At 36.6% G+C, this 530,589-nt stretch overlaps 17 protein-coding genes and 3 pseudogenes across 31 annotated transcripts; 13 read left to right on the forward strand and 7 right to left on the reverse strand.

Annotated features, from left to right (window-relative positions):
- Positions 1-3,714: 3,714 nt before the first annotated feature.
- Positions 3,715-128,795, reverse strand: LOC112053587 (acid sphingomyelinase-like phosphodiesterase 3a). The gene is made up of 10 exons (XM_052884573.1): positions 128,648-128,795; positions 88,179-88,282; positions 45,970-46,038; positions 43,508-43,667; positions 40,099-40,301; positions 39,222-39,379; positions 21,002-21,170; positions 13,036-13,145; positions 10,421-10,608; positions 3,715-10,006 (listed from the first exon to the last, which is right to left on the reverse strand). Exons 2-10 carry the CDS (start codon positions 88,246-88,248, stop codon positions 9,784-9,786), a joined length of 1,350 nt encoding a protein of 449 aa, XP_052740533.1. The 5' UTR covers positions 88,249-88,282; positions 128,648-128,795; the 3' UTR covers positions 3,715-9,783.
- A 15,884-nt stretch (positions 128,796-144,679) lies between these two features.
- LOC112053585 (centrosomal protein 20) lies at positions 144,680-147,609 on the forward strand. Its single transcript, XM_024093047.1, has 3 exons — positions 144,680-144,775; positions 146,841-146,879; positions 147,310-147,609. The coding sequence occupies exons 1-3, from the start codon at positions 144,680-144,682 to the stop codon at positions 147,607-147,609; spliced, it is 435 nt and encodes a 144-aa protein (XP_023948815.1).
- A 31,191-nt stretch (positions 147,610-178,800) lies between these two features.
- LOC112053584 (bolA-like protein DDB_G0274169) lies at positions 178,801-181,510 on the forward strand. Its single transcript, XM_024093046.2, has 3 exons — positions 178,801-178,961; positions 179,047-179,243; positions 180,457-181,510. The coding sequence occupies exons 1-3, from the start codon at positions 178,940-178,942 to the stop codon at positions 180,604-180,606; spliced, it is 369 nt and encodes a 122-aa protein (XP_023948814.2). The 5' UTR covers positions 178,801-178,939; the 3' UTR covers positions 180,607-181,510.
- LOC112055048 (set1/Ash2 histone methyltransferase complex subunit ASH2) lies at positions 181,505-200,266 on the reverse strand. 3 transcript variants are annotated; one of them, XM_052884581.1, is made up of 11 exons: positions 199,960-200,266; positions 199,695-199,873; positions 199,019-199,166; positions 197,301-197,497; positions 189,241-189,452; positions 187,649-187,826; positions 186,595-186,751; positions 185,573-185,696; positions 184,924-185,073; positions 184,372-184,476; positions 181,505-183,903 (listed from the first exon to the last, which is right to left on the reverse strand). In XM_052884581.1, exons 1-11 carry the CDS (start codon positions 200,088-200,090, stop codon positions 183,799-183,801), a joined length of 1,686 nt encoding a protein of 561 aa, XP_052740541.1. In that variant the 5' UTR covers positions 200,091-200,266; the 3' UTR covers positions 181,505-183,798. The 3 variants fall into 3 exon arrangements, with proteins under 3 accessions (XP_052740541.1, XP_023950802.1, XP_023950800.2); XM_024095034.2 differs by lacking the exons at positions 197,301-197,497; positions 199,019-199,166; positions 199,695-199,873; positions 199,960-200,266 and adding an exon at positions 194,295-194,432; XM_024095032.2 differs by lacking the exons at positions 197,301-197,497; positions 199,019-199,166; positions 199,695-199,873; positions 199,960-200,266 and adding an exon at positions 194,066-194,087.
- Positions 200,267-200,762: 496 nt separating this feature from the next.
- LOC112055049 (uncharacterized) lies at positions 200,763-204,310 on the forward strand. Its single transcript, XM_024095035.2, has 4 exons — positions 200,763-201,174; positions 202,157-202,288; positions 203,095-203,299; positions 203,962-204,310. Exons 1-4 carry the CDS (start codon positions 200,961-200,963, stop codon positions 204,113-204,115), a joined length of 705 nt encoding a protein of 234 aa, XP_023950803.2. The 5' UTR covers positions 200,763-200,960; the 3' UTR covers positions 204,116-204,310.
- A 1,627-nt stretch (positions 204,311-205,937) lies between these two features.
- On the forward strand, positions 205,938-213,043 carry LOC112055050 (2-acylglycerol O-acyltransferase 2-A). The gene is made up of 6 exons (XM_024095036.2): positions 205,938-206,400; positions 210,384-210,611; positions 210,994-211,174; positions 211,363-211,625; positions 212,243-212,442; positions 212,783-213,043. The coding sequence occupies exons 1-6, from the start codon at positions 206,372-206,374 to the stop codon at positions 212,938-212,940; spliced, it is 1,059 nt and encodes a 352-aa protein (XP_023950804.2). The 5' UTR covers positions 205,938-206,371; the 3' UTR covers positions 212,941-213,043.
- Positions 213,044-214,562: 1,519 nt separating this feature from the next.
- On the reverse strand, positions 214,563-240,911 carry LOC112055044 (MATH and LRR domain-containing protein PFE0570w). Of its 8 annotated transcripts, XM_024095021.2 has the most exons (28): positions 240,649-240,911; positions 231,576-231,758; positions 229,866-230,006; positions 229,594-229,626; positions 228,221-228,403; positions 227,884-228,027; positions 227,111-227,293; positions 226,890-227,021; positions 226,496-226,810; positions 226,009-226,323; positions 225,610-225,924; positions 225,152-225,340; positions 224,906-225,046; positions 224,054-224,374; positions 223,644-223,826; positions 223,164-223,214; positions 222,000-222,953; positions 220,168-220,299; positions 219,767-220,090; positions 219,457-219,645; positions 219,127-219,264; positions 218,798-218,899; positions 217,984-218,298; positions 217,756-217,912; positions 217,513-217,679; positions 217,088-217,414; positions 216,830-217,009; positions 214,563-216,744 (listed from the first exon to the last, which is right to left on the reverse strand). In XM_024095021.2, exons 1-28 carry the CDS (start codon positions 240,803-240,805, stop codon positions 216,557-216,559), a joined length of 6,159 nt encoding a protein of 2,052 aa, XP_023950789.2. In that variant the 5' UTR covers positions 240,806-240,911; the 3' UTR covers positions 214,563-216,556. The 8 variants fall into 8 exon arrangements, with proteins under 8 accessions (XP_023950789.2, XP_023950790.2, XP_052740630.1 ...); XM_024095022.2 differs by lacking the exon at positions 229,594-229,626; XM_052884670.1 differs by lacking the exon at positions 218,798-218,899.
- A 4,726-nt stretch (positions 240,912-245,637) lies between these two features.
- On the forward strand, positions 245,638-304,242 carry LOC112055051 (myosin heavy chain 95F). Its single transcript, XM_052884777.1, has 26 exons — positions 245,638-245,883; positions 271,848-272,040; positions 273,231-273,304; positions 278,228-278,357; positions 279,034-279,198; positions 279,765-280,027; positions 280,391-280,540; positions 281,167-281,423; positions 282,097-282,254; positions 282,703-282,867; positions 283,362-283,482; positions 284,085-284,193; positions 284,356-284,553; positions 284,966-285,190; positions 286,354-286,561; positions 287,882-288,123; positions 288,644-288,756; positions 291,502-291,609; positions 292,018-292,155; positions 292,912-293,004; positions 294,242-294,286; positions 295,924-296,044; positions 299,654-299,771; positions 300,482-300,679; positions 301,036-301,200; positions 301,823-304,242. The coding sequence occupies exons 2-26, from the start codon at positions 271,854-271,856 to the stop codon at positions 301,846-301,848; spliced, it is 3,777 nt and encodes a 1,258-aa protein (XP_052740737.1). The 5' UTR covers positions 245,638-245,883; positions 271,848-271,853; the 3' UTR covers positions 301,849-304,242.
- On the forward strand, positions 248,005-249,861 carry LOC112055052 (myophilin-like). Its single transcript, XM_024095039.2, has one exon. It carries the CDS (start codon positions 249,225-249,227, stop codon positions 249,786-249,788), a length of 564 nt encoding a protein of 187 aa, XP_023950807.1. The 5' UTR covers positions 248,005-249,224; the 3' UTR covers positions 249,789-249,861.
- LOC128198613 (U2 spliceosomal RNA) lies at positions 289,260-289,397 on the forward strand (annotated as a pseudogene).
- Positions 290,416-290,591, forward strand: LOC112055053 (U2 spliceosomal RNA; annotated as a pseudogene).
- On the reverse strand, positions 298,571-298,746 carry LOC112055054 (U2 spliceosomal RNA; annotated as a pseudogene).
- A 1,081-nt stretch (positions 304,243-305,323) lies between the features above and the next one.
- LOC112055045 (nuclear envelope integral membrane protein) lies at positions 305,324-313,137 on the forward strand. Of its 2 annotated transcripts, none has more exons than XR_008251337.1 (8): positions 305,324-305,590; positions 306,114-306,235; positions 306,517-306,730; positions 307,466-307,632; positions 308,339-308,554; positions 309,335-309,459; positions 310,576-310,828; positions 311,256-311,396. XR_008251337.1 is itself a non-coding variant. In XM_052884779.1 (8 exons), exons 1-8 carry the CDS (start codon positions 305,518-305,520, stop codon positions 311,416-311,418), a joined length of 1,242 nt encoding a protein of 413 aa, XP_052740739.1. In that variant the 5' UTR covers positions 305,324-305,517; the 3' UTR covers positions 311,419-313,137. The 2 variants fall into 2 exon arrangements, 1 of the variants encoding a protein (XP_052740739.1); XM_052884779.1 differs by having other exon boundaries at positions 310,576-310,737; positions 311,256-313,137.
- Positions 312,939-321,741, reverse strand: LOC112055047 (ras suppressor protein 1). Of its 2 annotated transcripts, none has more exons than XM_024095030.2 (6): positions 321,511-321,741; positions 318,990-319,280; positions 318,733-318,815; positions 317,787-317,901; positions 315,534-315,666; positions 312,939-314,707 (listed from the first exon to the last, which is right to left on the reverse strand). In XM_024095030.2, the coding sequence occupies exons 1-6, from the start codon at positions 321,659-321,661 to the stop codon at positions 314,620-314,622; spliced, it is 861 nt and encodes a 286-aa protein (XP_023950798.2). In that variant the 5' UTR covers positions 321,662-321,741; the 3' UTR covers positions 312,939-314,619. The 2 variants fall into 2 exon arrangements, with proteins under 2 accessions (XP_023950798.2, XP_052740740.1); XM_052884780.1 differs by lacking the exon at positions 321,511-321,741 and adding an exon at positions 319,773-320,202.
- A 387-nt stretch (positions 321,742-322,128) lies between these two features.
- LOC112056880 (sphingosine-1-phosphate lyase) lies at positions 322,129-351,311 on the forward strand. The gene is made up of 11 exons (XM_052884778.1): positions 322,129-322,357; positions 323,435-323,572; positions 328,849-329,064; positions 332,551-332,759; positions 333,335-333,568; positions 335,205-335,414; positions 335,843-335,963; positions 337,465-337,582; positions 339,077-339,223; positions 340,255-340,375; positions 340,883-351,311. The coding sequence occupies exons 2-11, from the start codon at positions 323,437-323,439 to the stop codon at positions 340,997-340,999; spliced, it is 1,629 nt and encodes a 542-aa protein (XP_052740738.1). The 5' UTR covers positions 322,129-322,357; positions 323,435-323,436; the 3' UTR covers positions 341,000-351,311.
- Positions 351,312-352,242: 931 nt separating this feature from the next.
- Positions 352,243-361,179, forward strand: LOC112054009 (venom allergen 5-like). Its single transcript, XM_052884813.1, has 8 exons — positions 352,243-352,284; positions 352,850-352,999; positions 353,763-353,859; positions 354,201-354,333; positions 355,206-355,296; positions 357,687-357,849; positions 360,390-360,475; positions 360,882-361,179. The coding sequence occupies exons 1-8, from the start codon at positions 352,243-352,245 to the stop codon at positions 361,113-361,115; spliced, it is 996 nt and encodes a 331-aa protein (XP_052740773.1). The 3' UTR covers positions 361,116-361,179.
- Positions 361,180-361,899: 720 nt separating this feature from the next.
- Positions 361,900-388,255, forward strand: LOC112054012 (katanin p60 ATPase-containing subunit A1-like). Of its 4 annotated transcripts, none has more exons than XM_052884655.1 (9): positions 361,900-362,025; positions 364,434-364,626; positions 379,923-380,149; positions 381,131-381,603; positions 383,133-383,312; positions 383,755-383,897; positions 384,360-384,469; positions 385,665-385,791; positions 386,938-388,255. In XM_052884655.1, exons 2-9 carry the CDS (start codon positions 364,478-364,480, stop codon positions 387,134-387,136), a joined length of 1,608 nt encoding a protein of 535 aa, XP_052740615.1. In that variant the 5' UTR covers positions 361,900-362,025; positions 364,434-364,477; the 3' UTR covers positions 387,137-388,255. The 4 variants fall into 4 exon arrangements, 3 of the variants coding, with proteins under 3 accessions (XP_052740615.1, XP_052740616.1, XP_023949414.2); XM_052884656.1 differs by having other exon boundaries at positions 361,917-362,019; XR_008251309.1 differs by lacking the exon at positions 361,900-362,025 and having other exon boundaries at positions 363,569-364,626; positions 386,938-387,232; positions 387,757-388,255.
- Positions 388,256-389,915: 1,660 nt separating this feature from the next.
- On the reverse strand, positions 389,916-428,155 carry LOC112054011 (V-type proton ATPase 116 kDa subunit a 1). Its single transcript, XM_024093644.2, has 14 exons — positions 428,014-428,155; positions 414,272-414,399; positions 403,226-403,393; positions 400,655-400,981; positions 398,408-398,584; positions 396,478-396,690; positions 395,789-395,939; positions 394,867-395,240; positions 394,377-394,486; positions 393,973-394,100; positions 393,187-393,404; positions 392,454-392,622; positions 391,637-391,808; positions 389,916-391,142 (listed from the first exon to the last, which is right to left on the reverse strand). Exons 2-14 carry the CDS (start codon positions 414,377-414,379, stop codon positions 391,010-391,012), a joined length of 2,448 nt encoding a protein of 815 aa, XP_023949412.1. The 5' UTR covers positions 414,380-414,399; positions 428,014-428,155; the 3' UTR covers positions 389,916-391,009.
- An 18,011-nt stretch (positions 428,156-446,166) lies between these two features.
- Positions 446,167-479,192, forward strand: LOC112054005 (aminopeptidase N). Its single transcript, XM_024093636.2, has 14 exons — positions 446,167-446,317; positions 462,977-463,711; positions 465,446-465,601; positions 466,556-466,855; positions 467,068-467,251; positions 467,524-467,680; positions 468,407-468,666; positions 470,352-470,553; positions 471,473-471,753; positions 474,913-475,112; positions 475,575-475,742; positions 476,347-476,490; positions 476,569-476,647; positions 477,128-479,192. Exons 2-14 carry the CDS (start codon positions 462,996-462,998, stop codon positions 477,290-477,292), a joined length of 3,012 nt encoding a protein of 1,003 aa, XP_023949404.1. The 5' UTR covers positions 446,167-446,317; positions 462,977-462,995; the 3' UTR covers positions 477,293-479,192.
- A 39,575-nt stretch (positions 479,193-518,767) lies between these two features.
- LOC128198565 (facilitated trehalose transporter Tret1-like) lies at positions 518,768-524,784 on the reverse strand. Its single transcript, XM_052884657.1, has 3 exons — positions 524,637-524,784; positions 521,681-521,819; positions 518,768-520,742 (listed from the first exon to the last, which is right to left on the reverse strand). The coding sequence occupies exons 1-3, from the start codon at positions 524,709-524,711 to the stop codon at positions 519,466-519,468; spliced, it is 1,491 nt and encodes a 496-aa protein (XP_052740617.1). The 5' UTR covers positions 524,712-524,784; the 3' UTR covers positions 518,768-519,465.
- Positions 524,785-530,589: the final 5,805 nt, after the last annotated feature.

Here is a 530,589-nt window from a genome sequence, read left to right on the forward strand (position 1 = left end):
TACTTTTTGATTTTGTTTATCTCTCGACAACTATAGACTCTGTAACATTTAATATTGAACATAAAAAGTGTTTTTTTCTCTCTGAGAAAACTCGTGATTTTTTTTAATAAGTACTTTATCTATAAATATTATACTCCGTATAGAATTTACAATGGAATCCTGGCCCTTAAACTAGGTAAGCTTTCGTCACTGAATAAGCATTGTCATGGAGCTACTAACTTGTCATAGAATTAAAAATATGTGTATACCCCGTCGTAAGGCAAATAATCCATAAGTATATAATGTCTCGAGGGCGGTAACATGACAAGAATGGCAAGCACAAAGGCTGTTGTGATGCAAATATATGCAAAACGTGAAATTCAGTATTTGATCTCTGGAAGAAGCAAGCCGTCTTGAGAGAAGTGTGCCGTATAATAAAGTTATAAGTTTACCACCGTCGGTATATAATACGTCTAGTAGTTTATTAATAAAACTAGCTGTGCGTCGCAGTTTTACATGCGTTGATCCCGTTTTCGTGGTATTGTCAGGATATATCTCGCCTATTATATATAAAACCGTGATAGCCCAGTGGATATGACCCCTGCCTCCGATTCCGGATGGTGTGTGTTCGAATCCGGTCCGAGGCATGCACCTCCAACTTTTCAGTTGTGTGCATTTTTAGAAATTAAATATCACGTGTCTCAATCGGTGAAGGAAAACATCGTGACGAAACCTACCAGAGAATTATCTTAATTCTCTGCGTGTGTGAAGTCTGCCAATCTGCATTGGGCCAGCTGGACTATTGGCCTAACCCCTCTCATTCTGAGAGAAAACTCGAGCTCAGCAGTGAGCCAAATATGGGTTGATAGCACATAGGCGAGTTCATCATCATGATGATGATGAACGCGCCGAAATTATTAATTGACGAACGCCTAACTGTCTCTCTCCATCTATTTGTTTGCTTAGTTTTGTCATCATATCATGCCGCTCCAAATGGGTATAAAAAAGTAGCAATAGATAATTCTCTGGAACTATTTATCGAACAAGAAGTTGTTCAAAAGTTTCAAAAGACCCATTAACAACCCATATTCGGCTCACTGTAGAGCGCGAGTCTCCTTTTATAATGAGAGGGGTTGGGCCTTAAACTACCACGCTGGCCAAATGCGGATTGGCAGACTTCACACACGTAGAGAATTAGGAAAATTCTCAGTTACGCAAGTTTTCTCACCATGTTTTTCCTTCACTGTTTGAGACACTTGATATTTAATTTCTTAAAATGCACATAACTGAAAAATTGCAAGTGCATGCCCCGGACTGGATTCTAACCTACGCCCTCCGAATGAAAGCAGAGTTCATATCCACTGGGCCTGACTCAAATGGGACTCAAATGGGTTATCACATCTCCATCTATTTGATTACTTAATTCTTTCTCATATCGTGCCGCAAGGTTATAAAAATGCAGAAATAGTTATTACCTAGAACTATTTATACTACAAGAAATTATTCACAAGTTTCAAAGATGGTTTCAAAAGACGCAGACGATTCTTTAATTACAATTTTGAGCTGACAGCGCCATTCAATCGCAAACGACAAGCGAGCTGGGCGATTGTCTGGCAAAGTAATTGCCGTCATTGCATTTACATTCAGACTCTTGTTATATTCGCAGTAAAGGTATTACGTGAGGTCTGGACAATTGAATATTGAAAGTTTAATACGGATACTTCAGAACTTTTAATAATTTCTATTGACTTTTTTAGGGTTCCGTAGCTGTAAAAATGTAACCCTCATAAGATTATTACGTTGTCTCTCTATCTGTCATCGTCAAGACCCTATTTTGGGAAATCATAGAGGTTTAAAATTGTTGACAAATTGTTGTCAAATATAAAGCCCTTAGAGCTGTGAAAAAATCAAACATCTAAGTCAAAATATACGATTGTTTTTGTCGCATTTCCTATATGTTCGTAAAGAAAAACAAAACCGAACAAACATATTAGGAAAACATGCAAAAACCATAAAATTGTTGCTATTTTAAATAATAAATGAAATTAATCTAACTCTTAAAATTAACAGGTAGGTAAAATTTTTTAATATTGTGAAGTCGTACGGAACCCTCATTGCGAGATTAACACTCGCACTTGACCGTTTTTACTATAAAGCATTTTTTATTTCAATATCAACCTAAAGCGATAATACAGCCAAGCGCTAACTTATCGTTATAAAAAAACGCCTACACTGCAACTTTGTTCCATTTCCAGTGAAGCTGTAGAGAGCGGACCCCAGTCACGTACGTAGCGTGTCGAGGTCGCAGAATTAACTGATGCTTAGACTCTTATCATACCTAAAGTTAAACCTTATAAAGTAATACGAAATTTGTACTCGTATCTATACTAATATATAAAGCTGAAGAGTTTGTTTGTTTGATTGAGCGCGCTAATCTCAGGAACTACTAGTCCGATTTGAAAAATTCTTTCAGTGTTAGATAGCCCATTTATCGAGGAAGGCTATAGGCTAAATGTTATTGCCGTATTTTTACGGGAACGAGAACTACGCAGGTGAAACCGCGCGGCGTCAGCTAGTCTCTAATAAAGATACCTATAAAAGATTTTGTGTGAGCTATTGGTACTTTCATGATCGTGTCACCGCTGTGGGTTGAGTTGCCGTTTTGGGCTTAAAGGCTGAATAGGCAAGAAGGACCACATGTTAAACTACCCTGATATGAGCGCGGGTTCATCATTTTTCATCATTATCAGTCGATGGACGTCCACTGCTGAACATAGGCCTCTTGCATGGACTTTCAAACAAAACGGTCTCGAGCCGCCAACATCCAGCGGCTCCCTGGTCCCTGCAACCCGCTTGATGTCTTCGGTCCACCTAGTAGGGGGTCGACCGACACTGCGCTTGAGCGCTGGCTACAGGAACGGACATAATATCACTTGTCTATACACTGGCTTAGGGCGTCGTTGAGTCCGTAGGCGTCCCAACCAATGTTGGGTTGATTTCAAAGGCTGAGCAAAGCGAAGCCAACACAGTTCACAGCACTTTTACTACACTTTATATGAATAATTCAATTGTCCACATTGAATCATTAGGTGTTCGAACGGACTAGGTCGAACGCGCGCTTTGACCCTTGTTTGTTCAGTAAAAAACCGCACGTCCCGTTCTAGCGGGAACAATTTGTTTATGATATATGACGATCTCTCTAGCGCAGTTGGTAGTGCTGTGGTTCTCAATAGCGCGGCCATGGGTTTGATTCCCACCTCAGGTCAGTTTAAAATTTTACGGTTGAGGTTTGCGGTACATCTTTGCCGACTTGTTGACTCATGTCGGCAAATACGCACCGCCCAGCAAGTTGGGGTTCATTTACACGAGCGGCAACTCTACCGACGACCGCAGTCAACTACAGTCGGCGACGTCTCGGCGGCGGTCGACGGCGGTCGCCCACTGCAGTCGACTCCCATTGGCTGTCGCCGAGAAACTAAGAATTGTTTGTTTCCCTCAGAGAAACGTTATGTAGAAACAACTAGCATCACACTAATATTATAGAGGCGAAAGGTTGTATGTCTTTTGCGCTGCGGCTATCGAAGCAATTTGGCTAAAATTTTGAATGGAAATAGATTTTACTCTGGGTTAACACAACACATCACATTGTGAAAATCTGATTCCACGCGGACGAAGTTGCGAGCGTTCGCTAGTTATCAATAAATTAAGGAATTGAAATGATAACACAAACAATAATAGATTTTCATTATTTATTAAAATCAATTAAAACATTTACTTTATTCATTAGGTACATTAATTTTAGCCCCCATTCGCACGAGTGTTTTTTTAACGGGCGTCAAAAAAGCGTTCAAAAATTAGTATGAAGTTAAATGAAGGTCTGTTTCCAACGCCCAAAATCGAAATTGCAACACAGCTCGATAAAAGCGTCGCGTTTTTAAAACGCTGACGTGTGAACATGTACTTGGGAATGCATTTGTTCTATTTAAACGCTTTTTTGACGTCCATTAATAAAGCGCTCGTGCGAATGAGGGCTTACCGTGATAGAAAATCAACACGTTTAGTTCATTAAGTACGTACATAAAAGCTATGATTGACTATTTACAATTCGAATGTCCAATACATAATTAACTTGTTCACTTAGCAGTCGTTTTTAATTGCCTTTCAATTTGTAATTTGTCGATGAGTTTTAGCAACGTATTCACGTATTTTTGTCCGTGTGTAATTTTTATTTTATATTTGGATGAAAAATATTAGTCCGGTATCCGTAGAACGTTTTTTTCAACTGATTACTATGTTAAGTAAGTAAGTTAATTTTTCGTTAGTAGCTTCATCGCGATGACACAATCCACTTTTTTATTTACGAAAATTCTTGATTCTGGTAGCTAACTGTAACGCAATTACTACCGTTCTCCCTACATGTATCAATAACGAGGTCATTAAAAGTTGTTAATAAATAGCTGTTTTTTTACTTTTGATTTATATTAATAGTTATACAACTTAACAGCCACAATATCATACAAATTGCGTGGTACATTATCGCGTTCCGACGCTCAGAAATTTTTATTTCCTGGTAAGCCAGTTAGCTACCAGAATCAAGAATTTTCGTAATTAATAAGTTGATCGTCTCATCGAGATGAAGATCACAAAAAATTAACTAGATAGTAATCAGTAGTACAAAATGTTCTACGGATCCCTGACTATATAATAAGTTATTTTAGTATAACCCCGATAATATGTACTCAAATTTATTATTTTACGAGAAAACGTAACAAACAAAGTTTCTTTCACAATTATAATTTATAAGGCTGGTTTTAGAGTCATTCTGACTGGACGCTGGACGGCGCTGACAGATCAATGCGTAGTACACCGCGCTGATAGCTACGCGTTATTCTGTGTGCCTAGTGGGAGTTTTCAATATCTTCATACTGTTACTATCGCGTTGACGTAAACGCAAATTTATATGGAATTGAAACAGTTCTCCAGTAGTGCCACTAGATGGCGCTGTTTCAATTCCTTAGAAATTCGCGTTTACGTTAACGCGATAGTTACAGTATCAAACTGCCACTAGGCCCTCTGAACCGCTCCCTAGGAGTTCATACATTTCGTCAGTCAGCGACGAATGTCAGCTTCTTGTCGGCGTGACTCTAAAACCAGCCTTATGGATAAATGTTTTACACAAATTCTTACACGTGTAACACGTGGATTTTTTAACATCTGGAATAAAAAGGGCAAGCTGAATAAATATAACAATACTGAAATAAAATATAGCCTATAACACTCACAAATAACGTGGGTTTATCTAGAGATTGCCCACTATAACCTCACAAACTTTAACTCTTTATTAGTATAGAAGATGAACCCGACACTCGTGTTGCCTGCAGCGTAATAAACTTGAGCGAAAATGTAAATACAGACATCCCCGTCCCCGCGGGTTCGGGCCACTGTTACTGAGGAAATTATTTTGATACTATCGTTTAAACTGGGGCAGACCTCCGGAGAACACAGTTATTAAAGCTGACACCGATTAAACTTCAACCGGTATCTCTGCAGACATCTAAAATGCATAATATAGGTTTTAAACCCAATAGCTGACTGGTACAAATTAAGTTGTTAAACTAATTTTGGACATTTACAAGGTGTCCCGTATATTACGACATACTTTACAAGGCAGTAGCTGGCATTAAGGCTTACTAAAATAACGCAATATATGTTAACCGACGTTTTACGGTTCTTATGTTATATTGATTATTGCACAAAAATGGCCGGTGGGAGGCTTTGGCCGTGGCTAGTTACCACCCTACCGACAAAGACGTACCGCCAAGTGAATTAGTGTTCCGGTTCGATGTCGTGTAGAAACCAAAAGGGGTGTGGATTTTCATCCTCCTCTTAAGTTAGCTCGCTTCCATCTTAGATTGCATTATCACTTACCATGAGATTGTAGTCAAGGGCTAACTTGTAAAGAATTAAAAAAAAAATACAAAAATCGTTGAGTCATATATCGCGTTATTTAAGTTCGCCTTGATGTCAGCTATCAACCTGTAGAGTATGTCGTACTATTTACAGAACACCCTGTATATACATTAGTTGTAAGAATTATGTATATACAGGATGTTCTGTAAATACATCATATACCAATCCCCAGCCTGGGGTGGCGTACTATGGAGTAGAAAAACATTAATTAACTTTATGCTGAGTGTACTCCACAGAGTGTAGACTGTTGTAGAGCTACACAGTCACATTGTAAATTTTAATTTAAAAGTTTTTTGTGTGACACATAATTGGAAGTTGCATTGTTAGGTACACCGTACAACCAAAAGGTTATTTTACAGGGTGCATTTTTAATGTCTTACTACAACTGCCCTGCTTCCTTAGGCGACGCCCTTAATAAGGGTTAATTTACACGAGCAGCACATTGCTAACAGCAGACGCAACTGCTATTGACGACTGTAGTCGACGACGTTTCGGCGACAGCCAATACGTCTACGGCTCGCCGAAACACTGTCGACTGCCGCCGAAACGTCATGCCTTGATCACACGTACCGAGCAAACGGGCGAGACAGTGCCCTCGGCCGAGTACTCGGTACGTATAAACATAGCGACGAGTGCTCGGCCGAGCACTCGTCGCTAGTAACGTAAAGAACGTAGAGAGTATTTTGTCGGACCTGGGTGACGTTGTCGACTTTTCGCGGATGATAGTAAAATAAATAAATCATTCTACAACTACTCGCTTACATCACTGTCTCGGCCGAGGAACATTTTACTCTCTCGCCTGTTTACTCGGTACGTGCGATCAAGGCATCAGTGACGGTAGTCGACTGCAGTCGTCGGTAGCAGTTGCCTCTGCCGTTGACAATGTGCTGCTCGTGTAAATGAACCCTAAGTGGGGCAACATCTACGAGACTGGTAATCGCATTAATACTCCGAAATTCATACATGATATTTTTTTCGCAATGCAGTGCGTACGTTTCGCTTAGTAACCGGAGCATCAGAGGGCCTAGTGACAGTTCGACACTGTTACTGTCATGTAACGTAAACGCGAATTTCTAAGGAATTGAAACAGCGCCATCTAGTGGCACTACTGTACAACTGTTTCAATTCCATATAAATTCGCGTTTACGTCAACGTGATAGTAACAGTATGAAAATATTGACAACTCCCACAAGGCACACTGATGGCAACACGATTCGCACAGATTTTGTAATTATCAAATTGTTTTAAACATAATAAAGTTAATAACTTATTAAAATACTAACAAGTTAATTTTTTACACAAACGTTACATTTTTTAAACTTTTAAAATTAAGAAACGTTACAACAAGAAAATGTTATTAATGACTATAAAAAAACAGATTTTCTTCAAGTTACCATTAATTTATTTCCTACATAAAACATTGGTCACTGCGATAAAATAATTATTTAGCGATAGTTTCTTACAATACGACTTACTTACAACCTAATTGCTCCTCCTTTACAAAGTTGAGACCTATTACAATTACAGAAACACTATTTACACAAACAATTGTAAAGTTAAAAATTAAAAATTACATTTCGCGTTTGAGCTTTTACAAGAATCAATATATTTAAAAACACATAGTTAAATGCATTTATGAACTCTTAGCTCACAATATAGCCTTGAAGAATATACGCATATACTAATTTCATTAATAAAATATCATCCAACAATTTTCTACAAATAAATAACCGCAAATACAACCATCAAAGGAAAATAATATATTTGTATTATCTAATTTATGTTTTAATATAATTCTTAACTCATTAATAATACAAAAAAAACGTTGGATATTATAAAAAGATCGCACATGAAAAATGTTCTTTAATCTTTATGTATGTACATTTACTTTAATAATGTGTAATTATTTGTTAGAATACTTTACCGAATATTTATGCCAAATACTGCTGTATAAAAATTTACTAGTATAATTGTTACATTTCTAAGTACCTACTTTACTAACAGTCACAGTGTAGGTAAAATAAGCAACCAGTAGTTCCACTTCATAATTTTATCATCAATCATTTTAGTAAGTATATAATACATTATTTAATCAGATTTATTTAAGTAATTAATAGTAACACGAATTGATGGTATTTGATAATTTTAATTAACAGTGTAAAATAAAAAAAAACACGAATAATAATTGTAAAACATAACAAAAACCAATTAAAAAATTAAATGCGGTAGATACTAAAAAAAATCATTGAATCATTCCTTTTTTGGACCCTAATTAAAATCATAAACATAAAAAAGCTTGATTTTCAAGCCATAATTAAGACTTATGGACTAGATTATTTTTTAAGTACACAAACGACTGATAAAGAAAGAAAGGTCTAAAAATCCATTAGAAGACTATTCCTTTTTTTAAATAAAATTGTATAAATCAAAGTTATCCCAAAAGCAAAATCAAACAACCAACTGGAAATAGGTAAAGTGACGCTAAGCCCATAACGAGGGGTTAGGTGTGTAAAAGCGGACGGCTTAAAAGGGTATCGAGTGGGACGAACGCATTTTATCTAAGACACGTACGTTTTGAACTACTGGTGGCTAGTATTTATAATAGTTATACTGTGACAGAGATGTTTGATGTAAGGTTCCTCGTACACAAACAAACTTAAAATTCTCTTGTAAATAAAGAATTTGTCAATAATTTTGGGTAGACAAAGAAGTATATAGACAGATAAAAAAGTCCATTACATTTCTAAAATCAAATAACATCTTACTCGTGTAACTGTAAAGAAACGAAACAATGCGTTTCAATATCTGGTGTCAATACGCGTGCCTTTTTTTCAGGCAGGATAGTCCAAAAAAGTGTGACAATTGTCAAATAGTAACAAATTTTAATGTTTTAATGAAAAATTGGGATTGCAAAATTATATATCTTTTAACTTATAACGACACGCTAACCAGTTGTATCTGTCTGTATATTTTTAGCAGTATTGTATAGGATATGCAGTAGCGAAGAATACTTTTTATTCATTTATTCATTCAAGACAGAAATTTTCTCTTAAAAAATATGTGTATTTCCGTAAAACAAGCGGATTTTTAAAAGGTAACCCGATGGGAACCATCACCCCGGATGTCTAGTATCTCCTCTGTCTACGATATATTATAAGATGTTAGTATTGCGGTGTGAATATTGACAAACTTGTATTGACAATAATCGTTGTGTGTGTGCGACTAGCATTCACATAGGCACAGATTTTTATTTAATGCCCTCACTGACAAAATAATAATACTATGAGATCTCACAGTAATTTCCAAAATAAAGTACAGGTTCCGAGCTAAATAAATTTAAAAAACAATTAAATTTTAACGTTATATAAAATTATGAATTATAGGAAAAGCGACTATCAAATTCTCTTACGTTGCAAAGGGAGATAAAAAAGAACGATATAAAGGCAAAATCATTTCGTTATAAGCCAGCCAAATTACCATTAAAAATAACAAAATATATAGGCCTAGTAACCTTGTTTCTAACCCAAGGTTGTACATGACTATGGCTATAAAACTACAACGAAAATAGGGAGGTACAAATTCCAGTGAAACGCCATAATAATAACCATTAACCGCTTACATAGTCTTGTCATATCACAAATAGCCTGAGCAGACCCATCACCCACACAGCAGTCTAGAACCTTCCCCTTTATTACACATCAAGTTTATATGACCACAATAAAACGTTCACGTCGACTCCATTGTAATAGTCACTCGTAACTTCAATTCATCAACTTCATTACCGCACACTGTTATTACACTATTCCTATTCAACGTTTACTAACGATAAAACAATTAAAGCACAACGATACATATGATAAGGATGAGTACTATGTTCACGAGCGGCGCGACGAGCGGAGCGGACCGGCCGGACGCGGCGAGAGCGCTCGCCGCTGCGTCCACGCACTGCCGGTAAGTGAGGTGCTCTAAGCACGTGATAGCGCAGAAATGTTGGTGCGCGCACGCACCGTCGCAGTTGTCTGTGCCGTCGTATTTCACGTTGTACGCCCGTAAATACCTAAGAAAATATAGTAATTAAAATAGCATAAATCAACATTGTCTTATTAATTGAAATGTAATTACAAATACTCCTAATTAAGCATTACTTATCAAGGATCGCATTTTTTTCAAGTACTTTAATATTGGTTTTGCAAAAGGTAAAGTAAAATATTTAGTAAACATTGTAATAGTACAAAAATAAAATCGATAATCTAATTAATCATCGTAACGTTTTATATTTTTTTTTTTTAAATTAATTATACAATTCTATCTAATATAAAGATATATATTAATCTAATGTAAAGATAAAATAATGTAAATAAATGAATACATTTGATATTTCGATCTTTTGCAGATACTGTTAAATTAATTGGAACGAAATATAGAACGAAACAACAAAACGATATTATACTTCACTGTAAAAAAAACTTACTTGTTAAAAGTATTCATCTCATGCGCCGTGCCTATTCTCAACTTGTCCGCTAACAGATGCAAGGATTCCGCCGAGACGTCCCGCAGAGCGTAGTACTGCGTCAGATTGTATTCCGCTACCCACTCCGCGCCCGCTCCCGCCTTGTTAGCGAGCGCCAGGTCCAAGTAAAACTGTGTATAGTCCAGCACCTGACAGTAAACGTTATTGTTTATTTAACGGTAAAATGTTTAATCAGTCGACACGCACATACGAGTAAACTTGTAGTATGATGTTATACCTTAGCTTTTAATTTCATACAGTATGTAGGCTTCTGAATATCTACTTAGAGGTTTACTTTCCATATGACACAGCGTTCCATGTAATAGAGTTTGGAGCCATATTTAGTCTTTTTTAAGTTATACAACCATGAAGGTTACAAATTTTTGTAATTTTTCTAGGTGTTTTGATAAACTTCCTATATTTCTGTGAAAAACGTATTCAAAAACTTCAATCGTTTTGTGCGAAATATTTTGTTGAAACACTAAAATTCCTTGTTAAATATTGGTGTTTGTATGTATATGTATATGACTTATACATATACAATAGCATAGGCTGACAAACATTCAGTTTTTTTTAAAATACGAAGGTCTGACTAATACAGGCCCTAGAACTATAAGAACTTTATCGACCAATAGCTGCCTACCGATATGTTGGCAAAGTAAATGAACTGAAAATGCCTGACATACCCACAATATCTTCCCTTTTTGTTTATCTTCCTTGTTTTTCACAGAATACATTTCATCGGAATTATTTTCAACATATTACTGAATATGGTTTTATTTACGAATTCAACTGTATGCCAACACTCTTTGAGAATTTCAAGGCTTTAGAGGCATATTCATTTAATAATATAATATAATTTCGAGAGTTATGTTATTCTGTAAATAATGACAAAATTAATTAAATCCCGAAATAATGAACGAGATTCTGAATGAACCAGACAAACCTCATTAAAAATATATATATATGGAGTCAGGACAATGGTGTCCATCAATTGTCCAAGTATAAAACGTTGTTTTTTGATATTTTCTACGGGATGTTGTAAAATGTAAGGAATCATATGCCTAGTCGTAGTCCTTAGATTTGTAGCAACACATTCGCATCGGTCTGTTTCGAAGAGTTACCACAAAGCTAAGTAATCTGATTAACACCACCACCTACAGATTAATGTTTTTTAATATTTTCTAAAGTTGCCTGGTAGAGATCGGTTTTAAGCGATAAGAGCGTATAAAAAATAAACTAACAAAATCCAATCGACAACTTGTTGGTAATAAATTTAACTCCCATACATTTTTTAATTTTTAAAGCGTTAGCGTTTGTAGAAAGAGAATTGACGTGCCACAGAACGCCACCTTTTCTATATTCTACTTCTTACAATGTAAGAAGTAGAATATAGAAGTATTATTTATTCTACTTCTTACAATGTACAATAAATAAATTAAATGATTTCTGATTTCTGCCGAGGAAAATTATAAAAAATATTTTATTATTAATTATAAAAATATATTACTATATACTTAAATGGTTAATGACCAGACCCTTAACCATTTATGTACCATACTTATACAATGTAGGACCATAGGCTAACAAACTTTCAGCATGTCGGGGTATCGCAGACATGCTTCATATTATAAAGGCTTAATTAAGTATTAATTCAGTCCACTAGTAACAGTAAAAAAAACAAATCAAAATATTTGCTTATTAAAGTTGCTGGATGTAGGTCTATGAATACGAAATTTATTTTGCCATTTTCCTTGCAAACCTGGAACAGCTGTTCGGCGCTCAATACAATGGATGCCTCGACCAAGAGTCTATGCGATTTTATTTGTTTAGAACATAGAAAAAGTACACAAAAAAACTGCAAAGGTCTATTTAGGCAAACAATTTCTTGTAGAGAATATTTTAAATTTTAGAACACATTTTATGCGCTTGCCTAGAGCCTATTCACTCATGACTTGAAGGTACCATGTTGTTTTAAATATACGTATTTAATATATTATATTTATACAGTAAAAAGTAAATATACGTACTAATATTATAAAGATGAAGAGTTTGTTCTGATCAGATTTGAAAATTTTTTGAAGTGCTAGATAGCCTGTTTATCGATAGGCTATATATTATCCCCGTATTTTTATAGAAACGGGAACCACGCGGGTGAAACCACGCGGCGTCAGCTAGTTTAATAAATAATATATATTTATAATAATAGTAAATTAGTAAAAAAGTAGCGAGTAGGAAAGCCGCTTACGAGCGGTTTTCGATAACCATACCATGAAATAAATAGATAACCCTCTTGGATTAAAAAAAAAAATTACCAAATCTACAAGATAATACTATTTATAAATAGTTATATATTTTGATATAAAATTCTCGTGTCACTGTGTTAGCCATAATCGTTCGAAACAGCTTGACCGATTTCGATGAAGTTTTATATGTATATTCGGTGGGTCTGAAAATAGATTATTAACTATTTCTCATACCCCTAACTGATAAACCACCCCAAATATATTTTTTTAATAATTTAAAAGATAAAACGACGTTTGCTAGTACAAAATTTGGGACACCTTTTTACGTACCTTACCCGTGTCCGAGTCAAATTTATAAAGTCTGAGGCCGGGGTTTGATGACCCGGCCGGGTAGTGTGGACTCACCGCTGGCGCCAGGAACGCCCATGATACTGGTTGTTCTAGGAAAAAAAAACCAAATATTATTACCGTAAACAATATTTAAATATGCAAATTTGAAAAGGGCACATGTCGGATATTCTCTACATAGGCACATCTCACAAATATAAAATATCTAATAACATATATAGATTAACTTTAAAATAAATCATTTTAGTAATTTTCGAAGGCTTATTAACACCAAAATATAACACACTAGTTACTTTTAGAAATTATACACTGCTATTGTTGTAGATTTGGAAAATAATTGTTTTTTTTTATTTAAAATAACATGTGCCCTTTTCGAAATTGCATATATATATATATTTTTTTATATTAATATTCAATTATGTACTCTTAAGGAATCATAAATAAATCTGTCTTAACTCATGCATATCAAAGGAGCTTTATTACTTTCGTCATTAACGGCCCATATCGAGGCCTTCTTCCTAATAAATATAGATATATATATATCCTTCTTCTTAATATGAAAAAGGATATATATAGGAGAGTATATGAAGCATTTGTTTATCACGGAGCTCCAAAGCAGGTTTTAAGGTGACACTGTCATCGGCTTCAAGGTGTTAGCGGGTTTAAGGTGACACTGTCTAATTTTGTAACGATGACTATTGTTTCTGACAATGACTGTGACCTATAGCTTAACGTGCTCTCAAATCAAATCAAACCATATCATTATTTATTTGCTAGAATGTTGTACATACATGTTGTCATTAAGGCACGGGGGTGTTACATGATTAATTTTACAACTCCGGGTAGACGAATTTTACTGAGAATTTCTATGTAGGCAAAACTTTATAATTTATTACTAAAACATTTATCTTTATTATGTTAGGAGGAGGATGAAAATTTACGGTTTTAGATGATATCGTACCGAAACGCTAAGTCGCTTGATAGTACGTCTTTACCAGTAGAGTGGTACATAAATCACCAATTTCGAAAAACAAAACCTATTTCGTTTGCCCAATCCCCAAATGATCATTTATATTTTTAAATTATTTAAATTTTTCCTTAGTCATCATCATCATCATCATCATATCAGCCGATGGACGTCCACTGCAGGACATAGGCCTTTTGTAGGGACTTCCAAACATCACGATACTGAGCCGCCTGCATCCAGCGAATCCCTGCGACTCGCTTGATGTCGTCAGTCCACCTGGTGGGGGGTCGGCCAACACTGCGCTTACTAGTGCGGGGTCGCCATTCCAGCACTTTGGGACCCCAACGTCCATCGGCTCTTCGCACTATGTGCCCCGCCCATTGCCACTTCAGCTTCGCAACTCGTTGAGCTATGTCGGTGACTTTGGTTCTTCTGCGGATCTCCTCATTTCTGATTCGATCACGCAGAGATACTCCTAACATAGCTCGTTCCATCGCCCGCTGTGTGACTCTGAGCCTTCTTATGAGGCCCATAGTTAGCGACCAAGTCTCGGAACCATAGGTCATCACTGGCAACACGCACTGTTCGAAGACTTTTGTCTTCAGGCACTGAGGAATTTCGGACGAAAAGATGTCGCGAAGTTTCCCGAATGCAGCCCAGCCGAGTTGGATTCGACGGTTCACCTCTTTCTCGAAATTGGACCTACCTAACTGGATCATATGTCCTAGGTATATGTATTCGTCTACAATTTCGAGTGCAGCGTTCTCAACTATAACTGGGTGGAGCGATACATGAGCATTACACATTATTTTTGTTTTGCCCATGTTCATTTTCAGGCCCACCTGTTGAGAAGCGCTGCTGAGGTCATTGAGCATGGTACTAAGGTCATCCAGAGTCTGTGCCATGATGACTACATCATCCGCGAACCGCAGTTGAGTGATGTACTCGCCATTGATGTTGATGCCAAGTCCGCCCCAGTCCAGAAGCTTAAAGACGTCTTCCAATGCGGCGGTAAATAGCTTCGGAGAGATCACATCTCCCTGACGCACTCCTCGCTGCAACTGGATTGGCCTCGTAGTCTGACCCTGAATACGGACTGACATAGTGGCGTTTTCGTACAAGCACTTCAACGCTTGGATATACCTGTAATCAATTCGGCATCTCTGCAATGACCTTAGCACAGCCCAGGTTTCCACCGAATCGAAGGCTTTCTCATAGTCCACAAACGCTAAGCAAAGTGGCTGGTTATACTCGTGAGTTTTCCTTAGTACTTAATCCCAAAAATTATGTCTTTATAGGGGTTTCAGGGAAATAATTTTATTGCAGTTAATCTACATCTTTATAATCACATTCAAACTAAACTTGTTTAAAAAGTCATGGCCACAGCGAAAAGTGTAAATCACTCGTAATTTTAACCTTTCATGGTAAACTATAACATTTTAAAACACGACAACCGTAATTAAATGCTTAAAATTTAACGTTTTGAAATATACCGCTCAATGGTTGAAAAATAAAATTGTGTTCCATGGTTAATAGCTTATGGTCTAAGTCAGAGTTAACATTTTAATTACAAAGCTTAATTTTATTTAATCTAATTTAATGTATACCCATTCAATTGCTTAGGCACTGAATTTATATACACAAAAATGCTCCCTGGTTACACCTGCCTTTGTAGTATAATAAATAATAAACCAAGAAATACTTATAATAACCTACGATACTCAGACACTAAACTAAAGCTGATTTGCCAAGATACTGATATTTTATGAGATTCCTTTGCTTTTTAACATTGTCGGGAACGAAGAAGAAGAATTAAACATAAAATAGCGAATTATAATTTAAATTAAAGTCCCGTGTAAATTCAAATGATAATAATAACAAAAAAAAAACATCTAGCTAACGCAGCCTTAATTTTACGTAGACATTGTAATTTCTTTCGATAAAATATATAAAACTTCCTAACAAGATCAGTTTTCTGATCTAATACTTTGAGATTATGTGTGTTTAATGCTTTTTTCGTATTAATTGTAAAAAAACAATTGTAGTGAGTGTATAAATCAATCTCTTATTTATATTACTCCTCTATATATATTACCTCTCTCCTCTCTATTACTCCTCTACTATTTCTCTATATTATGTTACCCTAATACTTTATTTGATGCTTTTGCGTGACAATTTCAGGCAGTTCAGATTAGTAAGCCACCTAAAAGAACTACGTTCAAAAAAGTCAATAGAACCAGAAGTTAACAACAGTTTAACTTCCCCACTTATCATCACACAGTATCGATTATTCTGTGCCTGTGAAATTGTAGGCTGAGTAAACATGCAAGCGTTCGCTCCACGGCATCATTAAAGTTGTTTTCGAAAAAAAAAGAAGTTCGTTCGTGTTTAAATATACACGCAATTATTAACTTCGTTTAAACATTTCACCGTCGCATAGTGTTGTGGGAAATAAACGGAAAATGGTGCCGCAATTGGTATATTGTCGTCAACTATATAGTTTTTATTTTTCACATTTAAAATTCGTTAAAGACCGTTTAAAAAAATATAATGACTGTCACGACGCAAATATTTATACCTACACCCAAAGTATCTAAAATTTTGGGAATATAATTCTGGCAATGGTTTTACCAGTGATGGCTCAGTATCGTCAGTCAGTCAGTCAGTTCAGTCCCGTCGTGACCACAATCCATGCAACTGGGTCGAAATATCGGCATTAAAAATCTCGTCATTTTATCGTGGTATGTACCCGTTTAAATAAATAATATTCATAATGAACAACCACGAAATAAGTTTAAAATCATCAGTATCGTGATGTTTGGAAATCCCTACAAAAGGCCTATGTCCTGCAGTGGACGTCCATCGGCTGATATGATGATGAATGGTTTTACCATTATATACTGTAATGGCACAGAAATTATATGTACGTAATGGTAACGGTTTAAATGATAAGAATTAAAAAATTCAAGAATTGAATTTTCCGAACATCAACTTAAAATAAAATTGTACACTGCGCTTACGAGTAGTGATAATATTTCTCACTGAAGTATCACTCTCAACTATAATTGAATATGCAATTTTGAAAATGGCACATGTCGGATATTCTATACATACATCTCACAAATATAAAATATCTATTATTATACTTAGAGTAATTTAAAAATAAATAGTTTAAAGTAATTTTAAAAACTTAATTATAGTTACTTTTGAAAATTATACACTGGTTGGGAAAATAATTAGTTTTTTTCTTTAATTCCCGGACATTTTAAATTTTCAGACATGTGTTCTTTTCGAAATTGCACATTCAATTAGATCCCAATAACTCCCCAAATTTTTTTCAACTTTAAGTCAGTCAATGAGTAAAAATAAAACTTGAAAAGAACAAAGGACAGTTGTGTGTGGCCGATAAACATTGGTTCAAGGTGCTGAAAGGGCAACACTGCACCGAAAGCGTTCCATCTAGGTCTACCTTTCACTACGTACAATGTACATCGAGGACATTAAACAGGTTTCAGGGAGCTAGATAATATATGCACTCAAGACTAATGTTCCTTACAGTATCTCCCCTGTGTAACAGTCAAAGACTGTCCGCTGATATAAAATGATGACGATCAATAATGATAAGTAAATTCGTTTTATCAAAATTACATTTCGGACTTTATTTTGTTAACCGACTTCCAAAAAGGAGGAGGTTCTACGTTCGACTGTATGTATGTTTTTTTTTTTTTTTTTTTTTTTTTTTTTTTTATGTATGTCCAGCGATAATTCCGTCATTTGTGGACCGATTTTAAAAATTCTTTTTTTGTTTTGAAGGGTTTGATTCCAGGGTGGTCCCATTTTTTTCATGTCAGGATCTGATGATGGCATCCTGGAGAAATTGAGGGGATCTTTCGAAAATTGTAGGGACAGCTAGTGCGTTTGTTAGTGTTTCAATAAGGTATTTTAAACCACTACAATTTTATGAAGGTCTGGAGTTGGTCTGATGATGGAGCCAAAACACAGACGATGGAACTCGTCAACGATTTACAGCAGGTACCTTTTGTTTGGGCTTGATTTATTTGTATTGATGAGTACTTTCCACCTAGATGGGTTGTGACTGTATTAAAGAAGAAGAAGAAGAAGAAGAAGGACAGTTAAGGGAACTCCTCGACGGTTCACAGTAGCTACCTTATGTTTTGACTTGATAATTTTGTATTGATGAGAACTTTCCACCTGGATAGGTTGTGACTGTATTAGGGGTCTGATGACGAAGATGAAGGAGAGTTAAGGGAACTCCTCGACGGTTCACAGTAGCTACCTTGTGTTTGGACTTGATAAATTTTATATTGATGAGAACTTTCCAACCATATGGATTGTGACTGCATAGGGGGTCTGGTGATGAAGACGGGGGACAGTCACCATTCACGTTTTTCTCAATATTCATATTACGTGTGGATAAAGGGGCAGTGAAATTTTGTATATGAGTTAAGGTAGTATTATAAAATTAAAATTGGGATTATAGGACTTAGATACTTATTATAAGAAAATAACGTTTCATTTGTGTTCACACTCAGTAGGTGTGCTAACACTAAAAATTTAAAAATAAAAATTTTAATAAAAAAAATTCAACCGACTTCTAACTCGAAAATTAACCTAAACTAAAAAGCAAAAAATAACATCTTACCTATATGCTACCTTCTGATCAGTTTGAAGGCGGTGCCAATCCAGTGTCATGTTTTAATTAAAGCCGTTTCTGAAAGGACCACAGAAATTTTGTAATTTAAACGGCTTAAATTAAAACATCACTGGCTTGGCACCGCCTTCAAACTGATCAGAAGGTAGCATTTAGGTAAGATGTTATTTTTTGCTTTTTAGTTTAGGTTAATTTTCGAGTTAGAAGTCGGTTGAATTTTTTTTATTAAAATTTTTATTAAACCAACAGTCTGAATTCCAAAAACAATTCAGAACAAAAGAGTAGAAGCTCGCTATTCTAATACAATATTTCAGATCCATGCTATCCGAGTCATAGATAGCATAACATATTCAGTCGTGGCTGGCCGGGGTGCTATTTGTCTATAAATCGGATGTGTTGCCGCAGAATCAGGCTATTATTCCACTGTAAAGGCTGAGATAGCTAAAAGCGAAGCTATCCTACAACATTTCCAGTAATAATCTTTGGATAAAGCTCATCTACTAAGTGTCGCAATGCCTAATACTGATGTGTTTCGGTCTGAAATTACTAGGTTGACGGTTGTTAGTGATAGCATAGTAGCGTATTCCTAGAAATAATATATGGATGGATTACTAATAAGATGAACCAAGGCAATCTGTTTGTTGAGTCAACTGAAAAAACAAATCTTACCATGTATCTATTCGTATATGGGTATAGTATGTGTTACGAAACCTACTTACAGAACGCTCCGTTTTTAGCAAGAGTTTTGATATTGTTATATGACAATGTACATTAGTTTCTTTCTTTATTTAAATTTGAAGAAGAGAAAACAATGTAGTAAAAAGTAAACACCATCAAATATTTAAATGATTTATAATAATAATAATAATAATCTTCATTTCAGATAATAAAATCCATAAATTACATTCAATTGATTAAATTTTAATATCGTTTATGAATGCTATTTTTTTTTCATCAAAAGAAAATTGATATTAAATCATTTTAAACATTTATAGATTAAAAAAACACACCTAATGATCTAGAAATCTTTTCGAAAAACGCTATTATTGATCACGAAGACATTTCTCGCTACGCATTCGCTGATCTGGAAACGCAGCTTTAGTTAGAAATTCACTCGCTAGAAATGGTTCCGATTTAAATAAACCTTGGACTTATAGATAACGTAGAATTTACGTGTACTGAAGTAGGAACATTTACCAGTTGTAATCTGAATAACATTTACTTACTTAGGTATTTTATTGCCTGATAAATAATAACGGCGGATATGGAATGTAATCTCGACATCAACGTCTAACTATTGTTCTGTTTAATAATTTAGTAGCGGCAGATCGCAATTTTATTAACATAGAGTTTGAAGATAATTTTTTTATAGTTTTGATATTATTAAAACTAACCCTGCTTAGTTGCTACAAACTATATCATTTTATTGATATTAACGATTACGATATTAATATATATTTTTTTAACGTTGAGAAGTGATCATGAATACTTTCTTACCACAAGGAAGTAAGTCTGGTCCGACTAAAACCCCTGTGTTTAGGCCTCGGGTCTAAAACACAGGCAGCCAAAAACAACAAATCAGGCGCTTCTCTGGATTTCACTCTACAGCTCGTAGAGAACATATCAAGAACAAAGAGTAGGTCTTCTTATAAATACTTAATTAAACGCATGAGGTCTCAGTAATATAATACTCTGCTGATACTCGGCTGCTTCTAAGAACTTTTCGTTTAGTAATTCTTACTAGCATTCCAGAGATGGGAGGTTGATTATGTTACTCCTCCTAGAGAAAATGTACCCCCCGGTAATAATCATCAACATTTATATAGTGATCGTTACAAACATTATCACTAACCTAACCCTGCAGTTATTTCTAAGATCTTATACCTCTTCTAAAAGGAGGGCTGGCCCTTTAGAATTCAATCATCATTATTCATCATCATTAGGTTGGCCTTCTTTCAACTGAAGTCTAGCGGTCTTGTTTAGAAAGCACTTCCTTATGCTTCTACTATGTGTAGATTAACTTGGTCCACTCTTTGACATCATCTATCCACTTTCTTCGCTGTCTTCCTGGAGCTCGTATTCCGGGTATCATACCTTCTAATCTTAGAAGGTATCATACCCGATCCCTCCCTCTATGAGTTTCCTAGGATTTAGAACTCATACAGGGATCCCCTTTTGAATGAAGATGCCTGAAAAATGCGATTTTCCTCCTCATAGCGATTGTCTCAAATCGACTTCTAATGATGAAGTTACCACACTACGTATTTGTACTTGAAAGGCTATCGTAGAGTTGTCTTATCAGTTCTTACCTTTGTCGTATACGACACGGAACGTATCAACGTGCAGATGTCCGAAGAACTGGCCCGCGATGATTTTCGCATGTTTCCGCACCGTCCGCAGGTACTGGCTGTTGGAGTCCACGGAGTACGAGTAATAGCTGGAGTCCGAGCCCGGCGCCGCGTGACCAACTATGTACACCTGTTCGGATATATTAACACTTATTTATAAAATTACTTGATAGGGTCTGGCAGAGTATAAGTGTTCTAGGGACTAATGTACCCATAACATTCCAAGTCGGACCCGATTTATTGGCACAACCCATTTTAATTCTAAGTATTGATATAAAATAGTTTTAAGTATCAAGTGTATTAATTTTGTCTTCAATGTGTTTTTCTAATAAATAAACTATTTTTTCTACTACCATTTCGTAGTCTACTCAATATAAAACCTCCAACATAAATTCAGGCTTCCTTAGAAGAGATAAACTGACTTGAGTTTGTTGTAGGCTCCAAGGCGCATTTGGAACCCTCGTAACCTTAATTTTAAGTTTTCGAATAATTATTATCACCATCATCTTAAGTTTAATATTATTACCTGACGTTTCGAAAGAGCTTGTAAACTATTTGAAATAATTGAATGACTTTGACTTTGAAACTCTAGGAGGCCACGCCAATACAAAAACGTGGAAGCCATGCCCAGCGCCAATTATATATTACTAGCGGACGCCCGCGACTTCGTCCGCGTGGATTTGAGCTTTTCACAAATGTCGCGGGAATCGTGGATGTTATTATACATATAAATCTTCCTCTTTGATCACTCTATCCATTAAAAAAACGCATCAAAATCCTTTGCGTAGTTTTAAAGATACATACACAGAGAAAGCGACTTTGTTTTATACTTTTATGTAGGATTTACCAAGTGTTGTTTCTTTTATTTCTTTTATTAAAAGTATTGTCATACACGTTATTAGCGATTGCAGCACTCGTGCCAGTGTGGTGTGTCTGAGCTCCATATCCTTGCCTTGAAGTGAAATTAGAATAATAATGATGAGCTATCTGAATTTTGTGAAGGTACATACTGGTATCAAACAGACAGAATTAGTAAGCGATTAACTCAATACCGTTCTGCGTATGACTGATAGGACTTATATTCGGTGCAGTGGGCAGTCCATGACGATAAACGAGCCTAAGCATTGTTAACTGAAGCTCAGCCTATTGATTAGTTGAATAAGTCCATTGACATTCAACGTCGGGTCGGGATGATGTTTGTTTATCGTGTCCTTGTTCAATTTCGAGGGTTTTAATTCATAGCATTATTAGTGCATAAATTATTCTCTTTTATTATTATTTTTTTTTTATAAATATACTTAAATAATACACATCACTATCTAGCCCCAAAGTAAGCATACAGAGTAGCTCGTGTTATGGGTGCTAAGATAGTTGATATTATAATATTAATATACAATTATATACTAAATATAAATACTTATATAATGTATAAATACACACAGACACTGGAAAACATGCTCATCACACAAATTTTTTCCAGTTGTGGGAATCGAACCCACGGCCGTGGATGCAGAAAGCAGGGTCACCCACTGCGCCACACGGCCGTCAAATTATTCGCCGTTATTCCCACAACCAACACTTTTATAGTTACGTATCCACAAACTCACCGCAAAAAGGGATCTGTTACATACTCCACTGAAAGCACACATACACAATTTTGTGTTTATTATTACTATTATATTACTCCTTCTCTATTACTTATGGAGAGTAATAATTAATGGATGGAGGATGGTTGTGCCAACCAATGTCGCCACTTATCTCCAAAAGTACTAGCCCGATTTTGATACAGTTTTTAGTGAGAGGTTCAGAATTGAATGTTGGAGGACAAGTATGATTTTGAGCGTATACCTATGGATCTGCTGTTTCAGATATACCTAATTTTAGAAATTTTGTCAGATGTTCCTATCGTAGTTAAATATGGTGGCCAATTATGGAGTTGGACTTTGATGACTTTGGTCGATAGCAGGTTTCTAGGGTCATTACTCTCATGTCCACCATTACCATTACACACCTTTATACTTGGACCTGAAAGTACAGACAGAGAGTTTTTTCCTCGGTATAACATGAGAAATCATATCACCAGTCGCCAGTCCCTAAGCTTCACGGCAACTTTTCGAAAAACAACGTTAAAGGCCGATAGGATGGTTATGTAAACGACGTTCAAATGAATGTCAGTAAACTTGGACTAATAGAAAAATAACTGCCTGATTGGTCCAGTGGTTAATAGTAGGGATCACGATTTCCGATGTTCGGGTTATAAAATATGCGGTTTTCTTTGTTTTGAAAAAAATGCAGCAGTAGTATAAAGATCAAGCTTTAGGTCTCTAGCAAAGAGTTGATAATTATCGAATCCCACAGGCTAATTCACTAACTTTGACATATGTTGACATATACGAAAATGAGGTTCTATGTAACAAATCCCCTTCATGGATATCATACATGAAATGTATGTAAATGAAATTTCCCAGTTGACTTGATGTTTATTTTAATAATGACCAAATTAGTACCTACATAGGCCAGCAGTTCTAAAGTATATAAATACATACATAATATAGTCATCCATGAATTTCAATCCATATTTCAATGAAAACTAAAAAATACTTCAATTTAAAAAGAAAATTGATCCTGATGAAGCATCAGAATGTTTCATTCATTTTTCCTTTTCGAAATAAATTCAAAATGTAGTATTAATACTTGTTTACACTTCGGGAAATTCCAATTCCAATTAAAAACCAAAACAAAAATGAAAAGCTGAATTAAATTCATTGCACGGCACCGATACGAGGGGCTCTCGATATGTTCCGCCAATTTCGCCATGTCAATACAAGCAAGTCGTGAGAAAATGAAAAATACACATCATTTGGCATCGCAGTACAAAACTGGCCTATATTTTCTTCGCTAAGAACCCGTTCGTACGAGAGTTTTTTTAACGGACGTTAATAAAGTGTTCTATTATACTCGTAGTATGAAGTTAAATGAAGATCTATTTCCAACGCCCAAAATTGAAAATCCAAGACTGTTCGAAAAAAAAGCGTCGTGTTTTAAAAACGCTGACATGTGAACATTCGCACGAAAGTTTTTTTAACGGACGTTATAAAAGCGTTCAAGTATACTCGTAGTATGAAGTTAAATGAAATCTATTTCCAACGTCCAAAATTTAAAGTCCAACACTGTTCGAAAAAAAAGCGTCTTGTTTTAAAAACGCTGTCATCTGAACATATATTTGGGAATCCTTGGGCTTCTTTTTTTTTATTCTTTACAAGTTAGCTCTTGACTACAATCTCATCTGATGGTAAGTGATGATGCAGTCTAAGATGGAAGTGAGCTAACTTGTTAGGAGGAGGATGAAAATCCACACCCCTTTTCGGTTTCTACACGACATCGTACCGGAACGCTAAATCGCTTGGTGGTAATCGCGTGTTGTATTTGAACGCTTATTTAACGTTCGCTAAAAAACTCTCGTGCGAATAGGGGCTTAGTCTGATTTAAAAAAAGACGCTGTCAGTGAAAAGTGTCTACATACGAAGACAATTGATTATTATTTCAGTTTTTTCAATTTAGTACAAGATCCGGCATAAGAAATATACAGGGTGTCTGGTAAATAGGGTAAGTCCAGGATAGATGCCCCACTTTTCGAAAATGCTAAATAACTCCGAATTTTATAATCTTAGAGCATTGCGTTCTTTGGGAGATATTAAATATATTTCTTAATGTTCTATATTATCTGAATCTTTCTGATATAGACTGTGTAGATTTTGTGTAAATTGTAATTTTATGGACCTCTAAAAAATGGGATAGACGCCTACTGTGGCGGATAGAAGACTTATCATGAAAAATCTTCTGAGGATAGGTGCCCTTAGTGGGGATTGGCGACTTAGATTGAACATTGTAACTGGTTTGTTCTGAAATCAAACAACTAAATTATTATAATCAGTCTTTATGGTGTTTTATATAACTTTCATTTTCATTTCTTGGCCATCTTTGTCAAAGTTATAATTTAGCTGTAGCTTTTTAGCAAACTGGTATGCTAACTGACGTATTGCTGTTCGGTCCAGCGGAAAACCAGCTTCTCCTAATTTGAATGTAAGAGCCACGAGTCGTTTTTTGTTATTACAGCATGTTTTCATAAAACAAATAAAAATAAATGCTGGATATATATAATTTTTTTCAGTAATAATTATGCCAGACAGTAACTACAATGATATGATGCAATACAATACAAAGTAAAAGTAATTCAAATTTAAAACAACAACACATGCAGTAACTTTAAAAATAAGAATTGCTGTTAACGGCAAATCTTCGTCTTAATATTTTAGATGGTATTCCTTATATTCTAGAAATCTGATTTACGCCTTTCTCTCCCTTTTTCATCTCTTCAAGCTCGCTGCTAGCATACTGTCTTCGGTCTAGGTTACAGTACGAGGGATAACACCCTGTTTCCTTTTATATTTACGAGGCATTTTGCTCTCCTGCAACAACACAACACTTATAATAAACAGTTGGGGATAGTTGCCCTTAGGGGCATCTATCCTAATAAAAAACGGGGCAACTATACTTTTTGTAGGGGATAGATGCCCTTATCAATAAAAACAAAAGTTGAGTTTCAATTACTATAAAATCTATCACTTTACATAGGCTAATCTTCAATGCAAGCAGACAAATAGAAAAAAAAATAAAATTATAAGCGAGAGAAAAAATACACTGTTGAAAGAACTTACGAATCTTATTTTGGCGCCTTTTGTCGTCTCTCCGCGGAACATTTTTACTCACACAGACAAAACGCATGCACTCCGGTCGAAATTCCTCCCGACACTAAGGTTTGCAGGGGGAGGACTGGTTACTTACAGTAAAATTTAACTCCTACAGTGCTCCTAACATAGTGAAATAAAAATCAAGTCATCTATCCCACTGGGGCATCTATCCTGGAATTATGGATAAAACGCATATGATAGTTACATCACCTAGTTATCTAGAACTAATATGAATCCGTAGGATAACCAAGTTATTTTTTTATATATTTTTCGAATTTTTAATTTTTTTTTTTGAATTGGTTTTTTATGTTGTATAGCTACGCAACTTTGTTCGTAATACTCCCGATGGTCCGTGCGGGCCGGGGGGCATATAGCGATGAATGAAAAACCCACGACTGATGCACCTCAGTTCCCCGCACGCACGAGTTCACAACCACGCAGTCTTTCCCTCCGTCGCCCGCATATCATAGGAGTGTCATCAACGAACTTGCCAGACTTATAGCTGCTGTAAGTGATCAGGTCCACTTTAAACCATGTTTATAAATATGGCTAAAGAGACGCTACGCATAAATTGCGCAGAATACGCACACAGTAAATGAAGAGGCATTTAGTTTTAGTTCACGTATTCGATGTTAATGACTGTGTTACAAAGAAAATGTGTAAGAAATACAATAAAATACATTTTCCTTCAAATTATTTTCTCAACAGCCACTGTGTATTATTACTTAATAAGTTGGAACGTGAGTTGGGATCGTAAGTCGCTGTAGAAATCTACACATAAAGAAGTCGTAACGGATTTTTCTATAAAAATAAATCAGCCCTGCAAACAATACGGCACCCGTAATGCTTTCGATTTATTTGAACACACGAAACAGCCCCTTTGAATGCGACCTTGGAGTGGTTTTTTTTTCTGTTGAAATTGGTTCAAATCCACGGCTTCCAGGGGCGACAGAATCAGGCATAAATTGAATTCGGCAACCCTTTGTAAGATAAAAATGCGAACTGCCAATGTTTTTATAACATTTTTATGATTCTATAATACCAACCAGAATCAAAATGTGAGTGGTGAACATTAATAAAATGCTCCTTGTTTAAACTACGTTTAATATTTGATAGGCCGGTTATTTAAACGGCGTTTAAACGAATGTCAGAAAACTCGGACTTAATACTAAAATAACTGCTGTCGGTTAACCTTTAGGGGTTCGGATAACGATTTCCAGACTTCGGCTGCGAAATAAGCGGTTTTCTTTATTCTAATTTTTTTTAGCAAAATTACTCAGTATAGAACTGAGATAGAGTGTTATTCAGCCGCGTGCCTTGGAAAGCATGTTAAGCTGTTGATCCCGGTCTTTATAATTACCAACTGGGCTAACTTGTTAGGAGGAGGATGAAAATCAACACTCCTTTCGGTTTCTACACGACATCGTACCGGAACGCTAAATCGCTTAGCGGTACGTCTTTGTCGGTAGGGTGGTAACTAGCCACGGCCTAAGCCTCCCACCAGCCAGACGTGGACCAATTAGGAAAACCTCAATCGGCCCAGCCGGGGATCGAACCCAGGACCTCCGTCTTGTAAATCCACCGCGCATACCACTGCGACACGGAGGCCGTCAAAAAGTCTGGCAAGTTCGTTGATGATATGCGGGCGCCGGGGGGAAAGACTGCACGGGTGTGAATCATCAGGCGTGCAGGGATGTGAGGCGCATCAGTCGTGGGTTTTTCATTCATCGCTACACACCCCCCGGCCCGCGCGGACCATCGGGAGTGTTACGAACGAAGTTACCAAGCTATAACACCTTAACTCCGCCAGTCCAAATTGGAGCAGCGTGATGGATTTAAGCTCTATATCCCTGTCCTGGCCCTGTAATGAGATTTAATGTTATTGAGGACGATAGCAATATAATTACCGAATATACTGAAACAATTACACCTCCCTTAAATAAGGATGATAAGAAATATCATAATTTGCATTTGATGGAAAACAGAGTGAGGTTTACAGAGCGCGCAGTGAAGCGACTACTATAACCTCAGTTAAATGTACTGTAAACTTAGATATCCCTCCATAACCACTACTTGCTCCACTATTATTGTTTTAAAACCCCACTGACTTTCATAAGTGTTCTGTTCTCGCAAAAACAGGTTTTTTTTTTATTTGCACTGATTAAGAGAAATTTAAAAAAAACAGCCTGCTTGCTGCTTTTTCAACTGCCCACTATAGGGCCAGACCTCCTTTCCTAATAGTAGAGGGTATATAGAGCCGTGATAGCCCAGTTGATAACCTCTGCCTCCGATTCCGGAGGATGTGGGTTCGAATCCGATCCGGGGCATGCACCTTCAACTTTTCAGTTGTGTGTATTTTAAGAAAACAAATATTACGTGTCTCTAAAGGTAAAGGAAAAACATCGTGAGGAAACCTGCATACCAGAGAATTTTCTTAATTCTCTGCGTGTGCCAATCCGCATTAGGCCAGCGTGGTTGACTATTGGCCTAACCCCTCTCATTCTGAGAGGAAACTCGAACTCAGCAGTGAGCCGAATATGGGTTGATAATAATGATAATGATAAAGAGATGCGAGTAAGTGATGTTGTAGTTGTGGAGTTGTTAGGAGCTGGATGAAAACCACACCCTTTCGGTTTATATGCGACATCGTACCGTGGCTGTATCAGCCAGACCTGGACCATTTATGAATCAATCACCAATTGTAAATCCACTGCGCATACCACATCTATACTTATAATAAAACTGGTCGAATTCTATACATTTATTCGCAATTTGAGATTTTACTTATACCACAAATATAACAGCAAATATAACAGCAAATATAACATCAAACGTCAGCGTGGCATAGCGGACGACAGCGCCATCTAGAATCTATATTTATAATACAACTTCTGTACATTCTGTACATTGAAAATATTTTGTAATTTTATGTTGGGGGGCATTATATAATCGATACTGAAGCTAAAAATATTTTTTTTCGATTTTTTGTCTGTCTGTTTAAGACCATAATACAAAGAGGGTTATAAGATACTTTTTATTGCGAAAAAAAAGGAGAAGGGGGTGAAATAGGGGTTGAAAGCTTGTATGGAAAGTCCTTCATTTTTAGAGTTACATTTTTTAAAATTTGTTCATAAAAAAAATACGAGTGTGTGAAATAGGATTTGAAAGTTTGCATTGATTTCCACGCGGACGAAGCTAATATCTATATATAATAATGAAGCTAATATATATATAATAATGCTAACATAACCGTCAAATTTTGATGTAAATACAAAAACAAACGCCTGAGTATTTTTACAGCGATGTTTGTCGTTTTAATGCTACATAATTGCAATGCGGAACAAGCCCAAACGAGGCTTATGTAAGATTACAGGGCAAGTGGAAAATTAAAAAAGGCTTTCCTTCTCGGTGGGAATTATAATAACGTTATTTTATTAGCCCGCTATAAAAAGAGTAACATTTTTGGTTAAAATATGTTCTATTTGGATACGCCATGAAGCTAGGGTTGAAAGTTGTAATTGCATGGATATTAAAATCAGATTGTCGTAGGTTCAAATCCCACTTCAATATTTTTCAGTCTTGGCATCCTTAGGCATATAATGTTTGTAATATTAGTTATTGAAAATTGCATGCATCGTTGCAACTAAGATTATAGAGAAGAAAGTTTTTTTTAAAATATTTCACTAAAGGAAAACTTCAATATCAGCGAGTAAAATTATGGCTATATTTTATCCTGTTTCCACGGAAACGGAAACTATGTGTATTGGATAATTTTAGGTAAGATCTTTGATCAATCACTACTTATACCCCCTCTTCTGTAAGGAGGGAGGTCGGGCGCTGTACTACTACTGTAACTAGCCACGGCCAAAGCTTCCCACCAGCCAGAGCTATACCTATTAAGAAAACCTCAATCGGTCCAGCCAGGGATCGAACCCAGGACTTCCGTCTTGTAAATCCTACGCGCGTACCACTGCGCCACGGATGTCGTCAAAAAAGTACGTCTACAAAAGTAAAGAAATAAAACCAAGCAGGTTCAATCAGGTCCGACTCTATTACTATTTTATTTAACCAGAAAATGATATTTATACTTACAATACACTAAAGTCATATACAAGTTTAAATATACGCGTTTAATGGCTTAGTAGAATCTAATTCCGTAGTAGTACATTCGCTAACCGTATCATAACTACGGCGCCGGAACTAGACGAGGAAATCCGACGGCTGGCGCCAATAAATTATAAGATTAGTGTTCGTTCCTACATACAGTGTGAGTTTACGTAACTAAGTCACGGTTAACTAATATAAAACTTACGAGGAAACATAGAAAAGTAATTAAATATTTTTATTTAGTTATGAATATACAGTAATATTTGCTAACTATGCTCTAAGGTTTCATTCATCATCATTATCAACCCATATTCGGCCGCTGAGCTCGAGTCTCCTCTCAGAATGAGAGGGGTTAGGAAAATAATCCACCACGCTGGCCCAATTTCTTTTTTTTTTATCCTTTACAAGTTAGCCCTTGACTACAATCTCACCTGATGGTAAGTGATGATACAATCTAAGATGGAAGCGGGCTAACTTGTTAGGTGGAGGATGAAAATCCACACTCCTTTCGGTTTCTACACGGCATCGTACCGGAACGCTAAATCGCTTGGCGGTACGTCGTTGCCGGTAGGGTGGAATCTAGCCACGACCAAAGTCTCCCGCCAGCCAGACCTGGACCAATTAAGAAAATCTGAATTGGCCCAGCCGGGGATCGAACCCAGGGCCTCCGTCTTGTAAATCCACCGCGCATACCACTGCGCCACGGAGGCCGTCATAAAAAATCATCCAATTCGGATTGGCAGACTTCACACACGCAGAGAATTAAAAAAAATGTCGGGTATGCAGGTTTACTCACGAAGTTTTTCCTTCACCGTTTGATAGGCAGAGGCAGAGGTCATATCCACTGGGCTATCACGGTTTCATTCACGCAGGTTTAATTGGGAATGTCTTATACCAGACTAAGCTATCTAATAATAATTTAATATATTAAATTTTAGCCAGACACGTTAACGATTACGGTTGAGCCGTTTTTGATTAAGTTACTAAACACGAAAGGCGTTAAGTTTTCGAAATATTACAATTTGTTACATAATTTTCTCAAATTTTCGTACTATAAGATTCTTAGAAAATCAATGAAAAGTTAACGGTACTCTACTTGTAGATATAGCGTGAAGATGAACAGGGATTCATTTTTAAATGTGATCGGACACACAGAAAGACAAAAATCTATAAAAAGTATGTTTATGTTAATAACTAAAAGAAAACACGAAAAAAGAAAAGAAATCTAATCATTCTACCGTTGTTCTTTTACTAAAAATGCTGATAAAAATTTGAAGAAATTACATGATTTGGTATTTGTTTTGAATAATTTAGTGTCATTTACAAAGTCCCGTAGCTCGGCGTAGGTGCCCTAATTTACCAAATTAAAATGACCTCTTGTTAGAGCGTTTATGTTATTATAACTATCGGGGTGGAAACGGGCGAATTGCGAGCAAATTTAATAAATTAGAAAATGAGCGACTCGTTAATGTAATAGCCTGCGAAATTATACTGAAACACAAATTGAGTTATATTAGTGTTTTTACTGCGCTGCAGGAAATTTCTTTCAAACGTACTTTTGCTTCTTTTATGTCCTTATTATAAACTTTATACAATTAATTTTTCCTTGTTTCTTAATATAAAAAAAATAGAAAATAAGTGTATCTATATATATATATATATATATATAAGCCCCGACTTTGTTATATATATATATATATATATATATATATAACAAAGTCGGGTTTGTTACAACACTTATAACTCGAGATCTGCTGGATTTATCTTCATAGTTGGATTTGTCTCCACCAAGAATACATCTCAAAAACAATGAACTCTATCAATGAAAACTATGAATGACTCGACAAATAAATAATTATGAAAGATGATTAATTTTCCAAAAATGTTACTTTATTTAGTACCTGTCAAACATTTGTTGTACATCCTGTCAAATACTGTCTAAGTAATGATTGACTTTTTTTTTGCGTGTGTTCAGAAATAATGACAAATGATCAACATTTACGCGTGCGTTCCTAGATTTAGGTGTAGGGTAGGCGTAGGGTAGGGGTAGGGTATGAGTAGGGTTGAGTAAGGGTATGGTAGGGTAGATATAGGGTAGGGGTAGTGTGGTGGTAGGGTAGGAGTAAGGTAGGACCAGGGTAAGAAAAGGGTAGGAATAGGTTAAGGGTAGGGGTAGGATAGGGTACGGGTACAGCAAGGGCAGGGTAGAGTATGAGTAGGGTAGGGGTAGGATGGGAGTAGAATATGATAAAGGTAGGGAATAAGTCAAAGCGAAGTTTGACCCGGTCCGCTAGTTGAATATAAATTTTGATAAGTTTCAAATATCAAAATGATAATTTTTTTCTAAAATATTTCCCTCCCCCTCCCTCCCTCAATTCGTTTGCTTTTATCACAAAAAATTTAGACTATAATTTAATGAAGTAACAGAAATGAAGTAACGCTAAACAAGCAGTACTACTTACCTACATGAAAATCAGTATCCAACTATGTAAAACAAAAATTGTTTTTACCGAAATAAATATGTCCCTTATAGACTTTGAAAGCGTTTGAAACTTTTAAAGAAACATAAACGGAATTCTCCACGTAAGACGTTGCGGTAGTAAAGGGGTAAAGTTTTTCAGTTTGTAGGGAATAATTTCTGGATACACTGAACCGATTATAATTTTTTTTTACCAATGGAACGCCACGTTATTTCTGAACGTAATGTTTTTATCTCCGGCATTTTATATTCGTACTAGCTGACGTCGCACGGTTCCACCCGCGTAGTTCCCGTTTCTGTAGGAATAATATAGCCTTCCTCGATAAATGGGCTATCTAACACAGAAAGATTTTTTCAAATCGGACCAGTATTTCCTAAGATTAGCGCGTTCAAGCAAACAACCAATCTTCAGATTTATAATATTATTATAGATTCCTACGGGAACACGAACTGTGCGGGTGAAACCGCGGGGCGTCTGCCAGTATAATAAATATTATTGATTCCACAACTCTACAGCACGTTAAGCTTAAACGGAATCTCCTCTGCGGCTCATAAAGCACGTAAAGCCGCAGATAGCTTTCACTCCAAGCCGCAAACACGTTCTAGCGCCCAGAGACGGGGAATGTGATATTTTATTTAAAAGTATTTGAAATATTTAATTTCATTTCGAAGTTGCATTTAAAATGACACCGATTTTATCCATAAAATTATATATTATTTTATTATAATGCAAGTCTTTTATTTGTTTGGTTTATTTGGACAGAGTTTTTGTGGTTGCGACGCGATATTATAGTTTAATATTCGTTTATTTTTAGTAGCCTTCGTTGACAAACTAAGTATCGTTGTACCCCCTAATGTAGGTACTTAAGGAAGGTAGGTATTACTTATCTAGTATCTATACTACAGCTTTTCTTGATGAGTACTGTTTACCAACAACCAAATTAAAAATGAGGGTATAAATCACTAGTCATTTAACACCTAACAATAATTATAATTAACTTGTTCTTAAATTAATGAAAATAAATTTGATTAATATGCTTAGATCGATTAGATATAAAATATATTAACCATATATATTTTATATAACATTTTATGAACAAACCATACATAATTTAAAATAAATAAGTTGAAATGACATACATTTTCTACTTTCATTTCTAATTTCTTTGTTGGTGAACAGTACTCACCAAGAAAGGCACAAATAAGTGCCAGTTAGATAATTCACAAAGTAATCCACCACCAATAAGAAAATGTTGAAACTGGTCTTTGGTGTGCTAAATAACATTACTTAACAAACAGTATTTCAATAGTAATTTGCTGAACAACAGTAATCCCTTGTTACAAGTAATATTACGCTGTCGGTATCATAACCACCGCGCCCGCAAGCCGCTTTGTTATTTGGAAGATTAGAAACTCGTTAATGTAATTGGCACAGGAATTATACAAAATAATGATGGACTACTGTTATCCGCATTAAACTTTATAAAGAATACTTGCGGACGCCCGCGACTTCGTCCGCGTAAAAATCGATGTCAACTTAACCCCTATTTCACATCCTTCTATTTATATTTTTGCATACTTTATAACGTATCTATACTAATATTATAAAGCTGAAGAGTTTGTTTGTTTGAACGCGCTAATTTAGGTATTACTGGTAAGATTTGAAAAATTCTTTCAAGATAGTCCATTTATCGAGGAAGGCTATAGGTTATATATTATCCCCGTATTCTTACGGGAACGGGAACCACGCGAGTGAAACCGCGCGGTGTCAGCTAGTACCTAATAAATAGACCACTAATCATTTTACATTTACAAATGTACCTAGAAAAATTAAGGACTTTCCATACAAACTTTTCTACCCCTACTTCACCCTTCTGATTTTATTTTCGTTTCATTCATCGAATTATGGTTTCAAAATCAACTTGGCACAGTTTTATTTGAATTCATTTAGTGGTTTCAGCGTGATGCCCGGCCAAAAAAAGGCAGACAGACAGACAAAACTAACAAAAAAGTATTTTAAGCTTCAGTATCGATTATAATTATATAAATGCTCTCCAACAAAATTTTTCAAAATATTATAATGTTCAATAGCGGACCCGGTCAAGGTTCTATTTTATTTACTTATGTGCACTTCTTCCCTACCCCTAACTTATCCTACCCTACCCCTACCCCTACCCTAGCGGACGCTCGCGACTTCATCCGCGTGGAATTTAGTTTTTCACAAATCTCGCGGGAACCATGGATTTTCTGGGATGAAGTACTCTATGATTAATCGAGAGTATAATTTATTTCCATTCCGAATATCAGCCAAATCGCTTTATAAGCCGGAGCGTAAAGGAGCAACAAACATACTTAAGCACTCACACACACACAAACTTTCGCCTTTATAGTCCTAATATAAGTGTGATAGTGTGATGTGATTACCCATTAGCCATTACACGTGACTTTGTCAGCGTGAAATTAGGGTTTCCACAACTTGTTTCCAAACAACAGCCAAATTAGTCAGTATTTCATCCGTAAAAGAGTTCATACCATCATTACAATCAGTTTACGCAAATTCAATTAACATCTGGAGTGTTCTGTTATTTAATAAATAAATTAATTAAACAAATCAAAAAACCCAACTGCATAAAGTATAAAAAAAACTGAAAAGAAAAAAAACAAGCTCTTTCCAGAAGTGTAGAAAGCAATTAGAAAACAGTCGGGACCTTAAATATGGCCATGATATACCATTTTAGAATCCTCAGAAAAAGCTCTTGAATTTGATACCCATATTGCAATATTAGAAAAATGATTTTTTTTTCACCTCGAGTCTATAGCGTCTCACAGTCGTCTTATTATTTTTTTTAGTTACATCTATCTAAAAACACTTGGGTTATTGAGACAAATCTAACGATATCCTAATTACGTATATCCGTTCAGTGGTTCGGAAGATATGAGGTAATAAAGAATATTACATACATACATAGATACATAAACACATACATACATACATACAAGATACGCGCGAAAAACATAACCCTTCTTGCAGTCGGGTAAAAAGCAATGTAAAGCAGTCTTGTCAGTAAAATTACTATGCCAGCATCTCAAAACAGTTGCAGGGCATACAAGAAAGACATGCACTAAAAGAGAAAGATAATTAACTCTGTAATTAGATATTAAAAAACTCACATCTGCCAAAGAATAATGAACTAGAAAACAATATACGAGCCATGTGACCCAAATTTCCTTACAGAATCGCTTCATTAAAACCACCGGACAGACACTACTCTCACTCTTAATTATTGCATTGAAATCGAACAATGCCCTCATAATACGATACCATGCATAATGACGTAATTATTGAGGTCGGAGCGAAAACCGAGCTCCCATTATCTTGTGGCAAGGCGAAGTCATGTCGATGGGAGAAAAGCCAATGAAATGTTTGGAAAATGATTTTAGAAAGTTTTTTTTTAGAGTTTACTCCTTAAGAGTCGATTTTTCATATATACCCTACGGTATGAAAAAAATATGGGCAGCAAAATTCGATGAACGAATGACAGCGATACTTTTTCTGTGCGTAACCTATTCTGCGCACCTTTCACCGTGCGAATGCAAGCTGTTGGCGGGCGCGCTGCAGCTCGTCGGCCATTATTTTCCCGTGTGAATTTGGTGTTTAAACAAAGCCCATGTTACTCGGTGAAGATGTAGTTTTTTATTGGTAAAAGAATTTTCAAAATCGTTTCGGTAGATCCAGAGACGACCCTTACAACCTCACAGACTCGGTATAAGTCTCTAATTTTTTTATTTTTAGCAATGTTAATAAAATAAAAATTTTAATACAAAACACTATTAAAATTAAAAAAAAATCTCTTTTTAATATTATTGGTATGTAGGTGTAGGTGTAGGTAGAGTAAAAGAATACATATAAAACAAGCATATGCTGGAAATCCTCAGAAACAGTCCCGATTTTGATGATTTTTTTGTTACGTTTGTTTTTTGATATTATTTGAAATCAGAAACCTTTTGGAGTGGGGACGGAATGATTAATATTATTTATAAAATATCATATATATGATATTTATATAATCTACTATATAAAAATAAGTCAGGTTTTCCTTCCTGACGCTATAACTCCAGAACGCACGAACCGATTTCCACGGTTTTGCATTCGTTGGAAAGGTCTCGGGCTCCGTGAGGTTTATAGTAAAGAAAATTCAGGAAAAATTTCAAGGTAGGGTAGGGGTAGTTGAAAGTTTCCATCGAGTTTCACGCGGACGAAGTCGCGGGCGTCCGCTAGTAATTAATTAAAAAATGAAAATCGAATGGCACATGTTTCGTGGAAGTATTCCATAAATTATATAGATAGAAACAATACCATACGATACCACGATTTCTTTCCTTTCTCTTTCATAATGACATAATTATTGAACGCAAAACCCTCCGAGCCCCCATTCTCTTGCAGCCCTCGGCAGAGATAAGGAGACTTTGAGGGAAAGATAAAATACCGAGGGCTTGCTGAACTGAATCCCGAAGCCTCTGACAGGCAGATTTGTAAACGTAAGAATTTTGTAGCTAAAATATCGCGCAGTCACTCGATTTTACTGACCAAGTAGAAAATGTTTTTGGAAGGTATTTACGATTTGAATTCTTGGCTTTTGTTTACGTTATGAATAATGCATCTTCGCAAAATGTTTAATTTTAAATGAACGGGAGGTATATTATGTTTAATAAACTTGGCTTGAAAGTTTGATTATTTCAATTTACAAAGTTGAGTCATCGTCATAAAAATTTATAATAATCAGCCTTTTTAACGGCCGATTACAGAGCCAGTGTCTGTAGCCATGTGGCATGTCGATTATCTTTCTACAAACTGCTTCGAAAACTAAAATATGTGAATGACAGATCCAATCGATAACTTGATCACGTGGCTTGTCAATGCCAAATGTCATTCCTTTGATATGCTTAGACCACGCTGCATGTGTTATTGTTTACCTATCATATTATTACTTACATTGATAATACGACCGGGATCGACAGCTTAATAAGATAAACAATACATTTACTTGTTATCGCCGCGTTAGCCCCTTTTAAATTTACATATTTTTAATAAATAGGGTAGGAAATAGTAGTCTGTGACAGATATGACGTCGCTCGATCTCGTGTTGGCTCCAGTGTTCTCGTGGCGTTCAAGCCGTCCACATCTCTTGTTGTGTAATTCTTTATGGGTTACTTGGGATAGGCGGGGAGAATGATTTGAGTGGAAAAGGGGAGTGTTAGTCAACTATCAAAGGTACCTTTAACCCTACACACATCGTAAACAAGTACGTGACTTCATTCAAGGTCATTCTCTGCCATTCTAGGGTCTTATTTTGGTTACAGTTTGATTTGTTAATTAAGTTGTCCTGACAAGTGTTGTGAATCATAACCTTTGTTCGACATTAGTTTTCTTATATCACCTTTTGAGTCGTATAATATACTATAAAAATAATAGCGTTGACCATAATTTCAAAACATCGTGTAGGTACAGTTGTAAAATAAAGAAACCCTTTCTCCATGTTCATCCACAGTAGGGAAGCACGCGTGGACACTTAACTTCCGGGGCGGAACGACATTGCGTGGACGGCTTGCTTATTTATAGGTGTGTTCCTAAAAGGAAAAGGCGGCACTTTGGCTCACGTAGGACTATGTCATTATTGATATACTTATATCAGGCTTGATTCTTAACGGAATCAGTCCCTGTAGCCTAGTGGCACGTCGATTCTGTTTCTACAATCGCAAACGCTTCGAAAACTAGAAAAATGTATGTGAATGACATTTTTATTGACAGGTCACGTGATCAAGATCTGTCATTCCCATACATTTTTCTAGTTTTCGAAGTGTTTATAGTTTTTACTAGCTAGCTAGTTACTAGTTAGTTGTTACTAACTAGCTGGTCATGGTTGTTTTTACCTGTCTGTCTTTCTGCCTGTTCAAATTTCACGTGTTTCACGTCAAAACAACAACGGCTTACTGAAGGCCTATGTCAGTATGGACATCTGCTGTTGACGTCAATTAGCTGATAATATAATGATGATAATAATGTATTGTTATTAATAATAAAGATTCGCTAGCCATCAAGCTTGCTGTGAGACTGTTCTACCGTGTAATATTACCTACACACTTGCACCGGGACCGGGTAAGAGCTGGGCGGAGATATCTTAAAATAAAATCCGGTGAAATAAAAATATAATTTGTATTCAATAATTTAAATACCAGCTCGCGGTAGGCACACAAAATTTGTAGGGTCGTGGTAGTACGTATTTTATCTGCTAATCAAGATGCCGCCGTATGTAGTACTCCCCTGTTGGGATGCCGAGATGTAGGGTGGCACCAGGACGCGGAGAACCTGAAGGGATTTGCCTCAGGGCACGTCGGATGCGCTTCGGGCGTAACTTCGTAGATACGTGTACACGTAGATGCTTCGATTCGTTGATTATTTCTATGAATAATCCGTGCCTCAAAGAACAAGAACAACGACGTCGACGACGAACCCCTAAAGCGGGGAATTGCACTGCATTTACCATAGAAAAGTTTGGGTTCACTTGTAGTGAATTATACTAAAGGTTTAAATTTTTTATTTCGGTAATATTGGAACGTGTGTCCACCCTAATAGCGAACGACACACTGCTCGTCGTTCGAAACCCGACGGGAATCGAGCCGAGCTCCGCGCGCGGGAAAGGGGTGAAGTGATGCAATCACTGCGTTCGCGCAGAATACTAACGTATATACCTATTGCTGTTAATAGCTGTTACTCGCTTCTATGTTATTTACTTGAAATTTTAAATATATGTACCATTTCGGTATACACTGATAGCTCGCTTACCATCTCACTGTTACCAGTGGCCTTGTCGAGCACTTCGTCCAGCCAATCCCACTGGCGGCGCGCGGGTGGACTGTTAGCCTCGCTGACGCTAAACAGGTTCGTGTTGAGCGCCACAATCCGAAGCTTGCTGTGAGACTGTTCTATCGTGTAATAGCCGCCTGTTGTGAACAGAAAAAAGCATTTCTTCTTATTCAACTACAAGTTAAGACAATGTATAGTTAATCAATGTTAAGTTAAAAACAGCCACTGCCCATAGCCCAGTGGATATGACCTCTGCCTCAGATTCCGGAGGGTGTGAGTTCGAATCCGGTCTGTGGCATGCACCTCTAACTTTTCAGTTCTGTACATTTTAAGAACTTAAATATCGTGTCTCAAACGGACAAAAACATCGTGAGAAAACCGGCATACCAGAGAATTTTCTTCATTCTCTGCGTGTGTAAAGTCTGCCAATCCGCATTGGGCCAGCGTGGTGGACTATTGGCCTAACAACTTTCATTCTGAGAGGAGACTCGAGCTCAGCAGTGAGACGAATATGATAATGAAGTTAAAAATATGTATAATAATATGTATTCTGTGGTAGTGGGCTAACTCGAAAAGGCATTTGTTTTTTCTGCCTCTACAGGTTTTTAGTGACAGTAGATTATGAAACGGATATAAATTTGAATTTAACTCATAAGCTGAACGCAGTTATTCGATACAGTATATTAAAAATCGGTTTATTAAAAACAATTAATATTACTGCTAAGGTTTGTTTCTCATGCAAATTCCTTAACAATATAAATTTAGATAGATCCTTAACTCACTCATAACTTCACTTTATCACTATACTTACTCAGATATATGTTATACTTAGATAGATGTTTATTGTGTAGCTTACCACTTTTTAATGTAGTTAAAGCTTCCATGGGAAGCCAATGACTCCATAAATTTGTTAATGTTTCAGAAGGCGCCGGGTCCGTGTGACCGAGCACTGGGAACACGAAGTGTGAACTGAACGTCATTCGAAGAAGCTCCGTTATATTTCTGATCGCCTGGTACCTGTTGTCATCCTTCCCTGAATATTGTGCTGCTACGATATCACTGTAAAAAAAGTTAATATCTATTAAAAAATGTTGATGACCTCTTTTAAGGGTGGGAGGCTTCGCCAAGCGATTTAGCGTTCCGGTACGATGTTGTGTAGAAACCAAAAGGGGTGTGGATTTTTCATCCTACTCCTAACAAGTGAGGCCTTTTCCATTTTAGATTGCATGGAAGCGTCTCTCGCACAAACTATTCAGTTTAGAAAAAAAAAATATTAGCAACTTCATTATAATTTTTTGACATACGGACGGACAGACAGACAGACAAACGGAACCCTAAAAACCATGAATTTCATCCAAAAATTAACAGCGTTTTCACAGCAATCTCAAATGATTGTATGTGACAATACAGTCTAAGTTGGTGCAAAAATTTAATACAGTGTTTTTCAGATAGCATGGATGGGTGACAGTTCGTTTCACTATTGAATGTTTGCCGCGATTCACGATAATAAAACGTCATAAGGCAACTGTCACCGTGCCCATGCTATCTGAAAAACACTTTAATTCAATTTATTACTTAAACTTATTTCTATGCAGCATCATTCGTGAATAATAAAAAACAAAATATTCTACAGCTGAAGTTTTTAAAGGAGTGTGGATCAAAACGGAATCTTTTACACTGAATACTGTGGATAGTAATTCATTTCTTTTTATCTCTTACTCGTTTTTAATAAGAGCTGCCTAACACGAAAAGCTATTCAAGTTTTCACCTCTATAATGATGACAGAAATTGTAAGAGATTTTTATTTTTTTTCTGAATGAGTGAGTTTGCACACAATTTTGTTAAAGTAGGATAAAAAATATGAAACTAGGTGTTTAGGGAACAATACACAATGCTGCATTTTTAGTCTTTTGCCAATTTACAACGTTTTACCAAGTGTTTTTTCAAAGTAATTATATGTTAGTTTTCTTTTATAATAATTTGTGTTATTCGCATCCTTGGTATATTTTAAAGGAAAAAAATATACTAGACCTGTTTGCTATTTTATATAGGCAACTTCATTTAATAAACAAGCACAAGAATGATTTATACTTATGTTCGTTTTATAATTTGAAACAATCCTCCAGTTGACCATACCATAGATCTTACATAATTTAAACCCATAAACTGTTTTAAATGGATTGTTTTTTTTGTTTTAGTATCACACGCTAGGTGTACACAGTAGTGGTAGTAGTATATCAAGCAACTAGAGAGTTGATATAAAAAACTATTTCGTAGCGTAGTATGGACAAACATCGAATTTCAACCGAGTTAAATTTTTCGCCGTGCACTTAAATGTACACCGGGCTTCGGCCGGGGTTTGTGATATAGCCTCCGACCGGGGGTTTATGATAGAGCCTCTGACTGTGGCCTCAGCTGGGCTTTACCCAAGCACATAAAAAATGCACTTAATTATACACCGGCCGGTGGTTTTGTGATAGGGCCTTCGATCGTGGCTTCGCCTGGGCATATCACCAATGCACATAAAACGCCTCCAGCCGCGTCCGAAACTGTCCTCCATGATTTGACCTGCCTGGGCTTTGGCTGGGGATTTCAGTGATGTATAAGTATTGTTCTAACTACAAATTCACGCACAACATTTCAGCAGTGTCCATGATACAGCCAATACCCATTCTTGTTATTTTAATCATTCATATATTTATTATATAGGGGCGAAGAGGTTGGAAGGGGACCATTGATTTTCACGCGAACGTAGTCGCGGGCATCTGCTAGTGTCACAATATAAGCGAATGGAAGTACCTACAAGTACTCGTATTACATAATGCTTATTGCGTTAATTTATTAGTAGATATACAAAGAAGTTGAGCCAAGTACTATAATATAGTATAGGATGTTTTACTCTAAATAAATGACGCTTGTATATAAGTCTCAAAGAGCGATAGTTTCATGGCCCAAAGGTATAATTATAGATCAGAGAAGACACAACTGTTTAAACTTTTTCTGCGACAAAGGTTTTTACTAGGTTTGTTTTGTTTCTACAAGGAAAGAAATAAATTACTAAAGCTTCTTAGTGCCATGGAAGTGTTCTTTTATTGCAACCAATAGACCCTCTTTTGATAAAATAATCTTTTTGATGTTACTTTACTAGTTTTTTAGAAAAAGATCGTCGAGGGCTTCGTTTTGATAGAGAGTCACTTAATAAGCTACGTCTAATACTAAACGTAGGTTGGCCTTTGATAAAAAAATTGTCTCTAATTTGTCCATAAATAGGCATCTTCTAGGCGTTCCATCTTAGCCCACATTTACACTTACTATCAGGTGAGATCGTGGTGAAGTGCGAGCTTTATTTCATGAAAAATCAACCACTAAATTTAAAAACAACGCTTTTGATTAAGTTATATAAGGATACAACCAGAAGGAAAGCCGTTTAGCTGTACATCTAGTCGTGAGGTGAAAAGCACGGAGGCGTGTGTGTGTAAACTATAGGCACTAGCCAGCATCACAGAACAAAGAGCACTTATGCTGCCCATAAAATTGTAAATTATTTGGCATGATGGAAGGCATGTAACATGGATTCCCGTTTCCCAAAACGTTGCTTAGCAGACTCAAACAGATGATAATAATATTTTATGTCTTTGCTAACCCTCTTTTAGATTCATACTCGTACACAATTAACGTGCCTGTCTGTACAACTAAATAAAAAGTTTGTTTTTAAGCACTTTACATCCAATAAACAGATGATTTTATGTCGTTTCAAAGTACATGTTTCAATTTTATTTGGAGGCTGGGCCTTTATTCCGAGTGTCAACTACCCTATATTTTATAAAATTAAAAATTTTTTGAATTAAATAAAATGAATATTTTTAAGAATTTTGATCATGGCAACGTGCTTGTAACTCACACCCTGACAGATTGTCAGTGGTGTTCGCGTAGTTGAGTACGTTTAAGGCGTTTATAAAGATTTTTTTGATTTTTATAAAGATGTTTCTTTAAAACTTGTGTCTTATTGACATTTGACAATATCACATGACATTGACAGCTGTTTTGAACACTTCTACGAGCGAAACAAAAAAAAAATTAATTAATGCTGGTTCCAAAAAATCTAAAAAATCTTTTTAAGCAACAATTTGTGTCTTCTATCCGTATAAAATAACATCAACCCGCATATAAATTATAAAGGCCCATTTTGGGATGTGTCCTTTGTATCTTGCACTTTTAAGTAGGGGGTAGGTTTGGTTTTAAGTAGGGGGGCGACGGAAACTCACCCAGTCCAAAGAACGAACTCCACATTCTCCGAATGTCTCGTCCTCATGTACCGGAGCGCTGACTGGATGAGCTCGAGCGAGCTGTCACAGGAGTAGTCTCCCAGCCGCCCCAGCGCGCGGTGGTGCCCCGAGCTACCCCGCTCGTCTGCCCTCCGACAGTCTGAGGATAATACCCTCAGATTACGTTGAGGACTCTGATACATCACGCTTAAATTTATCATCATCATCATAATCATCATCATTATCAACCCATGTTTGACTCACTGCTGAGCTCGATTCTCCTCTCAGAATGAGAGGGGTTAGGCCATTAGTCCACCACGCTGGCTCAATGTGGATAGGCAGGCTTCACCCACGTAGAGAATTAAGAAAATTCTATGGTATGCATGTTTCCCGTTTGACACGTGATATTTAATTTCTTAAAATGCACACAACTGAAAAGTTGGAGGTGCATGCCCCGGACCGGATTCGAACCCATACCCTCCGGAATCGGATCTACTGGGCGATGATGGCTAAAATCTATACTAAAACCTCGATGTGGAATGTTTATCAACCAACAAATTGAAAATTAAGGTTGAAACTACATGTCATTTCAAACCTAATTTATTGAAATTTAGCAATAAAATTCTTGCACTGAATTCAGAAAAATTATAATGTGTATTTTCTAGATACAAATGGCGAAAGTTTGAAAAAAAATTATGAAACGGTGTATTTTTTTAGAATTTCTTATTTTAATCAAAACAAAATTTAGAGATGTACCATAACACACATTTGTTGTCATTATAAAATATATAAAATATAATATTATAAAGCTGAAGAGTTTGTTTGTTTGGTTGGTTAAACGCGCTAATCTCAGGAACTACTGGTCCGATTTGAAAAATTCTTTCAGTGTTAAATAGCCCATTTATCGAAGAAGGCATATATATATATTATCCCCGTACTCCTATGGGAACGGCAACCAAGCGGGAGACACCGCGCGGCATCAGCTAGTCATAAAAAATAAATCATAATAATCGTTGAGAAGTTTATGAAAAGCGACGAAATGTAAAGTTCCAATAAATTACAGCTCTCTTGTGTCTATAAATACAATGCTTCAATCAAGTTTCTTTGTACACCAAGTAGGGCAAAGCAACAAAAAAGAAATAAAAGAAATATTATTCATATGGCAATAAAAACATCGTGTTTCCTTATTCATCTTTTATGCATCATCATATTCGATCAAGCGTGTTACAAGAGCAAACTTATTTTTATTAGTTTTCGTGATACTGAAAATTTTCCTTTACAATATTGGCTCGTCTAGTGGCAAGGAATGGAGACATTTTCTTTTTTACCGATGTCTTTTTCAAAAGACCAAGACTTAACGCAATGTTAATTGAACGAAGACTAAAAGGCTTCGTTCAATTAAGTTATCGTACTAAAATTAAATAAGTAATTTTCAAAGAACCGACTTTTATCTCTATTGTAAAAGAGCCTTTATAGCCCGACAAACCCCATTTTATAAAATGTAAAAGTTTACAAGCCCTTGCCATTAATAAGTACGGTAGCCAATTATCTAGTTTGGACTGTTTTATTAAGGGCTGCCCAGTAAATAATCGAACATTCGAAGCTGTGTATAGATTATTTAGAATTTCTTTTAACGAACTGCCGATAGATGGCGTTCCAAGTTTTTTATATCGCGACATTAAATAGTTCTTACTAAAGATAAATATTGAGGAGTTTTTTTACTAATAAATAAGATTCGCATTGAAGTGGTCTCGTGCCTTGGTTGTTTTATATCGCTATAGTGCGGACCCCGTATACGGGCTTAGGCCGTTACGATTACTATTAAAAGTTAATGACCAGCTAGCCGATTCACTGATTTGGTTTTTATTAATAACTTATTAAAACTATTAAAATAAACATCAAATCAACTGAGAAATATCGTCTGCCTACTGTATGATATCAACAAAAGGTTGTGAGTAGGCACCGGATGACATTCGTTACATAGAATCTCAATTTTGTATAACATGTCAACTACCATACGTCAAAGTTAGTAAATTAGCCTGCTGAACAGGGGCGTAACGCGTGACGTAAGCTATCTACTATAGAAAAACTCTTGTAAGAAAGAAAATCTTATTATATTTTTAATAGCCCGACCCAAAACTCGAAATCAGAAGCTGAAGTCGCTAACTACTGGATCAACGAGATTCAACAATTTAGCCGATCTTCACATTATTGTTTAAGACAGATAGACAGTACTTTGCGTTGCTTGTAGTATTTAAGATACCAGGATACCAGAAGGGCAAACACGTCGTAAAATAATAAACGTAAGTTTGTGCTTTACTATACTTTTTTCAAGCAGATAAGCTAATCAGCTTTGGTTATATAAAATTATTGGTTATATTAAATTATGACAAGATACCAGAACAGCAGAAGGGCAGAACACGTCGTCCTACAATAATAATCGTCAGCAGTTTTGTACCTACGTCTTCTAGTGTCGCCCTGCGCTGTGTACAGTGGATCGTAGTGGAAGTCCGTGATGTGCCAGAAGTAACCTGCAACAATACAAAGAACATTAAATAGAAACAGACATTATAGAAAACTAGCTGACGCCGCGCGGTTTCAGCCGCGTGATTCTCGTTCCCATAGGAATACGGGACAATATAGCCTTCCTCGATAAATGGGCTATCTACACTGAAAGAATTTTTCAAATCGGACCAATAGTTCCGGAGATTAGCGCGTCCAATCAAACAAACCCTTCAGCTTTTTTAATATTAGTATAGATGTCACAAAACATTCATATCGTATTACATTTTTACACTAAAATTTTGTGAGAAAATACACTTTCATAGAAATTGGCCAGATTTTTGTAGAAAATCTGTAGGTAACAGAAAAAAATGAATTCAAATGTTACTTCGTCACTCTGGTACACCGGCAAACTTTTTGAGCAACAAGTGTTTTTTTTTATTCATTGACGGCCTCCGTGGCGTCGCGTTTCAAGAACCAGCTCATGACTAAGGGCCCCGTATGGGTTCGAAACTAGTCGAGCATACTCCGACCTAATATCACGTGAGTTTTAGCCGTGTTTCATTATCAATTAAATGAATAACACTCATGATAGTTTAAATTCTAAAATGGCCGGTGGGCGTTCCTCTTTATAGACACCAGGCTAAAATTGGTACAGCAAATTTCTAAGAAGAAAAAGTTCATTATTTCATAGGACTTTAATCCAGGACTTCTGTATCCGTAGCCACATAGACCAACGAGGCAATTTAGTATTAATCTACAACTACTCCATGGAATTTAACGCATTTTGTCCTAATAAATAATAAACGTGGAAATTATTAATATATTATCTCCTTACGTTTTAGTTAATTACTATTGCGTTAAATTGTAATTAATGCTGCATTCTGATCGAATTAATCAATATCTACATCTGTTGATGCTATCAGTTATTAGATTAATTACTTTAAACTATAATAAGCAACGTTGATGTATATTACATTCAGTCCAACCAAACAACCAACCTACCAATCAACCAATCAACGAGGCAAGCATTGGCAAATAGATACACATTCTACTTATATTTGCATGGGGTGTAAAAATGTAACTTATTACCCACATTCCATTCTTGAAACTCAGTTCGTAGGAATACAGAAACAGTAATGCACCCGCTAATTCTATGTCAAGATGGTGAAGTGTGCCTGAACGCGGCCCACTGTGTTAAGTGTTTTACGAGCCCCATTTTTTCCAACTGTATATCCCATCCGCATTGGGGTCGTGAGCTATTTTTATTTCGCCATTTAGAGATACTCGCTACCGCCAGAGTATTTACTTGGCAGTTGGCCGTTTGTTTTTCAACGTTTTTGCCGATTTCCCAAAAATTGAAGCCTTTCTGTTTCGCGTTTGCTTAAACACTATCTGTAGTATGCAAGCATAGATAGTACAATTTATATATAATATTTTATAGCTAACTAGCGAACTCATTAGACCTCGTTAATCCGGTCCTATCGCAAAATTTGTTCATAGCGGATACCTACTAACTATAGACTACCTCCGTGGCAAATTTTATTTTTGTACGTCAGCGGTTTCCGAGATTTCGTGATGAACTTTCGCATTTATATAAAGAGTAGCAGATATCACGCGGTTTCACCCACGTGTTGAAATCACGGGGTTAAAATATAGCCTATAGCACTCGGAGATAGTGTAGCTTTCCAACAGTTAAAGAATTTTTCAAATCGGTTCAGTAGTTCCAGAGCCTATACAAAACATACAAACAAACAATCAAATCTTTCCTCTTTATAATATAGATTACCTACTTCGATTTTTCTATTTAACGCATTAATAATATATGTGAAAAACCACGGACAAAGCCTACCACCATAGTAGACATAAGCCAAAGAAGAATATAAATCTTACATTGACGAGCTGGGAATCAAAGCCGCGATCTTTTTAAAACACTAAAGCATTAAGCAACTACGTCAGAGAGATCGTCATAACTACAGAACATAGAACGCTAAAGCTGTCATAACTTTGTATGTTGTGATGTACAAACATACATAAATACATCATACATTTTTTGACGGCCTCCGTGGCGCAGTGGATTTACAAAATGGAGGTCCTGGGTTCGATCCCCGGCTGGACCGATTCAGATTTTCTTAATTGATCCAGGTTTGGCTGGTGGGACGCTTCGGCCGTGGTTAGTTACCACCCTACCGGCAAAGACGTACCGCCAAGCAATTTGGCGTTCCGGTACGATGTTGTGTACAAACCAAAAAGGGGTGTGGATTTTCATCTTCCTCCTACAAAGTTAACCCGCTTCCGCTTAGATTACATCATCACTTGCCATCAGGTGAGATTGTAGTCAAGGGCTAACTTGTAAATAATAATAAAAAAAACATCTCATTCCCGTAAGGATAAAAAAGGCCACTACCTTCCACTAGCTACAAATTACGATCCTTGCAAATCTGCCTTGCTTCTTCGATTAAGTCAATCCTTTCATACAAATTCGTCGTACTGTTCATACCTTACGTGGTTTTTATTTGGAACTAGCGGACGGACATGACTTCGTACGCGTAGAAATGTCAACTTTCAACCCCCGTTTCACCCTCTTTGGATTTAATTTTCGCGACAAAAAGTATCCTTTAGCCTTTTTCGTGTTATGGCCTCAAATAGTGCCAAGTTTCATTTGAATTAATTCGCTTTTTTCATTGTGATCAACATAAAATACGGACAGATAGACAGACCAAAAATGAAACCAAATATTTTTATCTTCAGTGTCGATCATATAATGCCCTCCATATCAAAGGATCAAATAAAGATAGATATCTTGGATTTAGGATTTGGCCTACTCCTTCCAACATTTTCATTTACTATCGCCTTACAATTTTCTTGTTTTAATCTCCTTTCATTTAGTTAGTCATATTCAGGGTGTCCCGTAAACAGTACGACATACACTACAAGGTTATAGCTGACACTAAGGCCTTACTAAAATAATGCAATATATGTTAGCCGAAAGTTTAAGGTTTTTGAATTAAATTGATTTTTGTACGAAATATAAAAATCCCTACCTTCAGTGCAGTTTAGACACACCAAGTGTTAAAAAATTACTTAAGCGTTAAATTTATACTTGGTAATTATTTTATAATAGTTGCTTCAAATAATGGAAGTATAACTTTGACATAAATAGAAGATTATAATTATCCTCATAGACAACAAAAATTTTATGACTTATTGTAGTTTTGTGGTTGTATTTAGTGGTACTGTCCCGGCTCCACGACAGTCATTAATCAGCGTTTTTGTGCCGTGGCCCGAGGGAGGCGCAGATAACTTGCGACATGGCTTTCTTATAGGTAACGATGAATGAGACGTTATTCGTTTTTGTGTTTCGCGCGCTTTTGTCTTTCACACAACAATATAATATATAAAAACGTTCGGGACACTTGACAGGAGTGATAACTTAAGCCTGCTGCCTGCTGTGAAAGAAAGGGAAGCCAGACAGTGACGCCGTAACGCGTTACGCTACGATGCGGTTTTACTCTCTCATAAGATATCACTTCTTTATATTCATTTATATTTTTTCAAAGAATTTTTGCCATATTTTAAAATTTTTCGTAAAGGCTGTTTTAGATGTGGACATTGTACAACAATATGCGGGGATCGAACATATGTCTTCTCAGTATTGAGTCTGGTTTATCATCATGATCAACCAAATATTCGGCTCACTGCTGAGCTCGAGTCTCCTCTCAGAATGAGAGTGGTTAGGCCAATACTCCACCACGCTGGCCCAATGCGGATTGGCACACTTCACACATGCAGAGAATTAAGAAAAATCTTGGGTATACAGGTTTTCTCACGATGTTTTCCTTCACCGTTCACTGAAACATTGGAGGTGCATGCCCCGGACTGGATTTGAACCTACACCCTCCGGAATCGGAGGCAGAGGTCATATCCACTGGGCTATCACGGCTCTTAACCAACCGGCTAAACCAAGGCGCTATTTAGGTTTTTGCCTGAATGACACCTAGCTCATATTTTTCTGGGATTTTTAAAAAAGTAAACAAAAAAAGCGCTGGCTTACTAGACTATAAATCGAATGAATAAATAAAACTTCGCAGCTAAACACTGTAGTTGGGAATGAAGCACTTAATAAGAGTTTCAGTCAAGTTGATAGAGATTTACGTTTCAGTTAAAGCGACGTCTCCATTAGCCGCGGATTCTCGCACTGACACCCAAAACATAATTAGCGCTGCAGTCTTAATTACTCTGCGCTAACCGCAACGCTGTACTGTTGAACGTTCAAATGCAAGTCAGCTTTAGTAGTGTTCTTTTTACCCGGCTTTTTGATTGCCTCTACGATATTTTTGGAGTGTACTCCTTAATAATCGATTTTTAATATATACATTTTATTTTATATATAGTTTTTCTTTCTTTAAGAAATTTTCAGTTAAATTATAAGCCCAGAGGTAGGCCCAGAGACGGTTCCAGTCTCTATCATTAACATCTGATATTGATCGATAGCGTTTTCATACTAATTCCGCCAACCCGGGTGGTTGTTTTTTTGTAGCAGCGTGGTGGATCTTAGCTCCATATCCACGCTCCTGCCCTGTAGTGGACCGTCAAAATAGGTTGATAATGATTAGACACAAATATAATGCAATTAAAGTTTGCAATCTGTATTATTTCAGGTAGTAAATCTCACACTGGTATTATGCTTCAAGGTCAAAAGGTATTCTACTAAAACATTATTTAACACGTGGAAATTGTGATTTATTTGCGAAGGAAATATCACGGCGAGGTGAAAATTTTACGGCGAAAATATCTCAATTGAATAAAACACGCGCCTCTTGTTATAGTCTAGGAGCTGGTCAATACTTTTAAGAACATGATTTCTCATTCTGTGCTTCTAGTTTAGTTCCGTTTATAAACATACATACTAACACAACTTTATGAGTAATGTCAGTTATATAATGATTTATTTATTTTGCTATCATCCGCGAAAATTCGGCGAACCCATGCGACAACGTCACCCAGGTCCGACAAAATACTCTCTACGTACGTTTCACCCCGAAACCGGAGCATCCTCAGGAGATGTTGACTCTACAACGTGCAATTGCACGTAGAGAGTATTTTGTCGGACCTGGGTGACGTTGTCGCATGGGTTCGCCGAATTTTCGCGGATGATAGCAAAATAAATAAATCATTATATATTCATGATGAACTTCCGCAAAGTAACGCCTGCTTGTATCCAATAATGTCAGTTACATTACATAAATCCTGTCACATCGACACAGTCACACATTATCCATTTGTTTTATCTTTAATTTTCATTATCAATCATTTCGCATAAAATTGTGTTCATGTTACAAGCTGGCAGAGATCGCTAGTTAGCGATAATGCCGCCTTTATTGCATTTATATCATACTAGCGGATGCTTACGTCTTCGTTCGCGTGGATTTCAGTTTTTCACAAAACCAGTGTTTTATTTCAGAGTAAAATCTATTTACATTCCAAATTACAGCCAAATCGCTTAGTAGCCAAAGCGTAAATGAGGAATAAACATACACACTTACATACCCATAAACATTCGTCTTTATAATATTTGTGTGATTTTTGTATTTTGTGTGTAAAAATGTATTTTCATTTAATTTGTATTTGTATTTCGCTTTATTTGTAATACATTCAAATATGTCGTTTGTATGATTACCACCACGGAACAAGTCGCCAGCTCTTGTAGAAGACTTGAATGATGATATATTAAAATTACCTCAGGTGACGGAGATCCCGCATTATTTATGCGCCGAAAAAACATATTGTTTCGAGAATTACTATGCGTAATGTTGTTAGGGAAATAACGCATTAGGCGTAAATCACATTCAGGGCGTATTTTTTCCATGACAAGTTCAGAATAAAAAGATTACCCACCTGATGATAAAGTCAAAGTAAAAATTAATTTATTTCACGTTGTCTTTCCTTACAAGCACATATCAGGTCAGGTTATTTTGTCATAGTGAAAGTAAAGATGAAAGCTTAAAATTAAAGTAACGAGAGGTCCAAACGCGTCTTACCCAAGAAGAGCTAACGACAAACTCAGCCAGTGTTTTTTTTTCTATCACCATTTCACAATAGTGTCTAAAACTATGCGGATGTTTATTGAAAAGTCATTGTCTATAAGAGAGTAATAGCAATAGTCACTAAGGCTTTTTTCCAGATTCTAGATCTAGAGGAACCGGCCACAGCACTATAGACCTACCTCAGTTTGTGAAGGCCACGCTCACCATAGATAAGTATGGTGGTAGTTTTAGAAAGCAGAAGGTTTCAAAGATTCACATCTTCTTACCTTACAAAGCCACCACAGTCCAAACTCCATAAATGGCTACAGTAATACTTAACAACGGTATGAAGCATAGCTGACAAACTTTCAGTCTTCACAAAATGACTAATGATACCAACTTTTTTTTTTATTCTTTACAAGTTAGCCCTTGACTACAATCTCACCTGATGGTAAGTGATGATGCAGTCTAAGATGGAAGCGGGCTAACTTGTTAGGAGGAGGATGAAAATCCACACCCCTTTTGGTTTCTACACGGCATCGTACCGGAACGCTAATATACTTGGCGGTACGTCTTTGCCGGTAGGGTGGTAACTAGCCACGGCCGAAGCCTCCCACCAGCCAGACCTGGACAAATTAAGAAAATCTCAATCGGCCCAGCCGGGGATCGAACCCAGGACCTCCGTCTTGTAAATCCACCGCGCATACCACTGCGCCACGGAGGCCGTCAAAAAGTTGAGTTTCTTGCCGGTTTCTTCTTGGTAGAATCTTTACAAATAGTCAACTGACGTATCAAAAGTGCTTGTAAACTGAGCCTACTTGAAATAAAATTAATTTTGAATTTTTTTTTGAACGATACAAGCAATGTCCATAATATGCTGAATTGCCAATTTACATATTAAAGTAAATTTAGTAACGTAAAAAGTAATTTTGATGTAATTGTGCTCTTTATTCAAATAAACGCGATGGCCGCGCTTCAGTCGATTAACAATAAAATATTGTAATGTATGCTAGGTTAACATTTGTAGGTAGTCACATAAATTATGTCATCTTTCTCTGTGTGATTAAATGGCGTATGGTAAACCGTGTTGTAACTATTATTTCTCTCTCAAGATATTTCAGTGGCGACGAAGTGGTTAAAATGTCGATCGGTAAAATTTCCGAGTTTAATATGCATTCGGACAATTGGAAATTGTACGTAGAAAGGTTGGAACAGTACTTTAAAGTGAACAAAATTGATAGTGACTTGTATGTTCCGACATTAATAACGGTCATGGGTGCCGAGTGCTATGAACTGTTGGTGAATTTGTGTACACCTGCGAAACCCACGTCAAAAACTTTCAGTGAACTAACGGTTATATTGGAAAAACATTTACAACCAAAACCAAGTATACTGGCGGAAAGGTTTAAATTTCGACATCGCAAGCAAAGGGAAGGTGAAAGTATAGCAGAATATGTTGCTATATTGAAATGTTTGTCCAAGACTTGCGAATTTGGCAATTGGTTAGAAGAGAGTTTGCGGGATCAGTTTGTGTGTGGCATCACGAGCGAAACGATACGTCAACGGTTGTTCGCAGAAGAGAAGTTGGATTTTGGGAAGGCGTACGGTTTAGCTATGAGCTTAGAAGCGGCAGAGAAGTACGCGGCTATCGTGGAGGCGCCTCCGAGTTCAAGTTCAGGGCTATCAAGCGGCGCGAGCAAGTTTGCAGAATGTCAGGCCATCGCGGGCGCAGGACGTCGACGGGCCCCGGGTGGCGGGGCGGAGGCACGGCGCGTAGATGATGACGGTCGCGGCAGGCGGCGTCAGTCGGGATTCCCTCAGGGGGTGCGCGCGGACGTCCGCTCGGCAGTTAACCCATTGACAGGTTCAGTGTCAGCGCAAGGCAATCGCTGTAGTGTGTGTGGGCTATTCCATAAAGGCGGCGGCCGGGACACCTGTAAATATCGTCAATACTTCTGCCGAATTTGTGGCTCCCAAGGTCATCTTCGTCGTGTCTGTCCTTATCTGGCAAACCAGCACCGGGTAGAAGTAACAGAAGGCCCTTCTACCACTGCAGGCAGTGATAACAGTGAGGATAGTGACGAGGTAATTAGTACTTGCATAAATAATCTGTCAATCCAGCAGTGTAAGCCTATAGAAGTGACGTTAAATATTCAGGGTCAGGATTTGACGATGGAGTGTGATACAGGCAGTGCCGTGTCATGTATCAGTTATAATTTGTATAAAAGAAAATTTAGTGATTTAAAGCTATTTAATAGTAAGTTGCAATTGAGATATTACACTGGAGAGTGTATATCGCCCGTGGGCCTTTTGAAACCACTAGTAAGATATGGACAGACTAAAAAATATTTAGATTTGTATGTAATAAATAATGGCAAAACTAGTCTATTAGGTAGACAGTGGCTAATTGAATTAAATGTAAGAATACCCAGTTTCGTGAGCTCTGTTAATAGCATCGTAGAGGAAGTTTTTAACATGGAAAAATTCAGTTCCAGATACTGTAATGTGTTCGCGGACGGCCTGGGACGGTTCACCGGCGGCCGGGTGAGCATCCGCCTGCGAGCGGACGCGAAGCCCGTGTTCATGCGCGCGCGCCCACTCGCTTATGCGCTGCGTGAGCCAGTGGAGCGTGCGTTAGAACAGCTGGTAAGGGACGGCATCCTCACTCCGGTCGACCGCTCCGACTGGGCGACTCCAATCGTACCGGTAATTAAGAAAGACGGAACTATCCGGATTTGCGCTGATTATAAACTCACGTTAAATAAACTAATTGAAGTCGATCGATACCCATTGCCGAAAGTCGACGATTTATTAACGCGTGTAAACGGGGGGCAACGATTTAGTAAGATTGACTTATCGCAAGCATATGCACAATTTGAACTGGATGAGTCAAAGCAGTATAGCGTGATAGCGACGCACAAAGGTTTATATATGTATAACAGACTGGTATACGGTCTTGCTTCGAGTCCAGGCATTTTTCAAAAGAAATTGGAAGCATTATTTGCAGATTTGCCTCAGGTAGGTGTTTTTCTTGACGATATTATTATTACGGGAAGAAACGACAAGGAACATACGTCGAACCTGCATAAAGTTTTCGATAGATTACAGGAGTACGGCTTACGTGTAAAAAAAGAAAAATGTGTTTTCTTTGCCGAATCTATTAATTATTTAGGGTACTGTATTAGTAAGAACGGGGTTCATACCTGTCCGGATAAGGTAAAAGCAATTGTTGATACACCAGCACCTAGCGACGTATCACAGTTGAGAGCTTTTATCGGTATGGTGATGTACTACGCGAAATTCATTAAAAATGTTAGTACTATTCTAGCACCTTTATACAATTTGTTGCGCGCCAAAAATAAATTTGTTTGGTGTGAACGATGCGAGGCTGCTTTTAGAGAAATTAAGCGATTGTTAGTTTCAAGCGAGGTGTTGGTGCACTACTCGCCGGATCTGCCTCTTGTGCTCACCGCTGACGCCAGCTCCACTGGGCTAGGGGCGGTAATATCGCATCTCACACCGGAAGGAGAACGGCCCATAGCTTTTGCATCAAGAACTTTAACCTCGGCTGAACGTGCATATGCACAAATCGATAGGGAAGCATTAGCTATTATATATGGTGTAAAAAAATTTCATCAATTTTTGTACGGCCGGGAGTTTATTTTGAGAACAGACCATAAAGCACTTACTTTTATATTTGGCCATAAAACAGGTATACCGGTGATGGCAGCGTCACGTATACAAAGATGGGCAATCCTGTTAGCAGGGTATAATTATAAAATTGAATTTGTTACATCGGCTGAAAACTGTGCCGATGGATTATCGCGCTTACCTCTTATTAAAAAAGAATGCCGTAGGACAGAAGGGTTGACTTATTTGAACTTTGTTGAAAATTTCTTACCTGTGACAAATGACAATATAAGAATTAACACTAGTCGAGATAAACTTCTAAGTAGGGTATTTTTGTATATGCAATCGGGTTGGCCTACGAAATGCCCAGATGACGAAGTAAGACCGTATTACGTCCGGCGCCATGAACTATACATTGACCGCGGTTGCATAATGTGGGGTTACAGAGTGGTCATTCCGCAGTCCCTCCGATCTGAAATTTTAAAACAGTTGCACATCAGTCATATGGGTATTGTTAAAACAAAGTCGTTAGCGCGTAGTTATGTCTGGTGGCCACGTATAGATAATGATATTGAAGTTGTATGTCAGAAATGTGAAACGTGCGCAGCGGAGGCGCCGGCGCCGCCGCGAGCTTCACCCAGCCCCTGGCCATCCTCTCTAGAACCCTGGAGCAGGATTCACGTCGACTTCCTCGGACCTTTTAAAGGGAAGACCTTCTTTGTTGTAATCGATGCCAGTACTAAATGGTTAGAGATTTTTGAGATGAGTCGAACGACCGCTCATGCAGTTATAAAAATCCTTAGAGAGACCTTCGCAAGATATGGTTTACCGACCCAGGTGATCTCTGACCGTGGACCGCCCTTCACAAGTAATGAATTCATGAAATTTCTGAAAGATAATGGCATTAATCAGTCATATTCACCTGCTTATCATCCGTCATCAAATGGCGCTGCAGAAAACGCTGTGAAACTATGTAAACGGGCTATTAAGAAAGCTTACAGAGATGGCCTCGATGTAGACGCTGCCTTACAAACCTTCCTTTTAGCCTACAGAAACAGCGTGCACAGTAGTACAGGTGACACGCCCGCTATGTTACTGCAGAAGCGCCCCTTAAGATCTAGGTTAGATTTGTTAAGACCAAATAGAGAGCGGGAAACTAGGGTACTAGAGGCTCAGCGTAAGCAGGTAGAATATGCTGGCGGTGTAACGAGACAGCTCGCCGAGGGGGAAGCGGTTTGGACTCGGGAGTATGGAGGAAATGAAAAATGGGTCAAGGGTAAAATATGTAGGCAAGAGGGAACTCGTAGGTATGTTGTAGACAACGGGGATGGCAAAATGATGCAACGTCATGTAGATCAGATCAGACGCAGATCGCGGTTATCCGATGTCGCATGTCCCATGTCGGATAAGGAGTTGAGTTCTACCGAGAGTGAGGTAGCTGTCGAGGAGTCGGTAGTGGTGCCAGAAGAGGGTGCATCGGAAATAGTCGTGGGGAAGGAGTTGCAGATGCATAAGGATTTGCCTTCGAGCGCTAGTACGCAGTTATCACCTCCAGCTCTTCCGTCACCACAACCGACAGCAGTAGTAGAGAACCGTCCCAAAAGAGTGCGTAACCCAGTGGTACGTTTCAGAATAGAATAAGATTAGTTGATAAGTAATTAGGGATTATAGTACATTAAATTCATAAGTTCTTTTAGTTTGTAAATCAAATGGTTTAGTAGATTTGGCAGGGAGGTGTAATGTATGCTAGGTTAACATTTGTAGGTAGTCACATAAATTATGTCATCTTTCTCTGTGTGATTAAATGGCGTATGGTAAACCGTGTTGTAACTATTATTTCTCTCTCAAGATATTTCAAAATATAATGATAAGGTAGTAGGGGCCGTTGATGGTAGGGGCCGGGTACTGTTAAGAGTGGGGCAAAAGATACCTCCCGAGGGACGCCGTCCGTTCCGCGTCTCTTTCCTGAAGACACTTCATTTCACGGAACGACGATTCGAATAGATTTTTATTATATTTTCATCATATTTATCATCTATCTCCTATTATTAAAATGTGACGGAGCAGTCAATGGTGATGTTGTGAAAAAATGACGAGCCTTTTACTCTGACTCTGAATCTATTACAAATGCGAAAGTATGTCTGTCTGTCTGTTACCTTTTCACGGCTAAACTGCAGAACCGATCAAGGTGATTTTCAGTATAATGGTAAATGGGACCTTGGAGCAAAACATAGGATACTCTTTGAACCTAAAATAGAAATACAAGGGGTGAAATAGGGGTTGAAAGTTTGTATAGAGAGTCCTTCAATTTTAGAGTTAGAGTTTTAAAATTTTGTTCATAAATCATAAAAAAACGAAATATAATGTGATTCAAGAATTTTTTAAAAAGGGTTGAAAGTTTATATTGATTTCCACGCGGACGAATTCGCGGGCATCCACTAGTACGAAATATAATAATATCTATCAATACGTATTATTATCTGAAACATATTATTCCAGGTTCACATGCATTAATTAATTCTCGTAGACATAACACTGTATCGCATGGCCCACTTTGAAGATTAACCCCTAAATAGTGGGGTGTCATTAATCAAGCTCGCTTCAGACAAAGAGGCCGGCGGCCTGTGATTAGCGCCTAAATTATCACCCGACATTGTAGGGTTAATAACTTTTAACCACATGGAGAGCTACTGACTAATTGAGTTCCTTTCTAACGAGTACGAGCTTGTTTGTACTGAAACAGTTTTATATTTCTTTATTTTTTTGATAATATTGGATGGAATAAAGTTGTTGGGTTGGTTGTTAATAACATGATTTTCTTTATAAACTTTCATAATATGTAATCCTTATTATGAAATAAGATAAATAAGTAATTTACATTCATATTAATTATACCAATTAGGTATAGTATTACTTTTCTGAAATTCTGCGACCATCATTAGTTTTAATACGCTAAGTCAAAAAGGCACTAAGCAAGTACATCACTGCTGACTGTAGCAGTTATTAGTTATAAAAATAATAATTATAACTAATAATGATTGCTAAATCGCCGTTCCCGGAGAATAAAACCGTAATTGCAAATAGCAAATTTTTCAGAAAAAATAAAAAACCGATATAAAGTAATTGTAAGTCTACTACTAAATAAAAGGTAAAAGAGAGAAAGCTCAAATTAAAGTATTTTTTAAGCATTCAATAATCTTAAATGACAAAAGCCTAGATTTAATCATAAATCATAAAAAAATAAAAAATACAAACTTACCGAAAACTAATGTTTATTGAGTCTTTGTAATGTCGATTTCCATTTTTTTCACTGTACTGTCTGACCCGAATCTTATATTGTACTTTGCATTTACCGGTTTATTCTATGGGTTTTTAGGTAGCATCACAATAGGTTAATGAGAATAAAGTGGTAACTGCTTTTATCATAATACAGTCTTATATTTTAATACTGAAAGACAATTGTATGCCTGTATACTATATTAACAAGTAGAAATACATTATGGTATGTAATGCAATTATACCATAATGTATTTCTTTATTCTTCTTATCTCTTCATTTTACCCTCGTAACTTTATGCCAGTGACAAAATCTTTGAATACTATACAATAGTATAATCAAATATTTTGGAACTTCGTAAATAACTGTATAAAAATTACACAGGTGTATGAGTATTTGCATCTATAAGTCTCAAAAATATAATAATACTAAAACACGCGTAATAGCAGTTACCATTTTATTCTCCGGGACCGACGAACTAGAACAAGCTAATATTTGAAATTAATTCTCTGAGTCTGATGTAGTTACTATGGTAGGGACCCAGAAAATTACGTTGGTGCGTTTCACAGTAACAAAACAAAAAACTACCTAATAAGTAATTATACAAAATAAACTACAAATTTAAAACTAAATAAAAAAAGTACTACCAAACTATTATTACGAGTAAAAATTTTTTTTTTTAATTCCATATGAAGATTATAAAGAAATAAAGAGCGATTTGGTTTTGATTTGCAAGCTTTTTGCAATCACTGTCTCGGGTAAGAAACAAATCGTGTTGGCGTTAAAAATATTAATCGCACCGAGTGGAATATGCTTTGCTCAAAATCCATACTCGATAGAAATAATAAAAAAAAAGAGAAATAAGAGAAACGAATTTTTCATTTTCCTTTGCACATTCAAATTGAATCCTGTCCCATACCATTATTTAACCAAGAGACATAAAACGTTTTTCTACTCTTTATCGCAACAGCTTTCTGCAACAATGGGTTGTAGTGATTATCCTTGAGATCTTTTGTTTAAGTTTAAGCTTTGTGTTCCGTAATTAAAATTTTATCTTTTATTGCGTTTTTGTTGAGATAAGGTCGGAGTTGTGTTTTTATATAAATGACTGAATGTCTGTGGGAAACATTTTTATTTGCCCGATATTGCAGTTCGTTTAAGTTTAACTGTACTATAAACATGTTAGCTGACGCCTGCGACTTCGTCCGCATTGAATTCAGTTTTCTGCGTATCTCGCAAAAAACATGGATTTTTTTTGGGATAAAAGATAGCCTATGTGTCATTTCCGGGTTAGTTAGTTATATATCTCCGTTTAAAATTTCAGTCAAATCGGTTTAGTGGTTGTGGCGTAAGAGTAACAAACATCCATACTTACAAACTATCGTGTTTATACTAAAAGTAGGATTTGTAGGCTTTTGTCATGACTTCTAAAGATCAAAGGCTAAGCTACACTAAGAGAGTTACTATAAATAGTAAAATGTGTATAATTATTACGCTTTATCAATAAAATAATCATACAGTAAAGTGATTTTTAAAAAAAAGTAAAAACTACACAGCTAAACTGAATAACCGATTCATTATTAAACTAAATCGCTTGCACGAGCCCTTTCGACTCCTCGTAAAACGTCGACAGACGTTACAATTTAGTTAGACCTTGATTGGCGCCGATTTAAGTCGGATCAGATTGTAATATAAAGAACTCTACACACCTAGTATGCGAATTTAGTTATAGAAAATATCCAACAATTGGAGTAATAAGTTAAAGATTTTTAAATAATTCGGTTTCAGGTTTCAGGCGGCGATTATACCACTTCATGTATTAGTTCTACGTACGTTAACTACCTACTTAGCAATTTAGTAGAGCTTGCCCTGCAACATCATTATGGTACCATGGGTTCCTTTTACTTGGCACATATGGAATATTTCTAAAAAAATACTACTTACGTAATGAAACGGGGATGAAAGCTTGTATAAAATTCGTTAAAACTGCAATGTAGATAAAATTTAGGGCGTCTGTTAGTTATGTGCACTGAGCTGTGTAGGTTTTTAAGCTGTTGCATAGCTTTTAACGTGAGCTTTGGAGCGCGGTGACCGAATCAAGAAATTCCGTAACGAAAATAAACCGAACACTCAAGACATGCATCAAATTTATACATTTTAACGCTATCACATCGACTCAACTGGACAAGTGGTGAGAAGACATTTTTTTTATTTATTCTTTTATTTTTTATTCTTTCCTAAAGAAAATAAAATACTGCATAAATAAAACAAATAAACTATTATGATTTTATTGCATAAGTTGATAAAAAATGATATGCAATAGCTTTACCGCGACAGTCCCCGAGTGCCACGTGTATTTTTTTTTTCTTTAAAATTTGCCATTACATCTGTTCATTGGTATTTCTTACCTATTCCTACAAACATCCACGTTATTTCTTTTAAAATAACAATGAACACTGAAGAAAGAAAACTTCTTAAAGAGATAAGCGTTTCCTTGTTCGTTCTTTCTTTTATAATTGTGTTCCTTCCGTTCCTTTGTTACCTACACACAACTCTGGCACTAAAAAAAACGCACCAATTAAATCGGTTCGTCTGTAAGCAGCTGAAATGAATCACGCGATATTAGCGTGATCGACGTAGATAGGGGCCACGCACACTAGCACGTGGTCACCACATAATAACCCCTTGATTGATGAATACATCCCTCAGCGTTCGCTATGAAGCTGACTGCCTGCCAATGCCTTCCTGCTACCCGCTCCGGCGTTGTACGATGATTTAAACGGTTAATTATATCGAAAGATTTTGTGGAAGAGATTAATTTGAAGTCTATAATTAAACCGTTTACGTTTGAAATATTAATGCAACACCGTATTATTATTATTATTATATATTTTGGTTACATTGGAGTCCATTTGACTCCTCTGTAGCTCCCTGAATGGGGATAATGATTTGGTTTGAATATATTGATTTTTTTTATGATACATTCGGGTAAATAAGGTCAATGTTAACTAATTTATACATAAAAAGCAAAGACTATCTGGATATTTGCAAAATAAATAAGATTATAAAATTTCAAAATTTCGAACTGTAGTACTTTAAAATACATAATGAAAACATTAACAAAGACACTAGTTGCCTCTATAATTTTCGAAAGTTTTCCTGGATTTCTTCTGGATTCCATCATCAGATCCTGACATGATTACTATGAGAGCAAATTGAAGGCATACCCTTTCAAATTAAAAAAGAATTTTTCTAATCGGTTCAGACGTCTTTCGAGTAATCGGTGAACATACAAAAAAAATATTCCGATGAATTGATAACCTCCTCCTTTTTTTGATGTCAGTTAATAATATTATTACCCGACTTCAAAGATGACTCTAAAAAGCGAAAAATTACATAGCACCTACTTTCTATTGATCGTTTTGAAGTCGGCGGTGAAGTTCATTTTGTTTTTTAGGCTTAAGTTATCACTTTTTCTTACCTCTCTAGCGAAGTTGATAACGACTTGGCTTACAAGAGAACATTTCAATTTAATTAAATCAGTTTGATATGATTATTTGATTAAGCTTCAGCCGAGGATATTTATTTATGAGCCGTGAGCCCAGTGGATATGACCTTTGCCTCCGACGCCGGAGTGTGTGGGTTCGAATCCGGTCCGAGGCACGCACCTCCAACTTTTCAGTTGTGTGCATTTTAAGAAATTAAATATCACGGTCTCAAACGGTGAAGGAAAAACATCGTGAGGAAACCTGCATACCAGAGAATTTATTTAATTCTCTGCGTGTGTGAAGTCCGCCAATCCGTATTGGGCTAGCGTGGTGGACTATTAGCCTACTCATTCTGAGAGGAGACTCGAGGTCAGCAGTGAGCCGAATATGGGTTGATAATGATGATAGAGTTATTGCACTGCAAAGACGTACTGCGCATTGAGACAGCGTTCTAATACGATGCCATGTAGAAACCGGTTAGACGTCAACGTTAAATAAACATCCTTCTTTAAATCATAATCTGTTCTATTCTATTCATATCTATGCTTATAATAAATCTGTAGAGAGGTCAGTTCTGTACATGAAATATATTTTCAAAATAACGGGGGTGATTAGTGATCGATACTGATGGCAAAAATGCAATCAGTAAAATTTTTGTCTGTCTGTCTTTCTGTCTGTCTGTCTGACTGTATGTTCGTTATAGAAACAAAAACTATTTGACGATTTTTAACGAAACTTGGTACAATTATTCTTGATACTCCTAGGCAGGTTATAGTATACTTTTCATCACGTCACGATCAATAGGAGCAGAGCAGTGAAGGGAAATGTTGGAAAAACGGGAGAAGTTAATCCATTTTTTAAGCTTCCGTCACGTGTGCAGCCTTAATGGGTAGAGTAGGAGTAGGATAGGGTATGGTAGGAGTAGGGTAGGGACGAGTAGGGGTAGGGTAGGGATAGTTGAAAGTTTACATCTACTTTCAAGCGGACGAAGTCGCGGGCGTCCACTAGTTTACAAATAAATCCGTGGCGTAGAATATTGAAATATTCGACCAAAAAGGCACACAAAGATGTTCATCGGCACGTTTGAGTTAATATTACGAAATTATTATCAGCAAAAAGCAACCGGCATCTTCAAAACATGAGCACCCATTTGGGCCTGTTTTTCACGATTCGCATTAATCTCTGAAGCTCATTTATTCCTTTGTAACGGAACACTCGAGGCCCTAAACATTAATATTCGCCATGATTTATTTCCTTTGGAGGTTCCAAGACTTGCCATTATCTGAGATGACTCAGATAGAGATTTTAGATATTTTATCGAGGATCTCCTATTTATACATTCTGCCTTTGAACGCTTTTGCTAGCGTACAATGATTATAATTTTTGCAAACGTAATTGAATTTTAACTGGTAACAGATGGCTCATTTTCTAGGTTATGCTACACATCCCAGGGTCTTGGGAGAGCATATAGGAGATATTGTGATATATGGCACAATATTAAATATAAAAGCATTCATCATCACATCTTTCTTACTTTTCATGACTCTTATAGACTACAGGACCTTGAAAAAAAATTACCTGTGAAATGAATTAACGTGTTATTATATCAAAAAAAAATTCTGAGCACTTCTGAGCGGTATAGGTGAGTACGCGAGTGAATGAAATTTCTTTGGTACAAATGATGAATTACGACAAATTAATTATTAATTATTTGTTGGTTGGTTCATTTCACAGGTTTTTTCAAGAGCTTGTAGTCTATTATTGTTTATTTTAGAAGCCTTTGTAGAAGACCAAATGAATGCGTAACTTATCTACTCGTACTGTTTTCCAATCCTTTGTGGTCCCAAAAATATTCTGACGGTTATGCTAGGTTTTAGCAATGACATTAAATGATAATGAGATTTACCAGTTTTATGTACCTAACTGTTTCATACGACCAAACCAACCTGGAATTGAAAACTAGGACCGCATGACTTTCAGTAGCATGCAAAACTCGACTAACTCAAAACTGAAATGCTAGGCTGAGAAACTTAAGTACGAATAACTTAAGTATAAGGTATATATTAGTCCGCAAGTTACAACTGAGAAATGCAAAAGGGACTTCGAACAGTTCTGAATGCAACTCGATGCGGAACGCTTGAATTATTCATGGACTTTGAAAGAAGGACTAATCGAGTGAAATGCCCCAGCATCTCTAACTTTCTAGAGATTTATCTCCGCTGTGTGTAGACTTTATTACGTTGCTATTTGCAACAAAAGGAGGATGCTATAATTTTTTTTTATTTTAAAGCGTTTAGCCATTCGTTTGCTATATTCATTTGAAGAATAAGGAGGACTTGAGACCGAGTCCTGGGTAAATCAATATTTATTATGGTTACCAACTTATATAGTGGAGGTACCAATGATGTTAGAAGAAAAAAGAGGTAGATATGTTATACGCGGGCTGCAAGTGGCACGTTAAAACTATGCTAATCAGCAAACCTGAGCTCAGTCGCCACACTGTCTTCGCGCTGTTGACAACGCCTAGTAGTAGTAGTCTGGATTAACATAGGCTACTTTTTATCTCAGAAAAATTTATGGTTCCAGAGGGATTTGTGAAAAACTAAATTCTACGGGAACGAAGTCGCGGGCGTCCGCTAGTAACAAATAAATGTAATAAAAGTTGAAAATTCTCTAGATTGTTTAAATCAAGCCTTTTGCCAATACCCAATTAATTTTGTATAGGAATACCTATGTGCTAGACACTGTTAGCTTTATAATTGATCTATATTCATCGGGTTAGCATTGCGGCGACCCATGTATAATTAATTCTGCAAATCTATTGGCGTTTTGGTTATATTAGTAATACATGGCTGCCATAAGGTATTTTAACCCTTGACGTAATAAACAGGGGTGGTATTATGTGACATGTATTTCTGTATTTTCGTTTGTCGATGGCATTAAAGCTTCTAAATCGATTTTTAATTTTTATTGTGTACAAGTTAGCCCTGGACTACAATCTCACCTGATGGTAAGTGATGATGTAATCTGAGATGAAAGCGGGCTAGCTTGTTAGGAGGAGGATGAAAATCCACACTCCTTTCGTTTTCTACACGACATCGTACTGCAACGCTAAATCGCTTGGCGATACGTCTTTGTCGGTAGGGTGGTAACTAGCCAAGGTCAAAGCCTCCTACCAGCCAGACCTGGACCAATTAAGAAAACCTCAATCGGCCCAGCCGGGAATCAAACCCAGGACCTTCGTCTTGTAAATCCACCGCGCATACCACTGCGCCACGGAGGCCGTCAAATCTTCAAGCTTATCTTGAAAGGAGTCCAATTCATAATCAGATCTTACAACTAGGGCCTCTTTAAGATGAGAGTGAATAGGCATCTTCTAGGCAAGCGCGCATTAGGCCACGTCTACACTTACCATCAGGTGAGATCGTGGTCAAGCGCGAGCTTATTCCTTATAAAGAAAAAAGATTCAACATATCTTATAATAAACCTAAATGGTTATATTTCGAATATACTCCACAACACAGCGGCTTCCCGTAATGGCGCTGCCCTAAATACCCCTAACTGTAATTACAAAATGGTTTTATAACGAAATTTTGCATAATATTATCTGTGCAAAACATTAAATGGGTACTGTATGATAATCCCTAACATGTAAGCGATTTGCACAGACAACTTAATTAAAACGTTTTCAAATATTCATAAGAGATTTTAAGATAAAGGTGCAGTGTATTGTAGCTAAGCTGCTCATAAATAATACTTATTTCATTACAAATTGCGTCTTCGTTGATGAAAATCGCATCGTTGTTTCAACTGATCAACATCCACAACTCTTCATCGTAATCATTAACATCATCTCCTCTGCTAAAGGAGACATACCCTGTAGCAAAACGTTATAAAGCCTTAAGCTACTGTTACACATACTTATTGCAAGCATGCTACTATTGAGCAGTTGCTACTTATTAGCATGTATATCGCAACATTGATAACAATGAGCATGCTTATTTCGAGCTTGCTCAAGAATCAACGGTCGTGCTATTTATGAGCATGCTACTTGCTGCGCGGGTGGAAGAGGGCATGCTTTTAGCGCGTCTGAACAGGTTCGCTTATTGAGTATGCTAGTCGATCAGCATTGCTATTCTGTATTCTCTTCACCTTCATCTCTCCCTGTCTAACACGATACTATATACAGAGAGCGATAGATACAAATTAGCATGTACAATTGGATGCTTATTGCTTGCTTGCTTGCTTGCTTTAAATGCTTATTGCTAGTAAATGTAAATGAGATAAGCATGCTCGTATGGAGCATACTTACTTTTAGTCTGTGGTTAACGGTGTAGGTTGACGATTTAGTTTTTAACCGACTTCCAAAAAGGAGGAGGTTCTACGTTCGGCTGTATGTATGTTTTTTTTTTTTTTTTTTTTTTTTTTATGTATGTCCAGCGATAATTTCGTCAATTATGGACCGATTTTGAAAATTCTTTTTTTGTTTTGAAGGGTTCACTTCCAGGGTGGTCCCATTTTTTTCATGTCAGGATCTGATGATGGCATCCTGGAGAAATTGAGGGGAAATTCCGAAAGTTGTAGAGACGGCTAGTGCGTTTGTTGGTGGTGTTTCCATAAGATATTTTAAACCACTACAATTTTATGAAGGTTTGGAGTTGGTCTGATGATGGAGCCGAAACACAGACGATGGAACTCGTCAACGATTTACAGCAGTCACCTTTTGTTTGGGCTTGATTAATTTGTATTGATGAGTACTTTCCACCTATATGGGTTGTGACTGTATTAAGGGTCTGGTGATGAAGACGAGGGACAGTGAAGAGAACACCTCGACGGTTCACAGTAGCTACCTCGTGTTTGGACTTGATAAATTTGTATTGATGAGAACTTTCCACCTAGATGGATTGTGACTGTATTAAGGGTCTGGTGATGAAGACGAGGGACAGTGAAGAGAACTCCTCGACGGTTCACAGTAGCTACCTCGTGTTTGGACTTGATAAATTTGTATTGATGAGAACTTTCCACCTAGATGGATTGTGACTGTATTAAGGGTCTGATGATGAAGACGAGGGACAGTGAAGAGAACTCCTCGACGGTTCACAGTAGCTACTTTGTGTTTGGACTTGATAAATTTGTATTGATAAGAACTTTCCACCTAGATGGATTGTGACTGTATTAAGGGTCTGGTGATGAAGACGAAGCACAGTGAAGAGAACTCCTCGACGGCTCACAGTAGCTACCTTGTGTTTGGACTTGATAATTTTGTATTGATAAGAACTTTCCACTTAGATAGGTTGTGATGTGACGCAGTAGGTGTGCTAAGACTAAAAATAAAAAAATAAAAATTTTAATAAAAAAAATTCAACCGACTTCCAAGTCAAAAAATATCTTTAACTAAAAAGCAAAAAATAACATCCTACCTATGTGCTACCTTCTGATCAGTTTGAAGGCGGTGCCAAGCCAGTGTCGTGTTTTAATTAAAGCTGTTTCTGAAAGAACCACATAAATTTTGTAGTTAAAACGTGTTTAATTAAAACATCACTGGCTTGGCACCGCCTTCAAACTGATCAGAAGGTAGCACATAGGTAGGATGTTATTTTTTGCTTTTTAGTTAAAGATATTTTTTGACTTGGAAGTCGGTTGAATTTTTTTTATTAAAATTTTTATTATGTAAGTAATTGATTTTTTTGAAATATAATCTTAACGTTTACTGTTTGTTGACCCAAATAATAAAAAAAAATATACTTAATAGCGCGTTTTTAGCATGCTATTTTACAGCATGTGTACAACAACAGTACCTTTATATTGCAAACATTTACAGCTTGAAAGCTGTCCTGCTTTCAGCAAACACTGCATCGTCACCAAACATCAAGTGAGGACGCCGTCAATTGATAACGTTTATCACAGAAGTAGAACACTCCTTTACAAGTACAAAAGCATACAAACGCGTGTCGGTAAATTACACAGGCTAGTGCTGTGACGCGGGCGGAGTGGCGTATGACCGGGCTATGACCGGCGCATGACCGTGACAGTGTCTGTCGGTGATAAATGACACCGCAATTACGTCGCTTCGACATGCACTGTGCACTGTTCCGACACTTCGTCCTAGTTTCTGATAGTCGTTCAGTCTACCAGAAACTGTCTGGATATTCTATGTACCTATCTATCTATCTATCCAGATAATATATTTATATTTTATTTACTAGATATATAGATAGATAGCCGTGATAGCCCAGTGGATATGACCTCTGCCTCCGATTCCGGAGGGTGTGAGTTCAAATCCGGTCCGGGGTATGCACCTCCAACTTTTCAGTTGTGTGATATATCATACCAGAGAATTTTCTCAATTCTCTGCGTGTGTGAAGTCTGCCAATCTGCATTGGGCCAGCGTGGTGGACTATTGGCCTAACCTCTCTCATTCTCATTCTGAGAGGAGACTCGAGCTCAGCAGTGTGCCGAATATGGGTTAATAATGATGATACAATAACTACACTTGCAAATATATATATGTATGTAATATTTATGCCCGTCTTTCCAGCTTTCTGATAATAATTTAATCAACATAATTTAACACAATGTCAGGAGGAAGGCGTATTTCACCAACAGGATTATTTGATAAGATTCTGACTTCCACAGCGAACGGGCCCGGGGCTGTCAAAGGTGAGATTATTAAAAATACATCACGATAAAAGCTCTACATTACGCTAATAAAAGGAAAATAAGGAAAATATACAGGAAAAATTATTTTTATCACAAAAGGTGTTTCTGTCGCGCCTAAATATTAAATAAACACCCGTTTCAGGTAATCACACATTGCCGTAGCTGCCGCGCGAGACGTGAATTGACTGAAAAATGGTATGACATCAACGACATTTTATACTATAGACAAGTTAACATGGCTATAAAATCACCGCAAAATGCAGCTACTACACTAAGCGCATAACTTTGTTTTTAATTCCATTATATATTTATTTATATTCAGTTTTTAGAGTTCCTAAACACTCAATTCGACATTGTATATGTATATTTAGGTATCATTTATATAAATAATTTACTGTTACTCTACTTTTGGTATTTACTGTGCGACTCAATGAAATGCGGTCAATTAGCCACTTATGTTCACCTCAGGTTTGACGTGCTAGTTCAGCGTGCAGTGACATATCTCTGTTATAAAATCTTTGTATGACATGCACTCATATAATATGTACGTTTCTATGTTCGCTTTTAACCTAAAAAACAATGAAGATATCCTATTTTCTTATTCCTTGAGTTTGATTTACTTGGTTTTTTGAATTGCCTTGCTGCCTATTAACATCAATGCTCCTAAGGCTCTATTATTGCCCAATTTACTTTATTGCTGGCACAAACCAAAAATTATTTTTACGAACAGATTTAAAAGAATATATAAAATATCAAGGCTGCTGTGTTTACACCTTATTGCGGCTATAACGGCAGTCTGCGATCAAATTAAGTAACATATACGCGTTCAGCTTGTAATGTTTTCCTTTATAACTTATTATATTTTACACGTTTTTGTAAACGGGTATAAAACTAATTTACAGCTAAAGCTTTTTGCACATTTACCATGTTATGTCAGCTTATCCCAAAATTAGGTCATTTATGCAACCATACTGCGATATTGACATACTTATTTCTGGCGCAATAAAGTAAAAATATGTTCAAATTCAACTACGTATCATCCCATATTATCAACCCATATTCGGCTCACTCTCCTATCATTCTAAGAGGTTAGTCCAATAGTCCACCACGCTGGTCAAATGCGGATTAACAGACTTCACACACGCAGAGAATTAAGAAAATTCTCTGGTATGCAGATTTCCTCACAATGTTTTCCTTCAGCGTTTGAGTTATTAACATTTATTATTTATATTATTACATAAAGGTTAAAAAAGATATATTTGTATAAAATTGTTACGACAGTGATAGTACAAATAAGAAGATATTTGATGATCTGACTTCAGTTCTTTGTTAATCAGCATGTACGTCGACATGCTACCAGTCGTGTTAGTGATTTTTTGCAGTAATGTTTTGTGGTGTAATTATTGGTCATAAACAGTGTGGGAATGGATAACATGTCAGGTAGGAGAAAAAACCAAGGAAAGGTACCTTAAACCTACACCCAAGTCCTGGGACCTGCTCGAGGTGTTTCCTCTAACACAAAATGATGGTACAATCACTGTCGCTGCTATCCAGCACGTTTTACTAGCACGTCAACACGTGTAACGTCTATGAAGAGCAAGACGTGGCATGGGCCAAATTAAAATAATCTAAATATACGTAATATCTATGCTTGGGGTTTCTCTGCGTGATCGAATCAGAAATGAGGAGATCCGCAGAAGAACAAAGTCACTGACATAGCTCAGCGACTCGCGAAGCTGATGTGGCAATAGGCACATAGTTCGAAGAGCCGATGGGCGTTGGGGTCCCAAAGTGCTGGAATGGCGACCCCGCACCGGAAAGCGCAGTGTTGGTCGACCTTCCACTAGGTGGACTGAGGACATCAAGCGGGTTGTATGTCTATGTCCAGCAGTGGACGTCCGTCGGCTGTTAATGATGATGATGATGTTGATGATGATGATGATGATGATGATGATGATGATGATGATAATGATGAAATATAAGTACGTGAATGTACTACGTACGTACTAGAAACTTCGCTAGTATAACTCTTGCAAACAGAGTTGTACTAGTGAAGTTTTTACTCTGTGGTTCCTCTACTCTCTTTATAAAGCAGTATAAAATGTAATGAGCTGCGCCCGCCGTGATAAAGCGCGTTACGAGCCGGTGATATTACTTCGTACATTATATATGTAGGTATTAGGTAGACGGTGATTATTGGAGCTCCGCGCGAAGCCTTGGAAAGTAAATAGGTGCTTTCAGCGTTATTTGGCCGTTCTTAAAGCACATAATATTATATTACGATGTAGAAAAATAGACAAAATTTTCGGATTTTACACTATAATATTCACGATAATATTCCCCGGAATGGCTAACTATTGCATCAGGTGGTAAACGAAAAGATCACTCTTTTTTTGCCAAGCGGAAACATTTTGGAATATAGAAATTTAAAAAAAAGAAAATTGAAAAGCTTAAAAAAGCTCACTATACGGATAACTGCTAAAAATCGGCATTGAGGTTTTTTCCACTCCGAAAATCCTACACTAAGTCACTGATTCTGAAATACAGCATTTCATTCATTGTATTGTAATAACAGAAAAAAACAATCGAATTTGAAAAAAAAAAAAAATAATCTAAAAGCATTTGACGGCCTCCGTGGAGTAGTGGTATGCGCAGTGGAATTACAAGTCGGAGGTCCTGGGTTCGATCCCCAGCTGGGCCGATTGAGGTTTAATAATATATATTGGTCCAAGTCTGGCTGGTGAGAGGCTTTGGCCGTGGCTAGTTTCCACCCTACCGACACAGTACCGGTACGATGTCGTGTAGAAACCAAAAGGGGTGTGGATTTTCACCCTCCTCCTAACAAGTTAGCACGCTTCCATTTTAGATTACATCATCACGTACCATCAGGTGAGATTGTAGTCAAGGGCTAACTTGTAATTTAGCAGACCACCAGTATGTAACTTACAAATAAAGTATTTACCTACAGTTTATGAAACCAGCTACTTTTACAAACTCACCGTCTTACAATACTCGTAAAAGTCATAAAGCTATACTCAACTCAATGAAGCGAAGCTATAAATCCATCGATACATTGACTTATTGATCAATGCCGTACTCGTAAAAGCGGAAGGCTAACACGTAGGCACCGCGGGCCGCAAAGCCTTATTTATTCAGGCAACGCCGGCCGGCATTGCTAACAGAGTGCTATACTGCCAAACGTTTGAGCTCATTCAACCTTAGTGGCCACGGTACTGTCGCTCGGCTTTTGATAGCGGTTTGTTTATTTACTAAGATTTGGGTTAACAAAGTTAACAAACGTGTTACGCGAGGCAACCCTGCAGCGAGTACGTGAGGCAGCCCTTGCCAAAAGTGCAAGATTGCACCCATTGTTCGGCCGCATTCCATTGTATGAGCGTCACCTACTCTTTCACAATATGTAATAATTATGTTAACACTTTTACTCCCAACTTTGGAGTAAACAGGCACTTGTAACTTAGCTGTAGTTTCTAATATTAAATCTAATCATAAGTCAAATTTGGGTTTTCTTTGAAATTCTCGGTGCGACCATACATTTTTGGCGCAGTTGGGTAGAATCGCTTAGGGAATTAGGGAACTGAAGTACCTGACCCGGCGATCATCGAATCTACATCGTGGTTAGCCGAGAAGAATCTGGACATAGATTCATCAGAGAAAAACCAAATGTAAGTACTTTGAATCTTTAAAGTATTTGCCATCCTTATTTTTAGTACTTCCTATCCTTTATTAATTCCGCGTTTAATTATCGATTTTTAATAAATTAAAATTTTATAATTATTTTTAGTTTTACAAGATTTTCCATTCACGGAAACAACGTACTAGGGTTAGGAATAGTAGGAATAGTACAATAGACGAGAATAGAAATATAGATATAGACATGTCGAACGATACAGATACTATTTTCAAGTCGCTTAGATTAGTGCCCGAATTTGATGGTAATCCACATGTCCTGACGCGATTTATCAATCTGTGTGATCAATTAGTATTAACGCATTTTAAATCGGAGCCTGGTAACGATTTATCCAATTTGGCACTATTTAACGGTATCCTTAATAAAGTAACAGGACCGGCTGCTAGGCTTATAAACTCCTATGGCGTTCCAGATAACTGGCACGGTATCCGCAATGCACTAATTAATAATTTTGCTGATCAACGCGATGAGACCGCGCTTTATAATGATTTATCACTTCAGTGTCAAGGCAATAGTAGTCCCCAAGAGTTCTATGAAAGATGCCAAGACTTGTTCAGTACAATAATTACCTTTATTAGTCTGCATGAAACCATACCAACTACAGTCGAGGCGAAAAGAGTATTATATTCCAAGTTGACGCTACAAGCCTTCCTACGAGGACTAAAAGACCCACTAGGTTCTAGGATTCGTTGTATGCGACCTAATTCTATGGAAAAAGCACTTCAATTCGTACAGGAGGAATTGAACACCCTCTATATTCAACAACGCAATGACGGTGGACCGCATAAGAAAGACTTGACAGACAGACAATTACCGCCACCTACTATGAATTTTAGACTTCCTTTTAATCATTTTAACAATGTTCCACCAGTAAAATCTTTTAACCCTCCAATGACACCGGGTTATAATAACATGCCTGGACCATCACGTCAGCAAGGCATGACGAACCAAGGTTCGCAAGGCTGGAGACCTGGTCCGAGCCTGGTACCAAGGGGTACAACACGTACGCAACAAATGTTCCGTGCACCCCCACCTAATTATAAACCGGGAAGTAATGTGTTCAGAATGCCCCCAAGACCTCAGCATCAGACATTCAATTATAACTCCCCGCGTCCTATGAGTGGTGTAACACCTTTTGTCCAGAGACAAATGCCGATGACTGGACACGATTGGAGACAGCATGGCAACCCGCCGCCGTCTAACTATTTCAAATCTCGCGATGTAAATCTCAACGAGCTAGGTTATTTGTACGATTATGATAATGCCTATCTCGAATACGAACCTTATACATACGAACCTTATTACTATACATGCGAGCAATACCCTGAATACTATGAAGCCGATTGCGAGTACACTGATAGCATGACAGTAGAGGAAGTAGAGGACCCTTCTTCTACACAGGAGGATTTTCAGAAGCGTCCCAATACAGACAAGCAAAAATAGAAATAAATTTGCAAACGCAAAGACAGCTTATGTATGTTCAGATAAAAGATCCACCTCTTAAAATCTTGATCGATACGGGTGCAAATCAATCCTTTATAAGCCCGCAAGCTGTCCAAACTTATTTCTATAATTGGCCTTTAAACTATGAACCATTCGAAGTAACAAATTCAAATTTTACAAGTTCACATAATCATTCTATCACGTTACCTTGTTTTAATGAATACAAGGAACAAGGCGACATGACTTTATTCGTGTACGATTTTCATAAGTACTTCGATGGGTTACTAGGTTTAGATTTACTAACTGCTTGAGATTGTAACATAGACCTTAAGAATAAAGTACTAACAACGAGAAACGCAAAAATACCTTTACAAATTTACGATTCTCGTAACGTTAACTTGTACGAAGACATAATTCCTGCTCAATCGTCTAAGTTAATGAAATTACCTATTAATATCCCAGATGGAGATGTCTTAGTACAAGATGAAATCATGTGTAACTGCACTATTACCGATTGCGTAACCGCGGTAGAGAATAATCGTGGTTGGGTCGAAGTACATAATAATTCTGATAATGACATAATATTTTCTATGGATAGACCGATTGAAGGTGAATTTTTTAACATTGAGAGTAATTATGTACAAAACTCTCCTGAGCGCGTATCCGAAGTTTTATCTAAGCTTAGAACAGACCATCTGAATCCTGAGGAACTTGCTAACCTTCAGGCATTGTGTTCACGTTATGCAGATATATTTTACATAGATGGTGAACCATTAACATTCACCAACAAGATAAAACATCGTATTAAAACGACGGATGAAGTCCCTGTATATACCAAAAGTTATCGTTATCCTTATGTCCACCGACAGGAAATACAGGAACAAATTGCAAAAATGCTAGAACAGAATATTATTCGACCATCCGATTCTGCATGGAGTTCGCCCATCTGGGTCGTGCCCAAAAAGGCAGATGCGTCTGGTAAAACTAAATGGCGAATAGTTGTAGATTTTAGGAAGCTTAACGAAAAAACTATTAACGATAAATATCCGATCCCAAATATAACGGACGTATTAGATAAGTTAGGTAAATGTCAGTATTTTACCACTTTAGATTTAGCAAGTGGGTTTCATCAAGTCGAAATGGACCCCTCTGACATCCCGAAAACAGGATTTAATGTTGAAAATGGACACTATGAGTACCTTAGAATGCCAATGGGGCTAAAAAACTCCCCATCCACCTTTCAAAGGGTCATGGATAATGTGCTAAGAGATCTGCAGAATAGTATATGCCTAGTTTACTTAGATGATATCATAGTTTTTAGCACGTCACTACAAGAGATGATGGTTAATCTCGAAAAAGTATTTAATAGATTACGCGAATCCAATTTTAAAATACAGATGAATAAATCTGAATTCTTAAAGTTGGAAACCGATTTCCTAGGACACGTCATATGCAGAGACGGGGTGAAGCCAAATCCTAATAAAATTAAGGCTATTAAGGAATACCCTATTCCTAAAACACCTACCGAAATAAAACGCTTTTTAGGTCTCTTAGGGTATTACAGAAAGTTCATTCCCGATTTCGCACGTATTACGAAACCGCTAACTCAATGCCTTAAAAAGGGTTCTAAAATAACCTTAGACCAAAACTACGTTAAGTGTTTTGAACATTGCAAGACACTTCTGACCAATGACCCGATTCTTCAATACCCAGACTTTACAAGGGAATTTATTTTAACAACTGATGCATCCAATGTTGCTATTGGAGCTGTGTTATCCCAGGGTACTATTGGCTCAGATAAACCTATCGCTTATGCCTCGAGAACTCTGAACTCTAGCGAGCTGAATTACAGCACAATAGAAAAAGAGCTTCTTGCCATCGTATGGGCTACCAAGTATTTTAGACCCTATTTATTTGGTCGGAAATTTAAAGTATTAACAGATCACAAACCCTTGCAATGGGTGATGAGTTTAAAAGAGCCAAATTCGAGACTTACAAGATGGCGTTTGAAATTAACTGAATACGACTTCGAAGTTGTCTATAAACAGGGCAAATATAACACAAACGCTGATGCTCTATCTCGAATTCAGTTAAATGTCGAAGAAATTAGTTCAATAGTTGTAAACCCTTCCATAAGGTCAGATGACTCCAGAACCCTTACGGCTTCTGAAGGCACTGATGATTCTAGAACCATCACAGTTCATACTGATGCGGAAAACCCCATCTTGGAAGTACCAATCTCAGAGGAACCATTAAATAAGTTCACTAAGCAGATTATCTTTAATATCGTGGGTGATATCAAAGGTAAGACTGTAGTTAGTAAGCCTTTTGATACACATACTAAAACATCTATTCAGTTATCCGAATCTAGCTTAGAGCAAGACGTTATTAATGCGATTAGAGAATATGTACATCCTAAGATAAAGACAGGTTTACTCATCAATCCCTCTGACGCTATGACTAGAATAACAGCTATCATACAAAATAACTTTAAAAGTTCAGCCATGAACTTGGTTCTTGTAAGGAAAGAGTTAGAAAATGTTCCGGAATACCTTAAACAACAGGAGATTATTAACAAGCATCATGATGGTAAAACTAACCATCGCGGTATTAACGAGTGTTTTCTAGCCTTGTCACGTAGATACTACTGGCCTAAAATGAGAGAGCATATCACTAAATTTATCAGTGGTTGTACTATCTGTGGACAGGCAAAGTATGATCGAAATCCCATAAAACAACAATTTCGAATCGTACCACCACCCGGTAAACCATTTGAGTTAATTCACATGGATATACTAACTATACAGGGTGATAAATTCTTAACCATAGTAGACGCGTTTTCAAAATATGCTCAAGCGTATTACTTACGCGATGGAACAGCTGTTAGCGTTATTCAAGCATTTCTTATCTATTGCACACATCATTCGTTACCTATCACTATAGTGACTGACAACGGACCCGAATTTGTAAATCAACTTTTAACAGAATTTGTTAAGTTTCATAAAATTCAGCATCATAGAGTGGCACCTCACACACCTAACGAAAACGGTATCGTTGAGAGATTTCATTCAACTTTACTAGAACATTTACGCATACTAAAACTTGAACATAAGAGCGAAGCAACTACTAACCTCATACCCTACGCACTTTTAGCATATAATAATTCTATACACAGCTTTACTAAGTGTAAGCCAATAGAAATTATTACTGGTCACTTTGACCCACGAGATCCATTTGATATTGACCTTTCATGTCATCTTTTACAGCAATACATGACAGATCATAAATATAAAATGACTAAAGTCTATAACTTAATTCATGAATCATGTACCTCACAACGAGCAGATATGACTAATAAGCGCAATAGTAATCGCGAAACAGAAGTAGAGTACTCCCCTGAGCAACAGGTTTACATTAAAAATCCCATTGCTCCTAGACAAAAATTGGCCCCACGCTATACGCGTGACGAAATCACTGCCAATTTACCGATACACATTTACACTAAGAAAAGCCGAGGACCCGTTGCTAAGTCCCGTCTTAAAAGAGTGCTTAAAAATAATCGTTAAAAATGCACATTTAGCACAAACATTCTTAATAATCGACGACAACGTCGATGCGATTTCGCAAGAGATACTTAGATTGCAAAATGTGTTAGCCTTTATTAAAGTGTCGACTTTACATCATTCAATTATTCAGAGAAAATCGCTTAATAATATATTCAGCAAGTTGCGAAGTTTGTATAACAGCGACAATATAATTGAGGTTGATATGAGAGAATATTATGAAATAATTAGAGTAGGTTATTATTATAAAGATAATGAGATTATTATAGTTCTTAAATTCCCAATAGTTCTTCCTCAAATATATACCTTGTTTAGATTATCCTAATAAGTTCAATGAAATCCTTATATCTCCTTCCCCATTCCTGGCAATATACGACAAAGAATTCAGGTACATAGAGGCTGAATGCCCGAAGACCAGCAAGTGGTACATCTGCAACGAGAACAGCGGAATGCAGAACCGAGATACTGAAGATTGCAGCTCAACAATGAACTCATCACTGAGCAACAGAAGCTAACAACATGCAAAGCGGCTCGAGTAACTATTCATCGCCCAGCTTATGACGAGCTCGACGAGAAACACTATACTATGCACTTTCCCACACCCTCAAAAGTGCGTGTATCCTGCGGACAGGATCTCTTCAAAGAATTAAAAGGAAGCTACCTTGCGACTATTCCGAAGAGTTGCTCTATTACTACATCAGACTTCGTCATCTCAAATATGAACGATCACGTTGAAGGCCAAGTACTAAAGATTATGGATATAACTTCAGAGGAATCACCGCAGCTGCAATCACCAACTTCAATAGAGTTAAATGCCATCAACCTTAATCATCTACATGAGATCAACACAAAAGTTTCTGCGCAGCATCCGATAAATATAAAGTTAGAAGCAACCGAAAGCAGTATATACCACACAACCATACCACTATATCTCATAATCGTGGGAATTGGTGTGTCCTTTATTGCGTTCCTGATTTATAAGAAATACTGGCGTATCCAAGAATCTATTAAAGAAGCACCAACGGAAATTGTAGTCCCTGAAGTCAGAACAAGGTTTGACCCTGATCAACCCCCAGCTTCCTTCACATCAAAGATGTTCAGGCGCTGTTCTACGGGGGGAGGTGTTACGCGAGGCAACCCTGCAGCGAGTACGTGAGGCAGCCCTTGCCAAAAGTGCAAGATTGCACCCATTGTTCGGCCGCATTCCATTGTATGAGCGTCACCTACTCTTTCACAATATGTAATAATTATGTTAACACTTTTACTCCCAACTTTGGAGTAAACAGGCACTTGTAACTTAGCTGTAGTTTCTAATATTAAATCTAATCATAAGTCAAATTTGGGTTTTCTTTGAAATTCTCGGTGCGACCATACATTTTTAACGCGGTGCAAAATACTACTAGACCAATGATCATAGAAGAAAATAAGAGATAGAGAGGTACATTCGATGTTTACAGCTGGCACACAAAAAATATTTCAGAGGCGTTGTCAACGGCGCGATGACAGTGCGGCGACTGAGCTCAGGTTTGCTAATTAGCATAGTTTTAATGTGCCACTTGCGGTCCACGTAACCTCTTTTTTCTTTTAACACCATTGTACTAGACTATGAAAATTAAATCTATAATATTATTATAAAGCTGCAGAGTTTGTTTGTTTGATTGAACGTGCTAATCTTAGGAACGACTGGTCCGATTTGAAAAATTCTTTCAATGTTAAATAGCCCATTTATCGAGGAAGGCAATAGGCTATTTATTATCCTCATATTCTTACAGGAACGGGAAGCACACCGGTGAAACCGCGCGGTGTCAGATAGTAACTTTATAAGAGCACCTCGAAGCTTCAGGAGGCCGGACTTATACAGAGAGGTAGTAGTTCGATTCCAGCCCGCTGGGGACTGTTGTCGTACACACTACTATAGTCTTTTCCGGCTAATTGGTCGAAAAAGGAAATATTGGTCATATTTAAAAGATTATAAACTTTCTAACGTAAGAGTATGTTTGTTAGCATTCGAATTTACTCAAGCATCACAAAGACCTATATAAATTTATTAGATTAGATTTTATGAAGAATAAATGCTTAAATCATATTACCGACTTTAATGGTGGATTCTACAGACTTTAAAGACCATTTTTATTATTTCAGCTTCCGGAAACAAATATTGTTATTCCAGTTCCATTCCGGTTATATTTATATATTTTTTTTGGTATTCAAGGATTATATTATTCAAAATAGAAAAATAACCGCAATAGTGGTTCGAGAATATGAAGACAGCTAACTAATTGAACAAATTAGAATACAGAAACAGGAAACTTATTGAACAAATTTGTAACCATAACCCACTCACTGCTGACATAGTCAGATTTGAAATTTACACTTTTTAACTATCTAACCCACCTTCCGTTACCTGACATAGTGTTTCAGTATTTCTTAACTGTTGGTTAAAGTTTTAAGGTTGAACTTAACTTTTAACCATATATTATGTTGTTGAGCCCATTTAATTGATTGGTACAGCTCGGAGATGGTGAATATTAGCTCTATAACCTTAGGGCAAGCTGTTGATAAGCCATAACGTACGTAACGATATTTTCATTTAATATTAATGTTCCCCGACAAACAGCCTGTATGTTAGCAATAGCCTGGAGCCTATGAAATAATAATCCTGAGAGACAAAACCTCTAGTACCAGGTTAAAGTTATCCTTTGAAACATTTGATGGTTTTCGAATATAGAAACAAAAAGTCAATGTATTGAACCATACTGTTGCCTGTTGTTTCACCATACTTTTTGAGACTCGAATACCGTCATCATAGTACGTACGTATATATAATTATGTAGAACAACTACGAAATACGTTTAATATCAATTGTATTTATCGTCTCCGGAAGAGGTCGCCTCAAAGAGATTTACTCTTTTGTTTTATAGAACGCTCCGGTTGAAAATCCATGTATGTAACACCAAACCTTGCCAAGTACCTACAATCTTTAAAAATATCTTAACATATACAGGGTGATTCGGTCTTTAGTGCGGATATTTTTTTTCGTGGTTCTGTATCATTAATAGAATATAAATCTACAAACAGTTCGATACATTTTATGTATTTTTTTTTTTTAATTTATGTCTCTAAAATAACAAAATAATGTACATATTATTACTAAACAAGATATATTCAGCTTAAAAGTGATCTGGTGACGTCCTTTAGGTATCAAACGAAAATAAAACAAACGCACAATAGGGTGACCCTAAAATTCTGTTCAAAAGTAAATAACTTTAGCTAACGATAATTTTGTTATTTTTGAGTTAAAAAAAAAAAAGAAAAAATACGTGATCATTAAATTTTGTTTATGTACAAAATATAAAAATATCCGCACTAAAAAAATTTTCTTCCTGTATAGTGGAGTTTTAAAAGAGCGACCAGAGAAAGCTTATAGAGGGTTCGGGTACGAGTAAACACAACCAGACTTCCGAACCGGTGGTAGAATCTTTACAAATAGTCAACTGAGGTGTTAAAAATGCTTTTAAACTGAGGGCCTAGTGGCAGTTTGATACTGTGACAATCACGTTAATGTAAACGCGAATTTCTATGGAATTGAAACAGCGCCATCTAGTGGCACTACTGTATAACTGTTTCAATTCCATATAAATTCGCGTGAATGAACTGAAATGAAAATATTGAAAACTCCCACTAGGCACCCTGAGCCTACTTGAAATAAATGAATTTTGAATTCTTTAAATTCTTTGTACGTCGGCATGGGTCGAATATGCCTAGCATAGTAGTCGCTCCATAGTAAAAAATTCAAAATTCATTTATATGAAGTAGGCTTAGTTTACAAGCACTTTTAAAAATTCAAGTTTGACTATTTGTTAAGACTCTACCACCGGTTCGGAAGGCAGCTGCTGTTGAGAACAGCCGGCAAGAAACTCAAATAGTAAACCTTCTGGCTTGGTATGTAAACTTTAGCGAGACGTGTAAACTCGTGCTAGGGGCAGCGAACCACGTGTTTGCTCATAAGGCCGTGATCGATAACACGATAGCTGCTATTGGATTTATCGTGGATTTCCTAGAACCTAGGAAAATGCGAACTAGCACTCTCGGTGTATTTGCACTGTTCTCTATAACTGCCCCTAAAGCGTTTTCCGTACAGCGACACTGAGTTTTCGAACACTACGTAATTCATCATTATCATCTACTAGCGGACGCCCGCGTGGAATTTAGTTTTTGAGAAATCCCTCGAGAACCATGGATTTTCCGGGATAAAAAGTAGCCTGTGTGTTAATCCAGGCTTTATTAAATCTTAATACCAAATTTCAGCTAAATTGGTTCAGTAGTCGAGGCGTCAAAGCGTAACAAACATTCATATCATCAAAATCATCAGTTTTCACAAATCTGGGGAAACCATGGTTTTTTTCGGGATAAAAAGTAGCCTATATGTTAATCCAGAGTAAAATCTATTTCCACCTCAAATTTCAGCCAAATCGCTTCAGTAGTAGCGGCCTTAAAGAGTAACAAACAAACATCCATACAAACTTTCGCGTTTATAATATTAATAGGATTTTAACGACCTAGACCGGCCACCTTTTTTTAATCTTTACAAATTAACCCTTGACTGCAATCCCACCTGATGGTCAGTGATGATGCAATCTAAGATGAAAACGGTCTAACTTTTTAGGAGAAGGATGAAACCCCTTTCGGTTCTACACGACATCGTACCGGAACGCTTAATCGGTGGCGTCTTTGTCGGGAGGGTGGTAACTAGCCTTGTAAACCAAGCCTACTTGAAATAAATGAATTCTTATTTTGATTTTGATTTAGAATTTCTACTGGAAATTTCTTGAAAGCAAGAGAAGCGCAGTCTTTAATTTAATATGTAAATGTAGTATATAAATAAAAGAAGCTTCATTTAGTATATAAATGTAAAAGGTTCATTCATCGCGATATCTCGAAAACCGCTTGACGTACAAAGTTGAAATTTGACATGCAGGTAGTTCGTAGGTAGTAGACGTCCACTAGAGCCGTGATAGCCCAGTGGATATGACCTCTGCCTCCGATGCCGGAGGGTGTGGGTTCGAATCCAGTCCGGGGCATGCACCTCCAACTTTTCAGTTGTGTGCATTTTAAGAAATTAAATATCACGTGTCTCAAACGGTGAAGGAAAACATCGTGAGGTAACTGCATTCCAGAGAATTTTCTTAATTCTCTGAGTGTGTGAAGTCTGCCAATCCGCATTGGGCCAGCGTGGTGGACTATTGGCCTAACCCCTCTCATTCTAAGAGGAGACTCGAGCTCAGCAGTGAGCCGAATATGGGTTGATGACGAGACGTCCACTAAGAACGGATTTTGGAAGAGGGCCGGATTAAGGAGGTTTAAGAGCGGACGAAGTCACGGGTTTCCGCTAGTATTTCATATTCCGATTCACAATTCGAACTCAAGATCTCGGGATCCGTCACATAACCAGTGAGCCAACGAGGCAATTAGCGGCAAAACCGTAAACTAATCATCATCACCCGATGAAATTACACCGCTGGACATAGAGATAATATTTAAAAAAAAATACTTTACCATAAATACCGGTACGAGGTTTATTTTATTATGCGTACGGTCTAATATATCATGTCACATGCTCAGCACAAAAAATAATTTAGTCTAATGTATTCCATTTGGAAACCTCATAATCTCATGCCACAGGGTACAGATATTATTATTATTTTAATATCACATATATATTTTTACATCAAAGAGCTAGTGCAAAAAAGTGTATGTATGTAAGGATTTTTTCGAGTCACGAGACAGATTCACGAACGTTTGTACACTGACTAATGGGGATGATGATTAGGTTTGATTATATTGATTTTTATGATACATTCGGGTAAATAAGATCAATGTTAACTAATCTATACATAAAAAGCAAAGATTGTGTGAATATTTGCAAAATAATTAAGATTATAAAATTTAAAAATCTATTAAAAATCTTGTATTGTAATTAGATGAAAGTTCATGCAGTTTTAGCTTCCTTACATTAAATGTGACATTTTTTAATATGTGAACTATAAACATAAACGCACAAATAACAAAGATATTAGTAATTTTGTTTGAACGCCCATACGAATCTAACGATCAATATGTACCTACGACGTCATTAGTTCGTACCATTTTGTATGGGGCGTTATTATAGCCAAATCACCGCAAAATTGACAATGTTTCATACAAACTTTCATAACCTATTTTATCCCCATGGGGGTACAAATTTATCAAAATCCTTTCTTAGCAGATGCCTACGTTATATCAACAGTCAGTCACCTTTCAGTTTCATGTATTTAGATTTTAACGTTTAAACAGAAAAATAAAAAAAGTATTTAATAATATTATCTACCCTATACTTTCCATTAGCTCTTGTACTAATACAAACAAACAATAAAAACAAACAAGGGCAAAAAGTCTACCGAAGCTAAACCAACAAATCATACAAATATACATACATATTATGGGAAACAATCCATTACTCCACCCGAATATGAAACAGGCTATTTTTATTGGATTAACGAAAACAATCGTTATAATACCTCTTTTTTCGATTTAATCCAGTCCAATTTGGAAAAACGTGATTGGTGATTTGGAATATTTGCGTGCACGTTCCCGTTATTTTCGGGATTTTTTGTTCATTAAATATATGTTCATAACTAAACGCTAGTTTAGTAAACTAATACTAAACGTAAGTTTTGTGACTTTCAAATAACAAGATAATGTCAAATAACAAAGACAAAAAAGCTACCTTAGATACTTATCAGAAGGTGAGATCAGCTCCCAGCATAACAAATATTATAACTATTTCCTATCCAAGTAAGCGTAAAACTTGTACCTACTTGGGTTATAAAGACGTTTTATCTTCATAAATTCCCAAGAAGCTGAATATTCACATGAATGTTAGGGATGCTTTTAATGACTTCTGGATAATATATTAATTTCAACGTAATGTCGTTGAAATAATCATGTTAGATGTTCGTAGAAACAAAAAAAACGTTACCACTTAATGTAAAATGGTGCAGTTAACTAAATTTCGTTAAAATAACTATTTTAGATGGTGATGAAAAACAATGTAGTGACTGAATTATTTTTTAAATGGTACACCGAGATACATAATAGGCCCGAAGGTCTCAGACAGTACATTGTGTATAATCGTATAATCCAATGATGTTAAATACTGTGTGCCTAGTGCGAGTTTTCAATATTTTATTAATTTTCATACTGTTACATACATACATCACGTTGACGTTTACGCAAATTTATATGGAATTGAGACAGTTGTGCAGTAGTGCCACTAGATGGCGCTGTTTAAATTTCTTAGAAATTCGCGTTTACGTTACCTGACAGTAACAGTATCAAACTGCCACTAAGCCCTCTGTTAGATTACTAGTGTTACTAGCGCATGAAAAAAGAGGAAATGTATACACAACTCAATGTTGTTGTGGTCAACAACGAATGTTATTTAAACAAATAATACCTAAATATCGTCTACAATGTCGAGTTGTGTGTTCAGAAAGTGTAAAAACTATAAATATTCATAAATATTGGATTCAAAGACAAAATTTTGCATGTGTGCGCTCAGTGTTAGTGTGGCCTATTATTTGGATCACTTTTTGCGGTGATTTTGTAGGGACGTAACCGATCTTTAGTATAAAATTATCATTGGTATAACCTCACAACCACCACGCACGGTCTCTCAGTCCTCCATCAACAAATAACTTCGTCTTTTAGCGTATTGTGTAATTAAATATTGGATGACAATGATTAACATAATCTACCCAACTGTTACACCAATTATCACCATGATTGTGAACGTTGTACGACACGTAATTAGGCCGATTAGCAATGCGTAACGCGGTGTAATCCGCGAAGCGCGGTGATTGGTTCTCATCGTGAGTTTTAACGGTAATTGGTTTAGACTAACCGTCGTGTTGATTATAATTTTTACCGGCACTCTCTTGATTACAAATTGCGGTGTGCCATTTTGACTGTAATACCGAGCGAATCGCCAAATTCGAGTGAACGCCATATGCATTACGCAAAACATAATCATTTCCACTATTCATCAAAAAGTTTTAACGATTTTAAGGCTTTATTACGAGAACTAACAAAATAACAATAACTTATGATTGTATCGTTATGAGGTTCCTCACTCTGGAGCCCTGACCACCGGTTGGGCACTCAAATGTCTCGCATCAGAAGGGTTGAATTTTTGGTAAAACTTTTTAATAGTGTTTTGTATAATATTTAGTATTTTATTAACATTGTTAAAAATTTTAAAAAAGGTCAAATAACTAAATGAGAAAGTAAATAATCATGATCAAATACAGAAACACAATATTTCATGGAAAAAGCCTTTTTGATTGATACTCTGAGATTTGATAATGAATGCAGACCTTTCAAAAGTATGAGAAAAGTAAGTTTTGATTTTATTAATTTACGTGCATTTTTTACATAGAAACTACACTTTTTTTATTATTTCTGTAAATTTAATACTTTTTACACATAACCTTGACAAATTATATAGGTAGGTAACTCCTACCTAGAGAGGGGTTAGGCCAATAGTCCGCCACGCTGGCCTCAGATTGGCACTCCATACACACACAGAGAATTAAGAATAATTCTTTGATATGCAGGTTTTCTCACGATGTTTTTGCTACACCAGAGACACGTGATATTTAATTTCTTAAAAATGCACATAATTAACTGAAAAGTTGGAGGTGCATGTCCCGGACCGGATTCGAATCCACACCCTCCGGTCATATCCACTGGGTTATCATGTTTAATATGTAGATATAGGTAAGAAGTTAAAGTAAAACCGAAAACGCTAGAAGCTCACAATCAAAACGATTCCCATCGCACCGGGCGGCGAATCATTGTTCAAAATCATTGGCATTAGTACCAGCCTTCTGGATGCGTGTAATATGTTACCTCCGTCTATCTATACTTATAATAAAACTGGTCAAATTCTACACATTTATTCTCAATTTGAGATTTTACTTATACCATTTTTGTAACAACAAACGTTAGCGTGGCATAGAGTACTACTAGCGCCATCTAGAATCTATATTTATAATACGAATTCTGTATAGAGTTGCCGCTCGTAAAATAATAAATACGCACGTACGTTATCACTTTTCCACTTGCACGCACAAACAGTGCGGTTCGGTGGCTCAGATTTCCCGAGGGGCCGTGACTCCAGACCACTCACTAAAACACTGTTGTTTTTCCAAGACCACTGTTCATATTACGAGTACCTAATGGGCATTGTAAAAAAATATTTATTATGCTTGACTTCGAGTAAGAAGCAATTGAGATGTTTTTTTTTATTATAAAAAGCATAGGTGTATTAAAATCTATACTTAGTTTCATAAAACGTCCTTAATTTACGTGATATCCCGACAGTAATTAATGTAGCTTCGGATAATATAACATGTATTTCATAATATCGATCATCATCAAATCGTCGATCTCCTATTAAAAAGTGGATGCACAATCAGCGACAAAAAAACGTCCCCACTCAATGAGTCCCAAATACAAGTTCTTGGCACTCAATTCAAGTAGTCGGATTTGCAAATTCAACCTTAAACTCAATTGCTATTCTGTATTTCTCTTCACCTTCATCTCTCCCTGTCTAACACGATACTTTAGACAGAGAGCGATATATACAAATTAGCATGTGTAATTGGAATGTCTTAAAAATAGCATGCTTATTGCTAGCAAATGTAAACTGATGATAAGCATGCTCGTATGGAGCATACTTAATAGCACGTTTTTAGCATGCTATTTTAGAGCATGTGTAACAGTACCTTTAAGGTACTGCTCTACCTCTATTCCAATTACACGTGCTAATTTGTATCTATCGCTCTCAGTCTATATTATCGCGTTAGACAGAGAGAGATGAAGGTGCAATGCTGATCGATTAGCACACTCAATAAGCAAACCTGTTCAGATGTGCTAAAAGCATGCCCCCTTCCACCCGCGCAGCAAGTAGCATGCTCATAAATCGCACGACTGTTGATTCCTGAGCAAGCTCGAAATAAGCATGCTCATTATTAGCAGTGTTGCGATACACATGCTAATAAGTAGCAACTGCTCAATAGTAGCATACTTTCGTGCTCGAAATGAGCTTGTGTAACAGTAGTTTTAGTCTACTTCTTAATACTCTTGGCAAAGTAGTTGTGGTTGCAGCGATGAGCGACGCTTTCTGTACAATGTTCCTCCACTTTTGGCGATTGGCTGCATTTTTTTTCCACCATGGATGATTGTGTAGCAGCCTTAACTAAATCCGTCCAGAAGGTTTGAGATCGCCTCTGGAACTTTTGCCATCGACTTGACTAAACGGAGTAGACTCACCTATTTTGGAGTGTGCGAGCTTGAGTGACATGACACAGGCGAGTGTCACGGTCAGGGTGGCGATCCTCATCGTGACATCGGCTTACGTCATTTTCAGCAAATAACTGCAACAAGAAAAACATTTTAAAACTTGGAGAAGCCGTCGTCTACCTCTACCCTGAGAACCATAGATTTTTTGCGATAATACAAATCACTAAAAATAATAAACACAGTTTATAACTAGAGCAACCCCACCCGGTGGACTGACGACATCAAGCAAAACGATTTTTTTCGAAAGGCGGTTTTTATAAACACAGTTTATATCTGTTGTGGGATCACTATTTTCATATTTTGTTTATGTATCCTGTTTTTAAATTGTGTATTTTTAATATTTTAATTTGTTCCAAACGAAACTTTTTTAATATTTTTAATAAGAAGCCTATATGCAGCTAATCCACCTCCTCTATCTTCCAGGGAAAGTTCTATTAAAATCGGTTTTGCCGTTTCAGATATAAGCCCGAAAAAATAAATAGATACACAGATAAATAAAATTTACCTCAGTTTGGGCAATCACTTCTTCATTTGACACGATTTTTTTTTAAATAAACTTGTAGCGGTTTACCTCTGATTAATTTTATTATGTACAGGTTGGTGACTTGGCAGAATATACGGGGCCCTTAATCACAGTTCGCTGCTAACCTATTCACTATTTTGGTCTTTATAATCAACCTTTGGTCTTTAAAACCAACCAGAGGCGGGATAACCCAGTGGATATGACCTCTGCCTCCGATTCTGGGGTGTAGGTACGAATCCGGTCCGGGATGCACCTCCAACTTTTCAGTTGTGTGCAGTTTAAGAAATTACATCGTGAGGAAACTTGCATTCCAGAGAATTTTCTTTATTCTCCGCGTGTGTCAAGTCTGCCAATGGGTCAGCGTGGTGGACTATTAGCCTAACCCTTCTCATTCTGAGAGGAGACTTGAGCTCAGCAGTGAGCCGAATATGGGTTGATAATGATGATCAACCTATTAAAATAATCAACAAATCATTAGACAAAATGTCATCTACATACTATATGATATCCACCAGTAAGCACCGGATGACATTTGTATCTTGTATCATAGTATGTAGATGACATTTTGTCAATTGGTTTTATTTTAATAGGTCGATAATAAAGACCAAAATAGTGAATAGGCCAACAGAGCCTAGAAGTGCTCAATGCAAAAGATGATTGACCGAAATGTTTGCAGTGCAAATACGAGAAGTTCCGCGACAAACAGCAACTACGTCAGAGTTTGGAATCAAAATAACAAGAACCCAGAGCTTGAAGCTAGTTTAAAAAAAACCGTCCAAATGCGAGTCAGGCTCGCGCACGAATGGTTCCGTACCATCTACGAACATTTCAACTGCCTTACTACCACGATTCATAAAGCCTGGTGACCAGTGCACTTCATAGATGCAAAAATGTATTACTTACCCTGAAGTCCCATTACGAATTTATACTACAGCCTTTCTTTATAAGTACTGTTTACCAACAAACAAATTAAAAATGAGGGTATAAATCACTAGTCATTTCACACCTAATAATAATTATTATTAACTTGTCCTTATATTAATAAAAATAAATTTGATTAATAAGCTTAGACCAATTAAATATAATTGATATATTTTATATAACATTTTGTAAACAAACCATACATAATTAAAAATAAATAAGTTATGAAATGACATGCATTTTCTACCTTCATTTCCAATTTCTTTGTTGGTAACAGTAAGGTAACAGTATTCATCAATAAAAGCTGTAGTATAGAGCAGGAATTTCCTATTTTTTACAATTTTTACTTAAGTGCCTACCCTATTAAGTGACAATCTCATGCACGCCACTGCTGGTGACATACGGACGGATGGACAGACAGTGGAGTCTTAGTAATAGTCAAGTTTTAAACTTTAGATACATACATCATCATCATATTCAGCCGATGGACGTCCACTGTAGGACATAGGCCTTTTGTAGGGACTTCCAAACATCACGAGACTGAGCCGCCTGCATCCAACGAAATCTTGATATCGTCAGTCCACCTGGTGACGACCAACACTGCCCTTTCTAATTTTTTTTTAATTTTCATCTCTTTAAATTTTTTTACATTGTAGTTATGGACATTGGGGTACCGAACCCTAAAAATACGTCCCAGGTATGAGGTTGTGCTAGTTGTTGGAACGCGGCTACAGCGGGATTATCCGGCTGAGCCACGCTCGGGAATGGAGGTGTTAAGCCTAATCCACACTGTGCTGCATTTGTATGGGCACATCAACTTGCATACCTGTCGCGTGTTGTGATAAACCTACATCAAGTAGATCGGTTTCTAAAGTTTTTTTTTTTATTGTTTACAAGTTAGCCCTTGACTACAATCTCACCTGATGGTAAGTGATGATGTAGTCTTAGATGGAAGCGGGCTAACTTGTAAGGAGGAGGATGAAAATCCACACCCCTTTCGGTTTCTACACGGCATCGTACCGGAACGCTAAATCGCTTGGCGGTACGTCTTTGCCGTTAGGGTGGTAACTAGCCACGGCCGAAGCCTCCCACCAGCCAGACCTGGACCAATTAAGAAAATCTCAATCTGCCCAGCCGGGGATCGAACCCAGGACCTCTGTTTTGTTAATCCACCGCGCATACCACTGCGCATACATAGTTTGAAAGAGGAACTTTAGTATAGTTAAAAGATTACTATGAATAAAATCACTAATAAACCATCTGAGTGTACAGAAAAGTAAATACTATATCATAATATAATTCGCTGTTTAGCAAATGGATAAACACATCTTATGAATGTTATTTAAACGGGTACATACCACGATAAAACGACGAGATTTTTATTGTCGATATTTCGACCCAGTTGCATGGATCGTGGTCACGACGGGACTGAAGTTGCGAGATGAGAAGTGAAGTCAGCTGTTAAGGGCAAAATCGATCTACCCTCTTTCTTGTTCTTTTTCTTTTTTCAACGACCTCGCGTTTTTGGCTGTTTAGGTAAACCACACTCACGACATCGCTTTTGTTATTATGCGTGTCGCGGCGCCCTCTTGGTTTGCACATACGAGCGATAAAAAACAACGACCCGCAAAAGTCTGCGATAGCTGATCACATTCTACAACCGGGAACTAAACATTGGATTGAGATCCATAATCCACACATTATTTCCACGGACCGCCACTATATACCCCGAGTAGTTCGAGAAGCCATTGAAATTCGAAAATACAAAAATTTCAATCGGGAAGATGGTTTCAAACTAGCCAGCGAGTGGAACCCGGTGGTAGAATTGTGCAATCAATCAATCAAATATCAATCACGCCCTTATAGTTATTTTGGAAATATTTCATGTACAGAATTGAACTTTCTACAGATTTATTAAAAGTATTGATATATTAAAAGGATATAGATTAGTTTTAAGTTTTTGGTTAACATAGATATTTGTAATATAGAAATTTATAAAATTTTTTATTGTAGAAACAGAATAAAATATTATATGAGCATTATACTCATTGGCAAGGGCCATCACTATTACCCACCGGGATGAAAGCCTTGCCTTAACATTTTTGAGCCAAATAAACACCAAACTTATGAATCAGTTTATCAGGCATCATTTTATAATGTTATCAAAAGTTTAAAAATAAAATAAATCAAGAAAGATATTTAACTTTTCCAACTATATTATTAAACTGTCGTTGAGTTCTTTACTGTCTAACAATAGTATGCAGAATGCATTCAAAACTGTAAGTAAAACAAACACGACTAGTTTCCCTTATACGGGCTCGATTTATACTCGAGCGCAAAGGAAATTCAATTTCCTTTATAAGAATCTATCGAATGAACGGGAGCTAAATCGAATAATCTTCAAATGGACCAACGTTTTACATATTACGACGCTGGGGTTAGTTTTGATCGAGTTCGCTTGTTTATGCGGCCGGAGCTGCTAGCTAACTTACTAACTTACTCTAGCATCGAGCCAATAAATTGTTAGTAATAGTAGGTATTGTCAATATACTAGAAACTGCATCTATACTAGAAATAGAATATGTATAGGTTTATTTTACTATCTATCTTACTAATATTATAAACGCGAAAGATGGATGTTTGGATGTTTGGATGTTTGTTACTCTATAACGCCGCTACTGCTGAAGCGATTTAGATGAAATTTGGAATGGATTTTACTCAGGATTAACACATAGGCTACTTTTTATCCCGAAAAAATCCATGGTTTCCGGATATTTGCGAAAACTGATGATTTTGATGATATGAATGTTTGTTACTCTTTCACGCCTCAACTACTGAACCGAATTCGCTGAAATGGTATTAAGATATTATTATCGCCTGGATTAACACATAGACTACTTTTTATCCCGGAAAAATCCATGGTTCCCGAGGGATTTGTGAAAAACTAAATTCCACGCGGACGAAGTTAATATTCTATATTTATAATAAAACCGGTCAAATTTTATAAATTGATTCGTAATATGAGATTTTACTTATACATACTGTAACAGGTACATTTTTTACATTCTGTAATATTCTGAGTATATTTTGAAAATTTCTGTCGGGGGCATTATGTAATCGATACTGAAGCTAAAAATATTTTTTTTTCAATTTTTATTGTAAAAAAATTGGATTGTTAAGTTTAGTAAATAAAAGATCGTAATTTATCTCAAATAGAAACTCGCTGTGGGAGAAGCAATGTGTGAGTAGATTTAAATTCAATTGGAATTTTATGAGATTGAACGTGAATTTTAAAATAGTCTCAAGAGTTACATCGTGGAGCTATTTTCAGCATTAACTAGATGGCGCTGGGTGCATTTTAAGTCGCATTTACGATAAGCTCATTCCAGTAATCTACTTGCAGTAAACAATAAATATTTTAAACCGTTTCTGTTTATGTTTGGTAAGATGGCTTTTGTTATCACTTTTAGATGTCATTATGTATTTACGAGTATATTATATTTTGCTAAGTTAACAATTTTTCATTTCATGTTTCACTTTGTACAAAGTTTAAGTACCCTCTTCCATTTTAAAGTAAAAAAAATCGAAAAATCTATTCTTACTGTGAGCGTCTACACTCTATTCAAAGCAAAACTCTGATTACAGTTAACCAGAGTTATGATCATGGAGTTCAGGTAGACTGTCAGTTAGTTAGTGATATTATGTATTTCGTTTAAAGTCGTAATCTAAAAATCTTGAGACACGCTGTTTGTGGTTAAATTCCTTTGCATCCGGCTTGACCGATTTCAATGATATTCTTTCTTATAATATGTTCGTATGAATATATGAACCCGTACCTTTTTAATCGTTGTTTCACTATTTTTGCGTGAAAGAAATTGCACAGCTGATATCATCCGCGTTTGTGTAAAATGTTCTATTTTCCGTTGTAATCCGTTATTCAAAATCTCTTCCTTTGAGAGTATGTAAAAGACATATGAGCCGTGATAGCCCAGCGGATATGACCTCTGCCTCCGATTCCGAAAGGTTCGAATCTGGTCCTCATGCACCTCCAACTTTTCAGTTGTGTGCATTTTAAGAACTTAAATATTGTGACACGTGTCTCAAACGGTGAACGAAACCTGCATACCAGAGAATTTTCTTAATTCTCTCGCGTGTGTAAAGTTTGCGAATCCGCATCGGGCCAGCGTGGTGGACTATTGGCCTAACCCCTCTCATTCTGAGAGGGGACTCGAGCTCAGTAGTGAATATGGGTTGATAATGATGATGATGAAAAGACATACAGTAGGTACAGACATACGAGTATTAAGCTATAACATATTTAATTCTAACTTTGCGCCTGTTAGGCTACTTGTAAACTCAGTCCTTTGTTCGTAGCAACAACACATTGAGTTGATTTCACGTAACCTACGTGCCTTTACCAGCTCCTGTGTTGTTTTACAACAGTTCATTCTGTTACCTGTTTACATTGCATTGTATTGTTCCCAAGTTTGGAGTTTCCTTCCAAGTTTCAATTGGATTTTGATAATGTTTTCATTACATTGAACCTCGTGGGTCTAATGGCTGAGAAATAAGTTTTAAAGTTCAAATCTTTATTATTATACATCATCATCATCATCACATCAGCCGTCTACTGCATCTAGACGTCTACTGCAGGACTTTTGTAGGGACTTCCAAACAACATGATCCTGTGCTGCCTTTCTTCCAGAGATTCACTAGATGAATCTCTGGAACTCGGTTAATGTCGTCAGTCCACCTGGTGAGGGGTCGACCAACATTGTTATTAGATTGTGTCCATTAACCATTGCACTCCTCTGCTCTTTTTCCTATAAAACAAGTGGATTTGGAGTAAAGATTCGCTATCCCAGCTTACACAGATTAATTTTTAAAAATGTGTCCTTCATAACACGTAACTTTAGCAGAGTGAAGTATATCATATGGTACAACTGCAAGCTATAAAATGAAAGACTAAATTGAATTGAACTGGCCCGAGAAACTGACGAAAACAACTCTGCTAGCTATGCTAGCCAAACGACCGTACTTCATACTTTACTTAATATTATAAATGTGAAAGTGTGTTTGTCTGTTTGTTTGTCCGTCTTTCACGGCAAAATGGAGCGACGAATTGACGTGATTATTTTAGTGGAGATAGTTGGAAGGATGGAGAGTGACAAAGGCTACTTTTATGTCTTCTAACCCCCCACATCCCTAAAATGGGGGGTGGAAGTTTGTATGGAACATTTGTAGGGTAGGGGTAGGGTAGGTAGGGAAGAAGGGACATATTTTTTTTTTATTTCTTACAAGTTAGCCCTTGATTACAATCTCACCTGATGGTAAAGATGATGATGATGCAATCTAAGATGAAAGCGGACTAACGTGTTAGGAGGAGGATGAAAATCCACATCCCTTTTGGTTTCTACACGACATCGTGCCGGAACGCTAAATCGCTTGGCGGTACGTCCTTTGTCGGTAGAGTATAATAGCAGCAAAAGGCGGCGGTGTAGCGCCGGAGCGGTGTCATAGAAATATATGTGGTATGTCACGTGATTCGCTCCGGCATCGCACCGGACTTGCAACAACCGAGACATGGCGGGGAGGGGTAAATACGTTGCGACGTCGGAGCGGTACCGCTCAATTGCTTATATGTCACAACATCACTTTATTAAAAGACTATCCAACGCTGCTACGGCGCCACTGCGTCATAACAACGTTGCGGCGCCGCACCGCTCGTACGCCCGCTGATACGGTGAAATATTTGCGATCCGTGAGCAGAGCGATTGACGCAGTGGTGATCAAGTCTATAAGTCATACGTAGTAGGTATTATGTCGCTGATTTTAATAATGAAATATAAAGGTCGTCTAATTCGCTACGCCATTAGTCAGTACGTTTCACGTCTATGGACGTTGTCATTAATTATTTCCATTAAATAGAAGCGCTTGTGTTAATCCATTGAATAAACTGTGGAAAAGTTTTCTGAAAGCTTGCACGTTTAACTCGCAAACGAGAAAATAATTCGCACGCAATCTTTTCATTAGTACTACGCCATTATGTATATCGCTTGTGCAAATGAATACAGTTGCAACTCGCGATGCGCTAACGAAACTAATGATCTGCTCCTTGCATTTTTAAGGTGTTTTAGAGTTATAGAAACAGCTGTTTTCATGAACACTCCGCTGCAAGGGTATACAATATTGTGGGAAATAAGTAGTCTGAGCAGGATATCATGTCACTCGACTATTTGTGTTGGCTCGTCCCGACGCTAGGTGGCGCTGGTTGTTTTCGTGCAGAGTGGAAGTGGTTAGACGGAGGCGACTGGTGTGAATGATGCGAATGATCTCTCATTGTCTCGAGATTGTTTTGGGAACATTTTGATTTAATTAAGTTGTCCTGATAAATATTATGATTCATAACCTTTGTCCGACATTGGTTTTCTTATTTTTTTTAATCCACTTCTGAGTCTGCTAAAGATATACATAGCATTTGTTTATCTATGTACTATTTTCTAATTTAAGCTGCGTGTCCATTATTTAGGAGCGACAGCTTACGCTGGAGTTTGAAGTGTAATAGCTTGTGTATTTAAATGGACGGCACGACCAACTGTCGTCCACGACACCTTGTATACTACTGTATTGTAAAACATCGTCAACAGCTACAGACGACTGTCGTCCAACTGTTAATTTACTGCCACGACACAGCGAAGCGGCGGGATTCATCATGATCAACCCATATTTGGCTCACTGCTGAGCTCGAGTCTCCTCTCAGAATGAGAGAGGTTAGGCCAATAGTCCACCACGCTGGCCCAGTGCAAATTGGCAGACTTTCTTTCACATTCTTCTTCTTTCACCGTATGAGACACGAAATGTGGAGGTGCATTCCCCGGACCGGATTCGAACCCACACCCTCCGGAATCGAAGGCATATCCACTGGGTTATCACGCGGGATTACAGAACCGATAATATCGGCCCGATTCAATGGGAACACCTAACCACGATTGTTGTACAACAGTAAATATCGATGTCGTTCAAAGGCTGTTATGGTGAGGTAGTGACGAAAGTCGTCCAGCAGTAAATTTTGCTGCTCTGACATAATGGGAACGCACTCTTATATTGAGCTGCCATCATTAAGCGTCTTTTTGTTACCCTCTTGATGTCATCGGTCCAAGACTGTTTATTCGAGCATCTTACATCTCAAAGTGCATCAGTTCTTTGAACTATGTATCTCGCCCATTGCCACTTTGTGTCTTTTTGAGCTACGTGGGTGACTCTGGTTGATGTTTTTTTTTTAATCTTTACAAGTTAGCCCTTGTCTACAATCTCACCTAATGGTAAGTGATGATGCAATCTAAGATGGAAGCGGGCTAACTTGTTAGGAGGAGGATGAAAATCCACACCCCTTTCGGTTTCTACACGACATCATACCAGAACGCAAAATCACTTGACGGTACGTCTTTGTCGGTAGGGTGGTAACTAGCCACGGCTGGAGCCTCCCACCAGCCAAAAACACAAAAGGAAATCTTTATATCACAAAGTTTATAAATGTAACTAACTATGAATAGTGATGGACGGATGGTTTTTGAACGAAAAAGAAAAACACGAGCGATCTTTAAAGGCATTATGACTGCAATAAGGCACGCTAATGACAGCCATTCGATAGAGCGATCCGTGCGCGGCGCCGCTTTAACTTTTAATACGTCCCCTTTTTCATGCGAACATTTTTTGTTTTAAACTTGATATAGTCTAGTTTAGATTGAAGTAAGTTAATTGTGTTACTGCAGTTTATCATCACCAACAATCCATACTCATGAGCCATGAATATTTTCTCTCAGAATTATGAGAGGTTAGGCTAATAGTCCACCACGGTGGCCCAATGCAGATTAGCAGACTTCACACACATAGAGATGTAAGAAAATACTGAGAATATTTTTCCTTCACCATTGTGAGACATGTGATATTTAATTTCTTAAAATGCACTAACTGAAAAATTTGACGTGCATACCCTGTAAAGGATTTGAACCCACGCCCGACAAATCGAAAGCCAGAGGTTATCTCCTGGGCTACCACAACTCATCTACTGTACGTTAACAGTTACCTTTGTAAATTATATTATTTAACCAGAAGAAGTTGGTTTTAAAAAACTTTTAGATTGAGCTAGAGCGCATATCTTACAAGAGATGCGAGCGCATATAGTTATCTTAAAAAGATGAGCAGCACTATTCTGGTACCATGTTTTGATTAATACGCAAATGCTACTTTCGATTTCACCTCTATATCTGTGTCTAAAACGATTCTAAAGAAAAAGAGGAAGACGCAATGAAGGGTTGTAATTAAAATAATTGTCATTAAAAGAAAAAAAAAACATTAAAATGATTGACAAAATAATAATTAAACGAACTCAAATAAAGCAATATTAAAAAAATAACAGTTAACATTGGAAGACAAAGAGGTTGACGTATTAAGAGGCTTGTTACTGAAATTATTGTTTGAATAGCTTTCGAAATAATGAATATTTCGATATAAAATACACTTCAAATAAATTGGCTCTCGGAAATTATTGTAAAGTGAAGTGTCGATGTTTCTTTTTTTACAAGTTAGCCCTTGACTACAATCTCACCTGATGGTAAATGATGATGCAACCTAAGATGGAAACGAGCTAACTTGTTAAAAGTAGGATTGAAATCCACACCCCTTTTGGTTTCTACACGAAAACGTACCGGAACACTAAATCGCTTGGCGGTACGTCTTTTTTTTTTAAATAAATATACTTAAACAATACACATCATTATCTAGCCCCAAAGTAAGCATACAGAGTAGCTTGTGTTATGGGTGTTAAGATAGTTGATATTATAATATTAATATACAATTATATACTACATATAAATACTTATATAATGTATAAATACACACAGACACTGGAAAACACCCATGCTCATCACACAAATATTTTCCAGTTGTGGGAATCGAACCCACGGATGGATGCAGAAAGCAGGGTCACTACCCACTGCGCCACGCGTCTTTGCCGGTAGAGTAGTAACTAGCCACGGCCGAAGTCTCCCTTGATGTTTTGATGACAAAGAGGGTTTTAAATTTAAGTAATAGTATAATAGAGCAGGCAATAGCGCTAGCGCCTTTGTTTGTTTGTTTTTTAAACAATAACGTCAAAAGATATTAAGAGTCATTACACATTTTTGCAACCCGATCCTCTTGCAGGCTAATTCACTATTTTTGACGTATTGAAGTTCTATGTAACAAATGTCATCCGGTCCCTACTGACAACCCTTCGTGGATATCATACAGTAGGTAGGTGATAATTCTCAAATCGATTTGATGTTTATTTTAATATGTTGTTAGGAAATAATAAAGCACAAAGTAGTGAATAGGCCAAAAAAATGGAAATCTAAAAACTTGGTAAACCGTTGCACTAGTTAGTATACGCTGTACTGTCAGAAATTGAATTACTAACAGACCATTGGGTCTCAAATATAATAAAAGAGTAAAAAAATATATTAATCAAAAAAATTACAACCGACCCGACCCCTTGAATGTAACCTAGAATCTACTTTAAAAGTATTCACGGGAAGATTGTCACTGATAGCGGTTTAAGGAAATTAAGTGCTTCATTAATCTATGTCAAAGTTTCATGGGTTCGCCCTTGGCATGGCCACAGATTGATGACAAAGCCTATATTTCATTTTCATACTTCCTCGTCTATTATCCTACTAATATCATAAACGCGAAAGTTTGTATGGATAAATGTTTATTTGGATGTTTGTTACTCTTAACCGCCGCAACTACTGAACCGATTTCGCTGAAATTTTGAATGGACAATGACTTTACTCTGGACTAACACATAGGCTACTTTTCATCCCGTCAAAAGTCCATGGTTCCCGAGGGATTTGTGAAAAACTTAATTCCACGCGGATTAAGTCCTGGGCGTCCGCTAGTAGAGCTAATTTGATTATTTATTAGGCAATAATTCAACTTATTATATGAGTATTTCTAAATATCTTTCTTACTTTAAAAGTTATAGTAGGTCGTAAAGTATTTGTCACCCACCTAACCGCGTTTAAAATCGCGACATTAATTATTTTATTATGTGATAGAAATTTATATGGCAGAACAACAACCGCCTGTTAGGAAATGTACGTATTTTTTGTGCAATTATATTTTTATAACACACTAGCTGACGCCGCGCAGTTTCAACCGTATGGTTCTCGTTCCCAGAGAATTACGGGGATAATATATAGTTTATAGCCTTTCTCAATAAATGGGCTATGTAATACAGAAAAAAAAATTGCAATCGGACCAGTAGTTCCTGAAATTAGCGCGTTCAACCAAACAAACTCTTCTGCTTTATAATATTAGTATACTTGCTCGTAAAGTATCTCTCACTTCAGAAATTTCAATATCGTAATTTATCTCATTACACACTTGTGCCGCAATGTAATCTTAAACGTATCAGCGTATCAAAATTTTATCATTTGGATAGGAAAACAAGCTAAGATGCTCATTAATTTTTTAGAAAGTATGTTCAAAGTCAAAGTCCTACTAATATTATAAACGCGAAAGTTTGTATGGATGTTTGGATGTATGTTTGGATGGATGTTTGGATGTTTGTTACTCTATAACGCCGCTACTACTGAAGCGATTTAGCTGAAATTTGGAATGGAAATAGATTTTACTCTGGATTAACTCATAGGCTACTTTTTATCCCGAAAAAATCCATGGTTTCCCGAGATTTGCGTAAAATGATGATTTTGATAATATGAATGTTTGTTACTCTTTCCCGTCTCAACTACTGAACTGAATTAGCTGAAATTTGGTATTAAGATATATTATAGCCTGGATTAACACATAGACTACTTTTTATCTCGGAAATCCATGGTTCCCGAGGGATTTGTGAAAAACTAAATTCCACGCAGCCGAAGTCGCGGGCGTCCGCTAGTATGTTATAAAACGTCGTATAACATAGTGCGCCTTATAATTACCACACTTATATCATAATGTACTATTATATAAGATCATTGAATACATTGATCTTAACTAAAGAAAATAATTGAAACAAAGTGGTTAAACACAGTAAGAATCTAACTTCCACCTTTGAAATGAAACCTCTGTTTCCGAACGCCGAAATCTTTCGGAAGCAAACAAAAAGTTGCGACCTACCCGCAGGTACAGTGCAGCGCTAGTGGGAAAAGTTCGCTTTTAACACTTCACTTGCCCACTTAATCCGTAATTATCTCTGAATGTGGCCGTAATAGGGGTTTTGTTCTGTTACCTAGGAAAGCGAACTTAGAATGGTTTTTAATTAAATCTCGATCTACTCTCAGACTAGACATCTTTAATTGCTTTGATATAGGTAAACGATCATTGTCACCCGGTGTTAAGTGATCATATACCTATACATTTACAACGCCAGAGGAAGGTTAGGCTAATAGTCCACCACGCTGGTCCAATTGGCAGACTTCACACGCGCAGATATTTCTCCGGTGTGCAGGTTTCCTCACGATGTTTTTCCTTCACCGTTTGAGACACGTGATATTTAATTTCTAAAATGCACACAACTGAAAAGTTAGAGGTGCATGCCCCGGACCGGATTTGAACCCACACCCTCCGGAATCGGAGGCAGAGGTCATTTCCACTGGGCTATCACGGCTTTTCATAATTTCATAATTAACGTCGTGTATAAATAAAAATAGTAAAATACCACTCGGAATTCAATACTGAAGAGTGTATAGGCAGTATAGTCACCAATCTGTGACTTGTAAGGGACTGGAAAAAACAACTCTATAGTCAAAACTTTAAGGTTAGATTTTAGAAAACTTATCTGAAATCGTAATTATGGCCATGTGTGGTTGCCTTTATTAAACTTTTGTACCGCACTGCGGAGATGTTTTTAATCTGTTTTCTTTTTTCTTCTAAGGCCACTACGTTGTACGGTTGAGCTAAAGCTTATAATTGCAGGCTTAGAGCCGCAACATCACCGCGATTCATGAATTATGCGTACCTCGGCAATTATACTACACGTTTTAATTTACGTAAGCCTTGAACGTTCATGTTTATACATTAACTTATATACATATTAAAGCCCAATATAACATAATAAATAACACCATAAAATTACAGATACATATTTAAATAGATAATATATATCAGAAGCCATCATTTTATTATATTTTCACTTTATTGTAGACATCTATACTAATATTATAAAGCCGAAGAGTTTTATTGTTTGTTTGATTGATTGAACGTGCTAATCTCAGGAACTACTGTTCCGATTAAAACCGCCTATAACCTAGCTCCTACTTTTACCATCGCACTGCAAGACACCGAGTAAATTTTCATCCCTTTGTCATTGACATCTTTAGAACTCGTACGAAGCGATTTGCTTCTTAGTTGCTTATACGCATGGCTAGGGTATGGAACTCTCTAACGAAGTCACTATTTCCTAATTCTTACAACCTGGCCATCTTCAAGATGAGAGTGAACAGGCATCTTCTAGGCCACATCTACACTTACCATCAGGTGAGATCGTAGTCAAGCGCGAGCTTATTACTAATAATAAAAAAATCCTTTAGATCTAAACATACCAATGTTGCAGTACATACATAAAGTATGAACGAGATATCTACCAAGTAGGTACTACTACAAAAGTATGTAATATTATGACTACTTACCAGTCAAAACAATTTTACGACCTTTTCTATATTTTCCTAACTTACGTAAGATTTATAAAATTCTATGATTAATGTCATAAACTTGGATTTTAAACTGTTTATAGTTAATAACTTATCTCTAATATATACTCATAAAATTATTTATTTCACATAATATACTTAATTTTCATTTATTTTCCTACAAATATTTACGTAGCCTTTACAAGACCAAATTGAACGACACTTTATTTACGTAAATTACGTTTTCACTGTACAATTGTAACACAAATTGCGAAAGTTACAATTTTCAATTGAGTTTCCGATATTGAAAAGGAATTCGATTTTCTAATGTATTAAAAAAACAGAATTGGCGTTTCAAATGAAGAGAATTGCCGTCGACGTTAACTGCTTTGTACAATTTACGTGGAACGGCAATTCTTTGTACAATCTAGAACGGCACGTTTTTTTTTTGTATCTCTCTAGAATGCATGGTGATTCTCTATTATACATGCACTGCCTTACAATTGTTACACAATCAAAAATTATGTTCCTGAGTCCATGATAAAATGTTCTTTGCAGTCTCTCACTCAATCTTGTTTAGTTCTTTGCAGTTTATATGCATATAGTCCTGAATTCAACTTTCAGGTCAGGCTAAATGTTGTTTACTTTTCTTATGAGAAATTCTCGGAGAGGACGTAATACCGTATAGTCTGGCAAATTCGTTGATGACACTCTCATGATGTGCGGGCGACGGGGGGAAAGACTGCGCGGATGTGAAATCGTGCGTGCGAGGAAGTGAGGTGCGTCAGTGGGTTTTTCATTCATCGCTACACGCCCCCTGGCCCGCGCGGACCATCGGGAGAAAAGTCGCCAAGCTATAGTATCCTAGGATCATGCGTTCAAACTGATCAGAAGGTAGCACATAAGTAAGAAGTTATTTTTTGCTTTTTAGTTTAGGATCATTTTTGAGTTTGAAGTCGGTTGTATTTTTTTATTAAAAATTTTTATTTTTTGTATTATATAACACTCAAATAGTAGTTTTTTTTGTTAACAGTAAAATGTATTTTTTTATGTAAACTGAATTTGTGTAAACTTTACACTGATTTTAACATTTCGGAAATAAGCATGCAGTGTCTACTTTAATTAGATTGTACAGAGCCTAGTGTAATTTTTTTAGATTGTAATTTTTTAAGTACTGTAACAATCACTAGTGGAAGAAATAAATATTCGTTATAGTTAACTTTTTATTATAAGATATTTGTTTTAACGTATTTTTTCCTTTTTTATCCTTATTATACTTATTGTTTTTGTTTCCTGCATTAATAAAAGTTCGTAAGCACAAGAAATTAAGGTCGTAAGCATGTCCGTGAGGATCCAAGGTTGACTGAAAACCAACGTCGCAGTTAGCTGTCACTTCATGCTGATAGATAGAGTCCTTGTCCAGGACCCAATTTTGTGTAAATAAACGTTCATTCTTTACATCTGGAAATTTCTACATTTACAATAATATACAATCTATTAGAGTAGGGGTAGGGTAGGGGTAGGGTAGGAGTAGGGTAGAGGTAGGGTAGGGGTAGTTGAAAGTTTACATCGAGTTTCACGCGGACGAAGTCGCGGGCATCCGCTAGTTACTAAATATACCTAAGATACATTTTTAGAATTATACCAAAAACAATCATTTCAAGTTTTATAGAATATAGACCATCAATCGAATTCGCCAACTATTACAAAAAAAAATACGTTTCCGATATACCCACACTCAAAACCCATGTAAGTTTCCGAAAGCAATTCCCACCCATGGTGTTTCCCTGACGTACAGCCTACGAGATTCCATTAAAAGTTTGGCAAAATCATTATCAGATCATGATTGGTAAACCGCCAGGAACTAGTATAATAATCGGTTAAACTTCCTTAACTGCCCAAGTTGGGCACAATGCGTGGGTATTGGGTAATATTTTTGGGGATTTGGGCAGTTGTTCATACTATCGGGGATTATTTACCCAATGTTTGTTGTGTTCTTCTAAACTACTTACGCTACGTGCTACGTGTTTTCAAGTTCTTAATTGATTTAATGCCTCGTTGGTCCAGTGGTTAGCTTGTGTGGTTTTGGATTACGAGGTCCTGGGTTCGAATCGTGGGCTATCTGGTACTGAGTTTATCTTTTTCATTCAGTCACTACCAGCAGACAAACACGTCATAGCTAATTCTTCTTAAAAATGTCTATTTTTTATTTATTTTCAGATTACCTACAAAAAAGCAAGGCAATAATAATATAAATTTCTTAAAACGCACACAACTGAAAAGTTGGAGGTGCATGCCCCGGACCGGATTCGAACCCACTCCCTCCGGAATTGGAGGCAGAGGTCATATCCACTGGGTTATCACGGCTCTAAGAAATTAAATATCACGTGTCTCAAACGGTAAAGGAAAACATCGTGAGGAAACCTGCATACCAGAGAATTTCTTAATTCTCTGCGTGTATGAAGTCTGCCAATCCGCATTAGGCCAACGTGGTGGACTATTGGCCTAACCCTTCTCATTCTGAGAAGAGACTCGAGCTCAGCAGTGAGCTGTATAAGGGTTGATAACGACGACGAATAATATAAAAAATAAACTGCTGGATCAAGGGTCGGATACAGCAGTTATTCTTGAGACGGCGCGTATAGTGGGGAGGTTCATCACTCTGGAACCGTGACCTGGTTGCTTGGGCACTGAAATGTTTCACAACGGGAGGGTTGAATAACTAACGAACTAACTATTAAAAATTTATAAAAAAAAAAATTAAATTTTTAATAGAGTTTTGTATTATATTTTGTATTTTAATTACATTGTTAAAAATTAAAAAAGAACAAATAAATAATTAAAAAAAAAAATAAAAAAAAATAAGAAGAAGGAAAGTTAACTAGTATAGTAAACTTTTACACACATTTTGGCGGCCTCCGTGGCGCAGTAGTATGCGCGGTGGATTTAGAAGACGGAGGTCCTGGGTTCGATCCCCGGCTGGGCCGATTGAAGTTTTCTTAATTGGTCCAAGTCTGGCTGGTGGGAGGTTTCGGCCGTGGCTAGTTACCACCCTACCGACAAAGACGTACCACCAAGCGATTTAACGTTACGGTACGATGTTGTGTAGAAACCGAAAGGGGTGTGGATTTTCATCCTCCTCCTAACAAGTTAGCCCGCTTACAACTTCGTATGCATCATCACTTACCATCAGGTGAGATTGTAGTCAAGGGCTAACTTGTAAAGAATAAAAAAAAAGAATCTTGTTCGCAGTCAAACCATTTTTTTTTAAATTAAGTAACAAAGGAGCATACTTATGCATTGTGGTATTAAAGTTACAAAAACTTAGTAAGGAACGATTCAGAAATTCAATTTAAAAGAACCAACCAGCAGTTAATATACAATAAGCCCGAAATTTCTTGAAAGCCTTCCTAATTTAAAGATAAACAGAGATTTAGACAAGAACTTTGTAATTGTTTACTTTGTTTTTGTTTAACCAGGATTATAAACGGTCGCAATCCGCGCTAAATATTAAAGATGTACCGGTATTTGAGTTATTAAATTTGCATTTCTGGAAAGTACCCCAAAATTTGCTTTTGTGAACTGCTGTAAGCTTTGGTGAACTCTTTCTCTTGGTAATTTTAATGGTTTTCAATATTTTCAATATTATTTAAAATTTCAATAAAAAAAATTACTCCAACAAGATTTTAAAAAAACATGAATAGATTTCTTTCCGCAACCAAAAAGGTTACAAGGATTTCCCTTTTCATCATCATCATTATTAGCAATTTTCATAGTCTACTACAGGGCCGTGCTTCCCAGACCTCCCTCTATTAAGAAGACAATTTTTACTTAAAAAAAATATAATAATAAATTCCAATATTTTGAACCTATTACTTCAACTTGTTATGTACTAGCGGACGCCAGTGACTTTTTCCACGTCAAAATCAGATTTTCACAACTCCCGCGGGAATCATGGATTTTTCTAGGAAAAAATATGCTCAGTATCAGTAATATCAGTAATAGCCCATCTATCTTGCATATCTGTCTTCCAGCGGAAATCTCATTAAAAACGGTTTAGCCATTCGCGAGTTTATCCCGAAACAACAAACACACAGACAATATAAGATAAAAACTGTTTGTGTTTTTGTATAGTGAAAATAACTTTTAGCACTTATATATAATAGATATCGCCGACAGACACTTTTATAGTCTGGCAAGTCCGTTGATGACACTCCCACGATATGCGGGCGACGAGGGGAAAGACTGCGCGGGTGTGAAATCGTGCGTGCGGGGAAGTGAGGTGCATCAGCCGTGGGAGTTTCATTAATCGCTACACGCCCCCCGGCCCGCGCGGACCATCGGGAGTGTTACGAACTAAGTTGCCAAGCTACACTTTTATTATGTGGTATTGGAAACTCCATTTTTAAAGTCGGTTAACAAAACAAGAACAATTTATTTCGCATAAAACTAACTACCAGTATATTATCGTTCAGCATTGAAATACGCTAAATCATCGACAAGCTGAAATATACACAAAAGATTTGTTGTTATCGCAAAGTAATGGGTCGTAACGACCTCGTGAGCGACAAATTTACACAACAAATTTTATGTATGCATTCCTCACTTCACCGGCACGTGGTGACGTCATAAATTCGGTGACGTAATGTTAGCCATTTTGTTTCGGTGACATTCAATTATGTTACGCTTTTGCTTACGGCTTCATCCATAGTAGGCTCCCGTATCTTGACTATTATGCCACTTTCTTTTAGTAGTTAGCAGCGGCGAAGACTCCATACAGATCGATTCCCGTCGGGTTACTTTTTAAAATTCCATGTATGTATGGATGGATGTATATGTGGATGTATGAAAACCCGGAGTGTGTATCAAGCGGTATAAATTTCCTTATCTTTGGGACGGCTTAATTTTGTTTTGTAAAGTCCGTCTTTCGCCACTGGTAGTTAGCCCACCTAGCTTAAAAACAAGATATCCTGAATTAGAGTCTTGAGCAATGAAATGTTGAGCTTTTCTTCCAAGAATTCCTCAGTAAATATATTTAGCCAGGATTTGTGAAATTGGTAGTAATAGTAGGATTTTTACTGAGAAGCTCAATTTTTGACAGCTCTTCTCAAGACTCGAACCTAGATCCAAAGTGACACAAGCTAACCACTGTACCTACGAGGTCTTTAATGGATCAAGTTAAAGCAATTTGTTTGCACGTTAAAAATCGCAAACTACCAACCCACCTACGATTACCTAGCGACTTTCCCCTAAATCTAAAAGGGTCGTGGCGCTAAGCGTTTTTTCCAGCATCGCCATTAAAGAGAACGTTTTGATAAAAAGTTGCCGTGACGCGACGAGAAAATAATTTTGATAACGGTCCCCTGGGAAATTCGATCAAACTGTTATTGTGATCATACTTTTTTTTCTTAATTTGTCTATTTAAATTTGACACGTAAAATGCGGAAATTACTTGTTCTTATCCATAAGATAAATAAAATAAGATAAATATACTTTATTTGCACACCACAAAGACAAAAACAAGTGAAATAAAAAACAAATTAGGAAGAGATCAGCATACAAAAGGCGGCCTTATCGCTAAGTAGCGATTTCTTCCAGGCAACCTTCGGTTTAGGAAAACTTAAGGACATCAGCAGGTGGCGTAAAACAAAAATAACCATAGTATTAGTAATACACATACATACAAATAATTTACATCCTAATACATAAACAATATTACACAAATACCTACAATATTGAATAAAATACATATCAAAATATACTAATAAATACCTTATATTGAAAAAATAATATATACAGATCGACTTTACTGCACCAGATAATGAGACTTTACGGCATTTTTAAAAATGTCCAGTGTCTTTGATTGCCGTATATTTAAAGGGAGAGCATTCCATAACTTAACGGCTTGCACAACGAAAGAATGTTTATAAAATTTCGTCTTATGCACGGGTAAACATAGAGTTAGTAATCGACACTGTCTCAGTTCAGACTGCACTCCCTGAAACGTAAATTTCTCCTTCAGATACACAGGAGATTTTGGATTAAACAACACACAGTACAAAAGTGAAAGTACATGCAGATCCCGGCGACGACGAATAGGGAGCCACTTGAGCTTCTGACGGAATTCAGAAATATGGTCATATTTGCGTAGGCTAAATATGAACCGAATAGCAAGATTTTGAAGTCGCTCAAGTTTATTGAGTTGGTCCTCAGTTATATTTAGATAGCTCGCGTCCGCATAATCTAAAACCGAAAGAAGAAGAGAATGTGCTAACATAACTTTAGTAGGAATTGGTAAAAATGATCTTAAACGTCTCAGTGAGCCAAAAGTAGCAAACATCTTTTTACTCAACTCTTTGACATGCACGCACCACGACAACTGGTTATCAAGATGTACCCCAAGATCTTTAACTGTGTCACAAAAAGGAATAGTGGTACCATTATACAAAACTGGCCGGAGATCTACCCAATCAACTCTTGAGATGAGGGCAGGACTACCAATAATAATGGCCTTAGATTTTAGGGGATTTACCTTGAGCCCATACTGTCTGCTCCAGATATCAATTGCGCTAAGGTCACAGTTTATAGCAGAGACAGTTAAATTTAGGTTCTCAAGAGATGATGAGCGGTATATTTGGATATCATCTGCATACATATGGTAAAGAGAATTTATATTTTGAGTGATCGAATTAATGAAGATAGAGAAAAGTAATGGAGATAACACGCCACCCTGAGGTACCCCTGCCGTAACATCGCACCAAGATGAAAAGACGTCATCAACCCGAATGCGCTGCTTACGGCCTTTGAGGTAGCTCTGAAACCAGTCTATAACCGATGGAGATATGTTAATAGAGCGTAATAGACTCAACAAAATGTCATAGTCTACAGAATTAAAAGCATTACTGAAATCAAGCAGAACTAGTACAGTGAGTTGTCTATTATCCATCGCCCAACGAATATCGTCAGTAACTTTAGTCAAAGCGGTAACCGTACCATGACCAGGACGAAAACCAGATTGTAATGGACTTAAAAGTAAATCCATCTCTCTTATTTGATTAAATGGTTATTCATTCTGTTTTAGGTACTAAGTACAGTAAAAGCTCATTATTCGCGTGGGATACGTTCTCTAAATGTGTCGCGAATAAACCGTGAATATGAAATGGTATTTTATATGGGAATATAAGGGATACGTTCTTGGGTGACAAAATAAAAAACAAATATATAAAAAAACAGTTAATTGAAGTTAGTGATTAACTATTATCTTCAGTCTAACGGCCATTTTATTCATCGTTACTAACAGGCAAAGTAACGTCATAAAGCAAAAGTGACGGTCTTAATCACAGAAAAATAAAGTCTTTTTTTTATTCTTTTACAAGTTAGCCCTTGACTACAAACTCACCTGATGGTAAGTGATGATGTAATCTAAGATAGAAGCGGGCTAACTTGTAGGAGGAGGATTAAAATCCATTATCCTTTCGGTTTCTACACAACATCATACCGGAATGCCAAAACGCTTGGCGGTACGTCTTTGTCGGTAGGGTGGTAACTAGCCACGGCGGCCAAATCCTCCCACCAGTTCTTCTTTACTACTTACTACTTTTACTGTTACTTTAGCTTTACATGATGAAACTAGCTGTTAGACAACGGTTTGAAGAATTTTGAATTTTTTTTCTTGTCATTCTTCTTCAAATTCTTGCTTGTCATTTTTTAAAAGCTTCTATTCAGAGTGATTTTAAGCAAAGGCATTCTTAAACCATCCTTTCGCAATTTCGGATAGGTATTTGCAAGTTAAAGTTTAAATTTGCAAATTTTACGTCAGTTTCGTCAGTCAGATACGCGAATAACGGAATATTTAGCCGCGAATATAGGAATTGGGTCGCAATTTTTTAATCCGCGAATAGTGAAAACGTGAATAAAGGAAGCGTGAATAAGGAGCTTTTACTGTACGTTTATGCGGCTCACAGTAGACTGAACTGGCAGAAATCATCACGTAAAGGTGGGTACAGATTGGTGCAATGCAACATGTAATGTAATATTCTGCCTTACATTACATGTTCCCTGCTGCCTTGGACGTGTGTACGCGCATTGACTACGAATCAGTCGGCTCAGTCCTGCGCACACTGCGCGCCCCTTTGTGTTCGTACCAAAAACCGACAAATCTCGGATCGAACCGCGCACGAGTTGTAACGCTCGGAGCGTGCGCGACCCAGGCGCAGTTCGTGCGCGCGAGGCGTCCAAACCACGAGCATTCGTGATACATTGCAGCAATGTGGACGTCAAATTCTTGCATTGCATGTTGCATTACATGTTGCATTGCACCAATCTGTACCCACCTTTACAGTAACAAAACAAAAAACGTCAAACGAAGCACCAGAGTAACATAAACACATAGTATAAGGAAGTTGATTTATACTGTAACACACACTACAATGCTTTTTTAACGACTAAAAATACAAGCGCTAAACACACACAATCATAGAGTACCAGGATAACAGAATTTCTTCTAAAGTTTTATTTATTTTCGTGTAAGAAACTTCAATGTAAGGCTGGGTTCACAAGGCTATTTTGTTACTGTTATTATGCAGCCATTAAAAGATTTTTTCATAGGTTTGGTAAGATAAAAAGTTAAGGACTTCCTTTTGGGCAAAAGATCTACCCAAAAATATGATAAAAGTCATCTTTGCGAGATAAAAAGATCCTCCATAACGAAATCAAATAGCGCAAATCGTGATTTATATCCGTGTACATAATTCACTGTTGTATATATATTTGTACAGATTCCATTCGGAATTTATTGTGACAATATTTAGTGTGTTTTTGTACAACTTTTGTTTTATTTCGACAACCGTACCTACATTAATGTTCGGTTGGCGCCGATTTATAAATGCGTCGGCATTTACAAAATCCAATTTAACATTTAACGACATACTGCCCCTTGTTGTACTAGCTATATATTTATACAATAATGAATTAATTAATATTTAGTAATATACCTAGCCTACTTGACTACTTGAGAGCCGTGATAGCCTGCGATACGACCTCTGCCTTCGATTCGGAGGCCGTAGGTTAGAATTTGATCCAAACCCCTCTCATTCTGAGGAGACACCCTCTCAGAACACTCCTCAACAGTGAGTCATTTAAAGGTTAGAATTATGATGATAATATACCCAAAAAATTTACTAAATATTAATAAAAAATGTTATAAATATATTAATATTAGTTAATTGAAAAAAGCTATGCTTGGGGTTTCTTTGCGTGAACCAAAGTCACGTTCAGTCAGTTCAGCGAGCCGCGAAGCTGAAGTGGCAATTGGCAGGCCCCATAGTCCGAAGAGCTGATGGACGTTTGGGTCCCAAGGTGCTGGAATGGCGACCCCGCACCGAAACGCGCAGTGTTGGTTGACCCCCCACTAGAAGCGTTGCAAGGAGCCGCTAGATGCTAGCGGCTCGAGGAGAGGCTCGGGAGATGTTAGCAAAAGATCGGTCAGAGTGGAGGTCCTATGTTCAGCGGAGTACCTTTGGTTTTGAAGATAGGCGGAGGCGGGATCTGGATAATCGTCGTGAACAACTTAAGGCCAAGCTACCCTCCAATATCTCATATAATTATGTGGACGGTACCCTAACTTGTCCTGTTTGCTCCAGGACATTCCGCGCAAAAATAGGGTACATAAGTCACATGAGGGCGCATGATCGAAGCCCGCGTGTGATGTGACAGAGTCTCCAGTCGCTGTTGCCGAATCGGCAAAGACGAGACGACGACGACGACGAGGTGGACCGAAGACATCAAGCGTTGCAAGGAGCCGCTAGATGCTAGCGGCTCGAGACCATTTTGTTTGGAATCCATGCAAAAGGCCTATGTCCATCAGTGGACGTCCATCGGCTGACAATGATGATGATGTTGATGAATTGAAAAAAAGTTTATGTCCATCAGCGTATATTGTTGCCATCTCTCTCTTTACCTATAATCCTCCCCAAATGAGGCTTTCACAAAGCGATGTTAAGCACTAACTCGGACATCCGAGCCACGATACATAAGCTTATCGCTTATATGCCCATACTAGACGCGTTTAAATCAATGATCATTAGCTATTTTATACTTTAAACTAGCTGAAGTCGCGCGGTTTCACTCGCGTGGTTCCCGTTCCCATAGGAATACGGGGGGGAATGGGCTATTCCTGAGATTCAATAGGTTCCTGAAATTAGCGCGTTCAACCAAACAAACAAACTTTTCAGCTGTATAATATTAATATAGATAAAATAAATAAATATGAAATATATTAAGACAATATACACATCGCTATCCAGCCCCTAAGTAACAGTAGCCGAGCAATTTTCTTCATCTTAAACCGAAACCTCACATAATGTACTCATTGTCTATTAAGCACTAGTGTTATTATAAAAAAACCAAAGTACAATTCAATAAAAAAAAATTGATCCGAGCTGCGAATGAATGAATGGTTTATGTATTAGTATGTAGTTATTTGTATGTATGTATAATGTATCTCCTACAGTTATCTTAATAAGTTCGTAAGCCTAAGGTTGCCTGGAAGAGATCGCTACTAAGCGATAAGGCCGCCTTTTGTATTCTACTTTTCCTTATGTTTCTGTTTTGCTTGTTTTCTTTTATTTATTGTGGTGTACAAATAAAGAGTATTAAAAAAAAAAAAACAAAAAAAAAATGCTTACTGACTTCTGAGGCGATAGTAGACTGTAGTAAGAGCTACGCTTACAATCGTAGATGTAGCTCCTGCTACGACGAAATTATATGGACCTAAACGCCTCTGTGGCGCAGTGCTATGAACAATAGATTTACAAGACGGAGGTCCTGGGTTTGATCACTGACTGGGCCGATTGTGGTATCATTATTGGTCCAGGTCTAGCCAGTGGAAGGGTTCGGCCATAGCTAGTTACCACCGTACGAACAAAAACGGACCGCCAAGCTATTAAACGTCTTGATAGGAACGTCCTGTCGTGTTGTAACCGAAAGGAGTGTGAATTTTTATCCTCCTCCTAACTAGTTAACCCGCTTTCATCTTAGATTGCATCATCACTTACCATCTGGTACAGGGGCGTAACTATAACCATAAAAGTATCAACTGTATAAATGCCCCGGGACTACAAAGGCCCGTTAAGTGTGAAAGTAAAAGTTAGTAAAACTTAATCCCTCATTTAAGCTTCCCGGAGAAAAAAACATAAAAAACCTATAGAGACCTTTTCAGGATTTGCCGCTCCTCTATTGGGCCCCCTAACTAGTTTGATAAAGGACCCCTTCAAGGCAAGCTACGGCACTGATCAGGTGAGATTGTAGTCTGTAACTTGTAAATAATAAAAAAAATGTTTCATCGAGTTGATGAGCGAGCAACATAATAAAAACATTAACGTAAATAAGCCACAGAGGACAGGAAGGCTTGAAGCTTGTTAATTATAATGAATGTCCGTAATAATGTTAAGAATTCAGCGCGCTCTGGGTAAAGCTGCGTTAATTTGACCTACTGTGATTACTAGCCTTGTGCACTTCATACTTACAAATAAGCACAATATAATTCAAAAATTTTTGGCTGGTGGGAGGCTTCGGCCGTGGCTAGTCACCACCCTACCGTCGTTGTCGCAACGTCCGGTAGGATGCCGTGTAGAAACCAAAAGGATTTTCATCCTCCTCCTAACAAGTTAGCCCGCTTCCATATTAGATTGCATCATCACTTACCATCAGATGAGATTGTAGTCTAACTCTTTATGTCTAACTTGTAAATAATGAAAATAAACAATCACACTTATAGTACTAATATTATAATTGCGAAAGTTTGTATAGATGCTTGTAGTTCTTTCACACAAAAACTACTGAAAAAATTAGTCGTAGTCAGTTTTCCCACTGCAAATGACTTTTTGATAATTGACTTCGAATTTATGGATGCCAAATTTTTCCTTCACCTGTCTTACCATCATTAGTATGTCAGTAACGAACCCCAAACACCTCGTCAGGTGTAAGCCGTCAGGTGTATTGTCATGATTATAGAAGGGCTTCTATAATCATGACAATTGACGTAATTAGGGGCAGGTCAGGTTGTAATCGTGTTATGTATATGTCACTCATCATAATAGATGTAAATTAAATGTCAAAATGTCGACGCACGTTAAGTACGCATGACATAATGACAAGCAATTATGTGACATCGCGTTTGGGGTTATTATTCAATGAGGTAAAAGTAAATATATACTTATATATACCTGTCGAAATTATTATAACCTGTATAGGTCGTGACCTGTAAGTTGAATTATGCGCAGTAATTCAATTTTCGGTTTCGGTGCGTAACCATAGCAACACGTTGATGCCATTACAAGAATCAGATTTTTTTTAATTCTTTTTACATCTTAATACTTAGAGAGCAAGAAATACAGTGTTCAATGTTTACAATTACTTTTTGAAATTAATCTAAGTGATTCTTAAAATAAAACATAAAAGCTACAAAAAAATCTGTATCACCCCTTAAAATTAATATATAAGAAAATAAACGTATTGACGAGCTGATTATAATCCCAACAGAGTCATCAGTTGTTATTCCAAATCTCAACCCCCACAACAAAAACAACATGTAGTAGTAGGTACGTACATTAACCTTTTGTTGTATTATATTTTTCCTATTATAATAACACTACTGTTATTTATTTATTTTTATTTTCTGGGCTACTACGGAGCCTGCGTTTAACACTTCTCTTTATAAATGTACTTGCGCAGATGACCGCCGTTCGGTTCAACTTACTTGCCGGGACCTATACATATCAAAACTAACACCGACCAACTTTGTATCTTTTAACTAGCGGACACCCTGCGTTTTCACCCGCGTATTCCAAATCTTGTAAGAATACGGAGTTAAATATACACTTTACGTTACTCGCCAATAATGCAGCTTCCTATTAGTGAAACATTTTTTAAAATCGCTCTAGTAGTTTCGGAACCTATTTCCCACAAACAAACAAAAAATCTTTCCTCTAATGTCAGTGTAGATTAATGACTGAACATGCATACAAACTATTAAGGACTAATTTAAAATGTTTCAATGTTGAATTTGAAACGATTGTGAAGGTTTAGCTTTTCCAAACAAAAGGGCTATTAGTAAATTTCAAGCATATTTCCTTCATACCTATATTTGGACGAAGCAGTTTTTCCACGACCGTCACAGTTTTTCATAAAAAAGCGACCGTGACGCGACGGAAAATAATTTTGATGAAGGTCGAGAGGGAAATTCAATGAAACTGTTATTATATCATTTTTTAAATCCATTCCCCAGCATCTGATGTCAGAGTAACGGCGGAAAATTGCGACTTTTCCTTTATTTTTTCTAAGTTAAGACGCTAACTGGACTAACGATATTAATGGCTGGGCTATTTGTATGATAAAGTGATTACCTTTTAAAGTAGGTATACCTAATATATTATTTGCCACGTTGGTATTGAGTTTTAATCAAAGATTTTATAGTATTAGATATGGCACTAACGCGTCGAAACTGAGGCGAACAAAAGTGGCCAATTGGCTAATTGTCTTATTTTTATCGCATCCTTAATTAAATTAATCAATGAATAAGTTTGGCTAGATCATACTAGCCAAACTTATTCATTGATAAATTTCATGAAGTAGCTTACTAGTGAAGAGCGGAGTGCCAGTTGTAATATCTCGTCGATATCGACAGTCTTACCACTACGATAAGGTATTTTAAAATGCAAGGATGGATAAAGGTGTGTGTGACTTAGATAGTCGAAATAGTTGGAATTCATTGATTTAAGAGTCGGTATTCTATGTTTGAATTGCTTTGTACGAAAACATAAAAAGTTTTTTTTAGTTAATAAAATATTTTATTAACTAAAAAAAACTTGACTGGACTGGACTTGTCAATACCTTGAAGTTATGGAAAATGCTCCGAAACACCCTGTATAATTATGTATGGCATATATACATACAAAGTAAGTATATGGTGAATTGTTTATATATGATACACCTACATAATTATGCATGCCATATATAAACACATATATTATGGTAAATCAAATCAAAAATCATTTATTTCAAGTAGGCTCAGTTTACAAGCACTTTTGACACGTCAGTTGACTATTTGTAAAGATTCTACCACCGGTTCGGAAGGCAGGTTCTGCTGAGAAGATACCGGCAAGAAACTCAACAGTTGCTCTTTTGAAAAAGTCATACAGTATTATAATTTACAATTGATAACAATTACTGTTTACATTTCTTATAGTTTTACTTCCTGTGTGAAGGTGGAAGCTGATCCAAAGGCCTCCAAGCATCTTTATCATTAAGGAACTCATCAATGTTGTAGTACCCTCGACTAAGTAAATGTTTATTAACACATTGCTTAAAGCCATGCATTGGCAGGTCCATCACAGTCTTGGGGATCTTATTATAGAAGATTACACCCAAACCTACAAAAGATTTTTTTACTCTTTGGAGACGATATGCAGAAATAACTAACTTATGCCCGTGTCTAGTAAGACGTGGGTTTAAATCTCCTTTTCTTTTGTACAAATTAATATTTTGTCTTACATATACTATACTGTTATATATGTATATATTGACAGGCTACTGTTAGTATACCTATTTCTTTAAACTTTTGACGAAGGGACTCGCGTGATTTTAATTGATATATTGCTCGAATTGCTCTTTTCTGAAGTACAAATATAGATTGTATATCGGCAGCCTTGCCCCACAATAAAATACCGTAAGACATTACGCTCTGATAAAATAAAATTATATATACGTAAGGTGAAAATGTAGAGAAAATTCAACAAATAAAACTTGTCCCACTTATTCGTCTTAATTATTTGAACGCCCAGATCTCATTGCTTGCTGACCCGGATACGACGAGGACACTACCCGGGGGATATCCCGGTACGATAGATTCCTATAGTGTACCAGTTTCGAGTTTTAGTTCAACATCCACTTTGTACCGCAACAAACACGTAAATCGAGACGCACGGAAGTGCGTCAGCCAAATTAGAGAGAACAGCTGACAAGATATCTTTACACGAAGCATTTATGGCTACTTTTGTCTATTTAATAACTCTAAATTTATTTAACATAAACACATAAGATTTGGTTTATTATTTTAACTTGGCGTGCATTTACTTGACTGCCTCCGTGGCGCAGTGGTATGCGCGGTGGATTTACAAGACGGAGGTCCTGGGAGGCTTCGGCCGTGGCAAGTTACCACACTACCGGCAAAAACGTACCTCCAAGCGCTTTAGCATTCCGGTACGATTGTGTAGAAACCGAAAGGGGTGTGGATTTTTATCTTCCTCCTAACAAGTTAGCCCGCTTCCATCTTAGATTGCATCATCACTTACCATCAGGTGAGATTGTAGTCAAGGACGAACTTGTAAAGAATATAATAAAAAATACGCTTTGTTGTGAATAGGCACGTATTTCTGACGTGTATAATTCGTAGGTCTATACAAACTAGTTGAATGAATTACTAGTTGACTCCCGTGTTCGCATGAAATGTGCTTGATGAAAATCCCGGAGGAGCCATAGATTTATTCGGTATAAAAGTAGCCTATGTTCTGCTCCAAGGTTCACTTTATTTTTATACCAAATTTCATCCAAATTGGTTCAGAGGTTTAGCCGTGAAAGGTAACATACAGACTGACTGACTTTCGCATTTATAATATTAGGAGTATGGAAGCACATAAGTATGAATATGGATTTTATAACAAATTTCTCATTTTATTCATAAATTCTCTGATATGCAGGTTTCCTCATGATGTTTTTCCTTCGCCGTTTGAGACACGTGATATTTAATATCTTAAAATGGACACAACTGAAAAGTTGTAGGTGCATGTCCCGGACCGGATTCAAACCCACACCCTCCGAAATCGGAGACTCTAATCATAGTAGTAGTATAGAAAGTAATATTTTATGCTATACACGGTTCAATTGAATTAAACCACTAAAAGGGCAATAAAACCGGTGTAACTTTGGACGGAATGTGTAACTCTGTTCACGACAATAAGCCCCAAGGGCCGAAAGGGCTGGACCGAGTTCATTTGGTTGAATACCGACAATAAATGTTCAAAAACAAGCTTTACGCCCTTGCCCATCTTTATAATGACTAGCAGTTGTACACCAAAATGATTTTTCTTCATCATTAACAACCCATATTCGGCTCACTGCTGAGCTCGAGTCTCCTCTCAGAATGAGAGGGGATGGCCAATAGTCCACCACGCTAGTCCATTGCGGATTGGCAGACTTCACACACGCAGAGAATTGAGAAAATTCTCTGTTATGCAGGTTTCCTCATGATGTTTTTCCTTCACTGTTTGAGACATTATAATGACTAGCCGTTGAAATTTTGCATCGGTTATCCCACTGGAAAGGGGTAAAACCGCGGCTAACAAAAAAGCGCGTAACGTATAAAAACTTCGTAATCGAAATCCATTCAGATTTGACGTGTTACGGCAAAATCTATCGCCAAAATAAACAAACGAATGGAATTGATAAAAGCCAGTTCTCCATTTCTTTTTTATTCATTAAAATTGGCACTCGTTACGGGCACAACAATGTAGAATTCTTTTTTTTATCTCAAAAAAGGAAAATATAAAAGGTAGGTATTGAATATTTTGAATAAGCACAATATTTTTTTTATAATACAAGTTATGATTTATTTTTTTAAGTTATTCATTATTTGAGTTACAATGGTTCATAAATATTTACGAAGTACTAAACTAATATTTTAAAGAAAATATTTTTTAGTCTAGAAATAAACGCAAACGAATTGTTCACCCATGGGCATGGTACCCACCATGGTGATGCTATAACTCTGTATACCTCTGCATAGCGAGGCTTATTCATTGGCCCCATACAAAATGGCACGAATAAATGACGTCATCGATCATAGTTATCGTAAGATTTGTATGGACGTAAAACAAAATTACAAATAACTTTGCTATTTGTAATTTTGTTTGAATAATTATGTGCGTTTTATGTGACTTCATGTAATGAAAAATGACAGGTTTAATGTAAGGCAAAAAGCAAAGCAAAAAATATATGAATTTTTATATAATTAAATTAAAAGTTTTTCAATAGATTTTGAAATTTCATTTATTTTACAATCAAAGGCTGTAGTCATCGTCCCCATTATAGCGTATGTGATGGCTGTTATTTTAAATAATATTAATCACGTAAAATCTCTGAAAAATATATTCGTAGACTCAAAATGTTTCTAGGACAACATCTCTGCCGACGGTTTGTTGCAGCTCAGTTAAAACTAAACGAACACTGGTGGTAACATCGCATGTATACCTCTCCCGGATAACAGAGATTAATGTTTATTGAACTGAAACAAAAGGTTGACCGAAAAATCGTACTATAAATTGTTGCAATAAATTTAGTCGCGCGCGGCCACGGGGAAAATTCACTGGCAAAACCTTACGCCTGTTACACATGGCTGCAGAGCAGAGAGAAAACCACAACACGATATCAAGCCGATTCCGGATACGTGCTTTTTTATTTTTAAGTAATAATAATATTTAAAAATTAATGCATGCTTCCACAATACACACATCTCAGAACAAGGTTCTGACGAATTTGTGAAATACAATGCGAAAGGAGTCGCAAGTATTTGCTAAAAACCTCGTATATTATATAATGATTTATTTATTTTGCTATCATCCGCGAAAAGTCGATGAACCTATGCGACGACGTAACCCAGGTCCGACAAAACACTCCCCACGCACGTTTCACCCCGAAACCGGAACATCCTCAGGAGATGTTGATTCCACAACGTGCAATTACAAAGTTTGACTTGTCGGACCTGGGTGACGTCGTCGCCTTTTCGCGGATGATAGCAAAATAAATAAATCATTATATAATCATGATGAACTTCCGCAAAGTAACGCCTGCTTCTATCCAACCTCGTACATGTCGATCTAACTACTTGATTGGAAATTACACAGAGATAAACAAATGGGTACACTTAAACACACATTTGTATAGCCGTGGTTAGTGGATATGACCTCTGCCTTCAATTCGATGCACTTTCAACTTTTCAGTTATGTGCATTTTATGATATTGAATATCACATGCCTCAAATATGAATAAGAAATACCGTGAGGACCTGCATAGCATACTTGACAATTTTCTTAATTCTCTACTTATGTAAAGTCTGCTAACCTGCAGCCAGCTTGGTGGACTTTTAGCCGAACACCTCTCATTCTGAAAATAGATTCGTGCTCAACAGTGGGCCGTATGGGTTGTTAACGATGATATACGTCATAGTCAACACTCAACTTTTTCGTTCAAAAAAAACGCCTTGCAGGGAATATCGTTCCTTATCGTCATTTGTGAGCAATTTGTTGCTGTACTCCAAATTGCTTGCTACTGAGAATTGTCGGGAATTACGAAAAACTCATTCGACGTTTGGCAAATAAAAACAGAAGTGCCGAGTTGGTATTTTTCGTGAGTCCAGAGGTTAAATTATATAAAGGAGTTATTACATTTCATGCTTGCATTTTGCGGCGGTGACATTCTCTGTGGTTTATAGATATTTTTTTTTTTATTCTTTACAAGTTAGCCCTTGACTACAATCTCACCTGATGGTAAGTGATGATGCAATCTGAGATGGAAGCGGGCTAACTTGTTAGGAGCAGAATGAAAATCTACACCCCTTTCGGTTTCTACACGACATCATACCGGAACGCTAAATCGCGGTACGTCTTTGTCGGGTGGTAACTAGCCGCGGCCGAAGCCTCCCACCAGCCAGACTTGGACCAATTAAGAAAAACTCAATCGGCCCAGCCGGGAATCGAACCTAGGACCCCAGGTCTTGTAAATCCACCGCGCATACCGTAGGCCGTAGATTATATAGATAATATATATATATAGATTTTGAGCAATTACTTGTTATAATATTTTTACAATGGATTACTATCAAGTTAATTTTCCGTGAGTAGCTTCACCTTGATGAGACGCTTAAGTTTTATATCTACGAAAATTCTTGATTCTGGTAGCTAACAGGGTTGCTAGGTAATAAAAACTTCTAAGCGTAGGAAGGAGATAACGCACCACGCAATTTGTAGGACAATGTGGCTGTTAATGTAAAATGTTGTAGACATTACAATTTACATTAACAGCCACATTGTCCTATCCATCCATCCATGTAGTATGTCCATTGGTCACATTACAATATCTCAATCCAAATCTACACTCCTTAACTCAGATAAATAATTTTAAAAATATTTGAATTGAACATACGATAGGTTAATATAAATACCTACATTTGTATTACTTAGATCGCTAGCCAGAGTTTCAATATCGTCTCAGCTCCTAGACGTCTATAGCCTCTTTTGATGTCATTCTACCTCGTTGGAGATCCAACAAATCTATCCTTTTTGATACTAAGCCTTCCTCTGCTGTCAAAAATCAAATATTTCTTTAGAGCTATTGGAAACCTTCTTTTCTTGGAAGTTTATTAGTAGTGGTTATATACTTTTCGGTTAATTAACACGAACTTGATTTGAGAAGTCTTTTAATGCTAGCCACTCACCATCCGATAAATGCACAGCCTTACAGCGCTAACAGCACATCGCGACGATCAGTTTTATCGGCTGTCGAGCATTAGAGCTGCAGGCATGTGAGCTTATTTGATCGTCAGTGCCTGATATTAAACGACTGCTTTATTTTTTATCTATTCAAGTAAAAGTTACCTCTCTACTTTGTGTCAACAGATATAATAATACGTAAATGTGAAAAGAAAATGTGACATGAAATATTATTTGACCTATATTTCCATAAGAATATATCCTGACATAACCAATAGCCATTAAATTAAAGAAGAAGAAGAAGAATATATCGTTAATCTGTGATAATAAATAAGTTGATATTATAATATTAATATACAATTATATACTACATATAAATACTTATATAATGTATAAATACACACAGACACTGGAAAACACCCATGCTCAACACACAAATATTTTTCAATTGTGGGAATCGAACCCACGGCCGTGGATGCAAAAAGCAGGGTCACTACCCACTGCGCCACGCGGCCGTCAAATAAATAAAATTACATAGTTAACAAATCCGTAATATACCTTAATTCAACTCCTTTGAAGTTGCCTAAAATTGCTCTAACAATATGGAAACTGCTTCATATTACCTTAAAACTGACATAGGTACTTAATACACTTCATAAAATACGCTCAAATAGTAAATATGCTTTAAAAAGACCATTTGATTTTCCAATATGAACCAGCCAGGAGTAGACCCGGACATATTGCCTGTGAAGCGAGCCAAATGGGGCGTCCTTCCATTTTCTAAAGCGCAAATTTTCTTCAAAGATCATAGACTAAGAGCCTGCGAGAGCCACATATACCGCATCAATTTATTTAGTCTAAATGTTTGTCAGTCCATCAGTTTGTCCATTGACTTTGGACTATGGTGGCTATGGAATGTAGGTAGTGTAAAGAATTCATAATCTCAAATATTCCAATTAAAAAGATTATTTTGAACACTTCAAAAAATAAAAAACATTTAAAACCAATCTTCTCTCCAAGGGTCTTTAGCAAAGGATTATTACAAACCCAAGGGTCTGTCGGCTTGAAACATGACTCCTTATGATATTCCGTAGAAGATATAATAAATTACATTATAGTTTAAAAGATCTAGTCATCCAGGATCAGCCAGGAGTGGACCCGGACATATTGCCTGTGAAACGAGCCAAATGGGGCGTTCTTTCATTTTTTAAAGCGCAAATTTCATCAAAAACTATGAACAAAGAGCCTGCAAGAACCAGATATATTATCATTTATTTATCATCATCATTTATTAATTTATACTGCATTAATTTATTAAGTCTGAAAGTTTGTCAATCCGGCAGTTTGTGCATTGAGTTTGAACTACGGTGGCTTTAGAAGGTAGGTCGTTTAAAGACTCTCAATCGTCCAATTAAAAAAGCGAATTTTGATTTTTTTTATAGTTATCAATAATTTAGTTTTATATTTTCCTTGGCATTATATGAGAAATTATGTCCTCAGTCACCAAAAAATTAGTTTCGCGGAAGAGCTTCTAAAAAAATCGTTTAAGATCAAACTTCTCTCCAAGAATCTCAACATAATAAATAGTATGACGTCTCAAACATGATATTTCATTGAAAATAACATCAAGAAACTACGTTTTATAATATGGGATCTAGACCTTTGAAACCTGCTATATTTCCAAAGCCGTCATCGCGCAAACTCCATAATTGGCCTATGTTAGAAGCATGGGATTTTTTTTGGTAAAATGAGGTATGTCTGGCTATCGCAGACTCTCCTTCTTTTGAAATCTTGGCACAGTGGCCTTGCGTGCTGCGCCGGATAAAATGATAAGAGTAAATATTTTCCGAATTTTGGGCTTAAGCCATAATTATTTAACCAGATGACTAATTATATAAATATTAAAGACAAATTTATTTTTACACACGTTTTTGTTTTGGGATTATAAAAAATTATGAATGAAATCTCTTTGTCCCAAATACTTAAATTCTGGCAGGAGCCGATTTTGAATGCCAGCTGAGAGAAGGAGACTTACATTTTCTGATTATATGTAAAGAGAATCTCTCTAATCCTTCCAAATAACTGGAGGAACTATGTATGAATATCTGATTTTTGGAATTATAATTGACCGAAAACAATTTCACGTAAATTAACGACAATGCACTGTGAAAACGTTACTAGATCTCATGGAGAGTCAACTCTACATACCCTTATCTACTCTAAGTCTATCATAGCGTATATTGTTCTTTGTGAGTCCTAGTCAACAAAAGTCAAGTCTAGTTCTACAAATCCTACACTTCAGTCCATTTTGGCAATTTCTTTGATTTGCAAAGCATTACATCCTGAAGTGGCAATGGGCGGGACACATAGTTCGAAGAGCCGATGGACGTTGGGTTCCCAAGGTGCTGGAATGGCGACCCCACACCACAAAGCGCAGTGTTAGTAGACCCTCCACCAGGTGGACTGACGACGTCAAGCGAGTCGCAGGGATTCGCTGCATGCAGGCGGCTCAGTATCGTGATGTTTGGAAGTCCCTACAAAAGGCCTATGTCCTGCAGTGGACGTCCATCGGCTGATATGATGATGTTGATGATGACATCTCCATCAATGTACAGCAATATACATGGAACAATACCATTAACATCAATTATCTCTTTTAAATTCGTCGTCATCAACCCATATTCGGCTCACTGCTGAGCTCGAGTCTCCTCTCAGAATGAGAGGGGTTAGGCCAGTAGTCCACCACGCTGGCCCAATGCGGATTGGCAGACTTCACACACGCAGAGAGTTAAGATAATTCTCTGGTATGCAGGTTTCCTCACGATGTTTTCCTTCACCGATTGAGACACGTGATATTTAATTTCTTAAAATACACACAACTGAAAAGTTGGAGGTGCATGCCCGGGCCGGATTCGAACCCACACCCTCCGGAATCGGAGGCAGAGGTCATATCCACTGGGCTATCACGGCTCATTATTTTAAATTCGCGTATTACTAATATTTAAGACTGGTTAAGATTTTCCATACAGACAGACACACGAAAGTCGTGAGTATCTGTATATACATATATTTTATGATACCTATAAAATATTATAAATGTTCGAACGTAAACAACGCCGAAGTTATTTTATTTGTTTTGTTCAATTTATATCATACAAACAATAACAGTACGAAGTTAGATTTATTATAAAAATACAAATAGAGTTTCACTTACGCAAAAAGGCTTTCGTTTATCCTCTACTAGCGGACGCCCGCCCTCCGCGTGAAATTCTGTTTATCACAAATCCCACGGGAACCATGATTTTACCGGGATAAAAAGTAGCCTATGAGTTAATCCAGAGTAAAATCTATTTCTATTTAAATCGGTTTTCAAGCCTCAGCGCAAAGGAGGAACAACATACTTACACACACACAAACTTTCGCCTTAATATTATTAGGCGAAATTTGATATGATTTGATAGCCCAGTGGATATGACCCCTGCCTCCGATTCTGGAGGGTGTGAGTTCGAATCTGGTCCGTGGCATGCATCTTCAACTTTTCAGTTGTGTGCATTTTAAGAAATTAAATATCACGTGTCTCAAACTGTGAAGGAAAACATCGTGAGGAAACCTGCATACCAGAGAATTTAATTCTCTGCGTGTGTGAAGTCTGCCAACCCGCATTGGGCCAGCGTGGTGGACTATTGGCCTAACCTCTCTCATTCTGAGAGGAGACTCGAGCTTAGCAGTGAGTCGAATATGGGTTGATAATGACGAATTATGATGATGAATGATGTGATAGTTCGAAAGGACAAGGACAAAAACAACAGGAAGGAAGGATTAAAGGACGCCACGCGGTTTTAGTCGCATAGTTCTCGTTGCCATTGGAATACTAGACAAAAGAATAAGTACAACAGCCTTTAAGATGCCCGCAAATTAATTCAATATGAATACACAACATATTTAAAGCTATCATTTTATGAATGGAGGATTTGTACGACTAGCTTCTTCCTTTATGTATTAATTGCGTTACTGAAGATTAAAGCTAGCCAACTACTGTACAAACTGCCAAACGTCTAAAAAGTAGTTTCTTTATGTTTAACACAGAAAGAACAACAATCAAGAAAAGTATAATATTTCAATTTCTGTACCGCTGACCTCTTTGAGCAACATAGCGCAACAAAAAAAATGCTTATTTTATAGAAATAATAATATAACCTAACAGTCCATCTTATGTAACACTTCGTAAGGCAACCGAGAAAGTATATCATGTCACACTCTGTGCCTAATATGTTTGTAATTTCACCGGCAACCAATCCGATAACAACACAGCAATGCTTCATAGTAATGGAAATAAACATGGCGACACCCACACCGACGCGCTCTGTCACAAAACTAAAATACCCAAAGAACTGTAATACTAAATGATTTCTACAATCATTAAAAGGACTCATCACCTTGGTGGTTAGATCTATCTAACTAACTATCGTCGTACTTATTACTATCACGTTTTTTTTTCGACTTATTGAAGGGAAATGGGAATAAAAGATAAGAAAGGAAAAAGTAAAATCATAGCGAAAAATATAAACTTACAAGTCACAACATCATTCAATCTTAAAGAAACTGAAAAATAAAAGTTCTGCGAAAATAAAACTTAAAAGAGTAGCCGTCCAACGCGATGCAATTTTAAAAGGGTATTTTATCACTCCGACGTAACATCAAGGTTCGCCTCCCAGCGGTTTATGGCTGGAGGGCCTTGACTATGAGTTATAAACTCGGGGGAATTGCTATAGATCTTATAGGGCCCCTGCCAAGGACGTCGGGCATTCTGTGACACTACTTGCCACCTTCAAACGCGTAATTTCCGGGATATCTATTTCAATATCCGGGGCTTGTTCGCTTATCGACTAACTAACGGTGCAATGAAGTTGAAATCAAACTTTGTTCATTATGATCGTATCAATCGATGGACCTCCACTGTTGGCAATGGGCCTTTTGTCGGGACTTCCAAACAACGGTCTTGAGCTTCTTTACAAGTTAGCCCTTCACTACAATCTCACCTGATGGTAAGCGATGATGCACTCTAAGATTGAAGCTAGCAAACTCGTAAGGAGGAGGATGAAAATACACACTCATTTCGGTTTCTACAAGAGTTGGTACCAGAACTTTAAATCGCTTGGCGGTACGTCTTTGTCGGTAAGGTGGTAGCTAACCACGGTGGAAGGCTTCCACCAGCCTGACTGGACCAATTAAGAAACCTACAGCAATCAGCCCAGCCGGGCAGCGAACCCAGGACTTTCGTCTTGTAAATCTACCGCGCATATCACTGTGCCACGTCAATGCTCCTTCTGCTGACTATTCATCTCTCAAGGTCTTAGCCTCCCTGAATGTCTGTCGCCTGCCGTGAAAACGGTCAGGGTCTGCAGGGTCTGTTCGTAAGCCGAAGTATGTGGGCCTAAAAGGCTAATTGGCCGGGGTACTGAATGCAAAGCGCCTAAACCAGGTTAGACACTCATTGCGATACGTTAAATGCCGTCAGTCCAGGTGGATTGACGAGAATGGAGGTCCACCAACACTGGGCTTTCCAGTGCGGGGTCGCGAAAAAAAAAACAAAAAATACAAACTATGTGCTTCAGCTTTGTAACTCATATTTAAAAAAAAACATTATTTTGCCCTTCTTATTCATATCCATAAACGAAGAATTTTGGACTTAAGACCTTGCTCCAAAATAATGTGGGGTTGGGGTTTGTGACGCTATGACAGTAACTATCAAAAGTTAATGATAATGAATTTGACGACGGCTTATTGCTCCGAGCTACTACTAAGAACTCCTAAAAAACTCAATATTTCATAGCCTAGTTTCGAACCTAGGACCCCATGATCCAAATCCGTATAAGCTAAACATTAGACCAACAAGGTACAATAATAGATTCCACAGCTTACCATGTATAAAGAAAAAATAATAAATATTTCAAGTCTACCCAGACAAAGGAAAAACACTGCTTTCAAATGTAGGACACGAAGCATGCAGGTTGTCAAGTATATATTCAACAATCATTATAAAATAAATAAAAAAAGGCTGAGCTACGAGACATATATAAATCGATATTCAACGAACAACAGCAAAACAAAAACATATATGTAGTTTATTATAACATGATTAAATAATATTTAAGATTTAATAAGTTATCGAATCTCTATAAAATATTTTTAAGACTATTGACCAAGTTAATAGTTAGAAAGAGGACTTTCGTGTCTGCAATTTATTTCATTACAATGAAAAATGCCAATGTTAAGCAAAAGCGCTTTTCCCGGAAATTATAGCAAAAATTGCTTTAACATCTTTATAGTAACAAAAAGATGTACCAGAAACCTTTGTGAGGAAATTCTTCAACCTCCAGCTTCGCAAACGAAAGATACGATATTTTCCAATATTTAAAAAATATGGTTTTATGATTTTATAACAGCATTGTTCTTAAAAAATAAATAAATTGACTGTTACTCGTAAAAGTTGTTAATAATGTTTTTTTTATTCTTGTCCTATATTTTATTTTAAAAAAATCTGATAACTAGCGACTGTATTAACGTAGAATTTTTACCTATACCTTCTATTTCCTAAATTATTTCTTTAAAAGCTTCTGTTTGCCTTGCACAAATACATGGAAATCACAAACACACAGATGTAATATCTTTTCGGGCGTTCAATTAGTTTCTCAGATCGTAAAACAAAAAGAATTAGATGAACTGAAACACGTGTAAGAATAAAGTAAGTTTTAAAAAAATACCCTAACAAATAACACTCACCAAAAATATATCCAAAAACACGCTTTTTGAAACCAAAAAACACCACACTTAAGTTTTCCCAACGAGTTTGAACACGATAAATTTCCACACGCTCATTTCACTGACACAATCGCGCGAAAATTCGGAAAATCCAGCACGACCTCCCTCTCCGGCGTTCGGGACGTAACTGAGGTCTGAGCGGAGCAGACTTCAGTCCCAGACGATCCCGTGGAAAACTCGAAGGGTGTAACTTTAAGGCAGTATACTGTATACAAAACTGACGCCATAATCATGAAATGCGTTTCTACTTAATGTTCGGAACGCCGAAAATTTATTTGTATCATAAGAAAATAACTCTGACCACTATGCCGTCACTCCTGAGCGGTACAGGTGAGTATGTGAGTGAATGAAATTTCTCAAGTACAAATGATAAATTACGACTAATTATTAATGTACGACTTTGTTATAATGTTATAGATGATTAAAAATGTCGAAAAACCTAGTGCCGTACTAAAGTAGTGTGCGCGCTGCTTTCGCATTGCAAGAACTAGCTCATGATTAAGGGCCCCGTAAAGATTCTAAATGAGTCGGGCATAATCCGACGATTTGTCACGTGTGTTTTAGCCTTGTTCTATAATAAAGTAATATAAATCATAATCACTTTACTTCCGCAAACCACTCCTCTCATATAAAAATATATACGGTCGAATTGAGAAACGGGTAACCTCCTCCTTTTTTTAAATCGGTTAAAAATTAAAGACTGACTGTAAATATCACATAGCTCGAAACCATACCATCTATTTAGGAGAGATGAAAACACAAAAAGTCTATTCATTTTCCTAAAATGATAACGTTCATACTGGCATTACCCATTACCCAAATTGCAATACGCAGCTAATCCATCATCATGTACTAATACATGTACAATTCTCAGTAAACTCAGTATACAGAAATTCTAAGCTGTATTCGTTAGCTTTTAATTTAATTTAGGAAATTTTAAGAGCCGTGATAGCCCACTGGAACTCTGCCTCCGATTCCGGAGGGTGTGGGTTTGAATCCGGTCCGGGGTATGCACCTCCAACTTTTCAGTGGTGTGCATTTTAAGAAATTAAATATCACGTGTCTCAAACGGTGAAGGAAAACATCGTTAGGAAATCTGCATACCAGAGAATTTTCTTAATTCTCTACATGTGTGAAGTCTGCCAATCCGTATTGGGTCAGTGTAGTGTACTATTGGCCTAATCCCTCTTATTCAGAGAGGAGGCTCGAGCTCAGCAGTGAGCCAAATATGGGTTGATAATGATGATGTACTAGGAGAGTTCGATTACCTACTTAGATTTTATTTATTTTTCACTACTCTTGCTCAAAAACACTGCCATATTACTACTCCACAGCGGGGCTGAACAAGCATTTCAGCCTCTAGGGGCTAAAGTAATTTTGTTTTTTTATTCTTGTCTGTTACGAGTACTAGCCAAGTGCTAGCCTACTATAAAACGGAAGAGGTTTTATTCGTAAATAGAATAATTATAGGTATAGCCCTGATTGTTTTGAAAAATAAATAAAACCCTTTAAATTGAAATGAAATGCAGTGTTCTTGTCTGTGGAATGCGTTCATTTTTTTATTTAATTTTTATTGAGTTGCGAATAGAGCGAGATTTGAAGACATGGGACATCCTTTATGGTATAATACCTTTGCCTTTTTCTCATGTGAAAAAAATAAAATTAAAAAGCGAGAATTTAAAAAAAACAATTGGCGTGAATAATACACACTTGATTTTTTCAGAAATTCACTGTAAATTTGTGACCGTAACTTACATATTTTTCAACAATAATTGTTATTGTTGTCTTCATCTAGTGAGAATGGTGATCCTAATTTGGAGATGGATGAAATCTGTTACCATCAAAGTCAAGACGCATTTACTTAAATAGGTACCTATTTAACCTACGAAAAAATTAATAAGTGGAGAAAACAACAACGAATGGATTCACTTACGAAAGGAATTTTTTAAACTATTATCTCCCACGTTTACCTCACATACTTATTATTCATCTTCACAGTAGACGGAAATTATGTTACTGGGTAAAAGCATCTCCCTTAATATCCAAAATTGTAGACTTTGTACATTTAATTTTCAATTAAAATAAATCATTGAATATTGTACTAAACTATTTTATTTTCTCGCAATCGTAGTGAAAAGCAGAGTGTAACACGTGGGGCTAAACCCATTATAAACTCGGTTGCTATTTAGGCGGCCCTCGCCTTACGTCTCGGGCCCTAAAAATACCTCGTACATAATGGGTCTTTTTAGCCCCTTGTATAACAATCTACTATTTTTATTTCATTTTTTTGTGAAAAATATTCATATTAATATCTAATAAAGTATACCTACTTATATTTTACTTTCTTGAATAAAATTTATATTAATATCTAATATTATAGGTATACGATAATAATTCACAATGTTCTCTTCAGAAAAGATATTTCAGTATCCAGAAAAGGTAAGCTACATTTTACTTTCAAGATTTGTGTTTAATAATTTAATAAAGCAGCAATATGACAGAATCAGATAAAATTCATACAAATTTTTACTTTGAAAATTGTTCAAACATTTCAAATTACTTCATAATTTTCGTCTACACAAGTTATTCAGGTATTCCACAAAGTAGTTGTAAAGAATGATACTACATTAAAAATGCAACTATGTTTCCAACAGAGCTCGCGATGTAAATTTGAAGTTGCTGAGATATTAAGAAATATTTTTACTTTCAACGGAGCAGCCTCTGAATATAAATACATACCTACATAGGCAACGATTTTGTACTATTAGATATGACACTAGCAAAACTAACTAACTAACTAAAAAATTAAATATCACGTGTATCTGAAATTTTTCTTAATTCTCTGCGTGTGTAAAGTCTGCCAATCCATATTGGTCCAGCGTGGTGAACTATTGGCCTAACCCCTCTCATTCTGAGAAGAGACTCGAGCTCTACAGTGAGCCGAATATAGGTTGATAATGATGATGATGACGTCAAAACTGAGGCGAATAAAGATGGCTAATTGTCTTAATTTCATTTAGTCGCATTGTAAACAATGAAAGTTATTTAAACAAATAATACCTACGAGTAAATTTTTAAGAAATTAAATATCACGTGTCTCAAACGGTGAAGGAAACATCGTGATGAAACCTGCATACCAGAGAATTTTCTTAATTTTATAGGTATGTAAAGTCTGCCAACCCACATTGGCTTAGTGTGGTAGACTAAAGTGTTTTTCAAATAGCATGGGTACGGTGACAGTCGTCTGTATGAAATTCATAATACGTACTATTATCGTCACTCCGATCTTGGCAGCCGTCCCGTGCGGTCGTCTGTCCTCGCCTATGCAGGTTTTCGATCCCACGGTGGAGGCCACCAATATTGGTTCTTCTTTTGAGAGGGTGCTAGTTTTTCTAGTACTGTCTTGACCACCGATTTCGTTGTGCTGTGTTGTGTTGTGTTCTGCGTTGTTCTAGTGTAGTTAAGTGGTTCCGGTCCGTGAGTACACTAGAATAAGAGTAGGTACACCCACGTCACCTAAAGGCGTGGACCACTAGGGCCACACAGTAGGTACTCACCTCCCCGCCCCGGTGGGGAGGCCCTGTTAGTTCCGGGGTCCACTATGGACCCCAACTCCGTTCCGCCGCCGTACTTGGAGGCCCTCTTCAAGGACCTCCGAGTTAAATTTCCAGGCTATCTGGAAAGTTTTATGTCTTCGCAACCGATTGCGTCTCAAACCGTGACTTTGACTCAAAGTCAACCCCAATCAGGTAGTCCCCTTCCGGGAAATGCCGCCACGTCCCCCGCTATCCCCGCAACCCCCGCGCCACTCGTGACCCAGCGCCACGTGCTACCTGCTCAGGTAGTGCGCCCGCCGCTGGGCAGCCAATCCGCGGCCCGCGACCCACGTGTCTCGGCCTCGGGTCGCCCGGCAACACCGATTCCGGCTCCGTCCGTAGGGCCTAGCGCGCCTAACGCGCACCCCGGGCCCTCAGCCCACCCAAAGGGCACTTTGCCACCCTCCCGCGAATCTATGACTCGCACTCCGACCAACACGGTCCATAGGCCTTCCGCCATGGACATTTGCGATATCCCAGAGTCGCAGGGCTCACCGGCTCCAGTTGACGATGGCTTCACCGTCGTCGTAAGTAATCGAAAACGGCGAAAGGCTACTAAAACCGACGCTCAGCCCACTACCACTAGCAAGGTCACTGTGACCGAGAGCCAAGCTCGGTCACAAACCTTATCCGATTCAGACTCCGAAAGTGAGGACTCTCCTATGGAGGAACCTCGCAAGGAGAAGATCCCCCCAATGTTTATTAGGGACAAGGACGCATGGGCAAACAAAATTGTCCCCATGCTAATAAAAAACAATATCCCTATTCCAAACGCCCAGCTTACCACCTTAGGTATTCGTGCGGAATGCGAGTCATCCGGTGACCATAGGCGTCTGACAGCTTTATTGAGGTCAAACTCAATAGGCTATCACACTTACGCTCTGAGCGATGAGCGAGTCCTCCGCGTAGTAGTCCGCGGTCTCCCCAAGGAGCTTGATACTGAGCTCATCAAAGCCGACCTGCTTAAACAGGATCTCCCCGTCCAGGAGGTACACCGAATGTACCGATCACGCTCAAAAGAGCCGCTAGACCTCTGTCTAGTGATCCTCGAGCTCTCTCCTGAGGGCAAGAGGATATACAACTTGAAGGCGATATGCCACCTCTCTGGCCTCTCCTTTGAGAAGCCCAACAACCGTGGCCGCATAGGTCAATGTCATAGATGCCAGACCTATGGACACTCTCAAAGGAATTGTTTTGCCCGTCCCAGGTGCGTTAAGTGCCTGGGAGATCACGGCACGATAGATTGTCCCCGCAAGGAACGGATCGCTGAAGTGCCCCCAAGCTGCGTGCTGTGCGGCGAAGCCGGCCATCCCGCGAACTATCGCGGATGCCGGAAGGCCCCACAGCCAGGCAAGCGAAGGGGCAGGGCAGCGGGCCGCAAACCGGCGGCACCCAAAAAGCCCGCTCACAGGTTTGTTCCAGCGCCGGTGCCTACCACCAACGCTTGGAACAAGCCATTGTACGGAGCGCCTAACGCTCCTAGTGCGGCACCGGCTTCTCCGGTCGCCAAACAGCCCCCGAGGGCCGCTCCTGCGGCCCAACCCCCTCTCTCGGCCCCTCAAGCCTCGTCCAAACCTTCATACGCGACTGACTCCTTCTCGGATGTATTCCGTATGGAAGAATACGATCTCTTCATTGAGAAATATAAAGTAGACCCCCTAAGGGCAATAGGCGAGCACAGTATCATGCTCCGCGCGATCGAAAACTATAAAAATTTTCTAAATGGCTCACAACGGTAGATTAAAACCACATTCCCTGACTGTCGGCTTCTTCAATGCAGACGGGCTCACCGATAAATTACTCGAGGTCCGCGAATGGATAAGCGACCACAAACCGGACATCTTTCTGGTGCAAGAGACCTTCTTGAAACCTAGCCTTCGCGATCCCAAAATAGGGAATTACCTAATGATTAGAAACGACCGGACCACCCAAAGGAAGGGAGGTACAGCTATATATCACAGAAGGGCTCTTCACTGCACTCCTCTTGATCCTCCCGAGCTTACTAACATGGAAGTCTCAGTATGTCAGGTCAGTATGACCGGCCATCCGCCGATCACACTGGTTTCAGTTTACCAACCCTGCGGTAAACGTCTCTTAGAGAGTGACATTCAGACACTCCTCTCCTTAAGTGACTCCGTCATTTTGGCCGGTGACTTTAACGCTAAACATACAAGTTGGCTCAACGCTTATAATAACACTAGCGGCAACACTCTAAGAAGACTGACTGACCGCGACGATGCTAATTTCATTTTGCTCACCCCCGACAAACCAACACGTTACCCGAGACTGACGGACACACGAAACCAAACTCCGAGCGTACTGGATCTGGCACTCGTAAAGAACATCACTCTTGAAGTGAGTCCTTTGGAGGTGTTCTCGGATCTGGCCTCGGACTCGGACCACAGACCAGTTATACTCCAGCTTGGCCCCCCGCCCTCCTCGACCCCCCCGACCAAAACTATAATTAATTACGGGAGACTGTCTGAGCGTCTCAAGTCCTTGGCTTCACAGCACCTAGATCAAATTCCTGACGAGATAGAAACGTTAGGCGAAGCGCTCGCAGCTTCTTCGAACCTAAATGGCCATATTCGCGAAGCAATAAAAGATTGCACCAAGGAGGTCCCTGCCTTCAGCAAGGCCCCCTTGTCGTCGGACCTACGGGCCCTACTAACGGATAGAAACGCACAGCAAAGACGCTACGAATCTGAACCGACCCGACAAAACGCGAGTCTTCTTTGGACTCTCGGAAGACGGTGCAAGCGTCGCTTGCGCTGGCGTTATGACAGACAATGGGACGACCGACTGAGAGAGCTCGAGCCATCGCACGTAGCCTTCTACGACGTGGCAAGATATCTCAAAGCCGACCGCCTCGCAGCCACCCCACCTCTCAAACGCCCTGGCCTCCCACACGTGATCGAGGACATCGATAAGGCCGAATGCCTAGCCGACAGTCTGGAAGCCCAGTGCACTCCAAGCACTACGGCATTTGTAAAATCACACGCGAAAAAAGTGAAGTCCGAACTCACTTCTATCTTATCTCGCCCCCCGGACGGAGTCGAAATTACCCCTACGTCATGCGAGGAAGTCTCTGCGGTTATCAAGGGCTTGCGCAAAAAGAAGGCTCCGGGGCCTGATACGATTAGCAACAAAGCTCTAAAGCTTCTCCCGGTCCAGATAATCAACCTCCTGGTGAACATCTTCAATGTTCTCCTAGCTCACTGCGCCTTCCCAGACGCATGGAAAGAAGCCACGGTCATTGGCATCCACAAGCCGGGTAAACCCCGCGACCTCCCGACTAGCTACCGCCCAATTAGTCTTCTCAACACCATTGGCAAGGTGTATGAGATAATCATTTTGAATCGTCTCAAAGCCATTTGCGATGAAAAGCAACTTCTCATCAAACAACAGTTTGGATTTCGATGTAAACACTCATGTGTTCATCAAGTGCACCGCCTCACGGAGCACATTCTAACCGGTTTTAATACATTTCATAACCCCATCGCCACCGGGGCGCTCTTCTTTGACGTAGCTAAAGCGTTTGACCGCGTCTGGCACGAAGGCTTGATATTCAAACTAAACCGTTTCGGCGTACCAAACAAAATGGTACGCTTGCTACACAGCTTTCTGTCCAACCGCACCTTCAGGTACCGTATAGACGGCACTCTCTCTTCACCCAGACAGATTCGCGCAGGAGTCCCTCAGGGCTCCGTGCTCTCCCCGCTTTTATACTCGCTCTTCACAAGCGACATTCCCACCGACCACCCGGGCGTACACGTCGCCCAGTTTGCGGACGACACCGCACTGTACGCGACGGCAGTAAACCGGGTCCACATTAGAGCCCGCCTCCAGAAGGCGGTAAACATTATAGGTAAATGGTTCCGCCTTTGGCGTATAGAAGTCAACCCAGAGAAAAGCGCAGCCGTGCTTTTCACCGGCAAAGCGGTCTCCCGTCTCAAGTCCGGACTCAAAGAAGTCTCCCTTTACGGAGCACCCATCCCCTGGCAACGTACTGCCAAGTACCTAGGCGTTACCTTCGATAACCGCATGAGCTTCTCCATGCACGTTAACAAAGCGAGAAAAAAGGCCGCATACGTAATGCACCGCCTTTACGCTATGATAAATAAGAAAAGTAAATTGTCCCTCCGCTCAAAGCTAACGCTTTATAAAACTACGATCCGTCCGATCTTAACCTACGCTAGTGTAGTCTTTGCCCACCGTCCAAAAGCGACCCTTAGGCCGCTTCAAACCCTACAGAATCGTTTTCTGCGTCAAATCACGGGCGCGCCGTGGTTTTTACGCAATAATGACCTCCATAGAGATCTAGAATTACCGACAATAGCTAAGTACATGAAACAGCTCTCTCAAAACTATTTTGACAGAGCTGCCATCCATCCCAACCAACTAGTGGTTGAGGCCTGCAATTACACTCCCAACCTAAACGCTAACTGCAAGCAGAGGCGTCCCAAGAACGTCCTTTACGATCCAGACGATGACATAACAACCGACAATGCTTCCCAGGTAACACAATCACAAGCTACACAGCGTCTTCGCCGGCGAAGACGAAGTCCCCGATATCTAACGTCACCCGGACGTGGGTTTTCTAACTCACGATCTTGGGGGCGTCCGGACTGATTCACTCAGGTCACGGTTACCTCCTCCAGAATGGCCTTCTAAGCCGAGGTCCGAGTCTCATAGGAGACGCCCTTAGAGAGCCGTTCCGTCCTCTATCTTTCTTTCAGCCTTCGGGTCACATCAGGCGATGCTTCTGCGCTCGCCCAACCCCCCCGGTGACGCCGTAGTGGTTCCGCAGGGAGCTATCGGCACCTACTCAGACAGAAAAAAAAAAAAAAAAAAAAAAAAAAAAAAAAAAAAAAAAAAAAAACTATTATCGTGAATCGCGGCAAGCTTTCAAGAGTGAAACGAAATGTCACCCGCACCATCCTACATGAAACGAACTGTATTAGCCTAACCCTCTCATTCTGAGAGGAGACTCGTTAACAAGGAGATGAATCTTACTTTCATGCTGTGTAAATAATCACTACACTTATAGTGATTTATAATTTATGTTACATTTTATTATTTTAATTAGTGTCAGTGATTGTAAATAAACCTAATAAATAAATAAATGATAAAAAATATATAATTTGCTCGTATCTACTGCTTACTAAACTAAGGCACAACAATATGGTACCAAGTGAATTATCCTCAAATCTTTCTACTAAAATGCGTACTTTTAAAATAAAAGTTGTTTTTAAAACTGCACTACCACTTGGCAACTTCTTTGCAAAGTTGCAACAAAAGTTTTTAGCTGCTTTAATCTTTATGATGATAATAAAGTGCAGCTCTCAAGTTTATAAATCGAGCTAAAATATCTCCGTTAAAGCTGAAAATGTTTTACTTACACAACAATACGTTATTATAACCCTAATAAATTACTACTAGTACTCTCTTTCATAGAAGAAACCACTAACTGATAGAAGATTCAACCCGCATTTGTCTTCGCATATGTTTTCATACTTATCTCGCTATTGGTTACGTCAATTCTCTTTCTACGATCGCAAACGCTTCGAAAACTAGAAAAATGTATAGGAATGACATTTGCTATCGACAGGTCACGTGATCAAGATCTGTCATTCCCATACATTTTTCTAGTTTTCAAAGCGTTTGGCATCGTAGAAAGAGAATGGATCGAAGTTAGTTGTGGCTTTATTCTCAGATTGCCGCGAATCCTTTAATTTTAAGTTTACAACTTAAATGGCGATTGAATCCTTTGATTTTAAGTTTAAAACTTAAATTGCGATTGAATCCTTTAATTTTAAGTTTACAACTGAAATGGCGATTGAATCCTTTGATTTTAAGTTTACAACTTAAATGGGAATTGAATCCTTTGATTTTAAGTTTACAACTTAAAAGGCGATTGAATCCTTTAATTTTAAGTTTATAACTTAAAATGTAAAAATAACTGTCTATATTAAAAGTTCATTTGACAGATTAAAAAAGTCACCACTAACAGCCAATAATAAGGTATCTTCTAAAATGTATATTTGCCACTACTAAGCGTTATCCGATAGTTGAGTGCATTAAAATCGCTTGGGAATCTGACAAATTACAAACAGTTGAACTTACATGGTTCCCTTCTACAGAGTAGTAATAGATCAAAATCGCAAAATACGTTAAAGGCTAACTTAGTATCGTCTTGCCAAGTCTTTTTTTTGATATCTCTTTGCAGTCCGTTCAGTGAATCAGTCGAACCAGATACTTGAATAAAAGAACTTGGCAGCCATTTTGCCAAGTTGCAACTCGCAACAATGAGATTAGTGCTCCGCGGTTACACTGATTCCAAGTAGGTAAGTATGGTTTACGTGAGCTGAGTTTTGAGGCCTTTGTTTGAAAATAAACTTAATATTATTTTTAAACAACGTCCATTGCTTAGATTCTTATTGTAGAAAAATAATCGTAGAATAACAATGTACAGTGTATCTAATGCAATACAGATTAGAAAATGTATTTGAAAGACGCATATTAATTGTATGTTTTGTCTTCTGTGCATTGTAATAAATGCTTAACGATTTTACTATCTTGCTAGATCGGTTTGTATGAAATTGTGCATATCGGGAAGGTCTGAGAATCGGTCAACATCTATTTATCCATACATCTAAGTGACAAGGGTGATTCATCCAAAAAAAAATTAAGCCAAAACAACGTTACGTTAAAAAACGCGTTACGGCGCCACTCTGTCTTCTTCCTTTGGCTTCCCTTTCTGTCACGCATACAGCTGCAGGTTTAAATGATCACTTCTGTCGTTTATTTAAACTTTTATCGCTTATTATCCTACTAATATTATAAACGCGATGTATTCATGTTTAGATGTTTTTGTTACTCTATAACCTCACAACTACTGACTCGATCTGGTTGAAATTTAAAACGTAGATAGCTTATACCCTAGATTAAGGCTATTTTATTATTAGGCTGAACCGAATTAGCTGAAATTTGGAATTGAGATAGATTGTAGCCTAAGTTAACATATAGGCTACTTTTAATTCCGGAAAAATAACATATTTATTTTTCCGCGGGTAAAACCGTAGGGCGCAGCTGGTAATTGAGATATTTTTTTTAAAACTGCTATATTTTGAAATTCCCTCATCAAGATCTGAATAGGGGTGGAATTTCCAAAAAACCTGCATTTTTTTGAAATTTAAATCATTGAAATCTGAATCCACAGTCACAGTGTAGGTATATGTACCTATAGAATAAAATAAATCCGTTTCCATTGATCGCAATGTAATCTATCTAAGTGGGTTAGCGTAAGTTGATTAAGCACGCGCGGCAGATCAATGCTACAACTGCGGCGAACCTCGCAGCATCCTTGAGATCGCACCGATCCGATCACACTCATTTGTCCAGCTTTGCTCACACTTCTTATACCTCCAGACACGGATACGATACGACTTTTACTAAAAGACTTAAGAAGTGTCAGAATAAACACTGATAAACACTAAAAAAGAAAGAATGTTTTTAATGCGTTAAAAAAAATCCTGTTAAAAAAAATATTTTGTCAATGGAAAGCTACCTTATCAGCAAGTAATAAAGGCTATATTACTCTCATAATCCTATGGAAACGGGAACCACACAGATGAAACTGCGAGGCGTCCTCTAGTCCATACAAATATCATGAATGCGAATGTAAGTCATAAGTTGTGTGAATTTTAAGAAATTAAATATCACGTGTCTCAAACGGTGAAGGAAAAACATGGCGAAGAAACCTGCATACTCTGTTTTTTTTATAATTCTCTGCGTGTGGAGTCTTTATAGCCAATTCGAATTGGGCCAGCGCGGTGGACCATTGGCCTAAGCCCTTTCATTCTGAGAGGAGACTCTAGCTCAGCAGTGAACTATGGGTTAATAATGATGTTGATGATGATAAGTAAGTAAGTAAGTAGAACATACATACATACTTTTTTCCCAGAAAAAAAACATGGTTCCGCGGTTTTTGATTGGATTGAACGTCACGCAGACGAAATCGTGGGCGTCCGTGTAAGAAATAAAAAGAAAAAAAATCGGTTGTCTTTAAAGTTGGTTACTGACCGTTTTAACGTGACAACGTTATAAGAAAATACTGATACTGTTTAATACCAGAATACTTTATTTCTTGTAAAAAAAGTTGGCAACCCAAGAGCGAGGGTACGACGCATGACGTCATATTTTTTCGGATCGGCCGGCTCCATCGAAATAAAAGACGTTTCAATGTCAAAAAAGCGATTATAGATCGGTGTCGGCCACTGCAAAGGTGCTCACCGAGGATGGACTGCACGTTAATACCGCAACATTTGTTACGAAGTGCTGCACCAGTCACTAGTGTCTCTGAAGGAAGCCGGGTATTACGGACCCACTGTGATATTGCTTATGTAGCTAGACTATGTAATTTTGGTATACTGTGAAAATGGTAGAGCATAGATTTGTCTGAAATAAATATATTTTAAGACTAAATAGATTTTAATTTGGCACTTTTGGCATTTTTTAGTTTGGCACCCACTTAGATATCATTTCTTTTGTTGGCATAATCGATAACGACACACATCATAAAATTTGGCTCCCATTTTCATATTTAGGTTTTGATGAGATAAATTTTACTGTATCAAAATTCCGATGTAACTTACAGAAACGATTAGGTAACTTTGCAAGTTAAAAATGTAAAAGCTTGTTAAAAGAACCCCATAAAATGTTTTTGGAAATCATTTTTACTCGAAGTGGGTTTGAGAGGTCGTCAACTGTCAACTTTCAGGTAGCCATTTAATCTGAGCACCACAGGAGTGCCGGACTTTTTTTTTGAAAATATATTGTACTAATAGATGCCCGCGACTTCGTTCTCGTGAAAATCAATGTACACTTTAAACGCCTTCGCCCCTATATAATATTTGACGACCTCCGTGGCGCAGTGGTATGTGGTGAATTTACAAAACGGAGGTCCTGGGTTCGATCCCCGGCCGGGGCGATTGATATTTTCTTAATTTGTCCGATTTAGCGTTCCGGTGCGATGTCGTGTAGAAACCGAAAATAGGTGTGGATTTTGATCCTCCTCCTAACAAGTTAGTCCGCTTCCATCTTAGACTGCTTCATCATTTACCACCAGGTGATATTGTAGTCAAGAGAAAAAATAAAAAAAAATAATAAATAGTTCACTAATCATTTTACAAAAATATAACTCAAAACATGAACGATTAAAATAACAATAATGGGTTGTGGCTGTATCATGGACACGGCGGAAATGTTGTGCGTGAATACGTGGTTGGTACAATACTTATACATCACTGATATCCCCAGCCAAAGCCCAGGCACGTCAAGTCACGACTGGAGGACAGTTTCGGACGCGGCCGGAGGCGTTTTATGTGCATGGGTAAAATGGCCAGCCGAAGCCATGGTCGGAGGCCCAATCACAAACCCCCGGCCAAAGGCCGGTGTATAATCAAGTGTGCGGCCGGAGGTCGCACGTCCATGGCCCTGCGCCGAATCGTGAACGCCCCTCGTTACGTGAGGAACCTGTCTATCGCCAGGGGCCTCCGTATCGAGGACCTAGACTCGGTCATCGTCAACCAGGCGATCCGAGTCTACGCAAAAACCACTCCCACGAGACATTGTCTTAGAAAGAAGCCAAATGACTCCATCGTGAGATTCCTGTCCAGAGCAATCAGGACATAAACTAGAAGACAGAAACCGAAGAAGGAAAACAAATTCAAAAACCCTACAAATGGGTAATCCAATGACCGCTCTACAGTAGGAGAGTGCGAGAGAAACCGCACGCAGGAGGCGTACGCCTCGGACGTGCTTCCCCCCGGACTCATGCGGGTCCGAGAGAAAAGATACGAGACAGGTCGCACGTTTTATGTGCTTGGGTAAAATACCCAACCGAAGCCACGGTCGGAGGCCCTATCACAAACTTCCGGCCGAAGGCCGGTATGCAATTGAATGCACGGCCTCCGGCCGCACGTTTTGTGTGCGACTACTTAACGAGCCCTCCGAAGCACGAGGTTCTTCCCTACCACCAGCTTATGCCGGGGTGAGAATTTTCACTAGGAATTAACGTAGGTACGATTTATCATCATAATCATCATTAACAGCCGATGGACGTCCACTGCTGGTCATAGGCCTCTTGCATTCCTCTTCCTTCCTTCTTCTTCGACTCGACTTCCAAACACAACGGTTTCGAGCCGCCAGCATCCAGCGATTCCCTGCAACCCACGATGTCTTCGGTCCTCCTAGTGGGATGGTCGGCAAACACTGCGCTTTCAGGTGCGGGGTTATTCTAGCACTTTGGGACCCGAACGTCCATCAACTTCGAAGTTTAAACGTAGGTAAGATTAAGAAGTGATTTATCAACTAAAATAGAAATTGTGCCTTAGGTTGAAAATCGGTCTCGTTCGAATCTTCAAGCTAACAATTGTGCTAAGGTGCATTTTGTTGCTAAATCATTTTTTTACAGGCAGAACTAAGCAGACAATCTTTATCACTTTATGATTTTAAAATGACGGTAGGTACAAATTTTCAAATCTCATCGTATCGGCGATTCGTTTAAAGTGATACAGCGAAACAATCGCGATGAAATTGAGGAACAATTTCATATAAGGGTACATTCACACCTGACGTGATGTCAGCGTACTGTAAACAGGCCCCATTTCAATCTAAATGTGTACGAAGAAATAAACCGCATTCTTTGGTCACACCGAGTTGGTTCTTTTTATGAAATGAAAAGAGGAAAATCTCCTTTTATCTCTGTCTTCCCTGTTATTTTAATTCAATTAACTCTCGTACTCGTAGAAAGCGTTGTGCGATTTTATTTGTCATCAGTATCCCTTATGAATCCCCTCCAGAAGTTCATCTTTAAGAGTAAATAGGCTTCTTTACAAGTGCATTTAATCTAAGGTACCCCTACATTTACCGTCAGATGAGTCGTGAGAAAATAACGCTTGCCCAAAGTTTACGACTGACATTCCGCCAGATGTGGCGGTCCCTTAAATTACGCGGAAACTGGTCGCGTGCCTCAGCCGAACTATTCAGCCAAATTGCCGTCGCCGACTATATTTCAAAATCACATTATTACCAGCGGCGCCAGATATGACAAACTTAGCTGCTACATTCCCTGTAGTAATATTTCACCCACGGCCTTATATGGCTCACATACATTATAATATTATGTAGTAAGATTACGTTGCATTTCATGAATTTGCGTATTTCGGTACTAGTTCAAATCTAGGATTTGTTTATGGACTAAATTGGCTTTGATTCATTTCGTGAAGATTTTCATCTACATACCTACAATACATAATGATCACATTAATTAAAACGCTGAAAAGTAATGGTAAATGGGAATAATTACCAGCCTGGAGTTAGTGGACCTCGTTCCTCAGAGAGCACGTTAAAGATAGGCGTCCACACATCGCATCAAACGGATTTAAAGTATTATATAAGAATTGCGGGACCCGTGATAGCCCAGTGGATATGACCTCTGCCTCCGATTCCAGAGGGTGTTTGTTCGAATCCGGTCCGGGGCATGCACCTCCAACTTTTCAGTTGTGTGCATTTTAAGAAATGAAATATCACGTGTATCAACGGTGAAGAAAAACATTGTGAGGAAACCTGCATACCAGAAATTTTCTTAACTCTATGCGTGTGTGAAGTCTGCCAATCCGCTTTGGGCCAGCGTGGTGGACTATTGGCCTGACTCCTCTCATTCTGAGAGGAGACTCGGGCTCAGCAGTGAACCGAATATGGGTTGATAATGACGATGTTGATGATATATAGAAAGTCATAAAATGTAACGCGATACGTCTGTGGACGCCTCCTTAAGACTTCGGTCCTGGTTATTATTATTAAATCTGATAGTCGTTTTAGAGTCAAGTATTATCATCAAAAGCCTACAAACCTACATATGAGCGTGTCTAGGCTTTGAATGCCTTCTCCTATAAGGAAAGTCTGGCTCGGTAATGGCTGACGATGATAATAATGCCCTATAGATGTTCAGAAAGGCTTGTACTCATTTATTGGTCTATGGACTGCGCCGTCGTCCCTCGTCAACCGAATGTTTAGAGGACTCATTACAATTACAATTTGCGAAGTAAATTATTGTCATTTTAAAAAAACAAAATGTCATTTTAGACATTAACAAGGAACAAGGAAGTTTGGCAAGAACTGACAGCTGTACAATTAATGGTTGTTATTTTTGCAACGGGACAGTTATTGTACAAAAGAAATTTTTATCCTTATTAAAAGATTAAAGACTTGTTAAAAAAATACAACAAAAATCGCCGAGAAGAACAGTGGGCTCAGATCGAATTACACTTTTATTTGATGCTTCATTATAGAGAGCACTTCGTTTGGAAATAATTGAATTTACATTTACGAGATGAGCGGAAACCAAACGATTTCGGAAAAGGAGCTTTTGGACGCCATAAAAAACCTTTTGCGAAAGAGCGGCCATCTGAATAAATTTCAGGCGGAGGTACTCATGTTTAATTGTAATACACTTATATTTTTGAGAGATTTTTTGTTTGTTTGTTTGTAGCGAATAGGCTACGAAACTAATAGACCGAATTTGAAAATTCTTTCATCAATGGAAAGCTACATTATCAACGAGTAACAACGGTTATATTTCATCACCATATTTCCACTGGAAGGGGACTAGGGGGTTTGTTAGTACATGAAAAAATTGTAGCACAGCCAAATCTGTAAACTAAGTACTTTTTTTAAGCATGTAAGACCCTAAAAAGCAACTTCATTAAGTAACGTGACTTTTTTAATACTTTACAAGTTAGCCCTTGACTGCAATCTTACCTGGTGGTAAGTGATGATGCGGGCTGACTTGTTAGGCGTATAGGATAAAAATCCACACCCATTTCGATTTCTACACATCGTACCGGAACGCTAAAAAGATGGTCTGCTGATTCAGTCAAGTTTTCACAGACTGGACCAACATCAAGAATGATTCTGTAGTTATTTGATTAGCTTAAACAGGCCTCAGATTTTGTTTAATTGAACTCTGACGTGAATCGTCAGTGTTAAATTTTTGTCGTAGATTTTTGTGACTGAAAGAAATCTAGGGATTGAGAAGCATAAATCAAAAAGAAATATAATAATCGGATGAAGTAACGTGTATCAACTAGTTCTTCGGACAAAGTCTTGGTAAAGCGCCGGCGAATCAATTTGATTGCGCTTACCTAAAAGACTAATTTCGACTTGAGGTAACCTTCTCTTTGACGATGGAAGATCAGAAAATATGTTAATTAAAAATATCGTTTAGCAATCTTGTTCGAGGTTTTCGCAAAGGCAACTATAAATAAAAGACCTTTCATAAAAGACCTGAAGAAGTTTATTTAGGGTGTCCTTTTTTGCAGAGAAATTGCCAAGGACTGTTTTTTCTTATTCTGTTTAATATAGTAGGTTCAAGGGGTTTCAGCCAAGATCATAAAAAAAACAGATAGAAGTAGATTTCTGTGCGGTTCTACACATTGCTCCTGACCAATAGTCAAAGTTCTTCATACTAATACAATAGACATAATTATCCTGATTTCGGGAATGGAAATCAGGATAATTATGTCATTTAGATCCTTATTCTAAATGGAAAATTTGAAATCAATAATTTTAAGGGTTTAATTTTAAAATAATTTTTAATTAGGTCTTCTCTAAGAATAATATATGTGTTATTGTATACTTTAATAAAATAATTCGTGCAATATAGTTTGATTGCACTGAGGTATATCTCGTAAATGATTGAGGTATAGTCCACCACCACCAAAACCACGGCTATCTGCAAGTTATAAAGCAATATCGTGTATGTGAAAAAAAACCCACAAGTAAACTGAATTCGAAGCGGTAAGTTATAAACAAATTACATGGTCATTAGTACATCCGACACATCGTACTCTATATTTACTCGCGATAGCTTAAAATATTAATTAATTAATGCAGGAATTGCAACACAAAATTGAAATAAAATGTTCGCTTAAAAATATTTCGACGTCGCAGTATATTCTGGTGATTTTCCAGGGATGAGAGAAATTTTAAATTTCGGCAGATAGGTACGGGCGGCTAATTGAATTAAAAGTTTAATTTTTTAATCCTCATTTAGGATAGATGAAAGTGTAAGCAAACGTCATGTTTTTCTACTCTACGCTTCAAGTGGAGGGCATGTTTAATTAAAAGAATTCCTAATTTTAGTGTAAATCTCTCCTTGAAAAAAAAATCAATTTTCCCTAGTAAAAAATTAAAATAATTTTGTTTTTGTTAACAAAAGTATCTTTGCATTTTTTTTTGTTAAGGTATTTTTCTGTAGGCAGCGTCTTCCATGAAAACCCCTGGCGGCTTGTCTTTCCGACACTCCCAACAGTTATCTTAATATTTTGACCGATTTACACAAAACCTTGACATATTTTATACCTAAACCTTGCTCATGAATTACTCTAGAAAAGCAAATGAAAATCCGTTTAGCAGTTTCAGGTTTATTGTAAACAAATATAATAATTATCGCCGATATGGGCATTATATTTATGTATACATTTATTTCACAGATGCGAGCCAAGGTGATAGAAATTCTTCAAGAAAGACAGGTATTACAAGTTTTTTTTACAGTCAACTAACTATGCCTACTATTGCTTTAATTAAAAAAAAATACGATTAAAGCCAATCTTTTTATCTTCTAATAATCCAACTTGGGTATTGTTGACATGGCTGGCATGACTTGTTCGTACCCTTTCCTAGGGCTTTGGGATGAATCATGTTTCAAGGGTCCATGACCCTCAATTGTCCAATCATAAAACGTCGCCCCAGTCACCAGTATACCAGTGTTTTTCAAAGTATGGTCTTGAAGCTATGTGACTGGCAATTTGAAGACAAGAATTCTCTAAAAAAAGACAAGAAGACAAGAAGAGAAGAATATTATGCTGAGGAGGAAAATCATAGTGGACTTGGGCCCTTATCTCTCACAAATACTATGAGAATCGATACGTTTTTGATTTGAATTTTACTCCCTTATTTTAGGCATCACAAAACACCGGTTCCAAAAGTCCCGGTCCACCGAAACCTACCAACGAAGTGTTACTTATCAACGAACTGGTGAAAGAGTATCTAGAGTGGAATGGTTACCTGTATACTGCGTCGGTTATGACGTCAGAGGCAGCCATGCCTGAGGAGAAGAAGACCAGGGTAGAGCTCTGCGCTGAAGTAGGGGTGAAAGATGATGAGAAATCATCAGCTCTGCCGCTACTGTCGAACATTGTAGCCGCGTATACAGAACGTATTAAGAGGAAGATTAACAAGGTCAAGAAAGATAACCATTGAGAATACTTAAATTGAAAGTTTTCAAGTACCTATACAGGGTGCTCGGGTGTATTTCCCATAACTTTAAGGTGTTGACAGGTCCACTTATAGGAGCCGAATTGCATAACTAATTTATTTTTAACTAAAAAAAAAAAAATCTTCATACAAAGTAATTCAAATAATTCCGACTATTCATGTACATATGCCTTTATTTATCATTGCATTTTATATAAAAAATACATACAGCCGAACGTAGAACTTCCTCCTTTTTGGAAGTCGGTTAATTAAAATACGTAATTGTTGTCGTGAGAGTGTCGATATCGACGAGATATTGCAACCAACGAGATTTACAATCCACACTTCATTAGTAAACTACTTCATAGTATTTAGGTTTCAATGAATAAGTTTGGCTAGGTCATAATAAAAGGATGCGATTTATGGGACACAATTTAAGATCTATTTACAAAAGAAATATTTTTTACTCCGAAAATATTCATTTTAGAACACATGTTCCTCAGACAATTTTGAATAATTTTTCTTAAAGAATATAACTTTAAAATTTTGGAAAATACTCCCGGAGCAGCCTGTATATTTTTATATGCACTTGTTATATCAATAGGTACATATAAATAAAATCGAAGTGTCTGTCTGCGGGTTCTCAAGTACTTATAGTCATGTAACTGTTAATTGACCGCTTGGAAATATCATTCTAAGGCTTCGATTTTTAAGAATCCAGGATTACGGTCCTGACGATGACATAACGAACGACAATGCTTCCCAGGCAACACGCAAGCTACACAGCGTCTTCGCCGGCGAAGACGAGGCCCCCGATATCTGACGTCACCCAGACGTGGGCTTTAAAACTCACGATCTCGGCGGCTCCCGGACTGATACACTCAGGCCAAAACGCCCTTCCCGAACGGCCCTCTAAGCCGAGGTCCGAGTCTCAGAGGAGACGCTCTTAGAGAGTCGTTCCGCCCATCTACTCTGCTTCTGCCTTCGGGCCCCATCATCAAATCCCCTGGTGACCCCGCTGAGCTGCCTTAAGGAGCATATGGCACTTACACACTCAGAAAAAAAAGGAATCCGGGATTTCCCATTTATAACGCTTACAATTGAAATAACTAAAATAGAGAGGTCAGAGGAAATAATAACACGAACAAGGATGTCCAGAATAATAAACATTAAGATGAAAATAAATCTTTATATGTAAGAACTTATTCTCGAATGGTGTCGAGTTTGTTATTCTTGTTACGAATCAACAAAGGTCTTGTTTATTCAATTTTGATACACAAAGTTGAGAAAACACGTGTAAGCAGCAATGTCTGTGTTGATTTTGAGTTACAAGGATAACGTTTCCCGATTGGGATAATGTATCAGAAGCCTCCCTAGTTCTTAAGATAATATTAAAAGACTAGCTAAATTCTTAGCTTAGTGTATATCTCATCATCATCATCATTCGTTATTAACCCATATTCGGCTCACTGCTGAGCTCGAGTCTCCTCCCAGATTGAGAGGGGTTAGGCCAGACCACTACGCTGGCCCAATGCGGATTGGCAGACTTCACACACGCAGAGAATTAAGAAAATTCTCTGGTATACAGGTTTCCTCACGATGTTTTCCTTCACCGTTTGAGACACGTGATATTTAATTTCTTAAAATGCACAAAACTGAAAAGTTGGAGGTGCATGACCCGGACGGGATTCGAACCCACACCCTCCGGAATCTGAGGCAGATGTCATATCCACTGGGTTATTCACGGCTCTCTCCACTGGGCTATCACGGGTCTCTATCATGATCATCATTATCAACCCATATTCGACTCACTGCTCAGCTCGAATCTCCTCTCAGAATGAGGGGTTAGGCCAATAGTCCACCACGCTGGCCCAATGCGGATTGGCAGATTTCACACACGCAGAGAATTAAAAAAATTCTCTGGTTTTGTTTTCAACTATTACTATTAAATATTACTAGATACCTTGTTTTAATTAACGCGTGGCAGTGTTAACTTGATTGGTTGGCAGCATAAATAATACACAAAACGTGTATTAACGTACAAACGCCTTAATGAAAACCTTTATTAACGCCGCCGCAGCGGGGCGTCGTCGGCCGATCTTAAAATGAAATATTCCTCCAGATTTATGTACTACACCCGAGCGCGTTACACAATAGATCATAATGTAAAACTAGCTCTCTGTAATCCTATATCTACCTAGTCTGCTAAATTAATTTTATATACCCAGCACAGAGTAAAGATGATACAGAGCGAGCCTTTACAAGCAGCGTGGTGAAGCCGGAGAACCCTGTAAAAAAAACAAACGTCACGCGTGTCCTTGACATCCGCATATACAAACTTTTGCATAATTTGTATTTCAAAATTTAACACTAACAAAAATTACATAAATTAATATAATAATTACCAATAAATAAATACTCCATCTAATTTCTTTAGTTTATGTAAACAGTTTTTAAAATATTTAAAAACTTATGACGCCTTTTTTCTTGAATAATATTGAAAATTACTGATGCGACGCTTCTTGTCGTACTGACTCGAGAATGTATTCGTTTTTGAATTTTGTATTTGGAGCGGCTACTATGCCGTTGTGTTCCGTACGCTCCATCTGTTTATTATTGATTAATCTGTGCCAGTGATATAGTTATTAAGGTGGCGACTGACGTGATTATGTGCAGAAAGGAGAAGTCCGAAATTGGACCCACTCTTCAGAACGATACAAATGATAAATGAAAAATGTACTAAAATCTTGTATTTTTTTTTAATCTCAGACAAAATAATATTGGCCATCAGGGAAAATAAGCTAAATAAGGAATTTTTTTTTATTCAAGCTCAAAAACAGTAAGTCGTAGGAAAAAAAGTATTGATACATTTTTGTAGATAATTTTGTGATGTACAATTTTACCTAACGTATATTTATGATTAATCTTACCGTTTTGCTGAAAATCGCAAAAAAAATTTTTGACCTTTGACCTGGTATAAAAAATTTTCCTTACAGGGGAAATATGGGGAACTTTCAAATTTTATTTTTCATCATATTTTAAACAATCTTACTGATTTTCAGCTTGCTGTGAATTTATGTAACTTTACCCTTATTTTTGGTCTAATTTGGTCTATAATAATGAAAAATTGGTCTCAAATAAGGAAAAGTAATTTTGTTGTGTACCAACCTAGGCGGCCAAATTTTACATAATCAGCATTTCCCGAACCCCACGTATAAGGGAAAGGTAGGGTATCCACTGAAGTGTAAAAGGGATAACTCGTTATACCTTTGCGAGGTAAATAATATTGGGTTAGTCTTAGTTATCGAAAAAAATGATTCTATTTCACTTTGTTGTGAGAATCTGATGACAAAAAGTATTGAGTTTTGTTTGTTGCGGACTTAGTAGATAAATATCTAATATTATGAACGTGTCATTTTTTATGGATGCTGTACGGATGTTCACGCAAAAACTACTAAATGGATTTGGCTGAAATTTCGAATGGACTTGGAGAAATGGAATGGAGAAATCATGTTTATGCGAGATTTTTTGTCATCCACACACAATTAATTAAGTAAGTAATCAATTCTCATTATATTTTTTTAACTGTGGTTTCGTGGTGGCTGTTGATTCAGCTGCAACGAAAATTTGACATAGGTGAATCTAATCACATTTTTTGTCAAGTTTTGTCAGTTAAATCAGAAAGTGGTCAAATTTCAGTTAAATCGCCGCAAAATTGACAAAGTTTCATACAAACTTTCATCCCCTATTTTATAGGTAGAATTTAGGGGTAGATTTGATCAAAATCCTCTCTTAGCGGATCCCTACGTCATAACATCTACCTGCTTGCCAAACAGCCCGATCCGTCCAATGCTTTGGGCTGTGTGTTAAAAGATCACTATGCGAGTCAGTCACCTTTAAGTTATATATATTTAGATATCTGACCTATATAAGTAAGACGCAGGTAGTTAAGCGTCTAGCAAAGCTGAGATAAAAGTAGAAATTCCCGAGTCAACGGCGCAGGTCGTTTGTGAGCCAGATCTTAACCCGGAATCATTGAAAGGCGGCGGCACCGTTTTTTATGCATATTTCACTAACACTCCGAGACTTTGGTTTGATTGAAAGCCACAAAGCTTTGCCGGAACCATTTCCCGCCTGCTCGGATAAATTTCAAACTTGTTGGAAAAAGAATATCTAAACTTTATAATAAAAAACCGTTTTAACAAGCCTTTATGTGATATTTTTTTTATAAAACTTAATTGTCTTATTGGCCCCGTCGTTATATAGTTTGACTATAGATAATTAGGTTTGTTTTCAAATCCGGGGTTCTCTCTCTTCTTCTCTTCTTGGTGGCGTTCTTCATTGCTGAATGTCGTGTCCGCACTGAAGTCTTTCGATGCGTTGTTTAAAATTCTCCTCCAGATCAGAATGTGTATTGTGGTCCTCAGTAATCCGGGGTTAAACTAACGAAAAATAGCCCCAAAGAGATCCTCTGAAGAAATTACTTAAATCATCATTATCAACCCGTATTCGGCTCACTACTGAGCTCGAATCTCCTCTCCGAATTAGAGGGGTTAGGCCGATAGTTCAAAACGCTGGCCCAATGAAGATTTGCAGACTTCACATACGCAAAGAATTAAGAAAATTCTCTGGTATGCAGGTTTCCTCACAATGTTTTTCCTTCACCGTTTCAGACACGTGATATTTAATTTCTTTAAATGCACACAACTGAAAAGTTTGAGGTGCATGCCATGGACCGGATTCGAACCCACACCCTCCGGAATCGGAGGCAGAGGTCATATCCACTGAGCTATCACGGCTATATATAAAAAACAAAGTGTTCCGCTGCGTCCGTCTGTTTAACTGTATCAACGTAGATAAACTATTGAATTAGTTTTAATGCGGTTTTCAACAATAGATAGAGTTGTTTACGAGGAAGGTTTTGGTATGCAAATCGTTGAAATTTCGTGTAAATGATTGACATATAACCGTAATTGTTGTGTTTGTAAAAGTCAAGCCGCTTGGGAGCTTTTATCGACAACGCCGACTAATCCCTTTGATAAAATTTTACATAACAAAACTATATGGATATCTATACTAATATTATAAAGCTGAAGAGTTTGTTTGTTTGTTTGAACGCGCTAATCCCATAGCCCATTTATCGAGGAAGGCTATACATTATCCCCGTATTCCTACGGGAACGGAAACCACGCGGGTGAAACCGCGTGGCGTCAGCTAGTTTGAAAAGATCAACAAAACAAGTCCACGATGTCATATATAAACTAACTAGTCTAAATATTAGGTTTAAATACAATTAACATAGATGATGATTATTATGAGTCATGGTTACTTGTAATAAATGAATTGTCATTATTATTATTGTATCCTAACCTAACTTATCTTTTAAAGATAGGATTTTATCCTTTGGAAAATGGTCACACAAAAAGTTTAGGTCGTTTATTGCAGGCGAAGTCGCGGGCGTCCGCTAGATATTATTAAAGCCTTAATGGCTCCGTTGAAAATTATAAAACTTAGAATATATTTTTTAATTCCCATGACTGCCGCTTGTTTTAACAGTTTTTTTGTCCAAAAATTGAGTCGAAAATGGTGTCCCGTTAATTTGCTGTCACATTTTTCTTACTTAAAGCTAAAGTAGGGAACGATGGTGGCGTTTTACAACTTTAATTAAAGTGGATAACGTTCGAACCATTGTAGTCAAAGAGATGGCGGTGGAAAGTTCTACATAAACGATGCAATACATTATCTTGAGATCTAAGCCTGGTGCAACGACTGGTCAAGAATAATTATTTGGATTATTCTTAACCAGTCAAGAAAATTTTTATTTTATAAAATAAAATAAATGTTATAGTCAATTAAAAATACTGATATACTTTACACTATTCGTAATATGAATATTTCGATAATGAAACTAATGGCGGATTTACCAGCTGGCTAAGTAGGCTGAAGCCAATAGGGTGACAATGTTGCCCCAAAAAGTTTAGTCTGCTACAAAAAAATAACATAATATATTATTTTTTTATTATCTATCTATACTAATATTATAAAGAGGTAAAGTTTGTAAGTTTGTAAGTTTGTAAGTTTGTAACAATTTTTTGAAATGGGGTAATCTTCGGAACTACTGGACCGATTTTAAAAATTCTTTTACCAATAGAATGCTACGTTATTGGGGAGTGCTATAGGCTATATTTTATATTTATATCATATATAACTACTGAGATATCGCGGGTTTTCTCTTACAGGTCAGACCGAAAAACTTACTTATTCGCATGCGCTGCCTCAACCATTGCGTATAACTGAAATAAATGTATGGAGGCTTTTTGAACCTTTAAAAGTTCTACAAAAAAGTCCGCGATACCATATATCTATCTTTTATATTTTAGCAGATATAGTACCTTTAGTACTTTAATAAATTATTTAAATTTTAAACTAAGGTTTACGTCATTATTTACACAACTAAACTTAAATCCTTATCAAAATAAATTATTTAATAATCACAAGGATATTATAGAGATAAGATTTGCCCTTTACAGTATGTTAATTAGTTATATAGTTTCGAAGATAATACAAAATTTCTGAAAGTCGCAGAAATGCCGCTATTTGACGCCCCGCGGTTTCAATTACGTGGTTCCCGTTCCCGTATGAATATGAGGACCAAACATAGCCTATGACACTCGCAAATACTGTAGCTTTCTATTGGTAAAAGAATTTTCCAAATCGGTCCAGTAGATCCAGAGATTACCCCCGACAACCACACAAACTTTACCTCTTTATAGTATTAGCATAGAAGTCGCTTGGGAAATTATAGTCTTTTTGTCATTGCACCACGCACAAAAGGCTGGACCAATTTTGCTGAGGGTAGGGATAGGATAGAGGTAGGGAAGGGGTAGGATAGAGGTAGGGTAGGGTTAGGGTAGGGATAAGGTAGGGGTAGGAAAGGGTTAGGGTTAGCGGTAGGGTAGGAATAAGGTAGGGGTAGGGTAGGGGTAGATTAGGGGTAGGGTAGGATAGGGTATGAATAGGTTACGGGTAGGGTTAGGGTAGGGCAAGGTGGGGGGAAGGAAGGGTTAGCGTTAGCGGTAGGGTAGGAGTAAGGTAGGGGTAGGGTAGGGTAGGGTTGGGTAGGTTTACGAGCAGGATAAGGTAGAGGTAGAGAAGTTTACATCAATTTTTACGCGGACGAAGTCGCGGGCGTCCGCTAGTTTTAATATAAATATATTAATATTTAATATAAATATACGAATATTTTAATATTTTAATCATATCATACATACTGTGCAAATATTATATATATTTTTTTTCAATTCAACCGGCTGCAAAATCACAAAAGTAAACAAAAAGCTTAAAATAACATCGTATATACTACTTTCTCATCACTTTGATCACTCTCTAGTTTACTTTTGTAGCTGGTTGAATTTTTTTGTTAAAAAGATTTTTTTTCCTGTTTTTAGTGTGTCCTAGCATAGTAACGAAAGTACGTTACACACACGAGCACAGTATGGGCAATTCCGTTATTTTCATTTAAACATAAAAATACTGAACCGATTTTCATGAAAATTCAATACGACCAATCTAGAAGTTATACTCTTTCAAACAAAAAGTAACAAAGTTATGAGGTAACAAACACTTTAAAAAAATTAAAAAAACATACGTGTCGAACAAAGAACCTCCTCTTTTTTTGAAGTCGGTTAAAAAGTTGCCATTTCATTGACAGAAATAATATGAATAATATTATGATTGACATAACTAGTTTATGTCACTCATAATATTATTCATATTATTTCTGTTTATGTCAGTAATCCGCCACTGTTCCCAACACAAAAACTTCGTCGCAATTTTAGATATACCACAAGTGCTGCTATAAAAGATTATTTGATAATAATAATTATTATTATTATTCCACCTATTAGAAGTTCTAACATTACATATAGTAGCATACGTACTTCAATGCAGGCGAAGCCATTACTGCTGGCCTGTGAATAAAGGTAATTTATAAATAGGTAAAGAAAAAACCCCCAAAAAAAGTGAAAAATAAAGTCTAAGCACCCGCGTTTTTGACAGGCCTTGATTAGCGGGAAAAGGAAATTACTTCTATTAATCAAAACAAATCCAAACTCATTTATTTCAAATAGGCGTAGTTCACAAGCTCTTTTGAAACGTCAGGTAATATTATACTTAAGATAATGGTGATAATAATTATTCGAAAACTTAAAATTAAAGTTACGAGGGTTCTAAAATGCCTTGGTCCGAGAAGAGCCCACAACAAACTCAGCCAGGTTTATCCTAGTAGGTTAACAAATATGAATTGATCTTTTGGCTGAATATTTACTGCCGCTGGATCCCTGACTACATTTAAGACAGCCTTAAACTGCTCTACTAATTTGCTTTGCACACAATTTTATTTTTCTTTAAAGTTGTGTTTTAATTTTCAAAGAACAACTTCAAAGAGATGGTGGTTGGAAATTATTTCATATTTTTGATTGAAAAAAGTTTCGTAATTTTATGATAGGTTATATTTTACTACACTTTTTACCCGACTGCAAGAAGGTTTATGTTTTTCGCGCGTATCTTGTATGTATGTATGTAAGTATATATATATGTATGTATGTAATATTCTTTATTACCTCATATCTTCCAAACCGCTAAACGGATTTACGTAATTAAGATATCGTTGGATTTGTCTTAATAACCCAAGTGTTCTTATATAGGTGAAATTAAAAAAAACTACAAGACGACTGTAAGGTGAAAAAAAATATTTCGTATACTGCAATATGGGTATCAAATTCAAGGGTATTTCGTGAGGATTTTAAAATGGTATATCATGCACATGTTAAAAAAAACTGCAATTAGAAAAACGTCATTTATTAATTGTATTAGTTGTGTAATTTTATTTTACATTCAATTTACTCATAAAATGCATGTGTGAAAAAAAGGTGCAATTCCCCAGCAGTGTGCGCTGACCCCACAACACGGCAGGTGAGGGAATAATACAAAACAACCCCAAATTGGTGTTCGCAGGAACATCATTATTCTGAGCCGACCGTGTACCAATTACTGCCATCGCATGTTCATTTCTAACGAATCACATTTCAAACTATGCAACTAGTTTCTGTACGCGGCTTAGTACGATTGGTATACATAGATAGATATTTATCCACTCTGTTACTGATGTAATGTTTAATTATATCGCTACTAGCGGACCCCGCGACTTCGTCCGTGTGGAATTTAGTTTTTTCCACAAATCCTTCGGGAACCATGGATTTTTCCGGGATACATAGTAGCCTTTGTGTTAATCCATGCTATAATATGTCTCAATACTAAATTTCAGCTAATTCGGTTCAATAGTCGAGGCGTGAAAGTGTAACAAACATTCATATCATCAAAATCATCAGTTCTCGCAAATCAGGGGAAACCATCGAATTTTTAAAAAAAGTAGCCAGAGTAAAATCTATTTCCATTCCAAATTTCAGCCAAATTGCTTCAGTAGTAGCGGCGTTAAAGAGTAACAAACATCCACACAAACACCCAAACATCCATACAAACTTTCGCGTTTATAATATTAGTAGGATCGACCAACATTGGTCAAACGACATTGGCGACAACCGGCTATTAATTAGATTTCCAATTGATTGATATAATAATGTGACCGTGATAGCCTAGTGGATATGATCCCTGCTTTCGATTCCAGAAGGCGTAGGTTTGAATCCGGTCCAAGGCATGCACCTCCAACTTTTAAGTTGTGTGCTTTTTATAAGAAATTAAATATCTAGTGAAGAAAAGCATCGTGAGGAAACCTGTATACCAGAGAATATTCTTAATTCTCTGCGTGTGTTAAGTCTGCCAATCCACATTGGGCCAGCGTGGTGGACTATTGGCCTAAACCGTTTCATTCTGAGAGGAGACTCGAGCTCAGCAGTGAGCCGACTGTCGGTTGATAATAATAATGATGATGACACTTCCGTGCCTTAGGCAGCTTTTCTTTCAAAAAACTCAGTATTTTCTTTCCAAGTTAAACAGTTAAAAATAACAATAATTACGGTAATTAAACTATACATTTAATATAACTTTACTTTTAACTAAAGCTACCCATACGCACCAAGGAAGCCCACAAACTCAGCCTTTTAAAACTCTAATATAAATCCTCTCCACCTGCTAAGAACTGAAAAAATAACATCATCCTTAGTACGAATTGTTAACGTTCTTGTAAATGAAACTCGACGTCGAGAAGTTCTGTTGATTCTGTTCTGAAGGTCTGTTCTTTTCAAAAATTGAATCAATATTGGATTTGGTCAGACAAAATGTGATACTTCAAAGTCACAAAAATTAACTAATAAAGGCGAAAAATAACATCGTGTTACCTTCTAATCACTTTGAAGGCGATGCCAAGCCAGTGACGTATTAATTAAAGCCATTTCTATAAGAACCACGGGAAAGAACTGTTTAAATACTAAAAGTTTACGATTAAATCGGCATTAGTTAATGCATCGCTGTGTTGGCACACTTTAGTGTGTCTAAATGGGACCAATCTGGAAGTATCTCTTTCAAACAAAAAAATAATTTTAAAAATTGGTTAAGAAATGACGAAATTATGCGGTAACAAACATCCAAAAAAAAAATCATACGCGTCGAATTGAGAACCTCTTCCTTTTTTGAAGGTTAAAAATAAATAAATTATGTCAAATACATACTTACTTGGGATAGTCTTGAATCCCACTTCTCTAACGGCCAAGTATTAGGTATGTCATATTTATTTATTAGCATTAGATTACACTAGTCTGCATCTTTGCCTTTTATATGAAAATAAAAATGAAAATGTCGGGGTAGATCCTTAAATTACATAAAAAAAAAACGATAGAAACCGAAGACTAAGCCTAAATCCTGAAAAAAAAACATCAAGCAGCTCTCTCTAGTAAATTAGCTTTCGGAATACGAAAAATGCGGTTGTTATTGATTTAATGTTAACTTTATTAGGTAGATTGCATTTATGTTAAAGTTAGTGTATTGACCGGCAGAAACTATTCGTACATTCGTATAGAGAAACTCGTACTAGTGATCGGAATCCTCGTGTTTTATGCACGAGCGCTTACGGCGCGGCGCGGGCGAACTTGCTCCAACTATTAACTTTTGTTTACGTGAGTTTTATCTTTTTCAAGAGGGCTTACAAATTCAGCCGGCCCGCTATAAATCTATGCGGATGTTTGGATTGTTCGTCCGTACAGCGGATTATTACCCGTCTACGAGAGAGTTTGCATTAGGATAGAAATAACTTCCGCGGCGTTTCAGTGCGATGTGCTGTGATTCAAGTATCATCATAATTTTTAGCCTATTTTTACAGCCCATTATAGGACTAGGCCTCCTGCATTATATGAGAGGGGGTGTACAGCTTACATCCATCACACTCTACCAATGCGGGTTGGTGGGCTTAGAGTTCGGATGATGACGGTTTTTTTAAATTGTATATACTTGTAAATTAGGAGAGAGAGAGACGAATATCTTAGCATTCCATGGATTCACCGTGCAGGTGCCGGGTCCATCGCGTGGTAGAGAGAAAAACACCAAGCAAAGTCCAGGACTTGTGACTACTGGATGTAGGGTTAAGTAATTCCTTGACGATCGATCAACACAGCTCCCCTAATCTGCTCGTGTAACTCCCTGCCTATCCAAATTTGATCCTATTAGAGCAGCTTTGGATACTCGTTCTAATATAGAACTAACTGCACTTCTAGAGAGGCCAAGGTCTTTAAGCAAGTTATAGAGAGATTTTGCTGGTAATCCTATCGCACCTACTTCTACGGCATACAGACTAACTACATAGCCATTTTAGTTAGTAATTAAATAATAGTAAAGCAATTTGTAAAAGTAACAAGATATCTGCGATCATTACTTTCGGAGCTACAGGGATTTAAAGGGGAGGACTGAGGACATTAAGTTAGTTGCAGAGAGCCATCCAGCAGTAAAATTATACCCACAGTTCACATGGGTAAAATTAAAAAGAAATCCACACACAATATGCAGGTATCTGGCAGCCATATTGGAACGCGGTGTCTTCTCTCACTTCAATCAACAGACAAGTATTGTGAGCCTGAGCCAAGAAATAGCCGTCCCACATTCCGCAGACCGACAGGCGGAAATTGCATTCGGAGTAGGTAGTAGTGACGCGGCTGTCACTGCCTTCGTGACATGATCTCGTTATTTCAACACCAAACACTTTCACTGCGTTTGGATTTGAACTACGATGGTCGTCAGTCTGGCATTATAGAAGGCGTCTGCTATTGTATTAGGACTGTAGGTAGTAAATAGAGAGATTTAATTGACAATTATGTAAAACAAAAAGTATAAATTCTTCAATAAAAGTTCTAAGTTTACCTAAGTACTACTACTAAACTACGAGCTGACTAATTTCACGTTCTATTTTTTATTATTGACTTTTAAGTTTACGTTTAGCTTGAGAAGGTATAAGTATGAATTGAGTATTTGCGAAAATAGGTCAATAATAATCGTTAAATAGAAAAAATATTAAAATTTGGGAAGGCTTCAAGAGAAAAGTCGCTCTGTATTATAAGCCTGGCGAAGTATTTAAGCATTTGTAAAACTCTATGTATTTTAAGCGAAAAGCCTTTAGGTATGAAACAAATATCTTAGCGATCCATAAATTAACCTTACGGGTGCCGGGTCCATCGCGCGTCAGAGAGAAAAACTCCAAGCAGAGTCCTGGACTTGTGACAGATAGATGTAGGGTTAAGGAGTTCCTTAACAATCTATAAGTACTCCCCTTCTTCGCTCATGTTGTTCTCCCGGCCTAGCCAAGTTTGATAAGATCCTATTAAAGTAGCTTTGGATGTCCGATCTAACATAGACTTGCTGCTTTGAGTTGTTGTTTGTTTGAATTCTTGAATTATTTATGAAAAATCCCTAAGCCAGTTTCAGTTCGAAGCGCCTATTGGCTTACTTATCCAAGTTATGCGATTCGTTCCGCTGATATCTGTGATGTTACGAATAAAATGAAATGTTACAAACACGAATGGCATCCATACATTTACAAGCAGATAGACAACGCACAAAGCAACCAAAGGATTTATTTTCAAACGCAATCACAAATTCCCAATTTCGATAAACCTTGCCACCTGTATCACTGTTTCACAGTTCCGTTTTTGATAAAAAAAAAAAAAAAAATATTGTTTTTGGGGGTACGTATTACTGTAGATACCATGAATTTCATGAATACAAATAAAATATTTTACTAAATAAACCATTTTACCCTAAGAACTCAACACAAACCTATGTTGATAGAATACATAGTTGGTCAAGGAATTTTCCAATTTTCACTAATAGTGCATACCCTAGTTAAAAGCCTTATGCACGCCACTGCATGCAGGGAGTGCGTAGCACCCGGGCGACGGATTTGGGAAGCGCTGGCCGTTTATACTTAGTAACATTTTTGTACATGTTTTTCGCTTATTAGAGAGCACTACGGCAATGATTGCACCCAGACGCTACATATGTTAGAGATGTTTCTTTTTTTATTCTTTACAAGTTAGCCCTTGATTACAATCTCACTTGATGGTAAGTGAAATTAATAAAATTTCATTGATTCGTTGGTTCAATCATTCATTAAGTAATTCAAGATGATGGACGTGAGTTCAGTTTTCAATCAGTCGTTCTTAGATTAAACTCGTCTACATAAATTAAACATTGCCCTTGCTTACGTTAGAGCAGGGTTTCTCAAACTTTTTTTAACAACAAATAAGTGTTCGTGGAACCGACTCCACGAACACCTGTTAAAATTTCCAAGTGACAGCGAACCCCTTACTAATTACTGACCCCTCCAAAGAAAAAAATAAAATTGAGTGTTGAAAAAAATAATGTTTTTATTTGAATAAAAGGTAACACATAAAGTACCAAAACAAATTGTCTTCGCAATATTAGATGGGTGTGCTTGTTTCTTGTCGGCTGTCGCAAATGGATTCAATGTTAGGAGTAATTTTGGACAATTTTAACCTTAATTCTGACTCGCTATCAGTTATCAAGCCACCATTACGTAAATTTTGTCGCGAACCCCCTACCATCAAAAGGGGTTCGCGTACCCCACTTTGAGAAACCCTGCGTTAGAGCACCAAAGTAATTCGAAATATGCGCATCATTTTTGCGATGCATTCGCCACAAAGGTTCCGCGATGGCGCGGGCGGAGGCGCTATCGGATGATCTTCGGTGTAATGCAGGTAAAGTAATGTTCACTGCGGCGCAATAACCGTACCGAGGCGGGAACAACGAAACAATCCTTTGTTATGATCAACGTCCCGAGTTATTACGAAGACGATTTAAGCTGATAACATTGCTTCCGTACTAGGTATCTTTGGTATTCTCTGTCATGATTTCTAAAGATTGAGGAATTTTGTCATGGAACTAAAAATTAAAGAACGATTTAATTTTTATATCATTTAATACTTAGCTACAAACGGTAAGGGAAAAGCATTTTTTTTTCGTGTTAAGTGCTGATGGCTCCATGTGGGACCACTACGGCATCACCAGGGGGTTTGGACGAGCGCAGAAGCATCGCTTGTTGAGATTCGAAGGCTGAAATAAATATAGAAGACGGAACGACTCTCAAAGGGCGTCTCCTATGAGACTCGGACCTCGGCTTAGAGGGCCTCTCGGGAGGGTGTAACCGTGACCTGAGTGAACGTGACCTTGCCAAATCGCATTGGGCCAGCGTGATGAATATTGGATAACCCCTCTCATTCTGAGAGGAGACTCGAGCTCAGCCGTAAGCCGAATATGGGTTGATAATGATGAAGTGCACTAAGCTCTCATTCGCACGAGAGTTTTTTTAACGGACGTTAAAAAAGCGTTTACATACAACAAATGCATTCACATACAACATATGTACACACGACAACGTTTTTAAAACACGACGCTTTTTGACGACCTCCGTAGCGCAGTGGTATGCGCGGTGGATTTACAAGACGGAGGTCCTAGGTTCGATCCCTAGCTGGGCCGATTGAGGTTTTCTTAATTGGTCCAGGCCTGGCTGGTGGGAGGCTTCAGCCGTGGCTAGTTACCACCCTACCGGCAAAGACGTACCGCCAAGCGATTTAGCGTTCCGGTACGATGTTGTGTAGAAACCGAAAGGGGTGTGGATTTTCATCCTCCTAACAAATTAGCCCCTTCCATCTTAGATTGCATCATAACTTACCATCAGGTGAGAGTAGTCAAGGGTTAACTTGTAGAGAATAAAAAAAAACGACGTTTTGGGCGTTGGAAATACTACTTCCTTTAACTTCATGGTATATTTGAACGTTTTTTTAATTGAATATTATTGCTATTCTATTGTATTTTTGCAGCCCTTACTGAACTCTGAAATTCGATAGGTATCCTAGTTCGCAATCAATACAATTACCTTAAATTGTGTCAATAAAATTGCATTTTATTAGAACTGTAGAAGAGAATGTTTTTTGGGTCAAATTTGCCGCCCCCTAAAATCTGCCGCCCTAGGCTCCAGCCTTTTTAGCCTAGTGGTAAAAATACGTCCTCTGTAGATACCTGCATGCCCATAAAAGAATGATATGCGATTAGGTAACTACTTTGATTATAATAATAATTTGAATTCATGTTTTTGGTGTTAGACCAATTACGACTCGTAAAATGAAAATATAATATTTTGAATTACAACAAAATTGTTATTATGTGTTGAAAGAAAAATACACAGCGTCGCTTTGAAGATGGTTCTGTGAGGTGTGTACCAAACCTTATATTGGTCTGTGTACTCACCCTAATTTTCCTGCTAAATTGGTATCTTACTTATCTGTCACCTGCGAGGGCGTTTATTGCATCTGTGGGCAAGCCCTTCCTAATGTCATAGAGTCTTCACCAGGAAGAAATTCCTGCGACGCTGTGTATTTTTCTTTCAACACATAATAACAATTTTGTTGTAATTCAAAATATTATATTATGTGTTTACTAAAAATACACAGCGTCGCTTTGAAGACTTGTTTGTTTTCTGCTGGTGACAAACACAAAACGCTATGTGAAATATAATTATATATTATATATATTTTAATTCTCCATAAAGTCTAAATTATTGGTATTTAGACTATATTATAGAAGCAATTGTATTTTATCTACTGAATAAAAGTAATCTACTCATAACAAAATAAGCAAATTAACCATTAACATAACAGTCAACACATAATAGCAAAAGCACAATACACTAAAAATCATAATATTCTGGCTTGAGCCTTCATCTTTCTTTGTATATATATCTTTACCATAAAACCTTTTAAAAGTATACACACTCTTCCAGCTTCCTCTGGCTAATATATTATCTATTGGATGATTCTCTACCTAACTTGACATCACTGCAGATCTAAAAGACCCTGGAGATACTGTCATGCCTGATTTTAATCATCCCCCAATTACTGTCTGAGACGCTGATCGTAGTTCCCTATTTATTGTAATAATCAAGTGGTTTAATTCTTGTTCTTGGCATCACCTGCTTTCAATTAGGACTATTAGATCTTTACCCATCTTCTGGGAAATCTGGGGATGTGGATCCTTTAACAATCACCATCCTGGCTGTCTCTGGTTTGATAAATCTGATCTTGATCCAAACCTTGGTTAAAATCCTTCTCTCATCTTTCACACCCATATTACAAGTCTGAAATTCTTAATACTGTCAGATCATGAACCCTTCTTCCAGAAGCAAAGATAAGAATGGCTGCAGTTCGACAAGATACATCATAGAGAGAATGTTTTCTACATGGTATAACTGGTTATGGTTTAAGTGAATGACGTGTAGCCATTGCTTAAATCGATTTTTCTTCCTCATCTTCTCTCTCTCGAGTATATTAATTTAATAGAATGTCCCTATAGCAAATTTATGAATTAAAATGGTGCTATAAGATAAATTTAATTATAAATACAACCAAGCAATTTAATTATAAATACAGGCAATAAACCTAGTTAGGTCCTTGAATTGCGGTAGACAACTGTTATCACATCATTCAAACTGTCTCTTTACTGTTTAGTGTTGTATAATGTCTGTATTGTGTTGATCATCTCCAACTAGTCTTTAGTAATTGCCTTTCTCTTGCTGTCTGTGCACAGATCTGTTCCCCCTACCTCCAAGATGGCAGGATCAGTTGGTCTACTTGTGCTGGTGACTTGGCCTGTTGCTATGTCGATCAAGCATTCTGACAGGATCTGTATTGTCACTGACGGATCCAAGGCTCTTGATTTCAGATCTGCCAACTGTAATTATCAAGTAAAACACAATGGCGGTTGAACTCAGACTAGTTTATTAACATAAGTTAATGACATACGTTTTATGCTTACCCTCATAATATTTCATATATGTTACACGCCCTCCCTCAGAGAGAAAACACTTTACAAAAAAAAAATTAGGGTTAGACAAGACAAAACCAATAATAACATACAATAGTTTATACATATAGATACGTAGGTAAATATAAAAGATACATAGCAGCAATATCTGGGTATTGCAAACCAAAAATAACACAAACCCGCTAGGCCAAGACAGAGGCCAATATCTGCTAAGCGATCATTATTTGTTGTAAATTATTTATCAATTTGTTTGGGTCAATGAACTCAAATTAATTTGTAGTTGAACCGTTTCGTACGTTGGCGGAGTCTGGGAGCCGTATACGTACTTGTACCCGTACTCGAGGTAGTACTCGTAGTTGGCGGCACTGCTGGCTGACTTGGTGACGCTGCTGGCTCGCTTGGTGACCCTGCTGGCTCACTTGGTGACACGGCTGTCGTGACTGATTGGGACGGAGAAGTACCCGGCTGTGACTGGGACACCGAGGACCTCTCCGCTATCTCACTCCCATTTCTATTTACCGTTGGTGAAGACATTGCATCTGGAGTTGAGTTACCACCGACTCCCACCGCCCATGAAAATCGCTTTTGTTTGTTCGCGATCATTTGATCCACGTGTTTAGTGTTTTGTTTTTCCTGACCTACCTTATCTGTCACTTTGTATGTGACTGAACCCGTTCGTTCCGATACTATTGCCTCTTTCCAGTTGTTCCCAGTCTTCGAATAATTTTTTATCAATACCGAGTCTCCCGGGGCAAACTCACGCTGCACACCGCCGGCGTATGCTACCTGCCGCTGTTGCGCTGCCTCCACGCACTGCGCAGTGCTGGGCGCGCGCAGCTGATCGAGCCGAGTGCGCAGCCGCCGACCGAACATTGCTACCGCGGGCTCTTTCTGTGTACTGCTGTGGGTACTGTTGTGGTATTGTAATAAAAATTTATTCAAAGCAGTTTCAATACTTACTCCATCGACTGTAGCCTTTTTCATAACTTTTTTTATAGTTTTAACTGCATTTTCCGCCGCTCCGTTACTTGCGGGATGATACGGTGCAGTAAGAACGTGTTGCACTCCGTTTCTTTTTAAAAAGAGCTCGAATTCTGATGACGTTAGCGGTGGTCCCCCGTCCGAGACTAATTGCTTGGGAATTCCAAACCTCGCAAACATGCCTCTCAACTTCCCGATTACCAATGCTGCTGAAGTACCGTGAGTCATGGGCACGACCTCGATCCATTTTGAATGTGCATCAATGACCAGAAAATAATGCTTTCCTTTGAAATACAAGAAATCCACATGCAACCTTACCCACGGCTCTTGCGGCCACTCGTAAGGCACCGGCGGCGCGTGCGGCGGCGCGTCGCGCGCCTCCCTGCACGCGACGCACGAGCGTACGCGCTGCTCCAGGTCCGCGTCGAGCTGCGGCCACCAGACTAGGTTTCGAGCAATTTGTTTCATTCGTACGATGCCTACGTGACCTTCGTGGATTTCTCCAACGATGCGTTCACGCAGTACCCACGGAATAACCACACGATAGCCCCAGACGATACACCCGTGATCGATTTGCAGCTGTTCCTTGCGATGGAAGTAGGGTTTTTCGTTTTCCACTTCCGTTTGAGCTGGCCACCCACTTAATATATATGAATATATTTTGCAGAGGAGTCCATCCTTCCTAGTTCCCCTCGCTACGTCCTTATGATTTAGAGGAAACGTGTCCTCTACGTAGTGCAAATAAGCCGCCTCCTCCTCGATGTCTGACTGAACTTTACCTTTCGTGATGCCCGCTAGCGGCAGGCGGGACAAGCCATCGGCGTTGCCATTCTTATCCGTCGATACAAACTGTATGTCGAAGTCGTATGCGGCCAATCGGACCGCATACCTCTGCAGACGACTCGCTGCCGTCTGTGGAATGCCGTGCTTGGGACCAAAAATGTACGTTAGCGCTTTATGATCACTTCGTAAAGTGAACTTACGACCAAATAAGTACTGGTGATGTCTCGCGACTCCGTATACTATAGCCAAAGCTTCCTTGTCAATTTGGCTGTAACGTCGCTCGGCGTCGTTGAGCGTGCGCGAGGCGCAGCACACGATGCGCTCACTGCCGTCCGGGTACAGCTGGGACAGCAATGCTCCCAATCCGTACGCGCTGCTGTCTACAGCAAGCACGAGCGGGAGGCTCGGATCATAGTGAGCCAGAGCGGGTCCACTTACCAGTTGCTCCTTTATTTTATCGAAGGCCTTTTGACATACCTCCGTCCACCGCCAACGTACGCCCTTAGCCAATAACGAATAAAGTGGATGCAATATCGTGCTAATATTTGCTAGAAATCGCGAATAATAGTTCATAAGCCCAAGTGCCGCCCGCAATTGTGACACATTTTGAGGCACAGGTAAGTTTGCGATTGCCGCCACTTTATCCTTATCGGTGTATAAACCATGTCGGTTTATTCTGTATCCCAAATAGCACACTTCATCTTTAAAAAATTCACATTTCTCTATTTTAATACGTAAACCAGCTGCCTGTAATCTACGCAACACTTCCTTTAAATTTTTCAAATGTATTATCTTATTAGATCCTGTTACACAAATATCATCTATAAAACAAACCACATTATCTATACCACACAGCGTTTCTTCAATTAATTTTTGAAAAATTTCTGGTAAACATTTTAATCCGAATGGGGCCCTTTTGTATACAAAAATTCCTATATGTGTGGATATGGCCGTGAGAGCCTGCGATGACTCATGCAGGTTAAGTTGTAAGTAAGCATTCTTTAAATCTAACTTAGTGAATTGCTCACCGCCACTCAGCGCTGCGAATAATTGTTCGATACGTGGCAAAGGATAATGAAAATCCTTCAGTTGTTTATTTACTGTTACTTTGTAATCGCCGCATATGCGTATTGACCCATCTCGCTTTATAATCGGTACAATAGGCGTCCCGTAATCAGACCTTTCCACTTTAACTATGATAGATTCATTTACCAAACGTTGTAACTCGCGTTCGACTGGCACTCGCAACGCTAAGGGTATTTGACGAGCTTTGCAAAATATCGGCTCAGTATCTTTTAACTGTAATTTAATCGCGGTTTTAAACGTGCCAATTCCATCTTTAAAAACCTCGGGAAACTCATTCTTTAAAGTCAAGATGGCATTGTCATCGTCAGTGCTCATGTTAAATAAATTAATAGATTTTAATTTTAATTTTCGCAACCAGAGGCGACCAATCAATGGCGGCCCTCCATTGTGTATGATAAACAACGGCAAGACAGCGCTCTCGCTCTCACGCGTTACGTGTACATTGACGCGACCGAGAGGCACGATCGCATCACCCGAGTACGAACGAAACTTAACGTCGTCTTTAACAATAGGCAAATGCGATAGGTAATTATCATAAAATGACTTCGATACTGCCGATATCCTGCTGCCTGTATCAACTTCAAACTTAAAATACTTATTTTCTACTTTTAACTTTAACTGATATGGACAGTCCTTACGTTTTGCCTGCAGCGCCTGCGTTTTAAAATGAAATAATCCGTCACTAGCATCACTTTCTGTATCACTACTTTGCATTATATAGTTTTGAGATTTTAATTGATTTTTCTTTTCACTTTTTCCACTAATACACTGCCGAGCCAGGTGGCCCCTTAATTTACACGAATTACAAACATAAGACCTAAACTTGCACTGGTGTGGCGCGTGGTTCCTGTGCCCGCAGCGCCAGCATCCCCGCTTGTGAGGCCGCGCGCCGCGCGCGGGCGCCGGCGCCGCCGCCACTCGGTGAACGCCTTCCCCGCTATAAATGAGTCCTGAGCTCGCTGAGCCCGGCGCTCCATCGACGGCGATCCCGCGCGAGGCCGCCACCTCCGCATGCCTCTCGGCCGCCTCCAATGCGAGCGCCAGCTCCACCGCCTTTTTGTAATTTAACGTAGGTTCCGCGAACAATCGCGAGCGCATTTCTTCGCTTCGCAAGCCAGACACGAACTGATCCCTGATGTTCTCCTCGAGCAACGCACCAAAATTACAGTACGCCGTGAGATGCTTAAGGCTCTGCAGAAACGCGCCCACGTTTTCAGCTTCGCCCTGCCGTCGCTGTCTGAATATGTGCCGCTCGGCGATTTCAGACCTCTTCGGTTCTAAATGCTCTCGGACTAGCGTCACTAACTCCTCGAACTCCATGTCTTCCGGGTGCTCCGGCGAGGTCAAGTCGCACATAAGCTCGTAGGTGGCGCGGCCGACATGCGTGACCAACGTTGCCACTCGTAACTCGCTGTCGATCGCATTTAGTAGAACGAACTGTTTCACTAGCCTTACGTAGGAATCCCATTTCGCCCCACCGTGAATATCAAATTCGTGTATCTTTCCGTACGGCATTATAACGTTTTATTGCTTAAAATTCCTAATAACTGCGCCACTTGTAATTATCAAGTAAAACACAATGGCGGTTGAACTCAGACTAGTTTATTAACATAAGTTAATGACATACGTTTTATGCTTACCCTCATAATATTTCATATATGTTACACCAACCAATCACAGAGGTGTTACAATAATATAGTGACCTGCCTTGCTTAGGTGTGCCAATACATATGGCCTAAGGTTCAGTGAAGGGAATATCTCTCCTGGATGCCAACTCCATTGAAGGCATTTGAGAACATTGCTGAGTGATCTTTACAGTTCAATGAGACATATCTTTTGACCTCAGCTGTCTCTGTGGATGCAAATAAGTCGACGTCAAGTCTTCCCCAATGATAATATAATTGGCTTGTTGCTTTGTGTAACAAATGCTACTCTGATAGCCTTCGTCTCCTTGATAGGCGATCGGCTGTGGAGTAGTATCTCCCCGAGAGATAATGGGCTGATAGGAATATGTTCCTTGTTTCTGTCAGCCTCAACTACTTGCATTAACAAATTGAAGAGACTCAGTGTCTGAGTCCCTCCTTGTGTTTGTATTGGAGACAAGAGTCAGGTTGTCGGACTGAACTACAGTGTGGGCATCTTACAATATGTGAGATTGATTCTGTATTGATGCCTGAGACCAGTTCCTTCTTGTTCAATGACATCTTACATGTTCTTTGGTCCAGGTTCCCGACATGTAACTCTCTTTTAACTGTACTCCCTGACTGCCATCTGCTTCGTCGGTTGTCAGGCAATGAATGTGAGGGTGTTGATGTAGACAAGCGACCCTGTGGAACTACACAATCTGCGAAAATCCCAGCAGCTTTTTCATTTGTTCCAATGTACAACAGTCCTGATACAGTATCTTTCTCAGTGCTACCTGTATTCTGTCTGTCTTCTCTAGTGACAATGATGTTTGGTTTATCTTGGTGTTCCAAGTAATACCAAGTTATAGAGATTACAAAGACTTCATAACTTCTGCAGTTTGAACAATTAATTTTGACCTGTCCTGGTGGACTAAGAGAAAATCGTCTAGGTAGACTAGAACACAAATTTCTCTTATACAACGGATTTCCGCAATCCAATTTGTTAAAGCTCAATTCCTGTATTGGATTTAGCAATGTTTTTGGATAATTTCTTAGCAATCCCAAAAATTCCAAAAACTTCACATCTTCAGCAGTCTGAAGAATTATCTTTGATGTCCTGGTGGACTTAGAGAAAATCGTCTAGATAGACTAGAGCACAAAATTCTCTTGAACAAAGGATTTCCGCAACCCATTTGTTAAAGCTCAGTTCCTGTATTGGATTTAGCAATGCTTTTGGATAATTTCTTAGGTATCCAGAGATTCCAAAAGCTACACAACTTCAGCAGTCTGAAGAATTAGCTTTGGCCTGTCCTGGTGGACTAAGAGAAAATCGTCTAGGTAGACTAGAACCCGAATTCCTCTCAAACGAAGGATTTCCGCAATCCAATTCGTTAAAGCTCAATTCCTGTATTGGATTTAGCAATGCTTTTGGATAATTTCTTCGCCATCCCAGAGATTCTAAAAGCTATGCAACTTCAGCCATCTGAAGAATCAACTTTGGCCTGTCCTGGTGGACTAAAAGAAAATTGTCTAGGTGGGCTAGAACACAAATTCCTTTCGAACGAAGGATTTCCGCAATCCAATTCGTTAAAGCTGCCGAATTCCGCTTGAACGAAGGATTTCCGCAATCCAATTCGTCATAGTTGCGGAATTCCAAGAGGTTGATGTTAGACCAAAGAGCCGGGCTGACATGTTGTAATTCACCCGGGTACATTACCCTGAGGTAGTATCAATGAGCCTGTAGAAATTCTAGTACTGAGGCATAAGAAAATTAGCTGAATCCTCTTTGTTTTACACAATCATTCAGTCCCCTGCGGTCAATAAACTGGGCAGTGGCTGCCGTCTCTCTTGGGAATAAAAAACATCTTTGACAGACAACTTGGTGTTATCTGGTCATTTGTGTGGATAAATAAAATGTGTTTCATGTAAGATATTGAGTCCCCAATGCTCTATTTTTATTTTTTTTATTTTTTTTTTTTTTTTACTTCCTTCTTCACATTATTAGTAAAAGTTTTACTGTTACCTTTGGTTGTAAGGCCAAGGCCCTGATATTACTTACTGATCACTGTATTTTAATGTTAATGGAGTTACAGGCTCTTTTTTTTTTTTTTTTTTTTATGTGATAATACCTTGTTATACAAATTACCTGGTGTCAATTGTTCTCAAGAATTATTGGCCTAATAAATAATTTCCTCTAAATTCTCCCTGATTAGTAGCAAATTGTTCTGTTGCAAAATTCCATGGGTTATTCCACCTGCCATTCGCTGTGTTCAGAGTAGTAGCTATTTAGCACTAGCTAGTAGTAGCAGAGCTCATCATTAATATTTACTCAGTAAAGTCTGGCAAGCAACCAAAGCTTGAATACCCTTGGAAAATGTTACCTCTTCGCCCTCCTTTGTACCAAAATGATGAAGTTTACTAAGGGTTTCAGCCCTCTCAGTTGGAGCTATTTCACTTTCTTAGTGACTCCAGTTGTAATATTATCACTCCAGTTCAACCACTGGAATTTATTGAAAACTCAGAGGAGTGTGATGGTGTCACAGCCGCCCCATCTGCCAGGGCTCCCGAGCCCAACTGAGGCCTGGGCCCTCATGGACGGGATAAATCCCTGTATATAATTTGATAACTGACTTACCTAGTTATCAAAAAGTTTATGAGGATCCGAGTAACCAGAGGCGTTTCTAACATATGTATTGCCTGGGTGCAAGCATTACCTAGCGCCCTTTAAAAAGCGCGCGGTCAAAATGGAATACGTACAAAAATGTTAATAAGTATAAACGGCCGGGCCGGCTGTCACACACCCCCTGCGTCATTGGTAAGTACGCCTCTGCGAGTCACTCTTATCCTATCTTGCCCTCGTGTTAGGCGGATGTAAACTTGTACGTTCCGCATCCAAAACAGAGTCGCTATCGCTACTGCTGCAGTAGTTGAAGATGACGCAACTCTCTTCTCTCCGCGAGAATGGGCATTTTTCCTCATTTCAACATCACTCTGTAAGTGTTCATCACTTTCACGGCTCATTTTCTCTATTAACCATAATAATAGGCCGGAAAAAACTTCTTTATACACATAAAGCAATACTTTTCATCAGATGAAAATATTTACGGCGGTTCTTCTTCTTCTTTCTTGTCTATGGCACTTTGTACTGCGATTGTTTCGCAATAATTCCGCCAATGTCAACGTAGTGGAAAAGACATCATGTTGTTTGTTCCGTTGCGCTTTCTTTTCAGTTCTTGTAGAGACCGCTCTTATATATACCGCTTGTTAGACCTAAACACCAAGACAACACAACATATAATAGGTATTAATTAGTAAAATAGGGAATGGTTACAGATTATAGGGTTAACATAAAATATGTATCTCGAACATCATATAGAACCATGTTAGTGTATATTCATATTTTAATATCATATAGATTTATATATTTACATAAACATTTCAGTACTGCAGGATTTGGGAAACTGAGTAGAGAAGGGAAGTGTATTGGGCGAGGAGTACTGGGGGGTATTAAGTCATATAATGATATCGGGTGTTTGATGCAATTGAAAAAAATATGTTCAACAGAGCCTTCGTCAATACCACATTCACAAAGCGAGTTATCTCTCACCCTGATTTTATTCAGGAATACGGGCGTACATACATGTCCTAATCTCAATCTACATAAAACGGATGTTGTTCTTTTATTTGAAATATGTTTAAATTTAAAAAACCAGGGTTTGCAGGGTATATCAGGTTGAATGTTTCTATAGTGTTTGCCTTTGGTTAGCTCATTCCATCTACGACTCCACATTCTGAACAAATAGGTTTTAGCCAAGGGGAGAATATCACTACAATATATGGAACTGTAGGTTGGAAGTCCAGATTGAACTGCTTCCTTAGCCCATAAGTCTGCTTGCTCATTACCAGATATCCCACTATGTCCAGGGATCCATGCTAAAGCTATTTCAAAATTATTAACACAACAATAATGTAGTGCTTCTTTGATGTTAATAATTATCTGGGAGCTATTACTGCTGCTTTTAAAGATGTTGCCTGATATAGCCTGCAAACAACTTTTTGAATCGGAAAGTATCAATATTTTAGTTAGGCTATGGGATTTGGCATATTGTACCGCCTCATGAATGGCAATAGCTTCACCGGTGAATACCGATGTCTGACAAGGATTTTTAAATAAGAATATCGCAGGAATCCACAAAACGCTATGACATTAGGAAGGGCTTGCCCACAGATGCAATAAACGCCCTCGCAGGTGACAGATAAGTAAGATACCAATTTAGCAGGAAAATTAGGGTGAGTACACAGACCAATATAAGGTTTGGTACACACCTCACAGAACCATCTTCAAAGCGACGCTGTGTATTTTTAGTAAACACATAATGTTACGTTTTAGAAGAGACATCGCGCCCAAAGTCACGTTCAGTAATCAGTTTTAAAAATTATTTAAATCAAAGAAGCCCTATTAAGATCATCGTACCTTTCCATAACATGTAAACCACCTGCAAATTTATTTAAAGCGAGTGCTTCCCGTGTTCATCAAATACTGTGTTTACGTACATTTTCAATTCGCACGTAATGTCAAATGTGAACTTTATGTCTGTGTGGATTAAGTTTATTTTTTAATGCAACATTAACAAACTTTATTACAAGTAAGCAAAAATTTTAATGGAACCTCAATTATAAAACGCGGAACGACGCGATATGTTTTAAAAATATGCACCAATTTCTAAACGAAACTAAATTGACAGCCCCAAAGAGTGTGATTCGTAGACAGAGAAAGTAATTATTTTTTCCTGGAGCTAAGTTTTCTGTTTCGAAATTTATATTTTGTAAATCGTATTACTTAAGATTAAGATAATATTATTAAAATTAAGGAACTGTTTTTATATGGAAACACCGGAAACGGAAATAGATACATCAAAATGACACGCAATTAATTAATAAATGGACTAGTTTATTTAACAAAAATATTTGTAATTTATGGTTATAATTATTATAGGTTTTCTCCTATGTTGACTCACCAGTCAACATAAATCTAATAATAACTGAAACATACAGTGTTAAGTTAACATCCAAAATACGCCAATCTGCATGGATTAAGCTCCGAATCTACTCTCTTCTGAATCTCCGAGGGCAGGCCTTGCAGTGTTCTTAATTTTTTTAACTTTTTGGACTAAGAACCTATGATGGTCATTTTATTATTGCTGGAAGTAGGTAGCCGAGGAGCTTGAGCCGTGGTGGCTTTGGTTGGTACCTACCAAGAATGACAAGTTGAGCTATTTTGGTGAATCTTGATAAATGACATTAATAATTAGTTACCTAACTTTTTTAAAGAATAGATATTACACATACATAATGATTTGCCGTATTTTTTTTAAATATGACCAATCTTCCCGATCAGACCAATCAATAATCCAGCGGACGGGGATCGAACGCACGACCTGTATTAAGTCCAGAGCCTTTACAGTGGAGCATATACGTAATTAGAACATTGTAACATTTGAAAGTCTTGAGTTCAGTATCCGAATGATACGAATGTTCGCATAGTAGGTACCTTGCATTAACATTCATTCAATTAGCATCCACTAAGACACTCCATTAAAATATTCCCTTCCATAATATCGTGTAAACCATTTGCAAATTTATTCAGAATGTGTGTTCAGACGCTTCCAGTGTTCATAATAATATTTCATTTGAGCAAAATTTCAATGCAACCGGCAACGCTTATGTTTTAATTACTTTTTTAATTGCTTATGAATGAATGAATGAACTTTTATTTGACACAACAAAAACGGCTTAAAAATTCATTTTACAAAACAACAGGACAAATTATTATTAATTAATAAAAATTTATGAATTTATAATTATAATATTTCAAAATATTTATTCTGTGTATTGCCAGAGCAATAACAATTATTACATTTCTGCACGAACGGTATCTGAACGATTCTTTATTAATTTATTTTTTCTGTTTTACTGTCAAAAAAAAAACAATTTATCCAAATAAACTACATTTTAAATATATTCCATTAATAGGTAATTATAAATTTATAAACTAAAGGAACGTCAGCACAACAAAACGCAATATTTTTATCAAAACATTTAGAATTTAAAGTGATACTGAGTTAGACAACATCAAAACCCGTTTATCACAGATAAGCGATATCGATATCTACCGTTTAGCGAATAATCGATGTTATCAAATACTCATACGTAGATGATATTCATTTATGTTTTTGCATTGACACATCCTTCGTTTTCACACAACACCTTTCCAAGGCCTGTCTGTTTGAACTTAGCTAGGTAGATAGATACTACAACCCTCATCTGAAAATGGAACTTCTACCATATTAAACTACAAGAAAACAAAAAGTCTGCAACTCCACTATTTTAACTTTTTGTCTCAACTTTCGATTAAATCTCGAGTCTTCTTATTGTTGAAGTCGGCTAAAATGTAACTTATACCAAAGCCATAACAACAAATACCTAGTCACCTTATTTTTCAAAATTGAACGAATAGTTTATGCGCTACGGAAGAACGTACGTAAATACAACAGACATACATCATCATCATCATCATTATCAGCCGATGGACGTCCACTGCTGTCATAGGCCTCTTGCATGGAACTCCAAGCAACGATCTCGAGCCGCCAGCATCTAGCGGTTTCCTGCGATCCGCTTGATGTTCTCGGTCCACCTAGTGGAGGGTCGACCAACACCTCGCTTTCCGGTGCGGGGTCGCCATTCCAGCACCTTGGGAAACATACGTGCAAACATACATAGACTGCTAAAATCACAACCCTTCCTTTTGGCTTCGCCGAAGTCGGTTAAAAATCGATTTAACTTCTTGAATGGAGTCGGCAATCGGTTTTACAGTTCAAATGAAATGAAGCTTTTCTTGCTTTGAGTTGTCGCGCTGTCTGTGACAGGGTCCCTATTCCGTATATTCTTTTTTATTCGCGAACGACGTGCCGGTATATTCAAACTTTGTGTTCCCACTGTTGAATATTCTCATACATACGAGTATCGAGATGCATTTGCAGATTACATTGTTCATTAATATCTGGTAGTAGATCTAACCAAACGAAATATTCAAGTTTTTATTGTGCTTGTAAATAAACGGCTCCCTCTTACTGTTTTGAGTTTACCTATAAGCAGTGAAGCTTTTAGAAGTTGTTTCTGAAAACTTCTACCATATTAAACTACAAGAAAACAAAAAGTCTGCAACTCCACTATTTTAACTTTTTGTCTCAACTTTCGATTAAATCTCGAGTCTTCTTATTGTTGAAGTCGGCTAAAATGTAACTTATACCAAAGCCATAACAACAAATACCTAGTCACCTTATTTTTCAAAATTGAACGAATAGTTTATGCGCTACGGAAGAACGTACGTAAATACAACAGACATACATCATCATCATCATCATTATCAGCCGATGGACGTCCACTGCTGTCATAGGCCTCTTGCATGGAACTCCAAGCAACGATCTCGAGCCGCCAGCATCTAGCGGTTTCCTGCGATCCGCTTGATGTTCTCGGTCCACCTAGTGGAGGGTCGACCAACACCTCGCTTTCCGGTGCGGGGTCGCCATTCCAGCACCTTGGGAAACATACGTGCAAACATACATAGACTGCTAAAATCACAACCCTTCCTTTTGGCTTCGCCGAAGTCGGTTAAAAATCGATTTAACTTCTTGAATGGAGTCGGCAATCGGTTTTACAGTTCAAATGAAATGAAGCTTTTCTTGCTTTGAGTTGTCGCGCTGTCTGTGACAGGGTCCCTATTCCGTATATTCTTTTTTATTCGCGAACGACGTGCCGGTATATTCAAACTTTGTGTTCCCACTGTTGAATATTCTCATACATACGAGTATCGAGATGCATTTGCAGATTACATTGTTCATTAATATCTGGTAGTAGATCTAACCAAACGAAATATTCAAGTTTTTATTGTGCTTGTAAATAAACTGCTCCCTCTTACTGTTTTGAGTTTACCTGTAAGCAGTGAAGCTTTTAGAAGTTGTTTCTGAAAGCTTCTATTCTGGACGTAATGGTAACGTTAACCGTACCGTTCTGTCTTGAGAGTAGGTATTTAGATATTTTTTTTTTAATTATAAAGAAAATATTTACACACAAAATAAAGTTGGTTAATTTACTTTCTAATAATTCAGTATTCGGCAGTATCGTTATCAATCTATCATCATCAACCCATATTCGGCTCACTGCTGAGCTCGAGTCTCCTCTCAGAATGAGAGGGGTTAGGCCAAATAGTCCACCACACTGGCTCAATGTTGATAATTAAGAAAATTCTCAGGTGTGAAGGTTTCCTAACGATGTTTTACCTTCAGCTTTTGAGACACGTGATATTTAATTTCTTAAAATGCAGAGGTCATATCAACTGACCTATCACAGAGATCAGCCTATACCGTCATAGAGATATTTTATCAAAATAATTTATGTACTTAGTTTCTTTTTTTTTAGTTATTTACTTAAAATGTGGTAAACTATCTGAAAAAATATTGCAAAGTATAAAATAAATCTGGATATTATTTGATCGGACGATATATCAAAAGAATGGGACATATCGGAAAAACAAAGCCCGACCAAATATCCAATGGAAAATCAATCCATCAAGCACGATAAAAAATGTTGGGGAAACTTAATATCGTTTTATGGCTCGGAAGGATTTGTCGTACTTATCGGGATATGATTGAATTTCAGCCATTTTTATTTTGTAGGACACCGTAATCGAAAAGCTCCGTTGGTTCAGTGGTTAGCCTATGCGGCTTCGGATTATTATATCCTAGGTTCGATTCGTGGTTGGACCAAAACATATATCAACATTTTGTTGTCCAGCCACGATTAATTTACATTTTTCTTACGTTAAAGAAGTTTTCAGTGGTTATCAATTTGGAATTTAAAAAGTCGATGGATTTTCCCGTATGTTTCGGGGGTTTAAGCGGTTAAGTTGTTATTCCCGGTCATTGGAATTTCAACATAATTTCCCAATAGTGATTCGCCCTACGTAATTCATGTTTCTGTGGGAACGCAGATATGTAATACAGCATATGTTACGCTGATAATCCAAAAGTCCGTTGGTGAAGAATTTTTTAATCGGTTCATTGGTTTAAAATATTATGTGAAAGCGTAACAAATATATCAAACAAACTTACATTTAATTTTATTAGAATGAAAGAAGATGTTAATAGCTGTAACTTTAATATATTTATTATTTATCTGTTTCCATCTTCTTTGTAGGATCATTTTTTTCTCTTAATTGGTTTCAGATTCGTCTAGGATCTACAATAGTTTAATTTCTGATTCTCTGTCTACGGTTTCCGAACTATGTTTAATTGACAATTTGACACTGACACTTGACAGACTATAAGCCGCCGCCGTGCTTGACAGTTGACATTGACAGTAGATCCAAAATAAATAAAAATTACAAAAATGAAAAATACAAATTCACAAATTAAATAATAAAACAAGAGACTATAATACTTTGTTTGCTTAAAGAAAATTAATTTATGCAGCTCTCTATCCGTACAGGTAACGAAAACGATTAACTTGTGAGTGATTAGTATTTTAAGATTATTGCCTTAATCTACATTTTTATTAATTTCCCTTTTTGTAGTTATCCTTTCAAGACAAATGAGTAACACAACAGGGGTTATAGCTAATTCTATACGCAATAAACTACAGATTGCGTTACAAGCGAAGCATATGGAAGTTATAAATGAGTCATATATGCACAATGTACCAAAAGGCGCGGAAACTCATTTCAAAGTCGTCGTAGTATCTGATAAGTTCGATGGTTTAGCCTTAATCAAGGTAAGTTCCATATACACTCCTGTCAAACAAAAACCCAAAAATTATGTAACTGTAACTATGCAACTGGTTTCTAAATCTTTAATCTATTTATTAAGGTTCAAAAGTAAGTTCCTTCTAAAATACCTTAATGATCATTATCATTTGCCTATAATGGCTCAACACAGGGTAAACTATCCATAATGGTGAGAAGCCATCATTTCACTCCAATTAGGGTTAGAAGACTTAGGTTTATAATAATAACTAGCAGACCTGGTCAAGCCTTCGCTTTGACTTATGTGCACTTCTTTTCCTATCCCTACCCTGACCCTACCCTAGCCTTACCCCTTGACTCTTAAATATTTGTCTGGGAAATAGAAAAGGGTTGTTTTTATGGTTTTTCTTGCAATTATTCTTATTTTTCTCATCTTTAAACCTTCCCTATACCTCCATGAACTTTTCAAAACCAAGATAGGATAAATCCGTTCAGCCATTCTCAAGTTTTACCAATTAATTTTTATATATATAGATTATTGACTAGGTCATGTTTTATCTTATGTTAATCATAATAACCTGGTGTTTGTTTATGGCATGGGGATATAACACCACTTTCCTACTTATAGCTGCTAACTTTGAATTGATGGGAAGAGAGAGATATCCAATATTTCCAAAATGTATAATTATGGTCACAATCATGGTAAAGCAGCAATCCTTATGATGGCTTGACAGCTGTAGGTGCACAAAAAGCTTGAAAATAAGCTGTTGGTATCACAAAAAGTATTTTAAAATAAAGATATAGGAGGTGACTTCAAATAGGTGCATGTTGTCGCTGACATTTAAAATCTTGTATTGTGCTTCTCTGAATCTTGTAAAATGATACAGTTTCTAGTAATCAGAGCAATCAGGAAGCATATAATTGCTAGGTTAATAATATTGAAGTGTTATTTGTTTAGAAAATAAAATATCTATTCTACCAATACATTTTTGCATATAACAATTATATGTATATTAGCAAAGAATTTACTTTTACTTACATTTATAATTCTTGTTATTGAATTTGTTGCAACTTCCTAAAAGAAGACACAACAATAAATAAATAAAACATAGATGCCTATTTTCAAAGTTATCTGATATATTGAAATTACCAATATTCACTGTGTATGCTCATAAGACTAATTTAATTAGTAACCATACTTTCATACTTTTTTATATATGGTATGGTATTTTTTTATTGCAGAGACATAGGATGGTGAATGACTTATTGAAGGAAGAGTTACAAAATGGTGTCCACGCCTTGTCCATTGTCGCCAAAACGCCGCAGCAGTGGGAAACAAGTGACCAAGTTATAGAGAGCAGTCCAAATTGTAGGGGCGGCTTTGGGAAATAAGTTGTTAAGTTTATTAAGTTAACAGTGGCGTAACTACAGGATGGCAAGCAGTGGCTTGCATTTCATAGATTAAAAAAGGCATTGCCTACCTTAAGGATCCTGCATAGAAGAAGGAATTTTTGAATTTGTTCAATTTGTTTGTGCTTACCCTAGTTAAAAACCACTGGTAGCGGAACTGACACTGAAAAAAATTTGTAATGAAGGTTTTTGTGTCTCATCAAATTAAAACGCTATGTAGTCAAATAAATAAAACATAATGAAGTAAACCTTTGTATTGTTGGTTCAGAACATAGATATAATGTTCAGAACATAAGTGAGTCACAGCACCATTTTTGATTCAATAATGCAGTTGCAGTACTGTATAATAATGCAAAAATACACTGCCTACCCTGAAGACTCATAACCAACCTATATTAGAGAAGGAATTCTCCATTTTGTACAATTATTCACAGAGCCCTACCCAAACACCTTAGATACGTCACTGATAGTTACGCCACTGGTTCTTACTCTTATTTTGTAAATAGATAAAGGGCTACCTACCTATTAACATTTATTTTTTATCCTAGTAAAAAAAATTGTATTATAATGAAATAATCCCACTTCTGAATTTGCTTGCATCTCTCATGTCCTCCGTTATGTTGCACAATCAGCCATGAAATAGTAGTATGTTATTCTTAAATGTAGCAGTAATAACTACTAATAAATATCTCTATTATTGTCATTACAATAAAAAAAAATTTAAATAGAAATTTAGCAACACTAACAACAAATATATTTTATTATGTCTTCAAAAGAGTTGCTTTTAAAAAAGTTTACCATACATCATTTCACCCAACTGATTGGCGACTTGTCTGTTTTATTTAAAATAGCTGTTTCTGTTGAAAATAAACTATTGTGATCTGTTTGAATATATTTTTATTTACTTAACACTACCTGTACACAACACATAATTTTAAATCTTGTAAAACACAATACTAGATCTTTTAAGACCGACACATACAAGCTTCACATTGCATAAAAAATAAAACACGAAGAATACGCCTTACGCCCAAGGGTGGCAAAGAAGCAGCTATCCCATGCCAGAGATTCAATAAAAATGTAGTCACAATTAGAAATCATCATCACTAGGTCTCATAAAAAAAAAGGAAATAGTCCATTTTTTTATGAGAGGTACATTTTGTGTCCCACATAGTTGTATAATGTACTGTGTGTAACTTGTTGTATTTCCCATGGACTATTCAAAACCAGGAGTGCGACTAATGTGTATCGGCCTTTATTAATACTTATTTATTTTATTTTTCTTATACATAATCTTTCTCTTAAAATCCTTATACGTGAACATCTTTATGTACACCAGGTACATAATTATATAAAACAAGATTTTTAGATACATCTGCAATATCAGGTTATGTTTCCTACACATGATTTACTTTAGCTGTGTCAGTTAAACCCTATGAATAACTAAATCTAAAACTACTTTTTTAATCCACTCATTTAACACCAGTCAATGTCCTCAGTCCGCACAAGATAAGACAGCACGAGCCAGTATTAATTAATTTATTATTATTATTGTATCAGAAGTAACACCGGCCTCTGTCCTCAGTCCGCACGAGATCAGACGCGAGCCGGTGTCAGTTGTATCAGGGGTGTAACTCCTCACACTGGCGCGCTCTGCGCACAACACCGGCCGCTGTCCTCAGTCCGCACGAGATCAGACGCGAGCCGGTGTCAGTTGTATCAGGGGTGTAACTCCTCACACTGGCGCGCTCTGCGCACAACCCCGGCCGCTGTCCTCAGTCCGCACGAGATCAGACGCGAGCCGGTGTCAGTTGTATCAGGGGTGTAACTCCTCACACTGGCGCGCTCTGCGCACAACACCGGCCGCTGTCCTCAGTCCGCACGAGATCAGACGCGAGCCGGTGTCAGTTGTATGAGGGGTGTAACTCCTCACACTGGCGCGCTCTGCGCACAACACCGGCCGCTGTCCTCAGTCCGCACGAGATCAGACGCGAGCCGGTGTCAGTTGTATCAGGGGTGTAACTCCTCACACTGGCGCGCTCTGCGCACAACACCGGCCATTGTCCTCAGTCCGCACGAGATTAGACGCGAGCCGGTGTCAGTTGTATGAGGGGTGTAACTCCTCACACTGGCGCGCTCTGCGCACAACACCGGCCGCTGTCCTCAGTCCGCACGAGATCAGACGCGAGCCGGTGTCAGTTGTATCATGGGTGTAACTCCTCACACTGGCGCGCTCTGCGCACAACACCGGCCATTGTCTTCAGTCCGCACGAGATCAGACGCGAGCCGGTGTCAGTTGTATCAGGGGTGTAACTCCTCACACTGGCGCGCTCTGCGCACAACACCGGCCATTGTCCTCAGTCCGCACGAGATCAGACGCGAGCCGGTGTCAGTTGTATCAGGGGTGTAACTCCTCACACTGGCGCGCTCTGCGCACAACACCGGCCATTGTCCTCAGTCCGCACGAGATCAGACGCGAGCCGGTGTCAGTTGTATAAGGGGTGTAACTCCTCACACTGGCGCGCTCTGCGCACAACACCGGCCGCTGTCCTCAGTCCGCACGAGATCAGACGCGAGCCGGTGTCAGTTGTATCAGGGGTGTAACTCCTCACACTGGCGCGCTCTGCGCACAACACCGGCCGCTGTCCTCAGTCCGCACGAGATCAGACGCGAGCCGGTGTCAGTTGTATCAGGGGTGTAACTCCTCACACTGGCGCGCTCTGCGCACAACACCGGCCGCTGTCCTCAGTCCGCACGAGATCAGACGCGAGCCGGTGTTAGTTGTATCAGAGGTGTAACTCCTCACACTGGCGCGCTCTGCGCACAACACCGGCCATTGTCCTCAGTCCGCACGAGATCAGACGCGAGCCGGTGTCAGTTGTATCAGGGGTGTAACTCCTCACACTGGCGCGCTCTGCGCACAACACCGGCCGCTGTCCTCAGTCCGCACGAGATCAGACGCGAGCCGGTGTCAGTTGTATCAGGGGTGTAACTCCTCACACTGGCGCGCTCTGCGCACAACACCGGCCGCTGTCCTCAGTCCGCACGAGATCAGACGCGAGCCGGTGTCAGTTGTATCAGGGGTGTAACTCCTCACACTGGCGCGCTCTGCGCACAACACCGGCCGCTGTCCTCAGTCCGCACGAGATCAGACGCGAGCCGGTGTTAGTTGTATCAGAGGTTGAACGTGTCAAGTCGCAGTTTGCCCTCGTTTTCAGAAAGGAACAGCAGGTCCGCCATCGTCTGCTCGCAAATGGCCTCTTCGGCCTTCTCCGACATCTGAAAAAATTAAAAATATTTTCCTATAATGATTTCATTATTTTAAAGTCACTCAAAATTAACCTTTTGAGAATACGCCATACTGGGTTTTAAATGACGTCATTTAGATCCACTTAGTAACCATAGCAAAGCCTGACCTACTAACCGGAGCGAGGGAGCGTAGCGGAGAAACGGAGTAATGCGGAGCGGAGTTGCGTACTGTGTCTGTCCACCGGAGAAGAGCGAGACTGCGGAGCAGAGTTGCAGACTATGTTTCTAATTTATTTAATCCCGCTCAGTTTCCCCGCTCTGCTTACCGGTTTCATATGAATTTTTAAACTAGCTTGCAAGTCACTTAAGAGGAACGGAGATTCGTGCAATAATATTTCTCCGTTTCTCGGCTTCGCTGCCTCGCTCCGCTTCGGTGGGCTGGCAGCCTTGGACCCGTACACAGCAATGCTGCTTAGCTGAAAAACCTAGCATACGTACCGGGCGGTAGTTGTAGTCGGCGGGCGGCGGGAACTTGAAGTTGGGCCCGAAGTTGACGCTCACGGTGCTGTTGCGGTGCAGAGACACCGTCGGGTAGTAGCAGCCCTGGAGAACATAAGCTAGTTATGGAAGGTTTTTTTATTCTTTAGTTAGACCTTTTTTAGTTACTTAGTTTTATTAGTTAGCCCTTGACTGATCACAATCTCACCTGATAGTGGTGATGCAGTCTAAGATGGAAGCGGGCTAACTATGTTAAAACAATTAAAATAATAATAGGCATACAGGCCGACCTTGCCTAATCTATCCCTCTGTCTTATTATACGGTTGTGTGTGCGTGCGTGTGTTCGTTTGAGTTTGTGCGTGCGAGCGCGTTTGTCTGCGTGCGTGCGTGTGTGTGCGTGCGAATGTGTGTGCGTGCGTGCGAGCGCGTGTGTGCGTGCGTCTGCGTGCGTGCGTGCGTGTGTGTGTGTGTGTGTGTATGAGTGCGTGCGTGTGCGTGCGTCCGTGTGTGTGATTCTGCGACGTAAATCAAATTAGAATTGAATATCTTACTTGATAGACGTCTGTAAAGGCGGCGCCCTGGCAGACGCCGTTCTTGAAGTACAGTATCTGGCTCCCGGGCAGCAGCTTCAGGTTGTTGAGCGACTCCTGGATGTTGTCCTTGTCCTCGTAGTACAGGTGGCTCTTGAACTTCACCAGCGGCTGTGGGGAATTTCGTCATCATCATCATTCGACTTTATGATCCACTGCTGCTAAACCATATTATGCTTCTCCTATAGAAGTACCATGTAAGTTTTGTTTTTGCACACCTGAGAATTTTCTTAATTTTCTATGTGTGTGAAGTCTGCCAATCCGCATTGGGCTAGCGTGGTGGACTATAACCCCTCTCATTCTGAGGGAGAAGGAGACTCGTACTCAACAGTGAGCCGAATATGGATTATTAATGATGATGATGACAGAAGTACACAAGGTGAAGGTATATAAGAATATCACTCGATAAAAGTGTACATACAAGAGTTGCAATGACAAGGGTCAACAATCGAAGCGGTACCAAAAAAAGTAAAGTTGTTACTAGGACAAAGCTGCAGTAATCTCACCCGGCAAATACCGCCATTATTTTCGTTACGGAATTTCTTGATTCGGTCGCTGCGCTCAAAGCCCCTGACAAAAACCTATGAAAATGCTTAAAAAGTAATCTCACCCGGTCCTTGTACGTGTTGGGCGTGTACTTGGTGCTGGCGCTGTCGGGCAGCACCACGAGGAAGCCCAGCGTGTCGCCTTCGCCGTAGCCCGCGCTGTAGTGCTTGCCGCGAGACTCGTGGAACCTGACAACAGTGGACCTTCGTCAACAAACGTGGAACATTTTATCCAATGATTAATATACCTTTGGGATAACAAAGGACATTAATTTGTGAACTTAACCAATAAATAGCAAAGTGTGCTTTAGACCACACGACCGAAGTAAAACTTCTTTCTAAAACAAAAAATAAAGCGCCACCTAATAGCCTCAGGTATAACTACATCGCTAGAGGTTCCCTTAGGCTGAAAAAGCCTCAACCCCGGGAGGGGTTGGAAGAGAGAACCGGGGGAGCAAGGTCCCCCGCGACGCACCCGGGCAAGGAGGCATAGCCTTGAAGCCCGTACCCCCACCTGATTTTTTTATAAGGATGACCTGCCTGCTGAATTGTAGAAAAAGGGATTGTTTCAGTTCAGTTCTCTAAGGACGTTATTCTTGTAGTTTAAAATAAAAAATAGTTTCGCTATTCCTGTGGGTATGGCAGCACGCATCGCCCGATACATGCTGCCATATCTACACAAAGATACGCAATACAAAGAATATTTAAACGTGAACTCAATCAAGAGAGCCGTGATAGCCCAGTGGATATAACCTCTGCCACCGATTCCGGAAGGTGTGGGTTCGAATCCGGTCCGGAGCATGCACCGGGGCACGGGGCACTTTTCAGTTGTGTTAAGAAATTAAATATCACGTGTCTCAATCTGTGAAGGAAAACATCGTGAGGAAACCTGCGTACCAGAGAATTATCTTAATTATCTGCGTGTGTGAAGTCTGCCAATCCGCATTGGGCCAGCGTGGTGGACTATTGGGCTAACCCCTCTCATTCTGAGAGGATACTCGAGCTCGTGAACAGTGAGTCGCATATGGGTTGTTAACGTGACGTAAACTCATTCAAATCAATCAAATCTAAATGCTATAGATGTCACCTGGTCCCCTTCCGACTGCGCCAAGAGTAGCCGAACTTGTCGTAGCCCAGCGGCGCCTGCAGGTTGGCGTAGCGCCGCCCCCAGCCCAGCCGCGTGGCCGCGCCCTCGGGCATCTCCTCCACCGTCGCCTCCCAGTACCACGTGCCGCGAGACACTCCTGACACCATAAATATTTTTTTTTAATTTGGCGCTCTTTGATCTCACAAATTCCTGAAAGTATCTGTTAGGCATAGCGCTGGTAATTGGGTTCTAGGGTTTGAAGAGAATTTCTACTTTCTAATTAATAAAATAATAATGCTATTACCAGTCAGCCTAACTGTCATTGGCTGGTTTTTATACATGGCCTAGGCCAGTGTCGGGCAGCATTCACACCGTCCAATGCGGAAAAATCCAGCCCTGCGAATGACAAACCCACATGCCCAGCGTGGTAATTATATGGGCACAAACTTTATGGATACAGCCAAAACAAAACAACCCCGGTGGCCCAGTTATACCCGGTTTTGGTAGCGATTGTGACAAGGAATGTCAAGAATCTCCAAGGGAAATTTCGCTGCTAACGCCGACGACTAGACCTGGCAACATTTAACGACCGACGAATCCGAGGCTAACGCAGCGGGCGATGGAGCGATTTATGCTTGGAGTTTCTCTGCGTGATAGAATCAGAAATGAGGAGATCCGCAGACGAACCAAAGTCACTGACATAGCTCAGCGAGTCGCGAAGCTGTAGTGCCAGGGCACATAGTTCGAAGAGTCGATAGGGTCCCAAGGTGCTGGAATGGCGAACCCGCACCGGAAAGTGCAGTGTTGGTCGACTAAGTGGACCGAGGACAACGAGCGAGTTGCAGGGGGCCGCTGTATGCTAGCAGCTCGAGACCGTTTTGTTAAGAAGTCCATGCAAGAGACCTATGTCCCGCTGTGGACGTCCATCAGCTGATAATGATGATGAATTAGTACTTCTGGAACTTGGCGGAACAGAAATGGCACAGACACGTAGTGTAGTGCATCCAAGGTTATTATTATTATTATTATTAGGCAAGTCGTTAGATGCCCTCACCGTGCGTGGCGCGCACCATGCAGTAGCCCTTCTCGCCGGTGACCGCGAGCCGGTCCTCCGCGATCTTGAGCTGCGGCGCGCGGTCATGCAGCGCCAGCAGCACTATGCCGGGGCACAGCGAGCGGTACAGCCAGCCCGGGATGGGCTTGCCGCTCCATTCGTTGCTTTCGTCAAACTCCTGGACAATAAATAATACGAGCTCCAGCATCCTACTAATATTATAAACGCGAAAGTTTGTATGGATGTTTGGATGTATGTTTGGATGTGTTTACTCTTTAACGCCGCTACTACTGAAGCGATTTGGCTGAAATTTGGAATGGAAATAGATTTTACTTTGGATTAACACATACATAGACTAGTACTTTTTATCCCGAAAAAATCCATGGTTTCCAGAGATTTGCGAAAACTGACGATTTTGATGATGTGAATGTTTGTTACTCTACTGAACCGAATCAGCTGAAATTTGGTATTAATGATAAATGATGGTTGCCTAGTTAAATTGCGGCCGGATAGTATTAAATGTATATTTTTTCTATATATTTAGTCTCGTTTCCTCATGGGTAATTAAAAAACACTAGTTCATAAAATTTACCCAAAAGGATTGAAAAAGTAAAGGTAGCCAGATAACAGCTAAGTTATGTTATTTATACATTTCTATTTCCGGATCTTAGACCAAACATCCAGGGCTAGGCCTTCTTCACTTCGGATGTTCGAAAGCTAGTGGACATTTTGGGGTAGGTATTTGAAGCAAATTCAACTTGCAAAAAATAATACTCCTAATACTCCTCAGTCAGGCCCCAGTTCTGTGTTAGGGTAGTATAGGAGAGGTACTGGCCAAGTTTTTAACTTGACTTAAATACCTACTCAAAAATATCCACCAGCTCTCGGACCATATGAAATTATGTAAGAGAGCGGCCGGCTAGCAGTACCTAAGCGTCCGTATCGAACGGCAACTCGATATACGGTACGTATACGCGGATTTAAGTTCTCAAAATGTTCACAAGCTAAGCGAAGAGCAACTTGAAAGTCAAATTAGCTTAGCAGTGATCTTGAAAATTCCGTGGAATTATACTCAAATCTGTTCAGCTGTATTAAATTAAATCAAACATCTTTTCTAACTTCAAATTGAAAATGAGTTGTATATTAGACAAGGATGTCTTCAATGGTCCTGGAATGTTGAGCTCTGACCTCTGACCAGCCTGTAAAGTAGAGAAGTAGACAAGCAGAAAAACATAGTGGAATATCTATACTAATATTATAAAGCTGAAGAGTTTGTTTGTTTTCTTGATTGAACGCGCTAATCTCAGGAACTACTGGTCCGATTTGAAAAAATCTTTCAGTGTTAAATAGTCTATTTATCGAGGAAGGCTATAGGCTATAAATTATCCCTTTACTCCTACGGGAACGAGAACCACGCGGGTGAAACCACGCGGCGTCAGCTAGTCTAAAATATTCAGTCAAAAACATATTTTTTACTAAATGACGAGCCTAGAGTAAATACCATTAGGAGAACCGCCAGGTAGATAAACATACAACTAGGAGTAGTAAGAAAATTGAGAAATAAACAGTATAATAATGTTGATGTAAATTACCTGTCGAAATGGTGCATGAGGGTCGGGTTCAGCCAGTATGTACCGGTACCCGTCCTTGTTGAAGGGGTGCTCGGTCGGGTAGCCGTGCGAGGGTAACTTGAGCGCGCCCACGTCCGCTGAGCGCCCCTTCTTGCCCACGGGGGCGCTCGTCTCAACGCCCACCGCTGGGCGCCGCTTGCCTTGGCGCCCTTTCACGTTTCCGCCTAGTGGGACTAGAACAAATACAATAAATACAGGTAAAATACAGTTACATTCATCTATAGTTACACGGTTAAGTGGTCCGACACAACACCGAAAGGCCATGGATTGAATAGCTGGGCTATTGTCGTACCCTCTCCACATCAATCTTTACGACTCGTTGGAGGAGTAAAGAATATTATAGTAGGAGTCACATTTAAAACATAACAAATATTTTCATCATCAGCCTGTATCCGTCCACTGTTGGACATAGGCCTTTCCGAGAGCGAGCCTCGATCACACAAGATCCTCCGCCTTCGTCATCCAATCAATTCCCACTGCCTTCTTAATGTCGTCGGACCATCTGGCTGGAGGACGACCTACAAAGCGTTTGCTGGTACGTGGTCTACACTCCTGAAAAGTTTGGTCAAACAGCCGGTCGGCGACGCGACGCTGCAAGGATTAGAGCAGTCGTGATGTACAGATGAGATAGCTCTTTACTTCTTCTAAGGCTTTAATACTTCTAATACGATAACAATACAGTATTACCTAGCCTGATTTAGGACTCGAAACTAGGAACTCGTGATACAAAACCACAAAGGCTTACAACTTATTGCTATAAAAAATCTCTACTAGGCAACTCCTGACGAGAGGACTTGCAAAGAAAGAGCGGGAAGGTGCAATACATTACTGAATTCGAATTGCTTGTACGCGCTAATCCTGTCTTAGACACAAAAAGCTATTATGCTATTGACGGCACATTTTGGCATATCAACATACGAGGCATATCCGAAGTATTATCATGGATCATGGAGAGAAATCGGATGTTAGAAGACCGAGGGTAAGCTACCATACAAATATTAGGTATGACTAGTCCGGAACGTATTTTCACGGAGAAGTATTTGTTCAGCTCGAACGCAGTGCATAAATGGTGCCAATGGCGCATTTACTTTGCCGCCAGTAGGCTATAAGTACGAGTAGGTAGGTACATAGTACCTACATGTAAAGTACATTACTTAGCCTGCTGGTAAATGCGTCACTGGGTGGTGCATTGCATAGTTATATAGGTACATGACCGGTTTTAAAGTAAATAAAAAATCTAGGAACATAGGGGAAAGTAAAAACACATACTGTAAGGGCATTTAAACCTCGATGAATAATGAAAAGCGTTGATCATGGTACTCCTGATACCAAAAATTGTTTTATCAGAAACTATATTATTAATCTCTTCTTATAAGTAATGGAATTTCTCTATTTTTTTTCACTTATTTGTTAGTTTGAAATTGCTGATTTATTATATAGTGACGTTTCGATCACATTTTTTAAATAGAAATTGCAAGAACTGCAAGGATTCGATAAGGTTACATATGTTACGTTCATAATGTTTTCGGCCAGTTCGTTGCACACATGATCAGTCTATTTTTTTAACCAACTTTTTTACAAGTTACGGAAAAATATGAGTATTTTAAACTGCACGGACGGTCACTACAGTTATTTCTATTGATTTTATTAGAAATATCGATAAAATAAAACTTTAAAGTTTAAATTGAAAGTCTGTAGCGTGGGTACTATATTTGATTTTGTTATTACAATTTTTTTTTAATTTGACTCCATTTCGAATTAGGGATTCGTTTGTGTGGGTTTATAATATAAATTTCAAGTGTCGCTTCCCCTCTTTGCTTGTATATGGATACGTGAAAAAAAAGAAGTTATAAACTAATATAAATATAATGAAATTAAAAATATAGTTATTACACTCTAGTCATTAAAAAATTGTTGACCAATCAAAAACCATCAAAGACGATAGACAGACATATTTAGTATAACTACTGAACCATTATACTGTTGGCTTATAAGCATTAGATATTATATATATTTATGTACTATAAGTATTCCTTTTTGTGTTGTTGTAGATGTTAGCTAACAAATTAATCCAAGTATTGTATCATAGATAAACTGATAAATTAATTTAACCTGTCAACCTCCAATTTCCTCCACTGTTGTTTTCTCCAAACTACGGGACATTGGCAAAGTAAATTGTGCTGTCTTGGCATAAACAAAAGCCATTAAATTAAAGAAGAAGAACCATGTACTGTGGCCAGACACGCACTTGACTTGATGATTTTTGTTTTTGTAATATATGTAGGGCTCAGACCAATTATTGTAGAGGACCTGCCTCGCTAGACATTACTTTTCTGTCAAAGTATATGATGAACGATCTAATGCGATTATAAAAACTGTCTCTATAGTATCGATGTTAAATAGTTGTAATCGTGTTCGTTGGTTAAAGAGCTCCGTAAAAATACCTTTTTGTGTAATTGAATTGTGTAAAAAACGGGCAAAAACTTGTAGTTTAGTATAAGATATATACAAAATCTAAGCTCATTTTCCTCAGAAAATGACAGACAATTTTGTTCGTTACTATGAATGCGATACAGGTCCTTCTATAATTGGTCTGAGATGTAGGGAAATGCTAAAGCAAAAGAAAAATCAATATTGGGAATTTTGTATAAGAACGTTCGTCTTATTAGGTAACACGAATTTCACCGGTCAGCTAGTCTTCTATAAATAGTTGACTATGCATTTTATGAACAACAACCATTCTCTGCTATAGCAAAAGAAACCTATAAAAGGTTACTGTTAAGGCTCTTTCTCACTGTCCAATGTACTCATAATACGAGAGTAAAAATCGAAATCTTTGAATCAATTTACGTTGAACTTTCATCATTATGGTGGTGGACCGTATCATATAGGGATCAGCTTAGGATCTTAGCGCGTTGGTCGATCGTGTTGCTAACCTATAATGATAGTTAGTCATACATAATAATCTGTCTACCTACACTATACTAAAGCCATACTCGACGAATACTGTTTACCAACAAACAAATTAAAAATGAGGGTATAAATCGCTAGTCATTTCACACCTAACAATAATTATAATTAACTTGTTCTTAAATTAATGAAAATAAATTTGATTAATAAGCTTAAAACAATTAGATATAGTTCTTATATTTAGAATAATATTTTATAAGAAAACAATACATAATTTTAAATGAAAAAGTTATGAAATGACATCCGTTTTCTACCCTCATTTCTAATTTGTTTGTTAGTAAACAGTACTCTTCGAGTATGGCTTTAGTATAGATAGATTATTATGTATGACTATAACTATTTATGTAAGTCTGCACATATAAATATTGGATAGAAGCAGGCGTTACTTTGCGGAAGTTCATCATGATTATATAATGATTTATTTATTTTGCTATCATCCGTCGCATGGGTTCGCCGAATTTTCGCGGATGATAGCAAAATAAATAAATCATTATATAATAATGCACATATATTTTACACAGAGATTAGATATACAACTAGGTCATTAAGACACATCTTTGATTGCATCGAACGATTCAATGGGGTGCGGCTAGTGTATTGCTATTATCTTCGTGGCGTTACCTGATTTGTGGTTCCAGCTGAAAATCAGCGTTACGTGTCCTAATTCAAATGGTCACGTAGCATTATGCTGAGCCGGGGCCATTTTCTGGGTTATGCCACACATCGCAGGGTATTGTCCTGGATGACCTAGTGAACTGGAGATATTATGATTCTTATTGGAGTGGTTAGATGCCGCATGTACATCACTACACTATATGTTCCCGTATTAAAAACGTGTCTAGACTTATCACAATAGACAATGTAACTTTAAAGAGTTGTTTGAAGTTTTGCGTTATCTAGGCTTTTGATGACACTACGTCGCAATTTGTAGTACCTAATATCTAGTTGCACTGAGACAACCGTGTACATTCTGTATCAATAGAAAACTGTTTACGTATTACCAGATCAATAAAAATGACAACGCCATTATCGTGTCGGCCAGTGAAAAAGGCCTTAATAACATCTACTGAAAAAGTTTTCATTGCATTTCACGATATATTTTTAGACGCAAAAAGGAGATCTCTAGACTCTAAGTACATGTACACTTATAGCAATGTGTTATTACAGTGAAATTGACTAGACTACGCAGTGAACAAGCAGTAGTTCGTTCCCTATTTGGCTGTTATTGTGAGGTCGATATCTAGCCAAGTCGTTTACGTAATCATTTATTCGCTTACAATGTAAATTAATTAGCATTTACCTACATTTTTACACTTATATACTTAGAAACCAAATTTTTGTATAGCACGGATTATAATTACCACATCAATAGACACAATTAATCTATTAAAGTATAGTAGTTACAGCGTGTTGTAGAAATTAATGTCTCTATACTAAAGGCTATAATATTGGTAGGTAGGTACAATAAAATATAGGCCGATATACTCATAATTATAAAGGTAAGAGTAAAAATTCCCGGAAATAGGTTATGTAGCTAGAAAAAGCTGATTTTTACAATACAAAAAGAAATGTTAATCACATACTAAAAATTACAATCTATCAATGCCAATTAGCGATAGCATCCATTGATAATGAACTACTGTTAAACACATAACCGTAAGCCAGTTACACAGTTCGCAATTTGCATACATTATACATTCACGGGGCAATTAAATTAAATCTAGTAAATCGCTCGCTCCGTACAAAAATATCATTACATTGTATCATACAGAATAAATATTTTTATTTTTAAAAAAAAAAGAAAAAGTATACTCACCATCCATGTCTAGTAAACACACTAGTGGCTTTGAACGTATACAAATTCTTAGTGTATTGATAAGATAACGTATTGGTCGACGTCCCAAATACAACATAATGCGCTGCGAACCAATCTATCGGAAACATCTACCCATAGTTTTCCTGTGACCGCGATAAAGACACATGCATACACAGAACAATTGATAATAACAACGAGGAGAAAAAAAAAAGTGTTTTCCAAAACTCACCAGCCATGAAGTTCAAGGTTGTAAATAATGTGGAATCGATAGAGAAATCGCAACGTGCCTATGTGAGAGTTAAAGTCGGAGTAACTCCTCTACGTGGCCGGTAGAGTGTGTGCGTGACGACTCTGTTTACAAACACCACCGTATACAGAACAATGTCATTATTGAGTGTAGAATTCGCGTCACAGCGCGTGTACTTACGCCGTTTTTAATGGAACCCGATATTATCTGCTAACTAGTTACTTCTTCCCGATGTATGAACGTTTGAGATCGGCGTGGTATGTGTAACCTAATTCATGCGCATTTGGCTACTATGTTTGCCAACGATATTGCACACTACAGATATGTTACATGCCTACAAAATCTATGTAAAAAGTGATCTGAATTTAGATACTCCACTGAGTAAGCATTTTTTCCCGATTTTATTTGCTAACTCCTTGGTATACTTCTTCCCGATGTATGAACGTTTGAGATCGGCGTGGTATGTGTAACCTAATTCATGCGCATTTAGCCACTGTGGTATAGCCAATGATATTGTACACTACAGATATGTTACGTGCCTACAAAATCTATGTAAAAAGTGATCTGAATTTAGCTACTCCACTAAACGCACACAATTTTGTGTGCATTACATATTTGTGTAAGAATTTTTTTTTATTACTAATTAGATCTTTTCCTGACTACCATTGTTTGTACCACATTGATGGTGGTTATAACCAGAGATGTGACTTATTTTAGATAAAGGTATCTGAAAAACAAGATACAAAATACGTATTTACATCTTGTATTTGAAATACTTTTTTTATTTTGTATCTTATATTTAGATACATTTTCCTAGTATTTTGAAGATACTTTATTCCCCAAGATATTTTTACTAAAATAAACTTTGCAATTTTTCTCTCCGAACACAACTGGACGCAGCGCGTCGTTTTAAAATTTAGTTGATATTTCAAAAAAAAAAGCCGGGAACCAAATTTTTGTTACCGACAATATCGTGAAAATTCTCTAATCTAACAAATATACTTAAGTTCAATAATAGCTCGCTGATAATGTAGCTTTCTATAGGTGAAATATTTTTAAAATTGGTACACTAGTCCAATTAACTTAAAATTACAAAAATTATTAAAATTACAAAAGTATTTTATCTTTAAAAAGTATTTGAAAATAGGTATTTTGTATCTAGTATTTTGATTGAAAAGCTTTTTTAAAGTATCTTGCATCTTGTATTTCAGATACTTTGTATGGGGTATCTTGTACATCACTGGTTATATAACATACTCGTAGTAGCTAACGTCTTTCGGTAGGTAACATTACTATTAAATCGATGGTAACTAATACATTTTCCGACGTCATTTTCACAAAACCCCATGTTATCTGCTAACAGTAAAAACTTCTTCCCGATGTACCTACGAATGTTTGAGATAGTGATAACAAACAAAATGAATAATAGATATTAATAACGCATTATGTTTGAGATAGTAGCGTGGGATGACATCTCAGACCAATTATAGAAGGACCTGTATCGCACTCATAGTCACGAACAAAATTGTCTGTCATTTTCTGAAGAAAACGAGCTTCGATTTGGTATATATCTTCTACTAAACTAGAAGTTATTGCCCGTTTTTTACACAATTCAATTACACAAAAAGGTATTTTTACGGAGCTCTTTAAACGACGAACACGATTACAACTATTTAACATCGATTCCATAGAGACAGTTTTTATAATCGCATTAGATCGTTGATCATATACTTTGACAGAAAAGTAACGTTTAGCGAGGCAGGTCCTATATAATAATTGGTCTCAGAATGACATTGATACTCTTAACATACCTACCTACTCGTAGTATTAGTAACTAAATCTTCGCTATAAAATTTTATGGTCCACGCACTTACTCTATGTCACTTTTGGAGGCCTATTATAAATAACGCATTATTTTTAACTTACTTAAAAAAAGGAGGAGGTTCTCAATTTTACGCATTTTTTATATACTTGTTACCTCATAACTTCGTAATTTCTTAACCATTTTTTTTATTTGAAAGCGTAACCTACTTCCAGATTGGTCCCATTTATTTTTCATGAAAATCGGTTCAGTAATTTTTTGTTAAGATGAAAATAACAAAATTGCCTGTACTGTGACACGTTCGTTACTTACTCGTATGCTAGGATACTAAAACCAAAAAAATTAAACAAAACAGCGCTAAAAGCTAATTTCCATATCTGTAACAAAATTATTTTTTTTTAACAAAAAAATCACCAAAATAAACTAAAAAGCGTAAAATAACATCGTATGTGCTACCTTCTGCACTCTTTGAAGGCGGTGCTAACACAGTGATGCATTAACTCAAACCGCGATTTAATCACGAAGTTTTAGGATTTTCAGACAGTTCTTTCCCGTGGTTCTTTCAGAAACGGCTTTAATTACAATCTATACTAATATTATAAAGCTGAAGAGTTTGTTTGTTTGTTTGATTGAACGCGCTAATCTCAGGAACTACTGGTCAGATTTGAAAAATTCTTTCAGTGTTAGATAACCCATTTATCGAGGAAAGCTATAGGCTATATATTATACTATAGGCCATATTCCTACGGGAACGGCATTATTAATAATTGGTAATAATTATGTTATCCTAATTATGTCAGAATAGTTGACTGTTATTTTTGGGTATTTGAAAAGAGAACTTAATCTCCTTAATTTAGAGTTGTTTATTATTTTTACTGACATACATATAAAGCAAAGCGTCCCATTTGTCACTGATGATCTTTTGTTTTTTCGAGAAAATCAAATTTATAGAAGGTAGGGTAGGGTAAGGGTAGAGGTACAGGTAGGGTAGGGGTAGTTGAAAGTTTACATCGAGTTTCACGCGGACGAAGTCGCGGGCATCCGCTAGTGTTATTATCAAATAATGCATAAAGTAATAAAAAATAACCGTTTGGTAGATTATTGTAGTGGTGGACACACCATTTTCATTGCTTTTTAATTTAAAATTTCAATTATACTGAACTTACCAGTAGCTATCCCCATATCAGTGACCTTCAGTTGCCCTTGCTTGATCATGGCTTCGTAGTTAGGCTTGATGCAAGTCAGCTCAGAGTTGAATAGTCCAAACATTGGGCCATGGTTTGCGTCTTCCTCGTATGTGAAGAGTACGTGAATGTCCTTTATCAGCGCTCGCTGGACTGTTGCATACCACGATTGGGTGACCCTAAATGAAATGATATATTAAATAAACACATTCAATAGGGTAGTTGACTCGTATCAAATTTAACATAATCAATATAATTTCACTTCTTTCAAAATCTGTGAAGTTTCACACTTTCACAGTTATTACCCTAAACCAGTTCAAGGATTTGTTCAATTCACTAGATTTGTTTAGGGAAAAGATAAAACTGTGTTGTTATATATCACGCATCGCGGCACGATCCAAACTGTGAAGCGGCTGCGTGAGTAAGGGCCCCGTAATAGTTGAATAAAATTCTTTTGGTATTTAAATAAAATTGTTAAATATGCTTTAATTTTTGGACAGCCTGGGCAAACTATTATTTCTTTGAATTTCTCCATATACTTCAAAATTCTTATAGCTTGGCAACTTCGTTCGTAACACCCCCGATGTTGCGCGCGGGGCGGAGGGGGCATGTATCAATGAAAGAAAAACCCACGACTGATGCACGTCAATTCCCTGCACGCACGATTTCACAACTGCGCAGTCTTTCCATCCGTCGCCCGCATATCTTGCGAGTGTTATCAACAAACTTACCAGACTATAGTATTGCTTTTGTTAAATTTTAGGTATTCCATCTCAGGCTCTTACTCTATAGGGATACACTATAATAATAATATGTTGTTTAAAAATAATATGGGATCATGGGATGGAAAGTAACATGTTGCACATAAAGTTAATGGACAAGTGGAGTTTACAGAAAATCTTAATAGCCACTGGTGTAACAGACATTTTTAAAAAGGTAAAAACATGTTGTAACATCCACAAAAAAAAATGGTCCAAATAGGTCATATAATGGTACCCCAAAGATGGAAAAAGAAGGCAAGGACGACCACACAAAAGTTGGGAAGAGAATCTGATGAAAGGATGGTGAAGAAAAGTTAGAGACCCAGCAGAGTGGCAAAGTTTGGAGGAGGCCTATGTCGAAGGACAACTGGACTGCTCTGGTGTAATAGAAACTAAGAAATAGTATTAGGTATAATATGTGTAATCAACAGTCAGAGATTTTTTTTTTTAAATTCATTACTATTGTGCAATCAGCTGCAACAGCTTTAAGCAAATTGCTTGTGGGTACTACATGGCATGTGTAGCTGACCTTCCATTGAAGGCTATGCTAATTTATTTTATTTGTTAATTTTTGTATTTCATTTGTACATTCTTATTATTTTGATTTTTTTTTTACATGAGATCCCATATGTAGGCGCGCTTTAGCCTTCTAACATCTATTGGATGACCGAGGGCAGTAGCAAGTTTGTTTTCATGGGTGTTTATGCGATTTTTATAGCACATTGATCTGAGTTCAACTTCTTCTTTTACTGTTTTTATGTCAAGATACTCATGTAGTTCCGATATCTTAGTGAACCATGGAGAATTTGTGATGGTTTTTAAAACTTTATTCTGAAATCTTTGTAGTATTTCCAAGTCAGAGAATAAAGGCTATTTTTTGTTTTATTTTATTTTTTAAATATAACTAATAAATTTTTTCAATCAAAAAATGTAATTTACCTTCGAGGCATAGTAGTCATAGCTTCCCAGTACTGGTCTATGTAGGGGATGATGTCTCTATCCTTGCTAAACATGGTCTTGGTGCTGCCGTCCTTGGAACTTTCCTGTTTCAAGTTTGCAATGGCAGTGAGACACATTTGAGGGAATGCTGCAACAAATCGGTCACATTCAATTAAATTTTGCCAGTCTGGATGTATGGAATTGAGCAGTGGAGAAGTTCTTACTACTAAGCTAAGAGCAACTCTTACTATATCTTTATACTGCTAGTGTGCACTAGATTTTTAACTAGGGTAAGCACTACATGATAGATGTGATAACCAAGTGGATATGACCTCTGCCTTCAATTCCGGAGGGTGTGGGTTCGAATGGGGCCCGGGGCATGCACCTCCAACTTTTCAGTTGTGTGTATTTTAAGAAATTAAATTTGATGTGTCTCAAACGGTGAAGTAAAACTAACGGAAATGAATTTCTTAATTCTCTGTGTGTGTGAAGTCTGCCAATCCGCATTGGGCCAGCGTGGTGGACTATTGGCCTAACCCCTCTCATTCTGAGAGGAGACTCGAGCTCAGCAGTGAGCAGTATATGGGTTGTTAAGAGCAGCACTTGTAAATTAACCCTAACATAAATCTTCCACTTCTACTAAAGCACTATATTGATAATAAGGTACTATACTTACTAGCTTGGTTCTTCTTATATGTCTCTAAACCGGTTTGTGAACAGTTCTTGCATATGAAAAGATAATTGGTCATGAAAGGCACCAGTTTGCCCAACTGGTAACCAATACACGACTCATGGTACCATCTATTGCACGAAGCACATAATAATTCTACAATATTGAGATTCCGATCTTTGCCACTGGTGAAAAAAAACAATCACATTTTAAATATAATTAATACAAAAAAAAAACTAATTTAATAAAAAAAAAATTAAGCGTTATATACCAATAACAATGCCCCTGTGACTCGCTCACTTGTTTGTTTTTATTTTTGTCGGCATTTTCCCCCGCTTTTTGAGATTCCGTCTGACTATTGGAGGCAATATCCATTTCAACACTTTTCCTTGCTGATTCCATATGTAAACAGAACTTTTAACTCTACGCAATAGCGTTTTAAGAAATAAACATTATGTTATCTTATAATTAGTTCCTCCTCCAGCAAAATAAATAACACGATTCAAGAAAAAGATTGCGAAAATTACGATTTACGATCACAAAGACGCGATGACATTTACCCACAAAAAGCAAGTTGATTTCAGTGTTACCAACTCACAGAAAAGCTCCTAAAAATCCTAAAATCATAACTCAAAGCAAAAATTCCCCATATAACATTTGTTTTTTAAACTCACATTCTTAATATTGAGTAATTGAATTAGATATTACGCATCCACAAGGAGAACAAATTGGTGGGGGTAAATAATTGCGTATCGCTTAACTTGATCGAGATCCGTTTGACAGCTCCATTTAAAGAAATATATGTCATGTCAAATCCTTAGGAAAATTACTGTCAATTTGACCATATGGAATTAATTTGCTGTCGAACGGATCCGATCAAGGTGCGAAATTATCCCCATTAGCAAATTACATCATCCAATAGGCTGACAATACTTTAGGCAACCATAGACATCATTCTATAACTTTTTATGAGTCAGTTGTCAGGTCCGTGGTTACTTTCTCTGTCTACGGGCTTATGACAAGATGACAAATGAGTAATGACAATCATTTGACGTTTGTGATGACAATCAATATCAAGACCGTTTTTTGTTGTATTTGAATTTTAAAATTTAAATTTTATCTTGTTCTTGTTGGTTCTTTTATTTTATCCACATTTGTTAATGTTGTGAAGTGGTTGTGAATTTGTGTATATTGAATTGAATTGAGTTCAGAAATAATTTCGTGCTAAACTGTTGGTTTATTATTGTACATCTATAATACAAGTAAAATAATATGACTTCCTCAAACTGTGAAATATTACCAGAAAACAAGACAGTCCAGGAAAGTATCCTTCTGGATATTGTAAAGGAGATTTGCAGCGAGCCAAATAAGTTGTCCCAAAAGTTGATTGGAAAAGTTAACAGAATAATCGCAGACTGTGATTTAACTCATCATGCTAACTTCCATAAAATCGTCACTTCTGATGAAAGCACTACCACTGTCTTGGGTAAGAAATGCTTTAGATTTTAAAAAGTCATTGTTGGATTTAGGTTTAGCAGGACTTCGGTAACCTGGTGTTTTTCAGAGGATAAAGTCAATCAAAGCAACGCTTTACAGTTTACACTGTACTTTAATGGGGCCAGACTCAACACTGAGTGTCGCCGCACACGGGCCACACGCGACAGCCACAAACGCCGCTATAATAAGCAAGAAGGGCCACATAAGTAGCTGCAGCACGCGACCACTTGTGGCCAGTGGTCGACATTTGTGGTCGGTGGCTGCTACTTTTTCAACCCATAGATGCAGTATCATAAACGCGCGAGTGGCGTGTTGCGGCGTTTTGTGTCGGCATTTAGTGGCCCGTGTGGGCCACAAGAAGCAAGCGATTGTAGTATGTGGCGGCCACAGTGTGCGGTCCATATAAAATGTATGACAACTATGGTAGCTGCGTTTTGTGATTGTGGCCCGTGGGCCTTGTGCGGGAGCCCTATAAGAAATCAAAGGATCCAACTTCTGTCATATTTGCCCTAACAATGATTTCAAACAAACTCAAAAATAAGGTCATTAAGTTGTGAAATAAATTGCCTGAGGTTGTGAAAACTGCAAAGATACAAAATAAAAACAAAAAAGTGGTCAAGAAATGTTTGTATAAATGTATCAGCAAAAGCAGCTTAGTAAGTAATATAATAATAATATTTACTGTGGTAAGCCATGTTGAAAAGGTGCAGTGGGTTTCTTTGTTATTCTGATACAAATATAATAAACTACATATCAGATGCCTGTGACTTTGCCCATGTTTTAGGGTTTCCTGAACCATGATATTTTGTATAATACACATATAACATTCATAAATTTATCTATTGTTAAAAACTGCAGTAAAATGCATTGCATAGTACCTATACAAGATCAGTGTGAAAATGCAGCGAACAACCTTGTTTTATTCTGTGTAATGAAGGCATTATATATAATTCTATAACATAATTTTCCAGGGTTCATCCAGCAACAGGCAGCTGAACTGACATTTGATGAACAGGCTGAACTGAACCAGGCCATAGTGGAGAAGATTCAAGAAAAGTTACCATTATTCACTAAAGAATTAGATCATTTGAAACAAAATTCAGGTAATTGTTAAGTAATGTCACGTAATGAAAATAACATCATTGTCAACCTTATGGTTCTTCTTCTTCTTTTTCTTTCTTCTGGGCTGTTTCCGCCCTTAGCCATGTAACCTTATGATTATTATGCTTGGAATTATGGTGCCAGGCCTTTTCTTTATAGAAGAGGAAATATGGAACTTTGATTAACCATGCTTTGATGCAACTTGGCTTACAGTAATAATGTCCAATATTGTAGTTATAGTCTGACTGCTCAGAGATTGCATTTTAGTTAAAAAAAAGGGTGTCATTGACACCTTTTTATATTAATTAATTAATTAATTGTTAATAATTTTAGCACTTAATATGTTTATTGTAAGTTAGCATAATTATTTTTAATGTTATAATTCATAAATAAGGATAATAGAAGATATTTAAATATCTCTTTTACATTGACGTTGACAGGTGTCAGAAATGCAATTTCTGATCGGCCAGACTATCAGATGCTAATAACAAAGACTAGGACTGGCAACCTAATATGCCTTCAAGGCACAGGGCTGTAACACCATTCCCATCCTTGGAAAAACTTTGTGTAAGAAAGCCAAATAATTCACAGTCAAACCCAGAATTTGAAGCCAAGACTTTGTGATCTGAAAGCACATATGCTGTTCACAGGACTAAAACAGACTCAAAATAACAATGATACTTGCCAACTAAGTAGTTATAGAATACTAGCAATAATGGCTGGCTAGTCATACAAGCAACCAATAAGTTATCAGCGACAAACAGAAACTTTAGCTGCTTATAATAAGATTCTTCCTTTAAAATTGCAGGTCACAAAAAATCTAGGAATGAAGAAATCAAAGAACTACAGGAGAGTTTAGATGATAAATTGGACACATTGAGGCAACAAGAGAATGAGAAGGTTGAGCTGATGATGGAGTGGCTCAACCACCGGCTGCATGAGGTCTCCAGTTTCAGCACTCAGACTAATGAACTGATAACCATGAAAACTAGAATTTTGGAATTAAAATCCAAGTAAGCATTGCACAGTTGTTCCAAGCAATCTATGATTATAGTCTGACAAGTTCATTGATAACACTCCCATGATATGCGAGCGACAGGGGGAAAGTGTTCGCATCAGTTATGGGTTTTTCTTTCACCGCTACATGCCCCCCGGCCCGCGCGCAACGTCGGGCGTGTTACAAACGTAGTTGCCAAGTTATAGACATTATATATATAATATATATATATAATATATATATATTATACAAAACAATATAATATATATATATTATATATATATATTATATTGTTTTGTTATGAAATTAATTTCCAATACTATATAAATATGTATAAATTGAAATTAATATAATAGTATTCATTTAATTGAATTTTAGTTAGGTTCAGTGGATTACCCCCTACAATACCACAAAGTCACAAACTTTACCATTTTAGTTCTTTATGTTCAAACAAACAGTTTAGTCTTTCCTCTTTATAACACTAATATAGATTATAGACTATCAGATTTTCACCCACATAGTTTCAGTTCCATGGGAATACAGAAAATATAGCCTCTGTTACTCGCCGATAATGTAAATTTGCATCTGTGAAAAATAAAATTGGTTTAGTGGTATAAGCAAGCAAATAAACTCACATTTACTTATAATATTAGCTGATATTGTATGTTACTTTCCCAGGATACTCCACCTACGTATTTTGTGCAACATCTTCACGGAGACCAACCAGTCAATTAAGGCCTACAGTGAAATACACAAGGACATCAAAGACAACCTTCGCGACACTGAACAGAGGATTAAGAACTATAAAGACATCATTGCTAGTGATTTATAAAGCATCACTTTGCAATATTGCCTGTTTATAAAATGGAGTAGATCTGGATATCCAGATCTACTCCATTTTATAGAGGCTGGAAGTTTGACTGACTATGCTTCTATGTGCTTTGATGAATTTTAAAAACCCGCCTATTTATTTTCATTAATTGAATTTAGATATAACTTTGATTATTATAAACGATATTATTGCTGACATTTGTCTTTTTTTTATCATTTTTCTGTAATTTTTTATGCAGCATCATATCGGAACGCTAAACTGAGTGAACTATCCTTATGTGAATTATATAAATAAATTTATTATTATCTATACTTATATTATATATTTGAAGAGATTGTTCGTTTGAACGCGCTAAACTTAGGAACTACAGGTCCGATTTGAAACATTCTTTCATAGGATAGCCCATTTATCGAGGAAGGCTATATATAGGCTGTATTGTATCCCCGTAATGCTACGGTAACGGGAACCACGCGAATGAAACCGCACGGCATTTTTAGTTTAAGTATACTTACAAAATTATAATTAATCAAAAAAAATGTTAATACGTACTGTAGTTATAGAATAGATAAGTATCGATCAACGTCAATTTAAATCGCGCGGTTTTTGAAATGCCTTTATGCAACTTTCGTAAGCCCGTTTTTTTTTTCGTTCATCCCTGGTCCCGACGGATGCATTTGCTTATATAGTTTATAGGCTAATTCAGGACTAGGCTGATCGGAACCAATTTGGAACTTGAAAAATCCCAAATCCGACCTACCTGGGATTCGAACCCAAGCTTTCTCAGTTGAAACCACATTACCATTACATTACCATTACATTTGGCTGGTGGGAGACTTCGGCCGTGGCTAGTTAACACCCTGCCAGCAAAGACGTACCGCCAAGCGATTTAGCATTCCGATACCGAAAGTGGTGTGGATCTTCATCCTTCTCCTAACAGGTTAGCCCGCTTCCTTCTTAGTTGCATCATCACACTATCAGGTGAAATCGTAGTCAAGGGCTAACTTGTAAAGAATAATAAAAAAAACCCAAATCCGCCATAGATGTCATCAAAATCAAACTTGGGAACGGTTTCAGTCTACCTCCTGAACAATTTAGCTATTAGCGTCTAATGATGAATACTGCAATAAAAAGTCCTTGAATACCAATTACTCATAGGTTTAACAAAGAATCTCACATTACTTATGCATTTTATTGTTATTGTAATTACCAAAGTGCAAAGGTGGATATCATTTTGCTATTTTGTAGCTAGACATATAATTAAAACATCATCATCATATCAGCCGATGGACGTCCACTGCAGGACAAAGGTCTTTTGTAGGGACTTCCAAACATCACGTTCCTGGGACTGTAGGCATGTGGCATATCGAGTCTTTCTACAAACGCCAACGCTTCGAAATCTAACAAAATGTATGCGAATGACGGATCCGATCGTTATCGATCCGTCATTCGCATACATTTTCGTTCATTAAGATCGATGACGATGACATGACGACCGACAATGCTTCCCGGGCAACACAATCACAAGCTACACAGTCTTCGCCTGCGAAGACGAGGTCTCCGATATCTAACATCACCCGGACGTGGATTTTCTAACTCACGATCTTAGGGGCGTCCGGACTGATTCACTCTGGTCACGGTTACCCACTCCCGAATGAGCCTCTAAGCCGAGGTCCGTGTCTCATACGAGACGCCCTTAGAGAGTCGTTCCGTCCTCTATCTTTATTTCAGCCTTCAGGTCTCATCAGGCGATGCTTCTGCGCTCGCCCAAACCCTCCAGTGACGCCGTAGTGGTCCCACATGGAGCCATCGGCACTTACTCAACACGAAAAAAAATCACATGACCTGTCGATGGCAAATATCATTACATTTTGATTTTTCGAAGCGTTTGCGATCGTAAAAAGGGAATCGACGTGGGTGCTTCGTAACAATGAATCTAAGAGGAAAATAGCAGCTTAACTATACCATACTGCTATCTAGATTCCAAGGTTCGTTACGATCTAGTACATTAGAAAAATAATTGGACAACGCACACAAATGGTATGACAAACACAGCTGCTTTAAATGGGTGACAAACAACAAATGATACTTGTGTAGGTATTGCGTTAATTTTCAACTTTGTAGTTTGTAACGCTAGATAAGGATAATATCCTCCATTTACGACAATCTTATGATTTATGTTTAGTTGTTCCGAGCTCTCAGTATAGTGTGGATGTGTGTGTCTTTTTATTTTATAGATCACCCACGCGGATTTGTGTTATGATGGATACGATTTGTGGAATATTTCAGTAAGTTTATATAAATAAATCCTTAGCGTCTTTTAATTCTTAAATTAGTTCAGATACTTTAAAACTATAGATTGAGACTCCTTTGTTATTATAAGTTTGTCTAGATTGCTACCAAATTTATTATATTTACTTAATGCAAATAAGTAATTGTTTTACTCAGTCCTGGATTAGCCTTTAAGCTATTTAAGCAATTGTTTAGGACATCACGTCTAGGGGGGGGGGGGGATCACTAGATATGACTGAGTATAAAAACAAGCACACAAAAGTTAAAGCAATTTCAAAATCTGGGCAATTGTTTTATTAATTCTTTGTAGTTCCCCTTAATATAGAGGGTCCACGTGAGAAATCAAGTTTTAATCCGGCACTGGTTTATGGTTATTTAAGGGAAGATATTTTGTTGATGAGATACTACATCTTACCTTACCGTACGTTTGCGACAAAGCCTGGCTTTAGGTAGGGTTAAAACTCTGTTACAAAAATAAAATTAATAACTCTCATATAGTTAGCAACTTTGAATTCAGTTCAAATTCACTGTTTAAACCCATGTCTTCTGGCACGTAACTTGGTAAGCTTGATTTAGTTAGCTAGGCTAGTTGTAGAAACCAAAAATTTTTTTTTAATATTTTGATTAAGTATACCTACGTAGCTAGGCAATTTCGGAGAGTCATGATAAGACAAAAATAATTTGATAATTCCGTACTCGTATATGTTCCCTTAAATCGTCACCTCCACATTTTTTGGCATTCATGTATATAACTAGGTGCGATGGTAGATATACAGATAATGGTTTTCTATTTTTTATATTTAAAAACTACCCACACCACAGAAAACATATGTACTTGAATCCTAGTAGTTGAATTAAGTACTTAAGTAGGTACTTAAAGTTAAAACAAGTAAGTAGACAATATCTACCCGCATACCTGAAGAGGCATGCTTGGGATCGAACCCCACACCTTTCCAACAAAGCTGTCCCACATTCTATAACACAAGCTATACTTTGTGAAATAAAATTAAAAAAATACCGCTCAATGATAAACTAAACACTCTCGGGAGCCAAATGCTCCGATCATAATTTTTCAATTCTATTTTTAGCCTGCTTACCAACACCCAAACAATGTACTATAAAATATAACGGCCTCGATTGCTTAATTAATTAAATAGTTTATTTACCAAAGATCGAGTTAGTAGACGTAGATTTTTAACCGACTTCCAAAAAGACGAGGTTCTATGTTGAAATGGATTTGTCAGTCCTTGATATGTGTAATTATTTTAAAATACCCCCGTCATATCATCAAATTATCTCGATCAAGTCATCGATAGGTATTCTCTTTCAGTGCGCTTTCATTTGAGACCCCACTCGAGTATATTTGCAAACATTCGGTTTTTCTTCCCCACTTTCAACCCCCACAACTTATAAACGGCTTAACCGATTTTCATTAACCATGTTTAAGAACACTCGCTCGTAAGTCACCTTTCATACAAAAAAACTAAATTGAAATCGTTTCATCCATCCGGGGGCTATGGTGGCACAGACAGACAGAGTCGTTAAACTTATAAGACCTCTGTTTTTGCGTCGGGGGTTAAAAATGAAATGATTGAAGATTTTTTTGAATGGTACCTACCTACTCGTAAGTAGTTTCATAGATATTAATGCGCGTTAATTAAAACTAAGAAACTTTCGGCAGTGTAAAGATATTTTCGGTTTTCTTAAATTAATAGGTACCTACATAACTAGGTACGTATAGATTGCTTAGTTGATACCTGAAACTTCGTTCGCGTGAAGGTTTTACTAAAGTATAGTTTTATCAACTTTTTAGTTTTATGGAATAAAGAACAGCAATTAGGTATGTGTTATTTCAGATTATAATCACTTAGACTAAAATCTGAAATTCTGAAATTTGAATCTCAATAATTTTCATTCATTCTAAAGTCCGTCCAGCAGTTTTTCCGTCAAAGAAATAATCAACAGAAAGGTGCCGGATTCAAAACCGAGAGGTCATGGGCCCACACGTTAGATATAGGTACATATACCTTCTAAACCTTCGATTTTTTTTTCTTGTTAATTGGAATGTTATATTAAAATTAATTATTAATACATTATAATAAGAGGGATAGACGAGATAAAAGTCACCCTCTGTCTAGGATGTAGGTACCTACATTGAAAGAACCCCAAATTTTTTTTTAGTTGATATAAATTACGCCTACAAAGTGCCAAAATTAAATTTAAATTTAAATTAGAAATACTTAAAGCATTCCTGAGTTTTTTTTTTTGAACAAGAATATGTCGCTATTTAGGAAGTTGGTGGTGCTCTACCCTAGTGTCTCTCAGAGCACACGCTTTAGCTTCAATATAAATATATAGCCTCAGTAGCTCAACGGTAAGAGCGGTTGGACTCATCACCGAGGGGTGGTGGTTCGATCCCCGTTGGTATATTGTCGTACCCACTCTTAGCACAGTCTTCGTGACTTCGTGACAGACTTATACTTTAGTAGATTTTCCCTGCAAGTAACTAAGCTAAGTCGAAGTAGGTACTAGGTACTATTTTATCTACAAAACCATTTTATCAGATTTATTCATACGAAGAAGCAATAAAATTAAACACGAGCAAGAAATGGTGTTATTGATAAATCGCTGCTGAATACGCTTACTCTTGATAAGGTTATCAGTAAACACCTTAAACTTATATGTTACTGACTGATAACAGGACGGATACATCGACTTATATTCTTAACCACACTAATCCTTACTTAGTTAAAAATATACTAAGTAACTAAGTAAGTAGTATGTAATATGTTAAGTAGGGTACCTAAGGATAAAAATATGTTCTCTGGTTGGCACCCAATTTAAAATCTACCTAACTAGCAGACGAATCACGAAAATCGATGTAAACTGTCAGTCCTTTTTTAATAGCAGACGCCTTGCGTAGTTCTCTTATCTGTAGGAATACCTACGGGGATAAAATATAGGCTGACACTTACAAATAAACTACTTTGTATTGGTGAAAGAATTTTTGAAATAGATTCAGTAGATCCAGAAACTACTCTGTACATCTTCACAAACTTTACCTCTTTATAATATTAGTAGGTATATACCTATGTGAATGTGTCCACCGTAAAAAGTCGGTGTAAACTATCATTCCCTTTACCATTAAACCACTGGCAGTGGCGTAACCTGTGATTTCACCGCGGAGCGACTGGGCCACCCTGTTTTAATAAAAAAAATCAAGCCAATTTTATTTAGGGCCTAATTTAAATCGATTAAATTATTAGCTTAAAATTAAAATATTTATTCAACGATCCTCATAAAATTAAGATAAACTATCTACCTACCGGAATCCGGAACGGAAACGCATCTGTGAGAAACACCAAACGAGCGAGACCAAACAATACTGCAGGGATTTGAAGACGTGAATTTATGAGCTAGATTTTGTTGAATGATTTTATAAGGCGTGCACATATGGTTTTTTATTTTTTTATTATTTCTAATTGACAAAAATAGTGCCAATTGAAAACAATAAAAAAAATTACGCCGCCCCTGACCCCCTATATCACTGCATTATAGTTCACATTAAATTGTTCAAAAGTACTATTACTTTTATCTGTAGTTCCTGTAGGCTTCCGTGGCGCAGTGGTATGTGCGGTGGATTTACATGACGGAGGTCCTGGGTTCGATTCCCGGCTGGACCGATTGAGTTTTTCTTAATTGGTTCACGTCTGGCTGGTGGGACGCTTCGGTCGTGGCTAGTTACCACCTTACCGACAAAGACGTACCTACCGCCAAACGATTTAGCGTTCCGGTATGATGTCGTGTATAAACCGAAACGGGTCTGTATTTTCATCCTCCTGCTAACAAGTTAGCCCGCTTCCATCTTAGATTGCATCATCACTTCCCAACAGGTGGGATTGTAGTCAAGGGCTAACTTGTAAAGAATAAAAAAAAGACAGGTAGGTAGGTATTCTTATTTACCTACTCTCATTTTCAGTACCATCTCAGACACAATAGGCATACAATGGGCGCCTCTCCATCTGCCCATGTCACGCCGTCTGCAGACGCTGGGCGCCACGACCTGGATACTGCTCGTGCTGTTCGGAGAGGCGGCGGCCATTTTGTTGTTCATACAACTTATATACTCCCAGTTTTGGTGGCTGACGCTGTTGTATGGCATTTGGTTGCTTAACGACCTCGATGTTTGCCATAGAGGTGGACGAAAGTAAGTTTTTACTTGAATACTTCTACATCATTAGTATAAAACAAAATCGCTTTCTCTGTTCCTATATCCCTATGTAAAAATAAATCAGAAAAAGATACTGACGTCAACTTTACAGTGATTTTTATGCCTGGCTCTCCTGTAAACGAAAACTGACGTGGTCGTGGCGAAAAATCACCAAAAGGAATGGTGGCAACCAACTTTGGTCATGCGACCAAAATGAGCATTCAACAATGGGTTAAAGTTAGTGAATAGGCCAAAAGGTCTCCGTTCATAAGGACACAGGGCCCAAGAACAAAATATTTATTTATGACCATACAGTTCAAACTTTGTGAATTTTGTGTGTGTTTGTATAAAACTGAATGTTTATTATTTATCGTTACAGAATAGAATGGGTTCGGAACTGGCCCTGGTGGAACTACTACCGGGACTATTTTCCCTTGAAACTCGTTAAAAAACAGGACCTTGATCCATCGAAAAACTACCTCTTCGCCTGCTTTCCTCACGGCGTCGTTTGCGCGGGAGCCTTCGGTGCCTTTGCCACCAATGCTTTAAACTTCTATAAGGTACTTCAATGTTTTACAAAACGTAGCTTTATTCGATAGCGTGGTGGACGTGATCTATTGGCCTCAGAAGGGTTTTTTGAAAGGAGACTCGTGCAAAACAGTGAGCCGAAATTGGGTTGCTAATGATGAATGAAGTAGGTTACATACGTACTCGTATACTTTTAAAACAATCTAATGTTTTGTTATAGGTATTTCCAGGAATGACTTGCCACATGATAACATTAGCGGGACATTTTAGAGTGCCATTTTTCCGGGACTTGGTCCTAGCTTTGGGAAGCTGTGCGTCGTCACAAGAAAGTCTGCTACATCTGCTGGATAAGAAGAAACATCAAGGGAAATGTGTGGCTCTGATCGTTGGAGGCGCTGCCGAGGCTTTAGACTCGCATCCTGGTGAATATAAAGTTATCCTGAGCCGGAGGAAAGGTTTTATACGAGTTGCTATGAAATCTGGGTAAGTTGATTAACAGAGTAGTATACCATACCACGTCATGTGATAACTAGTATACCACGTACATTTTTGGGTAATTCTTTTTGGCTAAAAAAGAATATTTGCCAGATCTTTTAAATATTATCAATTTTCCTGTTCCTCTCCAATTAGTGGGAAAACTGTGTTTGTGGGTACATACGACAATAGTCCAGCAGACGATTATTGAGACACGACCTCTCGGTGATGAGTCCGACCCCTTTACCGTACACCCCTTTGCGCTTCGCTGATCTTTTGCACAAAAAAAATTACAAGTCCTTCTTTCACCACCTGTGGATACAGGGATTTTTTTGACACTGCAACTTTTTGATTGAATTGATCGATCGAATCGAATTGTCCCAGTCCGTATTTTTTTTTAATAATAAAAATATTGTTTATACTCATAAGAGCCAACTGGCACCGGAACTGCGCAGTCTCGTGAAAGCTTGCGAGCGAGCCAATTTATTGACGCTACGCTGCTGTATTAAGTGGATGTCCATATAAGTCCTTATAGAGATATACTAAATGCACTAAACGACGACGAATGGCTCCAACAACCAACATACTATATTATCATTAACTAGGTAATCTGTACATATTTTCAGAGCTCCTTTGGTACCAGTCTTCTCGTTCGGCGAACCAGACGTGTTCCGACCGCCGAACAACCCTCAGGACAGTTTGCTTCGGAAGTGTCAGGAAAAGGTGCGCCAACTGACCGGCATATCACCAATGTTCCCGATCGGACGAGGCATCTTCCAGTACTCTATTGGGGTAGTGCCTTTAAGGTCACCCGTTACTACTGTTGGTGAGTTCATTTATGAACTTAATGTTGCATACAAATTGCCTTTTTTTTTTACAATAAAGGACAAAGGCTTGGCTACAATAATTCCTAACAGGATGCAGTACGGTGGAACGCGCTTGCCTAGAACGGACTTATTTTTGTGTTTTGTAAACATTTAGTATTCCTATTTGTTTATTTCTGTGATCCTGCTATTTGGTGATGATATGACTTGGCGACTTCGGCTTTTCATCGATAAAATATTAGCTTTATGGGCAAATAACAAACATATCTCGTAATTTGCAAATATTAATTGCAAATTTGTCGTTTGTGGCAAAAATCATAAACAACCTTTATTTCATTGCAGTCGGCGAACCGATGGAAATAGAGAAGAATTTGGAACCAACGGACGCTGAAGTGGACGCACTTCACGAACAGTTCACTCAAAAACTTGTTGCATTGTTTGAGGCTGAAAAAAGTAAATATCTAAAGAACCATGAAAAAGTCAAGCTAGTTATTACGTAGTATGTTTGAATAAAACATAATCGATTGTTGATCAACATGTACTGTTAGACTATTAGAAATAGGTATGCCATACAAATCTTTAGGTGAGAGAATAGGTCTTTAGCCTATTTTCGTTGGCAAACTGAAGAGCCAGTTCTAAACTCTAATTGAGCTTATAATCATCACATACCTACTGCACGATAGGTGACGAAGAAAAATACATTATTTTTTAATTTATTAGCTGTTGTCTTCGGTCCAATGCCATGCGAATTGCGATAGATAATATCATTTTGTTGAACCCCTAAATTCTTACAGATTTTTTTTTTAATTCTACCGATTATGTTGATACAGCACCAATTTGGAAATTGTCTTAGAATTTAAACTATCGTAAGTTGTTCCCGAATTAATCCTGATGTAAATACGAATATTATGTTATTGATGGAAGGGTTTACAAGACTGTATTTAGCTATATTTAATACTTACAATTATAATATAAAAGTATATACTTTTAAGTATAATATTATTATACAATTATTGCTATTGTTAAAAATAATTAACCTAACCTAACCTATTGTTTTGATTTAAAATTAGCCTGATAGCCTGATCAGGAAAATAAATCTAGCCTATCTATCTTAAAGTTGTTGCTCGCCCAGACAAGGTTTTTTTCTGATCAGGCTTTAGATCATAGCTCATTGGTGTCATGGTGCACGATCAGCACCGCAAGGCGAGGAAAATTTCATGATATTACATACAATTCGAAGCGCAGTGTTGGTCGACCCCCCAGGTGGACTAACAACATCAAGTGAGTTGCAGGGATTCACTGTATGTAGGTGTCCACATATGGACCACCTGTGGTTCACTGGTTAACGTGCGGTTTTCAAACATGGCGAGAACGAGTAGATGCCGAACGAAGAGGTGGTGCTGATCAGGAGTCAGGTGGGACCAATGAGCTATGACCTTATAACTCACATATTTTAAGGCTAAAATTGTTCATGCTCGAAATTTTTGGAGTTTTCTTGGTGTTGTTTTTTTTTTCAATAATATTATGTGTGGGTATTTAATCGTTTGTCAACGCTGTTTTAAGCGTAAACCTTAATTTCCCATGGTTATTAAATTCCTATTATTATGAATTTATTATGATTATTAATTATTCCCAGTTTTCCACCCTCCGTAGACTACCCTACCCTCCGGGTTCTGTATCTACCCATGATTTACTTTTAAAAAAATCTAATGAAAATTTGTTGATATATTTATTAGAACTTGGAGATTGATTTTTTTTTTATTGTTTACAAGTTAGCCCTTGACTACAATCTCACCTAATAGTAAGTGATGATGTAGTCTTAGATGGAAGCGGGCTAACTTGTAAGGAGGAGGATGAAAATCCACACCCCTTTCGGTTTCTACACGGCATCGTACCGGAACGCTAAATCGCTTGGCATTACGTCTTTTGCCAGTAGGGTGGTTACTAGCCACGGCCGAAGCCTCCCACCAGCCAGACCTGGACCAATTAAGAAAATCTCAATCTGCCCAGCCGGGGATCGAATCCAAGACCTCCGTTTTGTAAATCCACCGCGCATACCACTGCGCCACGAAGGCCGTCAAAAATTTTTTTAGGTACTGGGAAAAAATAAGAACAAGTAACATTCATATATTATTTTTACTATTTTTATTTATTTTTAATATTTACATTTTATGTACAACTTTTAACGTCTTAACATACGCAAGCCCAAACGCGCTTTACTCTTTGAGCAAAACATACATTATAAATACTATTGTTACAATCGGAAATAACAGCTTTTTGCTGCTTTTAATTAGAAAGTAAGTAAGTGCTTAATTAAATAAGAAATATAAGTTTTTTCGTTATAATTTAATTAAAAAATAATGATAGGTTGGTACATAAACAGTTCGAACAAAAAACTATGATATTTACAAAATCTGAAATACCTAGAATGGTTAGAATGGTATCTATAAAATAGGTTGCATATTATAGCAAATTTTATCAGTGGCGTAACTACATTTTTATAACCTTATTGTTTCCCTCACAAACGTCATTTTTACATATCCGTATGAAAAAGATAACAGTTACTCTGATGAGGTCTAATAGCGACTTATGAGTGCTCCAAGCGGAGCGAAGTTTGCCAACAAAACTCATCTAATACGCATCACAAATTTCTCATTATTTTTTTTTTATTAAGTAAGTATAGAAAAAGGTTGGCCGTTTCGTTAAGATTAAAGTACTCAAAAGTAGCAGACACAGTTTTAGTACATATATCAACGCTACATAGAATTTTGGCAATGCAACTCATAAAAGTGGTGTAACTGTAGGTACGCCATATTCAGACGGGTGCTATTTACGCCACTGATTTTATGTACAAGAATTTATGTAGGTTTAAAATGTAAATGTAGTAGGTAGGTAGACATAACGCATATGATAATATATCTATCATTACAAAATTTTAGCGGGAATGACAAAAAGTACCTAATAGTTGGTTAATAATAATGATTTAAATGAATGTTGGAATTAAGTGAATGTAAAAATTATTGATTATTTAAAAGTCAACATTAACAGAGATAATAAAAATATAGAAAATAACGTATTAAACAATAAACAAGATGAGTCTTAAAAGACTATACTTACAAAAAATAAAGCCCGATTCAAATATAATATTTAAACAGGATAACATATAAAAGGATAAATGATCAACTTTAACGATATATTTAAATATGTTCATAATGTCTTTCAACAGATAAAAAATACTCCGTCAAAATATCGAAACCACATGCATTAATAAAATAATAAATAATACATAATTGATAAGTACCTTTAGATACAGTCTTATCTAGATATACCAGGCCGGCAGTGCACCATCAGATACTGAGAATAAGTCGCTTCAATATAAAGTTTTTCATGCTAGCCAATTAAATGAACTTTTCAATGGAACATTACAAGTATTTGAGGGGAATGACTCTAGACTTCAGTGTTGTAATTTTTTCTTTGTACGCATACTTTTTCAAAATATACCAATAAGAAATCGCGAGCCAAAAACTTAACAAACTGTAGCCTAATATACTAGGAATAAGTTCTTAGAAAATAATTATATGAGCTATGCCTTGGTATACGTAGACAGACATCTAAAAAGAATTTAACTGTCATTTAACTTCACGTTTCATTATAAGGTAAAAATTATGACTAATCAGCAAATTTAACCATAGTTGAATTTTAAAAACACGAGATTACTAACAAAAAAATATTTAATTGGTTGATTGGCATAAGTTACATGAAGAACTGTCTTCTGTTCTAAAACCTATATTAGGTTAAGATTGATCCCATATATTTGTTAGTTAACTATTTATCGGTATTAAACGAAACCTTATTACCATCGACATTAATGATTTTTAAAATAAATAAGTAAGCTTATGTAAAAGCTCAATCTAATAACGTCATCACTTAATGATCATAACGCTGACTTCTCAGCCTCCCTGTACATCTTAAGTTGGAACGTTTATAAAAAAAACCTTTAAACAGTGAAAGGTAATAAATTCGTCTAGCCATAAGCTTTCTAGCGCAGAGATATTTTAGCGCTATCGGTTATCAAAGGTAACGAAACCTGTGAAAACACTCATGTAAAAATGTTCTTCACGCCTGTTTTGGATGCTGCGCCGGTGCAGTGGCCGCTGGTTTGAAACACTGTAGTAAAAAGGCGGTGTACAATACAAAAGCTATCGATAAAGCTATCAACGCGTACATGAATATATTCAACTCCGGCTGCCTAAACCTGTTCTTTCGTAGCCATTCTAATACTTCATCCTCTGCCATCACATCGCCTGAAATACAATACCGGCGCTTTTAGTAAATATTTCTTACAATCTTAGATCATTCCTCTCAATTGCTGTTCAAGTTTATCCTTACCTCTGTATATACTTGGAAACCGTTTCCTGAAGTAGACTATAGCCGGCAGTTTTGTGACGCCCCATTTGCGAGCATAACGGGGATCATGCATTTTTACAAATGTTATATCTAAATTGTCAGTTTCGCTGTCTATGTTCTCTAATTTATCCATTACAAGACGACTCTCAACAGAATTTTCATCTGAAAAACGAGATAGAAGTCAGACTCATAAATACACTTTCACTACAACCTGGTAATGCCGTTAAATAAACAACTTACAAAAGTAAACAGCAAGAAATTCATTCTCGTCTAACAACTTGTCCAACATTTTCCTATTAACTTCCTCAATTTCATTTTTTATTTCAAAAACTTCTTGAGAAGTCAACCATTGAAGGACTCTATCCACTTGATGTAAGTCACCGTCATATAACATTGGCGTTCTTTTCCTAAAGTAAACCAAAGAAGGTATGTTTATAATATTATGAGCTGCAGCTGCCTCCGCACTCGCTATTTTGACAAAGTCAATTCCAAATTGGTCAACTTCCCCGTCTATTTGCTCTAAAGACTCGAGTATATCTTGGCAATCAGGACAGTCTTCTTCATCATCTATAAAACACACGTGATTAGAATTCACAAAATACTTAATTTATTTAACTAATTAATTATTTATTAATTCATGATAAAAATTGTCATAAAAAGCTTACAGAAAAATACAACCAACAAGTGGGACTCATATAACAGTCTCTCGAGCATTCGATCATTTACCGACTCGATCTCATCTGCTAATTCACGATTGTCGTCATCAATAAGCCATTCAAGAATAGATTCTTCGTTTTGCAAGTCACCTTCAAATAAAAGTGGATTACCATTCCTATAAAAAATATTACATAAATTAATTTAAATTTTAACTCCTGAAATATCTATACTTAATGGTTATAATCTAATACCTAAAGTACACCATAGCAGGGAAAGTTTTGATTGAATATCTTTTTGCGAGTTGTGGGTCTTGAATTTTAACCATATGAATACCATAGACATCACATTCATCGTCAATTTTTTCCAACTCCTCCAATATATGATCGCATATATGACAATTTAACTTATCTGAAATTTTAAAACATGTAACACCACTAACAATTTAAACAAAACTATTCTCTATAACTTTCATGACTCACAAAAGTAAACGGCCAGATATTGAGATTCTTCCACCATATGTTCAAGCATTACTCGTGTAATGAGTTCAATACGATCCTCAGTTTTTTGAGTGATAAGCCACTGTAATACTTCCTCCTCTTCCGCTAAAGATCCTTCATAAACATTGGGTATGTTATTTTCAAAATATACCAGTACAGGAAAATCTGTGACACCATACGACTCTGATATGGAGTAATCTTGAGTTTTTACAAATTTTATTCCATGTCTATCACAATCATCATCAATATTTTCTAGCTCTTCTAGAATTCCTGCACATTGTTCACAATTAATTGAATCTGAAAATTGAACTTTTATTTATTTATTGTAAGAAAATATAGGGCTAAATACGTTGGTAGGAGACTTAGGATTTACGCATTCACATTCAAGCAAATGACTTGTAACTCCTTCACATAGTCGTATGCCAATCATGTAAGAAAGGGTGGATTCAAACTTGGCACTTACGAGACTTACTGTAGCGCATCGTCATACGACGGAGTCATATTTTGAAATGAAACGGAATTGTACGGAAAAATCAGGAAAAATACGTTAATATCTACTTAAACCCATTCCTTCATGTGAATTGTAAGTGAAATTGTAACTAAGAAAACCAGGAATCAAAATACTGGAATGCATGTTCTCAAGATATAATAACTACAAGTCTAATGTGCAAGTCAGGAAGTTGTAACTTGTAAACTCTACAATTACATGCGACATGCAACAAAGGGTCATGATATAAAGAAAGATCGGATCATTCAGGCAGGACACAGAATGGTACTGTCTAAGGGATAGTAGTACCGTCTATCTCTTGCCCTTCTTCTTCATCGTGATCTCTTAAACTCTTTTTCGTCTTTTTTTGCGTAGCTTTTGCATTGCACAGTTCGCATAATGTTTTATTCCCTAATAAAAGTAATAGTTATTGTATTATTTTGTTATATTTTTAAACTAACAGATCACAAACTTAATACTTTCGTTCATTTGTTTTTCCTTTTGTAATGAATAACTTGCTTTAGAATCAATACGTTTAATTGTATATTTGATATTTAGTTATGTTTAAGATTATTAAAATTATAATGAGTTAATAATATGAAAAAAAAATACTTAAAATTTAAATTACATAAACTTACAGAAATAAACTGCTAGAGATGTGGATTGCTCTATCATATCTAATAGTTCTTGACCTTCCAGTGCTTCAATAACATCACCTGCTGGGTTTTTTTGAGTTAGCAGCCAACTAAGCAACTGTTGCCCGTCATATAGGTCACCTGACAAAAATTATTTTCTTTTATAAGACATATAATTACATCGATATCGCCTTTAAAGTAGAGGAAAGAGACGTCTTTTATACTAGCGCATTATACCTTTCTCCTCTCAATTTTTTAGGTAACATAAAAGTCTCGCCCAAATGATATTCGCTGTATGAAAGTTTTATACAAGTACAGAAAATAAAAACGTACCTGCATATATAACAGGATCTTTGGAACCCAGTTTAAAGAACAACACTGCTGGTAATGCAAATACCCCGAACTCCTTTGCCATCTGCCGGTCGTCGATTTTCACGAAGTTTATACCAGCTCCATCCGCATCGTCGTCTATGTGTTCAATTTCAGCCAAGACTTTTGGGCACTGTTTGCAGTCATTACTGTCTAAAACAGGTGACATAATGAATTACAGATAGGTATGCTATAATTAATTAACCAAATATTTATATCATGGAACAAAATATTTTCGCTAAAAGTGGATCAAAAGATGCAACTGAAAACTCACAAAAGAATACAGCGACATAATCCGAAATCTGTCTTATTTTTTGAAACATTTTTTTGTTGACTTTCTCTATGTGATCCGTAAGTTCCATGTTTTCTGGATTAGTAAGCCAATCCAATATTTCTTCTTCGTCATCGATATCACCATCGTAATTGATATATTTCGTTTTCCTAAAGTATGTTATACCAGGTGGATTACGGAATCCATATTTCTTTGCCATTAGGCGATCACTACATTTAACAATTTTGATTCCATATTCAGCTGCTTCATCATCAATTAATTCCACATGTCTGAGTATTCTTGGACTAAGAGGATCTTCTTCTTTATCTACAATGAATCAATCATGTACGAAAAATAGAGAGTGCGTGTGAATTAATTGAACATACAATGTTTAATATACTCACAGAAAACAACAGCTAAAAATTCCTTTGTCTCAATATATTTGAACAATTCATCCCTGTCTATTTCTTCTATACTTTCATCTTCCTTTTGTCTTACCATCCAATCTAGCACTTCTGTTTCATCCAACAAGTTTCCTAAAATAGTTTAATTTGGGTTTATTGAAATACTGGAATCTCCTAAAAATAATATCATTAAAGAAACCACATCCATTTTTGTGTATGACAGTAACTCACCAGTAAACATCCAATGTGTGGCATGCGCGAACAACTACGGCATTACCATGCTGACATCATTCGAGTGTAAATTCAATAACGATACTTATTATTGTAAAAATGTATTTATTAACAAAAATTATATTAAAGTCTACTAGACTTATTCAACATAACAAATAAATAAATAAGACATTCATGCGAATTTTCGGCCAAACAATTACAACCTATCAACATAGATTTGCAACGCCAGAAATCGAACAGAATACTCGTATGTGAATGAAATTATTTTTCTTTCTTTCTTCAACTAGAAACTTTATACTACATTTAATCCATTATCAAATTTAACATTAAACATAGGAAATCCGGCATTGCGTTTGTATTATTATTTATTTTAGTCCAGTAACAGCCAAATATATTCTTAAAAAACTCGTATTACAAAATAATGAGATTCCATGAAGACTAGAAAACTACATGAACATGAAATCCTTACAACGATAAGTCTTTCAGTTGGCGCGTCAAAATAAGTAGTAATTAAAATGCCCCGTGTTGTTGTTTTATTTTTTGTTAATTCTAAATATTGGAATTAAGTTATAATCAATAGAACGATTTATACATCCGCTTACAACATCACTAGACATCCCAATATTTAGTCTCCACAAGTTCTCAAAATGTCCAATGCGTAATAATAGCTCAATATATATAGATATGACAAAATAGTGGTACGGACTGCATTCGCATTCCCAAAGTTTTATTGTTTTTATTATTATTACAAAGCTACCGATGTTTCATTACTATTACAGTCCATGTGCATATAAATACAACCCTGGTAAGTGCTGGCAGGGATCAAGGGACACGAGGTTACTGAAAGCTAGCAATGTTAATGAAACTATAATTGATGCAGCCTTAAACCAGAGCACAATAATTGAGTTGGAGGAGAAACCGCTTAGAGAGGCCAAGCATAACGGTCGTGTCCGCTTGATGCCGAGCGCGCACGCGCCCTTTACAACCACATCATATGACACTGTTGTCACTAATCTAACATTTATTCTTTACCACCACCAAATATTTTCAGAGCCGAATAAACCTTTTTTCCCCTTGCTCGGTTTGTCTGCTTTAGCGAGAGCCTTGTTTTTGCCCTTCGTTGGTTTTTCGGGGACGGCGTTTTTCTCCTTGTCGAGTTTCTTGACCGGTACCTTGGTGGGTGTCGCCTTCGCTACTTTTGTCGGGCTCTGAACTTTAGTGGGACAGCACTGGTATGGTTCGTAAGTCATTTTTGGGACGGCCGGTTTCGCCCCCAATCCAATGTAGAAACAGCGATCGCCTGCAGTCAGTAAAAATTTGTTGTTTATACCCGTAAAATCATTGTACAAAATAGAGTTAACTTCGTTAATATTGTGCATGTTTAAAATTTAAATTTTCGCGTTTAGTGAACGCGCTATTAATTCTAAATGTAATGTTAGTATTAATAAGAACGTTTAAATTGGTAAGCGCTCGCGAATGACTGCAGGCAATAGCTGATGTGGACCCATGCGGGCTACCATTCGACCATGCAGATGTGTGACTGGGGTACATCCGTGCCTCCGTGCAGGGCCACACCTCGGGGTTCAACATTTCTAGTTTACCTGTAAAAATGTCTTTTATTCTACTAAATATATTATCTCCATCATCATCATCATCATCATCCTCGTCGTCGTCGTCCTCGTCGTCAACATCACGACGAGTTTTGCCTATTTTATAATTAAGTCTTTTGTGATAAGCTTTTATATGCTTTTTGTCTTCGTCGTCGTCTTCATCATCATCGTCTTCATCGTCATCGTCATCATCTTCATCGTCATCATCATCGTCATCGTCATCATCGTCATCGTCACCGTCATCGTCATCATCTTCATCATCGTCATCATCGTCATCATCGTCATCATCGTCATCATCGTCATCATCGTCATCATCGTCGTCATCGTCATCGTCATCGTCATCGTCATCGTCATCATCGTCATCATCCTCGTCATTATCATTGTCATCTTTCCTATATTTGATAATTTTTTCACTTCCAGGAAATTTTATTTTCAGTTTACTATCGCGATTAACCTTCATAGTAGGATTTTTAAACAGAGATAATTTCTTTTTTATAAAACTTGAGACTATGTTTTCTCTGTCATCGTCATCATCATCGTCATCGTCATCATCGTCGTCATCGTCGTCATCGTCGTCATCGTCGTCATCGTCGTCATCGTCATCATCATCGTCATCGTCGTCATCGTCGTCTTCATCATTATCGTCATCGTCGTCGCTATCATCATTATCGTCGTCGTCATCATCATCATCTTCGTCATCATCGTCATCATCGTCAACTTGCATAATGTTTCTTTTATTCTTGCCCTCCTGGCGTTTTTTATCTGGTAATGTTCCTGAATGCACCACCTTTAGACTTCCAACTTTCTTCCTTTCGGCAGATTGCAAATTTTTCTTAACCAACTCTATATTGAGATTACGGCGCAGGAACCCCGATTTTTTATCAACATCTGCATTGGCCATTGATTTAGTGTTAGCTTTATTTTTTTGTCGGTGGCTATCTTCACCTGCAGGCATTAGTAACTGTCATGCAAAATGACATAGCTCAAACATCCAGCATTTAAGGCGTAGGTACAATAAAACATTTTTATTGAAAAGATGTCAAGAATGATGTCATGCACGCAATAATTTGTAATTCATTATTTGTATATCAACAAATCCTTAGACCTTATACAGATATTACGTTACAAAGTTTATAAATGGATGTGGAATCTTACTTTTTTGATCTACAAGCCACTGCAGAACCTTATTTTCGTTCTTTAAGTCACCTATAAATAGGACAAATATTTTAACACTATTTTCTATGATTATACTGTAAATATAAAATGTTTTTTTCAACTTATTGAAATTATATGTATGTATATCTTTATTTTTTTATAATCCTCTCTCAAAAAAGCAGTCTAGCAGTTAAGAATATCATCTTATTTTTGTCTCAGAGGTCCTGGGCACAATTTTCAACTAAGACCAATTTTAGGTTTATAATTTGTAAACTAGGTAAGGTAAATTTTAATAAAGTACATATTTTGGTCGAGGGTAAATAAAGTTATCAGTCTATTAGCAGACATAGTGCAAAGTGATTTAGGTCTAGACTTTTTTACAATCCCGCATAAAAAAGAGGCAAAGAAATTCTTTTGTTCTTAGTTTTACATTGTATAGGTACAATGTATATTACTGGTTACAAAAAAAATCAGACTCACCATCATACATAATCGGTACTCCTGTTTCATAGTATACCAAGGCTGGGAAACTGAAAATACCAATATCAGAGGCCAATTTTGCGTCCTTTGACTTAACAAATTGAATCCCATGTTTATCTGTATCATCATCAATTGTCTCTAACTCCTCAAGAATTTCCTCGCAGGTGTCGCAACTTTCACTGTCTGTAAATAAAACGTTTTATTATAATTGTAATGAATTTATAACATAAAACAACCAACATTAACTTTGTGAATTTCATTTAAACGTACACAAACTTATCTACTCCGTCAGTTGCTGTTGTATCGCTTTTAGTATGTTTTTTCAAAATGGCAACCGCCGCGACTTTTCAGTTTAGTTACCGTCACAGAAGTTTGTATCACTATAAATAGTTTTATATAACGTTACTTACAGAAAAATACTGCCAAATGCTCAACATCATTAATGAGGTCCTTTAAAGTTTTTCTGTCAACGTTTTCGATTACATCAGGCTGAGAATCGTGGAGGTCCAATACCCATTTTAATATGGCTTCTTCATGCATCAAATCACCATCGTAAATAGTTCTGAATTTGTGACGATAAAACGCTAAAGCAGGCAAATCGGGAAGATCGTACTCTTTATCAACTCCTTCGTCAGATGTTTTTACAAAATCAATGTCTTTTTCTTCGCACTCATCATCAATATTTTCTAGCTCACTTAGTATCTTCTGCGATTTTTTGTCATTTTCTTTATCTAAAATATAATAATCATTAAGAAAATTCATTCGTGCCTAAAATTAACAAATATACTTCCTTGATGAAAAATGAGTGTCGGATATAATTATAAGGGCTCTTGCCACCATAAAATTTAGCGTTAAACGATGCCAGGAGACCGGATGGATTGAAACTTGTTCACTGGGAAATGGGGTGGGTGGGACGTTCCTTAAGTACACGTTGGTTCCTTGCACATTGGCTTCGATTAATATCAGGGAGACAGAATCAAGACCGGGAGCCGCAGCAGAAAAAGGTAATTGGCACAAGTATGCCTGTCTGACCAGTTACATAAATATTCCTTATGCCGTGGTGACTATTTGATCGCCTCAACTGGTGATTTAACTGGTAAGAAGGCTTAGCTAATTTTTTGCGCAAAGTTTTACCCTGTCCAACTCGGAAATGCAGCCACAATTCCTCGTGGGCATGATTTGTGTTGCTATTACTATAAGTTAGTTTGAGTTTCTTATTGACTTTTTTCTCAATAACGAAAGAAAATATACTTAGTACTTACAGAAGAAGACAACAACATGATCATTTTCTTCTAAGATTTTTTCTAACATTTTAGAATTCACTTCCTCGATTTTACCAGGAATTTCGAGTGTATTTTCGTCTGTTAGCCAAGCTAGAACCTCATCTTCATCTTCGATGTCACCTGTAAAAATAATTTTAATTTATATTGGAATTAAAATGTGAAATTTCAATTACATTTCAATATAAATTTATTACAGGATATCGTAATATTTAGTATATGGTTTACCTTTATAAATAAGAGGTTCTTTGTTTCTAAAGAATACGAGAGTTGGGTACGTTTTTATTCCGTATTTCTTGGCTACGGTTAAATCTTCTGTTGTTACAAAAATAATACCGGTTTCATCAAGTTCGTCATCAATATTTTCTAGTTCCTCTAAGATGTTGTCACACTCTTCACCCTCTTCACATTTGCCACCTACGAAGTTTATAAAAAAAGTTTTAAAACTTTAATATGCATTTAGTTCAATATAAAATTTTAAAACTACAGGAATAGAGTCATTTAAAATTTTATGTATAACATTTATATTGAAAATGTTTTACAATGTATTCATACTTTAATTCTTTAAAAATAAAAAATAGATCCTTGGTAGAACAGAAATAGTATTCTACACATAGTAGATACAAAACTCAAGTCAAGTAGACCCAAAATCATTCATGATAGATTATGTGTATGGTCATACATACTGAAATAGACCACCACATATTCATGCTCTTCAATCAGATCAGTCAAAATTTCATCAGTAACTTCTTCTATTGTTGCACTGTTTTTTTGTTCAATTAACCATTCTAGGACTTCATCTTCATTCATCAGGTCTCCTTCGTAAATGGCAGGAATATTTTCTTCGAAGTAAACTAATGTGGGTAGGTGATCAATACCATATTCTTTAGCTTCTGCTTCATTATCTATTCTTACAATTACGATGCCTTCCTTTTCCAGTTCATCGTCAATATTTTCTAACTCATTTAAAATTCTAATATCCTGTTTGTCTTCTTTATCGTCTGCAAAGTAAATATAGAAACAGAGAAAAATAGGTTGAATGAGTATAATTATTGAATAATAAGCTAATTAAGTCAAAAACTTACAAAATATAACAGCCAAGTATTGAGCAGTGTCTATAAGTTTATCCATCATTTCATCAGTTACTTCAGGGATTTCACTATGTCGTTTTTGATGAATTAACCATCCTAAAAGTTCATCTTCTTTCATCAAATCACCTTCATAAATATGTGGAATTCCTTTTTCAAAGAACACCATTGTTGGTATCGAGTCAATGCCATATTCTTTAGCTTCTTTATCGTCGTCAATCTTAACAAAAGCAATATCATTTTGGTCACATTCGTCATCAATATTTTCTAATTCACTTAAAATCTTTTGACTCTTTTTCTGGTCCTTATCATCTGGAATTAACAAAGAACTATATCTCACTTTTGTGTCAGTTCTTTAAGTAAAAATAAGTTAAGTATATTTTAAAGAGTGTATCTGACAAATGATATATGTGTGTAACTCCTAAAAATCTGAAAGTGTATAAAAAACTTCAATGTAATATTTATAAATGCAAAAAAAGCTTACAGAACAGGACAGCGACGTATGGCATTTTCTCAATAATTAGGTCCAGCATTTCGTCTGTAATATCTTCAATTTCATCGCTCTCAGTTTGATGCTTCAGCCAACTTAAAACCTTCTCCTCTTCTTCTAAATTTCCTTCATAATATGTCGGTATACCCTTTTCAAAGTATAGCAAAGTCGGAAGTTTGTCGATTCCGTACTCTTTGGCTTCCTCATCATTGTCAATTTTTACAAACGCAATACCAAGCTGATCACACTCATCATCAATATTTTCTAGCTCATTTAAGACTTTTTGAGATTTTCGATCATTGTTGTCGTCTGTAAATTATATTATAAAAAATTAATTACACTGACTAAATATTGTAAGTATAAAGAATTAGCTAAAAATATTTCTTACAAAACAATACAGCTACAGTCTTTCCATCCTTAATTAGGCGATCGAGCATCTCATCGGTGACATCTTCGATTTCATCCTTTTCTAGTTGACCAACAAGCCATTCTAAAATCTCTTCCTCATTCTCAAGGTCACCTAAAATAAAATTAGTTTTGAACATAATTTTTATACGCCGACAAAAATATTTTGTTACCATGATTCAATAGAACATTTTATAATCTTACCGTCGTATACATTGGGGATTTGTTTTTCAAAGTAGACTATTGAAGGAACATCATCGATACCAAATTCTTTAGCAGCTTTCTTATCATCAATTTTGACGAATTGAATTCCGTGCCGATCACAATCATCATCAATTTTTTCGAGCTCTCCTAGAACCGTCATCGATTCTTCATCACCGTGGTCATCTGTAGGTATTTAATATTATATTAAGCTTAGTATTTCATCTAATGATTTTAATCTTATTTATTATAAATTTTTAAAGAATCATCGAGTGATAATTAAGATCAAAGTGTTAGAAAAAATTACATTTGTTTGGCAGTACTCGAAATCTAATATTAATTCGTATCAAAATAAGAAGTGATTATAAAAATATACCATTTGATCGATGTGCCAACTTCATTCATCTACGAATTTATAGCATGATATTTTTAACTTAAAATCTGTTACATAGAAACCAATTTATTTCATCCCATATTTTTTTGATTATTTATATTATATTGTTTGTATATGATCATTATTATTTAACGCCACTACAAGGCCAAGCCCTTTTGTGTAAGTACTTCTTACACAAAAGGGGGTATGGATTATAGAGCCAAAAAGCTGCTTTTTGGCGGGCTTAGGATAATAATGTTTAACTGTGATCGTTATCAAACGTACGCAAACGTTATCAAACGCAATTTATTAATTGTATTTAGCATAGATTTATAACAGCCTACTTTATTACTTATAAGTTTGTTGATTATTTTTATAATTAGTTTATACGAATGTTACTTACAAAACAGTACGACAAGGTTGTCGACATTGCCAATGAGAGTGTTAAGAGTTTTGGCTGTAACGTCCTCTATCACGTCTTCTTCGTCCCCAGTCGACTTGTTCGCAATGAGCCATTCCAGAACGTCTTCCTCCCTACTAAGTTCACCTAAAATGTATATTTTATTATGTAGTATTTTACTATCGTCTACTAATAAAACATCATTCTCATGTATCTAATTCTTGTATTTATATTTATAGATTATAGAAAAATCATTTTATGCTGAAAATTTGCCGCTTTCAAAAGATTTCCAACAATGTTTAATTTCGTAATACGAACGTCACCAAAATGACTCACATACCTTCATAGATAACAGGTATTTGATGCCTGTAGTACACTAATCTTGGCAGTTCGCCAAGACTGTACTCCTCAGCTAATTCCTCATCATGGATCTTGACAAAACCTATCCCGAGTTGGTCTGCTTCGTCGTCAATGTTCTCAAGTTCTTGTAAAGCTTTCGCGCATTTCTTGCATTCGGGTTTATCTGAAACATTCCAGTCGCCAATTTCAAACTTTTATCAAAAGTTCGATGACCTTATGAAGATCATGCCTCGTACAGGATTCGAAGCAGTGCAGTTAAGCGCTTGCTTGGGTAGTTGTGTGTTAAAAGAAATTAATCGTAGTAGTATGTATTAAGTGTGCAAGTATCGCAAGCGTTTTGTGTCGTGCATTGGTGATGTCGGATCCTGGTGGTGCTGGTGCCTGGGACTATCGCGGATCGTCACATTATACCTTTAATTGTGTAGATATCTAAGGGGAAATCAGGTGTACCTTTATATTCTATAATTAATGCAATTCTAAAAGTTTCTAATCAGGGAAATCCCTAAAAACCACTAAAACTTAGTCCATCTAGGGTTCACTAAAAACAGACGTCACTATAGGTCCTATTCAGTGAGATTTCTAGGTTAGTTCAAACTTGATGTTGATTTTTTTAAACCAGTAATGAGTGTTTGTTTTAGAATTTCAAAACTTTATACTTTCAGTTTGCCGTAATGTAGGTCAAGGTCAACTAACTGAACTTAAATTTTTGCTGCCAAATTTAACTGCGACCGAATTTTAACAGTTCGTGGATGTTACATTGTACACAGTAGAATATAACCGATGTCTTGTTCGTGACATGTCGGTCCGTCAATCCGAGCTTGCTGGCAAGACAAAAATAGTATTGCCGAAATAGCTCGCCGCACGCTCCGATAATACGAACGCGTTTTTGATTCTAGCCTTCCATCACGCTAGACCGATGAACCTTCTGTTATATTCTAGCGTACACCGCCACCACTACATGGAAGTTATTAAATATAAAATATACCAAGAACAAGTGGGTATCGTCGTTGGATGAATGACTTACAGCCACTTTATATAAATATACAATATGAATTGGTATTATCAAATTGCAATGATTGTAATAGTATTGTTTATCAAGTGATTCATGGTATTGTGATATGTTGTATCCGAGCCAAATATCTAATTGGCCGAAACAATAACGGATGCCCATTCGAACTAGATGAGACGCCAATTCTTAATCTAATTTCCAATAACTCTCCGAAATTGCCCACCGCAGCCGCATCGAAAGCGGAAAGCACGTCGGAATTGATATTACGCTACTCTAATAAGCTATATGTATCAGCCACAACGACATAAATATAAAACATACCACCTGCTGAAAATCTTACTTACTGTTCATCGGGCCGCAATTTTTGTGATCGGGACCTACGTGAAAAACACTGTCAAACACACATCACAATGTACTCCTTTACAAACAGATCATTACTAAGTACTAATCAGAAGAAGCGACAGATAAATATCTACTCGACAGATCTACTACGTTTGTAGAATTTATAAAAGGTATATATACTTTTGTTAGTCAACAGAAAAGATGGCTCAAATTTTACCACATTAGCTCATTAAGTCGTTTAACAAACCACGATGGAAAAGACTTGAATACGTACAGAAGAGAACGGCTACATATTCTGTGTCCTCTATGATCTTATCGAGGATCTTCTGATTCACTTCTTCTATCCGGTCAGGAAGGTCCATTGCTTCTAAGCTCGTCAGGAAATCCAATACGCTCTCCTCGTCCATGAGATCTCCTATAACAATTAATATATTATTTGTCATAGGCGTATTTGCATATTTACCAACTAATTGCTGCTTAAATGTTACCTAATTCAACATTAAGTGATTTCTACAAAATTTTGTAACTGCAAACAAAATTATTTTAACTTTTTTTAGTTCTTTCTTTCCTTCTAGTTCAGGTAACTACTAATAAAGCTATACGATACCCTGTACATTGCATTTCATTTTCAACAAATTATTTTAATTCAATAACTTTAATTTGTGCTACCTTTCTAATGATTGCGTTAATATTTTTCTTTCTAGTAACTAATATTAGGTTAGTTAGTAAATATTTAGGTTATTATATGTATGTTTTTATTGTATATATTATTTAACTTCTACAAAACTAGTGACGTAGTGCAATAGTGATACAAAAATGTGTTTTTATCTACATTTAAGGAACCCACGTACTAACGACATCTGTTGTGAAATTTAAATAATATAAAATGAACAATCACTATTAGTAGCTGCTTGCATTAGATTGAGCGTCTCATCAGCTTCTGGTATTTAAAATGTATGTTAGTTAATTAATTCTGATCGACTGCCAAAAAGATCAACCTCGCAGACATTTCTATTTGTTACTCTTATAGCCACGTCGTCAATGTCAGTCGTTATGGTTTGTTTACAGATATATTTATTTTCACGTTGCTAACTAACCCTACTTTATTTAATATAGTGAGCAATACAGATTTATTATCTTCTACGTACCTATCTATATTGAATCTTTAGCCATGTTATAAATCGATTCTTAACCTTAACTGGCATTAAATTAGAAATGTTTGGTTTACCTTATTATAATTTCAAAATCATCTGAATTATCATATTATAATTCTCATCAGAAAAATCAAGACACTTCTGTTTTCTGTCCTAATTTAACACAAAAGAGTTTTCATTCCATATAATAAATTACATGGCTGGCAGTTTGGCCATGACAGTGGTAAGCGAATGTTTAAAATTAAAGATTTAATTTGATTATATACCTATTGATTGAATTGAGAATGCTATAAATTAAATGATTCACTATTTTGAGACAAATGTGTCTTTAGAGTCGAGTTCATTAATTTCACCTTTGAAAACCAAAAATTAACGCTTATCTTAAAACTTTATGTTCTTTGTTCGTTTACTGTGGCTTAGGGACCTGTTTTTCTAAAACACATGGATACTTCGCTTGCAAAAGACGCCCAAGTGGTGTCATTGTTGATTGTTGGAGTTCGCGTGTTGTGGCTGAAAGATTGCATATAAGCTTGTCATCTCTTCATAGCGTGTGCTAATGCTATCAGGTTTGTTCACATGCCGTTCAGTATCTGGCAGGAATTGGGTCACTTATGAGCGATATGATCGATTTATTGTAACAATTTATTTACGAAATCGACGCCTTAACGCTTTTCAACTTCAGCAACAGCTTCGTGGTGTACGCGATGTGCATGAATGACATCATGCCGATCGCGACCAGCACACGATCACTTGTTTTATTCGCTGCAGGCATGTGGGCTTATCGGATGGTGAGTGGCTAGCATAGAGAATGATCACCAGTTACCACGTACCTTCGTAAATGATCGGTTCGTTCTCACGGAAGTACGTGAGTGCAGGGAACTTCGTGATGCCATATTGCTTGGCGAGCCTCTTGTCGTTTATCTTAACGAAGTCGACGCCGAAAGTGTCCGTGTCGTCGTCTATCTTCTCCAGTTCCTCCAGCACTTTGTCGCACGTCACGCAACTTCTTGCATCTGAGAAGGAAAACATTTGTATAAGCCTAGGTTTATTAAATGGCAGCGCGAGACTTCAATCATCAGGTATTAGCCTGTTTTAATGGCGCAATACAGGACAAGGCATCCCTCCTTATAGGAGATGGGACTTGAAACCTCGTCATCATAATTATCAGCCGATGAACATCCACTGCTGGGCATAGGCCTCTTGCATGGACTTCCAAACATATCTCGAATAAAATCTCGAGCTGCCCGCATCCATCGGTACAACGCAGAACTTCATCATTATCAACCCATATTCGGCTCACTGCTGAGCTCGAGTCGCCTCTCAGAATGAGAGGGGTTAGGCTATAATAGTCCACCACGCTGGCTCAATGCGGATTCGCAGACTTCACACGCGCAGATAATTAAGAAATCTACTCTACATTTATGTTTTGAAGACTAACATATCAGTTTTGCATTGCAACTTCATTGAGCGAAACAAATAATTGTTCCTGGAAAATCATTAATAGTCCAATCAAAAGTTAACATTAAACCTTGGAAAATTTAAAAAAAGTTTTCAAAAATATTTTAAACCCTAGGCCACAAGGCCTCAGTTCCAAAATGGGCTGAAAAAACATGACCGGGGTTGCAAGATTCCCGCGCCTTATCCGGGCAAGAAGCCTAAGCCTCCAGGTCCCTACGCTACCCCAACCCGGATGCTCAACGCAGAGGAGAAGAACCTGCCTGCTAAACATTTTTTGACATAAATAAACAAATGAAAGAGTCTACGTGAAAAGAAAATTGACTATTTCTCAACCGAATGAATATTTGGCAACACGTATTAACGACATAGAGCAATATGAAATTATTGGAGTATTTTTATGCTAAGACAATATTTCCAAACTTTATAAAGGAGGCTTCTTTATTTGAGATCTTTTATTCTGTACTCGAACCTAATGAGAATTGAATAACACAGGAAATACATTCACAAATACACTAAATTAATCATTAGTAGATAATAATTTATTTTTTTTGCTAGTTGCCTGCAATTGCTCGTTGTAGAATCAACATCTCCTGAGTATGCTTCGGTTTCGGGGTGAAACATACATATATTTTGTCGGACCTAGGTGACTTCCTCGCATGGGTTCGTCAGCTTTTCGCGGATGATAGCAAAATAAATAAATCACTATTCATGATGAACTTCCGCAAAGTAGCGCCTGCTTCTATCCAACTAAATTAATCTTTCATCAGTGTTTAATCGAACAATCATCGACTTATTAATAGTGCAAATGAATGTCTAATGACTGACCATGTCTCACAATGACGTAAGATTAACAACATTCAATATTTCTGGAATAGCACTGAACTTTGTAGTCACTGGTGTTATTTTTAACTTTGATTTGTTCTAGAATCATGCAAACATTACCATTTAAAAAAAAAAAAAATACCGACCGAATTGAGAACCTCCTCCTTTTTGAAGTCGGTTAAAAATGGACAGCTTTTTTTTTATTCTTTTCAAGTTAGCCCTTGACTACAATCTCACCTGATGGTAAGTAATGACGCAGTCTAAGATGGATGCGGGCTAACTTGTTAGGAGGAGGATGAAAATTCACACCCCTTTTGATTTCTACACGGCATCGTACCGGAACGCTAAATCGCTTGGCGGTACGTCTTTGCTAGTAGGGTGGTAACTAGCCACGGCCGACGCCTCCCGCCAGCCAGACCTGGACTAATTAAGAAAATCTCAATCTGCTTAGCCGGGGATCGAACCCAGGACCTCCGTTTTGTAAATCCACCGCGCATACCACTGCGCCACGGAGGCCGTCAAGCTGATGTGACATGATAGTGCATCCATACTAACACTAATGTTATAAACTAGCTGACACCGCGCGGTTTTACCCGCGTAGTTCCCGTTCCCGTAGGAATACTGTGATAATATATAGCCTATAGCCTTCCTCGATAAATGGGCTATCTAATACTGAAAGAATTTTTCAAATCGGACCAGTAGTTCCTGAGTTTAGCGCGTTCAATCAAACAAACAAACAAACTCTTCCGCTTTATAATACTAGTATAGACTAGTATAGATACTGTTATCTACTGTCTTTTTCTGTTTTTTTACTCTATGTTCTTTCGGGAACAGGAACTAGGTATGTGGGCGAAACCGCGGGGCGTCTTTTAGCGACATTTTTGCATCTTTTAGAAATCTTGTAATATCTCCGAAACTATATGTCTAATTAACATATTGTACTAGGCAAATCTTATCTCTATAATATCTTCTTGATTATTAAGTAATTAATTTTGTTAAGGATTTAGGTTAGTTGTGTAAATAGTGACGTAAACCTTAGTATATGATTTACATAATTTATTAAAGTACAAAAGGTATTCTATATGCTAAAATAAAGAAGATAGAAATATGCTGTCGCAACATTTTTTTTGTAGAAAATGATGTGTTCTGCAAAGTTGTAGTAAATTATTATTCTAACATCAATAGTTTTTGCAGCGCACGCCATGTAAACAAAACTTTTGTACACCTTGAGTTACATTACTGGAGTTTCAAGAAGGATCCCTAATTTTTTTTTAAATTATAATATGTGAAAATATAATATTTTGAAAATATAAATGGGTTATCTATCACTGAAAGAAATTTTCAAATCGGACCAATAGTTCCTGGGATTAGCGCATTCAATCAAACAAACAAACTCTTCAGCTTTGTAATATTAGTATAGATTTGTGTGTTAAATTAGTCGCAGATTTAATTAATATGAAATCTCTTACTTTTACGTTCAAAATTCGAACTACAATTTGTTCCTATTTCGGAAAAACAGAAATCTAGGGGCATAATTATTAAAAATACCTAACTGTATTAATGGTAATCTAGATAAAAGTGAAAATAAAAAAGAAGTGTCAATAAAGTTACGAAGAAGAGAAAATGACAATAAAGTGACAAAAAAAAATTATACACAACTCAATGTTAGTTTTGGTCAACAACGAACGTTATTTAAACTAATACCTAAAATAATACCTAAATATCGTCTACAATGTCGAATTGTGTGTTCAGGAAGTGTCAAACTATATAGGTATGTATACATAAATATACATATTCGTCATCAACCCATATAAGGCTCACTGCTGAGCTCGGGTCTCCTCTCAGAATGAGAGGGGTAAGGAAAATAGTCCACCACGCTGGCCCAATGCGAATTGGCAGACTTCACACACGCAGAGAATTAAGATAATTCTCTGGTATGCAGGTTTCCTCACGATGTTTTCCTTTACCGATTGAAACACGTGATATTTAATTTCTTAAAAATGCACTGAAAAGTTGGAGGTGCATGCCCCGGACCGAATTCGAACCCACACCCTCTGGAATCGGAGGCAGAGGTCATATCCACTGGGCTATCACGGCTCTTAAATATACATATATTATAACGCAATTAAAGACAAAAATGTGTACACTCAGTGTTGTAGCCTATTATTTGGATCATTGATTTTGTAGGGATGTAACCAATCTATAGTATAAAATTATCATTGGCGAGGGTGAATGGAAATGGTAGGGGAAGGCCAAGGTGAATGTTCCTGGACCAAATCCAGGAAATTCTCATTAAAGGCTAGGTCAAGAGTACTTTCACTAAACCGATGAAGTTGAATGAAAGTCTTGTTAAGAATGGTTAAAGCATGGGAGACATGCCAGCATGAGACATGCCAACCCTACGGAAATGAGGCGCAAAGATTTCATACTATTAGATATGTCCCTAGCGCGTTTCAACTGAGGCGAACCAAGGGTGCCTAATTCTGTTAAGTTCAATAATTAGTCGCATAGTAAACAATGAAAATTATTAAAACAAAATATAATATCTAAATAATGCCCACAATATCAAGTTGTGTTTTCAGGAAATCTAAAAACTACTGTAATAGAATTTTGGTTCTTTTGTAACGAAATGATAATAATTTATGGCATATCAGTCGTTATTCAATATGTCTATGGTTATTCCACAGAATAAAGATCATGCAGAGTGAGTCTTAATCAATCAATAATTACCAATTAAAAATACTCCATCTTATTTCATTAGTTTTTGTAAAATTTTAAAATAATTAAAAACATAAGACACTTCTTGAATATTTTTTTTATTCTCGAGTCACTGCGACGCTTCGTGTATAACACATCTAACAGTATGTAACATCATTGGTAAAAAACTGTATACATATAAGTAGATATAAGTACATAAATATAATGGAATTAAACACAAAATTGTGCATGTATGCGCCCAGTGGAGTAGCTATATTCGGATCACTTTTTGCGGTGTTTTTGTGGGCACGTAACATATCTATAGTATAAAATATTATTGGACAAAATAACTTAATATTGAGTAACAGGTAAAAACTACGAGAATTGTACGAATATATCAGTAGGCAGTGGCACACAATAATCCAGAATTATTATAGCCGATTGTGCAAAGATTGGCCCAGTTAACTCAGATACAAATATTTTCAGACCGATTCACTACTGAGAAGTGGAACCTACGTCACGGTAACGTAAAACGAGAAATCTGCCAACGTAACGAAGTTTAAATAGCTGGATGTGTAAATACATTTTATGTTTCTACAAAGGAATTCTTTTAAAAGAATCAACAATACATCATCATCATATCAGCCGAAGGACGTCTACTGCAGGACATAGGCCTTCAGTTCATGGAGGTGCAACTTAAGCTTGCGATAGCCATATCTACCTAATTTTATAAAGGGTAAAAGTTTGTCAGCCCATGATCGGACGGTTGAGGCTCTGGACCCTTGAAACCTGCTACCTTCCACAAGTCGCAAACCACAGCTGCACCACAGTCTTAAATCTGTAGACAGACGACTAACTATCAGGGAGTGATTAGTGATTGATACTGATGCAAAAAATGCAATCAGTGAAATTATTATTTGTTTGTCTGTCTGTATGTTCGTTATAGAAACAAAAACTACTCGATGGATTTTAACGAAACTTGGTACAATTATTTTTCATACTCCTGGGCAGATTATAGTATACTTTTCATCACGCTATGATCAATAGGAGCAGAGCAGTAAAGGGAAATGTTGGGATAACGGGAGAAGTTACTCCATTTTTAAAGCGATACTACTGTAAGGGCTGGATTAAAGAGGTCTAAGGGCGGACGAAGTTGCGGGCGTCCATACTAATATTATAAAGACGTAAAGTTTGGCATATGGGGGGGTTATCTCAAAAACTATCTAGAGATAACCCCCAACAGTACCACTAGAAAACCACGTTATTAGTGAGTATCATCACACTAAAGGCGAAAGTTTGTGTGTGAGTATGTGTGTTCGCCATAGCTGTTTGAAATGGAGATAGATTATACCCTAGATTCCCTAAAAATTGCATATTTCCTGTGAGATTTGTGAAAATCTGAATTTCACGCAAACGAAAACCCGGGCGTCCAGTAGGCTATATTTTATCCCCGTAGGTATTCTCACGAAAACAAGAACTACGCGGGTGAAATCGCGTAGCGTCGGCTAGTCCCAAATAATTTGCTGTACATACCTATCGAACCCATGACCTTGTGATCCGAAACAACATAGGCTAACCTCAGGACCAACGAGACAGATGCAGAGGAGATCGGGCTATATGATAGTGAAGGCTAAGAAATTTTACATTAAAATTCTCAGTTCGGAGTTGGGAAGATAGTGGTGTATTGAGCCATCGGTCCCGGTCATTATCATTAATATCTGATAGTGGTCGTTTAAAAGCTATGATAGCCCAGTGGATATAACCTCTGCCTCCGATCCTGGAGGGTGTGGGTTTGAATCCGGTCCAAGGTATGCACCTCCAACTTTTCAGTTGTGTGCATTTTTAGAAATTATATGTATGTATATCACGTCTCAAACGGTGAAGGAAAAACATCGTGAGGAAACCTGCATACAAGACAATTTTCTCAAATCTCTGCGTGTGTGAAGTCTGCCAATCTGCATTGCCAGCGTGATGGACTATTGGCCTAACCCCTCTCATTCTGAGAGAAGACACGAGATCAACAGTGAGCCAAATATGGGTTGATAATGTTGAGTGGTCAATAATGAATTTAATATTATCACCCTTAGCCCGTCAACCCGCATTGGAACAGCGTGATGGGTCTAAGCTCCAAATCCCCACTCAGGAAGACCAGCCCCCCTAGCCAAGTGGCACGTCGATTCTCTTTCTACGATCGCTAACGTTTCGAAAACTAGAAAGATGTATGGGAATGACATTTACTATCGACTGGTCACGTGATCAAGATCTGTCATTGCGCAGTGTTGGTCGACCCCACACCAGGTGGACTGACGACATCAAGCGAGTCACAGGGATTCGCTGGATGCAGGCGGCTCAGTATCGTGATGTTTGTTGACGTCCAATGGACGTCCACTGCAGGACATAGGCCTACAAAAGGCCTATGTCCTGCAGTGGACGTCCATCGGCTCATATGATGAAGCCAACTTGTAGTCAGTATTGGTAGGTTACTTTAAACGTAAATTGCAAAAGAGAATCTTATGAACTTCCACTGAATTTTGGCATTATACAAGGTCCTCCAAATGGTTTTGAGAAGGTTTTGCCCTTTACAATTTTAAGTTCAGAGAATCGTTGGGATCCCCTGAATTTAATTTAAATTATTGCTGCCTGAAGGCCTATTATGATCACGACATAACTAGAGACGAAGGAATACTAAAAGTCCACCAAACCACGCATTTGGCCATCAGAGCTCGCTGAGCTCCTAGATAAGCAATATTGATATTTAAATAAATAAATAGTTAAAAAGCGTAAAGAATAGAGGGATATATCTAGGAAATAATGTGTACTTTTACGATTAGTAATAGGATTTACGGCAACACAACACTTTTGTCCATGAGGATGGGGAGAAATCCATTAAAAAGATGTACCTAGAGATGTGAGTAGACAAAATCAAAGTCTTTTAAATCGAATACATAAAAAATACCTAATATTTCTACAAGAAAATAAAAATACGAGTATGTAATCACTAAAGTAAAGAAAATACATTTTGAAGTAGGTACATTTTTATCTACAAAGTAGCTGACGCCGTGTGGTTTCATCCGCGTGGTTCCTGTTCTCATAGAAATATGGGGATAATATATAACCTATAAACTTCCTCGATAAATGGGCTATCTAACACTGAAAGAATTTTTCAAATCGGACCAGAAGTACGTGAGATTAGCGCGTTCAATCAATCAAACATACAAACAAACTCTTCAGCTTTATAATATTAGTATAGATTGTAGAGTAGACACTATTGAATGTTATCCTGTGTTTGTTTTTACATTACTCCCTTCATACGCTGCATTCTTGAAAATATTTTCACAGATGAAGGACATATTAAAGCCATAGATTAAACACGAGGTTTTTACGAACGGTTTTACGACTGAAAGAGCAGTAATTTGCAACAGCTGACTTGAACTCGAAGGTAGACTGTTTTAGAATTCATAAAACGGAAATAAAACAAATGAGTAGACATAAACTTTGGGTGCAGGGTCTTCGACATTGACGTAAATATTTAATCAAGGTCTAACAACTTTCGTATGCGGAAGTTTCATCGGTGTTTTTTAAATATTTTCAGTCAAATATAAGTGGGCCTTGTTCTTTTTATTTACCGCCGTAACTTCTATTAATCCAGGGGATAGATTGATAACGCATGAAGATTTTGGAAGAACTCCAAATTATACGTTTGTACCCGCACATTTCAGTAATTATGTCTTTCCTCTACCACATTATCTACTAGGCAACCGGCACTATTTATAAGATAAAACGCTTCTTCGTTGCTAATGAATAGTGCTCTTGAGGATTAACATCATCCTAATCATTTAAATGTAACCTAAAGCAATAAAACATTGTCAAAAAGTATGGGTTTTAGTTATGTATACATAGAAAATAATAATTGAATGAATGAATACCTGAAATAAATAGAGACTTTAATATTTTTTAAAAGAGCATTTTGAAGTAATTTTGTGACCCATAAAATAGATGTAGTGCCATTAAATTTTACATCAATTGCTCTATCTCGCAAACGATCGTTAAATTGAACAAGAGACGCTTTAAAATTTAAACATCGTTAGTTAGCGCACACTAATTAGATACTTTAGTCTCCGACCAAAAATATATTTTTATCGAAATAAGCTTTTACAAGATCTCGTGAATTGCGTCATTTGGGATCTATTTTAAAAACGGTTGAATTTGTCCGACGAAGATTTTAAATAGTTATGAGTAATAGAGAGGAGAATGATAACTGCAATTATGAACAATGTTTGTTTATGTTTGTGTTGATGTCGGTAACCTCGACCCGATGCCTGGATGCAAGACATTCAGTGTACATGACGTAGACGAATGCTCGCGCGCCGCGCTAGTGCGAGCCGCCGCCCGCCCTACGACTCCGAGCTCCCGAGCTCGCCCAACTGATAACCTAGCATTCTAGCGAGGCGACGTTGATGTATAGCGCTTTTGGCGTCTAGACCGATCGCAGCATCCTCCGACGAGCGGTGCATATGAGTCAACTGCCGCCGGAGCATTAAAATAATTATCTAATAGCCGATCGGCCGTCGGAAGATGACATTCGTCGCCTGCCAACGCTCGTCGATCGCAATTTTTCGGCGTCCAAGAATCGCACGGCACGGGGACCACCGGTGAGCTAAAATAATCGGGAATGCGAAAATCACGCAATGGGGATCTATTTCAACGAAACGTGCGGCACACACTGGTATAGTTTTAGCCCGTAGCCGCGCAGCGTAGGCGCCCGGCGACCTTGGGGCGACGGGACCGCGAGGAGCGAGTGTCGGCGCCATTTTAGGCGGCGCCGACGGCCGTCGCGGTCGGCTCGGGTTTTATTGTCTCCGCGGTTGCATAACGAGCGGCGAGCCGCCAAAATATCTGAGCGCGTCCACCGTCACCGGCACTTACACCAGAACACGGCCACGTAGTCCTTGTCGTCCAGCACCCGCTCCAGCTGCTTGGCGGTGACCTCCTCGATCTGCGGCTCGGCGCGCGGGGGCGGCGCCTTGCGCGCGGCGGAGACGACGACGAGCAGGGCCACGAGGGCCGGCACCCACCGAGCCATGGCGAGGGCGCGCGCGTACTGACGCCGGAGCGCGCCGCCCGCCCTGCGCCCCCGCCCGCCCTGCGCCCGCGCACCGCCGCCCGCCCCCGCCCGAGCGCCGCCTAGCTTTTGTTTACACCGTATATACCGTCGCTATTATCACTATATTATCGTCTTTGGGGTAGGTTGCATACTCCATTGGATCTACGAAATATATTTGCCAATATAACCAATATTCCAGTTGAGAGCCGTGATAGCCAAATGGATATCTCTGCCCTTGATTAAGAGGGCGTAGGTTCGAATCAGGTCCGAGGCTTGCCTCCAACTTTTCAGTTTTAGGAAATTAAATAAGAAATATTATAAACGCGAGAGTTTGCATGGATGTTCGTTTGGATGTATGATTGCATATTTGTTACTCTTTAACGCCGCAAATACTGAATCGATTTGCCAATTAACGCCTCTCATTCAGAGAGGGGGCTCGTGGTCAACAATGAAACGAATGTGAGTTTTTAATGATGCTGATGATGAATATTCCTGTTCTAAAGATTCTCCAATAAGATATCAACCGATGGTCCACTGCAGGACGTAGGCCTTTTGTAGGGACTTTCGAATATCACGATCCTGAACCGCCTGCATCGAACGAATCCCTGCGACTCGCTTGATGTCGTCAGTCCACCTGGTGGGTCAACCAACACTTCGCACTTTTAGTGCGGGGTCGCCATTCCAGCACCTTGGGACTCCAAGGTACTTCAAACTATGTGCCCCACCCATTGCCACTTCAGACCTTTAGTAGACCAGGACCCTTGTACTTACGCTAATTCGCCAGTGAAATATGATATGACTTTATAACTGTGAATAAATCAAGAGGGACGATGGAACGTACATCGAAATTCATGATTCCTCTGTGCTCTGGGAAATGGGCCTTTATGCTAATTTACAGGTGATGATGTGTTATGAATATATCACTAGAGATTTAGATCATAGATCAGCATTTAGTTCTTAATCGTCGATATGTTATTTTCTTTATTGATTTAAAAGTTCTGAGCTCGCGCGCTCCTTTTAACTATACGCCCTTAGGCACGTGCCTAGTTTGCCTTACGGATAATCTGCCTCTGCCTCGTGATCAACACGTTATGCCGATGGACGTCCACTTTAAGACACATGCATTTAGTAGAGACTTCTAAACAGCACGATTCTGGACCGCCTGCATTTAACGACTTCTCGATTGGCTATACCTACTGATACTTACGATATCCACTGACGATTGGGGGTCGACACGTAACCCATTAAGTGTATACCTACTTACCTACTGGAAAATTTACATTTTCTTTAAGTACTCGTATAGGAGGGTCAGGCCGCCTTCTTCATGGAAGAGAGGTTATGGAGTCAGACCAACCACGCTGCTCAAATTCGGGTTTGCGGACTTAGAGTGCGATTACTATCGTCATAGCGACGGCTTAATGAGCTCTCCGAGGCACGGGGGTGTAATACCACCAACTTTGGGCTTACTGGGCTCGAACCCGGGACATCGTGATCCGAAGCCATATAGGCTAACCACTGGACCAACGAGGCAGTATTTTCTACGCATTTCCCAAAATTGAGGTAAGATGAGATAGAAGTAACTACCTAATCACTCAATATGGTTACAGGTAAGAAAGGATAATATAGGTACATACCTACTTCGAAAGGCAGTGACAGGACTTGTAGAGGTAATATTGCAATCAACATATAATAGTAGGAGAGCCCGGGATGCTAAATTTGCAGTTACTCGAGCGTCATGCGGACCGATTGCATTTGGTAGATTAAATTATAGGAAGAATAAATGGTTATTTACTTTTTCGCTTTTAGCAGTGGGAAAATAAATACTTTAAAGGCAATTTATATTACTTTGGCTTGCTGAAATTGTCAGAAAGTTTTAGCCATTAATTAGGAGGTTATTTCCTTCAAAATAAGTAAAAAAATAATCGCGCTCGTAACTCGACAACTAAAATATAAGGGTTTTATTTTGTAACTTTGAAACCCTCCCATTCCATTACGTTACGCTCAAATCGTCAGATTTTCGAAATATGCAGTTTTTAGCTATCAACTCACCTATCTTATCTTAAACTGACGTGCTGATTGAGTATTTCTGAAGTTAGTTTTTTTTTTGGTTGCCCTAAACGTACCCACAAATATTAACGGCTCATACTTGCTGGAGGTACTCAAAAACGTGCAAGGTATAGTCCCTTAAGTTTATCTGCCGCGCTCGAGTAACTGCAAAAATCACCTCTTCGGCTCCCCTACTATAAGCATGTCATATACATATAGTTGTATACTTGACCGAATTGGTGTCGCCTCAACTAGACACCAAAATCAGACAACGCGCTTTACCAGAGCTTCTTTTTTTTTGCGCTCTTGGATCACAGATTATATCAAAAACATACCTTCCTACAGCCGTTCGTATGTTTTTTTTCTGAGGAGAGGAGGTTCTGTCTCCTTTTAGGAAGTCGGTTAAAAATAGTTATTTTTAAACACACTAGGTACATATAAGTAATACCTAGGTATTAAAAGTAGTTACTTACCTTATCCAAATAAGTATTCTTTATTTTTTTAATTTTTTTTTATTTTATTTATTCGGAAGCCAACGTTGTATACAAAAAACTTATGACTAATTAAATATAACATGCAATAAAAAGTAATATGCACCCCACTTACATGCTAACTCAACATGCGTTTATTTTAATACAATTCTTAATTTACCATTAAAAAAAATGAAATAAAAACTAAATCTACCTACCACTAAAACAAAAATAATAACTAATATAATGAAAAAAGAAAATGTAATTACAACAATAATAATGGGAATTAACAATAAGAAATTACATTTAAAACAAAAGCAGAATGCATTTAAAGTACATTATTCATCGATATATGTTTTTTAACTTTACTTTTGAAAGAATTAGTACCGCTATTAAAAATATCCAGATTTGCCATTTTAAAAATATTATTATACGATCTCACTATTCTTTCAATAGCAGCATATCTCCCCAGATTAGTTTTTGTGATTCTTGGCCTAAAAGTTAGTTTATTTTTAATGTGAAATCTAGCATTTTTGTTCGGTACAGCAAGTTTTACCCTATTCAGCAACTCTGAGTTGTCTATTTTAAAATTAACAATTTTGTGCAAAAAACAAAGGTCTATCAAATCTCTACGGTTACCCACGGTTAGTTACGGTTAAAAGTGAAGCCGTTTTATAAAATTTTAAAAGATCATTATACTTGGTTCTTTCCTTCAATATTTTCTTTTATATTATCTTTAAATGCTAAATGTCGTAAATTTTTTTTTTGTACTCTTTCAATTCTATCCTTATGTATTTGATAATACGGATTCCATGCTACTGAACAGTATTCAAGTCTACTTCTGATCATTGTATTAAATAATCATCTTCCAATATATTTCCATTTATACTGTAATTGAACTTGAAATTTCTTTACAGGAAATGGACGACCATTGGTAGCCATAGGCCTCATCTAAGGACTTCAAAACACCACGATCTCGAGCTTCCTGCAACTAATCCAGTGACTCTCGCTTGACCTTATCGGTTCACCTTGTGAGGGGTCGACCAGCATTGTCCTTTCCGGGGCGAGGTTGCCAATAGGTCCATGGTAAATACAAAATTGTGCATGTGTGTGTGGAGTAAATAAATTCGGTTCACTTTTTGCGATGGTTTTGTAGGCACCTAACATAATAAATAATATTATAAAATCTTTGACCCAACAGCCATGGACTCTTCGAACTATTTACCCCGCCAATTGCCACTTCAGATTCACAAATGGTTGAGCAATAATTTTGGTTTCAACTTCCAGTGGCGCCTGTAATAAAATTATGAGCAATCAGTTTCCCTGTGCTGCAAGATTTTGCTCTTGACTTTTGCAGTTACACAACTTAATAATTCGGTACTTTATGTATACAAAGAGCAAACATCATTACTTTATTGAAAATGAAATCATTATGATCAATATTGATAACAATAATTTCAATAACCCTCCTTTGGAAATTAAATTCTAAAAGATGATTTTCGAACGAAACTAGCACAGCATAAACGTCACGTGTCATTCTGTCAACGTCAAACTAAACTGTAGTGTTGAGTCTATTTATTATTCATGAGCTATAATTGTATCGATAAATTAATAATATTATTTAATGACTATATGTATTTTTCTTCAGAATCAAAATTTATATGCCTATGAAAATTCTAGTATTTATCTTAGCTATAAAAGTAAGAAATAAAGTAACCAAAATCAATAAAAATTTTTTTGTAGGAGAACCTAGAATTTCTTTTACATTGGATGTTATTATCTTAAATTAGGATGTCCAGCTAAATTATGTACTTAATATAGATTTAAAAAATGATAATAATTGTAATACCTAGTGCCTAGAGCAAATTATAATTTTACTGTGCTTCTGTCCATGTTATCGTAATTTCTAAATAAATCGACAGAATGGATACTTTTTTTTTTGTAGAAAACTGGTTTAATGGTTTCTCCAACTCCAAAATTTAATTAAATTATCTTAATATAAAAATAAAGTAATTATTGGGAGGTATGAGAAAGTAGTTGTTGTTCTGTCAATAGTGATGGCTGAAAAACATATTTAATAAAAAAAATAAGTATGCTTAAACATTTTCACATACAGTTTTTTAATTTTAAAAAGTCTAAATCACGGTAAATCATTTATCAAATTTTGTAGTTTATTGATTGACTAATATCGATAAAAAGATTAATATTTTGACTGGTAATCACTAGCATTATTAATAGCCAATCAGAGAGCGGTTGGAAATGTCACATGGTGTACACGGAGGGGAAGAGGAAGGTCCGGCATTATGAATGTGAGTGGCGCGTGGGAGGTTTCTGAACGTTTGATGGAACAACTGCAATTCGTAATTCGATTGTCTGTCAACATTTTGCCGTTCGGTGTTGAATTGAATTTACACTACGTCGGCAACGTAGGTAAACTTTAAACTCGTGAAAGTGAGGTGTTGTGAAATAATAAAATGGATATTTATTATTAGTGCGCCTTTGTTTGTATAAAGTGATTATATCTCGCAGAAATAGTTCGAGGTGAGTTCAATTTGCTACAAGTTTTAAAAACTTTACCACTGGTTTGGTAACTAAATAGTTATTACTTCGATACTATATCATTGCTTATCATTTTATCTATTGTCTGCCGAAATCTAATTAGCCTTTTATGGAAAGACATTAATTAGCTTATTTTCTGTGAAATATCCGAATAATGTGTGTTGAAATGAGTTCTATAAACGTAACAAATGACGGGAAGGAAAAGGTTTTGTGATGTTAGAAGTTTTTGTAACATTATCATTTCGTCATATACGAACAGAAGTTAGCATTGTGTAAGTGGAGAAAGAAGGTTATTTTTTTTATTAGGACTTCTCATTGGTTAGGCTTCACCCGACTTTACTAAAACAAGTAAAAACTTTATGAAACTACGTTCATGGTTTCGCGAATATATGGGATGTTATAATATTTATTGAAATAATATACTGCCTTGGCTCTGGTATTGTTGGTTTAGGCAGCACCTCTTTGTGTTATTTCTACTCTTTTTTAAAACATTATAGCACAAGCTAATCATCTGTTGATAAAACAATTTAGGTGCTGAAGATTGACTCCCATACTCAGGGGTTATACTGATTTGAAAGCTGTCATCAGGTTAAATTACTGTTTTAAAACACTTATTTGATGTTAATACATGTGCCACTATTAATAACATAAAACCCAAAACCTATAACTAATAGTATATATATTTTTCAACATAATGAACAGTTTTCCCCTCACTGCAACTAAGTGAAAAGCTTATTGTATAGGAGTCCACAGGTAGGGATTGAACCTTAAACCTTTTAGATTAGTATTTGGCCTTGAGCTATTAGCCTCAATTTAAAGAATTTAGTTTCAAAAGTCTTTTTGAAATACAAAATTTACAAAGAAATCAGCCATGGATACCAAAGATAATATTTTAAATAAAAAAAAATATTTGCAAGAATGGAACCCAAGATTTGTCCATTGAATACTACTGCATCTGATAAGTCATTTGGAACGGCAGGCTATTCTGTAACAACTTTTTGTATAACCAGCAAGTGCAAATTTCAAATTTCTCCATCTTTCTCATTCTATAGTATTGTATTAGACAGAAATATATAGAGGTGAAATCAAAACTCACCCTTGCGAGTTGTACAAAACATTATTACAGAATAACCCTCCAGTACACTAATAATAATAATAATAATAGCCTTTATTAAACAATCACAAATATCTTAAAATTATTTACAAATTTATTTGATTGACACCGGCGTGTTGAGATTGTCGTGCTTTACAGCATAGGCCTCCCCTACACTAAGGACCTCCAGTACACTAAGGACCTTATTAATAAATGTTCCTTAATATCAAACTTGAAGTTCAATCAATTATTAATTTGTGATGTTTAATTATATGGTGTGTAACTCATAAATGGATTGGTGTATATGCTCTTGAGTTGCCAGTATCTAGCAACTCCCTGCAAAACTGCTTGATGTCTTCGGTCCACCTATTGGGTGGTCTGCCAACTAAACTTTCTGGTGCAGGGTTCCAGCACCTAGGGACCCCAATGTCCCCAATGTTAGGTCATCATCAGCATTGGCATGAAACTATACATTCAAAAGTAAAAAATACTTGTTTTATAGTCAAGATTGTATCTGTGCCAATTTTATCAGTTAGGGTTAATAGCAATGCTTTGTTTAAAACAATCCTTCACTCTTCCATTGTTTCGTTTGGTGATAAAACACAATAAAATATCGCAACACTGCCACTTGGCAAGGTTAAATTAGGCAATCTCAGTTGTTTCACAGAATTAACCTATTTTTCATAAAATTATTCATCTTCAAATATTAAGCCTTATTTTCTTCTTTATTTGACTTTTAACATGAAACATTATTTTCATGTTAAAAGAAAATAACATTAATTAAAAAGTAAACAAATTTTTAGCAGCTAGTGTTTTAAAACTTTAAATTTCATCTTGACTTTTTAATATGAAATGAGCTTCTGCTTGGTCCTCTCACCTAATGGTAAGTGTAGATGTGGCCCAAGATGGAAAGTGTTTTCCTAGAAGATTGCCAATTCTCTTGTCTTGTCTTGAGCTCCTCTCAAGACAAGACAAGAGACAAATGATGAAAGACAAATGATGTTTAATTTACTAAAATGCACATAACTGAAAATTTTGGAGGTGCATGCCCTGGACTAGATTCGTACCTACACCCTATGGAATCAGAGGCAGATGTCATATCCACTGGGCTATCACGGCTCTCAATAATTGCTATTACGGAGTTAATCTAATAAGACTTTATGATAAGATTGGCCAGCCATAAGTGTTCTAGAACATTCTATGTTGCTATTGATGGGAGCACTTGAAACAATATAATCTCCACTAGTAATAAATTATAATTGCTCCTTATTATTGTAATTGATTGCAAGATTCGATTATCTTTTAGTGATATCTCTTTATTTATTTATACCACTTTGTTACATTTTTGTAACTTGACTGCATTTTACTTGATAACATTGTATTAGTTACTTTGCGATATTATCAGTTCAATATAATTAAATCTCTATAACTTACTTATAGACCTTGGCCTCACTGAACTGTAGTAAGTTCTATATTAGAACGGGTCTCCAAAGCTGCTCTAATAGTATCTTACCAGATTTGGCTAGGGAGAACAACACGAGTGGAGGAGAGCAGTGTTTATTGATTGTCAAGGAATTCCTTAACCCTATAAAGTCCAGGACTCTGCTTGGAGATTTTCTCTCTGCCACGCGATGGACCCCACACCGGCAGAGTGAATCCATGGAATGCTAAGATATTTGTCTCTTTTGTAACCTTAAGAATCTTGATTAATTTACTTAATCGGGTGCAAGAACTAGGCTGATGCGTGTTTTTCAAGATGCCAATTCACTGATAAAGGTACTCAAGGTGCAAATTTAATGTGTATTTGGTGTGTTAAACTAAATATTCACTGCCTGATGTCTTATTGAAATTCCCAATCACAATATGCTGCTTATGACAATTATGGATTTCTTGCGACTGAATGAGGAATGCTTTTCGTTTCTCATATTTTTACAGCATCCCAGGTAGCTTTAAATGCTCTCGAGAGTTTTGCATCAAAATGAAGGTAAAAAAATATCACCAAATTTTCGCTTCCTCATCGAATTCCTTTGTAACCTGTCGCATAACAATCAATATAATAAAAAAAATAATCAATTTTTCGATAATGAACGCGATAAACGTTTAAGCGGTCACATTCATGTTGATAGTAGCTATCAATCGCATCGATGTGTCATGTACTGATATTGAGAGGCTCGTTATCGGAAGGCGCTCAGTGACTACGTGTCTGCAACACTGTTAACACTGTCGAAACATGGCTGAATATCGCGCAGGTAAAGCCGGCATCAACGCCGAGGCTCAAGCGAGGATCAACAGCAAATACAACAACGACATCGCCCAAGAAACTCTAGAATGGATACAGAAGATCACCGGCTCACCGGAAAACACGTCCGGTGACGTCGACAACCTCTACGAAGTCCTCAAGGACGGCACACTCCTCTGCAACTTGGTCAACAAGTTTCAAGAGGGCTCAGTGAAGAAGATCAACCAATCGACGATGGCATTCAAATGCATGGAGAATATAAACGCGTTTCTAGAAGCAGTGAAGAAGCTGGGTGTACCACCGCAGGAGACGTTCCAAACTATCGATCTTTGGGAGAAACAAAACCTTTATTCTGTCGTTGTATGTCTTCAGTCGTTAGGCAGGAAAGCCGGAAACTTCGGCCTTCCGTCTATAGGGCCTAAGGAATCTGACAAGAACGTCAGAGAGTTCTCCGAGGAGCAACTGAAGGCCGGCCAGAACGTGATATCCCTGCAATACGGATCAAACAAGGGCCAACAGACTGGCATATCCTTCGGCAACAGACGCCAAATGTGAACCCTGTACAGTATTATAATATGTAATTTATTCTTTTTGTATTAAAAATAATAAATGTTTTTTGTAATTTGGTAAATGTTAGTTTTTTTCATTCAAAACTTATCTTTTAAATACGAGTATATATAGTGGTTTCCCACGACTTTGTACGCGTTTACTTACTATATTCCCATTACTTACTTACTTACTTCCTTTGTTATCTATAACTATCACTTTCCTACCCACTTCTCGTTTGTTGTAGATCGTCTCCATCTTCCTATCTACTATACCTACAACATCTACTATACCTATAAATAGAGGAAACCTATCTTTCAATTTCGTAGTTTATGATATTAGTGATTGATGGTTCTGACAGTTATTCAGTGATATTTCACTTTTAGAGGCCCCTTTCCATAAACATTATAGTGTAGCTGAAAAGAATTGGATAACATAAATCTATTTCATATTGCATGTTAAAATAAAACAGACGAGAGATATCACACTGTTAGTACTTAGTACATACAATAAATATTAATTTTTTATCTTTTGGCTAGTTTCGATCGAGTTCTTTTCTCGGTATATGCTAAAAATTAGTATCATTTGTGTGGATTTAGAAGACGGAGGTTCTGGGTTCGATCCCCGGCTGGGCTGATTAAGATTTTTTTAATCTGTCCAGGTCTGGCTGGTGGGAGGCTTCGGCCGTGGCTAGTTACCACCTTACCGGCAAAGATGTACCGCCAATTGATTTAGCGTTCCGGTACAATGTCGTGTAGAAAAAGGGGTGTGGATTTCATCCTCGTCCTAACAAGCTAGACAGATTTCATCTTAGATTACACCATCACGTACCATCAGGTGAGATTGTAGTCAAGGACTAACTTGTAAAGAATAAAAAAAAATATAACTACCTACTAGCAGGGAGTAGGTTATAAATGTTATAAGTAAATATAAATATAGCTGATAATGATAATGATATCATCATTAATCATTTTAATGACCCACTAGATGGTCAGGCCTTGGAGCTTAGACTCACCACTCCAATATGAGTTGGCGAGCCGAGTGATATGTAGTTAATGGATAACGTTCGACTGATTATCACTATCAGATTTGAATGAAGTAAGAAGTAGTTGCAAAACTAAAAGATACCTCTTTTAGTGTCCAGTGGCGCTAACATGCGTCCAGCGAGATAATCTCGTGAAAACAAATAGACAAAGGACCAATGGCGGTGAAAACGAAAATACCGCTACGCTATCTCTTTTATTGCTTTAGGATGAAAGAGAAGAGACTGGGATAACTCCGTCGTCATTGGACGATATTTTGTCTATTTATCTTAACTTTCGTCGCATGTTATCAACAATGTAGTATGATTGTAAAAGCTTATTGTTGAAAAAACGAAGCAGTTGCAAAGGTATCGTTTTAGTATCCTGTATTAGGATTTATTTATTTCCAAACATTTATATATAAGTAGTTTAGAAATGAATGTATGAAATGTTTTGCTAAATTCCGAGAACGGCTGAACCGATTTAAATAAATAAATAAATAAAATAGCCTTTATTAATTAAGATTTTGTACATTTAAATTATGTCCCTAATCTCATTGTGCCTCATGGCAAAGGCCTCCTCCAGCTCCCGCCAGTGTTTCCTGTCCAGAGCTACTCTTCTCCAGAATGGGCCAGCTTCAGCTCGTCTTCCCACCGTCTATGCGGATTTTGTTAATTCTTTCTTTAAGGTAGGGTAGGAGTAGGGATATGGCAGGGGTAGGGAAGAGGCGACCATAAGTCAAAGCGAAGCTTGACCGGGACCGCTTGTTCATAAAAAGTCTACCTGAAATAAACTAATTTATTTCGCCCGCAAGTTAATTGACCTTTGGTATTATCATGTGACAAAAAAGTGTTTTTGCACATTCCCCCATAGCATTTAGAAAGAATGGCGTGATAAAATCCTACAGTAATGGTGGTATTACGTCACCGTGCCGCATATTGATCTAACCTTGCCGCGAATCCGTTACCTGGGTGACTAAAATGTTCTCTTTTTCCTTTAGCCGACAGATATAATATCTATAATATCTGTTTATAAATTTTGCACCGTCTAGGTAACTTAGAAACACATAACAGTATAACATAGAAGAAATACATAACAGTATAATATAGAACATTATAACAGTAGAGTACTCGAGAAAAAGATCAAAGAAGAGATGGTTAGAGTGAGTAAATGGAGAAAGTAGGACAAAGGTTGATAGAAGAGGAAGACTGTTTATGAATTTCTATCGTGGTATGTAATTAAGATTTAATCAATACGTATAACAGTAGGGTATAGGAGCGAAAGATCAGAAAAGAGATGGTTGGAGTGTATAAAAGAAGAGATGTAGATGATAATCTCATGACTTTGAGGTAGATAGAAGATGGCAGACCATTTTTCTAAGCCGACTGAGCTGGGAGAAAGACAAGGATAGGAGAATAAAAGATAAGAAACTGTTTTAACTGTGGAAGTGTTGTTTTATAGTTAATAGTTCTAGTATTCGCTTCAAACTAACAAAAAAAAGAAAAGCCTATAAAGTAAAACTAGCGACATACGAATATCAGCACTAATATCATAGTGATAATTGGAATCGCAATCATTTTGATAAATGTAAATCTATTAGTATCAAACCTATTTATAGTATCTATTATGAAATCGCAAGTTTGTGTCAATTTTATCACTATATAGATAAAGTGGCTCCATAAAGTGAGCTCAACATCACTGTAGATTTGGGCAAAAGAAAGTGTAGTACTTACACCTGACTAGATGTTTCTGTCTACATTATTGGTAGTAGATACGTCTGAAAAGGTGTTATAATTGGGCTTTAGTTCAACCCCTGCATTCTGTAAAGTTACAGCGCTGTGACTTCGCTCGTTTCCATGGCAACTTCGTTGTTAGTGACACTGTCGTTATTGATATTTTGGCATCCTATAAACTTATAGTTCAAATTCGAACAAGACGTGTTGTAGGCGTATAGTTCGTCGACGACTTTGACATTTGATTTGATTTTGACATTTTAATTATTTTTTTTATTATTGTAAATTTTTGGTAAATTATTTTAGATTGTAAGTTAATCTTTTACTTTAAGTTTTTAACCGGACTCTGCAGTGTTGTGAATGCCTGTAAAAGATGGCTGCAGTAGTTCAAGAATTTTGTAACTCACTTATATATAATGTTTTCTGCTGTCATTGTTGGCGTTACAAATAAAATAAATAAATAAATAAAAATAAATAAACGACAGTAAAATAACGGAATCGCAGCCCAGCTCACAGTTGCTGCTCATAGTTGTTCTAACTGACAAATATTTTAAACATATACTTCCAGTTTCATACACAAACGCGTCTTCACTAATAAATAAACCAACTTCCAAAAGTAGAATGACTAAACTAATATTATAAAGAGATAGTATCAATTGGATATGTTCGTTTGTTTATTTGTCTGTACTTGACAGATTTTAAAAATTCTTATAGATAGGTACACTGGTACATTTAAGATATTTTATACCCGTATTCCTCCTGGAACGGGAACTAACCGGGTGAAACCGCGGGGCGTCTGCTAGCCTATAATAAACACATTAAGGGTGTACTTAATTCGCGAAGTGACGTAACTGAAATGATATCATCGATGGATTACGCTATAATAACTTCCTATGTATTCTCGTCTCTAATAACTAAGGATAAGACACTTTAGAGGCTTCTTTTCCCTATTAGCATAGTTTTTCTCTGTTCGATGTCAATAGAGTAGATATATTATCTAATTTATAATTAATCGAGTATTATGCACCGACTACATACGTGTACAAACAATAACGTTAGCATATATTTAGAAACTAAAACAAAGTTGAGTTACACGGCCGAGAGATAAAAAGCAAAAGTTAAGAAAAAAAAAATACTTGTACATCAATTACCAAAGGTAACGTAATTAATCGCACGGCGTCGTTTTGGGTTAAGACATTTTTATTTTCATATTATTGTTATCCATATCTTCGAAACGTGATATTAAATACCGTAAATGTACCTACATAGTATCCCACGTATACGTCTTCAAAATCTCATTGAAATTATTATATTAGATACCTACTCAAGATATTCAACGATTAAGACGAAAATATTTTTTGCCCAACTGGTCCGGCACTTTGGCTCGATCTATGAGCGATGTGTATAGCACCTTCCCATGAAGCGCGGTTCCTCTATATTTGTATGTGTAATGTGTGTATTCAGAGTCGGTACAGACACCCTAAAGCCGGAAGGTGTGGTCACGCGCCAGCAATCGGCGGAACCACGGATGTCCGACCCCTAGTCATGAGTAGCACATTTTGAATTGCTATTTTTATAAGCTTTACCTCTCTTTCTAACACATTACTTAAAACGAAAAGGGAAGTTGACATGAATAAATAGGTATTATCATTTCTGATTAAAACAAATGGACTATCTTTATAGCCTTTTATTTATATTTTAAAAATGCAGTATGGCGTTTGATTATTTATACATATCCCACTTCTGAATCTATTATTAGTATTTGAGAATAATCATACCCTAGTTCTGAATTTTCCAACCATTATTCGAGATTAGTTATATCTAACTCTTGAGTTTCCTATGGGTATTCGAGACAATTCATATCCCACTTCTGAATTTGTATAAGTATTCACAATAGTGGTGTAGCTAGTAATAAAGGCTAACATAGAAGATCATGTTTTAACACTCCTACCACTAAAGGTTTCCCTAAACAGCACGTACCAGTAGAATTGTGAAAGTTTTTAAGCCCGCTTAAACAGTTAAGCCTGCGTTGAAGAAAATGATTCGGCACCTTTGCTCTCAAATATCGTAAATGCTTTAGAAAGCAGGTACTAACTGCTGATTTCCGCCAATCATGCTCGTATAAGATTTCACATCTACAATGTACATACATTTATGCAATTGCAAAACTGTAATGTAGCTGAATCAGTACATTACATAAAAATCAAATTAATAATTAAAGATTTTAAAATCCGACTTCAATCCGATTTCAAAAAAAGGTATCCATACCGATGCGAATGCATATCGCTTTGGGAGCCAAGTCTAACACGACCTTATCCAACACTATGTAACTCTATCATATCGACGCGTGTACTGTGTGAAAATGTGGGTAGTACAAGTTGAAATATCATTTTCTAAAATCTCCCATTTTAGCTATAAAAATTGATTGAAAAACGCTTATCATCTCCGGCTTGACCTATCGGATTGTCATCATATACAGCAAAGAATCCTGATCAGCTTTCAAAGAAAGTAACCCCATCATTATGAGTCTATTCTTTTAGAGCTATGATGTCACAAGCAGACACACAGCTTAAATTAACACGCCATTGGCTTGGCATCGCCGTAAACGGTTTTATTGTTTGCTTTGTTTAAGTTTAGTGGCTATTTTTTTTTTTAAGTCATACCGACTTCAAAATATTCAAACCTTTTTATTTTTTTCATCAGATTTTGCAATATCGAATTTGTAGGCGTTAATTCCCATGTTCCTATTACATGGATATCGATCCCACTTGCGAGGTTTCTCTTGATTTTATGCGGTCTGAGGCAAGGCTAGACGCAACGGAGAAATGTTTCGCTGCCTCACAACGTTTGAAACTAGCTGGTTCACTGGACAATTTTATCCATAGGTAACACAGCTTCTATAGCCGCCATAAAGTGTCTTACGACATAATTAGCTAGATTGCTTTTCTATTGCTGCAATCATACATGGTTATCTACGATGCTGCCTATAATGGAACGCGCTTGGCTAGATGAATTTATTCTTTGACTCGACCCATACTGTAGTCGGTAGGGAAAACGGAAGTTGGAAGGGCATTCCATAACTTAGCAGTGCGAATCCGAAACGAAGAGCCAAAACGCTTCGAGTCGAAGGGAAATAAACTGAACTGCGTATGGATGCAAATTACTGCAATGCCTGGTAATTATAAAAGGGTGAAGAAGGAACTAGATCCTGTAATTTTCCTAGGCACTGTCCGACAGGCAGGCAACCTTTCGGCGATACTCGCGACATTTCCAATTTTGCGTTAGATAACGCTTTGTTACCAATGAGCCGGTGTTGACACAAACATTTACATCACAGTTGCTTATAATTAGTATAATATGTATTTTAATCTCTAATAGGAGTATATTTGAAAGCCTTGCCACAATATGGGTTAATAATGAAATTAAAAATAATACCAACCGCATCAAAATTTGAGCACACTGATACAAAGCCAAGAATGCAAGTTAAAACCTACTACTACTTTTGCAAATATTTAAAACAAATGACAATAAACTATACACAACCATGCATTGAAATATCGATTGTCATCGAAGTGAAACTAAATTGAACATCAAAAGACTGAACTGCAGGCATTAGCTATTGAGGACAAGTAGTCTCCTATCTTTATTGTAAAGAGAATGTCATGCCGGCCGATCACTTATACGGTCGACTCGAGTAGTGAGTTATGAATTATGTTCTAGTAGATAATTTCCATAAATTTACTTTATGTTTGCTTGTTAGTTTAGTGTACGCAAACACTAATAAGTGGTTTAAAATATAAAAAATGCCTCACCTGCACAAGATCTGCTCACAATCAAAGGAATTAGATTTTTGGACAGTAGACGCCTCTTACCGACTTCTTAAAAGACAAGAAGTTCTATTTTATTATTGTTTTTTTTGATAAGATAGAAGTCGTTTTATTTCGCGACAGGTTTAAGGTTCAACATTTAAATAAGAATAAACAACCGGCTGTAGTGTTATGTCAATGTATGTTTATTGTCGTTCTATCGTTCCATAACATCGGGAATGTACCGTTCTTTGAAAATAAATGTAGGTTACACTGTAAGTTCACTCGACAATCTAAACATGTATCTATTAGCGACACTGGCCTTCGCAGTTTTGAGTAAAGCACATTTATATTACCTATCTAAAAATACTCATGTCTGTGGTCCTTAAGCAAAGCTTCTTCTAGTCCTGCATTGCGTAAGTATGCAAGGCTCGTGCACCGTTAGCCAATCGTCCGGAGATTATCTCCGCTAACGGCATGACATCCGCCAACGCGCGGCGAAACACGTTGGCCGCGGACGACGGAACGCCATTCCCATAATCATATTGCAATCATCGGCGTGTGTAAAGTGCCATTGCAGCATTGTTGATCTATACTATTATCCAAGTTGTTCCTTCATTTGAAAGTAGCCTTTTGTCAACATTGACACAAAGACAGATACTGCTGCAAACTGGGCTTGCATAGCCAAATATACCTCATTTTGTGAAGGCCGATTTAGTCCTATTAAAACTGGTAATTGGTACGGTAGCCATCTTTGCACCGTTATAGCTTTGGAAGATAACAGGTAGAGACTGTTAAAGTTTAATCTTAAACAGTGTGTTTCGAAGCATTACCTGGAAGGATCCCTAACGAAGTTGTCACGAAGGTAGAGATATGGAGTCTGGAGACATGATTCCTATCAAAAATGTCGAAAACTTACGTTTGTACTTTGAAATTTGAAGATCTGGACCCTTGAATCGTACTAACTTACAAAGCTACCACGGTCTAAACTTTATAATTGTCTACCGTAAAGTATTTACTTATGGCAGGAGAATGGGGTGACGAACTTTCTGCCTGCATAAAATGAGAAATGAATATTTCAAGCCCTCCATCTTTTCTTTTGGGAAATTGTTAACATTGTCATTTTCTTCAATGACACCTGATGTTTCATACACTCTGTTTGTACACATGTCCGAGATTAGATGTCGTTGAAAGCCGTCAGATACGCGAAAGCTATTAATTGTTTTCAGCACTCAACTAGGTGGACAGACGGTAAGTGCTGACAAGTATTTAATGTTTAGAAAGTTGACATAAGTGGTCACATCGTCTCGCACTGCGACCTAGTGACTTGTTTTATAAGATGTATCATTATATTAATGACCATCATTACCTGTTTAGCAATTACATAGCTTCAAAGTGCAAGGCATCTCGATGGGAAAAATTGAGACGAAATTTTTGAGCCGTAAATAATTAGTCAAATAAGTGAATTCTCTAATCTATAATGCTGCTCTACCAATGTGAACTTCAAGGCTGACTGCGTACTTATGCTGTCTGTCTAGCTTTTCGTTTACTACTTGCTCTTATACATTGTCATCATCGTCGGGTGTATAAAAGTTGTGATTCAATTATTTAAAATATTGTTTTCTAAAGATATTGATGTAAAAATCAAACTTTTGTATTACGTCGAAGTAAAAATCTTTGCACAAGATAGCACATTGTATACGGATGTAAAGACGTAACATAGTGGACGTATACAAGATGTTTTGGAGCGTTATGATAACTCGAGCATGACTGCCACAGTTTATGCAATGATTGTTTAACGATTCCAACATTTGGGGAGGTTGGACTCCGCGATTTTGAGAAAAAGTACAATTTTCATTTAACAGATAAACGTAGACGTACGAAACGCTAAACTTGTAAAATACATGTTACATAGAATTTGGTTTGTCGCAAAGTCAATAGATTTGTTAACGGGGAATTCAAGGCGTAAGGAAATTAACATAAATGGATGTCGAATTTAACACCTATCGTATAATAAACAACGCAAACTCAAGCGAGCCAAATCGATTGTTAAATAGAGAACTATATAGATAAAACACTACCTATAATCCTTATAATAGATAAAAATAATACACGAGTAGTCCGGCTTAGTATAGTATCACGAACCAATAGCAACATTCCAATTAAAACCCAGCCACATTTTCTAGATCTAGTCCAGTAATTTTAGGGAATTAAATCTCCAATCTGAAAAAAATTTCTAGTGAGCTGAATTTTTTATACACCTTTAAGTTACAAAGGTCAAAAGGGCACGAAAGTCAGTCTCCGAGAAATAGGTCGCGAAATATTTGCATAAATCTGATTTTCGTGACCTTTTGTTCTTTGTAACTTTATTTAGCCGGCACGATATCGATGTCGATTTTTTAAAATAAAGGTGTATACAAAAATTCAGCTTACTAGGAATTTTTCCCCAGATAAAACCTAAAACGACTGGACTAACCCGGAAGGAAATATTTAACACTCTTAAATAACTACCTTCTAGATCTAGATGTACAAAATCATGTTCATTGGCTAGTTCAACACGCAATAATAGTTGCAGAGTATCTCATCTACAGATATGTTGACCTTCATACACAGTTTAACATACGTTAATATTTAAATTAGCATTCATAATGCTCATTAATTGTTTAACTGGAGATGTGGCTTGTCTCAATTATAATTTATACTTAAGATAATAAATACTTCATATTCCTAATTTAATTGCAGTTTTACCTTTTTGTTTTTTATTAGAACAACACACGTCAAGTACATAGTACATGGATGACGTCTGATGACGTATGTTAGGTGTATTTGCTATGATAATTAATTTTGTACATAATATTATTTGAGTAACAAAGATTAATCCGTAATTGGATTTTACAATGTCATCATCATTCTCATCATTATCAACCCATATTCGGCTTACTGCTGAGCTTGAGTCTCCTCTCCTTGAGAGGGGTTAGGCCAATAGTCCACCACGCCGGATTGGCACATTTTACAATGTATCGCGGTCAAAATAGTGTATTTATGCAAGACTTGCAAGAGTGAATCTCTTGCAAGTCTTGCATAAATACTCGAGCTGAAAATTTACATAAACGTTTGAAACATTTAAAAAATTGTCTCAAATTTCAAAGTCCCCATCAGTCACAGATGTAAAAAAAATTATGCAAGGCCAATCTTTCGGTTTGCATTTTTAGCAAAACGTTTAAGTAGGCCAAAAAATACCTATGTCTCTGTCTAAAAGTATCTCTACTTTTAAGGCTACATTGGCAGGGCTAATGTTAACTCTTGTGCTTTTATTGGTACAAATAATTCTTTCGGGATAATTTGTTTGTGTTGAGATGTACATTGTATAGATATGAATCTATACGCATATGTGACATTGACACCTGCAACTGCGTAATTTCTATCTCTCATCGCGTCACATATCCGCGTATAGGGGACTGATTCAATTGATATGGCCCTGTGCGCCCCTGGGATGATTTATTCGTTAACCTGTAATACACCGATATAGATTGAACTAATTGATCGCATCAACTGTACATGATCGTCAATTGGTGCCATATCATAAGTCAAGTTTGGTACTTTTCTGTCACGTGTTCTTAATATATGATAGTATATAAGGATACTATAGTCATTTGAAACGGCGTGTATTATGAAGTTCCTCACTCTAGAGCCCTGAACAAGTAGAGCGTTCACTGACGAACTTGTATGAAAGAACTGATGAGAATGGAAGAAGCAAGTGGAAAGACGTGGTTTATGCCTTCCCCTATAGGAATGACGCGTGATGGTGTGGTATTCTATTATCAACATTGTAAAAAATTAAAATCAAAAAAGGAATATGTAAAAAAATAGATAATAACACGATTGTGTAACAAAACAACGAAATATCTTTTGTTGTATTTTTACTCATGGTCTAAAAGTTGAAAGATTGTTAGATTATGCTCCTTCACAGTCTCTCGCTTAACTATAATTATTATTATGATTTATTTTCATTGTCCTAGAACTATTGATTGATAAATTTGATTGTTAACTGGTCTATACTTATCCTAACCCAGATTGAGGAGATTCATGTTCTTTGTTTCAGGTTTAATTGCATCTGTTGTACAATGCATATTTATTTTAATGATCGCATGTTACGATCACGTAACTGAAACTGTTTTTATTGCACAAACAATGTTATTAATATTAATTTAATTACTTTGGCAATACGTTCTCAACCGATCTCTTTAATGGCTTTTAGTTAAATTTAATTTTGCATTGCAATTATGTTTCTGTAGCCAAGATTTTAGTCAAAGGTCGTTTTTTACAAATTTAAAGATACCTTGAGTTTTAATTTATGTGTTGATAGCAATTTATGCATACAATAAATATTAAGAAACGGTTAGTTAATGAATTTGAAATATTTAAAGCTATGAGATTTTAAGTTTATGAAGAAAACTGCATTTTCCATTATCTTGGAAGGAAGCGATGGTTGCAATAGTAAAAATCTATCTGTTTCTTTTATGTGATTACTACGAGTATCTACTTACTCTGGGAATGTAATTACTTTAGACACAACAAAAAATCTTTCTATCTCGTTCAACAATTGGAATGTACCGGAAATTTCCACGGTTCACTAAAAGTCTCATTTTGATGCATTTTCTAATTGGAATCGTACCGTTATTTCTCTTTACAGAATTTTAACTCTAGATCAAAATTCAGTATTGTATATGTACCTACTTATTTGTGATGTAGACCATTTTTTCTAGTTTTGAGTAAAAATCTAGAAAATTTAATTCAGAAGCGTGAATTCCATAGTTTAATAAGATTTCAAAGTTTGCATAGCTATAATTTGTTATTATTCAGTTCGTATAATTTTCATAAATTATGCAACAACGTTGTTTATAGACAGTTTTTTGGTTTTGAATTTACAAAGTAAACCACTTTATTGACTTCGTCGAATGTTTTTACCCTGTCAGTTTTTTATCAACTCAAGTGCCTCTCTTGATACTCTCCATAGTCATTAAATTCATAATTTGAAGTCTAAAATGGAATTTTTATATAAATTTCACGGCATGAATCATAACTGAATCAAAAAAGACGTTTAATAACAGTGGTTTGTATACATCTGATTCAAGTAAAAAAAACGAACTTGTATTACCGATTCTCCTCGCCGACGAAACGAATGTTAGTGACCGACTTACTTCAGAAACCGGTTCCTTAAATTTTACCGAATGTAGACCAACCTTGGCATTGGTGATGAGTAAATTTTGCGGTTCTCAGGGTCATGTTTTATAAACACGGCAGTCGTTAGTGAGAAAAAAGATGACAGGACTGGGTATTGAAAGTCAATACATGAAATTTCAAAGAAATTTTACATCTAAGTATTTTCTGTCTATTTATTCTAGCATATTTGTTTGGCTTTGGACATAGCGATAAGATGGCAGATCAAGAGTGAATCTGATTCCTATATTCGTATGTATATGTGTATTAAATTAATAAATTTCTTCAGTTATACATCTACAACAACACTGTCTATTTCCAAACTCATGTCTGCACATTTTACCACTGATTTCCAAAGCCAATCAGCTGGCCTGTTCACTATTTTGGTCTTTATAATCAACCTATTAAAATAAACATCAAATCAATTGACAAAAATATCATCCACATACTGTACAGTATGATATCCACCAGTAAGCACCGGATGACATTTGTTACATAGAATCTCAATTTCGTATATGTTAACTAGCATATATATCAAAGATAGGGAATTGGATTTTCCAGATTTTAAAATTATGCCAAACTCAATCAAACTTTCGTCTCGTACACTGTCTACAAAGTAATTTAATGTTACGTAATGTTCATACGCACTCATCCGTGAGCATTGTATTAAAGCAAGTAATCGAGTTTTAATTGCACTCGAAAAAACGGCATTATTGAATGATCGTAGTTAATGTATGTCAATTAATTTCTTGCTTGGCCAGTCGCTGTAATGCCTATACTTCCGATGCTATATGTGTGTGACAAACATGGAGACATGAGTGTTAATAGCCTCTTTTTCTGTTTCGTTTTAATTAATCTCATACAATTATTTTAAGGCAATGTTCTTTAGACTTTTTATATTGTGAGAAGCTGTAAACTCAACGGTATATATGAATTTGCATTGACATTAAGATCTCTGGATGATCCTTATCGAAAATGTTTTGGGTTTAACGCTGTCAATTGTTATTACTAGCAAGAAATTAATAACTCCTCAAAGTAGAATTCGCTTTAAACATTTGAATTTTGATTAAAATATATTAATTAATAAATCGATGCTATGTGTCGTGGTTTCATAAAAACAAATATCTATGTTCAGTCTTAAAAAAGAGTATACCTTTACTTAGATATATCTACTCTTTTAAGAATGATATCTGATAAAACCGCTCTCTTTATTGTAACAACCGTAAACTGTGTCATGTTTTATTTGAATTCCACCAGATTAAAGACAAGTTTATTGCTTACTTAAATTGATGTAAGTAAAGAAAACTCGCAATACTTATATTGCGAGTTTTCGAGCTTTAAACTTGTATAATATATGTGTAATATGTAGAAACAGTACCCCAAGGCTAAAATTATAGAAACATTCTAATGCACGTAAAACCTGTATTAACAAACCTCAGTATAACTCTCTTGGATTTGGTAAATACAATAGCAATGAAATCAGAACTATCAAAGATTATACTAGCTATGTTGGCAACTTATTATATTTAATACTAGCGGACGCCCGCGACTTCGTCCGCCCTTAGACCTCTTTAAAATGGAGTACCTGCTCCCGTTTCCCCAACAATTCCCTTCACTGATCTGCTCCTATTTATCGTAGCGTGATGAAAAGTATACTATAACTTGCCCAAGAGTATGAAGAATAATTGTACCAAGTTTCTTTAAAATCCGTCGAGTAGTTTTTGTTTCAGACAGACAGATTGCATTTTTGGTCAGTGTGTGATTAGTGATCAGTATTGATCACTAATCACACCCTGATAGTAATTTTGGAAATATATTTCATGTACAAAATTGACCTCTCTACAGATTTATTATAAGTATAGATTTTGCTGAGTTGCGAATATCACAATGATATTATCATTGAAGTCAGCAAAAAGATCTTCTGATAATTCTCTTTTTAATGGCGCATAAACGTAGATTCATTAGATTACCAGTAGGCGGATGCAGGTGTTCTCTGTGCACCCACTCGTATATTCAAGCCTTTAACAGGTTGTGCGTAATCTTTGCGTCCATCGACACGGCAATAGCTTTATCTTAATCACTGAACATGATTTTGCTGTTTCTTTTTTCTACTGCGTTCTCGTTAAGTGTAACTACGATATTATGAAGATTACTCTTAATTTCGTTTCTGTTATCGTTAGTATCAAACGTAAGTATAGCCTCAGATTTTAACTTGGTAATCTTTATATGACACTAGCGTACGCCCCCTGATTCACTCGCTTAGTTGATGGTCGGAGTACGGAGATAAAATATGGTTTCAATTGCTAACGGTGTCGCTTTATATTGTTGTATGAATTTTTGAATTCTGTTTCAAAGAATTTGGTTCAAAGTTCCAGTACCTTAAAGGTTAATTTTTTTTTATGATAATCTTAATTGCCATTAGTTTTGAGATTAATTCTCTCACTTCTTCTTGATTGATTAAGACTCACATTCAATTATTCGGCGACGGTGACCATTTGCCTAAGTAACTGACTCCTACTAATTATACCATAAGCAAGTATGGACTTTGGACCACGTGGGCTTTTAATTATTAAACTTTAAAGATGTCTGATAAATGGCGACGAAGCTACTGTCTGGTAACTGAGGACTGAATTCCTTATATTAATTACCCCCAAGAAAAATAAAACGTTTTACACCTAGACGATTCTGTGTGTCAGAGATCTTTGAAATCTGCTGATAAAGCCACCAACCACTCGTTGTAGTTTCATACCGCACTTATGCTAGAAATAGCTGACAGATTTTGAGCTTTTATAAACAAAGGTCTGGAAATCAGAAACTCTCGCTTACAGGTATTTAACAAATTCTATTTTTAACAATAGAACTGTGCACAAAATAATCTTGCATGTTTAGAAAATCAAAGTCATCTTAACCTTGAACAACGTACATATTCTTTAACATAAAACCAGAGCGCGTCACTAAATACAACCATTTTTCCTGCATAACACTGAAACAAAAAGTGAGCAATACATGGAAATTCACATCTAAGAATTTTCATTGTGTGAGCTAAAGCGATAAGATAATGGTACGAACACACGTCATTTGTTCTACGTTACAAACGTTGGATATTTGTAACTTTTCATAATAAAACGTACTATAGACTGTATTATGGTACATTTAAATATTTCGTTACGCTTATTTTGACGCGGTTTGTATAATTTAACGTGCAACGTACAATCTTAATCATCTATTTGTAACATTTATCTAGAGAATTTATCAAGGTTTAATAAAAGGTCTACTTCATAACTCAACAGAGTTTCTTGATTAATATCTTGTTGAAAGGCATTCTAAGGAAGTTAATGATTTACAATGTTTACCATATTCAACAGTTCTATTACTTTTATTACTATAGTATAATTTTCGGTTAATATTCGTGAGGCATCCCTTCGACAACCACTTTTACAGATTTTCTAATCTAGCGAATGGTTGCCATGAAATGTTTGACGACTAGAGACATGATGTCTCATGCTATAATATATAATAAATATTATGGGCGATTGAGGGTCTTAGATTCTTGCTATAATGCATAAACATGCTATGTCCCAAAGCCACCTATAAGGAGCATGAGGTGATGAACTGTCAGCTTTTATAAACCAAGGTTTAGCTTTTAGACTATTATTGTCATCACCACTCCATATGATAAAAACTCAAGTATTTTTAAAAAAAGCAGCATTCGCCTTCGACATCAATTTTAGTGAAACTTGTTAAATAAGTTTTTGAAATATTGCATTGCGTATTTTATAACCGGGTTAACAAGTCTAGTTATAATCTCACCTGATCTCTTGTAAGTCCTCAGTTGTGAACTCATTACTCGCGACGGCGTTATTTTTTACGTCGTCTTATTCCAGTAATGTGAGTAAAATAAACGAGATCCCCGCTTCAATGTCAATTTAATTAGCTGTGAGCTTACTCGCAAGTGGCAATAAATAATGATTTGATGTCATATGAATCTGTATAAATCTGGTACAGACCCGGAGGTTGACTAATTCAGAATCTTTTTGACTCATCAAATGTACACATCTGGTTCTCGTATGTGAATATTTAAAATCATTTAATTTTCATTAAATTCTTAGTTGTCTTTCTGTTAATAGCTAAACCAGATATAAAAAATAAGCTTCACAAGTTGGGGTCTGGACCGTCGAAATCTACTTTGCAAAACCACTATGGCCCATTGTCCATCCATAGGAACTTACTGTACATTAGTCAGAACTCAAAGCATATATGCTGGCAAACTGTTAGTTTTCATTAAGGTCTGATTACAGAGGTTCTCATCCGATTTTCTCGTAAGGAGTATAATATGGATATATTTTTGGATACAAAACTTGATAGTCATTGACCATAAGAAACAAGACACTGAAACCACAGAAGTATATCCTTTCAACAAAGTAAACTTAAGGTAAATTATAGTCAACCTCAGGGTGTACTTAAAAGTATATCAATACAGTTATAAAAAACGCATAAATAACTGAGCCAAGCGAGGTCGTGAAATGTTGTACAGACTTGAAAATTTAATTAAATCATACAATTATTTATTTGTCACCAAAACAATTAATTTTTTTGTAGTTTTTTAAAATTTTGTAGCTTCAAAACGGATGAATCGATTTTGTGTAGACGAGAGATAGACATCATTATGTCAACCCATCGCAACGAAAAATAGAGAGATATTTTCGATTTTGCCACTATTGGTCTACATATTTTGTCTTTCTTTCGTCTCAAGATACGTACGTCTTGGTGCGCATCATAGGCTACTTGAACTAGCGTAAAGTTTTATTTATTTTTAATAAAATTGTGTTAGAAGTGAGTAGTCTAATTGTCGTCGGGATCGAACCTGTGACATATCGGTCATTTGTCCGTCCCTTTTACCGCAGTACCATTGAGATTGTTAAGTTCGTCGAAGGCGATCATTTATGTTTCTAATTTAACTAACATTTTTAAGTACCATATAATGTGTGATTGCCGCTTCAATGTTTGCACCGGAACATCTGTCTCTACAATATAAACGGTGTCACACAGTTCAAGTTCTCGACATGATTCATCACTTACGCTCTTATGCCGAGCCGGTTGACAATCATATTATCATTTAAGATTTCTTCAATTTATCTTATCAGAGTATGGCCTGCAAAGTTCTGCTTACGATCTATAGCTGTATGGTTAAAAATTAAGACTAGTTCTTAATTTTCGTCGTTGGTCTATGTCGAAATTCTCAATTAAAATTCTCAGCCCGGAGTTGAAAAGTTAGTGGTGCTACTCGTTCCTTACAGAGCACATTAAGCCGTCGGCTCCGATCGTTATCATTAACATCTGATAGTGATGGTTATAGAAGTAAAAATTATCACCCTAAGCTCGCCAAGCCGCATTGGAGAAACAGCAACGGAAAAACTCCATAACCCGTATAAAGAGAGAAGTTTGGTCCCTGTGGTAGGCCATTAAAATACGCTGATAATGATAATGATGATCTTTTTACCAGTGGACAGCCATTCATAGTTATATTAAACGCGGTCATTAAGTTCATTCGAAGAAAAGGGCAAAGTTTGAGGCCACCAGGTCATGTCTAATGGCATGCCGTGACCGAAATTTCTAACGCTGTTGTAATATCAGCTTTCTTCGGTTTCCTTAAAGTGTATAAATCGTTGTTGGAGGTTAAATCCACGCCTTATAAGTCTGCTACGAAAGCCCATTGTTGTCCAACACGCTCTAGAAATATCAGAGGTCAGGACATGAATGACATGATTGATGTCAGTGTTAGTTTATGTAGAAAACAATGCTATTAAATTAGGTTCTTTGACCTTTGAGTTTGTAGACTTTTGTCATAATCTACTGTGTTATAACATTATCATTATCATGTTTATCTTCTATATTGATATAATTGATGCTTCTTGTTAATTTCAAATGTATAATTTTTTTAGTGGAAAGTGAACATGATTACTGGAGCATTAATTATAATTTCTAATATTATTGTGTACTTTACCTAAAATCACATAAATCGTTGTTAAAAATAGAATCAGGTATTTTTTAATATCTCTAGAAATGTACATTTCGTTACTCGATAAAAATATATTTAATGAATTCAAATATTTATTTAATTATCATAATATCATGTAATATTTAATTACTTACGCATTATGTTTCCATAACTAGATGATCTCGCGAGTAATGGAAATTGAAAGTCTTCCCAATCAATATGCAATCGAATATGCATTCATTTCTCATGAGACTGACACAAATGAAAGTTATTCCCCAGCCGGCTGGTTATGACTTTCTTCAATGCACTTGTGCCCAATGTAAATTCTAATAGATTATCATTGCTGTTTAGGCTCTGTAGTTTGAACGCTTTCGCAACTGTTGGTGGTTTTCCATCTGGTTCGTGTAATTCGTGTCCATTTATTTCCGCCAGTGCCACTTTGTTTATTCATACGTTTTTCTTTTCTTTTCTCATAATGATAAATCTAGTCTGCCTTTGTTTTTGTGCTTAGTGTTCTGTGACTCACGTCTAGTCGTCAGTCGGGTAAGTAGACATTGTGATTCGTCTCATAGTCACGCGCTACATCTGGGTATGTACTAATTAAATAAGTCGTCACGACGAGTTTTTATTAATTATTATAATTTTATTTTAAATTTAATTTAATAAATAGTTAAAGCTTTAGTTTCATATCTTTATATATTGTATGGTGATATTTTTTAATTTCCATATTATATCTTTCATTCCCATGGTAAAATTTTCACATACTCGTAGATATGTATTTTATTTTAATTAGGTAATGCTTTGTTAACTGTTCTCTTCTTTGCTTTAGTTTCTATTTCTACAGTTCGTCTTTTATCATATTTCTACTCACTTTTGAATATAAGTTGAAATTATTTATGAACAAATATCTTTACCATTTTTCATAGCGTGTCCGTCAGCAATTAACTTTGTAGTCTGACCTGAATCTCCGTCATTCCACATCAAATAGCATGTGTTAGATTATATCCTATTATGCAACGGTGTTGTAAGATTTCATTTTCATTTGATCCGCACAATTAATACAAGCTCGTTCTTAACTGTTATTACCTAGTTATTACAGTGTTGTTTCACAAAAGCGTTACGCTTGCGGTAGACGATAATAATTCAGTGGGCAATTTGTCTCTTTCCGCTTTTTGATGGCGTTTGTGTACACTTTCACTTTTGAAAATTTAAGCTGCTTTAAAAATAAACTAATTATTAAAACTTTATTATGATGATTATTTAAAGTATTTATTGTTTAAATCGATAATTTATAGTGTATATTACTTTGTACCTTTATCATAGTCAGTCTAGTTAAGCTTGAATATCTTTGAGTGTCTGAAAAAAGTGACAGCGTGTGGACAGAGTATTTCAATTTCAATTTCATATTTAAAAAAAGAGTCATTAATGACTCTTCTTTGAAATATGCCCGAGGAAGTACTACCGCAATTGTTATTTATATCGCCATCATACTTATTACTACCACAAAGCAACATTTCTTTATAAATCTGAAAATATTTACAGGCACATGAGACAGATATACGGGTATATAAGGCAGCGCATTGTAGGACTTGTCGCTTGCACTGCGAAGTATTTTTCAATAGTGATGATTTACCACTTGCCCCCAGATGGGTCAATTGTTTGATCCAGCAACTATTACTATGAAAAAAGTGTAAGAATTAAAATAGAATTTGATGCATTCAAATAGTCTGTTATAGTAATTGATAGCTTACTGTTTATTGTGCAGGCCTGTGTAATTAAAGTTTATGGATACAACATACTCAATAGTAAACGAAAGTAAAAAAACATTGGAAGAACCCTAAACATTCAACGCAGCTGCCGTTCCGGTGGGTGCATCCGGAAACAAAAATGCTAAATAAGTCCACAGCGGTGTAGAGCCAAACAACTCGGTTGTTGATAAACATATGTATTATATAAACATGGCTGTCTGTTTATATTCCCCTAAAGTATATTATGTTCACACTCTTGCTAAGTACGAGTTTATCCCTTAAATAGTGACTTTTGTAAACATGAAGTTCTTTGCCTTAATCAAAGTAAATAATTCACTATAGTACAGTGGAATCACAAATAACATTAACAAAACTTCAGTAGAATTAAAAGGTAAATCTAGCGATGAAGGTAAGATAGACCAAGATCTGCCCGGTAATCATCTCTTAAGTTTTCGGAGTTATGTTAGTATCACTTGATAACTGTCAAGGAAAACATATTAAGGAAATCTGCAAACCTGAACTCTATCTATACCGTTGTCAAAGGCGTGTGAAGTGGACTTCAACTTAAACCCTTTTCATTCTGACACAAAAGCTTTGGTGGGCTAACAATAATGGTTTACGAAAAAATTTTTAAATGTTATTAAACATTTATGATCACGTCAGAGATAATGTAACGTAACTTACGATAAAATATATACGGAAATATTCATTGTTCCACTTTTGTGATAATGTTATACTATGTTGTTACAATAAACAAAACACTTACTTCAATTACGCAACATTCAGAAGTGTAACACGTGTTTGTGTAGAAAGTGAAGTGAATTATGTATCTCGACAGAGTTACTCTCAGACTTACTAGCATATACATAGTACAATTATTCATTCCAGTCGGTAAAATGACAAGTGCAACTGTCACTGAAATGTCATTTTACTAGTAAAATAACATTTCAGTGACAGTTGCATTTGTATTTATACTGATTGGAATGAATCCTCCGACTATAGCTTATGAGATATGCAATATAGTATTGATTTGTTTCGGAAACAACGCAAAGCTAAAATATATCGCATTCGTTTTAATTCACGGACTGACGACAATATACTATTTCAAAGATAGAAAAGTTAGGTAAATTTTGATTGTAGTGATAATATAATAGATCCTGCTTGTATAAATCATATTTAACCCTGTATTTAATTACAACTGTAGATGTCTGGATCTGTTCCTGTCATTATCAAAATTTAACTGTACAGTTATAATACTATTCAGATATAGATATTTTATTTATTTAGATACTTAGGTTCAAAATATCATACTTAAGTAGGTAGGCTATATTTGTTTCAAAAAATGTAACCTCTATTAATTGTGTGTATTCAGTGTCCCTATTTTAAACCGGAAAACATTGTATTTCTTCAAATTCTTTATTTATCTTAATAAAGATTTTAATAAGAAACATTGAAACTGCTTAATCTGTTTGGGGTCCACAATACCTTACTTAGACATGTCGAGAAACGACATCATGTCGTACTTGTTTTGTTACATTAGTATCTGAGGCATGTCCTACTGGTTGTCACTTTTTATGCATGCCTGCACTCTGCTCTTATTCAGCTTGTACGCACAACTTTTTATATGGTTTAGTATTAGCGTACATTTATGTTTTGGTTTCTAATGAGATGCTATTTTAAACTCAACTCTGTATATTAATTAGTATTCAGTAGATAATTTTATACCGGTTCAGATGTTGCTTCCTTTGTTTCATGAAGTCCAATGTCCATCAAAGTGCAACAATTATATGATGATTTATGATCATTGATGGTGTGGTTAAGTAATTTTACTTACATTGTATTTATTAATAGTAATCGTAGTATATAGTATTTAATAAAGTATCCAATGACGTTGAAGAGTTCATTTGTTTGAACAATATTTGAAATATCACCAACCAATTCTGATCATCGTTCTAAAATAACCTGTAATTTTAGAATGATGATCAGGGTGGTTTTTACGTTTGTTACTTCTTACCCAAATCTTGAAGGTTGGTTCAAATGAATATGTAGGTCGGTAGGCGTGTATGATTTTTCGATTGACATAAATGATGTTTTATATGGAGGTGGAGGGTAGAAGTAGTAAGTAATTGCAGTCCACGAGCTAAGCCGAGTTAGTTTATTCTAGCCTACATAACTTACGCAGTTTTTCTTACTTGTGTGCAAACTGCAAACTAAGCTAACTGAATTATACGAAATTAAGTTGGTTGTGTAAGATTCACCTCAATTATGAAGGTGACAAAGATTTACATTTTTTGTGTTTACTTATTTGTACACTTATTTCACAATTCGTATTAATACACTAACACCTGCGGCTTAGACTACGTAGAAACCCTGAACTAAGACATTCTTTATTTCTATTGAATAATACTATATTTTATTAAAACCGCATTAAAATCCATTGCACGGTTAAAATGATTGAAACCTGTTATAGCTATCCTTAATCTTAAGTCTCTTTCTTGTTCTATATAGATTGTGCTTTATACAACACCATGTTTCTTGCAGTGAACCATGACGATGGACAAACAGCTGGTGTGGGTGCGCGACCCCAGCGAGGGGTTCGTCCTCGCCCGCATCCACGAGCTCATGGGCGAGGAGGCGGATGTGTTCCCGCTGGACAACAAGCATCCGCGGCGGGTGTGCAGTTTCGACGACATCTTCCCCGCGGGCGACCCTGCCAAGGATGTCGATGATAACTGTAAGTATAACTTCTTCACTTTATTATTTTATGGTCCGCTAAAACCCTCTCTCGTGCGATTTCTTGGAACTTTGACCTACTAAGCTCTAAGGTCTGGTCCGCATTTCTTCTCTCATGAGCTTGATGATACCCTAGCTGGGACCCTAGCATGGTCGCCAAACATCAACACTTCCATGATGTGTTCGATTTTTGGCAACCCTGCTAGGGATGTCGATGAGGACTCATCATCATCAGCTATTATAATAGTCCGCTAAAATCCTCTTGTTATTAGAGGATGTAGGTCTATTTCTTCATCGTCAACCTAACAATGGTCTGTTCACAGAACAGAAAACGCTATAAGCTAACGCTAGTCTACTAAAGTCCTCTCTTATTATTGGAGGTTGTTCGTAATTAGACATTTGTGTTGATAAGTCACAACCACAATAAACATCCATTGCCTTAAAAATATCAATATGATATAGATAACAGAAAGAATACACAGAATTCTCCTTTTCAATCTTTCAGTAATCAGATGGAAAAGTTGAATGAGAACAAATAAAATACTAAGATTTAGAGGAACTGTAATACGAAGCTGGTTATGAATGCTCATTGCTCATGGAAAACCGGCTCATTTTCTTGTTTGTCGACTACCTTGATAAACGGGCTAAAACTACTTTGCAGTTGGGAATGTCGAAAAGTCCTCTTTTCTTTATAGGACTTCCACGGGTTCGAAGCCCGACTAATTCGGCTTTCGAATTATGAAATCGGATAATATTTTGCACAACCCAAGAAAAAATCTGCCAAGCAATTTTCACTGACTGATTGACTGATTTGGGTTTAGTTTTTGCTGATTTTTGGTTGATCATTCTCAGCTATGATGGATAAAGATTTCGGCAGCATTTTTCACTGTGATGGAGAAAACTACTAAAGCTTGGCAACTTCGATCGTAACACTCCCGGTTGTTTGCGCGGGCCGGGGGGCGTGTAGCGATGAATGAAAAACCCACGACTGATGCATCTCACTTTCCCGCACGTACACACCCGCGCAGTCTTTCCCCCCGTCGCCCGCATATCATGCGAGTGTCATCAATGAACTTGACCAGACACTAGTCATTCTTGCTATATTAGCTATATATTTTCACATATTAATGAAATACTATCTACGATAATAATCTTCTTTATGGTTTTTCAAAATGTGAATTTCAATTACAGGTGAACTAATGTTCCTGAACGAGGCAACACTGCTCAACAATATACTAACTCGCTATAAGAAGAGCAAGATCTACGTAAGTACTTACACGTACTCGCTTAACACCTTCACTCTGTTCATTTGGTACGGGGTGTTTTGACCCCGTACTTAAATTTTCATTGTGATAGCACTTTTAAATTTTACCTTGACCATTTTTGAAACTTATAAATTTTATCTTAACTTAAACTTTATTATTTTTGTGCAGTTCGAGGTTAATGTGACGCCGTATTTAGATAAACCAAGTAACTTTGGCTTCAATTTTGAATTCACATTCGTTTATTACAATTAGGGTTGGTTTACAGACACTTTTTCTTATTAGCATATTATATTCATCTCCTTTCAATACTAAACCAAGATAAAGTTATAGTCTGAGGGAGTTAAAAAAGCTATGTTTTTGAAAGCCGGCACCCCAGGTGCGACACTTACGGGGCTATTTAGGCCCCGTATCGCATCGAACGTGTTAACCTACCAACTAGTCACCTCGTGCTGATATCGCGTGAGTCACGCTGCCTTGGCGTCGCTATCGATTCAGAAATTATGTTCCGTGGTCTTGTAATTATGTACGAGTGCTCCTTCAGTAGATATCTTCTAATGGCATCTTCAGGAAGATTCTACTCGTAGAATGTTCCGTATATCAACTTTGTACATAATTAACTGAGACTGCATCACTGCTTTCTATCAGACTTGGTTGTAGTATAGTATTTGTCATACAAAAATAATATTGTAATAAGGATCCATTTGCATTAATTTCAATTGAATTTGAAACCTCAATAGCTCAACGGTAAGAGCGGTCGGACTCATCACCGAGGGGTGGTAGTTCGATCTCTGCCCCGTTGGTCTATTGTCGTACCCACTCCTTGCACAGTCTTTCCAGACTAGTTGGAGGGGAATGGGAATATTGGTCATATTATAAAAAAATATGGCAAATATTAAAAGAAAAAAAATAAAGATAAACTAATAAATGATTTTAGGTTTTACTGATTTTAGGTTATCGTCTTTGTCGTCATTCTTTTACAACGAATATAGCACTGATAGATGAAATTAGTTTCTAATAAGCCAACGCCCTGCGGTTTCACTCGCGTAACTCCTGTTTCCATGGGAATACAGGAATAAAACAAACACACAAACTCACAAACTTCAACTCTTAATAATATTTATCATTAACAACCCATATTCGGCTCACTACTGAGCTCAAGTCTCCTTACAGAAGGAGAGGTGTTAGACAATAGTCTACCACGCCGGCCCAATGCGAATTAAGAAAATTATTGGGAAACGTGATATTTAATTTCTTAAAATGCACATAGCTGAAATGATTGATGATTCGAACCCACACCCTCCGTAATCGGAGGCAGAGAATCCTCTGGGCTATCACGGCTTTATAATATTAGTATAGATTACAGCCTTCAGAGTATTTTCCATATTATTGACAAAGGAAAACGCGTACACCACACTACTACTACTACTACTACTCAGTTGTACGCCGCGTTACATGAACAAAATCATGACTAAACCCCTCGTATAAGTTTGAAACTGGTCGATAATATTACGGCAATTATCACAGAAGCTTCAGTCACGTTTCTATTTCAATATCAATATCTTATAATATAGAAATACTAACAAAAGGGCAAAAAAGCCGCAACTATGATAATGCCGTCCATGTTACAAGCATTATACCATTTATACCTCACCTTGACCGAACAAGCCAGCGTTATCGATTATGACGGGCGCAGATATTACGAGCAAAGAAGGTAACACGGGTTTAATACGGTATATTCAATGACTACTGTCATTGGTCGGATGAATACTGCGTATAAAAATGTGACATTTTGTTCTGCATTTTGTTTCATATGAGTCAATTATGTAGGGTTCATCACTCACTGCTGAGCTCGAGTCTCCTCTCAGAATGAGAGGGGTTAGGCCAATAGTCCACCACGCTAGCCCAAAGCGGATTGGCAAACTTCACACACGCAGAGAATTAAGAAAATTCTCTGGTATGCAGGTTTCCTCACGATGTTTTCCTTCACAGTTTGAGACACGTGATATTTAATTTCTTAAAATGCACACAACTGAAAATTTGTAGGTGCATGCCCCGGAAAGGATTCGAACCCACACCCTCCGGAATTGGAGGAAGAGGTCATATCCACTGGGCTATCACGGCTCTCATGTAGGGTTACCATGTCTAAAATCTGACAACTAGGACAAGAGTAAAGCTCAAAATCTACGCTCATATTATAAAGTGGAAATAATTGTGTGTTTGTAGCGAACAGGTTCCGAACATTATCAGCAAGTAACATGCGCTATATCACCATATTCCTGGTCGATCGGAAACTACGCGTGTAAAACCGCGGGGTGTCCGCTAGTGATGTGTGACATGACGCGCTCGTCTGTACGTCACATGTATCACTTTGCTTGTTGTTATTACAATTTTGTGTAATAGCCTTTTGTTTATATTACAGTATGTTGTACCATATAGTAAAACAATGAGACTTATGACTCACTTAAAAATACCATAAATTGATTACTGTTTAAATATCCACGTCTGAAAGTCTGTTAGCTCCATAAAATGTAAAGTTTATATCTATACATAATATTATAAAGAGGAAAACTTTGTTTGTATCATTGTAATGAATAGGCTCAAAAACTACTGGACCGATTTTAAAAATTCTTTCACCATTTGAAAGCTACATTATCCACAAAAAATTATTTTGTTAAATTTTATTTTGGAGAAAAATAGGGTTCCGTAAGATATTTGGGCTTTTCGGACACAAGGTGTAAAAAACAACAAGTAAGGTAAGTAGGAGTAGGGTTGGGGTAGGGGTAGGATAGGGGTAGTTGAAAGTTTACATCGAATTTCACGCGGACGCAGTCGCGGGCGTCGGCTAGTCTATACTATCTATACTAATCTTCTATACTAATATTATAAAGAGGTAAAGTTTGTAAGTTTGTAAGTTTGTCACATTTTTTAAATGGGGTAATCTTCGGAACTACTGGTCCGATTTTAAAAATTCTTTCACCAGTAGAATGCTACATTATCGGGGAGTGCTATAGGCTATATTTTATATTGGTATTATATATATTAGCTGACTTATCACAGTTTTTGTTATACAGGTCGGACTGAAAATCCTCTTAAACAGACTTATTCGCATGCGCTGCCTTAACTATTGTGTAAAATTGAAATTAACGTATGAAGACTTTATGTATCTTTAAAAGTTCTACAAAAAAGTCCGCGACACCATATATCTATCTTCTATATATTAGCAGATATAGTACCTTTTGTGTTTTAAAAATTATTAATTTTATATACTTAGGTTTACGTCATTATTTATACAACTAACCTTTAATCCTTATTTAAATAAATTATTTAATAATCACAAGGATATTATGGAGATGAGATTTGCCCTTTACAGTATGTTAATTACTTAAATAGTTTCGGAGATAATACAAAATTTCTAAAAGACGCAGAAATTCCGCTATATGACGCCCGGCGCTTTCATTTACGTGGTTCCCGTTCCCGTGTGAATATGGCGATCAAACATAGCCTATGACACTCGCAAATAACGTAGCTTTCTATTGGTAAAACAATTTTCCAAAGCGGTCCACTAGATCCAGAGATTACCTCCTACAACCACACGAACTTTACCTCTTTATATTATTAGCATGGAAGTCTCTATTTCTCTTGGTCATACCACCACTCTCGAAGGACTGGACCGATTTTGCTTAGGGTAGGAGTAAGATAGAGAAGTTACAGGGTAGGGTAGGGTACGGGTAGGGAAGCGTAGGGGTAGGGTAGGTTTAGGGCCGGGTTTAGGATAGTGGTAGGGTAGGGGTAGAGGTAGGGTAGTGGTAGGGTAGAGGTACGGGTAGGATAGGGAAGTGGTAGGGTAGGGGTAGGATAGGCGTGAGATAGGGGTACGGGTGGGATAGGGGTAGGAAAGGGATAGGGTACGGGGAGGGTAGGGGTAGGATGGGGGTAGGGTGTAGGTAAGGTAGGGGTAGAGTAGTTGTAGGATGGGGTTAGGGGCAGGGTAGGGTAGGGTAGGAGTAGGGTAGATGTAAGGGTTGGGTAGGGTAGGGTTGGGGTAGTGATAGGGTAGGGGTAGGGTAGGGTAGGGGTAGGGTAGGGTAGGGGTAGCAGTAAAGTTGACATCGAAATTTACGCGGACGAAGTCGCGGGCGTCCGCTAGTAGATAATAAGCGGACGCCCGCGACTTCGTCAGTGGAATTCAGTTTTGTACAAATCCCGCGGGAACCATGGATTTTTCCGGGATGAAAAGTAGCCTATGTGTTAATCCAGAGTAAAATCTATTTCCATTCCAAATTTCAGCCAAATCGCTTCAGTAGCCGCAGCGTAAAAGAGGAACAAACATACTTACACACAAACTTTCGCCTTTATAATTTTAGTGTGATAATGTGATAAGCGAACAGCCGCGACTTTTTCCGCCCTTAGACCTCCTTAATCTGACCCAGTTCCAAAATCCGTTCTTAGTGGACATCTTCTAGCTATAAACTAACACCCTGCCAAATTTCAACTAAGTACGTCTAGCAAGTTTTCGAGATTGATGACCTTTCGCTTTAATTTATGTATAGATAGGTAGATATAACTATATATTTTTTTTTCTTTACAAGTTAGCCCTTGACTACAATCTCACCTGATGGTAAGTGATGATGCAGTCCAATATGGAAGCGAGCTAACTTGTTAGGAGGAGGATGAAAATCCACACGGTTTCTACACGGCATCGTACCGGAACGCTAAATCGCTTGGCGGTACGTCTTTACCGATAGGGTGGTAACTAGCCACGGCCGAGGCCTCCCACCAGTCAGACCTGGACAAATTAAAAAAATCTCAATCTGCCCAGCCGGGGATCGAACCCAGGACCTCCGTCTTGTAAATCCACCGCGCATACCACTGCGCCACGGAGGCCGTCAAAAAATGTTAATTAAAGTATTATTTTAATTCCAGACCTACGTCGCAAACATCCTACTAGCGGTCAACCCGTATGAAGACATTCCAGACATGTACTCGCCCACCACGATCAAGAAATACCAGGGCAGGTCCTTGGGAGAGCTGCCACCTCATGTGTTCGCTATTGGTATGTAAATATCAGAGCTATCTGTTCCCATAAAATATCCTTCTACATTCTACAACCTTATTTTCTTTTTTTGGGGGTGGTGGGTGAGGGGGGTATCTCTCTGTGAGATACCCGACTTACTGAGGGACAAAACGGGTTAGGGTTCATTTACACGAACAGCAACCGCTACCGACGAACGCAGTCGCCGACGTATAGGCGGCAGTCAACGGCGGTCGACTGCAGTCGTCGGTAGCAGTAGCCAGCTCCCATTGACAACGTGCTGCTCCTGTAAATGAACTTATGTGGAACCTCACATCTTAAAATCGTCGGTGCCTCCGTTGCAATACGCCTCTAGTGCTCCTCTAAGAGTAAGAATTCTTAAACCTAGTGTTGGCAAAAACGACAACGAATATTTAAAATCTCAGAATGAACAGAATTGATTGATTTTTGGTTTGTGGATATAATTAATACGATTCATACTTATTTGTGTTTATCCTTATTAATTTGTTTAAATTTTTACCTATATTTTGTTTAAAACGCCATATTAGCACGCTCTGATTGCTACAACAATTTCCTTCCACCTCCAAACTTGGTGTTTGAACAGCTGAAATATACAATAAAATAACAATTTATAGTCATCATTAAAATATATGTGTTTTTATTTTATACTTTATTTATGATGGTTAAATGTTTTCAGCTGATAAATCATTCCGGGATATGAAAGCATTAAAACAATCACAATCTATCATCGTCTCCGGAGAATCAGGAGCGGGAAAAACAGAGTCAACCAAATACATCCTAAAGTATCTTTGCGATCTGTGGGCAAAGGGCGCAGGGCCTGTGGAACAGAAGATTTTAGATGGTAAGTAACTTGGATGGATCATACAGATTTAAAATTAAATGAGTGTATAAAAAGATGTCTGAAAGTGGCGCCAGTGACAGAAAAGTCGACGAGTAAAAGGTTAGCTTGGTTAGCTAGTAGACATATGATGTTGATGGACGAAAGTCATATTACCAGAAGAATTATGAAATTGCAAGTGGACAGTCGCCAAAGGAGGAAAAGTCAATGTAGAGATTGTTGACAATGTAAGGGTGTGTGTAACAGAAGTAGTTAGATAAGTTGACGAATGATAAAAGCGAATGAATGAAAATGTAAATTTCTGCCGACCCCACCTAAACTAAAGGCGAACTAATTTCTTAAAAGCAATATAAAAATGTAAGGAAAGTGAATATTTTGCTACATTACAAGAAGTAAAGTATGTTTTTATTGGTTTTATTTTTAATGTAGTATACATTAAAAATACAAAGTCATCATTACAAAAAGAAAAAAGACTGCTTAACAATTTAAAGTTGTAGAATGAAAAATAAAAATAAACCAACCATATTCAATCAGTTTTAACTTATCAAGGAAATGTTTCATTTTTTCAGCGAATCCAATCCTAGAGGCGTTCGGCAACGCAAAAACAACCCGCAACAATAACAGTTCACGATTTGGCAAATTTATGGAAGTTCACTTCTCTAACAAATATCAGGTCGTCGGAGGGCATATATCGCACTACCTGCTAGAAAAGTCCAGAATTTGCACGCAGAGTGCTGAAGAGAGGAACTATCATGTCTTCTATCTGCTATGCGCAGGAGCCCCACAGGAACTTCGTTCGGCATTGAAGATAACCAAGCCTGATGATTATTTGGTAAGCTATCAAGGTCTTCATTGTTTAGTCTAGTATAGTAATTTTTGTATAACACGAATACAAGTGGACCTAATGTCCTTCCCTGCACAATTTTTAATACTATGTTTTAAGCATTAGGCAGGGAAAAAAAATAGAAATTAAAAACATTTTTAAAAATAAACCTTTAGCTCAGATCAAATCTTGAAAATATCAAATGTACTTTTTAAACCTACAATTTTAGGTAACAACAAAATTGTGAAAAAAAAAAAAAAAAGAAAAGACTCACCTGAAATTGACACACATTAATAAAATACATAATACAAAATATAAATTCATAATCAATATTTATGTTATTTATCTAACCGTTTTGTTAAATTGTTACAGTATCTCAAAAACGGTTGCACACAATATTTCACATCGGCACAATCAGAGAAGAAAATAAATGCCAATCAAAAAGGCAAGCAGCAACAGGCCAAAGGAGGTTTGAGAGACCCCATACTGGACGACGTTGAGGACTTCCAGAGGTTGCATCAGGTATGTTTATACTAGCTTCATTTCATGAACATTTTGAGCCAAATTTGTAGTCCTTACTATTAGTATCTAATGGATTTAAACATATAATTAAAATGAAACATTCTATCCAGACAAAGAATAGAATTAACTATATTAACAACAGACTACTTTATTACAGAAATACAGAATGAATAATAATAATAATAATAAAAATTAAAAAAGGATAAATAAATAAATGAAAGAAAATAGTAATACTAGCTGACTGGATGATCTTTGTATCATCAGATGTTCCTTTAGTTACTAAACCACCCCTGTATTAGATCAAAATAAACTTAACGAATATTAAAATAGCTCAAGCTGTTTCCGTATTTCAGCAAAGAATATAGACAAACAGTACATACATATATCGAGAGAAGTGAAGAAAATAATAATTGATTTCTTCTTATTAAAATTCAAAATTTAGAATTACGAGCAATTTATTTCAATTAGACTTATTTTACAAGCACCTATGAAACATCAAGTTATGTCTTCATTTTATGGTGGTAATTAAAGTCGATAACTTAAAATTAAAGTTACGAGGGTAACAAAGCGCCTTGGTCCGAGAAGAGCCCACAACAAACTCAACCAACTCAACTCATCTCTTCCAGGCATTATCTCGTGTCGGTCTGTCAGAAGCGGAGAAGAAGTCTGTCTATTCAGTAGTTGCGGCAGTCCTCCATTTGGGCAACGTGGAGTTTGAAGAGGAGGGCGGGGCTCGAGGAGGGTGCCGAGTGAGTCCCGACTCGGAGGCCTCGCTGGCGACCGCGGCCTCATTGCTGGGCGTCGACCCCGGGGAGCTGCGGATGGCGCTGGTGTCCAGGCTCATGCAGAGCTCCCGCGGCGGCATGAAGGGGACCGCCATCATGTGAGTTGCTATTGAGTCCCGACTCTGGAGTTTAGAGCCAAAAAACTCAGACCAATTATTGTATAGGACCTGCCTCGTTACTAGAGTTTTTAGACATTAATTTTCTGACAAAGTTTATGATCAACGATCTAATGCGATTACGAGTATAAAAACTGTCTTTATAGTAACAATGTGTCATAGTTGTAATCGTGTTTGTCGGTTAAAGAGCTCCGTTAAAATACCTTTTTGTGTAGTGAAGAATAGCGTAAAAATGGGTAGAAACTTCAAGTCTACTAAATCTAAGTTCATTTTCCTCAGACAATGACAGAAAATTTTGCTCGTGAATTTTGGGTGCGATACTGGTCCTTCTATATAATTATATATAATTGGTCGGAGGCTTTACCAGGCTCAGATTCAGCATATTAATGAGTAATGCAGACCTTTGGGACTTATAAATATATTGTTTCTGGACAGCCTATCCAGCCAGACCAGCGGGTCCTTACGACACGTTTAATGTTGTAAGTGAAGAGTCGACCAACATTAATTAACAATCAAAACATTTGTATGAATGAATAAACTCTGCGTTTCCCGATGCGCGGTCGTCATTACAGCACCTTGAGACCCCACATCCATCTGTTCTTCGATCCACGTATCCTGCCCATAATATTAGTAAGGATTGTTTTGTTATGTTCAGGGTACCACTGAAGACGTACGAGGCTTCTAGCGCGCGCGATGCGTTGGCCAAGGCGGTGTACAGCCGGCTCTTCGACTACATCGTGCGGCGCATCAACGACAGCATCCCCTCCAGCGCCTCCGCCTACTACATCGGCGTGCTCGACATCGCCGGCTTCGGTAAACAAACATTGCATATAGGCGTCACTTGAGTCAACTCACCCGCGCCGTATATGCGGGATATAACGTCAAAGGGAACTCGTCGAGCGTGCGCGAAGCTCTGGCCAAGGGAAAACATTTACTTCATTAGTCACATTGTCACAAAAGAAAACCATAAATCATTAAAAATTCTCAACCCGTAAATCGGGCAGTTCCGGCCATTATCTAATAATAGACAAACGGAATTGGCATTAGAGTAGCAGGATAGGTCTAACATACATAAACCTCTCTCATGGACTTCTAAACAAAACTGTGTGGTTCCCTGCAACCCGCTTGATGTTCTCTATCCAACTAGGGGGGGCTCGACCAACACTGCACTTTCTGGTGCGGGGTCGCCACTCCAGCACCTTGGGACCCCAACATTCATCAGCTCTTCGAACTATGATTAGAACATGATGTGTAATTGCAGAGTACTTCCAAATGAACAGCTTCGAGCAGTTCTGCATCAACTACTGCAACGAGAAGCTGCAGCAGTTCTTCAACGAGCGCATCCTCAAGAACGAGCAGGAGCTGTACCGCCGGGAAGGGCTCAACGTGCCCGAGATCAGATTCGTCGACAACCAGGATTGTATCGGTGAGTACAACACCATCACATTGACCTCCTTTTCACCTGATGGTAGACCTGGTGGTCTCACATCTCACGTTCTTGCCTAGAAGATGCCTATTCACTTTCTTCTTAAACATGGCCAAGTTGTAAGAATTATGAAACACTGACTTTAGAAGAGAGTTCCATACCCTATTCATGCGTACAAGAAGCAAATCGCTTCGTACGAATTCTAGGGATGTCAATGACATAGGGATGGAAACCTACCTAGTGTCTTTCGGTACGGTGGTAAAATGGTGACGGTGGTATGAGCTCAAATAGCCAGATTAAATAGAAATCCAAATTGGTTAAAGGTCTTCTCTGCTCAGAGAGATAACCATTTGTCCCTTACTTACATCCCAATGTAAGAATCGCAAAAAATAATGCAATTTTATTGATTATAAAAATATAACAGCTATGTTTAAATCTTGTTGTTGCTATAACTACATGATGTGGTTATTCTAATTATGTTATTTAAATTACAGATTTAATAGAAAGTAAGAACCATGGTATATTCCACATCCTGGACGAAGAGTCGAAGCTGCCTAAGCCAGACTATGGCCACTTCACTAACGCTGTTCACAAGGAACTCAGCGGAAATGCCAGGTACGTCATATCAAACGTATTTGTGAGAATATTTAATGTAGCACCTAGTTGTCTGATGATGGAAACGGAAGGTGGCCATGGGAACTCTTCAAGTACATATAATATACCCATTGTATTTTCTTTACAAGTGTTACGCTTTTAGGTATGTAATGTTAATTAAGTTGTGTAAAAAACTTTGAAAATCCTTCAGTAAATGTTGAAAGAAAACTTATAGACAATTCACAAAACTGGGTGCGAGGTTTGGTGACAGGTGGAAGCTAGCAGACTGCAGTCGCATTCTGCATTAGACAATATAGACAAGTTTCATCAGTTCCCAGAAATCTAAAAATGTTAGGGATACCACAAGGAAAAGACTCTATCGATCTACAATTTATTAACTGATAGTTATTTTTATCATACAACTAACTCACATGAAACTTTTGACACTTGTGAGATTGAGGTCGACTTTCCACCATGTCTTTGGGCATTTATTTCGGGCTAACTTGGCGGGACTATAAACGGGACCAAAATCAAAAGTCAAGCGTGCATAAAGTAGCTTCTGAAAGCTTATGTCACAGATAGACGCTTTTGTTATTTTTGAAATCTGTTATTTAATTTCTCAGTACCCGCCTGCAAGTACCGCGGGCATCTCGCCTGAAGGCGCACCGCACGCTGCGCGATCACGAGGGATTCTTGTTGCGCCATTTCGCTGGTGCGGTGTGCTATAACACTGTAAGTACTACAATATAACCTTTTAGGACCGATTACACTGCCTTCTGTGGCTTTTTAGTTGTAAGGTATTTTCGAAATTGATTTATTAGATAAAGAAATTACCCCCTACAACACCACACTATACCTCTTTATAATATTCACAATATTTCATGTTCCACCCAGAACCAGTTCATCGAGAAGAATAATGACGCACTGCACGCTTCGCTGGAGTTCCTGGTGCAGGAGTCGGGCAGCGCGCTGGTGCAGCAGCTGTTCGAGACGGTGGACAACAACAACGCGAAGGGCAAGCTCAACTTCATCTCCGTCGGCGCCAAGTTCCAGACGCAGCTGGCTCAACTCATGGACAAGCTCAAGGAGAATGTAAGCTGGTTGCTATAAGCTGTTAGCGCGGAGCTCCTGGTGCAGGAGTCGGGCAGCGCGCTGGTGCAGCAGCTGTTCGAGACGGTGGACAACAACAACGCGAAGGGCAAGCTCAACTTCATCTCCGTCGGCGCCAAGTTCCAGACGCAGCTGGCTCAACTCATGGACAAGCTCAAGGAGAATGTAAGCTGGTTGCTATAAGCTGTTACGTTAGCATGAAGCTCCTGGTGCAGAAACCTGGCAGCTCAACTCAACTTTGTCGCATTATTTGATTTTTCATTGGCTGTAATAACTTTGACGTTTGGACTCTTCTAATAACTTTGACGCTCTGAAGCTCGCTCTGTCCATCCTCCTCCACACAATGCTATTTTGATTTGTAATTTTAAATACTGACTTACACATTTGTTTCCAGGGTACGAACTTCGTGCGCTGCATCAAGCCCAACTCGCGCATGGTGGGGCGAGAGATCGAGGGCTCGTTGGTGCTGACCCAGCTACAGTGCAGCGGCACCATAGCGGTGCTGGCGCTCATGGAGCATGGCTTCCCGTCGCGTGCCCCCTTCGCCGAGCTGCACACCATGTACAAGGCGTACCTGCCGCCCAAGCTGCACACGCTCACGCCCAAGGTGTTCTGTCAGGTGAGCCAGCTGGTGCTGATGCATCTGCAGTTCAGCGGCACCATGGTGCTTAAACGTCTTCAGCCTAAAGTCCTGAAAACAAAAACACCTTTTAACGAGGGGAAATCCTCATGGATACCTTCTCGACACAGGGAGGCAAGAAGGTTATGTCGAACGTTCAAAACAAAAAAAAAACACCTTACTCAACTCAGTCGCGCAGATATTTGGACTTCAGTGTCACATTTGCTCGCAACACTAATGTATGAAGTATGTTCAACTGTCAGTTCACTGATTCATCTGATGGTAATGAAATAATGTCCTCAGGTCACTAATAATTCCTAGGATATTTAACTTGTAACACCCTCAGGCCGTTAGTAATTCTTATGATAATTAATAAATTGTCAATGTCCTCATGCCATTAGTAACTCTGATGCTAATGACTTGTTAATATCTTCATGTCATTAATAACTCTGAAGATAATTAATTGTCAATGTCCTCAGGCAATTGTACACTGTGATGATAATGAGTTGTCAATATCCTCATGCCCTTGACAACCCCGATGAAACAGAATTGTCAATGTCAATTGTCATAAGACTATTGATTACTCAGATATCATACCTCAGGCCACCTATTACTCTGATGATAATTATAACTTCAATAGCTGATCCCCGCCCCGTTGGTCTATTTGTCGTACCCACTCCTAATACAGTCTTTCCCGACTAGTTGGAGGAGAATGGGAATATTGGTCATATTTAAAAGATATGGCAAATATTCTTTTACAAATAAAAAAAAAATAAGTTGTCAATGTTTTCAGGACGCCTATTACGCTATCCATTTCTCTGATGATAGAACGATAGATAGATGATAGTTGACGGCCTTCGTGGCGCAGTGGTATGCGCGGTGGTTTTACAAGACGGAGGGCCTGGGTTCGATTTCCGGCTGGGTCGATTGAGGTTTTCTTAATTGGTCCAGGTCTGGCTGGTGGGAGGCTTTAGCCGTGGCTAGTTACCACCCTTCCGACAAAGACGTACTGCCAAGCGATTTAGCGTTCCGGTACGATGTCGTGTAAAAACCGATAGGGGTGTGGATTTTCATCCTCCTCCTAACAAGTTACGCTTCCATCTTGGATTGCACCATCACTTACCAAACTAAAAAGGTCAATAATGATCTATGAATGTCCGCAGGCCATCGTTCACAGCTTCGGTCTGTCGGACAAGGACTACAAATTCGGCGTGACGCGCGTGTTCTTCCGCCCGGGGAAGTACTCCGAGTTCGACACCATCATGAAGTCCGACCCGGAGAACTTGAAGGCCATTGTGGACTCCGTGCTGGCCTGGCTCGTCAAGTCACGGTGGAGGAGATCCATCTTCTCGGCACTGTCTATTATTAAATGTAAGGTTGTTTGCTTTATTTATCATCATCATCATCATCATCATCATCATCATCATATCAGCCGATGGACGTCCACTGCAGGACATAGGCCTTTTGTAGGGACTTCCAAACATCACGATACTGCATACTGATATAGCCACCTGCATCCAGCGAATCCCTGCGACTCGCTTGATGTCGTCAGTCCACCTGGTGGGGGGTCGACCAACACTGCGCTTACTAGGCTACGGGGTCGCCATTCCAGCACTTTGGGACCCCAACGTCCATCGGCTCTTCGAACTATGTGCCCCGCCCATTGCCACTTCAGCTTCGCAACTCGTTGAGCTATGTCGGTGACTTTGGTTCTTCTGCGGATCTCCTCATTTCTCATCATCATCATGCTCTTTGTTTATTGATTGCAGTCCTAATCCTAATCAATAAATGAATTTGGAATATCCTAAACGAACTAACAAGGGTACTTTTCATTCAGGCCAAAAGCGATGTTCCTAGAAATAAAATCATTCGTGCATAGTATTACGTCTCATTCCCCTAGAGGTAGGCAGCGACCACATACATGTACACTGAATACGCGTAATACGCAAAAGTCTTTCCTATTTTTTTAGCCGTATCTTTGAGATTTTAGCTGCTTCTACCCTTTTAGCTATTCACCCATGCTTTATTGCCCTATATGCGTCTCGCCTTTTTGCATGCCCAAAGTCCAAACCATCTAACGGCCGTTTTCAATAACCTATCTATCCGCCATTTCGCTAACTAAAGTTAAGAAAATCTATCTTTCTGTTCTTATCTGCTTTACAATAACCTACTGACAGATAGTTTGACTATGTAAAGATAGTTTGACTGTTACTTATATTCGAGAATAGCTATGTATCCGTAATCTTGGGAAGTTTATTGTAAACGGCAGTAAGTCTATACATACCTTTCTTGATTTAAGTGACTAAAATTTGTGTACGAAAAAGGATCTAGGAAGCAAAATTTTTGGGGACCTGTGCAAATAACGATGTTTTTGTTTTTCAAATAAAAAAGTAAATAAACGTTAATACAATTGAAGAGACATAACAGCTTGGTGCCCAAGGCACCAGAAAAGAAACAGAGGAAGACAGCGTCGTAGTTGGGAGGACGATGTCAGAAAAATAGCAGGTGTCACATGGAATAGACAGGCAAATAACCGATCAGTGTGGCGGGCTCTAGGGGAGGCCTATGTTGTAAAGCACGACAATCTCAATGCGCCGGTGTCAATTAAATAAATTTGTAAATAATTTTAAGATATTTGTGATTGTTTAATAAAGGCTATTATTATTATAATACAATTGAAATCATTTACAGTAAAGAACAAAATCCTGTACCGGCGGCAATGCCTGGTGACAGTGCAGACGGCAGTGAGAGGCTACCTCGTGCGCCGCCAGCACCAGCCGAGGTACCGCGGCATCGCCAAGATAAAGACCTTAGAGAACAATTTGAAAGAAATGGACTCTGTCATTCCCCAACTGAAGAAAGAAAAGGATAACGCCAAGAGGAACATTGATAATCTGAGGAATTCTATCAGGGGCGCTTGTACTACTATCAAAGTAAGTTTATCGACATCATACACAGCTCGCATCACATGAGCATCGCTCATCCCCGGCCCAGGACTACCCTAATCAACCGGCAATTTACTTTTCTATTATGAAAGTCTTGATAATTCTACTTTAATAATGAAATCATTACTTTATCAAAATAAAGTTTGCTACAATGTTTTACGACATTTTAAATTCATCTATAATTTGTTTACAAAGCAAAGCAGACAAGCAAAGATCGTTGACCATGCAGCCTGAGTGTTAAGATATTTTTTAAGACCTAAAATTAGTTTGTTGGTTCGTTTTCTTGTTTGTTAAGCTTGTTGGTAACAGAAATATATGAAAAAAAATACCGCTTTAAACGTTACTTCGCCGCTTTGGTACACCGGCAAACATTTTGTCCTAGAAGAGTGATAAAAAGAGTGAAAAAATATTTTTCTTCAAGAAACATACTTTTATTAAGCCAATTATTTGTAACTTAAATTATTATTTATAACTATTAAATTAATTCATGTTTTAATTAATTTTTCAGACTAATCCAAGAATAAGCCGCACAGATATTGACCAGCTGTACACTAAACTTACCAAAGATGTGGAGATGCAAATGGCTGCGTTACAAAAGGCGATGGTGGACCAAAAGAATAGGTACGTCTTACTTTAACTTAAATATCGATAACGATATCGATTATCTAATTTTAATTATTCAGGATAAGACTGTAGAAGAATTTAAGAATAAAGGAGAACCAGCAAAAATGTATGGGAGCCTGCCTAAATACCCATAACAACTTGCAATATATCGTTGGATAGGTATTTTTATGTACTCTCTCTCCTTTATAAAAACAGAGACGTGATAGGAAGTTTGTAAATCTTTTTATCCCGATTTAGAATCTAAACTAATGGCCATAATTTTCTCGTACGTTTTTTGTTGTAATATTTAAAATAAATCTAAAACCAGGAATTTGCAAAAATATAGGACTTTATTTTATGATACTTCCGTCGTCCGTTAGATGTCACTTTTGTAAGATACATGTATATCATTACGTGTTATACCAGTAGATGGCACTGCATACTTTGAGCAACAATTTATATCGCGCTGCAGAGATTCGTTTTGTCATGGTACAAGTACTACAGTCGAGTTCATTTTGGTTATCGCTTCTCGGCCTTTTGGCTAAGATCAAAGTGTAGTATCTGTTCTTTTTAGACCTGTGTAATTCGATCGTTTCGTAAAACCCGGGTCGATCGCGACCCATACTCATGGAGATCGGGTCTCAATGATTCGATCATTTCGATCATTCGGGTCACGGGTTGTTTGGGTTTTGTGTATCGTTGCGACGCGGCTTGAAGTAGGTAGGTATTTGAACTGAACACCCGTAAGACCCGAACCGGAACCCGATCCTTTGATTGAAGGCCGGATTCAAAACAAAGTTATGCCTACTATCAGTTAAATAAATATTGTGGTTTGTAATTGTATCGCTTTTGCGTGGTGATACAATAATATTAAGTCATCGTCTAAATTTACATTCGAAAAATGGGAAATTTTATTTTATGTTTTTATGAATATAGATAAAAAAATGTAAATAATTAAAGTTATTATATATTATATAGATAAAACTATTGCTAAAAGTAATACATACCTACATATATATTTTAGACTTTATTCCTTACGAATTTACCACTCAAGTCATCATCATTATTAACTACAGAATAGAGAATGATATCTTTACAAGCCCCGAGATGAAGCCGATGAAACTCATAAATACAGAGTAATACATATCTTCCTTTACATACATACGAATAAAAGAGACAACTACAGATTGTACTTGCGAATGATGATTCGACATTATAAGCAATTGAGCCGAATAATTATTTATAACACTAATACAATCAAAATAAAGTTCAATTTAGTGTGGTCGGGTCGAGAGATCGAGTTCTTATATGAATTACAAGATCGGGTGTTTTAGACGTCCGCGACCCGATTATTCACGAGAACTACAGATTTGAGAGTTATTGTTTTAAAAATAAAGTTCAATTTAGCGTGGTCGGGTCGAGTGATCGAGTTTTTATATGAATCAAAAGATCGGGTGTTTTAGACGTCCGCGACCCGATTATTCACGAGATCTACAGATTTGAGAGTTATTGTAATGAAAATAAAGTTCAATTTAGTATGGTAAACAAAAACGTTTCGATCTTTTAATCGAGTCTGCGCCCGGGCGGGTCACCAAACGGGTCACATAAGATCGGGTGTTTTTAACGTCCGCGACCCAATTACTCACGCACAAGTAGTGATCGGGTGTCGGAGATTTGATCATTCGCGATCGACACAGGTCTAGTTCTTTTCAGCTTAATATCTGAAAGTTCCCGCAATGCGGGACCAGTATATTAAACTGATTTTTGTAAACTGACGGGATGTTCGGGGCTCGCTCCACTCCCGTCACGGGTCGGCCCGGCATTGCAGTGCCGCCGGGATCGGCCCACAGAATTTATTTGGAAACTCCTTGTATAAGGGCGATGGCTCATTAAGCGATTCGTTGCGTCTTCGCAATGGAACAATGCATTGTATTTGCAATTTTGCAATGCAATGATTGCATGCCAAGGCCAGTGCCATTCAATGCATTGCATGTCAGACGTCAGTGACAGTTCAACACATACGTTGATGACGGACGAAACGAAGACTCACTCAGTGTAAGAGGATGGCACACGCACAGTCCAAAACAAATGAGTACTATGTCCGTCGTTTGTTGAAACGCCTGCGATTTGATTGGCATATAAATAGGGTAGCTCACTCATCAAATTAAATCTAAAGAATATTAATTTCGTGTAGTACATGAAATAAGGGTCCACAACAAGAAGTTTTTACAATCTAGTAGACCGATAATGAACAATTTAATTAAAAGGAGATGGTCCAAAATTGTATGGAGCCCAGAATCACTCACTGTACCCTGGCGGAAATAAAAGAAGATATATTTTTTTAACTATTTTTGATTATACAAATCTACGAATTTATTTTAATTCTTTTGAAATAATATTAATTAAATATCTCCCAAGAAATGCAACACTAATATAGGTAATAATGGCGGATAGATGACGTTTTCAATGCAGTAATCGATTTGACGTTTGCTGTCAATTGTCATGTCATAGTTGCTTTAGGGGCGCCATCTTGATTTATCTTAAAAACTTGTGTTTTTATTTTATTTATTTCTTTTTAATTAGATTAATAAATTTTAATAAATTCCTTGTATTTTTTTTAATTTTAATGATACGGGGTACAAGAGTGGACCTGAAATGTACCATCTCCTTTGAAAAACAAATTTATCAACATTTAGAAAAAGTGTCACCTAGCATATTTAAGACTCTGAAGTTTGTTAATATTCTGATTTCTCTGGGTTCCAGGGAAGAGCAAGAGAGGCTGCGGCGGCTGGAGGCGGAGATGCGCGCCGCGGAGGAGGCGAAGCGACTGGAGCAGGAGCGCATAAAGCAGGAGGAGGAACATCGACGGCTGTGAGTCATCATTATCACTCTATTTTAATGGCCCACCTAAGGCCATAGGAGACTAGCCGAAGCCCCACGTAGTTCCCGTTCCCGTGAACAGCCGGGCCCCAGACTTGAGACCGATGGTGGTAAGGATGCCCTTAACAGTTAACTAACACTCTCCTTCTCCGCTCGTGTTGTTCTAGCCAAATTTCATAATCTATCAAAAAAATCAAAATTAAAAATTCATTTATTTCAATTACGCTTAGTTTACAAGCACTTCTACAACGTCAAGTTATGTCATGATTTCATGGTAGTAAGTAAAGTCGAAAACTTAAGACGAAGAATTAAAGCATCTTGTTTCGTGAAGAATCGATGACGTAAGACGTGTATAAATTCTCAAATTTTCATACACTTTTCTCTCGTTACTACCAACAGTAAGGCGGAGATGGAGGCGAGGCGCAAGGCCGAGGAGGCGGAGAGGCTGCGGCAGGAGGAGCAGGACCGCATCGCCGCCGTGAAGCTGCAGCAGCAGATGGAACAGGCCGCTCGAGCCGACCAGGAGAACAGAGACAGGTAACAGTAACAGCCCTTAGGGTTCCATGTAACGTAGCTATACTACAACAGTGGAGTCATCTACCGAGAAGGTCGGGATACAGGTCTCTAGGCTTGGCCTCCTTGCCCGTGTAAGAAGCGGGAACTTGCTCCCTCGGTGATTTCTTCCAGCCCTTTAGGGGCTGAGGCGTCTTGGCCTGTGAGTCGAGTCGACTATACTACGATAGAGGCATGTCATCTCTTTCCAATTAAAAAAATCCGGGCCTCGAGGCTATGCTTCCTTTCTCAGGTAAGGCGCGGGATTTTGTTTATTTATTTATTGATACACCAACAATGACAACAAGAAACATTAATAATAATCTATACATAGGTAAACTTAAAAAGTTCTAGTGCTAAACAAAGCCATCTTTTAAAGGTATATACAACATTGTTGTTTGTTGTCCGGTTAAACTTAAAAATTTAACTACACTTAAAACTACAAATTACATTTACGTCAAGTGTCCTATTGATTAAATTGTTAAATAATTACAATGAAAAATAGTAATCTATACTAATAAATTATAAAATTGTTCCCCGGATTATGTCCTTCCACTTCATTTTGAAGCTGAGGCCTTTCGGCTTAAGGATATAAATGGATGTCAATCCATGTGTCAATGTGAATATTTTCTATCATTTATCTCTTATCCCAAATAAATAACAGATGAGGGTATATATTCCTTATGCCGGATCTTCTACTATACTAAAAAACTAAATTGCATTTATTTTTGACTCTTTCAGGTTAGAACAAGAGAGAAGAGACCACGAGATGGCGGTGCGGCTCGCCAAAGAAACCAACGGTCACGTAGAAGGTTCACCGCCACAGTTGCGAAGGTATGTAATGTGCACTTTTACAAAATTTTCCATTTTATGCCTGGCTAATTTTGAACATAACTTTCAGCTAAGTAAAGTCAGGATGACAGTTTTCTTTTGTGAGACAGACACTCGCTAAGGAAGGGTTTTTGAAAATTTCAACTTTCGGGAAGGAAATGGTGGAAGACATTTGAAAGTCAGAAAAGTTTTGTCAAATTATTCCGACTACATCCTCAATGACCTAGTCCATCTAGTCGGCCTATTGGGTCGCATGAATTGTTTTACACACAAGGGCGTCAAATTTTAACTTACGTTTGGATTTTATTTACACAACACGAGCAAAGGAAAATGTGTAAATTATTTTCTGACGCCTGCACACTTGTGATACATTTATAAATTAGTTAGATTTTAAAGCTATTCTTTGGATCACGCAAAAAGCCTAATAAAGGACGCACGACGTTGCAAATCTTCTTGTATATAGCTGTCGGTGAATTTTTAATTGATTCTTGATTATGTTGCATATATTCTTATGAGTAAAAAAAAACAATTTTCTCAACTGTATATTTGTATATATTTGTTTCGTTCACTCGTAGTTATAGCTGACTACGTGCGAGTGAGATAAATGGATATTTTATTGTAACCATCAAAATGTATATTGTTCTAAGATCCGGCGTATGGAATACATACCCTCATCTGTTATTTATTTGGGATAAGAAATAAATAATGGAAAATATTCACAATGACACATTGCAAATAGGTTGCCTAATTAAATTGCGGCACAACACATTTTTCATACATAAATCTAGGAAACTAGATCAAAGGCAACCTAATACAGTAAAATTATGCATAAAATAAGCTTTCAATTGACATATTAGACAAGTAAGTAACTAATAAAGAAATTTGTATAACATAACTGTTTATATCTGGCAACCTTACAATTGCAGTGTGAAAGCATGCAACCTTTAAGTTTTCTTTCTTATACTAGTCTACGAATTTTATTAATTAAATTAAGCAAAGACGGAAATGAATAGATAGATAAATAAGTAGACTGAATAAAATTAATGAAACATTTTATCATTTAATCACTCACCGGGCACAATTTCACTAGGCAACCTATTTGCAATGTGTCAATGTGAATATTTTCTATCATTTATTTCTTATCCCAAATAAATAACAGATGAGGGTATATTTTCCATCTGCCGGATCTTGTACTATATTTGTGATACAAATATTCAGTAATATTGTGGTATTTGCACAGTTTCCCCTCTATGGAGTCGATGAATGGAGAGAATAAGTTGAACAGGTACCCTGGAATTAATAGAGATTATGAAATCTTTTTATTTCTCTTTTTCGCACACTGCATTTTGTATAATGTATCCTCTTTCAATATTTCGTGTCTTTAATTATTGTGTTGTAGCAAAAATTTTGAATAGACAAATGATTTTATTTTTTTGTGTGGTTAGTTTTGGATTTTTAAATCAAATTAATACACTTTTAAATGTATACAATTTGAGTAGATAAAGCGTTTAGCAATATCTTCAATAGAGTAAAAGTTTCTTTAGCAAGACCAATTAGACGAATTAAAAACAAATTTAAACAATCTTTTAGGAGTTCAAAACTTTCATGTTAGTATTGTCTAGTTGCCAACTCAAAATATAGAAACCATGTACTGAAACTTAAATAATTAATAAACTCTTAAATTAAAGAGCTAAAACTCCAAATTCAGGATACGCTCAATAGTGACTCGAACGCCATCTCCTTAATATCATCACAGCCTAAAATAAGTCGAACTAAAACTTCAATATTAGATGTCAATCACAGAAAAACTCCAATATTAGATTTTTTAAAATTAATTTTATTGTTGTTATTTCTGTTTTTTTTTTTGTAATTATGTACAATGTAAAAATAGAGAATTTCCAATATTTAAATAGATGCAAGATATTGACAGAGGATCCTAACGGCACTAACTCTTAACACTCCGGCTAAAGCTTCCTATTCTTTCTGCACGAAAATATTGTACAAAGCAATTTCATAGAAAACATTGTGTAGAAGCTAGTTTGTGAGTCTTATCTATAGCAGCAAGTATGTGGATATATATCATAAACAACTAATATAATTAAATATCTTGACTGATATTAATGTAAATATTTGTGAATTGTTCATTTGTTTGTCTTGCCTAAACCGATTTTAGAAATTCTCATACCAATGGAAATCTATACTATAAGAGAGCAGCATAGGTATACTTTGTCTCCGTAATCTTACGGTAACATATACCGCATTTATAATTTCACTTTGGTTTTATTATGTTAAAAAATAATGAAGAGTTCATCCATTGTTTTCGGTGTCCAAATTTCCAATGTTTGTACAAAAGTGAATGAGGTTGCTTTGTATTTTATACATTTGGATAAAAAAATTTATAGCATGTATATAACAATTTTTATGGTGTCTTGAAGAAAGTTTTTAGTTAAAATTTAACTCGCAATTTTGTTTTTGGGTAATAATTTATTAACATAGTGACTAAATAGAACTAAATAGAACTAAGTAGAACTTAAATAATTCAAATAAAATATTTTTTATAATTTCTGTAAAGTATTCGCTTTCACATGTTGTTGAAAAACTATTACCTATTTAGTCAATATAGGATTGGTCATCTACCCTAAATCAATGTATTTAGTATTTACATATATTAATTCTTGAGGAACTTTAAATTTTTTTAATTCAATACATGTTATCAAATCATCTTTAGATTTTTTTTATGTTTAACAAAGAATTGGCACAAGAAAATTTACTTTACACATATTCATAAAGTAGCCAGTGAATATAAAATTAATTTTGCAAAGAACTCTGAAAGCAATATCTAAATCATTAGCAATATATATATCTCCTAATAATAGAGTTAAATTTTGAATGCATATTTTTTTACATAAAACGTCACTTTAGATCGGAACGCGTTCGGATGCAGCAAGCAATGCAAGGCAAACAGAAACACGACCTGTCTAAATGGAAGTATTCGGAGCTGCGTGACACCATCAATACGTCTTGTGACATTGAATTGCTTGAGGTATGCTATTTTATTTGAATTTATTTGTTTTTTTATTTATTCTTTGTTATGACATAGCGTCAAAAGAGATAGCGATTAAATAATAGTAAGAATTATAAAATGTAAAGTATGCAAGTATTTATTATACGAGTAACCGTAAACCCAAAGGAGATGGTCCAAAATTGTATGGAGCCCAGGTCCAGTCATTGTACCCTGGCGGAAATAAAAGAAAATATTTTTTTAAACTATTTTTGATTACACAAATCTACGAATTTACTTTAATTCTTTCGAAATAATACTGTCAACAATTGGCATCGCCCTTAAGTAATGAGTAGAGGTGAGGCGTATATACTGGAGCAGGTCTTAACACTAGGTTTGTTGGAAGACGTATGGCGTACGAGTACGGAGCAGGGACTTATACACGTATTAAGCGTATTTAGAAGTACCGAGTACCGAGGAGCGCAAGACGTCAACAGAGTGCGAGTCCAATACTCGCAAATACTCTAACGGTCCAACCAATACGGGACGTGTTCAGAGACGCGTTCGATTAGTAATGTGTGAGTGAGATACTTCTATCAATGCCGAAAGAAAATAGACTTTGTTGTTTAGACATAAGACCGGTTTTTCAACGCAATAAACACTTCATACTCCAACAGACAAAACATCGCGAGACGCGTTCCCGGACGCGTTCGTTTAAGAATGTGTGAGTGACGTCCCATTGCCGATGAAAAATTGTCTTTACTTTATCAAACATAAGACCGATTTTTTAACGCAGTATTAACTTAATACTGTTAATACTCCAATATTTGGAGTCCCTGATTTTAATCCTTATTTTAAAAACATAATGTTTATTTGTTTTAGTATGATTATTTATCCGCTAAAGTAACAAGTTAATGTAACCCGACAGTATCATGAGGTAATATTAAAAGAAATAACTAAATAATAAAATTAAATTGAAATTAATGACTGAAATATTTTTGTTTGCAATTTTTTTTCTTTTTTTTGTGGATTACAAAAACCAAAAATAGTTGAAGAAACCAATTGAAAAAAACAAAATAAAACGACAAAAATGATTTTCTGTTTCCCGGGATCGAACTCAGGATTCAATTTTTTTGTACCTTGCGTACATACCACTAGTCCAAATGACTACGTAAAACTCGTTTGAAATTAATGTACGCTTAGTATCAGATAATATGACGTAAAATCGCTGACCACTGAGTATTTAGGAGTACGTATCTATTCTATAGGTCCTAATGGCTCGTACTTCTAAATACTCGTGGAGCTAGTCTTTGGAGCGCGTCTCTCGGCGTACTCGTACTCGTAACACTCAGTACGCGTTTTAGCGAGTACGACTCACCTCTAGTAATGAGTTTCCAAATAAATTCTGTGGGCCGATCCCGGCGGCACTGCAATGCCGGGCTGACCCGTGACGGGAGTGGAGCGAGCCCCGAACTAGACCTGTGTCGATCGCGAATGATCAAATCTCCGACACCCGATCACTACTTGTGCGTGAGTAATTGGGTCGCGGACGTTAAAAACACCCGATCTTATGTGACCCGTTTGGTGACCCGCCCGGGCGCAGACTCGATTAAAAGATCGAAAGGTTTTTGTTTACCATCCTAAATTGAACTTTATTTTCATTACAATAACTCTCAAATCTGTAGATCTCGTGAATAATCGGGTCGCGGACGTCTAAAACACCCGATCTTGTGATTCATATAAAAACTCGATCACTCGACCCGACCACGCTAAATTGAACTTTATTTTTAATACAATAACTCTCAAATCTGTAGTTCTCGTGAATAATCGGGTCGCGGACGACTAAAACACCCGATCTTGTGAGACCCGTTTGGTGATCCATACAATAAACTCGATCTCTCGACCCGACCACACTAAATTGAACTTTATTTTGATTGTATTAGTGTTATAAATAATTATTTGGCTCAATAGCTTATAATGTCGAATCATCATTCGCAAGTACAATCTGTAGTTGTCTCTTTTAATCGTATGTAAAGGAAGATATGTATTACTCTGTATTTATGAGTTTCATCGGCTTCATCTCGGGGCTTGTAAAGATATCATTCTCTATTCTGTAGTTGATAATGATGATGACTTGAGTGGTAAATTCGTAAGGAATAAAGTCTAAAATATATATGTAGGTATGTTTTACTTTTAGCAATAGTTTTATCTATATAATATATAATAACTTTAATTATTTACATTTTTTAATCTATATTCATAAAAACATAAAATAAAATTTCCCATTTTTCGAATGTAAATTTAGACGATGACTTAATATTATTGTATCACCACGCAAAAGCGATAAATTACATACCACAATATTTATTTAACTGATAGTAGGCATAACTTTGTTTTGAATCCGTCGGTCAATCAAAGGATCGGGTTCCGGTTCGGGTCTTACGGGTGTTCAGTTCAAATACCTACCTACTTCAAGCCGCGTCGCAACGATACACAAAACCCAAACAACCCGTGACCCGAATGATCGAAATGATCGAATCATTGAGACCCGATCTCCATGAGTATGGGTCGCGATCGACCCGGGTTTTACGAATCGATCGAATTACACAGGTCTACCCCGAACATCCCGTCAGTTTACAAAAATCAGTTTAATATACTGGTCCCGCATTGCGGGAACTTTCAGATATTAAGCTGAAAAGAACAGATACTACACTTTGATCTTAGCCAAAAGGCCGAGAAGCGATAACCAAAATGAATTCGACTGTAGTACTTGTACCATGACAAAACGAATCTCTGCAGCGCGATATAGATCGCTGCTCAAAGTATGCAGTGCCATCTACTGGTATAACACGTAATTAATATACATGTATCTCACAAAAGTGACATCTAACGGACGACGGATGTATCATAAAATATCTATATTTTTGCAAATTAATTTTTAACCGTTCCAACAAAAAAAAAGAATGAATGTGGTGTCTCTAGGCAGTCACCCATCCAAGTACTGACCACGCCTAAGGGCGAAAACATAAGACTGCGATGCGTCGTCGCATTGCAAAAACGATGCCGCAACGTAATGCGCAAATATTTCATCGCTTACGACATCGTACGAGAAAATTATGGCCATTAGTTTAGATTCTAAATCGGGATAAAAAGATTTACAATCTTCCTACCACGGCTCTGTTTTTATAAAGGAGAACCGGCATTCCTGCATAAATACCAATAACAACATGCAATATACTATTGGATAGATTTTTTTCATTATCTCCCAAGAAATGCAATATGGGAAATTAATTAATAATTTTTAAAAATAATAAAATAAAAATATAAAAATAAATTAAAAATAATTAATATGGGTATTAATGGGATAGATGACGTTTTCAATGCATTAATCGATTTGACGTTTGCTGTCAACTGTCATGTCATAGTTGCTCTATGGGCGCCATTTTGATTTTATTTTATTTAGTTAGATTTATTTACTTTAATAAATTTTAATAAATTTCTTGTCATTTTTAAATTTTAATGATACGGGGTACAAGAGTGGACCTGAAATGGACCATCTCCTTTCCAAGGAATTGAAACATATGTGCAGCAGTGCTACTAGATGGCGCTGTTTATTGATTACGGATGTTGTAATGTATGGTGTATGGTCAGGCCTGCCGACACGAGTTCCACCGCCGTCTGAAGGTGTACCACGCGTGGAAGGCAAAGAACGCGCGCAAGTCCACCATGGCGGAGCAGGAGCGCGCGCCGCAGTCCATCATGGACGCAGGTGAGGATACTGCGCACTGACGGACATATTTATATGCATGGATTAAGATTAAAACCTCAGTTTTCTTCAAAGTAAAATGAACTTTAAGCAGTAGTGATTAGGTCCAGTTTACTTTGAAGAAAATTGAGGCTTTAATCTTAGTTAATCCATTTTTATAAATATGATTATAAATATGAGTACACAATGCTACTGTAACTTGTTTATACAGAAATGCACAGTATAGGAAAGTAAGACAACAGAGGAGAGGATGGTGACTAGTTGCTCATTTATTGACAATCGAGTATTGAGATCTGAAAAATTAAAATGATCTGCCTTTTCTGGTTTAGGTTGCTCTTGATTACCCAATTCAACATCATCATTACTATCAGCTGATGGATGTCCAGTGCTGGACTACTGCTCTGCTGTATAGACTTCCAAACACCACGCTTGATGTCCTCGTTCTATCTAGTGAAGTATAGTGGGAATCGACCAACAGTGTGATTTTTGGTGCGCGATTCCAGCACCTTGAGACCCCAACAACTATCGGCTCTTCGTGCTATGTGTTCTACCCATTGCCACTTAAACTTTGCGACTCGCTGAGCTATGTCAGTGACTTTGGTTTTTCTGCGGATATAATTTCCGATTCGACCACGCAGAGAAACTCCAGACACAGATCGCTCCATCGGCTTCACAAGAAGTTTATTTTATGTATTTGAACATTATTATCGCAGCAAAGACCCCCCGCCTGCCGCAAAAGGGCGAGATCCTCGGCGCCAGGCACCGGTACTTCCGCATCCCGTTCGTGCGGCCCGGCGTCAGTGCGGGCGAGGGCGAGCGGCGCGGCTGGTGGTACGCGCACTTCGACGGGCAGTACGTCGCGCGACAGATGGAGCTGCACCCCGATAAGACGCCCGTGCTGCTGCAGGCCGGTGAGTGCTGCTCCGGCGCTTCCGCATCCCGTTCGTGCGGCCCGGCGTCAGTGTGTGGGATTACCCAAAAAAAAAAAAACTTTCATTCTTTCTTCTATATGTACAGGCTCGTACATATAATCAAAGGTGACCAACACAACGGCACACTTGAGGATCTAGACCTTGAAATCTACCACAGTCCAAACTCCATAATTGACTACCATACTTACCTATGGCAGGAATATGGGCTGACAAAGTGTCAGCCTTCGTAAAATGTTATATATCTGACAATCACAGGCTCTCAGTCCACTATGTCCAGTTAGTGGACATCCATCGGATGATAATAATGATGATCAATGTAACTGATGGGTGCGCAGGTGTGGACGACATGCAGATGTGCGAGCTGAGCCTGGAGGAGACGGGGCTGACGCGTAAGCGCGGCGCGGAGATCCTCGAGCACGAGTTCGAGCGCGAGTGGGCGCGCCACCACGGCCCGGCCTACGCGCCGCCGCACGCCAGACCAAGTAACCACCTTTCACCAAGTAACCACCTATCACCAAGTAACCACCTATCATCAAGTAACCACCTATCATCAAGTAACCACCTATCATCAAGTAACCACCTTTCACCAAATAACCACCTTTCACCAAGTGACCACCTTACACCAAGTAACCACCTATCATCAAGTAACCACCTATCATCAAGTAACCACCTATCATCAAGTAACCACCTATCACCAAGTAACCATCTTTCACCAAGTAACCATCTTACACCAAGTCACCACCTTTCACCAAGTAACCATTTTACACCAAGTAACCACACCAGCCCATACTCTATCTCTGTGCCAAAGGAGAATTGCGATAGAATAAAAGGGCATACTCTATCTCTGTGAATTGCGATAGAAGAGATAAAATCCTTGTATTTCTTATGATTTATATATTTTATATTTTGTATTTATTAGGATTGCTTAATTTTTATCACAAAATTAGTTGCATAAAATATCACATTACTGAATTCGGTACGCAATTCACCCCATCGAATGTAAATTGTAATCAAATGGCTTGATTATAATTAACATCCCATGACTTAGCACACAAATGTTCTTATATAGGTACCACAATAAAATAAAACTTTAATTGATTTTAAATGTTTTTCTTTTTTCAGATAGCAAAGCCATCGCCGGGAAATAAGTAATAACAAATAGTAGATTGTGCGATTTTATAAACCATATTAGTGTATCGAAGTCCATTCAAGGAAAGCTGATAGCCATCTAACATACAAGTGAGAATATAAAAACCAACATAAAAAGATTTCTATGATTCTTTTTTAAGAAAAACGTAACATAAAATTAACGCGTTTTGAGCATTTTAAAGTTATTGTGATAAAAAGTTTCAGTTTCAGGTATTAAAATATTTACTTGTGTTCTATTGATATCTTATTTTCAATGCAAACTACATTGAGTCTTTGGCAGTGTGGGTATATGATTGTGATGGCAGACAAAGAATCATTTATTTGTCTATACTTCTATACTAATATTATAAATGCAAAAGTAAGTCTGTCTGACTTTCTGTCTGTCTGTCTGTACGTCACTTTTTCATTGCTGAATAAAGAATTTTGTATAGTTTATAACTTACTAGTATATTTCTCAAACGGCTATCTTATATTTTTCCTCACAAAGCTATTTATAATTACTTTGCATATGAGACAAATGTTTCGTGTCATCAGTTGGTGTCACCTTTTGTGGAATGGACTTTAGTAAGAATTAGTGCTTTCCAATGTGCCTTCAAAGGTTATATAGATGTATTATAGTGCAATATATTCAGAGGATATTCCACCGTAGACTTGATATTTGTGATTGTTTTAAAAGTACACAATTTAGATTTTAATAAATATTTAAGTAGTATTATGCGGGTTTATGCTGTATCTTTTTGATAGGCAATCGCAACTATCTACATGAATAATAGACGCGACTTTATCGCGATAACCGCTTTATACAATAAAGGCTTACAGCATAAGCCTGCTAGTAAAATAAATGATGAAAAACTATAAATAAAGGTGATCGCAGATATGTTGAAAGTTGAAACCTAGAACTCTAATGTGTATGGATAGAAAAATATCACACATATTACTTAAAGATCCTATGTATTTATTATTAAAGTGTTTTTCAGATAGCATGGATACGGTGACAGTTGCTTTATGACGTTCATAATACGTACGTACTAATTTCGTGAATTGCAGCAAAATTTCAAGAGTGACATGAGCTGTCACTGTATCCATGCTATCTGAAAAACACTATAATTGTATGTAATGTGTTTCAAGTTCACACTGAAAACAATTAACATTACAATTTGTATGTTCTTTTTACGTTTTTCGGATATCTGAATAGACACCAGAATTATATAGTGTTCAGTACAATTTTATCACTGTTTTCTACACAGGTGTCAAATGTGCGATTACCTTAATGAACTATTTTTATGGCAACATCTAAACTATGTAACATATTATATTACTTGATACAGATAAATCTTAAAGAAATTCTTACATATCAGAATTTTACATCCAAATAAAGTGCCTTTAAGTATTTTAAATAATATATCCATTTTAATTCAATTAAATCAAACCTAAATAGTTTAGACTTGCCTTTTGATGTGCTTTTATTTAATGTATTTAAATTCAAAATGTATTTTTTATTTTATATTTATATTTTAGGAAGAATTTATTTTCACAAGAAAAGTGTTCAAAATGCAACAGAACCTGATACATGAGATGTGTAATTTAAGATCACTGACCAATATTAAAAACTAAAGAATAACAACATCACTAAAGAATAACAACATCCTACTAAAATGCATTTTTAAATTGATGTTGTTTAGAGTAAACCTAGAAAAAAGGCAACTTTCAATTCCCAAATCTGTACAAAAAAGTATCTTATTAAATTAGTTTATTCCTTTACAATGTTGAACCAATTAAAAGTGATTTTTAAAATAAGTACAGTGGAATTGGTATTTTTTTTAAACTGTGATGTGATGTTTCTTTAAGTAAATACAATTTAAAGGTTGTTACACACACTGTATTGTAACACTTCGTTCTATCATAACTTATTGTCAATATTCTATTAATTATATATACTATGTAAATTGCTAAAATTACTAGGTGATTATTCTTTGTAATGCCCAAGTGTGTTTTACTATGCATTACATACATACCTACTTAATGAAATTTGAAACTGTGATTAATTATGAGATGGTAAGAGTAATGGATTATTTAAAATGAATTTATTTATTCAAGCATTCCTAATATTAACATAAAAGACTGGTTTGTGGCAGTTTTGGTATTATATGAAATTCAGTATTTCCTTTTCATACTGCAAGTATAAATCCAACAGTATTTAACACATTCCTAGAGTATTGTTATTATTTTAAACGATTGTTTAAATGAAGAGTTTGTAATGATATGCATAGATTTATTTTAAAGTACAATATATTAAGTACAGTGTTATCGTGAGTGCCTTTTTCATGCCGTATAGTACATGACTTTTTGTGTTATGCTTTACCAAATAAAATAAAAATTATCAAATTAATTTATATTAGAGTTTTTATTTTTCTAATACCTTGTACTATTATATTTTCTGTGCCAAGAGGTACCATAATGATGACACCTGAATGCTCTCGTATAATCAGATGGTTATTACTTTTACCTTATTTAAATAATGTAAGTAAGACATGTCATTGATTTTGATATGATTCAATACATTTCATCAGGGATCATCAAATCGCCAAGACCAACGAGGTCCCTGAGCAATGGCGTAGTGAGTGCCTTTGATCAAAATTATTGTTGCCCTGTATCAAAATTAGTTAGGGGAGGTGTAGGGGCGAGATCCGGGCAAATGAAGGGTAAAAATTTGTCAAAAAAGAAAGTGTTTTTTTTTCGTAAAGATTAAGTAATATTTTGGATTACATTTTAATAATTTTTTCCATTCACACTTATAGGACCCCTGTAGTCCGGGGTCCCCGTGTCATTGATATGGGTGATACAACGGTAGCTACGCTCCTATCCTTAAGCCTGGGTGACTTTAGAGAAATCTTGGATGAGACCTAGGTCTAGCTATGAATTATTGATCTGTCTTTCTTTCCAGCAATCCTCTGTAATCATACAGTTGAGAAGTTTGTGGTGTACACTCACTTGTACCGGAGAGCACACTTTAACGTAGATCCCAGTCATTAACATTTATTGGTGATCGTCATAGTGTCAAACATTACTAACTCACATTATGGAGGATGGCGGGTATCAGCTCCAAATCCCCTTTTCTTCAAATAGGTTACGTACAGAAGTTATCATAGCTTTCAAACAGCTAATGTTTTTTATTTCGTTGATAAACGTGTGATTTTTGAATTTAATGGCTTTTTACGAACCGCTGCAAACCTGCAAATGACTTATCTACTGGCAGTTGAAACGTGTAGAAACCGTAGAAACCATTAAATATCTATGGTAGAAACCTTTAAATTCTATATTTTTCTGAATTTTCTGAGCTCTGAATAAGGCTCTAAAAAATAAGATTTCTGCGCTACTTAATAAAATAAAAAAATAAAATGTCAATTTTATAGAATCGCTCAAGATGTAGTCTATAGTGATCTGTGCAAGATGTCAACCAATGTCAATTGTCAATGTCAAGTTGACATATTGAAAAATAAACCAAGGCTTGGATAGAAAAAAATAGTATTTTTACTTCATTTATATAAATAGAGATATAATTAAAATATTTATGTGTAGTTTTACACTTATAAAATAGTATTCAATCGTTATTAAACATATTATTCTAGTGTTCAAACCAAATTTTATTGGTTAAATAGCATGAAAAAATGGAACCAAAACTGTTTGGTTCATTGTTGATATTATTTGTTATCGCACAAGTAAACTCGTTGCCTTACGACGGTAAGCTTATCACTTAAAAAGTAAACTAATGAGTTAATGAGTATTACTTTACTAATTACGAGGACATCATACTTATATACTAGGACGTAAACCTAATTTTAAGTTTAAGTAAATGAAATCTTTAAAGATTGTCGAATACTGTGATGACATTTCTTTTGCTTTTGGAAAAAGCTACGAAATAAATATTCTTCTTGTACTTTTTACTCTAAACATGAACATCTTTAGGTGATTTGGGATGACAACATTCAATTTTAATTACTTATTGGTCCAATGTTCTTTTGTGAACTGGCACAAACAAAATGGCTTTACCTAAATAAAGTACCAGGATAAAGGGAGTATAGGAGGTTGATTTATTCACTCGCTAGTGTTTGTCTCTGAATATTGTAGTCATTGTAATGAGCCTTGACTACCAGGTTAATAGAAACTGTTAGGAGGTTGATTACTCAAGTCTTTACACTGATATCTTTGAAACTTATTATGTTCTATTATTGCACACTTTTTAAACATTTTTTTTTTTTTTCAGTGCATTGGCTCAGCGGCCCCACTACAATTGAACGTGATATTCAATCTATAAAACAAACTGTAGATATTTATTGCTATACTGGAACACCAAAAAACTTATTCACATTATGGCAGACAGTCAAAGTAAGATATTTTAAATTTATTTTACTGCTGGCATAACTCTGATTTGGAATCTGCTCAAAACATAAAGTTCTATGACTTTTTTACATAAATATTCACAAGTTTTGTGTTGAATTCAAATGGAATTGAGAAAATTTTATTTTATAATCTTTCCTTTATGTTGAATGTACAAATACAAGATTCTGAAGTTTCTCTGTCATTTTGTTTCTTTGTAGTACAACATAAAAATAAATATTCACAGAATATTCAAAAATAAATATATCAATATAAATATTTCTTTCTAGTTTAACATAAAAGTAAAAAATGATGAGTTCAGTCAGTACTTGGGCGATAATCCAGAACAAGTATACAAGGAGTACACAGAAGACAGCTATGGGTGGGAAGTCATCAACCTCTTCCAGAGGAAGTCTCACCGTAGCCTGTCCCTCGACCTCTTCACTCCCACCTGCATGGCCGTCAACACCAAACAGAAACATAACATTGAGTTACATGTACAGAGTAAGTTAGTTTCTATATTTGGAAGTTTTTATATACAAATTGTGTAAAAACTTAAATATTAATACAGTGGAGATGTTTCAACCACAAATTCAGTTGGGCTTTAACATTTATTATATTAATATGGATGCAATCAAGCTTGCTTCAGAAGCCAAGGACGCCAAGGTCACCAAATGCCTCATAGATTGTTCAGATACACCTCTGCATCCAAGCATAACATGTATCTGTGTTTCTTTTTCCTCCATGCATGCTCTGCACAGAGGTCTATCGGTTATGCATAAAGCACAAAGATGTTTATTTAGTGAGCAGAGTCCTGTTATTAGTTCTGTAACTGTTTTAAGTTAGCTACTATTTGGGAAAGTTTGGGACAGTGAGTTAAGTGGGCTCTCAACAGTTTGTTTGAGAGCCGTAATAGCCTAGTGGATATGACCTCTGTCTCCAATTCCAGATGGTGTGGGTTCAAATTCAGTCTGGGGCCTGCACCTCCAACTTTTCAGTTATGCATTTTAAGAAATTAAATATCATGTGTCTCAAACGGTGAAGGAAAACATCGTGAGGAAACCTGCATACCAGAGAATTTTCTTAATTCTCTGCGTGTCTGAAGTCTGCCAATCTGCATTGGGACAGCGTTGTGGACTAACTCCTCTCATTCTAAGAGGAGACTCGAGCTCAGCAGTGAGGCGAATATGGGTGGTAATGGTAATGATTAATGGATTACCTAAGCTGATCTTATTCCAGGGGTGGATCTCTGGCGCGTGCTGATGATGGCGTCAGGGTTGGCGCTTATTTTCGCCTCACGCTCGCTTAGTGGCAACCCTGTGTTCTTCTACTTGTGCGGCATCTTTGTGGGAGTGTCCGCTTCATTCATGGTTCTGGTGTACTATGTGAGCAAGTTGTTACCCAAGGTGAGACTTACCTTCTATGGAATAAAACAATAAATTCTTTAAAATGCTAGTCAAATCCTTTGTAGAAAGGATGTATCTGAAGTATTCTAATAGTGCTGAATACGAAAAAACCATGTATTAATATTACCAAATTGAATTTTTTAAGAAATTAAATATCATGTGTCTCAAACAATGAAGGAAAAACTTTGTGAGGAAACCTGCATACCAGAGAAATTTCTTAATTGTGTGTGTGTGAAGTCTGCCAAACCGCATTGGGCCAGCGTGGTATTTGGCATAACCCCTGAGCTGAATTTTGGTTGAATATCAATGAATTTTGCCAAACTTAAAGTCAAACCTTATAAACACGAGGCATATTGAGTAGTGTACAAAATACCACTATATACCAGTGAGTTAAATAGAGCATTGTTCGGCTACATGAGATATTGAGATTTTCTTTCTTCTAAGAAATTTTCAGTTGAAATTCTCAGCTCAGAGTCAGTAAGTCAGTGTTGTTACACCTCTGTGCCTCGGTGAGCATGTGAAAGTCGATCCCACTAATATCTTATGATTTGAATTAATTTAACATTATCAACCTAAACTCGGCAACCTGCAGCGATTTAAGCTTCACATCCCCTTTCCTATAGAGAGAGAGACTTGGCTCTGTAGTTGGCCATCAAAATAGGCTGATAATGATGACAATAATGAAACCTGTAATGTTTTATTTTAGAAAACGTTAACATACGGCATCCTGATAGGCGGTTGGACGGTGGGCGTGTACCTCTTCCAGCAAGCATGGGAGAATGTTCGCAGCTTGGTGTCGGTGTACCAGAGCTACCTGGTGTGGTATACGCTGCTCATGGGCTTCGTCAGCTTCGTGGTGTGCTACCGGGTCGGCCCGCCTCGCAACCAGCGCAGCAAGAACCTCGTCATGTGGACCTTGCAGGTAACATGATAAAACATCTCTCTATCCTGTATCTATCAAGTTAGCCTCAATAGCTCAACGGTAAGAGCGGTCGGACTCATCATTGTGGTAGTTCAATCCCTGCCCTGTTGGTCTATTGTCGTACCCACTCCTAATACAGTCTTTCTGCATTTTTTCTTGACTCCACATCATAGCACAGCAACATTTTTCTTAATGTCAACTAGCTAATTTCTCTTTTCCTTTGCCTGTTTTTATCGATAGATTGATCGTTAATAATTAATCGATCTCAGCATTTCCCCATATCTCTGCCATGATTGCTCAAGTATATCTAGTGTACTAGACAGCATATGTGTGATCAGGCTTTCAGGATCTACTGCTTGTTCCTTGTGTGGATAACCTCTGCAACCTCTGTACTTACAACACATTCAAAGATAGCATGTCTCAGAGTGTCTTCCTCCTTGCGGACTGCAAGGAGGAAGACACTCTAAGACCTGTCCATTATCACCTAGCATCATCATTAGCGTAGTTTACAGCTAACTTGTCATTCAATAAAAAAAAACATCAGCAAACTTAAAAATAAAGATCTTTCTTTCTTTCTTTGACATGACCCAAATGTAACCGGCTCAGTCTAAAGACCAGGCCCCCGTTACAGAACACATCTACATTACGATTTTGGCAGACTTAGGGTGATAATGATAATATTTGAGTTTGTAATGGTGACTGTCAGATGTTAATGATTGGACCTACATCTATACCAAATCTTAAATGCATCTATACCAAATCTTCTCTTCATTGTTGCAGATAGTAGGAGTGCTGGTCACTTTCTTCAGCAGTCAGTACCAAGAAGCGTCAGCGGCGATCGTCATAGCGGCTCTCACCGCCAAGTACTTCCCGCAGTCGCTGCTGCTCTCCATACTGGGATACTGGTGAGTTATTTATTTATTTATTTATTATTCAACAAAAAACACATTTAAATTAAGCCTAACCATAGTGAAACACAAGTCACAGTTGGTTTTACTGTGCACTGGTTATTATCGCAGAATACAATATTTAGGAACAAAAGTAATTAACAAACAGAAGAGGATAAATACCAAGAATAATCATTATAGGGTAGTTGAATAAAAGTGTGAGTGAACCGGTGCTGCGACGCTACACAGGCTGTCCCAAAAAATAATTCTTTAGTTTCCGCTTATGTACGTTCGTGAGTATATTGGTATCTTTTAGAAGATACCGCACCACATCCGGAAAATCGTTAAAGATTGTTGGAACAATATATTCCAGCCTTCTCTTACCATACCCATTTTTGAAGTTGGGTTCATACAATTTACATTTTTTTGAACTTCTTAGTTGTTTATTGTATGTAATTTCCTTCAGTTGCACAGGTGTTGCAGATAGTAGCAGTGCTCGTCACTGTCATCAGCAGTCAGTACCACATTATCCATACAAGGAAACTAATGAGAGTTATAATAATGTTGCAAAACACTAGAAGGTTTCGATTCTTATTTAATCTGTCAACTGCCATATTCCATGTTTCATATTATAATTCCACTTCTTTTTGGACACTACCCGAGACCCACGTAAAGCAAGCGAGACGAGCACATTGCTTAGACTAAAAGAACAAGAAAGGACTTAAAGGATTAAAGCTGGGCCAACTAAACTAACATTAAAATTATACTTCTATATTTTTTTGTGAATGGTTAATTAGAGGTTAACTTATCTGTGCCTCTATATCCTGAAGAGTTTGTTGATTTTTTTCAACACACTAATCTCTAGAACTACCTGGGCAGCGAGAACAACATCAGGGAAAGGTAGTCATGACTGGACATAAAGGAACTCCTTAACCCTACTCTGGTCACGAGTTCCGGCTCTGCTCTGTGTTTTTCTCTCTGTTACAAAATGGACTCAATACTCTTGTGTATCAAAATACTCTCATTTAAACAGTCTCGCGTTGTAAATGTGATTCTGTCTAGCAATTTATATTATTGTTGTGTAGAAATTTACTAGTATTCTATTTCTATTGTTGTCATATTTGTCATAATCAGGCATCGCTGCTTCCCGCCGAAGCCTCGCCTGCTGACCAACGAGGAGTACTACGAGCAGGGCGCGCGCGAGACCAAGCAGGCGCTGGACAGCCTGCGCCGGTACTGCTCCAGCCCCGACTGCGCGCAGTGGAGCATCATGCTCAAACTGAGCGACTCCAAGCGGTGAGTGACCATCGCACAGCCTGCGCCGGTACTGCTCCAGCCCCGACTGCGCGCAGTGGAGCATCATGCTCAAACTGAGCGACTCCAAGCGGTGAGTGACCATCGCACAGCCTGCGCCGGTACTGATATGATGACTGATGTTTTCAGTACATTGTGATGTTTTCGGATGTGATCAGAGGTGGCGCTGTTAAAAATACCATAACTATACCATACTGAAATTCTTAAGTAATGAAAATAATAAAATTAATATGTAAAGTAGGTATGTCAAGTTGTAACAATATAATAAATTAGTCAAATTGATTTTAATTTATAAAAGTCATTTAATTCGGAAATACTATTTTGGCTGAGGGCATTAAAAATATGATTTTTGAATCTCTGTATTGGCATTTTTTTTTGTATTTTCTGATAGATGATTATACGTTTTTACGGCCATGCAGTACACATTTTTTTTAAAAAGTGATAGTTTCTATACAGGTATCTCGATTTTATTTCTTTTTCGACCACTTTTTTTTTTCTAGGTTCGCAAGTTTCGTGGAAGGCAACTCCCATCTAAGCGACGACGAAGTGATGAACTACGAGTCGTACGCGTTCTCTATGGAGCGCGCCAAACCCGTCGCCAACTCAACAAGGAACCACCTCGAGATATCTGATGATGACTCCTCTGACTACGGTGATGATTGAGGGTGAACAGGGATGGGATGAAGCTCCTCGTCAAATGTACCCGGTTACAATGACCTTGGGATGATGATGATGATGATGATGGTGTTATCAGTGATAGATTCATTAATATCATCCACTATGAATGGGAGAAAATGATTTAAAATAAAATACTTACAAAATAGTTGATTTTTTATACTTTATATATTTAAGACATTGACCTCTTATAATAAAAGGACGCACAATCATGTAGAAATTTCATTTAAAAACTGGCCAATTTTGCTTTGACAGTTTTAGAATTATTGGTAAAGAAAATTTCACCTAAAGGCAAAAATATAGTCCAATATTCAAATAAATCCTAAATTCAGAGCAAATTCAACCTTAAGTATTAAGATCAAGGTTGAATTTGCAAATGTGACTACTTGAATTGAGTGCCAAGAAGTTGTGTTTGGCACTCATTGAGTGGGGACGATTTTTTGGTTGCTGATTGTGCATCCACTTTTTAATAGGAGTAATAAATTGTCTGTAAAATTATAAAGTTTAAATTTTTGGATGTAATTAAGGGGTGTAATTACCGCCGTATCATTTATAGGGCTACAGGGGCCCCCCTACGTGTGAAAGCAAAAATTAGTAGAATGTAGGTAATCCACAATCTCTTTATTTCCCTGTTTAAGCGTGCCCCAAAAGTTGGAAACATCCTAAATAGGTTAAGACACTATCATATTTATTTTAAGCGAGGTTTTTTGTTTCTTTTTTCTTCTTGGGGAAAATCTTTACCCTTCCATTTGGGCCCCCCAACTAATTTTGATACAGGGCAGGGCACGCTATGCCACTGAAGTAACAAGTCTACTGACACATTCATCAAAATCGGTTCAGTAGTTATTGTGGTGAAATATACGGACCTACTCATAAATATTAATGATTAAATGATAAATGTCCTACAAAGAGTACGTAACATAATTTATTTAGATCCACTTGTTTAATAAAGAACATTTTGTACAAGTGTTGATGTAAATGAAATTCAGTTATAATTTCTTCTTTTTTTGTATTATTGTAAGTTCTTGATTTCCTTAGTTAGGTGTGTTTTATTGATCTCACTTAATTTGTTAATCTGTATTATGTTCAAGTGTCATAATATTTTGTCATATAGTTTTATAACCTTTAATTTAAGTTAAAAATAGTTAAATATCAATATTATTATTATATTGTAAAACTTTAATTTGTCTATCTATATCACAGAATAAAGAATGATACAGAATGAGTGAAGCCGGTGAAACCCATATTAAACTTACGTCACGCATCTCCTTGACATCCGCATATACAAACTTTTTTCATAATTTGTATTTCAAAATTTAGCACTAACAACAGTTACGTAAAAAAATATATTTTTTTTTCGTGAATTTGGGTGTGATACTGATGCTTCCATAATTGGTCTTAGTTTACCTCCCACTGCCCCCCCCCCCCCCCCCGTTTTTTCTCTCTATCGTCTGAGATGACAAAGACTGCAGACGGTTATAAATTGTAGCAGGGGGTACTAAAATGCGTTTCTGTTAGTAATATTTATTTATTTTGTTAAATAGTTTAAATTTTCACAATTAACATGTCAATAATTAGTTACGTAGCACCATAGCTATGATCGCTCTCTTTGTTTTATTATATAAATGCTATGTTTACATTTGTATGTATAATATTTTGTGTTCACCTACTTATAGATAAAATAAACATTTTGTATGAAATTGACAATTGTTTTTCATTTATTTACCAAAAGTACATTCACACAACACTTTCACAATTAATAAATTAAACTCAGCATTTGTTAATACTATAAGCAATATAAAAAAAAACACTTACATAATTAAAAAAAATACATAATTATTGTTATTTAAAATCTAATCTAGCAACACATTTTAGTATGGCAACATGAAGCAACATTTTAATATGACAGCATAAGACAAGATTGAAGATGTATGACAAAATATCAAAACATTTACTATGGCAGTCAACTGCAACACATTTAAGCATAAAAATTGTGTTAGCATTATATATTTCTTGCATAATATTTTATTAAAATAATATTAATTATGTATTTGATCAATAAAATATATTAAAGTTTGCTATACTTATTCCGCAATGCTATGCTTACTTCTAATAATTAAAATCCATTTGTTATTCCGTCCAATATATGGTAATTTGGATTTTATTTTTGTATTTGAGCCACAGAGTAACCAGAGTGATTCTTTATAAGCACATACTGAAGCCGGTGAAACCGCATATACAAACATTTTTCATAATTTATATTTCACTTTAACACTAACAACAATTACGTAAATTAATATAATAACCAATAATTACCAATGAATAATCCTCCATCTTATTTCTTTAGTTTTTGTGAACAGTTTTTAATACATTTAAAAACATAGGACGCCATTTTTCTTGAATAATATTGAAAATTACTGATGCGACGGTTCGTGTCGTACTGACTCGAGAATGTATTACTTTTGAAATTCGTATTTGGAGCGGCTACGACACTGTCGTGTGCCGTACGCTGTATCTGTATATTATTGATTAATCTGTGATTCGAGCAAAAAACATACAAATCAGTAAATAATTTTCAGAATATTAGAAACACTAACAGACAGTAGCATTTTACTATTATAAATTACAAACTACTCGTAGAAGAGCAAAAAAAAAAGTACTACTTGAAAAAATTTTATAGTTTTAACAACACTAAGGTCATGATTGAATGGGACAAACATATTCAATTACAATTGCCTCGTTTTAGTCTCATTACTAAAAAGACAAACAGTTGGCATAACCTTGAAACGGTTCAAAGTTACATCGCCCATTCGATCACAACCTGTGAGAAACGCAATCTCTGAGCGGTCGCACTTTAATGGATGACAAGTCACAAGTTTGCCAGCAGTCCGTCGTCTGTCCTCATCCTTCTTTTCCCATACATCCTCTTAGTAGTATAGACAAAAAAGATGTATTGGAAAAGGTAGAGGCGCGTCAGTTCGAAGTTACATCGCCTATTCGATCACGATCTGTCAGAAACGCAATCTCTGAGCGGCCGCACTTTAATGGATTCATTATCAGAATATAGAGTCACAAGTTTGCCAGCAGTCCGTCGTCTGTCCTCACCCTTCTTTTCCCATCCATCATCTCGGACGTATAGACCGAACGCGATGACGGATGGGAGAAGGTAGATGAGTTAGTAGCGTAGAGTTACGACCTGGCGCGACTCGCCTTCTTGCTTTTGTCGAGAGTCTGTGGCGGCGGCGGCGGCTTGGCCGACATGTGACGGCTGTACAACCTGACCACAGACAAAAAGTTATACATATTAGATGTAAGTAGAATCTGTATGAAAAAGTCCAATTGTCAAATTGGCGCCAGGGTGGCAAGCTCAGACCAATTATTGTATAGGACCTGCCACGCTTGATGTTACTTTTCTGTCAAAGTAACATCAACGATCTAATGCGATTATAAAAACTGTCTCTATAGTATCGATGTTAAATAGTTGTAATCGTGTTCGTCGGTTAAAGAGCTCCGTAAAAATACCTTTCTGTGTAATTGAGTGGTGTAAAAAACGGGCAAAAACTTCTAGTTTAGTACAAGATATATACTAAATCGTAACTCGTTTTCCTCAGAAAATGACAGACAATTTTGTTTGTGACTATGAGTGCGATACAGGTCCTTCTATAATTGGTCTGAGGTGGCAAGTGATAATTTTTTTTTACTGGACTGAATCGGTTTCTGCACGACATCGTACCGGAACGCTAAATCGTTTCTTTTATTAATGAATATTTGCCATATCTTTTATAATATGACCAACATTCCCATTCCCCTGCAACTAGTCTGAAAAGACTGTGCAAGGAGTGGGCAAGACAATAGACGAATGGGGCGGGGATCGAACCACCACCCCTCGGTGATGAATCCAACTGCTCTTACTGTTAAGCTATAGATGCGGTACATCTTTGGCTGTAAAGTGGTAACTAGCCACCTACGAAACCTCCCACCAGCCAGAGCTGGACCAATTAAGAAAACCTCAATCGCCACAGCTGGGGATCGAACCCAGGACCATAGGTGCTGTCAAAAGGCAGAGCTGTCGCTGGTAATAGAGAGTACAGACTTAGACTTACACTCTGTAGGTCTCCGAGCGCAGGTAGTCGAGCACGTGCGAGGGGCCCAGCTTGATCTGGTCCTCGATGTGCGGCACCCAGAAGTTGCCTTCCAGCCGCAGCACCGCCTTGTTGCTGGCCAGGTCCAGCGAGCCTGCAAGACATTTGTCTTGTTATTTTTTTTTTTTTTTTCTTTACAAGTTAGCCCTTGACTACAATCTCACCTGATGGTAAGTGATGATGTAATCTAAGATGGAAGCGGGCTAACTTGTTAGGAGGAGGATGAAAATCCACACTCCTTTCGGTTTCCACACGACATCGTACCGGAACGCTAAATCGCTTGGCGGTACGTCTTTGTCGGTAGGGTGGTAACTAGCCACGGCCGAAGCCTCCCACAAGCTAGACCTGGACCAATTAAGAAAACCTCAATCGGCCCAGCCGCGGATCGAACCCAGGACCTCCGTCATTAAATCCACCGCGCATACCCCTGCGCCACGGAGGCCGTCAAAATTTAAAAAAATTTAAAAAAAAGTTTTTTTTTTCGTTTGCGTTATTACTTGATGTCAGGAAACCATAATGAAAAAAAGTTTTTTTTTTCATTATGGTTTTCTGATCACATCAAGTAATAGTTTTTATTGAATAACTAGCGGACGCAAACGCTAATTAAAAATAAAAGTTTTTTTTTTCATTATGGTTTTCTGACAACAAGTAATAGTTTTTATTGAATAACTAGCGGACGCAAACGCTAATTAAAAATAAAAGTTTTTTTTTTCATTATGGTTTTCTGATCACATCAAGTAATAGTTTTTATTGAATAACTAGCGGACGCAAACGCTAATTAAAAATAAAAGTTTTTTTTTTCATTATGGTTTTCTGACAACAAGTAATAGTTTTTATTGAATAACTAGCGGACGCAAACGCTAATTAAAAATAAAAGTTTTTTTTTTCATTATGGTTTTCTGACAACAAGTAATAGTTTTTATTGAATAACTAGCGGACGCAAACGCAAATTAAAAAAAAAAGTTTTTTTTTCATTATGGTTTTCTGACATCAAGTAATAGTTTTTATTTAATAACTAGCGGACGCCTGCGACTTCGTCCGCGTGAAACTCGATGTAAAATTTCAACTACCCCTAACCCTTTTTAATTTTTTTTTGTCATGAGACCCTTCTCCTGACAATAACACACACATGAAAAAAAAATAGTGAAATCGGACCAGCCGTTCACACGTGATGGCGTGACCAAGGGAAATATGGATTCATTTTTGGGAAACATGGATTCATTTTTATATATGTATATAGATTTGCTTTATTAGGGCAAAATTGGTGAAATATAGTTTCATCTATATCTCTTCTAATATAGGCCTAACTCAATTTTTAGTAATTTTAATCAATATATAGACAAATGGTTGCCACTCTCTTATACTACTAGCGGACGCCCGTGACTTCATCCGCGTGAAACTCGATGTAAACTTTTAAAAGAGTTGGACCCATTACGATTTTATTTAAAGTATAGATATAGATAGATAGGTAGATTTATGTACTATGGATACTCTTTTCATGCATGATAGGCTCGTGTTTGGCTATGATCTCACCTGATCGTAGGTGTAGCAGTGGCGTGCACAGGATTTCTCCTTACGGTATGCATTTTGGAACGCAAAATATAAACATTTAATTCATTTTCGGTTATAAATAACTAAAATTTAATATTATTTTTAATTTGTACTATAACTATTAATGCATAAAAAACATTATCGAATTAAAATCAATGCCATATTTTATCCCCGTATTCCTACGGGAACGTGAACCACGCAGGTGAAACCGCGCGGCGTCAGCTAATAATAAAAAAAATAAAAAAGCCTTTAATTTCTTGCATAATTTTTTACAAAATTTATGTTACTAATCTAGATTAATTTGGTTATTAAAAACTTAAATATATGTTAGTACATTAATAGTATGTTTTTATTACGCAAGAACCCCAGAATAAGTGGAGGCCTCCTCCAAAGATGTCCAATTGTCCCTGTCCTGTGCTATTTGATACCAATATGGGCCAGCTGTTTTTTTAATTTCGTCTTCCCACCTTGTCAATGGTCTTCCTCTGTTTCTTTTGCCTAGTGAGCCTCTTCAGAAGGTAACTCTTAAAGTCCACCTTTGATCCTTCAGCCTAGCTACGTGCCCACTTCCATTTCAGTTTTAGAGCAGCGCTCAAAGCGTCAGTTACTTTTGTAATGGACCTTATTTGTCAGCTAATAGTTATAAAATAATGTATAATATACCAATCTCAGGCGGCAGCACGACGAGGCGGTTGCCCTGCAGATGCAGCTCCCGCAGACGCGCCAGCTGACCCAGCTCGCGCGGCACCTCGATCAGATCGTTCTCACGCATCGACACCTGCAATGTTATATTTTAACATTACTAGGTGACCTAGCCGTGATAGCCCCGTGGATATAATCTCGGCCTCCGATTTCGGAGGGTGTATTCTAATCTGGTCCGGGGCATGCACCTCCAACAGTTGTGTGCATTTTAAGCAGTTAAATATCACGTGTCTCAAAAGGTGAAGGAAAAATATCGTGAGAAAACGTGCATACCAAGGAATTTGCTTAATTCTCTGCATGTGTGAAGACTGCCAGGCCAGTTTGGTGGACTATTGGCCTTACCCCTCTCATTCTGAGAGGAGACTCGAGCTCGGCAGTGAGCCAAATATGGGTTGATAATGATGATGATGATGACCTGACATAAAAATAAAAAATATATTTATCCCAAAAATATTGGGCTGGACCATTCTTATCATAAAATACCAGTGATACTTAAACTCTACATTTGTAATAGTTCATAATTTTAGTACGCACACATCACATAAAGGCGAAAGTTTATGTGAAGTGTGAAAGTGTGTAATTATGTTTGTTCCTCTTTTACGCTGTGGCTACTGAAGCGATTTGGCTGAAATTTGGAATGGAAAATGATTTTACTCTGGATAAACACAAAGGCTACTTTTGCTACATCCCAGTAAAAATCATGGTTCCCGCAGGATTTGTGGAAAACTGATTTCCATGTGGACGAAGTCGCAGGCGTCCGCTAGTATTTAATATGCCATAGTGCAATGCATATAGTTTCTTGTTTGTATAACTAAAATAAAGGCAAATCTTTAAAAATAATAAGTTTATAAAATCACTAAATTGAGGTTTTATAGATATGAGAGCTGGTCAACAATATTATACATACAATTTGCAAATTCTTGAGGTTTCCAATCTCTGGTGGTAGATATTCAAAGTCATTATCTCCAAGGTACAAAGCTCTCAGACTTTCTGCAAAATTAAAGAAATAGCATGAACAAATTTCAGTTTATTCATAAAAATTCAAGTTCATTTTGGAACATAATTTCAGTAATGTATGTTAGTTTATAATAATTTGAGATATTTTAGTAATATGTCAGTGTTCAGTTTTAAGTTTTAAGTTTATTTTCCAACAGTAAATCTCACCCATCATAAAGAAATTCCCGGGCAGTGTCTCTTCTTTCAAGTTGTTATAAGTCAGGTCCAAAATTTCCAAAACCGGAAAAGCACCAAAGCCTCTCGGCAAAGTATACAGTCTGTTGAGCGACACATTGAGTATACGGAGCTTGGGCAGAGAAGACAGACTAACAGGCAACTCCTCTATATGGTTGTTAGCAAGGTTGAGTATTTCCAAGTTGATGAGATTGGCAAGACCAGCTGGAACTGTTGACAGCTTGTTGTGGCTCAGGGTAAGGCGAGTTACGTTTTCCAAACTAACTGAAAAGGTAATAAGAACTTAATATAGAGCTGTGACGGCCTCCGTGGCGCAGTGGTATGCGCGGTGGATTTACAAAACGGAGGTCCTGGGTTCTATCCCCGGCTGGGCAGATTGAGATTTTCTTAATCGGTCCAGGTCTGGCTGGTGGGAGGCTTCGGCCGTGGCTAGTTACCACCCTACCGACAAAGACGTACCGCCAAGCGATTTAGCGTTCCGGTACGATGTCGTGTAGAGACCGAAAGGGGTGTGGATTGTCATCCTCCTCCTAACAAGTTAGTCCGCTTCCATCTTAGATTGCATCATCACTTACCATCAGGTGAGATTGTAGTCAAGGGCTAACTTGTAAAGAATAAAAAAAAAAAAAGATTATAGTACAGATTAATTAGAGATGAAAAGGGAATACTGGTTACATAAAAACAGTTAACATTTTATTAAAAAAAAAGATTTTAAATTATGTTTTAAGTGCTACAAGTACAATACATATTATTTACCAGACAAGTAAATTATTTTATAAGTGCCATACAAGTTCATTCATTAGTCAACAAGGAGACTATTTGCGTTTTCCCTTCTTGTGGGAATATGGGGATTGAATAAAGCCTATGTTAGCACTGATAATGTAGCTTTCCATAGATGTAAGAATTTTTTAAATTGGCCTAATAGTTTTGGAGCTTATTTGTGTCAAACAATCACTAACAAACAAATCTTATGTTTTTTTAATGTTTGTGTATATTTACAATGTATTTACAAAATGATTTAAGTGAATAGGGATGATGACAGTTTTTTAAATTGTATATAAATTAAGAGTATGCTAATAGTAAAGCAATTTCGTAAATGTAACGGGGTATCTGCGATCATTACTTTCGGAGCTACAGGGATTTAAAGGGTCAGATTTGCAGCGCTGCCGCGGATCCCTGAAAAACGCCCCATACAAAATGGCAGGTACTAATGACGTCGTAGGCAATGTATAACCCGCGGCACGTAACTTTAGCGCTGAGCGAAACACGGTGGGGATAGCTGCGCATCGGTACTGTCGCGCACACAATACAATTATTACGTTTATTAATTAATAAGTAAATAATTTTAATGACATTTTTTTAATGTTTATGTTAAATAGTAAGTCTAGCTATAAACGAAATGTGGGGTATAGCTGTGCATAGGTACTGTCACGCACGCATAATTATATTATACTTATTAAATAAAATATTGTGGTTATTACTTCTATATTACAAAGTTCACAGTGTAGGTGTTATACGAGTAGTTTATAGTTCAAATTTCCAAATATTTTCAAAGACATCGTTTTTTTAACAAGTATATAGAATGTAAAAAATAAAAACATTATTGCAATTATAATTTTTTAATTCAGATAAATGTAAGTCTAGATATGTAAGTTCTAAATACTCGTAGCTTCTCCAATCTCACTTTTGAGCTGTTTTAAAGAATATATTAATTCAGAAGATTCTCTTTTTAAAAAACAATGCACGTCATGCACCATTTTCCGTGCCTGTTTTCTCAAAACAGTATTTCTTCTAGACATATTCACTGTAAAGTCTCAAACAAACTAAAATATATATATTTAACAAATTAACTTAACGAAAACCAACAATAAAAATTAATAGCAATAACAAAACAATTCAGAACGCGACTGTACACTGGGAGTTCGCGGAGCGTCGTATCAGTGCCGGGGACCGAATACGACTAGAGAGCCAATCACCGCTACGGACGCTACGCACGCCCGCCCTTCATACCTGCAGCCCCCCTCCGATACCGTATTTTAGACTTCTGCGCATAAACGGTCAGCGCTAAAGTTACGTGCCGCGGGTTGTAATGATCGCGGGTTGTAATGATCGTTAGATTTGTTATCGATCGATAGGCGTTCAAACAAAATTACTAATTAATTACTTTGACTTTGGTTTGAATCACACAGTCACTAAAATAATTTAAAAGAATACCATTTATGAGGAATATACTAAAATATGTCATGAAACAAACTCAAATTGAGGAAAATATCATATGAGCAATTTAGGTCATTTCTAAAAAGGGAACAAATTATAAGAACTAAACTTTTTGACTTTAGAGCGTTTTTTACAACTGAATACGAGATTCATTAAATTCGCACAACCAAACTAGACGTAAATATAAAATAAACATGTTTTTCAATACAGATGTTTATCCTGTAAAACTTGTTTTAGACTAAAAAAGGTAAAACAAGGTTTACGAAAGCCAACTCACATAGTCCTGGTATTTCGTCGAGGTTGGAAATCCCTTTATCAACCAAATCAATTTCTGGGTTGTTTATTTCTTTCGCTTCTTCGATAACTTTTTTAGCTTTCGACATTTTGGCAGTGTTTGGAATACAGGAAACTGGCGGAGGATGACTCATTTTGTGCGGGCGTGTTTACAAAGTATACACAAATATGATCGATATTTTAGCCAATCACATATGGCTGTTATCTCTTTGTTGCTTTTTCATTGGATAAAATAAGCGCAAAAAAAGTGTTGCACAGATTACAAGGCGTGATGGTTTTGACATTTCGTTATCTGTATTTTAAACGCTCTATAGACCAGCAAACTATATCAACGGTACGACTCAAGTTCCAGCCATTCATAATGATTGAAGCGATTGTGTTTTAGACCACACGACTGAAGTAAAACTTCTTTAACTCTTCCTCTAAACGTCCGTTCGCCTCGCCCGATTATACTTTTCGTAACGCATTTTCTCAAGTCAAGCGTGCGAGAAGCTTTTATAATAGTAGACAGACTACGCAGCTGCTGTATACTTCACTCAACATCACATTATTGTCATTTTGTTATCTGTCATTGTCAATGTCATGTTAGTCTAATCGTCATTTGTCATTTGTTTACGTGAACTTAATGTCGTGAAGTGATTAATCAATGATCCAAAATTCCAAAACAAAAATCTTAATCTAAAATAAATAATTAAGTCACAATAATAAATTTAAATAAAATTTAAAATAACTATGTATTATTGATATATCTACTTTAATTTTCTAGAGATCTATCGATTAATTATTTGTGTAAATATTTGATTTAGTTTTCATTCAAACAACAGAAACAGGTAAACAAATTATATTCTTTGGTATCTTTTACTTTGGACTCGTTTATACTTTGGTATATATTTATTGTTTAATTTTGCGGAGACTACGTTTTATTTGTCAATATTTAATTAACATACATAAAGACCTATTATAATCTTTTATTGTGATTATTAAATTTTCTCAGACGTTACTAATTTAACTAACCATAACGATATAAGTAGATAACTTAGAACAAAGAGATTGTACAATGAAAAAATATATACAATATTATTTTTAAGTTCACATGACAACATAAATATAATTAATTAGTGAAGATAAGCTATTGATAAATACCATCAAATGTATTTAAGATAATATTACTATAGTGATGATTAAAAGGACCTTACACTATAATATACACTAGCAGACGCCTGCGACTTCATCCATGTTGAAATCAATGTTAACTTTCAACCCCTGTTTCACCCTTCTATTAATATTTTCACATGATTTATACATAATAAATAGTCCACTAATTATTTTACAAACCTATAACTCTTAACATGAACAATTTATATTTAAAAAGCTTCAACCCCTTTAGGGGTAGAATTTTGAAAAATCTTGAACAGCATTATTTTTGGTGTTTTTGTTCAACAGTACACAGTACACACCATTTTTTTCAAATGTAACATAAAAAATGAAGGACTTTCCATACAGATTTCAATCCCTGTTTCACCACCTTCTGATTTAATTTTCAGACAGACAGACAAAAAAAATATTTTTGGTTTCATTATAGATTAAGTATAATATAATGCCCTCCAACTAAAATTCTCAAAATATTCAATGTACAGAATTTGACCTGTTATAGTTTTATTATGAGTATAGAAAGATAAGACTATAAGATAGAAGAAGAAGAAGAAGATAAGACTACAGTTACTCTGAAAAACTGTTAGAAATGGGTACAACAATATGCTAGGTAGGGATCAATTTTCATGAACTCATGGTTTTGAGTTTGTCCCCTTTATTTATCTTAGTGGAATGAGGTTTAATGATTAACTTAATTTCCTTCCCCAGTGCAGTATATATTAAATAAATTAATAACATATAAATAATTATTTTAGCCATGAGTGAACGACCGATGCCTTTGAAGGCAATAAACAAGTTCTTTGAAGGGAAAGAGCCATGGCAGATTGTGACCATAACTGCCTCTTCAGTTCTGGCGATAGTATGGACTCACAGCTTATATAATGCAAGGGAAAGTAAGTACTAAACCAATAAGAAAGCATCATTACTATAGTCTGGCAAGATCGTTGATAACACTTCCATGATATGCGGGCGACGGGCGGAAAAACTGTGTGGGTGTAAAATCGTTCGTGCAGGGAAGTGATGTGCATCAGTCGTGGGTATTTTCATTCATCACTACACGCTCCTCCGCCCCACGCACAACATCGGGAGTGTTACAAACGAAATTGCCAAGCTGTACTTCTTTTTTTTTTGTTCCAAATTATTCTACAATCAGTTCTGCAACTTTAATCAGATGTGATGTGAGGCTGTTGACAGTTGGAGAGTGATTCCAGCAAATCATCTATGCATAATTTTTATTTGTTAACCCGGAACGTCTTTTAGGCGTTTCATATAGGATCTTGTTTTAAGTGCTACAGCCAGATCATTGGGGTGCTTCTCTACTAACTTTTCTCCTATCATTACTACTTACAGCCTAACTAATCTCTTGGTCATCACAGAGATGCCTCTCCTTAGATGCATCTCAAGCAATTTGACACTTATATAAAAGGATGGCTAATTCTCGACTGTAATCCACAAATGACTTGTACATGGAGTTGTGATGGTCCTATGATTAATTATTGTGTTTTTTTATAGTGGGGTGAAAAATACTTAACCCCATACTTGAAAAATATTCAAACCTACAAAAAATTAAATAAAATCAGTAATTTTACAGATGTGTAATCACAAACACTGAGATTTTTACATATTAGATTAGATTACACATACAATATTTACCTATCTATATCATTTACTTATATACTTTAAAAAATGTAGGTAAATACTGCAGTTTTACTTAAATGAATACTAAAATATGAAAAACTTAGTATTCATACAATAGAGACAATTAAAACAGTGTTGTTGATTCACACGCTAAGTGACCTTGGACTTTATTCAGACAATAACCCAATGGTTTGTTTATTTTTATTTTTATGGCGGAGATAACCCCATTTCTCTAGGAAAATTTGGTGTAAACTCCATAACTGGGTTTTTGCAGATTCACTGCAAAATTTTACGAAAGTAAGAAAATGAATTAATTACAAGGAAAACAATTGCCATTTAAAAAGTTATAGTCTTAAAAAATGTAATTGGAAATCGACAATAATACTAATTCTGTTGTTAAATAAAAGATAAAGTTGTCAGTAACATAACTCAAAGTCTGTTAAAACTAGAAAGCTGAAATTTGGTATGGGTATGTATATTGAAATTTTCTGTTTACCATCTTATAGACGTAATTAAAAACGAATTGTTATGGGGTTCCTTTCGTACATTCAAAGTGAGGATGATTTTCTCAATGTCTAATCCATGGTGTGGGGTATCGTCACCCAGTATGTTTGTGCATTAAATAACGGTTCAAAGTGCTAACTTAATTTACAGAACAAAACACTGCGCGTGGCCCGACACGCACTTTGCCAGTTTATCAATAAAAATGTAATTTTCAGGGTTGTGCATTTTTGCACCTACCACTGCTTTACTGGGGGTTTGAGCAAGCTTTGCCAGATTAAGTACTGGAATAATATATGTAGTAGTTTTTTTTTAAATAAAAGACTGTTAATTTTCTATACATATAAAAAAATAAAGGAAATATGACAGTAAAAATTTGACAAAGGTAGATTAGAGGTTGTAGAAACACAACACTGTAAAATCACGATCAGATAACAAACTGATAGTAATTGTTAGAGGCAAACATTATCAATTTATCACCTTTGGCCAGTCATAGTTTGGTTGGCTATTGGAGCAAACCAAATTGCTTGGATTAGGGGGGGTCTAAGGGTTTTGAAATTGGGGAGTTTAAACGGTACGGAACACAAGGTTCGAGCCCTCAGCCGAGTTATGAAATATTGATCTCATAAGAAGTTTTTAATAAAAATTCTGAGCCTGGGAAGTTAGTGTTTTGTGTTTACATATACTTTACAATATATTTTTTTGTCTCTCATTATTCCTGCAATCTGTCGTGAGAATTTCAGCTGGATTTTAAATATTTATATTAAGGCGTGTTAGATAAAAAAAATAACAAAAGAACACATCAATTTTATAGGCAAAAGGCGACCTATCACTAATAGTGGTCTCTTCCAGGCATGGAATAATGTAGTGTTTATTTCGTGACATCTTGTGGAGCTCACTCTTTAAAAGTTGCACCAGGTTTCTTCATCATTAGGTCCTTGCAAGTTGATTTGGACGTTTCTGAATACGCTTTTAATATGTTTTCATTGAGTGTGTTCAAAATTTTAAATTTTTAGTCTTTACTATATGAACATTGTAAACAACGCTCAGATCAGAGCCGTGTTTGCCTAGTGGATATGACCTCTGTCTCCGATTCTGGAGGGTATGGGTTCGAATCCGGTCCGAGGCATGTATTTCAAAAAAAATTAAATATCACGTGTCTCAAACGGTGAAGGAAAACATCGTGAGGAACCTGCATACGAGAGAATTTTCTTAATTCACTGCGTGTGTGAAGTGGCCAGCGTGGACTATTGGCCTAACCCCTCTCATTCTGACAGGAAACTCGAGCTCAGCGGTGAGTCGAATATGGGTTGATAATGATGATGTTTTCATTGAGTGAGTTAAAAATTAAAAATTTTTACTCCTTACCATATCAACATTGTAAACAATGCTCAGTCACGATCATGACTCTGCCTCCAATTGAAGCTGTATCAAATTACGAGCAACAAATACTAATGGCAGCTGAAGGTGCAAGTCATTGTTATCATGCGAATTATCACGGTACTAGTACTAAATTGTTTCTACATCCGACAGTGCCGTTCTCGGAACACGGTGAGATTTTATGAGGAAAATGAGCACAAAATTGTGTATAAATTTGAATAACTTCTCTATGTATTTTAATCTATACTAATATTATAAAAGCGAAAGTATTTTTTTTTTATTTTATTCTTTACTAGTTAGCCTTGGACTACAATCTCATCTGATGGTAAGTAATGATGTAATCGAAGATGGAAGCTGGAACTTGTTAGGAAGAGGATGAAAATCCACACCCCTTTCGGTTTCTACACGACATCGTACCGGAACCCTAAATCGCTTAGCGGTACGTCTTTGTCGCTAGGGTGGTAACTAGCCACGGCTGAAGCCTCCCAACATCCGGATCTGGATCGATTAAAAAAACGTCAATCGGCCCATCCGGTGATCGAACCCAGGACCTCCGTCATGTATATCCACCGCGCATACCACTGCGCCACGGAGGCCGCCAAAGTCTGTCTGTTACCTTTTCACGGCTAAACTACTGAACCGATTTGAATGAAATTTAAAGACAAAGTAAACCTTGGAGCAAAACATAGGCTACTTTTCCCGGAATAATCCATGGAGTAAAAAAAAACAGATTTTACGCGCACGAAGTTGCCGGAGTCCGCCAGTTTGTATTATTTTAGTCTCATAGTACCTACCATAGACTGTATTTAAATGAGCAATTATATTGGCTTTATGTGTTGGTAGGTATATGTATATATTCATGTATTGGGATCGCGGAAACAGGTTCTGCAATTCTGGTAGAGTAAGATATTTGTATCAGTATTTAAAAAATTTCGAGTTTTAAATTTATATTGTCTTTATTCATTAAACACGACTAACGAGAAGAAAATAAAGAGAAGAGATAAAAGTTATCTGTTTCGTATTTACAACGCATATACCTATAGGTACTCGAACCACATATTTACTGTGCTTGAACGCTGTCTCGTAAATCTTAAAGATCAAATAATATTTCATTTCTGTTGGATCTGGGTGATGTTTTTCCTTTAGATTCACTATTTATTTATCATCATCATAGCCTAAGGGCCTAAGTGGAAGGATATAAGAGGAGAGGCCAAATAAGAGATGGCTGGAGTGTGTGAAAGAGGACATGTGTGTACAGGGCTGGTGAGTTGACGAGTAATAGAGACGAATTGAAAAGATTGACATATATTTTTCCGACCTCACTTAGGTGGGATAAGGGAAAGGAGATGATGACAGCCTAATGTCCTATCAAAAGGCCTCTTTCCTGTCAAACCCATCTCACTGCCCAATGAAGGGCAGGCAGACTGGCTTAGGCTGTGTATGGCTGTAACGTTCACTATCAGATAGTGGCCAGGTTTCACGGCTTAACGTGTTCTTTCGAAGTGTGGAGTAGTAGATCTAGCGACTACCTCACACCAAGCAGCTGAATGTTTTTTGGTGATAGTAAAATCCCATAACTCTACATAGGACTCGCATACAGGATCACACTAACCATAGCTGAACTGGAATTGGCAAATTGGACTGGCATTTGTATTCATATTTGTGCATATATCGATTTCGTCACCGACGAGGCATATCATTGTGGCCTTTCGTTCAGACCTTGTTTAGACATTGATGGTTTTCCCCACATAATAACAGCTGATACGTATTTTTAGCGCGCGTGAGCATGACTAAGCGCTTTTATCAATTGAAAGTACGTTTTACTGTCAGGGCAACGACATTTTTGTTTGAATAGAATTGAATATTGAATACACAGCTGTTTTTAAAATGCCTCTATCTATTTAATACAGAAGTCAAACCAAACTCCAATCCGCGAAGGGCAGCGTGGTTTGAGTAAACTCCATATCTCCTCTCTTATAAGGCCTGGCCCTATAGTAGGCCGTCAAAATAGACTAATAATGATAATCTATCTCTATTCCATTTTTCACTTAAATCGTTTCAGTAGTTGCCGCTTGAAGGGACTCGAGGCTGCTTTTCATACTCTACCTAACTTATCCAGTTCATGTTAGCACTAAAACTCGAAAAATAATATAATTTTACTACTCTCTAAATCAGAATTAGTTATAAAAAATAACAATCAAAAGAACAGCCAATAATAAATAAAAAAAACATAACTGATAATATTGTACGGAAATTGACACAAATATGCCGCCGATTTGAGTAAATAGGTTGATTAGTATTGCTAATAATTGCTTACAAAGAGTACAATAAAATTATCCTAAAGTGATACTCAATCCACGAGGTGTAATATATTTAAACATAGGACCGATTTGATACCACACAGTCCAAATAACTTTAGTGGCACAGTACTGCTAACCGAACTATTATTATCACCCAAACCTATATACTGTTATTGAAGTCATCATAATCACCACACCATTGTTATCACTATCTTGACATAGGTCATGTTCTTACATGGCATATTGGCATTTATCACAGTCTCGAGCAGCTTTTATCCAAAAGCTTGCTGCAACAAGTTAAATAATAAATCATTATTGGAGTAATAACTCTTACTTTTCTTTATCTGCAGGTGTCCCGTCACGGTTACGGAAGGAGTTCTTCAGATGGCTCAGACAAGTCCCCTTCGTTCGAAGGAAAATCGAGCAAAAAATGGCGGAAATAAAGAAGGACTTCAAGAGAGACGTCGCAAAGCGTCTCTCAGGCATGACAATTTACAGACAACTGCCTGAGAACGGGTTCACAGAAGAACAAGTGGCAGAGGAAGTCAGACAACATCTTGTTTTGGGTGAGAATATATACTATGCACAAAAATTAAGGGAGCAGAAAAAAAATCCAAATTTTTGGGGGATTTTCAACAGGCTGTAACTTATACAAAAATGGTCGTACAGCAAAAAAATAAAAAGCAAATTGTAGCTCTAAGTGTTTAGTTTTTGGATCTGAGTTTGAAATTTTTTTTTGAAAATATTTTTCGAGTAATCATAAGAAAACCACCGAAAAAAAAATTTTCGAAATTTTTTTGGTTTTTCTTTTTAATCTACGGACGTGGAAAAAATTTTTTCGACTAACCTCCATATGGACCGGATAGCTTGTTTATTCAGATTTAATTTCGTTTTTTTTTAATCTCGATACAAGCATTTCTCGCTGAGATATCGATGTTTGAATGGAAAAAGACCATTTTGTCTTTGATTACCAATATCTCAGCAACCAATGATCGCACAGAAATTTTGAGGTTGGTTTTAAAAATTTGAATAAATTCCCTACAAGGATTGGCAATTGAATTTTGAAAAAAAAATTTTTTTTCAATCATTACATGAATTTGAAAAAGCATCCAAAAAAGGGCTTTTTGTCGTTTTTTGGAAAATCAGGCGCCCAATCAAAAATATTACGGAAACCACTGACGTTAAGTGTGCCTTTTACTGTTCAATATACCCACAAAAACCCTACAAAGTTTCAATTCAATCCAGCCAACCGTTTTTTTTTCCCACTTGATCGAATTTTTTAAAAAATTAAAGGAGCAAGAATTTCGCTCTGAAAATGTCATAATTTTTATCAAAAATGAAAAAAATTTTTTTTTCATTTTTCTCGCAATTCTGTATTAGTAACTTGAAAAATTTAAGAAAAAAAAAAAATTTTTTTTCAGAGCGAAATTCTTGCTCCTTTAATTTTTAAAAAAATTAGATCAAGTGGGAAAAAAAAACGGTTGGCTGGATTGAATTGAAACTTTGTAGGGTTTTTGTGGGTATATTGAACAGTAAAAGGCACACTTAACGTCAGTGGTTTCCGTAATATTTTTGATTGGGCGCCTGATTTTCCAAAAAACGACAAAAAGCCCTTTTTTGGATGCTTTTTCAAATTCATGTAATGATTGAAAAAAAATTTTTTTTTCAAAATTCAATTGCCAATCCTTGTAGGGAATTTATTCAAATTTTTAAAACCAACCTCAAAATTTCTGTGCGATTATTGGTTGCTGAGATATTGGTAATCAAAGACAAAATGGTCTTTTTCCATTCAAACATCGATATCTCAGCGAAAAATGCTCGTATCGAGATTAAAAAAAAACGAAATTAAATCTGAATACACAAGCTATCCGGTCCATATGGAGGTTAGTCGAAAAAATTTTTTCCACGTCCGTAGATTAAAAAGAAAAACCAAAAAAATTTCGAAAATTTTTTTTTCGGTGGTTTTCTTATGATTACTCGAAAAATATTTTCAAAAAAAAAATTTCAAACTCAGATCCAAAAACTAAACACTTAGAGCTACAATTTGCTTTTTATTTTTTTGCTGTACGACCATTTTTGTATAAGTTACAGCCTGTTGAAAATCCCCCAAAAATTTGGATTTTTTTTCTGCTCCCTTAATTTTTGTGCATAGTATATTATATCTTGTTTATGTGGGAATTGATAAATCTTGAGAATATTATTGAGTAGTACAGTTTTCTGCTGTCATTGTTGGCGTTACAAATAAATAAATAAATAAATAAAATAAATAAATAAATAAGTAGGTCATTCTTGAAAATTCCTACAAGAATGCCTAAATATGATTGGCAAATTAATCATAAATCCAGGGAATATGTCCTTGAATCCTGCTACCTTCCTAAACCACTGCAAAATCCATTATTGTGTAGTGTATATTCTTAATACCTTTAGTAGGACCTTAAGCTAATTAATTTACTGCCTTCTTATTAAAAAGGTACCTTGTAAAAAGGCTCGCGGTCTGAATAAATCTCCTATGCGTTTTCTGCACACTATATTGAAAAAAATTTTTTTTTATAGTATAGCCAGTCCTCAAGTAATAATTTCTAAAGAATAATTTGCAAAAATAGTCAAATGTACCTAATATATCGTCCGTCATTGTCTGTTGGTCCCAAGACTGGTCATGCCATGTAAGTACTGGTAAGGCTAAGGACACCTTACCAAAATTTTTGATAGAGTTTTTTTTTTTTTTTTTTTTCTCTTTATTTGGTCTACCAACAGACATACAAATAATACAATTATTAAACATAAATGCAAGGAGCAGAAAGATAAAATGCAAATCTATTTATAGGTAAACACCGCATGCAACTTTCTAAAACTAAAGTCTAAAATTTATTTACAATATTAATATTTTAAATCATGACTGGTGCGGAAATACACAATTTACTAATTTAATACAATTTAATTTCATTACCTTAAACAACTATACTAAACTATTAGGATGCTTAATCTAAAATACAAAATGGTTAAAATGGTTAAAAAATACATATATAAATTATTTAAACTATACAACAGAAATCAGATTACTTATTACTTAATTCTAAATTTACCGATTTGCGAAATTTGGCTAAAGAGCCAATATAAATATCAGTGGCACTCAGCTGATTATATAATTTGCACAACCTTGGGATTGGTGAGTTAGCCCCATTAACTGTAGATCGATGTGGAAAAGCCAGGAAAGCATTTCGTCTTCGTTTTTTAGGAATTTTTAAGTTAAAAGAATTTAAGAGAGAGGAACAGTCTATTTTATGATTTAATATTTTATACAGAAATATAAGGTCAAGCTTTTTCCTTCGGGTTTCTAAAGAGTCCATGTTAAAAAAGTTGAGACGGTCAGCGTAGCTTCTTAACATTTTAGCTTTACCGACTGAAAACGAAAGATGTCCAAGGAAACGCTTCTGTACCCGCTCAATCCTAAGCATATGTGTAGAATAATGTGGACGCCAAACAGTACTGCAATACTCCAAAATACTTAGGACTAATGATTTATATAAAAGTACTTTTGTTTTGCTTTTCGAAAATTCCTTTCCATTCCGTATCACAAATCCCAAAACTCTTGATGCTCTATTAATAATGTTGTCAATATGGGGAATGAAAGTTAACTTTTGGTCTATAAGTACGCCCAGGTCCCTGACCATACTCACTTCAGTAAGGCAGTTTTTACCTAATAAATACGTCGAGGGTATGACATTGGTTTTTCTTGAAAATTTAATATGTGAGCATTTTTTTATATTTAAATCTAAATTGTTTTCAAAACACCATTGAAGCATTCCATTTATATCGCTTTGCAAAAGTTTAGTATCTTCAATATTATTAATTATACGAATTATTTTTAGGTCATCAGCATACATAAATGGCGTTGAATGTATAAAACAATTTGTAATATCATTGATAAAAATATTAAAAAGAAAAAGTTCTGCGAGAAAATCTTTATCACTAAAAACACCCTTGCGTAGCTTCCACTTCACTTGTGCATCTTTACAGAATTATTGATATCTGATTTGTTTCCATTGGCAAAGGTTCATACGACTGGAAAGCCGGCAACGTGTCCGGCGCCGTGTACCACGTGAACGAGGACATCAGTCGCGTGGCGTGCGCCGCGTACGCGCTCACCGCGTACACCAACCCGCTGCACGCGGACGTGTTCCCCGGCGTCAACAAGATGGAGGCGGAGGTCGTGCGGATGACGATCGACTTGTTCAATGGTGACGAGGAGTGTTGTGGCACGGTGAGTGAGTTGTTGTGTACCACGTGGACGAGGACATCAATCAGACAATATGCAAAAGCGTTTCTATATTTCGCCGCTTTTTTAAGAAGCAGAGTGGATTTGAGCCTTACATCGTATAACTGTTTGCATCTTTGGCAACAGTGTGCTTATTAAAGGGGCCAAGTGATAGCCAAGTTTCTTTACATGTCGTTCTTTTTTCATTATTATTGATTATCATGATTATATACAATGGTTTCTTAAATCTCACACACCTCTGAATTGGTGAATATGATACATTTTTTTCATATAACACAAGGGCAACAATAAATTCAATATTCGTCGTGTAAAGTAGGATAAAATAAGTTGGATTAGGGTATCCCTTTATTTGTTGCGGTAGTTTAAGAAATGTTCCCGTGGCTCCGTCATCAGGCGGCGAGTCGGAACACCGTGGGGTTTTAGGCGGTTGAAGTCCGACATAACCCTCTTGCCTCCCCGTGGCGAGAAGGTATCCATGAGAATTTCCCCACGTAAAAAAAAGGGTACCCCTTTATTTAATTTTCAATTTTGGTGCCAATAAATTCACATTTTTGTTTCAGGTGACCACAGGGGGAACAGAGTCCATAATGATGGCGTGCAAAGCATTCCGGGATCTCGCATACAGTAAAGGCATCACCAACCCTCAGATGGTGTTGCCATCCACCGCGCATACAGCCTTCGACAAGGCGGCGCAGTATTTGGGCATTGGCATAGTGACAGTGCCAGTATCTACTGAGACGTACACAGTTGACTTGGATGCAGTAAAACGGGCGATAGGCAGAAGGACGTGCATGGTGAGTCTTTTGTTATTTTCCCATGCTTTTAATGATCTATAGTCATTTCTGTCTCGTAGCTTTTAAGGCCAAAGACTGATAAGACTTTTTAATCGTCATTCTATTTTCGAGATTAACAAAAATTGTTTATATCCATTAATCGTTAAAAATTATTTGATCTGTATTTATAGAAAAGTGAAAGTAAAGAGAAACATAATATTTTAAATTAAGTCTTTGTTATTTTCTTGTAATTGGAAATATTATGGTGACAAGACACCATAAATATCATGGATAACTATCATTAATATCATTATAATTATAGTTATGTTGCGAAATCATCATCATTAGAAGTTGGTGAATGTGTTACGAAAAGTGTAATCGGGCGAGGCTTTAAAAACGCGTGTTGCCATGTACAGGCATAGTGTAACTATGTTTGTAATTTTAAGCTACCACTAGATGGCATTCTCAGAGAACTTTGAAACAGTCCCTTTATGTACACTTCGAGAACCTGTTGCTATGCAGTTATACCTGCGGTTCATAGATGGCGCTTTGTTTCTATTTTTAACCGACTTCCAAAAAGGAGGAGGTTCTACGTTCGGCTGTATGTATGTTTTTTTTTTTTTTTTTTTTTATATGTATGTCCAGCGATAATTCCGTCAATTATGGACCGATTTTGAAAATTCTTTTTTTGTTTTGTAGGGTTTACTTCCAGGGTGGTCCCATTTTTTTCATGTCAGGATCAGATGATGGCATCCTGGAGAAATTGAAGGGAACTTTCGAAAGTTGTAGAGAAGGCTAGTACGTTTGTTAGTGTTTCCATAAGGTATTTTAAACCACTACAACTTTATGAAGGTTTGGAGTTGGTCTGATGATGGAGCCGAAACACAGACGATGGAACTCGTCAAGGATTTACAGCAGTCACCTTTTGTTTGGGCTTGATTAATTTGTATTGATGAGTACTTTCCACCTATATGGGTTGTGACTGTATTAAGGGTCTGGTGATGAAGACGAGGGACAGTGAAGAGAACTCCTCGACGGTTCACAGTAGCTACCTTGTGTTTGGACTTGATAAATTTGTATTGATGAGAACTTACCACCTAGATGGATTGTGACTGTACTAAGGGTCTGATGATGAATACGAGGGACAGTGAAGAGAACTCCTCGACGGCTCACAGTAGCTACCTTGTGTTTGGACTTGATAATTTTGTATTGATAAGAACTTTCCACTTACATAGGTTGTGACTGTACACACGCAGTGGGTATGCTAACACTAAAAATAAAAAAATAAAAATTTTAATAAAAAAAATTCAACCGACTTCCAACTCAAAAAATAACTTTAACTAAAAAGCAAAAAATAACATCCTACCTATGTGCTACCTTCTGATCAGTTTGAAGGCGGTGCCAAGCCAGTGTCGTGTTTTAATTAAAGCTGTTTCTGGAATAACCACAGAAATTTTGTAGTTCAAACGTATTTAATTAAAACATCACTGGCTTGGCACCGCCTTCAAACTGATCAGAAGGTAGCACATAGGTAGGATGTTATTTTTTGCTTTTTAGTTAAAGTTATTTTTTGAGTTGGAAGTCGGTTGAATTTTTTTTATTATTAAAAGAAGTTTTGCTTCAGTCGTGTAGATTTAAGTACATACGTTTTTCGCAGATAGTGGGTTCAGCGCCCAACTTCCCGTACGGTACGATGGACGACATCAAGGCGCTGTCCGACATAGCGCTAGAGTACGGGGTCCCTCTGCATGTTGACGCGTGTCTGGGTGGTTTCGTGGCCGCCTTCATGCCGCGCGCTGGTCACCCCATACCGCTGTTCGACTTCCGACTGCCTGGTGTTGCCAGCATATCCGCTGACACGCACAAGGTGAGCTATTGGTATATTCGGCGCACTGTTGACCACGAATCTCCTTCAGAATGAGACGGATTAGGCTAATAGTCCACCACGCTGGCCTAATGCGGATTGGTAGACTTCACTCACGTAGAAAGTATGCAGGTTTCCTCACGATGTTTTTTCTTCACCGTTCGATGTTTAATTTCTTAAAATGTAAAATATGTGAAAAGATGAAGCTGCATGCTCTAGATCAGATTCGAACTTATACCCTCAGTATCGAAGGCAGAGTTCTTATCCACTGGGATGTTACGGCTCTCACTATTGAATACTATTTATCCTGCTAAAGACTTCATTTAATTTGTTTGCAAGACAGCTGATGACTAATATTGGATACCACATTGTACAATTTTCTCTGTAGCTTATACTCTGACTAAAAATTAAAGTCTATTCGTCATTTTCAGTACGGCTACGCGCCGAAGGGCACGTCAGTGATCGTGTACCGCAAGCCGCAGTTCCGGCACTGCCAGTACACCGTCAGCACCGAGTGGCCCGGCGGCGTGTACGGCTCGCCCACTGTCAACGGTGCGTATATGCTCCTGACATCATATCAGCCGATGGACGTCCAGGACATAGGCCGTTTGTAGGGACTCACAAACATCACGATACTGAGCCGCCTGCGAATCCCTGCGACTCGCTTGATGTCCTCAGTCCACCAGATGGGGGGTCGACGTACACTGCGCTTTCTAGTGTCGGCATTCCAGCACATTGGGACCGCAACTTCCGTCGGCTTTTCGAACTATGTGTGTATATGTGTGGAACGAGCTATGTTAACAGTATATCTGCCGACTAAGGGTTCATTTACACAAGCGGCAGCTGCTACCGACGACTGCAGTTGGCGACGTCTCGGCGTCAGTCAACGGCAGTCGACTGCTGTTAGCTGCCGCCGAGACGTCGCCAACTGCAGTCGTCGGTAGCAGCTGCCACTTGTGTATGTGGACCCTTAGTCGTATGTGAACCATCACCCGCTGTTTGTCTCTGAGCCTTCTTATGAGGCCCATACTCTATTCTCCTGTATCTAACTAGGTTTTTTCAAAATTATTCAAATTAATTTTAGATAATTATCAAAAATCTACCATTTGCGTTTTATCCATTAATGGGGATGTTGACTAGGTGTGAATATATTGATTTTTATGATACATTCGGGTAAATAAGGTCAATGTTAACTAATTTATACATAAAAATCAAACATTGTCTGGATATTTGTAAAATAAATAAGATTATAAAATTTCAAAATCTATTAAATTTTTTTTATAGTAATTAGATAAAAATTCATACAGTTTTAGCTTCCTTACATTAAATGTGACATTTTTCAATAAATGAACTATAAACATAAACGTACAAATAACAAAGATATTAGTAATTTTGTTTGAACGCCCATACAAACCTAACGATCAGCGAGCCAACGACGTCACTAAATCGTGCCATTTTGTTTCAGGGATTCGCGGCAGCGCCGCAAATCTGACCCTTTAAATCCCTGTAGCTCCGAAAGTAATGATCGCAGATACCCTGTTACTTTTACAAAATTGCTTTACTATTAGTATACTCTTAATTTATATACAATTTAAAAAGCTGTCATCATCCCTATTACGGGACACCCTATTTATGTTCACCTAGTACTATAGCTTGGCGAGTTCGTTGATGACACTCGCATGGTGTGAACTCAGACCAATTATAGAAGGACCTGTATCACACTCATAGTCACGAACAAAATTATCTGTCATTTTCTGAAGAAAACGAGCTTAGATTTGTTATATATCTTTTAATAAACTAGAAGTTTTTGCACGTTTTTTACAGAATTCAATTACACAAAAAGGTATTTTACGGAGCTCTTTAACCGACGAACACGATTACAACTATTTAACATTGATACTATAGAGACAGTTTTTATAATCGCATTAGATCGTTGATCATATACTTTGACAGAAAAGTAACGTCTAGCGAGGCAGGTCCCATACAATAATTGGTCTGAGGGTGTGAGTCGACTACCCTATTCGCTAATGTGTGTGGTATGTGGTGTGCGCAGGCAGTCGCGCGGGCGGGCTGATCGCGGCGTGCTGGGCCACCATGATGTTCGTGGGCATGGAGCGGTACGTGCGCATGACTGGCGAGGTGGTCACCACCGCCAGATACATCGAGGCCGCGTGAGTTGACACTCTTTACAAAGATTATATTAGCAATAAAGCCGCCTTTGTATGCCAATTTTTAGTTTGAATTATTTTAAATTTGCTTATATTGTGTGCAATAAAGTATTTCTTCTTCTTCTTCTATTCATATAAATGTTATAGCAGACGCCGTGCGGTTTCACTCTCGTGGTTCCCGTTTCCGCAGGAATATAAAGAATTTTTTTCAAATCGATTCATTAGTTTCAGAGCCTATTCAATGCAAACAAACAAACAATCGAATCTTTCCTCTAAAAATATTAGTAATAATTTCATCAGCTGATCACAGAGAGATCATTAAGTCCTGAGTAAAAAAAATATAATTTTTCATATCGGTTCAGACGTCTTCGAGAAATCGGTGAACATTTATATAAAAAAATGGTTCCGAAGAAATAATAATCGCTACTTTTTTTAAAGTCGGTTAAAAATAAAATTCGATTATATCAATTAATCTTGTGGTGTTTGCAAGTCCTTATAAGACAGCTATGTCCAGCAGTGGATGTCCATCGCACCCAAATTCACGAACAAAATTGTTTGTAATTTTTCATAGAAAACGAGATTAGATTTGGTGTATAACATAGACTAAACTAGAATTCAACATACACAAAAAGGTATTTTTATGAAGCTCTATAACCGACGAACACTATAACAATGGAACATCGATTACGATATTATTACGATTGGTCTTCGGGTAGACTAACCTTGCGTGTTTTGGGTATCAGTAAAACCACACGGAGTGTGCCCTTTTTTTTTTTTTTTACAAGTTAGAACTTGACTACAATCTCACCTGATAGTAAGTGATGATGCAGTCTAAGATGGAAGCGTACTAACTTGGTAGGAGGTGGATGAAAATCCACACCCCTTTCGGTTTCTACACGGCATCGTACCGGAACGCTAAATCGCTTGGCGGTACGTCTTTGCCGGTAGGGTGGTAACTAGCCACGGCCAAAGCCTCCCACCAGCCAGACCTGGACAAATTAAGAAAATCTCAATCTGCCCAGCCGGGGATCGAACCCAGGACCTCCGTTTTGTAAATCCATCGCGCATACCACTGCGCCACGGAGGCCGTCAAATACACGGTTGTGTATTATACTATAATGGCATAAATATTTACAATACTTAAGATCTTATATACTAAATGATTCTATACAATTAACAAGATTAATTTACGTCATAATATACTGTACTTACAAGTATTGGACGTGTTATTTTCCAGGCCGTAAACGCGGAACATAAAGTGATATATAAACACTTATTCTATACATGTAGTATCACCCTGGTTTGCTTATTTATACTTATGTTTATATGGACTGTGGCCACACTATAGAGACTATTTATAAGCGCATTAGATCGTTGATCATATACTAACGTAACGTCGATACAAAAGTAACGTCTAGCGAGGCAGGTCCTTACGTAATTAGTCTGAGGTTGAAAATGATGATGAATGATAAATTGAAAATGATGTTTCTTCGTCAGGGTGCGCAAGACAGAGGGGTTATTCGTGTTCGGGCAGCCGGCGACGACGGTGGTGGCGTTCGGCTCGCAGCGCTTCGACATCTTCAAGCTCGCCGACGAGCTGCACAAGAAAGGCTGGAGCGTGAACGCTCTGCAGTTCCCGTCGGGGTAACTATACTACACTACACAAATATAACTTTGACTTACGTACACCTCTTCCCTACCATACCCCTAATCTATCCCTTTTTTATACAAGTTAGCCCGTGACTACTGGTGTGGTAATAGGTGAACTTTTGAAATTTTGAGACAAAAGATCTCGTGAACTAACCTTGGATCACTGCTAATTTACTTGTGAAGCAGCAAATCTCAGATGGCTGCTAGGCGTCTTCGACAGCTCATAGAAAGCCCACCAATATACACACAACACATATTATAGTTAATAGTAAATCACTGATTTAGAAATATTTGAGAAGCGCGCGAGCCAATTATGCGTAATTATCACACGGCGTACTTTAATTGACTGATTCAATCGAGCGTCTTGCGTTGCGGGTTGCAATTGTCTCTCTCTCACGAGAATAAGGAATGGAAAAGGTAGGAGAAGAAGGAAGACAAATATATGTCTGTAAGGTGTTAAATATATGGCGTTAAGAACTACAATCTCACCTGATGCTAAGTGATGGTTTAATCAAAGATGGAAGCGGGCTAACTTGTTACGAGAAGAACGAAAAACCACACCCTTTAGTTAGGGTGGTAACTAGCGACGGTCAAAGCCTCCCAGCAGCCATACGTGGATCAATTAAGAAAACCTCAATCGGCCCAGCCGATGTCGATGTATTTTCGGACTGGGGCTCTGGTATGGACCATCATGGTCGACAGCGATTTGGCTCGTATAGTCAAAAAATATTTAAAAATGACAACGTCATTAACGTCGCCCACATATCATGGAGTCATCAACAATTTAGCAAGTTTGTTGATGACTCCATGATATGTGGGCGACGGAGGTAAAGACACTGCGGGTTTTTTTTTTATTCTCTACAAGCCCTTGACTACAATCTCACCTGATGGTAAGTGATGATGTAATATAAGATGTAAATGGGCTAACTTGTTAGTAGGAGGATGAAAATCCACACCCGTTTCGGTTTCTACATTGAACGACATGGGAGTCCTTTCTAAAATGCACGTAATGTCTTCGTGCGCAGGGTGCACATTGCGGTGACGCACGCGCACACGCAGCCCGGCGTCGCCGACCGGTTCATCGCAGACGTGCAGAGCGCGACGAAGGTTTGCCTGCAGGAGGGATCCGAGCCGGTTCAAGGGAAGGTAAGTATTCAAAACACTACGAATATATGTTTTTTTTAGTGATGCGCCGACTAGTTGCCGACGAGTCGGTAAAGCCGACTAATCGGCAAAGTCGCCGACTAGTCGATAAAGCCGATTAGTCGGCAAAAAGCGCCGACTAGTCGGCTTATTATTTTCTATGTATTTTTCTGTAAAAAAACACACGTGAATTAAAAATTGTTTGTATGTTTGTGATAAAATAACAACTATAAAATATGAGTGGTGAATATAATATTAATTTTACATCTACAGAGTTATTGATTGGTATTGCCAAATTAAGATTTCTTATACTTAGCATTTTTCACGCTGTAGTGAGATGACAAATTCTTTTGAGCACGGCAGCAAATTTATTACCTCTCGTACACTCAAGGGGAAACGTGACATTTTAAACGTGACGGTTTAAATAAAAATAGGGACAGAGAAAGCGACTTTGTTTTATACTATGTAGTGAAGATTAATTTATAATTAAATTAATGTATTTGTTCATAGATGGCTATCTACGGTGTCGCGCAAAGTATACCAGACCGCAGTCTAGTCTCCGATATCACGAAGTACTTCATAGACTCCATGTACTACCTGCCCAAGCCGGAGGACAGCGAACTGTAGGCCTTCGACTAGTGGACACCTGTGACTCTGTCTGCGTATACTTTCTGATTTTCATGATTTCTTGCAGGATTTATCCATACTAACATTATAAAGATTCGTATTAGAAACGATCTTCACCCATGTATTGGATGAAAAGTGATGTATATCAATGGAATGTCCCAATTTTGTATGGAGGCTGGGCCTTTAACAAGTAAAGAACAAATTATTTTTATCATAAAAGAACATAAAATATAGGGCATTTTCTTATTAATGAAATAAAATGTATTTTTTTCATTAGCTGACAACATTACTATCAATAGAATTTTTATCATCGCGTTCGTTTAAGGAATTTTTAAATCAATAGGCTACTCGCCTGCTGTACAAAACTAAGAAGATTTTTTTGTATAGTAGTAGTTTAGACGCCTAGAAACTCTAATCACATTTTTATTTGTGAAAATAATCTCGTATTTGTAATATTTTTATAAAACAAAATTGTATTTTTATCACGTCACCGCAAACGCCATTCATAAACTGTAACGTCATTCGCTACAAGGCATCGGTTTGTGATTGGCGCTTGCGGTGACGTGATATAATCACATCACTGCAAACGCCATCAACTGGCTCTTAAAAAATAAATAAACAATGTCTGCTACGAGTAAATAACGTAATGGATTTAATTACTTTTATTGGCAGATTTTTATTCCGAAGTTCAACAGTAAAAATGTTTTAATAAATAACAATTATTTAAAAATTGGATATTTTTAGTACATTTACATTTTCCGCAAAATTTTGAGTTAGGACTGGGTCAGGATTTGGCATTCTCCTTTGATGTTAAATACTTTTGATCCAATAAACACATGTGTGAAGATTCTCTTTACTGGTCACATTTTAACACCTCAGACTAACACACAAACGCGTCTTTCTTTACCTTACTACTATACCAAAATCAAACTTTCTTCCAAAAATATAACTTGTTTTCTGATGCTTTTATGTACTATAGGTATATTTTATTTGCCTTATTGTTGGACTATTGTTTATTTGGAGAATAAAATATATAATCTATATAAGATTATGTAATTAAATATGTAACTTCCCAGTCTAGTCGACTGTAAATTTGTGATTTATATAAATTTTTGTGGGTATTTTAAAGTTTTATAAATTTGTTAAGTATATGTAAGATTTTGAAAAATTTACGCATCAAACACGTACAAGTGTAGGTACATAATTTTATTAAACATTCCGCCATTGACCTCTTATAATAAAAGGACGCACAATCATATAAAATTCACTTAAAATACTGGCCAATTTTGCTTTGACAGTTTTATTGGTAAAGAAAATTAAACATCCCAAATTCAGAGCAAATTCAACCTTGAATATGGAGTTTAAGGTTGAATTTGCAAATTCGACTACTTAAATTGAGTGCCAAGAAGTTGTGTTGGGCACTGATTGATCGGGGATGTTTTTTGGTCGCTGATTATGCATCCACTTTTTAATAGGAGATCGATGCATTTCGCTCAAACATGTCAACGTACAAATACAAATAAATACAAAATACAAATACAAAAATCTTTAATGGTTTTTATACAAGTACTTTAATACAAGTTTTTATAAATTATAAATTGCATTGTTGAAACCTTCTTTTGGGCATAATGGTGCCTGTGACAGAAGGCCTTACTCTTCCATAGCCAACGTACAATTATACTCTAAACGTTTCCTTGAAATGACGTTTTTTATCAGGTTAGTTTTATGTGTTATTGATAGCATAATATCTTGTATTTATTTATACGACCAAACGCTGTATTATAAGGCTTTTTTTTTGTTATAGACTTAGACTTTCCGTCTCGAAATGGTCTCGAAGGCCCTATCAGTAGGCCGTAAATGACCCACGATCTCAGACTAGTTACATAAGGACCTGTCTCGCAAAACGTTATTTTTCTCTCAAAGTATATGATCAACGATCCAATGCGATTATAAAAACTGTCTCTGTAGAATGGATGTTTCATAGTTGTAATCGTGTCCGACGGTGAAAGAGCTCTGTAAAGATACATTTTTGTACAGTTAAATGGTGTAAAAAATGGTCGAAAACGTTTAGTTTTGTACAAGTAAATATATTAATTTAATACCTAATCTGAGCTCATTTTCCTCGAAAAATGACAGACAATTTTGATCGTGAATTTGGTTGCTTTATGTAATTAGTCTGAGTCTGAGCCCACGATATAAATCTCTTAAAGAGAATAAGACAATTTGTTAGTTGACTCATATAAAATTTAATATAAACAATAATAATTTCGTATAGTACATGGAAGAACGGTCCGAAATATTGATATTAATAAAAGACCAGGATTTTTATAAAAAACTTAATTTAAAAATAATGTATTTCTAATTTTTTATTTTTCATACGTCAAACTAAGGCATGTCCAATTTTTTGCTTCTCTCAGTCTTGCTATATTAGATGCTTTAGCGTTTACGGGTTTACGTGACGTCATGGCACAGATAAAACATAGATCATCATGGCCGTTGCCGAGCGTTTTGTCTCGTATTGTCAAAAAATATTTAAATTTTCTATGTATTATTTGTATCAAAAAAAATTAGATATTTTTTTTTCAATCTAGTAGAACGATAATCAACAATATAAAAAATTATTTAAAAAAAAGTATCAACTAACCTATTGGGCCGACCAATAGGCGACTCGGCCGTAAATGTTGCTCGCTCTATCGTCCTATTGCAACTTGCAACTTCGTTCGTAACACTCCCGATGTTCCGCGCTGGCCGGGGCGCGTGTAGCGATGAATGAAGAACCCACGACTGATGCACGTCACTTCACCGCACGCACGATTTCACACCCGCCCAGTCTTTTTCCCCGTCGCCCGTATGAAAATTATTTATTTATATGTTTAACTAATAATGATTTTTTAAACAAATAATAATATTGGAACAGAATTATAATTTATTGTCATAAATAACTATTGTTACTTGTAAGATCAGTTCGGCTAAGATCGTCAGTCGGGTAAGTCCGTCAGTTTAGTATTTTTATACTGAGACAATTTGATTAGTTGATAGGTGTTGTAGGTTAATACATACTTTATCACGTAGTGTGATAAACCTGATATAAATCATTTTAGAAATGGCCAATAATATCATTGAATGAAAATTTAAATAAGCTGTGCCGATCTAATTGACTAACTTTATTAAGATAAGTATCCTTAATTCAATTTAATTTTATTAAAATAAATATATTGAATGTTATATTAGTAAAACTTATTTACTGAGTGTCAAGGTATTTTAAATAAAATAAAATAGAATCGTGACCAAATTAATCATTTATTTCTTTAATTGAACAGTATTACTTTTAATTTTAGTGACTCTACCGCCAGTTCGGAAAGTGCAGTCTCTTGTTGAGAAGAACGGCAAGAAACTCAACAAATGCTCTTTTAAAGTATTGGTTAATTACAATTACAATATATAGGATAATAATTAATACCTTGAAATAGATAATTCAATTAAGTCTTAACTTCAAGACAAATCAAAATAACATTAACCATTATTACAATACAAATATACAACGACGTAATTAGGTACTATATAATGTCGTTGCAAATATACCTAATTTCACATTAGTAATATTCGGATGTTATAACTTATCGTTACAACAATACAACATAATAAAATACAGTTTACAATAAAGATATTATATATAAAATACTTAGCTTTCATAAAACAGCCTCAGAAACACAGGAAGACACCATAACAACAACAATAATTAATATTTTCTATCACACCGGCCAAGACGCCATTTCGTCATCCAGCCTAAACATCACAATCCTTTTCCAAACGCCTATTGGCTAATATTGCTTCTCCATTTGTTTGCAATAGACCAATCACACGCCATCTGCTCAAACTGACCACAGATTTACTTGATACCGCGTATCCCGACGCTCCGTGTCTATGCCAGTTATTCCTCATTACGTAGAATCATTCTTAGTAGTTCCTACCAGTGTTACCATATTCCAATGACTTTTATAATGACAACTATTACTTCTATTTACTTTTTAATTACAATAATGTCAGATTTATATTCTAAGTTTTACTTTAAATAATATATGAAGAATTATCGAAACAGTATAATTAAGAATATAAAACACGGAAATAATAATAATAAATGTAAATGACTTATTATGTTCTACGTAATGATATTTGAATTTCAATTTAAATAGAACACGTGACGTCATATTTGATCACCTAAACTTTGAAATTCGTCATGTAACATAACTGTTTGTATTTTCATTTAAACTTTATTATTTAATACAAAAATACTATCTAAATATTAAATAATATTTAATTAACGTAATAATTATCTCATAGGTCTAATTTCACAATGAATCATACACATATTATCAATCAGCTTATCAGCTCAACTTTCAGCTATATTTATTTTTCACTACTTTATAAAATAATCTATCACGGCCAGACTGACAAGTACTTCGCTCTCGAAGTACTCTCACTTTTTTATTTTTTTTTTTCTTTTTCTTTTTCTTTTTCATTTTTTTTTTTTTTTTATTTTTTTTTTTTTTTTTTTCAACTCATTCGTGGATTATGAACATGAATAATATATAAAAATAATGATGCGATGAAAATGAATGAGATGATTGAAAATGTGTAGTTTTTATAATGAACATGACATGAATGAATCTTTCCTTCGCTCTCGAAGTACTTATTGTTAGTAACCTCATTCGTGGACATGAATATAAAATGAATAATGAGATGCAAATGAATAAGGTGAATGAAACGAAAGTAAAAGTTGTTAGTAATGGACATGACGTGAATGAATCTTTCCTTCGATCTCGAAGTACTTATTGTTAGTAACCTCATTCGTGGATTATGAACCTAACTGAACAATGATGAGGTGAAGATGAATGAAATGAGAAATAAATAAAATAAAATGAGTAGTTAGTAATGAACATGAAATGAAATGAAACGATGGACCATTGCCATCACACACATGATTTTTCAAAACATCTCCGGCCTTCAACACAGCACCTATCACCCGCTGCCGGTGAAATAACAGTGAAGTGTCAGGGCAGAGACACAGCGATCCGTGATATTATATTTCATATATATTTTCATTTCCGTGACATTGGCATTTTCAGTCATAGTTATAGTCTCAATTTAAGTCATAGTCATGTCACATTTAAATCAATATATTTTGTTTTTGTGTATGGTCCTTTGTAAACAAAAATAATATTTTTTATATGAACAACAATTATTCAAGTAATAACTTCAAATATTACAACTGTAGATATAAATTTTTGATTTGATTTTAAAATTTAAAACAGGAAAATTCCATTCTGCATTTTTTTTAAGCCAATGTACCTGTTTATGAATCTATTTAATACATACCATGTTACTCAATGTTTTGATTGTTTAAAATACTGATTTTGGTGTAAATCATTTGCATAGACATAGTGAACTAATCATTTATATAATGCAAATAAGATAACTGTCACAGCGGCTGATAGAGGTGAAATTTAACACAAAACAAAATTTCGAGTCAGTAACATAGACACACTTTTCATTTAACCGCTATTGTTGACGTAAGACTAACCAAGCCATGGCTTGAGCATCAGTGAAATTGATTACATAAAGCAGCATAATACATACTAAACATGAAACTAATTTAATTAAAGTTGTTATTTACAAAAACACAGCTAAAAAATAAATGTCAAATTTTTTGCCATTAAGCAAAATTTTTTTTTTTCTTTTTTTTTTTTTCTTGTCTCTTTCTTCTCCAAATGATATTCAGTTTACTTAATATTCAAGATAATTTGTTGCAATAATCTAATAATCTATCATGGCCTCGGGAAGAAAAAACTAATATTTATATTCATTATTCACATGATTGCCGAAACTCTTAAATGATTATCTTTGATTCATAATTCATAATTCTTTATTTGCAAATTGTTAAATAAAGATCTTGATATAAATGTTGGCATACAATTTGCTACAAAATAGCATGCAAATTTAAAAAATAATCTTATAACTAAATTACATTGTCTATAATACACTATAATTATTGAAATTTACTTAATGACTATGATGTTAAAATTATTAAATTATTACTATGTCCGTTATACGTTAATTATTATTGTTTGTCAGTTAAATAGTCTTTGATAGTGTAATACCGTTTTTTTAACAATAGTTCTTTGATTTTAATTTTAAATAAAGCAACACTTAAATTTCTATCAGCTAATTTTGCTGGTAATTTGTTGTAAATTAGAGGTGCCATATGAAAAATGCTATTGCCATATAATGAAGTATTATGATGAGTGAAGCAGATTTTGTTTTTCCTCCGTGCTTTATCTGAATATTTAAATAGGTGTTTATGTAATTTGACAAATACTAAAACCTCGTAAATGTATAAACATGGACAGGTTAGAACTTTAAATTTATCAAAATATGGCTTGCGGGAATCTGTGGGCTTTAAATACTCTGTCTCGGTCATAAGAATTACCCCAGAAAATAATTCCATATCGTATAGTAGCTGTTACGTAGGCATTGTACGCTACAATTACTGCTGACTGGTTAACTACCTTGGACAACATATATAATGCATATGAAAATTGGCTTAGCTTTAAACATAAATTGTCTGTGTGTTCCTCCAATTAAGACTGTCATCAATATCGAGACCTAAAAATTTAGTATGTGTTGTTTCGGAAATTTTTTTACCTAAATAATTAATGTCTAATTGTAATTTATTACGTCTATTTGCATATGTCATAATTTTTGTTTTGTCAAGATTAATAATTAAATTGTTACATGTCAACCAATTAATAATATGTCTTAAAGTATAATTTATGTCATCTTCTAATGAAATTTGTGGATCACCAATAAAAATTACCGTACTATCATCAGCAAATAAAACCATCCTATGATCAGTTACTGTAGGAAAATCGTTTATATAAGTTATAAACAGTAGTGGGCCTAATATACTTCCCTGCGGCACCCCAGTTGTTACTGTTTTGGACTCTGACGTATAAGCTGTCTCAATTTTATTATTTTTATCTATTCTAGTTATTTGAGTAATTTGTTGCCTACCAGTTAAATACGAATTGATTAGTGCCAAAGCATTACCCCTTACCCCATACACATCCAATTTATCAATTAAAGTTTTATAGTCAAATGATTTCGTCAGGTCCATAAAAAGCGCACAAACCGGTTTCCTTTTATCAACACTTGTCATTATCCCCTCTAAAAATGTATATATGGCCAAATTTATAGATTTATTTTTCCTAAAACCAACTTGTTCTTCTGCGAAAACATCATAACGCTCAAAATAGTCATTCAGATTATTAATTTCCAATTAATAATCTAAATTATTATTATTTTCCATTATTTTTGAAAAAATGGGAATCAATGATATCGGCCGATAACAATCCATATTTTCACTGTCCTCTTTTTTAAAGAGTGGTTTAACGATAGAAACTTTTAATTTTTCCGGAAATATACCATTCTCAATACACAAATTTATCAAGTAACTTAATACTGGTGATATTATATCGGAAACATATTTAACTACTTTAGTATTGATTTCATCATACCCACAACTGTTAGTTTTTTCAATGATTGTATAATATTTTTTATTTGTGAAGGTGTACTAGGGTTCATGAAAATTGAGTTTGATTTATTCCAAGAAGTGTTATTTTTAGTATTATTTATTTTAACAGTTTTACGATTAAGGAAGTTTTCATTGAATGCCTGTGCTATCTCTTGAGGATTTTGGATTACTATTCCATCTCTTTTAATCTTATTTTTATTATTGTTATTGCTGCGTTTTACTTTTAAATTATTTATAATATTCCAAGTAGCCTTGGACTTATTCTGTGAAGTTTTAATTTTATAATCATTTTGAGATTTTTGAGTTAATTGAATAATTTTCTTTAACCTTTTCCCATATAATATAAAATTTTGTTTATTCTTATTAGTCGGTTTTTTCCTATATTGCCATATTGATATTTTATAATTGTGATATTTCCAAATTATCAAAACCGTTCGGCCATTCTAAATACTGAACTTTTATAACACAGATCCCACAAGTGGGGCATAAAAAAAATATATCATTAAATATTAAATTTAAAAAAAATTATGTTGTACAGGATGGCTGTAGATCAAACAGAAATAAAACGGAATAACTTTCGACAAAACATTTGAATTGCCTGTCGCTGCACTTTTTATCTACACACTTATCCGTCGCAATGGAGTTTGTTAGCTTGCTCCAGCTTTTGGCATCTTTTTCATTGCTCTTTTGACCGAAGTATGTCATCACAGCTTCACCGCTGCGTTTGTGCGTCAGAACAGATTGAAGTATTTTTAAGAAAACTTTCCAGCAGCGTGGAATCATCGCTCGCTCCAACGCTTTCCTTAAACAGTAAAAAAAAAATGTATTAGCTAATTTTATTCGATCACCACTTCTGATATGAAAATTATTTATTTATATGTTTAACTAATAATGATTTTTTAAACAAATAATAATATTGGAACAGAATTATAATTTATTGTCATAAATAACTATTGTTACTTGTAAGATCAGTTCGGCTAAGATCGTCAGTCGGGTAAGTCCGTCAGTTTAGTATTTTTATACTGAGACAATTTGATTAGTTGATAGGTGTTGTAGGTTAATACATACTTTATCACGTAGTGTGATAAACCTGATATAAATCATTTTAGAAATGGCCAATAATATCATTGAATGAAAATTTAAATAAGCTGTGCCGATCTAATTGACTAACTTTATTAAGATAAGTATCCTTAATTCAATTTAATTTTATTAAAATAAATATATTGAATGTTATATTAGTAAAACTTATTTACTGAGTGTCAAGGTATTTTAAATAAAATAAAATAGAATCGTGACCAAATTAATCATTTATTTCTTTAATTGAACAGTATTACTTTTAATTTTAGTGACTCTACCGCCAGTTCGGAAAGTGCAGTCTCTTGTTGAGAAGAACGGCAAGAAACTCAACAAATGCTCTTTTAAAGTATTGGTTAATTACAATTACAATATATAGGATAATAATTAATACCTTGAAATAGATAATTCAATTAAGTCTTAACTTCAAGACAAATCAAAATAACATTAACCATTATTACAATACAAATATACAACGACGTAATTAGGTACTATATAATGTCGTTGCAAATATACCTAATTTCACATTAGTAATATTCGGATGTTATAACTTATCGTTACAACAATACAACATAATAAAATACAGTTTACAATAAAGATATTATATATAAAATACTTAGCTTTCATAAAACAGGCTCAGAAACACAGGAAGACACCATAACAACAACAATAATTAATATTTTCTATCACACCGGCCAAGACGCCATTTCGTCATCCAGCCTAAACATCACAATCCTTTTCCAAACGCCTATTGGCTAATATTGCTTCTCCATTTGTTTGCAATAGACCAATCACACGCCATCTGCTCAAACTGACCACAGATTTACTTGATACCGCGTATCCCGACGCTCCGTGTCTATGCCAGTTATTCCTCATTACGTAGAATCATTCTTAGTAGTTCCTACCAGTGTTACCATATTCCAATGACTTTTATAATGACAACTATTACTTCTATTTACTTTTTAATTACAATAATGTCAGATTTATATTCTAAGTTTTACTTTAAATAATATATGAAGAATTATCGAAACAGTATAATTAAGAATATAAAACACGGAAATAATAATAATAAATGTAAATGACTTATTATGTTCTACGTAATGATATTTGAATTTCAATTTAAATAGAACACGTGACGTCATATTTGATCACCTAAACTTTGAAATTCGTCATGTAACATAACTGTTTGTATTTTCATTTAAACTTTATTATTTAATACAAAAATACTATCTAAATATTAAATAATATTTAATTAACGTAATAATTATCTCATAGGTCTAATTTCACAATGAATCATACACATATTATCAATCAGCTTATCAGCTCAACTTTCAGCTATATTTATTTTTCACTACTTTATAAAATAATCTATCACCCGCATATCATGGGAGTGTCATCAACATACTTGCCAGACTACAGACCTACATGTCTATTTAAATGTGCAATAGATTAACTTAAGATTTTTTGTAATACATTTTTGTAATATACTCTGTAATTACAGTAATAGGTAACTGTATAGCTATACGCCAAGCGATATATTTATTATGTTTCAGCTTTTATCCTTAGCATTTGTAAGTAGTGTAAGTTACTATAATCCAATATTATATGTAAATAGTGTATTCAATAAATGTGTCAAATATGTGTAAATATTGGTTTTATTACGCTGATGCCAATATTGACAACGATTGGTGAAAAAGTCTGTACTGCAGAAACATAGGTAAAGTAAACGCCAAACGGCATAGTAAGTTGAAGTCAGTTGAACTATTGATGCTCAGTAACAGTGGCGTAGCAACCCGTGGAGGGGCACTGTATCAAAATTAGTTGGGGGGCCCAGGGTAAAGATTACTCACAAATGAAACAAAAATTCTTGCATAATATAAATAAGACAGTGTAACAAAAAAAAAGTAACTTGTGTAGGATGTTTCCGTTTTTAGACTGCACGCTTAACCCGGGAAAAAATATTGGTTTTTTTTTTAATTTTGTCATTTCTGAAGTGAAACTCTATTGCCAGTTTTTATATGTTTTTTTCCGGGAAGCACTGTCATTGACATTGTAATAAGGATATATGTAATAAGGATTACATTCTACAAATTTTTGCTTTCACATGTAAGGGGCCCTTGTAGTCCGGGGGCTCCGTATCATTACGGGGCTTATACGCCCCTGCTCAGTAACTCATTTTCGTGCCACGAGTACCTAACCATCGTAACCATCGCTATTCTCTATCTTTATTTTACTATCTCCTCTCTGTAATATCTATGATCAACTTAGACTTTTCTGTGCCTTTAATAAAAAATAACAGAGATCCGTAGTCATATTAATCTATGGTAGACGGAGAAAGTATAAATACACTTCATCAAGGCTTAGATCAAAGAGTTTATGTAAATATAATCACTAATCTGTGTCAAAAGTGTCTATGGTCTATCAAAAATGTCAAAGAAAATCGGTCTAAATTGGCGGTTAATAAAATGCATTTAAAATGCATTATAAGCGATGTGCTTTATTAATTCATGGTTTAATAATTATTTTGTGCGTTGAAACGTCGCTGGAAGATGGAGCGATCAACTATTGCGGTTCAAAGATGTGTGCCTACACTGACGGACACACATTCTGTAGATATCCTGTATGTATATATTTTTTTAATTTTATTTATTTAATTTTATTTAAACAATAATTATTTGCAACAATCTCGCTCTCCTTGTATTATATATACCCTACCCCTATCCCCTACCCCTACCCCTACCCCTACCCCTACCCCCTACCCCTACCCTACCCTATCCTACCCCTAACCTACCCTAGCCTTGCCCCTATCCCTACCCCTCCCACCTATTCTACCCTACCCTACCATCCTAGCTTGAAAACTGCGGAATGCTCTATACAAGCTACTTCCTATTTAATTTTAGGGAAGTGGTGGGTTTGAAAGAGATAAAAGTAGCCTAAGCCACTCTCCATCATTTCAACTACCTCCACTTAAAAAATCACGTCAATTCGTGGCGCCGTTTTGCCGTGAAAGATGGACAAACAAACAGACAGACACACACACTTTTACGTTTATATTATTAGTATTGGTTATTGGTTATTTGTGCAGCGTAATAAAGTACTTCGCGGAGAACGCAGAACTCAAAAAGTTTACTGTTTAGGCAAGCTGAAAGAGCCAATTATAGTGTGATATTTTACTTTACGTGTAGCCGGGTCCAAGTCCTCAGTGCGTGGGATACATAGATGCGCGACTGTCGCAAGACGACAAGTCGCGTGTTTTGAGACGACTCAACCGACGACGCAGCGAAGTGGCACGAGGTGGTCGAGGATTACCTGCTGCTGCGGATATGCTCAAATTGGTGGGTAGTAGACATTCAAAAAGTTCGGAAACTTTAATGTTTTTTTTTTCTATAAGCAAGAGCTTGGCTGCAATCACGCCTGATGGTAAGCGATGACGCAGTCTATGGTGAAACGCGTTTGCCTAGCCATTCGTTGCCCGCGAGTATTTTATCGAAAAGCCCGTCTGCGTTGAAGAAGCCGACAGTCAGGGAATGCGGTTTTAATCTACCGTTGTGAGCCATTTAAAAAATCTTTATATTCCTCTATCGCGCGGAGCATGATACTGTGCTCGCCTATTGCCCTTAGTTTACTTTATATTTTTTTACATGTCACGTAACGGATACGATGGGCGACCGGTCGTCCATTTAGGAGTTAAGTGGCTAGAAGACGCCTATTCACGATTTTGCTTCAATGATATTTTATACTTACTAGAGATATTTTATATTTAATTTCACTTAGTCGCATATTTAACAACGAACGTTATTTAAACAAATAATTCCTACCAATGTCGAGTTGTGTGTACAGGAAGTGTAAAAACTTTTACATAAAATATATAGATAGGTAGGTATAATGACAAATTTTTGCATGTGTGCGCTCAATGGTGTAGCTAAATTCCGATCACTTTTTGCGGTGATTTTGTAGGGACGAACCTATCTAAGGTAGAAATTATTATTTTATTTGCACCATACTTATTGAAATGATAATGTTGATGCTGATGATGATAACGATGATGATGCTGACTGTCACTGATGACGTATTCTTATAGTTTCTCATGTGTTGCAGCGATGGGTCGAGGAGTTGTCCCGCGAAGCCCAGCGCTGGGCCGACCAGTGCCAACCGCCCAGTACAGTGGAGCATCAGGACGACTGCCGCGATCTATGTAGGTTTCATTAAAGTCATTTAAGCAACACCAATAAAACCTCTTGAGGTATAGAATCCGGCAAGTATGTCGAGCCAAAATGACAGTTGTCTCCGAACTTCTAGATGTGCTTATAGGGTGCTTCGTGTCTCCGCAGGTACAATTATAAACAAAACTGTTAGACGGGTGCTCCGTGGTTGCTCGGACATTATAAAGATGTTAAATAATTTAAAATTTCGGACGCGATTGTACCTAATACCTAGGGTTCCTTACAAGTCGTTACGAGTAACATCCGGAAATGTGCACGCATAGTTCAAGTTACAGGCCGCTTACTATATTATTTATTTATTTTTTTCTTGTAGATTCGATAACAGTGGGCCAGTGTATATCGTCGGTGGTGGGCGAAGCGCCAGGGCTGCGTTTCGAGTCGATGGTGGACATGTGGCCCATGCAGGCCAGGCTGTACAAACGATTCCTTGCTAATGTGACGCAAACGTAAGTTATGTATAGGCGGCAGTGGCGTGCACAAGCTTTATAAATAGGGTAAGCGCATTACATCTGTAATTGCCTCGTCGGTGCAGTGGTTAGCCCACGTGGTTTTGTATAACAAGGGTTCATACAAAGGGTAAAGTATGTGGGTTCAAATGGGTACTGGCCTGGGTATGAAAAGCTAAGCTTGTTTTCTTTCTAGGAAATTTCACTGTAAATTCTCAGCCAAAAGCTACTACGTCATTATTATCATTAAGATTTTTCGCCATAGACCTGCAAAACCGCATTGTAGCAGCGTGGTGGATTTAAAATCCATATCCTTTCCTGTATGGAGTTAAGCGGCTCCGTTGGGAGTCGCTATTGTATATAAATTAAGAGTATGCTAATAGTAAAGCAATATCTGCGATCATTACTTTCGAACTAGTGACGTCGATGGCTCGCTGATCGTTAGATTTGTATCGGCGTCCAAACAAAATCACTAATATCTTTGTTATTTGTGCGTTTATGTTTATATGTTCATTTATTGAAAAATGTCACATTTAATGTAAGGAAGCTAAAACTGTATGAATTTTTATCTAATTAAGATAAAAAAAAAATTGATAGAAATTTTATAATCTTATTTATTTTGCAAATATCCAACCAAACATTCTTTGTTTTTTATGTATAAATTAGTTAACATTGACCTTATTTACCCGAATCTATCATACAAATCAATTTATTCAAACCTAGTCAGCATACCCATTATAATATTGATACCGATCTACCTACTTTATAAACGGTCATAAAAAATATACCTAAGTTTAGCGAGCCACATCTATAGGTATTGGCATTTTTAGAATAATAATTCTATAGTACCTACTTATTGCCTAATATTTCAGTGTAGACAAGTCGAGAGGATATTACGGAGATTACGCTCAAATGTTTTGGTCGCGGACCTATATGGTGGGATGCGGACGCAGTCGATTCATGGTAAGTAGGTACTCGAACTAACCTTATTAGTCTCTAGTTACTAGTAATTCGACTAATTTGAAGGACTTACTGGGGTGTGATTCCGCTATTTTATACTTGTCGATTCGCCTATAAAAAGTTTTATTACAATTTGAACTTTATTTGTACGGGATGCCAGAAATAAAATGTAACACTCCCGATGAATGAAAAACCCACGACTCATTTTCCATTCTCATTTTCCCGCACGCACGATTTCACATCCGCGCAGTCTTTCCCCCCGTCGCCCGCATATCATAGGAGTGTCATCAACGAACTTGCCAAGCTACGCAACGATGTCGCTATGGAAATGGGCGATGCCACATCGCTGTAACTTTACAGAATGCATACAGGGGCTGTCCAAAGCATGCCCGATGATACCACATTAATATTAATTGACTAGCGGACGCCCGCGACTTCGTCCGCGTGAAATTCGTTGTAAACTTTCAACTACCCCTACCCTACCACTACCCTATCCCTACCCTACCCCTACCCTACCCTACCCCTACCCTACCCCTACCCTACCCCTACCCTACCCCTACCCTACCCCTACCCTACCCCTACCCTACCCCTACCCTACCCCTACCCTACCCCTACCCTACACTACCCCTACCCTACACTACCCCTACCCTACCCCTACCCTACCCCTACCCTACCCCTACCCTACTCATTAAGGCTGCACTTCTTTATTTATTCCCCAACCCCCGGGAGTCGCGTCGAGCGCGGCACAAAAATAATCCATATATCATGAATTAGTATTCACGCGCGATGGCTTAGCGTATTTCTTGTATAACTTTGGTGTTTCTTTACCGATTTTTATGATTCTTTTTTTATTGAATAGGTAATAATGTTAACTTTTTTAGTTAGGGATGAGTGATGAGTGTTATAAACATAAGAGTAGACAAATATAATTAGAAAGCTCCGAACTCCTAAGCTATCGGGAGTTACACGTGTTATTGTGAGTCAACCAAAAAAAATAGACATATATATGCTGTTGTGTTTTTATAGATAATTTTAAGGAGAACATTTCCGTCATACATGATTTCTATGTAGCTTTAATCATTAAGGCTGTACACGCGACGGAAGCTTAAAAAATTGAGTAACTTCTCCCGTTTTCTCAATATTTCTCTTCACTGCTCTGCTCCTATTGATCGTAGCGTAATGAAAAGTATACTATAACCTGCCCAGGAGTATGTTGAATAATTGTACTAAGTTTCGTTAAAATCCGTCCAGTAGTTTTTGTTTCTATAAAGAACATACAGACAGACAGACAGACAGACAGACAGACAGACAGACAGACAGACAGACAGACAGACAAAAATTTTACTGATTGCATTTTTGGCATCAGTATCAATCACTAATCACCCCCTGATAGTTATTTTGGAAATATATTTCATGTACAGAATTGACCTCTCTACAGATTTATTATAAGTATAGATTATGAAACACGGCTAAAACTTACGTGATATTAGGTCGGAGTGTGCCCGTAAAGTAGTAGTATACTTTCGAACCCATACGGGGCCCTTAGTCATGAGCTGGTTCTTGCATCGCGGCACGATCCAAACTGCGAAGCGGCTGCGCGACGCGCTGCTGCTCGCATTGCGCGCTCGGAGAGGGGTTGAGTGGTGGGGAGTGAAGATTCCGTTACACTCTCCGACGGTTCATTAATGCCATCTTTATTAGACTCGTCTTCTTGTAAGCAAACCGAACTAATTCTATCTTGTTCCAAGTTTGTTGTATTTGATAATGAAAGATATAGCGGTTTCCACGCTGTGGGCAGGAACCATCCATGATCACGATTGAAATTCGAGTGACGACTAATTTCTATCGCTTCACGTATATTACGAGGTACTAGAAACTTTTCCCTTGACAATACAGAAGCCTTATCAAAACGGATATAATGAGTCGTACCCGAAGCTAGAACATGCTCGGCTATTGCTGACCGTGTCCACATTCTTCATGCTACGTATGTGTTATCTTACTCTTGTGGAAATGTTAAGGCGAGTCTCACCTATGTATGATCTACCACAGTCACACGGAATCTTGTACACTTGTAAAAAAGATACCACATTAACTTATTATAAAACAAAGCTCGTTTTGTTTTAAAAGGTATAGAAGGTTTGAAGCTTCGTGAAGTTTTCGTACTACTACATACCTACCTATCACTCTATATACACTCGGTATATAGAGTGATAGGTAGGTACATAATACGAACTATATAGTTATATACCTATATATTCATAAGAGTAAAGCTACTATTGATAAAGCGTAGGCTAATTAAACTATTTGTAGAGGTAGCGAAGTCCATCAGTTTAGAAGTCGTTTTCTTTATTACTTTATTGATTCAGTTTCCCTCATCTCGTATCTACTCGTAGATACCGTGGCACGGTCGAGAGCGGAGCGTGGACCGACTTGTGTGCAACTTTGCCCCGCGTTGGCCCGGGACTCACCGCGAGCTGTGGGCCCCGGGGGAGCCGGCCAGCGCCTGCCCCGCGAGGTCTCGACCTGACCTACTCTCACCAGACCTCTGCAGCTATCGTATGTACCCACACTTATCGGTGATATTTTTTTTATCATAAATTTAGAGCCTCAACGGTAAGACCGGTCTGACTCATCACTGAGGGGTGGTGGTTCGATCCTCGTCCCGCTGGACTATTGTCGTACCCATTCTTAATATAGTCTCTACTGACTAGTTGGAGGTCAATGGGAATATTGGTCATATTTAAAAGTTATGGCAAATATTCTTTATATTAATAAAAAATAATGATAAGTTGGCACTTACTGCGATCTCACCAGAAGTTTTTTTTTTTATAAAAGAATATTTGTCATATCTTTTAAATATGATATCCCTTCAATTAGTTGGAAAAAACGTTAGGAGTGAGTAGGACAATAGAACCACTACCTCTCTGTGATAAGTCCGGCCCTTTTACCACTGAGTTATTGAGGCTTACCTTAAATGACGGTGCAGTCTAAGATGGTAGCGGGCTTACTTGGAAAAGGTAAAAGTTTATTCTACTCATACCTCTGACGGTTTCTACACGGCATCGTACCGGTACGCTAGATCGCTTGGCGGTACTTCTTTGCCAGTATTGTAGTAGAGGTAAAATGCAACGTAGGCACCGGCGAATTTGAGTGAGATCCCGAAGCCTACTAAAATACGCTGAGGGTTTAGTGGGAAGTCCCACATAACGCCTTCCTTAAGTCTTCTCCCCCAGTAAGTCCCTCAGAGATATTTCCCCCGTAACAAAAAAAAAGTGGTATTGTAACCAGGGCCGATGCCTACCGCCAGTCAAAAAAAAAAAACAAATTTGTGCTTCGACGTCGTCATCTACATCATCAGACTATTCATAAGCAGACATAGTGCTCAATTCCATTTTTATTCCTATTTATTCAATTACATAGTTCCTTTTATGATTTATGAATTTAGACTATTTAATAATCCCATTAAAAATTACTCGCTGTACAAACATCATTACAGAATAAATTGAATTTAGATATGAGTATATGAATTATCATTCTTATATTTGATATAAAACCGTAAATTATAGACTACACTATTGATGAATTATATGATGAAGACAATACTATGTCGCTCGAAGAACATTTGCTGCTAGAGACAGTATTGGAAATCGAAAGAAATTCTTCATTAGACTATATCGGAAGTCTGGATGAACTTTATTTGACGAAGTTGGCTATAGCAACAATACAGAATCCTGTTCTAACGTCACCAGCAAACGCTATAATTTCTGTACAAAAACGAAGCATCTTGAAAAAAGTTGAAATTCAAAATGACACTGTGAAATATACGAATACAAGTTATATACAAGAAAACGCAATTAGAGAAAGAACTTCAAAATACAAAATATTGAAGAGTAAATCTCATTTGCTTGGTCGTCCAAAAACTTATAATATAGATGATTTGAATGAATTCAATATTATGAAGAAATATAGTAAGTCAATGTTTATTTAAAACAAAGTTATTTATATTTTAGTCAAATATTGATTGAATTAAAGTTGTCCTGTGTTCCAGATAAAGAAAGGATAAAAGCAGAAAGAGATAAAAGTTATGAAGATTATAGTAGTGGTGAAGTAAATGAAGAAACCTCTACTGAAACTACTTATTTACCTACCAATATATTAAAAGAAAGTCCTAAACAGAATACTGGTATGTCATAACGAATTATAAAATGTTTTTTTCATACTACATGCGTTGCTGTAATAAACTGCTCAATTATCGTAACTGTAGACTTAAAATTTAGAAAATAAATAAAACTTTATAAGAATAAAAGATATACTAAAAACGGATGATACTGAATTTTCAGAAACCATTTCAAGAGAAAGCGAAGAAGTGTATGTTTCTAAACAATTTACGGAAACTTTTCCCTTTACAACATTTCCTTCCAATATGCATCAAGATAGTACAGATTTTGGAATGTTTTTAAATGACACAATTTCAAACACACAACTACTAATTTTAAACGAATCAAAACCAGAATCGAATATTTTTGATGATTATTATCTTTCTGATCGTAAGTACTGTGATAGCGTAATTATAGATCTGAGTGACACAAATATGAAGCTGAAGAATTTGCATATGAAAGTAAAACAGAATTAACTCACGGGACTGTCGAACTAAGGCTGCCTGTCCACCAGAGCGGTGCGAGGGAGCGTAGCGAAGAAACGGACTAATGCGGAGCGGAGTTGCGTGCTGTGTCTGTCCACCGGAGCGGAGCGAAGTTGCAGACTACTTTAAATAAATAAACGTTTAACCCCGTTCCCCGCTAAATTTTTAAACTAGCTCGCAAGTCCCTGTCCAGTTAAGAGGAGCGGAGATTTTGTGCAATCCTATTGGTTAATATTTCTCCGTGTCTCGTTTCCGCTGCCTCGATCTGCTTTGGTGGACTGGCAGCCTAAAATGGTGACAATTAGGTATTTTTCTTCCACTATTCTGGATCTACCTGAATTGTTGACTTTCTCATGATTTTTCCTACATTTATCTCAACTTTTCTCTTCACTCTATTTAAAAATCTCTTATTTCAGTTTTTTAAAAGTCATTTTTTTCTTTGTCTTTTCTGTAGCTGAAACCGACCGACAATTACAAGAAGCTATAGATCTTATGGAGAGAAAGCTAGCAGCATCTGCACCTGTTTCCACTTCTGGAAAAGTATGTGCTTTTCTTCTTTTTCAAGCTAATATTTGTATTAAGAAAGATTATATTTCAACCATATTCATTCATTGCCGTTGGCCTATTTTTAATAGCCAATGGTGCTGGTTTGCTTAAATGCAATGGTTTGCAAGATTAGATATCAGATGTTCTGGAGTGATACTAATGCTTCTGAGACAGGGCAGTATCATACTGCCCAGTCTCAGAAGCACTGGGGTGTAAGCCGCCAATTTCCAATATTTCATAGACTACACCAGGATTCTAATTTAGGAAGCAGCCTAGGCTAACCTCTAAACTAATGAGATTCGTTAAACTTTGAGATTAGTTTACTTTACCTTCAAAATATTCCAAAGAAAATATATTTGTAGATATGCAAAGAAAAGTCTAGTAAATAAATATTTCGCAGGTCCGACGTGAGTTAAGAGATTTGAAACATAAATTCAAAAATGAATCAACACAAAATGCGTTACCAGAAACAGTTAATGACACAGATCGTGGGCCGATGATAAATATGGTACTGAAATATATACCGTATTTGAAACCTTTCGAGAAAAGTATAATCGGTGATTCCAAAGCGAACGTTAATAATGCAAAAGTTGTGTCGCCTTGTTTTATTTTGTTTATTGTTTTGTATTTTTAATCATGTATTGTTGAAATTGTTGTTTGATCGACATTGTCATATTCTTTGTGTTCGTTATTTTGGTTTTCTTTGGTACAATGTTAATTTTTAATTTTTTGTTTAATTTAACAGAATATTTATTTTTATATTCTGTTAAATATGTATTTTTATATTCTGTTGAATATGTATTTTGTTAGAATGGTGTTTTGGATTAATTAAGTGTATGTTTTTGCATAAAAAGTCAGTTAGTTCTGAGCCTAGGTTGTTAATGAATGTCTCCTGATTTTAAAAGCCTAAATCAAAACCTAACCTAACCTAACAGCACTAACGCCGATGACAATAACATTAATTTAAAAAATGTATTGAGTGAGTTAATTTGCTGAAATTATGAACTTTGATCGAGCACTTGTGAATCCTCACATACCCTTAACCATACGATGGACTTTATTAAAGAAAACTTCGCGCCACAATTACTAACTTCTTTGACTAAGCATAGACTATCCCACATTGCCCAATCTTGCGAATACGCCCCATATAAAATTATAAAACAGACGAAAACAGTCTATAGAGAAAAATCCTTTGTTCTCTTATAAATTGTATGAAGAGATCTAAATAACTAATTTCCGGTATCAGACACGGTCACTGACTTTACTTTCCTATCCACTTTCATTGAATTGGTAATCACTAATGCATTAGTCATTACTAATTCACGTTAAATGCTCTTTTTTACAAAGTATCTTGTAAGACCTTGTAATTAGGCCATTCGTTGTGACTGGTCGGAACGCCGCCGGTCATTGTCCGGTGTCCGTCGGTCCGGCAGTCGGCGGCGCGTGGTCGACCGTACACGTAGCGTTGTCGTAGACCGCTACGAAGTTAGCGTACGCTTTCGGTTATACGCTGATTTTTTGGTTGTTATCTGTTAATGGTTGTTGTTAGTAAAATCTAGTAAAGTTACTTGTTTCTTGTTAGTAAAATATTTTGTGTATCAATTTTGTAGAATATAAAATACCGCGATTATGTACAGCTCGTACAAATTTTGAATTTGATGTTGAATAGCCATTATTATATGGATGGTCAATTCAAAGCATAACAACAAATATAATAATTAATCAATGTTTTAATTTAAATTGGCATACCTAAATGAAATATTATAACCAGGTGCATTTAACGTTAACTGTTGACTTTTAACTATTGGAAGTGTTTAAAAAGTAAAAGTTTAATTTTAAAAGTTAAACTAATTAATACTAACAACCATACTTAAAACGGTATTTTAAAAGTGACCCAAGTCCAGTCCGTTCTAAATATTTGTTACAATGAAGTTTTCCAAGTACCTACCTAATTCTTACGAGTAATAATTTCTAACAAGTAGTTTAGAAGGGGTGGACTTTTATAGGTCAGTTCTTATACACCATTATAGTTTCTTTCTGTATTACTGAGTGACTGAGTCGTACTATAAAATGTATAGGTGTGCATTTTGTAGGGTTTTGTTAATGTTGTTTATAGAAAATAAGACATTGAGCTAAGTGCGTTGCTTTTTGCGGATTTTATGGTAGGCTTCCACAGATCCGCACCGCACGCATTGGACTCATCGCAACAAACGGATTTTAGTATTCTTTGTATATAAAGTCATACAAGTGCGTCCACTCATCAGCATCGTACGGATCGCATTGAACTATGCGATGCTACTTGATACCTTTTTCTTTCTTCTTTTTTTTTCCCCTTCTTATCTCCTCCTTTCCTTCCTGGTACCGCAGTTTACGTGCATTACTTCAGGAAGGGGGTGGTCTATCACGCTTCGATATTTGCTTTCTGGCGATCCCATTCGTCTCTCACGCGTCGTCCCATAATATGATGTAGCATTTTACTTGATACCTACGATGCGGATTAGTTGACACCTACGTTTAACGGGCTACTAATAATAATCCATATCACGTAGTTCTTAAAATCTCAATTTTTCTGATGGATTTTTATTCGACTATTTCAAATCCAATCCAAACTATCCAACAATTGTTTTGAGGTGATAAATGATTATAAAAATACTCTGGTCGTTATTGAATTCCAAATGGTATTACTAATAGTACTTACTTTATTTTATACTAGCGGACGCCCGCGACTTCGTCCGCGTAAAAATCGATGTCAACTTTCAACCCCTATTTCACATTCTATTTTGCAAGTTTTATAACGTATACCTAATAAATAGTCCACTTATCATTTTACATTTACAAATGTACCTAGAAAAATTAAGGACTTTCCGTACAAATATTCTACCCCTCCTTCACCCATTTCTGATTTTGTTTTCGCGACAAAAAGTATCCTATTATCCTTCTACGTATTATGGTCTCAAATCGTCTTAAGTATCATTTCAAAAAAAAGAAAATAGAAAATAGGCTTCAGTATCGATCTCCTACCTCTACCCTACTCCTACCCTACCCGTACCCTAACTGTATCCTACCCCTACCCTACCCTTACACAACCCCTACCTACCTGTACCCTACCCTACCCTACCCTATACCTTCCCTACCTTACCCCTACCCTTAGCAAAAGGCCAGCCCTATGAGCGTGGTGCGATGACAAAGGAAAATAGAGACTTCTATGCTAAAATTATAATCTTTGAATCTACTGGACCGATTTGAAAGATTGATTTACCAATAAAAAGCTACGTTATTTGCGAGTGTCATAGGCTATGTTTGATTCCCATATTCACACAGCAACGGGAACTACGTAATTGAAAGCGCGGGGCGTCATGTAGCGGAATTTCTGCGTCTTTTAGAAATTTTGTATTATCTCCGAAACTATTTAACTAATTAACATACTATAAAGGGCAAATCTTATCTCCATAATATCTTTGTGATTATTAAATAATTTATTTTGATAAGGATTTAAGTTAAGTAGCATAAATAATGACGCAAACCTAAGTATATAAAATTTATAATTTTTAAAACACAAAAGGTACTATATCTGCTAATATATAGAAGATAGATATATGGTGTCGCGAACTTTTTTGTAGAACTTTTAAAGATACATAAAGCCTCTATACATTAATTTCAATTTTACACAATGGTTAAGGCAGCGCATGCGAATAAGTCTGCTTAAGAGGATTTTCGGTCCGACCTGTATGACAAAAACTGAGTTAACTCGGCGAATATATATCATACTAATATAAAATATAGCCTATAGCACTCCCCGATAATGTAGCATTCTACTGGTGAAAGAATTTTTGAAATCGGACCAGTAGTTCCGAAGATTACCCCATTTAAAAAATGTGACAAACTTACAAACTTACAAACTTTACCTCTTTATAATATTAGTATAGATATAAAATCTGCACCCATGATACAGGGTGTTTATAGGAATAGCTAGCACAGTGTATGTAGCAAGTTGGGATGTCGAACGAGATGAAGTCGGCGTCGATGGACGGCTCCCGCTCGTGGCACCGGCGGGACAACGACGTCAAGATAGAGTTCGGGTTTGGTGTGCCGCTGGGAGCGATGTCGGCGCACCCTGTGTTTCACTCAGCGTGGGACATTGGATGGTAAGTTCTTATAAAAGGAGAGGCGTGATATTTGCATACATTCGATTATTCTTCCCCACTTTTAACCCCCAGAACTTTTAAACGGCTCAACCGATTTTTATCGAACATATCTAACACCACTCGCCCATAAGTCACCTTTCATACAAAAATAACTAAATTGAAATCGCTTCATCCGTTCGGGAGCTATGATGCCACAAACAGATTGACAGATATACAGACACCTTAAACTTATAACATCCCTCCCACTTTTTGCGTCGGGAGTTAAAAATTAGTTCAAGATCTGCCGAAAAAAATGTCGTAATTTTCAAGGATATTTAGGCTGTTAAAAAACCTAATTCGTATCACAATAATTATAAACAGTTTCGTAAAGGCGATACGTGCGAGTAAACTGGCCCATTTTCGTCCGCACGCGACCAACACTATCGTTAATTACAGGTCTCGGGTTTAGTACTTGTAAGAAAATATTTATTACATTGTAAGTACTTACAATTACTGTAGTTACTATGTTCATTTTGTTTATTTCAATACAAAATTAAGGGTTAAACCAGATTCATTTAAAACCGTCAAGAGGTATAAATAAAATAAACTCAAAATAAGCCCGCTTCCACCTAGACTACATTGTCATCATCATAATGATCATCATTGACAACCCATATTCGGCTCACTGTTGAACACGAGTAACCACTCACGCTAAAGTATTCCACGCTGGCCCAATGTACGTTGGCAGTTGGTACTTCACACACGTAGTGAATTAAGAAAATTCACCTTCCCTTCACCGTTTGAGACACGTACTGAAAAGTTCGAAGTCGGAAGACTACATTGTCACTTATTTTTTACTTTCATTTATTTTTTTCTCCTTTTTTTAAATTTTAACAATGGTATACATAAAATGAAAAAAAAATAAACCCTCCCGCTGCGGGAAATTTTAGTGCCCAAGCAACCGGTGGTCAGGGCTCCAGAGTGAGGAACCTCCTCACAATACCCGCCGTCTCAAGAATCACTGCCTTCTGTATCCCACTCTTGATCCAACTGTTAAGCGAAAGCTTCTTGAGATTCTTAAGGTCGAAGCTTTTCGCTATAAGACCATTGACTGAAACAACTATCGGAACAATAATAGTTGACTCAACATTCCACATGGATTGTCACTTATTATTATTAGGCGAGATCGTAATCAAGCTCTAACTAATTAAATCAATCAATCAATCTTTTTTAATTGTGAGTACGAGTATAAAAAATGTCGGCATGTTGCGGTCAGCCTGTTCAGTTCCATTACGTATTATACTAGATACTAGGTTCTTCAATCTGGCTGTGAAATATAGTTTTTTCCTCTCAAAATATCGGGCTATGAAATGCAAGGTTTGTCTTTTCTGGTGAATGGTGATAATAATGTGCTATGCACTGACGACATCAAGCGAGTCGCAGGAATTCGCTGGAGGTGGCTCAGGATCGTGATGTTTGGAAGTCCCTACAAAAGGTCTATGTCCTGTAGTGGACAGCCAGATGATGACGATGATGTGATATGTTCATTCTCTAAGCTAATAGCTAAATACAAAAAATACGAAATGTGTTTTTAGCAGACTCAGAAGTGATTACAAAAATAAGAAAACTAATGGCGAACAAAGGTTATGATTCACAACACTTGTCAGGACAACTTAATTAACAAATCAAACTGTAACCAAAATAAGACCCTAGAATGACAGAGAATGACCTTGAGTGAAATCACGCACTTGTGAACGTTGTGTGTAGGGTTAAACCTTTGACTGTTAACAAACACTCCCCTTTTCCACTCAAGTCACTTCCCGCCTATCCCAAGTAACCCATAAAGAATTACACAACATGAGATGTGGACGGCTCGAACGCAACGAGCACACTGAAGCCGTCCGTACCGCAAGTCGTTGCAACGCGGTGATAACAGTGTGTGACTCATATATTGTTAATCGTTAACCACACCCAAAAGTTGATTGCAAGATAAGAAATTAGTGGAACTTTTAACTTTTTCGACTCGTTGCATGCATTAATTAAATTAAAACCATTTGCACTACGTCTAGACCAGTGTTTTTCAAACTTTCGGCTTCACGAACCCCAATTAATTCCCACAGCGAACAACAGCGAACCTCTTACTAACTAATAAACATACCCCCCCCCCCCCCCCCAAAGAAAAGAAAATAATTTGACTGTTTAAGAAAATAAGGTTTTTATTTGAATAAAAGTTAACACATAAAGTACGGAAAGAAATGTCATTACATGGATTCAATGCTAGGAGTAATTTTGGACAATTTTAACCTTAATTCTGACTCGGTATCAGTTATCAAGCCACCATTAGGTAAATCTTGTCGCGAACCCCCTGCCGTCGAATGGCGAACCCCTAGGGGATTGCGTACCGCACTTTGAGAAACCCTAGTCTAGACGATAGTGACCGTCCACTACCCAGTACGAACATGGTGGAGGGATAACAGCTAAACATGTAAATGTTATCGATCTCTTTGATGCGCCACGTTTTGACCGCACAGTTTATTGTCAAGGGAAATGTTTTTCATTGTTCGTTGACATTATAGTCGCGTATAATTGTATAGCAATGTCATGGACTCGATAATTGGATTTAGTAATGGAAAATTTACAATGCTATCTACTAATATTACGAATTTGTATGTTTGTGTGTTTTGATTATGTGCTTTAATAAAATATGCTAAATCGTTCTATAGAATTTGGCACAAGCACCGTTTTAAATCTTAGTTCGTTAATCGTTACTACAAAACCAAATTTTTGAGAAATTGACCTGCCTTTTATCGTCAAAGTTGTGAAAGATGCAAATCCTAGACCAATTTCAGACTATGGTCTAATAGTTCATCATTTTGACGGCCTCCGTGGCGCAGTGGTATGTGCGGTGGAATTAGGTTTTCTTAATTGGTCCAGGTCTGGCTGGTGGAAGGCTTCAGCCGTAGCTAGTTTCCACCCTACCGGCAGACGTACCGCCCAGCGATTTAGAGTTCCGGTACGATGTCATGTAGAAGCCGAAATGGGTGTGGTTTTCATACTACGCCTAAAAAGTTAGCCTACTTCTATCTTAGATTGCTTCATCACTTACCATCCGGTGAGATTGTATTCAAGGGCTAACTTGTAAAGAATTAAAAAAAAATATATCAGCTAGGACAGCAGCATCACAGGACATAGGACTTTCAAACATTACGATCTTGACTCCTCTGCATCCAACGAATCCCTGTGACTCTACGTCTGTCCACCTGTTGGGGGGTCGACCAAATACTGCACTGTCTAGTGCGAGGTCACTATGCCTTAGGAGTGTAACATCCAAACACCCATTTGGGTAGCGCCGGACTTCGGCTAAAAACCCCTCCTACTACAGAACGCTGAAGTCTTTACCTATCAGCCTACCACCAACGTCACAGTCTGTCTCTTTCTGAGTTCTCTTTCATTCTTCTTCTTTATTTTCATTATTCTTTCCAGAAAAATCTTTATTAGTCCCCATTTCTCACTTGATTTCACCATTATGTTAACTAATTCTGCATGCTATTCCTTCGGTTTCTACACATCCATTCGATGTCATACCACCATCGCCTTTTTACCATCGCACCGCAAGACATCGGGTGGGTTTTCATCCCTATGTTGTAGATGTCCCTAGGACCCGTACAAAACGCTTTCATTTGCTATCATAGCGATAAAAAGTAAAAGTTTAAAAGGTCATAATCTATTTTGTAACAAGCAATCTAAATATTCGCTTACGCGTCTGTATACCTAATACGTAGAAACAAAATGGAGTACGTACAAAGCAGCGACATTTTGGTTTCCATATAATGCGATTCGGTGACCCAAGCATAACAATGGTGCTACAGAGGTTCTCTAGACAAAGGGAAAGCTATTTGCTAAATGGTATCTATTTTCATATTACCAGCGTTTAATACTGTACGTATAGACTGTGACGTAGATTTATAAAACCAAATACATTTTGTAATTAAACTGACAGCCCTGACTTTGCATGGGAAGCGAACCTAAATCACTTTATAGAAAACGATAGGGTCTAGTTAAGTTAGACTATTTGACTAAAATATTCTCTGAAAAAAAAAAACCAACGAATTCTACAAATAGCTACAACGCCACCCGGATCCGTTTTAGATGTTGTCTCTTTGTACTTTTGTATGTCTATACTTTTGTCTCTATATATTTGTGTCTTTATGTACTTTTGTCTCTATGTACTTTTATCTCTATGTACTTTTGTCTCTATTTACTTTTATATCTTTATACTTTTGGCTATATGTACTTTTGTATCTATTTACATTTGTCTGACTATTTTTGTCTCTATCTACTTTAATCTCTATATATTTTTGTCTATATGTACTTGTGTCTCTATGTACATTTGTCTCTGTGTACTGTTGTCTGTATTTTTATAATTTTGTCTCTTTGTATTTTTGTGACTCTGTTTACTTTTGCCCTTATTATAAGGGTTCCGTTTTTGTACTACGTACGTTTAGAACTCTAAAAACGGTGCTGGACTTAAATTAAAAATTGAAATAGGTAGGGCGTTGAAACGTTTTTTGACTGTTTACATGATTTGACCTCTCGAAGCTCGAGTCTTTACAGGTTACATGGTCCCAGTCTTTTCGACCTAGCAGAGGGGAATAAGAATATTCATCATATTAAAAAAAGTATTGCAAAATATCTTTAAAAAAATGTTATTTTTTTATATGAGCGTGCCACACCAGAATTCTTGTGTATTCTTGTGTATCAATTGGACACGGTCAATTTAATTCAGCGCGTTTAAAATTGGTGACAATTGAGCACAAAGTACCTATCAACACTAAAAATAATAACGCGACGGCTATGATGGACACGGTTTACGAGGCTATTCGGTACAAGGATATTTTTGTTTAGGGTTGTCACCTTTTTGGAATTCCGAACGTATCTACGTACGAACAAAAATGAAACCCTTATTTGCTTTAACCGATTAAAATTCGATTTTTTTACGCTTGGAACTGGGCTGTTTCTGACTGTCGTGTGGTGGTCCATCACCGGGTCATTTGAGCTTTCTGTGCTTTCCCCATTGTGGCTTATCCGCCTGCTTGTGTGCGCGAAAAGGTACTCTTCCTACTCCTACTATCTTCTAATGCCTTCCCCTACTATCTTCTCCATATTCAGGATCTTCATTCCTCGCTCTTTCTTTAGCCTGTTTCGGGCACATCACAGTCTCACAATACAACAACACAGCCGTTAGCACGCGCCGGTGCCGATCATAGCATAGCAGTCAACGAAACGTCACTACAATGGAGATCTGCTGGGTTCCGTATCTTTCGGAGGATATCGACTGAGCTTGTTTGAAATTAGTATGTACTTTTACAATTAATTAGTTACTTTACTTTAGTTCTTCGCAGCTTATCTTTGATACTTAAGCTTTGTGACTCCTTGATCTATGCTTGGTACTTGTCTTCTTGGCTTTTTTACGGACCGCCTCATTTCTGATTCTATGAATGCCACAAACAGATTGACAGATATACAGACACCTTAAACTTATAACATCCCTCCCACTTTTTGCGTCGGGAGTTAAAAATTAGTTCAAGATCTGCCGAAAAAAATGTCGTAATTTTCAAGGATATTTAGGCTGTTAAAAAACCTAATTCGTATCACAATAATTATAAACAGTTTCGTAAAGGCGATACGTGCGAGTAAACTGGCCCATTTTCGTCCGCACGCGACCAACACTATCGTTAATTACAGGTCTCGGGTTTAGTACTTGTAAGAAAATATTTATTACATTGTAAGTACTTACAATTACTGTAGTTACTATGTTCATTTTGTTTATTTCAATACAAAATTAAGGGTTAAACCAGATTCATTTAAAACCGTCAAGAGGTATAAATAAAATAAACTCAAAATAAGCCCGCTTCCACCTAGACTACATTGTCATCATCATAATGATCATCATTGACAACCCATATTCGGCTCACTGTTGAACACGAGTAACCACTCACGCTAAAGTATTCCACGCTGGCCCAATGTACGTTGGCAGTTGGTACTTCACACACGTAGTGAATTAAGAAAATTCACCTTCCCTTCACCGTTTGAGACACGTACTGAAAAGTTCGAAGTCGGAAGACTACATTGTCACTTATTTTTTACTTTCATTTATTTTTTTCTCCTTTTTTTAAATTTTAACAATGGTATACATAAAATGAAAAAAAAATAAACCCTCCCGCTGCGGGAAATTTTAGTGCCCAAGCAACCGGTGGTCAGGGCTCCAGAGTGAGGAACCTCCTCACAATACCCGCCGTCTCAAGAATCACTGCCTTCTGTATCCCACTCTTGATCCAACTGTTAAGCGAAAGCTTCTTGAGATTCTTAAGGTCGAAGCTTTTCGCTATAAGACCATTGACTGAAACAACTATCGGAACAATAATAGTTGACTCAACATTCCACATGGATTGTCACTTATTATTATTAGGCGAGATCGTAATCAAGCTCTAACTAATTAAATCAATCAATCAATCTTTTTTAATTGTGAGTACGAGTATAAAAAATGTCGGCATGTTGCGGTCAGCCTGTTCAGTTCCATTACGTATTATACTAGATACTAGGTTCTTCAATCTGGCTGTGAAATATAGTTTTTTCCTCTCAAAATATCGGGCTATGAAATGCAAGGTTTGTCTTTTCTGGTGAATGGTGATAATAATGTGCTATGCACTGACGACATCAAGCGAGTCGCAGGAATTCGCTGGAGGTGGCTCAGGATCGTGATGTTTGGAAGTCCCTACAAAAGGTCTATGTCCTGTAGTGGACAGCCAGATGATGACGATGATGTGATATGTTCATTCTCTAAGCTAATAGCTAAATACAAAAAATACGAAATGTGTTTTTAGCAGACTCAGAAGTGATTACAAAAATAAGAAAACTAATGGCGAACAAAGGTTATGATTCACAACACTTGTCAGGACAACTTAATTAACAAATCAAACTGTAACCAAAATAAGACCCTAGAATGACAGAGAATGACCTTGAGTGAAATCACGCACTTGTGAACGTTGTGTGTAGGGTTAAACCTTTGACTGTTAACAAACACTCCCCTTTTCCACTCAAGTCACTTCCCGCCTATCCCAAGTAACCCATAAAGAATTACACAACATGAGATGTGGACGGCTCGAACGCAACGAGCACACTGAAGCCGTCCGTACCGCAAGTCGTTGCAACGCGGTGATAACAGTGTGTGACTCATATATTGTTAATCGTTAACCACACCCAAAAGTTGATTGCAAGATAAGAAATTAGTGGAACTTTTAACTTTTTCGACTCGTTGCATGCATTAATTAAATTAAAACCATTTGCACTACGTCTAGACCAGTGTTTTTCAAACTTTCGGCTTCACGAACCCCAATTAATTCCCACAGCGAACAACAGCGAACCTCTTACTAACTAATAAACATACCCCCCCCCCCCCCCAAAGAAAAGAAAATAATTTGACTGTTTAAGAAAATAAGGTTTTTATTTGAATAAAAGTTAACACATAAAGTACGGAAAGAAATGTCATTACATGGATTCAATGCTAGGAGTAATTTTGGACAATTTTAACCTTAATTCTGACTCGGTATCAGTTATCAAGCCACCATTAGGTAAATCTTGTCGCGAACCCCCTGCCGTCGAATGGCGAACCCCTAGGGGATTGCGTACCGCACTTTGAGAAACCCTAGTCTAGACGATAGTGACCGTCCACTACCCAGTACGAACATGGTGGAGGGATAACAGCTAAACATGTAAATGTTATCGATCTCTTTGATGCGCCACGTTTTGACCGCACAGTTTATTGTCAAGGGAAATGTTTTTCATTGTTCGTTGACATTATAGTCGCGTATAATTGTATAGCAATGTCATGGACTCGATAATTGGATTTAGTAATGGAAAATTTACAATGCTATCTACTAATATTACGAATTTGTATGTTTGTGTGTTTTGATTATGTGCTTTAATAAAATATGCTAAATCGTTCTATAGAATTTGGCACAAGCACCGTTTTAAATCTTAGTTCGTTAATCGTTACTACAAAACCAAATTTTTGAGAAATTGACCTGCCTTTTATCGTCAAAGTTGTGAAAGATGCAAATCCTAGACCAATTTCAGACTATGGTCTAATAGTTCATCATTTTGACGGCCTCCGTGGCGCAGTGGTATGTGCGGTGGAATTAGGTTTTCTTAATTGGTCCAGGTCTGGCTGGTGGAAGGCTTCAGCCGTAGCTAGTTTCCACCCTACCGGCAGACGTACCGCCCAGCGATTTAGAGTTCCGGTACGATGTCATGTAGAAGCCGAAATGGGTGTGGTTTTCATACTACGCCTAAAAAGTTAGCCTACTTCTATCTTAGATTGCTTCATCACTTACCATCCGGTGAGATTGTATTCAAGGGCTAACTTGTAAAGAATTAAAAAAAAATATATCAGCTAGGACAGCAGCATCACAGGACATAGGACTTTCAAACATTACGATCTTGACTCCTCTGCATCCAACGAATCCCTGTGACTCTACGTCTGTCCACCTGTTGGGGGGTCGACCAAATACTGCACTGTCTAGTGCGAGGTCACTATGCCTTAGGAGTGTAACATCCAAACACCCATTTGGGTAGCGCCGGACTTCGGCTAAAAACCCCTCCTACTACAGAACGCTGAAGTCTTTACCTATCAGCCTACCACCAACGTCACAGTCTGTCTCTTTCTGAGTTCTCTTTCATTCTTCTTCTTTATTTTCATTATTCTTTCCAGAAAAATCTTTATTAGTCCCCATTTCTCACTTGATTTCAACATTATGTTAACTAATTCTGCATGCTATTCCTTCGGTTTCTACACATCCATTCGATGTCATACCACCATCGCCTTTTTACCATCGCACCGCAAGACATCGGGTGGGTTTTCATCCCTATGTTGTAGATGTCCCTAGGACCCGTACAAAACGCTTTCATTTGCTATCATAGCGATAAAAAGTAAAAGTTTAAAAGGTCATAATCTATTTTGTAACAAGCAATCTAAATATTCGCTTACGCGTCTGTATACCTAATACGTAGAAACAAAATGGAGTACGTACAAAGCAGCGACATTTTGGTTTCCATATAATGCGATTCGGTGACCCAAGCATAACAATGGTGCTACAGAGGTTCTCTAGACAAAGGGAAAGCTATTTGCTAAATGGTATCTATTTTCATATTACCAGCGTTTAATACTGTACGTATAGACTGTGACGTAGATTTATAAAACCAAATACATTTTGTAATTAAACTGACAGCCCTGACTTTGCATGGGAAGCGAACCTAAATCACTTTATAGAAAACGATAGGGTCTAGTTAAGTTAGACTATTTGACTAAAATATTCTCTGAAAAAAAAAACCAACGAATTCTACAAATAGCTACAACGCCACCCGGATCCGTTTTAGATGTTGTCTCTTTGTACTTTTGTATGTCTATACTTTTGTCTCTATATATTTGTGTCTTTATGTACTTTTGTCTCTATGTACTTTTATCTCTATGTACTTTTGTCTCTATTTACTTTTATATCTTTATACTTTTGGCTATATGTACTTTTGTATCTATTTACATTTGTCTGACTATTTTTGTCTCTATCTACTTTAATCTCTATATATTTTTGTCTATATGTACTTGTGTCTCTATGTACATTTGTCTCTGTGTACTGTTGTCTGTATTTTTATAATTTTGTCTCTTTGTATTTTTGTGACTCTGTTTACTTTTGCCCTTATTATAAGGGTTCCGTTTTTGTACTACGTACGTTTAGAACTCTAAAAACGGTGCTGGACTTAAATTAAAAATTGAAATAGGTAGGGCGTTGAAACGTTTTTTGACTGTTTACATGATTTGACCTCTCGAAGCTCGAGTCTTTACAGGTTACATGGTCCCAGTCTTTTCGACCTAGCAGAGGGGAATAAGAATATTCATCATATTAAAAAAAGTATTGCAAAATATCTTTAAAAAAATGTTATTTTTTTATATGAGCGTGCCACACCAGAATTCTTGTGTATTCTTGTGTATCAATTGGACACGGTCAATTTAATTCAGCGCGTTTAAAATTGGTGACAATTGAGCACAAAGTACCTATCAACACTAAAAATAATAACGCGACGGCTATGATGGACACGGTTTACGAGGCTATTCGGTACAAGGATATTTTTGTTTAGGGTTGTCACCTTTTTGGAATTCCGAACGTATCTACGTACGAACAAAAATGAAACCCTTATTTGCTTTAACCGATTAAAATTCGATTTTTTTACGCTTGGAACTGGGCTGTTTCTGACTGTCGTGTGGTGGTCCATCACCGGGTCATTTGAGCTTTCTGTGCTTTCCCCATTGTGGCTTATCCGCCTGCTTGTGTGCGCGAAAAGGTACTCTTCCTACTCCTACTATCTTCTAATGCCTTCCCCTACTATCTTCTCCATATTCAGGATCTTCATTCCTCGCTCTTTCTTTAGCCTGTTTCGGGCACATCACAGTCTCACAATACAACAACACAGCCGTTAGCACGCGCCGGTGCCGATCATAGCATAGCAGTCAACGAAACGTCACTACAATGGAGATCTGCTGGGTTCCGTATCTTTCGGAGGATATCGACTGAGCTTGTTTGAAATTAGTATGTACTTTTACAATTAATTAGTTACTTTACTTTAGTTCTTCGCAGCTTATCTTTGATACTTAAGCTTTGTGACTCCTTGATCTATGCTTGGTACTTGTCTTCTTGGCTTTTTTACGGACCGCCTCATTTCTGATTCGATCACGTAAATATACTCCTTGCATAGCTCTTCATGCCACTGAGTGACCCTGAGATTTCCTATGACACCCATAATACTAAAATAACAGTGAGTAGTAATTGAGGGCACAATCCTGGAAATCCTGACGGTTGGTAGCCCTGCGTGCACGAGTAAGTGTCTTGTTATTTTAATGAAAATTGCCACGTGGGTTTTGAAGCCATTTGAATCTGGACATGGCTCGTTTAGTTACAATGATTTTTAGTGTTTTTGACCTTACCCTTTATTGGATTAGCGCGTATATTTTGGTCCATGAGCTTCGTTTTGTATAAATAACAAGGAGACCGTTAAAGATTAAACATATAGTGGTGTACGACGGAGGGTAGCTTTGAAGTTAACCTACTATCTAAAAGCAATGGCTTATCTACCCGGGGTTAGGCGGTGCAATGCCCCATGGCTCTCAAGCTCAGGGGGTCCTCGAAACCTTACCAGGAAATCGCGATCGAACTGAACTTTCGGAAACGAAAAGAGCTGATGATAAGGTAACTTAGTATTTTTATGTATTTCACACTAATATTATAAAGGCGAAAGTGTAAATTTAATCATGTATTTGATAAAACTTAACCAGTTTAGATAATAGCAGGGCCCCATTTTTTCATTTCTACCAGGGCCTTTGGTTACCTAGCTACGCCACTGTCTAAAAGGAACTGCCCCTGAAGCCAGAAAGAGAATCGACGTGCCACTTGGTTACAGCGGCTGTATACAAGTTTTCACTACTTAACTAATGCGCCATAGGATCTGCTTCACAGCCTGCTGCGTCAATCGTGAAATATGGCCCTATTTTAGAAGATTACTACGAGTATATACAATTTTCACGATGGTATTCGAAGCACTACTTTCATTTTAAATGTTTCATGTCAAACTACAAACTTAACAGAAAATCAGGGCACCACTGAGCTAGAGTTAGTTAGGTCAACAATTATTGTTAAAAATGTTACCAAAAGTCATTACCGATACCCTAATAGCACTTTAAAAGGAGACAATTACAGATGTTACCTCAATTAACAAAAAATGCCATTGACCTGATCGATTGCAGTTCAATGACCCGCAGTCAACGGCCTTTGACACACATCCTGAAGCGGCTGTAGAGTTGTAAACTTAGCCCACTTCCGTCAACGGACCGACACCGGGTTGAACAACCTCGTGGGTACTTTTGTATAGCGATTACCAAAGGCTATCTTGGTAATTACAGCAAGTACCTACCGAAATATGGCATACTTTCAAACAAAGGTTATGTTTATCACTTTATTGGCCTTTGTTTTCAAGTTAGAATTACAATTATCAAATTAAAATTTAAAAGTAGACTGAAATTTGAAAATGTTAAACGAAGGAAAACATCGTGAGGAAACCTACATATCAGAGTATTTTCTTAATTCTCTGCGTGTGTGAAGTCTGCCAATCCGCATTGGGCCAGCGTGGTGGACTATTGGCCTAACCCTTCTCATTCTGAGAGGATACTGGAGTTCAGCATTGAGCCGAATATGGGTTAAAAATGATGATGATGATGTGTCTAATATTGATGTACCTACAGTACAAGCTTTATAAGTAAGAGTGTTTATAGAATGAGTATCTTTTAACCATCTTTACGTCCTAGACCTCCCTCATTTTATATAATCTGAAAAGTTGCTTTTACCACAGGTAAGTACTGTAGGCGACTGTGATGCTTGCAGAATGATGGCTTTGAGTTTTTATGAGTCCAGACCCTCAACCATCCGAGTGTAAAACGTACTTTTTATATTCTACAGGACATGATATCTCATGATATATTATCATGCCCTCAGCCGGTTTATACTGAGTAAGGTTTCTATAATACTATACGAAGGAATTTCACTATTGACAATCATCATCACATCAGCCGATAGACGTCCACACCAAATTATAATCCTCTTTGGACTTTTAAATACCGCGGTCACACAGAGATTCCCTGCGTCAAGCTTTATGTAATGACATCTTTTAGGCATAACATTTAGTGGGGGGGTAGAGGTTTTCCGGTACAAAGTCGCCATACCAATACTTTGAGAGCTCAATAGAACTTCGAACCACCAACTACCCCACCAGCTATTGGTACTCTATTCGCGACTCGTTGAGCTGTAACTGTAACTTAGATCATTTTGCAGTTCTCCTTCTTACTGATCGAAGCATATATAGAAATATACTCCGTGCATAGCTTTGTCCAGAGCTGAGCTTTTTTATAAGGCCCATAGTTAGTCACCGTGTCCTCAGGTCAATTAAAAATATTTACATAAACTCCTAATTAAAAACTAATTGTTTTTCATAACGAAGGTTACACAAGATTTATGGAAAAACAGAAAATTAAGGCCACTAAAGTAATGGTCCTACAATACAAATCCGTTTCACATAAAAAGGTCAATATTATAATGACCTTTGCATAGAAACATCACGTCATAGAGCATGTTTTCCCTTGACATGGTTTTTAGAAGAGCAAAAAAGGTGTAGTTTACTCATAGGGTGAAAAAAATATAGTCGCTGGTACAATAAGCATATGAATTATCCAAACGTTTTCTTGACGAGTGCAAACCTATAGCTTCAATAGGTCAACGGTAAGAGCGGCCGGACTCATCACCGAGGGGTGGTGGTTCGATTCCCGCCCTGTTAATCTATTGTCGTACCCACTCCTAGCACAGTCTTTCCCGACTAGTTGGAAGGAAATGGAAATATTGGTCATATTATAAAAGATATGGCCAATATTCTTTAAAAAAAATATTGAGTACGACCTGTAAAACATTTCTTTGTTAATGCCGATGGTTTACCACTTAAGATCAGTGTATAGAAAACCTAGAACTAACGTTAGGACCATCTTGTTCAGTGAACTGTTACAAAAAATATATCTTTGAATTGATCAAGATAATCATCTCAATCTTTGGATTCCCCGTCATCCAACAAGATTGGGATCAGATGGGTCGGACATATTATAACAAAACCGCGTACCTACGTAGGTGTTAGTGAAATCATGACTTGATGTTTTGGTCCCCAAAATTTATTTATTACCTAATAGAAAACTATGAAGTAGGCAATTACTCAGACTTGTCCTGTTTTAAATAACTGTCTACAAAGCAATACTATCTACGCACAGAACAAGCTATGGCCGAAAGTCCGCCTCGTTGGTGTCCGCAATCCCGTTCCCATGGCAACGAAATCAAAACAGTATTGTCAGAAAACTCATTTCTCCCATGATCGACAGATGACATACTTTTACCAAAAATATTTTAGATAAATTATGTGTTCGTGAACTTATTTAGTTATTTTTTCATTTAAATGTACTTTTCTATTGCGACAAGGGTTGCAAGGCGAACCATGGATTTTGGTTTTGGAGATTCATTGATCCCTAATGTAGGTGGACTGCGCCAGTTTTTTGAACATGATCCTTTTTTTGGTAATGTACGGTATGTACAAAACATTCTCGAAAGTTAATTTGTCATGTCTCTTCCTTCAGTAAAGTTTCATGATTATTAAGCAGTAGAGTTCTCTTCTCTCATTGATAAATATCAATGTTAACGTAGTACATAATAACTTTTAGAAGATTTCGGCTATTACATAATTAAAACCCACCATCAATGATTTTATTATGACTGAAGAAAGAACTGACTGGCTTTTAAGAAGGAAGCTTAAAATATAAATTATTAAAACTTCTTATTAAAGTAGATATATAATGCGACACTGGCTCAAAGATTTAGTTATGCACTAATTATCATTCCAACCGAATCTACAGTTTCGTCTAAGGCGTTTGATACAGTTACAGATACGGTTGATAAACTTGTACAATTCTCTTTGGTTAATTTTATTAGACCGTTCATTAATTAAGCAATCCATGGATTTCTTAATTAATGAACGAAGATATTATATTGAGATCTCACTTTTTGCTTTGATTTTCCAAATTTTAAGAATTGAGTCTTTCTTGGAAAGTCTTTTCGAGATGTTAAGTTTTTTAACACCGATGCATTAGTCTTATGCGTCCTATGGTCCTATAAGAACTTGAGTACTTATTAAATAATCACCTTACATTGAATATGTAAAAAACATTTCATAAAAGTTTATATCAATTGGTGGAATAATAAGTTGTTAATTCATTAACCATAGCCTTTAGCTAAGTAATACTTCGCAGGGCAGGCAAGGCAAATACTCGTCATTTACAACGCTTGCCTTACTGTCCTGTGTTTATCAACCTATGGCGTTATTGTTAAGCATTACATAGCTTAATTTCACCGGCATCTATAGCCTTTAAATAGGAACATAGCAGAACAAAAGCATAAAGGCTTTCCAGTAGGAAAATTCTCGTAGCAACACTGGAAAGTACTAGTCCTTATTGACAGCATTCATGGTAGAAGTTCCCTGAAAAGTTTTGTCTCGTAGCTCTACTACTAATGAATACTCTTATTTGAACTGAAACTGCTGTGTTTCTTCATATTGCTTCCGTTCTCTTTCGTCTCTTCCAATCATAATTTTTCTGAGCATCTGTTTACTATTTAATTACTTTATTTCAGCCCAAGTTCCGGCTTCCACCAAATGGCCAGGATGATGGATCGGATGATGTCGGAGAGTCTGCATCCTTTTGGGTTTGCGAAGCTGTCAACGCGGCGGGGCGGTGACAAGAAAGACGACGGCAACCCTAGAGACGGATTGAGGACAGAGAAAAGCGTCAACAGAAGAGAAAGAGCCAGGAATCCTAACACACATGCAGATAATGGTACATGCCATCCTCCCACACAAGGTATGATATTAATGTAATTATATATAGAATATACTAAAATTAGGTAGCTGTAGGTATAGAGATTTTATTTCATAGTGATCGGCGTGTACAGAGCCTTAAACGGACAAACATTTTACGCTAAAAAATATAACGAGAAATAAAATTTTTTGCGTGTGTCGTGTAGAGTTTGGCTAATGAAAGTAAATACTAAAAATCGCTCGCTAAATTTGATTGCGTGCGTTTTTACAATATGTTTAAATTATTTTTTTGTTTGTGAATACATTACTACCTATACTATAAGTATTAAACTCAGTTATTTCAATATTTGCCCTATAATTTGAGAATTTACTACCGGCTTTATTTACCGATTTTTTTTAAATTTGGCGGGCGATTACAGTCTCTACTTTCATTAGCCAAACTCTACATTATATTATTGTTCGCGTACTGCAACTGAGTAGAATGAATAACTTACAATATATTAAGTTAATTATTGCTATGACGTACTTGCATAATTAGTATAATGGGATTAATAGATTGCGGCTAACGATATTTTTTCCATGCTAAGTTATTCATCTTTCGGGCACTGAAATGCTTATAACGCAATAAGAATGCCATGATTGAAATGAAAGCCTTGTTTAATAACAGATGTCATCTTTTTTCATCGGGTTCTGGGTGCATTTAGGATCTTATAATTTCCAAATTGACTTAGGTTTCGTCTGGTACGCTTACTAGTAAACTGTATTTACTGTGGCCGAAGCATCATTCAATGTTAGGTACTATCCTAATGACAAAGACACAAAGAAGAACGATAAGCTGATTTGCATTATTGATATGGTGTCGACTTCTGTTAGGTATATAATCTGAATAAACTCCTTATTTAAGGTGCTTTATCATATTAAACTGCATGGCAATTTAAAACAAGAGAGATTTACAGTTAATTCAAATAATAGATCAGTATACAAATACTATTTTATAAGACAAATGTAATTTCCGAAATTTCAGTCGTCAAACCAACTCCAGTCAACACATTCCAAGAACAACCATTAGACCAAGCCAAACAAAACAATCCCACAACAGAAAAGTGGGCGGGTACACTCAGAAGGAGAGATCCCGACATCCAACCGACATTACCCTCAATCGTCACCAGGAAAACATCATCATCATCATCAGTAAACAGCGGAAGAAAAACACGATCAGTTGAAAGAGCACCACGAGCGAGAAAACAACTCGTTCCAATCAAACCCATGATGAGAAAGACAGATGTACCCTCTGATGGTGATGCCGCTTTGCTAGAGAAGGACGAAAAGATATTCAACACGTCTGGCTACGAAATTCATTTAGTGGAGACGCTAGAGAGGGATATATTGCAGAAGAATCCAGATGTTCGTTGGAGGGATGTTATTGGATTGGACGATGCGAAGTCCGTGTTGCAGGAAGCCATGGTACTGCCGCTCGTAATGCCCGATTACTTCAAGGTAATTTGATTGTGTGACGTGTTTTGATATGTAGTTAAAATGTGTTATTACATATTGTCACGGAGTCATAGGCTTAAATTGAAGTTGACACATCTTTCAGACCTCAACAAGCGATACTTATCTTTTTTAATTTGACGCTATTTAATCAATTTCATGTTTGTACTAATCTTATACCTAATCATTACTATCTATTTTAAAGACCCTCTACAGGGTCAGGCCTCCCTCCTCATAAAAGAGTGGGTATGGAGTTTTGACCCATCACGTCGCTTGGCAGATGAAACAAAGCTGACCAGGTTATTGATAATACCAGACAGATCACAGATATTCAGATCAGTCACACCAGCTTCTCTATTCCGGGCTGAGAATTTTACCTACAAAGAGTTTCTTGGATTAAAGTAAAGGTCGTTAATTTCACAGTTCAATTCTCGAAACCACGATCTCGTGACTCGACGCCACATGTACTAACTATAGAACAACGAGGCAGTTAAACCAAACATTACCGCAAATTTAATAAATCTTAGCAAGAAACAAAACGTCCGTTAAAATTAGCCACAAAACACCATCAAGCACCCGTATGTCCCTAAGAAATATGAGAGCCTTTCACCTTCAGACAATTTCCTTTACGTTGACGTTTACCTTGTACAACTTGTACAAATTATGAAGCGTGTAGCGTGAACTCTGCGGTAATCACTCACGCGAATCGCCGCTTTGAACTGGGCTAGAGGAACGAATTCGGCAAGTAATTGCTCTTTTCACTTTTTTCCATCGATATCTGATTAAGACTTAGGCTTTAAATTTAATGCAAAATGTTAAGTGCTTTTGACCCTTTTACCGTTAAAGAACTAAACTGTAGGACTAAAGTATACTATTTCTGACGCTGATTTGTGGTTTTTGTATAAACCCAATATTTTCTTTGATTCTGGTTTATTGAGAAAATATTTGTTTCTGAAATAGCGCCATAATCACACCTTTTGGTTTTAAAGTAAATAATGTCTACTTTTAACGGAAATCAGGCCACCGCCCGCAACCAATCTTGGCTTAAGACTAGCCATCTACGCAATACATATTGTCACCTTACCTTATTACCTTGCTTTTCGCGTCTTGATTTCCACACTTATTGGTATTATACATTTATAATTGTAGCACCACAAAATATTTACTATACGGAACATCTTAAATTAGTTTTCTGGTTATTCCAGCAGCGCCTATGTATTACATATTGCTGTTTGTTTTGACTTGTACTTTCAAATATTTCGTAATGCACACTCATTAGGACCAAGTATACTATGCAGTCTGCGGTGTATTAACGTCATCATCATCATCATCATCATTAACAGCCGATGGACGTCCACTGCTAGACATAGATCTCCTGCATGGATTTCCGATGGACAAAGGTCTCGAGCCTTCAGCATCCAGCGGCTCCCTGCAACCAGCTTGATGTCCTAGGTCCACCTAGTAGGGGGGTTGACCAACAGTGCGCTTACCGTATTAACTACATTTTGTATTAACGTAATGTTTTCTAATTCCAGGGCATCCGTCGTCCATGGAAAGGCGTATTGCTGACAGGGCCTCCAGGGACGGGGAAGACTCTCCTCGCGCGCGCAGTCGCTACAGAGTGTCGGACTACCTTCTTCAACGTGTCCTCGGCGACACTTACCTCGAAGTACCGCGGTGACTCGGAGAAACTTGTCAGACTTCTGTTTGATATGGTAAGACATTTCATATTAGATAAGGAAATAAACTGGATTAGGATAGGCGATGGAATGAAGATCCCGTACTAGAAAGCGCAGTGTTGTTCTACCAAGGTGGACTGACGACATCAACGTCGCAGGGTTTCGCTGGATGCAGGCAGCTCAGGATCGTGATTTTTGAAAGTCCTACAAAAGGCCTGTGTTCTGCAGTGGACGTCCATCAGCTGATATGATCAGTCTCAGAAAAAGGTCATTAAACCAAGAGCATCAAACGGATCGCAGGGAATCACTGTATGCAAGTGCCTCAAGACCCACGGTTTTGTGCCACTTGCATCTATATTTAAAACAGGATAGGCAAGCTTAGCATTCCGAAAGAGCCATATCATGATGATGATGAGGATTTTTTTTATTGTAATATAATCTTTGTCTTTAAAGGATCTGAAAAATAATAATGTTTCAGGCGTCCTTCTACGCGCCAAGTACAATATTCCTCGACGAGGTGGACTCGCTTTGCGCGGTCAGAGGGGCGGACTCAGAACACGAAGCTTCTAGACGATTCAAAGCTGAACTCCTCATACAGATGGATGGATTGGCTGCTGTATTGTAAATAAAAAATAATTATTTAAAAATACCTACCCTTTATTAAATGATTAGACGTGACGAAGTCAATTTCTATATATCCCAAAGTCATTAAGGTATTTGGTCCACGAACCACGAACAAAATATTTAGCAAATGGTGATGGGGCGTTTTTCTTCCTAACCAAGTTACAGACTTGCATTTGTTGACTTGGTGCATCTGGTAGCAAATTAGCTCCCAGAAAATTGACCGATGAGGTTACCACTTGATTTTATAAATTTTTGTGTAAAACTTGGCTCTGTGGTTGTAAATATAGAAGAGTGGCGTTTTCCGTACTTAACCAAATGTGGTCATAATCTACTTAATAATGTATAGCATTGCGGTTATCAAGCTTGTATAAGGTCAACAGTATTCTCATTACTGTAATAATATTCTTTGCTGGAGGCTACCTTAAAACTAACATTCATTAATTTCTGTTTGCGTTTCAGCAATGAAGACAAGGTTATAATGGTCTTGGCAGCCACCAATCACCCGTGGGACATTGATGAGGCGTTCAGACGGCGATTCGAAAAGAGGATTTACGTTGGTCTACCTGATGGTTAGTCATTGGATCAGTAACTGCCTGCTCAAGTGGTTAGGTTAGGTGGTTTCGGATGACGAATTCATGAGATCCTGGGTGCGATTCTTGGGTCGGGCTTATGAAATACTTAGTTTTTCATGTAAGAAATTTTCAGTAAAATTCTTAGCCAGGAATTAAAATTTGATTGTGTTACACCCCCGTGCCTCGTTATCAAGTAACATCTGATTGTGATCGTTTAACCACTTAAAAATGTAATTACCCTAAGGCCGCCAACCTACCTTCATATCCTATAAGGAGGGAGATAGTGGACCGTTAAAATACGACTTCATTTTTATTAGCCAATGATGAAGTCGTTGGTTGTATTTAGTAGTTAGATATAGTCAGGGATCCTTAGAACAGTTTTTACAACTGATTACTATCAACTTAATTTTTCGCGAGTAGCTTCGTCTCAAAGAGACGACTAACTTTTTTATTTACGAAAATTCTTGATTCTGGTTGCTAATTGAGTACCAGGAAATAAAATTTTCTGAGCGTCGGAACGAGATAATGTACCACGCAATTTGTAAGACATTGTGGCTGTTAAGTTGTATTAATTAATCAACAGTTTAAAAAGTCAGCTGGTTAGTAGGTAACAGTAGCGCTAATGTCTTAATGGCGCTCATTGCCATTTGGTAATGGCGATCTTATTGTCATTTGTGTAAGGCCTTTTTACGGCCTCCGTGGCGCAGTGGTATGCGCGGTGGACTTACAAGACGGAGGTCCTGGGTTCGATCCCTGGCTGGGCAGATTGAGATTTTCCTAATTTGTTCAGGTCTGGCTGGTGGGAGGCTTCGGCCGTGGCTAGTTACCACCCTACCGGCAAAGACGTACCGCCAAGCGATTTAGCGTTCCGGTACGATGCCGGTTAGAAACCGAAAGGGGTGTGGATTTTCATCCTCCTCATAACAAGTTAGCCCGCTTCCATCTTAGATTGCATCATCACTTACCATCAGGTGAGATTGTAGTCAAGGGCTAACTTGTAAAGAACAAAAAAAAAACAGGCGCTGTCAAGTTTAGTACAGGTTTTAGCAGCGGGAGTTCTTTTGTGGTGCGGAGTCTACACAGATTTGCAAGAGTTTGGGGAATATGACATGATTGAAATGATTCCTCACAAACCATACATTTTACTCTTTGTAAGCTTTATTTATTTGCTTCTTCCTTGGTGTGATTGTAGAAGCAACGCGAGTGAAACTGTTGCGGACCTGTCTGCGCGAGGTGTCGCTGGCGGAGGACGTGGACCTGAAGGAGGTGGCGGACAAGCTTGACGGGTACAGCGGCTCCGATATCAACAACCTCTGCAGGTGAGATTTGTTCTTTGGCAGTAAAAGCTTCTTTCACACTTGTGACGTCCTGCTTGTCACCAAGGTAAGGCTTATAAAGAAACACAAAATAATTTATTTGACAACCTCGCTCGGTTTGGCGGCAAGCTCCCTCTCGCCCGCGCCCCCCGCCTCACGCCGTGCCCCCACGACTTTATCGTTTTATTAAATAGTCATCACAACACTCATGATTTTATGGTCGAGTCCGCTCTATTAATTCTAAGGCTATTGACGGTTTAAAGAATTCGAAAAGACTCATGAGCTGTGTACCTTACCTTATCAACCGATAGACGTCCACTGTTGGACATAGGCCTCTTGCATGGACCTCCAAGCACAACGGTCTCGAGCTGCCAGCATCCAGCGGGTCCTTGCAACCCGCTTGATATCCTCGGTTCACTTAGTGAGGGTCATCGTTCATCGGCTTTTCGAACCTGTGGCCTGCTCATTGCCACTTCAGCTTCGCGACTCGCTAAGCAGTGACTGCTTCGTCTGCGGATTTCCACATTTCTGATTCGGTCACCCATTCGAGTTGTGTACACGAATAAACAAATCGAAAATGATTTCTTCGATTCTGTCACATTAATCAGCACGCGAGGCCCCTTAAATAGCAAAGACCTGCCAACGTCTTGCTCTACCTTTCCTTAAATACGTGATTGAAGAGCCTTTATTGTTGATAATGAATGTGTGATACTCGTATATACGGCTGTATACATCAAGACTCAGCCTAATGCGCTGGTCTGACCCGCACTACATTCGATTCCACTCTCTACGATGCTCTCCAAATAGCCGGAGATAGAATATGGAGGTCAAACTTTAGAGATGGAGGTGGTCACGATCTTCATTCATGAGGTTTACGATGCACGGAGGAGCAGGCCTCTTGTAAAGATTTTTAAACACTAAGCTCTGGAGCCGCCAGCATCCAGCAGTTGTAAACTAACAAGAAATTACAGACACATAACCTAAAGGTATTAGAAAGAGTAACTGTTGAGTTTCTTACCGTCTCTTCTTAGCAGAACCTGTCTTCCGAACCAGTGACCGTGAGTCTTTGTAAATAGTCAAATTTGACGTTCAAAGTGCTTGTAAACTAAGACACTACTTGAAATAAATTAGATTTTGATTTTGTTACAGGGATGCAGCAATGATGACAATGCGTCGAAAAATAGCTGGCAAGAGTCCCGACCAGATCCGACGACTGAAACGTTCAGAACTCGAAGCTCCAGTCTCAAAAGAAGACCTCAACGTCGCCATAGAGAAGACTCGGCGCACCGTCACACAAGCGGATGTAGCGCGTTACAACACATGGATACAGAAACACGGCTGTTCCTAGCATAAAGCCACAGCGCTGAAAGCGCTGCTGAGGTGTATCCGCAACTCGTAGTCAATGCTACTTGTTAGACTACTGTGCGGTTCTATAAGTGGACTTGTAAGACTTTTTAAATAATACTGTGGTAATAATAATAAGGAAGGTAGTAATTTCGTCCGCTTGCAATCCAATTTTTTGGAAAAAAAATAACGAATCAATAAAAAGCATGTAAAATGCTCAAAATTAAGTTACCTACTTGTGAAAAATCTAATTTAGTAAAATTGGAGATATCCGCGAATAAACTGGCGTACATACTCTAGAGAAATATATCATGTATTTAATTATGGAAAAATACATCGTGTTTCTAATTGTGTTTGCATAATTTCATCAAAATCTGCTCTGTCGTTTTTGTACGATTAAATAAACAGATAAACATGTAATGATGTAGTGTAATGTAATGCATGTATCTTAACTACCTAGTTAAGATACTGTAGGGAAAGCTGATAAGATTATATCTAGTTAATGTCAACGGATTTATTAGAAATAACGATATAATTGTCTTTCTATTTGATTAATTTGTAACTGTGTGGGTAGTTAACAATTATGTAAGGCGCTGTCAATTTTAGTTCAGGTTTTACCCACAGGTTCTTTCTTGGCGCTGAGTCTACCTACATTCAAAAGCAAACAGTTCCGGGATTAGAATAAAATCTTCTTAAAGGGTGAATGTTTAGTGTCTATAAAGCGTTCTTTCATAGACAAGATAATCACAGTGTAAAAATAATTTAGACATAGCAGTATTATTTCGATATATTATAAACTAATAATATAAAGATAAGTTTTTTTGTTCGTCACAAAAAGGCTTTGAAACTGAATCGATTTTAAAATGTATCAATGCCTTATCCCCTTATTCCCAAGGAAATGGGAACTGATCGGGTAAAACCGCGGGGTGTGCTAGTGTAAAATATAAATGGTTTTTAGGAATAAAAATAACTGTGTTTTGGATAAAATAGCTTTATTGAGGAGTGGCGGAAAATGTGATTTTTATACAACGTTGTCTGTCGATGTATGCGCTATGTAAATTGATATAATACTACGTGCTTTTGTATAAATGTGAAGTTTAATAAAAACAATATTTGCTGATCTTTTGTTGTTTTTATTTGTTACATTCCAACAAATACCTAGTTTGTTTCATGATTGTTAAAGGTAGAAAATATTATATCGATATCGAAATTCGGATGGAAAATACAATGGAGATTGTTACAAAATATAATATAATATATAGAAACCATCAATCAAAATTATACACTGTATAGTTTCATGTAGACTAAGCCGTAGGGCTAACATTAATAAATATGTGTCAGTTAACTTACCAAAATACAAAAAGTAAATGTGTATTTTGTTTGCTCATCTGTCACATTAATAAACCGATTTTGATAAAACTTTAACTTTAACGGGGAATCCGCGCTTGTATGTAATCCTTAAAGAATTCTTACGCCAGCCATACACCATCAAGTTTGCAGGACGCTTCGAGGAAGTGAAATAAATATCGGAACCATACCTAAACCTTGATCAACCAACAAACTTGATCGTCAAGTGTCTTATTTCCGATGTTACAAGTTTGAGCAATTTATTACAAAATTAAATGAAGCAAACCATTACGATTCAAATTATTTTTTAATATCTAAAAGATGTAGCAATTTTGTATAAATATTCACCATTTCAAAATCAATGATAAAATAGATATTTGAATCTTTTTTACACAATCGTCCTTTTTATTATTTTAAAAAATATATGTAATTATAATTGTTATAAGGTATACATTGATCGTTAAGGCCACGTATTTGGTCCAGAAAATTACACTTAATTAACTTATATCCATTACCTAAAATCTAAAACTAACTTACATTGCACTTAATTTAAATACAACAGCAAATCAACAACAATACAAATATTATACTAGAACAATACTTACTAATAATAATGTTTGTATAGTTTATCTATATTTAAAAGTCCGTTTGACTTTGATTTTTAACCGATTTAAAAAAGGAGGAAGAAAGAAAGAAAGAAAGAAAGAAAGAAAAAACATTTATTTAAAAAATTGTGCCATACACCACAATGCCTAACTAAGCACTATTGTTGTGTCTGATGCTTCAACCACCTGATCAATTGAAAATCAAAACTAGAGTAGTTGAAGCATCAAAAACCACTTCGTTATGTTTGGCACAACCTTGAAAAAAGGTAACAGCTCAGCATTATGCCGCATAAACCAAGCAAAGTACTTGGCCAAGCGGCACTGATTTTCAGCTGCTACCTCGATCCAGGTGACACCACGGAAATACATAGCCACAGTGACAATATGTTATATTATTACCTTTTAAGTAAAAACAAACAACCTTGAATTAATATGCTAAATAATAGGACTACGCTAAACAAATAAAAGTGTTTCAACAAATTAAGCAACAATATAAAATTAAAAGGTGGTTGTTGGCTGTGAATATCTATAAAGTGAATATGCTTATGGGTAAGGTTTCAATGTTTTGTTCACTGCCCATATCCCTAAGCATCATGCAGACTTGACGATAAACATGTCACCGTACAAATACATTCAAAGTCAAATGGACTTTCCAGAATAGATAGACTATATCACTTTGATTATCATAAACTTTGATTACTTAATTAAAATTGTCAAGGATCAAAAATGGTGCGAAATCCTATTTTAAGCCTGCTTAATTCGTAACTGATATTTTTTTATATAGCTAAGTAGATTATATTTGTTCATGCATAGAAAATACTTCAATATCAATAGTTATAATGTCATACAGCTTATAATCTTAAAAATAGGTATTTATAAGAATTATTATACATTAAATTATTTCTAGTATATAAAACAAAATACTTCTCAATGGCAACTATACTAAAAAGGCACTAGAAAATTTCATTATAAGTATACAAACACGTTTGTAAATCCAAAACAAAATTAAACAAAAAATCTTTGGTGATTAAAATAGTTGATAAATAAGTGAATTATATTATTAACATATTTGTAAACTATGAAATAAAAGAAAACGACCTTATAAAAATAATAATAATATCACTAAAACAAATAAATTATAACCAATTTAGATACCTAACCACTTTCTTTAGCATATATTTTGGTATATATAGGAGAGGTTGCCCACAGCCCCAGAATTTTATATTCTCTATATTATCTTCGATAAGCTATTCGCCACTTTCGTCGATTTTAGAAAATTTAAGACACTAAGCTAGATCTAGACCAACTCCCCACCAGGTGGACTGATGACATCAAGCGAGTCTCAGGGATTCGCTGGATAGTGATGTTTGGAAGTCCCTACAAAAGGCCTATGTCCTGCAGTGGACTTCCATGGGCTGATATGATGATGATGATGATGATCTAGTTCTTGTTATTTGAAATCTTTCGAGGTTTAATAGTTTTTATAATTGCTACAAAAAATATTTTTGTATCACTAAATTAACTAGAAGAGCTTTTTGAGACACATCTGTAAGGAAGTAGTTAGGTGCTATCGCCATGCAATTAAAAAGGTATCACTTACACGATCAAACTGAAATAAAAACAATATTTTTTTTGCACGCGTTCTATATGCATTTGCATTCATTACACCTGCCACACACGGTCAAGTTGGGTCAAAGGAAGCAGTGAAAAAATATCGAAATATAACCTTAACCATATTTCGATATTAATATACTGAGTACATCCTTACGTTGCTACGTTACAGATTCATACATTTTATACAAAATTTATAATTTAATAAGGCAGTTTCCGTCACAACATCAAGTAATAGGTCCCGCATGCCAAACTCGTCTCACTTCCAAGGCGTTACCGTAGTCATAGAGTTGAAATTTGCCTGTGAAGTAATGTCACTCGGGTGGCCCACCGTTGGGGTTGGGCTTGTCTTTGACATCCTCGTCATCGTTCTCGAGGATCGCTGAGAAGGAGAAGGGGAAGAACGCGTAGCCTTGACCGTCGTAGAACTTACTCATAAACTCCACCCTGCAATATGAATAATAATTTTCTTTTTTCATTTAATTCATACACACCTTGTTGCCGAAGTGCCAGTTTTACAAAAAGTTTCACAAATAACGAAGCTTTCTAGTGGTAAAAGAGTTTTTCAAAATCAGTTCAGTAGAACCAGAGATTACCCCCTATAATTAACTTAACTTTACATATTTATTATTTTCGTATAAAAACTAATTCAGAAAGTAACTCAACAGTTTTTTTAATAAAACAAGCAAGTTACTAACAACGAGAACATATTTTCATGTGAAATTCATACCATTTAACCCAAGTTGAGCCTAAGTTGCGTTGTTGACGCATACAGAATACTAAATGTGTAAGTACGTCGTGTAGGACATTTCAGATCGATCTGTTGAAATCGGGGATAACTGTTTAATTCTTTAATCAAACAGAGCATTGCTTACTTGCAAGAATTCACATAAATTAATAAGCATTGCGAGTCCATTCAAAGTCCGAAACTAGATCCTCACCAATGCAACCTCAAGGTGTGGAGGAAAGCCGACAATCCTTCCATCAGCACGAGGATGGCCAGCGTGAAGAACGCCCACACCGCGAATATGACGTACAGCACGATTGCGTTGGTGTAGCTACCGGCACCCAGACCCATCTTCAGGAGTCTCTGCCATAATACTGCTGATAGTTCTGTTGAAGAAATATTTTGATATGGTTAATGGAACAGTGATGGAGCTCCCAAGGTGCTGGAATGGCTACCCCGCATCGGAAAGCGCAGTATTGGTTGACCCTCTATTTCTGGACCGATTACATTAAGCGAGTCGTAGGATGCATAAGGCTTAATCTTAATCTAATCTTTTGATAGTCTTTAAAAGATGCCTTTATCCGGAGTATAAACTGTACCTTATATATGACTGCGATTGACGAATTCAGGTTGCTGCACATGCCACTTTGTTAAATTGCATTGACTAAAACTAGGGAAACTATACAACTAAATTATTTGGTTATTTCACTCTAGCAGACTTGGTCCAATTCTATAAGCAACAAGAGTAAAATAAAATATACAATATAGGTATGAAGAGTGTTGATACATGACAAATCTGGAGAAAAACATTTTAGTTTCAAGTAGTTCTGCCCGAAGTTTCAATCACGCAGCGTTACAAGAACGTTATTAGTTACGCAGCTCGCGCTTAGGTTATGGATTTGAAACATAAGTACTTAATGGAGAATAACGCATACTTCGACAATAAACACTTGAGTTTAACCTGTGTTTACAATATTTCAATAATACGACGAATAGCGATAGTTTAAATTATAGAACTACAGAATACTTACGAGCATGAGCCAAAGACAAGGCCCAGAGTCGTAGATACGAGGCGGTGTGGGACACGCAGCCCAACACATACTCGATGGTGTGGATCCCCTGCACGATCATCAGCTCCCCGAAACCGTCGCCGTGACCTTCCTCTGCTGCTTCACCACTCTCCACGCCTTGCTGGTACCGCTGCGGAGGGACAACAGTGTAGTTTTAGGAGTGCTTTATTGCTAGACGCTTTAGTCATTAGTAATTATGTGACGCAAAGAATACTCTAAACAATATATTGAACTAATTTAGATTCCTGCTGTTGAGCAGCATTCGGTAGCTAGTCATAACAGCTGCCTGTGCTGCCATATAAAAAGTGTTCTTAGCGGGAACTTCGAAGTGTTTCCGGCAGTGAAAGCAGACTCTGAGATCGTTCTGAGATGACAAAGAAAAGATGTGTGCATCTGTATATTAACTATAGCTTTGGAGTGACCAGTAAGGCTTCAATTAAACCACATTTACTTCTGGAACTCTTTGTTTCTTATTTTCTCGTACTTCTTTACAATGGCTTGTTTATCCGGGAACTGTGACACCAGCACACACCACAACCTTTATTTATACAAAACCATGTAGATTGGGTGAATACATTTTCTCAACCAGAAAGCCGAATTATTATATCAATTTCCAACCAATCCTCACAAATATAATTATGCTCACAACCTTACCTAATAGATGGTAGTAGGTATAGTCTAAGGTGGCACTTACCTTATTTTTCCTTGCAACCATAAGCTGATACACCGGTTTCCCAAACAGCATGACCGGTATACACAAAAATGCGATAGCCAGGAAGAAATTTTGAATGGTTTCCTGTCCGTCGTACATGTACGCTTTGCACGGCTCCTTGATATTGGAGCCTTTGAGCAGCATCATGTTGATGAAGATGATCAACACTGATGGAGCGCAAGATGTTCCCAGAGCTGAATCTGTTGGAAGATTAATTAGACAATTAGTCGTTGCCATTGAAGATCGATTGCCTCGTTGTTAGGTCCTGTCCTGTAGTCGTTGGCATCTGATCAGAACGTCCTGGTTTCGACTTTCGAGTCCTGGGTTGAGCTTGAGTTTGTTTTCTAAGAAATTTAATATTTAACTTAGTAGTAGCTCGACAATAGGAACTGCGTGTTTGAACTTTTTGCCACAATGGTACATATAATTGTACCACTAATAAACGACCAAAATTAAAGAATTAAAGAAAAAAAATTAAAGAATTAAAGAAAAAAATTAAAGAAAAAAAAAGTGACTGCAATCACGTGGATCACACGGTTCCCAAAATACAACTTACCCAGAAGATACTCTCATTGAAGTTGTATATTTGCAGTGCGTAAGAAGAATGTGGTATCAAACCACTTATAGCGCATCCAAAGGAGTTCGACAACTTTTGGGTGCAGAGTGAAGATCTATGCGATTAATGAACATACGAAGTTAAAGGAGATAGAGTGATTCAAGAAAAAGGTTTTACATTAAGCTAAAGATCAAATAAATAATTACATTTACCTGTCGCATTAGCGGAGTACATGACCCACTTCATAAACATCAGTATGCAGAGGTACCAGAACAGGAGCAGCAGGAACAACACCTGCGGGATGTACTGGAGCAGAATCATCTCGGGCCTCCTGAAGAAGCTGCAAAATATACCTTAGTAAGTATGGAGTGAGCTGTGAACTACACACCAATACTACGATATAAGCCGCGTTAGTAAAGAAGATAATTATCAAATTAGTTGGTAAGAAAAAATATACATAACTGTATTCTGGTGGACACGGTCAGAAAAACTCTGAATCTTTTTTCGGTTTTCGGTTTCTTCGTAAGACGTAGTATTTAATTGAATTATTTATCATTTTAAGTTATTTTCTTTACTATCGCGGCTTATAGATGAATTTCTTAAATATAGCATTTACTTGAAGTTTACCACACTCAATGTTACCCCGAACGCCATGTGCAGCACGCCGAATATTATCGACAGTTTCATCTTGAACGAGTTTAGGAATATTATGTTGTTGCCGGCAAACTAAAACAAAAGAACAATATCATTTCAAATTTTCATTTGCATAAAATTTAGAGTAGTGTGGATTTGTATTTAGACGATGCAACTTCTACATTTGATTAGTTTTTATAGATTCGATTCAATTACATATAATAACTACTATTTAAATTACACACCAATTAAACAAAATAAAACAGTGTCTATAAATGTAGACCTCGATGCTGTCTCTCCTGCCTTTGCATCTGCAGAAGGAAAGTTTTCTAGCAAGATAATTTCACGTTTGTTTAGAAAATTTACCAAGCTAAGAAGTTTTTTTATTGGAATAAATATATTCTGTTGTAACCATGATATTATTCTATTATTATATCTTTAGTAAATTAAGAATATTATGTTGAAACAATTACCTGCCAAGCTGGATCCAGTCCCATAGGATAAGGCGTGCCAGTATACGCAACTTTCGGATCCAAATCGAAATTGGAGGTAGAATTCAAAGTATGCAAATCATAGACATTTCGCCAACTGCTCCCAAATATATTCAGCGATTTCGAAAACATATCATTGTATATCAACCCCGTGTAAATAGAGAATATCCCCATAAGAAGTATGATATATCTCCCTCCGAAGAATATGTTCCAAATTTCATTGTCCGTTTTGTTTTTGGAGAACTTCTTTTCGAAGATCACCAAAATGGCGGCGAAAGCTGTCATTATGATGCCGTGGCCCATGTCGCCGAACATTACCGCGAAGAGGAATGGGAATGTTATGATTGTGTACAGTGCTGAAATAAAGAAAATAATTCCAAGTTTAAAACCTTTCTAAATGTGCACTTCCATGGGCAAATAAAAATAGCAATATTGGCTATTCATACCGTCAATTAGCAGAGTATTTCATTATAGGAAAGGAGATATGAAACTTAGACACCAACATGTTTTATTTTTAAACGATCACTTTCAGAATTATAAAAAATGACCTTGCTTCTGCAATTATCGGCGAATTAAAAATTTGCACAGACTTCCAGCACCAGTACTTTATACGGGGGTATAACACCACTGACTTCTCCACTCTCTTTTCTTTTTATATCTTCTCCGCGACGGCCAAAGTATTTTTATTGAACATTGCTTAAAAAAAGAAAAGCTCAGTATTTCAAAGCTTGACCTAAGACATGAACTCGAGCATGACCCTCGCGATCCGAAGCTACATGCTAAATACAGTTAGAGGCAGTTAACGGAGTAACGGTAAACGGTAATGTGTCTAAGTTTCAAATCCATCTTCAAATATATCTTATATCAAAGGGTGCTGATAATTATTAACAGTCTGGACAATCACCTGGGTTAACTTCTCTATAGCTAGCGATTCCATAGGAATCAATGAGCGTCTGGAAACCCTGGGTGAACTTGTTGGTGCGGTTGAAGGTAGGCGGAGTCTCTCGCGTCGGCACATAGTGCAGGAACGACGGGATAGGACTGCCGCTGGCTTTCTGGAAACAACATAATATACAAATCTTCATCGGCGTGGTCTTGATTATAATCTTATATATATTGAATTGACCATAGTATAGGAAAGTCGGATATAGAGGAGTGAAAGATATGTACCAGTCACAAAGCCAAAGCATGTTATGTAATGATTTCTAAACTGACATGAGTATTTAGCGTCATCTTTCAGGGTAACTTTTGTGTTGTCATCATCATATCAGCCGATGAACGTCCACTGCAGGACATAGGCCTTTTGTTACCCTTTCAGGGGTTTCCAAACATTACGATACTGAGCCACCTGCATCCAGCGATTTACTGTTCCAGTACGATACCGTGTAGAAACCGAAATGGGTGTGGATTTTCATCCTCCTCCTAACGAGTTAGCCGGCATCATCCCTTCTTAGACTGCATCATCCCTTACCATTAGGTGAGATTGTAGTCAAAGGCTAACTTGTAAACAATAAAAAAACGAGGGAAGAGGCGTCGCTTACTAATGTACTCGTAGTAGGCCTTTAAAATGGTGATGATGATAACTCTACGTACCACCCCATTGTCCAGCGCAGTCTGCAGTATGTGCAGGTCCTGGCGCGGCACCCAACATTCAGCGATGAGGCACTTCTTCACGATGTCCATGCTGAACATGTTGAGCGTGTGGTAGATGGCCTTCTCCTTCCGCACCACCACCATCCATGTGCTGATATCGCGCGCTATGTTGGTGAGGACCAGTCTTCGGTGGTTTTCTGTTTGTTCTAGTACCTGGAATAAAGAAAGAATAAGAAACTTCATTACCCATATTCGATTAATTATTGAGCACGAGTCTCCTCTCAGAATGAGAGCGATTAATAGTCCACCACGGTCACCCAATGCGGATTGGCAGACTTCACACAAGTAGAAAGAAGAAAATGTTTTGGTAACCTGCATACCAAAAAATTTCCTTATGATGTTTTGGTATCATTATCAACCCATATTCGGCTCACTGCTGAGCTCGAGTCTCCTCTCAGAATGAGAGAGGTTCGGCCAATAGTCCACCACGCTGGCCCAATGCGGATTAGCAGACTTCACACACGCAGAGAATTAAGAAAATTCTCGGGTATGCACCGTTTGATACACCTGATATTTAATTTTTTAAATTGTACACAACTGAAAAGTTGGAGGTGCAAGCCCCGGACCGAATTTGAACCCACATCCTCCAGAATCAGAGGCAGAGGCCATATCCTGGGCTATCACGGCGCAGCGCACGGCGGTTTTCGTATACAATACCAAAATTTTGGATTGTCTATTTTTTCCTGGCGTAACTATTGTACATATATTTGTTGTATAACCTGGCACTATTGAACTGATTTTGAAGGGTACAAATGATAAACATAATCTGGAATAATATATACGCGGCATATAGCTAGACGGCTCACTGTTGAGCACGAGTTTCCTCTCAGAATGAGAGGGATTTAAGCTACACAGACTTCACACACGTAGAATTAAGATTTTTTTCTGGCAGGCAGGTTTCCTTAAGACGTTTAACTCCTTCACCGTTTTAGACACTTGATATTTAATTTCTTAAAATGCACACAACTGAAAAGTTAGAGGTGTATGCCAGGACCGGATTCGATAGTACGACGCTCTTAACCCCTCGCCTAGAAGAAAAGAAGTCGGCTCTGGAATGCATCTATAAGAAGGCTAATAGAAATGATTGATTAATATAATTTAGAGGCTTAACAAAAAGCTGTTTGTCTTTAAGTTTAATATCAATACTGAACTATTCCTTGACACGTTGACTTCGTTTTGATGTTGTTTGTTATGTTCAGATAACAATGTTACGCACGTCGTCTTGTTACCTACTATTGAATAATATTTGTGATAATTATGAATTGATTACTTTAAGTAGGTATTTATCATCTACAATATGGTAAAGTGCCTACAAGTGTGCTTTTTAAACGTGTTTTATGAGAGAACATTACATGACATTAACATGACTTTTTTGAGTTAGTTAAAGCAAGCTTTCTTCTTTGAGTATTTTAAGATCTAGTAGTGTATAGGGCAGTTTTAAACTACTTCCTAATACCATGTTAAAATATTGATGTTTATTATAATAATCGGGATCGACAGTTCAATTAGGTATTATGTTCTCTTTGTTATGGGACTGTTACACCAACTCTGATTCTCGTTTTCGTTTTGGTGTAGCGAGACGTAGTATACTACTACTACTACTACTACTATTTCAAAATTATTAGCAGAAACAACTAACCAATAATCTTCGATTGTATTTAGGTTTGTAAAAGAATATTTACCATATCTTTTAAAAATGACCAATATTCCCGTTCCCCTCCAATTAGTCAGCAAAGACTGTTAGGAGTGGGTACGACAATAGTCCAGTAGACGGGGATGAACCACCACCTTTCAGAACATGAGTCTATTGAGGTTTTATTGAGATTGACTCCAGATTTAAGCCCAGCGAGTCACAGCAATTCACCCTTACCATTTCCAGATCCTTGATCCTCGTCTCTATACCGGCGAGCATTTCCTGTTGTTCCTTGTAAGTGGCCGGGCAGGGGTAAGGGGTTGCCTGGAACCCGTGGCACACCTTCTTTACCCTCAGCTTTATTTGCTCCCCGTGGAAGAACACCACAAACACCGTCTTCTGTAGTTCATGCCCCTGAAAATAATACATTTGTCATTCTAATGTGGCCTGTAGCCATGACAATTAAAAAAAAAGTATGGGATTGACAGATCCGATCGAAAACTTGATCACATGACCTGTCGATAGTAAATATCGTTCTCATATTTTTTTTTTATTTCGAAGCATTAGCGTTTGTAGAAAGAGAATCGACGTGCTACAGGCCCAGAACCTCTATCGTCAAAGTACTCGTATAAAGCGTATTTTTTATATTTTCATCGGCATAAGGAATCTCTGCAGTCGCCAGTCAGTTAGTTTCATGGCAATCCTTCGCAAACTATTAAATCCGGTCGCTCAGATATTGCGTTCCATACAGGTCGTGATCGAATGGGCAATGGAACTGGCATTTAACCACGTCAAACTGCGCTGTTTCAAGGTTATGCCAACTTTTGTAGTGATGAGACAAAAAAACGATAATTGGATATGTTTGTCCCACGACCCCTCAGGAACGCAATCTCTGAGCGGCCGGATTTCAAAGATGAACCTTCTAAGCGAAGAATTGCCGTAAAGCTAAGTATCTGGCGATTGAGGATATGAATTTTCATGTTATTCTGAAGAAAATATAAAATAAAATACGTCATCTTCATATAATAAATCTGTAGAGAGGTCAATTCTGTACATGAAATATATTTCCAAAATAACTATTAGTAATCCATACTGATGCCAAAAAAGCAATCAGTAAAATTTTTGTCTGTGTGTCTGTCTGTCTGTATGTTCGTTATAGAAACAAAAACTACTCGACGGATTTTAAGGAAATTTGGTAAAATTATTCTTCAAACTCATGGGCAGGTTATAGTATAGGTACTTTTCATCACGCTACGATCAATAGGAGCTGAGCAGTGAAGGGAAATGTTGGGAAAACGGGAGAAGTTACTCCATTTTTACAGCGATACTACTGTAAGGGATTGAACTGGATTAAAGAGGTCTAAGGGCGGACGAAGTCGCGGGTGTCTGCTAGTAATAAATAAGTGGAAACTAGTATGACTAATCATTTAGCTTCTGTTATTGAAGTCAACATTGATGTAAACAAGCAAAGTGCTGATAGCGATCGGTATCATTGGAAAGTAATCAATGCAACTCTAGGTCCACTTAGCTAAACCTGAAGTATACACACATACAGTGAAATACCACACGGACATTCACCCGGTTATTTTTATTGATCGAAGCCTACCGCCATGGCCTATGAGTGTTATATTTACTGACACCGGGGGATGTGGAAAACGCTATGCCGTTTACCGTAGTGAAACTAAATTGACGTGACATTTTACGTAGTTTTCCATGAAAAGTAACGGAGTGCATTATAATAATTTATTAAAACAACCTACATTCAATTTTATCTAATGGACATAGGAATTTTAGAAGTTTTTTGAAATAAAATCCTTGTAACTTTTTATACATTTTTCACTGCAACTCTATGTATGGTTATCTATTTGCTCTAGTCGAAGTCTTCAAAATTTTCGCTTATTAGTGTGAGTATTTAAAGGATCTTAAAGCTTAATATATCTCTACAAGTAGCTAACTATAACTTAGTACTTAGTAGTATAATTGGTCCATTTTCGAAATTCCTTGAACTCTTTGTATTTGCAAGTTTCAGTTACGGAGAAAGCTTAAATTTAAATAAGAGGTACAAACGATAATTATGAATCATCATCATCATTATCAGCCGATTGACGTCCTTCTACTGGACATAGGCCTCTTGCATTGACTTCCAAACAGCGGCTCCCTGCAACCCGCTTGAAGTCCTCGGTCGAATAGTGGGAGGTCGATCAACACTCGCTTTCCGGTGCGGGGTCGTCAGCCATCGTCCAAGTCCAGGGGACCCCAACGTCCATCGGCTCTTCGAACTATTTGGCCTGCCCATTGTCACTTCAGTCTATTATAGCTATAACTAAACTAAAATCTACAACTATTAATCACAGATTAGTACAGTCATGTGGTGCCAAAAAATGAGGTTACCTGGAAAGTTATAAGATTACCAATTTACAAAACTCGCGAAAAACTTTCCAAGTAAAACTATTGGACTTGATAGTGCAAAAAGAAAATACTTACAGTCACGGGATCTTTCAAGGGTTCTTCAATTTGCGCTTGTTTGAAGAATATATTGCCATGAGAAATTCTCCACAGCATTCTCTCAAACGAGGGAACCCTTGGAGTTGCCACCACACCAGCGATGAAACCAAGATGCCCAATCGCACCCTCGTTGTTATAAATCTGGACAGATGCTGAGATCTTTCTGTGGGCGCTGTGGTCTTGGAAGAAGGTCTGTGTCTTCTCTATGAGGATTTTAAGCTCGATGAGTGCGAGGTAATCGGTCTTCAAGTTCTGTGCGTTTTTGGTTATCTCTTGTATCTCAGATTCTATGTAGTCTATTCGTTCCTGGAAAATTTAAATTTATTATTCTCTTAAAATTTGGAAGGACCGAGATTATTATACTTAGCAGTATTTACATATTTTTAGTTTATGAGGTTATGAATTTACCATAATTATAGGCATATTTTAGCTTGATATTCCCACAGAAACGAAAACTACGCGGGCAAAAACCCCACGGTTTTGCTTTTGCTAGTATAAAATTTTTCGGTCAGAAGATTTGTCGAATAGAGCTCGCAATGCCACAATCTATAGTGTTTTTCAGATAGCATGGGTACGGTGACACCTTATTTCACTATTGAAAGTTTGCCCTGAATCACGATAATAGTACATATTGCGAACGTCATAAGACAACTGTCTCAGTACCCATACTATCTGAAAAACACTTTAATATAGTGGATTAGATAAAAGATCTACCGAATCATTTCACCGCGGCTAGTTGCCTCAACTGGTGACAGAAGGGCTGGCTCATTTTTTGCGCAAAGGATCAGCCTGGTTGCCCAGCGGAAATGCAGCCAGTATTCTTGCCACCATTCCACGTGGGCATGATTTGTATAGTTATTAGGATAAGTTAGCTTAAGTTCCTTATTGTATTCTTTCTCAATAAAAAAAAATCAGTTAAAAAATTTATATAAAGATAAATATGGTAATAACGACCAGGAATGCAAGTCGTTGTTTGAAGTTAGTCCACCGCATCGCACGTTCATTATTAACATTAAGGATGCCAAACTGGATAAAACTGGTTGGGCACTGAACAAAAATTTGCACCACTTAAACTATTCATGCTTCCCTATTCAAATCTCAGTATCAGTTTCATTTGACCTTGCCATAATTCTGCTGGCGAATAATACCTACTTATAAGTATTTTCTTCTGCTAGTGCCATCTGCAATCGAAAGTTTGGCCGAAAAAAATTTTAATAAAAAAATTCAACCGACTTCCAACTCTAAAAATAACTTTAACTAAAAAGCAAAAAATAACATCCTATGTGCTACCTTCTGATCAGTTTGAAGGCGGTGCCAAGCCAGTGATGTTTTAATTAAACACGTTTAAACTACAAAATTTATGTGGTTCTTTCAGAAACAGCTTTAATTAAAACACGACACTGGGTTGGCACCGCCTTCAAACTGATCAGAAGGTAGCACATAGGATGTTATTTTTTGCTTTTTAGTTAAAGTTATTTTTAGAGTTGGAAGTCGGTTGAATTTTTTTATTAAAATTTTTATTTTTTTATTTTTAGTGTTAGCATACCTACTGCGTGTGTACAGTCACAACCTATCTAAGTGGAAAGTTCTTAATAATACAAAATTATCAAGTCCAAACACAAGGTAGCTACTGTGAGCCGTCGAGGAGTTCTCTTCACTGTGCTTCGTCTTCAGCACCAGACCCTTAATACAGTCACAATCCATCTAGGTGGAAAGTTCTCATCAATACAAATTTATCAAGTCCAAACACAATGTAGCTACTGTGAACCGTCGAGGAGTTCTCTTCACTGTCCCTCGTCATTATCACCAGACCCTTAATACAGTCACTACACATATAGGTGCAAAGTACTCATCAATACAAATTAATCAAGCCCAAACAAAAGGTGACTGCTGTAAATCCTTGACGAGTTCCATCGGCTGTGTTTCGGCTCCATCATCAGACCAACTCCAAACCTTCATAAAATTGTAGTGGTTTAAAATACCTTATGGAAACACTAACAAACGCACTAGCCGTCTCTACAACTTTCAAAAGTTCCCCTCAATTTCTCCAGGATGCCATCATCAGATCCTGACATGAAAAAAATGGGACCACCCTGGAAGTAAACCCTTCAAAACAAAAAAAGAATTTTCAAAATCGGTCCATAATTGACGGAATTATCGCTGGACATACATAAAAAAAAAAAAAAAAAAAAACATACATACAGCCGAACGTAGAACCTCCTCCTTTTTGGAAGTCGGTTAAAAAGTGATCTGGTACTCATATGCAATCAATTGGCGTAAGTTCTTGAGCCATGAAGTTATACACATAAGTACCTAATTATGATTCTTCTTAAGATTAGGGATCACAAGTGGAAAATTACCGTCTATAATATAACGCCATTTTACAGGGCAAGCTTAGTATATAAGGTACATCATTATTGTATATCATCATCATTATTGTAAAATCGGAAATTGCTTCTCTAAATGACATGATTCAGAATCTATTCAAATGCTAAAAACATGGAGATTTAACTAATGTTTCACTGAGTCTGACAGAAAGTTGGTTCATACCTCTAGTATATTGATTTCCCTGGGAGTGAGCACCCTCGGCGAAGGCTTCGGCGGAGGAGGCGGCTCGGGCAGCTCGCCGGTCACGTACCGCAGCTTGCGTTCCATCTCACTGCAGCGCCGCACTTCCGTCACGTAGCGGCGTTGGAAGTCGTTCACATGAGGATTTAACTGTAAACAAACGATTACGAATAGGTTAAGGATAAAGTAAGGTAAGGTATACGAGAAAAATATTATGAAACTGAAAACATGCCAAAATAATCTAGAAAGAAGCATGCTCCATATAAAAAACAAGACAAAGTCAGACTCTCTAATATCCGAAGCAAGACTAAGGTCAGAGATGTGGCAGTAACAATTAAGAAGCTTAAACGGAAGTGGACAGGACACTTCATGCCGGGTAAAAGAGATAAGTGGACCAGGGATGTGACGGAGTGGTATCCTAGGATAGGAAAAAGGAAAAGAGGTCGCCCCTGCCAAAGATAGGAGGATGACGTCAGACAGACTGCAGGAGACACATGGAGAAGGAAAGCAAGAGATAGAGAACTATGGAAGTGTCTGGAGGAGGCCTATGCCCGAGGGCAAGCTGAAGAAAGGAGAATCAGTGTCAATGATATATTACAATAATATTATGTATAAAAAAAATCAGTAAATAAAGGCTTTTTATTATTATTATCATAAAGTAAGGTAAGATAAAGCCAAGTAGTGGTGGTGTGGCCAGAAAGACCAGATCTAGTCAAGGACAAAATAGGGTTGTAAATTTCGAATAGCAGGACACGATGTACAGTGAAAGTAACGTAAGGAGGTGGCAAACTCTGCAGTCGCCCAGCTATCATATCTTGTTCATGAACTATGTACCTTTTTAGGTTTTTCAAAAAGTCCATTCTGGCACAAACGACCCGTTTGCTGATTTACGGATAACGGTCCCGGTACACTGCACATCCTTTATTAAAATTTATTGCCCGAACGTAAGCAGTACAGAACAAATGATGCAATGATAAATAACAATAATGATTTAATGAAAACGAATAAACAGCAAACAGTAACATGATCATTATTATCAACCCATATTCGGCTTACTGCTGAGCTCGCGTCTCCTCTCAGAATGAAAGGGGTTAGGTCAACACTCCACTACGCTGGCGCAATGCAGATTGGCAGACTTCACACACGGAGAGAATTAAAAAAAAATCTCTGGTATGCATGATTCCTCACGATGTTTTCCCTTCACCGTTCGAGACACGTGATATTTAATTTCTTAAAATGCACACAACTGAAAAGTAGGAGCTGCACCCCGGAACGCATTCGAACCCACACCTTCCCGAATTGGAAGCAGAGGTCCCATCCACTGGGCTATCACGGCTCTACCATTATAGTAGTTACATTTACTGATATGAGTTTACAATAATGTTTTGAAATCTGTAGGTAAAGTTTAGTAACAATTCGCGGAAGATGAAATCATATATTCTTGTGATGTACCTCAGGCGCAGATTTTTCGTATTTTCTACCATTTTTCACGAAATATTTACAGCAACGTCAGTGATGTACGACTCTGCCCACAACAAGAGGCACGGTGTCCAGCTTTTTACAGTTACAGGTTTTCAAACAATGGAGTTTTGTTTTTTTTTTGATGTTTTTATAATGTTTACGCAATGGTTCGGTGATACGAGACATTTGTTTGAATTTAACTGTGGTCCACGTAGAATATTTTTATAATAGCAAACATTATAGTATGCGCATTATCATCTGAGTCGTCCGGTCATAAAAGTCAAAAAAGATAGGAATGTGCAGCGCGTCTACCTGCGCACCCTAATTATCGATAAACGGCTACCTGCGCACGTGCTAATGATGAGTCAATAATGATTTGGACGATTCTGATTGGTCGGTTTCTAATGTAATTGCATTGCGTATTTTTTTTGCTATAAATGTGTTTACTGCAATTAAATAAATACATTCATGTGTTACTCGTTGCGCACTATGGATACTAATATATAATAAATTTGGCAGAAGACGAAGATTCTGATGATGAAGACTCAGATGAAGATTAATTTTATTTAGTTAATAATTATATAATATGAAATATGTATTATATTAAATCAAATATTGTTAATTTTTTTAATTTTGTGAACAAGATACGATAATAAACTTTACTTATCGATAATATGTCTTTCATTGTTACACCCTTCACTATAGTATGCGCATTATCATCTGAGTCGTCCGGTCATAAAAGTCAAAAAAGATAGGAATGTGCAGCGCGCCTACCTGCGCACCCTAATTATCGATAAACGGCTACCTGCGCACGTGCTAATGATGAGTCAATAATGATTTGGACGATTCTGATTGGTCGGTTTCTAATGTAATTGCATTGCGTATTTTTTTTGCTATAAATGTGTTTACTGCAATTAAATAAATACATTCATGTGTTACTCGTTGCGCACTATGGATACTAATATATAATAAATTTGGCAGAAGACGAAGATTCTGATGATGAAGACTCAGATGAAGATTAATTTTATTTAGTTAATAATTATATAATATGAAATATGTATTATATTAAATCAAATATTGTTAATTTTTTTTAATTTTGTGAACAAGATACGATAATAAACTTTACTTATCGATAATATGTCTTTCATTGTTACACCCTTCACTAGACGGCTCCATAAGACCCATAAGTGCAAGCGAGATAGATATAGAGAAATGATTTATGGCCCTAAGACTCAGTTGTTAATGCTATTAGTATAGCAAACCTCGACACCAATAGCCAGCCTATATCTATACTAATATAGTAACTTTTGTAGGGGTTAATATCTGTATCTACTAAACCGATTTTGAACATTCTTTTACCACAAGAAAACCACGCTATTTGTGAGTGTCATAAGCTATATCTATACTAATATTATAAAGCTGAATACTAATATTTGTTTGTTTGTTTGATTGATTGAACGCGCTAATCTCAGGAACTACTAGTCCAATTTGAAAAATTCTTTCAGTGTTAGATAGCACATTTATCGAGGAAGGATATAGGCTATATAATATCCCCGTATTCCTACGGGAACGGGAACCACGCGGGTTAAACTGCGCGGCGTCAGCTAGTACCCGTATAAACTGAAGTTTCGTATCTTCGAAGTTCCTTCAGTTTTTAGACACCCCAATTACTGTCTGTCAATTTTATTGTGTCATAGCTTGGCAAAATCGCTAGGAGGGTAGCGATGCCCCGCGCGCACGGCTTTATACTTGCGTAGTCCTTCTCCCCCTGTCGCCCGCATATCATGGTAGTTTCATCAACGAACTTGCTAAGCTGTAGCTGTATAAACCTACGTTTAATCACTTTTCTGTAATCATCATTCAAAACAAAACAATACAAATTTCTAAAAGTAGAAATACTATAATTGATTTCATTTTTTTAACTTTTTATTAGTAGGTATTTTTATAGACTGTTACTGATACATAGATTGTAGACGTGTAACAGTTTTCACTTCAATAAATGTTGTACGTTTTTAGACCAACGTTTCTCAACGTTATGAGTGTGAATACACACGAGTATAGACGATAGCGATGATCCAAATAATAATATTATAATCGTTCGACACGCGGATATAAGAGTACTCCAGCTAGATTTTTTTCTATTCTGTGGTCTGACATAAAAACATCAAAATAATCGATCTTTCTCCCAGAGAGAGAGAGCAAAATGTTTGGAAACGGAAACATTAGAATAATAGAACAGAGAGGAACACAGCACACAGAACAGTTGTTAAGTTCCTCGGTTACATTCAATATTTATGTTATTTGATGAATTGAGCTCAGTTGCTTGTGAGGCAGCGTAGACACTGTCACGCTGCCAGTCGCGCATAATTAAGTTATTTTTCCCTGTTTGCCAATATTATTTTCTCTAAGATTCAGATGGAGTAATCTGGTAAAAAATCTAAGATTTTTAGTACATTTTTCATTTCTGTATGGTACTGAAGAGTGGGCCCAAATTTGGACTTTTACTTTTCAGTAATCAAAACTAAGACTTCGTAATCCAAATTCATATTAATTAAGCAATGAATAACGAGGCGTTTTAGTTATAATTTCTCAGCTAAAAACACATCAAAGATGGGGTAATTCGCTCGAACGTATCACCAACCGCTATAATTGTTTTTAATTGAAACGACAATGAACAATGGCGACCGCCCGTTCTTACGTAACGTGATAAAAATAAGTGTTTGCTCGCATTGTCTTAATGCCACTTATTGCTCGGATCACTTACACGGACATAACATCTGATGTACCTACATTCCACTCGATTAAATATAAAATTACTGGAAAACACTAGAACTGCCAGCATAAAAGTTGCTTGATTGTTTTAAATCAGCTGACACTCTTTTCAAATAATATTTCAATTGCGATAGAAATCATGTCAATTCGACATGATTTCCATCGCAAGCTGAAGACAAATAATTTTGCACAAGATACTGAAGCTGACGTCTATGATGTTGGCCTAACCAAAGAATAAACTTCTAATTTAGTAGAATAGTGGCCTACACAACAAACTTTTTTATTTATTTCTAAGTTTTATACTAGTTTGTTAGCATAAAACGATCAATAAAATGGTTACTTTGCATGGTCTGTATTTTATTTTTACATAACTAGAGAAAATACTAAAATATCAGTACTGATGTAATGCTCAGATAATTAAAGCTTATTATCTCCATACTTAATGTGTAAGGCATGGGCAAGCCACTCTTCCGCTGAGCGACTCAAATAATAGTTATTAAAAGCTTTGTAATAAAAAAAGAATAATCCTCGTTAATAAACAATTACCAGTTGTAATGTAGATATCTCAAATTAACGCATGCTAATTGACGGCGACACGCAATTATTGGAACACAGAGCGACGCACGAGATATAAATGGAAGCTATAAAAGCCGATAAGAGCGCGGATGCTGCAAATAACCAATTGGTGAACTATTTTGGTGTTAAGGTGCGCCGTCATAAAACGCTAGCAATATATTTTGTGATCAATTCAATGAAAGAACTTATTGTCGTGGTGATGGGACGTTTTTGGGATAATAATAGCATGTGACCTGGATTTTGTGATTTGGCGCTCGTCTAATAATCATCATTCCGTTTTCATTAGATATACGAGTAGGTTACTATGTAATGAGTAAACCTATGTTACGTTTTAACTTTTTGTGATTTTACCCAACTGCTGGAGCGTCCTTAAGGTCCTTAATTATTGTGCTTGTATTTTACGTTTTTCTTATTACATAATTATAATATATCAATCCATATTTGGCTCACAGCTGAGCTCAAGTCTCCTCTCAGAATGAGAGGGGTTAGGCCAATAGTCCACCACGCTGGCCCAATGCGGATTGGCAGACTTCACACACGCAGAGGATTAAGAAAATTCTCTGGTATGAAGGTTTCCTCACGATGTTTTCCTTCACCGTTTGAAATACGTGATATTTAATTTCTTAAAATGCACATAACTGTAATTTGGAGGTGCATGCCCCGGACCGGATTTCAAAACATTCCTATTCTTATTTCTATAAATGTTTTAAAAAGTCATATTCGCGATAAAATTAATGATTATTGAACGGATTTTCATGCGGTTTTCACTAATACATTCATGAATCATGTTGAAGGCTGATAGATTTTACAAATTTATTAAAGTTTTTTTTAAATCGTTTGATAATATTTTTTGGTTGGAACACACCTTTATCTATCCTTGCATTTTAAAATACGTAAAACTTGGCTACGTCATAATTATAAGAATGCGTATAAGGGACACATTTTAAGGAGTAATTACCAAAAAAATATAATTTACCCCCAAAATATTAATTTTAGAACACACATTCCTTGAACATTTTGTTTTTTTTTTATTAAAGAAGTAGACCCCTAACCCTAGAGTTATTGGAAAAACTCCCGAGAACACTGTATAGAGGCAACGTTTAAAATATGGAAGTCTAAATTGAAATTGTTCATATAAAAAAGCCGTTAATTTTGAAAATTTTCAAGTGTTTTCACGTGCTGTAGAAGTATAACTATCGTTCATTGTCGCTTTAATTGACACCAATTATAGCCATTTGCGGCGTCCTGTGTACCATGGACCATATATAGTTAACTGTGTTCATGTGTGTATTTTGTTATTTTTTTCTGATTATGTAAGTGCCGTAGGCTCCTTATGGGACCTTAGCGGCGTCACCGGGGGGTTTGGGCGAGCGCAGAAGCATCGCCTGATGGGGCCCGAAGGCAGAAGCAGAATAGATGGGCGGAACGACTCTCTAAGGGCGTCTCCTCTGAGACTTGCACCTCAGCTTAGAGGTTTTAGCCTGAGTGTATCAATCCGGGCGCCCCCGAGATCGTGAGTTAAAAAGCCCACGTCTGGGTGAGTGTATTTTGTCTATACTAATATTATAAAGAGGTAAGTTTTGTATTAATGTAGGGGGTAATCTCTACATTTACAAAACCGACTTGAAAATAAATTAACCACTAGAAAGGCTTGTTATTTATTTTTTCGTAATTGCTAATGGATCAAAATCTTTTTTAATACTCTATAATGATCATACCAGATGTAAGTGATCACTTTAAGTACCATAATTAGGCTGTCTTTATACCACCAATTACACTAATTTTTATAACTATACTAGCTGACGCGCGTGGTTCCCGTTCCTGTAAGAATACAGGGATAATATATAGCGCATAGCCTTCCTCGATAAATGACCTATCTAACACTGAAAGAATTTTTCAAATCGGACCAGTAGTTCCAGAGATTAGCGCGTTCAATCAAACAAACAAACAAACTCTTCAGCTTTATAATATTAGTGTAGATATGTGTACATTAGTTGTTATATTTTTCACTAACCCCCACCCATATCCCGCTTTCCCGTCTAAGATATATAATACGCTTTCCCGTCTAAGACGCGTTTTTAGTTGGGTCCCTGCGAAATCGTATTAAACGGGTTCTACTGTTTTTTAAATATATACACGCAAATGTTCCGATCTATGCGTCGGTATGATTTACCAATTTAGTAGGAAGTCTATAATACGTGTATAGGGCAACTCTCACTTACAGGTCTTATGGGGTTTCGTGAAAGGTGAACCCCATAAGAATAATAACCGTGGTTTTCCCTAAATAGCCAATGACGTCATGGGCGTGGAACCTAAATAGAACCTTTATTAAAAATACTCGTCTAGTCAATTTGTTGATCGCAACGTGCCCTTTAAAAGTATGTCGTTATCTATTAATTTTATATTGCGTGGACGATACACGTGTTACGTGATTCAAATATATAATAAAGTTCCAAGTTCGATCACAGAATTGACTTTTCTTGCATTTAAACGTAAATTACACGAGTGGTTGTTATTTTGATTGTTTAACTAAAGATTTACTACTCTACTAAAGACTTTTTTAATTTTAGCTGAATTATTGATATATATAATTATATATGTTCTTCAATGTATTATCGATAATAATTACTATTGCAAATATTGACATTTTGACATTTTTTTAATATTTTCATACTTTATAATTAATTTTTGTATAATTATTTTTGAATAATTTTAAATTTATTATATATTTTATTTAAATTAAAATACTGGTAAACATTTGCACGCTGATTTAATCAGTAAATTGTGTAGGAAATCATACTATTATTGTATCCACAATTTGAGCAAATAAATTATTATTATTATTATTAATCGACTACGGAGCAGCAAAATGTGATTTTAGGACTATGTATCTATGTTTGTATTTAATATGTTCCACCGTAGCGATTAAAAATCAAGTCATAACCTTCTCGGATAATTTTCAAGGGTCATATTTTTTATCGGACGCACCGAAATCTGGAAAATGACTGAAGAAAAACGCCCAACTTCGCCAAGGATATCACATACACAAAGTTTGACCAGTGTGGTCATGACTAAATATTTTGTTCCTGGGCCCTGGGTGTTTCAAAACCAGTATTTTGGCTATGTTCCGTACTGGACCACAATAAAAAAAAATTTAACCAACCTTGAGGAAGTTTTAAATATTATCATCCTTTTTTATAATTCTTCTGTGGACTTCTTGCTGTGGGCACGACCTCTAGTGAAGGAAGCGTTCTACAATCATTGAACAATATTATCTTCTATCTAATTATCTTATTTTTTATCTAACTTTTTGGCTGGTGGGAGGCTTTGGTCGTGGCTAGTTACCACCCTACCGACAAAGACGTACCGCCAAGCGATTTAGCGTTGCGTTCCGACGTCGTGTAGAAACCGAAAGGGGTGTGGATTTCATCCTCCTTCTAACAAGTTAGCCCGATTCCATCTTAGAATGCATCATCACTTATCATCAGGTGAGATTGTAGTCAAGGGCTAACTTGTAAAGAATAAAAAAAAATCTATTGTGTGACATTTCGTGAAGTGAAAACAACATATCAGCGACCTACTCCCACCGAGAAGACTACGGACCAGGCTCCACGGGACACTAGTCGATTCAGGTCAGTGTTTGCAGCATAGTCTTTTACGGAACAGGCTATAATATTCCAAATCAGAGTAAGAACCTAATAATTTAGTATATAAATTGATCCGCACCCGCCGCCACTCCCTCGTTATGACAGCACGCGAAGGGAGGGTCCCGTGAATGATGGGCACGCACTTCTGCGACGAACTATGGTTTTTGGAATTGGCCAATTTCTAAATTATAAGATTTTGTATCTTGTGCTCAGTTTATTGTCAGCCACAGCGGGTTATCTCATTAATAATAATAATAATAAAATCCTTTATTCAGCTAAAAAAAAAACAAATTAAACGATCAAGAATAAATTACAAACTAATAGTAACAAAGCTCACAAACTACCTAAAGATACCTACTTAAATTACAAAGTTCCTCTGTCTGTACTTAGTATAATAATATAAAGAAATTCAGCTGAATGGGGCGCTGCCTCAGCTCGATACTACAGTTGAGAGCTGTAGTGCTGATTTTCAGGCATGACCCCAGGGTGAGCTAATTGTTTAACCATGTACACAGGAGACTGGCACAAGTGTGTACGCAAGCACAGGTGTCTCTTTTCGCTCACTTGTACACATACCTAGTCTAATGGGACGGCAGTTGGGGAGTGTGCCAACCCCCCCAACTCTCTTGTTTTTCCTTTTTTTTTTCTCTTTTTCTTATACTGTTACTCGGCAATCTGTCATTCGACATTGAGCCGTTCGTCTGTTGGTTAGTAAGTCCATTAACAAATCTCCTATTATGCTGTAAACGCACTTTGTTCACTAGATCCGGAATTTGAACCCTTGACCTTTTTGTCCGTATCAATGAACCAGCTCTAACGGGCAGTGGCAGTGAGTTACTTTTTTTAATTTCTGAATCTTGTGAACCGATTTTGAAAATTTACCACTAGAAAGACACGTTATTTGTGTGATCATTATTAGCAACCCGTTTTCGGCTCACTGTTGAGCACGAGTCTCGTATCAGAAAATGAGAGAAGTACCAATGCTAGACTTCACATATGTAGAGAATTACGAAAATTCTCTAGTATGCAGGTTTCCTCACGATGTTCTTCTTTCACTGTTTGAGACACGTGATATTTAATTTCTTGAAATGCACATAACTGAAAAGTTGAAGGTGAATGCCCCGGGCTGGATTCAAACCTACGCTCTCCGAATTCAAAGCAGAGGAGCAAAGACCACTGGGTCATCACGACTCATAAGTATATCAACGTGGATACAGCCACACTCGCTTAGCTTTATAGTCTGGCAAGTTGATTGATGCCACCACTACCATGATATGCGGGCGAAGGGGTAAAGACTGTGCGGGTTTAAAATTGTGCGTGCGGGGAAGTGAGGTGCATCAGTCGTGGGTTTTTCATTCATCGCTTCACGCCCCCCGTCCCGCGCGGACCATCGAGTGTGTTACGAACGAAGTTGCCAAGCTATAGTTGCGTAAACAGTCACAGCTCTAACAATCAAAGCCAGGTTAATCTGCTTACGGCCAATTGATCCAAAATGTGTATTTGGAGTGGTTCCAAATTATAAGGAATCATCTTACGAGTATGAATGGGATGGGCTATTTGAAATATCAATAGCAACTGAAATAGTTTATCAATATTACTGCTTCTTGGAGTAGATTAGAGCAGGATTGTCTTAAAGAAAATTAGCCATATCTTTTAAAATAGATATTATATGGGCAAAAGAAACAAAGGGAGACCTTGCGACATATGGAAGGTTGAACTTAAACGTAGGTACAACATGACAATGGGTCCAAACTGGATGCAAATAGTGGATAGAAGCAGACGTTACTTTGCGGAAGTTCATTATGAATGATTTATTTATTTTGATATCCTCCACGAAAAGCCGACGAACCCATGCGACAACGTTACCCAGGTCCGGCAAAATACTCAATACGGCAAATACCGGATAATAGCAAAATAAATAAATCATTATAAATATATTCAGGATGCAAATAGCGCAATCCAAAGAAATCTGGCACAATTCAAAATTCAAAATATATTTATTTCAAGTAGGCTCAGTTTACAAGCACTTTTGATACGTCAGTTGACTATTTGTAAAAATTCTATCTACCACCGGTTCGGAAGGCAGACTTCAGAATTTGAAGAGCTTTATCCGCAGCGGGATTTCTACAGAACAATTCCACTATAATAGTCCACTATTAGCCTAACCCCTTTCATTCTAAGAGAAGGCTCGTGCTCAACAGTGCATCGACTATGTGTTAATAATTCAGACTAATTATAATTACTAGACCAAGGTATCACACCCAAATTCACGAACAAAATTGTCTATAATTTTTTGAGGAAAACGAACTTAAATTATACCTATATTATTATATTATACTAAACACAGAAAACATATGTACAAGTAGTAGTAGCAGAGCGGCGACACTCGCCTGTATACGATTAGAACTAGAACTAAACATCGATTCTATTGACAGTTTTTATAATCGCATAAGATCGTTGATCTTACTTGATTGATACTTTGACAGACCGTCGTCTAGCGAGGCAGGTCCTTATGTAATTAGTCTGAGATTGTTAATGAATGACTATTTATGAACCATAACAAGTGACTCACATCTCTGAACTGAGCGATGCCGGCCTCGCCCAGCTCGTACATGGAGACGTAGGCGGCCTCGGGCTGCACGAACAGCTGGCACAGCACCATCTCCTCGCTGCGGAACATCGTGCCCACCGGACCGAGGTCTGGAACAAGAGGCACAGGGTAACTACGAGTCAGTAAGTACTAGATCGATACGTGAACGAGGCAGTAAGTTTTGGAAGAGAAGCTTCTTTAAGGACATTTTCAACTCATATCCGGCTCACTGCTTAGCTCAAGTCTCCTCTCAAAATGAGAGGGGCTAAGCCAAATAGTCCACCACGCTGGCCCAATTGGCAGACTTCATACACTGAAAGAGTTAAGAGAATTCTCAGGTATGCAGGTCTTCACGATGTTTTTCCTTCACCGTTTGAGACACGTGATATTTAATTTCTTAAAATGCACATAACTGAAAAGTTGGGAGGTGCATGCCCCGGACCTTCGGGACCCAGACTCCCAACTGTCCAAGCATAAAAGATTTTTTTTATAGTTTCAACGGCACATGCCTCCAGTTGTTAGCTTCGGGGCAAAACTTCTAAAAACACCGCTAAAGACCAAGTGAATCAGACATTCCTGCCATTCCTGATCATGTCGGAACATATCTTGAACTTTGGTTTATGAGCATTTTATTGGCACTTCGTAAATAACTCCAAAAACAAAGTCAAAAAGCTTGTTAACAGCACGTTACGGCAGTTAACCTGCCATTTATAAATGCGTATCCGAATGCATCATTAATTGCGAAAGTTGGCAGTCAGTCAGTGGAGCGACCACGTTTGACCGAGTTGAGATGAGACCTCGGCACTAATGCATCTAATCTTACAGGTATTAGATGCACATTTCAGTTATCTTTCAGGTGCAATTAATAAGTCCACTTTAACTGTTTTTTACTCGTCCATGCCTTGGCCGCACATTATTCATAATAGGGATGATGACTGTTTTTTAAATTATATATAAATTAAGAGTATGCTAATAGTAAAGCAATTTTGTAAAAGGAACAGGGTATCTGCGATCATTACTTTCGGAGCTACATCCTACAGGGATTTAAAGGGTTTGCGGCGCTGCCGTGGATCCCTGAAAAACGTACATACAAAATAGCTACGAACTAATGACGTCGTAGGTAATGAAATGATCGCTATATTTGTATGTGCGTTAAAAAAAAAAATACTAATATCTTTGTTATTTGTGCGTTTATGTTTATAGTTCATATATTTAAAAAATGTCACATTTAATGTAAGGAATCTAAAACTGTATGAATTTTCATCTAATTACGATAAAAGATTTTTAATAGACTTTGAAATTTTATAATCTCATTTATTTTGCAAATATCCAGACAATCTTTGCTTTTTATGTATAAATTAGTTAACATTGACCCTATTTACCCAAATGTATCATAAAAATCAAAATATTCCAACCTAATCATCCCCATTTAAACATTAGCCATGTCGCAATGCGTGCAAACATTACTTCGGATTCGGATGCTTTTGGCGAAGAAGCTGGCAGTTAATTGTTTCGCGATATGTGGCCAGAGCTCGAGTATGTATGTATGTGTGTGCCAAAAGACTAACAGGCAGATTTTTAAACTAAAATTCTTAAGAGGGGGGGCATGAAGTAATGCATTGTGGTCCCGTGCCACCCTTGGAGTACAGAGGAGGTTATTTTAGTCCGTGCAAGTCGGAAATGCTCTGTCGACTGGCAGGTGTCCGCAGGGAATTTCCTCCTCCAGAAAAAAAAAAGATTATTAAACTATTATTTTCTTCGTGTTGACACTTAAAGGTAGTAAGGTGGTAACTAACATTTGTATACTGCGAAGCTTTAAAGTACAAAATCTAAAAACCAGTAAGGGTTATGGGTTCAATAAACTATACTCAGCTAAGGTGGCTATGTTGTGGAAAAAGGCGGATGATTCATAATACTGTATTAAATATTCAAGCCGTCGCGCCCCTAGTAGGTATAATATTGCGTGGATTTCACCCCGTTCCTTCCCCTAGCTGCAAATAAGTATAAACCCAGTGGCCTACATTCGGGTCACCCTGTCGACTGTTAGGGTGAAGGATTGTATTACTAAGAGGATTGTAAAAGGTCAACAAAGAGCACACCCCACTAGTTTCGAACCCATACGCGGTTACTTCTTACTCATGAATAGATTCATGCAATGCGGCGTAAACGAAAGCGTGTTTCTATTTCAATATTTTGGATAACTGCACTGCAGGACAAATGCCTTTTTTAGGGACTTCCAAAAATCCTGAGCTGCCTGTATCCAGCGAATTTCTGCGACTCGCTTGATGTCGCCAGTCCACCTGGTGGGGGGTCGACAAACATTGCGTTTTCTAGTGTGATGTTGCCAGTCCAGCACCTTGGGACCCCAATGTCAATTCGAACTATGTGCCCCGCCCATTGCCACTTCGACTGCGCGACTCCTATCGTAATCCTACCATAAATATGCATTTTGAATCAAAAGACCAAGTATTTTGACATAAAGCAAACATTTTCAGAAGATACCTAACTTCGTGGCAACCTTTTGAAAAACCAGGGTTAACGACTTAACTTTCAAAAAGGTTTCTAGCGTTCGGTTGCCGCAAGCAAAATGTTGCTTTTCGGCTAATAAAGAGTCTATCAAGAGCAAGAAATCTTAATCTGCACTACACTAAGGTCAAGAGGAAATAAATATGTATTATTTTGTAATATCACTAAATGCGAAATAACGACGTTGTAGTGGCGCCCCCAGGCGTTCATCCGCTGAGTGTCGAATTAATCTCTATGCGTTTGCGAATCCGACACTCTGTAGGTGAATGGTCCCCTGGGGGTACCCCTGCAACGTCTGTGAATTTCACTGTAATTCTGGTGATGCCTAGCGACGGTCAAGGCTACGGTCACCTTCAAACAGAACTCTATAGCTCGGCTCGACCCACTGCAGTCTATCGAGCTATTTCGGAAATAGCTAGCGATAGACGCTAATGGTATTTGTAAATTTATTCACGTACAAATCGGCAGCTGACAACTGGGGTCATGGGTGAAGGTTAAACCGACGCTAAAATTTGTACTTTGTTGGTTTAAGCACATAATACATCAAGGTTTAAGTATTTAACAAACCTTGTTTTGTGACGTCTTTTTTGTAAGCTGATACTTAATTTGCAGTGTTCTTGATATCGTGATAGCCCAGTGGATATGACCTCTGCCTTCGATTCTGAGGGCGTAGGACTGAATCTGGTCCGGGACATGCACCTCCAACTTTACAGTCATGTGCATTTTAAGAAATTAAATATCACGTGTCTCAACGGTGAAGGAAACATCGTAAAGAAACCTGCTTACCAGAGAATTTTCTTACTTCTCTGCGTGTGTGAAGTCTGCCAATCTGCATTTGGCCAGCGTAGTTGATTAAGGCCTGACCCCTCTCAGACTCTCATTCTGAGAGGAGACTCGTGCTGTCAATGGCAACAGTGAGGAGAATATTGATAATGATGATGATTGCAACAGTTATCAACATATAACTGCGCAGCATTATTCTGCGCAGTTATTTAATTTCTATCAGAAACTATATCCAGCATCCATTGTTAGTCTTCCGTCACAGTAAAGCCTGTATACAGGGACCCCCTACCAGAATTATGGATCAAGTGGACAATGTTAGCCAGAATAAAAGTCAAAATTCATCAACAACATCGTAGTCCCTGGAGTTAAAGCCCGAGGCCGCCCCAAAAAGCTCGACATCGTAAACGCGAACTTGAGGGCCAATAAACTCAAGAAATCGGATACCTAAGATCGGGCAAAGTGGGCGAGATTATGCCGGAAAGCGGACTCCACATAGTGGAACCACGCTAGGAAGAAAAAGAAGAAGACTATGGAAGAGGAAGGGGAAGGCCTTTGCCCAGCTGTGGTATTATCTATAACTTGTAACATTTACTCACCATTATCACCCTTAGGCTGTAAATTCGCATCGTATTTTTTTTATCCTTAACAAGTTAGCCCTTGACGACAATCTCAGATGATGGTAAGTGATGATGCAATCTAAGATGGAAGCGGGCTAACTTGTTAGAAGGAGGATGAAAATCCACACCCCTGACCCCAGACCTGGACTAATTAAGAAAATCTCAATCTGCCCAGCCGGGGATCGAACCCAGAACCTCCGTTTTGTAAATCCACCGCGCATCCCACTGCGCCACGGAGGCCGTAGCAGCTTAAGTTCCATATACCTACGTACTTTAAAAGGGCTGAAGCTTAGCACTGGAATAGGGATGATGACTAGGTTTCAATATATTGATTTTTATGATAAATTCGGGTAAATAAGGTCAATGTTAACTAATTTATACATAAAAAACAAAGATTGGCTAGATATTTGCAAAATAAATAAGATTACAAAATTTCAAAATCTACTAAAAATATTTTATCGTAATTAGATGAAAATTCATACAGTTTTAGCTTCCTTACATTTAATTGTGACATTTTTTAATATGTGAACTATAAACATAAATGCAGAAATAACAAAGATATTAGTAATTTTGTTTAAACGCCCATACAAATCTAACGATCATTAATTGCCTACGACGTCATAAGTTCATACCATTTTGTATGGGGCGTTTTTCAGGGATCCGCGGCAGCGCCGCAAATCTGACCCTTTAAATCCCTGTAGCTCCGAAAGTAATGATCGCAGATACCCTGTTACTTTTACAAAATTGCTTTACTATTTGCGTACTCTTCATTTATATACAATTTAAAAAACTGTCATCATCCCTATTGGTAATTATAAATAGGATGATGGTAATAAAAAAACATACTTTGTAAGAATACTTAATACTCAGATGAGTGTTAAAACAAACATTTAGTCGAGTTGTTGCACTCGGAGACGGCACAAACAGACTAAACATCAATTAGCTGTGAAGATATTGTTTTGGCGCAAACCAATGTCTGCGTGCCGGACATTCCTACCGCGTGCCGATACTCGGTTTTGTTCTAATGGTATTTTAAAATATTGTCTTCATTCTTGATTTAAAATTATAGCTTGGGACCGCTATCGTTTATTTATAAAACAAGAGCTTAGACAATTGAAAAAGAAATGTAACTAATCAATTTAGTTGCCGACCGAAAGTTCGGTGTCGGTTTCGGTTTCGGCAGAGTTTCAGCCAAAAATTAAGTTTCGGCGGCAGTTTTGGTTTCGGCCAAAATAGGCCGAAACTTTTGCCGAAACCGAAACTGATTTCGGAAGTAGTCGTAAACGTCAATTGTTGTGCACCGTTCGGATAGCTCAGTAGGTATGTATGTTTGACGGTTTCCGTGGCGCAGTGGTATGCGCGGTGGATTTACAAGACGGAAGTCCTGGGTTCGATCCCCGGCTGGGCAGATTGAGATTTTCTTAAATGGTCCAGATCTGGCTGGTGGGATGCTTCGGCCGTGGCTATAGTTACCCTACCGGCAAAGTATACGCCTAACCGATATATGTAGATAGCGCCTAACCGATAGCGATTTAGCCGAAAACCGAAAAGGGTGTGGATTTTCATCCTACTTCTAATAAGTTAGCATGCTTCCATCTTAGATTGCATCATCACTTTCCATTAGGTGAGATTGTAGTCAAGGGTTAACTTCGTCGTCATCAACCCATATTCGGCTCACTGCTGAGCTCGAGTCTCCTCTCAGAATAAGAGGGGTTAGGCCAATAGTCCACCACGCTGGCCCGATGCGGATTGGCAGACTTCACACACGCAGAGAATGAAGATAATTCTCTGGTATGCAGGTTTCCTCACGATGTTTTCCTTCACCGATTGAGACACGTGATATTTAATTTCTTAAAATGCACACAACTGAAAAGTTGGAGGTGCATGCCCGGGACCGGATTCGAGCCCACACCCTCCGGAATCGGAGGCAGAGGTCATATCCACTAGGCTATCACTGCTCATGCACAGGGTTAACTTATAGAGAATAAAAAAAACTAAAATAACAATAAAAAAAATAGTAAAATAATGTGAAGTTTGAAAGGAAATAGAGCATAATATGATCACCAATAGGCCATTACGTAATTAATTGTAGCTTTTTAATTGCTTATCTCTTGGTCCATGGACATGACGACATAGGTTAATGGGCGCTGACCTTTGTACGAATGAACGAATTACTATCGCGTGTGGAAGGAACATTTTTAACCGATATTAAAAAAAGTAGGGATTATTTGTTGTTTTTAGGGTTCTGTACCTGTTTTGTCACCTGTGGCGCTAATATAGAGAAACTAAACTTCGTCCGCGTGGAATTTAGTTTTTCACAAATCTTTCGGGAGCCATGGATTTTTCCGGGATAAAAAGTAGCCTCTTCACGAAATTATCTCGTTGATATCTCATGAACCGGGATAGTTAAACAGTTTTCACACATGATGTATTTCTATTGCCGCCACAATGACAAATACTAATGAAATATATATCAAAGGGCTCCCATATAAACGTTTTTCTGCTGTTTTTATAGGTATGGAACCCTTCCTGAGCGACGCCTACTCTTACTTTTTTGTTGCATCTCTTCAATTCTGATACGCAACTTATCTGCCACTTCATGAAAGTTGTAATAAATAAAAGTTTGAATGAGATAGATAGGTTCTTTTAAAATTCACACCAACATAATCTATACTAATATTATAAAGCTGAAGAGTTCGTTTGTTTGAACGCGCTAATCTCAGGAATTACTGGTCCGATTTGAAAAGTTATTTCAGTGTTAGATAGCCCACTTATCGAGAAAGGCTATATATTAATCCCCGCATATCTGCGGGAATGGGAACCACGCGGGTGAAGCCACGCGGCGTCAGCTAGTTATTTTATAATTTTTGATAATAGGTACAATGTACATATAAAATGCAATGTGATGATTTTTTAACCGACTTTAAATAAGAAGTTCTCAATTAGAGTGTGAGTTTTTTTTATAATCAACTAATAATAATTAACATTTTTTTTTAAAAAGAATATTTGCCATATGTTTTATAATATGACCAACATTCCTATTCCCCTCCAAGTAATCGGGAAAGACTGTGCTAGGAGTAGGTACGACAATAAACCAACGGGGAGGGGTTTAAACCACCACACATCACATTTAAAGAGGCTTAAAATCATGGTACAATATAATGTACGTAGTTGAATTCCCCATTTTGTAATCGCTATTAACGTCTATGTTGACCCACCCGAGAATCGAACCCGTTCAAATTGAGCTCAGTGAGGTCGTCAACATTCCTATGCGTCAGGTCCGGGCGAGCTGTTCTGCCAACGGTCCCAGGCCTGCAGTCAGACGGCGCCATTTTTATACCTGGCGGCCTTCCAAGTGTTCGACCGTTATCACAGCTAACGTTATCGGACTCTTGACGATCACTGCAAGCGATTAGCTGTGTCAGCAATTGTTGTAAGCATTGCGAATACTTGCATTTACGGAGAAATGTAATTTAAGCCAGATTTACATTAGTCTAAAGGTCGCCATTGACAACTATTCTCACGTTCTGAAAAGCAAACAGCAGTACCTACGCGGCATACTGTACAAGTCATGTACGCAGTGACCAACACACGATCAGTTATAGTTGTGAGTGCTACAGAAACGTGAGAATAATTGACCGTTTGTGGCTAGCATGATGTGACGTGTCATGACGCATCAGAACAGAATCTGTATCATAAATTTTGTATGAGGAACATCAGACGCTATCACGACATGTCACACCACATAAGTGTAAAGGCGGATTTACATTTGTCTGGCAACATTTTGTGTGGCAACGTTTACACTTATAAATATAAATCCGGCTTTACGTTTGCTATGTTTGCGCTGCCTTAGACTTTTTTACACTATACAGGGTGCTCGGGACTATTTTTCACAACTCTAGGGTTATATTCTTTAACAAAAAATAATTAAAAAATCAAAATGTTCAAGGCGTGTTCTAAAATGAATATTTTCGGAGTAAATAATATTTCTTTTTATAAATAGATCTTAATCTCTTCGATCCTTGGCTGGGCCAATTGAGATTTTATTAATTGGTCCAGGTCTGGCTGGCCGTGGCTAGTTACCAACATCCATCATGTCCTACAGGCAAAAACGTACCGCCAAGTGATTTAGCGTTCCGGTAAGGTGTCATGTTATTCCTTCATTCATTTACATAATAAATTTCTGTTATCAGTGTTTATCAGTTAAAAACAATACCAATAGTATAAAGTAATTAATTTTGTTCGAGGACTTTATTACACTTCCACAACTTCCTTTACTTGGAAAACTTTGACCCTTCGAATTATTTTTAACCGACTTCAAAAAAAGGAGGAGGTTCTTAGTTTGACTGTTTTCCGTGTGATAAGTCTTGGAAGAGGCTGGTATATTTTAGATCTGAAATTTCTTATCTGAAATCTTATTGTAAGACACAAGTAGTAATAAAGTTCGAATAAAGTATTTTAGTCAATTGTTCTTTGATTTAAGTTGCTTTGTTTGTCTTTATAGCTGTTTATTATGATAAAGTTATTGTGGTTTAACAAAAAAAATGTGTGGTGGAAAATTCCTCTCTTTGTGACATTATTGTCACAAAGAGAGGAATTTTCACCGCATTCTCAGCGGATGTTATATAGCCCATGTGCCAACTAAAGTGTTTTTCAGATAGCATGGGTACGGTGACAGTGCCTTATGACGTTTACAATACGTACCATTATAGTGAATCGCGGCAAACTTTCAAGAGTGAAACGAACTGTAACAGGAATGTATCATAATAAATAAACAACTTTTCAACGAAATTTAATTTTAATGTAATGTCAGCCTTTTTTGCTAAATATCTATTAGACTATTAAAGTATAGTATAGCCTGTTTTTCTATATTAGTTCTGTTTAGTTTAGCCATTTTTTAAAATGTGTTCGTGGTACAAACAAAATATGGTCCAACTGATGTCAAAATTATCATATTCTAAGCAGTAATGCATTCCCCTGCTGAGTTTCCTTATCTGTCTGTAATAACTTCGATTAGAATATTTCAAACGAAACAGAGCAATCATCATTATCAGCTTGCTAGCGGACGCTCGCGACTTCGCCCGCGTGGAATTTAGTTTTTCACAAATCCCTCGGGAACCATGGATTTTTCCGGAATAAAAAGTAGCCTATGTGTTAATCCAGACTATAATCTATCTTTACTTCAAATTTCAGGTGATTCGGTTCAGTAGCTGAGGCGTGAAAGAGTAACAAACATTCATACAGCGCTAATGGCTTGACATCTGATACAACTGATCGCGTGTTGGTCACGATGAGAATGTCATCATGCCGATCGCGACCAACAAATGATCAGTTTTAAAAGACGTCAAGCATTTAGCGCTGCAGGCATGTGGACTTATCGGTGAGTGGCTGGCATTAGACACCCGGGTTACCACCATCTACCCAACTCATTATCTTTTTATAACCCGACCCAGGATCTCATGATCCAAAACCAAATAGGCACATTTCTACACAGCAATACTGTATAGAAATAGATTTCTATACAGCAATACTGTTTACAAATAAATATGACAGTTTTCTCCGACGAGCTTTAACGACAAGCCCTAAGAATAAGAATAAGAATAAGAATCATTTATTTGCAAGAAACATTACATTTAGTTATACAAAGATGTTCTTATGTATTAGGTAACAATGTTTCAACATTTATAGGTATACAAATGTTTATTGTTTAATTAATTAAATTAAAATTTAATGACATTAAGTTTAATTAATACTATTTTTTTGAAGCATCAGCAAAGTACTCTTCTATGGAGTAGTAACTTATTTCTATTAGTATTCACTACATTTGTGTCAGCCCTGCGTTTGGTCTATTTCTGTGTTCCTATATTTGTGTCGGTGTAAATATTTGTCCACCGAACGATTGTTTAACGGCCCAATTATTTTTCTTTACTATAAACAGTTAATTAACTATGTGGCATTGTCGTATAGGTGCATTGGGGCAGCATGGTGGTTCTAAGCTCTATATCCTCTACGTATGGAGGCCTTCCTTCCATTAAAATGGGCAGATAATCATGATGGTGATGATGAAACTATTGTGAGATTAAAGTTATTCGTTTGTGCCATTTCTAATTATCTAATCTAAGTACGCGTGAAAATCTATGTAAATTTTCAACCCCTATTTTACCACTTTAGGGGTTTAATTTTAAAAATTCTTGAATCACATTAGTTTTTGTATTTTTTCATGGTTTACGAACAAATTTTAAAAACTGTAACTCTAAATTAGATTTTTCATACAAATTTTCAACCCCTATTTCATTCCATTTTTTTTAGGGTCAAAAAGTAGCCCATTTAGCATTATACCAAAATTCATCTTGATCGGTTCATTCGTTAAGCCGTGAAAAGGTAACAGACAGACAGACTTACTTTCACATTTATAATATTAGTATAGGTAGATGATAAAGAGGCAATGTTTGTGTTATATGGATATGTGGATATTCTCTGCTTCTATAGAAACTATTTAAAAAATATATTTTACCACTAGAAAGCCATGTTTTTTGTGAGTGTTTTAAAATACATTTTCATATTCTCACGAAAACGGAAACTACGCAAGTTAAACTTCGTGGCGTCGGCCAGTAGTAAGTAAATTCTATTAAATTTTGTTATTTTTCTATTAGAAAATCATTTACAGAAGAAGCAATAGCAATTATAGGCTTACTTACGAATGTCTTTGTCAGTAAAAAACAGAAAGTCATGTGGATTTCCCAAGTACGTACTATATTGTACCGAATCTAAAGGTCGTAAAGGGAAAAAATCTACCAAGGAAAATCAAAAGTTCTAAATTTAACCATAACAATTTGAAACATTGTTTTTTTTCCAGAAAGAATACAGGAACTTAAGCTAATTTATCCTAATAACTATACAAATCATGCCCACGTGGAATGGTGGCAAGAATACTGGCTGCATTTCCGCGCTGGACAGCCAGGCTGATCCTTTGCGCAATAAATGAGCCAGCCCTTCTGTCACCAGTCGAGGCAACTAGCCGCGGTGAAATGATTCAGAGATTTTTTTGGCACTGCGACTCCATGGCTCAAGGATGTCCGCGGCAAAAATTAAATAATTTTGAATTGCCTATAAATTATTATAAAGCAATGACACAGGTACAGTGCTGATGGTGATGGTGATAAGGAAAGGCGTAAACTTCATTATTAAAGGGTTTCAAATAAATCAATTACCACACGCTAGTTTGTAAATATTTTATGAGCCTTCGCGGCTATTGATTATGAATTTTTATTTGTGAACACAGAACTGACGATTGAAAATAAGCGTTTTCAGATATTATGCCTATAAATTAAATATCATTGTTTAACCCCCGACGCAAAAAGAGGGGTGTTATAATTTTGACGTGTCTGTATGTCTGACAGTCTGTCTGTAGCATCATAGCTCCCAAATGGATGATGCGATTTCAATTTAGTTTTTTTTGTAACAAAGGTGACTTACGGGCGAGTGTCTTAGACATGTTTGATGAAAATCGGTTGAGCTGTTTAAAAGTTGTGGGGGGTGAAAGTGGGAAAGAATAACCGAATGTCGGCAAATATACTCGAGTAACCACCATTTAAATTATGGTGTATAATGCCCACATGCAGCGTTAACGGCTTGACATCCGATAAAACTGATCGTGTGTTATCGTCAGGGGCGTAGGTGCCGCCGTATCTGCCGTATCAACGATACGGGGCCCCTGAACTACACGGGCCCCATGCGTGTGAAAATAAAGGTTATTAAAATTTAACCTCACATAATCTGGTGCTTCCTAGGGAAAAAACATAAAAAAAACTACAGAGTTTTCACTTCAGAAATGACAAGAGCCAAAAAAAAAAATCTGTTTTTCCGGGTTTATAAGCGTGCGGTCTACAAGTTAGAAACATCCTACTTATATAGGTCATATCACTATCATATTTATTTTAAGCGGGCATTTTTGTTTCTTTTGTGAGAAATCTTAAACCTTAATTTGGTGCCCCCAACTAATTTTGATACAGGGCCACTACAAGACACGCTGCGCCACTGGACTTATCGGATCCGTTTTATCACACGATCAGTTTTATCGGATGTCCTACCGTAAGCGCTGCAGGTATGTGAGCTTATTGGATCGTGGGTGGCTAGCTTAAAGCTGTGTACCAAGGCTATGATGTTATACCTACTTACCTACTCATACATGCATACAAATCAAACAAAACTTGTCAATATCTGAAGAGAAAACCTTGTAACCATTTTTGGCAGGCATGTGAGATTCGACGTAATAAAAGTTTATACGGAAAAGAGTGCAGAATGTTAATAAGGGTTCTGTTTTTATACTACGTACGTTTGGAACCCTAAAAACGCCCGCAACTTCGTCTATCTGGAACTCTTATTTTACAAAAAACCCGGGAAGCATGTCTATAGTCAAGCTACAAACAGTTTCGAATCGTCAGGTAATAATATTATAAGATAATGGTGATAATAATTAGTCGAAAACTTAAAATAAAAGTTACTAGGTTTCTTAACGCGCCTTGGACTAAGAAGAATTTTAGGGATTTCATGGATTTTCCGGGATAAAAAGTTAAAAAGCTTTAAGGGGAGAGGAAGGGTTAGATTTAAAAAAAACTATGTCTTATTGTTTTTATCCTGACACTTCTTGAGTAAGAAAACTAAACCAACGATAGATATTTGCATTTTACCAGTGGGTTACACAATCGTTGACCCCGACTTTAATTATCTAAAGCGAAATTAATAAATTCTCGGAAATAAATAAATAGTCTGAAAGGTGTTTCTTTATTATATGTGTGTATGTTCTGTTTTTTTACGACTATGATTGTCAATTATTTTATTATCAGTTTTTCTTTTATTCCAGGTACTTGATGTTGAAGACTGATTTTAGATAAACAAAAAAAAAACATTATAATCATTTATACTAAACAAGATAATAATTTAAGTATTGTTTTTTGTCATAAGTGGTTACTTGCTGGGATTTTTAAAATGAAATAAAATTATAACCTACCTTCTAATTTTCGAAAGTTGGTAAGTTCGTCGTTTCTATTATAATCTTTTTAACATAAAAATGGTACCGACTTCGAAGACGTATTTCAGTTATTTTGATTTTAACACAAAATTACTAAACCGATTTTCATGAAAATTAAATGGGACCAAAAAAAATTAATTGGTAAATAAATGACGAAGTTATGACGTAACAAACTAAATAATAGTAATAACATACGCCTCGAATTGAGAACCTCCTCCTTTTTTGAAAGTTGGTAAAAAATAGCAATGTTTGGCTGTCATGAACTGCTGCAACGCGTGCTATAAAACTACTCACTGTTCAAAGCTTTTTTTTGTTTGACTGAAATCGGGAAAATCTAATAGCAAGTAAAGAAAATTTGTAGAGGGTACTTACATAAATGTTGCAATAAGGAAAATTAATGAAGTAAAATGACATTGTACTTTGATATTTTCTACTGGTAGAAACAAATAGGTTTCTTTATTTCAATAATATCGATAAGCATGCTGCAGATAGATTGCCAAGATATTGACAAAAATTAGATTTTTTTCGTGTCGTGCCACAAAGTCATTATAATAGCTAGAGGACATCAGAAAAACTACTTTAAACCTTATACTTTAAAACTCCTTTAATTATGGTCGTAGGTAAGTATTTAATTATTAGAATATTTTCTTGTATTAAAAACAAACGAAAAATCGTTTATCAATGTTATTGTTATTAATATCAATGGAATTACGTATAAAGATATCAAAGATACGTTTTTTTTCAAAATAAAAATTATATATACTCACGATTTTTATGTGGAAAAGGGAAGCACAGTTTTCAGGTTAAAAACACTGTATCCTCGTAAATAATAGAGTTAGTTTTTATGAGACGGTACATAACTGGCACATTACGTGGCACGCGGGCGACCTACGCGCTCATTCCTCGCCGACTAGTCCTAATGAATTGTGACTGGGTTGCCAGAATTTTGGACTTGATTTCCCACTTTTATTATATTTTATTAACAGGACAATTTGTTTTAGGAGTAGTTTACACCATTTCGGCAATGCATTATATAGATTCTTAGAAATATTTTTATTGTAGAACCTCTTATTGTAATTACTGTTTTTTGCAAGAATAAATAAAAAATAAAATAAAAAAGTTTGTCATGATGTATGTCAGTGTATTTGTCATGATGATCTCAACCTACACGAAGAATCACACCTGTTGGTAGGTATATTTAAAATTAGGTAACCGTACAAATATTTGATTAAATTTGGAAATTTTAGCTAGAATTTGATGGAAATGGCAGGACAGACATACTTTTAGCAATGTTATGATATTACACTAATTTAATAGATTGTTTTTGTGTAACTGTGTTTGTTTGGTACTCCTTTACGCCGCAATTAGGTATTGAACAGACGTGGTTGATTTGATTTGGAGTGGAAATAAACTATATCCTGGAAATAACACATGTTTTACTTTTTATATCGGAACAATACATGGCACCCACGAGGATACTGAACAACATGATTTCATTGAATTCATTGATTTGATTCAATTGTTTAGCCTTGTAAACGTTACAGAAAGACAGATTTACTGTTACATTTTGTAAAAAAAGTTTGTATGTTTGTAATGTTTTGGGTGACAGTATCGTGTTATGAAAGTGTAAACACTGATATTTATTATTACGCTACCTCAAATTAAAATTTTTGTGAAAAGGAAACCTATTTTTTCGGGCCGGTCCCAGAAACTTCCACGCTTAAAAGCAAATGTCTTTAGTGTGGCAACATTCGACAATTTCAGTTTATTTTTGTTTCTTGACGGTGATGGCTTTAATGATAAGATGATAATATTATTTCTATGGAGGAGTTTTATAAGCTTTTTTCGTAAGCTGTTTAGATATGATAATGTTTTTATTAAGTTTTAGTACAATCATCATTTGACATACTGCCAAGCGATTTGGATATGTAGCTGTTTAAACCTAAAAGCTGTTTGTTAATATGGCCACTTTGGTTCAGGAAAACGATAGTTTAATTCAGTGATATACTTTTATATGCTTATTTTTGCCGCCCAGCACCATTGCTAGTTTTAGTTAACCCTCATTCGCACGAGAGTCTTTTTAACGGGCGTTCAAATATAAGAAATGCATTCCCAAATATATGTTCACACGGCAACATTTATAAAACACGACGTTTTTTTCGAGCAGTGTTGCATTTTCAATTTTGGGTGTTGGAAATAGATCTTCATTTAACTTCATACTATATTTGAAAGCTTTTTTATCGTCCGTTAAAGACGGAGGACAGAGCTGACACTGGCATAACTCCGCCATTTGACATTTATCTTCTCTTCACGAGGTAATGTCACATGCTAGACGCGATGGAAATACCACTTACCATCAAGCGGACCATCTGTTTGGTCCATCAATTATTACTAGGAAGAAATACTTTTGTGTATTGATTTACACGTAGACGGCCGTGATGCGAATAGTATAAAATGCGGTCTTTAAATGTAATGGTGTTTATTCAGCACTCAATCTAACCCCACAATTGGCTGCTCGAGTGCTCAGAATTATGAGTGTACGAACATCAGCAATGAAAACATCTGTTAGGTGTTGATGGATGTGTGAATTGTGTGATGCTCTAGCTTTTAGAGGTCCGTAGTCAACAAGGAACCCTTATAGATTTGCCAAGAAAGTCATACAGCAGGATTTTCGGGAGGTAGGTTTATTAATAATGAATTTTGTATATTGCAATTGTACCTTTATTTTATTTTTAATTTAATTTGGTAATTGTGACTGTTTGTATTTTTTTTTTTCACCATGAAATTTATAATATTTGCAAACTATTAGTTTAGTTGAATGTTGTAACACGTACTGTGTGTAGGTTGTCTTAGGTACATGTTTAGTGGGGATGAATTTTTTACTCGTTTATGCCCTAACGTCCACTATATTTTATATTATAGATATGTTGCGTGCCTCCAAAATCACCGCAAAAAGTGATCCGAATTTAGCTACTCTACTGAGCGCACACATGCACATTGTGTGTGTGTTTTTTTTTGTACACAATATTTATTTATTTATGTATATACAGTTTTTACAGTTCCTGAACACACAGCTCGACATTGAATACCTACAATGTTTAGGTATTATATTTTGTTTAAATAATTAATAACTTTCGTTGTTTACTATTCGATTCAATGAAATTAAGACAATTAGTCTTTTTTTTGCCTCAGTTTTGACGTGCTAATGACATAATTATCTCTATTATTATAAAATCTTTGCCTAATATAGGATGTTTTTAAAAACATTGTGGGTGTGTTAACAGAATTTTCAATTTAGGTACCTACCTTTCAGTCTATAAAATACTAGCTGACGCCGCGCGGTTTCAACCGCGTGGTTCCCGTTCTGGTAGAAATACGGGGATAATATATAGCCTATAGCCTTCCTCGATAAATGGGCTATCTAACACTGAAAGAATTTTTCAAATCGGACCAGTAGTTCCTGAGATTATCGCGTTTAAACAATCAAACAAACAAACTCTTTAGCTTTGTAATATTAGTATAGATAATGTTAGTAGGTATAGCTTTACTGTGGTATAGATTAAGCTTTTAAGCCGTGATAGCCAAGTGGATATGACCTTTGCCTCCGATTCCGGAGGGTGTGGGTTCGAATCCGGGGCATGCACCTCTGACTTTTCAGTTGTGTGTATTTTAAGAAATTAATTATCACGTGTCTCAAACAGTGAAGGAAAACATCGTGAGGAAACCTGCATACTAGAATTTTCTTAAGTCTCTGCGTGTGTCAAGTCTGCCAATCCGCATTGGGCCAGCGTGGTGGACCATTGGTCTAACCCCTCTTATTCTGAGAAGAGAATATGGGTTGATAACGAAGCTTTTAAGTGCTAATTTGAACCAAGTGTCCCAAGGGGTGAGTTAAAAAATGGGTGAGGTTATTTACCCATAATAATAGGAGTATAATGCTAATATTTTAGAGTGCGCTAAGTAAATTAAAAGATTTGGTTACGGCAGACCTTTCCATAGGGTCGTTGGTCTAACTTTGGCACGAGACACCGAGTCACGCGAACTTAGTCACGGGTAACAAAGTATTCATTAAAACTGATGTTTTAATGAATACTTTGTTAACGATTTTTCATTTTTTTTATTCTTTACAAGTTAGCCTTTGACTACAATCACCTGATGGTGATGATGCAATCTAAGATAGAAACTGGCTAAATTGTTAGGATGCGATGTTAGGATGCGGATGAAAATCGGTTTCTACACGATATCGTACTGGAACGCTAAATCGCTTGGTGGTACGTGTTTGCCGGTAGGGCGGTAACTAGCCAAGGCCGAAGCCTCCCACCAGCCAAAACAAAACGATAACATTTCTTAAAAATTGCCTACAATGTTAATTGTACGAGTACTTATCTAAAGATGTGCTATTTAATGATTATGGGTTTGCTTTGTTTTGACTTGGACCCACGCTAGTCCAATGTGACCAAGGAACATACACAAAAACGAGAAAAATCCACACAAAATTTGTTCAAAAATTTACCTAAACATTTGAACTTGGTCACACTTTTACTAGCATGGGTCCAAGTCAAAACAAAGAATTATGAAAAAGAATTTTCATAATTGTAATTGTAACAGAATCCGCTACCAAAAAATTTCAACATAGTTTTGATAATATATTTCGGTATAGCGACTTTTAGAATCTTAGGAAGTTTTTAGATCAAATTTTTTAATCTGCATATACCCACGTCCTTTTACTTATTATCTTATCTTATCAGACAACAGACATCCACTGCTGGACATAGCCTCTTGCATCGACTTCCAAGCACAACGGTCTCGAGTCGCCAGCATCCATCGGGTCCCTGCAACCCGCTTGATATCCTCGGTCCACCTAGTGGGGGGTCGACCAACACTGCGCTTTCCGGTGCGAGGTTGCCATTCCAGTGTTGTATTATCTTAGCTTCCCCATTTTCTGTATTTATACTATGGGTCTTCCACTGACACAGACTGCTTTCTTCAATTCTCAACCGCCCACAGGCATTATCGCCCAATTTGAGAACCCATGATTCAGAAGATATAAGATTACTAATTAGGTATACATACCAATGAATTCAATCCCTCTCATATATGTCTGCGGTTGAATAACCATTTGCTCACTTGACGCCATTTTGTTTTTTTATAACGATATAAAATTTTGTTAACAAATTTTCTAATAATTGCTATGTTGTTTTTGTAATGATTGCTATGTCGTTAAGATATTCTGAAGGAATGGTATATTTGTTTACGGCGTACTGTAAAATTATAAATTGCATCTTGAAATTATAATCAGATAAGATTATTGAGTGTAGAATGCAATGAAGGCATTAGGTCCCTCGCATACGGCGACTTTTTGTAGCGATGCAGACGCGCGTTTAGCAAATCAGCATCGCTTCTAACGCGTGTTAGTCGCATTTGCAACGCGCTACAATAGCGATTCTAACGCGTGTTATTCGCATTTGCAACGAGCTACTGCATCGCGATTGTATCGTTGCAAACGCGCGACCGCGTCGGACGACATCGGTAGAGAGAACGGAGGGGGAGGGAGTCACCTTGCAACTACTACTAAGTAATACAACTACTAAGTAATCCAAGGTATTTTTGTCATAACTGCATCGCGACCGAATCGCATTTGTATCGCGACCGTATCGTGTTTGCATCGCGACTGAATCTGGTCGAATGAGTGAAGGCAGACAGCTAGCGACAGCTTCGCGTCTGTATCAATGCTACGCGCGACAGCATCGCGACTCGGCACCTCGCCCACGGCGACTTTTTACAGCGGTGCGTAAAAAGTCGCCGTGGGCGAGGTGCCTTAAGTATACTTATTATAATATTGTACCTAATTGATGGAAACTTTGAATTGATTAGGTTGACTGTTAAGATATCTAATACTACCGGACGCCCAACGGATTCACTCGCGTAGTTCCCGTTTTCGTAGGCGATAAAATATACCCTGTGTTACTAGCTGTTAATGTTGCTTTCTATTGGGGAAATAGTTTATAAAAACGGTTCAGTGGTTTAGCTCTGAAAGCATAACGAACGAACGCATTTATAGTACTTAATTATAGACGTGAGGATGTTTTCGGCATTTTTTGTTAAATTTATAATTTTTCATTAAAGGCATACTAGTACAGATGCCTAACAATGAAAATCATAAATGTAACCATATATGTATCTAACCATACGTTACATATGCAAGTTATCATCATTATCATCAAATCAGCCGATGGACGTCCACTGCAGGACAAAGGCCTTTTGTAGGGATACGATACTGGGCCGCCTGCATCCAGCGAATCCCTGCGACTCGCTTGATGTCGTCAGTCCACCGGTGGGGGGTCAACTTGCATATACTATATGCAAGTACCTCAATGATATAACTTTATTATCAATTAAATAGCGACCGAACGAGCATGCGAGTCACCTGATGTTAAGTGATTACCGCCGCCCATGGTCATTAGCACCACACCGCGTCGCTAATACGTGCCCGGCCTTTGAGGAATTTATTTATTCGTTCCAGTTAAAATGAGAAGTAATTTTTAATTTAAGATGAAGTACGTTTAATAAAAATAAACTTTACTAATTTTTGTCTCCCGCCTAGTGTCTGTCTAATATTGTTTTGTGTACTTGCCACAATTCATACGAGTAGTGAAATGCAAAGATTAGCATTTGCGAAATTTTGACAAAAATTGTACTATTAACAGCATTTACGATTTATCAATAAGCGTAAAAATTATTTGGCTTAAAAATTATATTACTGATAGATAGGCGTACAATTAGGCTTTACTATGATGATTTAAGTGGGAAAGAGGTGATGCACTCTCTCTCGGGGGTCGGCACCATCATTAACAACCCATATTCAGCTCACTGCTGAGCTCACTCACGAGTCTCCTTTCAGAATGAGAGAGGTTAAGCCAATAGTCCACCACGCTGGCCCAATGTGGATTGGCAGACTTCACACACGCAGAGAATTAAGAAAATTCTCTGGTATGCAGGTTTCCTCACGATGTTTTCCTTCACCGTTTGAGACACGTGATATTTAATTTCTTAAAATGCACATAACTGAAAGTTGAAGGTGTATACCCCGGACCGAAGCCAGAGGTCATATCTACTGGGCTATCACGGATCTTTTCTCGTTATGTCGTTTAATAAATATTAAACAAAAAGTAGTCATTGTTGATCGTTTATTAAGTAATTAAATAGAACATTTTGGAAAAGGGGTCTCCGCTTCAGAATAGTTTCGGAAGCCTTGCCTTAGAATTCGCCTTACATGCTTGCTAGGATCAATCCGCTAATGTGTTGCATTACCCACGTGTTAACATGACTGCAACCATATACTTCGGTGCGAAACACAGCAAAGCTGCCAAACAGCCTTTAGAGTCTCAATAGCTAACGGTAAGAGCTGTCGGACTCATCACCACATGGGGTGGTAGTTCGATTCCCGCTCCGTTGGTCTATTCTCGTACCCACTCCTAAAACAGACTTTCCCGACTAGTTGGAGGGGAATGGGAATTACCAAAAGAAATTAGGAAAGAAAGGAATATAAATTGCTTTAAAAATAATTTATATAAATACCTAACTCATCAGGCATTGTACATTGTAAATGAATATTTAAGTTGATATTACTGTTAATTTCATACATATTTTCATTTTTTTATATAGGTTAGGTACTTAGGTATACAATATTATTATTTTTTTTGTCACATGTTTAATCTTTTCCTATTATAATTGAACATATTTAAAATGTATATTTAAAATGTATTATATACATATTTAAAACTATTTTTAGTTAATATAATTATAAAATGTTTACTTATAAAATTATTGTAAAGATGTAAATTTTAAATGGTGAAATTGTCATTTGAATCATTAAATACTTAATAAATAATTTGCATGCCTAATTGGCAAGATACATTTACCATCTACATCTACCGACCACCTGTATATACAGGGTGATTCGGACTTTAGTGCGGACATTTTTTTTCGTGGTTCTGTATCATTAATAGAACATAAATCTACAAACAGTTCGATACATTTTATGTAATTTTTTTTTTCAATTTATGTCTCAGAAATAACAAAATAATGGACACATTCCCAAACAAACTGCGCAACTGCTGGCGGCACTTTGTAAGACGCCGACAAAGAAATACCGGCAGTAGTCATATCGCTTCGGCTTCGGCTGACGGGGGTGGCAGGGGTGAGGGGATCGAAAAATCCCTGAGGACGCCTGCCAAATTGCCGAAGGGCGACCAGTGACAGACAATCTGCCGTCGCTTGCGCATTTAAGTCGAATCATGCTTTAATGCAAAAGTTTGCGTAATAATAATCATCATTTGTATTTCATTATTCCAATCGAAAGTTCATAATTTTTATAGTCTCTGTTTTAATTTTTATTATTATTACTACGCATTATTGATGGTCCTAAGCCCAATAAAGTATGAAGGGAAAATCGATACTCAACTCAAAAGTGACGACCTTTAATTATTATAAAAATTAATAGGTACAAAAATAAATAAACGTAGAAAGGTCAACGGCCCTCGGCGCGGGCGCTCGCTAACCTATAGTACCTACCAGCTGATTTCGTAGTTGCCTATTACTGTGCTATTACCTAGTACAGCGATAGGGTGACCCTCAAATTCTGTTTAAATGTTTAAACTTTAGCTAACGATAACTTTGTTATTTTTGAGTTAAAAAAAAAAAGAAAAAATACGTGATCATTAAACTTTGTTTATGTACAAAATATAAAAATATCTGTACTAAAAAAAATTTCTTCCTGTATATAATGCACTAGCGGACGCCCGCGACTTCTTCCGCGTAAATTTTGATGTCAACTTTACTACTACCCCTACCCTACCCCTACCCTACCCTACCCCTACCCTACCCTACCCCTACCCCTACCCTACCACTACCCCAACCCTACCCTACCCTATCCAACCCCTACCTCTACCCTATCCCTACCCTACCCCTACCCCTACTCTAACCCTACCCTTCCCCAAACGTACCCCTACCCTACCCCTACCTTACCTACACCCTACCCCCATCCTACCCCTACCCTCCCCGTACCCTATCCCTTTCCTACCCTTAGCAAAATCGGTCCAGTCCTTCGAGAGTGGTGGTATGACCAAGGGAAATAGAGACTTCTATGCTAATAATATAAAGAGGTAAAGTTCGTGTGGTTGTAGGAGGTAATCTCTGGATCCACTGGACCGATTTGGAAAATTATTTTACCAATAGAAAACTACGTTATTTGCGAGTGTCATAGGCTATGTTTGATCCCCATATTCACACGGGAACGGGAACTACGTAAATGAAAGCGCCGGGCGTCATATAGCGGAATTTCTGCGTCTTTTAGAAATTTTGTATTATCTCCGAAACTATTTAAGTAATTAACATACTGTAAAGGGCAAATCTTATCTCCATAATATCGTTGTAATTATTAAATAATTTATTTTAATAAGGATTAAAGTTTAGTTGTATAAATAATGACGTAAACCTAAATATATAAAATTAATAATTTTTAAAACACAAAAGGTACTATATCTGCTAATATATAGAAGATAGATATATAGTGTTGCGGAGTTTTTTGTAGAACTTTTAAAGATACATAAAGCCTTGAAATGAAAATTTTCATTTTCATTTCAATTTTACACAATAGTCGAGGCAGCGCATGCGAATAAGTCTGTTTAAGAGGATTTTCAGTCCGACCTGTATGACAAAAGCTGTGATAACTCAGCTAATTTATATGATACCAATATAAAATATAGCCTATAGCACTCCCCGATAATGTAGCATTCTACTGGTGAAAGAATTTTTGAAATCGTAGAACCAGTAGTTCCGAAGATTACCCCATTTAAAAAATGTTACAAACTTACAAACATACAAACTTACAAACTTTACCTCTTTATAATATTAGTAAAGATGTATCTGCAAATAAATAAATTGATTGGTTGATTGAATATTGGCCATATTGTATCGATATGACAAATATTCTTTAAAAAAAAACTAGATTCTATTTGGCAGCAGAGATAAGCACGTTGGATTCTCCAGATGAACTCTTCACAAAGAGCTATATGTTATAAATAGAACGATATAAAGAAGATAGTGCAATTCATCGGTCAGTGGTCGCGACAAACACGTAATGCGAGTTCCGTCGCACGCGGCAAATGAGGATGCGTGTCTGTTCGTGTCCTACATTCGTGTTAGGGTTGCTCCCAACACAACAGGTCGTGTCTTTAGTTTTTTTGTTTTGTTGCACTTATGCACTATCCCGAATTTCATTCAATTAATTCCTTTATCCAAAGGTTGTCTTGCAGATATTGCTATATGCAATAAGACCGCCTTTGCACATACTTGTTTTCTATGTTTTATTTGTTGTCGTTATGCTTTGTGTAATAATGTATAAATGCAATAAAGCAATTCCAATGTTTTCTTTTGTTTTCTTTGTTAGTTACCCTACCGGGAAAGGTGTACCGCCAAGCGATTTAGCGTTCCGGTACGATGCCCTGTAGAAACCGAACGGAGTGTGGATTTTCATCCTTCTCCTAACAAGTTAGCCGCTTAATATAGAACTTTTATCATCCGTCTAAAAACGAACGGTACTTTTTAAATCTTGGCAAAGAGTTTTTATGTCAGAAAAGTGAGATAAAATATAATAAAAAAAACATTTAATTCTTTAATTTTAATAATTTCGACAATAAGTAAATGTCAACCATTTAAAAACACAAAATACGTGCGTGATTATTACAGCCTCTGCTTTCTTAATATAGCTCTCACCTTTGGCTCGAGCTGCAATATCGCCTCGGCTGTAATTTTCAACTTACCGCACCTATACCATAATATCAGAATACAGAAAAACACCATAATGTACTATAATAACTTTAAAGAAAAGATGGAAGGCAGCCCTATCCAACCATCTGAGACATGAATGCGATTACAAAGACGCGTCTGGTGATATAGACCGATTATTATTTCGGATGCGATCTCCCAATGTTATTCACTAATAACGCATGTATGCTCCTTTTAATATCTAGTGGAGGACATTAATGGACATGAATCTTTAAATAAACTTCGGAAATGTGTTTTTAATACTGCATAGAAAAATGTTAAAAAAAATATTTGGAACAATTTAAGACCCTTTTAAAAGTGACAACTAGCACATTCCCTTAATCATCGTAGTGCATGCTAAAACAGAACATGGTATCGCACCAGACAATTCGCCACTTCGTACCTTTGCCAATTTTATCCACATTTATAACGTCTGCAATTTATTATGCACCAACGTCGCTTGCTTCTAATACAACATTTTAATAAAAAGAACCTCCTCCTTTTTGGAAGTCGGTTAAAAAATACAATCGACTTCAAAAACATATGTCGTAGGTACTGACTAAAATTAAAAGAGAAAAATAACATCATATTATGTGCTATTAACATAAATAACAATAACCTTGTTACACTTATTTAATATTAAATAATTATAAAAAAAAATGTACACACAATTTTGCTAAACATAATATAACTAACTCACTAACAAAAATAGTATAGGATAAATAAACTTAAAATAACTATGTAATTTATTGTTAAGAAGTAATAAAGGCTATGATATTGGTATTGATATTGATACGTCCTACACCTGAACAGTACATCATATTTTGTACAGAACAGTTTGAAGGTGGTGCTAACCCGACGATGTATTAATTCAAGCCGTGTAAGAATATCATAAAGATTTAGGTTTTTCAGCCAGTGTTCTTTTATGTAGGTAGTTCTTTCAGAAACGATTTAAATTAAAATCACACCGGTTTAACGCCGCCTTCAAACTGATCAGCAAGTAGAACATAATATGATGTTATTTTTCGCTTTTAAGTTTAGTCAGTAAGTACCTACGTTAAATGTTTTTAAAGTCAGTTAATTTTTCCATATTTTATAGTTTGAGAGCAAAGAGCATTGCGAGAGATGCCGCGATTACACAACTTGAATTCCTAACAAAAGGCAGGTCCTGTAAACTGATGAGGAGTTCCCTTAACTGTCCTTCATCTAGGTGGAAATTACTCATCTATACAAATTAATCAAACCCAAACAAGGTAATTGTTGTAAATGTTGAAGTGTTCCTTCATCTGTGGTTCGGCTCCATTGTCAGCACTCCAGACTTTCATTAAATTGTAGTGCTTTAAAATGCTTAATGAAAAAATTAACAAAGTTAAAGTTGCTCTTACGGTTTTTAAAAGTTTGCCTCAAATTTTCCAGGATCCCATCGTTAGATTCTGACAGGATCCCATCGTTAGATTCTGACGTGATGACAATGGGACTCTCAAGAATATACCCTTCCAAAAAAAAAATATTTTTCAAATCGGTCCAGGCGTCTTCGAGTACTCAAGTAACATACAGACAAAAAAAACATATAATAGAATAGGCTCGAACCTCCTTGGAAGTCGGTTAAAAATATTAATTATTATTAGATTAATTTAGAGAATTCTCAAGCAGTGAATACATCATTTAATTCAAGTTATTCAGCGCCATCTACATTCTTATTATTGAACTACGTCGTAAACATGTTACACGCCATAAAATTGTGCTCCTGCCGAGTGAATATAATCGTTTGAATTATTAGTGCCATCTATATTCTTATGATTGAATCACATTGTAATAAGGTTAACCTCACCTAAAAATAATTACGTACATGGTTTTAAGCTACACGCTTAGATGGCAGCACTTGTTGCGATTTGTTCAATTTAATTTTCTTGTTTAACCAAATATAATAAAAAGGGGTGTTACAAGTTTGACTTGTACCAAGGAAACAAAGATAACTTTAAGAATATTATTGGAATCTGTGAATTAATTATATAATTGTCGGAGTATAAGGGGTTTCACATCAGAAGCGGTTGTCTGCAAATACAATTATTGAATGAAAGTCTGTCAGGTCTAACAATTCCCACTAAGAATGTTACCAATAAACCCTGAGTGGCAGAGAATGACCTTGAGTAGAGTCACGCACTTGAGAACGATGTGTGTAGGGTTAAAGGATCCTTTGACTGTTAACAAACACTCCCCTTTTCCACTCAAATCACTCTCCCCGCCTATTCCAACCATAAAGAATTACATAACAAGAGATGTGGACGGCCCGAACGCCACGAGCACACTGAAGCCGTCCGTACTGCAAGTCGTTGCAACGCGGCGATAACATAACAATCACACTAATATTTCGAATTCATATTCAAATTATTTATTGCCAAAATTGTAGCATTATGTAGGTACCTTCCTAAGTTCCTTGGTACAATAAAGCATTAGATTTGACGGCCTCCGTGGCGCAGTAGTATGCGCGGTGGATTTACAAGACGGAGGTCCTGGGTTCGATCCCTGGCTGGGCTGATTGAGGTTTTCTTAATTGGTCCAGGTCTGGCTGGTGGGAATCGCGGGCGTTCGCTAGTTACCCGAACGTACTTATAGTCTAGCAAGTTTGTTGATAACATTCATCATGATATGCGGGCAACGGGGAAAAGACTGCGCGGATGTGAAATCGTGCGTGCGTGACGTGACGTGCATCAGTCGTGGGTTTTTCATTCATCGCTACACGCCCTCCGGCATCTGGAGTGTTACTAACGAAGTTGCCAAGCTGTACCTAGATACTTATATAGAAAAAAGGATTTTTACATTTACAGCAACTGGCAACTGCGGGAAACCAGAAACTCAACGACAAAAGTGCTAAATCACTTGTAAAGTTTGGCTTTAAACTGCAACTTGGTTAATGCTTAGCCTATCCTTGACCCAAGTCTGCAACTGTTTGAGCTATTAACTTGTTGGTCCTTTTCGTCGTTTTACCGTTTATAAGTGGGACAAGGCTAGACGAATTCGACCTAGAGTATAGGTATTTCATACTTTTTTCAAATGAAGTATAGGATTTATTTAGGCTAGGCATTTTCTGTTATAAAACCAATTAGTCCAGAGCAGTGGCATCAAAATTAGTAGGGGGGGCAAATCTCGTAAATCTCTTTAGCAGTTTTTTTATGTTCTTTACTCCGAGAAGCACCAGATTTTAAGAGATTGTGGATTGAATTTTAAATAACGGATAATATTTTAAATAACGGTCCATTTCAGGTCCACTCTTCATTAAAATTTAAAAAACACAAGGATTTTATTAAAATTTATTAAAGTGAATAAATCTAATTAAATAAAAAGAAATAAATAAAATAAAAACCCAAGTTTTTGAGTTATATCAAGATGGCGCCCATAGAGCAACTATGACATGACAATTGACAGCAAACGTCAAATCGATTACTGTAATGAAAACGTCATCATTCCGCCATTAATACTTATAGTAAAGTTGCAATTCTTGGGAGATAATAAATATAATTTCGTAAGAATCAAAGTAAATTCGTATATTTGTATAATCAAAAATAGTAGAAAAAAATATCTTCTTTTATTTCCGCTAGGGTACAAAGACTGGACCTGGGCTCCATACAATTTTGGACCATCTCCTTTATTTATCTTATCTTCATTTTTAGTACATAGTATACAAAAATAAGTATGCAAAGATTATGCCCAATTTTTAAAAAATCAAGCATTCAGAGCTCTATATCTCTATAGATTAAGTTATTAAACGTCGTGTATTTTTTTCCCTTATTTCCAAACGTTTGTTATACTGTTGAGGTGTCGCCGTAAAATCAATAAAACGCGGTTGGAAACTTCTGAGTTCATTAGCTCAAACTTTTGAAAGAGGTGTCAAAACTTAAGTGCAAAGTGCCATTGCTCCAAAGTTAGGTATTTTCCACTTAAGATTTCTAAATCTTAGGATTAAACACACAATACTCTCTCCTCTCTATCTCTCTTAATTTATTCTTTAAATACATCGGGGTATTTTTTATTACCAATGCTGATTGTAGATCTAGACGCCCAAAAAACGTCCTTTTTTGATGACATAACGAACGACAATGCTTCCCAGGCAATACAAACACAAGCTACACAGTGTCTTCGCCGGCGAAGACGAGGTCCCCGATATCTGACGTCACTCAGACGAGGGCTTTTTAGCTCACGATCTCGGGGTCGCCCGGACTGATACACTCAGGCCAAAACACTCTTCCCGAACAGCCCTCTAAGCCGAGGTCCGAGTCTCAGAGGACACGCCCGAGAGTCGTTCCGCCCACGTTTAACTTGAAGCTGTTTGCTACAAGCTTTATTTGGTGGTGGGTAAACCTAAGAATATTTGATTTACCTGAGTTTGTCGTGGTCTTTTCTCTGACCCTCACCAGTAAGTGTCGTATGACATACCTGACGTTTCAAAACTGCTTGAAAACTAAGCTGTTTATGATTGCACACGAAGTCGCGTGAACTTGTAGGTTAATAAACGGGTTTAAAAATTAGAAGTCGTACATGTGCTTTAAACCTAACCGCGATATTACCACGTTCATTTATTTATCGGGCTTCTTTAAAACCAAAGTTTTAAGGGTGGCGGCTACACTGTTACTGAAGCTTTTAGCAACTCCTTTTTATCATTTGCGTAGCTTCCAAAGGGTTTGCCAACACTTTTTGGTTCTTATTTGCTATTAGGTTTTTTTTATAAATTGAGCTTTTATGGCGATATTTATCATATCAACTAGATAATCATTCAACCCATGTTCGACTCACTGTTGAGCACGAGTCGGGTTAGGCTAAAAGTCCACCACGCTGGCTCAAAGTGGATTGGCAGACGTAACACACGTAGAGAATTAAGAAAATTCTCGGGTAGGTATGCAGCTTTTCTCACGGTGATTTTAAAATGCACACAACTGAAAAGTTGGCCCCGGACCGGATTCGAATTCACATTCTACGGAATCGGAGGCAGACGTCCTATCCATTGGGCTATCACGGTTCTAGTGACAACCAAATATTTCATATCCCAACAAAACTCGAACCTAGAATTAGGACATTATCCCTAACTCCATTGAATCAACGATTATCCTTGTGGCTTTTCCGTACTCATGCGGTAAAGCCTTTAAGTTTCGCAGCCTTCAGGAAATGGTTTTCAAGGTTAAGGAAAATGAGGAGGGTGGCAAACATCTGCACTTCTCGGTAATATTAAATCCCCCTAAACGCGCGAATAAATGTTTATGTTCTACGCAGTAATTTATTTCGAAAATCTTTGGAGTGGATGTAATTTACCGGAACCTTAATATTTTTCTATCTATACTAATATTATAAAGCTGAAGAGTTTGTTTGTTTGTTTGTTTGATTTCAAAAATTCTTTCAGTGTTAGATAGCCCATTTATCGAGGAAGGCTATAGGCTATATATTATCTCTGTATTCCTACGGGAACGGGAACCACACGAGTGAAACCGCGCGGCGTCAGCTAGTTTATTAATATTGTGAAGAGGTAAAGTTTGTGCTTTTGTACTTGTGAGGGGTAATCTCAGCATTTACTGAACCGATTTTAAAAATTCTTTTACCTTTAAAGCCACGTCATTTGTGAGTGTTATCCACACTGACATTATAAAATGTGAAAGTGTGTGTGTCTGTCTGTCTGTTTGTTTGTCGAGATAGATGAAGGGATCTTTTACTAATCCCCCACTTCTCCAAAATGGGTGGTGAAAGTTTATATGAAGCATTCCGCAATTTTCAGGGTAGGAAGCTAAAAATCGGTACACAGAGGTAGGGTAGAAGTAGGGTAGGGGTAGTGTAAGGATAGGGTAGGGTAGGGTTAGGGTCTATACATAGTAGGGAAGATGCGAAGCTTGACCGGGTCCGCTTGTAGGCTATATTTTACCCCCGTATTCTTACTGCCTGTGTTTCTTATAACTTGAATGTGTTTAAATTATAATTTACCACTTATAAATTTAAACACCTGTGAGGCAAGAATCAATGAAAGCAGGACGTTAAGTTAGTTCAAACTTGGAATTTATATTTTCATGTATGATTCAAACTGGTGAAGGAAAACATCGTGAGGAAACCTGCATACCAGAGAATTTTCTTAATTCTCTGCGTGTGTGAAGTCTGCCAATCCGCATTGGGCTAGCGTGGTGGACTATTGGCCTAACCCCTCCCATTCTGAGAGGAGACTCGAGCTCAGCAGTGAGCCGAATATGGGTTGATAATGATGTATGATTCCTTACATGTAGGCTTGGAGAAAAAGCACAACAGATTTAAATAAAGGAAAGAGTTTTCAGTTCTAAAATAATTCTTAATCAAAATTACAATAATAATTCATTGAGATAGCGAATCACCTATTCAAATAGGTTTTACGATAATAATATGTTAAATTTGTGCCTATGAATGTAAATAAACAATGGACAATAAAGCAGATAAGTACATTAAACAAACACAAACATACATATTTTAATAAAACACATAAATGAATTACATACAAGAAACATCAGAGAATATTATAACTTTTACATACAATGGAAAAAACCCACAATAAACCTAATTGCGCTGTTCAAACGACTCTGGACTTATCGATCCCAAGTTCAAATTATTTACCTGATGATTCAGTGACTGTACCTCAGGGGACTCTTTACACGCAATACCTTTTGCCGCCAAAACATTTATTATTCAATAGTTTTGACCTCTGGTATACCTTTTTGTTTATAGCCTACTAGCTGCGACCTGCGGTGTTACCCGAGGAAAATAAATGTGCAATTTTTCCGGGATAAAAAGTAGCCTATGTGATAATCCAGGCTATTATCTATCTCAACTCCAAATTTCAGCCAATTCAGTTCTATAGTCACGTCGTGAAAGAGTAACAAATATACACATTATCATAATCATCATTATTTCGTGAATTTCGCAAATAATTTTTCGGAATAAAAGTAGCCCATCTTGTTAGTCTAGAGTATAATTTATCTACGTTTTAAATTTCAACCAAATCGATTCAATAGTTGCGGCGTTATAGAGTAACAAACATCCAAACATACATATAAACATTCGCGTTTATAATATTACTAGCGTCCGCGCGGAATTCAGTTTCTCACAAATCCCGCGGGAACCATGGATTTTTCCAGGATGAATGTGTTAATCCAGTAAGAGTAAAATATATTTCCATTCCAAATTTCATCCAAATCACTTTTGTAGTAGCGGCGTTAAAGAATAACAAACATCCAAACATCCATACAAACTTTCGTGTTTATAATATTAGTAGGATATAGTAGACAATAGCAGCGAACGGTGGTTTTACTCACTTAGTTCCCGTTCCCGTGGGAATACTGGGATAAAATAAACGTGAATGTGTTGTTTGTTACGCTTTCACCAATTTTGAAATCTTTTTCACCGATGAAAAGCTACAATATTTAGAATATGCATTTAAACTGCGTGATGACTTTAATCTTAAGCCATAACCCTTCATATAAAGATGAAAGCCAGGCTATGTAGCGCGCCATTAAATTAAGCTGATTGGAAAATTAAAATTTCTAGAAATGGAAACTAAACGGGTGAAAACGTGGGACTATTGATATAAATTACAAACAGGGGTTCGAACAAAAATTACAGTACATAAAACCAAGGGGTATGTTTTCAATTATTAGGTCTAATAGGCAAAATATTTCTGTAAGTGTGTCTAAAGTTAAGAGACAGCATCGAGTATAAAAATTACAGATTTTTTTTCAAAGAATATTCGCCATATCTTTTTTTAATATGACCAATAGTTTAATATGACCAATAGTTTAATATGACCAATTCACTTCCAACTAGTCGCAAAATCCGCGAGTATCCTATTTTTCTTGACATACTGTTTCTATTTATTTTTTCATAGCTCATTTGAGCTTTGATAAAACTTCTCTCTTCTGTATCTAAGATTTTTTTTTAAACCTACAGCGTAAAAACAAAAAGGGCGTAAAATAAAAACTCTACGGTTTTCCACTAAAAGTGTCATATCCGATGCTCACATCGCCGTAACTCGATTGCGTGTCCATCAAACTCTTATAACCTATCGTGTGAAATAACCCCTGATCTCCCTTCCCCCTGAGACCTGGGAGGCTGGGAGGTAGCCAGTGTCATTTGAACCTCGCTGTCGCGCGCACGTCTCGAAACTTAACGCCAGTTCCCGCCATACGTAAAACATCTTATAAACGAAACATCGGTCGCAGAAAACAATGGATATCATGATCAAAGGTAATTTTTTTTTCTTATAAATTATCACACAGTATACGTCGTGGTGTAAACAACTATACATAAATGTGGCTTGGGAAAATGTATAGCGCGCTTTCTTGTGTCTACTTACTATTTTTCTTAAAGCCGGTTGTACATGGTTTGTCAGGGAAAACGTTTAATTTTGGATTATTTTTTTACTTGGTTTCTTAACGAGTAATCGATAAACAAAGAGTTTGCCAATGTTGGAGGTTTTTTTTGGATATTATTTTATATTTGTACAGTTTATGATACTCGTATGGTGGTAGATTTCGTCTGTCAATTTAGACAATAATTCAGAATATATAATAGAATTTCTCAATAGATGGGAATTGGCATTTCGTTCTAGAGACTTTTTAGGAATTATTTATTTACAAAAATATCATCACTTTTGCACAATTGCAATTTCTTCTAAAATATTTAGAGCCAAGTTTTTCCCAAAACATGTAAAAAAATATACGACTGAAATTAAAATACAAACCTCATAAAGGCGTTTAAAGTTTTAGTGAAACATTTTGGAAATGAAAATAATTAATTAATATTATTTGTTTTTCTAGTTCATTAATTTCGATGGGAAAATTGAATCCTTTACGTTACAGTATTTCAATGGTACTTGTGGTTTACTGATGCTAGTTTTACTTAAAAACGGGATACTTATTGTTTAAGTTTCAAAAGATAATACAAACATTCATTACATTAATTATTATTTTAAACCTAAAAAAATCGCCCCGCGGCTTCAACCGAATAGTTCCCGTTCCCGTGGGAATACGGGAATAAAATATAGCCCAAGACACAAATAGCTTAGCTTTATTTGTCAAAGAAATTTCAAAATTTGCTCAGTAGATCTTGAGATTACCCGGTACAACCTCTCAAATACACAAACTTTACCTTTTTGTAATATTACTACATTATCTATGGTATATTCTTAAAAAATGGTGTTAGTGTTAATAACTTCGTAAACCTAAAGTTAATTAAATGTTTCCAAGCACATCAAATCTGAGAAAAATCCAGCAAAAATAACCACTTGAACGCCCAATAAGCCCGGCCTCCCAAAAATCGCCAAAAATACCAAAATTCGACAGATGCCGACCTACTAATAACTTTTTTTATTTTTATTCTTTACAAGTTAGCCCTTGACTGACTTCACCTGATGGTAAGTGATAATGCAGTCTAAGATGGAAACGGGCTAACTTGTTAGGAGGAGGATGAAAATCCACACTCCTTTCGGTTTCGTACCATCGTACACGACATCGTACCGGAACGCTAAATTGCTTGGCGGTACGTCTTTGTCGGTAGGGTGGTAACTAGTCACGGCCTAAGCCTCCTACCAGCCAGACCTGGACAATTAAGAAAACCTCAATCGGCCCAAGAACCCAGGACCTCCGTCTTGTAAATCCACCGCGCATACCACTGCGCCACGGAGGTCGTCAAACGACGAGTGGTACTTTTTGTTTATATAAGAAAGTTTTGAAGAATTCTTATTCCAGAAAAGAATATTGCGTAAAATTTTCGGCCATCACCAGTGTAGAGATCGCGTAACGCGTGGCCGTGAATCCGTGATTGCGGTTGTAACTCCAATCTGTTTACGCCGATGCCTTTTTCTCCTTCGTTTGTTTATTTTACAACAATAAACTTTTATACACTCCGAGGTTTCTCGCTTTGATATATTCAAGATGTTTTTCGTTTGTTATTGCGTATTTTAGGACGACTTTATTTGCGTGGAACTGCGTTACTATGCGTGTTTCTTTTTTATTTATACTAGAAACGCACCATGGTTTCTGCTGCGTAGTTGCCGTTTCCGTGAGAATACGGGAATAAAATATAGCACATGACACTCATAAATAACGTGGCTTTCTACTGGTAAAATAATTTCCAAAAACGGCTTAGTAGATCCAGACATTACCCCCTATAACCTCTCAAATTTTACCACTCTATAATATTAGTATAGATTTGATTAGTCATAATGGAATATGCACCTTGTTAGTCCAGTGGTTAGTTATGTGTCTTCGGATTAGAAAGTTCTGGGTTCGAGATCTAGATCGGGCTATGTTTAGCTTTTTTTTCTTTCAAAAAACCTCAGTTCAAATTTTCATTCCGTAATTTCGAAGTTTCGTGGTGTTAAGGTAGTTTAACTCAAAAAATATAGATATAAAGCTTTTAACCTGACACTGAAACGTTAACTCGTATTAGCGTTTAGAATTTTATAAATCAATAGCGGAAAATTTCCACTTTTAAAAACGTTCGTGAGTGGCAGATTAAAACCTCCCTCAGAAGTATCTACTTATAACTTGTATAATACCTACTTGATTTAGCTTTTTTTGATTCATGGGCAGCGCTAGTTGTGAATGCGAAAATCTAATCCATGTTATGTGACCGTGAGGTTTCAGTCTACTATGGTAAGCTAACTTGGAAGGGGTATTTACAGTTCGATCGGGAAGTACTGTAACTATAACCACATCTATTTCTGTCTCGAAATTCCTGACTAATTTCTGCGTCTAATGGAATGCGAAAACGTGTTTTCGGTATGATAATCAAATTCACATGAGCCGTGATAGCCAGAGGATATGACCTCTGCCTCTGATTCCGGAGGGTGTGGGTTAGAATTCGGTCCGGGGCATGCAACTCCAACTTTTCCGTTCTGTGCAAGAAATTAAATATCAGATGTCTCAAACAATGAAGGAAAAATATCGTGAGGAAACCTACATACAAGAGAATTTTCTTAATTTTCTGCGTGTGTGAAGTCTGCCAAATATGCATTGGGCCAGCGTTGTAGATTATTGGCCTAACACCTCTCATTCTGAGAGGAAACTCGAGCTCAGCAGTGAGCCGAATATGGGTTGGTGATGAGTCAAATACACTATAAAAGGCGAGAATTAGCAATCCTTTATTTCTGAACTAAACCTACTCTTCTCTTCACTACACCTATAAGGCAGACCATATGCCAGAAAATAACAAAAAAGTTATCAGAAAAGATCTTACACTATTCAAGACGTTTTTATTATTAAAACTTTGTACAATTGTATTATACAATAGATGCATTAATTAAAGAACTAGTTCCTTTATCCCGTTAAAACTAGTAATAAATTACAGAATTGAAAAGTAGTGGAATTACAAACTCGTCCAAACTGTCACCCCCTAATAATACGTTACGTTTTAATTCTGAGTGAAGCGTTCGACAATGTGCAGCACTGGTTGCTTCTTTATTGGCTCACTATAATAATACTAAACTTTGGTTGCGCCGGGCCCTTTGTGTTACTCACGTTTTGTAAGGGGAGAAGAGCCCTTTAGATGGGATCACCATGATTTGGGTGAGACCAACCAGGACATTGTATAGGTGACAAATGTGACGTTTGATATAAGATTAATTAATTGACCGATATTTATAGTTTGATTACAATTATAGTAATATTTATAGTATTACTTAAATTACAATTTTCGACGAAGATGGTAGTGCTGTGGTTCTCAACAGAAAGGTCCAGGGTTCGATTCCCAACACGGGTCAGTATGGATTTTATATTTTTAAATTGGCTTAGGTCTGGTCTGGTGGTAAACTTCGGCTGTGGGTAGCTACCACCCTACCGGGTAAGACGTACCGCCAAGCGATTTAGCGTTCCGGTACGATGCCGCATAGAAACTGTCAACCGTCCGTAAGGGTGGTATAAACTTGTACCACTTCCAAGTACGTTCGCTTCCATCTTAACGTTGTAGGGGGATCATTCAGCCACTGAGTGATGATACTTAGCGGGTGAATGATCCACTAGGGGTGCCCCTACAACGTTTATGAATTCCATTGTTAGACTGCGTCGTTACTTTACATCAGGTGTGATAGCAGTCAAGGGCTAACTTATCATAGAATAAAAATATATTACCTATATATTTTTATATATAGGTAATATATTTTTATATAGCCTGAGACAGCGAGATATACCTCATTTTATCAAGATTGAAGGTTTGTCAGCCTGAGTTCCTAACACATGTAAGTATGGTACCCAACTATGGAGTTTCAAATACTTTGGGTATTTGAAAGGTAGCAGGTTTCCAGGGTTCAGACCCTTAATCATCGAACTTAAAAGTATAACTTCTTATAAAAATGTTGTTTTTCGCCATGACTAATGTTTATGTCGTCAAACGTTGCTTAAAAGTTTAGTTAATTCGCACATAGCAACAATATGTGTATGTGACAACACCATAACAAATAAGATTTATTAGTAATTGTATTGTAAAGCTTGTAAATTTTGCGACGGAATTTTCCATGCTCGTTTTACTATGAAATATATATAAACTCCTTAAGTATTAAACAAGCAGTTTTATTAGCAAATCATCATTAAAATTAATACAACTATAAATATTGTCTTGTTTATTGAGCATTGAGCAACTATTCTAAATCTGGAATAGTCCTGGCTAATTTCCAGCGTATAGATCCTACTAATAGTGTAACAATAGGACAGCGCGGTGTTCTATGCCACGCAGGGGTCATACGAGGGGGTGCGCTGGGTCCCCTTTATTAAAAACTTGATATCGTTCCGATTTATTAGCTATTCTTTTCTGTATCTTATCAACAGACATTGGGATTTATTTATTTGAGGCTTAAGCTAGTGTGATTTGAGCTTATCGTTCTAATGAAAAATACGTTAGATTTATTATATTATAAACCCTATTGATCATACGTTATTGAGATAGTAAAAATATTTTACACTTTTAATGTTTAATAATGTTTATCAATGACATTTTAATTTTTGACCAGACAATATGCGCACTTTTAATCCGTTTGTGCTTAGTAAAAAAAATTAGTTTTCTGCAACATTTTTCGTTTACGTAAAATGGTCCATGTTCCACAAAAACCTGATATGATTTTATATAGGCATATTAAAATTAATTACTTAAGTTAATGAAGTATCAACAAGGCTGTATTATTGTCAAAGTTTTGCATTACAATGTTCAAAGATAAGCTCAGTAGGTAGACTGTAACACAAACCGGTTATTTATCTATTTATTTTCGAAATACTAGGTGTGATTTACGGTTTTACTTGCGTATAAATTTATTTATTATTCTAAATATTCTTTGCTACTATATGTTCTTAGCGAAACTCAAAATTATATTCCATAACCCAAACCTTATGGAATGCTAGCGACCCACGACCACTACTTCGTCTAAGTGGAATTCAGTTTTTCACAAATCCCGCGGGAACCGTAGACTTTTCCGGGATGAAAGGTATCATATGTGTAAATCCAGAGTAAAATCTATTTCCATCCAAATTTCAGCCAAATGGCTACAGTATTTTTACTTTTGCATACAGTATTTGCTCTTTCGCATTTATAGTATTAGTGTGATTAGCCACAGAATAAATTAATGGATCGACTCTACTGTTACATCGATCAAAATTCAAATTCTTCAATAATCGATGCAAATTTTAGGATTAACAATTCTCGCCTTGATAACTTACCATAGAATATCAAAGTGCCGTTATGTAAATTGGCAGAAAAAGTTATATCAGAGTCAGAAATTTGCAACATAATCCCGTCATCCCTTGTTGTTTCGACGTCATAAATATTAATACCAGTCTATGCACAGGGCTCTAGTATAGCTGGAGCGAAGGACGCGTTTTGTTGGGCTATGAAACTTGCGTCTCAATCAGTGGCGTGTACAAACTTTTTTACTGGGGTTAGCAATAAATATCATCATTAATAGCCGATGGACGTCGACTTTTGGACATTGGCTCTAGTATAGCTGGAGCGAAGGACGCGTTTTGTTGGGCTATGAAACTTGCGTCTCAATCAGTGGCGTGTACAAACTTTTTTACTGGGGTTAGCAATAAATATCATCATTAATAGCCGATGGACGTCGACTTTTGGACATTGGTCTCTCAACAAAACAAAACGGTCTCAATCCGCGGGTTCTCTGAAATTCGCTTGATGTCCTCGGTCCACCTAGTAGGACTTAGTGGAGTCATCTATGAAGTGCACGCCACTGGTCCAAATAAAGATTTTTTTTTAAATTCTCAATAGTTCCATTGCAAGAGGAACACCGATAGATAATGAGTTCGATCCACGCCCCTTAGACTATTGCAAATGCAGACTTGATGTTAAAAATGTGCGTGACAGGCATTAGATGATCTCAAAAAACAAAAATTACTGCCACTTTATGTTTTGGCTCATGTTTTGAATGGTACATAAAAATACATAATTACCCAGCAGTCCCCCCTCATAATAATAGAGACTCAAATGTCCTGTAGCTGAGGAGTTTAATTTTTTTTTTAATTTTAAATATTTTTTTAAGTATTATATTCTATACTAGCGGATGCCCTCCTCGAAAGTCGATGTAAACTTTCAACTACCCCTACCCTGCCCCTACCCACGTCATGAGGCTACTGAAAACCTAAGTTTTCATCTGTGTGAAGACAAGATGTGTCAGATCGCTCTGGGATCTTAATCTTTTTCGATTTTGTCGTTTGTTGCGCAGAACGTTTTTGCTTTTAGACTCCCGTTTCGTGGCCCTCGCGTTAGTAAGGCAGCGGGTCATAGTGAGTGAAATTTGCGATTCAATGAGCGTTGAGCGCGTCTGCCCAACAATTGCATATTGAACACGCTATTGTGCGGCTCATACTGCGGAGTTACATAACGATACAATGCTTTGATAGAGATTTGTCCTGCCGATAGGTATTTGTTTGATTTGGGAAAGTTGGCACGTCTGTTTATTTTATTGTGTGATCTATTTTAGAAAAAAATACTTTATCGACATAAAAAAGTCCTAGCTACTAAATCAGGTAATTATTTTTGGGCGAATAGACTCGAATAGTTTCAAACTCATACGTCGTTAGTCATTATGCGTTTCTAGTGCGGCGATTTAATAATGCTTCTAGTTTACAATAAGGTGTGAAATGAAGCTCTAGCCCGTCATCATTAGCGACCCATATTCGACTTACTGTCGAGCACGAGTCTCCTCTCAGATTGCGAAGGTTTAGGCCAATAATCCCCCACGCTGGTCCAATGCGGATTGGCAGACTTCACACGCGTAGAGAATTAAGAAAATTCTCAGGTACACTGGTTTCCTCACGATGTTTTTCCTTCACCGTTTGAGACACGTAATATATTTTTTTTAAGTGCACATAACTTTAAAGTAGGGTGCATGCCCTGGACCGGATTCGAACTTATAATTATAACTTTTAGCCTATATAATAAAATCAATATTTATATACATACGTAGCAGAAAAGTACGCGACATAAATATATAGAACAAAGTAAGCCATACATGCAGTGTTCTAATTAAACTGACCTGACATTACCTACTTTGTGAAGGCGAGCTAGACAAGTTCCACTCGCATGTGCTTATATTACGTTTGTAGGGCTACAGTACGCCTATACTTAGAATAATTAAGCTATTTACTTAATTACTTTTAGCATCAAGAAAGGTTCCTCTAAAGATCTCCCTTATTTTGACCTCACTATGAATCGAATTAGAATCGATGTTTTCCCATCAGCTGGCCTATTAACTATTTAGGTCTTTATTATCAACATACTAGCTGACGCCAGCGACTTCGTCCGCGTGAAATTTAGTTTTTCACAAATCCCTCTGAAACCATGGATTTTTCCGAGATGAAAAATCTGTGTGTTAATCCAGAGTAAAATTTATTTCCATTCCAAATTTCAGCTAAATCGGTTCAGTAGTTGCATCGTTAAAGAGTAACAAACATCCATATAAACTTTCGCGTTTATAATATTAGTAGGATTGAAATAAACATCAACTATCTACTGTATGATATCCACCAGTAGGCACCGGATGATATTTGTTACATAGAATTTTAATTTCGTATATGCATATGTCTAAGATTATGAATGCTGACATTCTTTTACGATCCTGACGATGATATAACTATTGACAATGCTTCCAGGCTTGACAGGTAGATGACATTTTGTCAATTGATTTGATGTTTACTTTCATCATATCAGTCGATGGACGTCCACTGCAGGACATAGGCCTTTTGTAGGGACTTCCAAACATCACGATACTGAGCCGCCTGCATCCAGCGAATACCTGCGACTCGCTTGATGTCGTCAGTCCACCTGTTGGGAGGTTGACCATCACTGCGCTTTCTGGTGCGGGGTCGCCATTGCAGCACCTTGAGACCCCAACGTCCATCGGCTCTTCGAACTATGTGCCCCGCCCATTACCACTTCAGCTTTGCGACACGTTGAGCTAAATTGTTTCAGTAGTTGCGCCGTTAAAGAGTAGCAAACATCCATATAAACTTTAGCGTTTATTATGTTGTATATGCGTTTATTATGTGTAGGATTAAAATAAAGATCTTTTGTTTACTTTAATAGGTTGATATTAAAGACCAACGTAGTGAATAGTCCTGCCAGGAAAGGGTTAGTAATGTACAGTGAATGAAAATACAAACAATCATTTCTGGACAATAATATAGCCGTAACTAATGATGTCTCTCTAAGGATCTATAACATCGCATGGCACCAACATCAAATGTTATATTTTATGAGCACGCCTGCCACGAGCGTCTGCGGTCACTACAGTACAACATACGAGTGTACACGTCACACGCACGTCCTTCGGGACACGTGCTGTAATGCGACGCGGGCTGTGGATTCCCTCACCGAATATAATTTAGAAATATTTACTATTATGACTTGTTTTGCGTGTTTAACTTCTGTCTATTATGTAGTGGTGATGGTATAAATTAATATGTATAATAAATAAAATAACGTACAGTTTACGTTATTACTCGAATGTCGATCTAAAAACGTGATTTTTAAGCGTAAAGCTAGGTAATTTTGACGGATTAAAATATTTTTAGCTTCATCATCGATTATATAATGCCCCCAAACAAAAATTTTCAAAATTTTCAATGTAAAGAATGTACAAAATGTATAGAATTCGTATTAAAAGTATAGATTTTAGATGGCGCTAGTAGTACTCTATGCCACGGTAACGTTTGTTGTTACAAATGGTATAAGTAAAATCTCAAATTGCGAATTAATGGATAGAATTCGAGCAGTTTTATTATAAGTATAGATATAAATGATGGTATGGTAAGTGATGATGCAATCTAAGATGGAAACGGGCTAACATATTAGTAGGAAAAAGAAAATCCACAGTCCACACCCCTTTCGGTGTCTACAGGACAGCGTACCGTAATGATAAATCGCTTAGCGATACGTCTTTGCCGGTGGTAACTAACTACGGCTGAAGCCTTCTACTTGCCAGACCTGGATCGATTAAGGAGACCTAAATCGGCCCAGCCGGGAATCGAACCCAGGACCTCCCGTTTGTAAATCCACTGTACCACGTAGGCCGTCAAAAATTTCTTCCAGCATTGGAATCGTGTTTACTGGTTTTATACAACCCTATTTCGGCCCTTGGGTAAAAAGTATCCGTGTCTTATCAAACGCCATATCATGTCACCATAGAAATCCCGAGTGAGCCGGGTGGGCTCCTACGAACAATGGCTCATCGCGTCACGTGTTGTTAATTAGTAGGAAGTCGTAAGACTCCCGCGAAGGAAGTGCCTCATAAGTATATGGGCTTAAGAGGCCTCATTTCCTGAACCGCGTCAGTTTGTTGTGTTGCGCTTTATGGCAGCCACTGACGGTCAAGTAATCTCACATGCTTGCAACGCTAACGGCTTGACAGAAGATAAAACTGATCGTGTGTTGGTCGCGATATCAAGCCGTTAGCGCTGCAGGTATCTAAGGGGGAGGATTATAAATAAGAGAGTATTTGATGACTTGACCTCAGTTGTTTGTTAGGCAGCGAGGACACCGTCACGCTGCCTAACAAAGAACTTCGCGTTAATGATTTTGAGTAATGTTTTTTTTTTATTCTTTACAAGTTAGCCTGTGACTACAATCTCACCTGATGGTAAGTGTTGATGCAGTCTAAGATGGAAGCGTGACTTGTTAAAAGGAGGATGAAAATCCACACCTCCACACTCCTTTCGGTTTGTACACGTCATCCTACTACCGCAACACTAAATCGCTTGGCGGTACGTCTTTGCCGGTAACTAGTCACGGCTGTAATTATTGATAAAGTTTTGTGTTATATTGTAAATGATTATAAATTATTTTTTGTGGGCATGGAGAACATTGTCGTACAGGGAAGGTGAGTGTTTATGCATTCAAAAACGATCCTTTAGACCTCCCAAAGTCACAAGTCCTGGGACCTGCTCGAGGTGTTTCCTCTACCACAAAATAATACTACAATCACTGTCGCTGCTACTTTTAAATGTTTTTCGAAAAGAAGACCATAGTTTTTTGTTTCGCCGCGGTCAGGCAAAATGCGATAAAAGCCAACGTCCACATACTCAAAGCGAGAGACACAGAGAGTGAGAAAAGCTCTGCAATATAAATAACATGAATAACGCCGGGAGGTTGTGACCTAATTGACTGCACGTATTAAACTGTTTGAAGTCCGAGTCAAAGGAGTTAGCGTATGTTATCAATAGTGTTAGAAACGTCAATATCAAAAAATAATATCCAAAAATGCATGCAAAGGATGGCCTGAAAAGGACTCGTGGTGCTAGACCGTATTAGAATGGCGACCTACATAATACCTAACTAGATTTTGAAAGCCCAAAATAGAAATAATTAAAAGAGTTAAATGTCCGAAGGATGGCCTGAAAAACAGACTCGTGGTGCTAGACCGTATTAGGATGGTGACCGCAATGCAAATATCAACGATTTACTGTAACTAGATTTTGAAAGCCCAAAATAGAAATAATTAAAAAAGTTAAAAGAGACCTACACTGATATTGTAAAAAAGGGCTAACGATCATAATGATGATGTGAAAAATAATTTAAATATACAAATGCTTTGAAAATACAAAAATAAAACGCAATCAAAATAATATTTATTTACCTATATTGTGTAAAATTTTACATACAAACCGTAGAAGATAATTCTGACTAAAGCGTCAAGTTACATCATTGTAATGTATTGTCATCAGAACTGATCATGAACAAGTATGTAAGACTTCAAAGTTTAAAAGATTTTTGAACTACTATGATGTGACCTCTACATTATTTACATACTAACAGAGATAATTAGATAAAAATCTTGTAAAAAGAGACAACAATGCGTAATAACAGTTAATGATTATTAATTAGTTAAATACTTTCATAAACCAAATAACAGTTATTCAACAGACAAAGAAAAATTTTCAAGTGGATCTTACATTCGCTTGTGATATTTGTATATCGCGGAAAGTATGTTACTTGGACCACACATCAAATGCCCCTGATTACTTTTCCCGACTCCGGTCTATACGCGGCTATCAATGCATTTGCTACAAAGTAAAACGATTCTTTCTTCACCAGTAGCGTCTGGTGTTGACTGTATTTTACTGGTTAGACCATAGAAAACATAGTTAGACTTTCAATTCATTTACAAACCTACAGTAAATTTTACTACTACTGTAATCCCACTAACATTATAAACGCGAACGTTTGTATGGATGTTTGTTTGGATGTTTGTTACTCTTTAACGCCGCAACTACTGAACCGATTTGGCTGAAATTTTGAATGAAAGTAGATTTTACTCTGGATAATAAAAAATATAAAGATAAACAACATAAAGTATTCATTCCGGAAAAATCCATGGTTCCGAGGGATCTGTGAAAAACTAAATTACACGCGGACGAAGTCGCAGGCGTTCGCTAGTAATATTAGCCGATACCCCACGGTATTCCTATCGAAGGGAAGTTTTTATGTCTTTGTTTAAATGCACGGATCTCCGTAACTACCGTTTTTGTTGCAAGAATTCTTACAGATTCAGAAATATAGAATAGCTAACGTTAGTAACGTTAGAGCCGTGATAGCCCAGTGGATATGACCTCTGCCGATTCCGGAGGGTGTGGGTTCGAATCCGGTCCGGGGCATGCACCTCCAACTTTTCAGTTGTGTGCATTTTAAGAAATTAAATATCATGTGTCTCAATCGGTGAAGGAAAACATCGTGAGGAAACCTGCATACCAGATAATTATCTTAATTCTCTGCGTGTGTGAAGTCTGCCAATCCGCATTGGGCCAGCGTGGTAGACTATTGGCCTAACCCCTCTCATTCTGAGAGGAGACTCGAGCTCAGCAATGAGCCGAATATGGGTTGATGACGACGAACGTTAGTTTAGGAAAATATTATGCGCCAGTGAAACCTAGGAGTAGGTATACATACCTACAGCTCGTGCGCATAACTTGATAGCTGCTTTATAGCTCATTTATTATAATGATGGTATTTAATATTTATGGAATCTAAAATAATTAAAAAAATATTACAATACATTCTTATGTTGTAAATATTATACATAATTATTATACTATGTATACATAATTGTATACTAATACAATAAAGCTAAATCGAATGTTTGTTTATATTAGTCTGCGACTTCCTCCGCCTTTAGACCTTCTTAATCCGATTATCTCCCGAAGTCCGTTCTTAGCGGACGTCTTCTAACTGTAATCTACCTCCCTGTCAAATTATAATTCTGTACGTCAAGCTATTTTCGATGTTTTGCGAGAGATTCTGTGGAAATAATTGTTTACTTATATTTTTGTTATTCTGCCAACTTATACTTAGGCAAACCACTGGAATTGGCAGTATTTTGTGGAAGTTATTATGTATAATAGCCTGCAATTGAAGACTGTCGAGTTTGTGGCAGGCGACGGTGGATGGAAACACTTAAGATCACTTGATGTTAAGTGGACCATCTGCATTTTCTGGCAACGGATCATGCAGAAATAAAAGACAGACAGCAAAAGTAGAGTAATTTTTAGGTAAATTATATTGTAAAACTAACTACCAAACCTGCTTTGGAGTAAAAGATGACGTGAATTTTGTAATTAAAAAAAAATTAAAGATTGAAAAACTAAAATTTTCAAATAAAATTTTAAAAAGTTATTCAAAAATGATTTTTCTTCAAGTAAAAAATTATGTTAACTTTTAAATCATCATTGGAGGTTTTGATATTTTTTTATTTTTGTAACGTAACAACGATAAAAAATAAAATCGTAGATTAAAAAAAACAAATATATACAGCCGAACATACTTTGGAACCTTTTTGGAAGTTGATTAAAACTGAAAACTTTGAGACATCAAAACGTACTTTTAACCTACACGAATTCCATTTTTTATTTGCTATCACAATCTCATAGTTATTTATAATTACGTTAATATAATATCGTGTAGAAATCTATTTTTAAAAATGATTAACAATTATCACTATCGGAGATTAACAAAAAAAAAACATAAACACGAGACGGTCAAAAATGGAATGAAAACGCCTATATCTGTTGACTTGGTACACACAACAAATGCCTTTGATTACTTTCCCAGATTCGGATCGAATACGAAACAGTGATTACTTTGTGGTTTGCGGCGAGCCTGCCTGTGCATTGTGTACGGCTTTATTTGAGCTTGTCTGTACTTTTACTGAGTTGTAGCATTTTTCTATTTAGATCTTGACACAAAGGTGTTTTTTGTACAGCTGTATTTTCCGTATAGGTAGAAAGGAAACAAAAATGATATATTTTAGATTTTAAACAAAATTACCATACTTATACTTTTGTCGGATAGTAAACGAATAAAATAGACAAGAGCACCTTTAAGACAAGAGTGAATAGGCATTTTCTAGGCAAGCGCGCTCCAAACTAGACCTCATCATTGCTTTTCACCAGGCATGATTGTCGTCAAGCGCAAGTCTATTATGAATAAAAAAAAATTGATTTTCTGTGGATAGATTAAGTATGGAGCCGGCTTTGTTAGGCTTTTAAAAATATTGAAATTTATTTAATTTGTGCCTACGTCCGAAGTAAATTTTAGAATGGAGCGAGATCCAATTATGGCTTCTCTCCTATTTGCTTCTAATAATATACCTATTAAAATTGTGAGTGCAAAGTAAGTATAGAACGCGAAGATTTCTGGAGCAAACTCTGGAGTGGCCAATTGAAAATAGGCGCAATAACATCTTCGGTCGACTAGGATTAAGTACTACGAAAAGTAAAACGGATGGCGAAGCCCGCGTCTCGTTCATCTCTTTTAACTTAAAATATAGACAATCATAGAAAAAAAAAACGTTTATTTTTTACCATTTAGGCGCCGTCTAGGATTTGGCGCCTAGAGCGTTTGCTCTGTTCTACATATGAGCGGGCCGGCCCTGGTCAGGGGTGTCTGTTATTTTATGTAATATTCATCATTATCAGCCTATATTAACAACCTCCATAAGGAGCTTAGACGCTGCTTCAATGCGGATTGGTGAGTTTGGGATGATAATTGTTAATCTTTTCCTATCACTATCAAATGGTAATGATAATGCCCAGCGGCCTTATTATGTATCTCAGTGTACCATTTAAACAATAAGTCACTTCATCATTTTTCATCTTATTTTTGTGTTTGTTATTTCACCAAAATAACATTGACTGTGCAATTTTACATAAAGTGGCAGTGATTTTTTGTTTTTATGATCGTCCAACATGATTATTTCAACGAAATTACGTAAATACCAGTAAATACGTAAAGTTACTGCTTGCTACTACTACTACTACACTAATGCCATTTTACATAAAATGACGATAATTGTGTCATTTCGTTGAAAAAACAATGTAAGATGGTTGCAAAACCGAAAATACAATGAAAAACGATGTAGTGACTGATTGTTTGAATGGTACACCGAGTTACATAATAACCATGCTGGCAATGATAATAAAATAAAATTATTGTGCCCAGGACCGACTGCCTAACAAGGTTCTTGGGTGGGGGCTGCCCCACTCTGGACTTAGACCTAGATAAAAGAAAAGTCGCAATCCCTGCAGTGGGTCATTAAAAGACTGATGACGATAAAATACAGAATCAAATGGTAATCCAATATAAAACATTTTCTCAGTGATAAATAGAACACCATTCTTCTTAAGATGTTTTGTGTAAGAAGTTTTATTGCCCGCAATAGCCAATTACAGCTGATTGATGGGCGAAGTGACGCAAACCAACATCACTTCGAACGCCGCTCACGCCTCGACTTTACAGCAATTGCAATAAAAAAGCGATAATTATACTCTTTACGTAACCACGATCTGGACGTAAAGGAATAGAAACGTTTTATAGAAATTTAACTACTGTCACAAAAAAGTTGTAAATTGTAACGATTCGATAATAATAATGTATAAGTCAGCTATACCTAGTACCTACCAACGGTACGTATAGTGCGAAAATATATGACACTAGCTCGCGACTTCCTCTGCGTGGAAACCTCTGACACTTTTAATAGAATTCCAACACTTCCAACGAATATCAACAACAAACCTTGATGATATTACGAGAATATACCGAAACTTTGCTTATGAAAATGGTATGGAAATCCGGTCACTATAGTTTCGAATAAATCTCGAAAAGACAGACAAATACGTTGGAGGAGATGTATATATTCTTCGCTGTAGTGAGATGAAAATTTTCTAAAAATCACGGCAGCAAAATTTAAATTCATGCCTTTGAATTCTATATAAATATAAAAATCAATTTTGCTGTAAAGATTTAATATTACTGCTACCACCTTCACCTACTGCTGATGATTGTTAATATACTTAAACTTATGAACAAGGATCACAAATAGAGACAAAGGTAATAGACTAAAATAAGAAAGAAAATACACTTTTTCCCCTGTAGTTAAATTTAATAGTTTATCCTCGTCCTGCCGACGGAATTTATGAGCAAAAAAAAAAAAACAAGAATGTATTAAATTCTACTGGTAGTTTCAGAGATTAACACATTTAAACAAACATAATCTTTAGTTTTTTTTTTATATTAGAAGATACCAAAACTTTAAAAGTATGGCTTTGCATGCAAAGAGGGTTGTCGATTAGTGTAATCAAAGTATTCGTGTCGATAGTACATATCCCAAGGGATCAAATGAAAGGCCGGTGAACTAAGAACGTGATCTAGCATCGTGATCAAAGATGTTATGTTTGTCTTATATCTCTTGAACACGTGAATATGTTGTGTCTCTAGAGCATAGCTTCCCAACCTTATATTACCCATCCCGAAGCGCTCGAAGCGAATATATTATTATGCTCTTAAAAAATCCGATTCAAAGATTAAAATTTTTCATTTTATTCGTTGAAATACTTATTGATGAACTTAAATCTAAGTCAGTCCAGTTTATAATTTATTGTATAATACATCATACACATATCTGATGAAAAAGTTATGATCTTCTTTTAAGACTTTTAATCTGCCTTCTGTGCTACCATCTTATACCATCTTAATACTCTGTTCTTTTCTATGATCTAGAGTATTATTAAGCCTTTAGGTCATTTTCTGTACATTTAAAATAATAGTATTTGGTTTGTAGTGGAGATTTTTTGGTGTGATACCTTATATTTTCTTAGTATTTTTATAATAATAGTTTAAGAAACAGGTAGACACTTAGAATAGGTGAGTACCTATCCTAAATGTGGCAAATGTACTGAGTACACTGTTTCAATTTCACTGATATCCATAACGTTCAAACCGAAGCACATTATCAATGGTATTAAGTAGCAAATTAATTCAATAACCTTTGAGGTTGCAAGGCTTGCAAGTCTTGGCTGACAGCCTAGTGTTGTGTCACTTATTCAACCAAGATAAACATTATGTTTTACTTCTTTACAGATACAAAGATGGCGCTGTGATGACCCAAGGTCGAGAACCACTGACCATAATGGACGGAAACCTCCAGACAGACTTCTCAACGAAGAGCAAGCGAGGCGTCTACCTTTCTAAGAGCCTCACCTTTGTTATACTCGTTATATTCGCCCTAGCACTAGTTGCTACAGCGTTCATAGTATATAACTTCGCAGCCTGCCCTAGGGCTGATCATTTAGCAAACGTTACCAAAATTGAACACATATGTGATCAATCTAAGTTACTAGTTATACCTTTAAGTACTGAAAATAGTAAAAGTGTTACATTATTTGAAAGCACAACCAATACAATCGAAACGACAACAAGTGATTACGATAATTCCGTTAAAGATGTCAGACTACCGACTAACATCAAACCGAACAAGTATTTCTTGAAACTTACTCCTTACATATTTGAGGGTAACTTCACATTTGACGGTGAAGTCAGTATTATTATAACGGTTAAAAATTTAACTAATACAGTCACATTTCACGGTGTTGAGTTAAGTTTTCATAAAATCGAACTGTTTAAGAAAGTAGATGGTAAGGAAGTGAAGATTGTGAGAAAAACAGAAGATGTCGCGAGGCAGTTTCATATATTACGTACAGCGGAAGATCTAATTGCAGGACAACAGTATGTCCTAAACATAACGTTTACTGGGATTTTGAATGACAATCTTCATGGTTTTTATAGAAGTATGTACGAAGAGAAGAAAGAGAAAAGGTGCGTATTATTAAGTATATTCTAGTTTCTTTTACTTTGCTCATTGTACAAATAAAAATCATCAGTAAAAGTATACAAGAGCTTAGCTCAGTTATTTCAACGAACATGGTTAGAAATTAATTGTTTTATGTAATTTACTAGAAAATGTTAGTTTTCTTATCACTAATTTGGATTAAATTTGCTTATTAGCAAATGTAATCTGAACAAGTAATTTAATGTAAATTTTATAAAAATTTTCTCTACTATGACTGAGTAAACTTTCACGAAACAATTCATTCATATCACATTCAAATTTCTTTCATTATAATGTGGTAATCCTAGATATTAAGCTATATAATATGTATAAAATGTTATGTGACTTTTTAAATGAGCTACAAATCTAATCACTATTTTAAAAATCCAATCACAGACGCACACTTTCTCAGATACAAATATTAGTACGGTAACATTAATGTTAAACTCAAAAAACCAATTTCTCCTTTTTTTTTTGAAAGTCAGTCAAAAAGTAAAATACTATGTGTATTTTTATAGTTAGCCATGCGGAAATTTTGTTCTGCTTCGTAATGGATCCTCTTAGTATTCGTATTAGGAAGTCAGTTAGTACGTTTGCTATGCGTAACTTGTACCGTGCAAACGCTTAAGTTCCGCCAATGACGTCTACGGTTCGCATTTAAATGTGAAATTAATTTATATTGTTTACAGTAAGTATTGTATTGTATCTGTTGATAATAATATTATCTTCATAAATGGCAGGAATTGTGTCTATTGTTAAGCTGGTGCATAAATTGTTTAATAGTTCAAGAAAAACATCATCAGGAAATTCCAAGTTTTTAGAACGAGGGGCTGCGATAGCCAGACTTTCTTTTTTATCCGATGACAAGTAAGCTCTTGACTACGATCGCACCTAATGTTAAGTGACGATGCATTTTAAGATGAAAGCGGGCTAACTTGGATGAGGTACAAGTTTATTCTACCCTTTGACGGTTTCTACGCGGCATCCACCAGATGTCTTCGCCAGTCATACATCTTTATTTCAATAATGTGATTTATACTTGGAAGATTGAGGGCTTGGGCCCTTGAAACCTGTTTCTTTCTTTCCATCTTTCACCTTAGTTAGTCCAATTTAAATTCTATAATTGGCTACCGTATTTATTTATGGTAAAACACACTTGGTTTTAAGCAATACACCATTTAATGGGTTTTTCTTTTCAAAGAAATTCTTAATCGCAACTCAAATTTAGAATGTCTCCAAACCTCCAAGATTATTTTAAGCTCTTACAGATAGTGATGATGTTAGTAAGTAAAATGTAATCGTCGTAAGTCCATCAATTGCATGTCAATTCGCTAATGGAGGCTAATTATGTTGATATTAATAGGCTAGTTGACACTTTTTTTTATCATATTTTTTTGTGACTTGATTGAGATGAAAATTTTAGTGTTTAAATATGTATTTGACTATACGAGCCAAAACACCTGTCGGCCATTATGGTTTATATTACAACTGTATTATGACGTCACTATAACAAATGTGTGTGACGTCACAAGGGACGACAGCGTTTTTGACGTTTGGAAAATTTGAAAAATACGTGATATTAATATAAAAGTTTTATAAAAAATCCTTAACTTTTATTAATTAATATCGATATGTTTCGGACCCTTACTCCATGTACTATGCGAAATTAATATTGTTTATATTAAATTTGATATGAGACAACTACTCTATTGTTATAACAGGTGGATAGCGGTAACACAGTTTCAAGCAACTGACGCTCGCCGAGCTTTTCCGTGCTGGGATGAGCCTGCTTTGAAGGCCAAGTTCACCATCAGCATCGCGAGACCCAAAAACCTAACCTCTGTGTCCAATATGAACATTGTTAAGAGAGAAGCTCAGTAAGTTTCAAATTTTAATGATATATGAGAATTTTATGAAATGAGTAAAAGTCAAAGGTGTAGTATACTTCCTTGGGGTACACCACAGAACATTGTTGATGAATATTATACAACAATTTAATTTAGCCAGTGGACGAGCGTGCTCCATTATTTTATAACGCTATTCAAACTTTAATAAACTTGGATCTTCAATTTGTTTTAATAAATACCCTGTGAGGTTACATTCCTTAATTTATATTAACAATATACTACAAATCGTTAGTTTAGTTTATTCATAGTTATTTCTAGATTATGTTTTCATCGTACTCCGTATAAGTTATCTAATAAAGACTGACCAATATTCATTAGTTTGTTAAAAGAACGTCGTGAGGAATATAATGGAACGCTTGGCTTTATTCGAACAAAAGAGTGGCAGTGAACATTGTATTTCATACAAAATCCTTTATCTAGTAAATACATAAGAATAGAATGAGCTACATCCACGTCCACTTAATGATAAGTACTTCGAAAGAAAGGGTGACAGACAACAAGCCCGCATCATAATATTATATCCGAACCAATAAAATAGTGTCCCTTAAGATTCGATGATTGATTTATGTTAGAATTAAATCGAACCTTTAATTTGACTGCTATCGACTCTAAATCTAAATAAATAGATTTAATTAAGTTATTAAATGTTTAAGATAATTAGAAACTAGTATTATCTAATCAATTCTGAGCTTAAGAGATTAGTAATACAAATACATGCTAATATTATTCATGTTTAAGTGATTCACTACTGAGCGTCCATAATTAAGATTTAATCAGTCTAGCCTATTTGTGAATTAATCAAGATTAATTACAACGATACACCAGTTTAATCCTGTTTGTTGATAATCTCGTATCGTATAGTACAACTATATTTGTGACTAGATTGTTTAATATATTTGAACATGTATTACTTACTTTTTACAGTGAATCTCTGCCGAATTATACATGGGACCATTACGCTGAATCTCTACCAATGTCTACATACTTAGTAGCTTTTGTAGTCACTGACTTCGGTAATATGAGTGACAGTAAGAACAATTTCTCCGTTTGGGCTCGTAAAGAAGCGTTGCCATCCGCAGCTTATGCCTTGGAGATTGGACCAAAGATTCTGAAGTTCTTGGAGGAATATTATAAGATAAAGTTCCCGTTGCCGAAAATAGATATGATAGCGTTACCTGATTTTAAAGCTGGTGCTATGGAAAACTGGGGATTGTTGACTTTTAGGTAATTTTATAAATTTTCTGTTGTATTTTTTTAACTTATCTCCATCATAAAATATATCATTGGATTCATCTTGCACTTCAATTTGTATTTCAAAATACATTAAATTTTAATATTAGTGTGTAATATCTTCAGATTTCTCATCAAAACTTTTTCATTGACTCCTGTACCCTGCAATATTAAAAATAGGTGGATGATGATGATAATGATTTCAGAGAAATAGCAATGTTGTACGACACCGGCGTATCTCCAACCACTGCCAAGGCTAGAGTAGCATCAGTAGTAGCCCACGAGATCGCCCACCAATGGTTCGGGAACTTGGTCACACCGGCTTGGTGGTCGGATATTTGGCTGAATGAAGGCTTTGCCAGCTACGTTGAATACGTTGCCGTTGATGCGGTAAGAAACCTTTTTGTGTTATAGGGTAGGGTTCAAAGGGAAGAATCTTAGTCTTATCTTTACTCCCATCACAGCTTTAAAACTTCTTTGGGAATTGAGCTGGATTTTTTTAATTGTATTGTATTATCGGGTTATATTTCTCCTAAAATAAAAAATATACATAAACGCGGTTTTTCTTATTTTAAGTAAGATCCTGGCTGCTATCGTACCATATCTGGGTCAAGTAAAAAGTGTTATTTATAGCAAGGAGATAATTTTTTTTTTAATTTTAGGTAGAGAAAACTTGGAAATTGATGGAAGTCTTTGTCTTGAACGAAGTACAAAGTGTTTTCAAACTGGATGCTTTAACATCCTCTCATCAAATATCTGTAGAAGTTGGAAATCCTGAGGAAATAGGAGCTATATTTGATAAAATATCTTACGGAAAAGGTAATATAATACTTTAAGCTTGTGTGACTGATAGATATAAACAAGTTAGTTTTCGTTTTAGTGGTTGAACCGATGTACATCGGACACGAAAATGAGGGACCAAAGTGTACATACAGTATGTACAGTATACATAATGTATGTGCACTAAAATGTCTCCTACAATACAGCTGATACTATGCTTAGCAAGATATTATATATGCTACTGTGATTTTTTTTTTACAATACAAGATAGGCTCGCGTTTGACCATGAGTTCACCTGACAGTAAATATAATCTGATAGTATAAATAGGTACAGTTTAATTTGACCAGTTTAATATGGGACACGCCTAGAAGATGCCTATTCACTCTAGTTTTTAAGATACTCAAGTTATAAGATTCAGGAAACACAGACTTGGGAAGGATATACCAAACCCTAGCCGTGCGTTTAAGTTGGGACAATCGGTTGGACCATAAAATGATGATTATCAAAAACTATAATCCGCCATCAAGGAAAAAATCTGGCTGAGTTGGTTGTGGGCTCATCTCGGACCAAGGCGCGTTTGGAAGCTTTGTAACTTTAATTTTAGGTTTTCCACTAATTATTATGACCATTATCTTAAAATATTATTACTTACTTAACGTTACGAAAGTGCTTCTTAACTAAGAGTAATTGAAATAAATGAATATTGACTTGACCTTGACTATTGACATAACCTTCTACACATAAACAACCTCATAAATTTCAAGGTTCAGCAATACTCCGAATGATGAATCACTTCCTAACTGATGATGTCTTCAACGCGGGTATCACTGACTATCTCAACGCCAAGAAGTTTGGTGACGCAGAGCAGCGAGATCTGTGGAGCGCTCTCACCAACGCTGCGAGAGAAAAAAAGGCTTTCGACGCGGATGTCGGTGTGGTCATGGACTCATGGACTTTGCAAACTGGCTTCCCCGTTCTCACAATCACGAGGGATTATAAAACTGGAATTATTACTTTCCAACAGGTAATTTTAAGAACATATCTATACTAACATTATAAAGCTGAAGAGTTTGTTATGAACTACTGGTCCGAAATGAAAAATTCTTTCAGTGTTACATAGTCTATTAATCGAGTCTATTAAGGCTATATATTATCCCTGTATTCCTTCGGGAACGAAAAGCGGGTGAAACTGTGCGGCGTCAGCTAGTTTTGTATAAATATTTTTTAAATAGGTATATAAAGAAATTACTTTACTTTTAGTTGTTATGCCTGTCCTTGTAATTTTATTATATACTTCGTGTTTGTTTTCACGTAAATAACAATTTTGCTGATAGAGAGGTGGTGGAGTCACTTGTCTCTAACAAAAATTAACACTTAAAATTAATAACACTTAAATTTACAAACGGATCCCTTCATCGAAAACAAGTGCTTCCAGACCCAAGATATATTTTAAAGACCTATGCAACGATAACATACACTATCAGATAAACGATTGAAAAAAATCATCCCCATTTTACAATTATAATAGTTTTACGGGAGGTACCAAAATTTTTTTTTTCTAAATTTTGATCGGCTCTGTTGATATTTTAAATGATTACAGTAATTCTAAACTACAGCTTTCTAGTAGACAACCGCAACGAACGGCAGACGAACAGACGGATGGACAAACAGACGGACATGGTGAAACTATAAGGGATCCTTGTGGACTATGGAACCCTAAAAAGCTTTTTAAATTGTAAATTCCTTCAAGGTTCATGATATAAAGCAACAATATAGAATTAACATTAAAAATGTAGAATGACGTAGAAATAATATTTAAGTGAGTACAAAACCAATTATGTGGTCAACATGGGAATGTTTAATTTAGCATGTACGCAAAAGGGGCGGATCAACTTAGGGTGGGTGCCAGAGCCGTTAGTGGTGAAACAAATGCAATAATGGGTTTGCAAGCCGCCTGTGTATCTAATTGCTCGTACAAAACTACTGAACTGAAAGACCCTTTCATACATCTGCAGATGGCAGCCGCAAGTGTTTCGTTAATGGACTAGTTAATGCGTCACGTTATCCTATTTACGTTTTGGTACAAACGGAATTGTATAACTGGACTACATCTTTATTTAGTTCATTCAAATATTTACTATCTATTGATCGTACCTGGATTTGTATAACCTTTTTTATATCTTGTTCGTCTTGCAGACGTTGTATTTATAGTGATATTATGAAGTGTAAGAGTATGTTTGTCTGGTTGTTTGTGCACGCTGATTTATGGAAAGAGTAGTCTAATTGTGAACTTATTTTTTATAGGTATGAAAGCCACACCCTTGTAGAATTGTTTAGGTTTACTTATAAGAAGGAGGGGGGGGGGGGGGGGATTATATCTAAAAACTTTTTATTTAAGTCTGTTTAAAATTGGAAGGGTTAAGGTTTTTTGTCTGCTAGTAAATATATCATAGAATTTACCTGATTTCGAAATGCCAATTAGTCTACTCATATTGAAAGATTGCACAAAGCACTGTACTAATAGAAGATTGTACCCTCTATATATACATATCTATATGTAATCTAAAATGTAAATAACATGGATCCACAGATCAGAAAAGCGCTAGCATGCATGAAGTATTAGTTTTAGTATCGGTGATTGCTTTACACTTAGGTACATGATTTGTAGGTTACCGCATCAAGGTAAAGTAAATAATTTAACATTTTCAGGAAAGATTCGTCTTACTAAACGATACAGTAAATGGCAACAATTCCTCAGTTTGGTGGATACCTGTGTCGTATACGACAGCTGCTGAGAAGGACTTTGTGTCGACGCGCCCCAAGCTGTGGCTCAGAGGAGAGAGGTCTATTGTTGTTGACAACATCACCATTGGCGACAATGATTGGTTGATTGGCAATATACAACAGACAGGTGAGAATAATAGTACACACTATTTTCATGCACAAAAACCCGTAGATGGTCCTAGGTATAAATTATGGTTCGGAAAATGAGGTGAGGTTATTTTTTCTTATTTTTTTTTTTGGGTGCTTCGTGCTGACCGATCAGGTATCGTTTCTCATACTCTCCCTTCTCCTGCCTTTCTCTTGCTTCTCTCCGTACTATTATTTTGCAGAGCATGTTCGCGTATTTGTTCCACTCGTCTTCGCTCGCTAACATGCGAGCAACAAGTGTTTGCGCACTCAACTCTTCCGCTACCTGGGTCTCTGCTTTGAAAATAGGCTAATATTATAAAGAGGAAAGATTTGATTGTTTGTTTGTATGTATTGAATAGGCTCCGAAACTACTGAATCTATTAGAAAAATCTCACTGTTGGGAAGCTACACCATCCCTGAGTGCTATAGGCTATATTATATTTTCAAAATAATTAGGGATGCTTCCTAAAACTCCAATAATGTAACCCAAGGTGTAAAAATTACCCAAAATATTGTTTATCTAATCTCGTTATTTATAAAGATATTAAGTTTGTGTTATTGTAAGATACCTCTGGGTTTACTGAACCGATTTCGAAAGTTCTTTTACCACTAGAGGGCTATGTTGTTTGTGAGTGTCATAGGCTATACTTTATTCCCGTATTCTTACGGGAACGCGGATTACGCGGGTGAAAACACGGAGCATCGGCTAGTCCACTATAAATTCTCATTGCCCGGAGTTGAGAAGTTGGTAATGTTAGAGACATCTTCGTACCTCGGCGGCGCCAGACATTATTATTAACATTTAATAGTTAAATATCACACAAAGTTGACTCACAGTAATACAGATGATGATGATTTTCTCCATTGATATACATTAATATGCAATCATTTTCATACAAGCTTTCTTAATTTCACAGGTTTCTACCGGATCAACTACGATCAGCACAATTGGAATTTGTTAATCAAAATTCTGAACGATCAATCTAGATTTCAAGAGATCCACCCCATAAATAGAGCTCAAATCATCGATGACTCTATGAACTTGGCTCTGTCTGGACGGTTGGATTACAGAACTGCTTTGGACATCACTAGCTATCTCTCCCATGAAAAGAGTTACGTGCCGTGGAAGGCAGGATTAGTGGCATTGGGGTATATTGATACCATGTTGTCTAAAGGAGCATATTATCTTGAATACAAGGTAGGTTATTAATATTTTTGACTTAATATTTTATCACCACGTGAATAGGATCTGCATATAGATCAATATTTTGGGGAACTCAATTGAAAGTACTAACCAATGTACGTGTAACAAACATGCAAAAATAGTCGGTAATATTTCTAAAATTTTCCAAATTTTATCACTAAGTCTTTCTAATACTTTCTCAAGGTATCGTTGTGAACGATATTTTTCTCGTCCCGTCGGTGCATCCACGGCGTTTTTGATCAATCTAGGATGTATTTTTTTATGAAAGGGAATTTTAAAAACGTATCGCCACTGCCCCATCCGACTTAAATCAAATTACGTATGCAGCGACCTTAATTAACACTTAATTTATATCAGTTATATAATTTATATATATAATGTCATAAATATCGTGATAAGATCTTTATTGATTAGACAACAACCTTATTATAAGTATATTGATAGATAAATGAAGTTTAGTTGAAAATGATCATAGATGGCGCTGCTGGTTTTGTAATAGGTACTCGTATAATAAGTATAACCAGTACCACAATGTAATATTTACAGAAATTAATATATTTAATTTGATATGTTAAAAATTGTATATGTTAAAAAGTTAGCTTTTGATTTTGATCTCAGCTGATGTGTTGAAAAGTGAAAGATACTTTTTGTAGTTAATCGTTCTCATGTTGTCGTTGTGGACAACATTTTTCTCGCCCCATCTGTACATCCGTGACGTTGTTTATCAATATCGGATGTATTTTTTATGAAACGATATTTCTAAAACGTATCGCCACCGCCCCATCCGATTTAGATTAAATTACGTATGCAACGACCTTAATTAACAATTAAATTGCATGAACCAGTTCGATATTTATGAAGCGTCATAAATATCGTGATAGGATCTTTATTGATAAGACAACCATCATAAGATAAAATATATCGATAGATAAATTAAGTTTTGTTGAAAATGATCATAGATGGCGCTACTGGTTATGTATTACTTACAATAATTATTTATAACCAGTAACACTAAACTTACACTAATTAAAGGTTACAAGTTCATTCTATCCATACCGATGAGAGTTTCTACGCGGTATCTTACCGGATCATTAAATCGCTTGGCCGATTTTACTTTTCACTTTTTTGCTGGTAGGGTATCCAGTAGGTTTGGCTCTACTCTTCTATAACAAGATCCCCAAGACTATGATGGACTTGCCAATGCATAGTTTTAAGCAATGTGTTAAAGATTTTTTTTTTCATTTACTTAGTCGAGGTTACCACACCGTTAATGATAAAGATGCTTGGAGGCCGTTGGATTAGCTTCCACCTTCACACAGGAAGTAAAACTATAAGAAAATGTAATGTTGTCATCAATTGTAAATTATAATATTGTATGATTTTATTTTAAAAGAGCTACTGTTGAGTTTCTTGCCGGTTTCTTCTCAGTAGAACCTGCCTTCCGAACCGATGAGAGAATCTTTACAAATAGTCAACTGACGTATCAAAAGTGAAATAATGGAATTTTGAATTATGAAAACTAGCCCCACGGCTGAAGCGTACCGTACGTGCAAATTATGAATTATGAAATGCAACTGTTTAAATTATGTTTAGTAAATAGTTGATACGTTTATCTACCATCTCTCTGGTGGATGGTAACGCTGTGGTTTTCAATAGATCCTGAATTCGATTCTCAGCTAGCGTAAATTAAGATTTTATATAAAAAAAGTAATACCCCATTTAACATTATTGTTTTAGGGCAAGTTACGAGTATCTTAGTAGATATGGTGTGACAAATCATTTCAATGTAAATTATTAATGATGAAATCATCACACATCAAACCTCAAAGGGTTTTCACATTTATATTGTGTTTATTTAGTCCTTAATAAAATGTATTTTTTTACGATGAGCATGTAATAAATATTTAAAGGCCAATTATACCTACCTATTTACCTAATCTAATACGTGCCCGAATGAGGTTCTTATTATTGATAATATTTAAAGCGATAAGAAAAGAAAACGGTATTATGCCAATAGGGAAAATTATTATCAAAACTATCCTTGTAAGTATAAAACTCATTCCGTAGATAATATCTGTAACTGGTAATCATAGATAATTTATTTAGTATGTGGATGAGTAATGTACAAAAATTTTACTGCTTACTGGCTTGTGATCCTCCAAAAGCTATACCTCGTTTTATGGAAGCTGAAAATTCATCAACCCATGTTCCCACCATAGTTAAGTACAGTAGCCAATTATGAAGTTTGGGCTGTGGCGGAAGAAGGTTTCAAGGGTGCAGACCCTCAACCGTCAAAGCATATTATTTATTTATGTCACTGCCATTTATGTAATGGGGGCCTTTGTAGCATGAGTGCTATAATTGCTAATTACGTGCAGTGGCATACTTTTTCTGTGACCATGATAAAACAAATAGAAGATTTCACAAAACTTGGTAAATATAATTAGCGTTGGGTATGGCTTCCTCGATTTTTGTATCGGCCTGACCTCCTTCGATTTGTCTCTTAGAAGTAAGACAATGATATGGAACTATTGAAAAAAAAATCATTGTAGCACGGCTTATGAGTGTGGTAATGAATATTACCAAACGTCCTGTTGGAATAAGTAGCTTTAGCTCCGGCCCTGTCACAATATCCGTTCATGGCATACGTTTACTAACTATTAACTACCTCCCTGTCTTCGGATCGTGATCTTTTTTTCTTTAGCCTTTTCACTACCTAGCGGACGTCCGCGACTTCGTCCGCGTGGAATTCAGTTATCCCGCGGAAACCATGGATTTTTTCGGAATGAAAAGTGGCATACGAGATTATCCAGAGTAAAATCGATTTACATTTCAAATTTCAGCGAAATTGCTTCAGTAGTAGTAGCGGCGTTAAAGAGTAACAAACATCCATACAAGCTTTCGCGTTTAATATTAGTATGCTATTAAAATGACTAACCGCACTAGTAAGCGCAGTGTTGGCCGACCCCCCACCAGGTGGACTGACGACATCAAGCGAGTCGCAGGGATTCGCTGGATGCAGATGCCTCAGTATCGTGATGTTTGGAAGTCCCTACAAAAGGCCTATGTCCTGCAGTGGACGTCCATCGGCTGATGTGATGATGATGATGATGATTAAAATGAATCTTTTGTTCAAAACCCATTTTTTTTCAGAGATACGTCCTAAGATTACTTAGCGGAGCAGTCCAAGAGCTAGGCTGGGAGATCCTGACGAACGAAAGTGTGGTGCGCGCTCAGCACCGAGTAGATCTACTCTCTACTGCTTGTCATTTGCAACATGTCGAGTGTTTGGAGCATGCTGTCAGGATGTACACGAATTGGATGCTGACACCAAATCCTGATGCTTATAATGAGTAAGTAGTCTTTTTTTATAGTGTAAAATCTACGGTATTCATTGTATGTTCTATCATATAATTGTTTTGCATACTATGGCGACCACACAATAAACTTTTTATGGCCATTATGGAGACTGGGAGACTGGGAATGAATATGACACTATACCGAGGAAAATATAAAAATTAACGTTTTGTACCCTCTTGAAAAACTTAACTTTTATTCCAAAAGTTAAATCCAATTGCACGTCAGAAGGTGGTTCTAATCTCTTTGGCCAACATTGTGGCGAATATCGTAGTTGTCTCGGAATGCCCACTATTCATGGTAGCCAACATTGTGACCAATGTATTGGCCAATGTGTTGGCTACTAGCCAAACAGCGGGCATTATTTAACTTCCATGATAACATACAAACAGAACAGGTTAAAAAAGGTGCTAATTATTATTGGTTCCATTTTATTAAGCAGCTGGTTTCTTTTACAGAATACATGCGGATCTCCGCAGTACAGTGTACTGTGTGGGAGTCCAGGCCGGGAACGCTAGAGAGTGGAACTTCGCCTGGGAACGGTTCCTCGCAGTCAGCGTGCCTTCCGAGAGAGAGTTGCTGCTCTCTGTGCTCGGGTGTACCAGGGCACCATATCTGCTTTATAGGTATTTCTTGCGTTCATCAAATCTCAGCTGGTCTACCAGGATAAGATAAATAAGCATGCTAAATTCTTTCTGCAATCGAGTGTACTAAAGGGGGTAGTGTATAACGAAAGAATAGACCAACAAACTTCCTGGCAACATGCAGTAATCTGCATGCTTTTTTGAGTTCAAAACTGTAACAGAAAGCATTCTTGAAATTGTGCGCAGTCATTACCTTAAAGCACCTGATCTATTTTATCTAGAAGTGTTTTTTGTTGTTCATCCTAAAAATCTAAACTTTCCTAAAAACCTACTAAGGTAGCAACGCAGAAAGTTTAGATTTTTAGGATCCTAGTGGATTACTACACATTTAACTATATTAGTAATTCTTTCCAAAACTACTACTCTGTAATAAAAGAAAAGGAGAAGGCCAAGGCTAAAAATCCTTCACCAAATTCAGGACATCTTAAATAAAGGCCAGGTCAAGAACTCCTCAAATCGACGAACTTGTGTGAAAGGACTGATGAGAAGCAAGGGAGATAAACAAGGATCGTAACAAGTAGAAGGACGTAGTCCCTACGGAAATGAAGCATGATAGGCATGTACTCACTTTTATATATATTTGCAGATACTTAGAATTAGCGCTCAGAAATGATAGCGGTATTCGAAAACAAGACACTGTGAGGGTATTCTCAGCTGTAGCCAGTTCTTCGATCGGAGAACCAATAGCTTTCAACTTTGTTAGAGCAAATTGGCAGAGACTAAAGGAATAGTAAGTATTTCCACGGCATTACAAAAAATGCTTAAGCCCTTGAAGAATTTAAAATGATTTTTTATCTTTCTTTTTCAGTGTTGGATCTGTATCTACATTAAATTCGATTCTCAAGGTGGTCACGCGAAGATTAAATCAAGTTCATGAATATGAGGAGGTAACATTCCTTTTGATATTTTTCTTTTTGATTTTTAGATGTTTCGATTCTTGGTTGTTGATTTTTAGATAATGACTGCCCTGAATAATTTGAATTATTAATCATACCGACATTCTTTCTCGTCATCTGGTTTATCGAATGTCATTTCCGCTGATAAAGACATAATAAACACCGTAAAAGCAGTTTACCGTATCAGTTATCTAGTAAAAGTTGTTCTGCCATATAGATTTCGTTTAAAAAAATATAACTTCATGCTTAAAATAGGGGGGGGAATGGAAAGACTGAGAAATACTTGATGATTACAATCGATCGAGCCCTTTCGATTAAATATATTAAATAGATTTTGATGCTAAAAATAGTTTTCTATTTGCGTTAATAGAGCGTCCACAAAAATTACATTACACAAAGCTATAAAAATTGTAGGATAATGAAAAGTTTTTGAAGGAAATAAAATAAATAATTTTGTATACTTTTTTACAGTTGAAGCGGTTCGTCTCAGAGTCCTGCAGTGACTTAGGCAGACCAGTTCTACAAGTACTTGAGAGAACAGCTGCCAACGTTCAGTGGATGGAGAAGAATTACCAGACCATAGTCAACTGGCTTTTAACTGTAGATAAATCTGCGCCCAAAGTTACTGACGCGTGATTGATTACATAAAGTATTTTGTATAGAACTGTTAAGGCACTGATTATAAGCAAATAGCATCTACTCTAACAGATGGGTCAATTTTCATTCCAACTTGAGTTTCAATAATTATGATTTGTGCGTTCCAAGTTACAATGTCATGGGTTGAGTTTCATTCCATAATGTCATGAGTTATGATATCGATACTAAAAGTAGGAATAAATTGTATTGCAAATACAATTTATTCCTACTTTTTCTACTATATCTAAATGCCTGAAATGAAATAAAGACCTGGATTGGGAGTACAATTACTTTTTAGCTTAAAAAGGATGAGTTTTTTTTTCCGCAAAATGGCTAGAACGAGGTTTGTTTTCTGGGATGATGGCAGATTTGTAGATGCTAAAAGTTGCCATACCATTCTGCTAGTCATATCAAATCTCTTTACACTGAGAATGCTGTAGGAATTAATTTCAACATTACCGAATAAAATGTTTTATCAACATTTTTTTTCATCAGAAAGCTTCCGTTTCTAAATGAAACTATGTTATACCTTTCAAGCTGGACTTGGTAATTTGTAAATTGTTTTCCACATTTACACGAGTTGTTCACATATTACAGAATTTAAAATTAAAGACACTATAAAAAGTGAAAAATGTGGAAATGTACACGCATTAGCGTATGCATAAATGCATAAATTAATTAAATAATAGGCACTTTCTAGGAAAGCGCATCCCTTCCTAGATTACATCATTGCTGTCCACCAGGCGAGTGCACGACTATTAGCCATAAAATAAAAGTTTTTAAATTTGTATTATTATGTTCATTGCACGAGTGGCTTAAGGTACACATTTTTAGATAATCTTAAGGATTTTCATATTTAAACAGTCACAACAATTATGTTATTTATACCTAATTTAAGCTTACAGTGGCAAAAGTGCAAATCTAAGTATAAGAAAATTTAAATCAAGTATTCAGTTGACAATCTATACTTAAAAGTAAATAAAACAGGGTTATCAAAATTTGTTTCACTCAAAGATAATACATAAAGTACACATCACTTTAGCTAATACGTATTGGTAATATGATTGGAAGAATTGAAATTAAATAGTCGCAACTTGATAAAATCATTTAATATATACGACATTCATCTGACATGTATATTCTTTACAAAATATTTTTTTTTTTAATTAGAAAATTGCAACCACTATGCAACATATATATACGTCTATCGTCTAACTTTATTACAATGTTTAGATAAAATTTATTAGTCTAATTATTTATTTTGTTAAAGTTAGATTTAATTAAGCAATATGTGTAGTTGTAATAATAACTGAATCCAAGTTCATTAATATATTTGTCATTCATCATTGTATAAATAAGATTCACGATTTGTTAACCATTACTTTTATTGAATAGTACCTTGTGTTGTACCTTACTGTTTTTTTGCATTAACTCTATAATTATCCTCATGATATTTAACTGTTAATGTTTATATATTATCATCATGTTGTCATATTGCTCTACAAACCATTTTAATATCATTGAATTCCATTTAACAGAATGCTAGGTATTAAACATCACTCCTAATGACAATGCATAAAACACCTTATTTTGGCGTTCATACTCGTGTTATATACTGCTTAATCATAATTGGTGTGTTTATCGCAATCAAGCGTATTTTTTACAGAGATAACATTATTGTTAAAATACTTTGAGGTTTCGTGACAGTATTCTGTGTACCTAACTTTCCTTACCATTAATCTATTCCTCATATTCGATTCTTTATTAAAATATAGCAAATTATTGTAAATAGTAAAAGTATTCAATGTAAAAGTACGTACTAATGATTACTTTGTAATACTGTAGATCATAGATATTTGACGTGTATAAACATTTTTTAAAAATAGAGAAATATAAGTTTTTTGTATGTATTTTCTTTATCTCTAATACCCCAAAGAAGATCTACACTAGATAATTAGAGGACCTAGAATCTAAATATATAAAAGAAAAAAAGTCAAGGTGAAATTATATTTGTCTGACGTGTCGTGTCGTGATGTATCAGAACAGAATCGGTATCATACAGTTTGTATGGCAACGTTTACACATTTATGTGTTGTGACATGTCGTGATGGCTTTTGATGTGTGGCATACAAAATGCACGATACCGATTCTGTTCTGACATGTCACGACACGACACGTCAGACAAATATAATTCCGCCTTCATTCATCAGCATATGTCAAAAAACGCTTGACATATAAAGTTGAAATTTGTAGAGGCTATAAATTCATTAAGAATGGATATTGCGAGGTCCAGATGACCAGAAGTTAAAAGCAGATAAAGTTGCGTGCGTCATTTGATATTATATGTGTAAAATAAAATAATATTTGTAAAACTTGGTCTCTAATCATGTAGAAGTATTGGTGAGACTGATCTCTCCGGAAATCTCTCACATCTTGAGAATAGTTATTATCATATTTCATTAGATGAGTCATAAAATTGACATCGGTGGTCCAAATGTAGCCAAAAGAAACCGGATGTTATCTACTTTTAGAATGTATAAAGAAACAAACATTTTTTTTTAATATTAGACACAAGGGTAATTGAAGTAAGTGGAATGAGATAACGTACCCTAATCCGATCCGATAGTATTCGTATCACCCTAAAATTTATTGATTTTATTAGCAATAATGATTATCCATAATGATAAGCAGATAAAGATCAGATATCACAATTGTGACAATGAGAAATTGAAGAATTAGGTAATCCAGTTAGTGAAGGTACGGCTGATGAAAACGTCGCACTCTAAAGGTAAGTTGTGTGAGCATTATAAACTACTATTTGACCAAGTCAAGCCCGTCAAGCTTATATTAAGAGAGAGAGAGATCTAGGATGGACACGAAACCAAGCTGTATGATGATATTTCAAGTAAAAGTAATAAAGAACTTTGTACTTTGAACTTTTTTTCTAACTGGCGTATCTAGAAAAATACGAAAAGAAGCTTTTTGTACCAAAATCAAAAGTATTATGAAACAATTAGGGAAGAAAATAAATAAAAGATCTAATTGATCCAGAAGAATATAATCCTTGTGATATAAATTTAGTTCCTAATGATATAACAATTTAAATTAAGATATTATTGAGATTTGTTATTTTATCAATAAGATGACATAAGTATGTTACTTTAGTGGAAAAAGCTCTGTATTTTCACAGGAAGTTGGCAGTGTAATACCGGTTATAAGTTCTTGTATCTCTTGAATAGTTTTGTCTTTTGTTTCGGGTAAATATCTATACAAAAGTAAAATGAAAATTGTTTCACATATAGCATGGAACAGGAATGCACCATGTGTGCCAAAATGATAAAATATTTGCGGTGCAATTTTAAGTATTGTTGCAAATATAATGGTGTCCAGAAGTGCAAGACAACAGAGAAAATAACTTCTGTACCGTAAGGGTGATAGCTCAGCCGAACAACAACTGGAAATAACCAACGGCCCACCACTGACTGTTATTGAATATCCTATTAAAAGGACTGAAGATATATAATTATTTTCCTGTACAGTATTCAGTTTAACCATGTATAAGAAAATAGACATAATGTATAGAAAACCCGTTGCTGCTAGTGATAAAACTAGCAACTGCGTTCGACGTTTTATATATTTAGACAAAATACATCCCATATACATACTTAAAACAGTTATGGCATCCAGTATAAGCATACCCTCGTAAGCCATTTTCTCACTAGATGTAATCTTTTTAATAATATCTAAAGCGTATACTGTACAAACAATTTTACCAGAGAAATTGAATAAAAACACCGGTAAAGAGGCGTACAAAAACGGCTTATAAAATCTTCTGTTTCTCAAAATATTAAATATCTTTATATGTTTAGGAACTTTGATATTGAGCCCATTTTTAGTACTCAAATGTCCTTCTTGTGATGATATAAGTTTTCTAAGTTCTTCTTCTGAATCTTCTTCAGTGCCTTTCAACCATCGATGAACTTTTGCACATTCATCATAACGGCCTTTGGTCGCCAACCAATATGGCGATTCGTGGAAGAATATGGCCGACAGATTGTAAATGCCGCAGACAAAAATAACAATTGCAATGTTTCTCCAATGGTAGAATGTGCCAATAACATTCGAGACCCAAACGCCCCAGTAAAATGTAGCTGATTTGATTGTAAATATTATTCCTCTGTATTTAGGTGATGTGTACTCGGACACAACCATGATTGTCACAGTCATCACTGAAGCAACAAGTATTCCTAGGGTAGCTTGGCTGATGATAAGTTCTTTTATGTTATTGCTATTATAAAATACAATATTTCCCACTAACACATTAACACTCACTAAGACTAGAAGGAGTTTTCTTCCGAAGCGGTAGGCTAGAAGAGGCAAAACGAAAACCCATGGAATTGCGCTGTATGCAGAGATGGAAGCTGAAAAAGATGTTATTTGTAAAAATAACTCGTTTCGGTTTAATTAAAACCTAGACTGCATATTAAAATTAAGTAAGCTGAGTATTACTGGTATTACTAGTTACTTGATAATACGATTTTCCGTAGCATTATCATCTAACAACTTCTAATAAGTGTTTTGGCTTCATTATTTTATTGATAATCTTTATTCAACAAAATGATACACTTACACAACCATGATGCCATTTCTGGTGTCACAGCGTCTGTAGAATTCGCCTCCTTTCTTAGCTGCGGTACGATCACCGTGGTCGCTCCCATGTACAGACCGAATATGAAAAAGTTCAATACAACTGTGCTACACGTGAAAAACTGAAACGTTAATATATTTATGATAAAAATATATTCTGAAATATGCAGCAAATATAAATAAATTGATATCTTACTAAGTAAGTACATATTAGTATACCTAATTTTTAGGCAAAGGGAATCGGAAACGAAAGATGGTTTGGACCTGGTTTGGCATGAATTATAAAATAGAACAGAATTATCATGATAATAATTATTCTACCAATATTTTACATTCCGACTAAATTTTTCAGATCTTTATTTCCACGTACATGTGAATATTAAGCGGGTTTAAAGAGCCGCTGGATGCTGGCGGCTCGAGACCGTTGTGCTTGGAGCTCCATGCAAGAGGCCTATGTTCAGCAGTGGACATCCATCGGCTGATAATGATGATGATTACATGTGAATTACAGAACAAACTTCCGGCTATGGTATTTCCTTATAGATTCATTATGGGGCTATTTAAGGAGTTAATAAATATATTTCTCAACAACAAATGGCAGTGCGTGTGGTGTTGCAAAAATAGGCGGTAGCCGGTGTTAATTATTTATCATGAAGTGACCTGCATGCTCGTTTTTTTGCTGTTATATAGATAAAAAAAACACGTAGGTATTATATTGAGCAAAGCTGAGGTACGTTAGTTTGAAGCAGTTTTTGTGGATGAGATTAGAGTGACTTTACGAGTATATAAGAGAACAGGCGATTAACAAAAAACATAAAAAAGTAAAACAAAATGGAAATTTTAAAATTAACTACCTACCTGTCTCAAAAAGAAAATTTCACATACGGATTTCTTCACTTTTTTGTTGTTCTTCGGCATCTCCATGTTTTCTACTTTTATTACGAAAAAATACACTTTTAAGCAGCCGCTAATCTAAAGTTACAGCGCTTAAAATAAAATAAATTTCACTAATTTAACATCGCGAAAACCATTCATGAATATGTAAGTGCTGTAGATATCGCCTGTTTCAGTACCCAACTGCCAATAAGTTATGTTTTTCGCGCGTAACTTGTATGTATGTAACTCTCCAATATTCTTTATTATGGGAAAGAGAAGCTAGTTGTAACATTTATTTTTTTAATATTCAAGTAAAATACCCAATAATTAAGTGATTAAACTATAAGGTATTTTAATGGATTTTATATAGAAATATATCCCTACAATATTTTTCCTGAATCTATGATTAATTTGTATTTTTATGATATTATGTGGAAAACTTACCCTATTTTTGGGGCAAGTTTTAATTAGTGTGGAGCACGTAGTAATCAATCAATAGGTAACAAACTAAAGAGCTCGAATAAATGATCCAGGATGATGCAAAACTTATTAGCCGTACCTCAACCAAATTATATTTCAAGTAAATGTAATAAAGAGCTTTGTATTATGGACTTTTCTAATATGAAAAGAAGCTGTTTGTATAAAAATCAAAAGTATTATGAAACAAGTAGGTAGGAAAATAAATGAAAGATCCGATTGATCCAGAACATGTATAATCCGTGTGATAGTTCTGAATGATATACAAATATAAATGAAGAAATTATTGAGATATGATGACATCTCTAAGTTACTTTAGTGGAAAAAGTTCTGTATTTCCACAGGCAGTTCGCAGTGTAATACCGGTTATATGTTCTTGTATTTCTTGAATAGTTTTGTCTTTTGTTTCGGGTAAATATTTATACAAAAGTAAAATGAAAATTGTTTCACACACAGCATGGAATAGGAATGCGCCATGCGTGCCACAATTTTTAAATATTAGCGGTGCAATTTTAAGTATTGTTGCAAATATAATGTTGTCCAGAAGTGCAAGACAACAGAGAAAATAGCTTCTGTATCGTAAGGGTGATAGCTCAGCCGAACAACAGCCGGCAATAACCAACGGCCCACAACTGACTGTTATTGAAAAACCCATTAAAAATACTAAAGGTATATAATTATTTTTTTGAAAAATATTTAATTTAATCATATATAAGTAAACAGACAGAATATACAAGAAACCAGTTGCTGCCAGTGATAAAACAAGTAATTGTGCTCGACGTTTTAAATATTTAGACAAAATACAACCTATATACATACCTAATACAGTTATAGCATCCAATATAAGCATACCTTCATATGCCATTTTTTCACTAGATGTAATCTTTTTAATAATGTCTAAAGCGTATACAGTACAAACTATTTTACCTGATAGGTTGAATAAAAACATCGGTAAGGAGGCGTACAAAAACGGCGTATAAAATCTTTTGTGTTTCAAAATATTAAATATCTTGATATGTTTTGGAACTTTAATATTGAGCTCATTTTTAGTGCTCAAATGTTCTTCTTGTGATGATATAAGTTTTCTAAGTTCTTCTTCTGAATCTTCTTCAGTACCTTTCAACCATCGGTGAACATTTGCACATTCGTCAAAACGGCCTTTGGTCGCTAGCCAATATGGCGATTCGTGGCAGAATATGGCCGACAGATTGTAAATGCCGCAGACAAAAATAACAATTGCAATGTTTCTCCAATGGTAGAATGTGCCAATAACGTTGGAGACCCAAACGCCCCAGTAAAATGTTGCTGATTTGATTGTCAATATTATCCCTCTGTATTTAGGTGATGTGTACTCAGACATCACCATGACTGTCACGGTCATCACTGAAGCAACAAGTATTCCTAGGGTAGCTTGGCTGATGATAAGCTCTTTTATGTTATTACTATTATAAAATACAATATTTCCCACTAACACATTAACACTCACTAAGACTAGAAGGTGTTTTCTTCCGAAGCGGTAGGCTAGGAGAGGCAAAATGAATCCCCATGGAATTGCGCTATATGAAGAGATGGAAGCTGAAAATAAAGTTACTCGTAAAAATAAACACTTGAAAATAGAAAAAAATATAGAGAAACTGACAATAGAAGAGTAAAAAAAAAATTGCAAACACGCAGTTGGGGGTCTTCCTTTCGTTTCTCCACTTAGAGAGCCTACAGAAAATGTAAAGTCAGTTAAAAACGTTGAGACTTCTGGTTTAAAGCCTGGGCGGCATTTTTATAGAAATTTATTAGCAGGGTATTACTGACGTACCCATTCAGCTTACACTAAACCTTTAAAACCTTTTAATAGTTGATAATAACTTGATAATAACATTTTCCGCAGCAATATTATCAAGAAATCTGATATCTGATAAGTGTTTCGGCTTCATTATTTTATTGATAAATATACCTATATTTCATAAACAAATGATGAAATCATTATACACTTACACAACCATGATGCCATTTCTGGTGTCACAGCGTCTGTGGAATTCGCTTCCTTTCTTAGCTGCGGTACGATTACCGTGGTCGCTCCCATGTATAGACCGAATATGAAAAAGTTCAACACAACTGCGCTACATGAAAAAAACTGAAAAGTTAATAAATTTATAGTAAACATAAAAAATGGAGGTCGAAAGTTTGTATGGAAAGTCCCTTAATTTTTCAAGTAACACTTGTAAAAATTGGCATGCGCAATAACAGATAAATACTAAAAATAAAGAATTAAAAGCGGTTGAACTGTTTTTCAAAAAATATCTTGAACTATCGGACGCTCGCGATTTCGTTGGCGTGAAATTTAGTTTTTCACAAATCCCTCGGGAACCATGTATTTTAACGAGATAAAAAGCTTAAGTTTTAACCCAGGGTAAAATATATAACCATTCTAAATTTCAGCTAAATCCGTTACAAACATTCGCGTTTATAATATTAGTAGGATGTTTTGAGCTATATTTTTGTAAAATTATTGGTGAACGCGAAAATATAATATAAGAGAAGGGTGTAAAATAGGGGTTGAAAGTTAACATTGATTTTCACACGGACGAAGTCACGGGTGTCTGTTAGTATATTATAAGAGAACAAGCGATTACCTTTTTAGCTATAAACGTAAAGAAACAAAATAATATCCATTTTAAAAGTACACAGTGTAGGTACCTGTCTCAAGAAGAAAAGTCCATATACGGATTTGTTTTCTTTGATGTTGTTCTTCGGAAACTCCATGTTTACTATTTTTGTACTAAAAATTACACTTTTAAGCAGCCGTTATCTAAAGCCACTGCGTTTAAAATAAAATTAATTTAATAATTAAACATCGCAAAAACCTGCTTGCAATAAGTCGTCGAGGATTAATGAATATGTAAGTGCTTTAGATATCGCCTGTTTCATTTTTACTTTTTAGTTTATTTGTAACTAACGGATGCCCGCGACTTTGTCCAGGTGAATTTAGTTTGTTTATAATCCCGCGGGAATCAGGATATAAAAAGTAGCCTATACGTTGCTATATGCCCTTTGTTTTCCAGTAGAAGTCCCATTAAAATCCGTTCAGCCGTTCCAAAGATTATCCCGGATAAACAGAAAGACAAACGGATTTTTTGTAAAAAGAGATTTACTATGTTTTAGCATCGTGTCAATAGCAGTAAGCACTTGAACACAGACAGACACTTTAATTAATTGTTATATGTATTAATGATATTGATAAATATTTAGATTTAAATGCCAGGGACTTTGCTCTATAAATCAGGTTGGATTTATTTGACTTTTTGAATATGATTTGAAGACCCGATTTGCGGATGAGATAGTATATTATAGTCGTGATACAAATACAAAAGGGATCTAGTTATTACAAAATGATTAATGAATCCTACATTATTTAATAGATAAATTTATGAAACAGAAGAACAAAATTTTCGACCCGTCACTGATATCACAAAATAAGCAATTATACATATTTATTAATATTATTAGACTCGTAATTACAATAAATTAAATCAATCCTCTCCGTTGTTGGAAAATAAAATGATCACAAAATATAATAATGTAGCTATTTAATCATCAAAGATATTAACAATAATAATTTAACTAAGCATTAGAAAATATCATTAAATATTGGTTAATATTATTATTAAGACTGTTCTAATAACTTCAGGTGACAGTCTTGTGCAAACATTTCTATAAGTTTTAGCTTTAAATGTTATCTTTACTTAAGCTTACAAGCGTCCTTCATCCTCAAAGTACGAAAGAAGGCTTACTAATGTTTTTTTTTATTATATAATATCTTCATTAGATTGCAATGGTTCTTTTACAGAAAGGGGTTCTTTATGTTCGATCGATGAACTTTTGGTTATCATTGCTTGTATTTCCGAAATAGTTTTATCTTTAGTTTCGGGCAAATATTTGTATAAAAGAAAAATAAAAACATTTGCAGATATACTGTAAAATAGAAAAGTTCCATGTATTCCAAAATATTTGAAGATAAATGGAGAAATTTTGAGAATAGTTGCAAATGTTGTGTTTGACATAAGCGCGAAACAGCAAACAAAATAACTCCGGTATCGCAATGGTGTCAATTCGGCAGAACATGTTGGCGCAAGTATTATTGGCCCACAACTAATGCTTATTGAAAAACCCGACAACAACAACAATGATACATAATTATTGCCAGATATTAAATTAAATTTAGTCATATATAAGTAACTAGACAAAATATAAAGGAATCCTACTCCAGCAGAAGAGAAAAATAGTAATTGTTTTCGTCGTGTTATAATTCTACTTAAAAAGCACCCTACATACATTCCTAGTACAGTCACACCGTCCAATATAAGCATTCCTTCATATGCTATTTGTTCGTTAGAAGTTATTTTTATTAGTATGTCTATAGCGTACACTGAGCAAACTACCTTACCGGATAAATTAAAGAGAAATAGTGGTAAGCTTGCATACACAAAAGGCTTATAAAATTCCTTACTTCTTATTATACTTAACAACTTAACACTTTTGGCATGGTTACTTCGTTTATTGAAGGTATTTTTTAAATTAAAATGCTCTTTTTGATTTATAATGAGGTTTTCTAATTCTCTTTCTGAATCTTCATTTGATCCTTTAAGCCATCTGTGAACTTTTATACATTTATCAAAATGCCCTTTTGTCGCCAGCCAATACGGTGACTCAGAGTAAAATATTAACGATAATAAATTGTAAATGTCACATACAAAAATTAAAATGCTTATGTTTCTCCAGTTAAAGAATGTTCCAATCGCATTTGCGATCCAAATACCCCAAAAAATTGTAGCCATTTCGAGTGTCAAAAAAATACCTCTGTATTTCGGCGACGTATATTCAGATGTAACCATAAATCCGATAGTTGGTGTTGAGCCTACAGACAAACCAAGCAAAGCTTGACTAATTATAAGTTCAGTTATACTTTCACTACAATAAAATACGATATTCACAACTAATATATTAAGGCTGATCAAAATTAAAGGGATTTTTCGCCCAAAACGGTACGCTATCATAGGATATATTATCGTCCAGGGAACTGCGCTGTAGGAAGAAACAGAAGCTGAAAATAAAAAGAGGGTAATTTTATTTGCAGAAAATCAGAATATTTTGCATATTACATTTGTAGAAATTAAATTAAATTTAATAATAATAAATAAAAACTTTTTTGTTATGTAGTTAGATATTAAAGCAATGAATATTCTGAATGTGGCGTTGAAACAAAAAGTAATGAATGTAATGATTTTTTAAAGAGATGAATTTATGACAAATTGTAATATTACGATAGATGAAATGTATAAATGTAATATTCAATGGAGAGTGAGTATACATATATTTATATATGAGAATATGATAAAAGAAGCTCTACATATCTTTATGAATAGCCAAAAGGTGTCCCAAAAAGCAAGACTGGCTATGCATAGAAGCATATTAGTATCAACATTTATGTACGGTAGTGAAAGTTGAATATTGCAGAGAAGTACTTGACAGTAAAGAATAGTAATATAAGAAAACGTTGTGCTATAAAAGAAGATGTACTGAACAAAATCGAGAAAAGTATGCGTATAGATCACTAATGACCTCTATAAATAGTAGGTATAGTGACGAAAAATAATGCTTAGACAGTGTGAGAACGTAGATAATGAATGAAAGGAGAGTAACATCAGATTAGATGAGGGTGATTGGAATGTTCGAAGGGAAGACCAAGCTTAACTTTAAGGGTCAAATCCGGGATATTCTCAATAACGGATTGGTCAAGAGTGAGAAGGTGGGTACCGACGAACTTGTATGAAAGGATTAATGATAAAATGGAAACAGTAACTCAGATCGTGTGGCAATATGGAAGAGCAAGGAGTTGCATGGACGATTCTACAAGGCCCTTACTGGGCCGGATGTAGATCAAATAACATCTGTATCTTGGTTGCAATTCGGTGACCTCTTTGGGGAAACCGAGGGTTTTGTCTGTGCAATTATGGACGAAGTTATAAAGACGAGAAACTACCGGAAACACATTATGAAAGATGGCACTCTAGACATCTGTCGAGCGTGTCATCGTCCTGGGGAGTCCCTCAGGCATATTGTGTCCGGGTGTTCTCACCTTGCTAACGGCGAATACTTGCACAGACATAATCAAGTAGCCAAGATAATCCACCAACAGCTTGCTCTTCAATATGGCCTTATCGATTTTGAGATGCCTTACTATAGGTACGACCCAGCGTCAGTTCTTGAAAATAGCAGTGCATTGCTCTACTGGGACCGAACGATTATCACTGACAGGTATATTGTAGCCAATAGACCTGATATAGTGCTAGTCGATCGGTCAGTGCGTCGTGCAATAATTGTTGATATTACTGTTCCACATGACGATAATCTGGTTAAAGCCGAAAAGGAAAAAGTATCAAAATACTTGGACCTTGCTCACGAGATTACCGCCATGTGGAATGTTGAGTCAACTATTATTGTTCCGATAGTTGTTTCAATCAATGGTCTTATAGCGAAAAGCTTCGACCAACATCTTAAGAAGCTTTCGCTTAACTGTTGGATCAAGAGTCGGATACAAAAGGCAGTGATTCTTGAGACGGCGCGTATTGTGAGGAGGTTCCTCACTCTGGAGCCCTGACCACCGGTTGCTTGGACACTCAAATGTCCCGCAGCGGGAGGGTGAATTTTTTTTTATAAATTTTTAATAATGTTTTGTATTTTATTATACTTATATTGTTAAAAATTTAAAAAAAAAGAAGTAATAAATAAATGAGAGAACAAAAATGGAAAGGAAGAGTTACGCAAGGATTGTAGTAAGTACAACGACGAGGTTTCTGCCTATCCCTACGGGAATGAAGCGTCGTGACATGTATGTATGTAAGTATATCATACTAATAACTTACCCAACCACGATGCTGTTTCTTCAGTAATAACATCTGTAGAATTTGCTTCTTTTCTGATTTGAGCAGTTATTATGGTATACGATCCCGTGTACATACCAAATATAAAATAGTTTAAAGTTATTACACCGCATGAAAAAAGCTGAAACAATTGCTTGATGTCGGCTAAAGACTTTCAGTTTTAACTATACAGTTTTATCTAATCGAAATATCAATCAAAATTATTAAAAAAAAATCTACAGTCAAAACTGAGGGACACGGATGATTTAACTGAACAGTAAACTGCAAGTCTTTACCACGGGTTGCATTTTAATTCATTAACGTTTTATATTTAGAATATGTTTGCCTTATATATTTGGCGGCTTATGAAAGCTCAAACAAGGTCTTAGAGCTCCATTTTCACAAAAGTATCAAGAATTATTCCCATTCATCTATCATGCTCTATTGATCTTAATATAAGTCGGAGACTTGACGTTTTATCTGCCTTCGTTCTTCGTGTTCTTAAAGCTCGCCCTGTGGCAAATAATCGAGACGCGCAGAGAGAGCATCTGCCAATTCGAGAGAACGGCTGACATTTTATTTAATTCCTTCATGTTATAATATTGATGATGTTTTTTGTATGGATAACTTGGTAATTTTCCTTTTTTTATATTTTTGAAATACTAGCGGACGCCCGCGCGGATTATCGAATATTTCTCAAATTCCAGGGAAACTATGTATTTTTTTCAGAATAGCCTATATGTTGCTAATGAAAATCCTATAGAAATGGGCTCAGCAATTTCAGCGATTAAAGATTTAAGAGGCTGGACAAACAGAAAGATATACAAATTTTGACACTGCTTAATTATGTTTTTCTATCGTGTAAATAGCTTTAAGCATTTGAACGTACGCGTGAAATTCAGTTTTTCACAAATCTTGCTGGAGATAAAAAGTAGGTTCTATGTTGCTTAAAACCACTTCTATGTTCCAGTGAAAGTCCTATTAAGATAAGTCCAGCCGATTCAAAGATTAGCCCAGAGATAAAGACAGAAAGTCAAAAATTTTAAAAAACCCTTGATTGTGTTTTAGTTTCGTGTAAATAACACAGTTATCTTGCAATCACGGACAGACACTTAAATTGTATTTATTATGTTATAATGTGTCGCTTTACCTGTCTGAAGAAAAATATCCAATGAACGGATTTTTTCTCTACTTTATTGTCTTCATTCGACAAGTCCATCGTGTTAACCAAATTAATTGGTTATAAAATATTTTAAGTACATGTTTACGTTGTTGGTAGATATCGTTGGTATCAAATTTATTTCATTTAAATATGTTGAAAATGTAAGTACCTAACTGATTAAAATGTGCAATAGGTATGTAAGACCTGCTTTTATTTGTTATCTTTGCAATAGATAACTTTATGCAATTGAGTTAAAAAAGTTTTTTGTTCTTTTTAACTTGAAAAAGAAAAAAAGGAGGATTTTCTCAATTCGACGCGTATGTTATTTTTTATTTTTCCAACCTTTAGATTAAAATTGGTTAAAAGATGACGACATCTTTTAACCAATTCTAAAAATTATTTATTACTATTATTATTTTGTTTCAAACAGAATCATTCATTCATCGTTATTAACTAGTTCAGTTCCTGTCAGAGGGGTAAGGCCAATAGTCCACAACCCTGGCCCAATGTGGATTAACAGACTTCACACACGTAGACAATTCTTTGTTCCGAGACGTCTTTCTACCATAGCACAGTGGAGTATAGGAACGCAGAACTGATAATATCGGCCCAATCGATTGAGAACACCTAGCCACGATTGTCTGATCGAATATCGGTGTCGTTCAACGATAAAAGTCGTTATAGAGAGAACAGCTAGAGACGACAGTCGTATAACGGTTAATTTTACTGCTCCGACATAATATGGGAACGCAACCTTAGTCAATAAAGTAACGTTTAGGCGCTTTACATAGGCTTTTTTAATGCAGCAGTCAAACGCCAAACCTCTAAATAAAACAAGCCCATGAAGACATTTTACTTTTATATGAAAAACAAAGAGTTTATATTTTATACCCTACGCCTACCTTACTCGTATCCAATCCTACACCTACCCTATTGATACCTTACCCCACCCCTACCCAAACCCTACCCTACTCCCAACTACTACCCTACTCTACCCCTACCTATTGTTATAATTACATTAAATTTAATTCATTCCCTTCCGTTGTCCATTCCGTTGATAAATTAGGTAAATAAAATGATAACTAAATATAATATAACTGTTTAATTCATCAATATATTAACAAAATTAATTCAATAAAGCATCAGACAATATCATAAAATGTAGGTTAATAAATTATTAGGATCGACTTCAGGTGATAATCATGTACAAACTGTTCTAAAAGTAATGCTGCCTACATTTAAGCTTTCTAAGCGACCTTCATCAAAGTACGAGTAGACTTAATTATGCTTGAACATGACTTCCTTCACATCGAAGGCTTGATTTCCAAAAATATTTTTTATTATATAATATCTTTATTAGATTGCAATGGTTCTTTTACAGAAAGGGGTTCTTTATGTTCGATTGATGAACTTTGGTTTTTTTTGGTTATCATTGCTTGTATTTCCGAAATAGTTTTGTCTTTCGTTTCGGGCAAATATTTGTATAAAAGACAGATAAAAACGTTTGAAGATATACTGTAAAACAGAAAAGTTCCATGTATTCCACAATATTTGAAAATAAATGGAGAAATTTTCAGAATAGTTGCAAATATTGTGTTTGACATAAGCGCGAAACAGCAAACAAAATAACTCCGGTATCGCAATGGTGTCAATTCGGCAGAACATGTTGGCGCAAGTATTATTGGCCCACAACTAATGCTTATTGAAAAACCCGACAACAACAACAATGATACATAATTATTGCCAGATATTAAATTAAATTTAGTCATATATAAGTAACATGACAAAACATAAAGGAATCCCACTCCAACAGAAGAACAAAATAGTAATTGTTTTCGTCGTATTATAATTCTACTTAAAAAGCACCCTACATACATACCTAGTACAGTCACACCGTCCAATATAAGCATTCCTTCATATGCTATTTGTTCGTTAGAAGTTATTTTTATTAGTATGTCTATAGCGTACACTGAGCAAACTACCTTACCTGATAAATTAAAGAGAAATAGTGGTAAGCTTGCATACACAAAAGGTTTATAAAATTCCTTACTTCTTATGACACTTAACAACTTAGTACATTTAGCGTGATTAATTCGTTTATTGAAGGTTTTTTTGAAATTTAAATGCTCTTTTTGAGTCAAAATGAGGTTTACCAATTCTCTTTCTGAATCTTCATTTGATCCTTTAAGCCATCTGTGAACTTTTATACATTTATCAAAATGCCCTTTTGTCGCCAGCCAATACGGTGACTCAGAGTAAACTATTAACGATAATAAATTGTAAATGTCACATACAAAAATTAAAATGCTTATGTTTCTCCAGTTAAAGAATGTTCCAATCGCATTTGCGATCCAAATACCCCAAAAAATTGTAGCCATTTCGAGTGTCAAAAAAATACCTCTGTATTTCGGCGACGTATATTCAGATGTAACCATAAATCCGATAGTTGGTGTTGAGCCTACAGACAAACCAAGCAAAGCTTGACTAATAATAAGTTCAGTTATACTTCCACTACAATAAAATACGATATTCACAACTAATATATTAAGGCTGATCAAAATTAAAGGGATTTTTCGCCCAAAACGGTATGCTATCATAGGATATATTATCGTCCAGGGAACTGCGCTGTAGGAAGAAACAGAAGCTGAAAATAAAAAGAGGGTAATTTTATTTGCAGAAAATCAGAATATTTTGCATATTATATTTGCAGAAATTAAATTAAATTTAATAATAATAAATAAAAACTTTTTGTTATGTAGTTAGATATTAAAGCAATGAATATTCTGAATGTGGCGTTGAAACAAAAAGTAATGAATGTAATGATTTTTTAAAGAGATGAATTTATGACAAATTGTAATATTACTATAGATGAAATGTTTAAATGTAATATTCAATGGAGAGTGAGTATACGTATATTTATATATGAGAATATGATAAAAGAAGCTCTACATATCTTTATGAATAGCCAAAAAGTGTCCCAAAAAGCAAAACTGGCTGTGCATAGAAGCTTATTAGTGCCAACATATATGTACGGTAGTGAAAGTTGAATATGGCAGGTGAAGTACGTGAGAGTAAAGAATAGTGATATAAGAAAACGTTATGCTATAAAAGAAGATGTACTGAACAAAATCGAGAAAGGTATGCGTAGATATCACTAATGCGCCCTGTCAATAGTGACGAAAAATAATGCTTAGACAGTGTGAGAACGTAAATAATGAATGAAAGGAGAGTAACATCAGATTAGATGAGGGTGATTGGAATGTTCGAAGGGAAGCCCAAGGTCAACTTTAAGGGTCAAATCCTGGATTTTCTCAATAAAGGATTGGTCAAGAGTGAGAAGGTGGATACCATAAACCAACGAACTTGTATGAAAGGATTAATGATAAAATGGAAAGGAAGAGTTAGCCTAGGATTGTACGAGGTTTCTGCCTATCCCTACGTGAATGAAGCGTCGTGATATGTATGTATGTAAGTATATCATACTAATAACTTACCCAACCACGATGCTGTTTCTTCAGTAACAACATCTGTAGAATTTGCTTCTTTTCTGATTTGAGCAGTTATTATGGTATACGATCCCGTGTACATACCAAATATAAAATAGTTCAAAGTTATTACACCGCATGAAAAAAGCTGAAACAATTGCTGATGCATTAAGTCGGCTAAAGACTTTCAGTTTTAACTATACAGTTTTATCTAATCGAAATATCAATCAAAATTATTAAAAAAAATCTACAGTCAAAACTGAGGGACACGGATGATTTAACTGAACAGTAAACTGCAAGTCTTTACCACGGGTTGCATTTTAATTCATTAACGTTTTATATTTAGAATATGTTTGCCTTATATATTTGGCGGCTTAGGAAAGCTCAAACAAGGTCTTAGAGCTCCATTACACAAAAGTATCAAGAACTATTCTCATTCATCTATCATGCTCTATTGATCTTAATATAAGTCGGAGACTTGACGTTTTATCTGCCTTCGTTCTTCGTGTTCTTTAAGCTCGCCCTGTGGCAAATAATCGAGACGCGCAGAGAGAGCATCTGCCAATTCGAGAGAACGGCTGACATTTTATTTAATTCCTTCATGTTATAATATTGATGATGTTTTTTGTATGGATAACTTGGTAATTTTCCTTTTTTTATATTTTTGAAATACTAGCGGACGCCCGCGCGGATTATCGAATATTTCTCAAATTCCAGGGAAACTATGTATTTTTTTCAGAATAGCCTATATGTTGCTAATGAAAATCCTATAGAAATGGGCTCAGCAATTCCAGAGATTAAAGATTTAAGAGGCTGGACAAACAGAAAGATATACAAATTTTGACACTGCTTAATTATGTTTTTCTATCGTGTAAAAAACATAATTAAGCTTTAAGCATTTGAACGTACGCGTGAAATTCAGTTTTTCACAAATCTTGCTGGAGCTATGGCTTTTTCCGAGATAAAAAGTAGGTTCTATGTTGCTTAAAACCACTTCTATGTTCCAGTGAAAGTCCTATTAAGATAAGTCCAGCCGATTCAAAGATTAGCCCAGAGATAAAGACAGAAAGTCAAAAATTTTAAAAAACCCTTGATTGTGTTTTAGTTTCGTGTAAATAACACAGTTATCTTGAAATCAAGGACAGACACTTAAATTTTATTTATATGTTATAATGTGTCGATTTACCTGTCTGAAGAAAAATATCCAATGAACGGATTTTTTCTCTACTTTATTGTCTTCATTTGACAAGCCCATCGTGTTAACCAAATTAATTCGTTATAAAATATTTTAAGTACATGTTTACGTTGTTGGTTGATATCGTTGGTATCAAATTTATTTCATTTAAATATGTTAAAAATGTAAGTACCTACCTGATTAAAATGTGCAATAGGTATATAAGACCTGCTTTCATTTGTTGTCTTTGCAATAGATAACTTTATGCAATTGAGTTAAAAAAGTTTTTTGTTCTTTTTAACTTGAAAAAGAAAAAAAAAGGAGGATTTTCTCAATTGGACGCGTACATTATTTTTTATTTTTCTTACCTCATAATTTAGAATTGGTTAAAAGATGTTGTCATCTTTTAAGGCTTATAAAATTATTTATTATTATTATTATTTTGTTTGAAACAGAACCATGCATTCATCGTTATTAACTATATTCGGCTCACTGCGGAGCTCGAGTTTCCTATCAGAATGAGAGGGGTAAGGCCAATACTCCACAACGCTGGCCCAATGTGGATTAACAGACTTCACACACGCAGAGAATAAAGACAATTCTTTGTTCCGAGACGTCTTTCTACCATACTAAAGTGGAGTATAGGAACGTAGAACTGATAATATCGGCCCGATCCATTGAGAACACCTAGCCACGATTGTCTGATCAAATATTGGTGTCATTCAACGATAAAAGTCGTTATAGAGAGAACAGCTAGAGACGACAGTCGTATAACGGTTAATTTTACTGCTCTGACATAATATGGGAACGCAACCTTAGTCAATAAAGTAACGTTTAGGTGTTTTACATAGGGCTCTTTTAATGCAGCAGTCAAACACCAAACCTGTAAATTAAACAAGCCCATGAAGTCATTTTACATTTATATGAAAAACAAAAATATATTTTATACCCTACGCCTACCGTACTCGTATCCTACACCTACCCTATTGATACCTTACCCCACCCCTACCTAACCCCTACCCTACTCCCAACTCCTACCCTGCTCTACCCCTAACTATTGTTATAATTACATTAAATTTAATTCATTCCCTTCCGTTGTAGGTAAATAAAATGATAACTAAATATAATATAACTGTTTAATTCATCAATATATTAACAAAATTAATTCAATAAAGCATCAGACAATATCATTAAATGTAGGTTAATATATTATTAGGATAGACTTCAGGTGATAGTCATGTACAAACTGTTCTAAAAGTAATGCTGCCTTCATTTAAGCTTTCTAAGCGACCTTCATCATAGTACGAGTAGACTTAATTATGCTTGAACATAACCTTCACACATCGAAGGCTTAATTTCCAAAAAAAAAACATTATAATATAATATTTTTATTATATTGCAATGGTTCTTTTACAGCAAGGGGTTCTTTATGTTCGATTGATGAACTTTGGTTTTTTTTGGTTATCATTGCTTGTATTTTTGCACAGTTACTTCGAAAATCTTAAAACTTATAAAAATATCATTTTAACTGGTGACATTAACATCAATATCATTCCCAAAACTACAGAGCAAACTAATGAGCGTAACAACAGGTCGAATTATCTGAATATGCTCACTACTCATGGATTTTTACCCGGACATCTACTTCCTACCCGAGAATTTAGTTGCCTAGATCACCTATTTCTAAAAAATGTCAATAAAAATACTTCTGCACATGTAGCTGTCCTAAACACCACAATTACTGATCATCTCACTGTATTACTTAACTTAAAAAACGTAAAATGCAGGAATTATGTCCCAAAAACTAAAACTGTAACTAACTTTGAAAATGCTCTTAAAACTTTAACTGAAAAAAATATTTCTAGATTGCTTTTTAGTGATGACCCTAACTATATTATCCATCAATTAATCAGTGAAATAAAAGAATCCTTACAATTGAATACTAAAACGGTTAATATACCTAGAAGTAGACGCACTATTAAACCATGGATTACGCCTGGTATCCTACGGTGTATAAAGAATCGTAATAAGCTACAAAAAAAATTAAAACTAAATCCTTTAGACGAAATCTTAATATTATCATATAAACGCTATAGAAATTATTGCAACAACCTTATTAAAAGACTCAAAATAAAATATGATAGGGAGAAACTAGAAAAATCTTCTAAAAATTCCAAGACCCTATGGAAAAATATTAAAACTGTTACAAATCTAACGAAATCGCATACTGACAACACTATCCTACTTAAACTCAAAGCATCATCTATACAGTCAGTTAATTGTGTAAATGATTATTTTGCCAATATCGGTAAAAAAATAGCAGAAGACATAGTAACAAGTGATCAGTTAAAATCATACACTCCAGACACACCTCATTACCAGCTTTCCTCTTTTGTGTTATTGAGCACGTCTGAAGATGAAATTTCTATTATACTTTCTGGTCTCAAATCTAATAGCTCCGCTGGTTGGGATAATATAAACACTAACTTTCTAAAGATAGCAAAAGGAGTAGTTATTCCAATTATTTGCCACTTCACTAACCTATGTTTCGAAAAGGGAGTTTTCCCCAGCTCTCTAAAAGAAGCTATTGTTACGCCGATTCACAAGAGTGGTACCAAAACCGATTTAAATAATTACAGACCCATATCTGTCCTCCCGGTCTTAGCTAAAATTCTTGAAAAGTGTCTTAACAAAAGGCTCATAAACTTCTTTGACAAATACAACTTAATTTCTAACTCACAATTTGGCTTTAGAAAGGGACGTTCGACCGAAGATGCGATATTTAACTTAAGTTCATCAATCATTGAAAACCTTGATCAAAGAAGAAAATGTCTGTGTGTCTTTCTCGACTTAAAAAAAGCCTTTGATACAGTATCAGTCCCTCTCCTTGTGAAAAAGCTAGATCATATGGGAATTAGAGGTACTCCTCTAAAATTATTGCAGGACTATTTGACAAATCGTAAGCAAAGGATTAAAATAAGAGAATATGTTAGTGAAGTGTCAAACATATCTTTCGGTGTCCCACAGGGAAGTGTCTTGGGTCCAACCTTGTTTCTTGCTTATATAAATGGTTTATGCCACCTAAACCTTAAAAACGCTAAAGTTTTCTGCTACGCCGATGATACTGCTATTGTCTTTTCGGGGTCCTCTTGGAAAGAAGTCAAAAGATGTAGCGAGGAAGGTCTCGCTAGGATTTCCTTGTGGCTTAATTTGAACCTTCTTACTCTAAATACGAATAAAACTAATTATATATGCTTTTCTATAAACAATAATACACAACCTGACAATGATTTTAGCTTAAAAATTCACAAATGTAACGATTTGAATAGTCAACATTGTTCTTGTCCTCTTATAGATCAAGTTTCTTCAACCAAGTATTTGGGAGTCATTATTGACCAGAATGTATCATGGTATCCCCAAATCGAATTAGTTGCCAACAGAGTACGAAAGTTGACTTGGATATTTAAAAAGCTCAGGCATATTGCTTCTACTGAATTGCTTACCAAAGTATATGTAGTTATAGCCCAATCAGTCATATCTTACTGTATTTCTTTGTGGGGCGGTTCCGCTAAATCGCGATTTATTGAGGTTGAAAGAGCTCAGCGTTATTTATTAAAAGTGATGCACTTTAAATCTTACCAATTTCCTACTGATCTATTGTATTCATTAAGTAAAATGCTAACAGTAAGGCAATTATATATTTTAAATGCTACTCTAAAACTACATAAGTCTCTTCGCTTTGATCAGAGCAGGATAAATAAAAGAACAAATACTATTGCATTGCGTATGGTTACTTCTAAAACAGTATTTGCAGCGACACAATATAAAAAACAGTCATGTCTTTTATACAGTAAGATAAACAAACAAATAAATATTTATCCATTAAACTTGCATGACTGTAAAAATAAAGTAAGTTCGTATTTGCAAGAGCTTAACTATGATCAAAGCGAAGATCTCCTAAAAATTCGTAAATAAATTTACATACATATATTAAGTACATCTGATACAATTTCACACACACACACACACACACACACACACACACACACACACACACACACACACACACACACACACGCACATAAACCGGCGTTTATTGCATGTTGCATGTTAAGTTAAGTTTAAATTTGTTATTAAGGAAGAGCGAGACCTTCTGATACAGGTTTTAACTTAAAAGAAGGTCTCAGCCACATCAGAGACTGTAAAACTATAAAATAATAAAATTTCATTTCATTTCATTTCATTTCATTTCATTTCATTTCATTTCATTTCATTTCATTTCATTTCATTTCCGAAATAGTTTTGTCTTTCGTTTCGGGCAAATATTTGTATAAAAGACAGATAAAAACGTTTGAAGATATACTGTAAAACAGAAAAGTTCCATGTATTCCACAATATTTGAAAATAAATGGAGAAATTTTCAGAATAGTTGCAAATATTGTGTTTGACATAAGCGCGAAACAGCAAACAAAATAACTCCGGTATCGCAATGGTGTCAATTCGGCAGAACATGTTGGCGCAAGTATTATTGGCCCACAACTAATGCTTATTGAAAAACCCGATAACAACAACAATGATATATAATTATTGCCAGATATTAAATTAAATTTAGTCATATATAAGTAACAAGACAAAACATAAAGGAATCCTACTCCAACAGAAGAACAAAATAGTAATTGTTTTCGTCGTGTTGTAATTCTACTTAATAAGCACCCTACATACATTCCTAGTACAGTCACACCGTCCAATATAAGCATTCCTTCATATGCCGATTGTTCGTTAGAAGTTATTTTTATTAGTATGTCTATAGCGTACACTGAGCAAACTACCTTACCTGATAAATTAAAGAGAAATAGTGGTAAGCTTGCATACACAAAAGGCTTATAAAATTCCTTACTTCTTATTATACTTAACAACTTAACACTTTTGGCATGGTTAATTCGTTTATTGAAGGTATTTTTTAAATTAAAATGCTCTTTTTGATTTATAATGAGGTTTTCTAATTCTCTTTCTGAATCTTCATTTGATCCTTTAAGCCATCTGTGAACTTTTATACATTTATCAAAATGCCCTTTTGTCGCCAGCCAATACGGTGACTCAGAGTAAAATATTAACGATAATAAATTGTAAATGTCACATACAAAAATTAAAATGCTTATGTTTCTCCAGCTAAAGAATGTTCCAATCGCATTTGCAATCCAAACACCCCAAAAACTTGTAGCCATTTCGAGTGTCAAAAACATACCTCTGTATTTAGGTGACGTGTATTCAGATGTTACCATAAATCCGATAGTTGGTGCTGAGCCTATAGACAAACCAAGCAAAGCTTGACTAATAATAAGTTCTGTAATACTTGTACTACAATAAAATACGATATTCACAACTAATATATTAAGGCTGATCAAAATTAAAGGGATTTTTCGCCCAAAACGGTACGCTACCATAGGCAAAATTATCGCCCAAGGAATTGCGCTGTAGGTAGAAACAGAAGCTGAAAATAAAAAGACGATAATGTTATTTCCAGAAAATCAGAATATTAAAATTTGATGCAAAAAAAACTCAATTATATGTAATAATGATTAAAAACATTTATTGTTAAGTACGTAAATATTAAGACATTAAATAATTTGAATGAGGCTTTTAAAAGAAAATGACAGTGAATGTGAGCAAAACGAAAGTAATTATTTTTTAAAGAGATGATTTCATGACAAATTATAGTATAAATGGAGAACTAGTGGATGATGTAAAACAATTTGACAGGTGGAATGTATGAGAGTATAATATTATATGGAGGGAATATGATGAATGGTGCTCTACGTATCTTTACGAATTTAGACTGGCTATGCATAGAAGCTTAAAGGTAGTGAAAGTTAGGTATGGCAGATGAAGCCTTACTTAAATAAAATAATCGCAGTAGACATGACAGGATTAAGCAGCATAAATGGAGTATCACTGAATAAGAAGAATAGTGTTACAAGATAACGTTGCACTTTATAGAAGATGTAAACGGTATGCGTAGACACTTATGAGCTGGACTGTTTAAATCAAACCCTGAATGGTTCGCTCCACGAATTGCTAGAGGAGCTACAGCACGAAAGGAATGGCGACGGGTCATAAAGCTTGCCACTACCAGTAAAGTGAAAACCACGACCACTCTGTTAATAGTAGGTATAGTGACGGAAAATAATGCTTAGTGTGAGAACGTAGTGAATGAATGAAAAGAGAGCAACGAATAAGGTGAGGGTGATTGGAAATGTTCGAAGGGAAGGGAGTTAGGCAAGGATCGTAGTAAGTGGAACGACGTGGTTACTGCCGAGTCCTTCGGGAACGAAGCGTTATGATATGTATGTATGTAAGTATATCATAATATCTTACACAACCACGATACTGTTTCTTCAGTAATAACATCTGTAGAATTTGCTTCTTTTCTGATTTGAGCAGTTATTACGGTATACGATCCCATGTACAAACCAAATATAAAATAGTTTAAAGTAATTACACCGCATGAAAAGAGCTGAAACAAGTGCATGATGCATTAAGTCGTCTACAGACTTTCAGTTTTAATTTTACAGTTTTATCTAATCGAAGTATCAATCAAAATTATTTAGTACTGACGGACACATGGACGATTTAATTGTAAACTGCAGGTCATTTTAATTCATTAACCTTTTATTTATAATGTTATTTTTGCCATATATATTTGGCGGCTTATTAAAGTTCACACTAGGTCTTAGAGCTCTGTTTTCTTACGTCACCTGGAGATGGATTTTTACCATTTTCACAAAAGTCTCAAGAACTATTTTCATTCATCTTTCATACTATATTGGTCTTAAGTACTCCTAAGCCGAGGCACAGTAAAGATATTACAAGCAGTATAATAACTCGGCCGTATTTTTGAAATAAATACCTACAGCCGCGCGGTACGTAAACATGTCATAGGGCTGCCCGCCTGCAGCAATTTAATTACATTTGCTAACTTTGTGTTTCCACTTAGTTTTGTGATTGTAAATAAACTTTTTTTATATAAACAAATAAAATACTTTGTAAATTGTAGTAAAATGGGAAGTGATAAATAAAAATGCGTGTTTTTTGATTGGTTTATTTAATTAAGGCTGATACTACGTCAATGATCTTGAAGGATTGGTCGTATTCTTAAACATATTTATTTCGGTGATGCCATCTAGGTATTACCTCCACACTACGTGAACAAATAAAAAAAAAGATAAATACCTTCATGAAATTGTAGTGATTTAAAATAGATAATGAAACAATGAACAAACGCACTAATTGTCCCTACGATACGATAGGCCCCCTAGATTTCTCTAGGATGCCATTATCAGATCCTGACATGAAAAAAATGGGACTAACCTGAAAGAATACTCATCCAAACAAAAAAGAAACGGTTTACATATGACGGAAATATAGCTGTAAATACGATACGATCCTTTTTGGAAGTCGGTTAAAATTCTTGTCACCAATGCCAAGCTGAGCAAAAGTTTTATGAGCTTGCACATTAAAGCGCATAAAATCCGCCATTTTGATTTTTTAAGAACTAAGTTACCCAGTGACACTCGGCCTATCTAGACGAGTCTAATGACATATCATTTATCAGTATGTGTGCTTGGCAAATTTGTTCGTAACACTCCCGAAGGTCGGCGCGGTCCGGGAGGGGGGTAACGATGCCCAGTGCGTACGACTTCACACCCGCGCAGTCCTTTCCTCCCGTCGCCCGCATACAACAACAAGTCATAACATTCAAACAAACACATACTCCTCCTTTGGGCTTCGCCGCAGTCGGGTAACAAAACACAAATGATCCGAGCACAGTCACACAAAACATTGTACAAGCAGTCGAGGTTTTAACACAAGCTTATCGTACCTACTGTATCGTGATTCATGAGCCGCGTATAACTACCTATTTCAATCGTGTCAATCACTTTCCTTTACTCTATTCACTTTATTTACTAATCCAGATACCTACCTTTATTCTGGAGATAAAAGGAAATACCTATCCATTAACAAATACAAGATTATGTACCTACCTACTAATAAGTAAATTTATTTTAAAGTCTTACCTTTCAGAGTTTCCAGGTAACTTAAAAAAAGTTATCTCTGGATGGGATACTTCCAATCCAAAAACGGCACAGTATTTCCTACTGGTCATAATTTAAAAAATCTAATACTATTAATACACTTTACCCTGTTAATACACCGTGCGTTCGTTCGTCACCGCGGCACAGTCGCGACTGTCTTCACCCTACGATCACCCCATGTTCGAGGTGCGTAGGTATAGCTCGCGTTTCGACCTCTAGTATGAAGTCCAACTACTGGTTGTGATATATTTACTGTGGCCGAGGCCTGAGCCTAACAGGAGAGAGATAGAGTTTTTAGACTTAGAGGCATGTTTCGAATGCTTTTATTCGAGCGCCTTAAAATTACAGGGCGGGCGCCCTGTAATGTTATAATAATGATGGTTTTGATTTTAAGGATAAGTTAATAATTTTACATTTTTATATTTAGGAAATATTGGACGCCCGATGATTTTTCACAACTCCCGCGGAAACCATGTATTTGTTCGGGATAAAAAGTAGCCTATATGTTGCTCATAACCTCCTCTATCAATCAATTAAAGTCCTGTTAAAATCAGTTACACCGTTCCAGAGTCCGAACAAACACAAAGACAGATACCTACAAGTTTTGACCAAGCTTAATTGTGTTTTAGTATCGCTAAAACACAATTAAGCTTGGTCAAAACTAAACTTGGCTAAATAGCTATAACCACTTGAAAAAACAGCTATTTGGAAATCGCAAACACTTCAATTTTATTTATATGGCTAGGTATATAAATATAACTAGCAGACGCCCATTACTTCGTGTGTTTACGTACGTTCGTGTACGCGTGAAATTGAATTTTTCACAAATCTCGCTGGAACTATGGATTTTTCCGGGACAAAAAGAAGCTTTTATGTTGCTCAATAACGTTAGATAAAGTTAGATTAATTTTAATAAAGCTTGATTGTTTTTTGTATCGTGGAAATTATTAAAATTAGTCCTTAAATCAAAGATAGACACTTCAATTTTATTTATATGTGTTGATGTGTGATTTACCTGTCTAAAGAAAAATATCCAATGAACGGATTTTTTCTCTTCTTTATTGTCGTCATTTGACAAGTCCATCGTGTTAGCCAAATGAATTTGTTTTAAAACACTTTAAGTACGTGTTTATTTTGTTGGTAGATAGCGTTGGTATCAATTTTTTTTTCATTTGAATATGTTAAAATTGTTCCTGGTCTTATAGTAGGTACCTACTTAATTAAAATAATGTACTAATTTATATAGTATATATAATATATAAATAAGTACATTATAGTATATTTAATGTACTAATTTATATATAACAATAATGTTCTACAAAGTTTTAGTACATTATTTTATTCTAACATCAATAGTTTTTACGTTGTAAACAATATTTTAGGTATTTTTTTACACATTAGCTACAGTATTGGAGATTAAGGAAGGATCCCCCTTTTTTTTTGAAAACATAATATAGCCTATAGCTCTCAGGGATAGTGTAGCTTTCCAACAGTAAAAGGTAGCTTTTCAAATCGGTTTAGTAGTTTCGGAGCCTATTCAATACATACAAATATTTTTTTTTTTTTTTTTATTCTTTACAAGTTAGCCCTTGACTACAATCTCACCTGATGGTAAGTGATGATGCAGTCTAAGATGGAAGCGGGCTAACTTGTTAGGAGGAGGATGAAAATCCACACCCTTTCGGTTTCTACACGGCATCGTACCGGAACGCTAAATCGCTTGGCGGTACGGCTTTGCCGGTAGGGTGGTAACTAGCCACGGCCGAAGCCTCCCACCAGCCAGACCTGGACAAATTAAGAAAATCTCAATCTGCCCAGCTGGGGATCGAACCCAGGACCTCCGTTTTGTAAATCCACCGCGCATACCACTGCGCCACGGAGGCCGTCGGAATTAAAAAAATTAAATCTATGTCTGTGTTTCTTTTCTGTCTATGTTTTTTTTCTTCTTTATTCCTTAGTGAATACATTTATTTAATATGCATAATTAGGTATCGTATGTGTACTTGACATTGCGATTACAGGAATGTCAAATTTTAATTGTACCGATCGTAAAAACCAGGTATTACCCGACTGCGATAGAAGGAAGGTAATATTTTCGAGCGTATGTACGAGTATTTATATGTATGTGTATGTATGTATGTCCATTTTTTGCACGCTCTGTAGAGCCCAAACGGCTGGACGGATTTTGACATTTGTTTTTTCTTAACCTAACAATATGGCTACCAAATTAAACGATGTGGTTACAAGAGAAAATAAATAAAAAAATATAAGTGAAAGTGAAGGAGAAATTAAAAGAAAGTCTTATGTCGAATACTTTAATCACAATCAATACTATTAATCAATATTCATTAATACATATTTAAGACATTGATGTAACTAAGTTCAATAATCTGAGGATGATAATAATTCTTTTGCAATAATTTTCTCTATTTAGCCTAAGAATTTAAATAAAGAACTTCAGCTTCAATAGGTTAATTAAAAGGAAATTATCTTGATTAAAGGTAAATAAGTAATATATAAAACTATTTAATTTTACAGTATTAGTAATATTTCTGAAAGGCTGATGCCTTGTACAACTATTGAGAAGTAATATAATAACAACCGTAAACTAACTTATCCTAATAGCACAAAACATGCCCACGTGGAATGGTGGCAAGAATACTGGCTGCATTTCCGCGTGGAAAACGGACAGCCAGGCTGACCCTTTGAGAAGATAGTGAGCCCGCCCTTCTGTCATCAGAACCTCCACGTCAAAAGGAACGCATATATATAACCCTTTGTCAGAGCGGCATACTGGTTTTCAGCTATTTCTACGATTCAGCTCTCGGTATTTACCCTGTCTCCCTGATTTGACACGGAACCAATGTGTCTATGCAAGCAGCGTTCCTTATATTTCCCAGGGAACCATGGTCAGTCCATCAGATCTCCAGCCATGATTCCGACTTAACCCTGACGTCTCAATTTGTCCAAGATGTTTATAATGGCAAGAGCCTCTTTTATTATACCATTAAAAAGTTATACGAAAGCATACTTAGCCTACCGGCATGAGAGTACATGAATTCTAAATTCTTTTCCACAGGGGCATGCGCTCTAAGCACAGCGGGGAATCAAATCTAGGAAGGCCACAAGGAAACTTTTAATTATCTAATGTGTTGAGATTTTAGATGGCAAATCATACAGCCAATACCAAGATTATTTTTACCTTACTTACTTTCCTTACGTACTAATTCGCATACTTTGGTTTCTGTAAAGGAAGGAGTTCAATTTCACCTATAGCATTCTGATTGCCACCACTCATTAGTTCTTGAATTTCCTGGATAGTTTTGTCTTTCGTTTCGGGCATATATTTATATATAAAACAAAGAAATACGTTTGAAGACATACCGTAAAACAAAAATGCCCCGTGTGTACCACAATTTGTGAAAAGAAACGGTGAAATTTTTAAAGTTGTTGCAAACACCATATTAGCCAAAATTGCTAGACAGCAAACAAAATAGCTTCTATATCGTAATGGTGTTAATTCTGCTGAACAAGCTGTTGCAAGGATAATAGGCCCACAACAAATGCTTATTGAAAATCCCATCAATAAAAACAAGGACACATAGTTATCTCCCGATATAACATTCAGTTTAATTAAATATAAATAAATTGCTAAAATATAAAGAAAACTGATTCCGACCGAAGAAAATAATATTAATTGCTTTCGTCGTGAAATAAATCTACACATTGCACACCCAATGTACATTCCAACCACTGTCACACCGTCCAGTATCAGCATACCCTCATAAGCCCTTTGTTCACTAGATGTAATTTTTTTAATAATGTCTAAAGCATACACTGCGCAAGCTACTTTACCTGAAAAGTTATACAGACATACTGGTAAGCATGCAAATGCAAGAGGCTTATAAAATTCCTTACATCTTATTACATTGAAAATCTTAATAAATTTACCATGTTTCGTTTGCTTATTGAAGGCATTTTTTAAATTTAGATGCTCTTTCTGAGTTAAAATAAGCTTGTCTAGCTCTTTTTCCGAGTCTTCATCTGTACCTTTGAGCCATCGGTGAACTTTAGTACATTCATCAAAACGTCCCTTTGTTGCAAGCCAATACGGTGACTCACAAAAGAAAAAGAATGATATTAAATTGTAAATGTCACAAACAAAAATTAGAATGCCTATATTTCTCCAGTGAAAGAAAGTTCCTATCGCATTCGCGACCCAGACGCCCCAAAAAAATGTAGCTCCCTTGAGTGTTAAAAATATACCTCTGTATTTAGGTGAAGTGTACTCAGACATAACCATAACTGTAATAGTCATTATTGAAGCTGTATGAATACCTAGCGAAGCTTGACTGATAATAAGTTGTACAATACCTGTACTGCTGTAGAATATAATATTTGCAATCAATATATCAAGACCAATTAATATTACAGAAATTTTTCGTCCAAATCGAAATGCTATCATAGGTAAAAATACTGAACAGGGGATTGCGCTGTATGCAGTAATAGAGGCTGAAAATAAAAAAAAAATACAATTAAATTTACTTTATTAAAAAAAAGTGGGAATTTCTTAACATCATTATTATCATCAGCATTGCAAAAACTGTTAGCAGAAATATATATTTAACAAACAATATGAAAATATAAAATGTTACATAAACTAAATAAATATTTAAATTTAATGAGCTAAGAAGTAGAATGGTTCTAAAAATAATCTTACACAACCAAGATGCCATTTCAGATGTAACGACATTTGTCGAGTTTGCCTCTCTTCTTATTTGAGGAACTATTACTGTAGGTGCGCCGACGTATAGTCCAAATATAAAGCAATTTAATATTATAGCACCGCAGGAAAATAACTGCAAGTATATTCAATACTATAGATCAGTATACATATCACATAATGTATCATATTTAATGCGATATTTATGCAAGAAATATTAGGAACAATGAAATAAAATATAACGGTTAACTGCAAATATTATTTATTGTCCCGAATTAAACAAAAATACATAGACAACACAAAAAATATATAACATTTTTAAATAAAGCGATTTAATACAGATAAATAATTTTATAATACAAGTACAACAGAAATACTAAATAAAATTCTCTCAGTTTTATTATAATTGATAAAAAATTGCATTTGTTCTCCTCTACTGTTCCACATCTCTGATAACGGTTCATTAAAATCGATACAGTGCTTTTAGCGTAAAAACGTATGTAACAATACTTTAACATTAGTAGATTATGGGGTCGGTGATAGTAAAATAATATTAAAATATTGTAGTGATAATTATGGATTTAAAAGTTTACCTGTCTAAAAAAGTAATTCCAATAGTCAGATTTTTTATTTTCACCATATTCTTCATTGCGCAAGTCCATGGTGTGATTATACTTGTACACGGAACTAGCTGCGTAGTTGCTGTTCACGTGAAAATACGGGTATTAAATAAAACCTTTGACTCTCATAAACGTGGCTTACTAATGGTAAAAGAGTTTTCAAAATAGGTTCGTTACATCCAAAGATTACCCTCTACAACACAACAAACTTTACCTCTGTAAAATATTAGTATAGATTACCGATGGATTCGACACTTATATGTCTAGCTTGGCTTAATTTCAACCTTGTACTGTACTTTTTTGTGATAAGAGCAGTGGTAATTGCATAATTATACCATTTATTTAAGTACCTTTGTTAACGAATTAAACCTGCTTAGAGAGAATAAAATATTTAATTGCAGTGTGTTAGTCTCGTAAAATATCGAAACCGTTTTTTGTCATGGTGCCTATAATAATACAGATTCCAAAAATTAAATGGTAATGTTGTGTGACAATTCTAAGGGTATGAAATTCATAAGCTATTTTTATATTAAGTTTTCACGCGCAAATTCAGTGTGGCATATTTATTATCCTCCTCCTTGCGCCGTATTCCTCATTACTGAGAGTGAACTTTTATACACAAACGTTAGCTTGACGATGTCCCGCTTTATCGACCTGCTTATAAATTATAAATAATAAAGACCCATTTTGGGACATGTCCTTTGGTCTAACTAACGCATCAGGCTACGTCCTCGAGGTCTATTTCCTTCCACTTTGCCAAGATTACTAGTTTCTCTAAGTTGGAGATAACTTAGAACTTAGAGATTTCTGTCTTGCGAAAGTCACCGAAGTATTATTAGAAAGACTCTCTGAAGATGTTTGAAAAGTCTCTTCGAGATGTTGAGCTGTTTCAATACCGATGCATTGGTTCTATGCGCTGTCCATGGAATATGGAGCGTTCATCTCTAGCATCACATCTCGAACGCGTTTATGCGATGCCGATCAGTTGATTTGATTAGTTAGTTTCATCTTAGTGTACAGAAAAAACGATTTTTTGTGTTCATAGAAATGGATCTGTCTTCACGTTCTAGTCAGCTAAGACAGACAGGTTTTTATATATTAATACTAGTAAATGAAGTTCGGGATTACAAAAGAAAAAAACATTATATAAGTAAAAGTGAAAGAGAAATAAAAATAAAGTCTTATATCGAATACTTTAATCACAAGCAATAACGTTAATCAATACATTCCTATTAATTAATACATATTTAAGTCATAGATTTAACTAAGTTCTTTTATTATCAGGGGGTGATAATAATTCTTTTGCCATAATGTTCTCTATTTAGAGCTAAAATCTCAATAAAAGAAAAATAAAAGATCTTCAGATTCAATTAGGTTACATAGAAAATTAACTTGAATAAAGGTAAATTGGTATTACATAAAATTATTTGATTTTACATTCAAATTTCTTAAGAGATGACGTCTTATTTACATACAAATATTGAGAAAGAATACAATAAGAAACTTAATCTAATTTATCCTAATAGTACAAATTATGCCCATGTGGAATATTGGCATGAATACTGGCTGAATTCCTGCAGATTAATCCTTTACCCAAAAACTGAGCCTGCTAATTTATCGCCAGGCGAGGAAATTAGCTGCTTTAAAACAATTTGGAGAAATGTTTTGTACTGCGACTCAAGAATCCCATGTGCATGGCCCAAGAACCTCTACAACAATAGGAATGAATATGTAACCCTTGGTCAGAGATGCATGCTTGTGCCGCTTAGTTTTCAGCTATTTCTACTGCAGCTTCTGGTATTTATTCTGTCTGATTTGACACGGAACATTTATGTCAACACAAGCAGTGTCACAGATTAGACCTGCTACATTTCCCACAGTCATTATCAATCAATCAAGTCTCCTGCCATCATCCCGACTTATGAATCGATCGATTATGATGAATCGATTAGCGCAGGAATGTTCAAAATGGCAAGAGCCCTTTTAATATTTATAAAAGAGTCATGCAGAAATACCGGCACGAGAGTCCACGAATTCCAAATGTATTTAGATCTTTTCCACATGGGCATCTGCGCTCATAAATCCAATACCCAGACTAACTATACTTTATAAATACTAGATTTTAATTCGTTAACTTTGGTTTCTGTAAAGGAAGGAGTTCAATTTTTCCTAAAGCATTCTGATTGACACCACTCATTAGTTCTTGTATTTCATGGATAGTTTTGTCTTTCGTTTCGGGCATATATTTATATATAAAATAAAGAAATACGTTTGAAGACATACCGTAAAACAGAAATGCTCCATGTGTACCACAATTTGTAAAAAGAAACGGAGAAATTTTAATTGTCGTTGCATACACCATATTAGCTAAAATTGCAAGACTACATACAAAATAGCTTCTATATTGCAATGGTGCTAACTCTGCCGAACAAGCTGTTGCAAGAATAATAGGCCCACAACATATGCTTATTGAAAATCCCATCAATAAAAGCAAGGTCACATAGTTATCTCCATGTATAATATTCAATTTAATCAAATATAAATAAATTGCTAATATATATAGAAAAATTATGCCGACTGAAGAAAACAATATTAATTGTTTTCGTCGTGAAATGAATCTACACATCGCACAACCTATGTACATTCCTACCACCGTCACACCATCCAGTATCAGCATACCCTCATATGCCAGTTGTTCACTAGATGTAATTTTTTTAATAATGTCTAAAGCATAAACTGCGCAAGCTATTTTACCTGTAAAGTTATATAGACATACTGGCAAGAATGCAAATGCAAGAGACTTATAAAACTCCTTTTTTCTTATTATATTTAAAAACTTAATACTTTTACTACGTTTCGTTTGCTTATTGAAGGCATTTTTAAAATTTAGATGCTCTTTTTGAGATAAAATAAGCTTGTCTAGTTCTTTTTCCGAGTCTTCATCTGTACCTTTGAGCCATCGGTGAACTTTAGTACATTCATCAAAACGTCCCTTTGTTGCAAGCCAATACGGTGACTCACAAAAGAAGAAGAATGATATTAAATTGTAAATATCACAAACAAAAATTAAAATGCCTATATTTGTCCAGTGAAAAAAAGTTCCTATCGCATTTGCGACCCAGACGCCCCAAAAAAATGTAGCTCCCTTGAGTGTTAAAAATATACCTCTGTATTTAGGTGAAGTGTATTCAGACATAACCATAACTGTAATTGTCAATATTGAAGCTGTATGAATACCTAGCGAAGCTTGACTGATAATAAGTTGTATAATACCTGTACTACTGTAGAATACAATATTTGCGATCAGTATATTAAGACCAACTAATATCAAAGAAATTTTTCGTCCGAATCGAAATGCTATCATAGGTAAAAAGACTGAACAAGGGGTCGCGCTGTATGCAGTAATAGAAGCTGAAAATACAAAAAATGCAATTAAATTTACTTTAATAAAAATAAATAGAGTGGAACTTTATTGCATTATTATCATCGATTATTTTTATCAGTAGTTAGTCGGTTTATTTTTCAAAATATATTTAAACTTAATAAGTCTGTAAAATAAATTTTTATTATAAATGAGCTGACAAAATTTAAGAGCTAAATTTTGGTAAAGAGAGTGGTTCTAAAAAAATATCTTACAGAACCAAGATGCCATTTCAGATGTAACAACATCTGTTGAGTTTGCCTCTCTTCTTAATTGAGGTACTATCACAGTAGCTGCGCCCATGTATAGTCCAAATATAAAGAAGTTTAATATTACAGTACCACAGGAAAAAAGCTGCAAGTAATGTATTTAATACATTAGTATTAAAAGTAATAGATATTATGATATTTATACAAGCTTTAATTAAAGCGATTTAATATTGAAGTAATTCAATACAAGTAAGTAATACATTACAATAAAAATTATGAATTAAATTTTAAAATCTTGTTTTTTTTAATTTCACCATGTTCCACATCTTGCATCACAATTTATCAAAATCAATACAGTATTTTTATCGTGAAAATGTAGTACAGAAACAAATAATAATACTTTCATAGTAGATATGAAAATTATGGGATCGGTGATAGTAAAATGATATTAATAATATTGTATTGTTATGGATTTGAAGTTTACCTGTCGCAAAAAGTAAATCCAATAGTCAGACTTTTTATTTTCAGCAGATTCTTTATTGGGCAAGTCCATGGTGTGATTATATTATAAGGAATTCCAAACTCAGATGTCTAACTTGGCTTAATTTTGACCTTATACTGTACTTTTTTGTGATAAGAACAGTAATAATAGCATATCTATTCAAAAATACCATTTAATTAAGTATTTTTTTTAACAAATAAAACCTGTTTAAAGGCGCAACAGTTTAATGATTAAAATTGAATTAATCTAAAAAGCATTAAGTTCAAAACCACCATAAGTTAAATAAAATATTTTATTGCTATTTGTTTATATTGTAAAATTTCGAAACCGTTTTAATTTTCAATATACATATTACAGAAATTCAATAGTAATGTTATGTGACATTTCTAAGGATACGATATCTAGCGGACAAGATTTTTTTATTAGCTTCCGTTTTTATTATGCTCCTCCTTGCATCGTATTCAACATTACTGAGAGTGACCCCTGATACAAACGTTAGCTTAATTCTTATTGATATCGCGTCATGTGGCTCGATTTCTCGCGTCTTGCAGAGGACGCTAATTTGGTATATCGGGGCACGTTCTCGAAGTCTTTTTCCTTCCACTTTACCATGACCACTAGCTTTCTTAGTCATCTCCTTCTCTCCTAAAAAAGTACTTAAGGATTCTTTGAAGACAGGTGGAAAACCTCTTCGAGATGTTGAGCTGTTTCAACACCCATGCATTGGTTCTATGCGCTGTCCACGGAATATGGAGTATTCATCTCTAGCACCACATCTAAAAAGCGTCTATGCAATGCTGATCAGTTGGTTTGATAGTCCAGGTCTCAGGTACATAAGTAAATATTAGAAAGACTAGTGTACATTGTGTTTATAAAAATGTTCTTGTCTTTTACGTTATATGCAAAGCATCGTTAGAGAGTAGCCGTGCAGACCCGACTTCTACCTAACCCCTACACTACCCCTACGATACTTCTACCCTACCCGTACTCTGCTACTAACATTACCCCTAATCTACCACTACTATACACCTACTGCACCCCTACTCTACCACTAACTTAACCTAACCTACATTTGAATGGCAACTTCATTGGTAAATACGAGTAAATATGCGAGCAACGAATATGATAAACAGATACTTAAGCCACTTAAAATAAAGAAGTAGTGTTGAGTCAGCAAATGTAATAAGGTACGTATAATGAACCGCACAGGGATGACTTTTGCCAAATAAATTACATCATCTGTTATAAAACAATATATGAACATATCATGAAACAAAGTTTATGTCTGTATGTCGGTGATAAATTAAAATGTACTGATTTTCATGCGGGTTTCACCAATAGACAGAGAATTATTCATGGAACGGTTTAAGTTTGTTAATTATAACATATTTAAACATACTTAAACATTGTACGATTTTGACTATTTATAGTCAAGGTTACGTGTAAATCGCACAGTGATTTTTGAAAGTGTCGGAAAAGGTTATCTACCTGGAAGCTTTCATCGAAAACGCCTTATCATCTCGAAATATAATAAAAAATGCAAGGTGGAATGTTCCTCTTTTAATATCTACAAAAAATAAGTTCGCGTAATCTAAGTACTAAAATAATGCAAAGTTTGTCAAGGGGTTAAAAGTTCAAGCAATGTATCAAAAGAGATGAGTTTGTGGTATTGTAGGGGATATAATCTCTGGATCTACTGAAACGATTTTAATCTTTTTCCACTAGACAGCCACGTTATTTGTGAGTGTCATAGGCTATATTTTATCCCTGTATTACCACGGGAACGCGAACTACGCGGGTAAAACCACGATGCGTTGCCTAGTTATTGTATAAGAGCTGAAAAATTGATAGCTCATGCTCTTACTGGCTTTGGGTAGCAGGTATCAAGCAAACCCTCAATAGTTCAAATATTTTACCAACATTGTCGTTGTTTAATCAACACACAGGGAAATAAAATGATGACTTTTATTTTGTAACTGTCAAATCATAATTGAAAGTAATACTTATAGTTATTAAAATAAAAATTATACAATAACATTATAATGTAAGATATTTATTATTAGGATTGTTCTAAGTAGAGATGGTAAGTGTAAAGAAGTCTATCACTAATGCTACCTTTATTTATTTCCTAAACATCTTCCATTATCATATATGAGTAATCTTGATATGTTCGGATATGATCACTCTCCAACATATGAGCTTAGATGGACGTTCATCAAAAGCATAATTTTCAAATTTTTTTAATGTATGATATCTTTCTTACATTGCAATGGCTCTTTTACAGAAAATAGTTCTTTATGTTCTTTTGATGAATGATGATGATGATTCTGTTCTTTCTTTGATATCATTCCTTGTATTTCCAGTATCGTTTTATCTTTCGTTTCAGGCAAATATTTGTATAGAATATAAACCAAAACGTTTGCTGATATACCGTAAAACAGAAACGCTCCATGTATTTCACAATGTTTGAAGATAAATGGAGAAATTTTGAGAATAGTTGCAAATGTAGTACTCGTCATAATAGCGACACAACAAACGAAATAACTCCTGTATCGCAGTGGTGTCAATTCTGCAGAACATGACGGCGCAAGTATAATTGGACCACAACTAATGCTTAATGAAAAACCCATTAGTAAAAATAATGATACATAATTATTTTCGGATATAAAATTTAATTCAATCATGTATAAGTAACTAGACAAAACGTAAAGGAATCCTACTCCAATAGAAGAAAACAATAGTAATTGCTTTCGTCGTGTTATAATTCTACTTATTGAACACCCTGCGTACATTCCTACAACAGTCACGCCGTCCAATATAAGCATTCCCTCGTACGCCATTTTTTCACTGGATGTTATTCTTTTTATAATGTCTATAGCGTACACGGAGCAAGCTACTTTACCTGATAAATTAAAAAGAAATACTAGTAAACTTGCATACACAAAAGGCTTATAAAATTCCTCACTTCTAATGATACTTAACAACTTAATACTTTTGATATGATTATTTTGTTTAATGAAGGTACTTTTAAAATTTAAATGCTCTTTCTGAGACTGAATAAGTTTTTCTAATTCTTTCTCTGAATCTTCATCTGTACCTTTGAGCCATCGGTGAACTTCTGCACATTCATCAAAACGTCCTTTTGTCGCCAGCCAATACGGTGATTCAGGGTAGAATATTAACGATATTAAATTGTAAATGACACAAACGAAAATTAAAATGCTTATGTTTCTCCAGCTGAAGAATGTTCCAATCGCATTTGCGATCCAAATACCCCAAAAACTTGTTGCTGCTTTGAATGTCAAAAAAATACCTCTATATTTAGGAGATGTGTACTCAGATAAAACCATAATTGCTATAGTCGGTGTTGAACCTACGAACATACCAATGAAAGCTTGACTTATTATAAGTTCAGCAATATTTCTGCTACAATAAAATACTATATTTCCAATTAATATATCAAGGCTGATCAAAATCAAAGGGATTTTTCGTCCAAAACGGAATGTTATCATAGGCAAAAAGAAAGCCCAGGGAACTGCGCTGTAGGAAGAAATAGAAGCTGAAAATATAAAAGATAAATATTACTATATTTGCAGAAAAGCTGAGTATTAAAATTAAAATATATAACATTTTTTTTTATAAAAAATATTTAAGTAATATTATTTTAGTGTTAATTAAAAATAATTTTACTATGTACGTAAATATTAAAGCACTGTAAGTATCATAATAAAATATAATCTTACACAACCACGATGCCATGTCTGCAGTAATAGCCTCTGTTGAATTTGCTTCCTTTCTGATTTGAGCAGTTATTACGGTGTACGATCCCAAGTACAATCCAAATATAAAATAGTTCAAAGTAACTACACCGCATGCAAAGAGCTGGAAAAATGTATCATACATAATTTTTTTATAATTGATTGTTGTTTATCTAGAACTAGCTGACGCCGCGCGGTTTTAACCGCGTGGTTCCCGTTTCCATAGGAATACAGGGATAATATATAGGCTATAGCCTTTCTCGATAAATGCGCTATCTAATACTGAAATATTTTTTCAAATCGGACCAGTAGTTTGCATTTGGGCGTCTCTTATTTATGTTGTCCGATTTCTTACGTCGCTTGGGCGTGAATTCTAACCACCCACACAAGAGTCTTGAGGACTATTCTCATTTTACTGATATATGCTTTATTGACCTCAACTTCCCTCAAAGCTGAAGTCAGAGTGTAACAGGAGGAGAGCTCTCAGAGAAACGTTGCGTCTGCTTAGATATCTCTGTCTATATTCAGCTCTGGCAGGGGCGGTTCTGGGATACACTCAGACTTGTTTCGATGTCTTAAAATTCAGTTTGTGAATTGTCTCAACCTTTTTTATGATTACTAGATTTATTTTATCTACATATTTTCATATCATATTTATTTTAATAAAATTAGTTCAATTGAGCTATCTACTGTGTCAACTGGAGTGAAGTTATGGCAATAATAATATTAAAATTAGAATAATAAATTACCTTATTTTATTTAAAATATTTACCTGTCGAAAGAAAAAAATCCTATGGACGGATTTTTCATTTGCTTCATTGTCTTCATTTGACAAGTCCATCGTGTTATCCAAATGATTTCGTTATAAAATAGTCTACGTACGTACGTTGTTGGATACGTTGAAAATTTGCTTAATTTGAATGTTTTAAAATGTATGTAGATAGATATTCAATTTAACATAATAATTAAAACCTGTTTGTAAGGTCTTTATAATAGATAAGGTATCATGACTTGAGTTAAAATAGTATATTGTTAATTAAACAAGAGGCTAAAATGGCCCATTATATACAAGGAAGTTTTAGACCCGAACTTTTAAGCGATGCCTTATTTAAAAACCTACTTATAATGGGTTTTTTTTATGGACCGATTTTAAAAAATATTTTTTGTTTTGAAGGGTTTACTTCCAGGGTGGTCCCATTTTTTTCATGTCAGGATCTTATGACGTAGAGGCTGTAGGCTTGGCACCGCCTTCAAACTGATCAGAAGGTAGCACATAGGTAAGATGTTATTTTTTGCTTTTTAGTTAAAGTTAATTTTTGAGTTGGAAGTCGGTTGAATTTTTTTTATTAAAATTTTAGACCTCTATGTCACACTCTACTTTTTACTACTATTGCGAAAAATAAAAGAATTCACGAAAGTATAAAATATTTTATTTTTAATTAAAAAAAATTACAATTACTACAACTTTGGATGTTGAGGTTGAAGAATATGGTTTTACCTGACCAGAGATCGTAAAAGAAATACTTATCCTACCTTAAGTTAAGAACTTAAAAATTAAAAATTAAAGTTTTTAGGGTTCCGTAGTCCACAAGGAACCCTTATAGTTTCACCATGTCCGTCTGTCTGGCCGAGACTATCACTACTAGAAAGCTGTAATTTAGTTTGAGTATGAAGATTAAAATTCTGAACAAAGTCGTAAAATAAAATCTTGAAATATATTTTTTTAGGGTATAAATTTTTTTTAGGGTTTTCGATTTAGAGATCCATTTGTAAAATAATAACATTTTAAGTACTAATTTTTGTTAGAGTCAAGTGTCCCGGCATCTACCAGCTAAACAGTTGCTTATGGATACGTGAAAAAATTACAAGGAAAACTATAATAGCTAAGTAGCAATTGCTATTTAAAGAGTTATAGTCGACCAACTTAAAAAACGTAATCTGTTTTAATAAGTAAAACCTGCTTTTTTCATAATTCTTGGATATACAAAAATAAAATGTAACTCTAAGGGGTACAAAATCCACCGGATCAGACATTTCCTTTATAAGTATACCCAAATTTAGCATGGCGTATTTATTATATTAAACACAAGGTTCAAAAAGGGTAAGCTTTCCTTACCCTGATTGCTCAGACTCTTTATTTTTGATCAAAGTTTTTAGTTGTGTACCATCTTGTGTAATGCGTTCTTGTATTTCCTGTATAGTCTTATCTTTTGTTTCTGGCATGTATTTACTTACAAGAACTATAACAATAGTTGTTGATATGGCATAAACTAAAAAAGCACCATGAGTGCCGCAATTTTTAAAAATCAACGGTGAGAATTTAACAGTGGACGCTAACAACATACTGTTGAAAAGAGTGAGACAGCACAAAAAGTAACTTCTGTACCTTAATGGAGCCAACTCTGATGCACAACAAGATGAGAGAATCATAGGGCCTCCACCTATGCTAATTGAAAATGCTGTTAATAAAAACAATGACAAATATTTATCCTCTAATATGATACCTAATTTAATCATATACATATAAACGGATAAGATATATAAAAAAGCTACTCCAATACACGTAAATAAAATTAATTGCGTTCGACGTCTCATAAACCTAGCTAAACTGCAACCAAAGTACATGCCCAATACAGTCACTCCATCCAGAATAAGCATTCCTTCGTAAGCGGTTTCTTCGCTTGATGTTATTTTCTTAATGATGTCAATTGCGTAGATGGTATATACTACCTTGCCTGACAAGTGGACTAGACTTGTTGGTAATATTGCATAAAAAAGAGGTTTGTGAAAACTTTTAGATTTTACTATATTTATTATTTTAATATGCTTTTTGTAGTGAGGTAACTTATTAAATTCTGTCTTATTGTTCAAATGATCTTGTTGTGATAAAATGAGTTTTCTTAATTCTTTTTCTGATTCTTCACCAGTGCCTTTCAACCATCTGTGGATTCTCGCGCATTCTTCGAAACGTCCGTTTGTTGCTAACCAGTAGGGTGATTCCTTATAAAATATGGATGAAAAATTAAAAAATATACAGACAAAAATAACGATGCCAATGTTTCTCCAGTTGTAGAACGTTCCAATAGCATTAGCGATCCACACTCCCCAGTAGAATGTAGCAGATTTTACAGCTAACAAAACTCCTCTATATTTAGGTGATGTGTACTCAGACATAACCATTACAGTGATGGTCATTATTGATGCGGCCAGTATTCCTTGTATTGCTTGACTCACCAAAAGTTCTATTACACTTGTACTACAATAGAAAATTATGTTTCCAATCAACACGGTGATAGTTACAGCAACTAAAATGATTTTTCTTCCATATCGAAACGCTATCATGGGCAAAATAAACGCCCATGGGATACCACAGTACGCAGATATAGAAGCTGAAAATAAAGTTTCAAATTAGTATAAAAATTAAACTAATTGCGTTTGTCAAAGAAAGATACATATATTATAACTTTTAACTAAGCCGAATCCTAAAAGAATTTCGACCAAGGTATTTAAGGATTTTCTCCAGAGCGTAGGAAGAAATTATGCAAGCAAACACTGTTTTACTTCTTTAATCATGCTCACCAAGACACGTTAATAAAATGAATCGACTAAAATAACTTATTCGCCAAAGCAGTTTCAGATATTAGAAGAATCTAAAACTTAATGACATTCAAGAATTTTTAAATTCTACTATTAAAGGTGTGTTTAGGGGTTTTAAATTTTATATTTTTAAAAAATAGTACATATTATATGACTTGTGAGGTTGTAGGGGGTAATCTCTGGATCTAAAAGAATTCTTTTACTAATAGAAAGCCACTTCCACTCCCGAGATCGAGAATGAGGAATGAGGGTGATACCGCTGGGCTAGTTAAATATAAATTATATTAGGCTTCACTGTAAAATCACGGTGATTGGTGGTACATTGATATTGGTATTGGTAAAAAGTGTTTAGAAAAGAGACGTGATATCCCAGTGGATACGACCTCTGCCTCCGATTCCGGAGGGCGTGGGTTGTAATCCGGTCCGGGGCATGCACCACCAACTTTTCAGTTGTGTGCATTTTAAGAAATTAAATATCACGTGTCTCAAACGGTGAAGGGAAAACATCGTGAACCTGCACACCGGAGAATTTTCTTAATTCTGCGTGTGTGAAGTCTGCCAATTCGCATTGGGCCAGCGTGGTAGACTATTGGCCTAACCCCTCTCATTCTGAGAGGAGACTCGAGCTCAGCAGTGAGCCGAATATGGGTTGATAACGAACGAAAAAGTATTTGGTTATACTTCATCATAAAATACACTTTATATTTATCAATACAAAAACTAAACTCACACAGCCAAGAAGCCATCTCCGGTGTAACGACGTCCGTCGAGTTAGCTTCTCTCCTCAGCTGAGGTATGATGACTGTGGGTGCTCCCATGTACATGCCATACATCAAATAGTTCAGCACAATCGCACCACATGAAAACACCTGCAACGTCATGAACAAACTACTTAGTAAAAAAAAGTGATTTAATTTTTTTAAAAGATTATTTGCTATATCTTTTACATATGACCCATTCCCCCATTCCTTTGATTTTTTTAACCTTTTGAGGCTCTATAGATAGATAAGTATATAGATAGAAACTAATGATTTTAAACTTATTTCGTGGTTGTTCATTATGAATGTTATCCACGATCCATGCAACTGGGTCGAAATATCGACAATAAAACTCTCGTCGTTTTATCGTGGTATGTACCCGTTTAAATAACATTCATATATATAGAAAGATAAAACAAAGCTTATATACAATACCTATTAGCCGACGCACTGCGGTTTCACCCGTATAGTTCCCGTTCCCGTGAGAATATGTTCATAAAGTATATGACACCCTCAAATAACGTGGCTTTCAAGTGGTATAAAAATTTTCAAAATCGGTTCAGTAGTACCAGAGATTACTTCCTACAACACCACAAACTTTACAACTTTATAATATTAGAAGAAGAAGAAGAAGAAGAAATACTTTATTGCACACAAAAATACAGTTATAATTTGAAACATTAAAAACATAAATTAAACTTAGCATGCAAAGGCGGCCTTATTACTATAAGTAATCTCTACCAGGCAACCCCTGACGAGAGAACTTGCGAAGAAAGAGCGGAAAGGTGCAATACATTATATATGTAATTATATATATAAATAATTAATTTAGTATAGATCATAGATTCCCAAAGTGACCCATGTGAACCTACTAGGGCTCTACGGAAGACTCGACGGGGATTAACGTAGACGTGACATAAAAATTTTAATAAAAAAAATACAACCGACTTCAAAACCTAAAAACGTACCCACTAAACTAAAAAGTGAAAAATAACATCATAATATGTTCTACCTGCTAATCAGTATGAAGGCGGTGCTAAGCCGGTGATGTATTAATTCAAGCCATGTGAGAATATCTTATAGATTTAGATTTTGCAGACAGTGTTGTTTCATGTGGTCCTGTCAGAAATGGCTTAAATTAAGACAACACCGGCTAAGCACCGCCTTCATACTGATTAGCAGGTAGAACATATTATGATGTTATTTTTCACTTTTTAGTTTAGTGGGTACGTTTTTAGGTTTTGAAGTCGGTTGTATTTTTTTTATTAAAATTTTTATTATTTTTCCATTTTTAGTGTAAAATTTCATCTCAAACGAATACATCAGACCCCTAATGACAGTCACAACCCATCTTGGTACAAAATTCTCAGCAATACAAATTAATCAAGCCCAAGCACAAGGTGGCTACCGTAAACCGTTAAGGAGTTCCCTTAATAGACCTTGGTCTTCATCATCAGACCCCTAATAACAGACATAACTCATCTAGGTAGAAAGTTCTCAGCAATACGAATTAATCAAGGCCAAACTCAAGGTAGTTACTGTAAACTGTTAAGGAGTTCCCTTAATTGTCCTTGGTCTTCATCACCAAACCCCTAAATGACAGTCACAACCTATCTATGTGGAAAGGTCTCATTAATACAAATTAATCAAGCCCAAACACAAGGTAACTGCTGTAAATCGCCGAGGAGTTCCCTCGTCTGTTTTATGGCTCCATCATCAGATCGATTTTAAACCTTCATAAAATTGTAGTGCTTAAAAGTACTAAATGGAAAAGTATACGAACACACTAGACACCCATATAATTTTCGAAAGTTCCCCTCAATTTCTCCAGGATTCCATCATCAGATCTTGACATGATGGCAATGGGACCAAATGGGGACTATACCGTTTCAAACAAAAAAAAAAATTTTTGAAATCGGTCCAGGCGTCTTTGAGTAATCGGTGTACATACATAAAAAAAAAAAAAAAAAAATACCGACCGAATTGAGAACCTCCTCCTTTTTGAAGTCGGTTAAAAAAGTAGGGGTTCACGATTCGTAAACAGTGGTCCACAAAAATGCATCTGGTTTCATACCGATTGGGGAGTTTTCTAAATATAATAATTGTAAACTGGTTACTTCCTTGTGCTGTGAGTAGATATCAAAAATCAAAATTGTCTGAAATAACATTTTGCCTGGACAATTTAATTTTTTGTCATCCACTCACAGCACAAATAATTAACTAAGTACTTAATCATAATCACTATTTTTTTTTGAAAATTGTTATTTCGTGGTGGCTCCAACTCCAACGAAAATTTCCAAAGGTGAATCTAAACACATTTTTTGTTGAGTTTTAGGAACAAATTTAGAAGGGGTCCAAAGGAACCAGTTAGATTAAAAGGTCTATGAGAAAAAAAAACTGGTATAGATAAAATATTCATGCAATAATCCTTTTCTAGTAGAGCTCTTTAGTAGGTACCCAAGCAATTGCTGTCTCAAGGAGGACCTTTAAACAGTTTCGATATTGTTCGCTTTTTGCTACAGAACTCTTATTTATTTATTTATCTTTTTTTTTAATTTTTAACAATGTTAATATAAAAATATAATACAAAACATTATTAAAAATTTATAAAAACATAAACCCTTCCAATGCGGGACATTTGAGCGCCCAAGCAACCGGTGGTCAGGGCTCCAGAGTGAGGAACCTCCTCACAATACGCGCCGTCTCAAGAATCACTGTCTATTGTATCAGACTCTTAATCCAACAGTGAAGTGAAAGCTTCTTAATATGTTGGTCGAAGCTTTTCGCTATAAGACCATTGACTGAAACAACTATCGGAACAATAACAGTTGACTCAACATTCCACATGGCGGTAATCTCGTGAGCAAGGTCCAAGTATTTTGATACTTTTCTACAGAACTCTATTTATTAGTATGTCTAATAGTTTACCTGTCTTGAGAAATAAATCCTTTTAACATGTTTATCAACGTCCCCAGCTTCTGTTTCTACGTTTGTTCCATCCATTGCATGTATAAACTTAAAACAAAATTATTTTATATAAAATTCTCTTAATTTTTGGGATGCGATGAATGCGCTAAGTTCCCGCATCATAATAACTTGAACTACATAGAGCTGCGAATTGGAACCTGTTCAAAACAAGATTGTGTTTTGTCAACGGTTGACCTTTGCAATAAAATATCTAAATTTATACTTTTTAATATTGAAATATAATAATTTGTATACATTGCAATAGTAGACTAGCAAAATCCCACGGATTCACTCGCGTGGTTCCCGTTCGCGTAGAAATACGGGGATTAAAATATAGCCTGTGATGCTCCCGTATAACGTAGGCTTGTCGTTGGTGAATTTTTCATATCGATCTAGTAGTTTCAATACAAACAAACACAATCAAATCTGCCCTCTATATAATATTAATAAAGACCCGGTCAAGCTACGCTTTGACTTATATGCACTTCTTCCCTACCCCTACCCTACTCCTGCCCCTACTCTACCCCAAACCTGCCCTTACCCTACCCCTAACCTACCCCTACTAAGTAGTAGATGTACTTACGTAGACAGTGTGCCTAGTGGGAGTTTTCAATATTTTCATACTGTTACTATCACGTTGACGTTTACGCAAATTTTATAAGGAATTGAAACAGTTGTGTAGTAGTGTCACTAGATGGCGCTGGTTCAATTCCTTAGAAATTCGCGTTTACGTTACGTGACGGTAACAGTAACAGACTGCCACTAGGCACTCTGAACAAAGCCTAAACATTTGGTTTGGATAGATAAGCCCGTTCTTGATATAAAATTACTACGAAAAGTGCCATTGATTTTTATGTTGATAGATAAGTTTTATTCACTATGACTTCTGAAATTTTAATTATTTGAATTAAATAAGATTGACGATCTGACAAAAAGTAAAATACTTTTTTACTATAAAATACTTGAAACAAGATTTTTTAAAATATCTCGCACGGAGTGTTTATTGTTTTTAAATAAATTAAATACTTATGACGCTATTGACCCGGGTATAGGATTAAGAAGTTCGACTATGAAAAATATTAACACTCACCTATACTCGTGTTTTACTCGCTGCCAAGCCTAATTAGGTAGGATACCACAAATGCTTGGATACTCTTTATAATATAAAACTTTTACATAAATTTTTAATACGCAATGGTGTATTCTTAATAGATTTGAAATTGTTACTATCATACATATAATTATCGATATAATGCTGTGTATAATTATGTGACATTCAAAAACCTGTTTTACTCTTTATCGTCTAGTTAATGCTATTAAATGTTTAAGTTATAAGCTTGATTATTTTGTTTTGTTGATTAGCAAATGTCACGGCTTAAACGCCGTACCTATGCTATACTATCTGGGGGCACGGAAGTGCTCCCGCCAAGTTTCTGTACCTGCTCTGTTTTTAAATTAAAGCGTATCAAACTCAAATTTCCATTTATATTATTAGTTAGGATAATAATAAACTTATGAGTTTGCATTCTATATTTCCATGTAACTTCCACGGTTTTCAGTTGATACATAATATTATACTTTCAAGTTTTCAGTTAATACGTATGCAATTTTCCAACTCTAAGGTCTCTCTCATGCAAGGTGCTCCTGGATAGGGGTCTTTACTCACGTCGTCATGATAAAGTATTCGAAATTATACGTGAAGCTATAAGCCTTTCATTAGCTAGAGCTCAAAAAGGATTGACTACAAATAAAAGACAAATTAACTTCGTCAAATCTGGTTCAATTACAAAATCATCTAGTAAGCCTTACTCAATCCTAGGTTCTGCACCTGATTAGACTTTATTAATGGATACGTATGAGAAACATTATAAAATCGCAGCGGATGTCGCTATTTTGAGATCTAGACCAGACATTTTCCTTTTGTCCAAACAAACTAGGCGAATAGTACTTGTAAGCTTACTGTGCCGTGTTACATTCCGAAAAGTGAATAAATATTATGACCTAACAAATGAACTAACTAAAAATGGCTGTGTAGTTAGACTGTACGCCGTAGAAGTAGGTGCGAGAGGATTACCAGCAAAATCTCTCTATAACTTGCTTAAAGACCTTGGCCTCTCTAGAAGTGCAGCTAGTTCTATATATAAACGAGTATCCAAAGCTGCTCTAATAGCATATTACCAAATTAGGATACGCAGAGAGAACAACACGAGCAGAGAAGGGGAGTGTTGATCGATCGTCAAGAAATTTCATAACCCTAAATCCAGTAGTCACAAGTCCTGGACTTTGCTTGGTGATTTTCTCTCTACCACGCGATGAACCCGGCACCTGCACGGTGAATCCATGGATTTCTAAGATATTCTTCTCTCTGGTTTGAGAAAGTGAAATAAATAATACACAAAATTATGAATAAAAATTGTATGGTTTAATAAACATTACAAAAATTTTAACTTAAATTAACTTCTTAAATGAAAAGTAAAAAAGCGTGTATAATTTTTACTACCTTATGTGAAGAGTAATTTTACAATGTTATAAGATAAATACTTCGCTGTTACAAGAACACTCTATCTTTAAAAGATGTTTCATTGATCAATATTTTTCGTTGTGGATCATCTCGTATTATCCGCTCCTGTATTTCTTGAATTGTCTGGTCTTTTGTTTCTGGCATGTATTTTTTTACAAGAATAATGAAAACGGTGGTTGATATAGCAAAAACTAAAAAGGCGCCATGTGTGCCACATGTTTTGAATATAAACGGTGATAACTTTACAGTGCTCGCTAACAATGTACTGTTAAAAAATGAGATACAACACAAAAAATAACTTCTAAACCTCAACGGAGACAATTCTGCTGCACAGCAAAATGAAAGTATTACTGGTCCACCACTAATGCTTATTGAAAATACTGTTAATAAAAATAAAGAAAGATACTTGTTCTCTGATATGATACCTAATTTAATCATATACAAATAACAAGACAAAATATATAAGAAACCCATTCCAATACTAGAAAATACAAGTAATTGCGTTCGACGTCTCATAAATCTAGCTAAGCCACATCCACAATACATGCCTAATACAGTCACCGCGTCCAGTATAAGCATTCCTTCGTAAGCGGTTTCTTCGCTTGTTGTTATTTTCTTAATAATATCTAGAGCGTACACTGAATATACTAATTTACCTGACAAATGCACCAAACATATTGGCAACATTACATAGAATAGTGGCTTATAAAAACTTTTACATCTTATTATATCCAATATTTTGATGTGTCTTTTATATTTTGTTGAATTTAGCTGCATTTTAGCATTTAAATGCTCATGTTGTGATAAAATAAGTTTTCTTAGTTCTTCTTCTGAATCTTTATCAGTACCTTTGAGCCATCTGTGAATCTTTGCACATTCATCAAAATGCCCTTTTGTAGCCAACCAGTAAGGAGATTCCTTATAAAATATGGTTGATACATTAAGAATTGCACAAACAAATATGGCGAGGCCAATGTTTTTCCAGTGATAGAAAGTTCCAATAGCATTTGAGATCCACACTCCCCAATAAAATGTGGCAGATTTTACAGCTAACAAAACTCCTCTATATTTAGGTGATGAGTACTCAGACATAACCATTATGGTGATGGTCGACACTGATGCAATCAGTATTCCTTGTATTGCTTGACTCACCAAAAGTTCAATTACACTTGTACTACAATAGAAAACTATGTTTCCTATCAATACACTAATACTAACTACAACTACAATAATTTTTCTTCCATAGTGAAATGCTATCAATGGCAAAACAAATGCCAATGGGATACCACTGTAGGCAGATATAGAGGCTGAAAATAAAGTTCACATTAGTATATTTTAGTTGATCAGCTTTAATTATGTCTAATAAAGGTAACATAAATGAAACTGAAGTCAAAATAAACGAATTGTGATCAAAGTGGTCTAATTCTACTGTAACGAACCTATGCAGAAGAAATATTTATGTAATGGGGATGATGACTGGGCTTGAATATATTGATTTTTATGATACATTCGGGTAAATAGAGTCAATGTTGACTAATTTATACATAAAAAGCAAAGATTGTCTGGATATTTGCAAAATAAATGAGATTGTTATATTTCAAAATCTATTAAAAATCTTTTATCGTAATTAGATGAAAATTCATACAGTTTTAGCTTCCTTACATTAAATGTGACATTTTTTAATAAATTAACTATAAACATAAACGCACAAATAACAAAGATATTAGTAATTTTGTTTGAACGCACATACAAATCTAACGATCATTACATTGCCTACGACGTCATTAGTTCGTGCCATTTTGTATGAGGCGTTTTTCAGGGATCCGCGACAGCGCCGCAAATCTCACCCTTTAAATCCCTGTAGCTCCCAAAGTAATGAAAGCAGATACCCTGTTACTTTTACAAAATTGCTTTACTATTAGCATACTCTTAATTTATATACAATTAAAAAACTGTCATCATCCCTATTGATTAAAATTATAAATTCCGAACTTTAGTAAATAAAAAATAAAAGTTTAACTCAAAAGTCGAACACAAAATTGAAGGCACTTATTCCACTTGCAATATACGTCATTCCTTACAAAGTGCTGCTTAGTTTTATGTTCTTTTAGGGTTCCGTAGTTCACAAGGAACCCTTAAAGTTTCGCCACGTCCGTTTGTCTGTCCGTCCGTCCATCCGTCCGGTTTAGCGCGGAGACTATTACAATCAGGAAGCTGTAAATTAGCATGAGTATGTAAATTAAAAATGTGAACTAAGTCGTAATAAAATTTAAAAATATTTTTTTAGGGTACCTCTCCTACATATAATGTGGGGATGATTTTTTTTACTGATAGTGTGGGATATCGTTGTGTCTCCGCCCTCTACCGGCTAAACGGTTGTTTATAAAGACGTGCAAAAACACAGGAGAGTAGGATATATAATGAAATTACAAGGAAAACTATAACAGCTAAGAAACAATTGCTATTTAAATAGCAATAGTCGACCAACTTAAAAATCGTATTTGGTAATCGAAAATTGCATACTAATTCCGTTGTTAATTAGAGAGATAAAGTTGTCAGCAAAATAACTCAGACACTTTTAAAACTACAAAGCTGAATTTTGGTATGGGTATGTATTTTAAATACGTCTATAAAATGGTAAAAAGTAACTTAACGTAACCTTCCCCAATAATTACGGAAAGTAAGCATGGATTTTTTATCGTGTGGGGTATCGTTATTGGTATTTTTGTGCATAAAATAAGGGTTTAAAGTGCTAATTTAATCTACGGAACCCTAAACTACGCATGACCTGACCACTTGACCGGTTTATTTATTTGTATTGATTAAATATTGTTGGGAGTAACACAAAACTCACACAGCCAAGACGCCATCTCCGGTGTAACGACATCTGTTGAGTTTGCTTCTCTCCTCAGTTGAGGTATGATGACCGTGGTAGCACCCATGTACATGCCAAATATAAGCACGTGTAGAACTATTGCAGCGCATGAAAAAACCTGGAATGCAAATTCAATCACTCACTCAATCACTCAATTTACAGAGTTACGATCGTTCGTATCCTTAGCTGCTTTTGTGCGTGACTCGCGTCCCAGGCCGGACCTATGCTCTCTCCCAATCAATTGACTATTTAAGGAGGAACCTGCCTGGAACTGAAACATCATCATCATCATCATATGCATCATCATCAGCCGATGGACGTCCACTGCAGGACATAGGCCTTTTGTAGGGACTTACAAACATCACGATAGCGAGCCACCTGCATCCAGCGAATCCCTGCGACTCGCTTGGTGTCGTCAGTCCACCTAGTGGGGGGTCGACCAACACTGCGCTTACTAGTGCGAGGCGCCATTCCAGCTTTTTGGGACCTCAACGTCCATCGGCTCTTTGAACTATGTG

The sequence above is a fragment of the Bicyclus anynana genome, chromosome 12, assembly GCF_947172395.1.
Source record: "Bicyclus anynana chromosome 12, ilBicAnyn1.1, whole genome shotgun sequence".
Taxonomy (NCBI): Eukaryota; Metazoa; Arthropoda; class Insecta; order Lepidoptera; family Nymphalidae; genus Bicyclus; species Bicyclus anynana.

Excerpts from the sequence above, each read along its gene's own strand:
- LOC112053587 (XM_052884573.1), bottom strand. The coding sequence starts at position 88,248 with ATGAGGATCGCCACCCTGACCGTGACACTCGCCTGTGTCATGTCACTC. Across the intron at positions 21,171-39,221 it reads CCACTGGTAACAGTGAGATG|GTGTACATAGTTGGTCACGC; the intron begins GTAAGCGAGCTA and ends ATATCCGAACAG. Across the intron at positions 10,609-13,035 it reads TTGACTCGGACACGGGTAAG|GTGCTGGACTATACACAGTT; the intron begins GTACGTAAAAAG and ends GTTTACTGTCAG.
- LOC112053585 (XM_024093047.1), top strand. The coding sequence starts at position 144,680 with ATGAGCGGAAACCAAACGATTTCGGAAAAGGAGCTTTTGGACGCCATA. Across the intron at positions 144,776-146,840 it reads TGAATAAATTTCAGGCGGAG|ATGCGAGCCAAGGTGATAGA; the intron begins GTACTCATGTTT and ends TTTATTTCACAG. Across the intron at positions 146,880-147,309 it reads AAATTCTTCAAGAAAGACAG|GCATCACAAAACACCGGTTC; the intron begins GTATTACAAGTT and ends CCCTTATTTTAG.
- LOC112053584 (XM_024093046.2), top strand. The coding sequence starts at position 178,940 with ATGCAGCTCTCTATCCGTACAG. Across the intron at positions 178,962-179,046 it reads GCAGCTCTCTATCCGTACAG|TTATCCTTTCAAGACAAATG; the intron begins GTAACGAAAACG and ends CCCTTTTTGTAG. Across the intron at positions 179,244-180,456 it reads ATGGTTTAGCCTTAATCAAG|AGACATAGGATGGTGAATGA; the intron begins GTAAGTTCCATA and ends TTTTTATTGCAG.
- LOC112055048 (XM_052884581.1), bottom strand. The coding sequence starts at position 200,090 with ATGGAATCAGCAAGGAAAAGTGTTGAAATGGATATTGCCTCCAATAGT. Across the intron at positions 199,874-199,959 it reads TCACAGGGGCATTGTTATTG|TGGCAAAGATCGGAATCTCA; the intron begins GTATATAACGCT and ends TTTTTTCACCAG. Across the intron at positions 199,167-199,694 it reads ATATAAGAAGAACCAAGCTA|CATTCCCTCAAATGTGTCTC; the intron begins GTAAGTATAGTA and ends GATTTGTTGCAG.
- LOC112055049 (XM_024095035.2), top strand. The coding sequence starts at position 200,961 with ATGACTTCCTCAAACTGTGAAATATTACCAGAAAACAAGACAGTCCAG. Across the intron at positions 201,175-202,156 it reads AAGCACTACCACTGTCTTGG|GGTTCATCCAGCAACAGGCA; the intron begins GTAAGAAATGCT and ends ATAATTTTCCAG. Across the intron at positions 202,289-203,094 it reads TCATTTGAAACAAAATTCAG|GTCACAAAAAATCTAGGAAT; the intron begins GTAATTGTTAAG and ends TTAAAATTGCAG.
- LOC112055050 (XM_024095036.2), top strand. The coding sequence starts at position 206,372 with ATGATGGATACGATTTGTGGAATATTTCA. Across the intron at positions 210,612-210,993 it reads TGCCATAGAGGTGGACGAAA|AATAGAATGGGTTCGGAACT; the intron begins GTAAGTTTTTAC and ends TTATCGTTACAG. Across the intron at positions 212,443-212,782 it reads GTCACCCGTTACTACTGTTG|TCGGCGAACCGATGGAAATA; the intron begins GTGAGTTCATTT and ends ATTTCATTGCAG.
- LOC112055044 (XM_024095021.2), bottom strand. The coding sequence starts at position 240,805 with ATGGCTCGGTGGGTGCCGGCCCTCGTGGCCCTGCTCGTCGTCGTCTCC. Across the intron at positions 217,680-217,755 it reads CCTGCTATGGTGTACTTTAG|GAATGGTAATCCACTTTTAT; the intron begins GTATTAGATTAT and ends TATTTTTTATAG. Across the intron at positions 217,010-217,087 it reads ATTTCTTGCTGTTTACTTTT|ATGAAAATTCTGTTGAGAGT; the intron begins GTAAGTTGTTTA and ends CTCGTTTTTCAG.
- LOC112055052 (XM_024095039.2), top strand. The coding sequence starts at position 249,225 with ATGGCTGAATATCGCGCAGGTAAAGCCGGCATCAACGCCGAGGCTCAA.
- LOC112055051 (XM_052884777.1), top strand. The coding sequence starts at position 271,854 with ATGACGATGGACAAACAGCTGGTGTGGGTGCGCGACCCCAGCGAGGGG. Across the intron at positions 282,255-282,702 it reads GCTCGACATCGCCGGCTTCG|AGTACTTCCAAATGAACAGC; the intron begins GTAAACAAACAT and ends GTGTAATTGCAG. Across the intron at positions 283,483-284,084 it reads GAACTCAGCGGAAATGCCAG|TACCCGCCTGCAAGTACCGC; the intron begins GTACGTCATATC and ends TTAATTTCTCAG.
- LOC112055045 (XM_052884779.1), top strand. The coding sequence starts at position 305,518 with ATGGAACCAAAACTGTTTGGTTCATTGTTGATATTATTTGTTATCGCA. Across the intron at positions 306,236-306,516 it reads CATTATGGCAGACAGTCAAA|TTTAACATAAAAGTAAAAAA; the intron begins GTAAGATATTTT and ends ATTTCTTTCTAG. Across the intron at positions 307,633-308,338 it reads TGAGCAAGTTGTTACCCAAG|AAAACGTTAACATACGGCAT; the intron begins GTGAGACTTACC and ends GTTTTATTTTAG.
- LOC112055047 (XM_024095030.2), bottom strand. The coding sequence starts at position 321,661 with ATGAGTCATCCTCCGCCAGTTTCCTGTATTCCAAACACTGCCAAAATG. Across the intron at positions 319,281-321,510 it reads CGACGAAATACCAGGACTAT|TTAGTTTGGAAAACGTAACT; the intron begins GTGAGTTGGCTT and ends TTACCTTTTCAG. Across the intron at positions 317,902-318,732 it reads ACCTCAAGAATTTGCAAATT|GTGTCGATGCGTGAGAACGA; the intron begins GTATGTATAATA and ends ATAACATTGCAG.
- LOC112056880 (XM_052884778.1), top strand. The coding sequence starts at position 323,437 with ATGAGTGAACGACCGATGCCTTTGAAGGCAATAAACAAGTTCTTTGAA. Across the intron at positions 332,760-333,334 it reads ACGAGGAGTGTTGTGGCACG|GTGACCACAGGGGGAACAGA; the intron begins GTGAGTGAGTTG and ends TTTTTGTTTCAG. Across the intron at positions 339,224-340,254 it reads GCTCTGCAGTTCCCGTCGGG|GGTGCACATTGCGGTGACGC; the intron begins GTAACTATACTA and ends CTTCGTGCGCAG.
- LOC112054009 (XM_052884813.1), top strand. The coding sequence starts at position 352,243 with ATGTGTGCCTACACTGACGGACACACATTCTGTAGATATCCT. Across the intron at positions 352,285-352,849 it reads ACACATTCTGTAGATATCCT|CCGGGTCCAAGTCCTCAGTG; the intron begins GTATGTATATAT and ends CTTTACGTGTAG. Across the intron at positions 353,860-354,200 it reads GGACGACTGCCGCGATCTAT|ATTCGATAACAGTGGGCCAG; the intron begins GTAGGTTTCATT and ends TTTTTCTTGTAG.
- LOC112054012 (XM_052884655.1), top strand. The coding sequence starts at position 364,478 with ATGTCGAACGAGATGAAGTCGGCGTCGATGGACGGCTCCCGCTCGTGG. Across the intron at positions 383,898-384,359 it reads GATGGATTGGCTGCTGTATT|CAATGAAGACAAGGTTATAA; the intron begins GTAAATAAAAAA and ends TTTGCGTTTCAG. Across the intron at positions 385,792-386,937 it reads GATATCAACAACCTCTGCAG|GGATGCAGCAATGATGACAA; the intron begins GTGAGATTTGTT and ends ATTTTGTTACAG.
- LOC112054011 (XM_024093644.2), bottom strand. The coding sequence starts at position 414,379 with ATGTTCCGCAGCGAGGAGATGGTGCTGTGCCAGCTGTTCGTGCAGCCC. Across the intron at positions 393,405-393,972 it reads GTACTCCGCTAATGCGACAG|ATTCAGCTCTGGGAACATCT; the intron begins GTAAATGTAATT and ends ATCTTCCAACAG. Across the intron at positions 391,809-392,453 it reads CTTGTCTTTGGCTCATGCTC|AACTATCAGCAGTATTATGG; the intron begins GTAAGTATTCTG and ends TTTCTTCAACAG.
- LOC112054005 (XM_024093636.2), top strand. The coding sequence starts at position 462,996 with ATGACCCAAGGTCGAGAACCACTGACCATAATGGACGGAAACCTCCAG. Across the intron at positions 467,252-467,523 it reads AATACGTTGCCGTTGATGCG|GTAGAGAAAACTTGGAAATT; the intron begins GTAAGAAACCTT and ends TTTTAATTTTAG. Across the intron at positions 467,681-468,406 it reads TAAAATATCTTACGGAAAAG|GTTCAGCAATACTCCGAATG; the intron begins GTAATATAATAC and ends ATAAATTTCAAG.
- LOC128198565 (XM_052884657.1), bottom strand. The coding sequence starts at position 524,711 with ATGGATGGAACAAACGTAGAAACAGAAGCTGGGGACGTTGATAAACAT. Across the intron at positions 521,820-524,636 it reads GGATTTATTTCTCAAGACAG|GTGTTTTCATGTGGTGCGAT; the intron begins GTAAACTATTAG and ends ATGACGTTGCAG. Across the intron at positions 520,743-521,680 it reads GGAGATGGCTTCTTGGCTGT|CTTCTATATCTGCGTACTGT; the intron begins GTGAGTTTAGTT and ends CTTTATTTTCAG.